Raw genomic sequence first — 576,716 nt, 5'->3', positions numbered from 1 at the left:
CTACCCTTTGGTTTAACCTCTTAAGACCCAGGATCCACATGTGGACATTAAATTTCTGACACTGCCCACATCATCTTTTGGTGATATCACATTACACTGGTTTTAGTGAAAAACAAACAACATATTTAAGATCAGTAACGCTTATAACAAACAACTAATAAAGAACTCATAACAAAAATAATCAAACTTCCTGTACAATGACCAAGTTTGGTTTAAATACTTATCTGGTCTTACTTATCCCAAATAGCAAGGTGAATTTAAAAATGCACACCAGACAAAAGCTTGGGTCTGAAGAGATTAACTCAGCTGAAACATGGAACAGCATTTCAAGTCAATGTGAGGATAAGTTAGAAGGTAACCAGCAGTCAAAAGTTCTGTCCCTTGAGTCTGGGTTTATTCAGCCATCAGTCTGACTTGGTGCAGACTGCAGATTTGACCCCACAGAAAGTAGCATCCAGGGCTTTAGAGGACACGTGTGGACACTGTCATGAGTTGCTTAAAGGGATAGTTCAGTTTTTTTGAATTGGGGTTGTATGAGCTCTATGTGACCACTAAGGACATTAGATACATTAGAAAGTTGTCTCCTCTCCCTCAGTAAGACACAGACTGTAATCGATGGTGACGAGGAAATAGACGCTAACAGGGAGAGACGGTACCAAATTCAAAGGCTCAAACATTTACACCACTGAGTATTTCCAACTCTATCTTGATGTCCGGAGTACAAACAAAAGAATTACGATACTTGATCAAACTTACCCGAGGCTAAAACCAGCGTAGCATAGCTTGTTTACATTCCCTACAGCTGAAAGGAGGAGGGGGGATGGAGCGCACTAGCGCTGGGCGGAAGAATAAATGACCAGTTAGTTAGGTCCAGGTAAATGCTTATATTTCCGAAGACTTAATGCACTTAAAAAATATTTCACGTAGCGTACTCTTAAACTGTGGTATTACTTTTTGATTTTAGGCCTTGTAGGAGGAGAAAATAGACTTTGAATTTGGTACCGTCTCTCCCTGTTAGTGTCTATTTTCTCGTCATCATCGATTACAGTCTGTGTCTTACTGAGGGAGAGGAGACAACTTTCTACTGTATCTAATGTCCTTAGTGGTCACATAGAGCTCATACAACCCCACTTCAAAAAAACTGAACTATCCCTTTAAGCTTTGTGCTGTATTCTCTTTGTGTCATTATTTCATTTCCTGTTTTATTTTGTAGCTTAACAATGTGATTTCTTTCTTGTTTCCTCCTTTTCTTGTATTAGTGATGAGTTATCTTCATGTGACCAGTTACCTTCATGCCTTGTCATGTAATCCTTGAGTGTGTTTGGAATTTTACTTGTGTGTCCTATTTTATTTTGTAGGTCTTGATCCCTGTGTGTCTGGTTCAGCTTGACTTCCTGCTCTTGTGTGTGTCGCTCCACTTGATCACTCTGAACACACTTGGAGCTTGTTACCTGGTGTGTATCTAATCTCTGTGTTTTCTCCCTTATGTTGTTGGATCATTGTGTCAGTTTGCAGGTCTTGGTCTTCGACTGTTCCTCATGATTTCTTATTTTAGTTTCTGTATCTTCAGTTTGACTTACTCTGGATTTTTGGTGTTCTTGTGCATTTCAGTAACTTTTTTGTATTGCCGTTTTTTTGGGAAGGGGTACTGAATTAGGTACGTTTATAGGTACCGACCGACTGTGAGAGAGTGGAAGAGTTGGCGATTTTCTATCCTGGACATGAACACAGCATTGGGAGGTTATATACTGAAGAACAAATATGGGAAATTGAATAAATATATTTTTTATTATTAAACACATTGATATTTGTTACTATATAAACATAAAAAAATACCAAAATTTGATACCGTTGAGTATCGATATCGATTGCCAGATACGGAGCATAGGTACTGTATGATTTTAAATGTGAAAGGTACCCATCCTCAGCCTTTTTGTTCTTTTGTTATTGAATACTCATTGTCTGGGCCCTCAAATGAGAACATGAGTGAGAGCCAAACATCTCTGGATGGATGTGTATGTCATTATGGGTTGAGATGTTACGGTAACACAAGTAATTCAGCCACTTGTATCCAGTCCAATGCTGCAGTGATGTGAGATCAGATAAAATAAGGTCCTCCAGTGTCATAACTTTAAAATGTAGAAACATTTTATGTCCCATTCAAGCATACATAGGTTTTCAATTGGGGGAACTATTGCAGCTGCATTTAGAAGAAAATCATTTCTCCAAAAATACTCTGCAGCAGTGAAAGTCACCGGACACGGAGGGAACGTAAAGAGAACAGAGGCGTTTGACAAGGCAAGTGGAAACTTTTATTACTCTGTTAAATCTGATGAAAAGTTTCTAGCAGCAGTGACCGGCGTATTCTATCTCGTGTCATTTTAGTCCCGACCCGGCCATCTCTGTCTCCCAGCTTCTGTAATAACTTGTCAGAACTACCATCACAAAGTACACTGCAGTGTCACGGTTTTCATCTCTGCTGCTGTCTGACTGCCATGTTGGATAAGAGAAGTTTGGTCATGAGTGCTCTTAAGTGTGAAAAAGTTGAAAAACTAAAGTCACAGAACAGAAAATGCACATGAAATGAGCTTTACAGCATACAAAATTTAGAGGAGTTAAAAGAGAGAGAAGAAAATTACAAAATAAAGTTTGGTCCTAATTGGGGAAAGACTAGCAGGGTGAGGATAGGCAATGATTTTTGAATATTCAAATAGTCATTAACATGAAAAAAAATGAATAGTTCATGTGACAATTGTCATGTCTGAATTATTACCTGTCAATTTCACAAAAAGCAGATTGAGTGGGACAGGAAGTTGTGCACAGAAATTACCCCAAATGCCCACTGACAGGCTGGAAAATTTAGAGCCAAAACAAGAACAAGGAGACGTTCAATTATGGAAGAACGGGAACTCTTTGGGAAAAAAATAACAAAAATGAGTTACAGTGCAAACTCTGCAAGGTTAGTCTAGCATATCACAAGTTGTCAACAACTATGCACAGTCATGTGACAGTGAGGCATGCAGCCAAAAGTGTGTATGTGTATGTGGGTGGGTGGTGGCTTGTGTGGGGAAGGTTTTTTTTTTTGAATAACCTTTGAATAGTTACAAGCAAATATAGTACAGCTCTTTTGCTTGAAATATCCATCCCTAATTAGGGGACCTGATTTTTTTCTCTTGTGAGAAGCACCTTTGAGGTAAAAGCCTGACTTTTTTCGGATGATTTCAGGCAGTGGCGGACTGGGACTGAAAAACAGCCCGGGACCAAAGTCCCAAATTTCCTGATGGCCAGCCCGCTCCTGCAGATCATGCAATCTTCAAATCCTCCAACAACGCTGTCTGGCACTGTCCCTCGTTTGAGCAGTGTGATTGACAGGCGATTCTGCCACAGCCTGATCTGCCCCGCCCCCTGTGGGGGGGGGGGGGGGGGGGGGGGGGGGCGAAATCCCCAGTATCCTGGTATGCCAATCCGCCCTTGATTTCAGGATATTCAGACCCTGATATTTTTTAGGAACTTGCTGCCTACTTGTGCACTTCACAGGGAGGGATTATTTGCATCACTCACTCAACACTCTGGTGTAGCAATAGGAGAGGTGGCTGGGTTGTGCACCCAGGATCAGTTTCTGTTTTCTGTGAAACAGTGTAAAAAAAAAAAAAAACAGCGGCAACCTCCGGTCTCAGATTATGAGACAATGCGGAAGTGCTAAAACCCGAGTGTACGCTTAAGGCTAGCTCCGGAAGTACCAGAAGTGACATACACACCAAGCCAAAATAAGCTGTTTTGAAAGCAGAAATTAACTTATTTACAGCCTGGTTCAAAAAACGTCTCCTGTCTGAGTCGCTAATTTTACTATCGACACACACTGTACACAGGGAGAAATTTTATTTTATCATGGCAATTCAGAGGATATTGAGATTGCGAGCACACCCAATCAAAGACACAGCTCAGGGTAATGTGACTGACAGGTGCCCTATAGCTATAAGCCCTTGCCACTACCAATATAGCCTCTATAGCCTTTGTGCTTCATTTACTGTTTCAGAAACAGACGGGTGACGTCAGGGAGACTATGTTCATGTTTTATACTCTCTATGAATAAACCTCCACAACACTGGTAACTCTGGAAAGCAGTAGAGAGTCAACTTTCTAAAGCAATGTGAACAATGTAAACACCCTGCTCACGGGATCACCGCACATGTCCATGACTCTCACCTGTTGTACTTACACTTGGGCCCAACCTGACTTTGCGTTGACATTGTAACCTCTGGGGGGTTAGAAGGAAAAAGTTGACATAAATGTAGCCGATTGTTTACACACAAAATTCTGGAAGTTTTGTGTTAAAGCGAAAGAGTGCAATCTTCAGTCTTCAAAATCATTTTTTTATTTGAACCAGGTTAGAGTCTGTGAAGCTGGCGCTCACTGTCTCCTACCATGTGTTAATACGCAGAGCTCATTACATCAACCCAACCCTCAACTGTCCAGCAGAGGGCGCTGAAATTACTCACAGAGTACCAGTCCCAGTGAAACGCTTAAAATGTGGCGACATTCAAATTATGACAAAGTAAGTTGAAGGCAAACAACAGCATTTATTGACAAATGAAGGCGAGAAGAATCATTACCACTGCTGAGTTTGCACAGGTTCATCACTAGTGCGTTCCAGTAAATAACTTAGCTCCCTTAAGAAATTGATCCTGTGCAAACAAGATAAAAATGGCGACTTTATGAGCTGTCAGGGGACCAGCAGTACACAAAGCAGGAGTGAAGTGGAAAATGGCTGATATCAAATGTTGTAATAGCATTTCAATGTTTGTGTCTTTTTTTTTCTTGCCAGCAAAGAAGTGTAGACTAGTGATTTTACATTTAATTTCTTACATCTGTGTCCTTATTCAAGTCCCTTTCCTGTGTTTAGGTTGTGTGTGTGTTGGTGTGTATGCATGATGCCTGTAAATAAAAATCAGCTCATGTGTGCTCAAGGAAGCATCTTTTATGTGTGCCCCTATTATAAACTGTACCCACGTGTGTATATGTGCATGCGTGCGAGCGTGTTTCTGTGTTTGTTTGTGTGTGTGTGTGTGTGTGTGTGTGTGTGTGTGTGTGTGTGTGTGTGTGTGTGTGTGTCTTCAGCCTTAATTTGATGTCTAAATAAGTGGTTCCTGCCCCCGGGGGTTTCCTGGCAATATATCACGGCGGTAACAATGGAAGTGCTGTTGTCCTCGTCCCAGGGGAACAGCCGCTTGCCCGCTCATGCATGGCCTTGTGGGAAATGCAGACCTGGTGAACAACGCAACCACACTAAATGATGCATGCGCGCGCACACACACACACACACACACACACACACACACACACACACACACACACACACACAGAGGATTGTACCTCAGTTTCATTCCTTGATACCTTCAGCCTTTCTTTTGTACATTTTCCTCCTCTTTGCTTTGCGTCTCTTTTTTCTTAACATCTCCCTTGCCCTTTATCCCTTGTCCCAAGGTGAGACGTTTGACAGTTGCTTTAAGTAAACCAGTTTATAGTGAAGTGTCCAAAACAGCAGTGGGGATTTTATTGAGAGGACCTTGAAGAAATCCTGTCATGCAGGGAGAAAAGGTGAAAAAAAGGAAAGATGAAAAAAAAACAGAGTGCAGTAAAACGACGTGTAATGTACGACATGAAACAGAGCTTACGTTTTGAGCCTTTCTTCAATTTCAGCTCTTTTTTTAACCTTCATAACCATGAGACTGATGAACTTTTGAAATACAACTTGTCTCAACAGCTTTATTTACCTTCCTGTCCATAATATCTGTGAACTGAGTGCTTATTGATACAAATAAATGACTAATTTATCAGAATCTTTGGAGCGTTAAGCACATCAGTGTATTAAAAAGAGCTATGCAGAGTGTGAAAACACTTTAAAGAGGGGGTACGGTCTTACATTGTCTCTCTGGTACCCTCATAGCAGCTTTACATGATTTACAACAAAAAAATGTTCTCAACCTGTTTCTTTCATATACAACCCCTATTTCAGCCTCTGCCTCTTTAAGGCACCCTCCTCTACAAACCCCCCCTTTCCTCTGATTGGCCAGGGCTCTCAGGGCTCTCAGGGGCAGAGCTATGAGAGGAACTTGGAGTCTGAGGCCTGTCCATCCAACATGTCATGAACCAGTTAGTTCATATACATCGACCTCATCATTTCAACAAGTGTCATAAAGGCCTCACAAAGATCTTGTGGTCCTTTTTGGAAAATGGACCATCTTGAGCAGGTTACAGACAGATTTGTGGATTTTTCCATTATTTTAACATAAAGTGGTTTGAAAATCAGCCCTTTCCACATGGACATCTGAATTATTATTCTATATCCATGTTTAAAATACCGGGACGTAAAATACCCCCTCTTTAATGTAGCATTTTCTGCTCTGCTAAATCTGAGGGAATTACCTCCCACTTATGGATAACACAGCATGAATGTGCACTCTAACTGAATTTCCCTGTAAACTTTATGTAATCATACCAAAGAAGCATTTTAATAACATAATCTCCATCACAATAAGACAATAACAGCTGCTCTAATGAGTTGCTGTGATCTCTAGTTATTGTACACAGAGATCGTATTAATGCATCCACTGTGCCCGCTGTTGTACAAGTTAGTGACATTTAAAATACATTTTGCTTCATGTTAAAGAGTTTCATTAAGCTTGCATTCAACAAACAGATAGCATTCGTACAAAAAGAAGATGAAAATAAGGAGTTTAGGTTCAGGTTGGTCTGACTTTAAATCTGTCCATCCTTTGATCAAACTGACGGATTCATTGCGACCGGATAATAACAATAAAAAATAGATCCAGACTGATTTACTAAAGTATTATGGTAAACATTTACTGCAGCACTCAGCTTTAAACCAAACCTGTAATCAGTCTTTGTTAGCAGAGGTCAAACGCTCAGTCATGATAATCAGTATGAGTAGATGTTTTCTCTTTGACTCAGTTTCCAAACTGTCTGACACTCTGCTCAATTCTCCCCCACAAAAAACAAATCTCCCTCTAAGCCTCACAATCAATTAACGCACCAGAAAATCAATTAAGCACATTGCCAAATGAGCTATTAATAGAACGGTGAGGAACAATAGGACACCATATATCACAACGAGAGCTGGTGTTTTTAATTAGAGTAACATTTAACGTGTGTAATTATGCAGACGTAATGAGGAGAAATTACTAAAGTACCTCTGACTGTCACTGAGCTAATTTCAGATGGTGTTGTACCTGTGTGAATCTGAACTGATGAAAAACAGAAGAGTCTTACTCCACTCCTACTTTTTACAGAAAATAAATATTATGAATATCAGGCAAGCCAAGGTTGTTTATTTATCTTGATGTTATTGAAAGTTGTGTGGTTAAATTGAAGGGTGTTGGGTCTGTTAATTTAGTGGGGAAGAAAAGGCAACTAATTAGAAACCAATTTGCTAATGAAATAATGAGATTTTGGGAAATATATTTAATATGTCTGTGAGACAGAAGATTATACACTCTACAGCTGCTTTAAAAATTATTATCATTATTTTAATTCACACCTACTTCTTAATTATAAGTACTTTTAATCTAAGGGTCATGCCCTCAAAAGAGTGCAACGTGGTGATCATTTGGGAAAACATACTTTGGCTCCACAAAAATAAAGATTTATTTGAAAACTCAGTGTTTCTTTTTGTCTTTTTCTTGTGGAACACTGGTGAAATCAGCCTCAAAATTATTTTTCCAACCAAAGTTTTGGAAGCTGATCATACAAGCAATCCATCAAGCTTCAGCAATTCTGGTAAGAATCAGGGCAGATCTAAAAGTGCATCACAAAGCAGAGAACATATAGAGATAAACCATGATATATATTTAAAGTAAAGATGGATTTTGATGAAGGGACAAATAAGGGATGGGTACCTTTCACATTCGAAAAGCTTGAGCTAAGTCTTAAGTTTGCATTCAAACGTATATGATCGGATCAGAGCCTTCAGCAGGTAGGGTAAAAAAAAAAAAGAAGAAAAGAAAAAAAAAGGAATATTTCAATATAACGATTACCATGGCGTTAAGCTTTCCTAACACTGAAGTTTTTTTTAGTGAGGTCTTACTCTGAACGTGCATAAACAGGAGAGGAGCCCGTCTGTCACATTTCTCCTGCAGTTGTGCTCTGTGCAGCTGCAGAGTCGTGTTGCAGAGTGAGTGATTGCAGGAGGCAGAAACGTGTCGTTGGAGGACCACAGCCAGACAAAAAAAGTGCAAAGACACAGAGATGGTGGTGATAGCGGTGTAAATATGTCAGAGCAGCTGACGCTGTGTGGTGGGAAGCAGGGGGGTTGACCTTGGTCATAGTTTAAGACCTGTCTTTTACCGAGCAAGCTAGCAGCTCTGAGAGTAATTTGTCTGCACGCTGCCGCACCTCTCCCTCTTTTCCCTGCTTCTCTTTCTTCCTCTTTCTCCCCCTGCCCCTGCTTTTATCTAATTCCTTTCCCTGTCTTTTATCACTCACTTCAGAATTCAATTCCAAATCCTTGTTTTCAATTTGAAAGCTTTGCACTGTCAAGCTCCCTTTTACATTACAGAATGACTACAGCCCAGGGCTTGTTAGTCGTACCCTCGCACTGGACTTAAAATCAAAGGGTTTATGCTTTTGAAGTTTCTGCTCCTGGACGTTGTAAATCACTCTCACAGGAAGTGATGTGCGTGGAGACTTCTGAAAATCAGGAACACCTTTCTCTCAAAGGGTGTCCATTATTTTCATCTCATGTGTTGATCCGAACGATGCTTATTTTTGGTGTTTTCTTGTTTTATTACTTCCTCAACAAAAATCTTTTCAGTTCCTGTTAGACACACAAAAGAGCATGGGAAAGACCAACACACTAACGCCTTTTGTAAACAATCAGTTCTATTGGCTGTCACCTTAAAATTGAGTGTAAGGTGTACTTTTCCCTGACAACATGCATATACATCAACATCTTTATTGTACTCAAGGCCGCATATCAGCTTACATTACAAGACAAGTCAGTGACAGATATACAGAGCTGCAAAAACACTACACCTGCACCAGAAGAAGAGGAAACCACTCCTCTGCTTTGTTTCTGCTTTCAAGCTGCTCAACTTTTGCTCCAAGGAGACCCTTTTTTAGTTTTCTTTATGACAAAAACACTTGAATATTTTTCCACACACATCCTTGTTTAAAAAGTCTATTATCGAAGCTTCATTCTTAAAATTATTAATATTTTTTTTGTTGTTGTTGTTTGAGACATGATTAGAAATAACAGTTCATTCTAAAAAAAAACATCTTTTGAAAATGAAAACGTTAACTCCATCTTCACTTTTTTTTTTTTCTATGTAAACCCCATCTCCTTTCCCTTTATTTCTTCACCTCGAGGTGCTTAAAAAGTGAGCACAAAGTGAGTTCAAGCTTTTTAACCCAGACATCTGGAGCGCTCCGGATCATACGATATGTCAGCTTCTCCTCCACAGGACTATCACCAGCTGAGCTCTCTATTTAAAATGCTGCTGTTTCTTCCTGGTTCCCCCTCGGGGGATGCATTGATCGAGCCCCGCTCCCGCTTTCTGCTCGCTTTAAATTAGCCCTCACATGGAGTGATATGAAACAGAGCCTTCATGCCAACATAAAATCCATATTCACATGAATTCTCATTTAAATGTTGCTATTCAATTACTGATAGCTTGTGTGTTTAATCTGTCTTGCACTTGTAGGAAGCAGGATTCAGCAGGACTGTTAAACTGGCCTATAAAAAGTGATGTTTGGAGGCAGCACGACAGAAAACAGAGGGGGGCCTTCAAAACTTCAGGTCATACTGAGTGAAATCTACGGGGGGAGAGTTTGTGAAAGCTCACCTCTCAACTTGTTAATGACTGAGGGAGCTCAGCTGCTAATTAAGTCGAGGCTCAAAGGCCCAATGAGCTCTCTCATTGCTGATTTTTGTACCAAATTGCAAAGTCCCTGGATCGTGTTTAGCTCGAGGTGATTTGGCCTGGGACTGTGTGGTTTGTCAGGTTTTACTTGATGAATGCTGGAATTTGAATACTTGAATTGAAAAAAAGGAGGAGAATTCAAATGTACTAAATCAGGGAAGGAAAACCTGATACAGAGGAGTAGTGTGCATGTGTAGGCCTACTTTAAAATGACTTTGACATTGAACTATGACCTACGCAGGCCGCTTTAAATCCTTTCTATATTCATGTAAAATTAATGCAAGAACTAGCCCACTTAGGTTTAAAAATTGAGCCCTCTCTTAGCAGCTTAAAAAAAGGTAAACATAAATTATGACTTACTGTATCTAAAGTCCATTTCAGTGTACTGTGTGATCTCTTTTGCATCAGGCTGTAAGATGTGACTTTAATTTCAATTTTCTGTAGTTATTTCAAAGTTGATCTCTTTCTTTTTCCTACAGTTTCATTCTTTTCAGCAAATACCGCATGCTTGTTCTGAAAATTTCTTACATCAGATATTTCTTTATTTTTTCTAATTCTTCCCCATATATTTTTTTTTGGACAAAATATATTTTTCAAAGTGGATGATAAAAAAAGTATCATCTTGACCTTTCAAGATAACTGTGCAACAAATTAACAAAAAAAAAAGTAAGCAAGTAAATAAATAAATAAATAAATAAATAAATAAATAAATAAATAAAAAGAATTTGAAAATAAGAAAAAAATCTGAATCCTGAATGCAAAGTACTGGGTCTCTGAAAAAAAACAAAACAATACAAAGATGTATATTGTGTATTTGTCACATTAAAAATAAATAATAAATAAATAAATAAATAAATAAATAAATAAGATAAATAAATAAATACATATGTATAAATAGATAAACATATAAATAAATAAATGCATGGTACCATTACAGCTCTGATATCAAAATTTACTTGTCTTTTTGAACCAGTTTCTAGGCTTTTTTTATTTAATAAGATAATCATGATCACGCAGATTAAGCTTTAACTTTTTTTGGACCATCATTTTAAAAACTGAAGCAGATGTGTCAACTGATTGCTAAATTCCTTGGTGTGAAATGCCCAAAACTAAAAACTAAGTATAAAGACCAGTCAGTTTCTGTGGTAAATAAGCTTTCGGTGATGATTAATGTAGCTCTCTTTCATTGCTGCATTAAGCTGAACTCCTGGTATTTGTTGAGGATAGTTTCCTGCCTCTGCTGGAGGCCATGAAATAAAGCCAAAAGTCTTTTCTCACAATTCTGGTAAAAGTGTTTCCTCTGGGTATTTAGTATACACGAGCAAAAGTCATGGCGAGGCTTCAAAACTGTTCTTAGCATAAGGATGTAAAAAGAGCTGTCATAGAGCAGGTTTATATCTTAACATTCAGCTTTCTGGACTCTTTTATGGAGCTTAACTTGAGCCTTGCTTCAGGTTACTGTCTAATCCTCTGTTTCCTTAGATGAATAGTTACCCATTAAAGCTCCTGTGAGGATGTTTTAGCTGCTTAGCAAACAGACTGAAAGTAATCCTGCTGCTGTGATATGACCTTCAAAGCAAAACAAGACCACCAGGAACAAGATTGATCATGTCTACAAATGCACTACTAGTATTGCTGAAGGTGCTTTTCAACCGCAGAAACTTCCCCCAGGAACTTTTTTTAAGGAACTTTGTGCTTTTTGACCTCAGGAACTCAGGTCTAAATTTAGTCCTGGGGTAACTGATCTACCCCTACAATCGCACACATTACTTTGATTTCATAACTCCTAGACAGCTATCTTCTTTGAGCCTGAGTGGGAATGTGTTTTTGTGCACTCCAGATGTTTAGAAAGCGACCCTGTAGTCTTGAACTGATGATCATGTCAATGGATACTGAGTCCACAACATCTGTTGGAAAATTTACTTCCAAATTCTATCTAATATGGTTGTTACTAAACAGGTGTGTGTCAAAACATCCTCTCAAGTAAAAAGGTCAAGTGTTGGCATTCAGACACCACAGCTCCCATGATGCTTTCAGACTTGCAGATACATCATTACTCTGTCAGATGGGAAAAAATAATCATCTTGCTTCATTTTTTTCTCCAACTTGAACTGCAGCACCCTTTTATTATATGTAAATATGACACACCTTCGTATCACACAGCCTCCAACCGTAATAGCCACAGCTTGCAACAGCTTTATGAATCTGTGAAAGTGAAAGTGTTGTTTAATTTATGAGACTATTTGTCGCACTTTGCACCATCTATTGATTGCGTTACTTTTCATTGTTGCACTAAAGTTTGTGTAATGTTGTAAATGTCAGAGATGTTTTTCATTTTATTTTATCTTCGCCGCAGCGGTTGGACTGTGTGGCAATAAAAGGAACATGAACCACGCCTGAAGAGGGATTGAATCTCTCCTGAAATCTGACATCCCTGCTCAGGTTGTACGCTTATCCGTGCAATCGTGCGTGGGTTTATATTCAGGATGCACAGCGCACCAGGCACATGCATGTTTGTGTCTTCATACGTATCTGCATTCCTGCAGGTATGTGAAAGTGTGCATGCGTGCACCCAAGGTGCACATGTGTGTTTTGCTGTCGGTTGCTTGCGTGTGTGAGAGGGGGGCCAGGATTAATGCCTCGCTGTCACGGGGCCTCAGATGATGAAGTAGTCAAACCACAGCAAGATGGAAAGAAGAAGAGTGCGAGGGAGAAAATGTGGATGAATAAAGAAGAAGCAAAATATCAGAGGAGATAAAGCCATCTTTCACAGAGAAAATCGCTCTCAACCATGAAGAATTTCCTATCTCACCTTTTCTACCAGGTGCATAGTAAAGAGCGTGGCATTTTTGGGTTATAACCAAGAGGCATTTCATAGATTACAAAATAATCAGTAACTGCAGTGAAATAAGCTTCAATTCTTGCAAAATAAACTCAGAAATGAGCATCAAAGATAAAGAGGTCGGTGGGAAAGATTCATGGAAGTGCTCTGATGGAAAAATAAATCAAAAGCAAATTGATCCAATGAAAAATCTTCAGAAAGGAAGACCAACAATAAAAGGCTAAGGAGATGGAGGGAAAACCGTTGAACCAGTGTTGTCATAAATCAGTGATTGGTCAGCATGAATTCAGTGTTTACAATTAGAACAAAAGACAAAATACAAAAAAAGTAGTAAAACGGTGTGGCTATGCCAGAATAGTGAGTCATAAAGTTTTCATCATATGTCATACAAATATGACATAATCTACTATCAAGCCATCATGATTTTTGTAAAAAATTATTTACTTTTCAATATAAAAAAGTATAATCTCTAATTTAAGAACAAGATTTTGTTAAAAAAAAAAAAGAGTTGCTCAAGTTAAGCCTGACAAGGCTTTAAAGGCTATGAAGGCTGGATCATAGACTGTAGAAAAACATGGACGTCATCTTGCTCGGCTCCAAGTGAGGTTGCCATAAAAACTGCTCCCCCTTGTGGCTGGCTGCAGTATAAAAATCCATCTCCCCAGCTATTCCAGATGGGCTGTGGTCAAACTTTAAAAAAACACCTCACAGAAATGTTTCTCACATCGTTGCTTTGTATTCAAGTCCTCTTTTGTATGAACAGTTTTGTTTTCGTTAGTTATTAGAGGTTAAAAAAGGGGCTTTATGCCACGTTTAGAGATGACTGACTGACATTCTTTGGTCTTGGGGGGATTGTAAAGTAGGTCGGGAGGGAGAGCCCAGAAGAGATTAGACTCACATTCTCTCTGAGGCCCTCATAGCCTTTGCTGCGCAGACCCTGCTGTCTGTGACAGGGTGTTTTGGCCTCAAAACCGTACAATGGTACATGGTGGAGCTACGTTGTCCACTCTATACACAGTTTATAGGCTGGATCTTAAAAGGCTTCAGCCCCTGTGACCACCAGTGGACACAACTTTCACTTTAAGTGTTTAACTTGGTCTTAAGGTGTCAAGTTTCAGTGCTAGTGGAGCAAACAGCGTGTGATGTAGAAAGTGTTACGGAGTTTGAGAAGGGCAGCAAAGGAATCAGAGAATTTAATCAGACAATCGCTGTCATCAGGTCCAATTCTCTGCTGGATAATCAGACAGGAAGTGTGTGTGAGTGTGTGTGTGAGTGTGTGTGTGTGTGCGTGTGTGTGGCAGAGAGAGGGACTCAGTGGGATAGGAAGGAGGGGATTCCACAGTCACAGGAAGCGTTTCATGGGTACAGCTGGTGAACCTCTGGGTTGCCGGCGGAAACTCCAATCAGACCAGCTGAAGCCGTCTCACTTCCTGATGCGAGTCCAGATTAAAACCCCCCAGGAGTGACCTCAGCTGTCATTGACACACACACACACACACACACACACACACACACACACACACACACACACACACACACACACACACACACACACACACACACAAACACACACACCTTTGTGCATGTGCGTGCGTATGAGTGTGTAAAAACACAGCGTGTACACTCTGGCTTGCATATAACAACTCCTAATCACACCCACACAAACACTGTGATGCTAATTCAAGCCAAATGTGACACACATCAAACAATGAGCAACAATCTCTGAGGCCAGAAAGCACGTAACATGCACATACCACTTTGCTAATTGATCTATATACACACACATGAGGAGCACACACAGGCTTGGACAGAAGGCGACACACACACACACATCAAGGTGTTAATTAAACATTGTGGCAGGTGATGTCACTCCCCTGTGCCAGCTCTGACAGAATACCATCCTAATGCCCACTGTGTCGGCCAGCTGCCACCTCTCTACCTCTCTCAAACACTGACACACTAATTCATCTCCAAGTCCTGCAAAAAGATTATTTACACATCTTTGTTAATGCTCATGGTCACTACTGAGTCACTATCAACTTGTCAGTTTTCTAAGGATGTTTTTTAATAGAGCCAGTCAGGCAAAATTGAAAAAGCAGTGCCAAGACTGGGACTTGTAACACACGTTGTGGAAAACTGTCCAGATCCACTGTCAATATCTTAAACTGCACATTTTCAAATAAAACTAGTAGAGGAGTCCAGGATTTTCAATATTCAGTGGGGTTCATCTTCCAGGGACTATAGCGCAAGAGACACACTGGATCTGCGTCCACTCCATCTCCACTCTGTTGTAACGACAGTTTGTCATTAAAGTCGAGCCAAACACATCTAATGCAGACATGATTTATTTCATCTTGAAAGTCAACTGGTTATTTTTATGAAGTTTCAATAAACAAGTTCCTAAACTGATCAATGGTTTCTCCATCATCCAACCAAAATAGAAGGCTTGTGTATCTGTGCAAGAACTCCAACCTGCCAAAGCTGGGATGGATCCATCATGAGTTACATATGTTGACTTGATCCGAGATGAAACTGATGTGTTTGGGTCATAAATGTCTCAGAAGAGGCAAAGTAAGGCAAGCTAATTTGAATCGCACATTTCAGCAAGGCAGTTCAAAGTGCTTTACAGACAGAACAAATTGAAAGAAAACAATTAAAATTCAATTTAAGGCCAGAATAAAATCAATAAGATATAATAAAACAAAATGAGATTAAAAGAAAAAAAAAGTCAAAACAGATTTTGAAACAGATGTTAAGATAAGAGTCACAGTGCAGAGTTGCAAAATTTTTTTTTTTTTTTTTGAAGAAAAGTTATTAAAATGAAATGTTAAAATGCTCAAATAAAAGACAGCAGTAAAAAGGTGAGTCTTCAACCTGTATTTAAAAGAACTCAGAGTTTCAGCAGACCTGATATTTTCTAGCAGTTTGTTCCAGATATTTGAAGCATAGTCGCTGAATGCTGCCTCTCCATTTTTGGTTCTGACTCTGGGGACTGAAAGCAGACCTGATCCAGAAGACCTAGCTGGTCTTGATAGTTTATATGGGATCAAAAGGTCATTTATTTATTTTGGCCCTAATCCATGCAGAGCTCTGTAAACCAACAGGAGTGTTTTAAAGTCCAAGTATAACCCATTGTGCAGGGATACTTCAGTCTGCTCAAGAGGAGTGAACTAAGACTGGTAAAGGTGAAAGTAAGGAAGACTCTAAGTTGCATTAAACCCAATCCTGGAGAAAAAGTTAGTTTTTGTGGCTGCCAGAGTCACCGTCTCTCAGTTGGAGGGTTGAGGGTTCAATCCCAGCTCACATGCCAAAGTGTCTTTCAACAAGACACCAAACCCAAAACTGTTCCCAGTTTTGGTCAGTGGTGTTTGAGTATGGTAGCTAAAACACATGGTTATCTACAATGGCTGTCTCTGCCATCATGGTGTGGTGAAGAGACGAGAACCGTGAAAGTGCTCTGAGTGATCAGAATGACTAGAAAAGCGCTTTCTCAGGACTGATCATTAAAGCATTTAGACAAAGGCAAAAACTAGATCAGCACCACAGTTTCATAGACAACGCTGGGTCAACTCATTTTTCAAATGACTTGGGAAAAATTAGAAGACAAATGTGTCACACTTCAGACATACAATCCCTGGTGTATGACATAAATATCTGAATATATCAATGATTTGACAGGATAAATGAAAAGGTAGTTAAAGGAACAATAACAATCAAGAAACAATAAGTACCAAGGACAGCTCCCTAACAGCTAAAAGAGAGAGGAGGAAGCAACATGTGAGTCAAAGTTTGAATTAAAAGTAAGACAGTTTGTGTTTCATACAGTGTTTCTGTGTTGTGACAATGTATCTTGACTACAAATCTTGTACTGTTAGAAAGCCTGTTTGTGTTTTTTAAATGGAGCCACATTTGTCAGGAACATGCATTTATGAGATGGGTAGCAGAGCTGAATATGTAGGTTTGCACACATGACAAATTTGCCAAATGTTCTCTGCCAGAATCACCAGGACGTGAAAGTTCTTCATAGTGTCTTCAAAGTTCTCATCTCTGGATTAATTTAAATAAAAATCTACCATCAGAGTAACTTCAACAACAGTGTTTCTCTTCAGCTCTACTTGAGCACAAGTGCACTCAGAGTCTGCAGAGAGGACGACGTAAAGTATGCCGCACAGATTTTAAAGCCTCATGAGGTCAAGTACTATATTTAAAGTAACCACTTTCTAGTTGCCTCCTTTTTATCTGTTTGTGTATGCATTGACTTTTCTTTCATTGGTGTCTTCTAACTTTAAAAACCATTAGAACTGACTTAATATGTGACGGTGTATGTGCATGTGCGTGTGGGAAGTGAGGAGAGGGAGAGGAAGGGAAGGTGTGTGAATGAGGGCGAGGTTGTCTTTCATAACACCTGCTGAGGGATAAAATGATGCACCTGGATGCCTGAACTCCTGTATTTAGATGAGTTCAAACTCTTTCCTGCAAACACAAATCCCCCCCTAAAAACACACACACACAAACTCACAGATGCACACAGAAAAATTGCTCACTGCCCATAAATTGTGGCAACATCTCAGATTCAGTCCACTTCACATGCCATGAAAAAGCCTCTGCTTACATATTCCTGAAAGTTTACTCAGTATTTTGTTTCTGTGCTTGTGTGCATGTGTCCGTGTGCATGTGTGTGTGTGCCAGCGTCTGTTTGTACATGTCTTTGTGTGTGCAAACATGGATTTGAGCCTCTCCATGTTAATAAAGCCTACAGATATAGCTGTCAGCTTGCTGTGTTGATTCAGGCTCAAGGCCAAATGCTCCAATATCCTCCCTGAGTCGCTGTCTCCATCTATCTACATCTTTCCCACCGTCTCCCTCCTCTCATCATCCCTCTCTGTCCGCAGCTGCCTCCCTGTCTTGCTATGTGTGCATCTGGTCATCTGTCTGTCAGTGTGGCTGTCTCTCTGCTCTGTCACAACTAACTCCACACTGGTATTAATGAGAAGATCCCTCATCATGGAAAATGGTCTGTTTTAATAAAGAAGTTTGGTGGCATGAGATAAAATAAAGTCGCCTGATAATAATCTCACTGTCTGGAATATTTTCAGCAATCCTGAAACAGCTGAAACTGTTCATTTATTTATTTTCAAGAGGAAAGGAGAGAATAAAAGCAGATTGAAAATATTTTGTGTTAATTGATCATTTCCGACTGTAAGAGGACAAATTTACCCAAGTCTGTTGCTAATTCTTGATTGGCTATAGAATGAGCAACTTTAGCTTGAAAACAAAAGTTAGACAGGGTTAAAAGCAGTCAGTATTTTGTTCCTTCGTCGTCATCTGCTCTGTAAGCATCGCAACAGAATATAATATAACATTTATCCATTTAATGCACCAGGGCTCACACTGTTCAAAGGGAGCATCATGACGCCCACTTCTATCAACTTGTTGAAGACAATAGGTGGGGAAAGGGTGTGAATCCCGATTTGTTTTGGCTTTCTTTGTTTATGACCTGAGCACGGTGAAGTCTCATTGGTAAACCTCACAGATGTCACAAGCCATTGAAGATGGTTGAAGGTTGTCCCCCCCCAAAAAAAAATCAGTTGTAATTAATTTTCTAATTGTATGATACAAGCCGTGCTACTTAAAACACACCGTTGACGATTTTAAATACTGAAAGATCATCATCCTCTCATTGACGACACAATATTTATCTATTTAAGATGCTTTCCATGTCTACCATACTTACTGTTATTGATCCAACTCAGAGGATACATTTGTGAACATGGATTGCTCTTCAGTTCCAATGAAGAAATTTTTATTTTGTCTATCTTCCTAGTTTCACTTTAGATTTAGATTTCAGATTTAGATCAACTTTATTGTCCTTTGCAGGAAATTTGTCTTAGACAGCAGTACTACTGGCCAAGGACGCAGTATTATAAATAACAAAATACTAGACAACATACACCAGTAACATAAGCAAGAGGTCAGCAGCAAGCATTATTATTTATATGTGTAAAGGTCTGTGTATTTTTAAGTTTTGTAGCAGTCATTTGCACTTTATAATTTAAATCTGTAAAGTAGCCTATTGTGTATTTTTAAGTTTTGTTTCATATTCAGATTTTAGTTTGATAAAAACATATCTTTGAAGAATAATTTTGTGTAGTGTAGTTATTCACTGACGTGTTTCTTCTAGTTTTAGCACTTGTATTGAGCTTTCAATTCTTGTAATGCTGCTGTAGGCTTAATTGTGATCAGACCAGTGTTCATGGTGAGAAAAAAAATTATGTTTGCCCACAACTGGTGTAATTGACACCTATCACCCAACACCGCTTGGAATTGCCAGTTGAGTATAAACAAACCTGCAGACGGGTAGGATATGGACTTAAAAGGAAGACATCAATCCCCCCCCCCAGGAATTGATGTCTTAAATTTTACTGTTTATTGTCCACCCCAACAATGAAAAGGGATTTTCGCCCCTGATAGACGTAGTTAACGTTTGCAATCAAATTGACATCTGGAGACCTCAATGGCAGGGAACACAGACTTTTTAATATTGTACAGTTGAAAAAAAAAATGTGGATTCAAAAATCTTCTCTTCTCCGTGTCTATTTGATTAGTCATGCACTGCAATTTTGTAATGTTCTAGAATTCAAATTCTTTATTCGGGGACCTTAAGTATATATGAGATCAAAATGTGATCAATTAGACTAATTAGTTACTAATCTTGTACTTCATTAGATTAATTTTTCAAATTGCCTGACAGCACTAATTTTGACCCATTTTTTCATCTTTTTTTTAATCTAATTTTTTGTCAGGCTATCTGGTTTTTCTGTACTCATTCTTGTACAAAAAATAAATGAATGAATATGAGAGATGATAACTACAGTGAATCAGCAGTTTGGAGATATTTCTTGCTTGTTTTGCCAACAACTCTGATGAACAACTTGCAATCTGTGCAAATATAAATTCCTCACTTATGAACTGCTGAGATTTATAGTTTGATTGTACACTCTGATTGTTATGGAGATTTAGTCACCACACATCTACACATTTATAATCCCATAAAACAATAATGCAGTCAATGTAAATAAAGTTTTATTTTGGTTTACACAGTTAGAAGGCCTGAAGTCAACCTCAGTCTCATCCATGTATTTGAGAAAAGACTCAGAGTTCATAGACTCACTTCAGCTTGTTTTTGTTCCTAGTCAGAAAATTACTGCATTTTTCTTGTTTTAAGTGTTGCACCGGTATGGTGGAGAGATGTATGTTTAGCGGTCTTTAATAAGGTTTTTTTGTTACTTATTATTTTACTTTTTATCAAAGCTCTAGATCCAATCTTAAGAAGTAACATTCACCAAGCAGAACAGTCCCTCTAAGACCTGTGCCTGACGTAAATAATATAATACTTTATTCTATAACTGGAGATTTAGACTTTTAAGAAAGTCAGTGAGAATTTCTTTCACTATCATCTCCCTCTTTCACATAGTTTGTTTTTATTTCTTGTGGATCTCAGACTCTGAGACATGGTTCTGAGACTGCAGCCCAGTACCCCTGATGTGATGGAGGGATAAAGGATTCAGTGGTTTGCGGTCTCCAGCCTCTGCTGTAAAACTGGCTCTCCCTTGACCACAGCTCTCTTATCGACTTTCAGCTCAGTGTTTAATACCTTCGAGTGGTACCAGAGGATCAACAAACTCCACCATCTCAGTCTGTTCTCATCTGTTCTCCACTCTCCTCAACTACTCTGTCTGTGATGGACTTCTTTATCCGTCTGTAGCCTTTATTTTCCCTCTGCCCTTTTTTTCAGGATGTGTCTCTACACATTTGTCCCTGTCATTTTGAGCTGTCTCGGCCGTCATGATCTCAACAGCCCTCGTTCTCCTTCTGACATGCTTCCCTCTTGATTCTGTCCTCTCTTCTTCAGCTCCATGTCCTCCTGTCTCACACTGCCATTGTCTTTGTCATTTCTTTCTTTCTTTTCCAATTTCACTCCCCCCCTCCCTCTGCAGGCTGTGTAAATCCCCTCTTATCCACTCCTGGTAACAACTCACCGCATCCGGCCCTCTTGTTCTGTCACTATGGATATTTGTTCTAGATTAACCTCTCCTGCTCCCTCCCTGCTCGCCGCTCTCCTGCGCTCCTCCACTCATCTCTCAACAGTTTCTTTCTTTTTTTTTATCTTCCCTTCTCCTCTCACTCCTGTTTTTTGGGGCTTTTTTGTGCTCTTTGCTTCTTCCACCACCATCTCTTTGCTCTCTCCTCAGCGTATCAGTCTAACTGGCCTCGCAGCATCTCGTCCAATGAAATATAAATGTCTGTCTCTGTCATGCTCATTCTCCTCCTCCATCTCTCTTCCATTTGCACAGAAAAGAAGGAAGAAAAAGGACCCTGATGAGCCACCCACCGCCAACCAATTCCAGGGGATGACACGCATGTTTGTGCCGCACGATTGTCGTTTGCTTTTCATCTAAGGGGGAGATTGAGCTCTTGAACCCCCCGCCACATCTCCTTTCTTTTTTCTTCAACATCCTTCTGCCTTTGTTCGCCTCCAACATACACAGATGGAGGAAAAATGTTTGCATGTTCTTTTTTTTCCCCTCACCCATACCTTTTTTTTTTTTCATTCGTTCCACTTAAAGCCTCCCTCGCTGTCAGTGCTGGGTTCAACAAGTTGCTGAGACATTTGTCTGAGCTTTATATTGGTTTCAGCCTTTGAGTCTTGGTTTGAAACTTAACTCAAGTTAATTTATATCGACAGAGAACTTACTGTATGAGTAAGTCTTTAAGGATACTCAACCAAAAGTCCCCATTTATACACTTGTCAGCTACAACAGCCAACAATGAAGGACACCTTGAAAACTCCAACCAAGCCAGAGAGCACAACTCAAACAATGAATAAAAAACACAAGTGTTTCTTTTGTGCCAGAATAACAAAACTGTGGAGGTTTCATGGAGTAGAGTTTGTGGTGGAGCTGTTTTCTATTTTTGTTTTTTTGTTTTTTTCTAAAGTAAGTTGGAGCTTTTACACAACAGGTCCACAGAAAAACAACCTGATGATGGCTGGAATTAAAAAAATGAAGGTTGTGCTTTATTTACAAAAACTGTGCAAAAATCAAGGTGTCCATCGGCAAAAGAACAAAAAAAAGTAGAATGCAACTAGAAAAACACTCAGAGACCACAGACCTCCACCAAGGATATTGTGATTGTCACGCAACACTTGAAACATACATGCTTATGACTTGAAATAGAAAACAAACAAAAAAACATTAGCCAGGACCACTCTGGTCAGAGTTTTTCAAACTGCATGCAATAATTTATAGTGGGAGTTATGGCTCTGCTGTGGGCGCTCCCTGCCCTTCCATGTGCCTGAGTGGAATGCAAGAGTCTGAGGTGGAGAGAGCATATATCTTTTCTATTTTATGAGCATGCATGAAAAGAGCAGCAGCAAAAACCACCCAAAGTACAAGACAAAGTTAGCGTCAGTGACAATACATTTTCCACAAGAAGAGCTGAGATGGAGGTGGTTTGCAGAAGAAGCAGGCCAAAGAAGCAATTTGCTAATTTTATACATAGCTTTAATCAGCTGAGCTGTCACCTGATGGGGCTGGTGATAGGAGCTGCTGATGTTCTGTGGGCTGAACTTACCTTTTTGGTCTATCTGATCCAATGATTTGTTCACAACTAGAAAAACACTCATTGAGCCCAGACCCTCGCCAAGCATATTGTGATTGTCACGCAACACTTTAGTCCTACTTTTATGTTATACTCCCTTTCAGCAGACTGTCTGTCTTCATCAAGATCCGTTTGTCACTTTTTGAGTCATGTTGTTCACAGACAAACAAACAAACAAACGGACAAACTCCCCCCAAAACATAACCTTCTTAGCAGAGGTATTTATTTTGTCCATGAATGAGCCATTCTCAGACAAAACACTGCTTGATAGCCATGTTGGCCAGAAGCTTTTAAATGCTAAGCCCCTCCCTCTGGACCAACCACCAGCCAGAAGCATAAACTACACTAATTAATCCCAATAGATCAAATCAACATGAAAACTGAAACTAGATGAAAGTATATCACATCATGTACATATTCAAATGATCTTTCACCAAACTACAGTGTATTTACCAATGCATACACACGCAAAGAACCAAACCCTGCTTTAGTCTGAAATAGTTTTATCCCTCATCAACACACCTGAGCCCCCTCCTTTAAAAAAAAACACCTTACCCACAGATCTGGTTGCACCAAGGGAACCTGTGGAGGAGCAGAGAAGCAGGTGGGATACATGAAATAACTACAACCACTGAGGGAACATGTCTGTGTGTGGGTATGAGAATTAGTGTTTGTGGTGTCTGCTTCCCTCCTTTTAGTCCTTAGAGGCAGACAGACATCTTGGTCACGAGCTGACTGCACCAACTTGCTTCGTAATGTTATGGCTGACTTGAATGTGGTGTTGCTTTCAGATACTGTCTGCAATTGTATTGGTGCATCAGGTAAAAAAAAAAAAAAAAAAAAAAAAAACTCTAAAATTGTAGAACTGGCTTGTGGCTCTGCTTTTATTGTCCCAGAGGATGCAGTCAGCTAACCAGAACTTCTGATATGCCACAAATTAATCTAATCAGTGGGGAGCAGCTGATTGTGTTGATTGGCTCTGCATCCTTTTACACTTCCCAGCAACTCGCTCGCAGTGGAGTCAGAATTTAGCCCCAATCTCCAAATAAGTTCTGCGACTCAGAAATGTGGTTAGAATTGGCCTCAATTTGCACAGTACGTACCCATCCTTGAAGCTCAAACTGATCATATTGTTAGCAAATTATTACTCTTACAAACTAATTTGCATTTTTTAGTCAGGAGACATTTAGTATCCACATGTTCCTAAAATGAGTAGAGGATTGAGTTTATACCTAAGCATCTAATACAGGAGTTCTGGAGTTTAGAGGACAGCTTTTCAATTTAAGCTGTGGTATGTGATTACTGAGAAAGCCAGTTTGAAAACAATGGCTGGACAAATCCGCCTCTTCCTCAGTACCCAGAATTCATGAATGCACAGACCGCAGAACAGCAGTGAAAAAATATAAAGCATTATGGTAAAATATGGAGCATCTTCAGCCCAAGGATAAGTCAACCTCAGAATGGGATATGGGAACTTTTATTGCTATAGTGTTTCTGGTCCATTCTCTATTCTCAATGAGCAAGTGTGTAAAAGATGGAGTAGCTGGCAGAGGGAGAGGTCACAGCACAATGTACCAACGCAACCTGCTGCTAATTGGCTGTAATTGTGTTTGTGACTTATTCTGAGCAGCTTGGCACTTTGCATTCATTTGCAAAGACACTGCCAGAAACCACCAGCGAGTGGACCATGAGGAGGTGTTTGCTCATTGACAAAAAGTATGCTGGACTGCAATGACTCAGCACACCTTTAACAGATGCTCTTATCAGTGGTGTAGCAGCTTCTGGAAACATAGCAAACAAAAAGTATAATAATGTATAATGGAGAAAAAGTTGCTTTATTTTGACAAGGAAAGATGTGATAAACAGTTGGTCTGATGTTAAACTTCATTTATTCTATCATATGTGTTGATGTGTTTCCTGTGTTTGTGTAATGGTTCTGTTTGTCTTCTATGAGTATGTATTTTGGCTCCATGCTTCATTTCATTGCGTGTTTATGAGCAGTTTTTGCATTACTTTGTGTCTCGGAGTGTTTGTGTCTGTACTGTGTAAATATGTGTGTGTGTGTCCAGAAACGTCATTGTGTGTTTGCTTCAATCGGTAATTAAAGCAGTGTGTGCCAACCCAGTGACAATGTAATACCACTCTAATCATCCTCTGCTCTGCCATCTGTGTGGCCAACATGACTCTGTCTCCCTCTCTGCAACACACACACACACACACACACACACACACACACACACACACACACACACACACACACACACACACACACACACACACATACACACACACACACACACACACACACACACACACACACACGCGCGCGCGCACACACGCACGCACACACGCACACACACACACACACACACACACACACACACTAAAACATATCTCTTCTTCATTGAAGTTCTTACTTGGAAAAGAGAGACACAAAGAATCAGTGTTACTCAGTTAGAGAAAAAGAAAAAGACATCTGGTAAAACCAGCTAATTCAAGAGAAAAACATAAACACAAACTCTCAATTTTGTTTGGCACTCAACAGTTTAGGAGGAGATTTGAGAACATCAGTGAGTACTTTCATTTCTTATAGAATTAGAAGCATGAAAACAGCAGGCTAAAGTAACTCTGCCTCTCTCACTTGTCTGCCAATAATTGCTTCATGTCTCTCAGGAGAACATTAGGAGAAGTAGCTGTTCGTAAGTACACACAAGCACACAAACACAGGCTGTTTTAGTCAGTGGTAAAACAGTCATACAGACTGGTTTGCTTCATTATACCATGGATGGTAATTAATGGATTACATAAGACTACAATTCTGATAGCGATGGGAGTTTGGGTATTCATCACTTTCTATTCTGTGTAAATAAAAAAACATTTTAAACATTAGAGACCATTCTTAGGGATGTTTTTGGATTATTGTTTGGGATCCTTTCCTTTTCATTTTTCCGGAACAGCCTGAGAGTGACAGGCACCATAACCATATCATGTACTAAATCACGGGACTGGGAATCAATCACATGACCAGTGCAGTGAGGACTGCAGCCTGTAAACATACTGATCTGACAAACTGATGGTGAATATGTAAAACTGTAAGCCTGGAATGCCGGTCACATATTGGGCTCTAATTTCGTAGACCAGGCACAAGCGCAGGCGCACCTGCCCTGCGCCAGCCTTCGCCACGCAAACAGGCTGTGGCCGGCACACTTTGCAAGTTTCCTGCAGTGCCAAGAGAGCCACACTGAAGGCGCAGAGGAGCGCAGAGCTGCGCTTCCACGCCTCCCTCTGTAGAAATGGCAGAGAGGGAGGATAAAAGCCGAGAGTGGGTTTAACACAGCCGAACATTGTCTTCACCAATCAAATGAGCGCCTCTCCTCGCCTTTAAATGCCCTGCAGCCGAGGCGCAGCGTCTGATTGGTCTGAGTGATCTGAGTGATCTCCAGCACTGTGGAAACAGTGCTGGTAGTGGAGACGGTCAGACCCGCTGTCCCTGCAGCAGGACAATGGACAGCGGGGCGCATCAGAGGACACGAAGCGCGTCAGCTCCCAGGACAGATTTAATCTGTTCCGTTGTCATTAATAGGAGTAAAAAATTAAGAGACAGTTACGCAGCTGGCTTATCCATTCAGAATACTTTAGATCCACCTGCACTCCTGGTTTGTCATCGCCAAATAGCAGAACCTTTGGTGATATACTGTATACTCCCAATGTCTCTGCCTCATCCTCCTTACAATAATGTACTCCATCTTTTTAGATCACGTTAAAAATAAAGACCAGAACAGAGAAATGTGTCAAATCACAGGTAAATCCTGAGTGACATACATTTATTTTGTCTCTTTTTTCTTTGTCTTTCCTCTCTTTTCTTTGAATTACATGAAATGAGAGAAGCCAGACATATACTCAGTATCAGATGTTAAGGCTGTATATTGTTTAATTGTAAGATGCGCATCAAACGTCCAGCTGCCGTCAGGTTAACTTTCCATTATGACAAACGGCTTTAATCTGACATCAGATGTGACGGGACAGTTAATATAGATACAAATGTCTATGCTGGTTCAGACGGTTACATTAAATAGCGATTGCTGTGATTGTTTATTGCATTAAAATGTGCCTGACACTCTGGAAACCTGCCTCTGAGGCTTTGTTGACGTAAGCGCACATGTGTGCCTGTCACCAAATTACAGCTGCAGCGGGTATGCTCTGTTTTGCGCCGAGAATAGACCAGGTTGGAGCTGGCCAGCTTTTAGCGCACTGTTTTTGGCACGAAATTGTCACTGTGCGAACATGAATATGCCAACACCTCCCCCTGGTGCGCCGTCAACTCCCCCTGGCGCGTCATCACACCCATCTCTGCGTAGACGGTCTACCAAATTGGCAAATTGGCAATGCATGTTGGTGCGCCGCAAGAAATTAACACTGCGCAGGGTGCGCCAGGCTTGCGGCCCCTGCGCTGCGCCACGAAATTAGAGCCCTTAGAGTCTTACCAATGTGTCTCTATTTTCCAACAAGTTCTTGGTTTATCTCCTCTCTACCTAAGTTATATTTTATGAGAGAAGAAGCAACAGTTAACCAAGAAGCCAAAGAGAGAGGAAGCCCACATTTTAAACATTCATTCCATTTTGTTCCCCCTACTTGTGGCTTCTGCCTCGTCTGTCCTTTTGTACCTTCTCCTTTCCTCTTCCTCCTCTCTATCACTTGCAAATTGGACGGTCTAATTTCTAGCCACCCACTCTCCACTGCTGTGTCCAACAGGCTGACAGAGTGGTGTTCAGCCTGTTGGACACAGACCGTCAGTGGTATGTAATATTTATATGTGGAAGCACTTAATTTTCAGCCCTTGAGGCAGGCTTGCTTGGCTCACCCCCCCAATGAGTGTCACGAGGTGTCATGTTGAAATTTCAACAGACAGATGAAGAAGTTCTTATTAATTGTCTGGAGCTGTTGATTGGCTCTCTACTTTGAAGCCTTCTGGGGATCTGAAGTGTAAAGAGGTAAGAAAGATTTGGAGGCATACGTGGTAACAGTATACTTGGACAGTGAGGTTGGATCCTATTCATTTCTCTAAACTGGTGTCTGGAGTTTCCGTTGAGCTGGAAGTGACTGAAAGAAATGAGAAAAACATCCTAAAAAGTAAAAGTGAGTGGTACTAATGTTCCAGTGGTATCTCTAACACAGAAAGACCTTACCTGAAAAACCCAAACAGCAACGCTTGCATGTTCCTGTAATCTTCAAAACACCTTTTCAGAAACCAATGTGTGATGTCACCTGAGACCATGTCCATGTGGAACACAGAGATGAGCCACTTAACTCGGACATCAGCTCACGAGCTTGACTTGAGCTTTTATATGGTAGTTTTGGAGTAGGGGTCTGCAACCTTTATTATCGCATCTGAGACATTTTGCTTCATCTCCCTTGGATTAATTCCATTCCAGAGCCACAAAACCTACTTTACCTTCCCAAAAAGCCATTGGTGTATTGAATTTTAAACAATGATAACATGTATTGAACAATTATCCATTCAAAAGTTTTTTGAATTTATGAAATTATAAAACTACAAAAAGAAACCTTGAATTTGATATTGTAACATTGCCGAGCATACATAAGCTGGCACCTTGGTCCATCCACACAAAAAACAGCAACTCAGATGCAAGGACAGTTGGTGGGCTGTTGATGTTGTATGGTGAAGTAGAGAGGTGGCAGACTTTATTGCAAGATTTGATGCATATTTTGTTCGACAAAATGTTGAATCGTGATTTTATTTGGTGTCAGTGTCATCATTAATACCCTCCATAAGAAAAATAAAAACTCTTTATGTCAATGATATTTTTTTAAAGCTACAGAGAGCCGCTGCAAAGGGGTCAAAGGGCTGCACAAGGCTGCAGACCCCTGTTCTAGAGAGATTCTGTGACAGATATGCATATCAATCACCAACTTGGGTTAGCTTTGGCAGATATATCGTGAAATGTTTCTGAATGCTTAAAGCAAGATATCAATGAAGACTGTGGAAAGCATTTGCTACAAAAACAGAGGAATAAGTCACAAACTCCACCCCTTTGTTCTACATCCAATGCAATCATTGTGCAGCTGTAGCTAGCAACTTCTGTTATCTTGCAGAACTAACAGCCAGTGGGTAAGCACATATGAATTGGCAAGACCATAGACAGTAAAAAACATCAATGTAGTCTCCCCAACATCACCCGTCTGTTCCTGAAACGGAAAATGAAGCATATTGGCTATCGTGGCCATATTGGTAGTGGCAAGGGCTTCACTTGCAGGTATAGAGCACCTGTTCGGTCGCATGACCCTGAGCTGTGCCTCTGATTGGGCGATCTTGCGACTCCAGGAAGACAGGAGTGCACAGGTATTCCCATCCATCCCCCAGATGTAAACTGGCCTTGCCTTCTTGAAGAACAGTGATTCAGAAGGACTTTTTTTTCCTTTAAGTGTCCAAAACACGTTCATGAGTTGGTTTTAAGCACACTGACTCTTCAATTTGTGCCACCTCCCTTCTTCCCCTGATATTTCTATCCCCTGCTTTTCTGATCCGTCGTCTCACCCATAATGCTATCTCTCCTATTTTCCAGCTCAGCCTTGTATTTCCTCAGCTTTCTTTTTCATTTACCGTTCCCACTCCCCTCCTCCTGGTTTCTTGATCAGCTTGGGGAAGTAGAGCTCATTTAAGACTCTAATTCACAATTACATGGACAGGGGCTTAGATTGACCCTGTAGCCTCGGTCTCCACACACATACACACACACACTCTTCTTTCCTCTTTTGCTCCTTAGCTTTCTGAATTTCACACACATTCGTGCATACACACACACCTGCCTGGCTACTGCTCCCCTGTGTGATTTTTATAGTGAAAGGTTAATTTGAGTGTAAGGAGCCCAAGGCGATGACTGGGAACATGGGGATAGAGAGGGAGAGGGAGTGCTAATTCAGCTCAGGAAAAGCATCTACTTCAAGGAAGTGAGTGAGAAAGACAGCAGGAAGGAGAGGGAGGGAGAGTTGAGCACTCAGAAGCGATATTTAATTAGCCCTGGATGACTAGCTGACTTGCTAGAAAAAGGCCACTCTCCCTGCACTCTTCTCTCCTGTCAAGTACCCTGTTAGTGAAACCTCCTTCGAGACAGATGGAAGGGGTGGAGGGAAGAAGAGACAGGGAGAGAGCAACAGATGGAGAGAAGGAGGTTAAGAGACTGAGACAAAATGATGCAAATGGAGAGAGAAAGAAAAAAGCTTAAAATAAAAGACACACTAGTTTAATTTGGTTATCACCAAATGTAGTCGAGACTTTTTCCAGAAACAGGAGAAACTAGAAAAGCACTCAGAGAGCACTGACCTCCGCCAAACATATCGTGATTGTCACACAACACTTAAGTTCTACTTTAATGTTATACTCCCTTTCAGCAGACTGTCTGCTACAATTTGGTGTTAGCTGCAGGTTTGTGCAAAAATTTGTTACCTGACAGTGTTGAAAATGATGACGGCCCAGTACATATTTCATATTCCAGATCTTAGTATCCAGAATATTGCCAGGATCTGGATCCTACTTTTACATCCGTCAGAAATTATCATGACCTTGTCTTGTATTCTTTTGCAAAGCAATCCAACCATTTATGGTGGAGTTATATACACATATAGTGAAAACGTCCATATCTGACAATGATAAAGAATCCTTTAAAAAAAATCCTGGATCCAGACGGTGATCTGGATCACCTCCAAAATTTAATCACTTCTTTCTTATCCCATTTTAAACTTTTCCTGAAAATTTCATCAAAATCCGTTCCTTCCTTTTTGAGTCTTGTTGTTCACAGACAAACAAACAAACTCTCCCAAAAACCTAATCTCCTTGACGGAGGTGATAAAAATAAATATAAGGGCTGTCTCAAAATCAATTTTTCATGTCATGATAATCATATCCCCCCCAAAAATTATCTCAATATTCCTGCAAAACTTTACATTCATGGAAACATTTCTTCACATCTGGTCAGAAGGTCAGAAGTTCAAGATGTGTGTCTCCTAACACTATGACACCAAAGCAGTCATCCTTTCAAAAGCTACAGAGCTGAGTGTTGCTCCACTTTAAGCCTTTGCCTCTTGAATGGTAACACACCAGAGTAAAAAGGGCTTATCTGACTCTCAGACTGAAAACAATCCTGCATTATAAAAATGCAGGGTGGGGAGGGGCTTCATTGGGTTCGGAGTGTTGCAGTTTAGGCTTTGAAACATGATGTGAAATATTATCAGACAAAAACACTGCACAGGTTTATAGGGTCGTAACACTGAGAGACATCAATTTACAACTCAGGAAGGACATCAGGGCCAGTTTCATCTCACATTTTGACGTGATGGTTGATGAGGTAATTGGTAATATATATACCTGCACAAAGATATGGCTGAAACCCAAGTGATATCAGCTCATATCACCTATCTTCATCAGCAAATGTCCTTTTTGGTAAGAGTTGTCATTCGATAAAACTGATGCTGTAAAACTCAAACAACATTGACGCCTGTTCCAACACCAAGGCGACCAAAAATAAACTCATGGGTACAGATTATTTGTTTTATTAGCTGAAGGGCTCTCAAGTGAGCTACAGGATTGTTGCCATTGCACATTTTTTAAGGACTGTGCGTCCACAGGTTTCATATCTCTGCACAAATTGACAAGCTCAGAGTTTGAACCCAGATGCGAGACTCCAGAATCAAAATCAAAGACATTTATAAGAAAAGAAGAACAAAGTACAACACAAACCACAACAAAAGGCTGGTGCATAAAACTACAAAATACCAAAACAAAAACACAGCAAATGGCTTGAACATATTTGACATGGAGCTGACATGGAGAGGACAAGACGTAACACAATGAACTGGCCTAGGACTAAGGAAGACACAGATACTAAATACACATAAGGTACTGGGAACAGCTGGAAACAATCAGGGTGGTATGAACAATCAACAAGACGACACCAAGACAGGAAGTAAAACTGACAGCAACCCAAAAAGACAGAATTACAAAATAAAAGCAGACACCCACACAAATGAGAGAGACATCAAAAAATCAAATTAACCACCACAGCATGATGCAAATTTGACATGATGCATGCGAGCTACATATATTGCTAGTACTTGTGTTTTTGAAGTTATGAAATAGTTTTGTGTGTTGCCTTTTGGGGACTTCTGTTGCTAAATTGTGCCTTGAGGACAATAAAGATCTTCCATTCCATTTCCTAAAATTAACTTATTTACATTTTTCTTTCATCTCTGCTGCATGAAGAGCGGGTTCAGACAGGTAGTGGCTGTGACAGAGGGCAGAGCAGACACACACACACACACACACACACTCACACACACACACACACACACACACACACACACACACACACACACACACACACACACACACACACAAACACACAAACACTCACACACACACACACACACACACACACACACACACACACACACACACACACACACACACACACACACACACACACACACACAAAGGGCAGAAATTGCCAAACAAAAATCCAGCTCTTTTCTGCACATCCATGCTAAAGTGTTAACTTATTGGTAAATTATCAGAGAGTAAATACTTTTGAACAATTAGAAAAATGCATCTTAGCGATCTAACCATTCTGTTTTAACACAATGGCACTTGACTTCTCTGCATTATTTTGATTGAATACAAAACATTTTTTTTTCAAAAGTCCATTCCATTCAAATGATCAAATCATGTAAAGACAAGAGAGGGCATGTCGCCCTATTCAGGATGTTCAAACATAATTCTGTTAATTTAACATTTATCAGATTTAGAATATTCTCAAACAGCATGATTGGATCAAGTGTACATGTATTCAGACTGGGTATGATGAAGATGTTGGATCATAATGTAACAGCAGTGTTCCACATTGAGACCCGTGTGCTTCTGCAGCAACCACAGGGTTCCCCGAGGACCAATCAAGGCCAATCAGACCATTGTTACCTCAACAGGTGCTGACATAACCTGCTCCATTCACTGAGTGAAGTCACAATGCCTAATTTATGAGTAAAGGTTTCTGAATGACTCAAAATTTTTCTTTTTGCCTCAGAACCAGCTGGTCAATGATTGAGCCAATTAATCACAAAGGGGATGTCCAAGTTTCAAACTAGAGTCTTAATTTCCTGTTCATTCAAGGAGACCATAATCCTCCTTAGGTTGTAATTAACCGGTAAGTTGATAGAAAGAAAGGCTGTGTTTTTTTAGATTTAGCCTATTTGCACAGCACGTCTTTAATTGTACCTTGAAAGAAGGACTATACTTCTCTTTTTTCCTTTCTCAACTGAGAAGCCTGTTCTTATTTTCCTCTTCTTCCAACTGTTCCTACGAACTACATAAGTTTTTAGAAATCCTTTAACAGTTTGGCATAAGCAACGTTACCGGCGCTGATCTGGTAGATTTGATTGTCACTCTGGTGTAAACAGTCTGACAATGTCCTCCTCTATCCTAAAATGTTTGAGTAGCTGCAACGACTTACACCACACATTACAAAGCTTCTGCAGGCGGCAGCAGGTGGCAGGTAATAAATGTAAAGCATGTTTAATATGATTGCAGGGACTATTCAATTAAGTTGAGTGAGATTTAATCTCCAAACCCTTCCTGCTGTCAGACGATATTTGCTGACCATCAATCCCAACCGTGTCTCTTATGGAAATCCTGATACAAAATGGCTTGATAATCATCTTGTGTGTCCTCATGTAACCGTTCATCTTTTCATTTTGTCTCTTATCAGCTCCCCTTGGGTACTTCATTTTCTTTTTTTCTTTTCTCTCTTCCACTCTCCTGATTTAAGACCAGGTAGACGTGTACTTTTTGTTATGTGCAAATTAGTCACTTATGTTTGGGGGAGTGGACATAATCACAGTGGATTTGTGAAATACCATTCTGAAGACCTGAGTTTGGCATTTGGCTGTTTCATTCTATACTTTTCAAAAATAAAGTAATAATATTAGACAACTTTAATGTTCTTCTGCATCATCTAAACTTTTTCCAAACTGAAATCATCAAATGTGGACGTTATCAAGGTCACTTCAGACCCTGCACACTCACACCAGGTGACAACCTTTGGTATATCGATGACTCTTAGACTGTATTTTCTAGCTCTGACCTCAAAGTCCAGGTATATTTTTTGTAGAACCTTTCGTTTTTCACTTAAGACATATCAACAGAATATCCACATTAGCAAAGACTCTTGTGTAGTAGAGTCTAACCTTTATTTACCCTCTCCAGACAAACTTTGCAAACATACAGCCACCTTGAGTTTTCAAACTCCATTAATTCCCGTCCTCTCTGCAGCCATGCTATTATTGTTGTTGGAGCATTTCATTCTTATTCATTGAATTCAGTCATTGAATTTGATGCCCACATTTTGGTTTGATGCAATCACAGTAATACAAGCTCCTATCTCTGTAATTACAGAGCTCTTATCTCATGCAAATTATCCATTAATGTTGCAGATGTCCTGCTTAAACCGTTACTTATATGCTTCCTTCAAAAGTGTTTCCATCCAAATAGTGCTTCTCTCCGCCCTCGTTTCCCTTGCTATCTGCCCTACAGCCACGCCCTCCTTCTCCCTGTCTGTCTACCTTGATAAATGGCAGCTGGTTGGGGATGCACATCCACAGGGAAATGATAAATATCCAAAGAGAAGGGATTCACAATCTTCAAACACCCATCTAACAGACAGCTCTTGTCCCTAAGGAAATACTTCAACTCCATTTCACTCTCACTCTTTCTTTCATCGTATCTTATTCCTAGGCTTTAAAAAAAAAAAAAACCTTTAAAAACCTTTTCTCAACATCTGTGTCTACACACTTCTAATGTCCGCCACCCACAGAAAACACTTTACAGCCTCTCTCTTGCTCACTTTTGCTCCTAAAAGCCAATTTGGAGGTCCTGACATCCAGACTATCACAGATCCCCAGAGTTCAGTCAGTGGAATAAATGCTCAACTATTTTCCTTTTAGGCTAAAAAATGTTTCTGGTAATGTGAATTTGTAGAGTTTGGTTTTGGCCTGAACAGAGTTACCTTTAAGTGGACTGGATGTCCACAAGGAAACAAAATTTTTGAGGATATGATTTTTCCCACCAAAATGGATATAGTTTAAGTTGGTTTTAGTTTTAACTGGAGTCCTAAACAGCAAAAGAGACTGAAGGAAGTACCTGATCATGCACGCCATATCAAATAAACTCAGATAATCTGCATTTCACCTCCGCCTGTTGACACAGAGGTAAAGTGACCAGTAGGTGCCAAAAACAACAACACATCCAAAATGCAAATGCAAATGCCACAACCCAATGGAGGTACAGCCACAACGGAAAGTGAAAGAGGCCAGTTATCCCAATAGACATGGAAAAGTTGTGAAAGTGATTATAATGATAGCTTTATTAGTCATTGCACACATTTTAGAGCAACAAAATCACATTTCAGTTACATCCCGTCTAGGAACATACAGTGACAGACAGGAATAGGAAAGAGCAGGAGAACTGTAAATAAATTATCTTTTTAAACTTCAGCTATGAGTGCCACCTTATGATATCCTTTATGGTGGCCTATTTATATATATTTTTATTTACTGGTAATGTGTCATCTCATTAGCTTTATGAATCAGACACATCATAACTTTAGCATTATAGCTATGTCCATCATAGCTGAAGTTAAACAAGAAAACAATCATTTACTTTTTCTACTAACCTGAATCTAAGCCGAGGTTTTTTCATTTAAAGTTATGTGAAAAAGCCAGTGACCTCGCTGTGGCTGTGGTGATCTGTTAGTCACAGCAGAGATTCAGTGGAAATGAGACTTAGAGAGGCGCACTGATTAACCAGAGCAAAGCAGACCAACAGCTGGGTGAGTTGACAGACAACAGAGGCGGAGTTATGATGCTAATGTTAAGATAATGATGATCAATGCAGCGGAGACGTTTAACAACTGTGAGGCAGTCCAAAAATATGGATTTGCGGAGCATAATGTTGAGGATTGTGCGTCCACAAAGAATGTCTGAAAACAGTTTATTGTGGTCCTTGAAGCAACCGTTTCTGAGAGACTGACAGGAGGTTGTGTGAGTTTGTTATTGAGAATTGTAACAAAGCCATGACCATTATCAGAGCTGTTATCGGGATAACATTCAAAACATTTAAAGCCGAAAGCATTCTCTATTATGTCAATGATTTTCTCAGAATTTCAATTTAAAAAATTGTTACAAAGTAAATTTTGGTCATCAGTCTTTATCTGAAGATTGGTCATGAAAAGACATCTGATAAATGGGGTCATCCTATATTCGAGTCCATATAGTACTCAACATTCCTGTGTCTGCTGCGATAACTCCTCTTAACTCCCACTGTGGCTGTACTTCCATTGTGTTGTGGCATTTGCATTTGTGTTTTTCTGTTTGTATTTGTGATGTTACTTTTGCAAATCGTCTGATACCTATCAGCCACCGTACTCTGACAAAAAAGTTAGCTTATGGCTGGTCTTGGATGTTGGGAAATAATGAGTTAGCAGGCCGAATGTGAAGCAGTCTGAGGAAGTACAAGACCCCAACCATCTGTAGAAAAGTAGAGCATTAGTCTGTCCTGCAATCCAGGCAACAGCAGCAGAGCTGGTGAGAGGATCTTTTAGTTGCTAAATGCTTTAAAGTAACTTAAACCACAGTGCCCAGGTTTGTGCTCACCCTGTCAGTATTCTAGTTTGCACAACCCAGTATACAGTATCTAGTGACAGCTCCTGACATGCACGTTTGGTGCCCTGTTGGTGGGAGGGCCTTGCTGGTTGCTGAAGCTACCACTTGAATATTGCTATGTAACCATTCTGACATGGAGAAAATGTGAGAAATGGAAGGATTCTATCCGAATCAGCTGTGGGAAAATATTTATCTTCATATGTAAAAGAAAGTTAAACCAATCAGAGAGTTGCTGATTCATCCTTCATGGAATTTAAACGCTCAAGAAACTCAGCAGCCACTACGTCAAATACTTAAAATGAAATCCCCTATTATTAAAAGGATTATGTTAACCTGTAATGGAACATTTGGAGCATTTAATTGCAAAGACTGTACAAATCCATCAGGGGAGCACTTTACTCAGGTAAACATGACAACTATTCAACCAGTTATAATTTCAAAAACAATGGCTACCAGTGAGAGACCACAAAACAATTTGCCAAGAACAAGGCTTAAGATATCTTCTAATTTTGAAACAAGGGTATTTACATGCATTGGTTTGAACAAGTGGTCATTTTAGCGGCACACCGAGAGCGAAGGAAGCTCACCTATCTCTGTCTACCTGTGTTTTGTAATGCATGTGGCACACACCTACCTACCTACACACACACACACACACACACACACACATACACACACACACATACACACACACACACACACACACACACACACACGCAGTCTTTCAGGAAACCCCACATGATTTCCGGGACAGACAGAGGCTTTTTCCAATCATCTTAGGTAAATAGCATGTTTACACAGGGGGAAATCAGAGTGTGATTCCTTTGCACACACTCCTTTCACATATGCCAGTACAGGTATGACCACACACAGGTACATGAATTCTGTTATATTTATGTGAGCCTGTATTAACATATTCTACCAAATGTTTTATTCATTTGACTCACACCCACACATGCCCAGAGAGAGTGAGAGGCTTTACAGCTTTAATCCACAGAGCAAAGAGATGCTATCTGTTCGAAACATGTCTATCTGGGCTGTTTGCAGTACACTACACACACAGTTTGTTCAGGTAAAAAATCTGCTGTGATTTTACAAAAGTGGGACTTTCAAATGTTTTATTTTTTTTCTAAATGTTATGGTGCTAGACTGTTGACAGGACTGCCAAAGACGAGAGCAACTGTTAAACAAAAAGTTGTTGTTGTGCCCTTATACTGAATATACTGAATGAAATTATGGACAACTTCACAGCTTGTAAAAAGTCATGCTAAAACATCTGGAGCTCCACTAAAGGTCTCCCACTTAATCATATAATAACATATGTATTGGACAAGATCAATCTTTATGCAGATGATCTGGTTTTCTTCTGTAGACTGGACAGAGACATCCTTATAAGTTTCAGTTTGTTTCAAGACCACCAAGAAAAAAAGACACTTCTCAAAAGGACCTTAATGTAGAGGTTACACCTGCTCTGCATTAGATTCTTCTGTTTAGCTTTGGCTCAGTTCAGAGCTAATATAAATGACGTTTTTAGCAAAACAGGTTTTCATAAAATTATATCAACATTATTGTGATAAAAGATTTTTTCAGTAAGCATAATTGGTGGTGAACTTAAGAGAAAGAGAGAATGTAATTATTCACAGGGAGAACTGAGTTGAAGAGAAATGGAATGTGAAGTAAATGACAGAAAGAAAATAGACTAAAATAATCTATCAAGGCATCGTCCTAAATGGCAGCCAGCAGTCAAGAAATTATATTTGAGCAGCCAGCTGAATTTTCTTCATGGTGTGTGTGTGTATGATTTCTGTTATGTGTGTGTAAATGTGTGCTCACCAGTGTGTTTCTCATCTCATCTCTGTGGAAATATGAATATTAATGACCCTATTAGCACACACAGATGCCAGGCAGCTCTTTGGTCGGAGCAGCATGGGGTTATATTGAAAGTAGGGGAAAAATGTGAAATTTCGCCTTTGTGCTGGAGCAAGTCAGATCTGATACTGACTGTTCCTCTATCTGCGAGTCATCACCGAGGTCACAGCGCTGAGGTGGAGCTTATTATACATCCCTGTGAACTGATGATGATTTATATTTGAGTGCGCCAATCTAAAGGAAGAGTCTTAATGGAAGATGAAGTCTAGAAAGAAAAGACACCATAGGAAAGTGAATTCTGCTGAGAATCAGACTTTATCAAACTTACAAACAGCAGTGTCCCAGTTTCTCACTCCTGAACTGCTGCTGAACTTTGGTGTCACCCCGGAGGGGAAACATTTGCAAAGTAACATGTTTTCTTTATTGACAATATTGATGTAGAAGGAGTTAAAAGAGGCTCAGTTGTTGATGATGTCAGTATTAATTTCTCTCATAAAAAGTTTTGTATGATTGCAAGACATGGACAAGATAGCAGCATAAAGATAAACACTGTGCAAAAGCTGGAACTATGTTTAATTAAACTTTACCTTGAAAACTTTAGAAGTGGGTTTAGAAATTCACCCTTTTTCCAGGTCCAATTATCATGGCACCACAAAACAGCAGAAAAACTCTGGAACAACTTTTTTTCCCTCTATGTAAAGCTTTTGTGTAACTTTGCTTCACAGAAATATGCATTTCCAGGAAAAGAGGCAGTGCAGATGGTTATTGCTTAAAAATATCTTCTGAGTATGGATTGTGCCAAAATAAAAACAAAGTGAACACTTTCAAAGTACTGTACATCATAGGACAAAAGCTACCGTGTTAACTTTACCTGTACACCCATTTTTGATCAAATCACTCATTCAAAGCTGCGACCTTTGCCATGGTTCTCTTGTGAAAGACTTTTTATTTAAACACATCATTCCATAGAATTTAGTTGATTGAATCGATTTGGTAGAGACTAAAACAGAGCAAAAACAAAGAAAGTGCACTGGGGGAAAGTGGGAAGTTGCATACAATAACCTGCGCAAGACCCATAATATCCACACAACACTACTTCTAGTATTTTTTGCTTTTATACACAGCTTATTTAAAACTGTCCTTTGCTTCTGAACAAGTCTTTTATTTTTAAACTATTATTTATTTACTTAATATTTACTGACTGAATTCCCCCTGGGATAGATGAAGTATTTCTAATTCAGATTCTGACATGACTGTGTTATCACCTAGGAAGTGTATACGACTATACTAAACACTTGTTAAAGATTGAATTCATGTGATGTTGTCACAGTGAAAAAGACATAAAAGATGCCCTTTAATCTGGTTTGAGCAGCCGGTGTGGCTCAGAACTGACACACCAGTAAATAAAAACGACTTCCACACACTTGTTTGATCTGATTTGCTGAAATTTCTTTTGATATGGCAAAAAACAGACTTGTGCCTGGAGCCTTAAGCTGTGTCTCAGATCGGATACTTCTGCAAGTAGACTTACATGAAGTGCACTGTGTACACTCGGCACTAACTGGAGCAGTGCACAAAATTTTACAGGGTGGTGTTGTCTCAAATCAAACACTGCAGATTCACAAATGCAACCATCAGTCATAGTTTGAGTGGTTCCTGCCCCTCCCTCAATGGAGCCAAGTTGGTGATGGTGAAGGTGAGAAGTGTCTAGCGCTCTAAACTCAATTTTTTGACCCTTTTAAGGGTGCCAACTAAGTCATCAAAGTGCACTGTGTTTTTCCATGCACACTTATGCACTCAAGTGAGTGTAGGCGCAGAGGAATGTGGGTTTAGGGTGAAACGCAAAAGTTTTGTTGCGTTTCAGCCCACCTAAAACGCAAACTTTTGAAAACGGCCTACAGAGTGGGATTTTTCTGAAACGCTGCCGACACCGTTGCCGTGTAAACAGTAAGCCGGCGTTTTCAGTGGAAATGCTGACGTCACACTCCGCCTCGCACGCGCATACAACAGAACAACAGTACCGTTGTTACGATCGTCGTGAACTACCGTGTTGTGCTTGTGCTGCTGAAATTGCTGGCTGTCTTTCCACAAAATGTGCATCTTTTGCTCCATTTTTTCAGTTAGTATTCCCCAATGCACCAGATGACCGGCTTAACTCTACTTCGGTGGAGATCTCCCAAAAGCGGCTTCTAGACAAGACAGTTATGGCACCACCTACAGGCATGGCATGCTCACTACAGTTTTCAGTCCATCAGCGTTTCCGTGTAAACGCAGATTTTTTTTTACTGCGTTTTCAGATGAAACGTTGTCGTGTAAACGGGGCTTAAGAATTTTGAATCTTTCTCATCACTTAACCATCTTCACATCCTGCTCACCTTTGCAGCCTTCTTCTTGGGACTATGCCTGTGTTTGCTAAATTGACTTCTAAAATTTGAATCAAACGTTGACATTATACAGTCTTGTCTTCTATTTGTAGCAAGCAGCTGGTGTGTTACAGTAGCATTTTTTTCCCCATATTGTGTTGTAAATGCTTGAGGCTTGGCTGGTTATACTCAACTCTGAAAACACACACACTGAATGCAGTTCTTTTTCCCTCAAGGTCACATATATGGACTGCTTTACAAGCATTTTAAAAGTGCATGTTGATGTATACAAGGATATGGGCACAAAAATCACCAACCACTATAGGATGAGTCATATATAGTGTAAATATACGAGTATGAGAACTTAGAAATGTGAATTTTGGCTTTGTTGCTTCTATACCTGTGCTGAGAGGTAAAGAAGCAACAAAGCCAAAAAAATATATATATATATTTTTTTGCGTTTTTCCGTATTTCCAACTCGATTAAAATCTTTTCTTTTCTTATGGATAGAAAATACAACAATAGATCAATTCACGGTTTGACAGTCTAAGTTAACTTTTTATAATAAACATGTCCATTTTGTTAATCTTTGGTTCCTTCTCCAGTGTGTTCTGTATGTGAGCTTTGCAATAAAGAAGAGGAAGTAACACTCATAGATGCTTCCTACAAGCCCTTCAACCCCGCAGTTTCAGGGCAAATGTCAGGCCCCCCGCCGAGCAGACAACTCTCCCCCACAGTGGGATCAAGGTGTGTTCATATCTGATCGCCTCGTGACCCGCCCTCATGTGGACAATCCTTGACATGCTTTCATGGGTGAATCTTTCTTGAAGAAACGTGAGGCTGCAAACTCTCCGGGCACCCAGATGGCTCGACCCCTCTCAGAGCAGCCTGTCAGTTCACCTTTACTGACACTGCATGCTCTGCTGTCTTCCTCACTTTGCCTGAACTCTCCAAACAGTGAGTCATTCAGAATCTGAATGGGGGGGCTGGCCTGATCCTGCAGCTCTTGCAGCCGTAGAGCCAGGGATCGTGGCGTGATAGCCGAGCCAGAAGACACGACCTTATTCTGATTGCTGCTTCCAGCCCAGCAGTCGTCAGGGCCTTGATGATCGGACTGTGGGGACCCCTGCTTTTCTCAGCCTGGACTGCAAGCTGGCGAGGGGGAACATCTGAGCTGTAATGGGCTGTTAGATCAGGACTGATCTCTACTAACGGATTAATGAATAATCAGTCGATGAGTGATATGTTTTGGGGGTTGAAAACACTCTGGTTTTTGTTTGTTGTCCAAAAAATATCATCACTTTACTAAAACATCATAGCAAATCTGATTGAAGCACACAAGTTTTATTAATGTTTTCGAATGATCCGTCAAAAACATCCCCTTGAACCAGTTTCGAATGTTGTTTCACTGAGACAAAAAAAGCACTGCTTTGCCTTAATTCTTCGATAGCTGCAGCCACAAGCTACAGCTTTAGCGCTAGGGGCTAAAAGTCTCCGGTTTAATTGAGCCTTTACAATGAAAAAACCTTGAAATGAATGTTTGAGGGCAGCAGCCTGCTCTTACTTCAGGCAGTAATAAGAAAAGAAAGATACAGCCTGAAGCACTAGCTAACCCTAACGCTAATTTTAGAACCATGCCATTATTTTGCTCCACTCTCCTCATAAATCAAAGTAGTCCAGTGGTTTGACTATGGGAGCTAACAAGGCTGTGAGCAAGCATTGTGTGCGCACACACACAGACACACACACTCTTTGAGCTCTTCTTATGAAGAATCTGAAATGCAGAGGTTTAAGTGTGAGTATATTCTCAGTGATGTTTTTCAGTTCTTGTGGTGACAACAAGTTTAGGAGGGTTCGTTATTGCTTCTGAGAGGAGTGTTTACACGCACTGAAGTGTTTTTTAGTCCGCAACCTTTTCGCTCAAATGCAATGTAAACAAGACCAAGTTTACAGATGGATTTTTGCAGCAAAGATGCGATTTCACGGCCTTTAACTGGAAGCTAACAGGGCTTTTAATGTGTGCATATGCATGAAAGGAGAAGTATCACCCTGGCAGCGGTACAGCAGGATGAAAGTGATAACTCACAGTTGTCAGTCCTTGTACCCAAAATAATCATCAGTCCAACTAAAAAATAAATTTGCATAACTTCATTGCTGTTCCTCCAATTCCTGAACGTTTGAACAACAAAGTTCTGATGAGTCGTGTTCAGAGGAGTAAAGAGCACAGTTTTGTTCAACCAGACTTCCAAGTTTGCACTGTCCTTTACTGTGTAACTTTCTGTTTTTTACCTCATTAGCTGGTATCAATAAAAATAGAAACCAACTTGAAAGAGCTCAATCTGTGTTTCCTGTTGATGAGGATGAGCCAGAGGCCAGAATCTATCAGACACATAAGCGTGTGAGCTTATTTAGCCAGTTTTCCTTTCCCTTGGACAATAATTTCTTTTTAAGTTTACATTTAACAGTTTGATTTTTTTTTAAATTAAGAACGTGTACTAAGAAATGTGATACAAATTGTTGAAATACAAATCCCCTAAAAGAGCTGATAAAATGTCTCATAGACAAACATTTAGATCAGGGCTTAGCAGGCTAACGTGCAAACAAGGTCCAAATGCAACCTAGCATCTCTGATGGACGAACCTACAGCGCTCACTGGTTTATGTTTTCCTCAATGCCCACAATGAAAAAAAAATGCCTTTGCAAGCCATTTATCACATAATCACCAATCAATATCAGTTCTTCTTGAGACTCATGGTCACAGAGCGTCTCTCAAACCCAAGAGAATCAGTGTGTGCGTGTTTGGCTGAAAAGCTGATCTTTTCATTGAGAGAAGACTGCAGTAAGTAACACAGGGTAGTACAGATTCAAAGAAGAGGAAAAAAAGAGGAACTGAGGAAACCTTTTTGTATGTGAAGAGCCTTGAATGTAAAACAACCGCTACTACTCAAGCAGCTCACTGAAGTGGTGTTAATGACACAGAATGACAGACCATGTTTGAGCAAGAGAGGGTACCATACCTGGATGGCGCATAACTGACATATGCTTGTGTTATTTTCAAATAAAAAAAGATTGCCAAAAGAAAAAGGATTACAAAAAATGAAAACTTGCCCATGTGCAGCAGAAGAACCAAATCATTGTATCAAGCATGGTGTTCTACAGAATGCACAGTAAACCTTTCAATCAAAAGTCATGTAAACTGAATTTTTATCAATCCACAGCATCATTTACTTATCCTCAAACAATGAACTCTGCACTCTACACTCTACAAACATTTGAACTGCTCTGCACAAGACAGATTGAGTAGAGAAGCAGAATTAGTCTAGATCACTTGCCCACCAGCTGCAAATGCAAACAGGAGCCAAACCAACCTCCACAGCGTGATGGGATGGGTGTCAACGTCAGGTGGCTCCATGAAGGGTGACAGTTTAATGGTACATTCCATTTACCTTAGAGGTTTGAAGTCTGAGCTTGGAAAGATATCACAACCAAGCTGACCACATTCCAGCTGCAAGTTGAAAGTAAAGCCACAAAGTAATTCAGCCATAAGCTTCTGTTCTTGTTAGCTATGATAGCTGAAACCAGGTGATAACAACACAACACATGACCATCTGCATGCAAAAGCTACATGTCAACATCTCAGCAGAAAGAACTTGCACAAAAATATTGACGTTATGGTTTAATTACAGAGAAGAAGACTGGTTCACTCAAAAGGATGGTATCTACAAATTTCCAACTTCTGAGATCAATTGGATTGCAGTTATTTTAACACAGATGGGGCTAAATGATAGCAATACCAAGAAACACAGAAATCTTACACCATTTTCCAGCCAATAAGTCAAACTCAACCTCTGCTGCCAATACTACCCTTAAAAACTGTCACAACTTAATTAAAAAAGCAATGCATGGGAGCTTATTTTGGTAATGGTGGATGGGACATACGAAAAGGAAGACAAACAACTCGCCGACCACATCATGGAAGAGCAACTATAGATTTTACGTATCAAGAAAAAAGCTGATGACATTTATGGCCAAAAATCCCCTCTCAAAGTAGTTTATATAAGCACATTTGTACTGAAGAACAAAGTATTTGAGCAGGAGCAGTTTTTAGAGATTTGTTTGGCCACAGATATTTGGGCATTTTTGAGCTTTTTGCTGGATCTTCAGGTTAAGTGTAGTCACATATGGATGTGAAAACCTCCAAGCGCTGGGTCTTCAAAAGGGAACTCCATCAATTTCCCAGGTTTGTTTACAGGTCGTGGAGAGCACCGCAGCATAAGTGAAAAACATTTTGTACAGAAAACTCTTATAGCTATCTGGGGGTTGTGAAAAATCTGCTAAATTGCCTGAAGTGATGGGATTTTCTTGAAGGATAAAAGTTTGTATAGGAAAAGAACACTGCCAGTATGAGACAGGAATACAGAAGGGCTTCTTATGAGGACACTAACCTGTAGAGGCAGGTTGCATTGTGAGTAATGAAGCCTCATATTTTACACAAAATTCACAGGATATCTTTAGTTATGCTTCCAAAATGTTTGTAAAAGCAACATTTTGAACTTCCCAATAAAAACAATGATATGCAGCCACAAATTCAACTTAACCATATAACCCCTCTTGTCACTAATATGTATTCTCCCCATCATTCAATGGGGGGGCACACAGTTCAACCTCTGCTATTCTTCCAGCATCATGAGTGCAGAGTTAACCTTGCCCTTTCACACACTTCTCTGCCCAGCCTCTTCCTTCCTGTCTGTGGATAGTTACATATCTCATGCCGCTTTATAATCCTAATCCTTCCCCGATAGGGATTTACAGTGGAAGAAATGATTGAGTGGACTGACCTTCAATTGGAGGACCTGAGTTCAAGCCACCATGACAGCAGGCGAATGTCCTTTTGAAGAATCTTTGGGCAGGACGGTGAATCTTCTGCAGCCCAGGGTGTTTTGTAGCTGATGCTGCACCTTGACCTCACTGTGAACGTAAAAACACAAAGACAAAGGCATTCATCAGAGGTGTGCAGATTGGTAAACAGCTAGAAGCCATCTTTTGGATAGTTGTTTGTTACATCATGAAAAAACAGATGATTAAGATGTTAAATTATTGAAGTGGACAGCAGCTTGAAAGATCATAAGTGGAGCCTTGAGAGGGAAGTTGTGAAGAGTAGGAGAAAATCTTGCTATAAGGTGACACTTTCACAGATTATAGAAAAAGAGGGGATATATGCATGGCGATTATAACGCCAAGTTTGTGAACACTCCTTACAAAGTCTTTAGTTTGGGCATTTTGGCTGCGTGACAGTACATTTGGCAGCTATAACATTTTATCAACAAATGGCCAAAGACTGTTTGTTTGAACATCTTCTATCAGAACCAGCATTAACTTTTGAGCTTCTCTGACCACACAGACCAGCCTATGGGAATCAGTGATTCTTGGCCGCTTATGTTCTCAATGCTGTACAGACCACTGCAGACTGGGATGCCCCACAAAAGCAAAATTTCCAACATTCTTTTGATTTCCCATTTTTCATGAAAAAATTCACTTGCTGCTTGATGTAACCAATTTGTTAACAGATGATGGTACTCACTTCTCTGGTTGAAACGTCATGACTGGTTGGCATAATTGGATGAGAAAGTGATACCATTGTTTTGTTTAAATTCATTGATAGATGCCGATTATCAATCAAAGCTAGGAATGCTCTTAGCTATGTCATTGATTTGACATTTGTTTTCCTGTAAATAAGAATATATGTTTTTGAAACATGAATGTTTTTGAAGGCATGCTTTACTGCATAAGACTTGAAAAAGAAGACAAATAAAAAAACTTTAGCCAGGACCACTCTGGTCAGAGATCATCCTACTGCTTGCAATAAGTTCTAGTGGGAGTTATGGCTTTGTTCTAGATGCTCCCTGCCTTTCCATGTGCTGAAGTGGAAGGCAAGAGCCTGAGGTAGAGAGAGAAGATGTCCTTTCTAGGTACAAGACAAAGTGAGCATCAGTGACAATATATATTCCACCAGAAGAGCTGAGATGTAGGTGGTTGGCAGAGGAAGCAGGTTGCACAGGTGCATGCATAGGTTTAATCAGCTAAGGTGTCACATAGAGGGGCTGACATTAAGAGCTGCTAATGTTCTGTGGGCTGAACTTTCCTTTTGAGTCTATCTGAACTAATGTTTTGTTCATTATAAGAATAACTAGAAAAGCACTCAGAGAGCGCAGACCTCCACCAAGCTAAGATTGTCACACAACACTTCAGTCCTACTTTAATGTTATACTCCCTTTCAGCAGACTGTCTGCTACAATTTGGTGTTAGTTGTAGGTTTGTATGATAATTTGTTAACTAGCAGGGTTGAATATGATGATGACCCAGTACATATTTCATATTCTGGATCTTAGTATCCAGAATATTGCCAGGATCTGAATTGTACTTTTACATCCATCAGAAATGATAGTGACCTTGTCTTGAATTCTTTTGCAAAGCAATCCGACCATTTATCGTGAAGTTATATACATGAAAACAGCCCTATCTCACAATGATAAAGAATCCTTTTAAAAAGTCCTGGATCCAGACGGTGATCCGGATCACCTCCAAAATGTAAACACATCTTCCTTATCCCATTTTGAAAATTTCCTGAAAATTTCCTGAAGATCCGTTTGTTACTTTTTGAGTTATGTTGTTCACAGACAAACAGACAAACTCCCAAAAACATAACCTCCTTGGTGGAGGTAATGATGAGTTCTGTGTTGCTCATGTTGTTAAAACTAGAAGTAATAAGTCCAGCTTTAACACGCATTAAAATTCTAGTTTGACGGAACTGTACTTTTGCAACTGTCATTTGTCTCAGTTGTGATGGATAACAGTTTGAGAACTGCTGAAAAAAAAACTACCTTGATGATCAGTGGACATTCTCTGGAATGAAAAAAAGGAATCAAACAGAAATCACCAAGTTAGACATGTTGTATAGTGATGAGACTATTTCAATCAATAGCTGGATATAACATAATTGGCACTCTGGTGCTACTCCCTCTGAAAGGGGGTATAAACTTACTGGTTTGTCAGTTTTGGAATCATTATCAGAGAGGCTAAATGCAGGACTAATAGCATGTCTGTCCTAATTACTCTGTCTGAGAGGTGCTATCTTTGAGAAAACACCGGCCCGGGCATCCTCCAGCCCTCCCTCCTTTCACACCCATCGATTGCTTTGTAGATGCTGCATGTTAAAGCCTGTGCACTGGGAAAACGAGGTATTAGCAGCTCTTCTTTGATCATATATTAGCTGCTAATTACTGACAACACATAAGCTTATTAAAGTCTTTGGAGAGCTACAAGACAGATAAAGCGCGGGCTGCTGGATGATGCAAGGATAAAGCGGTTTAATACACACAGACTCACAAGGTTTTAGGCAAAAGGTGCACACAAACATAAATATGCATATGGGATCTGTTTTGTGTCTGGATTCTGCCTCACACATTTTTTTAGTCTTTGTGACAAAATAAAAAAAAACTGAAGGTGTTCTGTTGCCTTCAGTGCACTACATTTGAAGCATTTCTTAAAAGTTTACTCACAGGAGTGGTTCAAATTAAATGAGAGCTTGTTATAAATTACACAGCGTCATAAAAAATCTTGTTTGTTTGAGCTCTGGGAGAGATGAGCTGAATGAAAACTCATGTAGGTTGTTTGTTCAATTTAAAAAAAATCAGTTTGCTCATTTTTACTTTGAAATACATTTTGAAAACCTAAGTGAAATCTGCCTGCAGACTTTGTGGAGATCTTTAGAAAAACTCATTTCAAGCTCACTGGAAATTTTAAACCAGCCTGCTCAGGTTTAATACAACAAACGCGTCTTGAGACAGTTACCTAGAGTTAACCAACAGGATTTTGTCAGATTGCATGATCATTTATCAATATGGCCTCTATCAGAGATTAGAGAAATGAATTGGCACTGAACTAGACCCATTGGATCGATCTCAGTTTGTTTAGGTTTACAATAAGTTCTCTGTTCACACCAGGGTCAGTTATGGAGTTCAACAAGGCTCAGTGCTTGGACCAATGCTCATCTTTTTTATAAATGCTTTCTTCTAGTACTAATAAAAGAAAACACACTACAAATATTCATTACTATGATGATGACACTCAACTGTATCTATCAATGGAGCCAGAGGAAACCAATGAGTTTACTCAACTTGAAAGAATGCCCCAAAGATGTAAAAACCTGGATGAGCAAAGTCATCGTTGGGGATCTGTGAGTTCCAGTTAATCATGATTTGTCCTTTAACTTCCTTATCCAACAAATTTCACTTTCATTTGTCTCACTTATTATCTGTTTTTGTCTAATTTAAGTTTGTTGTACCTTCAAAGAGAGTGGTATTAATAACTGATACAAGTTTGAAATTGTGATAGATATCAATAATGTGGTACGCCACTGTCCGAAATATGCAAGGCTGGAAAAGGCATTTTTGGGATGGTAGCATATGTTGCCCCACAGTCCGTATGAATTGTTGAAAATAAATGGTACTTTTCAGCGGGCATGCATGCATCCTAATCCATTACAGATGCTGACTTCTGAACTTTGTGCTGATACCAAGCTGGGTGTTCTCTTTCTTCATTGGAACAGAGGCTGAAGTGTCCATGATTTCCAAAAAGAGCGTCAAAGTTTGATTTCTCAGGACAGTTCTCTTTGCCTCTCACTCTTTCAAACAGACTTTCAGCTCTAACTGGAAATTTTTAGAGCCAGAGGATGTTCAATTATCTATTTCTTTGTCACTCTTCAGACAGACAAAGAGAATAGACCTCAAACAGAAACGTCTGGTTCAATCAACTAAAACTGTTCTGTTTTTCAGAAGGATGAGCCTTCATGTAGGAACACTTCACCAACTCTCTCAACGTGATAGCAAAAGTTAGGTTTTTAGTTCCATCACTGAGTAACAGTTTTAACAGAGGATTGATGGACTCTGTTTGTTCAGGATGGTATAAAACTTGGCAGCCACTTCAATGAGAAAATAACAGGCGTATATAAAAACAGACAAAGAGTGAAAATAATATAATAAACCCCAGAGAGAAGTTAACACAAATTAAAGATGACAGGTTTCATAAAATAAAGGAAACAATCCTCTCTTTAAACTCCAAATATTTTTCCAATTAACACAATTAAACATCTCCTCTCCTGCGGCAGGATGATAGCAATAATTTGTGACTTTGTTTGTCCTTAAGATTTGCAGCACACTGTGGCTTTGTTTGTCTCCGACAGAGTCCGACAGGAGAGCAGAAGCCCAGTTGTTGATTTTGGAGAGAAACTGTAATTACCTGCGGGCTTCACTCTCACTTGATTAAGGAGGAAAAAACTAATCCTGCAGAGCTGAGGCTGAAACACACACCGCCATAGATGCAAAGTGTGCCCACACACATTTGAATAAATGCACACTCACAATCACACTATGCCTCATGTCCCACAGAAGCCATAAACACTCTGCTGCTCACACAATTACACATCAACACAAAGCCCAGAGGCTTGCAGTTTAATTGAACTTTCCCACTGATCCACCGACTGTTTTTCGTCTTTTTCTCCACTTTTTCTCAATCAGAAAAGAGTTGGAGGTGGCAAAAGCAGACATAGACACCAAAAATGGAGGCAGAGAACAATGAATAAGAGAAAGATAGAGAAGAAAAAGGAAGACAAAGAGAGAAAAGGAAGCTCCAGAGAGGAAAAGAGGGAGGTGGATGGAGGATTGTAGGTGTTAGATGGGTAATCTCATCCTGTGGAAGGAGCCAGACTGAAGGGGAAATGAGTTTTACAAAGGCAACTTTATCAAAAGATAAACTGGAATGAGGTTTACTTCATAGTTATGGAGAAAAAGCCTGGAGCTGTGGAGGAGTTAAGGAACTGATGAGATACTGAGGTGGTTCTAATCCGCAACTTTGGGCCTGATTATGGCAACAGAACTTGTTAATTGTGAAGTAAGTATGAGTGTGTGAAGTTTGTTGGCTAGTCTTTGTGTTGCTGTAAAACAAAACTGCACATTGAAGCTGAAACTTTATGATAGGATATCATGAAAGAGAAAGTTTTCAGACCAGCCATATTGAATTAGTCTAACTCCATCTTGAAGTTCTGCTCATTCGCTATAGTGCTGATGCTTTTACTGTGTCCAGTCCTGTCCTCTTCAGGGACCAAAACACTGAGCTTAGTCGTGATTTTAGTTAACTTAAGATTTAAAGAAATACCCCAAATAAAACAAATAACCGATTCATTTAAAGGGTTTACCAACATACTGAACTACCATTTTTCATTGTTATACCAGTGCCTGGATGTCATACTGTACTCAAGTCAAATCAAAAGTCAAGTCAAACTTCATTTATACAGCACATTTTTAAATAACTGCAGTTGGCCAAAGTGTTGTACAAGCCAAAAAACATGATCAATAAAAACAAATGGCAAATAAAAACAATTCAAAACAGTAGATAGGTGAAAAAAAAAGAAAAAAGAAAATAAAAAACACAATAAATAGCAAAAGAAAAAGCCATAAAAGTTGGATGTCTCGCTGAACTTAGATGCCAATGCAAAGAGGTGTGTTTTAAGGAGCTTTTGGTGGCATAGCTTTAGTGCTAGTTGGCTCACAGCTTCTTGTTTGTTGCCCCATTTCATGATAAACATGATTAACAATGCAACTCTGGGGTCAAAGAAGGTCACGTAGAAGTGAATGCATCTTCAGATTTGTCTCAGTGACAGATATCGGAGTGACAGAAAGGTCATGTGAAAGCTGTCATTATTTTGTTGTATTGTAATGCAAACTGCTTCGAAGATTTTGTTTATTTTCTGACTGCGTGAAGCATCTTTGAATTCATGCACATGAGACAAAGATGAAGCACACACACGTATCTCTCCAACAGCTGTGCCTTTCTGTCTCCTTCTCTCCTCTGTAATTGCAAACACATTTATTCCAGCTTTGTAGCCGGCTTATTCACAGCTGCGTCTAGATAACAGGAGGCAGTTTCAGACACTTCTTCTTTATTCACCAAATTGAGAAACATACTTATCAATGTAAATGAAATGAGTGCTGGGAGAAAAAGAGGAGGGTAAGAGGGAGAAGTAAGAGGAAATAAAAAGAAAACAGAGGGAAGGAGAAAATCCACAATGGAATGAAAGTGTGTCAAGGCTGCTGGAAGAGACGGAGGAAGAGAAATCACAGAAAGTGAGCGTTTTTGTCACTTCATTTAGTTAATTTTGCTTGTGAAGCGCAGCACTGAGCGCAGTGTGGCAGAGACAGTATGGAGGTAATCCAGTTAGAAGAGAGACAGTCCTGCTGCGGCTCTCTCCCGCTCACCGACGGGCTCTTTTGTGCGGGCTCTCTGATTGGCTGAGTGCTGACCGGGCTAAAAGCTTTTGAAGTAGAGGTGAAGAGCAATTAGAGTCACTGTCAGACACACACACTCACACACACTAATACACTTTACTCCTCTAGGAAGCACTCTCTGTTCACACATACAGACACATCCTCATAAACACTCTCTTCTCTATTTTACACTTCTTGTTTCACACATTTAATAACATAAACAGAAAAGACTGCTCAGATTTTTAAGATGCTAGTAATGAGTTTATACATTTTTTACAATATCAGGCTGAAGCTTTAGATCTATTGTATAAAATAACATCTATCCTGCTACATGACAGGTTTTTTTACCCAACCAGTGAAAAACAAGCTTTAATTTGAAGCAAAATACAAGAATATTTAAAATCACATTTAAGATATCATTGGTTGCTAACATGTCTCGACAATGTGCCTAATCATCTGACAATTAAACTCTTCGCGAGCAGAAAAAGAAGACAGATCATCAGACTGAACTTGATTTGCTGCAGATGTTGTTAAGCTGCTGTTCAGGCTTTAAAGCTGTGAAATAACATGCTGAGGAAATACAAGGTTTTATTTACACCCTCCACCCTGTTTTACTGATTCACTTCAGTTTATATAATGTGCTGTGTAAGTTTACAATTCATCTCAGTTTCACAAATGAGATTGATATTTAAGCCTGCATCCCATCCAGTTTTGAGCGCTGCTGCTGTCCATTATTCACACTCTTCATATGACATAAATACTGAGGCGTTCAGGGGGATGCCCTGATGTCTCAGGCCATATCAATATGTGTAAATTGATACCACAATCAACTAAAGGCTAATAAACATTGATTTTATGAATATTGATCACTACATTGAGGAGAGTGAAATTTAAAAAGACTGGTCAGAGGTCTCATTATGTACATGTGTTTGTGCATGCACAGCATTTGTGTGATTAATACATTATTCCTTTCAAAAAGGACAAAATGCTTTGAACAAGAATTTAAAGAGGAGGTTTAATGTGCTATAGTATTTTCAATATGGACGTAAAATAACAGCACCAGATGTCTACAACAAATGTGTACATATTTTCCAACATTTTCATATATAAATGAAATAAAAATCTGAACTGGTCTTTTAACTACTCAAAATGGTCTTTTTGAAAAATGAAACAAGATCTTCACAAGACTTGTTAAAAATGATATGGGGATCACATAAAGATCTTTTGACTCATTTATGACAAATTGGAGGTGTGGGCCTCAAACACTAAGGTTTGTCCATAGCTCTCCAGAGTGCTGGCCAATCAGAGGGAAGCGGGTTTGTGGAGCAGGGAGCCTTAAAGAGACAACAGCTAAAGGGCAGGCAGAAGCTGAAATAAGGGTTTTCTAAAGCACCAGGTTAAGAATAGCCTCAGTCATATACTTTAAATATTTAAACTATTACTTTGTGAGTCGCATAACATGATTGCCAGTCAAAGAAATTTAAATAAAAGATAAAAATAATACTGTAGATAATATAAACATGTTATTGAAACAGTAATAATAACAAATGAATAAATATGCGTAAAATTGTGTTTCTTTTTCTTTTCCTCAAACTTTGAAATATGACCTATGCAACTAGGCTAATGATGTTATTCTTTTTTTTTTTTTTTTGCATTAAACCATGTCAAAGTACTATGAAGGTACCAGGAAGTGATTATAAGACCTTAAAAAAACACAAAAACACGGATCTAACCCTGTGAATTTCTACATACATTACCTGTATTTATTTGTGGGAGGTGTCTTCAACCCTCAAAAACACTACTGATTCTGCCTAAGAAGTCACGGCAACCAATGCCAAACAGAAAGTCCTTACAGAGCTTCTAAACAAAACAAGCCTGACACTTTCCCAAATCATCAAAATATGTAGAAAAACATGTTTCATTGTTCAGCGGTTGCATTAAATGGTTGCAAGGGAATCTCTCAAGCTCTTTTGAGTCTGAGTCCCTTGAAAAAGTCTGATTTAAGAACTACCTGATGTGCCTCATAAAGCATACATTTTTCATATGTAAGAAGCTTTTGTTAACAGAGAGCAGCCTGCTAAACAAACACATCCCTGCTTCTTGTTCAGTAAATTAAGTTAGTACCTGGTCTTATCTTATCACAACCTACTGCCAATGTCTGTCAAAGCCTGTATGATACTGTTCAGGTAAGGGGAATTAATGTTCCGGTGGCACACAACAGTCCCAGCTACACAGTCACATAAGCTGTGAAAACGTCTGAAGTTGTGTGTAACAAATCATTTCCCTGATGATGGATGTTGTCTGGCATGATAAGCAGCGCTGCTCTGGGCCTGCAGAGAAAGAGCTGACAGTCGAGCAATTTCCTGAACATCACCGAGCATTGTTTTTGAGAGGATACCAAAATTGACTCATGGCTCGTGATGAATGAGTTTCAAGCTGCACAACAACAACAAACAGAGAGTTTGTACTGTAAGTGATGACAGGAGGGGAAAAATCTCCACTGCTTGTTTAATCAAATGTCTGTTTTTTCCAGCATCATAAAGATAGTAATGAGATCCTTTTTGTCTCCACTGCCCTCTCTCACACTGCAGCAGGAGACTGACACAAACAAGCTCTGGGTTTGTGGATTACATGCAGATATTTTAAATGATGAAGAATGATTTTATCAGGTCACCACACCTTTAATAAAGAGCTCAAGATGGGATGACATGATGCTTTAGCTCTCAGTCTGCTGAAAGATTTCCTTCATGGCAACAAAAATACAATCTGTTTCTTACTTAGTCAACCCCACTACTCACTACCAAACTTCGTACAGTGTCATCCAAAGACCTTTGGGTCTAAATGCTGTGAGTGGATCTGTGTTGACCTTGGAAAAATCTGTTCTAAATTAAAAAACTGCTTTAAAACCATGACGCAGAAAGATGATGGCCCACATGCAGTGAAGTCAAGGGTTAGGGCTGCGAAATAGAGAGTGACACGGGACTGGATTTTTACTCCTGTCACATCCCACTCCCATTCCTGTTAAAATGACTCCCACTCCCATCCTACTCCTATTTTTTCCCTTTCCTGTAATTTTTAGATAATAAATTGAAATTGATTTAATTTTCTCCCCATTCTTTTTTAGATTACAGTTGGCTTCTGGGAAGTGTAGTTCTTTTCACTTGTGTTAGAGTGTAGACTTATTGGAAATAAACTACAAAATGACAGCACATGTCACGTATTATATTTCATCTTCCTGACTGGTTCCTGCTCCTGTATACGTTTTTATCCTGTACTGTCCTAATCCCATGATTAATTGTATGATTTGACTCCCACCCCGCTGGAATCCCATGGTAATCCCATGTCCTGTGGGATTCCTGTAAAAATGTCAACCTCTGAAAAAGAGATATCTTGCACAAAGTCAGATCCATGTGTGCATAATAATAATAATAATAATAATAATAATAATAATAATAATAATAATAATAATAATAATAATAATTGTTATAAATATTTATTTATTTTTATATTATTACTATTTTTTCAAATTTCTATTTATTTATTTATTTATTTTTGCATCCATGTAAGTATATCTCATACAGATTTATTCTGAGGTTGGCAAAAATGCTGTACACCATCATGACATGTCAAAACAAGGTCTGTGATGTTTCAGTTTTGCCAAGCACTTTGAAAGTGAGCCCATTCAAGGTGAAAAATAGTAAGGCATTTTGAAAAAGAAGAAACAAAATACCTGAGTTTGCCAAAATAGTCTAACAAAATATTGAAAATATTCACAAAAAACAGCAAAGGAGGGAAACTGTTCCAAAAAAAGTGAATCAAAATCCATTTTTTCTGCCACATCAATGGTACACACACCATCTGTCACTCATGTTCACCATCCTGTCTCAATACACACTCAATAGCTATTTTCTCCTGGTTCTCCCACCTCTCCTTTTCACACACACACACACACACACACACACACACACACACACACACACACACACACACACACACACACACACACACACACACACACACACACACACACACACACACACAGGCAGACAAGCACACACCTTTATTCCCTCTACAGTGGGGGGACATTTATTCTGATTATGTTGGGCCCAGGAGATCGAAGATTGTAGTAATCAGAAAACTGGCCAGGCATCTATCACTGCAGCAACCAATCAAACACCCCGCTCCACCGGCTGCGAATGGGAAAAATTACACTCAGAAATGATTCCCACTGGTCTGTGTGTGTGTGTGTGTGTTTGTGTGTGTGTGTTAGAAATTCTATATTTGTGAGGACAGGTAGGAGAGGTGTGAAAGTTTCCCTCAGTGGCTTTCATTTTTTGTTTTAACGGTGGACTAATGAGACAGCCAGGGGTTAAAAATCAGGGAGGGGGTAACTGTGGGTAAGTGATTAATGTTCTTCAGGGTGAAAGAGTTAGTGAATTCATCATGGCCACAGATCAGTCCTCAGAAGAATGATATTTGGTGTGTGTGTTTGTGTGTGTCTGTTTGGAGAGTGTGAGGCTATTTGTTTTAGCTGATGATAAAGGCAGCCGTGTATTTGAAGAGACAGAGAGGAGGGAATTGTGGAGTGTGTGTGTGTGAAGCAGGTTGGTACCGGCATCTTTGGGACCCTTATGGACAGCCAACCTGGATCTCACGCCAAAGAAACCCACACACAGCCAAACACACACACTTGTACACAAAACGTGCCACGGCTTTGGCAAACAATCAAAGGTACATTCCTCCAAATCTACTTCACCACGCCGTCTGATTCCTGTTCATGCAGTAGGAAACATGCAATCATGTCGTGTGCACATTATCACACATGCACCTACACACACGTGTTAAGACTTGGACTGTGTTCCCATGAAGGCTCTGTGATTCCCTGTTGGCTGACCATGGGTGAATGTGACGCAGAGCCCGTGATGGAGGGAAAGACTGGATGAGGAGAAGGACGGCAGAAAGGAGGATACATGAAAGGAAGAAATGAAGAGCAAAGGATGCCAGCCTTGTCTATTCTACACTTTCCCTGACAGAAGATAAAAACCCCCTCTCTACCTCTAGTGCTTGTGTGATGTAATTACAGGTTTGGATTTATCTTCTTCTTCGTATTGAACATTTTGCAGAGTACATTATATCAAAATAATTGTTATAATTGTCACATCCCTCAGTCCTCATCCATGCTCAAAATTTCCAGTAGGTCACGGCTGTCATTTAGCTCACTCCTATACCCAAGAGGATCCTTGGATGCTGTTAGGATATGGTCTTTGGTTTGTCTTGTTGATTTTGGAGGGGTTTCCTTGTGTACTTTGTGGGGATGGGTACCGAATTAGGTACTTTTATGAGTACCGACCAAATCCCATTGAAAGTACAGGGTACGGACTCACAAAAAATCAAAAGGTACCATGTTTAGGTACTTAAATGCATCCTTGTGACTGAGGGATTGGAAGAGTAGGTGATTTACCATGCTGGGCATGAACACAGCATTATTAGGTAATATACTGAAAAAATAAATATGTTAAATTGAAAAGAATTCACATTCTATTATTAAACAAATTGATATTTTTACCACATAAACTCAAAAAAGTACAGAAAATTAATACCGTTGAGTACAGTTGAGTAGGCTACCAATTGTGAGGTACTGGGCATTGGTACTGTACTCTTCAAATGTGAAAGGTACCCATCCCTAGTACTTTGTGTTCCTTAGTGATTCTTGTCTTGTATTTTCTGTGTTTCCTGTTTTAGTCTATAGTGTTTGTTCCTTGTGGTTTTGGTTTGGTTCAGGTCATGTGCAGGTCTTTATTGTTGTTTGTTCTTTGTTTTTCTGTCTTTTGGATTTATCTTGTCTCTGTCTCCAGTTTCTCTCTGTTTGGTTTAGGCCTTGAGTACACATAGTCAGGAATTTTCAGAAACAAATATCCCTTCATTCATTTTACAAAATACTTTCATCTGTACACAGTGGGCAAATCAATATTTGGCAGTGTTTTCCAGACGTAAAACCTATGCCAGTCAATCAGAATGAGCTCCGTCATTCAGCTGTGATGTTTGAAAACTGAAAACTGTCTACCGGCCTCTACACGAAACCATGAAACTGGAGTTTTCTAAAACCCTCACTTTAGCTGGAGTTATTAAAAAACATAGTTTTTAGTGATGTAAAGCTGCGGTTTTGTGTTAACAAGACTGAATGTATGAAAATATATGAGGTTTCCCAGATACCCAGCTATGAGTAGACATGGCTTTAGTTCTTCTTGTGTTTCCCTCCTGGCTGAATGCCCCATGTGTTTCACCTGTGTCTTGTCTCACACCTGTGTTGATTGTCCCAAAGTCAGTTCATTGTTAGCTGTTTGCTTTAGCCCGTCATGTGTTTCTGTTCCCATGTGTTTGGTCCTCATGCTTTTTGGTCTTCTAGTGAGCTTGAGTTTTGGATTTTGTTCCTTCTGAAAGACTTTCTAAAGTTTTGGACTTTGAGTTTAGTTGAAATAAAACCTTTTTGTTAAAACTGCATTTGGGTCCTTCATCTTCTTGTGTTTCCCGTGGACTTCTGACAGATGCTTCAGTGAAGGTCAAGCTGCAGTGAGAAAAACAAGTTGAATGATATTGTCACCAATGTTTGAAGATATTTCTTGAAGTCGGTCTTTGTGTCTTCATACTATATGAACACCATCTGAAGCAACCGACACATGGTTTATTTATTTTACTTCTTATGTTTCAGGATAATTATGAGGTAACCGATGCCCCTCTCTACAGCATTTATCACCTAAACCAATTTACAATCCTAGATGCTCTTCCTAAGAACCAACCCTGAAGGACTTATGAGCCCCTTTCTTGAGATACGACCCTCTTGATGTTTCTGTAATGTGATCAAGAAAAGGGCTTATTCTGTTTCATCATACCTCATTTCATAACGCTGTATTTGTTTACTGAAGAAAGGATTTTGAGACAAAGTGAGATGGTAAGCAGACCTGTGCCAGACTGCAGCTCGCTCTGTGTATTTTAGTGCTGACTCCTGAAGCTATTCATTGAGAAAACTAATATGAGGACAACAAAAGAAATGTAGACAATGCATTTTATATTTTTTTTTACAAAATCATCTCAGGTTTTTTTCTTCTTCTTCAAGGGCGCTTCAGCTGCTTCAACCTCCTCTGCAGTGGACAATGGCTCTATTGAATGTGGTCCAAGTAAATTCATAAATTAGAAAGCAAAATTCAGACAAATCACCCTGAAAGCATACAGAACACACTGCTGCACGGAGTGCCAGGAGAGAATCTCCTGAAGAAGCTACGATTTAGATGGAAGAGAGATAAATGAGCCTTTAAGAGTTACATCTGTAAATGATTCAAACATGACACCTTACACAACACGAGGCTCTGCGCTGGAATGAGCTCACATATGGCGAGGCGATGGGAAGTATCTTGTCTTGTGGAAGGTGCCTTTGTAACCTGCACAATGACAGCTGTAGGCAGCTAGTAACACACACACACACACACACACACACACACACACACACACACACACACACACACACACACACACACACACACACACACACACACACACACACACACACGCACACTAACAAGAAGGTAGATGCTATCAGCTAAAGCTGGCGACAAGACTGCAAGTTTGTGAGGAGTGCAAGAGTCAGAGGGGGACTGTGTGTGTATGAGTGTGGGTCTTTTTGTGTGTCAAAGACTGCTACTTTGTGTGTTTGTGTGTGTGTGTTTGTGATGTGTAATATTTCCCTCCATCTGTTCTCCCTTCCTGCTTCAGAACCCAGTTATGTTTTCCTACTGTGATCCTGCTGTTGTTAGCTGTGCAGCTAAGGAGGAAGGGCTCCCTGTGTGTGTGTGTGTGTGTGTGTGTGTGTGTGTGTGTGTGTGTGTGTGTGTGTGTGTGTGTGTGTGTGTGTGTGTTATAAAGGGCCCCAAAACCATTCCATTTGGACACACACACACACACACACACACACACACACACACACACACACACACACACACACACACACACACACACACACACACACACACACACACACACACCTTATTCCTTCCTGACTCCCCAGGTTTACAAAGCTTCATTAAGTCTCCCCTCAAACACACTCTCACTATGAAAACCACACTGACACACATACACACACCAGCTTATGTTACCAGCATCTGGTCCCAGTCTGTCACGTCGATAACTTCCTGTCACACCAGTGTCTCTCCGTCTTACCAAAGCTAAACCACAAACTGAGGCCATCATCGCAAAGTGATATTCGGAGCTAGTTTTTAGAGGTGGGCAATACTGGGCATTATGGTATTGATCCGAGTAAATATACAAAGTAAATATAGGGCCAGTATCGCAGATAATTTTGAGTATTTAGGGTTGATGTATCATGAAACTGCTGACCTGTAGGTGTTTTTGTGATTTTTTCTTTTGATTGTGTAGTTAGAACCTGGTACACAATTTGGGAAAAGTTTAAAGGTAACTACAAAATACTTGAGTGTCATGATAATCAGAAACAACAGAACAGTACGTAAACAAATTTTCCCCAAAACATTGTTATGTGTGGGATTCTTTTCTTGAGAAAATAAAATGCAAAAAATAATCACTTTAAGGTAAAATTAAAACAAAATATTTTTTTGAGGTACAGAGTTGAAGACTACAATACAAAAAATAAATGTTCTCCCATTATTGCACTTATTTTTTGAAAATAACTAAGTATAAAGAATTATCACACCAAAACAAATGTTATAAAAAATCTCAAACTTCTTTTTTCTAGAGCCTGCTTGCTTGTTCCCCTGATGCTGCTGAGCCACTTGATGGTGCCATCAATACACAGGAGACGGAGGAGGGGGGGCAAAAGAGTGTGTGACACTAACCTGACACGCCAGATAACAGTTTCATGTATCTGACAAAGACATATTCCACTAGTCCATCTGGGTAGCAGCTCTTCGGATTCTGTTTTCAGAGGCAGGATCTTAAAAAAAAATTAGCAGCTGGTGATTGGACGACCGTTCTGATTGACACACTCACCACAGACCAATCGACATCAAGCCACAGTATGACGTAGTTTATGTGCGCCGCTGCTGAGGAACAATAGACGAACACCTACAGGAACAGGAGAAACAGCTGTGATAATGGCGTCAGATGACTGCTGCCGTTTTTGTAAAAACTTAAGAATCAAAGGAACACTGACAAAGTACGAAAGCCTGCCGATTCCCTGATTGGGCCGTTAAGAATTTAGCTGAGTTAATTCATTGGTCATTGGAGCCTGGCAAGATGGATCTGCAGGATTTCAGAAACTGAATCAGGCAGGTCCATATGCTCTGCAAGGTTAATGTGACACAGCGACACTCACAAAAACACCGTTGGGTCGCCGCTGTTGTAAAACTGTAGCAGTCAGTGCAAGTAGGAGAAAAAAAATGAAACTGTAGTATTGATCTTTTTACACTGGTATCATTCTATATCAATACCAACATTGGTATCGATATCGATATTTAGATCAATCTGCCCACCTCTACTAGTTTTTCTTCCTGGTGTGTGACAGTAGCAGGTAAACAGTCAGTTTCTTGGTGTTATTGTGAACACAAAAAGCTGAATCTGTTTTCCTCAGCGTTGTCTGTTGTAAATCCGGTGTTGACTGCCCACAAGGGGAAAGAGTAAGTGGCAGCTGAGGGCCAGCGTAAGGACACACCTAACCAGGAGAGCTAACAGGCCCTATTACAGTATGAAGCTTATCAAGTCTGCCCAAACATCTTGGCCCTATGCGTGTTATAATCCTGATAACTGGACCATGAGTGCCTCCAGATCAGGAGAATGTGTCTATCCGTCTTCTCATTCTGCCTGCCTGCAACTTTACGGGCTAATATATCCCACTGTCTCTCTTTGCGCTCTCTTTTCGCCCTCCTTACCGTCTCTCTGGTTGTTTTCTTTCCACTGTCGATCTTTTAGTACTGTTCATAAAATTGGTCCAGATTGCTCCATGTATTTTTACCGCCAAGAGAAAGCCAGTGTATTGGCATTTGTGTATATTAGCTACCAGGCTGTGGTATAAATCTGTATTGATGATGTGGCAGCCCCTATGGGACACAGTGGATGAGAGCCAATCCTGGAGACTATTGACTGGTGTGGAATTGCTTTTGTAATATTGTTTGGGAAGACAGACGACTATGAGGGGGAAGAAAAAAGGGGGAAAAAAAGTAAAATTACAGCCAAGGTGTGATTTTTCTGTTTCTTTTATTGTTTGTAGCTTTGTGGGAAAGCTCAGAGGGCTGAAGAGATGAGAAATAGTGGGAAGAGGGGAAAAATGAAGGAGCTGAATCAATAAAAAAGGGAGCAGGGGATGTAAATGTATGAGAAATGGAAAAGTGAGATAGGAGTGAAAAGACAGGTGGAGGAAACAAATGTTGAGTTCCAAAAATGATGAGTTAAATCTAAAATATTATGAGGGAAAGGAGGTAATGGATGTTATTATCTTGATAAGGGGCCGTTAACGTTTGAAAAGAACAAAGCGTTGAGGAGAGGCCCATTGTCTCAGTCTGTGTGGCGGAGACTTTTCTGTTTACGCTGCAGGATTATTACACTTTTTGTCTTTTTGTCTTGAATATGGGAGGTATGGTAACACCTGATGTCTCCACTTTTCATGACAGCTAGTGGGTATTGTGCTGATGAGCAGGGTAGACAGATGATAGATGTATTTTTGTAATCTCATGCATCTCAAAAACAACTTCAAAGCAGATCAAGTTTTGTCCAAATGTGGCATGTAACGCCTCAAACACACCAGATACGTCTTCAGTCTGGCTCTGCTCCATTGCATGATGACTGCGTTCATCAACACACGCCGGCTATGTGTTCAGTCCGGCAAGACGGAGGAGTTCCTGCGCTTCCCACTCCATTGGTAAGTCTCTCTTCATTCATGTTGGGCTGTAAAACCTCAAACTTGTCAACTCCTGGCCTGACTCCGCTCATTATGTCCATTTGTTGTTGTGATCAAGCTAAATACTATCTGTTTTTTTTTTTTTGACACCGTTTAATTTTGAAATTGATCGGGTGTTTGTAGGTAGTTTCAGTGCACTACTTTCTGTCCCATTCGATCTGACTGCAATGAATTGGCACGTCACAGCTGAGGTTTCTGGCAAAAATAGGATGGCTGCAGTGGCTAGCAAAAGCCACGCAGCTGGACCGCAACGGTGCAGATCCAGTTTAAGTTGACACATTGACTTGAATGGACACCTATCTGATCCAGTACTGTGATGGAGCAAAGATGGACAGAAGACGCATCTGGTGTATTTCAGCCATACAAGTTTTTGTTGTTGTTGTTCTTCTTTTTCTTCTTCTTTGTGTAAGACACTGATAGTCACATATATGTTTTAACTATGAGTCAGGGACCTGTTTTTAAAACATGCAGTACCCTCCACAGGTATTAACTATTTATATCCCATGGTTTTATTGTCATTATTATTGTCTTATCTTCTTGTCATTATTTTACATCACTGTTAGATTTTACTTTGTGGAATTATCTTTATTGCGTAGTTTGATAAGACAACAGCGACATGGCAATGAAGAATTAAATCTTGAATCTTCATATGAGTTGCATAAAGGGATACATGTCTGAGCATACAGTATGTACACTGGATAAACTATCATATTAATTAAAAATACATATTATTTTGGTGACATATTCATCCATTTATTCATTTTCTATACCGCTCATCCTGTTCAGGGTCGTGGGTAGCTGGAGCCTATCCCAGCTGTCATTAGGCGAGAGGCGGGGTACACCCTGGACTGGTCACCAGTCAATCACAGGGCTGACACATAGAGACAGACAACCATTCATGCCCACACTCACACCTACAGAGATTTAAAGTGACCAATTAACCTGATGAGCATGTTTTTGGACTGTGGGTGGAAGCTGGAGTACCCGGAGAGAACCAACGCATGCATGGGGAGAACTTGCAAACTCCACACAGTAAGGCCCACCGGCCGAGGTTGGGTTTGCAGCGCTAACCGTTGCGCCACCGTGCAGCATTTGGGTGACATATGTTGAATGTTGCTAGAATAACCAATATGATTGCTAAAATATCTAATGGAGAACAGCAAAAAGACCAGCCAGAACAAACTGGGGGTGTAGATGAACATTTGAAATTATATTTTATAGCTGAAGACAAGCTGCCTTTCTTCATGACAAATTCATTTCATTGCTTAATTAGCCACAGTTACATGAGGAGTTTTTCGTCTCTCCGAATGGAATCTTTCTGAATGACTTTTCCGAAAACAATAGTATATATGGAAAGGAATATTCCAGTCTCTGGTCTACATGCCCTGCTATAATCAAACAGAATAGTCAATGGGGCATGCGTAGAAAAACGTAAACATCCCGTGATTTATCAAAGAACATCTCTAGTTACGTCATATCTGAGCATGTGCTGAAAGAACGCATCCTGACAACTTTCCGTTTGAGTGGATAGATGATACCTCAATTGGTTTGATGGAAGGGGATATTCCACCCCTGTGAAACCAATTAAATGTCCATTCGGATAGGCACTTTTTAAACCGAGTGCAAGTGGAATATTTGGGTCCATGTACATGCGGCTATTGTTTCAGAATCCTGATACTTACGAAAACAAGTTGTCGATATAATGTTGGATAACTTCACAACATGCTCCGACTTTCCTTTTCAACCTGGACAGCTCCCAACTGCTTGTCTATTTTGTCCCTTAAAGTGAGTATATATTTGACTTTAGTTGTATCTGACTTTATTCTGGAAATATTTATAAATATTTTTACTGTGGTCTTAATCCTCAGTAAAACATCTTTCAAGTGTGTGATTGTGTGTGTTTTGCTGCATTGTTACTTAGCTAACAAGGCATCTTAAGTGCTCCCTGGTGTATTTCCTTATCCTTCCACTCTTTTCTCCCCTCATTGCACCTCTACAAACCCACACAGGGACACACACAAGAGCACAGATGGAGTCTTATATGAGCACAGTGTTTCCATATAGGGTACGTTTATATAATGCCAGCATGTCTTCACGAGGCTGCATGTGTAGGTAACATTTGTGTGTGTTTGTTGCAGCGAGTAAAAGATGGGGAAATCAATTACACGTCTGTCTCACTCATGAGCCACACACTCATTCTGTTTCTCTCTCACACACACATTCACACTCGGCGCTCAGAGTTTCACTTGAAAGCCTGTCAGAGGAGACGTGATGACAGTCCTCCAACATGACAAATCATCCTGACTTTTCATTCACAATGAGTCAGACTCATCATTCAAAAACTGTTCTGAGAACGGTTTTCATCTCTCACCCATTCAGGTGGTCAGGGCTGAATAGCAGGTGCTTAGTCAGTCAGTCGCTATGAATATGGAAGAGACGGTGCTGTCCATCGCTTTGAAATGAGGAGAGTTGAAATGCTGCAGATGACAGTGCTGACAACCGGCCAATCAGCACTTTGATGGCTGCATATCGAAACTGCAGAGATGGAGTTTGTGACAGATGTCACAGGTGGAGATTCGAGGACGAATGAGCAGAATGAGCCTTAGTGTGCAGCTCCCTGCATGCAAACCTCACCGTTTACTATTCACACCATCATTAATACTCAAACAACTTAGTCAAAAGTTTATTTTCAAGGTGTAATTATTGAAAAGTAGACAATGCAGCAGCAATGTGCCAATGCCAATACAACCATCAAGAGGTTAGATGCTGTGCTGAGCGGTAACAATAACTAATAGGTACAAATTACCCAACACAAGTCCATGTCTGTGTCGCTGCTGTCGAGCAAAGTTGGCCCACCCTATTATGTACATTCAGTAGTCCTGCATTTCAATTTTTCTTTTTGCTATAAATCTCCTCAGTCATAGGGATGTGTGCCGAATTAGGTACTTTTATCAAGAAGAAAATCAAAAGGTACAATGTTCAGGTACCTAAACACATCCTTGTGACTGTGAGGGAGTGGTAGAATAGCTGAGTTTTCCATGCTGGACATGAACACAGCATTGCAAGGTTATATATTGAGAAATAAATATGTTAAATTGAAAAACTTTGAGATTTTATCATCAAACAAACAAATATTCATTACCACATTAACACTCAAAAGTACTGAAAATTGGTACTGTGTGCCGATACCGATTGCCAGGTACCAGGCATCAGTACTGTATCGTTTCAAATGTCAAAAGGTACCCATCCCTACTCATTCACCAGTGTCTTTTCTAGATGTTAATATTTATTCATCCTAAATATACAGCACATAACATTTTAAGGAGTCTCTGGCCTATATTATATATATTCTATGTACCAAAAAAAAAAAAGTAGTTGAACCTCGCTTCTGACAGAAATCATGTTTTAGAATCCTTACTAAAATAGAAAAAAAAGTAAAGAAAAAAAAGGAATTGTTGAGATCATCCCTGCAAACTAGTTCAGTTTTTTGTGTGAAACTTTTCAAACTGTCTCGGTGTAAACCATGGAAGACAAGCCCAACATTGCTAAAGTACACAGATATGCCACAGTCTTACAAAGAAAATCAATCTCAGATTCCACAAAACACCTGGAGGGGAAAAAAAAACTTGCAGCACATTTTGTTCTAATACATTTACACATTGTGTGGTTAACTCTTTTAGTATTGTAGTATAAGTTTGTATCAGTGAGTTAAATGATGCAAAGAGTGTGGAAACCACTCACCTGTGCTCTATGCCAAGTGGATCAAGAAACTTCTGGTTCTGCCAAAACAATAAGATAAAAAGCTTCTAGCATCGTCAGCAGCACACAAAGTAAATAGGATAATAGATTTTTGAAAAGTGAATTATCACTGCCCCGGAATTGAATTTTGCCAACCTGCAGCGTTCAAAGTTTTCACCTCGCTGTAGAACTCATGGTTTGCAAACTTCTGGTTAAAACCATCCAGAGTAAGAGTAAGAAATTAAAAAGATCAGTGAATCTTGCTCTTTGCCTTGTTTCTATGTTCCTGTTTGAGTCCCCCACGATACAAAGCTTGCTTTAGCTTAATCAACCAGGGGGGTATTCCACGAAGCTGGCTAAAGAAGGCTGGGCTATCGCCGGTAAGCGTGGCTTGAATAAGCTGCCACTTCAATCTTAGCTGCAAGTCGTTCCACTAACGAGGCTCAGCTGATTTTCAGAGACGCTTATTCAAGCTGCGGCTGATCCAAGCTGCGGCTAAGCGCGCGTCCGCGGTAGATGAAAAGCCCCGACGTGTCGATTGTCGAAATGACCAAATCATGTCAAAACCGAGAGCGGAGACGTTTCCCTCAGCGGAGAAAACACCCCTCATGGAGTCGTATCATGACTACAAGGTGAAAATCACATAAAAGGGTAACACGGTGGCAATAATTAAAGCCAGAGACGCTGCTGGTTCAAGAATATCATGCTTTTGTGTCAAATCAACACTGACTGTTTCTGCTGAGTTTGATGACCTTTTTCTTCTCACTCTGAAGCTCCTCACACTGCTGTGGCCCAGAGGAGATTCTTCTTGATTAAATTAAAGCTGTTCATATATATAGGCCTATATACTTCATGGGGTGATGTTTCATCAAACACTGACTAAAACAGCAGAAAAAGTCATGTAGATGAGATGTCATTTTTTTTTCATTAGAGATGATTCAGCTGTCAGATGAGATGTGTCAGTGATACAGTGCCCTATATTTAAATAAGGAGGAAGACACAAAGTTATCTCACCATGTGGAATCACCTTTACATTATCATCATGATCAGAACGGACCGCCGGTAAAGGAGGGTATTTCTATGGAAAATTGTGGCTGTTGTCACCTTTTATATCATAAGACAATTTCTGCCTTTATTCTGTTATATGTTGACTGTACTTCGAGGGAGACAGAAGAAAGAAAATCAATTATTTTCAAATAGTTACCACTGGTGGGATCGAACCCACGCCGCAAATAAAATGTGGATCACCGTGCGACTGTGCCCTACTCTCTAACCTCTCAGCCACCAACTTTCTTATATGTGTACAGACAGTCTAGTATCTGACATGTCTTGACTCACGGTTATTCCAGTCTAGTATAACTGGGGCGGTTCACCTGTCAAAGGATCACGCAGGTGTCCTAAGGCGAGCTCAGGGAGGACGGAAACCTCCCGTGGAGCTGAAGGACAAAAGCTCACTTGATCTTGATTTTCAGCATGAATACGGACCGTGAAAGCGGAGCCTCACGATCCTTCTGACTTTTTGGGTTTTAAGCAGGTGTCAGAAAAGTTACCAAAAGGTCTCAGTTTATGGTTCTGAACAAAAACATCAAATATTACAGGTATAGATTAATTTAATGTGACACCTGCAGTTCACAAGGCGTCTTTTAGAAGCCGGTCAGACCTTCTCTGAGACGCAGCTAAGGTAAGCCTGACGTTTAGCCTGACCGGGACCAGGCTAGTCGCACTGGCTAATTTACCATGGTTACCAAGCCACGCTAGCCCTAAGCCTCGTTTGTGGAACCCAACTCTCGCTAAAGTTAGCGCGGCTAACCCAAATAAGCCAGGCTTTGAGCTAAGCCAGCTTCGTGGAATACCCCCCAGGTGATGTCAGTGCTGAAAAATATCTGTTGTGAAGAGCCGGACACTGCATGAAGTAGCACTTCTGTTCCTCTACTGGATCCATGCTCTCTGTAAACTGTTCCTCCTTTCTGCTTCATGATTTCTTACGCTGATATAAGTCAACTAACTTCCTGTTCAATCTGCAGTCCTGGATCACTGAGCTGCTTGTTTACAAATGTTGAAATTTCTCACTGCTGTAGGTTTGGGAGTCTAACGTCAGTCAGGACACTGTTGCTGCTTGAGGCAACCCCATGCAAACATGCTGCAGAATATTTTTTGCGTATCTGAACCAATTTCAGAAGATGTGAGTCAAGCATGATAACATATTTGCTTCTGTCTGTGTCCTGTGTCACTGCTCACCAGTGGCCCTTGAGGCATTTGCCCAAATAAGTTTTTTTTATTCAGTTATCTTGTTTGGATGGTGGTGTTGGCTAAGTGCCATATTTGTCACGTGTGGCGCAGAGTGTGAGTTTATCTCCACATAACAACTGGAGAGATGACAGAGTTGTTACATGATGGATGGACGTTGATGCTCAAAAGCTGCATTTTGTTTCTCTGCTCTCTAATTGACACACACACCCTAACACACTCATACACACTTTGCAATCAGCCCAACTGTGTCAACTTCAACATTGCACTGGGCTTTGTGAGTTCAGCTGCGTTTGTCTAATATTCTCCCAATAAACTGAACACACACACTCACACACAAACACACACACACACACACACACACACACACACACACACACACACACACACACACACACACACACACACACACACACACACACACACACACACACACACACACACACACTCTCACACACAGGGAGGAATAGCTGCAGATACAGGAGCTGGAAACACTCAGAGTTAGTTTCTATGTTTTCTGCAGTTCTGTAAAAGTAGTAATCAGCCTGCATTGATTTCCCAGCATTCCCTTGTGCTTTAGCGCTGGCCAAATTAATGGCAGATTACAACCCTTCAGCTCTTTCTCTCAACCTTATTTTTGCTTTTCCCATTTCCTCACATTGGAAAGTTCTTTTTTCGTTTATTGTTCTCTCAAACAAGTTATTTCTTCTTTCTGTGAAAGCTGCGTTCCTACTTCTTTCTTTTCAGCTTCTTCTAGTTTTTGTCATATTGTTACAACGGAAAGCTTGGAGGCAAATTGTTCCTGTGATTATCAAGAGGAAGCAAACACAGCTAATGCGTCAGTTTGCTATTATAACCAGGATGGTTTCCGGTCTACACAGAAGGTTTTTTGACTTATGGTTGTCCACTTTGTTCCTTTTTTAAACAAAACTTAAAGTCAGCTTATCCAGCACACTGTCATATTGTTTTAGAAGGTGGTGAAAAGTACAGTGAGTCTTGCCCTCATTTCTTCATCAACGTCTTTTTGAGCAGGTAAACATATTTCTGAGTATTTCTGTGACAGTGCAGAGTAATTTTTCAGTTTCTACAAAGTTCCTGTGTGGGATTAGGTTATGAATCCACATGACAGGCCTGAGACAGTGCAAGGCCACTACACACACACTCCCACTCACACACATACGTTCTCCTTCTGCCCGTTCCTCTGTCTTATACTCACAACGTGCAGAAAACAGCAGCCTTTTCTGCTGACAGTGCAATTTCCAACAACAACAACAACAACAATAACAATAGCTCTGGCTTTCCTGCAGCAGTGGCGCACTGAGCCTGGTTTATCTCTGTGTATGTGTAAGAGTGTGTGTGTGTGTAAGAGTGTGTGTGTGTGTGTGTGTGAGAGTGTGTCTTCTAGGGGACAGAAGAAAAATGGGCAAACTGAGACAATGGCAGGGAACACAATTTACATTGTGCTATCCAGCATGGGTCCCCAGAGGGATGCCACTGCAGGAACCCAGACACCTCCTGTGTGTCTATAAGAAATGGGATGACTGTGTGTGTGTAGAGCATAGAGTGTGTGTGCGTGCACGTACATATAAAGAAGAGGTACTTTGAATGTTTGTGTTTATGACACAGAGGATATGCTATTACAACAAACAACCTCTGCTTAACCAAGGAAACTTTTTTTTACTTGTGTGTGAAAGATATTTCCAACCAGTATTTTCCCACGTGCCCTTTTGCGTGTACACATTTTGGCCATGGAAGTACAAATCATCTCAGAGTTAGTGTTCTTCAAACTCGGAATTAAAACTGTAAGCAGCATCAAAACATCTTGTTCTATGGTTGGTTTTCAGGAACGATACTCAGCTTCTTTCAAGTCCTGACCATCACAGAGCAACCTGTGTGAGAGAGGAAAGACCCACTTATACTCCCTTTACGCAATGAAATGTATCCGTCCTTTTTAAACAATGTTATCATCACAGCTCAGATACTTCCGTGCATCCTTTACGTTGGCATTGCCGTTAACCAACACATCCACCAGGGGGAGCACCCAAGAGTCAAAAGTTTATGACAACAACAAACTCAAAAACAAGCATGGTGACTATGGAGGAGGTATTACTAATGTACCACTTGCATAAAAGACAAAAACAGAGGCAGTGTTGTATGAGACAGTTGTCGGTGAGGCAGTTAAATTTATTGCAGAAGTTCCGCCATTGTTATTTCTTCTTTGTGTTTCACTTAAGCTTTGTATCGGGTAGTAACAGCAACACCCCCCCCCCCCCCCCCCCCCCCACAGTTTCCAGTGGTGGCCCTTACAAAGGAAAAATATATGTACCAATATATATTTTTTGAAATTTATTGTAATATATTATTTTTTCCAATATATCATATATTTGATATACATGGAATAATATATTGAGGCCACATATACAATATATTATATATTCATGAAACATATTGCAATATATTGCAAAATATACAAATGATAGCCACTTTCCATATTTTGCAATATACTGGAAAATATAAATACTAAATCTCATATATGGGAATATGTTACCTAATATATGGCATGATATTTTCCAATATGCTGTAATATATTTTTCTTTCGTAAGGGAGTCCTTTGTTCCTCCCATCTCCATAAGCTTCATGCAGAAATACGGACAAAATGAACGCAGATCACGGACAGAAGGCTTTGTTCCAGATTCGTATGTGACGTTAGCATAAATGGCCCTCAACCATGCTAACTAGGAAACCTAAGACGAACGTGTCGGTCCTTGACGGCTGATAGTTACCAGTCAACAGGGTCACATTTTTCATTGAAACACTGGTGACATCTGAGGCTGCAAACTGTTAAACAGGATTTCTGTATCAAACTCCAGTTGACTAAATTGGACAACAAATAAATACTTTTAACAGCCAATATTTTAAATCCAGTTTTATTCTGTGTAGTTAATGGAAAAGTTGGGTTTTGGCCAAGGTTAAGACCAAATACGAGACTTCGGACTTAATATTTAGATTGACTGAAACTGATTCAATGTTTCAAGTAAAACCTCGGCGTATTATCAAACTAAAACCTATTTTGACTCGCAAACCTAAATTAAAAAAACGGGCATAGTTTTCTGGCTCCTTCATAATGTCCCAGGTTTCATCCTCACCAGTCTCGTAATGTGGGTTTCTTGGTTTACTGACCCAAGTTTCTGTCTTGTATTGACAGTCTGTAAATATCCATAATGTAGTCATAAGCTTTAAGTGACCAGACACCTCTGTTTTACAGACAGGATTTATCCATTAACAACGTCTGTCCACTTTATGAGAGGAAAAGCTTTTTTTGGTATGCCACGCACTTATCTTGACCATTCAGTGTACTCTGCAGTATTTTCGTTGCCAAAATAGAAGTACCAAAAGTGCAATTGTAACTATTTACAAACAGGAAAGGGGCTGATATAAAAACTTATTGATGAAGGTGTTGTAACTGAATCAGGTCTTTAAATCTTACTTAGCAATGATTCTCAAATCGTGTGAAACAACTACAAGTTTTTAAGTTAAAAGAAGCTCTGGTCTTTTTTGATGGACACTTTTCAGGACTCAACTATGTTTATTTGTGGCTGTGACTGAAGGTGAAACCATATCAAACTTTAGCCACTTTTATCTTCAGGAGCTCAAGCTTCAGTTTAGTCAGCGTGTTAAAAAAGTGAAACTTTCAGGCTTCATCTTTAAAAGTTCCTGCAATAACAGATCGTCAAGAAGCAGCCCTGTGATAGGAAGATGAATACTACAGAGAGTTTCCTGAAATTCATCAGGACACGCCTCACATGGGGTTAGCTGAGGCAGCTGGAGAAATTAGAGCCAAACACATCCATCATATTTACATATATTCATGGATGCTTTTCTGCACGTCTCGTCCAGTCAACCACAACAGCCCTCCCGTCTCGATCAGTCTTCTTTCCTTTACGCATTCCCTGCTCTCTTGCCCTTCCCTTCTTGCACACAAACAGCCAGGCATCCTGCATTCCTCTGCGTCTCTATCATTAATTCAGGGCAGTAGGTATAGCTGGCCACTGAGCTGTAATATAAGCAGATGAGATTGAGAGAGGGCCAGCTTCCTCTAACAAAGAGTCAAAAGGACAAAGCTCGGCCACTGTGAGGCAGGGCTATAATGAAAGCATTAAGATAACTGTTCAATATTTATGAAAGTGTGCAGCCCGCACACACACGCACACACACACACACACACACACACACACACACACACACACACACACACACACACACACACACACACACACACACACACACACACACACACACACACATACTCACACAAAAGAGAGAAAGGAAGCAACAGTCTTTTGGGCCATTCATTATATGAATTGATTTAGTTGAGTTTACCCTAGTGGTCCCTCTGCGATATCAAGCTTCCTCATTCCATCCCAACATATGTGTGTGTGTGTGTGTGTGTGTGTGTGTGTGTGTGTGTGTGTGTGTGTGTGTGTGTGTGTGTGCGTGTGTGGTGTGTGGTATGTGTGTGTGCATCTTCAGAACAAATAATGCATGTGAAAGCATGTGTGCTTTCAAGAAAGATAGAAAGAATGGAAAGAATGTGTGTTTGTATGTGCATGCACAAATCAACTGCATTGATTCAGAATAGAATACACACAGACTATATTATGTATGTGTGTGTGTGTGTGTGTGTGTGTGTGTGTGTGTGTGTGTGTGTGAGTGCATCAGTTGCACACAAAAGTAGAAGACGATGGAGAAGGAAAGGAAGGTCACACATTTTTCTAGACTTTCCTTCATTAAAGGGACAGTCCCACTTTTTTGAGTAGGATAATATGAAGTACTTGTCAATAGTGAGTTATTCCTTTCACATGTTTCTCTAAAGAAAGAAAAAAAAGTACTTTGATGAGAAACATGTAAAGGAAGAAAAAGCAACAAGCATTACATTATCAACAGAACTGGCTATAATAAAGACTGATATTAGCAATAGCATTGACAGCATATCTTGTAATCCTATTATAGAAAAGAGAAACAGATCTTCTCACCTGAACGTAACATATCAAAGAGCAACAGAGTATCTAATTACAGTGAAATGAAATAATTAGAAGAGTAATTATACATTCCTCCCCTATACACATTAATCATCTCAGCCAGCTGTGGCTCAGATTTAGTTTAATTAGCAAAGACAAAGTGCTATTATTTTTTAATTATAAAGCACACTTGGTCATGAGGTTTAATGTTGGTTAATCTTATTCGGCTGATCCACTGAATAAATGTTGAAACAGCTTACTGTTGGCTTGAGGGAAAGCAATAAACAGGAAACAATGCAGCTATGTAAAAAATATGGAAGAAAAAGGCAAACAAGGTTTCAGACTTGTTCAGACTTTTGAATATGTAAATAAATTCTCTCAACATACAAAGAGAGGAGCATTATATTAAAGAAAATTTTGCAGAATACTTTTGCAGATTCAGGCATCCATTTCTCCATTAACCTTTAATCACCTCTGCCAAGGAGGTTATGTTTTTGGGAGAATTTGTCTGATTGTTTGTCTGAGAACAACAAAACTCCAAAACTAACCGATCTAGATGAAATTTTCTGGAAATGTTCAAAATTAGATATGGAAGACGTGATTAAATTTTAAAGATGATCCAAATCACCGTCTGGATCCAGGATTTTTTTAAAGGATTCTTTATCATTGTGAGATAGAGCCGTTTTCACCATGTGTATGTAACTCCACCATAAATGGTCAGATTGCTTTGCAAAACAATACAAGACAAGGTCACCATAATTTCCAACAGATGTAAAAGTACAATCCAGATCCTGCCAATATTCTGGATACTAAGATCCAGAATATGAAATATGTACTGGGTCATCATAATTTTCAACACTGTCAGGTGACAAATTATCGTACAAACCTGCAGCTAACACCAAATTGTAGCAGACAGCTTGCTGAAAGGGAGTATAACATTAAAGTAGGACAAAAGTGTTGCGTGAGAACTACAGTATGCTTGGTGGAGGTCTACACTAGAGAGCAATCCCCAGCCCCCACCCCACCAAACAAACAAAAAAAATGAATTTAATCAAACAATTAAAAAGGCCTAAGATGCTTTATTGATCTGATCTAGACAAAATCAGACTCCATGTGCACATGCTGCTATGTTTCCTAAATGAACCTGCAGCCACTGATACCGTTGTTGTCCTGGTTTAATTACCAAGTGGCTCTTATGGCGACAGAGAAGTATAGAAAACAGATCAAACATTTACTGTTTGCATGATTTTACATGCACTTTAAGGCTTGGTTTCAGAAGAAGTCCTTTGCTACTCCCTCCAATCAGTGGCTCACGACCCCCCTACTCTGGGGACCACTGCACTCAAACTTCTCATCCTCTTCTGTCCAGAAGATCACTCTGATTGGAAATATTTGTCTTTACATCCTCTGCTTTATATTCATGTGACAGTGGTCCATTCTGAGAAATATTTGACATTTAATGTTGTTTTTTTAAAGTACTTTAATGTATTGTAGTCGTGTATTTTGTATGATCGCTGGCAACCTGGCAACAACGTCTTGTTAGAAACTTTAACAGTGCTGCTGTGCTGGCTGTCTCAGGCAGGAAGCTTTTGAAAAGAAAAAGATTTTTAATCTCAATGACTTTTTCTAAAGGTTAATAAAGGTCAAATATAATGAAATTAAAAAAAAAATGTAGTGAAGAATGTTAATCAGGATCCTCTGCCAAAGCTGATACTTTCACAGATGTCTGTCTGTAGAAAGTGGTCTGATGTTTTGGTCTGCGGCGTTAAGTCCCTGGGCAAAAGCATGTTCACTGTCTGCATCTTAGAGAAGAGCATTTATACTCATGACGTATCTCTTAGCAACTTAAATACAAAAAAGCTGAAGAGCAGTATTATAATGTAAAACAGCATGGTGCTGTTTGAGAGTCTCTTGACTAAATGAGTCTTTTGCTCTACATAATGTAGAAAATTACAGACATAAGAGGCTCTCCTTTTTGAGTCTATGTTGGAAATATTGTCAAGAGCTTTAAGGACATCACTGGGAAAAATACCTCAAACTTTGAAAAATGCTTTTGGTTCCGCAGAGCAACAGAATCCAACAAAATCATAAGCAGATCTGCCTTTCCTTGAAGATTACTCATGACGTAAAAGGTATGAAGAGCAAAGTACAGTTAAACCAGTCACACCAAAACGGAAAGAGCAAGGGGTGTGAGATTAAGCTTGAAATGCTGTGAATCATCAACAGGATGTTTCTTCCTAAATGTAGTTTCATCAAAAAATAAATAAATAAAAGAAGTTAACTCATGGTTTTGAACTTCTGTGTGAATCAGCTTTGACTCCTCCTGCGTTGACTCATTCTCTCCATTCATCCATCCACAGATCCATATGTGCATTCAAGTATCCATGAGTTCATTCATCACTCTTCCTGAAGTGTCACCGTCCTAAAGCATCTCCGTTCTGCTCCCTCTCTCATTAACTCCTCTTTCTCCCCCCGTCAATCCAGCCATCCGTCTCTGCCCCAGCCCTGCTCTCCTCCTCTCCTCCCCTCTAAGTGCCAATCATTAAGTTGTCAGTCATCTTGAGTTTGCATGTTGTTGACAGAGCTGCAGGAGTCATTTGTGAATTTATGGTTTACAGATGCAAATATACAGGTCTCCTCCTGACTCATTTATCCTCTCTTCACTCTTTTTTATAACTCCTTCTCAGTCTCAGTTTCTTTTCCTTCTTCCTGCCTCTGACAGATCCTGCTCCTACTCTTCCTTCATGTTTTAACTTTTTCTTTGCCAATATGGTCCATTTCAGAACAAGACCTAAAAATACACTGCAAAAAAACTGAAATCTTATTGAGTGTTTTTGTCTTATTTTATGTAAAAGTTTTAGCCACTTTCAACTGGTCAGTCCAGAAAAATGTCCTGTTTCAAGTTATTTAAAGACCAAAATGAGGCCTGAATTGCTTGTAATAAGTGAAGAAAATTTGCCAATGAAACAAAAAAGATTTACTCAAGAATTTGCTTGAAACAAGAATAATGTATAAATACAAGTAACTTATTTCTTGTTCCATTGGCAGATCTTTTTTTTACTTGGTATAAGCAATTAAGACCTCATTTTTGGACTGGTCATGTAAATGTGGCTCATATTAAGTCTGAAAAAAACATTTTCTGCTGAAAATTAGACAAAAGCACTTGTTAAGATTTCAGTTTTTTGCAGTGTAATAACAAAGCACTGATGAAATAAGATGAACTGGATGACACTAGTCCCTTCATAAATAGACGGAGGGGAGATTGCACCTTTCAAGTAACAGTAAAACAAATTATTCTGACCACATCACTCATGCTAGTTAGAAACAGTAATTATGAGAAAAGTTCCTTTCGAAACATGATATAATGCTGATATTTTTATGTTGCAACAGTCCCTGTAGAAAAAATATTTTATGGGAACTAATTGCAAGAGTATATTCTTAGATGAGATCTGTCCACTAGTTTTCAGAGGGGTCTTAGTTTACAAAGATATATGTAGTAGGCCATGAAGGCTGCGTTCCAGCTAGGTACCATGGTAAAAACCTCATAAACTGGATTGTATTTTGATTAGACTGCAGCTCAACAGATCCAAACTCCAATGAAAACACCCACCATGAAATGTGCACAGTAAAAAGCCATGTTTAGTCAGGATGTGGAAACAAAAATGCTCTTTGGTTTGATAGAAATTGAAACCAGACCTGTTTAACTTTTGAAAATTTGTTGGTGGAAATGAAACAGTTGAACCCACTTGATTACTCAGTGTCACAAATCTCACGTCCTGGAGGTAGATCAGTGGTGTACTCCATTCCCAAGATGCATCTTGTCATGGAATGTCAAAGTAATCTTGTGTCTTGAAAAATTCAAACCCTGTTTGGTATGAATGCAACTTTTTTTTCTCAACAGAAACATGCTAGCTAACATCAACAACAAAAATGTTTAAAAAAAAAATGTTACCATTGCTTGGAAACACTCTACACACTGTATATCACAAACATTATTAGCAGTGACGGACAGGTGAAGCTTTATAAAGCTCAAAGGATGTCCTTTTAATTGTGCTGAAACATAATGAAAGCTACGACGCGTCAGTCAAAGAACAGTGACATCTAGTGGCCAACCTCTCAAGAACACAGCTGAAGCACTAACATTGTTTCAATCAATGTCAACAAGAAGAGGTCAGAAAGGAGTGTGTGGTTGGTATTTTTAATCTGATGTTTTTGTTTATTTATCAAAACTAGTGGTTAAGTCATCATTATATCTTAATAGAATTAGAAGAAAATTTAACAGTTTTCTGCTTGCTGTTGACATCAAAATCACCAAAAAACACTGAACTTACCACCACCTTTCAAATCCCAAACAACTTGTTCAGCGAGAAACCATAAACCAATCAAATATTGCCAAAGCCAATCAAATGCTTCAAATATTTTCAACCAATGAAGCACAAAGTGACAGGTTGCTTACATCAAAGTTATATATGTTGTCAGTCACATGACAGTGGTGCTTTGTTTGCCTCAATACCATTTGCCAATCACTAAATATTAGAAAGTCTCAAACATTGTTGCCTCCAAAGTCTTAAAACTATACTTCCAAAGTCTTTCCAAAAGTCAAAAAAAGTAATTTTGTAATAAACTGAGTCCAGCCATATTCACATCTTTTTTTTATACACATCTTTTCCTGTATCTCCACCTTTTTGTCCTTTTTCTTTCCACCAAACTTTCTCATACTGCCCCACCTTTGGCTCCCTCATCCATCTATATGTTTTTATTATCTTTACTCATTTTAACTTCCATCTGGTAAAATACCCTCTGACTCTATTCCAGTTCTGTATAACCACAGCGATTTACGCCCCTATTCAAGCCAAGGCGGGAAAATCAGATGGTTGTATGTGATTGGGGGAGGGGTTGAGGTGGAGGGTTTGAGATGAGCCATCACACGACAGATTTACAAGTCTCCCCTCCCTGCAACCTTTAAAGAGTTCAAGGTTCAATGTCATTTGGAGGCTGTTTAGTCAGAGCGCATCCTCCCATTTAAGGGAAAAAAAGAATGGCTTTTTACACGCCTAGCAATGGCCGTGTATGTTTAGGCGGCTGCTGGCAGCGCGGTGGAAAGATTTACGTGTTGGTGCTCGGAGGAGCGAGAGCTTTCGATCTCTGTGGCGTAATATTTTATTGTGTCAGGAATACAACGAGATAGGGCGCTTCATTCCCTTCAAGGAAAAAAGAAAGGAAAAAAAAAGCCTGACGCCAGAGTTTTGGACAGAGAAGAATGAAGAGAGAGCAGGAGAAACGGTGAGGGAGGATCAGAGCATGAGTGAGCATTGTACAGCTTTCAGAGAGCTTAGAATAGAGAGCCGGAGGGCCGTGTAGGCATCAATCAAACCACTGATCAATGAATTGATCAGTAAATCAGGCTCCATACAGTAAGTCAAGGCTGGAGCTCCATTAGGGAAGAGCTATGTCATCATTACAGACCAGGATCCAAAGGCTTTAGGTAAAAACCAGCTATCTATTCTTACCAAAGCCTCACAGAGGGTCAATAACTCCAAACTGGGACTGAGTTTAAGCCAAGACTTCTTTTTATGTGACTTGTCTGTATGGTAGGGGTGAAAATTGGTAGGGACCTCACACTATGATACACATCACCATACTTGGATCACAATAATATCACGATATCACAATATTGTGATATATGAGGATATTCTACAGTTAACTATTTGATTGGAAAAAAAAAAAACTGGATGAAAGAAGTAGTCAATTGGTGAAACTGATAAATGTCACTTGGTATAACAAATGTTACTCAAAAAAACTAATATTGCACAAAACATGACTATGATTATTATTTCATCAGTCTACTACTCTGTAAAAATTAAACTTAAAATAATTTTAAACTAACTGACTCAAGAACAGAGAAAAAAAAAAGATGTTTACAGCATCAAAACCCACATCATCAAGTTTAGAAATAAAATATTTTGAATTTACTTTGAAACTACATTTTTTTATACATCATCATGGAATTTAAGAGTTGAAATATCAATATTTTATCAGAGGTCAAAGTATCAAGATATATTGCCGTATCGCTATTTTTTCACTCCTCTACTTTATGATGGTGTAGTGTTTGTGACAAAAGCGCTACACTGTGCCAATGTCATTGATTATTTGCTAATAAATCAGCTTGATGTATGAGTTCAAAATAAAACAGCTGTGCAGTTTTGCCATAAAAGCAGGAGCATAGTCTGAAAAATATAAAACCAAACATCTTTTCCACTGCTCCATCACTTCAATTTCCTCAGCTTCTAAAAATAAAAGGGTATCTCTTTCCAGACTGGCCTGGCAAATTGAGCTTCAAATATAGGCAAAAGTAGAGGATCCTGTCTTTTATGACAGTGAGCGTACACAGAGTTTATTGGAAACGCCTACACAGTTTTATATTAAGAAATCTGCAATAACTTCTGTCACTGAGAATCTAAAAATGTTTAGTTTTCATCGAAAATGAGTCAGAGGGCTGTTGATCCAACTCTACATGATATTACACTGAAGTTATAGTTATATTTGGTGACACTGAGACAGGTTCTTATGACAGAATCCTGGGAAATAGTATGTGAGGTTCAGATGTCGGCAAAAGGCCACCTCTTTTTAAGCAGCAGAACAACATGTTGACATGATGTTGGAACACTATACAACCTGAGCTAGAGAAGTTGGCAACAAAACAGGATAAAGTTTTCAAATCACTTCAACACTGTAGTTAATGGAAAAGAGTGGGAAGACAGCAAATGAAACGTTGAAACTGTAAAATTGAAATGTTTCAGTCATCTTATGATGCCAGCAACGCATTTAAACAAGGAAAGACAGTAACATGTTCCATCGTGTTCCATCACCTCTTCTCGTAACACTGTGGAAACATTGGGAGAAGAAGAGACCAGTTGATGGGGTTTTGAAAGTGAAACATTCCCCCAGTCTTGCCTGATTTAGGACATGCACTAAAGTTTGGGATGTATTTTTGTTTCATGATGCAGACAGGAAACTTTGGCAACCACATTCTACTACACAGCCATGCTGTTGTAAATTGTGCTGAGTGTGGTTTGGCATTTTCACACTGAAATACAGTAAGGGCGCCCCCAGCGCTGCGGGGGGCAATCGTGCTTAAGCACGACATGGTTTGAATGGCCAGTGTGGCCGCGCCCTTACTGTATTTCAGTGTGAAAATGCCAAACCACACTCAGCACAATTTACAACAGCCGTGCTTAAGCACGATTGCCCCCCGCAGCGCTGTTCCCCAGCAGGAGAGTACGGCCAGCGGTATCACTACCCCTATATGAACCAGACTTAAGTGGATATCACACTCGCGCACGGCCCGCCTACGTCATCGTGAAGCATCTGTTTACATGAAGCATGATCTCATCAGAGTCAGCACAATGAGACACAGAGAGCGCTGGTACAACTTTAGAGACTTTTGAACTTATATTAAGTCGTTTTCACCCGACACAGCCCTCTAACACCCCCACTTTGTTTAAAATGATTGTCGACAGAATGCACTCGTGTCTATCATACGTCATGGATCTCACGCGCCGTCCGCGTGCTTGTGCTCATGCATGAAGTAAACTGTGCCGAAGCCCACCTCTCCGAAGCGTGCCAAAGCAGAGAAGCGAATTGTGCTTGAGCACCGCATGGTTGCGGTCACACTGGCCATTCCAAACGTGCTTTAGGGCTGAAGCGTGCTTAGGCACGGCATGGTTGGCCAGTGTGACTGCATCCTAAGTTGCACCAAAACTGCAGTTATCTCCTATAACAGATTTTTAAGCTACCCATGTCATGGCCACTCACCATACCAGTAAGGATTCTGAAATATGAGGTGATAATCTTTGGATCAAAGCATCCATGGTTTCCAAAAAGAATGTCACATTTTGGCTTGGCACCACAGGACAGTTCGCTACTTCCCCTCAGTCAATCTCAACTGAGCTTAGGCTATGTAACTTTGACAACATTTTGGGACCATATTTTGTGCGTGATTTATTTTATGCATAGCATGGTTTTAACAAATAATTGTGAATTACCTGTGTTCACATACATACACATTTCGAAGTGTTTTACAGCCAATGTGGTGACGTCCACTGCAGTCTGTTTTTAAAATAGTGGCCCTTTGGTGCCTGGAGAGAATGTGACTACTGAGTATTGGTTTCTGACTTGTCCCTTTGTTCAGAGATTTCTCTAGACCAGGAGTCTCTAACCTTTTTCTTTTTTAAAAAGAAGACATTTCACCTCATCTCACCTGAAATACAGTCATTTCAGAGCCACAAACCATACTTTATCTTCGCATTTAAGACAATATGGTGCGTAAAATTCTTTACATAGCTAAAATATATGGCATAATTACGGCCTTGGGTATTTTTGTAAACTCACAACTAGCAACTCACAAAATGCTACATCTCTCTTTCTCATTTTCTCTCTCTCTCTCTCTCTCTCACACACACACACAAACACACACACGCACACCTGCTGACCTCACCTTTAGATATCCACCATAACTGCATAACGACACTGAAACACAGCCCTGCAGGTATTAACATAAAAGCAGGGACACAAATAATTGACCACACACACACACACACACCACAAACACCTGCCCTCACAAACACACACATACACAGAATGTCCAGATATATACACACAGACTCACCTTTACTCAGTCCTGTTTTACACCATATTATTGATCACAGCATTTGACAGGATGTAGTGTTTAATGGAACAGGAATTTGCTGAGGCAGTGGTAGCGAAGCAACTAATGGACTGTATGACACACACACACACTCTCTCTCTCTCACACACACACACTGAAGAGACATCTGCAGCTCCTGTAGCCAGTCTATGTTTCCTGAGGGACTGCTTAACTCAATGCTGGCCCTGTGATAATGAGCCATTTTACTTTATGCATAAAAGCTGTGTGATATAATTTATAACTTTATTACCTGCTCCAGTATCGCTACATCTTATATATCCTGCTGAGGGTCCCTGGAAATAACCACTTTAAGACGTTAGCTCAGGAGAGAGGAGAGAAAGAGCCAACATTTATACAACCTAAGATGTTTTTTTCTTTTTATTTCCCCGTGAAGACAAAAACATTTGGACTAAACTGGCATGACCAGCAAAAAGCCTTTATTGTTTCCAGTACAGTTTAATTCCTAGTTTGAATTCCTGTTTGTAAAATCAGATAAAAGACCATGGAGGATAGTAAATCTTGTATTTTCATCACCATTGTGTGCTGAAGAAGGGAATCTTAATGACATATACTTTTTCTGATGACATGTAAATATCAGTGTAAGTCCATATATGACACGGTCACGCTGACTGAGCTGAAAGATTGAAAGAATAGATGTGCTCCTCTCATAATCCTCACTACTTATCTGATTGACGAGCAGCTATAGAAACCTCATTTCACTGCTGAAGAAATGTGCGGCAAAGCCTCCAAAGCACCTGATTTCATTTCCAACAACCCAACTCTCAACCAGCAGGTGGAGCAAATGTTGACGTTCCTGATTTGTCTGAAGGTATACAAGTTTAATACCAGAAATACTTTACCCACTCAATTTATTAGGGATTCAAAGATGAATCTATTTTCTTCACTCAGGAAAGATTCAGCTTGTCTAGATTCCTTAATGCTTAACACACATCAGATCATTCTGTCAACCCACACTGGCTGGAAGTCACATACACACCAAGCCAATAGCAGACATAAACCAATTTACAGATCGCAAGCTTGCCCAATCAGAGCCACAGCTCAGGTCACATGACTGACGGGTGCCCTATAGCTGTACGTGAAGCCCTTGCCACATGGCTGTAATTCCAGATTTGCTTCATTTTCTGTTTCAGAAACAGATGGGTGACGTCGAGGAGACAACGTACATGTTTTATACAGTCTATGCCTGAAACATCCGGTCCCCCTAAATTTGTTCTGTGCAAAGTGATGTGTTGTTACCCCAGCATCCGTCAGAAACAAAAGTCTTGGGTATCTGAGCTGGAGGGCTCAGAGCTGCTGGAGCTGAGACCAGTGTTAGGCAAATTACTTCAAAAAGTATTTAGCTAATGTCACTTGTTACTTTTTTACAAAAAAGTAATTGAATTAGTGATGAAATTACTGCTTTTTAATTGTAATTAGTTACCAGGGTAAGTAGGTAATGCGAACTTTTGTGAAAATCTTTAATTTTGCAAATAATTCCGTTTTCTAGCAGGATTTTACTCTGAGACACATTGTTCACATGTATCTTCTTGCCTAGGGATGGGTACCTTTCACAGCTGAAATGATACGGTACCGATGCCCAGTACCTGGCAATCGGTATTGGTACACAACAATACCAATTTTAGGTACTTTTTGGTGGTTTTTTTGGGGTAAAAAATATTAATTTGTTTAATAATAAAATCTCTTTTTTTTTTTTTCAATTTAACATATTTATTCTTCAATATATAACCTTGCAATTCTGTGTTCATGTCCAAAAATATCCTATTCTTCCTCTCCCTCACCAGCACAAGGATGAGTTTAGGTACCTAAATATTGTACCTTTCGATTTTACATGGATCAGTACCATGTACTGGTACAGGACAGAATTTGGTCGATACCTAAAAATGTACCTAACTCGGTATCCATCCCTATTCTTTAACGTTGAAGTGGTGTTTGTTTACTTCCATCCTGAAAACAACATTAATGTAGGGCCTGTAGGCCGACTGCCATCCTGAAAATGTCCGTTTTAACCTGATAGACTGCTTAGCACTCACACATATTAAATTTGCAGCTCCTATCCTGCATTTGGCTGAGCAAGACCTGCCAACACCCCCAATTTAGGAAGGATTTTCCTGCTTTTTAACCCTGTCTCTCGCTCTACCCCGGACTTGTAAATGCTCCTGACTAACCCCTTATTTATAGTTGTGGTCGCGTCATTTGTAAAATTTTTCTAATCAAAACAAGTCAGCTACCAGGCGGTGCCTTACATTCAAACCTTGAAAAGCATCCACCCCTCTCCCTTCAGTTGGTTTGATCAAAAGACGCTGCAGGAGATCCTCTCTGACTGCAGGTTACACAGGTATCTGTGTGACGTTTGTTGATGAAAAGTTTACTTTAGCATCAGCTCTTTGTGAAAGACGGGTCAACATGATTGGACTCACCATTACTTATGTGTCTGCTGCTTTTCCCCGCATTTTATTTGCAGCTCCTTTCTTATGTCTGGCTGAGCTAGCCTGGTCGGATACACAGTACTGTGCCTCATTTAACTGTCGGTAACGATAATAGCATTATAACATTTGAAATATTAATTAATTAGATTACCCGTCACTGGAAAAAGTAACAGCCTTGGTAATGCCATTAGTTTTAACACTGTTATTCCCAACACTGGCTGAGGCGCAGCCAAAATGCAACAGAGCTGACCTGGCCTGATTTGACTCATGGATAAGAATTAAAACCAATCAAATCTATGGCCGAGACACAACAGAAACTAATTTGGTGCAATTTTTATGAGTACTAGGAATTTGTAATTCTAAAGTCACAATTTAAAGTACCAACTGAATAACTGAGCAAAACGCAAAGCAAGCAGCTGGTAACCTTTTGTTTAACACAGTGTAACAAGGGGTATTTATCTGTGACATTCAAAGATCTCTGATAGGAGCAGTTTAACCAATCACAGTCACCCATGGATGGCTCTATGTGGCAAAGAGGTGGGCTTTGATCCTCCTCTTGAACCGCTACAGCAAATTAAAATTATTCTTTGAAATTGGCTCTAAACACTTTTTCTTTGCTGAAAAAACTGCCTTTATTTTAGAGTGGATGAGTTTGTGGCTTTTGTGTGTGTGAAGTGTTCGCAGGCAGCCTCATGTGGACATTTAATAAACTGCAATTTTCAGCTCTTCAGCATCAGTGTCATTTCTCCAGACCTGAGGTCACAGCTTGGTGATACCTGTGGTGGCAAAACAGGTTTTCACTTGGGGTCATAGCCACCCTTGGCAGCCCCAGCAATCTGCTCCTGTATTCAGTGCAGAGATACAGCAACCCTGTACGTGCTGTGGTGAAAATTGCTGTGCATGATGTGTTTGATATGAAACACTCTCCAAGGAAACCTTTGCTTATTCTCTCTGGTTTGTACAGAGTTTATGTTTCCAGGAAATAAAAGAAGTTGAGAAATAATTAAAAGAAAAAAAAAGAGAGTACACTCAATCGAATGACTGCTTCACATCAACTCCCTCTTTCAGCTGTGAAGTCAGCAGGAGGTCAATTACACCTGGTCTTTGACTGAACTAATTTACATTTTCTGAGTACATTTAAGAGCTTCTTTCATCATACGAGTCTGTAACATACCCAACTCATCAACTCTACCCCCTCTCACCTGTTCACATTTTCCATCAATCTCCCTTGGTCCTCTATTTAGATAATCATAATTATATTGAAACAGGATATTGAAATGACTCTGATCTTTACGAGACAGTGTAATATGATTGGTAAGTATGCAGCACAGCCACGACCTAGCTCCATTTTAAACTGTCTGCTCTCATCCCCTGACGTCAATCACGCTGAGTAAATGTGCGAACACTCGAGGGTAAATCAATGCAATTTCTTGTATATGTGCATAGGAATTTTGTGTGTATGTGTGTGTACTCTAAGCACACTCGAATGAGCTGTATGTGTGTGGTTGTGTGTGTGTGTGTGTGTGTGTGTGTGTGTGTGCCATCTGGAACCATACATATTTGTTTATTTCATGTTGTGTGTGTGTGTGTGTGTGTGTGTGTGTGTGTGTGTGTGTGTGTGTGTGTGTGTGTGTGTGTGTGTGTGTGTGTGTGTGTGTGTGTGTGTGTGTGTGTGTGTGTGTGTGTTGGTGTCATTGTGTGTGCTATGAGTGCCTCCTTTCAGTTTTTCTGACTTACAGCGGTGACGTGGAGAGCAGACAGCTGGGGCAGAAGCTATTTTAGTAGTGAAAGTGAAAGAGAGTGATGACGATGGAGGAGGGTAAAAAAACAGGTTCATAGAGAGAGATAGAAAGGTTTTGATGGCAGACATGGAGAACATTCTCCATCTGATACATTACTTGTTGTTGCTGTTTATTTCCTTGACTCCTCCATCCACTTCTTTCCCTGTAGGTGGTATCTCCCACAGGGCGAGCAGCAGCTCCGGGCTCTTTTCATGGGCAGCATATATCTGCCAGGAGGTTTGCTCTGAAGAGGAGGCTTTCTGGGGACTGTTTCTGCAATATAAGTGTTACATGACAAGAGAGAAGAAGGAACATTATTTTCTCAAGTGTCTAATGGCATTTACCAATAAATAAAGAAATGGGAAAGCAATGGAAAGTAGATAACAAAAAGGAGCGGTAACAGAAACTTGGTACATAACCTTACAAGCAGTCATTTGATGAACTTTCATTTCACCAAACACATCTTGGAAGGACCCAGATGCAGAAAGGCAAAGAGCCAAAGAAACTTGTAAAAGTGACCGCAGTGTACACTTTGCAGATTATAGACTTTGTTAGCCTCTCTTATATCATTTGCTAACTGAAAAATGTTGTGTCTCCCAAATGTAAATTTGCTGTATAGCTCCACATCGTTATACTTTTCCAAGAGACTCGTTTGATCCCTAGATATCTGTTCTCTTCTCATGTTTTGTCCTAGACTGTAATGCATAAGCACGATGTCCGCCTTTGATAATCCTGCTGTTCACATCTGTAATGATGGTGTAATGGCCTCTGCCGATGTTCTCATAGATCAGTGTTCATATTTCACCTCGTGCTCTCTGCCAAGTTCAGCCCCAATGCGTTCACAGACCAACAAACATGGGTGCATTTACACACACACAGACAAGCACATTTTGTATAGCTGACAGAGAGCCAGAAAACCACCAAAACACTGTAGATAGTTATCTGAACCCCAATTTTTCTTGTTTTGAGTAGAGATGCTGAACCGAGCGCCTGGCCTTGGCGTCTTGTGGTTAAAAGCCCAACCCCAGTGTGGAACACAGGACTCAGCAGGGTCACGCACTCCTTTTATCTTTGTTTCACCTATCAAATTCATCTCTGATTTGTTGTTTATTTCACTTTTCACAATAAACTATCGTGTGTTTTTTTTAACTTAAGTGTTCGTTGCCTGTTTGTCATGACCCTTGGGCCAGGTTATGACAGTGTGGTATATTACCATTTAACTTTATGCTCTTTTGGGGTATTTACCTTGAACCTGATTTTTCACTATTAGTACAGACGGTCAGTTTTTAGCGCTAACAGCTGGACGTGCATACAAACACAGAGACTTAGGCCTTGTACAAACGTAGTTGGGTATTTCCAAATACCATATACCGTAAATACCCTCCTGATTCATTTTCAAAATACTTTCGTCCACATGCAGCGGGCAAATCGACAGATAAGTGCGGCTCGAGGCATTCCAAACCCTTATTTGGCAGTGTTTTTCAGATGCAAAACCGGTGACATTTGAGAAATGAAAACTCTGTTTACCAGCATCTACACAAAACCATGAAACCAGAGTTATCCAAAGTCTTCACTTTGATCCGAGTTTTCAGAGAACACTGTTTTTAGTGACGTAAGGTGTATGTGGATGATAGGCATAAATGTAAAATATATGCGGTTTCCCAGATTCAGGGCTACATGCGGACAAGGCCTTAATAAACAAAGTGAAACTAGTCATGAGTGAAACACATAAGGGGCAATCTAGACGTAAGGAAAAAAAACAAAGGTATCAGGTAAAGCTACACGCTCGGGGAGCAAGAACTAAAAAGTAATACAGGGAACTCAAGAGAAAACATATACAGGACACGTAGAAACACAAGGAACACATAACAAACAGGCCATTACAGGACAGAATCTGGAGATTTTTGACAGAAACTTTGCAACTTGTCTCTGTGCTACTCTTTATGCGTTCAGAAAAAAATGCAGGTAGGCTAGGTGTTGCCACTGGCAATCAGAGAAATTGTATGTCATTCTATAAGCATTCTTATTTTGGTGCAGCATTTACATGCTGGATTCTTAACTGTTGCACTGAAAAAGTTAAAGTTTAAGAACACAGGAGTTGAGAAAACTCTGATTTGAAGAGGATGGGAAAACAAACTACACTACAAATTTTGGAAGAATGTACCTTTCTGCATTCTTCTTACGAAAAGATATTTGTTTTTATCCTTTGTCGTGTTTTTAAATGATCACTTTGAATTATTATTTCATAAATGATAGGTTTTGTCTAATGTTTTGTTGTTGTTTTTTTTGTGAGAGAAATGTGTATTTTGACACCCATGATCAGTCTGTCCTTTCTTCTTTCTGATTTTCTTCTTTTCACATTTTCTTCCCCCTCTCTGTCTGTCAAGTGTATTTAACAGTGTGTGTGAATGTGTGTGTGTGTGTGTGTGTGTGTGTGTGTGTGTGTGTGTGTGTGTGTGTGTGTGTGTGTGTGTGTGTGTGTGTGTGTGTGTGTGTGTGTGTGTGTGTGTGTAATATGTCAGTGATGACATGATTGACATTGATTTTAGCTGTGAGAGACCTGCCCTGACACAAATTGCTCGCACTGATGTTGCTATTTCTGTCCTTCGGCCCCTTGTTCTCCTGTTCAGCTCCCACATATTTATTTTCTTTCTTTTCCTCTCAAAGATTTTTTTTATCTGCATCTTTTTGTGTTGAGTTTTTCCTTTCTTCTTCTTCTCCCTTTGAATATCTGGTAAAACCTTCTCATTTTTGGATTTTATTCTGTAACGTCGCACTCTCTCTGATTGTCTTCTTCTCCCCTGACCTCTTTTATGCATTTACCATCCCTCCCTGGCTCTCTGTTTCCCTCTCCATCCCAGTTGTTCTCATCAGGTTTCCGCTCTCATCCAAGGTGACTTGTGGAGAGTGGTGCTTCTGTTGCATACAGAGAGAAAGAGAGGCGGCAGCACACCTGGCTGAGAGTGAAATACACTCAGCTGAAATATTTGTCAAGCAACAGATTACAGCTCCTCTCAGGCACAGCGGTAGCTTCTGTTTGAAGAGTCGGAAACCTGATTCAGCCTCACCTCTGGAGCTGGGGAGACACGCTGAGACTAAACAGCAGAGTAAATATTAAAGAAGCAGCCTGGGATCTTCTCACCTGAACAAATGTCTCGGCTGAAACTCTCTTTTGTACAAAAATTAAATATTCAGTGGTGTGAAAGCTCCTCTGGTTTCTTTTAGATCTCTGCTGGGATTTAACAGCCTGGTGTTTTTTGGGTTCACCTATTGGGGGCACCTTTAAGCCTGGTTAAAATAATAGAACATTTGCTTGAGGATTAAAGGAGATGAGAGGCAAAAGGTATAAAATGAGAATCTGAAATCAGAGTTCATAAATCTAAATTCTGTCTTTTTTTCTGAGCATTGTGCAATTCTTATGTTAGATTTCTGTTAAGGTTCTGGGTTCCAGTCTCTGATGGCAATCATTTCATCCACTCACTTTCTGTCTGAATGTTTGTCCTGAATCATGTTTCTCTAAGAATCATTTCCATTTCCTTCCCTCATCCCCTACATTTTCATCCACTTGTTTTCTGTTAATCATTGCATGCCCACGCTGTTTCCTTCTATCTTTTTCCCCCCATCCATCCAGTGTTCTCTGCTGTTGTTCCTGCGATTGGCCATCTGTCATTGGTCAGAACTTTAGAGGAAGCAGGAAACAACAGACAGGGTAGACTTCTAATTGGTCCTCAGAGGACTGGAGCCTGTAAAGGGAACACTCTTTGTAGGTGTGCTGATTAGAAAACAGCAGGTGTTGGAGATGGCTGGGTGTGAGCCCTCAAACAGAGGTCCAGGGCCTCTCAAGGGGCCTTAGGAGGACTCTGGGGGGTCCACAGAAAATATGCCAGATTAAGTTGTTAATGTTGTCATATTTTTCTTCATCATAGTAGCTGCATGGTTGGGAAACTGTCCAAAATAAATCAATTAGAGAGTAGGGATGCACTGATACAACTTTTTATGGTTCTGATACCGATACCTGGGCTTTGGGTGTCGACAGATACCGATCAGATACCAGTGTTAAATAATGACCTGCATGCCCTTCTGTGGGATAGGACTGGAAATGTTTTAGGTAAAGGGCAAAAATTGAGTATAAAATTACTTAAGTTTATATTTATTTAAACTATACAATACTCAAATTTTTACCATCAAAACAAAGCTTCAGAATGTACAGAAATTCTTTTCAATCATGAACTTTTAAACCCTGTAGACTGGAGGTAACATTTCAAAATCAAGAAGCCAAGAGCCATGCTCAAAAAAAGCATGGAGCTGGTTGCTGGGCCAATAGCAATCCAGCTTTGAGAGGCACCAATACACCAATACCAGGATCGGCATTAGTGCATCCCTATAAGAAAGTCATCAAACTTCCAGGTTTGCACAATGACACACTGATCTCATTGTGCCTTGTGTTTGGCCTCGTTTTAGACATTTTGAAAATCTCAATTTGTCACAAACAGACACACACACACCAGTAAAAGTGTGGGCTTTCCCTTTATTCGGTTTCAAGATAAATCTGATGTTTTAACTGACCAACAAACACAAGAGCCACCGCGCAGCATGAAGGAACTGTCCCAACAGTTGATAGATAAAATCAGCAGTACAAAGCTGACTTCAGTTTCAGCAGGTGTCTTCATGGTGTCTTAAATCAGAGTCTAAATCACAAAAATGACAAAACAATCTGAAAGATAGGACACAGGTTGCTTTGTCTCAAAGTGCTGATTATCTGTATCTGGCTTTTGTCAGCTTTGATGATGGCCGGGAGAGTTTTATTTTGGCAGCAGCAGATTTTTCCCTGCATAAAATGAAACAGCGCCTGTTTTTCAGCTGTCATGTTTTTGCCTGAAGTATGGACTGGCACACGTGTAAAGGTAAGACAGCTCAGTGAAGTTGAGCCAATACTCTGCTGTAGCAGTATGTTCCACTTTAAAATATGTACAGGAATAAACATCAGTCTAACTGAAAAGCGCCTCTGTGATGAACTGATACACATCCGAACCTTACAGTCACCTGAATTCACCTGGTACAAAAACAACCACGGGGAACATCCATAGATCTAGTCTGTGGGAACTTTTTGACTGTATATGATGCTTTTAGTCAGTTTTTCCATTGAAGCCATGTTGAGTCAAAATGCTGTAAGGGACAAAGTGGTCAGTGTTTTGGCATTTTGTCCCTTTTATGCATGTAGATAAAACTATGAGCAGCTCCTAAAGGACTCAGATCTATGACTTGGATCACAAGTTTCTTCTCTGATCAGGTGCTGTTGGGTGCCGTGACCTCTCCCTTATCTGATGCTTAAATAAGAGCAGCAAAAAAACAGCAGAATCAGTCTAAGCAGATATCTATTTAGTAAGGGTGGGAGAAAAAATGTATGTCTCAAGGTGTCAGGATTTTTTTTTTGTTTGATGATTTTAAATCATGATTTTTTTGGTTCAAAAATCTTCTTTTTTTCTTTTTTTTGAAATTTGGTTTCTTCATTCAAGTCTTTTTTTTTTCAATAAGTTGGGTTGGAAAAAAGTTGAGATCTCTTGAATAAATCCTAAAAAACTGACTTGCATGTAATGTGCAGTTAAGAGGAAAATACGGCTCCTGATATTGTCTGTAGACATATTTATTCATTTGTTTTGCACTTGGTCTACTGTTAAAAAAGCGAACTTAAAAGCGCAACAATCGGAAAATATTGAAAAATCACAATTTAAATGGAATAATCCACAACCCTAAAAATCGTAAAAGAATTAAATTTGGACAAAAGCATATTGTCCCAGCCCTGCTGTTAAGAGTTTTAATTTGTGAGAATGAGGACTCTGTAAGCAGAAAACACTCTTTTTTTGTGTCAAACCAGACAGGTGAATTTAGGGGGGGGGGGGATAAAGGTAACTGCAACACACCACCAGACCAGCAGAGGGCAGTAAGACAACTTTGAAGGCCATTCAGCGAAAATGGCAACATAGAATACGAAGACAGGACATCACTACATGCAACACAATAGTTAGCCTATTAGCACGGAAGATATTCATCATGTGCTGTTTTTGGTTGCACCTCATTGCCCTGCAAATCTGTTGAATCAACACTTGAAAGGAATCAAGCACTAGTAGCAAAGCTGTCCCCAGTTTCAAATAGCCTGAAACATCTTAAACTGGCAAAACAACAGGCTCCTTGGTGGCAGTCTATGTTCACTTTTCTTGTTTTGACTCACTAATGAGTTCTCTGGATCAGTGTTTGGGTAGTGGTGTGAAGCCACAGAGCCATTAGCGAGCCGGTCTGTACACACATTTAACTGACAACAACGACGTCCATGGAGAGTGAACAGCATGCTGAATGAAGCGCAGCTTTGGCCTGGTTTACACAACAACAACAAAAAATGTCATGTTCGTTTGTGCTTGAAAGGCAACATCTATAAGTTTTTGCCTCCCTTGACTACCTTTGCTCTCCCTCTTGCTCCTGATGCCACAACATCTAATGCCAACAGTGAAACTGATGATGGTATGAGTTTAGTGTTTAATAAAGTGTTGGAATGGATGAATCAAGCAAACAGACAGAAAATTAGCATATATCTTTTTTTATACATTAAAAAAAACATGGCAAGAGATACAGTCAGAGCTTCTTGAGCCTTGCTTCCTCTTCCTCTCTTTGTCTGTATTGAGAGATGCATCAGTTAAGTTGGTGAAATCTCAGATGTCCTGGCTAAATGACAAGTTTAAGTATAGAAAAATGTTCATTCATTCTCCAATTTCTCACTCCATTGCTCTTCCTTTCCTCTCCTCTCCTCCTCTCTTTTCCCTCTTGTGCTCGGTTGGCTCCCTCTCCAGCAGCTCTGTGCAATCTGTCAGTCATGTGTAGCCTCTGTCAAGTTTTCAGCTAAGACCCGGCTAATCCTGCCATCGCCGAGGCTGTTAACTGGCTAATTACGGAATATATTGGCCGTCACAGCCCCCTAATCCTCCGTTCTCATTCACTTTGGCCCATTAAGGATCCCCAAGGGATTACAGTAACAATCACACCTCCGTTTCTCTTTGATGGTATGCGGGGGATTAGTATTAAAATATACAGTGTGTGTCACAGAGACGATGGCGCTGCTGTCAGAGGGGAGCAGAGAACGGCTACATCAGGGAAGCTGTGCACCCTTAAAGAAAGGCTTGTCATATATGTATTAAGAGAAACGTTACATCAGTAAGTAATGTTTTGGTCATACATCGCACAGTCTGACAGGGTGGATTTGGGGGAAGAGGAATTGTGTGGATAAAACTGGCTTCCTCACTGCGCTTCGTACTGCTATCAAGCTTTTTCATTTAGTGACGCAGGACATGGATAGGTGATAATGACCATTATTATCAACGTTCTATTTATTTGAAATGTCAAAGTAGAGATGTTTAAGTTGCTAATTAGAATCAGTTATTCTATTTCCTGGATTGGCTCTGAGCTTTTCTTTGTTTTGGTGATAATGCTAGCTACAGCTCCTGCTGTTGTATCCATTGAATTTCTCAAACATCATTGTTGCGATGATGACTTTCAATGCATCTTCAAAGATGTGTTGTGTTTACATTTGAGAATTTGTTTCCTCTTCTTTGAAAATGTGCAGCAAATGTTTGCAAGTACAAAATGTGGTTGCCCTTCTTTAAACCTAGAAGAGTGACACCATACCAACGTCTGGTATATTTTACTCGATATAAAATACCCAATAAAAATTTACTTAAAATCAAAATATATTGAAGTACAACAATATAAGGCAAAGTACTCTTCTTTTACCTGTCCATACACAAAGCCTCATTTTTTTTTTTTTTAAATATCATGAGCAGATCCAAAAGTAAGGCTCCAAAATTTGGGAAAAACCAGGTAGTCATCAATGAAAAATTCCTAAAAATAAAAAAAATTATCTCAGAACTTTCTCTCCGGTTTACCCATTTCTTGGACATGTGAGCCTTGTCCAGAGAAGGTTATAAGAAAATCTGTTTTTTTTTCAATAATAAAATAATCACTAACGTCGGGTGAGAATTACCCGAACATGTGCCTTTCGGAATAAAAGAACAAAAAACAAGGATTGCAGCAGGAAAACATGCCTACCTTTGATGACATCAGTGAGCAGCCTGAAACTACACAGTGACCCATGTCACTCACAAAAACGCTACATAATGAAAACCATGTGATTACATTTGCTCAAGTGAAAATCGACCAACAACAGTTTTCTAAGGGTTAACGATGTTGTTGCATCTTGTTGTTTTTCCCTGTGTATTGTAGTGGATCACATATCATCACCTACTGGGCAAGAATGTGTATGCTTATTGAGTATTAAATGATATCGACTTTAAACTGTGATTTTTATTAAATAAAATAATTAGGGCTGGGACTTCAATGCGTTAATTAGATTTATTAATTACACCCCACATTAACGCGTTATAAAAATCAATGCAAGATCAACTCATTGGCTGCCAGACATTTTCAGAGCATCTTGAATAATTTTTTAAGACCCAAATAATCTTGTTTTCTCTAACCATGTAAATACCAAAGTTACTTAAGAAGAGTGGACTCTCTTCTTTTATGTCTCTCTTCCTGTTTTTGGTCCAAAAAATAGAAATATCAAACTTTTTTGATCGTGTTTATCTCGGGCACTCCATCCTTTGATCCTCTCGATGATCTCCATCGTCTTTTCTCACGATGGAACCGCTCTTTCTCTCTGAACTACCATGACACATCTTGGTGTCAGCGTGAGCTGCCTGAACTTTCCTGACTTGCAGCGTCTCTCTGTGTCTCTGTCATCTCACATTTCTCCTCATATCCATGCTAAGCTCTCATCCAAAGAGCACACCACCCACAGTAGTTTACGAGCAGGATTTTGATTGACAAGCTCCACCAGACCCCGCCTCCCTCCACTAAAACATATAATTTACTTCTATAGACGCAGTAAACAGTACTCCAATGTCAATGGCAGGGAACACAGACATTTTAATTAATATTGACCAGTTGAAAAAAAAAAAAAGGATTTACAAATCTTCTCTTTTTCGTGAATTCATTTGATTAGTCATGCACTATAATTTTGTAATGCCCTACAGTTCAAATTCTTTATGTGGGGACCTTAAGCAGATATAAGATTGAAATGAGATTAATTAGATCAATTAATAACAAATCCTGTAAATAATTTGATTATTTTTTAATCTCCTGACAGCACTATTTACCACATAATGGCCGATGAATGTACTTGAAAGTAGTGTCCACAAAAAAAACATCTTCTGAACAAAATAAACAGGATTTTGTGGTTTAAACTTGTGTATGAGAATATTCAATGATTTAGTCTTCTACCAAAATCTGTTTAGCTTGGAAAGTTTTGCTTCTGATGTTGAATATTGATGTGATCAAAATGCGATTAATTACAATTAATTAATTACAAATGGCATAATTAATTCGATTAATTTTTTTAATCAAGTCCCACCACTAAAAAAAATATGACTGAAATAAATAAATGATCCCTTAACTGGACTATATTAAGCACTGTCACACACATGTTTCAGTCATGGCTCCCACACAGCAAAAAGAAACTGAGGTGTGATTGTTACAGCCCTTATTTCTTCTGTTTTATCTTTTTCTTTCATTTTATTGTAAAAAGAGGAAGTTAAAGGTCTGACCCATCCTTGGGAAGATAAATGGCAACACCGGCACATCACTTGAGCACAAGTAAAAGGTCATCTATATTGAGCAAATTGATTTTACATATGTGAGGAAGAGAAGGGTTTTGTGAGCCAGCTGATATACAAAAAGTAGATTTCTAACAGAATTATACATTTATTAAAGGCTGAACACTATAAGATGAGAAAGCAGCGATGGATGTGTTGGTTTGAATTCAGTCAAAGTATGTGAGAGGGAGCTCTTAGAGTGGATGGAGAGTGTGTTTTGTTCAGTTCAATTACAGTGGAGAGAGTAAATAATATTTCCCATGGTGGAGCAGATTTGGTCCTCCATCTCACGGCACAGTTTGGTTAACAGATGGTATTTAGTCCTTGCCATGTTCCATGGCAGCTAGCTTCTATGGCATTCATGTGCCCCGTTCATTCCTTATGGCTGCAGTTAGTAACCGTTTGAGCCTTGCCGATTATCTCTTTTGGTGACAGTCTGTGTGATATTTTATTAAATTTGATTATATTTTATGCTTTTCAGGACTTTCTGGCGGGGAGATGAGAAATTAATGTGAAGCCTCAGACTAAAACTGGATCTATTTAAAAACAAGGCAGCTGCCAAAGTAGTTTTATCCTCTTCATGCCAGGAAAAAAGGAGTTTCAATCATCATTAATTCCCCTTAAAAGTACAGGGATGTCGTCAATTTAGTGATTATGCTATTTTGAAAAACTTTTTTCAACTTTAACTCCACAGAAGTTGAAGTGTAAATGTGTGAGTCGTACCAGCAGTTAATCAACGGATGATGCTCTAAGAACGGACATGCTGAACAGAGGTGCTTCAATCACGTTATATTCAGCCATTAAATCTTTTATATCCACATTCATTTTGTTTTAGACTGCCTGCATATCTAGGAATCCTCACTTTTCTTGGGCTTTATGTTGAATTTGGATTTTGAACTGTTGCTGGAGGGAAGAATCAAGTGTGTCCAATCCATGGCAGTTAGCATGAAGCTAGTTGGGTTTAGGTTAGATAAGAAATAAATAGACAACACTGCCAGCTCAGCCAAGGGTATACACTTATTTTAGACATTTTCTTTTCTTAACCGTGCAGAATTTTCACTCCAGTGTTGTTTTGCAGAAACTAAACATGCACCCATGGATGGGAAAAAACTTGCAGGAAATGATTCCACAGCACACTTTTTAGACAAACTAAATGTGGGGAGTATAAGCCCAAAACAAAGGTTTTATCGTCCCGATATAACAGACATTAAATGATTTTTACGGCTCACTTTGTTCCCCGACAACATCGACTCTAACCTCGACTTCTTTTCAGAACTCCCTGCCAAAAATACTTCTCCACACTAGGTTTGAGTTTGTAGTCCTTGATTTCCCCCTTAACTTTTCTCAATAAGTTGGATGAACTTTTTGTCAGAAGTTAATATTCGGTGTGACAAAGTGGGACAGGGAGATAGAACAGAAGGTAAAAAAGGACAAAGACATCACAGCGCTAACTGATAGCAGCCACATTAAAGCGCCGCTCCTCTGCCTCACGGCAACACACCGTAGGAAGAATGGAACAAAAGAGGCAAAGAGGAGGGAAAAGGGAGAGGGAAAATGATAAGCCAGCATATCTTTTATTATTTCATAGGTGGAAGAGTTTGGTTATCACATGTGTTCTCTGCTGCTTGCTCCTTCACTCCTAGTTTTGCAAAATTTCTGTCTGGAATATTCACTTGAGCACGCTTTCTGGTTTCCACTCATTTCCCATCCCAGTCATCTTTCTCCCTTTCTCTTATCCACACCTGCACACTTTCTTAACCTTTTTGCATTCTCCTCTGCATCGCTGGCGCCAGCCCTTCCTCTAATGCCTCTCTCCACCTGCACTTCTCCTGTAATCACAGCGCAAAACGTGTTGATGTTGAGTCTGCTAACGAGTAGCTGTTTGAATTCTGCAGCGCTGGGAGGTTGAACTCTGTCTCCCCGCAGCATAATGTGTTAACCTGATTTTACAGAGGAAGATAACACCTCTCTCTGGCTTGTTAGCCACTTTGAGGCTTAGTCATTCACACAGCTGCACTAAAGTGAACACACACACAAGCCTCTACCTCATTGCCTGATTATCAACCTCAGTTCAGTAGCAGGCACTTAGGCAGAAGACACTCCACTTCTTTCTTTGTCTTTACGCCAACAATGAAATAATCTGACTCACAATTTGGCTTTGTGTTAGATGTACAAGCCAAGGGCTTTTATAAAAGAACTGTTTACATCAAATATCCGCTCCGAGATTCATCTCATGACCTGATACTTTTTGTTTTGTATGCATTACTTAAAGTGTGAGGAGCACTGGATATCCAGTGTGTTGCATGTTACATGTTTCACTTCTCCACTTTCTTGAGAAGAAAAAGTACTTTAATAACCTTTAACAACACAACTTCAATAAATTGCTTTAATATCAAAATGCTTCAGCCTAGATCATACAAAAACAAATCCAGCTAATGATGCAAATCTAATAGAAAACATAATGTAGTGCAAAATACATCTGTAAAAACATAACTAAGATTCACTGAGAAACTTCCAATGAGACAAATAAATCAACTTTGTTTGCTCAATGAAAACCAACATTTTGCCTTCTCTTCATTAACGTCTGTTATCCACATACAGTACAGAGTCTAATAGCCTTTTAGAATCAGAAGCCTTATGTTTACTTACTTAGAAATTTGTTTTGCACCGTTCAGCTCCTTCTATTGCTTCTTCATACAGGCCTGAGTCTATAACAAATTTTGCTGGATTGACAATACACAATATTATTGAAAAACAAATTAAGCACTAAAATAATAAAAATAATATATAATAATAATACAGTTCAGCCTTTCAAATGCACTAAGATTTTACTTCTAATGCATTTTTTTTAATATTATAATTGGAATATCAATAACTTTCTTGAAGGTCCCATATTATGCTCCTTTGCTGCAGTTTAATATGGATCATTGATGTCTTCATGAAATGGTAGTAACATGTTTTTGTCCAAAAAGCCAATAAATCAAGCACAGCAGCATTGTTTCCAGGCTCTCATCGCCCCTCTGTTCAGAACGGTCTGATTTAGTGGGCGTGACCTTCATATGTAAATGAGCCACCGCTGATACTGCCCCGCTCTTCCACGTGAGAGTGGCCCCACGAGCTCCAAGTGCACAATGTTTAGGAAACAGCAAAGCTAAAAGGCTAAAAAAAATGGCTAACCGCATCTAAAGTTAGCATCCTGAAGCTAACACAGAGACAGGGGGGACACTGAGGAAAAGCTCTTACATCTGCTCCACAGCACACAGCATTTAAAATACTCACATTTCCAGGGTTCGAGGTTTGTTGGCGGATGGTTTGTAATGCGCCTGGATTCAGGACCAGCCTATTCGCCAGCCCTCTGTTGTACTGTCCAAAGTTGGAAAAGCAGTCAGGCGTGAAGTGACTAGCACACACATGCACAGTTTTACTAAGTGTAGCTGGCACATTTCCCCCATAAATGAACTCTAGACACTTAGTCTCGTCTTCTTCTGAGATGGGAAGCTTGTGCATGGAACTATGTGGCTGTTCACAGCCAAAAACAGAGCAGCGATGGCTCTTCAACTTTGGCATTCTCTTCTCTGCTGCTGGAGAGATTTCTCTCCAGCAGCGGGAGGGGGTTGGGGGTATTTGCTCCGATGGACCAATCAGACTTGCTCCTGATTGGTCAAAAAAGGGAATCGCAAATCCCCAAAATCCAAACAGCTCATTTAAGGTCAGGATTTTACATTCACAAGCATTACTGAGCACATGTTTTGTCATTAAATATCACATTTTGTGGGCTGGGAGGAACGCCAAAGACCCACAAATTTCACTAAAAGACTTAAAGTGATTTTTTGCATAATATGGGACCTTAATATCCTTAGAAACAAACAAACAAAAAAACATAAAACAACGATAATAATAAGAAATGGGCTTATTGTCAAAAATTTCACTTAAATAAAAAACTATTAGAGGACAGCATTTCTTTTGTGATTGTAGCAAACTACACTTTCTGTGTCCATGTAAATTCTCACTCTTCCAGGTCAGGGTTAATATGAATGCTCCAAACCAAGGGAACTGGACTGTTAACAGTTTGTGAAGACATTTCTCCTCTCACCCATGAGGACTTAACAGCTTCATCATCTTCATCCAAAACTATAAAAAGTCAACTTTTCTTGGTTTTAAGCATTCAGAATACACTTTCTGTGAGCACACACCATGTTGCTCTATTCTGTTTGTATTAACTTTGTTGATCAAATGCCTCAGTGAGTGCTGTGCAAAATGATCAAGCTCATTTCATTTATTGCATGAATACTTGATTCATTCACTATCATCCCAGGCCTATCTTCAAATTGGATGAGGTCTTTTTCCACCTTTGGGTAAAAAAAAAGAGGTGGAAGTAATCTGTATCATGGCTCAAAACTCAGTTTTGGGTGCCATTGGAGATCTTTGAAAAATTAAAGTTACAGCGTGCTAGAGCTCTGAGGGTGTGCAAGTAGGCCTTTTAATGGGTTTTGAAAATGTGAATTAGATGCAACATATTGGTGCTGAATCCATTGTTTTATCAGATTAGCCAACATTTATTATCTTGTCTTTTGATTAGAATGTGGATCCAGAATAAATTCTCGCTGTTTTGACTTTCTATTCTGTGTTTCCCTCATCTGTTCTGTTCCCTCTCGTCTATGGTATGAATTGAAGCCAGTCTTGTATGATTGGTATGTAAAGTGCAGCTGTGACCAATTCCCTCGGCTTGCTTGCCTTGACATAAAAAAAAAAAAAAAAAAAAAAAAAGTTTCTCCCCTATCATTGACTCAACAGGCTCTGAATGATTTGTTGTTTTCTTGTCTCTCTGCAGAGGAACAGCAGTTGCAGCAGCAGCAGCATTACAAAGTGCTACTTGAGTTAGATCTACACTCCTCCAGCCTTGTCTTTTTTTTGTGCTGAGGTAGATGCCTCCTCATGAGCCCCACTTGTTGCATTTCTGCTGAAACACCGCTCCACTCTGGCTTTACCACTCCAATGAATAAATGGTTCTAATGGCTTCTAAGGAGAGGCTGAAAACATTTTGGACACAACAACCCCTCAGCCCTCTTCTAACATCCCCATACAGCAGCTCCCCTCTCTCGAGTACTTAAAAGCAAGAAGCAATTTCTCTTTTTTAGGGTGAAAGTGGACGGCCAATCCCACACAAAGCAATTACCGCGAGTCCTCACTCACACACGCACACACACTCACACACAAGTAAGACAAAAAAAGTAACACATTCTCACTGCTTCTGAGCCTTCTTGAATTAAAAAAGCAGCCTCTAATTACCTTTCTAACTCTGAAAATTCTCGAATACTTCACATTTTGAGATGGACACCTTGTGCAGAATAGAAACGTGAAAGAAGAAATACACAACACATTAAATCAGCCCACACACACGGCTGTGACAACAACACACACGGTGTACAGTCGAAGCTCTTTTCTCCCCTGTCACACACTGCAAATACCCACAATTGGTCAGGATAAAAGGCTGCAGGAGACAGGAAAAAAGAGAATAAGGGAGAAATGAAGTTAAAAAAAGATGGAGGAGAGAAGGAGAGGAGAGGGAAGTGTTGCGGCCTTTTAGTTCCTCTGAGTGTGTCAAATAAAGAATCACTTGTAACCGTAATGACTGTGATGTGGGGCAGTTTTTAGCACCATTAGGGGGATTATGAGCCAGAAAAGAAAAAAAAAATCCCACAATGCACCACCCACACACTGTTCTTCGATACTGTGAGAAGAGGGTGAAGAAATGATGAGAGGTGGGGGGTGGGGGGAATCATGATAAAGGTGGTTGAGGGATGAGAGAAGGAGCAGCAGAAGTGAAGGCATGAAGGGAAATTAGGAAATGAGGGGAAAAAGTGAAGATTGGAGAGGGAGTGGGAGGAAATGTGGAGGGGGAAGAAGAAGGGAAGAAGGGAGGAAAGCCAGCCAAAGTGATGAGAGGATGAGCGGAGGAGGAGGAGGAGGGAGGAGGGAGGAGGGGTTCTGGTGACTACAGGCTCTCTGGTGTCTTCTATCTTTGATCTAAATGTACTTTGGCATTTCTCCTCTCCACTCCTCAGATGCAATTAGATTCCTCGCTAGCCAAGCAGACGCAGATGAAATGGCTGCTTAATGACTTCCTCGGCAACCCGCCCCGGCAACGCAAACCTTCCATCTGGAGCCTCCTGTTTCCCTCCCTCCCTCCCTCTTCTTCCTATCTCTCCCTCTTTCTCCCGAGCCCATCTTTCCCACATCTCTGACTTTGATTTTTCATCCTGTTCCTCGTGTGTTCTTTTTTGATTTGCTCGCTTTTCTTTCTCTTTTTATCTCGACTGTGATAAATTTGAAGCCTTGATTCTTGAACTTTCCTTTTCCGGTGGTTCTTTTCACTTTTTTCCTTCACTTATTCCAACAAGTGACCTGAATAAGCTCCCTCTCTCAGTTTGACAAACTTTTTAACCAAGACCCAGCTCAGTTACTCTCTCGACAAACACGTCTCATTAAACACTTTGTGAAACCAGGTGGTGCAGGAGGCCTTCAGACTGTGAATCTAATCTTATTTGAACAGACAGAATGACTTATTAATACGGCACTTTGTTTCTCAAGCAAACACAAACTGATACACAGATCATTAATCGGAGTACTAAGAGGAACACGCTGCAGGTTTAAGACCGTGCTGTTACATGTTGACTCCTTAACAGACAACTTTTAAGATCTTCTCAAAAAACAACTTAAGACATTTCTGCTTCTGTGACATGCTCTAACCTGACCCCCTGAGCCGATCAATAACAACCCAGACCACCTTTAATGGCCAGGTTTATGAATCTTCCATCCATCCATTATCTTTACTGCTTTTCTTATTTCAAGGTCACAGAGGAGGAGGAGGCGGGTGGCTATCCCAGCTGTCATTAGGTACACAGCAGGGTACACCCTTGACTGGTCACCAGCCCACCACAGAGCTAACACAAAGAGACTTCTACACCGAGCTTCATCCTGTGAAGCAGCAGCCTGGAGTGCATATGTACAGCTTACAGTCAGATATAAGTCCCTACATCTTTCTCTACTATTGGTACTGTTTATATTAATGCTGCTTCTGTGACATCACCCTGAAAGGGATTTTTACTTCTTATTGAAAACACTGACTGAACTTTCGAAAAGCATAACAACAGTCAGATAGGAGGAGTTGATACAATCTAGTCAGCCATGCCCTTGATTATGCAAAAATGTCATCTTAAAGGGAACTCTGTGTGTTAGCTCTGACTGGTCTTAATAAGTTGCTAATTCCTTATTCAATACAATTCACTGGTAGTTACACTAGAAATGTCCCAGTTAAGTAAAAATAAATAAATAAATAAATTACTTCACTACCTTTTTAGACATACAGAGGTTGCTATTGTTTTTACCAGCAAAGTGCGGTGTAAGACAATTATGTGAAAAGGCTCATGAGATACAGTCAGTTACCAACTTAGCAGGGTTTTTTTTGGACATTTTTAGCAACTTTTCAGACTCCTTTGGTGATCTATTCTTTCTTTTTCTTTTTTTCTCAAAAGTAATAACTAGCATTTAATAGCAACAAAACAGCCAAAATACAAACACTGATCCAATTTGTCTCACAGGAGCAAGGCTGGAGCCATATTTTAGTGCAAAACTCTACCTGAGTCTAATACAAAACCCAGCCTCAGCCCAAGCTAACAATCTGGTTATTACAGACCATCTTTAAAAACAACTTACACATGACAGGAACTTAAAAATGACTGAAAAAAAGTCACAATTCCATCTCTTTGCTACCAAGTTGGAGAGTAAAGATCATAAAGTATGGCTAGCTGCTTCTTGTTTGCCTTTTGTTGCATTTCACACATTAAACAACCAGTACCTCATTTAACTCCCAGTGAGACCATAGCTTGTTAGCTATCATTAGCAGCTCACGGCCACACATCTTTCACACAAAACACCACCAAACACTGCATTTTATATGAAATGTTGCTCATCCATTGATGATTTTGGTCTTCATAAGCTGATGAATCCAGCTGCAACCCCCTGTTCACCTTAAACTTAAACATCCAGCCATCATGCTTAAGCCTCGCTAAAAATGGTTTCTCTAGTTCATTAAAAGTTGAGTGTGGTCCTCCGTTTGTTAAATAGATTCCTTTTGTTGCTTATTCTTCCATTAGCTGAAGTAACATCATGAGCACGCTTATCTCGGACTTAGTGTCTTTCTCATGAATATTCAACTAGCCATGTACTGCTTACGTAGATCAATAGCTACAATGGAAAGTATGGTAAAGTACACTGGTGCTGTAGTATAATATAGCCATTTCCTTCAAGATTGCTCTGGCATAGTTTATTTTTTTAAGTGATACAACAAAAACAACTTTGGTTTCTGTTGAATCTTCTGACTGCTCTCCTTCAAACGTATGCTCAGTATGAGACTTTTTCTACCACATTATTGGTGGCTGTCAACTCCCAGTGTTCCTTAGGATACGCCTTTAGCTGTTTCAGGCACAGAGCTTGAGGCTCATGATCAAATCATAGACTGTATACTGCATGGACGTAGTCTCCCTCACGTCACTCGTATGTTACTGAAACAGATTTTGAAGCAAAATCATCTTGTTTATTTAGTATTCAAGGGGGTTGACACTTGCCTTCTCTAATCAGTGGTACACTTTGTTTTCAGTACTACTGTAGCCACAGTCAGGCAGTGATATTGTATGACCAGAGTCTGGAAAGATGAAATAAACGTCACGTGTTGGCCTTTTGTTTTGAGTATTCTGGGTGTTTCTCTGTGTTATTTCTTGGTGATCCTCATCTTGTATGTTCTCGTCTTGTTTTAATGTCAAGTCTTTTGTGTTCCCTGTTCACTTTGTAATCCTCTTTTTTTTTTTTTACAGAGTTTTGGATATGTGGTTGTGTTATTGGACTTTTGTTTGATATATATTCTTTGAGTTATTCAGCACCTGGGTCCCTCCTGCTTTTGTGTTTTTTCACATACCCTGACAATAGAACCCCCATGAAAAATACAACAAAATAGGAGCCAAAACACAAAATGAATGAACAAAATCAATACTCATTTCTGATGAATATTAAATTACATTACGTTTTGTTTTTGTTTTTTTTGGTAGATAAAACAACTTTTTTTCTGTCTGTTGATTTTTATCAACGAACTGTTGCATACCTTAAATATGCGTAATAAACTCTTTTGGCCTCCGTTTACAGGAATACTAGGCAGCAACATCCTCTCTGCAAATATTTTTGTTGCTTTTATGCCTAATGCAGTAAACGATTAACGATGTTAGTTATTTCATCCAAAATCTAGAGGGTGTAGTTAAACCTTTAAATATGACCTTTAACTACAACACAACTGTATTGTTCATTCCTCCTCTTCCCAGGTCTGTCAGGAAAGTGTTTATTAAAAAGACAGAACATCTTTTAACTACAAACAATATAAACACTCCTTACATACTCAAAAACTAGAGTTAGATAAATGCGTGAAAGCCGATAATCAGCGTCTGATCACAGGCCCGCCTGACAAGCCATCAGGTTACTGTTCTCCCCATCTTTTCATCCTTCATCCTCATTTCTATCGGTCTCAGCGGCATTTCACGGATCTCCACTCATCTTTTCATCTCTCCACAGGAGAGAGGGCGCAGTTTCTAATCGGGCTGAGTAATGCAAATTTAATGAATTTGGCACTGAAGTTGCACGGTGTGTATACATGCACAAATATGGAGTGTACACGCACACACACACACTCACACTCACGCAGATGCTCACCCAAAGCCACAAAAGAATGCTTACCAGTCACAGGTGGATGCCAAGAATCAGGCACACACACACACACACACACACACACACACACACACACACACACACACACACACACACACACACACACACACACACACACACACACACACACACAAGATTAGCTGTGGGCAGTGGAGAGGAGATTGTACAGTAGTTTCTCTGTGTCTCCTTGGATACTGAGAGCCATACAACAGATGGGCGTATCTCTCTTTCACATTTTTACACACACACACACACACACACACACACACACACACACACACACACACACACACACACACACACACACACACACACACACACTTGCAATAACTAAGAGACCCTTCTTTTTCCAGGACATTCAATCTGCTCTTCTCTTATGATTTTAATTACCTCAGTTCTGTGTCTGCTGCTTCTGAACTGTATCTCTTTATTTAAAATCATTACGTATTATGCCACACAGCCATGGGATGTTTCTGTCAGAAGGGCAAAGTTGTAACCTTCAATGTGCTTATAAATAACCCTGGCACGCACTTTTAGATATAAACATTTGTATTTGACTCAACCGCCACAATTCAAAACATAATCTTATTTCCTTGACAGCTTTCAGATGAGGGTGTTTTAAATGTAGTTTGATAACAGAAGCCACAATGTTTTTTCCTTTATGATGTTCTACCACTTATAATTACTCTACAAGGTTAATTTCAGTACAGTACACCAGTCTTCCTCAAATGGGGGTGTTTTGTTTTCCTATATCTGTATATTAAATATGGATATAACGTATCTATGCTAGAGATGAATATTAATCTTGTTCACACTTTCAAACAGCTACATATACATATTTTGTGGAAATCCCTGAATCTGTCTGTAAAGTGCTCTGGTTCATTCTAAAATTAGTGCAAGAAACTTTTACAGGACTTTCTGAAATAATGAGGTCATCATATGAGAACTGGTTGATGACACGTTTGAGGCCTCAAACATTAAGGTCGGCCCACAGCTCTAATTTTGACAGGCTTTCAGATGCGTGGCCAATCAGAGTCAAGAAGTAGGGAGTCTTAAAGAGACAGCAGCTATGATGAAGCACTACAGACAGAAGCTGTTAATGTAAGCATGTAAGCAACACTGCTCTCTTCCCAGATAACCCAGTAAAACTTTAAGAACTAACCACAAAACAACAAATAAGTTTCAGTACTTTGCAAACTGGTTGTTCAGTTGTTTTATTTTTCCACGGTCCACAACCTAATACTATTTTTTAATCTCAACATTTCATTTCTTTGGAAAAAAAAAGGACACCTCAAGCAGTCATAAACAATTTGAAAACTGTTTAATTTAAAATAACTCACCAACTCACCGGTGTTGTTTGAAGCTCAATAACATTCTTGTTTATTTGTAATGCTCATGACCAGGGAACAGTCTCAAAGCTATACATTTAAAGATGCTTTTTTATTTTTAAATTACATTCCAGGCTGTCGTATGTCTTTTTTCTTTTCTTTTTTTTTTTTTTACCAAAGTTGAAAGTCAAAAACATGTTGGTTCTTGACTTTCAACTTTGGATGTTTCCACAAAAGACCACAAAAAGTTAAATTATTCCCCTTGAGAGACACGACAGGAGGAGTATAATGAAAACAGGTCTTTTATTCATCCAGAGAGGAGTTTCCTTGCTTTGGCCCAGAATGACTTTGTCTGAATGGTGAAAACCTGCCGGTGATTATCTCAGACTCTGCTGACGGTGTGCAGACAGCTCCAAAAAGAGAGTGAAAAGGTGGGGCAGCCCGGGTGTTTAAAATACAATAACACTGGTTTCAAAGCTTTGGGATTTTTTTAGCTGTGTCATCTCATTCTCTCCTGTCTCTCTCTCAATCTCCATCTCACCTGCTGTGTGTGCTAACCAAAGATAATGAAACACCTCTGCCGTGGCAGAGGGAGCTTGAGACTCACAGCTTGAACCTTCTTTGGGCCCAACGAGTGTGTCTCACTGATACACACACACACATATGTATAAGCAAACATGCTGGGACCACACCTGCCAACTGTCACTGTAAAAGCATTGTTTTTTACATGCTAGCACACACTAAAACATAATGTGCATACATTGTAAGGAATCACATGATGAATCAAGGGAAGAGTGGAATCAGGTGTAGGTTGTTGAGTTGAATTGATATTGTTTTATTACACACAGTAAAACCAGCAACATATTTAGACTCCTACACTGTAAACCCCAAAGTTTAAATTACTCAACTGGATTGAGCTATGAAAACTTAAAATTTGATTGTGAGTTCAGTTTACGCAAATGTCTGAGTTTTCAGTGTTGAAACTGATGATTTCTGAGTAGATTTTACTTTTGTTACTGTTTAAGTAAGCACTACTTAAAATCATTAGTTGGTGACTGCGTTTTGTAACCGTAATTAGGATATCACATCTTTCAGTTTTGAGTAAGGTCAACTTATTATGTTTAACAGTGATATGCAACATTTATTTAACAGTATTCTATATTGTAATTTGTAACAAATATGCATCAGGTTTATTTGATAAAGGCATTCGGCAGAATGATTTTTGATAATTATCACAACTACTTAGGCTGTTGAGTTAACTCAAGTTTTCATATTTCATTACTTAGATTTTATTTTTTATTTATTTATTTATTTTTTTTAAGGTAACTGGTTTACTTTTTTTTTTTTTAAGTAAACTCAACTTAGCCAGGTTTACAGTGAAGGCCATGTGCACTGACAAGAAAACGGATAAAAACAAATATTAAGAAATAAAACCAAAATTGAAGGAGCTGATTGTTGTTTTTTTAAAAGCATATTTGGTAGTCTCATCCAGATACACTTTTGTTATATTGGTTAAAATCATCTTTATGTCCTGAAAAGAAGAAGACAGATAAAACCCGTAAATGCCAACCAATCACAATTTCCATAGAAGCTCGGAGAGCTAATTTCAAGGGAAAGATGACAAAACTGGGTCTACCGGTAACTGGTTGCCTTGCTAAACAGGGTAAAAACAGACAAAAGAGGCAGCGCAAGGTGCAATGAAATGCAACAACTACACTTACAGATTTTTGTCTTAAGACAAAGAGAAAAAAAAAAAAAAACTGCGGCTGACTGGATGAACGAACAACCACAGTAGAGATGGACTGTGACTGATAACGAGTGACATAAGGTGACTGTTTTTATGAGCTTTCATACTTGGCTTTGCATACATTGTCAGTGTTGGCATACCTATAATTATGCAGTCACATATGATTAAACATTATGCTTATATAATTAAGTCATTTAAATTTTTAACATTCTGAAACAGAGCTGTTCCTGTCAACCTTAAGGCTTATGTCCAAAGACTATCTACTGCCAGGAAATTGGAAAGAAAAGGTTAAAAGTCAGTAACACCAGCGCCCTCTTTAGATAAGGGATAATATTTCCAAACTCACAACCAAAGTGCAGGGCAAAATAGGTGAAAAAAACATCATAGAGAAAAGAAAGTCATACAGACAATTGTCAACTGTTTGCAATGATATAAGAAATGTCAGAGTTGCTGCTGTGACAATAAATGAAGGGCCTTTCCATCCTACAAAAGCATTGGGCATGATGAAATAAAACTCTCCATTAATAACCAAATCAGAATCTTACTTTAGAACAGCTGAGAGTAACTAAGAAAATCATCTTCAGATTAAAAAAGCGTGATTAGCTCAGTTTAATTGATGCCATCAATTATGGTTTTGATTGAGTGTGACGCAGCTCTTAAACTCATCCATCTCTCTTTTTCAATCTCAGATTTTCTCTCAGTCTCTTCTGCTCCAGCTGCTTTGAAACTGCTGTCTGTCTAATAACTCTACAGGGGTCACAGAAAAGAAGATGGAAAAGGTTAAGATGCTGTAAATAGAGTGCAGACGTGTTTATTATAGCCGACATATATTACATGAAACACTCAAGTCTGCATCTCTACACTGCTGCAAGAGTAATCAGAAAGTCAGATCATCTAACCTCACAATGACCTTCTTTCCCCTCCATGAGAGCTTCTGGATGTGACAGTGTCCTAGATTTATACTGGAATATATTTCTTTCAACAAACATGAGCTGATTTACTGTCAGTCGGAGGAGACAGAATAAGATCAGGGGGTTAGCGGCAGTGATACAGATATAGAAATACTGTATTTGAGGGGAAGTGAATTGTGGAGGTTTAGTTGGTCTCAAAACCAAATCTGTAGCAGGGAGTTGGGATGACATCACTAGAGAAATCTGAAATGCATCTTTCACACTTATTATGATCAATTTAATTCGTGATTTTAAAAGCATCACAAATAACAATAACAGCTAAACATATGGGCCAATGGCATGCTATAGCAGACACTTGATCAGATTTAAGTTACTGTACCCAGTGTAAGATACTGTACAGTTTGTGCAGTGTTAACTTGACAGCAAATGCAGAACATTTACATCACCATCAGAAATCTTGGTTGTAACGAAAATGCCTCTGTCCTGCTCCAGCCAGTCATCATATTGAATTTTAGCCTGATCTGCTGTGACTGAAAAGATATGAAGCAGGTCCAATAAAAACCTGCCTGAACAATATGCAACCACAAAAATCGCTATGGTTCAATTAACAGCTTATTAAAATTGAAGACATCCTATTGCCCACAAAATTACATAAGCTCTTACCAGTGTACAATGGTGGCCAAAATTATTAGAACACCTGACAGGTGGGAAGATCTTGAAATTTTTTTGCCACAAAAACATGATCATATATCATACAAATGGTTGCTCTGAGCACAACAAATATCAGATAGTGCAATTACTATTGATTTTCTGTTTTGTTTGTTTTGTTTGTTACAATCAGTGGTGTATAAAGTACCTGAGAGCCATACTTGAGTAAAAGTATAGATATCTGAATTGAAACCTACTCCCACGAAAGTGAAAGTCATCCACTAAAAAATCACTTAAGAAACAAGTCTCAGCTTGATATGACAGCGCCAGTTATTCACTCAAGAACACACAGTCCCGATAATCGATACATAATGAGACAATTATATTCACATTATTTTGTAGCGAGTGAGGACAGTGACAATGTAAATGTAGTGGAGTAAGAGTAACATATTTTTCTTTTTAATGTAGTGAAGTAAAAGCAGGGATGTCCCGATATTACATTTTCACTTTCCGATACGATACCAACACTGCAGCATTCAGTATTGGCCGATACCGATATCAATCTGATACGATATCAGCATTAAACATGCATACTTTTATTACTTATTTTGTAGTATGTCTGTCATGTTAGAAAATACTCGATAAAGTGATGTTATTCAAACAAAGAAGAGTAGTCAGCAACAGTAGGTTTAAGGAAAAACTGACCCATTTATCATTAACCAATGGGTAACAGAAATTTTAACATTAAACATAAGAATATAATAGTAATTGAATAAAATAAAGACTAAATTAGAAGACCTAGAAAATAACCTAAATAAATTAAATAAATCTTGCTTTTTTACTTTTTTTTTTTTTTTTTTGCTGATATCGGACCGATATCCGATTCCAATATCGGACTGGGACACCTCTAAGTAAAAGTAAAAGTTGCAATGAATATAGAAACTCAAGTAAAGTAAAGATCCTCCCAAAAAACTACTTAAGTACTGTAACAAAGTACTTTTACTCTGTTCCTTTACACCATTGCTTATAACTTTAGCATTGAGTATGTCAACCTTTTACAGCAGTTGCAGCAGCACATGATTTTGGCACAGAGTCTGTATTTTTCCTGAGAGCTTCAATAGTAATGTTATCCCATGTCTTCAACTCAAGCCAAAGGCTTGCCTTTGGATGTTCAATAGATCTGTCTATTTTATAGCCCAAATACGCTGAGGTCTGGACTTGAGGGGGCCAGTCTATCAATGTCAATTTTTCTATTTATACTGAAAATGACCCAAATCTCCTTCAGATGGCTCACCAGCTAAAAGGCCCCATCAACAACTTACCCAGTGAGTCGCTTAATTCTTCATGTACTGCTTATTTCAGTCATAAACAGATGATTTACAGCATAGAACAACTTCAGACCAGCTTAAGCATGATGACAGATTAATCAAGCTGACAAGGGGTGTCCAGAACCCCTCTTAATCTCATTTTATCTCAGCTAGAGTCACACTGTAAACGACAATCAAGACCACATCTGGAACACCTCACGAACTCCTAACAGAAAGTCCAGCATGTTTTATCATCCCTTTTTTGAGCTTTAACAGAAAGCAAAAGCTTGCAAAGACCTACGTTGGTCATGATAATTTCTTGGGTTCAATCATGTAGTCTGAAACATTTCTTGATCATGTAACAGTACAAAATTATGTCTCTGCGAGCGCCTAATATGGCACATTAACCTTTGTAGCGGACAAAAAGGTTGTGTAGTCTGACCTCGGCTTTACACTTGTACAGAAGCTATTGGTTCCCTGTGGCTCTTGGCTGCCTGTTTCAGCTTATACAAAAATAGCTCCAACAGAGGTATTGCTGGAAACCCTGGGTGTATAATGCACACCAAAAAAACAGAAACTTTACACATTTGGACATACAACAGGGAATAGATAGTAGACTGTCTCTGTGTGCTATTGTGAAAGAAAAAAAAAAGATACACAGACAGCCAGCTTGTAAGTGTGATGAATTGATGTTGTTCACACACACTGAGCACACACAGGATGATGCACATGTGGGCAGTTGTAGCTTACAGGCTTCAGATACACACTATTAAGCACACAACAGTATACCATCAGTTCAGGCTCTTTATTGAGGTTTCTATAAATCCACGTTGATGAAAATAAGATAAAGTCTTATTTCTCTTCCTGCTCTTCATTATAGTCATGTTTCTTTTTTTAAGTAAGACAAAAATATAGCTTCTTCTCCAATCCTCCCTCACTGTCACCCCCACAGTTTTGGGTTTCACTTTTTTTGGTAGTCTGTTTGGAGATGAACTCAGACTTCATTGGTGGGCCACATTCTCCAGATGCTGCCCCTGAATAAAACACAGTTTATTTGTGTTCATCTAATAGCTTTTTTTTCCAGAAATATTACTTTCCAGGTCTGCAGGATAAAGATAAAGGATCCCTGCGAGGGAGTCCCACTCTGTTTCAGGCACATTACGATTTCAAACAAACATACAGTAAATACATGTGAGCAGAGGAGCATGTGCACATGAACAGATATGACACATGTATTGCATGATTAGGCACTCTCTACTTACAGGACCCAACACAGCATGGGTGTTGTACACCCTGAGATACACATCCATATGCACCTCACACCTTTCACACACCCACAAAGATACAGGCTGCTCTGCACAAATATGAGTGCACACACACACACACACACAAAGACAGGCACATCAAAGTGAGAATAGTTTTTCTTGATATTACTCTTGGTGTCAGGGCTGGCAGCCTGAAAGCCAGAGATAGAAACACAGAGGGTGGAAGAGAAAAGAAAGAACAGAGAGAAAGGCATTAACTGGTGACATCCATGCGAGAAGGTATCTGATGACTACAACTATATTTCATTTTCACTTTGTCCCCTGAAAGAAGAAGCCTTTGTGTGTTTCTTCTATGTGTGTGTGTATGTGACGCTGCTACTGGGTCCTGGTGCAGAATTATCTATGGTGTTTATGCAACAGTTTATGCAGGTGTGTAAAATGTAACTATATCATATTCACTCACATTTGTTGTTGTGTTTCAAGCAATCACTGGTCACTGATTTGTTGCTGCATGATTAAATTTTGGTTCCTTACATCAGCAGTTGTCTGAGTTTGATTTGAACCTACTGACTTCTCACCCCACTGTGTTCCACTGGAAACACCTGTTGACCAAATGGGATGTGTGAATTTAAGCGCCGACCCTCCACAGCACTTGGTGCGAGAATCACTTGTCAGTTCATGGGAACTGAAAGGCTGATCATAGATTATATCTAAGCTGAAAAAAGCCAGTTCTATCAAAGGGCTGCAGCCATAACTTTGTAATTCTCTACAACCCTGATATAATCAATCACAGATAAGATCTTGTAGCGTGGCACAGTTTGTTATCATAGATATCAGACCAGAACAACAGCCTAGGCATTAACCTTTTCATAGTTCCTTCATTATTTCTAGCATTCCAGAAGTTTCTCTCCCTTCTGTGTGTGTTGATGGTTTTCCCCCTGCTCTGTGTGTCGTTCAGTCAGTCGGGAGATGCACTCTTTTACTCTACAGATGCCAATCTATGCCCAATTTGAGACCTGTCCACTAGTCAGTCTTTGCTAGCAAGTGCTTCATGCAGTACTATACTATAAACAAGAAATCTTGTCAGAAGAAAACACTGGAATTTTGAGCTCTGAAATCTGTTTCAGGGTTACATCTCATCCTGGATTTCCTGTTCGTTCAGTCTCAACTTGCCCTGCTCCACCATAGCCTCAAACTCAAACTCATATCTCTGAAATAAATTAATTTTGTCCTCTGAATCACTGTCTACTATTTGGGATCAGGAACTACCAAACCTGTCAAATCAAGCCAATATCTTCAGTTTTTCTGGTGTAGGGTTGCAGAGGCAACAGTCTAGGTAAATCGACCCAGACGTCCCTCTCCTCTGCAAGGCTTTTCAGCTCCTCTTGGGAAACCCTGAAGAGTTCCCAAACCAGGTTGGATGTCTAATCCCTCCAATGAGCTTTTATGCATCCTTGCCAAATGCCCAACCATCATAACCAACTCCTTTCCACAGGGGGATTGGTGCTGCATCAGTAATGATGTGGGCATTGTACCGGAGCGTCATGGTGAAGAGGAAGTTAAGCTGGAAGGCAAAGCCCTCAATTCACATGTCGGTATATGTTCCAACTCTCACTTTTGGCCATTTACTTTGGGTTCTTGTTGAAACAATGAAGTTCAAATGAGATTCTTCCAGAGGCTGGATGGGCTAAGCCTCAGAGAAATAGGGAGCTTGGACATTTAGATGGAGCTTGGGGTGATCCAGCTGTACCATGAAGACCAAGATGACATTGTTTACCTGAAAACTCAAACATTGCTCAATTTAAACCACTTCCTGTTTTTTTTTTTTTAACCTTCAATTTATCTGGTTGATGGGAATTAAATAATTCATTCAAGGGAATTGTTTTGTGCACCAAGGACGCCAGTAACAACTAAACTGCTAGCCAGAAAGTTTCCCATAATACAAATTTCTTTCTTTATAAGTTAGTTTGGAGAAAACAAAGACTTGTTTCTCTGGTGAAGATTGTTTTCAGCGCATTCCTACCTTGGATCATTTTTCTACAAAGCAAATCAGACTTTTTGTTGTCTGTTCCTCTCATTTTCCCTTTTTGTGCTACATCAACATGTGTTATAGTGTGTGTGTCTATCTGAGTGTGTATGTGTGTGCGCGCCTGGATGGAAGTGTGCCATAGGGTGTTAACAGCACCATCTGCCTTTGTCCCAACACGCAGACACACACGCAGACACGTTCATGTGCTGATTCTCCAGATGGGCCTGTGTGTGTGTGTGTGTGTGTGTGTGTGTGTGTGTGTGTGTGTGTGTGTGTGTGTATGTGTTGTGACAGCAAAGGTTTGCCTCGCTGTTGAAAGTTTTTGTGTGTGTGTGTGTGTGTGTGTGTGTGTGGGTGTGTGTGTGTGTGTGTGTGAAGTCCTGCTAGTGCGCGCCGCTGTGCTGTGGGAGCTGTTTCCCAATCATTCTTACTGCAAATATCCTGATATCATTCTCATTTCCAATTTTCTCTCCCTCTCCCCCTGTCTCCTCCTCCCTTCTCTCCTCCCTGCTTCCCCCCTCCCTACTTCCTCCATCTCGCCCTCTTTTCATATGCTAACAGTCTGATTAGGGATTTGTTGGCCTCCCGGCAGTTTGAACCAATCAAGAGCTAGTTTAACTGAGAGCGCTCACACCTGTCCTGACAGGAATGATAACGAGCGTGCCCAATCACTACCACTCTGTCGTGTTGCCACGGTGATGAGCCTGTTTTGGAATGCCCACGGTGGCGAATGAGGAGAGGTGTTGCATTTAGATAGAGGGGTGAACTCAGAGCCAGTTTGTAAAGAGGGATGTTAACTGAGGTTTCATGTTCGGACCTCAGTATGTATGACCTGTGCGCTGCCCGGTTGATTGTTGAGAACACTGTATGTTGCAGCATCAATCACCTAGAACAGTGGCTCCCAGACTTTATGATGCCAAGGCCCCCAAACAGCATTCGCTTCTGGCCAGGGACCCCCTTGGGAAACAGATGTATAATAATATGTAGAATAAATGTCAACTTTAGAAATGTATTTTCTAACTCTTATTCACTTTTCAATGATTATTACAATTGTTTAGAACAGGAAATAATTAACAAAGAAAAGCCAGACTCACACGAGTAAGTTGTTGCAAAAGGGGGAAGGCATTTCAGGGCTCTGTCAGCCAAGGTGGGATACTCCTTTCCTACTTGTAGTCACTAGTTAGACAGGGGAATAGCCTCAAGTTCAGTTTAGTTTTTTAGATAGCTTAATAATAGATGCAAACCACCATGTCGACACAGATCATGACAAGGTCATGCTGAAGTTGCAGCTGACACACAAGGTGCAGTAAGGTTCAATAGGAAACTTCAGAATCTGATAAAAATGACCTTTTAGGTGTTGTTTGTTCAGGGCAAATGGTTATCAAAATAAACAATGTTATTAAAATAAATAATCATAATAAAAAAAAAAAATCCTATTTTTACCTTCCCTGCAATTTTCTGAGGCCCCTCTCTGGTCACTGACCTAAGAGATTCATACTTTTTACATGTTGACCCCTCCATCAGCATTACCTCTGACGTATTATTTTACTACATTTATTACAAAAAGGGAAAAAGTAATCTTACGAGGATGAAACATTGGAAAAAGTAACACTGCTGAGATCATTGTAATAATGAAAATAAATAACTAAAAATTAAATAAATGCATAAATAATAATAAATAATAATTAAAGTAATAAATAATTACTTTACAACATTTAATGGCAAAAAAGAAAGCCCCCCTCTTTTTTTAAAAAAAAAGGAAAAATTCATCTTTGGAGGATGAAACATTGCAAAAAATTACACTGCTGAGATCATTATAATAATAAAATAATACATTATGTTTATAGAACACTTTTCTAGACACTCAAAAACACTTTACACTGGTTAATAATATCTAAAAACACAGAATAACAAAACATGAATTCACAAGAAGCAAAACAAAACAAGAAAAAACAACTAAGTACATTCAGAGGCAATGTAGTATTAAAATTATTTTTAAAAAGGTGGTGGTTGGTGAGCTTTTTGAAAGCTCTGTTTCGGGCTTCAATGTGTGTGACCCGTGAGCTGCCTGGTCGATTAGTTACACTGTATGTTGCAGCATCAATCACCTAGGAGATTCATACTTTTTACATGTTTACCCCTCCATAATCATTGTCTCCAACATATTACTTTACTACATTTAAAGGCAAAAAGAACCCTCTCCTTTTTCTCTTCTTTTTATTTTTTTTTTATTTTTTTTTTTTTAAGACTATTGTAATCTTTGGAGGATGAAACATTGGAAAAGATTACACTAATGAGATCATTACAATAATAAAATAATATTAAAGCTGCAAGCAGCGTTAGACGGGTCCTCGGGGCTCATGCCGGTTTTGCCCTACTATCATATTATTGGCCCCACTGTGTCCAACAGAATAAGACGAACATTTTGGTGGTGGTTTCATCTCTCTAGGACATTCCTAGCCCCAGTAAGGGCTATTTTGCTGTGCATTGGTGGAAGTGAGCCTAATGGCTCTGAGAGAATATTATGGGATGTCAGGGTGTCAGGTTGATACCATGGCAACGTATCCTGTGCTATGCTGAAGAGAAATAGCTAACTTCCTGTCTGGGAAAGGTCAGGGTGTCAGCAAGTAATTTGTTCGTCTTAATGAGATGAACATTTTGATGTTGGTTTGATCTCTCTAGGACATTCCTACTGGCTGCTATGGCTGTTTTAATGTGTCAGAATGTGGACAGAGGGAATATTATGGGATGTTTGGTATTATATTGAAGAGTTTGATGCTTGAAATGTGTGTTCTGATTTTGGTGAGTTTTTGAGCATGTTCAGGGGGTCTAATAAGCACTTTAATGAGGGAGAGAGTCATTGTTTCCTCTGCTGAGTCATGTGACCAGCTGTGTGGAGCTCCTAATCAGTGGGTGACATCATCACAGGAATGCAGCAGCCCTGGGAGAGGATCAAATTTCCAAGATGAAAGAACTTCTCATCCTGTAGACCAGGATGTTGACCTAATCTGTGTAAAAATATGATTTTCTTAAAGAACGTTTTGTGAGGAATCCAACCATGTGAATTTTAAAGCTGTGCCACTTTTACTTTTTTGTGTAGAGGCCCAACTGCTTCACCGAAGCTCCTCTCCAATCTGTTAACATTGCGTGGTCGGCGACTTTGAGGGCTCGCCATTCGAAAACCGGGCCAGAAACAACAACTTCCTCCACAACTTTTGTAGAACAGGGTCTGGTCTGCCATGTGAGCCAATTTTCATGCCTGTACCATTTTTGGTTCCAGAGGAGAAAATTTTGGCAGAAAGGCTAAAAATGCCGAAATCTCTTATTTTGGCGGGCAAATTGCCGGCTTCCTGTGCGAGATAGGCGAAAAAAGACCACCCCCGAAGTTGTGCGTCTCAATGAGACGAACGTTTTGGTGTTGGTTTCATCTCTCTCGGACATTCCTGGCCCGAGCTAGAGCCATTTTTGTGTGGTTTTGAGTGGATTTTTGAGGTTTTTTGGCTCTAGATGAATTATTATGGGATGTCGGGTTTAACTTTTTTTATTTTATCAAATTTTTTGGCAGTCACAATGTGTGTGCCAATTTTGGTGAGTTTTTGAATATGTTAAGTGGACCTAATAAGCGTTCAAAGCGCGTGTGGAATAATAATAATAATAATAAGAAAGAAACGCAGCAGGAACAATAGTGCCCTCGGCCTTCGGCCGAGGGCACTTTCTAGCTTGCTAGAAAGTGCCCTCTTCCGTAGGCCGAGGACCCTAACAAGGGTAACGGTAGGGGCAGCAACAGAGAAAATCTCCCCCCTATTATCTCTTTACTAGGGATTAATCCTGTCAATTTCCAACCTTAACAATCTAATAAATGGATTCTGTTCATTTTCTGACACAAGCTTTACTTTACAAGAATCAGAAATGTCCCAAGTTCAAGAAAAAGAGTGGAAAAGAGAAAGAAATATATGAGAGAATGATGGAACAAGTCAAAGAGACACAACCGGATAACATGATGGAGATAAGTCTTTGATATTATGTAACATATTTGGTTTTCAAACCAAATATGTAGATTTGCTGTAGATTTATTAGGACATACTGTTAGAACAGATAGATACAGAAGGTGCTAAAAATGAAGGGTGGAGGAAAAGGGGAAGCCGGAAGAGAGATAAAGGGAGAAGGGCTGTCGACTAACCTCCACACCTTCGCCTTTCATCAGTGTTGTGTGCGTAGGCGATGGTGGCGTGTGTTGGTTTCTGTTCGTCTGATACCTCTGACTCGCTCTTATTAATACAGTCACACCTTTATTTATTCATTATCACGCTCATATTTTATTCATTCCTTGTTTCATTTTATTTTTATTTACCGCAGCGCTTTCAGCTGAAAGCATCATCAACTGAATGGTGGGGTTTGATCAAACACTGACAGGGAGAGGAGTGTGTGTTTGTGTGAGGAGAGCAAGGAATAAATAGACAGAGGAAAGAGACAGGTAAAAAGTAACATAAATTCTGATTGCCAATTGACTCAATAAATTTTTACGACAGTTTAAAAAGGACAATCTCAAATGACACGTATTTTACTTTATTTATTTGTATTGCTTAAGTAACACAGACACACATATTTTCTCACTCAGAGCCAAATGACAACCCTCTGTCACCTTGGAGTTTGTGTAAATTTTCTTCTTGCTATAATTCCCCATAGACTTGTGAAGAAGCTGCTGTTAAAGTTTCCAAAATACTGAATAAACATTACTGCTGACTGCTCATTCATGACCCAAAACACAACAAAAGTGGGGCGCTAAAAAAACAAAAATGTGTCAAAGTATTGCATTTTTGGTTTTCCTGACTTTACAGAGCTGCAACTGGGGGAAAATTGGGACTCAACTTTTTTTTTTTCATACTTACGAGCATCATTCTTGTCACCTTTTCACATGGTATCTTAACAAAGCAGGTGAAGACTGCTTTTTGTAAGTTGAAAACGTACTTTTTAAACTTATTGCCTTCATAACTCCACATAGAAGTCAAGCAGTTAGCCTTTATATGTAAAATAATGCAGCAAACAATACATCTTTGCAGATCAATTCCTGCATGCTTGTGCTGGTATTGCTTCAGTCATGATGTATTTTACCTTATTTTCTTTACTACATCTAAGTTATGCCATCTGTTGTCTGTTCTTGTTTGCATCCAGGTAGTAGAGCATTATAGCCATTAACAGAGTCACAGCCCCAGCAAGTGGTAGATGACTGCACTGTGGCAGAGACAAAAAATACATCCCAAACTTCAGGCCTACACTATTAAAAACATAAATAATACGATAATAATGATCAAAACAAATCAATGTTACCAACTAGCCCACAACAGTTAACTGTTAAATTCACTGGACACATACTGTTTACTAGTGACACTTTCACTACTCTTCAGAGCTGCTGCTGGGTTTCTCAACTCCTGTCAAAATGCTCAATAAAGGGATCTACTAGAAGATGAAGGGAAAGAGACAGATCTGTCATTCATTTCTGTTTTATCAATATTTTAAACTGACCTCTGGTTCCCTTCATGATAGCTCCCCTGGGTGCTGAAAGCAGTTATAGATAAACCATAAATCAGGAGCTTTAAAGGAAATCACTGGATAGAAAAAAACGATCTGCCCCATGGGGGAAATGCTACATTTTAACGCTGATACATATTTGAGATGAAGCTGAGTTTTTGGTTGATGATGGCTGACTGCATTTGATCAACTAGCTAACTGGTCAAAGTGGGCAAGTGAAACACGGGGCAGAAGTTGTGTTCGCTGTGGCATTTGCTGCACCAGCGGTGGAGTGTCTGAAGCTGGCCCCAAACCGAAACTCTCTACTCAAAGTAAAAAAAAAAAAATGGCTGAGACGACTCATATCTTGAACAACTTGTTAGTTGGGACACTCATAAGTCAAGGTACCACTGTATTAATTCCTCATTTAGACAGATAATTGTCTGTATTATACTATATGCCTGTAAACCTAAGAGATGTCCTAATTTGGCTGTAAATAAATTCTAATCCAATGAGACAGGGCCATCCTGGAAAGAAAAGATCGATTAGTCTGAGAATAAAATTTCCGTTTTAACCTCATATATAACTACACCACACAACTTATTAGCTGAAATTGCTTTTTATGTTTTACTCCTCTGAGCTTCTGAGTGTGTAATGAAGTGTTTACACATATCTATAAATCAGATAGATTTTTCTTTCATCATAAATTACACCTTTTCCCACTTTTGAGTCTTTTTGTCTGCACCAATCAGTCGATGAAATGAGTAATGGCTCTGCCGATATAACATGGGCATTGATTGGGAGAAACAAAGAGCAAAAGGCACACACACACACGAGCGCGTGCACACACACACACCACACACAAACACACAAACACACATGCAGATGGTTGGATCAATTCAGGGTGAGCTAATTGGCTGTCAAAACCTCTCCATTGAGCTGAGACCATGAAGACCTTGATCTGGAAAAAAAAGGCCTGAGGGATACACTCTGATATACAAGCAGGTCGACATGACACACACGTCGACATGACACACACACACACACACACACACACACACACACACACACACACACACACACACACACACACACAATAATGCAGTATTGTATCTCACATAAACAAACAGGTGTGTAGGCAAACACACAGTGGGGGCAAAGAAGCATTCTGATGAGATCAAATGTAACAGGATTGGAGGATGTTAAATATCAGAGCTGTTTCCTAACGTGTTTGTGTCTCAACTCTAATATCAGTGTTGTCTGCTCTGTAGCTGGAGGTGTTGTGTTTATCTGCATCACTTCTCTTCCAAAGAAATCCTGACAGAACATCATGCTATTTCTATTGGGCATAAACGCAATACTTCTGTCAGGGCTGTAATTAGATACATTTTTTGAATAAATAAACACGCATGGGAATTTAACCCTCAAGCCATTAACTAACAGCCCAATATCTGCAGCTGCTTAAAGAATAAGCTGGTGCTTCCTTCTTTGCCAAGTTGCCAGTGGTCGCAACTTTACATTTTGCCTGCTGAGTGGTTTTAATTGACCACATGTATCGACAATACTTCTTGGCTTTGGTCCAGGATTATAGTACAATCTTTGAATGCTGAAACTCTACTGTCTTAAAAAAAGAAAATATGGAGAAGTACTCTCATTCACTGGAATTAAAGAAGGTAATCACATGTAAGCTGGGCAGAAAAATAATCCTTGGACGATAGATAACAGTGTAAAGCTCATAGTGAGGGCTGGCTTAAGCTTGGACCAGCTTATTAATACTGCTATAAGCTTAGAAAGCCAGATGACCTGCAGCCTCTCTACCTGTCAACATGTCACTAACTCCAACCTTAAAGTTCTCCACCATAGTTCTTTCTGTCAGCTCCCTTGTTTCATAGATCCTCTTGCCCCTATGGATCATTACTATCATTGTTTTTTATCACTGTGTGTTAATTCTTCTTTCCAGGCCCAGCACAGTCCCAGCCGGTGGTTGTTTAATGGGTCTCTTTCAAGTAAGAACTTATAATCCTCAAATATGAGGCCAATGTGAAAGTGCTAAGAGCTGCAGTTCCCTAAGTGTCCACTTGAGGTTGGCTGCAGAAGCACTAGGAGCCACATGCACACCTTTTCCAAAAACCCAATCTTTACTGTAAAAATCAATCAATGAAAAAATCTGTACATACTGGTGCATAAAATGCTTTTGGTTTGAATAACTTTTTTTTCTTTTTCCGCACACACTTTAAGTGGGACAGATTTTTTTAATTTACTGTGTTGGAAGATATTAGGGTTCAGTGCTTGGTATAATAAGGGGCTGACAGACTATGACAGACTACACTGACTTAGGAGTGTAAAAGCCGAACAGTATATAATTTCAATATGGTGACTGCTGATGATATGCCAAAAATAAAAACCCAGTGTGTCAGAAACCAATGGCTGATATCACAGAGACTGATTTTGATTCTGACTATTACAGGTCTATGATCAGGTTCTGCAAAGGTTTTAAAAAGTTTTTCTTCCCATTATAATGTGCTTAATTGAACAAGTGTTCAATTTATATAAGATTAATGTGAAGTCTTTATAAAAACATAATTCTTGACCTGCCCTTTTTGTTAAAGGACTTTAGGTAACATTCAACATACATTGGCACTGTAGGAAGAAAAATGTTTTTTTTTTTTTGTTTTTTTTTTACCTTTAAATAGTTAATAAAGTAAATATACTGCTACATAACGCTAACCTTTGCATGCTAATCTCTATGCTTAATATTACATTGACCCAAACCTGGTGTTTTTTTTTTTGTTTGTTTGTTTGTTTTAAACATTTTTATTTTGATGTCATTTAAAAATAAATAAATAAACCTTTAAATTAACATTGACAGCCTGGCTTTAAGTGTGCCCTGGTTCAGCTGGAAACTCTGCTGCTACAGACACAAACAGCTACTCCTCTCTGCTTCACCTACTGATTTGACTGCTTCTTTCTGCCTCTTCCATGTGTTTAAACTTACTCATTTTAATGTCAAATACCCTTTTAATGCTACCACAAAAAACCTTTAGCGCCAATAAGTGGCTTTGATAAGGTATCAAATGAGTCCATTTTATTTGGTTTTCATATTACAAAAAAAAAAAAAAGAAAAGAGAAAAAGTGCTGATTATATCACCAGACTTACTAGGAGATTAATGACGGTTACTTTGGCCACAGGGTGATTGCAACTGTCAAACAAACAAACAGCCCAACATGATGGAACAAGTGTTGGTACACAACCCAAACAGCAGGCTTGTAAAACCAACACGGTGTTCTGCCTCGAGGTAAAAGTTGTGTTATATCCATTAATGTTTAGTTGACTGTTTGCAGTTTAATAGCAAACAGTGACTAATGGTTCCCTTCAGGCAGAAGGAAAACACTCACTTGACAAATGACAGAATAACTGCTGCAGACAAAAACTATATGACTGACCCTCAACCCACAAAGTTGTTATATGAGTTCAGAAACACAAGACCTTGTCAGAGTGGAATTTTAGAGACAGCCAATGGGACATAAAAAAACAAGTAAACAAAGGATCCTGCCACCCTAGCAGATTTTTGTTGCTTGAATGAACTTAGTTAATCCAGATACTGATACACTCCCTTGTCACTGGGGCTGCAAACATGCACTGTCATCTTTCAATGACTGAATGGCCAGAGTCGTAAGATACAGGCTTTCTTTTACTTAGAGAGTAGCTACATGATAAGCACTGGTTGGATAAAGAAAAAGAGGAAAAAAGAGTGAAAAATGGTTGCACTGACAGACATTTTTGCTAGTTAAACATGACAAATAAAGCTGTGGTTTCCAAAGAGGGTTTGGTTTGATTTTGGCAAAAGATTGATTGAGGGTCTATAAAAACCATTTACAGTTTCATAGTTCAATCATTGATGTAAAGGTTAAAACAAGCAATGGCAAATTAAATATAAAAACCATGTAAACAGAAATAGTTTAATCTAAATTCCATGTTTCTGTGATGCCACAAGATCCTGAGGTGACCAGGCCAGGATAACGATATTATCAGTGGCAGCAGATAGAGAAACATAGACTAATTTTTTAACAGTCAGCTACAAAAAGTATCTCTTGTCTGTGTTCAGAGTGGCCTGTTAGAGCACTCCCACAGCAGGTGGTCACCAGTCTCCATTGACCCTATTTGGTAGGGATGCACGGATACCGATCCAGGTATTGGGTATCAGTGTATTGGTGCCACTCAAAGTTGGATCGGTATCAGTGGGAAAAGGTGCCAATCCAGGAAACCAGCCTTCTCCCATTTTTTGTGTTTTTGTTTTTTACTTTTTTTTTGGGGGGGCTGAATTACCAGTCTACAGGGTAGAAAAAAATACAATTGAATATTAATTTCTGCCCATTCGGAAGCATGTTTTTACCAAATTGATGGTAAACATTGAACATTTCATAGTTTAAATAAATATTAACTTCAGCAATTCCATACACTATTTTTTGCCTTTTACCTAAAATAGTATCAGTCTTATCCCACAGTAGTGCATGCAGGTTATTATTAAACACTGGTATCAGTATCAGTATCAGAACAAAAAAAGTTGGATCGGTGCATCCCTACTATTTGAGGGCTGAAAAGTTTTGGAACCCCTAAAATAGAGGGTCAAACATATGCATCACAGGAGTTTCTCGTCCTAGAAGGCCGCCAAAAAGAGCGCAAATCAAAATCCAGAGGAGACCCTGCGCTGGGTTACATACCATCTTTTTGGGACAGGTTCACCCAGTGATTTAATTTGCACCCTGTGCAGTCCTTATTGCAATAGTGGCTTCTTGGACTGCCATTACTCATTGCTGCATGCCCACACCCTCTATCCCCCCCCCCCAAATTTCACATCTGTCTTCAGCTGTCCTATCCAATCAAGACAAAATGGGGGTAAATTAAAAACTGAAATCTTCAATATCTTATCTGAGACATAATGTTCTGATAAAATTTAAAAAAAGTAAAGTAAAAAATGTTTCAGAGAAGTTTACATCACCCTGAACCTTCTGCGTGTCAGCTTTGGCAATCCTCTTCCTCCTTTCCAGCTGTCATAATAACGATGGTCACTAGGGGGCCGTGTCACTTGGATGTAAAACTTTGCGGCATTTTATAAAATCAGAAAAATGATGACCTTCTTTTTGAGAGAAGAGTCTTTATGCATTGTAGAGTTGCTTTGAAGTTTATGGAAGGAAACATAAACACAGACTACATGTGACTTTTGTCAGTGGTTACTGATTGATCACCACTAAATTTGTCTCTTGTGTATGTTTAGTCCTTGTTATTTAGCAGCAATGTTTTTGGTCTGTTTCTTCATGAAAAAGGATTCTTGGCTTATTTGTCTCTGGTGTGAAACAATCAGTCTTGTTTTGACCAAGTGGAACAGATCAGTTTCATGGTTTCCTGCACTAAAGAGTCACGCAAATCAAAGAACGTATACATCACTTCACAACCAGCCACTGTCAAGACTGCTAAAGCCAGCACTCTAATATAAATAAGAAGCATCATCATTATCCTACAAGAGCTTTAACATCTTGATAACCATGACCTCTGCATTAGCCCCTAAGTAAACCTGTACAGTTCCTGGCTCTCCGGTGGGACACTTGGCCCCGTTGTAAAGCGCAATGATCTATGACTGTGTGCTTAAAGTCCACCAGAGATCAAAACCTAACTACTCTCATTATGACCTCTGGCCTTCAAAGCTCACTTCCTCATTTCTCCCTCCTCGTTAGTTTTATCTCCTGCAGTGCTCCGAGCAGGTGTTGAAATGTTGGACAGGAAAAAAAAAGAGAAAGGTGAGACATTTAAAATGAAGAGAGGAAAAAAAAACCCCAACATTCTTTCCGCCATCACTGTCACTTTACAACCCTCTCAGCGGTTTCACATCCAAATCCAATTTAGCTCATTTCCTTACCCACCACCTCCCCCCTTTTTCTCTTTCTCCACATCCCTTTCTTCCCCCATTACTTTCTACCTTTACCATACCACTGTCTCTCCCCCAGCTTTCCTCCATCTCTCCAGCCACCTTCCTCCCCTCCTCCCTGCTGTTCCTCCCTCTATCTCTTGGTGGCAACATGAAAGGCTACCTGTGCGCTGATAGCCAGGGGAGAAGGAGGGCAGAGAGTTAATTAACTTGCTATCTGGGACTGACTGTTAATAGGACTTGGGCCTGTTAATAAGAATGTAGTGTTGTGCACTGTGTTAGCAGAAATATGGCTTTGGTGGGGACACACTGGTAAGGAAAGCACATGTTAACCTGTGTTGAAGTGTGTGTTAAAATTGGGTATTGTTGGGTGTATACAATACACATAGGTGCTTATATGTGGATGAGTATGTAAGCAAATAAGGAAGCGTGCGATTGTGCGCATGCAAAAAACACACAGGCACACTCTGGCAGTGCAGAGACAGGAAGGTGGCAGGTGTAATTTCACGCATTAGAGGGACTTGAGAAAAAAAAAACTTGGCTCTCACACACTCAGACACACACACACTCACACACAAACGCTTCGTTTTGCACCCCCCTGGCTCTCTCTACCCTTCGCAGCCTGAACCCTTTGAAGATAACTTTTTCTTATTACCCTAACAATGGCGGCACGGAATGCAACTTTAATTCACGCTCGGAAAACGAGACGAGGAGGAACAGGACACCGCGTTGCTCGCTCTCTCTTTTCCCCGCTTGTTCCTCCTGCGGGTTGGAAAAGCGAGCAAGCGAGAAGGAGGAGGAGGAGAAGGAGGAGGAGAAGTTAAAGAGAAAAAGAGATAGGCGAAGCGGGAGAAAAGTTCAAATAGAAATCGCAAGGTAAAGCTTTTTTTTTTCTTAAGGAAAGAAAAAAAACAGAAAAGGTACTCGGGACCATTTTCATGCCTATTTTTCTCCTTCTAGTTAAAGATTGGCGGAGAGCTGACGTGTGCTGTTCTTACCTTGCGAGCACTCAGATACTTTTAACACACACTTAACAAAAACGCACTTCACTGCTGACGGGACTCATCCGCTGAAGTGCCACCCACAGCACTGACACTACCTCTGCCTTCTCCTGGAGGACCCCGCTCTCAACTTTTCTGCCTCTCTTCCTCTACTCCTTTTTTTTTTTTTACCTGACATCCCTTTCCTTCTGTCTACCATCCCTTCCCGCTCTCTCTTTCTGTTTTTCTTGCTCTCTTGGCGGTAGGTAGGCAGGCAGGGCTGACAGGTCCTCTTACAGACAAGGAGGAAATGGTTGCCCTTTGAAGTGGAATTGGGGGCCTGTGGAACTGTCTAGTGCATGATTAGCGTGGAGCTCAGAGGGGGGAGAAGGCGAGAGGAAGCAGGTTAAATGCAGGGTAAAGGCAAAGAGAGAAGGGAGACAACTTGGAGGGATAAAAAAGAAGGATAAAAGAAGGAAATAAAAGTCCAATTCAGACATGGACTCGATTAAATACATATGGCATCACCTTCCTTCTAGTCAAAAAGAAAAGAAAAGAAAGTATCACTCACTGTAACCAGGAAGCAACATGTTCCAGTGCAGGAGGAAAACTTTCATGCAGCTAAAAGGTTTATAAAACTTCATGAGCAGAAGGCGAAAAAAACACATCTTCATTGGGCTAAATTAATCATGAAGAGCTTTCCATCAAAACATTCTGTTCCTGTTGTAACCATTGACTGTATATAGAGTGGACAGCATGGCTCCGCCATTTACCGTTGTAAAGTTTTTGAGTCCAAAATACCCACATCACAGGCACAGCCATTGGTAGCAGTTGTGCAGCCAGAGTCTGTGCATTAGAGGCAAATAGGGACTCTGAATCTGCGTGGAGCCAGGTGAAAAAAATAATCTTTTTTTTTTTGAGAGTCTTATCTCTTCTTGGCTCTACCTCCCCACATATTTTACAATCCACAAAATAAATACACAAGAACGACAGCTGTCAATCATCCTTAAATGTGACATAAAACCTTGTTTTAACCTCTTATAAATAATGAAAACAAAACTTTTCAGGAAAAAAAGGACTTCAATACAAGGCAGCCAAATGATATCTGATGATATATCAAATCACCACAACAATCGGATGTGAGAAACATTTCTACGAGGTGTGTCCAATTTTTGAAGTTTGACCACAGCCCATCTGGAATGACTGGGGAGACTGATTTTTGACCTATACTGCAGCCAGTCACAAGGGGGAGCAGTTTTTGTGGTGACGTCACTTTGAGCCGAGCAAGCGGACGTCCATTTATTTATTTTTTTTGATAGTATATGGTTGTAAGCCCTCCAGAAATAAAGTCAAAACAAATACTACTTTTGGCACTGTTTTATTCACTCACTTGTTTTGTTTAATTTTATCTTTCTGATAAAGTGATACAATTTAAGATTTAAACTTGTACAGATAAGATGAATAATGCAGTAAACATTTAACAGAAAGCAGCTTTTTTAACACAGTGTACAGTTACTGTCTGATTTTTTTTATTCATTTTTTTTATTTTTGCATTATTTGTCACAAGCTTATTTCTAAATAGTTCAACGTAGGCAGTATTCACTGTTCTCTACAATGGTGGCATATTAAAGCATGCACTGAAGCTTCAAACACAAAGCGCTCTATCATTCTAAGAGCAGGTTAAGTTTAGTAACACCTGTAGAACAGCTTGACTTCACCATCTGCATCTGTCTTGCACACAATTTTGCGCCACTGTTTTCCTCCTGACTCCATTGGCTCCAGGCAGGTTCCCAAGTGGTCGTCATTCGTCAAGGTGTCAGCATCCCACACTTCGATTTTCATGATATCGCTGCTGGCGCGGTTATAGTGTAACTTCTGATACCAAACTGGGTAGGCATCTGATGGAATGATCCTGGTTTTCTTGGTGTCCTGACCAATTCTCACCTATATGAGACCAAAATGACAATGTTAACTATGATATGTTAACTAAATACAGAGAGGAAAAAACTGAAATATCAGAAACAAAAGGGTACAAGTTTGATGTCATTATAATGACAAATCTTTCATCATGTTATGTTTATCTGTTGAGTTTTGTATCTTTTGGCATTTAATTTTTTATCTATTTTTATACAACATCATTAACAATAAAGCTCTTAACACTTATGCCTCAGTAAAGGCAACTTTTTCTGAAAGTGCAACATAAAATTCTCCTCTTCAGTATTTAAGGATGTGTGTCCATATGTGTCCAATGTCCATATACACACTAAGACGAGCTATACTATCATTGGTAAGGGAATATACCACTCCCCATTGTCTTTCTTTCTTAGAATCTCATAAAGTGAACAAAAAACTCACCACAACATAGGGATCTGGGCTTTGGAGTCCATCTCCTGTAAGATCATGACCATTTATCACCCACACGTCAACTTTTTTACCGACGCATGAACCAGCTTCAGCCTGGAACGGCAGAAGCACCAGCAGGGAAGCAAACACAGCGAGCTTCATCTTTGTAGATGTCTTCAGCAACAACAAAGACACTCCTGGTTCAAATGTTTGGGAAAGCTGACCCTTTTATAGGGGGACAGAAGTAGCCTCCTCTGGAATGTAAACGTCACACCTCCATGCTTGAAAAAAAAGTGTTCATGAACAGGGCTTCAGGCAGTGTTGGTTTTTAAACAGGTGAATGTATAGACAAAATATCTTAAGGCAAAACAGCACAGTCTTCAAATGATCAGGAATCATAACATTAGCTTAGAACACACCAAACTAATGACTGTTAAAAAAAGAACACAACTTGAGGTCAAGGAACTATCCAAGCTTTACCCCATTTTACCTTCTTTCAGATTTTTTTTTTTTTTTCAAAAGTATTCTTTTGACCCCAGTTGCCTTTTTGGAAAGGACTGTAGAAGATTGTCTAGAAATGTGGGGAGCATAGAGTCAAGGTGACATGAAACAAGGGAAACAATCAGGAGCATAGACTGTATATAGTGGACAGCGTGGCTCCGCCATTTATTATTGCACGGTTTTGAAGTCAAAATAACGCCGTCACAGGCACAGCCATTGGCAGCAGTTGCAGCCAGAGTCTTTTCTTCCAAGAGTCTAATCACTTCTTGAATCTACCTCCCGACATATTTTACAATCCCCGAAAAAAATACACGAGAACGACAGCTGCAAGTCATCGTTAAACTTTACGTAAGCCTCGTTTTTAACCTCGTATAACTAAGGAAAACAAAACTTTTCAGAAAAAAAGAGGACTTGAATACAAGACAGCCAAACTATATGTTCAAATCACCACAACATTCGGACGTGAGAAACATTTCTACGAGGTGTAATAATCTTTTTAAGTTTGACCACAGCCCACCTGGAATCGCTGGAAAGCCGGATTTTCCAACCTATACTGCAACCAGCCACCAGGGGGAGCAGTTTTTGTGGAGACCTCACTGTGAGTCGAGCAAGCGGACGTCCATTATTTTTTACAGTCTATGATCGGGAGCCAAACCACAGACTACTGGGACAAGATACAGAGCCTAATTACATGGGGCACATGCTTAAACTGAAAGGGCAACCAGTGTCCCAGCCCTGGTTCTTTTTTCCTTGACCTCAACTAAAGGAAGTATATGTGGGGCTAACTCCTCATTTAGCAAAACAACACAAATATTGTGTTGGGGGCAGTTGTGGGTTACAAGTACAGTTGGAAGCAAAATTAAAAAAAAAAAAAAAAAAGGCAGATCAGTTCATACAGATGACTGAGAACTTCACATTGCATGCTCTGCTGTCTGTTATTGTGATGTGAATTGGTTCAAATGTAGGGGAAAGGTTTGAGAAGACTTGAAAGGTATATTTACTATTTAAAGTTCAGAGCTCTTTACCCTTAAAGGCATTAACAGTCATGTTTGTATAGGGTTGTTGTATATAGGTTTATTAAAGAAAAGAAAAAAAACCCCAAAACAATGGAAATAGAAAAACCCTTTAATTTCTATACCTACAGAAACTGTTTTCTCATAGAATGACGGCGGTACCTACAGCTGGGAGAGATGTTTTAATACAAAATAACATTAAGGCCACACATTACTGGAAAATAACATGCAGGAGAGACACAGTGCTGCCCGTTTTTTGAAAGATCATGTATTTGTCAGGTGACTTGTCTTGCAAAAGCCAAAGAAATAAATCTAAGGGGTGAGTTTAGATTGTCCATTTAATGATTGTGATGGTGCTGTTTTCTGACGATTGAAAAGGTTCCAGGTAGATGAAGCAAATCAGGTCAGTGGCAAAAAAAAAAAGTAACTGCAAAACACCACCACACCAGTAGAGGGCAGCAAGACAGTGACAAAGCCTATTTAGCATAGACAACATAAGTCAGTAGATTAACAACTTTTGGCAAAATTCATCATTCCCTAGTGTCTTTAGATATTCTTTAATACTTATCTGATTTTTGACATGTACAAACACATATCAAACTTTTCTGGCTGCATTTTCAAACACTTCCCTGTTTTGACAGCTATGGTAAAAAAAACATTATCCACTGTTCAGCTGTAGGTTTCCAGTTTACAGGGTCACTCCTTAAACTGTGACTCCAGGAGCTGACAGGGAACGTACACTATCAGACTCAGAAAAGCCATTTTAAGGAGTGTAACTCAAGAGTATTGTTATTGTGGTTGAGGGTGGAAATAAAAACACTGTGTGTGCTCTACCAGTCAGAAACATTCAGCTTGCAGGCCATCTGGAGGTGCTTCCCCTCCTGGCAGTCCATTGGATGATCTCATTGTGGTCTGTGTTGGTGGACTGCAGAGTTGACAGCTTTTGAACATGGACCCATATTTTTTTATTCCCCTCTTTTGTAAAACATCCCTTTTATTGCAGGTGCTAAAACAAATAAAGCTTAGACAAATAGTGTTGCATTGATTTGTTTTATTTATTCACTTTCTCAATTAGAGCAGTATTTATCATTAATATAAAATTCGTTACAAGAGCGCAGGAAGGACATTGAGCAGCTGCAGTTTGCAAAAAGCCAACACGAGAAGAACAGCTTTCTCAATCCAAATGTGGTGGGCAGATTTCTGATAGGTTCCAACTTTAAAAACAAAGTGACATTTACACTTTATGGCATTTCAATATATACTTTTACAACAGCTTAGCTGAAGTTAGATTTTCATTCTTTAGATTAAACAAAAAATGTAAATTCACATGGAATTACATCTTTTTTACCACAAAGAATTTTAAGGAGAAAGTTTTTTTTCTCTACATGTCTTGTTAAAGAGCAGGTTACACCTAGTGACACCTGTAATAGAGCTTGACGTATCCCTGGTCCTTTGCCCTGCACACCACTTTGCGCCAATCGTGTCCTCCTGACTCGAGTTCTTCAATGCAGGTTCCCAAGTGGTCGTCGCTCGTCAGGGTGTCAGCCTCCCAGATATCGATTCTCATGATGTCGCTTCTGGCTTCGTGGAAACGCAACCTCTCGTACCAGACGGGGTCAGCATCGGAATAGATGATCCTGGTTTTCTTGGTGACATCGCCAATGGTTACCTGGGTTGGATCAAATGAGGTAAGATAAATTTCTACAACATAAAAAAGTCTGTCATCCAAAAAAAAGAGTTGATTAATTCATATGCAGTCCAACACTAATTGCTCACTCTTCAAGCCTGTCGACTTATTTCAACCTGAATTGGTATTTCATTCTACTGTTCCTATTGAAAAGGTAAGTAAAAAAAGTAAATTCTAGGAAACATTTTGCCATCTATGATTTCGCCTTATGCTGTGCCTTTTTTGCATCCCAAACATTCATTTTTGGTTAAAACTTGAGAGAAATTTCAAATAACTCACCTTAACATAGGGATCTGGCCTCTGGAGTCCGTCGCCGGTAAGATCATGTCCGTTTATCACCCACACGTCTACCGTTTTACCGATACATGAACCGGCTTCTGCCTGGAATGGCAAAATCACCAGAAGGGAAGCAAACACAGCAAGCTTCATCTTCAGTGTCATCTTCAAGCTGACAGGGATCGACAAAAAGACAAAGATGCTCGTGGCAAAAATGTCATAAAACGTGTCTTTTATACACAAGGTGGGTGGGAGGAGCTCTACGCAGGTAGAGTCTCACCTGTTTGTGTTTACACGCCTTCAGCTGGCCAGAGACTGTCAGTGCTGTGACTGAATGGTAGTCATGTATTGATGAAAAGTTGTATTGTGGTAAAACACAGCCTTATCACATTATAGTTTTTTATTATTACCCTTACTTGGCACAGCCATACTGTTTGCTCAAATAAGTACTTACAACTGCATTTCCCTCATAAAAACAATCTCCTCCAGGCAACCACAACTGGCAGAGGGAGATTGTGGTTTCCATAATCCTGTTTAAATTGATCTGGAATAAAAATAAAAAACAAGCATAATATCCTACAGAGCATTTTAGCTCTGCTACATATTTAAAGGATGTTGAGCATGTGAAGATAAGTGAATCAGTGAAATGATATTGGAGCTAAGAAGACTTCGTATGAAATCACAAAAATGCCTTTGTGCACTTTACTTATTGCCATGGTATTATCTGAAAAACTGGGAATCATAAAAAAAAACAAAACAATAAAATGTTCCTTTTTTTTAACAGACAAATAACTACTTTAATTTGGATTTTTTTTTTCTTTTCCAATGGAAGTGTGACTGTAAAATAAGGTGCTTTGTTTTTAATCTCTTCAATTAAAGAGAAAAAAAAATCTTCATTTTGAGTCCACTTTCAGGATTTTAATTTACATGTTCACCTGCTCACTTTACAAATTATAACATTACTTTGGTTTTTTATTGTTTTTTAAGACATTGTCTCAGGAAATATATACTAAGAACATGTTTCATGTCAACTGTTAAAAGAAAACCCAGACTAAATCTAGACTACAGCATAAAAATTAGAAAAAAAGATACAATACTTCTCATAATATTCAGGAATCATTAAGAACAATTTTCACAAGTTAATAATTTAAACACAAGTCATATCAGTGATCTCATCTTTTGTCTATCTGTTATTAATTAAACCTTTGAATTTTTTATTATAGAAAGGTTTAACTTTGTCACATTAGACACAACTTAACTCTTCCACATTTTAATTGAAAAACTCTGACCTGAGAAGTTATTTATTTGATACTTCCTTGAATTTAATTTGTTTAATTAAATTTGGGGTTATCTTTAAGGGTTGTCTTGTAATTTTTCATTTCACACATTCTTATTAAAACAAGTATTTGCGTTCACATGCACAAAGTGAACCATTCAGTCACGAGTTCTTGTTGCCCTGCAGATGTGAACAGAGTGAGCACTTTGATAAGAAGTTCGCTCTCACATGCCGTCTCTGTGAACAAGCTTGTTTCTTCTGTTTGGTTTATTCTAACTGGTGTTTGTTTAACCTGTGGCAAAATCAACAACAAACAGAAGTCATTACTCTGAAAAGAAAAGCAAGTTTTCTGTCCTGTCTGTGGGCAACTGTTTGTTTTGAACAGTAATGTCTGTGTCAAACACAGCTGGGCCTCAAATAATGAGTGGAAGTGGAAGTTTGATGAACGTTTCATGACAAAGCAACTACAGGGATTGCTTTTCAACAATACTGCTTTACAATCTGTAATTACACTGAGGCAACAAGGAGAAATTAATGAGATTAATATTTATAAAAAACTAAGCCAGTGCCTGAATATTTATTTGTGTGTGTGCGTGTGTGTGTGTGTGTGTGGGGGGGTGTAAGTGAAATAAAAAGGCAGAGAATGGAAAAACAGTGAGATTGATTGACATTCTCTCTGCTGTTGTGGTGGGAATCAATGGTCTTGCTTGACTAACCATGGTAAAAGCTCATCCTCTCTATCTCATCCTTCTCCATCTGTCTGACTCACATCTCCTCAACTTCACACTGCTGTCATGCAAACATTAATGTTACTTCTTCCCTCTTTCATTTACTGTTATTTTCATATAGATCACATAGTTTTATACTACCTTGACTACCTCTTTTAAAAATATTTAATGTTTGCCTCAGGGCTGGGAGAAGAGTCTTATCCTGAGTTTCTGCTTCTCAGTCAACTTTCAAACATGGTCAGTTTGCTTTTCCGGTTGTTTTGTTTCTTTAATTTTGGCTTTGAACTTGTATTGTTTACCTGAGGTCAATGGGACATCAACAGATGAACTGGGAAGGGAAATTAACAAGGATAAAGGTAAGAATACAAGAAGTGGAAAAGCATCTCACAATTCCTTGAATCTTGAAAAAAATTCCACTTCTAGATATTTGCCTGAACTTAATCTATGATTTAAAATGAGACTATCAGTGCCAGCGTGTTATTCCTACGTGCTAATTCTCGGTTTCCCTGTCGAGGCTGTCATGGTACAAGAAAGCTGAACGGGGGAGTGATTGTGAGCTGTTTGTGATAATGTTAATTCCAACCCATAGAGTGGGGTTACCTTAGCTCTGCTTTGTGAAGGTGGAGTTGGTAGATGAGCACTGGTAGGACTTAAACAGGATTCACTAACGTTACAAGTCACAGACATGTCTCAGAGCATCTGGCTGTGCTAAATGTAGCCTGGGGTTGAAGTATGGCACAAATTGAATTTACAAAGTTTTCTTGTTGTTATTTTTCAAATGAAAGTACCACATAACTATTAACAAATACATCACTTTGACACTTTGTATCTTGCAAATAGATGTCTGTAACAAAGAAAAGAAGCTTTAAAAGAAGATCCAATCTCATTCTGTTTGCTTCAAATCAAATGCACTGTTTGGTAAGAGTCACGGTTTTACAAGAGTGGGAGCCAGTGCTCATGGGATATAGGGTCTTTTTCCTGGGGAAAAAAGCAGTTGTGGGTGGTTGAAAAAAAAAAGGTTTTGGATCTTTGCATTGGTTGGCATACTCACCAACTCCCATACTGTACATGTTAGCCATTGTAAATGTCTATGGGTTAAGATGTGGCATTAAAGTAAAAGAAGAGCATAAATGAGCAAGCAGATAAAGCATGTTTTTCTTGAGAGTGACTATAGTATCTGTAAGAGAAAAGATAAACTGACAGCGAGCAGAAAGACAGAGACTGTGAAGTGTCCCCTCAACAGCCGTCTAACCCCTGGCCTTGGTAATGAGCCGCTGAGTGTCTAAACGTCATTCTGCTTAGGAATTATGGACCCGTTGACACTAAATGGCAGTCAATGGACAGATAGATGGCCCACTGGGAATGGAGGAAGTCAATGGGCAGTGAGAGAGTGAGGTCCATATTGCTTTAATGGGAGCAATACAATATACTAAATGGTATTTAGCAGACACTTTTATCCAAAATGACTTGGAGTACCTCATTGAGTGCTTTTATTTTTAGAAAGTATGGACCTGTTCAAATTTGGATCCCTCCTGTCAGCTGAAGCATCCTGGACTACCAGTGTTAGACAATCTTCTCTTATTTGACTGACCACAGTCTGTGGGACAGTTAAGTTAGTGGGGTTGATAAACCTATAAATGTTTTTTTTTTTTTTTTGCAGTATCCAGTTCCTGAATACATTTAACATGCTTTATGTTTCACTTCAGATGCACTGATTTGTTGACAGAAAACCAAATAACTGAAACATGGTAATAATGCTCTGTGACTCCAGATGATCTGATTTTCCTCTTCATTCACTTTCACAATTTAAATTCTTCGCCTCACTCCGGAACAGGGAGACAAACTTCATGGTTTACCGTTAGAAAACTTCATTTCTATTCCTGTGGTGTCCCTCCCTCCTAAGAGCCAAAGACGCAGAGACACCACAGGACGTCACATTGCTTTTTATAGAGGAGGCACCCTGCTTTGCCTGCAATAAACCAGTGTAAAAATACTCGAAATATGAGGATATCACAGCAAATTCTCCGACTGTTTCTCCTGGATGGAATTCAAATGTTGCAGAAATGTCAAGAATGAAGAGATAAAATTAAACTCTAATAAAATCTCTGAAAAACTGGGTGATCTCTGCATGATCTGAACTTTAGAAGTGAATATTTATTTAAAAAGTTGGAGAAAAGTTGAGGGACAGGACTTTCAAATCCAGTTGACCATCTGACAAAGGCTTTTGTGCTGGTACCCTGGGGCCTCAAGTCCAAAGCTCTGTTGGTACTGCAAGTCCACAAGAGTGAGTAACGTTGCTCCAACATCATCAAGGCTTTGTGCATTCATTTTGACCCGAAATTGGTTAGATATGGTCATTTCACATTGAGTTAAGATATTGCCAAAGCCATCCCCATTATTCTGAGCGTGATGGTGCAGAGTAGCATCTCTCTCTTTGGAGAAATGAGACTTGTCATCAGTGGAGGCAATTTCAATTCAGAGAGATGCAACCACCTCGGGGTCTTGTTCACGAGTGAGGGAAGGAAGGAGCGAGAGAATCGACAGGCGGATCGGTGCAGCGTCTGCAGTAATGCGGACTCTGCACAGGTCTGTCGTGGTAAAGAGGGAGCTGATCCAGAAGGCAAAGCTCTCTGTTTACCGGTCGATCTTTGTTCACACCCTCACCTATGGTCATGAGCTTTAGGTAGTGATTGAAAGAACAAGATCGCGGGAACAAGCGGGCGAAATGTGTTTCCTCAGTAGGGTGGCCGGGCTCTCCCTTAGAGATAGGGTTAGAAGCTCGGAGTGGAGCTGCTGCTCCTCCCTGTTGAGAGGAGGAGCAGCAGGGGAGAGGAGGAGCAACATGGCGGGGTAGACTACGTCTCCGCTGGCCTGGTAATGTCTCGGGATACCCCGGGAAGAGCTAGGGAGAGGGAAGTCTGGTCTTCCCTGCTTAGGCTGCTGCCCCCGCGACCCGACCCGGATAAGGGGCAGAAGATGATGATGATGATGATGATGATGATGCAACCACCTCATATCTTCACAGTCTGTTGCTGAACTCCTCAAAGCTGACAATGCTTGCCCCCACAGAGCAAGGTTTCTCAGAGACTACCTCCAGAATTTGGGAGTGGAGAGTATGAATGGCCTTCCAGCAGTCCAGTCCAGTTCTCAACCCTATAGAACACTTGCGAGATCAACTTGGGTGTGCTGTTTGTGTCAGAGCGACCAACACAAATCATGTTGCCCAACCTGTGTCAAATGCTTGTTAAAGGATGGGATGCCATCCCACAACAGTGTGTGACCAGCATAAGGAGAAGATGCCAGGCTGTCTTGGTGGAACTGCCTATGTGTGTTTTTTTTTCTTCAGACTTCAATCTTTCCATCCAACAAACAAGACCAAAGAAAAGTCATTGATTGAAACAAGCTGTTGAGCACTGGCAGATAGAAAATGGTAAATCTTTCATGGGTGCAACTCACATACTTGCTGCTGATCCCACAACTGCATGTTCCTTACAAATGTGGCACCATGGCCTTTCCAACAGTATATGTTTATTTGCACAAAAGCTTCGTTACAAAAAAGAAATAATCTACCAAAAACAGATTACCTAACTTTTTTGTACTATGCTTATGCTCTTAAGTGATTAGCATCATCCATTTCAAATTTACATCTTTTACATTTGTTCTCTAACAGAGCAAACTTTAAAGCAGTCAAATTAAAGCAGTACATTTCTTTTGTCAAGTACTCCATTACCCTGCTTTCACTTCTCAACAATCTACGTCGACTGACATTTTTTTTGTAATTAATTAAATCCCAATAATATAAACATTAAATCTTATATTAAAAAGACCAGAATGTTCTTTGGAGCAGAAAGCTTTACTTAAAGAAACCATCAATATTGGTTGTTTGGTTCAGTGTTCACTTTTGTTTTGTCCTCTCTGAAACTGAATTTCCCCCAGGGCTGCTGGTGGCATTGTACATTAGATGTTTTTATGTCAGGAATTCCACCAATAATCAGGGGATCAGGCTGACCTCATTTATTTTCTACAGCTCAAACTAAATATGAGCCCTGTGGGAGTTAGAGTTCAGACCCGTGGGGATTTAGAAGTGATTGAACGGAGGGGAGTAATCAGTGGTAAAGTGGTAACACTGCTCCTTTTGCTGTATCATAAAACTGCAGTCGCACTGCTGGTCAGTAGAGTGATGGTGCATGGAGGAAAAAGGAGACAGGTTACATATTTTCTGTCGGTGTAGGGGAAAGAGGAGACTGTAGTAATGTGGAGGATAAATGCTGAGAAAGGTCATCTGAGCTCTGCAGCTGTGGAGTCAGGGAAAATCTAGACTCTTTGAAAATTTCATGTTGGCCATCTTTCAAATTGTAGATCCGTCTCAAATGAAATTCCTCGGTTGTTCCCGTGGTCTTTGGGATTGAAATCTATGTTGGTGAAAAGTGGCTGTTCTCTTTCAAGTTTAGCACTGAAAGTTGAAAGTTAAGCGTGTGCTGAGACTGAACAGTGCCAGCTCTCAGGGCATGGTTTTGATGTGCTGGTTTCTAAAGCAAAGTATTGCATCCCCGATGACAGCGATTAGAACACTGAAAATAATAATACCAAACATTGTGGTCACAAGAGGAAAAGGGGTGGAGCTATGGCAGGCCTAAGTGGCCATTTACACGACAATGGTTTTGGGGTGAAACACAAAAGTATTGTTGCGTAAGCTGGTGTTTTCAGTGGAAACAGTGATGTCAACCTTGTGCTGCTCAATCTGCTGACTGCCTGCTGACAAAATGTGCATCTTTTGCACCACTTCTGCATTTAGCATTTGCCAATACACCATGATTGGCCCATCTTTGGTGGTCTATCAAAAGCTGCTTCTGGACAAGACAGTTATAGCGCCAACTACAGGTCTGGCATGCTTACTACGGCATTTTCAGTCCCTCAGCATTTCCGGGTAAATGCAGATTTTTTTCACTGCATTTTAGCGTTTTCGAATGAAATGTCGCGTAAGTCTGCCACACCCTTAACTTTGCCCAATTTGCAAAATGTGTTACCTCAAAATCTCAGTTCTCAATAAACAAAATTCAGCTCTAATAGTTAGAGAATAACAAGAGAAGTGGGCAAGTCAGGCAGACATTTTTTTTTTTCCAGGCTGCACATGTTCACGCCTGCTCCTAAGTCAGGCATTTCCACATAGGTGTTAATGGGCCTTCTTTAAGCCAGCCTTCAGTAGATATACAATACTTAGCTTTTTTAGCACCTCTACTTCAACATTGGAGGTCGCAGTCCCAATAGGAGGCTTTGTCAGGTCAGACGCCATTCTAGTATTGGACCTGTGTTGTTACAAACTCAGGCTGCTGAATTCCTAGAAGTTTCTTGAGTTGGACTTATTCCACAGTCTAAAAGCTAAAAGCTTGTCATAATTAGGAGTGGGTGTACACATTCAATCACATTAATTGGTAATAGCAGAGAAATTTATGATTCCTACTCTTTACTTTTATCCAGCAGTGAGTGACAAAACTCTTTCCTCCTACAGACCTGGTTCAAATATGCTAATTTATTTGGAGAGTCCAGAGAAATAAACAGCTCAGGTTCCCTGAGGGAGCAGTTATTTGACTGCTGGCAGAAAGCTTAGCATATAGTCTTATTTAGTACCCTGATGAGACATGTGGCATACAGTCTCACATCTCCTCTTTATGACTGAACACATTGAATTTCCTCTCTGCCTCTGTCCCCCTCTTCTCTGCATGTTTTCTTTCCCTTTCTCTCTTGAACAAATATATTTAGGATTCAGAAGTGTTGCAGATAAGGCTCTGGCTTCTGAGGTCCCAAAAGGAAAAAAACCTTAAAGGATAAATTGGATGCTGTTTTTGTTTTTCTTATTTTCAAGAAATCCCTCGAAAAGATCAAAACCTGTATTTTGTTATTTAGTCCCTCAGTAGTTTTTAACTCCCCTACACAGTATGTGGCTTCAAGTACCAAACATGTTTCTCTTCAGCTGTGTATGAAAATCTTAAGTGATCAAAGAATAAATGAATATTATTTTTAAAAAGCTAAAACAGAGGAGCACTTTGTTTCAAGCAAACCTAATAAAAAAGGAGTTTTCAGGCATTTGAATTTTTTGTCAGCTGAAGATTATTTCCCACGTGTAAAAGAGTATCTTGGACACATTGGTTCCTTGTATTTCTAAATTACTTGACAGAAACTATCATGCCCTCCTTTTTGGGCCCTGGTTCTTTTTAGGCTCTTACTTGAGATGGTGAGCTGAAAACTTCATCATACAACATGACTCTTTGGTCTGGGTGTTAACATTTCTTTACAGCGATGCCTCCTGTTTTCCTCCATCTTCCTCTGCTCACACCTTGTCCCCTCTGTCCCCAGCTGCCTGCCAACTTCTTACCCTTGCTCTGATTGTAAGCCGGCTTCAGAGCCAAGGGCGGATCTACAGAAATCAAAGATGTCAGGACTCGGCAGATCTTTTCAATGCCACAATACACAGAGGACATTGTGTGGCCATGCCAAAATCAATCTGACTTCCATTCATCACCTAACCCTGTCTGTTAGGGGCTTTGGAGATGCCTTGCATGTCTAAGTTGCTTGTCTGAAGGTCTCCATGTTTGCCTGAAACGGTTTGTCCCCGAGCATTGACGTATTATTTCTGCACCTGTGGCAAAGTGTCATTGGGGCGTTCCATCAATCTATTGGGAAGCACTTCTTTTGAAACTGACACATGTAACACCTGAATGTTTAGAAAAGTAGAGTTTAACGGAGAACGTAGTGAAGTGCAATAAGACAGATTTAAATGGCCCACATGAGGCATGTCACCAAAATATCCACCAAAACTCCACTTGTCAAGAACATGCCAGCAATTATGGGGATATGGGAATATAATGGAGGGTTGCTAATGTTTTCTCGTCCTGGGCCCAGGCAAAACTGTCAGCTGGCCTGGTCAAGAAGACAATAACGTAAGATCAAGACAAGTGAGAAGACTGAATCATCAGAAAATGCTCTATGACTATAGATGTATCTCCTCTTTTAGTTCAGAAAAACATGGATAAACATGTTTCCTTGATTTGGTGTTCCACAGAGCCAACACATCGGTTATTGATTAGTACTTTAAATGGAAATACGTATAAATAAAGTCACCAGAAGCAAAAATGAACAAGTTGTGGAGATGGATCAAGACAGTCCAGCTGCAGACCTCCACTCTCAAGACCATTGCAACAAATATAGGTGCCCACCAATTCTTGTTGTGTTGCTGATGATGTGCATTTTATACCTTTTCTTTTTTTTCAGTGTAGCCTCAAAATGCAGAAAAACTGGAAGGGACAACCCAACCTAATTTTGAAGGTAACTTTTATTCTGAAATTTTGACGTCACTTCCCTTTTTGATAGTGGAAGAGTGAAGCCTCCAAGAGAGTCCGCTGAGAGTAGAGGTCTGCAGCTGGAGCCCCCTCAGATAGATAGACCTTGTAATTAAGAAATGGATCTTGATTCAAATGTTTTTTGCTCTTTAGCAAAAGACCAGGATTCAAACTATCTGTTCAACTTTGAAGAGATTGTTATATGCTGATATGCTGACAAGCAAAGGCATGCCTGTTTCAAACTGTAGAAGAGCAACTGGAGCTCAAACTGCTGAATGGTTTACACTAATTCTGACAGAAAGTTGTCAGAGGCACACCAGTCAGAGTGCTAACTACTATCCACCACCAAAATCTCTTAAAGTGAGCATGTAAGCTTCAGGACACAACCACAAAGCAATGGGAGTTGAAGACCAAGAAGAACACAATAAAGAGTTCAGTGTGTTGACTTGGCCAGATAATTCCCCGAATCTCAATCCAATTTCAGACTCAGTCCAACAGACTGGACAGCCGAGTTCAATCAATAGAGGCCCTGCTGCCCAATTTAGAAGACTTAAAGGATCTACTGCCAACGTCTCTGTGCCAGACACCACAGCATATCTGTGGAGGACAAGAGAAGCCCACGTCTTGTCAGGTAAGGCTTTTGGCTCTAACCTGAGGAGAGGAGGGCCTACACAATATCAGTAGAGTATTAAGCAGAAACTTAGCAATGTATTTGGACCAAAACAATTACTGATCCCCCAGAGGAAAAATTTAATGTTCAGTAATTATGAGGTCTTAATATTCTTGTAATGTGTTTAATTGAAATAAAAGCTTTTGCAGTTATAGTGTGTGTTTTGAGAAAAGAAAATAGTACCAGCACAGACAGAAAACTGCTTTTTGTTTCGCAGAAAGAAAACAGCAGAGAGGCTGACAGAAAATAGAAACAAGGCAGACTTTATTCAAAACCAGAAAGCATGGAGATTGAATGGATGAGACAGGCAGAAGTATAGGGGAAAGTGTCTTGGGGTGCAGCCACACCTCTAAGAGGTGTGATAAAAACGCCTCAGGGTCCCACCAAGAGAAGAGAGCCGGTATCAGGTGAATCCTTCTCATGCTATCTACCTCCCTCCTCCCCATCATTTCACCACCGCCCCTCCCTCCAGCTGCAGATGCATTTCCCTGAAGGTTGACAAAAGGCGGCCTGTGTAAAGTTATCTCTGCAGTTGAAAAAGTTATCATAGATGCAGCAGCAGCAGCAGGTGTCTCTGAGGCCACAGTAAGCCAAAAAAAACTGTCATCTCCATCTCCTCACCTCTGTGTTTCAATCATCATCTCACTGCCGTTTTTAAAAATCTCCTGGAGTTTTTCTGATTGTAGGGTAGGGGTTGACTAGAATTTTCAAAACTTCCTCATATTTCATCTTCTCTTGACTTCACACATTAATAACACCTTGGTATGCCTTCTTGTTTACAAGAAAACAGTGCATGAAAACTTCAAACTCAAAATTAAATCTTAACTTTGAAACAGGTCACTTTGTGCATCCTTCTGAAGTTTCACCACAAAAGCCAAGTTTTTATTTTATACCCAACAAAGCCATCATACACAGTACCTTGGCCATGGCTGGGCCAAATATATGTGATGCTCCGGCACAACCTGCAACATCCTCGAGCCCAGTGCTTTGGACCTCTTATGTCAGGTTACATCAGTTCCCTCACAGGAGTGGATAACTTACTCCTTCAGTAAAGCCTGGCTCACACTACAGGATTTTAAAAATCTTAAAAGATACTGAAATCAGGTTGTATCATACACATAAAGAGAATCTTCACAGATCATCTTCTCTTAAATCTTAAGCACACACTAACTACAAGATTTAAAAATAATGACCAGCAAACCCTACAGGATTTTACCAAGATTATCTGACCAGAGATAGTGATGCACCACATGTGCTCAGTTGTTTGGTCTGACGTTTTTGCGCACTGGTGGGACACGGGGAGAGAGCAGCAAAGCTGTTTGCAGAGGTGCCTTTCATCCATTACCCCTGGCAGAGGGACAGACGTGAAACTCTCACTGAATCAGTCAGTAATGTGATCTCACACTGATCACTGACAAAACAAAAGTTTGCTGCTGTATGAAAATGATGTGATTATGTGTTTTTTTGAAGGCATTATTTAACTGGCCTGACTGGGCTAGTGGAGCGCAGAGACATTACTTGCAGTGAGAAAAGTAAAAAGACAGGAAATGCATCTGGATGAAGACATGGTTAGCAGACAACATGAGCTGTCTGTGTGGTTTCTTGTACCCGGCTCTCTCTGATTGGCTGTTGTAATCCTCAGCGAGAATGAATCTTGAAATCATCTCGATACATATCAAACATGTTTAAATATGATCCGGATAGCTCTGTCGAGTCTGTGTGTAACCCAGGTTATTTTTTTGCTTTGTAAAGGTGAATGTGCATGGCAAGATTGAATTGTGGTATTGCCAGTTCTTTGATTCTACTTGAATCATTTGTTCTCAAATTCTGTATTAACTCATGTTTTACATTAGATCTTGTGTTATTTGTAGGTCTCGCGGTAAGTGTATTAACAAATCGCGTTCCTGGATTCAGCATGTTCAGGAAGTGTATGCATAAGACAGTGCAGTTGATAACCGTTGACACTCAACTCTGGACCAAAACAGCTTAGCAAATAGTACGTGGAGTAACTGAACTTATACTCTGAACCTAAACATGCTAACTGAACTTATAGGGTGATGGAGTGGAATAACTGAACTTGTATGTTGCCATATAAGACAAGCAGACGTATTAAAAAATAGATTTTGATTGGACTTGGCCATGTTTTGAGTTGCCTTTTCCTACTGGTCTGGAGCGATGGGGAGCTGAAATGACAAACGACGACATTGGAATCTGTCTGACACAACAACCACATAAGATAAGCTTTTCTTTTGAAAGAGGATATTTTCTAGCCTTTTGGACTATCATATCTTTTGAGGAGAAAACAAAATGTTTTTAAAGTATTATGGACTTTGAATCGGGTGGACAATCATAATTACATATCACATGAAATGCCTTATTTGAATTTTAAGTTTTGTTGATTACTGGGTGTGGGAGAGTGAGATTAACTCACTGGAAAAAAAAATGGAGAACTTGAAATATTTTGTTGTGGTCATTTTTATTTTTATTTTATTTTCCTTTATATAAAAATACTAACTATATTTTTGAAAACCTCATTTACTGTTTGTTGTGCCTTATTAAGTATTGCCACCTCCTTTATTTCCTTCCTTTTGAGTTTAGATCTCCTGATTTCATTGGCCTTCTCTTCTTATGTTATCCTTAACTTTATGCTAAAGTAAGCCTTAAAGGTAAACATAGGTTACATGACGTGACTCGGGGGTTAAATCGGCCCGAGAATCCTGTAGTTTGAGCCAGGCTTAACACTTCATAACTTCTTTGTTTTACATATCTGAATAGACCAAAACCAAGTGGTTTGGTTTGTAAGCAAAACAAAACTGACATTTGCACATCCAAAAGTCAATAAATCAAAAAGTAAACTTTAGAGACCTACTGATCCTTGCATATTAGGACACTAATATTTACCACATGTGATTTTGTCACACCTGGAAGGATTTTTGAGCTTAACACAGGTCATTTTTGGCACTGGAAAATCTGACCTCACAAGCCTTACCAATGAGGCGATGGACAGTACTGTATGTCCACGGCTGGGCAGCTCCAGGCTGCTGGCTGCTCTGGTCCTCTCTGTGCCAGTGATGAGTTCGAGTAAAGTTGGCTCAATCACTTTGGAAACAGTTTGTGGGAACATTTCAACCTCTGCCACTGCCATGCTCAGTGATCGACTTTACAGCTGACAGCTCTGTCAGCGGCCCGGCAGGAGAGACACTCCCTGTAGAGCTGGGATTTCAGGGCTGGATATAAGCATGAAGAACACTTTGACTTTCTTTGACTGTTATGAAATCACATCATAGAGAATGAAGAAAGATATTAACATGCAAGCCTGGCAGGTGGGCAGATATAGAAACTGAAAAAGGAAATAGAGGAAAGATAAAGGAAGAACAATCCAACTCCATCAGTCTTTATGTAAAAAAATTTGCAGGGCCTCTTGGTACAAACCTCCCCAGACAGATTCAAAATCAAACCTGTTGTTACTGTTGTAACGGTTTTTATGAACTGTCATCAAACAGAATCACGTCTGTTACAAATTAATTTGACACTGATAAAGATTTCATCTCCCATTGCTGACGCACTTCCTTCCTTCTCCCCTTCCTACACAACTTTGGTGTTCATATTGTTCTGTTGTCATTCCATATCCTCATCCTTGTCTCTATCTCTATCTGTAGCGTTCAAGCTCTGATGAAGAGAAAGTGATGGCGTCAACATTATTCCTGCACTCACACATACCCATACACTTACAGTAGCCCACACACACATACACTCTGATTAACAGCAACAAAGGAGCCTAATGCTGTACGCCAATTCTTATCGTTCCATGTATTAATCTTGCTGTTCATCACTCTGTCTCCTTTAAATCTTAAAGTAGAGGAAAAACGTTTTACCAAACCGATCTACATCTGGGAAAGCAATAAAGAAGACAAAGACTGACTATATTTCCTACAAGAGAAGAGAATTTACACAACCTACACTCAGGTACAGTGAAAGAGAATTAGTGCGATGCTTTGTAAGACATCATTTTGCAGTTCTATTTCTTAAGCAAAAGTAACATTAGTTTTTAAAATTAAAAAATAAAATGTTTCAGAGCAGTGGGTGGGTGGTGGCAGAACTACTATGAAAACTGACAAATTCATGTCAACTTTAATTACACACATCAGTGGCAACTCTTGTAATGGATACCTTTACTCATTGAAACAAAGGTATAATTAGACAAAGTAATCACTTTATGAAGGTAAATTATAGGTTGTCAAATGGATGCTGTAGTATAAAAAGCTACCCAGGATCATAATTACATTTCTATTAATATTTTGCTTTAAATCATGGACAAACCCTTGTGTTCCATAACTGTTCTCACAACCATTATGTTCAGTCTAATCTCCTATTATAATGACTGATATGTTCAGCAGAGAAGAGAAATACTTATTTCCAGGTCAGCGTGCAGCAACTGAGTGAATCAGCGTAAAAAGTTTATTACACCTTGTCAATGGTGATAAAAGAAACATAGTTGCATACCCACCAACTTCCCCGACCTGTTCTCTACTCTGTTGAACTCCTGATTTTTCCAGATTTTTGTCGATGATACCAGTTAAAGGCTCGTCTATAAGAACTGTGTAGGCTACGTGTCGTCACACCTGGGAATCCATTTTAGCAGCAACAGGTGTGCACAGATTTCAAGACTTGAACACAAAGGTAAATGTTGAGAGTTCTCCCGCTGTGGTTTTAGTCTTTTCAAGTTGGTTAAATTTTAGGGATAAACCGATTATCAGGGCCAATATTTGGCATTTTTGGGGCATATCGGCATCTGCCTTTTTTTAATCCGATGTCCGATATGAAACCAATTCTGAAACCCACAAAACTGTGTTGTTTTGACTTTGATGCTTTCTCCCTGTCTTCCCTATGGAAGCCCTAGATGGTTTTTTAAAATCAGTCATGTAAAACAAAACAGAAGATTAATTCAACTGCATTACATGCCTGTAAAAGGCAGCAGAAACTCAATTCTTTCCAGTTTTCTTGCAGTGCCACAGAAATTTTGGAAAACTTAATTTACTGTAGAAAACTTCAGCTTTTAATTTCTTAAAGTTTCATTCAAGTTTATTGAACATGCTGCTAAGCGTGGGAGCTGTTTAATAAACATATGCTTGCAGGCATTTGAATGCAGTTAAGTGTTGGAGTTTGTATTGTTCAAAATTTTTTACGCCAATATTTTCACTTTGACTGCTAATGAATATCAGCTTCAAATATCCGTTATCGGCCTCCTTGCCTAACTAATAATCAGTATTGGTAGCAGCCCCAAAAAATCTGTATCGGTCCATCTCTACTAAATTTTGGGGTAAGTTTATGTGGCTAATTTTTGCAAAGTCCAACCAAAACAGTACTCTTAATGCAGTGAATATCAAAAATTAGCTAAATTATATGGTTGAGCTCACCATGTCTAAAGTGATTGAAAAATACTGATTGATTGAACAAAGTTACTGTTTCAGTTTACAAGTTGCCTTCTTAATAAAGGGGCCAAGCTTACCAGCACCTTTTGTTGCTTATAATTGACAAGAAACTCAAACAAAAAACTTTTAAAAAGGAAGAAAAGAAAGAAAGATGGAAATAAAATAAAATGAAAAATAGCTGTTTCTTTGATGAAACAGGAAAAATTCTCAAAAAATGGCTGCAATTAGCTGAACTGCCAGTTTGAATGGTTTGTCTGTGTTGCTGCTGTAGCCCTGATGGAGAGCAGAGCAGAGACATACACTGTGAGTGGCCTAGTGAGCATCTGATTGGCAATGCAGATTTATTTATTAGTTTTTAAAGCTAGCCACTATGAAAAAATAAGAAAATGACAACTCCTGATTTGTTTGTTTTCATTGGCTTTGAAAGTGTCGGCCTAAAGGCTGAACCACCACATATAAAGCTGCGGATGTTGTGATTACAGGACTTTGAAAGAAACAAGTGGACATTTTTAATCTCTTTATTTTTCAGAGCAAGGGCACAGATATTGCGATACTCCTCTGTATTGACATTTTTGCAGAGCCTTGTTTTGAATGGGAATTGATTTAGACTTGTTTTTATTCTGTGCTTAATAAATTCTATATTGACCATCCACCCTGACCCTACTTGCATAATTGAACAGAATTTCCTCAACTTTAAAATCCAGACGTGTTGCGAAATATACAAACATATTTTAACTGGTCTGGCTTTTTAATTGGGAAAAGAAGCACAAAGTAGTTTACACAACTATCCCTGTTATGTAAGACAATCTCAAATTAGTAATAGATAACTTTCTACGCTGCACCCCTGCAGCCCTGTGATGGATGAGGCATTGATCACAATCAATGGACTGCTGTCTCATGGATGAACTTTAACCTTTCCCAAAGTCCCTAAAACTGCTGAGGGAGCATAAATATACATATATGCAAAGTAAAACCGACCCTGCTTAAAGACAGTTAGTTCGTAAAACAGAGGTACACTTCCTCTTGAATGCATTTGTTTAATTGTTTTTTTTTTTGTTTTTGTTTTTGTTTTTTCTAATAAGCTTGGTCTTGATTTTAACACTAAGTGCCTATTAACTCATCAAAACTCTGTTTGAACACAGATTACTGATATCACTTAAAGCTATAACAGTTTTGACACTTTTCAAATTTTCACTGTTTACTGTTTAACTTGTTACACATTTGCTTTTGGTTATTTCTGTCTAAACAAATATTTGCAGGAGTGAGACACAAACCAGTGTTTTTCCATTGAGTCGTTCACATCAAGTGAACATAGGCTTAGCTTCTTACAAAACTGAATCCTATTTTGACTTTTCATTCTACTGTGAGGAAATGGGAAAAAGGTAATGATCACAATCCCCCAAAATGTTGAAATTGCTGGTTAACCAAAGACCCTAAAGGCAGCTCAACACAATCACACACACTCTTGTTCAAGACGAAATAATCGCTTTGATTTCACGTCCGTCTCTCTTTTCCTCCCTTAGAACAAGATTATATTACAGTTTCTTTTGATGTCTGCCCAGGAGGTAAGGTCCACTCATTTTGGGAAAGTTTTTATGACATGCTCTTTAAAAGTTTGTATTAAAACTTAGGCAGATTGAAAATATAAGATCTCTGCTCACTGCAATGACTTTGCAAAGTGATGTAATCTGATCTGGACCTAAATGAAAATGTTTCTCGGTCACCAAAAGTTTTTTCTTACTCTGTTCTTTTTATTCCTCCTCTGATTTCCATCCCAGATACAGAGTTTTGTTCATCTTAAAGTCATCGGTGTGATATTTCTTGAAAACTAAGTTTTAAGTGAGCATTAGGAACTCATTGGTGACAACTTTCTGCAATTAAATTCACAAATAATGCCCAGCTCTGATTGTAAAAGTAGATGAATCAGTCAGTTCTCAACCTGTCTGGTAATTTAGAAAAGAAAACAGAGTGATCTCTAAACTTGATGAAAAATTGAGGACCCTCTTCCTTCACTCTCACTGAGTGCAGCAGTGCTCTTGGTGCTACTCAGTAGTTAAGCACAGGGGAATCGTTTCATGAAAGTAGGGATTAGAGAGCTGTAAATAAGGCATGAAAAGGAAAAGGTGTGTTTAATCATATTCCAGTGATAGATAGATTCAATCCAGTTTTATTTCTTTACTTTATAGCCTTTGCATTGAGGGATAAGTAATTTAGTCATAATAATTCAGATTATAAAGCTGCATATCTTAGTAGGTTTAAAGAGTGAGTGTGCATTTTTCTTGATAGAGAGAGACCTGTGCCTTATCAATTATTCTTTAAACTTTTCAGGCAAGACTTTGAGGAGCAATTTGTAAGATTAAAGGGGCTCTATGAGCAGAAATAGGGAACATTTTTTTAAATTATGGATCAATTCACAAAGATCTAAAACAAGAATGGTGATGTTTTTATAACCTAAGATAAGACGTCTTTGACTACAGCGGGAGTTATGTGTGACAATGTGTGAAAGCCAAAAACTTAGCTGTGTTTCATTCATGGTTCTGATTGGTTAAGACTACTCAGCATGGGTATAGCAGACATGATAAACTAAACAAAAACAAATTAAATATGAAATTGTGATTTCATTTCTTCCTGTTTAAACTGTAATGGAAACTTAAGTTTCTAAAAAGCATGTAGGGAATGTTTATTACTTCTCTAAATGTATTTCAATTTATTTTGATAGCTGATACCGGTCACCAGTAGGGCTAAGAAGACAACAGTACAGAAAGTTACCTAGTGTATTAAAACACACAAGGAGCTGAGTCAAAGAGATGTCCGTCAAATTGGAAAACACACTGTTGGCACTGGGCATGTCTCTTATTGGAATTCTATTTCACATAAACACAGTCTTAACCCTGAAACTTTAATATACTGTAAAAATCAAATTATATCCTAATGTAAAATTAATACTTTTGAACAGACAGTCTAAATGGATGTGACTGTTCAGTATGAGTCTGATCTATTCTGCACCAATGCTAAATAAATGAGTGGTTTTCCACGGGTGTCCCACAAAAAATCTGTGGTGTCGCTTTAGTTTCAGTATCTTTATGAAACACACTGAATTTTCCTGAAAGAAGATCCATTATGACTAGAATTTGATCTGAGTCCTGGTGAGACATTTCAAGAAAAAGGGCAGGAGAGAGATGATTGCATTTGTTCTCCTGCTGGATGTGTGAGGTTTTACCAGCACACTCGAGCTTTTTTACATTCTGGTCTCTCCCGGTGGCTGTGGTGTAATGGGATCACTGAGGTCTGAGCCCTGGAGGACCCTGCAGGCACGCCCTGTCTGCTTAACCAAACAGCCCTGAAAACATCCCGTCTGCTAGTTAAATATGACATACAGGCTGCCTGACTAATCTACATGTGAAGGTATTCAAACCACACACACACAAGCAGTGACACACATAGTGACACACAAGTTAAATAGCATCTAGTCACTTGAGAGCATATGCATATGTGCACAGAAACAAAGAGATGTTCTAATTAAAGCAAGTCACAGGATGCTCTTTACATGACAAAAGAAGCAAAGAAAGATTAAAATAATGTCTCAGTCACTGTAAGAGAAACTGAGTTTTAAACTCAGCTCAACAGCAGGAAACTGTGTTTAAATAGATACATGTCAGGGGAAGGTCTTAAGTAGACAATGAGTAGCATTTTACTGGATTAAAGTTCTTTTTCAGAGAGCAGAGTTTCAAATGTGTGTTGAATATTCAGTGCACATTTGTTCACTTGAGATAAGTTTCTGTGTTACTTTAACTTCTTTTACAAAATTTTAAGTGTCACTTTGGGTTTGTTCTTGTGAAGAAACACTACAGCAGCAGAAACTTGAGCTTTTCCTGACCTCCAGTGGTTGAAGTTCTTACCTTTTTTCAGTCCGGTAGCAGTTTACTTTGGGTGTGGTCACTGCAACTGTAGCATTAAGTGAAGAAACAGGTATAAGACTCTCAGAACTTTCTGGGAATGGCAAACAATGGCAACTTTTTGTTTAGGATTCACATTCAGTCAGTCCAACACTAACACCACTTCTAAATTTCATCCAAACTTTTTCAGCCTACTGGGACTTCTTAACACCTGATAGTGGCTTTTCTCTCCCTGTCTTCTTCAAATAACAGTTCAGTAAGGAACACTCTTGTCATACATTTATACCATTTATTGCATTTATTGGATACAGTTAGAATTGGTGTTAAAGCTCTTCTTTTCAAACCCCTAAATACGTATGCAGATCAATAGGATAAATATGTAGAGTCTTAATGGGAGGAGGCTGGGATGGAGGAAGGAACTATCAAGACAGCAGCTGGGTAGCAAAGAAGTAGCAGGGATAAGAAAGTGAAGACACGATTTAGATACACCGCCTTATAGTTAGACATGCGCTGCAATTGGTTGAAAGGGGTTGGGATAAATGATTTGAGCATCAGCCTGTCAGCAGATCACGGCTGGGTGTGTAACTCTGTGTCCTGCATGAACCTACGTATGTTAACTTCTTTGATTCTTAGTGATTTAGATTAGAGCCCTGCCGATTATGCCTGTCACCAATTAATCAACATCGGCCAAAATGTAGCCGATTATAAAAAATTTTGCTCCACGGAGATTCACCCCTGTTCCTGTGTGTTTGTGTGTTGGGCTGCACACTGCCCGAGTGCCCGTCCCCTTCGTCCACCATTATGTAATGTACGACTATAGAATGGCGTTTTAACGTCGTGTTAGTAGCTTTTTTCAGTGATAAACAGAGATAAATGGAACTGTTATTTCACAAGTCTACCATTATCTAATGTAAGACTATAATACAGCGTTTTAACGTTGCGTAAGTTGCTCATTGTGTGTTTACAGTTTGACTTTTTTTTCTACTTAAAGTTTGACTTTATTGTTGTGTTTACAGCTTGTTCTTATCTATCATTGGTTAACACTACAGTTCTTATATTGACAGTTTTATGATTAAAGTTCCTTGTTTTAAATTAATAGTGTTCTGTCTCTGTCTTAAATCATATGGGTATTATAATAATTTGTGTTCATATACAGTATATAGCATGTGTATATCAATGAATTTATTATATATATCAGCAGACATATCGGATATCGGCTTTTTTTGCCCCCAGTATCGGTATCGGCATTGGCCCCAAAAATCCCATATCGGTCGGGCTCTAATTTAGAGTAGCACTTAAAATACTCTAGATAAGCTTGTATCACATTTTCAATGACTGATGCTGATTCCATGTTAATAAGACACACAATGACAATACTGTTTGAGGATATTTCATATAACATCCATCATTACATGAAGTCACTATCTGATAAATGGTTGTTTAGCAAGCAAAGTGTTTAGATGGATTACCTTGAAAATTCATTAAAAAAAATAACACACTGGGACATAAAATGCAGAATATAACTTATATTTATGTAACAAGAAATACTAAACTTGTGGCTCTGGCTCAGTGGTACAGCTGCCATCTCAATCAGCATCTGATGCTGAATCAACATGTGGAGCACGAATCAAAAGAAAATCACCTACTGTGGAAGCATTTAAAGTAAGGAAGAAGAAGAAGAAGAGGAAGAAGAAGACAATGGTGGGACGGTAAAACTGCTAGAAAGACTGCCTGCACTGCCTGCAGACTTGCACAATTGATTGGCCCAACCAATCAAACATGATCAGCAATACTGAAAAGCAAAGGGTCATATGAGTACAATAATTTAATGATTGAACACTCTGGTCTTGATTTGAAAGAGAAACACTTGTTCTGCTCCTACTACTGGTTTATGGATAACTTTTTAGCCATAACAACAAGGTTTGAATCAGGAATTATGACACCATTGCAATAATAACATAAAAAAATGTAGATTTTGTCAAAGTAATCAAAGCATTGCTTCACCATCACATACTGTACTGTACAACCAGCACTTAAACCCAAAGTTATTTGTTCTCTTCGTGTCAACACGGGCACCCTATCTTCCTCTTGCACTTATTGTGACTCGGCCATAATGCCATTTCCTCTTTTTTTCCATCTCACACTCCCTCTCTTGTTCCATAAAATCCTACACGCATTCTAGCAAGACTAACTTATCTTGTTGCAGATTCAGCGCCCAGGGTCAATTTCCCTCCAAATGAGAGCATTATCTGCGACAAGCTGTCCCCCGATGTAAGCCAGTGCCCCTGCCGGCTTCATTTGTTTCAAGCAGGCAAACAGAAGGCTAAAAACTCTGGCTGGGATGTGTTGTCGCTGCCTGATTACTCTGTCAGACTCTGTGTTTCTGTGTTGTTTGGTCTGAGGCATGATAAGGAACGAGCAACAGACTGGAACAAGATGCCTCGATTCATGCCCAAAAGACTGGGACAGCACAGAAAGGAGGAAGTGGGGGATGTTTTGGGGGCACGAGAGTACAACAGGGTCAGACAGAAGGGGTGGGGGGTTAGTGGGACTGGGCAGTAGAATTAAGTGTGTCTAATGTAGAGTCTTTGTCTTTTCAGTTTGGTTTTACCAAGTGAAACTTTAAGTTTAAAAAGTAAATCTGGTCCAGTCAGACAACTTCTTCTCTAATGAATGAAGTAAAGTAAAGTCTGCTGTGAACTCTACGGGTGTAGATGAAGAAATGTGTGTGTCAGAAGAGCAGATATTGTGTTGCCAATGATTTTAAGACAAATAACCTTGCGGGTTGCGAAATATCCAATGAAGTGATACTATTTTAAAATAACTACCATCAGTAGTTCTGGTGCTGACTCACATAGGTTTAACGACTTAGTGGACCAAAACAAACACAACTCTTATATCAACCTCTTCAGTCAAGTCTTGATAAACATAAAACACCTTTAAATCAAAATATTCTTAGGGAATTTCTACCTTGATATTGAAAAACTGCTTAAACTGATGCCTCTGAATAAGCAAAGAAATGTACACCTGCCACTGAATGATGGACACGGTTCGCTCCAAATTACCAAGTTGCAACTGCCAAGCTGCCAAACCTGAAGCTTAAAATAAGTGTTTACAAACCAATGGGTGTCTGCCATGCTAATTGTAGCTACACCCACGTTTGATAGTCCATATGAACACCAACACCCATTTGAATGCTGACATTCATAAAGCTTCTCTTAAAGATGCTATAAGAAGGATCTGTTTTAGTTGGACTCCCTCGCCACCTTGTGGTTCAGAGTCTTACGTACACAGTTGTAAATTACTTTTAGGGAGACGTGTGTTTGTTTTGTAATTAAATTAGGATTGGATCGAAATAAACTTTCTTTGTTCAAGACAACTTTTTAGTGGATACAACGCGCCGAGGTAAGGTATTTATCAGTACAGTTACGTAGCACTACGGTTTGAAATGTGACATAAAGCAAACGTAGTAGTCGGCTATATGTAGCGACATCGTCAGCCTGGTGCTCCGATGTATGTAGCCTAACATGAAAAGTAAACACTGTCAGTTTGTAAGTAGTTTAGTAGCTGTCTATATTTAGCACATCTGGCAGTCCGGTGCTCTAAGACATATCTGTAACGTGTTACGTTAGTGAATCCTGGTTAACTATGTCCTGCCATCATCTACCAAACAGAGCTAATATTACCTCACTCTTCATTTTATTGATAGACTCAAGTTTGAACAGATCACTGCAGAATAACTGCTGCATGTGGGTTGGAATTAACATTATGAACAGCTTAGCCCCTGTCTTAGCCTTTAACTTAGCCTGTATCACTTTCCCGTTTCCCATATAGCTTTCTTCTGCTTTTCTGTCCCTTTCTGTCTGACAGTTAGGCTCCTGTGTCCACCATCCGTTCAAAATTAATCACAGAAATAGTTTCCTGTTTCCTAAAACACAGATCTCCCTTCTCACTACTAAACTCGTCAGCCAGCGTGATGTTGTCATAGAGACATAGATATGCTGTAAATCAATCTGGTCCTACTCGACCTGTTTGGGAAACTAAGAAGCAGCAATTTAAAATAACCTGTAACCTGTAATATTGGCACTGATAATCTCATTTTAAATGGTGGATTACAGTCAGGCATATATCTAGAAGGGAGACGTTTTCAAGATCACTTTCAAACTCCTCACAGCCCCTCAAAGCAAAAAGAACATTTCAGTGTAGAATTGTCACACTGCTCTTTGACAGGACAGACGGGGAGATATTTGAGAGCTTTGGTTCTGTCCACTTTTTGATTGTTGTTCAAATCTTAGCTTTCTTTGACTTATAGAAGACCGCCCTTTGGAGTAAATATGTGCATTTAATGACTCATTTTGGCCATGAATAAAGACCAGCCACGATCTCTCAGGTCCTGCTGGCAAACAGTTCACTACTATACCACAATATGAAACATCCACATCATATGTATGAAAAGCATATTCATTCTGACTTTGGCTGCCTTCTCCAGTTTCCAGATTGTTGAGGGGGAAAAGTGAACGCAGGCACAGATGGAAGGGAGTGACTTTTCGTTTGACTTAAGGATTATTGGTCTCAGCCTGAGCTTTAGCCTGCTGGGAGGATGTGAAGAGTACTTTTGCCTTGTGAACATTATCTATCCGTCTCATCACTCTCCACAGCCAGCCTGTTCACGCGGGTGATAATCCATAAATCTCAAAACGTCACTCTGAGAACCAGACAAGTGGCATTTCTTTTCAACTTAAATCCACAAAAAGAGAAAAAAAGACATGAGAATATTGTTACTTTTTTTAAGCTTTTCATGTGTGATTTGACTTGACTGATTTAACTTCTACAAACAGATCCAAAAGTTCCCTGAGGGTTTTGTAAATGTATACCAACAGCCTATTTTTCAGAGTTATTGCTTCATTAAACTAAATAAACTAAAAGAAGAATAAAATGATAAAAATGTTGGCAGAAGAAAAAGAAAGTGTGATGTGAGTGTATTGAAATGGCTGCAGGCTCAGAGTGACAGTCCATTACTCCTCAGGATTAGTTATATTGGTATTAGAATATAGATCTAATCACCTCAGTCAACTCAGTTAATGAGTTCAAACAGGTGCCACGGTACACTGACTACAGTAAAGACTGATACAAGGCAAATGTTTGCACAGCCCAATCACACACACAGTCATACTCACACACTCAGACAGAGACACACACATGCAAAGCAATGCATTGATACCGTCCATTTCAGGGTAAAGTCTGCACCCTGTAATACAATTAGTTTATTGTTCAAAGGATAAGGAAGCTGGAAGGATGGAGGCAAAGAGGTTTGAGAATCTTCATATTGTAGCAGTATTTCAGCATCAATAAACTACATTTTCAGTTTGTTCAAACTTTTAGAAATGTTGTTTTTTATGTTTTGTTTTCAAAAATTCATGTTTTGAATTTTTCAAGCTGAAGTTTGAGCAAATGTTCAATGGCAGTACCTTATGAGCCTTGAGAAGTTATATAATCTTACTTTGAGGTAAATAAAGACACAGGGGAAAAATTATTTGGTTGTTGCTACAGACAGACACACCTCTTTGTTGCTCACTGGTTTCTACCGTACACTTTTTTTTTCCTTTTTTCTTTTAATAAAAACATAGTTCCATGACATCAACAATCTGTTTCTGAAGTGGAGTTTTGAAACCTGTTGATGTCAGGAGCCACTTGAAAATGCTAAATTCAGGAGGTGGGCTTACAGCTACAGGGTGCCCCATCTGCCAGGCAGGTGAGCTCTGTCTCTGATTGGGCAAAATTGTCAATTTATTTTAGCTTACTAATAGAGTTTTTTTTTTTTTCCTTGACTGTTTGGTTCGTGATATTTCCAGAGCCAGCCTTAAGTGTTCGTTCAACAAACTGCAGTGTTAAGTACATTCTCATCAGCTTCATTTGTCACAGCAGGGGGGCTGCCTCTTAGTTTCAACCTGCAGGGACTGGCGTAGCTCGCTTTGCTCAGAAAAGAAATCACATTGATGCCAAATCTGATCTTTTAAATTACACATCTTCAAATCCAGTTTAGTTGCGTAGAACTGTTCCCTAATAATAAAAACTACACAAAGGCTTTAACAGACTGTTCCATTTGCATTCCCATTAGCTTCCAGCTCTGGCGGCGTATGATGTGACCTTGCGCATTTTAAAAAGGGTTTGAAGAGTTTGGAAGTGATATATGTTTGCCTGATTGAAAACCTCAATTTTGAATGAGATTATCGTCGCCAATATAACTGGTTACAGGTTGTTTTAAATCACTTCTTCTTAGCGTCTGATCGGGTCAAGCAGGACAGGTGTTCTTTCATTTTCTGCTCCCCATCGAAAATTGCTACTTCGTGGTTTTGTGCATGCGCTCTACGTCATTAGTGCCATGCCCATAATTTTTGGCTCCCTGTGAGTACTGGGAGCATTATTTGATTGGGTGCAAATGGATTGTCCCAAAGTACAGATAAAAACACATCAAAACTAGCTGGGATTAATGACACAGGGTTATTGAGGTGAACATCAATGATTTATTAATGCACTAAGTGCTGGGAACATTATTTGATGAGGGGGGCAATTGAATTATCAAAATATGCTCCCCCTACAATTTTAAATAAAAAAAGAGAAAAACTCAAGTTTTGTTTTTTTTGTTTTTTAATGTTAACATTGGAGTGATTTGAAAGGCAAAACTTTATTTGACTTTATACAAAAAGCATCAGCACAGAACAGGTGTTCTGCCTATGGTGCGACGTATAGTCAGCTACTACAACGTTTCCTCAATGCCACATTTCAAACTGTTTCGTTACGTAACTGTTCTGATAAATACCTCACCTTGGCGAGTTGTATCCAGTAAAAAAGTTTTCTTGAACAAAGAAAATTTGTTCCGATCCAATCTCAGTTTAATTCCAAAACAAACACACACCTCACTAAAGTAATTTACGACAGTGTGTGTGAGATGCCAGGCCACAAGGTGGCAAGGCAGTCCAATTAAAACAGATCCTCCTCATAGCATCTTTAAGTTTTATTTATTTAAGTGAATGGTTGACTTTTACTGTGCACACTGCATATTGACCATGTCATGAAAAAGCTTCTTCTTCAGGAAGTTTGAACTCTGAATGAAGGTAGTACTGGCCAAATTTCTCTTTGCTATCATGCTGTCATTAGCAGTGCAACCAACAAGCCAGGACTGACACATCCCTATTGGTAAAACTGTGAGCTACAGAAGCCGATGTAAAGCAAATGTTGCAGCTTGCTGTTGGTAGAACTAAGCCACATCCATCCTCACACAAACTCTCTGTTTATGCTGGCACACAGTGCAGGCAAGAGTACCCCTGACCATGGCCTCATTAGTTTCTGGTAATTATACCGCGCTCTCATGCATAATATGACAATGATTTATAAAGTCCAGCACAGCCAACAGCTTCACGTAAAGCATCTGAACCCAGGGTGGCAGAAAAAAAAGGAAAGAAAAACATGAACAAAAAGTGTTAGGAGTTCTTTAAAGGATTTAAAATGTCATGGATAGCAGAGTTGTCATATTTGTAGCTTATCCACAAAGGGCTGAACAGGACAAGAATGAATAGAACAAAGACAGCACAGGATGAAAGCGGACAGAGGAGGGGTGAGAGAAAGGGCAAGTGAAGAGGAATTTGGGAAGAAAAGAGGAGTCAGAAAGCAAAATGAAGAAGGCACATAAAAATAATAGATGAGTGCGTAAAGCTGGTGTGAGACAAAGATGAGATACAAGAAAGCAAAAGGCTAAATAAGAAGAAGGAAGAGAGAAGGAAAGAAGAGGCAAAGAGTAAAAAGTGGAGAAGAGAATTTTCAGGAAAATGACAAAAAGAGACATGCAGAGGTGGAGACAGTGGGGGAAATCAGAAGGAAGAGGAGGGATAGAGGCAAAAGTCATAAAAAGATGAGGCAGCAGAAAATAGTCGAGAGGGAAGGAGGGGCGTTGGATGGATGTGGTGTAAAACAGGTGAAGAAGCAGAAAAAGAGGAGAAAAGGGATTAAAGGGCAACAGAGTGAAAGGTGTTGGAGGAGAGAAGGAGTTCGAGAAAGTGACATGGATAAAAAAAAGAATGTTCAAAGAAATTAGACAAAGACAGCGAATGAGAGGAGGACAAGTTGCAGACAGTCAGACAAATACTGGAGGAGGAGGTGGAGGAAAAAGTTACGAGAGGAATTGAGTGAGAGGAAGGTGGAAACAAAAGAGGTTTCTATGAGAGAAGGGAAGCAGAAGAGTGTGACAAGCAGACAAGGGAGAGAAACAGAGACTGATGGTCTGAGTGAGAGATGGAGAGAGGAGGAGGAGAGAAAAAGAGGGATGGAGAGTAAGGTATATTGCAGGACTAAGTGGCCTGAGCACAGCCTGCCAAATATAAAATCAATAGACACTATCTCAGTCCGACCCCCTACTGCTGAATCCATCAAAAAAATTTAACGATTCCTCAGTAAAAGATGCAGCGAGGCAGCAACGGAGAACCTGAGAGCCTGTGTGTGTGTGTGAGTGTGTGTGCAGATTTATATGGAGATACTGTGTGAGTGTTGTTTTGTGTGAATGCACAATGTATTTTGCATGAGTGTCCTGACACGAAGCGGAAGTTTGTGTGTGTGTGCAAGAGTCGGCCTCACTGTCAACATGACAGGTGAATCTATCTGTATGTCTGTTCATGAGTGTGTGAGCATCTAGGACAGAGGTAGTTTGTGTATTTGTGTGTGTTTTACAATCTAACTGTCTAAGTGTGTATGTGTGTGTACTTGACTGTGGGTGAGCTGACAAGCAGTTTATGCCAGGAGTCATTTCCAGGTACATAAGCTAAAACGCTGCGGCCATTTTATGGACTTGCAATTGTGTTGATGTTGTCAAGGTTTCTCATTTCACTTGACACACCCAAACACACACACACACCACACACACACCACACACAGTCAAAATCAGACTGCAGCGCACAAAACGTCAGCTAAGTGATCCACTGCTATGCTGTCATTCTCTGACACATTCAAAAATGTGCACAAACATGCACACACACACTAAACAACACACTCTCACATACACACTCTGCTTTCAAACTGGCTGTAAGACTGCTACGCTAACACATGGCCTCTGAGGTGTCGCACACTGTTAGTGGGAGAGCATCAGTGGGCAGTACAAAGGGGAGCAAAGAGGGACACGGAGAAGATAGACAGATGCAGTAGCGGGAAAGGATAAAATGTGGGGTGAAAGGAAAATGAGGTGGCGAGGTGAATAAGACAGATAAATGGTCAGACTAGGGAGTGAGGGAGAAAGAGAGAATGAGTGATAGAACATGAGACAGAGACGGAGGAGTGTAAATTTGCATGGGGTGAAATTGAAGTAGCTTTGAAAGGCAATTGAGCTAAATCAATTTGAAGTCCTCTACTGAAGGACTAGGGGGAGCTAAATAACTCAGCCAATCTTAGAGGTAGACACACACACACACACACACACACACACACACACACACACACACACACACACACACACACACACACACACACACACACACACACACACACACACGTTAAGATATGAGTGTAAACTTGCATGTCCTCCATCGTGTATCTACCTACCTATGCACACAAGTATATAAATACACATGCACACACACACACACACACACACACACACACACACACACACACACACACACACACACACACACACACACAACAAAGCGCCATCAGAGACTCTTTTATGCTGTGTGAAATCCCTGTTTCAAAGTATTTCTTATGTTAATTCAATGCTGGTAATCATGCTAATTTTTTGAGTTAATGGCCTTTCCATACTTCTGCCTTATCCCCAATTGACATCATTAAAATGTGTAATCGTTTCAAAATTAGTCATAATTTCATTATTTTTTTTCCTTACCAAGATATCCTTGATTTCACCAGCTGAGTCAAATGGATGCAGATGGTTTTGGTTTCTTTTTTTTCTCCCATCAACCCTTTTTTTAAATGACTCAAGGGCTACTCTATCCATTGCTCAGTAATTAATAGCAGCTAGTTATAAAATGTACATTGTTCACTAAAGAATAACACCTTATCTGTGTTATCTCCATCTCTTAAAAGGATGGTCTGAAATCACTGAAATACTACCCTATCTTTACATCTTTACCATGCCATCTATCTACTCATTAGATAACTAGTCTGGTTTATAATTTGTGATTTTTTTTTTTTGTTGTTGTTCTATTACTCCCTCACACAATTGTAGGTGTGTCCTGCCCCATTTGAAATTTGTAAAATCCCAAGTTTTCATCCCCTGCATCCAGAACGGCTCCCTGTCAATCCTACCTTGACCACCCACCAGATCCTATTTAACTCCGCCCTGTAGGCCTCAGTCTCCCTCTTTCCCTCCAAAACCTCAGCTGGCAGAGAAAGGAAGCATACATGTGAGTGGATCTGGACAATATTAACCTTAATGTGACCATGAAACCAACACTGACTCAATCATTTATGTTGTTTAGCTCTGATATAATATTTGTTTTCTTTAGTAGATACTTGACTGATTCTAAGTTCTCTTTTTGTACTGGATGGATCAATGCATTATTGATGTACATGATTGTTTCATTATAATTTTTGCTAAATAGTAGGGCTGAACGATTTTGGAAAATAATCTAATTGCGATTATTTTGGACCAATATTGGGATTGCGATTAAGCATGCTAATTTTTTTATTTTTTTTAATTTTATTTTTTTTAATTTTATTTTTTTTATTTATTTATTTATTTATTTATTTATTTATTTATTTATCTATTTATTTATTTATTTATTTTGGGGGGGCACTTATCCTCTACATTATTTATTCAACACAAGCAATAAACTGTTCTATAGTATGACCAACACAACAAATGATACTGTCAACATATAGACAAATCTTTCCTGTAATGAGATGAATCGATGCATGAATTGATATGATCAACATATCTAACTTTTACAATCACAGTAGAATATTGATTGATTGGTTGAACTTCAAGCAGAGCAAGAGGCCTACTATGAATAATAATCTAAAAAGTAAATATGAATCCTCTCTTCTATGAATCTCACACTAAATAAACTGCGAAAATGTGAAAAAGACCAAATTTCTGGCTTAACTATTGAAATATGTCAACATGTGGCATGCACTGTTTTACGAAATGAAAAAGAAACACTGTGTGAAAATAAATATCAGATGTATCAAAATCTTACAGATCTCTCATCAGTAACAAAACACAAACTAAAGTGCAGAAATGTAAATAAAAAAAGTTTTGGCTCATCTACTAAAATATGTAAACTTTTGGATTGCTCTTTTAAAATGCACTTTAAAACTTGAAAAAGAAAAAAAACCTTCAGCCTTTGCGATTTAAAAATTGCATCCTTTACATTGCGATGTCAGCTGAAATTTGCTTAATTGTTCAGCCCTACTAAATAGTCATATTTATAAGATTTACTCTGTACTTTGTTTGGATAAAATCATCTGAATCCATCCTTAAAGCTGCCCAGACCCGCTGTAATAAAACCTGTGAAACGGCTTTTGGAATCCTGTAATTAAATGTGCTCTCATCATCATATGTTCAAATGCACCCGAGCTATCCCTGAAGTATAGTTTTTCCACCATTGGTATCAATCAGCAGCACACAACTTCAAAAACAGCAATATAAGGTTTGTATTTGACAGGAAACATTGCACCTTAATAGCTGCTTTCACCATGAAGGACAAACAATAGGCTCTTTCTCTCTGTGTGCCTTTTTTCTTGAAGAAAATGAAAACATTATCAGCATTGTACTTGAAAATGTTTTAACAGTTAACTTGATAAAGTAGGGTTCTGGTGGTTTCTAGCTTTGGTTATATTCAGGTCATGGACTTGAGGACCCCAGTGACTAAGCATGTGAGCTGTCTACTCAGAGACCCCAGTTAGGGATCAATACAGTCCATGCATGGATGCATCCATCCTTTTGTACATGAATCCATCCATCTGTCTGACTAATAATCTATCAATTCATCCATAATAATTTGTCAGTTTGTTGATTACACAGAGTCAAACATCTTTACACTTAAACTACAACACTTACAATTTGCCAACAGCATTTCCAGTTCTACCAGTCCTTGCCTGAATGAATGCATTGTTGTTAGGTTACAATAAAGCCTCACCTCAGTAAAAATGAGCTGCCAAACCCTGCAAATCCAGATTATGCTAATTTTACCCCTCCACTTTAAAACTATTCAACCAAAAAATGCCATTTCTGCCAAAATTAAACTTGCTGACAAGGCAACTCTGGACAACGTATTAAAATGATGCTTCTAATTCATCACTCACTATATCAAAGCTGTGCACCACTTTTACTTCATACGTCTGGATTTGTTTGAGCACTTTTATTTGGAGATCAAATGATTCTGATTGGCTAATGCGTTGTGAGAATTGCTTACAACAAAACTACACCATCATTTTGCAATCGTCATATCACAAGCATGATAATACCCGTTTTCACATCCATTTTAATACCATCGGCATCATTTGATTGCCAGTTGGTTCCCTGGGAGAATAAATCATCCAATTTACACTGAGCTAATGGGCGGGATTTTAATTAGAGCTGTCAACATCCCCCCAATTCCCCCTCTCTGTGTTATTTCAACAGCCATTCATCTCTTCTTTTCTTTTTTCAACACCCGTTTTGTTCTGCTGATTGCTATTCCACAGGGGCTATTCTCCCCACTTCCTCACAGACACACACACACATGAAGACACGCACTCACACACAACCACCACGAAAAAGCAGTTCTTGAGTGCACACACATACAGGGCCAGTGCTCATCATCAAAGGGATGCTTTGTCAGATTAGTATTGAGAAACGAGAGCATGGGGAATAGAGAATATAATGGGCTGAAGTTGTAAACAGAGGGACTTCATGTCACTGTATCATATTCTATTCACTGCTCTCAGTTTCAGTACAAATCAACGGGGAACTCTTAAGTATGTAATAATCCACGAGTCTTTCACATAAATACAATCGCACCAAAACATACAGAACTGATACTGTAGCCAGTAAGTGGTACAACATGCATTTGACAAGGCCTGCAGAATAACAACAGGAGTGTTATCAACAAAAACTGAAGAGTGCTATTCAGTTTGAACTCACTTTTTGTGGTCTCTCACAGACTATATGTAAAGTGGACAGCGTGGCTCCGCCATTTACCTTTGTACGGTTTTGAAGCCAAAATACCCACATCACAGGGGCAGCCATCGGTAGCTGTTGTGCAGCCAGAGTCTGCACAGTAAAGACTGTGAGGGATTCTGGGAGAATCTGAGTGGAGGCAGGTGACTTTTTTTTTTTTCTTACGAGTCTAATATCCCTTGGCTCTCCCTCCCAACCTATTTTACCATCTCCGAAAAAAATACACAAGAATGACAGCTGTCAATCATTGTTAAACATACAGTAAACCTTGTTTTTCACCTCTTATAACTTAAGACATTGAAACTTTTCAGAAAAAAGAGAACTTGAATACGAGGCAGCCAAATGATATCTTCAAATCACAACAATGGAACGTGAGAAACATTTCTACGAGGTGTGTTCATTTTTTTAAAGTTTGGCCACAGCCCATCTAGAATGACTGGAGAGATGGATTTTTTTTTACCTATAGGGGGAGCAGTTTTTGTTGCAACCTCACCTCAAGCCGAGCAAGATGATGTCCATTTCTTTTACAGTCGACGGTCACTCTGCTGTTCCTTATATTGTGCACAATGTTTATGTTTGTAATTCGAATATAAATAAAAAAAACTTTTGGTATCCGCAATTTTTTTATGGGTGCAACACACAAACTCAGCTCTGCTGCTCATTCCATAAATGCATGTTCCTCACAAATGTGTAACCATTTGAAGGGGAAATAAACAGGATTTTCAGCAAGATAGTATTTATAAATTTAATAATCCACTTAACTAAAATGTCCTTACTTTTTGTGGAAGTTCTGTGTAGAATATGTTGGCTGCACCAATTTTAGGCTGTTTGTGACAGAAAGCTTTGGTATGGACAGTTATAAAATACTGTTATCACAATGATCATAAGAACTAGAGAGTCAACATCGGCAGCTGAAAGCTACCAACAGGGAGTCAAACCTTGCACTGTAAACAAAAAAGATCGCCAAAGTATCAGTGACACACTTGCAAACAAGGCTAAAAATTCAGAAAGTTCCATGCTGTATGAAATGTTATCTGTCATCTTGTTGGTTTACATCATTAGCGTTAGCATTGTGGCTATGGCCATTCATGCGTGCTACAGCCCCAGAAAGTAAGCTTGCTTGCCAACAGTGGGAGGTTGCCATTCAACTATTAGAAAACACTTCACTAAGTCCTAAAATGCTTGACATTTTCCAAGTATTTAAATTTCAGTGAGATTTACCCCAAAGTATGATTCTAAACTAGTGTAAATTTAGACCTTGTTGATGCCAACCACATGAATTCCAAGAAGGGGACAAACGACCATGAAGTCATCAAAGACTATGTTAAAAAAAAAAAAAAAAAGGTATGATAACCAATCGTCATCAAGTACAGAGGTCATCAAGGTTATTTTTAAGCTTTTTTCAACACATAAACTTTAAAAATAAGGGGGAAAACAACTCGGATAGATAACGCTGTAACCAAATTGTAATTTTAGGGCAAACCCTTCAACAGCCCAAAGTACTCCACAACATGACCCTTCAAATGTCAACAGCCTGAGTCTGGTATGAGTGTTTACGTGGCAGGGGAGCTGTTGGCTGGAAAAGTTCATTATCATCATCACAAGGTGGTAGAAGTAGCTCTCGATTGAGGCGGTGAGTAAAAAGAGTGTAAAAGGCAGAAGTCCCATCTTGGTTCTTCAGCAATGAAAGATACTGGAGGGGACCAATTACATATATGGGAGCCATGATGAGGCTGAGAGCACTCTTATCTTTTCTGAGCTCATTTAGAATATTAATTGCAAATATGACATGTTTCAAACACAAGGGCAATTACTCATGGAATAATCTATGCTTTACCAAAAGTAATTACTGTATTAAAAAAAGCAGGCCTAATGTTCATACATGTAAATACAGTCAGTGATACCTAAACATAACAGCTGGACACAAACACTAATCAACAGCCCACTGCAATAATTACCCTGTTCTCAGAAACTAGCACCAGAATGTCTGACCATTCATTAAATTCCTATTTCTGTGGCATGGTTGTTGGTGCAAGATAGGCAACAGTAACTCAAATAACGCATAACACGTCCAGCAGATGGGCTACAACAGCAGAAGACCACACCGGGCGATACTCCTGTCAGCTCAGAGCAGGAAACCGAAGCTTCAATTCACACCAACTAATAGCCTCAGTTTTTTTCAGTAAAAGAAAAAAATATCTGGCCTGATGAGTTTGGTTTTCTGCAGCCACATTCAGATAATCGGCTCAGAATTTGGCGTAAAAAAAAACATGAAAGCATGGATCCATCCTGCCTTGTATCAACAGTGATGGTGGTGTAATCTTCTGATGGCTACTTCCAGCAAGATAACTCCATATCATAGAACTCAAATCTTTCCAAACTAGTTTCTTGAACATGACACTGGCTATGTTTACATGCAATCATTAACCCTTTCATATTCAGACTATTAGCAATAACTGGGTTGCACAAAGGCCATGTAAACACCAATAACCCTTTAAAAAAAAACTTGAATATGCTCATATTCCAGTTTTTGAAAACCTGGAAATCACCTCTGGGCTACTGTTTTTTTTTTACTTGAATATTTGGTCATATATGTGCCTATCAGGATATTCCCATCAAATGGAACATTAATTTGTCTTTTGTGCATAATTTGTTTGCAAGGAATCTTGGTCTTTTGTGTACAGGAAGTCTGCCGTGCATCTGTTGTTATGTTGTTGCTGCTGTTGCTTTGGATACAATAAGAGGAAGTATAAATGAGGCATATTGCATCATAATGTTCTCTGTGCATCAAGATGTCTGTGAGTTGCTGTTTTAATCAGGATACCATGTAAACGAGAATAACCCTGGTTGCTCATGTATGTAGCCAATAAGTTCACTGTGCTCTAATGGCCTCCACAGTCACCAGATCTCAATCTAATGGTGCTCCCTTGGGATATGGTGGAATGGGAGATTCTCATCACAGATGACAAATCTGCAGCAATTACACTTGAATGGGTCATCAAGGCTTCTTGTGCTGGTTGTACTACAGAGCCCTGTATGCCACAGCTAAAACAGAGTTTGTCATTTTAAAAAGTTGCTGTGAACCTTTAGATAATCGTTTTACTGCATGAGCTGCTGTTTCTACAAATCCAAGTAGTGATTTCAATTTGCATCCCAAGCTCTGTTGAGCAAGTGACACAGCAGAACGCTTTCCTAAATGCAGCCAGTGCAAGCATGGTAAACAATAGTAAACATAGTGACACGTTCAAACAACTGTTGTCATGGTCTCCCAGCCAGCAACTCATTATCAGTGTGAACAATGCAGCATTAAAACAGCTTAAATGTGTCTGTGTATATGACTGCAAGCTGACTCTGGGTGAGTGTGTGTTTGTGTGTGTGTGTGAAATAAATTGAAAAACTGCTCCTTATATTACCCAGAATGCCCTGGGATTGACGGCAACTGCTGCCATTTACTTTTTATCGTTCTTCCCCTTCACGTTTGGACCCTTGATATGTCTGAAACACACACTCTTTACACACGTTTCAACCATGCTGAAAAACTGGGAGTAAAAGAGTGTGTGTGTGTGTGTGTGTGTGTTTGTGTGTGTGTGTGTGTGTGTGTGTGTGTGTGTGTGTGTGTGTGTGTGTGTGTGTGTGTGTGTGTGTGTGTTTGCATGCCTCTGGCCACCCTGTTAAAAGGGACATGTACGACCAGCTTTTAAATTAGTCACGCACCACTGCAGGCATCATACACACAAAGACACTGGGACAAGTGGCGCACACACTGGTCAGATGCAACAGACAACATCCAACACACAGGCATACAAACACACAGCACACTCACAGTGGTGAATAACAATACTGACAGGGATAAAGCCTGGAAAATGCTTTCACTCTGAATGTTAAGAGCAAAGGAGAGGAGCAGAGAGATCGAGAGGGAGGGATAGAAAGATTGGAGCGTAACAAAACAGAGGTGACAGGAGAGAGATGGAGGTGTAAAATCAGGAGAGGAAAAAAATAGGTGTGACAATGGAAGAGATTCAAAAGAAAAAAGGAAAAAAGGGATGGACACTACGAACACTTTTGCAGCTGTTTTAAATATGTCCAATCCTGGTAATTAAGGACAAACTGACACACATGTGCATCTAGCAGTTCAAATAGAGTGAGTGACTTTGCTGATATTATAAAAAATGCATTTAGTAAAAATTAGCTCTAATACTAACAAGTTAGGGATCTGTTATCAAATGTACTGTTAGATTATGTTAAATTTGGTGTGATACTTCTTGTCATATGTATACTCTTAGTGATCCAACTTTTAAGCTTTGGCAAAATAAGGACATTACATTTTTCTGGTCACCAAGTGCTACTTTCTGCATCAAAGTCACACTTCAGTGAGAATTTTTTTTATTTTTTATTTTATTATTTTTTTTACGCAGCCACTTTAAAACAGTGTGCCTTCATTCAAAGACTAAGCACATAAAAGAGTTCTGTTGGCTGTTTTAACACCTGTGTGCTAAAGACAATCCAGATTATTTATCCTCTATCTCAAACATGAGCCATGTAACAAGATGTTCAATAGCTGAAGAAAATTACATCAATTTTACTTTTCATGGAACATTTTTTTCTTTTACTTTTTCTGTCTTACAAAGTCACTTATTTGAAAATTGTTTTCTAGAATAAAAATCACACAAAAAGTAGACCGTTTGTTAAGTAGTCTACTATGTGAAACATTCAAACACTGCTGGTCTATTGGCTTTGGTTAAAGCTTCACAACAATCTCTGACCTCATGCTCCTTCAATAAAAAATATCCCAATGAGCTGCACAGCACAAAGCGTAGAGATTAAAACTCATCCCCAGAGGGGACAAAGTTAAGTCTGTGCATCCCTCCATTAAGCACTCCAGTTTCTGTAAAGATAGTCAAAAACCTCTGGCAATTATTATGTACCCAGAGCATGTGTGTGTGTGTGTGTGTGTGTGTGTGTGTGTGTGTGTGTGTGTGTGTGTGTGTGTGTGTGTGTGTGTGTGTGAGAGAGAGTGTGAGTGTGAGTGTGAGTGTGTGTCAGCGTGAGTGTTAGATTCAGGTGACTGCTCTTATCCTGCAGAGTGTAACAGAGACCATAGAAATGATCTCTCTGTCCATTACAGCTCATTTATCAAGTCATAAACCCATAAAGAACTACTTTGCCACTAATGGAGACATTACGCAGTCACTGTTCTGCCAACGCAGTAGCCTCCTCTTTCTTTTCCTTTTCACTTTGTTCCACCTTCTGTATCACTTTCTCTCTTTGTCCTGTTCATTGTGCTTCATCTCTTCTATCAATATTTTTTTGGAAAATCATCATTGCCTCTGCACTTTTCTATCTCACAGGATACTTTCTCGAGCCAGATTCCATTTTTTAAACTCTGAGTTATGTTATTTGGATAACTTTATTCTAGTCAGACATGACCACACTGGTCAAGGATGATTATTTATTTGCATACAATAGGTTATATTTGGCTTTATCGCCCCATTTAGAAAGCTCTCTGCCCTTCCATGTACATATGAAATGCCAAATCAAGAGATGGAGGGGCCATGCTTACTTTCCGTCTAGGGCTGGGATGATATTCTGCTCTCATGATTTAATTCTATCACGATTCTTGGGGTGCTGATTCGATTTGAATAGTGATTCTTAAATATTTTCAATTTTTAGTTTGCTTTTTTAACACCACACTATTTGAAAAAAATAAATGATGATGATAATGTCTAAAGACTATATCAGGAGCCATATTTTCCCCAAAAAATGCACATCACATGAGTCAGACAGAAACATTTCACCCTCTGCTGGAGAAAAGCCTACCACTTTTTTTTTTTTCTAATACAATTTATAAACAAAGACTGAAATGAAGGATTTGAATTTGAAGGAAAAGTTGTTTTTTTTCTTTTTGACAAAGAATCACAATTTTAATTTAAAAAAAAAATCAAGATATACATGTAATCGATTTTTTTCTCCCACCCCTATCTCCCTCTATATTTATTTTCATGCGCATACATGAAAACTTAGGAGAGGAGCAGTAAAGGTTGCCTAAAAGAACACACAAGGCAAACCTCTCTGGCCTCCACATGATGTAGTGAAAGCCCCAAAATAAAACATATTAAAGAGGGAGTATTTAGATTTGTCTAGGCTTCCTTCGTCCCTTTGGCACCCCGTAGTAGCTTTATTTAATTAAGAGAATCCCTCTTTGTCCTCACACTGTTGTTTAAAAAAAAAAAAAAAAAAAACTTTTTTAGGGTTATTTTTTCATTTCATTGTTTTATTTTAACTGCTGTCTCTTTAAGGCTCCCTGCTTCACAACCCCCTTCCCTCTGATTGGTCAGTTAGTCAAGAAGGCCTGGCAGTGGCAGAGCCCTTGTCAGACTTAGGTGGTTGAGGCCCGCCCTTCAATTGTGTCATTAACCAGTTAAGAGATCCTATAATGACCTCATTTCATCAAGGTCTTATTGAAACCTTGTGAAGATCTTGCGATCTTTTTAAAGGCGGAACACTCTGACAACAGCTGGATAGATTTCTCTGCAAAGTTAGGTTTACAGTTTGACTTTCTGAGGAAATAGCATCCCTATTCCATCTGCTTCATCTCTTTTTTATCCTCATTTTTCTCTCTTCTGACACACTTTGCTTCTCTAACCTCTGAAAACTTAAAGAAAAGCCTCTCTGCTTCGTTTCTCGATGTGAAGATTTATATTTTTCCATATGCGTTTTCTGAAGTCAGAGTCAGAGGTGTGATAGTGCGTGTGTGTGTGTGTGTGTGTGGTTGTGTGTCCACGCCTGTCTTGACTATTGGATTATACTGTAGTGGCTCCTATTTTTAGTCCAGCACACTGGGAGGAGAGAAAGTTCAGCAGCACAGACATCGCTCTCGATATCTCGATGCAGTCACCTTAAAATCAGATAATACTGGAGTCAGAAGTAAGGGAAGAGAAAAAAACTATCCCCACTTTTCTTTTTCCTTTCTTTATCATTTTCTATGAGAGGTAACACAGATGTGAAGGAAAGGAATAAAAGAGGGACAGTCAGACAGGGAGAGAGTAAAACCAAGACCACTAAATGGCTTTTTATACCAATGACACTGTCTAGGTTTTTGTTTTGAGCGGTTATAATTCGTAACCTTTTTTGGTGCCATTTTCTTTTTCATTTTAACTTCTTGGAGCACTTTTAAGCAAAATTAAAAACCGTATACGAAGGTCCAACACTGAAAGAAGATGTCAATACATCATCAGAGATCTTTCTGGAGCCATTTGGTGGTTCAGGTCTTTAAACATCATGTACCATACTCCGGATAACCCAGCTGAGGCTGCCTGGACTCCAGCTTGTGTCTACACTGCCAACTGTTCAGTCCCTCACGCTGCTTCTCTCTTGAGCCACAGCCATCTTTAGGCTCACTCTGCCGCTTCAGTGCTCAGTGGACGGCTGTGTCTGTCCTCTGCCTCGCTGTGCCTGGAAAGTAAAAGTCTGTTGACAGAGATCAAACTCTCTCCTCCATAAAGGTGACTAGCTTGGTGGGGTGACTTAGAGGTGAATTATGGTCTTCAAGCTGAATATTTTTCAGCTGCAGCTCCTTTCCGTCAGCAGGGTTTATAATGTCTCATACTCTGAGCTCTCCCTCAGAAAATTACGAGACAATCGAGCTTCCTCCAACATCCTCCCTCAACACACCAAGTTAATTTTGGCGGATTTGACCCAGACTGTGATGATTCTTTGTCAAACTTCTCTGTGAAGGGAATGAAATCTTAAACTTTTTGACCACAGCTTCCTTAAAGCTAGAGCAGATATAAAAGAAAGTATACTAGGCTATGAACTCAGTGGGTTATTCAAGGGGCAACAAATTACATGGTGATGTAAAGTACCTCAAAAGAAATGTTACTGGAGATGAATGAACCTTTAATTTATTTATAATGTTAGAGTGTTAGAACTAAGTATTAAAACATTAAAGGTCCCATATAATGCTCCTTTTCTGCAGTTTAATATGGATCATTGATGTCTTCATGAAATGAAAGTAACATGTTTTGGTCCAATAAGCCAATAAATCAAGCACAGCAGCATTGTTTTCAGGCTCTCATAGCCGCTCTGTTCAGAACGGTCTGATTTAGTGGGCGTGACCTTCATGTGTAAATGAGCCACTGCTGATACCGCCCCACTCTTCCGCGCCACCAAGAGCAGCGCCATGTAACCATGACTACCGAGCTCCAAGTGCACAATGTTTGGAAAACAGCTAAGCTTGTTTACCGTAACATTGCAGGCTAAAACAACAGGCTAACCGCAGCTAAAGTTAGCATCCTGAAGCTATCATAGAGACAGGGGGGACACTGAGGAAGAGCTTTTACATCTGCTCCACAGCACACAGCATCTAAAATACTCACATTTCCAGTGACCAAGGTTTGTTGGCGGATGGTTGGTAATGCGCCTGTATTCAGGACCAGTCTATTCGCTAGCCCTCTGTTGTATTGTCCAAAGTTGGAAAAGCAGTCGGCCGTGAAGTGACTAACACACACATGTACAGTTTTACTGAGTGTAGCTGGCACATTTCCCTCATAAATGAACTCTAGCCACTTAGTCTCGTCTTCTTCTGAGATGGGAAGCTTATGCATGGAACTTTGTGGCTGTTTACAGCCAAAAATAGAGCAGTGATGGCTCTTCAACTTTGGCATTCTCCGCCCCGCTGCTGGAAAGATTTCTCTCCAGCAGCGGGGAGGGGAGTGGGCAGGGAGGAGGTTCTGGGGTTTCTGCTCCGGTGGACCAATCAGGTCAGACCTGCTCCTGATTGGTCAAAAAGGGAATCTCTGACGTCGGCAAATCCCTAAAATCCAAACAGCTCGTTTTAGGGCAGGATTTTACATTCACAAGCACTACTAAGTACAGGTTTTGTCATTAAATATCCCATTTTGTGGGCTGGGAGGAAAGCCAAAGACCCACAAATTTCACTAAAAGACTTAATAAAGTGATTTTTGCATAATATGGAACCTTTAAGAAGAGCAAAACATAGAAAGGGATTGTGCGAAGAGACAAAGACAAGAAAAAGTTGAAAAATGAAACAACAAAATAACAAAATATGGGTTTTGTAGAAAGAAGGAAGCCAGAGTCGATCATAGCGAGAGGTAGAGTGAATTATTTTGGCAAGCAGAGAAGATCACAGACTCAAGACACCCTGAGGACATTTTCCTCGTACACACACTGATACTGAGGTGGGATGAAAGCAGAGGAAGTTTCAAGGTGTGTGTGTGTGTGTCTATGTGTGTGTATGTGTGTCTCTGTGTGTTTGCCCCAAAAGAGATATCACAGCGTAAACACTGCGATGAGAGCTTAACACCGAAAATGTCAGTTAAACAAAAACATTAATCTTGTGGATTAACACTGAGACTGATAACACGGACGCGTGTGAGTGTGTGTGTGTGTGTTGTCTCTGTGTGTTTAAAAGAGAAGAGAGTTGGTTTTTTTAGTAGGAAACTGAGCAGTAATGGCATCAAGAAGTCTGCCGACACTATTACACATGTCCAATCATAAAATACACTGCTATTTTCAGCAGTTAATTATTTAATGACAGTTCTTCTATGGTAAGACAAGACCTTTTTTAAAAAAAAAAAGAAAAAAAAAATGTTTATAAAATCTGATTGATTTTTTTCCAGGTGAGATGCAGGCATAACTGGCATGAGAGAAACTGATTTGGTTTTTGGTTTGAAATATTTGGGCCTCCATCAGATTTGTCCACATCCCAAAAAGAAGAATTTTATGCTGCAAACCAAAGCTGAGAAATAACATCAGAATTGTAGATGAGAACAGTACTTTGGCTGTATCTATGACTGTGACATTAAGCACAGTCCTCCACACACAACCTTTTCTTCTGAAGTGACTACACTTTGTAATTTAACAGCAGGTGACATTGTTAGCGCTTTGTACTCGCCATTCCTGATTCCTGACCTTTTAAATCGAAAAGAAAAATAACTCACTGGAAGCAGGTGATGCCACAGCTGAAGTCTTACCAGAATGCACCAATAAGTGCATGTCTTTGAAAATTAAAATTTTGTACCTGAGCAGACATCGAAGGCCATGAGGATATTCATTATCTCAACAGACAATGAGGGTAAGGGCCTTGTAAACAATGTGTGACACCTGATTGGACAGAACATGTTTCCAGTCGGTCCAGATGGCACAGACTTGAAAGCACTTATCACCCATTACTGAAGATTATATATGTCCACAAACACACATGCATGCTTACAAACACAAACACACTCATCTACACAGAGGCTCTTAATTCAAATTAGCATGGGAACAACAGATAAGAGTACTTCAGTCAGAGTACCCTCAGAATCAGGCGGTACGCTGATGATACCATTATGTTTCATATATGTGCACATCCAGGGCTGAAAGAAGCAAAGGCTCAGTTTGCTTGTCATCTTTTGTCTCATTCTTTATATTTACTGATAAATTTAACAACCAAGTGACTCTAAGGTTCCAATTTAAGTCTATTTATACAAACTGGTCAAAAAAACCACCAGACTGTTCCTGATTCTCAAAAACAGTACAAACACAACCAGCTATTACTGACGTCAATAACAAATATGAGTGTGCTTAAAAAATAAAAACTGTTCAGTCTATTGAGGATGAGAAGTCAGCAGAGACAAAACCTCATGAGAGTATCCAGTAAGAAAAACAGGGAGAAGCATAGGGTGAGAATGAGTGAGACAAACAGAAAATAATGAAAAGACACCAACAAGTAGACATAGGCGAAGAAAATAGGATGAGAGGCAACAGGGTGTCAGGTGTGAGGACGCAAAGTGTAACAAATTAGCAGGACAAAAAAAAACGCAGCGTCCTGAAGGACTTCAAGCGTTAAATTCATATTGTTTCCAAATGGCAAGGGAACACAAGTGACAGGCTAGAGGAAAAGGAGGGAAATAAAGGGGCCGTAGCTTCTAAAACATCAAGATCAGTCGACTCGGCGTGGTTTGAATTTGAATAAAAACCTTAGTGGGTTAAATTAGTTGGTTCCAGAAGTGAGGCCGTTTGGATTTATGCCTGTGTGTGGAGGTAGTTTGTATTCAAGCATGAAAAATGGAGCTCGTGTTTGAGAGAGCAGGTAAAAATGAACAGATTTATCCATTTAGAAGATCTTGAAAGCATTTTACTGACTGGAAAGATGTGTGAGCATGTAGATATTACCTTTACAATAAAATATTTTTTTTTCTTTAATGGTTGAGCAATGGCTCTTTCACACACAACTGAGGCTCCTGTTTGTCAAATGTATAAAATGTTCAATTGCTAATATGTCTAGTTTCTTCAATTATCCAGCTCAACAAATAAGAGCCAATATAATAGAAAACATGAAGAATTGGTTAATAAGATGTGGCAAATTGTTCATGGGTGCAACCCAAATGTTCAGTTCTGCTGCTCATCATTCAAACACCCGCTCCTTATAAATGTAGGACAATTTACAGGGGAAATAAAGTGGCTTTCCGATGATTTAGGGTAATAGCTCACTATAGCTTGATTTCAGTATGAATACGGACAGCAAAACTGGGGTTTCAGGATCGTGCTGACTTTTCGGGTTCAGAATAGTTACCTCTCACAAGCTCACGGACAAGACACCACTTGAGTAGATTCTACCACTGAATAGTATACTTTGGAAAATTGGATTGCACTGATGAAAAGGATGCATGATAGCTAGTATAACTTATGATATTTCAAACTGAAAACAGGAGCTCAAGAAGACCATGATACCCATTTCTCCAGGCAATTCTACGTTAAGTCACATTTCTAATAAAAAGTAGTTCTTCCATTGTGGTCGATGAGAGGCAGATACATGAAAGGAATGTTCACTCTGTCCCAGACAGATTATCAGAGCTTTTCACAGCTTAGAATAGTTCAGCTTTTAGTTTAATGCATTCAGAAAAGTTTTCATTATAATACCGCTGATAGTAAACTTGTTTTAAGTTTATATTGTAGAAAGTAATAGTTTTTTCGTGTGCACTAAAAGGGTCTCCTTGTTTCTCCTTCTTCCCTTAAAGATTCTGAATTTTCAAAGGGCTAAACACATAATAGAGTTTACTGTTTATTGTTTATTTGGATCCTCTTTACAACTTGAGTAGTGACTACTCTTCCTGGGGTCCACTCATACAAACACAAAAAAAAAAAAAAAAAAAAAAAACAGTTGAAAACAAAACAAAGAAAGACAAGAAAAAAAGAAAACAAGTGGCTGCTTAATAACAATAAAATTCAAGAGCGTTATAAAACCTATTACAAATCTATGTATATATAAAAATAAAAAAACAGCAGAATGGCTAGACAGTAACATACAGGACAAGCATACACTTACACACACGATCGATCGGTGCATGTCTGGTTAGGACTAATGTTTATATTACACTCGAGAAACAGTGCTGTTGTAAAAACTTTGTGCATCTCTGGATAATTGCCAGACCTCTCCCTGTAACGTTGACCGTTTTCTCAATTTGCTTGGACCACTTTAGTCTGCTGTCTAATGTCACACCAAGGAGTTTCACCTCTTCAACTTGTTCTACTGGCACTCCTGACACATGTTACTGTGGTTTGTCTTTGAGTCTAGAATTTTTTCCAAATAAAATGCTCTTTTTTTTTAGATAAATTAAGAATAAGCTTGTTACTCCATGCCCAGTTACAAGATAATCCCTCAGTTGATGCTGCTGGCAAGTAAAATGTCTTATCGTCTGCATACATCACTACTCGGGCTTGATTTAGAACAAGAGGAAGGTCATTAGTGAAAATTGAGAAGAGTAAAGGTCCCAAACAACTCCCATGTGTTATACCACTCTGTACATTTTTCACATTTGAAAAACTACCATTATAAAATAAAGATTGTTTCCTATTGGACAAATAACTTTCAAACCATTCTTGGGTGAGAGGTGAAAATTTGCAGCATTTTACCATATGTAAGAGTGCATTCGAGCAGGAGTTTCCTTAAATGGGGCAGTAGCCTTCTGGTTACTTAAGTCAGTTATGTCAGATTTATAGTGCGGACAGAGTGACATACATGTAAAATGGAACGGAAGATTTACTACCTTTTGTTACCATATTAAAGTAGCTTTCAGAAGAGGTCAGGCTGTATTAATGTGTCTTTACGAGTCATGACAGAAAATTACCATCTATTTAGAAAAAAACTTCATACGTATGTTGAGTTTTAAAATATGGTGTTATAAATTATTTTGATGATAGCTTGAAGTTTGATATAGAAAAGAGCCATGTGAAAGGCTTTAAGAATGTGTGCTGTGGGCACTTCCACAAGGTAGAATTTAAGTAATTGTATTCCTATTATTAAAATAATATGTTCTAGTTGATGTATGGGCCATGGGGGAACAAACCTGCCACAAAGTCACAGTGTAATGATTGCACCTGCAGGGTACAGTGTGGTGTCAAAAAAAGTCATTTTTAGAACAAGATAGTGAGCTTTGGTTTGATCATAACTTGCAGATTCATCTGATCTTTAAACATTGCTAACTTTGTCAGAGGTGGCTGGAGACAGTTACAGTGAACTAAGCACTAAAAGTTAGGCAGTTTGTGTCTGGTAGATTATTTCCCTGTTGCCACATTAATAAGGAAAATGCATTTATGGGATAAGCAGCAGAGCTAAGAATGTGGATTGCTCCAATCAAAAAATTGCCAAATCTCCTCATTAGCAATGCCAACCACCTTATTCTGCTATTGCCCCCTAGTTCTTTCATAGGAACTGTTCACCTTACCTAATTAGGAGTTTATGGTAATCAGTCTAATTAAGGGGAAAACACATTTTTAAAAAAGAAGGGTCTAACCAAGTAAGAAAAGAAAAATGTTGCCATAACGTCATTTTCAATTCCAGTTGCTCACTTTATTACTAGTATTGCATCATATGTGTTTTGGCATTGGCTAGGATCCAAACCTGGCTATCAGTATGAGGTCTTTGAAATTGGGATCATACCATGGGAGATGTCCACGAAAGCTGAAATTTGTTGTCGTGCAAATGCTCAGAAAGTAAAAGTAAATGAACAAACGCAGAGGTAACCTCACATCAACAACACTGCATATTAATGTGTTCTATTTTCATGTATTATTCAAGACGTCATGCAGTGTCAAAAATCCAACTCATATATTCACAAACAGAAAGTCGAAATAACAGTCAAAGCATCATGACCAATAACTCAGCTCTTGTTGCAGAGGAAATCCAAAGAGATCATCAGAAGGTTCAAGAGAACAATGCAGCACTTTGAAAAGATAAATGTTTTTTTAAGGTACCATAATGCTTCGCTAACTAAATCAATCAGGACACCTGAACTTGCTGTCTCACTGTAACTTAATGCCACCAAACTGCAGGATGCAGAAAACAAAGAACTGATGCGGCACCAGCCTGCTCCCTGTTTCTCTGCTGTAGACGGCTGTGGTTGGGTTTGAATCTGACGCCGCTGCTTCTCACTGACGAGACGTTCTTCAGCACTTCTGCGCTGCTCCTCTTTTATCGCTGATTTTCTTCTCCTGTCCATTTCTCATTTGTTGTCAGCACTTTTACTGCTCCCACATCCGCTCACTGAGAGTGACTTTCCTCCTGTACTTTTCTCACATTATTATAACCACTCTCCCCTTGGGTCTGTATTCTCCATTTTTCAACACATTCTTTTTTTTATATATGACTCATTCTTCCTGGTTTCACAGTAATAATTTCACTGCACTCTTGAAACCCTTCTCTTACATATGTCTGCAATGTTATAATCTACAGCTTCGTCCTAGACATTTCATCTACAGATGAGTAGTACTAAAGTAGGATGGGAGAGTGATGTGTAAATGACTCATTCTTCAAATCTCATTTTAGTTAATTATGGTGGATAGAGAGTACGTTCAACAAAATGAACACAAACACTGACTCTCGAAGTAAGGCATTAATTAAGACTAATTTCCCAAAGAAAGCAAAGGTTTCACCTGACATTTCAGCAGTTCAACAAAATCAGGGGGAAAAGTTTGAGATATAATCATAACTTTCAGCAGGCATGTATGGGTCACACTCTAGTACTACTCTTTCTCTCACACACACACACTAATATATACACACAAACATACACACAGCTTATTAACAGAAAGGTCAGTTGTTTCAAAACAACAAGCCGCTTCAATAGGTAAGAAGAGGAAGAAAAACAAATTACCACCCAGACGCTAAAATGTAACCAGCGAGGAAATGTATCCACTTTGCAGGTACAAGTTCACTCAAGATCTTCAGTAATTGCTGTTATGTCAGGCTGTGTATTACTTATGAATGCTTTGTTGTTCTCCGTTGCAGCATAAGAGTCAGGCTGAAGAACTGGACAAACGGGAACATGCTGTGCCTCCGCTCTTAAATGTGATTCATGCAAAAATCTGATGTTAAAATGGAACCGGATGCTGAGGAAATATGTGACATCTTCACTGTAAACCCCGGCTAAGTGCTCAGCTATCAAACAGAAGTACACAACAGGTGATCATAACAGTAATTCCTGTCTAAGAGTCACATATTGATTTCCAAGAATGTTAACTAGCATGCATCTGAATTGAAACAGATGTACCTGGGGTGCTATTGAGTGCCAATATCAATAACAGTGCTTTCTGAAAGGTTAGCCCGCTAAAGACTCTGACAAATAAGGTGTCAGCTACAAATCAGCAGAGCTCCAAGGATGCCCTTTTCTGAGCAGATATATGTGTCCCTAAAGTCTGGGTCTGATTCACTGTCACAGAGCAGGTCAGGGCTTTGTCTCGGTTTCTGAAAAGACGACTGTGTCTGAGCTTTATGTCTCTGGTGAAGTGATCGGTCACATTTGTTTAATCAAGTGCAAAAGGTTAGATGCAAAGCTAAATATATTAAAAGGTGCTAACATTAAGTGCTTAATTATACAGAAGAGATGCCTGAGTCAGTCTGGCGGCTGCAGGGGCATAGACTGTCTTCAATGAGGTGTCTCAAGTACTGAACTTTTACCTTTCCCCCATTCATCAGCTAAAATGGGGTTTTAGTTGAAGGAAGCGGCAGCTGTTTCAAGGATAGGCACGCAACAAAGACTTTTAACTACCAAGAATGGTTTAGACCAGGGGTCTGCATCCTTTACTTTCATAGGAGCTGTTTTGTCTCAGCTAACCTGGATTACAGTCATTGCAGAGCCACAAAATCTACTTTATCCTCACAATAAAGACTATACAGTGTATAAAATGCAAAGTTAGAATCTAGTCAATAGTTATCTAAACAAGAAGTCTTCTGGATTGTACATGTGGTAACATAATGGGGTTTTTTTGTTTGTTTTTTTTTACGAATTTGCGAAAGATAAAAAAAAAAAAAAAATCAAGAATTTGCAAGTTAAAAAAAGGAAATTTAAAAAAATGCACTAATTTCAAAAAAATTTTGAAATGTGATTTATTTATTTTTTTAATTTTAAGAATAGAAAAAAGGACAAATTTGAAAGATTTCAAAAACAAGTGGATTGTACCAAATTGCAAATAATTTCACCATCACATTTAAATGAATTTGAATCCATTCACACAGGATTAAAATCTGCATTTTCTTCCACAATTTTCTTTTTGTGATTTAGTTATCTTACCAGGGATGTTATACTTGAGGTGAGCCACAGGTGATGTGAAAGTTGGTGGCCTGTTGATGAAGGAGGTGAAGTAGAGCGGTGGCATATTGCAAGATGTGATGAATATTTAGATCAACAAAATGCTAACGCGCGGTTTTATTTAGCGTCAATGTCTACAATCATCAATACTTTCTGTAAGAAAAATAACAATTCTATATTCTAATAATTTTCGAAGCTACAAGGAGCCACTGCAAAGGAGTCTAAAGCCGCGTTTCCACCACGCAGACCGGTTCAGTTTGTCTCGGTTTGCATTTTGCGGCGTTTCCACTGACTTATCCCGGGATGGATCCCTAAAAACCGAGACGAGCCGGCCTACTTTTTTGGGACCCTTCCATATGGGTGCCAGACTGAACCGATCCACTCTCGGAAGGTGGAGCAACACACTGCAGACCGTTGATTAGTCAAAAGAATCGTCACTTACCCCGACAGCGGCTGCATTTCTCCTGGCCGCTCACAGACTTCTCTGAAACAAAGCTTGATTGCACTTTGTATCAAAGAGCTAGATGCCAATCACAGAGAGGATGAAATGCTGCATGTCTTCCATCTATGCTCTTTGTTTACTGTGTCGCGTTTTTCTTCTTTGTTGGATTTATTAGCGGGGTAAACTGTGTAGCACTGCTACGGCGTCACGCTATTGTTAAACAGCTTCCGGCATCTGGCTTACACGCCTATCACGAGAGGGCACAGTTTGCTGTGGAAACACAAACGAGATCAGGCTTAACTGTACCAAACCGTCCCAAACCGTACTGAACCTAACCGGACTGCTTGGTGGAAACGCAGCTTGAGAGCCACAGGTTGCGGACTAGTGCTGCACGATTTGGGGAAAAGGTGCGATTTGCGATTAGGTGGACAATATTGCGATTGCGATTGTGCTTTGCGATTTAATAAAAAAAGTTGTGTCATGATGAGTCTACAGATTTGCTTGGTTATCATGGAGAAAAATCTGAATTGCATGTGCTGACATTGCGATTGCGATAACCTCTTTTGTGATTACGTAATTGCATGTGCTTACATTGCGATCGCGATTGCGATAATCGTGCACCCCTTAGACTAAACAAAAAAGACCTTGAACTGACCATGACCATAAACTGCAGTAAGAAGTTGTGACGGCCGGCTCAGTTTTTGCAAGATATCAAAAATATTCAAATGGAAGCACCTGCTGACACACACTGACAAACATACACTGTCTCTGTTACTGATGTTCTTGTGTTTGTCTCATCATTATCATGAGTAGGACACCGTGTGAATATAAATGTACATGTGAAGCTTTACGTTCACAGTGTTTGACAGCATTAGAGCATCTGTGACCTTTCCCTGGATATACATCAGTCATCCCCTGTCAGTCTGCGTTTCCCTCTCAATCTCTCTCAGTCACATTATATGTTTGCACACTCTGTTTATGAGTGGTAATGACTCAATGTGGTCAGTGATGTATTCAGATCAGGTGCTGCTCTTCCCCATGCACTTTCCAAACATTTGTCGTTGTGTGTCTGCAGCAGTAGAAGTTTATGGACATGGTCTCTGTGACTGATTCTGATACAGAGTTTTTAAGCCTATTATCCCTCAGAGCTATATTGGAAATGTTTAGTTCATTTGTTGAGGTATTGTGAAGTAAAGAGGCGGGCTTTGAGCCTCTACACTACCAGCTACAAGGGGGCTGCTCTCTGATTGGATTGTAATCTTAGTATCTTCTTAACTGCTGAGTTAGAAACCCCCTTTTATGTAAAAATGTATTAATGTTATTTATTTTTTATTTTTACTGTTGCGATCAGCTCTGTTGAATTGATGTGTATGTGATTTCCAGCCTTCCTGGAGCCAGCCTCGAGTGGACACTAAAGGAACTGCAGTTTTTAGTGCTTCCATGTCAGTACATGTCCACTGTGGCTGAAAGCAAAATTGTGCAAACCACTACGTATTATTTACACAATTATAAGAGTGTATTACTCTTTATACATGTATAAAAAAAATAGTTATAATTTAAGCTCAAAATCTATTAGAAATCAGTATCTACAGCCAAACAAGCACTTGAAACTGTGTTCCCGTGAGAGCAAGTATCTGTCTGGAAGAGAAGTAAATGTCCTACAAACCTACTTTTATCCCCCCTAAAAGGACGCTCCAAGGCCCTTTTCTAAAGGGAAATTACAATGTTATGTGACTCATGAGAAAATGAAAATTATGTCTCACCCCATTAGTGAAGGAAACTAAAATCCAATCTTACAATGCGTTTATCATGCTGTGGTTAAAAGTGAACCAGCAGATAAACCACAGTATGCTTCAGGATGAGTTTACATCTTGACAGGAAAGATGCAGCCATTTGCTAATTAACAAAAAGTTCAGAAAAGCATGCCCATCATTTTGGGCCAAATACGGGTACCTCTGACTGTCAAAAAAACAAGAACTAAACAAATTCAAACTTCACAGCTCTGATGATTGAGTTTCTTCATGGACAGAAAAGAGGCAGGAAAACGTGCCAGGTTTGGTTTGACTGTCAAACTAGTGCCATGCTTTGAAATTACAGGCAGTGCCAACACTTGTTAAAGAAGCAATCCTATAATGAAGTAAAAAACATAAACCTGATCAGATCTGTTGGCTCACTATATCCTCCTTAATAAGTCAGAGCCAACATTTCCAAGTTAAACCCTCACAACAGCGTGGAAACACACTGACATTATAAGTGACATTTCAAAATGCAAATTAACAAGTGGTTGGAAACTCGTTCTGCGAGCTGAAAGCCAGGGGTCAGAGAGAAAACAGCATTTTGAATGTTGTGATCATGGGGAAGAGCAAGCTTGTTATTTTCAAAATCACGAAGTTGCTGCCTTGACCAGCTTTAGATTACTTTGCGGCTCCTTTACATGCAGTCATAGCTGTGCTTGCTTAGTTAAATTTCAATCAGGGAAGATGCCGGGGAGTCTGCAACGACTTTAAATGAGCCTTTTTTAAATCTTGAAGAATGCAGTATATCCAGGTTGTTTTTTTTTTTATAACTCACTATTAAATCATTTTGAAAACGTCATCTATCATTTTGATCTTGCAAAAAAAACATGTGCATGGTCTCTTGTCACATTAACATAAAAAATATGAACAATTTAAATATTCACTGGTGTTTACACAAAGGGGGCTGATAATTGTCTCTTTCTTTAAAAGTATTTTAAAAAAACACGGTCAGATGATGAGCTGCTATAAAACAACATACTTTTGAGATGTGATCCTGTTCAAAGTCTCAGGCCTGCTGTTATTTTCTAACACATATATGAATAATTCTGTTCTGTTGCTCTGCATTAAAAACCCACTGCCTATAGAAGAGCCATGCATACAGACCGGCAAATCGATAGCTTCCTTTTGCATGCCTGCTTGAAATCTAATTTACACTGTGACGTACTGTATGTGTATATCAATACTGCTGTAAAATACACCCGGCTATTTTTCAAAAGGTGTGTCTAATTTGACATCATGTATGAGCATACACATACGTCTTTCCACCTATTGTGTGTTTGCGTGTGTATTGTTTGCTGTTACATATGCTTGACGACCTTTGTATATTTACTTGCACAGCTATATATCTTTGTGTATAATGAAGTGTGTGTCTGTGTGTGTGTGTGTTGCCTTATTGTAATGATCTAAGGGATCTGGAGTCTCTGAAGTGAAGCCTTCATTACACACTCATTCAAGGTGACAGTCACATGTGAGTATCGTGTGTGTGTGTGTGTGTGTGTGTGTGTGTGTGTGTGTGTGTGTGTGTGTGTGTGTGTGCATCCCCATTCAGCTGCGTTGTTGCCCCCTCACTCAATCTGCATAACAGACCAGTGACTAAAACAGCTGGCACTGTTCAGAGGCACTTCAAAAAAGAAAGAAACAAAACAGGTGGGGGCAGGATCCGTTATAAAGACATGATACAATTCAGGTTAGTTCTGTGTTCATGTTTGCATTCACCTCCTTGACAGTAGAACATTGTTACAGTCATGAAGATTTGCTTCGTTCGATATGTTTTGCAAGGATGAAGTAACTTTTTGAGAAAAACTTCCTAATAATAATCATCTCTCATTACCATTGATAGATGAATCAAACCATCTCACCAGCTGTCAAAAAAACATGGCGACAGGAGCCTCAGTATGGCCTAGCACAGAGGCCACCATATGGTGGACTGCAGCCCAGGTACAGACCCAGACGTTATCCTATACAGACCCAGACATATCACCAATAAATAACTTAAAGACAGTGACGCAGTGAGAGATGAAAAAGACACAAGAGAGCCGAGGTTAGGCAGAGAAAAACATCCACAAATAGCACAGTCTTGGAAAAGAAAAGTGGACCGACTCATTCATGTTCAGTCTTTCCTCTGGGAGCATAAAACCACTGTCCGATGCTCAGAGACTGCACAATGTTGTGAAACGGTTTTTTTCTCTTATTTTGAAATGCAGTCCTTGTATTCTGTGAGACAGTAACATTTGCCCTATCTACAGTATATATTTATTTCTGTTAACTTAAATGTTTGGTGATCATAAAAAAAATTATATATATATATATATATATATATATATATATATATATATATATATATATATATATATATATATATATATATATATATATATATATATACATACATGCTAGGCTGAGCAGGTGATGCTCTTAGTTGTTTTCTACCTCCCCATATGTCACATTCCAGGTGTCTGTTTTTAACTGAAACTGAGATCTGAAAGATTTGCAGCCATTTTTTTAATGGCCACCTTTTTTGTATTATGTCACAACCATGTTGTGAATTTTCAGATGGCTTTCTGGCAAGAGGCCTTATTATGTACTGAACCTACATTATGAATGTGCATGTCTGAGTTGTCTGCAGTAAAGAGAACATGTATTAGTGGCGCTTGGATACAGGGAAATATTCTGAACTCTTATTAACCCCAATTTCCTCTTTCAAGACAACTCTAGCCTGTCATTAATTTCGTATCAATTTCTTCTGCTGCTGTGCCATCACTCCTCTTTTTAATCACAAATAAAAAAAAATAAAGAGGGTAGGTCATCACTGCAGCAAAGAATAGAAATGTTGCCATGGAGATAATAGCTAATCTTAGTTTTTGCCATTTGTACAAAGGATCCACCAGAGGAGTCACAGCATCACCTTTGTCAAAAACGTTCTTTTATTAGAAATGAAGAGAACAAAAAAAATCATGCAATATGTTTTGAAAAGGGCAATGTAAACAGATTTTTTTTTAAGTCATAAAATTTATGAAAAGACTCAAATAATCCCAAAACTTAACACAAAAGTGTATCTAAAAGTATGGTGTTACGGGACTTATGTTGCAGTCCCAGTTGAGAATGATTTTAAAAAGGAAGATTAGTCCAAGAAGTTATGAAAACAAAAGAACAAAGCTTGAAAGGGTTTTTTTTTCTGTTTCAGAAAATGGCAGGAGGGCACTTGTGGTCTACAAAAATGTTAAACTAAATCAAATTACATTAATTAAACTAAAAGAATAAACAGTGGCAGCAAAGATCTGAAAAAGTCAAAATAACCCTTACGGTTGCCTTTACATCATGGCTACTTTCCAGAGGTTTCAGGCCAGTCGGACTAACTTAGCTACATTTCTTATTTTTTTACAAACAGAGGCCCAATTATTTTAAACCACTTCTTTTTATTATTGAGTATTTTCAAGCGTTTCAGTGTTAGATTCATTCCCTCACTGGATTGCTAAAAACAGAAAAGCTTGCGTTCTTAATCTGTTCAAAAAAACTTGAAGTAACTGACTGCTGCAGTTGAGGAAATACTAGAAAACTTGTTTGTGTGTATGTGGGTCTGCACTGGGTGGAAATATTCTAAGATGTTTTTTGGTATTGATAGACAGAAAAGGCAAAATGTCATGAAGAAAAGAAACCCCAATAACCTCTAATCAGACTGAATGAAACCCAAAATGAAAATGGTGTGTAGCATTGCACTGGATTCACTAATGATACGACTGGGGTTACTTTGTTCCTTTTTTTCACATGTGAGAATCCATTAGAAGACATCTTTTTCACTGATATCTGTAGTTACTCACAGAGATCTGATTTAAATGTTCAAGTTTTTCTTGAACTGTGAAGAATAGCTATTGTGTTTTATGACAGGCGGCGCCAGACATTTATTACAGATAAAATGGTGCAGATAATAGGGTTTGGGTTACTTTGCTTTGTTGTACATGATTCAATCACCATCTTCTTTTTTGTATCTGGCGGTAATTCATCTTTTCTTCATTCGCCTTATTTTTCAATGAGCTTCTGTCGTTGTGTCTTTCTGTCCCTTCTGGCACACACTCTAATTACGGGCCATATGACACATTCTTTTATAATTTGAGATTGTAATAATTGTCACTGCATGTTACTGTAATTTGGAGTCCATTGGTACGATTGGCAGACATAAAGTGAATCCCTTTGATAGCCTTCATGATAAAATAACAACAGGCATCACAGATATGAAATCTGAGACCACCTGCCATGTGTAAAAGCTTCCTGTATGATCCACAGGGACAGAGAGATGGAGACGATCCTCTAAAGGAAGAACGTTCTCCCATATTTACTACCACGAGGGAGTAATTTTCAAGTCATGGCAGACTAAGGAGTCAGGACAGGTGTAGTAGCATTATGTGTTTAAGGAGTATACATTTCTTCAGCGCTTTGGCGCTTGTTGCTCTGAAACATTACATCGGTGATTTGCAGTGTGTGTGTGTGTGTGTGTGTGTGTGTGTGTGTGTGTGTGTGTGTGTGTGTGTTGATGACTCCTTGGGTGGTGCTATACTGTGGCTGTATGAGCTTTAGAGACATCAAGTTAATAAACATATTTATTGCTAATGCCTCATCTTTCCCTTATAAGCAATGAAAGCCCCTTTAACCACAACACAATCCCCACAGTTTCAATAAAAGCACATTTTAATCACATTACAAACCTTGTCATAACATCTTTCTGTATCCTTTATTGGTTTTGCCCCAGAAACAACCTAATCGCACGCCAGAACAGATCTGCATTAACAAGATGCACCTTCATTCATAGAACTAAAAAAATAGTGACAGTAAGCTAAAGCAGCTGGTGGTCTCTGTTCCTTTTTGTCCATTTAAGAAGCCAATTTTAAGCTGATACTGGCTGCAGACCAATACACTTACGACTTGTTCCCTAACCCGACCCTGAGCAGCAACCTCCAGTCCTAAAAAAGAAGCCAATGTGCTGTTAGTCTAAAAGGGAAACCTGAACGTTAGCACTTGTTGGCCTTACAAAGGTGCTATTTCCCCATTCCACTGAAATTCACGGTAGTGACATGTAAAACATCCTACTTATTTCAAAACGTTTAACCTACCTTTGTATACATAGGTCACCATTTTTTGCTAGCGAAGTGCGTTCTGAGATGATGACGCACAAAAAGGTTCATGAGATACAGTCATAGATGGTACAGTGGACAACATGGCTCCGCCATTTAACATTGTACAGTTTAGATGCCAAAATACTTCCGTCACCACTGGCAGCCACTGTGCAGCTAGAGTCTGCGCAGTAGAGGCTATGAGAGAATCTGAGTGGAGCCAGGTGACAAAAGTATTTTTTTTTTTCCTTTGGAAAGTCTAATCACTTCTTGGCTTTCCCTACCAACATATTTTCCAAGAAAGGCAGCCATCAATCATCGTTAAACATGGCAAAAAGCCTCGTTTTTAACCCCTTATTACCAATGAAAATAAAACTTTTGATTTTTTTTTCCAGTCTACAGATGCAGTCAATGCCAACCTAAGCAACTTTATCATTATATGTAGCGACTATTTAGACCCCTCTGGTGACTTCTTTTTTTTCTCCTCAAAAAAGCCAGACAACCTGAATTTAGCAGCTACAAAACAGAAAATATCACAAACACTAATGTGTCTCAGATGAGCAAGGCTGACGCCACATTTCAGTGCAAAACTCCACCTGTCCACAGGCTCCACAGCCTGTCTTTGAACACAGATTACAAATGAGCAGAACTTGAAAACGACTGGAAAAAGTCAGAATCCCTTCAATTTGCTTGCAAGTTGGATTGAAAAGATCATGATTTCTTCTATCCAGCTTGCAGCTAGCCATACAGCAACAACAAGCAGCTATAGCTGCTTGTTGTTGCTATAGCCATACTCAATGCATAAACTATGGCTAGCTGCTTCTTGTTTGCCTTTTGTAGCATTTCAAACAACTAGTAAGTAAACTCCTAGTTAGTTCCATAGCTTATTAGCTCAAAAGTGGACAGCTCACAGCCACATATCCTCCACGCAAAACACCACCAAGACTCTGCATTTTAAATGAACTGTTGCTTACCTATTGACGATGTTGCAACCGTTGATCACCTTACACTTGAACATCCAGCCATCATGTTTTAGCCTCGCCGAGGAAAAAAATAGGTCCACTGGTTCACTAAAAGTTGAGTGTTGTCCTCCGTTTGTTCAAAGTAATCCCTTTGCTGTTATCCCTCCATCAGCTGAAGTAACGTCTCAGTTCCCACTTCGTGTCTTTCTCATGAATATTCAATTAGCCATGTGCTGCTTACGTACTTACAACGGAAAGTAGGTAAAGAACAAGAGCTCTGTAGGATAATAGAGCCATGTCCTCCTTGGACGCCCTGGTACTGTTTTTCATTAACTGTGATAAAACAAAACATACTTCTGCTTCAGTTGAATCTTCCGACCGCTCTCATTCAAGTCTGCTTGTAATGAGGCTTTTTCTACCACAACAGAAAATATGGCGGCTCGTCAACTCCCAGTGTTTTTCAGGCTTAAAGGCTATAAGTCTTTTCAGGCTTAAATGTTCTGTCTGTCTGTGCGCTGGGGTTCAAATTGAGAAAAGTGAACGAAGACATAGCGCGAAAGACTCATGGCGGCAGCGACAACAGTTAGCCGCAGGGCAACACAGAGGTGTACCCGTTTGACCTCATTACCCAGAATGCATTGCAACCAACCGCCGGCCTACGAGCGAAATTAAAGATGCTATGAGGATCTGTGTCAATTTGTCTGCCCTGAGTTTCACGGACACTCTCGTAAAGATACGACTTTTAACCAGGCAACAAATTTTCTTGTCAAGACCACTTTTTACCGGATGCAACGCGACAAGGTAAGGCATTTATCAGTACACTTAAGTAGCACTGGTGTTGGGAACACTTTTAGCCTTTAGTGCTGTATCACTCTCACGTTTAGCTTTCTTCTTCTCTTCTGCTTTTTCTGTGACAGCTTGGCTCCAGTGTCCACTATTACTACAAAATTAATTGCAGAAATAATTTTCAGCCGTGAAAAATGCAAATGTCTCTTTACTTCTAAACCTCGTTAGTTGGCATGGTGTTGTCATATAGACTTGGACGTGCCAGTCTTGCTCTACCAGATCGGGAAGCTATGACAAAGCTACAAAGTAGCTTTTCAAAATAACTCATAGGTGCTAATCATGTAATTTTAAAGTGTGGATTACAATGTGGCATTTTTCTAGAGGGGAGTTTTTTTTATTTTTTTAAGATCACTTTCAAACTCCTTTGATTAACTGAAATTTATAAAACTTAAGCGATCTGCAGCATTTTTAAGATAGCATTTTAAAAGCTGATACATGGACGTTGTTTGATAAACAGAGTTTTACCATGTCCATTGTCGAAATTACTTGTGTATAGAGCAGGAAAGGTGCTCAAGGTAACAAACATTTGTTAATAGCTACGTTTTAGTATGATCAAAAAATTAAATGTAAAGCAATTTGTTTTTGATGAAAAGATGACGGATCTCATTTCAACATTCCACCGGCCAAACAAAGTTTTTCTCATTAATTCTCTCAAGTCTGGATACTAACACAGTTTTACTGTGCTCAGTGTCAGTGTCAGTGCAAACTTCCTGGCTGAATACCTGGGGACTTGAATTCAATCTGAAAATCATAGAAGATTATTTATGTTGAGGATGGAAGGCTTGAGGGACAAACCATCTCCACTCACATATCAAAGTTTCTTATCTGCCTCACAGCATTAAACTGTCTGAAAACTTGACCTGAATTAAATCTTGCACTCGGGAAAGCAACCTGCACTTGGCAGAGCAGCAGTGCTGGTTTTGAAAAACATTTAGAATATCATTCATAACTCCACAGATGTTTACTTGATTGACGGTAAGCCTTGGAAGATAGGGGGCCAGTAAAAAAAAGCAACAAAGTGGGAGCAGAAATGATATCTAAAAGAGAATGCTGTGAGGGAATGCTGAAGGGTTACATCAGGTCACAAATACAAATTTGTTGTGTTAAACCTGCACCGTATCCTGCAATTTTATTTTGTGTACTGTGATCTATTTGAAAGGTGGATTCATTCAGTTTACATACATTTTACCCTGTGTCATAAGCGTCCTCATGGTAAAGAGACAAGAAAAAAATACAAATGGTATAGAATGTTTGGATGTGACCTTTTCAATGACTGTTTTAGTGTTAATTGTCACATCAAAGCTTCAATTTCTACTCTGGACAACATATTTTACTACTGGTAGCAGTAGCTTTCATCATTACTTCCACAAGGAGGTTATGTTTTTGGGATAGTTTGTCTGTCTGTTTGTCTGTGAACAACATAACTCAAAAAGTGATGAATGGATCTTGATGAAATTTTCAGAAAATGTCCAAAATGAGATAAAGAAGAAGTGATTAAATTTTGGTGGCAATCTGGATCACCATATGGATCCAGTATCTTTATTTTTAATTATTTTTTTAAGTATTCTTTATTACTGTGAGATAGGGTCATTTTCACCTTTGTGTATATAACTCCACAATAAAAGGTCAAATTGCATTGCAAAAGAATACGAGACAAGGCCGCAATCATTTCTGACAGATGTAAAAGTGTGATCCAGATCCTGGCAATATAATGGATACTAAGACCCGTAATATGATATACGTACTGGGTCATAATTTTCAACACCATCTTGTTACAAATTATCGTGCAAACCTGCAACTAACACCAAATTGTAGTAGACAGTCTGCTGAAAGGGACTTTAACATTAAAGTAGGACTAAAGTGTTGGCAGAGGTCTGCGCACTCTGAGTGCTTTTCTAGTTGAAAAAGTTGTCAGCGTAGGTTAATGCCATCAATTTAAGTCTCCAAATAGATTTTTGGGAAACTGCAGAGTTTCTAGCCTTTGTCTGCTGTCATAATGCATAACAGTATCAGTATCTTGACCTGGAGATCTTAAGATGTATGCAAGCTGTGTCTGGTTATGGGATATGACCCGCCGACTGGAGTAATGTGTTACCAGCACAGGCATGTGGATCTGAACCTGCATGGAGAACCATAGACTGGTGGTGCTAGCTCTACTAACCTTACCCATAGATGCTGTGACCCTGTGTTTACCCATGATGGAAAAAACACACTCAGGGTTGACTGGTCACTTAGTCTAAATTTTGGTTTTGGAAAAATTAGAGAGAAATTGGTTGCATTATAAAATCAATTGAATCGTTAACTTCAAAAGCTAAAAGAGTGATAGAATTGAGTGAATAAACACACTAGGGCATAAAACAACCCTCAGCAATTCTCAGTTTAAGTTTTTATTGTAGCAAGCAAACAAATGGGACCTGATCTACTAAGATCTCAAATAATGAGTGTGGAGGGAGCAAAAAAACTAACTGATAGACTTCAGCAGAAAAAAGTGGGGGGTGCATTCAGCAGCATTCAGCTTTGCACTAATTGCTGCAAGCAAAGCCTGTTTCTGACAGTGAAAATATGTTGACACATGCACAAAAGATTTTCTCTCTCCATCATATTTCATTGCACCTCTGCCTTCTTCTCTCCACAAGGGCTGCAGCCATTTGTACGTTAAGCTGTGCCAGTTTGCACCTGCCTTTCAAAAGTATTGTACAGTATCCCAGTATTTTGCGCATTCTGATTATCTGCATATATTCTGCGTATTCATGAAGGTAAACATGCTAAATGGATGGCTTGTTCTATTTTGCTGATTTGACTGACGCGGTCCTTGGTGCACATGGTTAGTACATCAGTTTTGCTATCAGGTGTGCACACGTTTTTATACATGCAAACGTTTAGGAGATCGGGCCCAGAGTGTCCATGTTGAGTGTCATTCATCCAGATCATGTTTATTCTGAAGACTCACAAAACATAGCAACTGGACTGTGTGGTGAAGACGCTTCACCTTTTATCTGCCCTTTCCCTGACTCATCCTTCCCATCTATCCTTGGGACCCACACTAGCAAGAGAACTGGTATATGACTCCTAGTGGCTGGGTAGGGACACTGCTGAACAACAGCTAGAGCAATTTGGGGTTGAGTGTCTTGCTCAAGGACTCTTGAACATGTGACTACAGGAGCCTGGATTGAACCCTGAACTTTCTGATTGAAAGACAGCATCTCTACTATTAAGCCACAGGTGCCCAACTAACAAAGAAAAGAGTAACAATTTAAATAAGTTGAAAGCATGGCGACCTAGAGAGATCAATTTTGCCCTTGAATGTAGATTGAAAATTCATTTTCTTTCCACATCTACTGAAGTAATAAGTTGTTGATGGGCTTTTCCTTGTTGTCTGAGTAAAATCAGGATGATTTTTGTTTTCAATCAGTTTCCTGAGTCATGCTTTCAAAATTTGACCATGCACCAGGGCTGAACGGCAGGGTTTGAATTATAAATCACAAATGTGCTGTCAGGTTTAAACTAGTCCCAAACAAAAGAAACTGAGAAATACTTTTTATCAGAAACTGCAATTTTCAACAAGATGATTTATTTGATTCGAGCCAGACAGGGTCATCTTCCAGACGAGGAAAAAAAAAAAAAGGATTTGGTTGAATGTATTCAGCTGATTTTTATACAGTCTTTAAACTAAACTGCACTGTTTCAATGCAGGTTTTATAACTTATAAATTAGAAAGTTAGACAGCAGTTATAATGCTCAGCTAAATTTAGTCCTCATTAATTTGTTCTACATCTGTCTTGACACTACTTGCAAACTTTAAAATTTTAGAGCTAATTTAAAGCAAAGATTTCCAAAATAACCATCTGTTAACAGATTACTACTAATAACCGGAGTATTTATTTTCCAGGCTGTGCAATAAAGAGCCCATCTGGTGTCATAGTCCTCAAGGTTTGAGCAGCATATAAATCTGGTGAAATTTATAACCATCGTGAAGCTCAATCAGTGCCTTTTTTTTCTGTCAAATTGTCTACTTGCTATTTCTGAAACCAATGTGTCCCACTGAGAGGGATGGGTTTAAGAATCCGTGCTGAGAATATGACTCTCCAGCAGGATAACAGCCAGTGTGTCGTCCAAATAAAAGAAGATATAAAAGAAGCATCAGGTCGCATTATGTGTTCTTTGTCAGCGTGATGGATAAGTCTGACAAAGGGTTGCCTCTATCAGCACAGCTCAGCAAGGAACTTAGCACACATGAACAAAGAACTCCACACATGAAGAAATGTTTGAAAATCTCCTTCACTTTCAGTTCAGTCTTTTGTAAGCAAAAAGACACACATCCACATGCAGGCACACACACGTAGTAAAATGATGCCTTGGCATGGTGCTCAACTCTCCATCTTTGTGATGGTTTCATTTTTATCTCTGTTCATGTGATTTATAGCACCAACACTCTGCTATTAGTTAGCTTAAAAAATAGCTCTGCACTGAGAAATACCAGCTTTGATTGGAGCAGACATGGCCCCTCCAGCTTTTTACTTCCTGCAGCCCAGAAAACCAGAACACATACAGCTACACACTTCAACACAGCGAGCACACACATACACAGAGACACTCTTTTTTTTTTCTCCCACACTTGTCCTTCCTCTTTCCTCCAGCTCCACGGGGAAAATTAAATGATTACATATGAATTAAAAGCCTCTCAAAATTTGGCTTGAAAATTCTTTCAGGATATCAAAGCTGGGTCTCATTAAGCATTTACAAACATCTGAGTGAAAATCAACATCCATTATTATTATTAGAAAACCCAGTTCAAAGTCTTTACTAATTAGAGTCAGAATCAGATAAGGAAGTAGAGGGACTGCAGTCTAAATATAACCACTTCAACAGCTGAGTCACACATTTTTTTTCTCTCCCTATCTTTGTTAGCAGTAAGTATGCTTACAGGGTTGGTCCATGTTAATATCGACGCTCTCAATGTAACATCATATGACAGCTATTGGCATGGACTGAGGCCATTTACTGCATTATCAAAGTCCTCCCAAAGAGGTCTCCCACTCCTGATATTTATGATTTGGGTTTGAAGCTGATGTTTTAAAGTAATTTTGGGGGCTTTTTATGCCCTAAATTGGAGAGGACAGAATGGTGAGCAAAGCAGGAAACAGGGTGAGAATAGGAGGTGACCTGAGAGAAAGGTGCCACATGTTGGATGACAGAGAACCAAGGCCATCACTCGAGGGTTTGCCTCATGGGGTGCTAGGTTATAGCTATTAGCTACGTTTACATGCAGTCAGTAACTCTTTCATATTCAGAATTCGAGCACTAACCTGGTTGCGCAAGGGCCATGTCCTTGCACAACCGGGTTGCAACCAAACACCAATAACCCTTTTTAAAAAACAGAATATGCTCATATTCCATTTTTTAATAACCCCGAAAATCACCCCTAGGTTACTCCTTTCCAACCTGAATATTTAGTCATGTATACACCTATCAGGATATCCCCATTGAAAGGAACATTAATTTGTGTTCTGCGCATGTTCTTTTCACAAGAAAACTTGGTCTTCAGGGTAAAGGAAGTCCACCACGCTGCTGTCATTGTTGTTGCTGCTGCTGTTGCTATGGATACAGTAAAAAGAAGCAGAAATTACGCAAATCACGTCATGGTGTTCTCCGTGCATCGTGATGTTCTCTGTGCGTCGCTGTTTGGACTGGGATACCATGTAAATTGGAATAGCCCTGTTTGCTCACGTATGTAAATGGGTTATTGTCAATATTACAGAATCCAGAATATCTACCTTAACCCGAGTATTGAATGCATGTAAACGTACCCAGTGACTCAAACAACACTCAACTTTACACAAGCAATGTAGAATAGAAAAGATTATAATAGAATTGAATTCATTATGGTTGAATGTCTGTAGTGAAGCACGGCCCAAAAGCAGACTGAGACAGAGAAGCAGTACAAGGGTTCTTATAGTGAAGAGTGAAAGTGAAACGTGCTGATTCAGCAGGGGTGAACAAGGCTGAGGTGAGAGAAGGAGGCAGTTTGGTAGAAGCAGGGCTGGAGTGCAGGGGGCTCTTGGGGGCACTGGAGAAAGAGGAGAAGACACGGGTATTGGTTGACAGATCACTCACACTGAGATCTAGAAACATTCTGTTACTTAAAGTACTGGAGAACTGGCCAATGTACCACATAGGTGCAGGAATACTTTGGCACTGGAGTCCTCACTCTACAGACAAGCATGAGTAAACACAGGTGTGCAGGTGAAGTGGTGGCTGGTGCAGGTGAGGGAGTGTGAGAGAGCGCCACTCCAGCTCAGAATGGGAGAGCAGGGAAACCCCACGACAGCAGGATACAGATCACCACAAGAATGCATATAAATAGAATAAAATATTAAGTGTCAAATAGAAAAAAGAGGTCTCTCAGAGACGGCAGCTTGGCCATAATTCTCCAGTCAGCCTCCACCTCCACAGAGTTCAGGGGGCAGCCTAGGACAGAGCTGGCTCCCTTTGCCAGTCTGTTCAGTTCTGCACTTCTGTGTCCTATCTGCTCACAGTAGGTGAAATCCTTACAATGTGGCATTTATGTCCCGTCTAAGCACCATTAGCCTCTGTGAATAATATAATTCCTAATGATGATAGAAGGACAGGTTGATGTTGTCTCTTTTAAGCACTCCACTCAGTACCAGCACCCTGTCCTCCTCCTCAGTTTGCAGAGAACATCGGGCCTAGCACCAGTTAGCATTGACATGCTATGGGCTGCTAACAGCTGATCTCATGTTAGAATGTTGGTTACGCTTAGAATCTCTGGGTACATTCAGGAACGAAAAAAAGGAAAAACACCACTGCAAACACAAGCAGTTTGGTGACGATGGCTGACAAATGAGACATAAAAAGCAATGACAGGCTCCATATTCAAAGAGAACTAACAAGAAAAGGAAAAAAAGGACGAAAAAGAGCAGTTCAAAGAGAGCTGCAGCAACAAGCCACAGCGCATGTAAGGCATGTGTGTGGAAATAATTGAGATGTAAGAAAAGAAGAAAATATAAGCTATAGAATAAAAAATAAAGATAATCTTGGAGAGAAGCTGATGATAAGGACAGAAAGCATGCACTGCGCAACTTCAGTTGGGAAATGGAATGAGAGGAAGACTTACAGTGACAATAAAACATAAAGACAGGCAGAAAAATGCACACACATGAGATCACAATGGGTGCTTAACCTTTCATTTTAAGCTGACATGGTGTGAGACAGATACAGAGAGAGTCATACATTTACACCTCAAACAGACAGAGGGAGACATTAAATGACACAAAGACTCGGAGGCAGAGGGCCTCAACACAAGCAAACTTTATAATCAGCGCAGTTTGAGTGGTTAAGATTGAATTTGTAAAAAAAAAAGGAAAATAAAATTGTAATATTGCTTCGGCAATATCAGATTTCACAGCACTTTTCAGAGTCTTTTAACATCCGAAGGAAGATAAAGGGAAATTGTAAGATTGTGGAGAAATTCTAAAAAGGGCAAGTGTAACTAGCACAACCTGGAGCTGATTAAACAGTGAGCCAAAAGGTCAACTGCACAAACATTTAATCACCACAAGATATGGAATCAAAATAAATTAATAAACAAATAACATTATCAAATATAAAAAAAAAATAAAATCTTTACACTGTCAGTAACATTTTACTAAACTCCAAAACATTTCACCCAATGCAAAAGCATTTTCAAATGAGTAAACCTAAGAGGCACAAACACATCATGCAATATATTGTCTTATTTTGGAATTCAATATTTTTATTTATAATAATTTGTGTTTTTTTTTTTCCTCTGTTGATTACTTTTTGTAGAGCATAGTGAGTGGACAAACAAAGGTTAGCAGGTAATGAGAGGCAAACAGCAGAAGAAACACCTTGTTGGCTGGAAAAGTGTGTACAGCTCCCAAGTCGGCACCATGGACAGCACCCATTGCCCAAAAGCTCCTGAATACATTGCTGCCTGCTGTGTTACTTTTTAATTCTGATAGAAGGTAAACTAATGGCAGGTGCTTCACATTGTTACAAATGTAGACCAAAAAGATCTAAAGCTCCATTAAGTGCAGCTTTAAGTTCAACGTCTCCAACTACCCAACTATCCAACTGCATACTTTGAGTCTGTTCATGATCCATGTCTTTCCTGCAGAGATTTTCCACTGCCTAAATCCAAACTTTCACAGCCTTTCTTAAAATTGAATTATATTTTCAAATCTGCCAGCATTAATGAAATCCAACTCCTTTAAAGACAGACAGAAGCTCATATTAGGCCTAACAGTTTGACCTCCTGTGCACCTGGTTTTTCTCTCCATCTGCCTGTGACTTTGAGCCCTCTGCACACTCGCCTGTATTCTCACAAATGACTGTGTATTGGTGTTTGTCAGCCTGTCTCGCTGGCTATCTCTGCCACTCTGCCCACTCTATTACAGTACCCGTTTGTTCTGTCAGTCAATCTGTCTCTTTTTACCAGTGTCAGGGCTATAAGCTATAAAAAAAAAGGTGCAGTCCGACAAATAAAAAGGACTCTATTAAATATTGCCCCAGGCAAGAGAGAAGCAAAAACCACCTCTAGATCTACAAATGTTGTGAGTCACAACCAACCAGTGTCACCTGTGTGTGTGTGCTTGCATGCTTGTGTGTCTATTTTTATTCAAGGTCACAGTTTGCCTTTAAAAAGTCAGACTGCAGGAGAAAGATGGTAAAAGCAAGGAGAAAAAGGTTGAAAGCTAGAAAGAAGGAAGTGAAATGAAGGAAAAGTGAAGCAGACTGCCAGCATACAGAAAACGTCTAACAACCAGCATTTGCAAATACCCAGTGCTTCTCGGTCAAGACGACTGTTTCTGTTAGAAATGTGCCGCCTTAAAATATTCCTGAAATTTTAAAAGCACACAAACTGTGAACCAGAAAGAAGCAGGGGGGCCCTCTTGTATGACAGTCAGTGTTGGTAATGTTTCTCTCTGGGACCACATTGTCTCCAGCAGTAATTCAACAGTGAGAAAACATTTTAAGACACAACTTTGAGTAAGTCTATGTGCTTCTTTGTGCATGTCTGTGTGTTTGCGAGTGTATGTGTGTGTGTTTCTCAGGTTAAAATGCAGAATGCTTCACAGGCTGAGGTCCTCAAAGTTCATACACAATGTCAGCACAAAGGATGCATGACTGATTCTGCGAGTGTGCGAGAGTGTGTGCTGCAATGTTAGTGCGCCCTTGGTGCCCTCACCCCAATCAATCTAAAGAGGTGGTTTTAGGTTAGCCCCGCCCCCCTGCCACAGCTAAACGAATTAATATTAATCGAGCATTGATTAAGGCCTTAACACTGACCGGCCATTATTCACAACACCGTCCTTTCCTCGATGCATCCTTTCCTGTCTATTCCTAAATCCTGTACGCTTTCCAGGCATCTTAACACTGTCTGTCCCTTCTCTTCTCCTGCAGATATTCTGTCATCCTGCATTACCCTCTGTAGCTTTCTCTCCTTTTATCTCTCCAATCTTAACTTTAATCTGCTAAAAAAAAAAAAAAAAACATAAAACAAAGATCCTTTTAGTCTTCATTTTGTGATTTCTCTGTCTTGATTTACTTTTTCCTGTATTTTCATAATTTCTCCCCTCATTAATCAATCAGTCCGTCCATCCAGTCATCCCCCTGCTACCCACCCTGCACAATTACAAGAAATATTAGAAGAGGGAGAGGCGGACAAAGGCAGACTGAATAAGGGGGAGTGTAGAAGAGAGAAATGGAGAGCAGGACATGAGCAGCTCAATAAAACACAATAGGCCATTGTTCTGACATGACATTACTCACCTGGGCAGAGAATAGAGAGAGGAGGGAGTTTGGGGGTAAAAGAAAGAGGGAAGACAGAAGATCTGAGAGAAAGATGGAGAGAGAAGACACAGTCAGCACAGAGGGGAAAAAAGAGGAGGGGGTTCGGGGGAAGGAAACGGCCACCTGGCACAGGAACATAAGGACAGAAAGCTAACTTCTGTTTGTTCAACTTTTTTCTAAAAGTTGCTTTATTCCAAAATAAACTCCCTCCTTTGGACACTAGGAGGAGATTTTGGGCCTCCAAATTTCAATCTTCAGAGTTGTTTTGTACATTGTAATTATTACATTGACTGACTGGTGAAAAGCCTCCAAATAAAAAAAACAAAACATAGTTGGAGTCAAAGGTAGATGCATTCACATATTCCCTAAAGTTCATGTAACCTTATTTTATTTAAACATATAGTGTGCACTTAAAAGCTGATGTCTGGGTTTGCAGACAGCATCAACACAGTGTGTGCTGATGCAAAATGAAGCAAGCAGCCACATGTCAGAAAAATTACAGTGTATTTTCTATATCAAAAGAAGATTTAAACTGTGTCAACAACAAACAAAATGTGATCCCTCTTTCTCCATTTTCTCTCTCCTACATATAGACTGTAAAAACTACCACACAAAAATACTCAAAGACACTGAAAATGGGAAGCATTGTTATGGCCTCTCATCATTAAACACACTCACTAGCTAGGTAATAGTAGTGAGGCTGCTGTTTCATTACGTGGCGGCACTGCTTCTTGCTTTTAGCAGGCAGCTATCGTTAAAGTGTTTTCCATTTTCTCCCAGTAGCGTTTTTGTTTGATGTCAGTACACTTTTACCACATACCTTTTCTTCAAGCAGGCCTTAAAATGCTGTTTCCAAATGTAGATATTTGTTGTTTTTTCAAGCTGTTATAGACAGCTGTAGTGGTGCTGGTTCTTACCTTTGAAAAAGAAAAATTGTTCTCTCAGTGATCTGTTGAATCAAACATTGAAATTATTCCAAACACAGGCAGGTAGGCAATCGAGGAGCTTTTTCTCTGCTCAAGAATGGAACACCAAGAGGCAAAACCAGTTTGAAATATTACTGACAGATCATTCTTTTTGAAATTCAGAGTCCAAACAGATTTGGTTTGGCAGAGAGAGATGCAATTCAAGCAGCAATTCATCAAACCAAAAGACTGAAAGAAGAGAGGCAGCCTGAGCTTCTCAGTTACCTCAAGTTTTTATCAAATACAGGGACACATATCAGAAAAAGGCAACAAAAGAGAGCGAGCTGACTTGAACTTACTCTGAAAGAGATTCAAAGTGATCAACGGCCATTACTTTGAAACAACTTAGATATGTAGAATAAATTCAGACAATTTTAGCCAAAGTAATTGACTTTTTTGACTAATGAGGCAGATGCTTTTAGCAAAAGATTTAGTGCTGTATGTTTCCGTATAAATAGTCAATAACTGACTAGGTGCCAGCCACAACAGCTTGAAATGTCCATCCTTAGTATGCAGTCATGCTTAGCAGTGACATGGGACAAACATTAGAGCTCTAAATGTCTAATGCAATACAAAAGAAGGCGCTTCATGTTTAAATATAGACTGGAGAAAAAATGGAAGCAGTACCCAGGACCTAGTCCAACAACAGCTTGAATCATATTGGAAATACTTAACCTCAAGAGGTCTGCTTTGGGCCTCCTCACTACGAGCTACAGGGTGCCAAACGTGTCATTGAAGTAAGCTGTGCCTCTGATTGAGCAAACAGTATGCACTGTTAGAGAAATGAACTGTTTAAACTAAAGTCATCTTTTGTACCAGGCTGTTAACACCTCCTCAAGTGGACACTAGATAAACTGCAGTTTTTTGGAGGTTGACACTTGGTTTTATGCCAATTTGTATTTTGTCATGAATGTCTCTGTATGTAAATCCATAGTACTTTACAAACTTGTCGTCTCTTCATAGCTCGCACTGCAGTACCAGCACATCATCCTTGCCTCCTTCTCCTTAGCTTGCAGGGGACATTGGACCTAGAACCAGTTAGCAACATGCTATGGGCTGCTAAGAGCTAAAATCACGTGTGTAGACAATGCAACCATAATTATTGTTGGATCTCAGGAAACACACAAGAGCAAAAAATGTAAGAACACCACTGCAAACACAACCAGTTTGGTGTCAATGGCTGACAAATCAGACATAAGACTGTACTAGATAATTATATATGAGATAAGGATAAATACACCTTTTATCAAAGACTAACTCTATATCTAAAGTATCACTATGTTGCTGTTTGATTTGGTTGACTGAATTATCTGCTTCTCAATGATTCAGAAGCACAATCCAATAGCAGCAAGAAAAACTTCTTGAGTGGGAGCAATGTCTTCTCCTGCTCACGCCTGTTTGATCGTGTCAGTACTCTTAGCCTGTGAAATAAAAGAATTTCCCTTTCTTTGATAGCAAACCAAAACGGAGACAGACGTGTCACTTGAGGGGAAATGATTCGGTCCAGAAACTATTTCTCTGCTCACTTGTCTGTGCTCAGAAATTTTGAGGTTCCTGCTTTGATCTGGTGATTTAAGAAAGCATTCTGAGAGGGGAAACTGACAAGAAAAGAAAGAGACGTGCTTCTGCACAATCAAAAACACCGGCAAGCCACAATCACTCAGCTGGAGAGGAGGAGGTGGAGTAAGAGAAAAGGCAACAAAGGAGACACTCCTTTTCGAATCAGCCCACTTTCACCTTTTGTCGTTCATTTTTCTTCATTTTCAAACACTTTTCATCTCTTGTGCATGTTTCCCCCTCTGCAGCAGCAAAACAACATCAAGCCATTTACAAGCATGGCTGCCTTCTAAAATGGAACATAACATCCCATCAGCCTCTCAAAAAGGAGAGGCCTCAAACTTCACTGATATTACACACAATCACAGAATCTCAAACACCATCCAACCGCTTTATAGCACAGCTGGCTCAAATCCACCATTCACCATTTTTGTCCAAAGCATTCTCATAACACCCAAAACAAATTTCTCACACATGCATCCAAAGACATTCCCACACTTTAAAGTCTCCATCCATCTGTTAGTCTTCCTCAAGCTTCACTTTATTGCACACATAAACACATTGTGTTGTTTTTTCAACCTCACCTTGCACAAAAAAACACATCTTATGTCCAAATTATTTTATGCCTCAAATTTATGAGGCCTAACTACAACTTAATTAGTTTAAGAAAAGAGGTCATTCTCAGCAACCATTATACAGTTGTAAACCAACTTTACTGCTTATTCAATAGTCAGAACACCAAACTGAAAGGGAAGATGAAGAGATGAAGAATAAACATAAAAAATAACTTGGTTCTGATTAAAGGGGTAAGATGTGAACAAGTGTTGTGAAAAACAGGAAAAGAAAGGATCACAACTTGAAAAAGAGAAAAAGGGAAGCAGAGTGTGGTACCACAAATAAATTTGGAGGTAAATCAGTTCCAGTGGTTGCTTTCTGAAAAGTACTCTAGCTGCATGGAGACAGATGGTATCCCAGGACCAAACCCAGCAACACTGCAATTACTGAGCCATAATTTCACTGTCAGCGCTGGTTCTGGCTGTTGCAGTTTTGGGAGAGCTAAGTGTGGCAGATGGACAGACACTGGAACAACCTAGGTATTTGGGTCTCAGGTATGATACAAGTGAACATCACACAAATAATATCCATTCCTGCTTCAATACCATGTCAAGATACATTTTTTATACATTGCCTGGCCAAAAAAAAAGTCACCAACAATAAAAAAGCTTACTAACTCTAATATTTACTTGGTCCGCCTTGAGCTTTGATTACGGCAGGCATTCACTGTGGTCTTGTTTCAATAAGCTTCTGCAATGTCACAAGATTTATTTTCATCCAGTGTTGCATTAATTTTTCACTAAGATCTTGCATTGATGATGGTAGAGTCTGACCACCGTCAGTCAGCAATCAGTGAGGCTAACCAGAAAAAAAAGTCTTCAATTTGCTAGGGAGCATAAAGATTGGACTCCGGAGCAATGGAAGAAGGTCATGTGGTCTAATGGGTCCAGATTTGCCCTGTTCCAGAGTGATGGGCCATCAGGGTAAGAAGAGAGGCAGAAAAAGTGCCTACTGTCCAAGCCTGTGGGGGCAGTGCTGCGATCTGGGGTTGGTCAGGTTTAGGTTCAGCAACAGTTTGTGCTAGAAGAATGAGGTCAGCTGACTACCTGAATATACTGAATGACCAGGTTATTCCATCAATGGAGTTTTTCTTCCCTGATGGCACGGCCATATTCCAAGATGACAATGCCAGGATTCATCTGGCTCAGATTGTGAGAGAGTGGTTCAGGGAGCATGAGACATCTTTTTCACACATGGATTGGCCACCAAAGAGTCCAGACCTTAACCCCATTGAGAATCTTTGGGATGTGCTGGAGAAGGCTTTGTGCAGGGGTCAGACTTCATCATCAATGAAGATCTTGGTGAAAAATTAATGCAACACTAGATGGAAATAAATCTTGTGACATTGCAGAAGCTTATCGAAACAATGCCACAGTGAATGTGTGCCACAATTGAAGCTAAAGGCAGTTCAACAAAATATTAGTGTGTGACGAGTTTTTTTGGTGGCGACTTTTTGGGGCCAGGCAGTGTATCTCATTTCTATTGTGCACACCAGGTTGGTACAGAGATAGTGATACATGTTGAGCATCATTACACAAAATTCTATGACTGTGAATCCTTCCTCCATCTGGATTTTCTGATGTTATCATTACTTTGCACGATCAACAGTTTGCATACTATCAAAAAGACTTGGTGCAATGGGTCACTACTGAAATGAGATCTGTTTAGTACAGCCCCCGACTGTTTGGAGAAAATGTGATTTGTAGATCAATACAAAACTTCTCATCACAATAATCCATAAAATAGAGGGAAAAAATCCACATCATGTGCTGACTGAGAGATGTTTCCTATGCAACTGTAATGAAAAATATCTAACCCCAAGGCACAAACTGTGACTTTAAAACAAATGAATGAAACAATTTTGTACTTCAGTGGAAGTAAAATAACAGAGGAATAAGCTAAATCAGGCTGTGGCAGCACAGGAAATACTTTGACAATTTGGCTGTTAGCTTTTGTCCCTTTGGGGAAATTGTTGATAACAAAAAATAAACAAAATACGGCTGATGTAATGTTTTGAGCTCAGTAAACAGAGAGGAAGAGGGAGAAATTGTGACCCAGAAAGAGAAGAAGACAAACTGAGCCAAAACTTAAGAGAGGAAGGATAGGCCTGCAGCACAAAGCATCGCTTGTCTCTGTCAAGGCAACACGCTGGACGACTGTGGGAGTCCCGCGGGATCGAGCCAGGCTCTGAATGTAAATAAGTCTTACTGTATCCAGGCACAGAGCGACCTGAAGGGAGGATGAGGGGGAAAAAACGAGTGTAAAGAAATGTCAAGTGTGGCAAAGAAAAGTAATTTTCACAGAGAATGGTCATGTAGGGATGACATGCACACACACTCACTCACATGCAGGAAACACGCACAAACAGATAGATAGCCGATGCTGGGATGTAATTTGTAACAGCTATTTGTAGGACCACCAGAGATACAGGAAAAAAAAAACATGCGATCACACACACACACACACACACACACACACACACACACACACACACACACACACACACACACACATATACACACACACACACACACACACACACACACACACACACACACACACACACACCTACAGTATATCATAGATGCACACACACACACTGGAGTCAGTGCACATGTGAAACTGTGGCACCTGCAGCTGCAGCACAAGGCAGCAGACACCTGCAGTGCACACACACATGAACTCATACCTGCATATACACACACACATACACACCATGTAAAACATAACCAGATCCCATGGGATAAATCTGCATGCTCCAAAATTCATAGAGTCATACATATACAAGAACATTCACGCACTGACACATGGGAGAATCAAAGAGTGACACGGCGACACGAAGTGTTACTTGTATGCAAACGCTGAATAGCAAAGACCTGTAACCTCATGAAAGAAGACGAACAAGACATCAGGAAGGCAATAGGCCAGAAAAGGCAAGGAAGCAAGAGGAAAGGCACACTGGGGGAAAATGAGGGCAGGTCTGACAAGATGCTATATCATTAGCCAGGGACACACAAGTTGTCTAATTTTTCATTTACCCCACGGGCTGTAAAACTCTGACAGAGCATCTCCCTCAAAATTGCAATAAATTTTTTTTTGAAAAAAAAAAAAAAAAAAAAAACATTTTATGCTGAAAAGTACAAAATGTGCTCCGTTTTAATGCATCTTTTAGATCCTACTTTCAAATACCCTTGGTTTTAATCAATTCATATTTTTATTGCAAAGTTTTGTCCTTTACAGATCAGCTCAAACTATCTCCATTATTACGCAGAAATGTCTGATAACAAGGACACAGAACTCTTGTTTCCCTCTGTCTCTGACAAAATCAAACACTTTACAAATCTTATGAAACTGTTATTTACTCGGGATGAGTTGGATTTTTGAATTTTTGATTAATTATCTAGTTTCTGGGACTGTTATTTCATCTTTAAAGTGTAGCCTTTAAATTGGTTTTCCTAACTCCTGGCTGTAACACAGAACAACTGCCACACAGTGGTTGTAGGGCTAAAAATCAGAATACAAGATTTCTGCTGCACCAAAGAGTTCTGAAAGGAACTTCTTGGGAAGAAGAAACTAGAACAAAGTAGAGAGCAAACTTTGCTTGGTAAATAGACTTGGACTTAGACTTTCTTTATTTTCATTAACAAATTACACAGCAGTGCATTTGGAATGAATTGTCATTGCATGGCTTCTGAGTGTTGTTAGACAGTGTATACAATGAAGACAGTAAAAAATTTATAAATATATGGTATTTGAAATGGATACAAAGAGATATGAATAGAAATACTACTGACGTAAATTTAAATATTTACATGGGATATTGCACTAAATAGTATTAGTCGACCAAAATAGCAGCAGTGAGTTAAATTAGAATTAAGATTAAATACTAGGGTGCAAGATTTGAATAATAATGAGCATTTACTAAGGAATATAGCAGATAGGGGCTGCACGGTGGTGCAATGGGTAGCACTGCAGCCTCACAGCAAGTAGGTCACCTGTTTGATTCCCAGCTTGGCCAGTGGGCCTTTCTGTTTGGAGTTTGCACGTTCTCCCCGTGCATGTGTGGGTTCTCTCCGGGTCCTCCGGCTTCCTCCTACAGTCCAAAAACATGCTCATCAGGTTAATTGAGGACTCTAAATTGTCCCTAGGTGTGAGTGTGTGTGAATGGTTGTCTGTCTCTGTGTCAGCCCTGCGATTGGCTGGCGACCAGTCACCTGCTACCTTGAACAGAATAAGCGGTTAAGAAAATGGATGGATGGATATAGCAGATATTGCACATACTGAATAAGCTGAAAAGGAAGTATCCATGCCATTGTGAGAATGGGTGGATAGGAGGCAAAATTGTCCAATTGTGCTTATATAAATATAGATAATTACATTTAGAATATGGGTAATATCTGTGTGTATAACATATCTACACTAACCTTGCAGAGTCATCAAATTGGCATCTCTTCCTTTATGTGTGACATTTGTGCAAGTCTTCGAGTTTTTGTCTGTTGTTATCATGTGCTTATATGCTGAGGTGTTTTTTTCTTAATCTCAAACTACGCCCCCTGTTGGGGAATAGTCTGGAATTGATGCATTTTTGTTTTTTTCCCCCTCTCTTCTCCCAGTGTTGTTATATAATATCCATTGCAAAGGGGTGCCGGGCAGCTGGCGGCTCCTAGGCTTATCCCATTCCTATTTGTTTTCCCATGTCAAAGTTTGCTTTGTTATATGGATATATATATATTTGAAGTTTAAAGGCAGGGCAAGAAATAACAACCATTTTAGTCTACTCCTGATACATGATCAGACCAACCTCAAAATAAATTTGGGAAGCATTTGTGTAACTCACTGCTGTGGTATGGTTTTGTTCTGTCCTTCTTTATGACACATTTGTAAATTCAGTGACTGGTGGTTGATTAGCACTGTCTGCTAAGAGACGTTGTGTGACCACTGTTCTGTTCCAGCCAACACTTACACAGCCATTAATACATCAGCTTGACATGCTCCATTTCCAACACTGATTGCCAGGTTTCATTAACAGTGTGCATACCAGCTTCCAACAAGCTGTAACCAAGATGTTGGGAAGCGTGTTACTAATTAAATTCATACACGTACATAGCACTGACCCATCCTAACGAGAGAGAAAGAGGCTCTTTAACTTCTGCTTGTGCTCCTAACTTTTTGGATTTGGGGGCATCAAGGCTACCAAGTAAATAAGTCAAGCTCTGTAGAGATGTTTGTGTGTTTTCATCTGAATGAGAGGAAACAAGAACAGACAACTGCTGTGCAACTTCTGAGGACATAAAATGAGATCACTGTCTGTATCATTACAGAAAACTCTTTTCTCCTGATTCAGTGCTTTCACCAGGTACCTGCACATAACCTGTTACAGTATGGGGACAAAATGCATCAAAAACGTTTCACATTTCTACTGACAATCAAAAATAAAGAAAAAAAAGAATGTTAGTTGTTAGTGGTACTCCTCAGCTACTTTCAAACCCATGCCATACCCAAGCAGCCGATCACTAATGATACGTATACCAGCCAACAAACAGGCTGAGCCCCGCCAGATTTTCTTTTCATTTAACCGTTAAACAGTTGTAATATTATCAAGCAATTAGTGAGCAGAGCACACTTAATGAATCACACTCAGACAGCTGGATGTTAAAGCTCCATGAGCATCTTTCTGCCAAGGCTGAAAACTTGGTGAAAATGATTATCAGAAAAATGTGGGAAAAGAAGTCGAACCACATGGCATCATACTGGTGAGCCTCATTACCACACTGGATCCTTAAGGTCTATGTCCTCAACAAACTGGCTGCAGACAGAGTGATGCCAAACTCTGATGTTTGTGCTGGCACATGGTAGGACATGTCTTTTTAAACTAAGTTCCATGTACTGGATGTACTGGAACATTCTGAGGATTTCACTACTTAAGAATTAAGTCCTTCAAAATAAAATTCTCAAGCTTTTTTTTCTGTATTGGTGTCAGTACTATCGTTATATTACTTTTAAGCTACAGTACTAAACAGTTGTTTTTCCTTCCTCTATCATGGCAGTTTAGAAGATATTATGATCCCATGTTTACCCAATCAGAGGCAGAGCTCAGCTGATTGACAGACGGGTGCCCTATGGTTGTTTGTGTGGAGGCTCCAAGCCCACCCAATTTCCAATATGGACATGGTCAAATATTTGCTTCAAAACTTAGTATCAAAAACAGACAGGTGGTGTCACGGAGATTACGTCTATTTACACAGGTCATGGTTAAGTGTGTCTGTTTCTGGACTTCATAGGACTTTTGTCATACTTCCTAGGACTGTGGCTGATATTTTTTCTTCTTTTGCCATTCAAAGCAGACACTGTCCTTCTTCTCCTGTTGTATAATGCATATACTGCAGTTAGCAAACAGCTCTAGGATATGCTGCAGCCACCCTCTGGCAGGAATACTGTTGTACAACCAGGCTTCAGTAATGTTGTGTTCCATTTACATCGGAACTGGGATGTGGAGAGCATAGACTGTAAAAAAATGGACATCAGCTTGCTCAGCTTGAAGTGAGGTCGCCACGAAAGCTGCTCCCCCTGGTGGCTGGCTGCAGTATAGGTTAAAAAAAATCTGGCTCTCCAGTCATTCCAGATGGGCTGTGGTCAAACTTTAAAAAATTAATACACGTAGTGGAAATGTTTCTCAAATTTGATTGCTGTGGTGATTTGACTATATTATTTGGCTGCCTTGTATTCAAATCCTCTTTTTTTTCTCAAGAGTTTCATTTTCAGTAGTTATGAGAGGTTAAAAATGAGGTTTTACATCATGTTTAATGATGATTGACAGCTGCTGTTCTCATATTTTTTTGGGGGGGGGATTGTAAAATATGTCTGGAGGAAGAGTCAAGATTAGACTCTTGAAAAAAATATGTATATATATTATTTTTGTCACCTGGCTCCACTCAGATTCTCCCAGAATCCCTCACAGTCTCTACTGCGCAGACTCTGGCTGCACAACTGCTGGCTATTTTGGCTTCAAAACCTTACATTGGTCAGTAGTGGAGCCACCCTGCCCACTCTCTATGGTGGAGAGTGGGAATGACGTCGTTGCCAAGTTAAAAGCATTCCAGTTGCCAAGCCGGAAAAGCTTGCCATAACAGCAATATTTCTGTATAAACATCGAGTAATACTATGTTTACGACAGAGTTATTCTGCCAAACACAAGTAAGACATTGTACAATAAACCTAATTTAACTGGAGCTTAATTACTGTTTACACCCGGGGCAGTGATCTTTGATTGTAAACTTGGAGGTGGTGTGGATCCTCCAACTTCCCAGTTGGAAATTTCAACTTCAGGGGGCCTTCCAGCTGAAATTTACCACAAGGAACTTGCAAATTCTGACTTCCAAGTACAAATGGAACGCACTGTAAGAACAATGAAAACTGTCATTTTTAATGAGGCAATGTTTGTTATGATGCTTCAGTTTTTAATAACGTATGAACACTTGATGCTCCAAATGGAGGACCAAGCTTACACTCAGCTTATTGTCCTCAAAGGCCACCATCACTTCTGGAATGTATCCACGGAGGAGGAGCAAAGAAGCGTTTCAATCTAGAATCTGACTGCTCTATGTCAAAAAATATTCCTATGCACTGTTTCTTTAAAGCTTAAAAATGTACTGGGTAACTTACACCAGAAATTTGTACCAATAATGCTTACATAACAACAAAAAAAACAGATTCTAACCAGAGATTCCCAACCTACTGGACGGAGAAGTGACGTTAATGTAGCAGCAGCTTTGAGTTTATGTGAATTCATGTAAAAGGTTTCAGTAGTAGAATAGGTTAGATGGTTGCAAAATGCAGACAACACTTTTTGAATCTGACAGAAGAAATCTGTCATACACACTCAGTATTTTTTTTTTCACTTGCACGTCTCGTTACGTCTCCTGTTGTCATTAAATAGAGAGGAGCTGAATGGATGAGGAGCCATTTAGGGCTCTGAGTCTGACTGAGCATGTCATACATCACACACCCACACACATGCACATATACACGGTCATATGAGCCTCACATAGATTGTTAGCACATTCTTATGTTAACACACACACATTCAGTGTCATAAATCATGGCAGACCTTGCTGCACTCTTATTAGTGAAGGTGGGGCATGCTGTGTCAGAGTGGATAAAACACAGGTACACCTGAAACTAAGGTGTGAGTGTGCAAGTCAGAATAACTAAGACGACCCCAGCAGCAAATTACAGAAAAACACTGACTGTGTGAGTTCGTGGATTTTGTTCAGTTTTAGTAATTTTTATCTATGTTTGTGTGACTGTATCCATGTTTTGTCACAATGTGTGTGTCCTTTATATGCCTGTGTATGCCAGGCATAATGAGGCCATTAGTTGCAGCACCTCTGACACACACCGCAGGTTAGCTGACTGTGTTTGGAGTATGTCTGTCTATTTCTACCTACTGGGTGTACCTGAAAAAATGTGTGTGAGTAAACTGTGAATAATGCCATCATCTATTTACATCATGATCTGTGAACATGCTTAAAGGCCAGTGTGTGTGTGTGTGTGTGTGAGAGAGAGAGAGAGAGAGAGAGAGAGAGAGAGAGAGAGAGAGAGAGAGGGTGTGTGTGTGTGTGTGCAGTGGGATATCATCTATTAGCTTACAAGCTCACAGAAGCTGTGGATCACCTAATACCTCAGGAAGGTCACACAGCGATTAATGGGCCGTGAATTACACAGCTCAGCTTGTTTGTGTGTCAGTGTGTGTGTTGGAGTGTAAGTCGTTGTTATACACAGAATCTCTGCTCATCAAAAACACATTTACAGACCAGGGCTGCAGATCTGTGTGTTATTACATGTGGTTGTCTAATAATATGGAGTGTTCTTTGCATTTTTATTTCTGACACCAGCCCTATGAGCCCTGATTTCTTGTCCTGTTAACGTTATATAAAAAAAAGTTAGATAGTTTTTAGTCAAGGCACAATGTGTATGATTAGTTTCCTTAAATGGGAAAAGTATTCTTCCTTTATAACAGCTATAATTTAGTAGTTTATGAAAGCTTGTATATGAAGTAACAGCATTAGAACAGACTCTCTGACTGGTCGTTCATCACTTTAAACAGGACAGATGGGTGGACCAGAATAAGTCAGCTCTCCTAATGGACTCACAAGTACCTCAGAGTCTTGTGTCATTTGCAGTCAGTGTTTTTATTTTAACAGAGCAGCAAAGCTTGCAACGGGAAACTTAAAAAGAACACTTTTCAGTGCCAACAAAACCACTCCTGTTGAACCTAACAGCAACCCAAAATTGAATAACTGGCCCAAAATGTAACAAGTTGTTAAATTTGGGCAAAAAGTTTTTCTTTTTGGGTTTTATTACATTTTTTAAATTATATTTTAGGTGGTGGGCTGCACAGTGGCGCAACAGTTAGCGCTGCAGCCTCACACAGCAACAAGGTCACCAGTTCAATTCCCAGCTTGGCTGGTGGGCCTTTCTGTGTGGAGTTTCTTCCTGTGCATGCATGGGTTCTCCCCGGGTACCCCGGCTTCCTCCCAGGTCCAAAAACATGCTCACCAGGTTAATTGAGCACTCTAAATTGTCCCTAGGTGTGAGTGAATGTTTGTCTTTTTCTGTGTCAGCCCTGTGATTGGCAGGCTACCAGTCAGAAAATGAATGAATGAATCACCAGCTGCTGATTTTTTTTTTTTTTTTTTTTTGAAGGTCCCGCCTCTGAAAACAAAACCGGAGAGCTGCTTCCCAGATGGACTAGTGAAATATTTCTGTGGTGGGCATAAGAAACTGTTCTTTGAGCGTGGCAGGTTAGGCTGCGCCAGTCCTGCAGATTATTTGTACCTTAAGTGAAAATACAATACTCACATCTGACTTAATTAACCTTTTTTTTTTTTTTAATCTGATATGAGAAGTTGAAGGTTTCAACATTCAAAATCAATCGTCCAGAATGCATAGATTGTTTTAAGCCTATCCTGCACTGAATAGCGATGTACTGATTTACTGACCATGAGGATCACAATTCACCAGACAGTAAATTCTGATACGGATGTCCCCCTTCTTTCTTCTTCTTCTTTTTTTTTTTTTTTTTTTTTTTTTTTTTTTTAAATACTATTATTATTATTATTATTTGTAAATCTTTGTATTTTTTTATCAAATGATTTCCTGTTTGTAATATGTGGCCAGTAGTCCTTTTTTCTCCTTTTATTTAGTCCCATGTTTTTCGAACTGCATATTGCTGATCTTTCCCAGTGATACTGTGATACTCCTCCACTTCCAAAAAGAAAAAAAAAGTTAAAACTTTGTCCAACGAGTGACTCAACTTAAACCCCTTAGCTATGCAAATATCTTGTGGTAGGGCACAAACACAAAGAAATTTATGCTGACCTATTCCCATACCTTCCCATACCTTCCCATCTATCAACTCCCTTGACTTTGTGTATCTGCGAACAGCTCCTAGGTTTTAAATCCCAAAAGCTACCAGAGGTACAAGCTCTTATGAGTCCAAAACCTCATCAAATAACCCAGTGTGTGTCATAAATCTGTAACATCTCTGTGCAGCACATAAAAAAAAACCCTTTGGTCTGAAATACCCTGTTTAGAGCATGAGCCCATTTCAGCAGTCAGTTTTTAAATTTCAATCAGTGCTCAGATGAAAACGTGTACAAAAGGTGTGTTGATACCTTTGAAAAACACCAAGATTAGTTAAAAATAGCCAGGAGCCAATCCAATTAATTTTATGTCTCTCTTTGCAAACTTTTGGCTCCAGAGGCATGTTTTATCCCCCCAGGAGAAACCAGGAAACATTCATCTATAGTTCAGCAGTTTTGACCTCACTTACTTTTTAAACATACTCCAAATCACTGTTAATCTTACACACACTCACACACACTTCCAGCAATCAATTAAATAATTTCAAACATCCAGCTCTTTCTGACTTGCACGCTTAACCACACCGAAGGGAAAGCTTAGATCCACACACTAACTTTACTGTATTTCCCTCTGTAGCACTTTTTATTCATCTCTCTGTCCCACCTTCTCTCAAACACACACACACTTACACTCACATATACACACAGGCTCTTGGCATGCATAGCAGCAGTCATTTTTCTTGTTAATGTAGCGTGTCGAATTTGCAGGGCGGCGGCGTGCAAATGAAAGGTTGCACGTCTCACTCGCTTGGCAATATGTATTTGATAAGAGCTGTAAATCAACCTGTGAAGCAGAGCAGAGCCTGCAGGGACGGACAAAACACATGTTAATGAAACGCAGCTCCAAATTGGAGTGTGACACCGTATGTGCTCCAGCAAGTTGGACTCAGAGGGAGAGGGGAGACTAAGAAATATGGTCAAAGGCACGATTGGTCGGAGAGATGAAAAGAAAAAAAGATTCATGCTGAAGTTTGTTTTTCCTTATGTTTGCAGTCAGAGATGGTGTTTATGCAGAGAGGATGAATAGATGTAAGGGAGAAATCTGCAGTTTATACAGGCTAAAGTGATTGAGTCTGAAGGAAGGAATGAACAAGAAAGATTGTTGAGAGTATGAAAAACCTAAAACAGGCCGTTATCAGAGCTCATTGCTGTTCTGACACAAATATGGGACAAATACTAGAGTAAGTCCTGTCCACACCTCTATTACTCTGACGAAAAAAAGATTTATGTCGTAGTTTTTCTACTCTAGATTTATATAGGTAGGCCCCAATACACAGGGACAGACAGTAGTGGTACCTGTACCTTATTGCTTTAACCTGCATAAATCAGTAGAGGTTTGAGGCAGAAAAATCTGAAGTGTTAACATAAAGCATTTAAAGTGCTTTAGAAAGTTAATGGAATACACCACACCTAGATCCATAAAATCATCACTTAAATCAGTACGCAGGGTCTCACGTGACTGAAAACAGTTTTTTTCTCAGAAATGTAACATTAGCCTACGTAGGGTTGCTAACCGTCCCGTATAATATGGAATCATCCTGTATTTCACAGCTAAAGGTTGCGTCCCATTTTAAATCAATATGGGATGCAATTTGTCCTGTATTTTCAGTTTGCCATGAACGCAGCACCACTCTGCCTAAATTCAACATGCGATCGCGTCCGCCCACTAGAAATGGCAGTTGGTTGGTTGATTTTAAACGTGGAATAAGTGCTTGTCATTAATTGAGTGAGAGAAAGTTACAGCAAATCAGAAGTAAACAGTCTGTGGCTGCATTTGGTACTCTGCCCCGTGCCCCGTTGAAAAGCAAAGGACGCAGAAACACAGACGTGAGTGGGAGAGTTCAAATGAATGGCTTGACAGCGCGTGAAACGATGTCAAAGGACATGGTAAAATCTGTCGCTGAGTGCTTTTTGTGGTGCACGGTGGCCTGTCGGATGTCCAACAGCATGCGGCTAGAGAGCAACGATACTGCAACATCAAGACAAACAAATGTCAAACTCACAATTCTTCATACCTGAAGCATCTCCAGATACAGGAATCTTATTGATAACTAATTAATTATGATTACTTTGGAAAAGTCAATCCTACTTAAAAAATCAACAGACTGAGATTTCATAAAGGTCTGAATTATTATCAAGCTGCCGCAGTGTTTTACTGAACATATTTTCTCAGATTGGTTATTTCTTACCAATACATCGAGAAAGAAAGACATTTCATTAGTGCAACATGAAAAAAGTTCAATACAATTATGATAACCAGTATCATTCATGATTACATAAAAAAACAACAGCAGAAGAACAGACACTATGTCATACATTTTGAAAAAATATTTTCAAATTCTTACAAATTGACATGAAACTTTAACTAATACATTACCACAACTGGTGCCCCACTCTACCGTTGAAAGTCAGGCCAGACCCACCCTATGAGGGACTCAGAGAGAAGCTGAGTGGAGCAGGTTAACAAAAATAATAGTTATTCTTTTCTTTTAGGAGTCCTATCACTTCTTGACATTTCAAGACAAGCAAGATGATGTCCATTTTTTTTCACAGTCTAAGGTCAAAACCTGTTCTGCAATACTACCATGAGCACACATAGCTGGGTGAGGCTGGCTGTACAGTGCGCTGATATGTGTTTTCCTGCAAAGGCAATGAAAGTCTTTTTTTTTTTTTTGTTCAGCTGGTCTTGATGTGTGCTTGTATGTGTGTGTATGAGTGTTCCTGTGTGCCCTGAAAGCATGGAAGAATCTGTGGAAAGTATATTTACCGTAATGGACAAAAATGCTGCTGGTCTATTTTGAAGAGGTGAAGGTAATGCTGTCATTACTGTGCTCTCTAGAAAATAACTCTGTTTTATTACAAAAGCATCAAATAGTCTAATCATAACACACACACACACACATACACACACACACCTTTAACACACATGGACTCAGTAGAACACAGACTTACAGATGAAAAAAAAAAAAAAAACATGCCTGATGCTGCTGACCAGAGCTCAACTCCAGCTGTGCTCAGTCTAATGTAAATCCTAATAGGGGCTGTGAGGAGTTTCTAAGTAATTTAGGAAAAGTCTCCCTTCTAGATACATGTCTGATCGTAACCCACACTTTAAAATGAGGTTATCAGCACCATGAAAGGTTACTTCCAAATGCAACATCTTAGCTTTCTGATCAGGTGAATCAGGACCAGACTGGTTTTTGGCATTTCAAGGTCTCTCTAACATCACGCCAGCTGATGAAGTTTAGTAGTGAGAAGAGAGATCTGTGTTTTTCTCTGCTGGAAACAATTTCTATTATTTGATAATGTTTATTCCAACCCACGTGCAGCAGTTATTCTGCAGTGGTCTAATCAAACTTGAGAGTCTAGCAATAAAATGAAGAGTGAGGTTACGTTAGCTCTGCTTGGTAGATGACTGGCAGGACATAACCAGGATTTACTAATGTCACACATTACTGACATGACTTACAGCTTTCAGTAGCGCTACATAAAGACAGCTACTAAACTATTGTACTAGCTTACAAAGTTTGCTTGTTGTCACATTTTAAACAATAGTGCAACATAACTGTTAATAAAAACCTTGCCTCTTCTTTGTCTCCGGTAAAAATTTGTCTCGAACAAAGAAAATTTGTTCAGATCTGATCCCCATTAGTTTCCAAACAAACACACACCTGGTGGCACTATAGTCCAATTAAAACAGATCAGCCGTACAGCACATTTAATTTAAGCCAGTATATAATCTCACTCATGGACGTTTTGTGTAACGTAAATTAAAAATATATTAAATAATCTTTTTTGGAAATTTCATCATTTTAGCAAAAGAGCAAATTTGTATTATAAAATGATGTTTGTGATGGTAGCTGGTCTGGCACTGAAAAATAATGTAAATTAAACATGAACATTTAATGTTCACTGTTTTAGACATTTTGGAACATTTCAGTTCAAACCAGTCCAATCACTTCTTGACTCTGCCACTCGACATATTTTACACCCTGAAAAAAAATACACGAGAACGGCAGCTGTCAATCATCGTTAAACGTTACGTAAAGCCTCGTTTTTAACCTCGTATAACTAATGAAAATGAAATTTTTCAGAAAAAAAAAAAGAGGATTTAAATGCAAGCCATCCAAATAATATCTTTAAATCACCACAAAAATCGGATGTGAGAAACATTTCTACGAAGTGAATCAATGTTTTAAAGTTTGACCACAGCCCATCTGGAATGGCTAGAAAGCTGGATTTTTTAACCCATACTGCAGCCAGCCACCAGGGGGAGCAGTTTTTGTGGAGACCTCACTACGAGCCGAGCAAACGGACGTCCATTTGTTTTACAGTCTTTGGTCTGGACCCTGGGTAGTTCAGTGAACAGAACACTGTAAATGTGTGCTTATGTAAAAATGAAGAACTCACAAGTGTGCACTCATGACGACTCTAGACAGAGAGAGAAAGAGGGATGATGGCTGTTGACCGGGTTTTAAATCGAGGCCAAACATTTAACCACACATCAGGGAGCTAAGTGAGAAAACAGTCTCCCAGCATCCTTCACTCTGTTGTTTTTGATTATCTAAAAAGACAGGATTTACACTTTTTTTTAAGTTACAACAAGGCTGGGGAATGTATGAAAATGATTTAGAAGTGACTATCATTTTCATTTGTTTAAATAATCCTCTGAGCTGTTTCACATTATTTGACCGCATGAACACTCATTTTGAGGAGCCCTGCTGACAAACTGTAGTCACAAGCCTTTATGTGTGTTCATTTAAGGCACAGTGGGAGCTCTGTTCATGTTATGAGGTCCAAAGTCCTCAACAGTTATAAACAGATCAATTGTTATCCCAGACCTGAAGGAGGGCAAAGATAAGAGGTCTATAAACCAAACACCATGTTGTGTTTTTTTCATTTAGCTAAGCTGCTGCACTGTGCTCTTTAAAGACATTTTTTGTGGAGTTCAGTGACTAAAGAAAAAAAAGATATCTTACCAATAGGACAATTATATGATCATTTTGGGGGTAAGGATTTTTAATTTAAATTGCTGTGGCGGTGTGCTAATATACAATGCACTTCTACTCAGAGGCTATGGAGCAATACTACAGAAACTTCAAAGACAATTTCAGGAGACTGATTTTTTTTCTTACCTCAGACATCAAAAACCATCACAGCAGGAAGCTCCCGCTCTATTTTCCACTACATTTGTTAAGAATTGACCAAGGTGATGAAATTGTTTGGAGGGGACATTGAAAGACCACTCCCCAAACACTGAGATGTTGCCATTAGACGTTATGATTTGTTCCCATGTCTAAAAATATAACATTTCCCCCTTACTGCTCCTCAAGATTTCACAGCCTAACACACACAAACACACAGGGATGATGGGCTGTCAGCCACTGAGGTGTGGAGGTAATTTGGATCAAATGAAAACTTTATCATAGATATCTAATTTCATACTTATTCCTGGTAATCCATGGGGCCACAGAGCATTATCTTAATTAACTGCTCATGTAAATGACTCTCCATCATCATGACTTCCACTGGGCCTCCAAGCAACTCTTCGCAGAAACTTATGGATTAGAAGCCAGATAAAACCAGGAAGTGATGTCAGGAATCAGCCATCTTTTGGGGGTAAACTCTTAATTTTGAGTGTCTGACCAGCAGTGAGGCCAAAATAAAAGCCCAATACCTCCGAACAAATGGGTAAATAACGTCCTCTGATGCAGCTGTGTACGCAGTGAGTAATTGCAGTCCTCTGATTCAAAACCAGCTGTTACAGCATTGTTCTCAGTCAGACCGAGATCAGCGCTGATTGAGTCTGCTGAAGTCTGGCTCATCAAAATGTCCAAAAAGATGTAACAAGTGGACTTTTAAAGTCCCTCCTCTTTGATTGAAGAAGAGCGCCAATCAGTGAAATCAGCTGCTGTTGTCTTTGCCCTCCTCCATGACACATGTGGTCTGTTATGGTTAAAGGTTCTGCCACTGTTAATCAGTGTTTGCTGCAAAATACAAGTACGCTTTGACTTTTGACCAAATGTACTCACCCCTTTCCAGTTAACCTTAAGAGTCTTCTTAAATTTAGGTATGATTAGGTGTTTACTTTTGCCCATGTTGCCATTTTTGTTCTTGGATGGCATTTGATCATTAAAACTGCTTTTTCTATTATTAGAGCTTCCTGTCTGATGGCAACAAAAGCTGTCTCACCGCTCTTCTGCTTCCCTGACTCTTTCGTCTGTATGAAAATTACAAGTTTGTTTGACAATAGCTTCTATTAATTTTAAGAATGAACTGAAATACTATGAAAGAGAATTGTTTAGATGTTGCGTTAGCTGCAGCTCTGACCTTAAAATTACACCCTCAAAAGAACAAGGCTATTATTGTCAACAAGGCTGGAATCAAAAGTCCCACCCCTTTTTGGTTTTGAATGGTCAGTGACGTAGAGTTGATTCCAAAGAATGCAGCAGTGTTTGCTGATGGTGTGTCTGAGCTTTGCAGACTGAGTGCTGGATGGGTGAGCAGCATTGTTTTTGTAAAGAAAAAAAAACAAAAACAGAATGAGTGTAAACAGGCCTTAATTCCCCTGATTGAACAGTGTCTAAAAGCCACAAGCTTGGCATCTTAGAGTTTTTCAAGTTCGTTGAAGCCATGAGAAACTGTGTGCGGACAAGGGGTTGGAGCTGGAGAACAGTGCATTTGCAATAAGCTGTAATAGTTTAAAGGTCCCATATTATGCTCCTTTTCTGCAGTTTAATATGGATCATTGATGTCTTCATGAAATGGTAGTAACATGTTTTGGTCCAAAAAGACAAGAAATCAAGTACAGCAGCATTGTTTCCAGGCTCACATAGCCCCTCTGTTCAGAACGCTCTGATTTAGTGGCCGTGATCTTCATATGTAAATGAGCCACCGCTGATACCGCCCCGCTCTTCCACATCACTGAGAGCGGCGCCACCAGCTCGAGTGCACAATGTTTAGAAAACAGCGACGCTTGTCTACCGTAACATTACAGGCTAAAACAACAGGATAACCGCAGCTAAAGTTGGCACCCAGAGGCTAACACAGAAACAGGGGGGACACTGTGGAAAAGCTCCTACATCTGCTCCACAGCACACAGCATTTAAAATACTCACATTTCCAGGGTCCAAGGTTTGTTGGCGGATTGTTGGTAATACGCCTGGATTCAGGACCAGTCTATTCACTAGCCCTCTGTTATACTGTCCAAAGTTGGAAAAGCAGTCGGCCGTGAAGTGACTAGCACACACATGCACAGTTTTACTGAGTGTAGCTGGCACATTTCCTTGATAAATGAACTCTAGCCACTTAGTCTTGTCTTCTTCCGAGATGGGAAGCTTGTGCATGGAACTATGTGGCTGTTTACAGCCAAAAACAGAGCCGTGATCGCTTTTGAACTTTGGCATTCTCCTCCCCGCTGCTGGAGAGATTTCTCTCCGGCAGCGGGAGAGGAGTGGGCAAGGAGGCTGTTCGGGGTTATCTGCTCCTGTGGACCAATCAGGTCAGACTTGCTCCCGATTGGTCAAACAAAGGGAAACGCTGACGTCGGCAAATCCCCAAAATCCAAACAGCTCGTTTTAGGTCAGGATTTTACATTCACAAGCACTACTGAGTACAGGTTTTGCCATTAAATATCAAATACTGTGGGCTGGGAGGAAAGCTTAAGATCCACAAATTTCACTAAAAGACTTAACAAAGTGAGTTTTGCACAATATGGGACCTTTAGATAAGACCCTATTTGTTTCATTGTGCAACGGGACTCTAAAGATAAAAGACACTTTAACATGGCTATTAATGATCATCAGAACAGTCACAGTATTTTATGAACAGATTATCGGGTAATGTAAAAAGAGAATGTTGTTAGACAAAGAAGCAGGCTCTCTGTTTTGGTTATGGGTCTTTATTGGCCTCCATGTCGAAACAATGACAACAGCAGAAAAAAAAAGAAACAAACAAAAACACATCAGGATTCATGTCCACTGGTATGTCTCCTACCTGCAACAAATACTACTGCTGTCCTGGTGCATCTCCCACTCTGTCACTCCTGACACAAACCCTTTCTTTTACTCTGTGTTTTTCCTTTCAGCACAACCGCAAAAGTCCTGTTGTTCACTGCCGGCTGAACTATTACTGTACAATGGCTTGATTAGTGATGATAGATAATAAAACTGTGTCATTTATTCTCAGATTTGGGTTAAAAGTATATTAGATGTGTCTATGTGGTTGAAAATTCAACTGATTGTGGACTGAAGGTGTCATCCACTTCACTCAAGCCTTATTGCAGGTTTTGGCTGAGTGTCTACAGAAGAAATGTATTTCATCATAGTAGACTTGGATGTTTTCTCTTAAAACTTTATTCTACAAACTCCCAGATTTAAAAAAAAAAAAAAAGTTGAATGCTATGCAAAATTTAAGCTATGTGTCATTAAAATATGTTTTTAACCCTTTAAACCCATTGGAGGACTTTGAGGTCGCTCCACAACAAAAGCCCAAAACCGAAAGCACTCATCACGTATAGATAGTCATATTGCACATCAGATTGAACAGGAAAAACTCAGCCACAAACAACGTCCTGTTATACTTCAACCAACTTTCTGTTTGTTTGGGATATTACTCTGAGCCAGTGACATAAATACCAATACTGACACCTCTAAAGAAATTTCACAAATGTTGCCTTTATTGTGAGACCAAAATGATTCAAACAGACCTTGTAGATGCAGAAATATAATCTTTTCAATTTGGTTGTGTCATTTTTCCAGCAGAGACCCAAAAAAAGAGGCCAAGGCTTAAAGGGTTAAGAACATTTTACAAACATCCCAACTCTTTTTGGCGCTCAATTTACTTACAGACATTAATCCATTCTCCATTGTCAAAGCTATTGCTTTATGTCAAACTTTGTTGAATTAACCTAATATGTTTTAGGAACATGAAATGATCTTCAAAAGCAAACTTTTGATCAGTGAAAGGAAATCATTGTTCTTGATATAAACGGAACACCTTTTATTCTTTATCAATGCCCCTCTGCAATGCCATTACTTATCTTTTTTGTATTTCCATGCACTTCATGTAAAAGTTACCATTAAAGAAAGTAAAAATGACCTTATATATGTAGGAAAATGTTTGCTAGATGATAAGAGGCAACAGTTTTGATGTTAACAAGGGGAAACAGTCTCTGAGAGGTAGGTGGGAAAACAATGTGTTCCTTTGTAGGAAAGAGTTTAATCATATTTATTTAACCAGATTCATTTAAAACTCATTTTCTTTTTTATTCCAAATACCATCCTGAACGCTGCCAAATTTTGGGATAGCTTTAAGGATTTTGAAGAAACCAAACCATTATGCTTGTACAACTCTTTCACTTTTACTTTCTCTGTATGCTTGATTAACTTTGTGAACTGTAATCCTTCCACATTGGCTACAAAAAGTACATGAGTCAGCATCATGTATTAAATAAAAGCTGAAATGCCCAAATAGTAATTTTCAAAAATAGCTTTGTATTTTTCCATTGACATCGATACAGTTCTTAAATTATACAATAGTGAGTGTAACAGTTAAAGCATGTTACATTTCAAAAGTTTTTTTTTTTTTTTTTAATTTGAGATCATTGCTACACTTTTACCGAAACCATTCATCGTGGACCAGTTCAACCCATCCTTACAGGATCCTCCACAGTAGGTGAGATCCAGTGTTTTGTTTTAGTCCAGAGCAAACATTTTAGTTGCCATCAGAATAATATCTATTGCTTTGGTGCAGGCTCTCCTGTGTGTCCTTGTTAAACCGCACTTTTCTGACCCTTTCTATCCACATTTTTCCACACCTGATCATTCAGTCATTTTTGATTTCACATGAAATCAAAAATGGAACTTTTAACACAAATGTTGCGAGACAAATGACTGGAAATAGAGATGTTTGTAAGTGGAGTAGTCCAGATTCTGTTTTTGTTTTCAAACATCCTCACATTTGGTTTAGTTTCCTTTCTGGAAAGTGGACTCTCCAATCTTTAGCAATTTATAGTTTGTTGCTTGATTGGGTTCCCTCAATTTTTACATCTGTTTATGGAGGTCAACTGATCCCGACCCCTGTACAAAAACAAGAACCCATTCAATACTTGAAACAAAGACAGGAACATCTTTAGAAAAAGAACCAATGAGATCACTTTCACATTGTGGTGGTAGATAGTATTGTGTACCTTATTTGCACTGTAAAATGTACAAAATATCACCATATTGTTGGCTAGTGACCTGCAATCTTATTCACAAGCACTTTGAAGCATGTTTATTTATCTACAACATACAGTGTACTCTGAAACAGTAACACATTTATAAATAAATATTGCAATCTTAACAATCTTACAGTTCTCCGTATTTATTGTCGGATCGTCTTAACTCGTCACCTGAGCTTAACGAAGGTGAGGCAACCTCTGCCTGCTCTGTCTCCTTACTTTCACTTGTTCTCTTATGTGCTATCGTACCCCAGCAGGTTCACTGTCTCCGCTCTTTGCCCCTGGCCTTTCCTTCCTCACCCTCTGTAATGTTAACTTAAATAAATAGATCTAGGAGAAACAAAAAGAATCATATATCCTTAAAATCTTAATAAATCTCTGAAATAAAAAGCTACTATTAAAATCTTCCCAAACGAGGAAAATGTAATTAGGAAAAAGATAATAAAACATTCTATTTATCAAAAAGGACAAACCAAAGGAAAACAAAATATACAGTTATGTTCAGCGAGAACAAACATGTTTCATGAACCCATATCTAGTCGTAATATAACCAAGAGTGTTATTCCGTTTTCTTTGTACTGTGGTGTCATTCAATTTATCCTGTTTGCTCGGGGTCAGTACCTCGGTCTGTCTTGTCGCCTATGTGGCTTCTGTTTTAATGAATCCTCATTATTACGTGTTCCATCAGGTTCAGCAAAGCCCAAACAGTCTCTTTCAATACGAGACACCTCAGTCAGTCCCACCTTTTAGTTACAGTCTGTATTTCACAGTATTTTACTGTGTACTCGAGTTCGAAGAGTTCCTACTGCTGTCCAATCACAGTTGAGGAGAGGGTCCAAGGGGGCGACAGAGTTGGTTCTGAATACAGGGAGAGAGCCGCCATTGGCTGGAAGGTTTCAGGAAACAGGAAGTGAGCCTGAAATATGGCTGAAGTCTTTTCCTGTTTGGAATTGTGCAAGTTTAAATGCCTCTGTCCTGGATCCAAGGGAGAAACAGTCTTTATACCCAAATCTTTTTCCAACTCTTGACACATTCTGTCGTTTTGGAACGAGTGAGATTGCACAGTATGAGTGCTAAATGGCAAAATCCCCTTAGTGCCTGAATTTGTAGTAGAGCAGTTGGAGTTACAGATTTTTCTTTACGTTACATTTTGCTTTTGAACAATGTCAAAGACAAAGGGTCACATGATCAAACACAAACAAACAGACTGTATCTTTGCTGTGCACCTAATCATGACCATTGTTTTCATTACACAGCCACCAAGACTTTGCTGGTAAACCTAAAGGATAACTTTCAATGACCAATCAAAAGCCACAGCAGGTGGATATCAGACATGAGAAAAACATACATCTGTAATGATGTTCTTGGCATCCTCATTTGAATGTACAGTGGCTTCATAATGTGTGCCCGAATAACATACCCTGAATTTACTGTATTGCAATATGGTCTACTATTAAACATTGAAATTAAACATTTATATCCAAGGAACTTAACTGTTTTTACACCAATATTTTCACAATTAATGATAGAAAATCAACTCAAATTGTTCTTCATTGAGTGCTACCTTTGATTTGTATGTGAGCTAGTAAGACAGTATGCTTTCCAAAGGGGAGCTAAATGTAGCAACCTGGACATCTTCGGCCTATTCATCCAAACTCTCTGCAAACTTTTTGTTCCCTTCATGGCTCTTTCCTTTCTCACTCTCCCTCCCTTCATCCATTGCAAAGGCATTACAGGTGAATTGTAGTCATTGTCCATCCTCCCCCTCCTTCTTCTACCTCTCCGGTTCTCAGTCACTTTCCCATCAGTCACAGATTGTCTTGTAGCCTCTCCATGTAGGTTCTGATTTCAGACTGACCCAGGTCCATATCCTGGCACACCCACTTGATGTCATCCTCACTCCCATTGCTGACAAGGGCTGAAGAGTTGGAATACTGGCCACCTCCACCTGAATTATCATTGGGCAGAACTGTGGCAAAAGACGTGAATTGGACGCGTTTGCGTTTGGCTGCTGCAACCGCAGCTGCAGCCTTTGCCCGGGGGGAATTATTCAGATGCTCCGCTTGGCCACTGGAGTTTTTGCCACCAGTGGTGATTGCTGAAAGGCACTGATGCGGTTCTTGGATAGATCTGGGCAAGGTCTGTCCATGGGCAATGCCTCGGTGTCCACCCGTGCTACCACTGCCACTAATAGTGCCCATTGTTGAGCCCATCACCAAGGTGTTACCAGCCCCGTTCAGCAGGTACTTATTCTCCTCGTACCCTCCGTCATTTCGGTCAATGATGGTGGTGCACTCATCAGGAAGCCCCGCCTGGCACTGATCAGAGTGGTCTGCCAGAAGGTCGGCTTCATTGCCAAGCCACACCCAGTCATGGGCGTGGTTCATGTTACCACCTGCCTCCAACACGGGGACCTGCTTGTGACGGTATCTGCAGGTAAAAAAACAACAAAGATGCATCAAAGATTGTGCTAAAAGGTTTACTAAAAGGTTTGCTTAGACCAGGGATCTGCATCCTGTGGCTCAAGAGCCTCATATGGCTTTCTGACTCATTTGCAGAGGCTCCCTGGAGCTTTGAACAAATATTATTGATATAAAGAATTTTTAGTTTTCTTGCAAATGGTATTAAGGGTGTCTTGACACCAACCAAAATCATGATAACCCTAACCCTAACCTAAACACGGCAACCCTAACCCTAAGTCTAACCTGTACAAACACTAACCCTAATCTTAAGTCTAACCTGTAAAAACCCTTACCCTGACCCCGACCCCAAACCTTAAACCCTAACCCTAAATCTAACCTGTGAAAAAACAAACCCTGACCCTAAGTCTAACCTGTACAAACCCTAACCCAACTGGGAACCTAACACAAGCCAAAGTGTATTACTGTGCACAAAAGCTACTCAATGAAAACAGACAGGCTCTATCCACAAATAAAAAAAAAAAAACGGTCTAATTTGGATTATTATTCATTATATTTTAACTATGTTCAAAATGTTATTCACCTATGGCTTAGTAGTAGATTTTGTGACTCCAGAATGACATGAATCCAATTCAGATGAAACAAAATGGTCCTTTTGACAGCAAAGGTTGCAGACCCCTGGCTTAGACTATACAGCTCTGTCACCCTGTTTTACAACAACATTGTACCTGAAAGCAAAGCTGACACAGTTGATGAGGAAGACCAGAATTGCCAGACAGAATACACCCAACAAGGCGTACATCCCGATCTCTAGGTCTGACAGTCCTCTGGTGGTCTGGGTCAGCTCGCTCTCACCGGTGCCTGGTACCTCCACCTGTGCTGGGTAGCTGCTGTAGTCTCCTGCCTGGTTGGGGCCCCCGCCTCGACTGCTGCTGCTGCCTCCGCTGGCAGCTTTTCCACCAGAAGCTCGATGTGTCACTGTGCTTTTGGTTGTTGTACTAACCTGATAAGGACAGAGATTTGAAGAAACATTCGTTCACAAAGAAATAATTCTGATAACATTCGTTCTGTGTTGAATATCAATTTCAAGTAACCCGGTCATTCTTTGTATCCCACCTTCCTCATTGCTCCTTCTTCCCGATCTGCTGCAGCGCTGTTGGACTTCCACTCCCCTCCATCTTTTGCTCGCTGATCACTGGTGCTGTTGTCCATGCCTCCGTCATAATCTGGTCCACCTCTTCCCATCCCTCTTTCCTCGCTCTTTGCTCCAAACTTCACTATCACATTACCAATTCCAGATGCCAGCACACTCTTCCTTTTGGATTTCTGGCAGGTCTCAGAGATGACCATCTCTACACGGACGAGTGCCCCCTGTCCGTCGCTCTCTGCCACAACGATAGGCCAGTGTTGCTCCTACAGGAAAGAGAGACGATAATTGTATGGGGGATTTTTTGCAAACAAATACTTTCATGGTTTTGTGTCTTCTATTTTTTCAAGACAAGTGGTTGTGGTAAGAACCTGATTGTTGATGGAGATGACATTCTCATCCAGAGACACGGCTGAGAGGAGGAAGTCCTTTGGATCATAAACATCAAGTGGTGTCACTGATCCATCACTGTATTGGATCCACGCACTGATGGCTGCTTCCTGAAAGAAAATAAGAAATAGAACACAACTTCAATCTTAAAAAAACATACATCTGTTTGATGGTATCATAGGTTTTCTGAATAATCCACTGCTCACATATCCACAATGGAAACAGATAAAGAAAATGCTGTTACTCTAGAGCTAATACGCTCTGATAAACATGTAAACACTGATAGCTGAACTGTAGCTTCCTCTCCTCCTTTTTCCCACAAACACACTTTTTGTGACCTGACCTGTCTTTTTAATCCACTTTCTATCTCTCCCTTTGCAACATGGGAAAAGAAAACACAATCTTCTTAATCTGTCTGCTTTCAGCAGCAGCTATTACCTACACAGAAACAGGGAGCAGCAGTGAGTGCATTTTTCTCAGCTTGTCTTTAAGCTAACCTGCCTCACTAATTTCCCATGATAAAACATTTTGCTTTCTTCAATCAGTGCACAGAAAAGACTGTGTAGGTATAACACGACAAAAGCCTTGCTACAAAAGTAATTAAGCTCCGACTAAAACAACAACACTTTATCTCTTCTCCTCTATTTTCACATTAAATTGTCATTTTTCCTCTCCTCCTCCTCGGTTCCCGTCTTTGTACTCCTGCTTTCCCTCTGGTGGGTTGGTTCTTACTTGTTTTCACAGGAGCATCGCTGTGCCTCAGGTAATGGTAAATGAAGTAGATGAAAATAGACTGATAGAAAGAAATTAATGTTTGAATAAAATGCAAGATCAGATCTGTATTTTCCTTGTAATGAGTTGCGTCTTCGCAAATTGGCCCTTGGATAGAAATTATAGCATTGGGTATTGTTTGATTAAAAAAAAGGGAAAAAACGAGGAAAGAGGAAGAGAAACACGTGGATATTAGCTTGATATGGTAAGATAAAATAACCTCTTAGTGATGTGACCAGGAAATTACCATGTAACACAGCAGCAACGCAACATCAGTGCTGGTGTCACATGGCTGTGTGTGTGTTATTGTAAGATGAGAAGGTGTTTTCTAGAGATGCTGCTTTGTAAATGAGTGATTAAATGCATGAGAAAAAGTGGGCTTGCATTACAGTTTCTGCGTATAAACTGCCACAGATGAAGGCGTTTTCTGTCGCTTGAGAGAGCTTTACCAGTGAACTCAACAGTGGCTCCAAATGTAAACTTTTTTCTTCCTTGCTGAGTACCTCGGGTGGTTTAAACTGTAGCTAAGTAGTGCTTAAGCCTCAAAGTGACTCACTCCTAATTAGAAAGAGATTATGAGAAAGATAGCGGAGATGTAAGTTCTGTCATTACAACCTGTGTGGTATTACTGTAGAGATAGAAAAAGCTCCTGCTGGGGCAATTTAAATTCTCCCAATCAGTTATGCAACCCTTTGGAGGAAATGATGATGGAGATATTTTCATGTGTGTAGATGGGTTATTTTGTACCTGTTTAGGCACATGGAGCAGGTCTGTAGCTGTAGTGGTGAGCTGTATAGCTTGGTTATTTCCAGGACTGGGCGTCATGCTGAGCGACAGAGACGCAACCAGCTGGACTCCCAGATCTGTGATGGTGACCTGGACAAAGAGAGAGGAACTGCAGGTCAGTTTTTGAGACAGACAGTGAAATGAGAGGTTTGTCTGTCAGTGTATTTCTACAAAAGGAAAAATTACACAGCTGTTCCTTGTGGATTAATACAAGAATAAATTACTTTTTCATTTGAATAGATTGGTCGTTTGATAAAATTGCTATAGGTTTTGAGGCACTTTCACAGAAATCATACTCTGGCCATTGATGGCATTATTATTTATATTATTTTTGTAGATGTTGTGATATTTGTAGACATTGATTTTAGAAGTAGTAGTAGCAGGATCATCTTCATTATCTTGCTTTGTAAATCAAGCTCTAAAACTTAGAAGACCCTAGGTGCCTAATATAATGATAGTAAAAATGATAATCATAATAATAATAATAATAATAATAATAATAATAATAATAATAACAACAACAACAACAATAAATGATAATATTAATAAATGATAAGAAGAAAGAAATTGACGAAATACAATAGTGTCCTCGCTCGTCAGTGCAAGGACCCCAATAATAATAATAAAGGTCATCCTCATCATTACCATTATCATCATTATCATAATAACCAATATTATCTTTGTCATAGGCTTGAGTAACATTCACAGATTTGAATTCAACACATTATATCAAAAACACATCATCTTACCTTGTCATCCAACACCGTAACGGTCTTCTCCGCTAAGATTGAATCAGACAGTGGAGACAGAACCTGAAAAGAAAAAGCAAATGCTGGTTACATGTTATATGTCATTTTAATTATTTATTTATTTTTTTTTATCGGCATAACTATACTTACACAAGAGTTTACACAAACACAGATACAATAACACTTCGATGTTTTCTTTAAAGATTAACTCTCTGTCACAGTTCTGCCTGCTCTAACTCTTGGTGTCTGCTTGTTCTTAAAAGAATAAAACCCTGTGACAGTGATTGTTTTCTTCTTTTTTTATCATCTGCAAAATACAGCTCAAAACAACAAAATGACAAGCATGATGTGTGACGGGTGGTGGAGTGACAGCCTGTGTGACAAATGTTGTAGAGTTATAACTTTGAGGAGAACAAGATCTTATGAATCAGTTATGAGAAAATAGAGATAGACAGATATGGATTTTTTGGGGCTGATACCAATACCGATTATTAATAGGCAAGGAGGCTGTAAACCGATATTTGAAGCCAATATTCATTTGCCGTCAACGTGAAAATATTGGTGTAAAAATTTTTGAACAATATGAACTCCAACACTTTACTGCAATCAAATGCCTTCAAGCATATCTTTATTAAACAGCTCCCACGCTTAACAGCATGTTTTATAAAGGTAAATGAAAACTTAAAAAAAAAAAATAGCTTAAGTTTTCTACTGTAAATAAAGTTTTCCAAAATTTCTCATGTAACTGCAATAAAACTGGACAAAATAGAGTTTGTGCTGCCTTTTACAGGCACGTAATGCAGTTGAATTAATTTTCTGTTTGGTATTATATGACTGATTATAAATGACCATCTAAGGCTTCCATAGTGTAGACAGGGAGATATTCTGTGCAGACAAGCATCAGAGCCAAATCAACACAGTTTTGAATGGGTTTTATTTCAGCCATCAGATTAAAAAAAGGCAGATGCCGAAATGCCCCAAAATGCCAAATATCGGCCCCCAGCTGATAATCGGTCTATTCCTATTAGAAAATAGGAAGAGTGGGTAGAGGATGGGAAACTCATGAAAACAGGAGGGATGTGCATCTACAGGCTTCAGTTTCTGCCTCAGTGATTATTTTCTGTAAGTGCTGCAAAAAACGTAAATCTTATCAAATGTTTTTGTCTTATTTTCAGCAGAAAATGTCTTTATAGGCTTAATATGAACCACATTCAAACAACCAGTCCAGAAAAATGTCTTGTTTCAAGTTATTTAAAGACACAAATGAGGTCTAAATTGCTTGGAACAAGTAATTAATCTGTAAATGGAAAGTTACTTGTATTAAGACATTATTCAAGTTTCGAGCTAATGTTCAAGCAAATTTCTTTTGTTCCATTGGCAGATTTTTTTTTTTACTTGTTACAAGAAATTCAGACCTCATTTTAGTCTTTAACTAGCTTGATATGCGCCACATTTAACTTATCAGTCTAGAAAATGTCTTGTTTCAAATATAATCAGACAATTTTTGACCTGAAATGAGACAAAAAACTTGATAAGATTTCATTTTTTTTGCAGTGAGCTTTGAGTTGACAGTTATCGTTAGATTTAGTGTAACTACACGCATCAACATAACTGTGATAGTTGTCCGTACAATAAGGCCACCATAGTCGGTTCATACTTTGGATGATTTAATGCTTAATGGGGTCAAATGCTTTGATTGACAGCTATTTTGACATTAGAGGGAGAGCGGGTTAGAAAAAAACAACTAACCAACTAACACAGGTGCCACTGAACTATTAAAAACTGGGAGTGTCTGCTTCAAGCTGACACAAGATCATATTCTGCCAAAATTGTTTCCGACTAGACCAATCTTCCCTGTTAATCAGAGAAGTTAGCATCTGAAGATGTCAGTGCCTCATTTTTAAGGTATTTTAGTTTTGCTATTAAACAACAGGAATAGGGGTAGATGTATGGTCTGTCTTTTCACCAACTCTGTGGTGGAAATACACCAAAATAAAAATACACACTGTAATCTCATCTGTCTCCCAGCTGTGCTCCAAAGTGTCAGCATTAAACTGAGACAACTCAGCACAAAGAGAGCACAAGGCCACAACTACACGACAATGAAAAGAGAGGAGAGAGTGTGAGTGAGAGACAGCGAGCAGGAGAGAAATAAATGGAGTGGGTGTCAAAGAGAGGGATGATGACAAATAGAAGAGGACAGAAAGGGAGAGGAGGCCGAGAGACAGAGCGCCAAAAGAGATTGAGGAACCGGCGGAGAGAAGGAGCAGCAGACAGACAGTGATAGAGATTAGGAGGCCCGTGGTTGTAGTGTACTACTTCGCCCGGCGACAGGAGGACAGGCAGATCTGATTGGTGTACAAAGAAAATCTCTCAGCGAACGTGTCGGGGCGTCAAACTCAATCCCACCCTCAGCGAGGTAACAAAATGCAATGATTGACGGCTTTGGGATTGCTCTTCAAGACAGGCAGAGAATAAGAGGGTGAGAAAAAGAGGCTCAGGGCGCGAGAGGGAAGGAGAGGCAGGGGAGGAGAGAAGGAGGAGGCGAGGCTCCGGGAGACGGGGCTGGGGGGGTAAAATTGAAATGTCAAACTATCAAATGACGGCTGTCGGCTCTGGCTTCTGGATGGGAATGCTGGGTAAATTCTCTCTCCTGGCTCCCCAAACAGAGGACAGCTGTCTGAATGCGTGCAAGCATGTGAGTGTGTGTGTGTGTACCCGTGCATGCATGCAGTGGTCCCTAGCTGAATGGATGCAAACACTCACTCAGCTGTTCCCCAAAATCCCCAAGACAACCTCCCACTGCTGTATGCCAAACCACTTTCAACGCACGCACAACACACTTTACAGAGCAATCATGCAAATTTAAGCACTTTGAATGGAACTGTATCCAGAATATAAAAGTATATCGTTATACTGTTACATGAGAGATGGAGATGTTACATAACAGGATAGAAAATTACATAAATTGTATTAAAAGGGCGGTGTGAAGTGATTTGAACTCGGTAAACCAGTAAAATAAGACAGTAAGCCACAGGACTGTCCTCCACTGTCATTTCATTCACAATAGACTGGAGGATTGGGATTCAGGGAGCAGCAAGTGTGTTCCCTGTGTGCCAAAGTAGGTATGTTTGTGCATAATTGCTGAACATCACACTGAGATGTCAGGGCCAAATCCGACAGTTAATTGTGGTTAATTGTGTAAAGAGGCTGCAGTGGAGGCTTAGAACTGCCGCAGAGGAAGAGGAGCGGAAGGAGGAGGGGATAATGTAACATCAATGGAGTGCTTATGGCTGTAACGTACGGCTGACAAATTACACTTTGCAGAACCATACACAGTTTTTCTGTACTTGTAAAGGAAGTCATGGCTGTTATAGGAAAACTGTTCACGGTAACATTTAGATTCTAAATCCTACAATGGATTTTTTATTTTTCTCTGATATATTTTTTTTTCTCTCATAGTAGAATTTCACATTTGTTTCTACCTTTCTGAGTGTTTTCTGGCATGTCCTGACACGAGTACTTCAAAATCATCTTTGCTTTGTGCTATTTTTACTTTATATCAGGGGTGCCTATAGCATAATTGTGCAAAATAAATACTCATAAAAGTAATTTTAAAAATGAAAACACTTTTCTGTACTGTATTTCACAGCATGAAATCACTGAACATCCATTTGGCACAAAGACATTTAATTCAATATAACCCGAACACAATGGGACACAACTTGCTCCTGTGGGACCTAAATAGTGCATTTTCCATCCTTTTGTTATAAGGAATAGTAATAAAACTGGACACATGCTTCATTTTTATTTTTTTCCGATAAATGACTGCTGTATTTAAAAAAGCAACTGTCTGCCTACAAATAAGGCATACTGCAGTAGGATCAGTATTTGTGAAAAAAAGAAATCATGTTCCCAATTATTTTTAAACTTTCTCTTGTCAGAGTGCCAGTGTCTCATACACTCCATCCCAGCCATGATCCTGCATCTTCTCACTCTCTAGTCATAGACTTCCATATTTGAGCTGACGGGACTAGTGCCACCCTATTACCAATATAACACAGTGTTCATTTGTGGCCAGGAGAGAAAGTGCAACAAAAAATAAATACCAAATGAGAATATATATAACAAATGATAATATATGGCACTTAAATTCCACATGTGCACTGACAATGTTAAAACTGCTCTCTTTAAAGCTTATTGCACACCCCTCTACACATCCTACCTGTGGTGTCATTACAGTAAGGAAAAAATAAAAAAGCTTCAGATGGTGTAAAATTATGCTTTTTGCATTTTTCTTAAACTTCCTTGATGGACTAGTGCAAGTGAGTTGTTTGTAACAATGTGCCCACCTTTCATGCCGTTTAACGAATTTCATGTATAAATTCATGTGTAGGCTGATGAAGTCAGACAATGCGCTGGTTATGGCCGTAACTGATATCACTCGGAGTGACACATGCTATACCTCCTGCTTTTGGGCACACTGGAGAAAATGTCTACATGTTTTTTAATTGTTTTAACCTTGTGAAATCGCTGGTGGGCCAACTTTGGATTTGTCTTTGGACAGCCCTGGTTTAAATGTCCAAACTTGCCTGTATAGTGGTGATCCCAAGGTCCCGCCCTATCAAGATGCGTCCGTCTATCAGTCTGGCGATGCGAGGATCTTCCACCTGTGAAGGACAGATGAAAACAGGCTGTAAGTTACCACTTACACCCTAATTTATGTCTTTCTCAACTGATCTTTAGACTCTCTAAAGTCTAGCATAGAAGTGTTATTTGAAGTACTGTTGGACATGAAAGTACTCTCATCCTCTTCATCTCTCACTAAGAACATCAGACAGTTTATTTCCCCAAACACTGAACTAAATCCTTCTGAGGGAGTTTAATGTAAGTGTGAGCAAATTTGTGTGCACACGTACTTTAAGCTGCTCCAACACCAGATGAGTGATATCTGCCTGCCAGTCTGCTCCTAACATGTACACCATCTCCCCTCCTGGGTCAGAAGGCTCTGCCACGAAGTGGGTGAGGACCCGCACCAAAGCATACTGGTACTGGAAGATCAAGAGAAGGAAGAGCAGGCTGAGTGTGTTTCTGTGTGAGCCTGTGAGTTCACTTATGGAAGAAAATACACAATAGCAGTGCAGAGTATCTTAATCCTACTAAATTAGACATTACATACTGATATTGTCGTTTAAGAACAACCTTAAGGGTGTGAGACGCAAACCAATCAAATCATACCTGCAGGGTGCAGCCTTTGCCCTTCTTCTCATCATCCTCATCGTCTTCACTGTCTCTCGTAGGTCTGGAGGGAAAGGAGAGATGAGGAAGAGAGAGAGGATAAGATAATCTGGTAATTAAATGCCAGTTTTATACTCAACACAGAGCTCCGGGTAATCTACTGTATAATCTCTGCTCTAGGTTATGCTCTCAGTCGGAGAAAAGAGACTTCATCTTTTAATCCTGCTGAGCACTTTTAAAACACTTCACTTGTACAATGCAGATTTCTTGGGATGCCTGGTTGAATAAATCACTTGAAATGTTTGTGCTTAAATTTTGTTAATACTGTCTGTGGGTGAGTTTTAAAGGAAGAGTTTAGCTGAACTGTTGAAAGCATACAGGAAGCTGCCAAGTGAGAGGAACTGCATCTCTAAAAGACATGATCCAAAAAGCAGGAACATGGTGCAAATCAAGCACATAAAACCACTTTGATGATCTCTGTTAGGAAACTGTTCACAAAAGGGAAGAAACATGAAAAAACAAGGATTAAGAAAGAGCCTCATAACTACCACTTACTTTTCTACGACTTTATGACCAGGTGGGAAACACCCTGGAAAGGTCGCCAGCCTATCACAGAGCTCATACATAGAGACAGCTGACCATTCACACTCACACCTTTAGGCAAGTTACAATGACTAGAACATACACACAGAAAGGCACCTGTACAGCCAGCTGTCATGCAGTGGATACTAACCACCACTCAGTGATATTACACCAAGAAGAATTAAAAATCTGATTTAAAAAAAAGATCAAGATATTGCAAAGGGCATGTGGGTACTGTTCCAAACAATATGTGAGGATAACAAAAGGAGGACTCTGAAATAGTACTGAGAAAAGTTGCTCATCTATCAAATTTACAACATTTACGTGAATGTGTTTTTGCAAAACCAAACTAAGTCGTAGCACAGCTCAGAGAACAAAAGGACTACCTTTGATCACGATATAAACTCAGCACTTTAATAAAGGGCTTCTGAAAAGACTAGGAAGTGAAAAGTGTCTTTTGGCAGGTTCAAAAACAACATCCCACCAGCTCCTCTTAGTCACAGTTAAGAAGATACACTACACACATGATCATGCACAGAAACCGGAGGAGCTGGCTGATCATTTGCAAAGAGGGGGCTGAAATAATCTAGTTGATAAATGCGATGCAAATCCCTCACAAAGTTTTCACATGTGCATGACAAGTTGTTTTAATGGAGCAAAGCAGCTGCACTTAGAAAAATTTATTTTTATTTTACTCTGTTTTCTTCCTCTGTTACAGACAATGACATTAAGAACATAGAAATCTTGATGCCTCTGTAGAATGAACCTTTATTATTTACACAATGAGTGCACAAGGAAGCTTCTGCAAAGGTTAGTCAGGAAGACTATATACTATACGGAAGGCTACTTTAAAAGCTGTCTCATTTCTTATACTATAGCTGTGTCCCATTTCAGTGGCTGCAGCCTTGGGCGCGCATTGTTTGAAGAGTGACTGCGTCACATTAGTACGTGAAAGGCTGTTTGAAGGCTCCTTAAATGTAGCTGACACATGTGACCTCCTTTTTCCAGGCTGCATTTGGAGGATATGTCAGAGGCAACCTTGGTGTCCATTTCCCATGTTTCATTGTGCAAATTTAAACAAGATGGAGTACTCACAAACAGCTGATATCAGTATTTGATTTCAAGTCAATAATGAGCTCTGCAGATGTTTGAAAAATAGACTATGCTAGCTAGTTAGCCAGCTAGCACACCACCAGTCGAAGCAGTTTATTGACTCAGTCTGGCTTGAAAGTCATTGAAGCACTGTATCTCTCCTGTTTCCTGTAAACATCTATAATTTAAGGGTTAATGTGAAAAAAAAATCTTCCATTTGATCCTAAAGTGAAGAAATAAGAATTTTAAACACACCATCACTGCTCAAACACACAACCTCCCTCATGCCCCTTCTTTTCTTTCTCATACATGGACACACAAAGAGCACACATTCTTGTCATCTCTCTCTGTGTCTCATCTGCACAACATATCATTCAGGCAGGCTCACACTGGCTGTTACAGTTGCACACACACACCTACTTTCGTGTCACTGAGTGTGAAACCCAAGTGATATTACAGGAATTTTCTTTCCACTCTCCAGCCCCTGGTGCATATGTGTCAGAGAGTGTGTCTGATAGTGCTTGTGTTTCATTCTGTGCAACAGTGGTTTGGGTAGATGGAAGTGTGTGTGTGTGTGTGTGTGTGTGTGTGTGTGTTTGTGTGTGTGTGTGTGTGTGTGTGTGTGTGTGTGTGTGTGTGTGTGTGTGTGTGTGTGTGTGTGTGTGTGTGTGTGTGTGTGTGTGCGTGCTTGCAAACTGACTTGTGGCTACCTGAGCAAAAATTGACAAAATTGAAAAATAGTCCCAGCAGCACAGAATGGAGGGGCGGCAAGATGGAGAGCAGAAGCAACACAGATACAAACGTCTGAGGACACACACTCACTTACACGCTCACATGCCCACACATGACTGCACGGTCACACCTGCATCAAACAAAAAAAAAGCTTTTTCAAGGGAGATGAGACACAGACTTTTTTTTTTCCAAACTATTTGTAGGTTGTGACTCTGAATTTGATGTTTAGACTGGAAAAAAAGCTTAAATTCTAAATATGAAAACTTTTGTTTGTACTGAACCTATGTTTTCATCACACGGAAGAATCCTACAGAATCTGTATTTGTACAATGAAAAAAAGATGTCATGTTGGACATCTTTCAACTGAAAGCGTTGATCAAACCTTTCATGTTGTGGTTAGAATAACTAGTGTAGGCTCATTGCTTGTTACAAAGCTCTGCCTTGGTGCCATAATCCTCATACATCATGAACAAAATGCCCTTTGATAGCGACTCTATCTTCTTAAGGTTGGGTGCGTCATGTACATCAGTGCAAACACTCTCCCTCAGGGTCATCTTTAAGCATTCAAAAAAAAAGGCACACTTTAAAGTGTTTATACCTGCTTAGAGCTGGTTACAGAGAGGAGGGTTTTGTAGCAAAAACAGATGAGTGATGCCCTGGAGACTAGGGATGGGAAATTGTTTTCAACTCAAATAGTCATTAACAATAATAAGAAAATGAATAGTTCATGCAACAATGGCTTTGTCTTTAACAATATTAAAAACAACAACAACAAAAAAAAAACACTTGTTCTTCTGTGTTTTATGGTTGTAATCATAGACTGTATATAGAGTGGACAGCGTGGCTCCGCCGTTCACCATTGTATGGTTTTGTAGCCAAAATACCCCCGTCACAGGCACAGCCATTGAAGCTGTTGTTGTGAAGTTGTGCAGCCAGAGTCTGCACAGTTAAGACCGTGAGGGATTCTGGGAACATCTGAGTGGAAATAATAACTATTTTTTTCTTTAAGGAGTTCAATCACTTCTTGGCTCTCCCTCTTAACAAATGTTATAATCTCCGAAAAAAAGTACACGACAATGGCAGCTGTCAATCATTGTTAAACGTGACATAAAACCTCCTTTTTAACTAATGAAAACAAAACTTTTTCTAGAAAAAAGAGGACTTGAGTACAAGGCAGACAAATGATATCTTCAAATCACCACAACAATTAGATGTGAGAAATATTTCTACAAGGAGTTTTAATTTTTTTGAAGTTTGACCACAGCCTATCTGGAATGACTCAAAATCCAGTTTGTTTGTTTTTACCTATACTGTAGCTAGACACCAGGGAGGCAGCTTTTGTGGCAACCTCACTTCGAACCGAGCAAGACGACGTCCAATTTTTTTCTACAGTCTATGGTTGTAATACACCAGATTGGCTCCAGTACAGCTCCATTCCGTCACAGCACCAGATCAGATAGGTTTCAAGTCAGTGTCTCAACTAACACTTGATCTGCTTTGTTGCAGTCCGGCCACATGTAGCAGCAATCCTAATTTTGCCGGAAGCCGGCGCTGTGATGCATCAATTTAGCAGAAAAAAAATGTTTGGGCAGGACAGGAAATAGTGTGCGACCAAAAACTGCCAAGTGACTTTTAAGATAATACAAACTAAAACAGACTGTATCTAACTTGACTACTATAACAAGGCCAGGGGTCATCTTTGAATAATTTTCTAAAAGTTACTAGCAATTATCAGATGGCACTTTTGTTTGAAATGCCCAACCCTACTGGAGACTCTGTCCACATATTCTACAGTCTATTGACACAACTTTCACAATTCGTGCAGGAAAATCTCAACTACAGGAGTTCCAATTGTGGAAATGCAAACTCCACATGGAAACTAAAGATGGTCCAAACTGCACTTAGTGGACTGTGCAGCATGTACAGGTGCAGGATGGTAGCATAAACCTTTTTCCTCCAGGAGACATCCCAATAAACAGACCGCTTCTTATAAGCATGTGCACTTATATTCCAAATATTATGGTACTTTAAAATATGACTCCAGAACTGCATGAACATATGTTTCATTCCAGTGAGTGCATTAGCTAATAGAAATCAATGAGAATGATCTCAATATATTTATTAGTAAGGCATCCTAAAGACTATTTCCTCAATTTGAAGCATAGGAGACAATTCTCCATCTATCCAATTATCTTTTTATCCCTGACCCACAGGCTGATCAGAATTGATTAAAAATACTTTCTCTGCTGAGACAGAGAGATTTTAAATTAAAGACATAACGTGAGATTAAACACGTGACACATATAGGATCGTGGGAAAGTCTTATGAAATGATTTAGGAAAGAGTTGGCTTACTAGAAGTTCATTTCTGTGACAATAATTATTTCCCCTGTATTATATTCAGCTGAGATTTTCATTCTGACTGCAGGCTATGGGAAAGATAAATGCCCTGAAGGCAAATTACACTTTATATTCCACGCTGCCAGTTCATATTCTGTGCTACATTTCTTCTTCCTCTATACCCTGTTACTCCCCCAGCCTCTCTTCCTCTCATACACACATCACAAACACACATATCACAAACACGTGAAGCTGCACAACACAGGAGACAATCATGTGTACACACACACATACACATCACACACCAAAGTATTGAAAGTAAGAGGCAGTTACACACAAACAGTCGAGAGGGTTTGTGTGCATTTGTAGGTGTGTCTGTGTGTCTGTGTGTGTGTGTTTAAGTGAATGCATGCCACATTCAGCTGCTATGATGCTAAAGCTATAATAGTCGTCATCAGTATAGTCAGGCAGGCCTTGACCTCACTGGAAATTATAGACCGACTGGAACAATATGTGCTCTCAACTGCTTCATTCAATAAGCACTACATCACACAGCTCTCACTCTTTCTCTCACACACACACACAGACACACACATGGTACACTCTATCTTTTCTCTCTTTGAAATAATAGAGATCTTGTAAATGTATCATAAAACACATTAATTATAACACTGACTCATACTTTTTTCTCTGCCTCTAGCTGCTGTGTGCTGAAGAAAATACATGTTAACACGTTGAAGCAGAAAAAGTAAGGGGCTGCACTTAAGGCTCTCTGTGAATCTGCTTCTTCCTGCACATAATTGGACAGTTTGTAAAAAAAACTACAGTTTTGATATGAAATGAGCTTTGCTTTAAGTGTTTCTGCTGTTGTAGAAAGCCAGTTCAAGGTGAGACATTTTCACTTCTGTAGGGTCTCGCCTCCACTTTAATGATCACAGAAGCAATTTATTTTATACAGATGGGTTAAAGATATTATACCCCTGTGCCATCACCTGCGTCATTATTAGAGTTCATGCGACAGAAAGGATAATTTTTTCAGTTTTTTTTTAATTAAAAGTGTTCTACTGAAAAAGAGTAAATAAATAAATAATGCAAGTTTTAAGCTCCTGAGAGGAGTTTGTTTGTTGCTTATGAAACAGTCTGAAATTAGCACTACCACTTTTCACATTTGAAACGATGCAATACCAATTCCAGGTACCTGGAAATCAATGTCCGTACTCAATCGTACCAATTTTCTGTACTTTTTTGTGTCTATGTGGTAAAAAAATATTTATTTGTTTAATGACAAAATCTCTTTTTTTTCAATTTAACATATTTATTCTTAAATATATTACAGTGCAATGCTGTGTTCATGTGCAGCATGGTAAATCACCTACTCTTCCATTCCTTCACAGTCACAAGAATGAGTTCAGGGACCTTAACATGGTACCTTCCGATTTTACGTGATTCAGTACCCGGTACTTTTGACAGAATTTAGTCGGTACCTATAAAAGTACATAGTTTGCTACCCATCTTATGACCCACAGAAGCAAACGAGACTGATCATTTCAACTGACAAGGCCTAATACAGTATTTGTAACCAGTGTTGCCAGACAAAATGAGTCAAAGACGACATCAAAGATTCACATTGAGTAAAGCATATGAGTGTTAAAACGATGAGATTTTTCATCAAGTTCAGCAAAGAGATAAAAGGATAAAAGGTCCATAAGTGTGCTAAAATTAATGCACATAAAAAATGTTCACACAGGAGCTTTAAGGTACATCTAAATAAAATTTAAAAAATAAAACATGAAGCAAGTTGTACAATCAAGTTCTTATTTTATAACCATATCATAAAATAATTTGATCCCTCATTTGCTTCCCACTACGTAAGACTGTAAACACTCATCAAGCTTGTGTTACCTGGTCTAGTGTATCTGATAAATTGTGCTTCTTCTAAAACTTAAAAGAAAGGTGACAAAAGAAGCAGGTATTTGAATGAAATAAAAAAAAAAAAAAAAACATTCATAATACAAAACAGTTTGTGTGAATTTGAACTTATACCCTTTCAGTTATTTACCGTATTTACCTCAGCTCTTCCCCTCACGCCCATGCAGGCAGCTCACCTCTTGTTCGTGATGATGGGGACCCTCCAGCCTTTAACCTGGCTCAGCTCCGTATCTGACACGTCTATCTGCAGGGGAAGCTTCGGCACCCACACTGTGAGCAGCAGCTGAGCAGAGAGGTGCAGGTAGGTGAAGTTCACCGCCAGAGACTGTCGACCTCGCATCTCTTTACCGTTCACCAAAACCTGGTCGCAGTTCTGGGAAACCTGTAGAGATATAAAGACAAGAGGAGGAAATGAGTACAACGTGCATGCAGAGTCTGACGCCTGTAAATGACCCCGTACAGACTGAGCACAGCGATTTCCACAGAATCAGATGCAGCTGATGTAGTGCGTTCCTTAAGCACAGCCTGGAGCCTGTTTTCATCAAAGGATTCATGCTCCTGCAGCATGATGTGATATTTTGTCACTGATCGCTTATCAGTTTGTAAAGCACTCTGGGAAAGTGTTTTGCAAAGCGCCTGGTGCAGAAAGGTTAATTATGCTTTTGTATTTCCTTCGCACCACATCAGGTGAATCTCAGGTTTGTTTACAACCAGGTGAACCTGTCACTTCTAACGAATCTGAAGCTACACTGAAAAAAAGAAATCTTGGCAGGTGTTTATGTTTTATTTTTGGAACAAATTGTCTTATTAGGCTTAATATGAGCCAGATTCAGCTGATAAGTCAAAAAAAGTCTTATTTTAAGAACTGAAAAGACAATGTTTCTGTATTGTTGCTCTTTGACAGCCAATCTTACTTAGTTATATAAACATGAAGTACACGTTTCTCAATGTAAACACTGCATATCTTTGTTCCTTTGTTTCCCTCTCACTTTTCACGCACTGTCTTGTCTGTAAAAAATATTTCCACTAACCTGACCTGAAATCCCGTATTGTCCTTAGAAGCAGCGTTAAATGCTAGCTGTTTCTCTGATTATGGAAATGTTCAGATCCACTTTTAGAACCCCGTTTTCCCAATTAGACTGAACCTGAGCTGGAAAACAAAATGCATGTCGACACTGGATTGTTCTGGTTGTATTTCAGAAAGTGGACAGCACCCTCACATACAATCTGACAGGCAGAACAATGGAAAACCAGGATTTAAGTCAGTTTCATTTTCACCCTCTGGATGTGTGACTGATTGAGACGACAGTGTTTGTACCAATCGTCCCACGTTGTTTTAGCAACAATGGATTCAAACAGGAAGAACACTGTTCAGAAACCAGTGACGGCACATTTATTTTGCTGTCATGTAGCGGTGTTTGTCAAGAAAATATTTACAGAATTATTCACATTGTATTAAATCAGGCCTATTCATTACAATACATATGTTAAAAAAAAACAGTAAACCTGCTCTGAATAAAAACAACTAGTTTTTGGAGTTCTCAATATTGTGTTGGTTGATCCATAAAAGGAGAATTTAACTGGACTGATTCGTGTCACAGTGTCCAAAGACGATCGCCACTGATTGGTGGGCCTCATTCACAACTTCCTCTTAAAATCATTCTTTGATCTACTCATATTTCAGTGCAAAATAACCAGATATTGTATGTTGCTCCATTCAGATCTGGTCAGCTTCTATTAATCATCAAATGTTTGTTCTAAACTAGGGATACACTGATCAAACCTTTGTGGTTTCGATACCAATACCAATACCAATACCTGGGTTCTGGTATCGACCAATACCAGTGCTAAAAAATAACCTGCATGCCCTGCTGTGGGAAAAGACTGATAATGTTTTAGGTTAAAGGCAAAAAGTGTTTATATGAAATTACTGAGGTTAATATTTATTTAAACTATGAAAAGTTTAAATGTTTACCATCAAAAAAGTTCTTCAGAATGTACACAAGTTCCTTTGAAATGTAAGCGTTTATACTCTGTTAACAGCAAATGCAGCAGCAAAAAAAAAAAAAAAAAAAAAAAAGCAAGTGGCATCAGAGGCAACATTTCAAATCAAGTTGCAAAGAGCGCTCAGAAAAAAAGAAAAAAAAAGAGCTGTTTGCCTGGATCAGCACCATGGATCTCTTCCCACTCATAACAATCCAGCCTTGAGAGCCATCGATAACCCTAGCCTTGTCTAAACTGCTAAATGTTAAACAATGAGTATGAACTAACACAGGAACTAACACCTGCCAAAAGTAAGAAAAAAAGGAAGGATGTGGCTTGCATCTTTGCTTTTCATTTAGAAACCTTCATTAAGGCAGTTTTTAAAATAAGTATTAAGACAGTTTCAGTGAATGAGGTCAGACAGGATTTCAACATAAAGACAGTAAATGTAAGGAGCGGAGTATGAGTCAAGACGTGTTCCCAGGGTTTAGGCCAGAAGTCAAACCAGACAAGGACCTCTGTACATAATGCCAGCATTTTAATCCCACACCAACCATCAATTTAAATCAATCTCTGTTATTGTTTCAAAGTAAAATAATATGTATGTTAAATATTTAATTCAAATTTTAAAAAGTATACACTGAAGCAAAACTGTTGATGATATTTACTCCCATTTTCTTCCTCCCCTTCATTACTTCAGATTCCCTGCATGTCCACATCCATTCACCTATTCCTGGCATGTGTCTAACTTCTCCTCCACGTCTTTCTTTACCCTACACTTATCCTCCCTCCTCCTGCGCTCAGCTTTATTCCCTCTTTATCTCCCTCACCCTCTCTTTCATCTCTCCACACTACACTTATCCCACACACCTCCTTCTTTTCTCCACACCCCATCCTATTTCACTCTGAGCCTCACATTTAACATCCACTCCTTTTGTCTGACTTTCTGTGTCTGTCTCACTCTCTCGCAGCCTGTCTGCCTTTTACCTTTCAAAGGTTTCAACCTTTCTGTGGCAAAGCTGTGACTTATCATAATCAAGGTATATCCATTCATCCTCTTGTCCCTGCATCACCATTATGCAGTGTTCTTTTTAAAATTAGCTGTTAATACATTACTTTCCCTTTAAACATTCATTAAACAAGGTCTAAATTTCCCAGATGTTCTTGTCTTTTTGTCCATCACTGGATAGGTCTAACAAGTTTGCACCGGGTAGTGTTACTTGTCTACTTACATTCTGACTTTGAAAAAAAAAAGCATTTTACTTCAGACTTTAAACTGAGCAGTCTGACAGTTTTTTTTTTTCCTTTTTTGCAGCAGGAAGCAAGAAGACAATGCAGCAGCTTCACTTAACGGTGCACCAAAAGGGACAAAATAGCACATAAATAGCACTATCACTATCACATACAAACTTACAATTATCGTTGACAAAGTTTTAATTGTTATGATTTTTATTTTTCAAAACATCTCAAAATCACGACTTAAAGCCATTTATGACAATTCTGTTGCATGAGTAAAGCTATTGCCCTTGATGACCTCAGCTGACACTTAAAGGGTATGTTAAAAAAAGTCTTAATAATCTCAAAGAATGTGGAACATGAATAAATATCTTGAGGAGAGTAAACACACTAATGTGTTTGCATAAAGTGAGGATATTCAGGGATTATGAAGTTTCAGACACTGAAGTTAAAATCTGAAAAACATCTGACGTCATAACTTTCACTTCAGATTTGCGTCAGGCTCTCTTTGATAAGAGAGGAATCTACACACACAGTCTCACACACACATTGTGAGGTGACATTTTTTGGCTTTCTTAAGAAACTCTTTGATCTCCAAAGAGGTTAACATTTTGTAGATCAGAGCTAAACCGTTTCCGCTCTATCTCCTCTCACCTTTTAATTTCTTTCAATTTTACTTTCTTCTCCTGGCGTCTGCTCCCCAAACATAAAAGGGAACGTGCCCAACCCACCTTCTGTCTACTTCCCTTTTTCAATTTCTCTTTTTCTTCATTTCCTTTAACTTTCTCTATATCTGCCCCAACATTCAGTGTTTCCCTCTCTTGACCTTCTCATTTCTTTTGTCTCCTCCTCGCCCTCCCTCCCCTACCGCTCAGCCGCGCTCTTCATCTCCCTCTCTCTCTGAAACCTGATTTACCGCTTGTTAACATCAAAGGGATGTTAGACTGTTGGTGCCTCAAACTATTTCTCCAAATCATTTTTATATTCCAGGTGTAAATCAGTGTGAAAACGACGCTCGCTGACTGAGGCACCGTTCAGGTTCCAATGAGGGTAAAGACAGCAGACGTTGTGGGAATGCACAATGGTTCTGCTTGAAGTGAAACGGCAGCCATTGTCCTGCTCTGTCATTTCTACCGCCGAATTACTTCTTCTCCGTGGCGGAATGGCCCGAAGGATCGTTCTGGAAAAATCAAGTTTCACTTCATTTTGTCAGCAATTTGAGTTTGAAGAAAAGGCCTCAAAACTTTTCAGCATCAGGGAGAGGAGTTTCATTATCATTTTTTCTTTGTGAATTGTAATTCTACAGCGCAGAGGAGTGGACTCAAATGAACTGGCACGGAGTAAACAACGTATTATTTGATGCTCAAAGGTTGCTGAAAGGTTTCACTCACTGCAGTTTCTTGGCTTTCTTGGCAGCTGCACTCAGGTACAAGACCTGTCGTATATTTAAGGCCTTGTGAGGAGTTTTGAGTGATTTTTTTTTTTTCCAAAGCTCTGGTTTATATCAGCTTTTTTGTCCAAACAAAAGAGCTATCAACCAACTGACTGTAGTTAGGGTGAGGGTACCTTCTGTTGATCTTTAAAATGATAGAAGAAATAAAAAAAAAAAAGAAACTTCTGCCAACAGTAGAAATAGGGATCTCATGAACTACTGAGCTGCTTTAAGGCTGTGTTATGCTTTCCCTACAAACGTGGCACGCGGAAACGAGATGCATGAGATCCATGCGAGAGAACGCGTGAAGCTTTTATGCTTCACGCATTATCCCGGGGTCCACTGGTGTCCATTCCCAAACTGCAGGGGGCGGTCTAACACAAACCTACGTCTAGCAGAGAACTAAAGAAGAGTCGAAAAAGTTTAGCTTTGTTCATAACATAGTTGCATATCTGTCCCTGAGTTTTTTCCAATTTGCAATTTTATGCCATGAATTATTTACCCCTCAGTTTTTATAGTGATCTCTGTGTGAAGAGTCATACAGGTGTCTGTATTTCTGCACTTTGACCACTTCCTCCATCTTGTCCGCATGTCTCCGTCTGGCAGGTTGGAAAGTCTGCGTGACGTGGAAATTTTTTGCATGAAAAGGACTGTGCAGGGGGCCGTCGGTGTGAAAAAGAAGTCATTTGTCAGACACGTCAAGCGTCAACCTATTTTTCTTTTCTCCTCCTCCACTGCATGCAACTGAAATCCTATCAAGTGTTTTTGTCTTATTTTAAGTAAAAAATGTCTTATTATACTTACTATGAGCCACATTCAAATGATCAGTGCAGAAAAATATCGTGTTTCAAGTTGATGGAAGACCAAAATGAGGTCTGAATTGCTTAAAACAAGTACAAAGAATCTGCCAATGAAACAAGATTTTTGCTCAAAAATTTGCTTGAAACTAGAAAAGTGTCCTGATATAAGCAACTTTTCTCTTGTTCCATTGACAGATTTTTAAAAACTTTTTACAAGCAATTCAAACTTCATTTTTTTCTTTAAGTAATTTGAAATAAGACATTTTTCTGGACTAGTCAGGTAAATTTGGCTCATATTAATTTAAATATATATATAATATATTTTCTACTGAAAATAAGACGAAACCACTTGATAAGATTTTTCATTTTTTGTAGTGTCTCATTGGTTGTAATAAAAATATCTTTAAAATCTTTTACATTTTGTCATTGGTAATGTCTGTTTTTGTGTCAAAGTCCCAAAACAGACTCACTAGTGTGTCAGGCAAACAATGTTGAGCTGGCATCACGCTCAGAAAGATCACAAGAGGACACAAACTCACACAGCTGTCACAGCTGTGGACGAGTGGTGTAAAAGAGTATTAGCTCAAAATGAGGGCAAAGCTTTCGATTTATTGGTCGATCTATGATCAAACCCCTTTATCTGTGGTCATGAGCTGTGGGTTGTGACTGAAAGAAAGAGATATCAAAGACAAGAGGGCTGAACTAACTTTCCCCTGGAGGATGGCTGGACTTGGTCACAGAGATAAAGACCAGAGCCCTGAGCAGAGCTGATATTCCTCGCATCAGAAGAAGCCCATTGAGGTAGTTTGGGCACCTGATAAGATACCTCCTGGATGCCGCCCTTTGGGTGGTTTTCAGGCACCTTGAACTGAGAGGAAAGACCGGGGGGAGACCCAGAATGTGCTGGAGGGATTGTGTATCCTGTCTGGCATGGGAGCGCCTCAGGATCCTCCAGGAAAAGCTGAAAGCTGAAAGCTTTTCTGACATTATCATTTCTACGTAAGTGCCATCTTCCCCTGGTTGAGAAAGTTCTGTTTTATCATTATCTTATCAGAGATTGACTCCTGCAGTAGAATATGGCTGTTGTACATTAGTTACAGCACATTTCCCACTGATCATTAGATGAGCAGTTTGATCTCTGTCAGTACACATATTGAAGATTCACTTTCTCTCCACTGATCTGGAAAAGAAAGCTTCATCCATTTCTAACATTTACAATCCAACAGCTCTACTGTGTCTTTATCATTTCTACCAGAAGAGCTCCCTGAGGAATTAAACCCTGTGCTCCTATTAAGCCAGAGAGCATAGAGTGTCACTTGTGTTGTCTAAAAATGTGAAATCCAAGGACTTTTTGGTGAGAATCAAAAAAGAAGAGTGCTAAACCAAAGTGGTTTCCAAAATATCCATCTTTGAAAGGATCATTTTAAATTAAATTTATCGACTCATGGTAGATAAATACTTCCTTCTTCTTTCTCCACCTCCAGTTACATCCTTCACTACCACCTCTTTACACGTCTTCTCTGAGTTCTTATTTTCTCTACAGCTGCTTCTAGACGCTGTGTAATTCAGGCTTAATGACTTGAAATATTTCACAATCTATGGCGGTGACACAGAGTAAAAAAGTGTGAACAGTAACACCTTGATTATTGGCAACAATAGGCTGTGAATAATATTACAATTACATTTTTTCTCATGGCTCACATTAATAAGCTATTTTTATGTATCACTTGAAAGGAAGAGTCCAAAAACATTTGTTGGCCTTATTTTACAACACAAACCCTGTATGAGCACGATTGGTGTAGTGCACACACTCTTATTTGACCCTTGTTGTCTCCCAGATTCTCTATCAACCCAATGTTACAGAGAACAAAAGCATACACCTCCCAAATATTACTATTCTAAAAAATAAATTAAAGCTCCTATGGTGAGATTTCTCACTGTATCAAATTTGGCGCCCCCTGTGGGTGATATGATTCTCCTTTTGCTGATCCTGTTTTATTAATTTTTTTGACAAATAATCCTTATTTGCTTTCTTTGGATCATAAATTCCTCATTCATCATGAATATTGGTTGCTACACATGGTTACTATGGTTAATACATGGTTGCTAGGCGCCACCCTGTTGGCTATGGCTGCCTTTTGCAGCAGCTCTCTCTTCTTTGTTCGTTTCTTGTAATTTTTTTCATCTCTTTTTTTGTAATCTTTGTATTTAAAGGATAAGTTCAGTTTATACAGCTTTTACATTGTTTATAGAATGAAGTAGAACAAAATACTCACCCAGAAGGTTTTCCTGATCCAAGCAGTGCTTTGGGAGATATTTAGATCCAAAATCATGCAGCGGACGTCTGTATAATGGGATCCATCGGGGCATGGACAGCGCCGCTCCTAAAACTGCAGTAATCGTCCAAAAACTCATGTTTTTCACCAATATTCCATCAGGGTCGGCTCCGAGATAGTCCTCTGCTGCAGTATGTGTCACTCCAGACAGCGCTGTTTGGCTGTAATGACCTCTGAACTGACGAAGACTTTGTTTACGTTTGCCCCTTAAAGAAAGGAGTCAGCTCTCCAAAAAGTATTGCGCATGCGCAGGACTAACTCGGAGCCGACCCTGATGGAATATTGGTGAAAAACACATGTCTTTGGACGATTAATGCAGTTTTAGGAGTGACGCTGTCTATGCCCTGATGGATCCCATTATACGGATGTCCGCTGCACGATTTTGGGTCTAAATATCTCCCAAAGCACTGCTTGGATCAGGAAAACCTTCTGGGTGAGTATTTTGTTCTACTTCATTCTATAAACAATGTAAAACCTGTATAAACTGAACTTATCCTTCAAAGTGGATCATTACTTTGTATGGCTCATTTGTTGGTCATGAACACCAAACTTTTTGTGGCCTCAGAATTATTTCTCCTACTTTTTCTCCTGTGTTGGTCTGGAGATCTCACATGTAACCATGGCTGCATTGTTTATATGTGAACCCAGCTGTTAGCAGCCTGTAGCATGTAAATGCTAACTGGTGTAAGGCCTGATGTCTTCCCACAAGGTGAAGAGAGGGAGGTGAGAACGAAATGCTGGTTCTCAGGTGTGAGCTTAAAAGTGTCGACATGGACCTGTCCTTCTATCCATCGTTATTGGGAACGTAAGATCTATCTCCAATAAGATGGACGAGCTAGCTGTGCTAACCCAGCAACAGAGGGAATACCAGAGGGCAGAGTAGCATCATTATATTCACAGACATGGCTAACAGAGCTAACACCAGACACCAATGGAAGAACTTCACCTGCTGTGAGCAGACAGGATACAAGAGACAGAGATGGAGCATGACTGAAGAAGCTCAGTCCTGGACCCTGTGGAGGTGGAGGCTGGCTGAACTGGAGAATGATGGACAAGCTGTCATCATCTTTTTTCTTATGGACCTTTTTGCACTTTCCAACACTTTATTACTTTTGTTTTCTTGATTGCTGCTGTGACTTTAATTTCGTTGTACTTGTTACAATGACAATAAAGTTCAATTCTTCTATTCTATTCTATTCTATTCTATTCTATTCTATTCTATTCTATTCTATCCTCGGGCTGGCTTCTAAAAAATAAACAATTACAAAAATGAGTCAGTTTTTCAAATGGCTCTTTGGAACAAACAGATCCACGAGATCCAGCTCCCTTTCAAGATCCATAAATCCCATCCCTTGTTGTTATTTATGAAACAAATACAAACACACTGGGTATTTTGATTAAATTTTGATTTGCTTCCAAAGAAAAACAGAGCGGAATAAATTAAAGCCTTTGACATGAGACATTACAGGTTCCCACAGGAGTCTGGAACAACTTCTAAATATAAACATTCAGTCACACTGAGTTTGTAGGGACCAGGACCCAACAGTTAGATGAAGGTTTGAACTTCAAAAAGCTTTTTAAAACCATGGTTATACAAGTCTCTGGACTCTTGTAAAACACTAAACATCATTACACTCTTAAAATCCCAAAATAAGAAAGTTACAGGTTAAAAATATCAAAGCAGACAAGATTCTGAGGTGGCTTTAGTCTGTGTTATTTATTAATGATCTCAAATAAATAAATATAATTCAACATTTCTATTTTTAATTGACATGACTATATGATAGACAAGACAAAGACAAACAAACACACAGAAAGATGCAAAAACACACCCACAGACTTAGAACAAGTGAGTTTTTGCAAGTAAACAGCTGAGTTGGAGGTTTAACGACACTGAAGAATGGATTTAATCTCTCTTTTTCTAACTCTCTCTCTCTCACACACACACACACACACACACACACACACACACACACACACACACACACACACACACAAAGAGCAGGAGCAGGAACGAGACATAAAGTGAGAGAACACACTGACGAGACAAAGGTAAAAAAAAAAAGAGCAAAGAGAAAAAAAGTAGCAAGAGGAGGAAAAGTGTAGATCTCAGCAGTTAGGACTTGTTGAAAGGCAGCGAGGCCAGAAAAACTGTTTCCACCTTTATCAAATAACACAAAATAACACCACAACAATCACGAAACCTCCAAAGACAATTGTAGGAAACTTTCCAAACTCTTCAGCAGTAATTCAAGGAAAAGCAGACGCTTGATTGAAGTTCTGTGAGAAAGTAGAGGCTGAACCCTTTTCACCATCTGTACTTTTAAAAGAGGACACACACACACACGAGCCCAAGGAGAGGAAAGCATTAACATGGTTTTAAACATCCTCTCCTTAGTATTCCTGCCGTGTTTTTTCAAAGTAAAATAAGGTGGTGAATCTTCTCTAACAGCTTTTCTCGGGTGTCTGGAGCTCTCACACTTTGTACGTATTGTATGCAAACACCCTATATGCTTAAAATATGTGCTACTGCTGCAACAGATGCTCAGACGCCTTCAGCAGTGTAGCACTCTTACAGCTTTTTGACAGCCAACATTTGAATCTAGTGAAACCGTATTTTACTTCAAGTGCATACCGTAACTCATAATGATGTGTCTACAGAGAGAAGGAGAGTGTGACATTATGCAAGCAGAAACCCCTGACCTCCAGACCTCAGGCTTGTTCCAGAGATGTTTTATTCTGTGCTTTTGCTCAGAGGTTAATTGATGGTCATGTCTCGATGATGTGCATGAGTGTGCAGCACTTGTTACAATCCCTCTTCTCACTGTGAGCTTGTTAAACCACCTGCTGCCGTTTTGTCTCCGTCCCCCCAAAGGAGACTCTGCTCAGTCTTTGAAAATCTGAGCTTAAAAGCAAAGCAGTGGTGCTGTTAGTTTGGAGGCACCTGTGGCTCATGTTATATTACACTAATCTGTTTCTGCCAGCATTGCCACTGGGTATTCATAATTACTCTAAAACGTCAATTCCAGACAAGTCCGGCGACTTAGTTTCCTTCTAAAAGTATTTCCCGCAGCTCCCTGTTGGATTGTGAGAAACAATCTGCAGACTCTGAACCACTTCCTTCAACAGTTCACAGTTGATGTTTTCCTTTACTCTTTGTTGATTGCTAATTAGAACATGAGTTCCTATTAGCTGAAAATTCTACTTTATTTATACCACAGAGGAGTTATTACAGTCTCCTGTAGTTCAAATACGACATATTTAAGCTTCTTGAGATCTTCACAAAACTTGCTGGAATGATGTGGTTGCATAAGGATCTCTTAACTGGTTCACAACACCTGGGAGGAGCAGGCTTCAAACACCAAGGTCTGCTAAGAGCTCTGCAATCAGTCAGAAGGGGGTTCGTAGAGCAGGGGGCCTTGAAGGTCCCATATTATGCAAAAATCACTTTATTAAGTCTTATAGTGAAATTTGTGGGTCTTTGGCTTTCCTCCCAGCCCACAAAATGTGATATTCAATGACAAAACCTGTACTTAGTAGTGCTTGTGAATATAAAATCCTGACCAAAATTAGCTGTTTGAATTTGGGGGATTAGCTGACACCGGAGATTCCCTTTTTTGACTAATCAGGAGCAAGTCTGACCTGATTGGTCCACCAGAGAAGATACCCCCGAACCCCCTAATACCTGGAGAATGCCAAAGGTGAAGAGCCATCACTGCTCTGTTTTGGGCTGTAAACAGCCACATAGTTCCATGCACAAGCTTCCCATCTCGGAAGAAGACAAGTCGAAGTGGCAAGAGTTCATTTTTCAAGGAAATGTGCCAGCTACACTCAGTAAAACTGTGCATGTGTGTGCTAGTCATTTCACGGCCGACTGCTTTTCCAACTTTTGACAGTACGACAGGGCTAGCGAATAGACTGGTCCTGAATCCAGGCGCATTACCAACCATCCACCAACAAACCTCGAACCCTGGAAATGTGAGTATTAAATGCTGTGTGCTATGGAGCAGATGTAAGAGCTTTTCCTCAGTGTCCTGTGTTAGCTACAGGATGCTAACTGTAGCTGAGGTTAGCCTGTTGTTTTAGCCTGTAATGTTACGGTAAACTAGCTTCACTGTTTTCAAAACATTGTGCACTCGGAGCTCGTGGCGCCGCTCTCAGTGATGCTGAAGAGCGGGGCGGTATCAGCGGTTGCTCATTTACATATGAAGGCCACACCCACTAAATCAGAGCGTTCTGAACAGAGGGGCTATGAGAGCCTGGAAACAATGCTGCTGTGCTAGAGTTATTGGCTCTTTGGACCAAAACATGTTACTACCATTTCATGAAGACATCGATGATCCATATTAAACTTCAGAAAAGGAGCACAACATGGGACCTTTAAAGAGACAGCAGCTAGCATGAAGCATTTCAGTCAGGGGCTGAAATCAGAGTTTTCTGACACAGCAGTGTGAAATAAGCAATTAAAATTTAATCTAATCGATAAAAGGATTTGTGATTAATTAATCTAATTAATTACATTTTAATCTTATATCTAATAAAGGTCCCCAAATAAAGAATTTGAATTCTAGCACATTACAAAATGTAATGCATGACTAATCAAATTAATTCACAAAGAAGAGAAGATTTGTAAATCAACATTTTTTTCAACTGGCCAATATTAAAATGTCTGTGTTCGCTGCCATAGACATCTACAGACGTCTATGGTTGCAATGGATTACTGCGCCTATAGAAGTAAGGGAGCCAGGGTCTGGCGGAGCTTGTCAAACAAAATGATGCTCATAAACTACTGTGGCTGAGAGCAGTGCACTCTTTGGATGAGAGACCAGCATGGATATGAGGAGAAGATGTGAGATGATAGATGATAGAACACAATATTATTTGGGTCTTGAAAGATGGTTCAAGATGCACTGAAAATGGCTGGCAGCCACTGAGTTAATCTTGCATTCATTTTTATAACCCATTAATTTGCGGTGTAATTAATAAATCCAATTAACACGTTAAAGTGACAACCCTGACATGTAGGGGTATTTTAAGATGTCAATTGTGTAAAAAGGACAAGGAACTAGAGGGACATTTTTAACAACCAAAAAAAGCACAGTACTCTCTCTTTAAAGTTTTCACTTCAGGCTTAAACACCAAGTTCCCTAATAATACAAGTGAAACGAGATTCGACCGCATCAGTGTAGAGGTGGAAGCAACGAACAGCAGATACTGCGTTCTGTTAACAGAATCTGATATATTAAAGGAGACCGACTAGAACACTGACAAGGCTTAAATCCAAATCTAAGCAACACAAGGTCCATGAAAAGCTCAGCCAGCAGCAACACCTCTACATTTGAGTCAAACACAAGCATGAGCTCAAAAGAGAAGGTTGGAAACTCAGTGAGGACATCTTATGAGAGGAAAGTTTTCCAAAATTAGAGGAAGAAAAAAGAATGAGGTCTATATAACATGATGAGCGAAGACTTCCAGGTAGATACATCTTGCTCTGTAATCACAACCACAGATCTCTGGATTTAGCTGAGCTCACTCACAACCTGAGACCTATCAAGAGAATCAAAACCAAACAAGAAAAGAAAACAGTCATCTTCCCTGGCTCTTATCAAGTGTGTTTGCTTCTGCATAAACTAATACTCAAACTATGGAATGAGTTTTAAACTTATTACACTCTTCTTCCTCATGACTCCTCTTCACTTTCTCCAAAACCTCCTCAGGAGTCCCAAAACTCAACCACCCACTCACCCCCATTTACCAACGATATCCCCGAGCCGAGTCATTTATTTAAATACATATTCATCTCCCTCCAAGCTAAGTGATCCGTCTAAATTTTCTGCTTTTCTCTCCATGTCTCCTTCTTCAGGTTTTCCCTATTAGTCTCACAGATGTATATTTTCTCCCTGAAACAGAATCCATCCATCTCTCTCACTCTCAGTTTTCATCCCGCAGTCTTTTCTCTCTGTTTGTTTCTTGCCCTCCCTTCTTTCCCTCTCTGCACATTTCTCTTGTTCTCGGCCTCAGGCGATTCAATCCATCTGACTTTAAGAATCATATCATCCAATCAGGGCCCACTCGGTCGACAGGGGCGGGCCCTGAGGGACAGACTAACCAACTCTCTGATGGGATTAGACTTCCCACCTGTCCATCAGTTAAGGAAAACCACACCGGGCCAATCGCCTCTGCACATAGTTTCATATGGCTGTCATTTAACTCAAAGATTTTGTTTTCTGGCCGGGCACACACTCAAACACACACAAATGTAGGCATTAGCAGCCTGTAGGGCCCGTATATTATTTGGATTTGGCTGGGATAATAGACAGCTGATGGAAGGGGAGCACACACACGCAGAGTATCACGGGGTCTGTCATTTTGAATTTGATAAAGAGGGGGGTAAAATGGTCTCTAATGGTCATTCACACTCTGCTTTCCTCCACAATAAAACTGTCTCATCAAGAGTGACAGAGGGATGGAGAAAGAAAGAGGGACCTAAATAGAGTTATAGAAAAATAAAGGAAATGGATGGAATAGACTGACAGGGCCATTTGAAGTGGAAGAGGGTGTCATTTGTGTCAAATCAATCACCGCTGTTACAGACCAATCAGAATCAAGTATTTTACACAGCCGGGTGTTGAGAAAGAGAGCCTGGTTTATATTTAGTTTTAAGAAACTTAATGCTCTTACACATTTTTTTAGTGTTTGAACAAAACTGTGCAAAAGAGCCTTATGATGGATTTTCCCCAAAGTACCAGGAACTTTTGTCTCAAGGAACTAAATGGTTCCTGTGACCTATTGTTGCCTGCATTTCCACTGTGGACTGAAGTCCCTGGCAGGCCTGGAGAGGGCAGTAATAGCTATACAGCAAAGATGACGCCAGGACAGACAGGCTGGCATCCTCTTGTGCCACACTACAGTTAGCCTGTTAGCATTAAAAAGATTTAGCTTGTGCTGTTTTTCTTAACACAATATTGCAACACAAATTGCAATGTGTAATATGTGTCTGTGATGTGCAATTTTGTGTTGTTTGTTTTATCAGATTCTGGAGACTTGTAAGCAGCAGGCGAGTCCAAAACAAAAAATTCCCTAGGGGGACAATAAAGTATATCGTATCGCATCATATCATGTCGTATCGTATCACATCGTAACTTTATCACATTGCAAATAGATTTGGTAAATTAGCATTTGGTAAGAGAAGCAGAAGAAGATTTGAAAGTCGACCCTCTGCTGAATGTATTCCTTTCGAACAACTTTAAATTATTTTGTGCACTGATCTGCTCAGTATACAGAGTGACTCTTTCAGCTGAAACACCGGGAGTGTACAGAGATCCTGCAATCAGGCTTAAAGATGACAGTAATTGTTAAAGAGATATTGAGTGAATCACAGCTTTGTGTAAGGTCATTGTGGAAATGAAGTGAAATAAAAACATTGTGCATGTTCTACAAATTAGAAACTACAAATGTTGTAGGCCCTTTCCCCCAAAGTTCCTGGATCTTTAGAAGGTACTACACCCAAGGAGGAGAAACCAGAACAAAATTTCAACCATGGTTCCAACTGTCAAAAGGCACAGTTCCTCAAAGGATCCCTAGTTCCTCGGGGAAATTCATGAAGTTGAAAAGCATCTTTCGTTAACAGTGATTAATGGAATGACTAGATCCATCTCTACATTATGAGGACTCCTTGGGCATGTCTGCATGGGGTCTCTTATAACTAACTGCATCATGCATCCTCCCTTTAGAAATAAATTTATTTTTGCAATATACTATGAAAACTCTGCCTCAATACGTTTTCAACAGCTCATAGAAGTTTAATCAAACAACAATGCACATTAAATCACATCCAATCACCACACCTAATAGGAAAAGTCTTCATTGTGTCCTTTGTGGGTTCAAACCTTTCTTAAAGGTTGTCAGTATAAGATCATATTACCTCACATGCCAGGTGTACACAAGGCCTTCGTTACTCTTTAACAGCACCAACAGGTACAGTGACACATAGAGATATAGTTGGTATAATCAGGAGGATGTATGGTTTTGTTTTACTGCACAGTGTTTGAAAAGTTATTGGCACCATCCTTTTGTTTCTGCTAACACATTTTTTAAGCACAATGGAAGTTTAACCTGGTGGTAATCTTTTTACAGTCAGCTCCATCATTCGGCACAGGCCCTACAGCTCCCTTCTTTTTATCCTCTTTACCTTTTCTCTGAAATGCGACAATGAAAAAGTAGTTTTTCTGAATCTCTCTTTAGTTCAAAGACTTTCTCTCTTTGACTCTCCTGTCTTTGTCATAGAGGTCTACAGGGCTTTAGAAAGAGGCGGGAGGGTTCCTCTTTGTGGCTTTGTGTGTGTGTGTGTGTGTGTGTGTGTGTGTGTGTGTGTGTGTGTGTGTGTGTGTGTGTGTGTGTGTGTGTGTGTGTGTGTGTGTGTGTGTGTGTGTGTGTGTGTGTGTGTATCTTGTAGGCTAGTGCTTTCTGTTTCCTTTTTTTCCAGAAAGTTCCCGGCCTTCTGTGAATTAGTATGCTTATTAGCATAGGGATATAAGTCAACACTGCCCCCAATATGTCTGTTTGTATGGCCCTATTGTGGCCTAGGTGTGTGTTTGTGTGTGTGTGTGTGTGTGTGTGTGTGTGTGTGTGTGTGTGTGTGTGTGTGAGTGTGTGTGTGTGTGTGTGTGTGTGTGTGTGTGTGTGTGTGTGGGTGTGTGTGTGTGTCTGTGTCTAAGTTTGCTCTTAGAGCTGGTCCTTTTTGCTTATTTCTGACGTGGTTTTCAGAAAGCACTTTTAACTAAAAAATCGTCCGCAGTAACACCACATTTTACTTCATTTATTCTTTATTCCTCATCTACATCTGTGCAAAAGAAAGTGTTCCTAGAAGTTTCAGAGAACTTATGAATTAGGTAGGTTAATAGATGTGAAAGAGAACTCCAAGTTCTTCACATTGCCTCATAAAGAGCTGGCCTTATTTTTTTATGCGTCTTGGGGATAAAACTGGGGAAACAGTGGTATATGGAAACTTCATTATGCAGATTTACCTTCCTTTACTTTTCCGTTAGGTAACAGGAAACAGGTAGTACAGAAGTAGTCCCTTTGTACAGGACCCTCACATGAAGTTCAAGGCTTCTGTGAGGAGTTTTTAGTCAGCCATTGAAAAGACTGGAACTGATGCCTCACCATTAGCAACAAAAGCAAACAAGACGCAAGACGCAATGGACTTTCTTCTGTAATCCTTCCACACTGGCTTCATATATCAAGATCAGGGGTTGCAGTTTTGTAGGAAACGATGGGGAAATAACACAATTCTAGATTTCTTTGTAAGTTATAGATTTAAAATAATCACTTGTGCTCCTTTCATCTGTGTTAGTTGTTTCAAATTGCTTATGCTATTGTCTCTAGCTCAAGTCCAATGTCATTATTTTCACTTTTCTAATATCTACATCTATGAGCTAAAAGTAGTCTTAACATGCTACAGCTGACTTGTGGCCTGACACATTTTGCAATACATAACAGAGTCATGTTTATGTGACAGTCTCATGTTTTTAAAACGACTTTTAAATTCTTGCATAGAAAACCTTTCATCAACCCAAAACTGTATTAGAGGAAAAGGGGATACCATGATTTTGTGCCAAACAAGCAAAAAAGAGGATTTGCTTGGAACAGCCTGAGGAGCTACTGGACCACACAACCTCCCTGATTGGTAAAAGTGGGGTAAGGGCCTGTCCTGCAACCCGGGCAACATCAGCAGAGCTTGTGAGAGCAGTTCTTAGTCTTCCATCACTATAAAGGTACTTAAAGCAAAAAGGAAAAAAAGTAACAATGTTGGAAACTTTGACTCTTGCGTCACTCATGGTTGCAGGTGAACTAAATACAAAGTCTGGAGAGGAAAAGAAGTTGAGCTAAATGAGGTAAGAAATGCCAACATGAATACTCAGTTATCCATTATAGAAATGTTCAGCTTAATGTGAGCTATAACTAATAGTAAGGCAACTTGACTGAGAATTTGGTTGTTGGTTTCAGTGTTAATGTGATCCATAATAAGTTTGATTCAAATCCATTATCAACAATCTGTTAGTTTGTCCTAAGTTGGTATGAAAAAGCATGATTATGCAAATTAGAAAAGAAACAGGATGTGGGGGACTCAGACATAAAGCAGGACCTCATTTTATCTTTGTTTTAACCCTGGTTCTGACCTGATGTGCACTTTGGCTCTGACTGGAATAAAACATGCTGTAACAAACCGTTTAAATGAAAGCTGAACAAAACAGCTGCAAGAAAGACAAATCTTTGCCACAGCCCATTATTTTTAATTGAAGAAAACTGTTGCATAATTGCTCAAAATTCAAGATAATCATGAGGGACATTATTTCTTAGCAGTTGTGAGCTGCACAGAGCTGTGCTCCACAGGCCCTCAGTTCATCCAGTGTGACTTAGTGGACTGAGTCCGTAAAGCTTATTTGCTCAACATGCAGCTAATCATAATGGTGATTACCTGCTTGTACCGAGCCCATTTTTCCCCCTCTCAATTTTACACTACATGGTTTCATAACATTTATTGAGGAAGGCTTAAGTGGATGTAAACATCAGCCGTGTAATGCTGGATGGGCCAGACGCTCGACCTCTGTGAAAGCAGTTCAACAGCCCGGCCTTTTCTAATGTTAATGGCCCTGCAGAGGAAGCAAACCGCTGGCTGCTAACAAAAGAACGCTGCAGAGGGAGATGCAGCAATACTGCAGCTGATTCACACAATCCCCTTCTCTTCCCCCCTCATCCTCTCTGCCTATTTCTCTATTTCTTTCCCCCTCTGTGTTTTCACTCCTCAACTTTTTAAATAGGCTGAGAGCATGAGGAGACGTGGGGAACATGACAAAGAAGGGCAGAGGATGAAATGGCTAGAAAGCGTGGCAATTTAGGAACTCGAAACAGCATCAAACTGTTCTGGATGCCTCCCTGAAAGGCTCCCTGGGGTGCTATTCTGGGCACGTCCGACTGGGAGGAGACCCCGGGGGCAGACCGGCACCACACAGGAGAGATTATACATCCCAACCTGCATGAGAATACCTCAGGATACCCCAGGAGGAGGAAGCTGAGGACGTGGGTGGCGAGGGAGGACATCTGGGCTGGTCTGCTTTTCCTGTAACCTCAAACTGCACGAAGTGGACGGCAATCAATCAATGCACTGATGTTTCACCGAGCACAGAGGAGGAAGAACACTAATCCCCAACCTTCCCATGCCTCTGAAAGGATAAGTTCATGAAGATGTGCAGCCGTACACCTAAAAATAAACTCTGTGTAAGATTAGTGTTTCATGTTGACCTCATGTCTTCATTTATTTTTCATCATCTCATCCTGCTCATAATCTTACCCTCTTTCATTCTTCACTGACAGTTTTACTTCATTCATTTCCTTTGTCGCTTCCTGTGAGAATGAGCATAAACATGAGGGCCAGTGGGAGCGAGGTGCAGGTGTTTCACTTAGCAAAAGATGTTAACACAGATCTCACACACTCAAAAACACACCTGCACAGTCCGAGGCAAACAGCAGATGAGAATAAATATAGAGTTGTAAGAGTAATTTGATTGGGTTTATCTCAGAGAAGTTACTAGACGGTAGATTTATAAATGGATTCTGAGTTGTACTTCCTCAGTATTTATTCAGTTGTAAAATATATCCAGTGATGTTCTAGAAAATGTTAAGCATCAGTAGTGCTTTTCATACACGGCCATGACAGCACTTCTCTAAAAGCAGCAAAACTCAAGGGCTTTCACCCAGTTTTACCCAAACACAGTTTCAGTCTTACTCCAGTATTTAATGTGGAAATATTCAACTGCAGGTTTTCAAAGAAAGACTTTCCTGCATTTTTAAGCAGAATGTTAACTTCTCTTGTGTTACAAAACCATCATTCTGTAGTCATAAGGTATGTTAACTTCATACTGTGAGAGTAGAGAAGGAGAGCTTTTCAACATCCATTTACAGCGATATGAGACATACTTCTGGGCCGTGTTTATGTTTAATTTGCATCAAAATTAAACCATCAGATTTTCATACACCAGCTTTATTTCTTTTTTTTGACAAGTGAGCACCAATGATTGATGAAATAACTGGTTTCTGCTTAACTGCTCTCTTTGAATTGTGCTTTGTCAGATGTCTGAGTCACCTATGTGACTGCCGACTGACAAATTACTGTATTAGTTTAAATATAAGACAAGCTTGATTATAAGATTCAACCATAAAAATGGAATAAAACAAGGGTTGTTGCTTCAAAAACATTAAAATAAATAAATAAATTAAAGTGTTACATTTAAAGGTGCAGTGTGAACAATTTAATCGCATTTACATTTTATTAGAGAGTGTGTAATAGAGCTGTGGCTAAAAATCTGCAGCAACAAGCGTGAACAGATTTTACAGGACAAACTTAGAGTTTTAACATTAATAAACATGTGTACATTAACATTTATGAGCAATGTGTTTTATTTTGTAAAACGGATGGCTGCTCCTCATCACAGGACAAACTGATAGTGAAACTAAAGGAAAAACTATCATCATGCTATCATGCTCACACAGTAAAAAGAAGATTTGGTACAGACTTGTCGGCTCCAACAAAGCCTATGTTAAACAGTTAACCTGATGAGCTTTTTAGCTTTATCCTATTCATGAACAAATCAAAGTGACAATTCTATCTGTCATGCATGGATTTGGACTGTGGGAGGAAGCCAGAGCACCCGGAGCAAACCCACCCATATACAGCTCCTCACACAAAGGCCAACAGAGCAAACCAGGATTCGAACTAGTGAACTTCTTGCTGTAACTGTGCAGCACTTTTTGTTGAATGTTTTTTTGGTTGTTGTTTTTTTTAGCAACTCTGGAGGTATGGGGAAAAACTGTGTACAGTCTCTCAAACAAGTTTTGCAGGTGGGGATTGAAACCAAGAGTTTTAGCGCTTTAGCTTTATCCTGTTCATGGACAATTTAGAGTTACCAATTAACCTGATGTGCATAGTTTTAGGCTGTGGGAAGAATATATATATATATATATATATATATATATATATATATATATATATATATATATATATATATATATATATATATATATAATTTTTATTTTTTATTTTTTTACACACTGTACTTTTTAAATAAATGAAAATGTAATCATGTCAGAATGACTAAGTTGTGGTACAAGCACATTGCATTCAGTAAAATAAAAGTATACCAATCATTTAATAGTTAAAAGCTCAAGCCATGTTAATGCCAGTGGGGGGCATTGGCATGGTTGGTTTTACAGGAAAATATCCATCTAGCCTCTGGTTGTAGCTCTGTGATTCTTGGCTGTTTGATAGTTGAAGAGTGTCTTTCTAGCTCAATAATCAATATTTTTAAAATTGACATAACTGTGCCTGGGGTATTGATCAATTTGAACAATCAATGTGTCTCTCCATCGTCCTAGTCCTGTAGTTATGAGTGACAGCAAGACTTTTTATGAGAGGTACAGTTGTACAACGTAAAAAATAAGTGGCACTGCCCAATGTGCAATATGTAACATTTACACCAAGGTCAAGACATCTTGTTTTAGTTTTGAGAAAGATTTATTCACGATATAGGATGTTGGCAAATGCTGTTTTCTAATGGAAACAGGTAAAAGTGATGATTTTTGGAGGTCTAAGTTCTGTCACATAAAAGAAATTAACTCACAAACTTTACTATCATTACCTCACGTTTTGATCTGAGACACATATTGGATCAAGAAAGTGCTCTGAGTTATCTACAATGCTAAATATCTTCTTCAAGAAGCAGCTGAATGTTTTGTTTTGTAGAGCAGTAGGCCTACTTCATAAATATTGATTCTTAACAGATGAACGACTGCACCACATCCAGGGGGGAGTGTGAGAAAAACAAACACACAACATTGAGTCAAATCCCATTAGTTAAAACTATGCATTATTACAAATACAGGTCAAGCACAGGGCAGGAAGAACCAACACACACACACACACACACACACACAAGCACAGCTGGGGGACAGCTGTGTGTGGTGCCGGTCCATGAGTGCCAGTGATGGGCCGCTAATGCACTGCTAGGAAATAACATGGCTCCCCGAGGACATGCAAAATGGAGGCATGGTAACAGCTGCCAGAATGTCAGGGTGACAGAGAGGGAAGAGGAAGATGGGTGAAGGCCAGTGGGGGGCATTGGCATGGTTGGGGAGGGTACCACGGCTAGTGTGCCCCCCTCTGGCCTGACTGAAACACAGTGGGTGAGATGGTGAAAAGTTTGAAATCTTGAAGAAATAAAGCAGCATTTTAGACTTAAAAAATCCCCAAACCAACAACAACGAAGCTCTCTTTAGATCAACAATCAACACCACAGCATCCAGGCTGAAGATGCATGTTATCATACATCCCCAGGTGTATATGAATAAAATAAACACTGTTTTTCCTCACAAAGTTTGGTGGCTTTCGTGCTGTAAATCCTTTTGTTTCTTATTTTGCTCTAAAGCTCAAAAACAAAAAGTAACCTGAGCTGAACTTGAGAAAGTGAGGGGATCAAGAACTAAAAAAAAGGATGTGGTCTGAGAGTTCTGACAGGTGGATATCTACTTTATCTTAAATATGACACCCACTAAATTTAGGAATTCTCATCCAAAACATGTTCCTCATAGTGATTTAACTGTTTAGGGACTAGTTAGAAATCATTCAAGTTTTTTTTTTAATCATTCAAGATTTCCGTCTCAATTTGTATTCAAACTGCTTTTCTGACTCTTTGACCTGAACAAAATGATTGCCCTGAATTACAGCCAGTGTGTGTTTGCGTAAAGAATCAGGGTCTGAAGGTGTAGCACAAGCCACAACCCTACTTAAGTTATCAATACGTTGGTGTTAGTGTGTTTATGTGATTGCAGCTGTGTATTTTAGCATAGTAATTAGCCGCTAATTAGTTATTGATTGAAGCCGGTAGACTTTATGGAGGTGAGAGGACGAGTGTGACACAGGGCTCATGACACCTGGGCCATAATTTACACTCTGCTGCACACACACACACACACACACACACACACACACACACACACACACACACACACACACACACACACACACACACACACACACACACAGAAGCAATCTATATACACAGTTATTTCTGATCCTTCCTTTTCTGTGTGTCGTCTATTTTCACCCTCTCTTTGCCACTCTGCATTTCTGTCGTCACTATGGATGAAAAGTTTTCTTTAATTATTTCTTTCTTCTGATTCACTATTTTTGGGAATAAAAGCACAGACCTGCAGTTTTTTTTTCAATGGATAAAGGAGGTGGCACATACGAGGGGAAACTGTTAAAGAGCATGTGAGGAAGTTCATCAAATGTTAAAGATATGTGTATATGTAGTTAAAAGCGTGTTCATCTCTGGTTTAGGTTGCATTTTCTGCCAACAAAATCTCCTCCTGCTGCGCTAAAAAGTAATCATTATGATAGTATTAAAACACATTTTTACAACATCCTTTGGCGAACAAAGCATGGCAAAGATTCAGGAGGATTACAAAATAAACAATCAACAAAGAATTTAAGAATGTGTATGATGTAAGAAATATCCAATGCAAAAAAAAATAAAAAATACTTTGCAGTGTCATTCAAAAAATTAAGAAGAAAATTAAACTCAAATTAAGAAGATTGGGATGATGAAATAGATGGAGTTTGTACATAAAGATAAAAATAGCTTAAATCAATAAATAAATAGGTGGAGGGATAAAAATATACATTATTTAAACAACAGGCAGAAACAATTTATAAAGGGGATCAGACCAAGTCTTCGGAACAAATATGTACATAGACAAAAAGCTATGAGATAATAAATAGACAAGCTACAAATGCTATTAAAAAAGACAAGTGACAGGAAAGAAAGTCCATGAAAGTGAAAGTGAAAGTGAAAGTGAAAACTCCTCACAGGAGCTTTAAGGTAATACGAAGCAGCCTAAAGTAGAATCTCTACTGTTTCAGGTAAAAACAACTGTTGTGTCTCATTTAGTGGTAAATATTCCCCTGAGTTAAATCATTAATTAGGTAGAAAATACCATTTAAGTTGGAAAATCATCTCTGATGCAACATAGATGCAACTGAATATCTGATGTCAGATTTCCTCACTCTTACTGTTTACTGAGTAACACAGCATAGTTTCACTTTGAATAAAGCCTGAAGTAAAGAAGCTTTCACTTACCGCTATTTTTCGTCACTAAGCAATCTGGTGAACATTTAATGTGTCGGTTCTGGGGGCTTTGCTGATTTAACGACACTGTAAGAAATGGAGGTCTAAATAATCGTTTTAAACCCCCCTAAGGTCTGAGCTCTACAGATACCTGTCTTTGGGTGCTGCAAATGGTCCGGTCTGATGTTGTGCACCTCAAATTGCTAGCTATTTCCTAAGCCTGTTATTGCTAAATGGAAAATGTGTGTGCGTGTACGTTTGTGTGTGTGTGACCTCTGCCTTTAATCCACTTTACCTTTCATTTCCTTTCGAGGCTCTAAAATGACCCAGGGCACCTGGATAGAATCCTAGTTTCTCTCCTCTGCTACCTTGTCCTTTTGTTGTCACCTCTTCTTTTCTCTTCTCAAACACTAATAATTATGTTACATGTTGCCAAAAATTGTTTTCAGTGAGGTCATTCATTAAAAAAAAGTTCAGAAATACAAAAACATATTGATTGTAGAAAGGGAATTTTCTTTTTTCTGTTCCTTGAGGGAGGTCAGAGGTCGGATTCAGATAAAGGGCAGCACCAAATACATGTTTCTGAATTGTGTTTCTGCAAAAACTTTGACCGAAAGGCATGGTCGATTGCCTTTAAATGAACACAATTCAATATTTCTCATCATTTCAGCAGTAAACTCATCATTTGTGCTTTAATCAGAGGTCTTTTGGTTGCAGCAGACTGCTGAGGAGGTTCCCTGGTTATTAAAGGCAAACTGGATTCACTTGATTAGCCGATTTATGAAAAGCAATTAATTACATGACAGTTGACACTGTTATTCAAATCAATCCCACAATGCCGTGATTGGATATTGTTTTTTGTTAGTGGTTGGTGCCAGGAACACAAAAACCACCCACGGGATCACACAAAACTCCGCAGAGCCATTAACAAGAAAACACCATAAAAAAACACTGCAACATTCCTTTAATTAAGCTATTTTGAAGACTTACACAGAGTTAATTGTTGCTTCCCTACAGGACAAATGTGTACTTTATGTTTACACAAAGCATATTATTCAATACTAAAGAGTTAATTAAAGAATTCATTTCAATCATTCAATCAGTGAAACTCTGTAGGGGTGAAATATTAATTATTTTTTACAGCAAGCAGCAAATCAAATGATCAGGACTCTTTTCTAGTGACTTTGGTGATTTACACTGTGCTTCAAGATGAATGTATATTATTCACAGTGACACAAAAAGGAAAAGTGTTCAAGGATATCTTACTGCTATTTCTTTGCATTTTTTTTTTTTTTTTAATTTAAGCTAGCTTGATTTGTTGTTGCAATTGTGGTGTTCATAAGTGAATTCTGTTGTACTCCAATTTCAGTCAGCCTAAAACATTTAAAAAATGGTCTAAGAGGGGTTATTTTTTTGCTCTTTTAGGCTTTACATGAGTTGATGCTCGAAAATCCATATTTTTTCTCCTCTGGTTTATAAGTAAACCATTATTTCAGCTTCTTTCTTAGGCCATGTCCACACGTAGACAGGTATCTGGGAAACAGCATATATTTTTATAAGTTTATGCCCATGATCCACAGAAAACCTCCATTTTATGTCACTAAAAACAATAATTTCTGAAAACTCTGGCCAAAGTAAAGATTTTGGAAAACTGAAACACAGAGTTTTAGGTTCTCAAAAGCACAGCTAAATGACGAGGGCTCATTCTGATGGCTGGAACGAGTTTTATGTCTGAAAAACAAAGCCGAATATGGGTTTGAAATGCTTCAAGCCGCATTTGACAGCGGATATGCCAGCTGTGTGTGGACGGCAGTATTTTCAAAAACAAATGAGGGGGGATATTCATTTTTTAAAATACCCAGCTACGTGTGGACAAGGCCTTAGATGCTCTGTTTTGGCTGCCATATGTCAAAATCTCTCTGCTCCTCAAACCCCCCTCCCTCTGACTGGTCAGGCCTCTGGAGGCCTGTTGGGGGCAGAGCTATGGCTGCACCTTATTGTTTGAGGCCTGTGCCTCCAACATGTTATGAACCAGTCAGGAAATGGTGATGACCTCATCACTCCATCAAATCTCTTGAAGATCTCATGCACCACTTGTTTGATCCTGAAACCCTTTTGAGCAGTTTACAGATATTTGCAAGGATTTTTGAGAAAACAGAAGAGAAGTTAGAGCAGGAAGAGATAGTAAGGAGAGACACTAAGGATAGATAGTAAGAGATAGTAAGGAGAGACATGCAGGAAAGAGGCAGCAGGCCACAATCAAATCCACGCCACCTGCTTGAGGACTATGGCCTCTGTATTACTTAATCAGGCGGAAGCTGGTGCCAACAAGCTGGTGCCCAGCAGGGCTGCAACTTAAAAGTATTTTTGATGTCGACTAATCAATTTTTTTTTTTTTACAATTACTTTGTGTTTCAACCTAATTTGGCTTTTAAAATGTTCAGATCTTTAAAATTCAGCCTGTGTGTTGCATTTTCACTGCATTTACCCAGAGTTAGGTTCTCACCTCTGATTGGTCAGCCAAGTGTCATTTGAGCAGGTAACAGGGAAATTAAGTTGTTGGTGTTCGCAGTATTGGTTGGCAAGACCGCTTATTAGTGACTTTGGGCTTGCTTTCTAATGTTAATGTTAATGTTAATGTTAATGTTAATGTTAATGTTAATGTTATGTTTCATCCAAAAACGGCAAACGCATCGGTGAAAAAATCTGCTTTAACACAAAAACACCAAGGGACTAAAAACACTGTAGTAAGCATGTCAGGCCTGCAGTTGGCGCTGTCTTGATCAGAAGCCACTTTTGGGAGATCTCCACCGAAGCAGAGTCGAGCTGATCATCTGGTGTATTGGGGAATATTAAGTGCAGAAGTAGAGCAACAGATGCACATTTAGACAGCAGACAGTCAGCAGATTGAGCAGCACAAGCACAACATGGTAGTCTGTGACGATCGTAGCAACGATACTGTCGTCTTGTTGTATGTGCTAGCGCAAAGCAGAGCATGGCGTCAGCATTTCCACGGATAACACTGGCTTACTATTTACATGGCAACAGTGTCGGCAACATTTCAGAAAAATCCCACTCTGGAGGCCGTTTTCAAAAGTTTGCGTTTTAGGTCGGCTAAAACACCATTTTCGTGTAAACGACCCCTTAAAAATTAAGGGAGTTATGGCACTAGTTTGTGACTCAGATCCTGGAAAAAAGGAAAGAGAAGACTCTCTGAATCACATTATCAGGTGCTTAACACTGGGAGCTGTCAGGCTGTCCAAGCCAGCGATGTACAGCCTCTGTCAGTGTGCAGTGTCATCAGGGCACAGAGATATTTCCTCATTAATATTACTAATGTATGAACTTAGAGATCTTTTCCCATAAAAGTATCCAATAACACAGCCCATCATGCAGTGAACTGAGGTTACAGATGAGCATTTACCTCCTGGTATTTCATTTCAAAATATGACAACGTCAATAAAAACAATAATATGATGCGTGGTCTGTTAAAATTTGCATTCATGAGTTTTAATCGAGGTAGTTGATTATTAAAAGAAGCGCATGAATATAACATGGAGTACCATGTCTGTACATGCTAAGCATATAGAGTATCATAAATAAAGTCTTCCAGGACCAGTGGTACCATCACTGTTTGTTCCACGTGTTTCCTTTTCACTTTCACTTGACTTCCTGTATGTTCAGATATGTCACACTGTCTCCCTCCTACAGTGACTCAGTGCTTTGCTGGTACTCTCCCTCCTCTCACCCCCTCCACAGCCCATGTCTCTTTTATATTCAGGTGCAGCGACAGCATGTAGGCTCACCTTCTTGAAAAAAAATTGTCCTTCTCTGTGTTTTAAATCTGATGTGCTCTAACACCTCAGTCGACAAGAATAGCTCCACGACCTTCAGAAACCTGCATCTGATTGATTGATGTCCACTTACCACGAACTATGATGAAGCACTTCCTTTAACAACCATCCCAACTTCTCTCAAAAACCCAACGCTTCTTTTATTCCCCAACTTTAACCCGAATGGAAAAATGCAAAGTGAGAGATAAAGAGGGAGGAGAGAGTTGAAGGTAAAAGTCTGAGAAGTGCAGCTGTTAATGTGTGTTAATTTGTTTACACCTAAGCGCTGAAGGATAAGAGCATGACCACTTAAAACTGACCCAATTAGTCATCCCAGGGCAACAAAAGGTAGCTGGAGATTCACAAATTGGTGCAAATATTCAGAATACTTTTTTAGAAATTCTCATCAAATATTCTCTCATGCTCTGACAAAAGCTGAACCAAGAGTGCACCAACATAGCTACTGTAAGAGAGCACACAACGTCCCTCCAAGGACAGTTAGGTGTGTGTGTGTGTGTGTGTGTGTGTGTGTGTGTGTGTGTGTGTGTGTGTGTGTGTGTGTGTGTGTGTGTGTGTGTGTGTGTGTGTGTGTGTGTGTGTGTGTGTGTTTGTGCTTGCATCACGTAGGAGCGTGTCAAACTCTGCTGCTGGTTCATTAAATGGGCCGCAGATCAATTCTTAATCTGCTTTGTATCTGTCCTAACACATGCAGAAACACACTCTAATGTTCCCTCAAACATGCATTAGGAAACACACATACACATGCACACACACTACACAGATACACTCTCCCCCGTCGCTGCTGAGCCTTTTGTCTTCCACTTTGTCAAATTCAATTATGGATGACATCACTGAAGGAATCTCCACATGAAGCAATTACTGTTCAAATCCTGTGTGTGTGCATGTGTGTGTGTGTCTGAAGGGGCCATTCACCAAACCCTGTCTGTGTTGTTACTCATGTCATGACTTCAGTTGTTTGATGCGATAATTTTAAAAAGATGGAGAAAAACTGTTTCTCGGTTTTATTGTCAACAGTTGGTGTAATTAGCTGCTGGTAGCTGGCTCATTAGGTACGTGTTAACTACGTGAGTTGAAGTCCCGACAGCAACTAAAGATCAGTGGCTGAAAAGTGTAAGCAAGCTCTGAAGATTTCTTTGTGGAGGCAGACAATGTATTCAGAAATTTTGCAAATTACGACAAAAGAGAAAAAAGTAAGTCCAAATCCAACAGCAGAAACTTGCATCAAATTAAATGTCAGTAGGAAAAATCCGAAACAAACGCATTCCAGACCAAGGGGCAACATCCGGTAAGTAAAAATGAAGCCTATGTGGAAGTGCTAAAAGTCGCTGTTTGTTGAGAATCTGCTTGAGGCTGGCTGCAGAGAGACCGGAAGTCACGTACACACCCAGCCATTGAAACAGACTTTAAGGCATTAAAAAGCATATTTACAGCCTGGTTCAAAAAACAGCTTGGGTCTAAAACACTGATTTCACTATCGGCACACACTGTATGGTGAGTGAATATTTTTCTATCTCTGCGGTTTAGAAGTTATTAGGATCGTTTGATTTTCCAATCAGAGGCACAGCTCAGGTCATGTGACCACCAGGCGCCCTGTAGCTGCTCGAAGAAAAACTCACTGCTGGCGTCATAGTGACTGTGGCTGCGTCCACGGATTGGCTTCATTTCACGGTTTCAGGAACAGACAGGTGATGTTGTGGATGCTTGGTCCATGTTTCATACAGTCTATGCTGCAGCCAAGCACGCTACACCCTGAACTGAGGAAACACAACTTTAAGTGTAGCTTTGTTTAGCTATACAACCACCAGTAGTATAACTACACCAGGTGTCGGGCTCTAAGCACATAAGAGAATGAGGTTAGGAGATGGTCTTTTTTTCTGTAGCACAGTTTGGGGTGACTGCAAATATGTAGAAAAAGTTCCATGACCTCAATTAAAAACATGTTAGGTTTAGGTTTTTCTTTTTCTTCTGTTTTTGTCCCAGACAGAGGCAGGTGTAGAGGTTGTTTGATGCTGGTTTGGGTACTATTAAAAATCAGACAATATGAATACCTGTTCCATAAACAGGAAATGCATGTAGTATGTTTTTATTTGCAGACTGTTTTCCCTGTCTTCTAATCTTTTTATGAACTCACCTAACTTCCTGTTGATAGTCTGTAAAATGAAGTGTGTCTATACAAGATGCCATGGCGACTTCTGCTTCTAAAAACTTCAGTATTTGCTGACTTGTAAATGAGGTGAGTTGCTGGTGTGGTGTCTGTGATGGAGAGCAGAGCAGAGGGACACGCAGTGGGCTGGGAGAAGTGGGACTTTGGCAGCAGGCAAACAAAGTCAAGCACTTTCTTGCATCTTGCATATTTGTGTGGAGGTGTGGACTGGATTATCAATTCATACTTGCATCATCACCATGAAAAAGATTTGGCGAATAACATGTTTTTCTCTCTCTTACTTTTACTTGTAGCAGCTTTAGATGAGAAATATTAGTGGAGATGTGTAATTTTCACCAGCTTTGATGCTTTTTGTGAGGCTATACTGTAAAAGTGGCAGAGATGGTATCCTTTTAAAGCACGATATTCAAAGTACCAAAGTATTGAGAACTTGCATAACAACCATATTAGCTACGATGAAAGCATGAAGAGTGACATCAAAAGAAAACAGTGAGTAAAATGTTTGCAGCTTTTTTTGTAGAACTGCTGTACGCGCATGAAGTGAAAACAGATCTTACACAGCTATTTCATTATACTCCTTCAATTTTGTTATTGATACATTTTTTACTTTCATACTTTTGAAGTTCATATTTTCACCTTCAACGTCCCCAGAGGAAAGCTTTCAAAATCATAACAAAGACATTTTTTTTTAGCAGACTTGATGATCATTGGATAAAGTTTGTTTCCTCACTTTCTACGTTCAACTTTTTTTTTTACCTTTCTTTTATTTGCTTCCTTCTCTACCTGTCTGTCTTTTTTATTTTCTTTCTACTCATCCAGAGTTTCGTCCCAGTCCTCTCATTTGATCTCCTCGTGTCTCCCGATCGATCTGTTCGTCATCTCCTCACCCCCCTCATCCCATCTTTCCTCCCCTCTTCCCCCTCTAGCTTTGTCAAAGAGCTGCCTGCGTGAGGTCAGGATAATGGTTCTAATTTGTGTGTATGCGTGTGCTTGTCCCCTATCTGTCCCCTGCAAGCTGTGACACGGCTAACCTACACATACTGCTGTGTCAACAATAGCAGCACATACACATACTGGTATTGCAAATGACAGCATCTCAGAGGACCTTAACAAGATAGTTTGCTCTGACAGAGGATGAGAGGAGGGGGAGGGAGGCTGAGCGTTATTATCTATGTAGTACATCACTGCTGCTGCTTATGTTGATGTCAGGGGATAAATGAGCCAAAGTGAACAACACGAGCTGCATGACAGAAATCCACATGAGCACTCTGTAGCCAGCGACAGCTTCAGCCAGACATTTCAGCCATACATTCATTAGCTGGGCAGGGAAAGGCAGTGTTCAATTCCCCCTGCAAACATTTATCCACCATGAGTAATTAAACAAAAGGCTGGTTAATGGAAAGTGATGTGAAACCAAATGAGAAGTCTAATCCTCCGCAGACTATTGCTTCTATCGGCTAACAGCTGAAACAGAAAGGCATTTTCTCTTCCTGGAAGTTTATCTTTTGTTCCTACAAGTTTCAGACTAAAGCCAGCGGAGCAGTCGTTCAACAAAGCCGCAGTAAAAAGGTGGATTGTGACAGTTTAAACTATTCGAGGGGAAATTGCAGTCATTCCTTGATATATTCATTCATTTTCTCTGCTGGCGTAATAGTTTCATTACTGCAGGAGGCTGTAAAAGAAGTGTAAAAGCTAATACAGAAGGTGCTTTCTTATGATTTCTCATTGTTGTCCCCTCTACACTCCTTTGTTGCTCTTTAGGGTTATTGACCTCTCTTTTCAGGCCATGTTGGCTGGCTAAGCTTCAAAAACCATACATACTGAAAGGGTGTAACAGTGGAATACTTCTATCTTTCTTATATACATTTTTTAATTAAACACACAAGATTTTTCCACAACTCCCAGACTGGAAGAATAATATCATGGGATGTTTCAGGATGCCATAGGCACAGTTGGGCAAATTACTTTAAAAACGTAATAAGTTATAGTTAACTCTTTAGTTCCTCAAAAAAGTTAGTGAACTAGAAACTGAGTTACTTCTTCATAAATGTAATGAGTTACAAGGGAAAGTGAATACTGCGTTCAAATATTTAAAAGAATTTGGAATTTGCATCAATGTTGTTGAACTAGTGCTTACACTTGTATCCTTAAAACACTAGATTTACCTCAACAGACCGCTGTTTCTGGAAAACAATGACAGCTTTAGTAATGCTGTTAATTTCAAACACTGTTATTCCTGACACTGGTCATAGGATAAAATGGAAAATTGTCAACACAAATTATAAAAATCATGTTCTTACTCAATTTAATTTAATTTCACATATATATTTTTGAAAAGTTTTGTTGGCACCAAAATAAAGATTCTAACTTTGTTAGTCAAAAGTGAGTTACTGTCTACTTGACTTGTTGATACATTCGATTAAAGTTAAATTAGCTTGTGTGCACTTGAGGTGAATAAGGTCAGGTCATGACTTTTCCTTGGCAAGTTTTACAACCACTGGGAAAAAACTGTACAAATGGGAGCAATCTTTTTAAAGAATACATTTGGACATGTGGAGGTTGGGTTGGCTGGAGTCTTTGCTGCTGCTCTCCCTGCCTTTAGCTTTGGCATTCCATGTACGCCCATGGAAGTGCAGGGAGTTTTTAGAACAGAGCACTGGTCATAGGACAGAATGGAAAATTGTCAACATAACATCACTCTATTTAAATCTGCAACTTTTAACCATATATATTTTTGAAAAGTTTTTTTTTTGGCACCAAAATACAGATTCTAACTTTGTTAGTTACAAGTAAGTCGCTGTCTGCTTGACTTATTGATACATCCCATTAAAGTTAAATTAGCTTGTGTGCACTTGAGGTGAATAAGGTCAGGTTGTGACTTCTCTTTGGCAAGAAAAAACTGAACAAATGGGAGCAATCTTTTTCACAGATACTCCAAAAATTGGGCATGTGGAGGTTTGGTTGGCTGGAGTCTTTGCTGATGCTCTCCCTGCCTTTAGCTTCGGCATTCCATGTACGCCATGAAAGTGCAGGGAGTTTTTAGAACAGAGTGATACTACCAAACAGAAGTTGTTGCAATGTTAAGTGTGAGGTTTACAAAGAAAAGTTGGTTTTGTACAACTTAAACTAGGATGTAGACTGCCAGCATGGTAGATATTCTATTTAATAGATAAAAAATACCTGTTAAACTGAGCACTAATTGTATAGCAGTGCACCAGAGTCACTGCATTTGAAATCTTTTTAAGATCATGATCACATTAAAATCTGGATCAAAGAAAAAGCTTTTGTTTACTGTAAATAACGGTCACCATGCATAAAATCCACTTTAAATTTTGATGTAGTGTTCACCCGTGTCATACGTCGGGAATACTCTCTGCTTCAGGACTGTCAGTGCAGGCGTAAAGGAAGCCAGATTTTCCACAGAGCCTGTGAGAGACAGCAGCCTTTGAGCCTCAGCTCAGGGCATGATAGGCCTTTGTGTGCGTGTGTGTGCGTGTGCGTGTGCGTGTGCGTGTGCGTGTGTGTGTGTGTGTGTGCGTGCTCTCAGGATTGTACTTTACAGCTGTCAGAGTGGCTTCCTGACAGCTACAGCTACCTGGAGCTGTACCCCATGGGTGCCATTCTCAAACAGCTGTCTGTGTTAAATCTCTCTCCCCCTTCTCTCCCTCTTTGTGTCTTTGTGTGTGTAAGGGGACGACAGATAGGGAATATCTGTCAGAGATCATATGTCAACAATAAACAACAGTTTGCAGTCACCCAGTTGCATGCATGAGTGCTCTCTTTCCTCACAAACAATTTCTGCTCAGGCAAACCAGCTCATCCTTCTACAGATGCGAGTTAAGTGTTTCCTCTGTTAGACCAATATTCCTCATATGTACATGTCCTAACATGTTCTTAATATATCTTACTAAGTAGTTATGACTTACAAGTACAAGATATAAGTATCAAGTCAGTCTGACTTTCATGAAAAGAGCTGCTTCACATGTGCACTATGTCAGTTTTAAGGGCGCTGAAGTAATTCTTGGGATCTTTTGCAATCTGAAACTTAAAGCTCAGGTTCACTTCGGCAGGGAGGAGCAATTATTTCCAAAAGAGTCTTGGAATAAGTACAACCTCTGCATCTGTATCAGCTGGTTTTCAGGGGAAATCTTCCAAATTCAATATTCTGTGCTCCTGATAGCACACTGGCTATTTGCAACAAATACACTGCCTGCCAAATTAAACCCAAAAAATTCAGGGAGTACAGAGTGGGTACATTTTATTTCCCAGCAAACTTTGCCTCAGGAAATCTTATGCTGCTTTACACAGCTAATGTGCTCCAGTTTAGCTAAGGTTCTGTTCCAGTTCATCTTTATTATGTAAATGCTCAACTTTTTCAGTGCCCCATCATGTGCACCAGGTGTGCCAGTGTTTGTGTTTTCCTATGAAGATCTAAACATGAAGTATCACAACCTAAACACAAACACTTTAACTGCCTATTATCCTTGTGTCACCAGGTTGTAGAAAATAACCAACCGAGACACACATATGAACAGCAAAGCACCCATTTCTAACATCTTTTCCTACACATTCCTATCCCCTCTGCCCACCAAGACACACACATCCTCAAACACACACACAGCACTCTAACATTACATCTATCTGAATGAGTTCCTTCCATTTTCACTGTGTTGTTATTGATCGTACTTAAACAGCACCACTCCTGTCGGCTTGTACCAGGAAATTGGCTTCATATTGAAACTGTCACAGCAAGGGTGCGTTTCATTTTCGGGCCTGAAGGCACGGGGAATGGCGCACAAGAGGAATCAATCTTCAGTCCCTGACATCGGCTTGTTTCTGTAAAGATATTTTTTGATGTTATTTCCGTGCGATTAATTCTGTATGTTTGCTTTTGGTGGTGGTGAGGCGTATCATTTGAGACTGTCCTTCTAAGTGTCACGTTCAGCTGTCCTGATCAGGAGCCTCTCAGAGGGACACTGGAGCTCTGCCAGTTTCAAGTGGCCCTGACCTCTGACCTCCCTATGGAGGGGATTAAGTGTAAAAGTCAGGACTGAATATCGAATGAAAAAGCAAGGTAGCGATGTCTTACATCAGAGTTTTGAAACTGAGGTTTAGTAAACACATTTCCTGCAAACGTGACTTTAGTGATTACTGTAAATTTTGGGCTGGCGTATAAGATGGACTTATACTGTTTTCCACCTAAAAAGAGGGCTGTTCAATGGTTTATTTTGGGTAGAAATATTTTGGAGTGCATGTTGGATTGAAAAGATGATAACATTTAAGACAACTGCCCACACCTTGGTCTCGGGCACTGGAATTGGGACTCATAACTATCAATGTTACCACAGACTGGGTTCAACTATTGCAGTTTTAGAATTACAAACTCCACCATACAAAATAACAGATGGTTTAGATTATCGAGTACAGTAGGTGCCACATCTACAGAGGCTTCAGTCCTGGAAGCACTCTTCGTATGATTGAACCCTGGTCTAGACATGACCTAGAGCATGTTGAGACCAATTCAGCATCTTTTTACCCATGTTTCCTGACTCTCTTAAGATGTCCTGTCAAATAAACTTTAAAACACTAAAAGAAAGGACAGGCATAGCTAAGTAGGAACTGTACATTATTTACGTTGTTGGACACAATGAAATCTTCATGCCAGGGGACAGTTGGACCTTGTTCCTTCTGAGAGACTGTACCTTAAGGAGAAATAAAAACTGTTTCCTCTTTATGCTTTTATGCTGAGCCCTAACCCTGAACCCTAACCTCTTGTGTAAGTGATGCACAACAGTCCTTTTTATAAGCTCAGAACCCCTTAAGACATCATCAACTGTGAGGTTTCCATGGTGATGGAACATCTCCATTCATTTTAATGGGCCAAAAACATTGGAAAACGTTGAATATTTTAAAAAGTAAAAGGGTTAGAAATGTGTAAAGTACAAGCACACTTCTCCTGAACATGCTGAATGGTTCAAAATTTGAATAGTGAAAAATGTGGGGAAGAAAAAGAAGATTATCAAAGTCATAAGATTTCTGTATGTTGCAATGCTCTCTGCTCAGCATTTCAACTTAATAAAAGTTTATTTTGGTTGCTTTTAAATGAAGTAAGCTATGAACAATTAGTGCAGTTTATGCTGCTAAGCAATGACTCATTCTAGTTGTAAAAAATGTTTTTACTGTAGTTTAAGGCATTGGAAAGTTGGAATTTAATTTTAAATACAGGTCACTTTAAACAATCTTGACTGGGGGTGGATAGGATCTTTGGACTATAAGTTTCCATAAGGGCAGCTTTTAGTTGATCTCTTTTATGTTTTTGATATTTTTTGGAAATAATATTACAAAATTCAAAGGGTCTACATATACCAACAAACTGTGTTGTAAAAAGAAGAGCAAATGGTAAGGAAGGCAGAGACTGAAAGAAAAAACATAACCGCGAAACATGCCCTTTCACATTAAAAATTAACTAAAATAGAGGCTTTGAGTTCATACAATATAATCCTTATATTTATAGAAACAACAACTCTGTCATGCATTCTTTCACTGAAGCTTCAGTCTTGAAACCAATCAGTAACAAGGAGAGCTTTTTTCCACAAGACCAGATCTTTAGCTGTTTTACATCCTTAAAACACTGATTTAAATGTCAGCCATCTTTGCCCCCACTTACATCTCAAACAAAACAAACAAATGTGTCAGCCAAACAAGAGCAGCAATTTTCATGTGACATCAAGTAAAACAGAAAGCTTGCACACTGTGATAAGTGTCTTATTATGCAGCGGGAGAACGACACAAATCCAGCGAGATTTGGGATATGATGATGATTTAAGATTGGTTCCCTGCTGTGTTTAATGCCCTGAGTTTACCTCCTCACATGTAGTGTGAAAACGTCTCCATTCTTTAAAACTTGTCTCATTTTTCAGTCTCTTCACAAATGATTTCTTTACCCATATTTCACCTACCTAGCTGAGCATGTCGTAAGATATTTTGTGAACTCCCTGAGCCCGTTTTTTGTCTTTGACTCATGTTCAGTCACAATTCAGAATATTAAACGGTTTACTGAATGTCACTTTATCGACCTTTCCAAAAGTGCTATGTATAAGTTTGACTTAGTGTCTGACTTGGCATGTATGAGGAGGATCTTTTTTCTGCTGTGATTCCTCAATTTTTTCTATCCCTTTTTGTGAACTCTAAATGCATACCTTGACAACGTCCACGTCCGTTGAGCTGCAGGTGAGTGAATCGTCCACCTCCCTCACCTGCCCGTCAGTTTCCACTGTCACCAGTTTGATTGGCATTGCTACGCGTCGGCCTGTGAGTATGGCTGTGTTCAGCACCTCTGTGTCCTGCAGAAAGAAAAATAAAGAAAGTTGTATAAGGAAAAAACAACAGTTTTTGTTTTTATGGATTTTTTAATGATTCATTTTCACTGAAGAACTGTAAAAACAATTGACCCTGATTAGAAAGTTTGAAATCTCCAATAAGCGATGGTCACCCTAAGTGACGCTTCTCATCATCTTGTTTATGAAGCTTTAATTTTTTGAATTACTTCTCCCCGAGTGACTAAATACAAAGACAGAAAGAGAGGGGCCAAGCATAATAAACAAGTAAGAGAAAGCAGGGGAGAGGTTTACGGCAGAGAAGAAAAAGAGGTGATTATAAACTGCACGATTAATGTAATCAGCATGATTACATTTGATTAGATCCCACCGACAAAAATAGCACAAAACCAACACACACCTCAGAGAGCAGTGATTATTTAGCTTTGAGTTTCCAAGGGGGCATTTATTACCACCAACACACAAATGTCTGATTACAGGGTGTTTCTGGACCCACTGTTTCAGGAGGGGAAGAATACTTTTCTCTGTGTGTTTGTGCTTGTGTGTGTGTGTGTGTGTGTGTGTGTGTGTGTGTGTGTGTGTGTGTGTGTGTGTGTGTGTGTGTGTGTGTGTGTGTGTGTGTGTGTGTGTGTGTGAGTGTGAATTTTGTGGAATCCAGCTGAGTGTTCAAAAATGTCAACAAAGGGGATGAAAGAGGACTCATGAGAATCTATTTGTTTTACACACACCACAGTTTGCATTGCAATGGTTTCAGACTAAAACGCTGAGCACTTACAGCTCACATATGTTCAAGTCAGATATTTGTGTCCATGTTGCTTCTTGTCAGCAGCTTTGATGTTACCATCATGCTGTTGCAGGATTCAATGTATGATTACAATAGGGTGATGATGGTGGAACTCCATTACAGCCTTATTGCAGGATGTCTGAGCAGCTTCAGGGTAACTTTTTCTCGTTTCTGGTACTGTGAGTACAATCTTTTAGTCCCCATGGAGGACAACTTTGGTGCTTCCTGCCACTGTTGGTGGATAAGGCAGCACCTCGTAACTCAGAAGCAAGTTCAAGCAAGTATTGTTTTCTGAAAATATCTAACTCTCCTTTGTGTTATTAAAACTGAATCTGGACTTTTGCTGTGGAAGTTATTGACTGAAATATGGATGGTAATTACTTTACAGAGGTATGTAGAAAGTCAGGCACGTCTATTTTTATAGCCCAGTTTTCATCTTGCAGTGTATGAAAGATAGCACAAAAGCATACTTTGAATGATGAGTACATTTACATTTTCTGTCACATGCACAAAAGAGTATGACTAGTAACTTCTCACTTATCTACATTTAGACTGTTCATATGGCTACTTGTATAAAGCTAAAGCTCTGTACATTCTGAACAAGCTCAACATCTCTTACAGCTGACATCTTTAAATGACTGTTTATCATGATGTGAAAATGTGAGAGTTCAAAAACACATTAGAGGACACAAGGCAACATTAAAGCTATGAAATGTACAGAAAAGGAAAAAAGAACGATGGATAAGAAATAATCGGGGCTAGAAATGTTGTTTGTAGGTCGAAATTGGTTGCTAGGCGCCATCAAGTTGTGGCTGCCAGCAGCACTCTTTCTTGTCTGTTGCTTGTAATTTTTTCATCTCTTTTTTGTTATCTTTGCATTTTGAGTGAATCATTACTTTGTATAGTTCATTTGTGTTTGTCACAGACACCAAGCTGGTTGCATTTTCAGTGATATTTTTACTATTTTAGCTCCTGTGTTTGTCTGAAGAGCCTACCTGTAACCGTGGCTGCATTGTTTACATGCGAAATCAGCTTTTAGCAGCCTGTAGCATGTCGATGCTAACTGGTGCTAGGCCTGATGTCTCCCCTTCAAAGTGAGGAGAAGAAGGTGAGGACAACTTGCTGGTACTCAGGTGTGAGCTAAGAAGTGAACACATGGACCTCTCCTTCCATTCATCGTTATAGGAAACGTAAGATCTATCTCCAATAAGATGGACGAGCTAGCTGTGCTAACCTAGCAGGGTCTACAGAGGACATACGAGAAGGCAGAGTAGCATCATGCTAGCACAGACATGGCTAACAGAGCAAACATGGGACACCAACGCCACATTAGGAGAACTTTACCTGCTGTGAGCAGACAGGACACTGGAGAGGGAGACAGAGCAAACTGCTGAAGAAGCTCAGTCCTGGACCCTGAAGAGGTGGAGGTTGGCTGTCATCATCTATTTTCCTATGGACTATACTGTACTACTGTACTATATTCTTTCTTACTTTTGTTTTCTTGATTACTGCTGTGATTTCCTGCTGAATTTCCTCTCAAGGATAAATAAAGTATTTTCTATTCTATTCTGAAATAATTTTAAAAACATTTCACTGAACCATTCTAATACAATCCAGATTCTGATCCTGACAATGAAAAAATCCTGATCTATTTTCCCCATATTGCCCCCTAATGGAGAACATTTTCCTTGGTCAGAAGCAGAGTTTGCTGATGTTTACGCAGCATGTAACACTGCAGAAAACAAACCACTTATCATCTGTAACAAGAGACAAATGAGGGATATTTTTAAATTTCATAAGTCTGTAAAGGCACAAGTATGTTTGACCACATTCAACGTCTGATTCTAACAGAAATCTCTGAAAGAAATACTTTACGTTTATCAAACATGCCATGGTACAGTCATTTTCACATATTAAAGTGTGTTCCCCTATGAAAAAAGTTACGACACCCCTGCTTTAGAAGAACCTTCTGTCTTATCACTGATGGCCTTGTTTGCTTTTATAAGTCATTTAGGCATCAGTGTCAATTTCAGTGTGTTGTATAACCAGTTCAAATGTGCTCACAGGAGCTTTATGCATGCAGGGTTAGAGGCTACAGAGTGCTAATGCATGTAAATGAGCTTCCTTGCAGAAGGCTTCATTTTTAGCACAATTTAACCAACAGAAACACTGCGATCTTAGTTTTAAGATCATTAAAATGCGAACATGAACACATTATAAGACTTCCTATTATATAAGGATCAAGAAGGGGTGTAGTTACACTTCGCATGCATCACATTTCTGCATGAGGATACAAGAAGTCCAAAAGCACCTGAAAATATCGGGCAAATATGGCAACTATCCCAAACCCACTATTACATTGAACAGTATGTATACCCTGTGTAGAAACACATGAAGTAGATATTTGCAGACACGGTTATTTGTTCTGTGTCTAAAAAATGCAAAGATGCAAACACAGGAGGAAGACTAAGAGCAAATATGTAAATAAAGTACAAGTATAAATAGAATATCAGGGCAGAAAAACACACTTGCAGACATGAACACTCATGAATAACACAAATAAATGTAATAAGATGCTGATGCACACACATTCTCACTTAGCACACACAGTCAAGACTTTAAGTGAAAGTGACTAGTGACAAGTCGCCTAATGCCCTATCCTTTTCAGCAACACATCGCCATGTGACCTTTATTTAATGAGATCTATGTGTGTGTTTGCGTGTGTGTGTGTTTGTGCGTGTCTACTTCACTTTCCTACACACTGTCTTTCTGCAACTCTCTTTTTATTTCCTCTTTTTATATTTGGTTCAGTCTGCCCTGCAATCAGAAATAGATGCTATAGATGTGTGACACAACAGAAGACACTTATGCAGTTTGAAGGTGAGAAACAGGTGAGGAGGAAGAGGAGGAGGAAGATGAAGATGGGGAGGAAATAGTGGGGACAAACAGGATTAAAAGCATGGAAAAGATGAAAGCCAGGGAGCAGGAGAGGAAGATGAAGGGCACAAAGAGTGTAGACGAAGCAGAGAAATAAATAAATTAAAGAGGAGATTCTCCCTGCGCCTTGAGGGTCGGAGAGCAGATAGAGGGATAAAAATCAAAGAGGAAGAGGAGTAAGACGACGGGAGATAATGTGCATCTTGCTCTCTATGTGCTCGTGAAAGTACAGAGTCTTTATGTGTATATGTTAAAACGTATGTGTGTGTGTGTTTGTGTGTGTTTGTGTGTGTTTGTGTATCCCGGGGCACTAGTCTCTTGGAAGCCACAGAAGTGCCACAGATAACATCATGTTTACATCTCTGCTATCACACCACAGGCCAAAAGATGACAACAACGTGGGGGAAAGACTTCTTCTTGAAAGAAATAAAACATTGACTTATTAGATGCTCCCGTCTTTTCCTGCTGTCTCCTGAAAATAAAAACATTTTTATTTGTAAGGAGGGTTTTTTAGGCCTTGAACTTAAGGATAAGGTGAGTTGAAACAGGGCAGACGGAGCCATTTAATCATTATTTCTATCAGTATGTGGTTGTTTGGTGCAGTTATTTTTCAATGTAGTGTGTGCAGCTTTATCTGAGTTGTGGACATGCATATTTGCAGTACAAAAACTGAGTAAATTGGTTGCAATATCCCAAAGCAAAGAATACAATATAAAATGAGGACACTTAGCCAAGCAGCAGTTTTAGGAGTTTTGGTGCCACTAGAGTCTAGTTCCAAAAAGTCTCTGTGATGTCACGCATCTGTTTCTGAGGCACTGTCTCGAAACCTACCACCTCTGTGGGCCATGCTAGAAATGCAGACGGCCTATCTTTAGGCGACCTTGCACAAGTCACAGAGCCATAGCATCCACACTTGTCAGTGAAGTCAGCTTAGCCCTTAATTACACAAAACTCATAATCATTATATCTACTAAACAGCTGAATTATAATTAAAAAAAATAATACTCCATACAGTGAATGCTTTTTTGTATTTTAAATTTTGACCAAGCTGAAAAAAAAAAAAAATTCCATAAAGATCGTCTTTTTTTTTTTTTTTTTTTTTCAAAGATGGGTGTGTATGTGGTTTTCAGTACTTCCGGGGCCAGGCCCAAGTGGACATCCAAGGAAGTGCAGTTTTTGCATTTGTGCATCACAGCCAAATTTTGTTTGGTCAGTGTCCTTGTTATTCAACATTTTTTAGCACAGTGACAAAAGCTACATTCAGTCTTTACAGCCCCACTTTTTATTGGTCTTTACGGTACGTGGTCATTTAAAAAAAAAAAAAAAAAAAAGGTTCATATCTGGAGTTCTGTATAACTGCACAATTAAGATGAGGTAATAGCCACTTTGTTAATCCAGAAGGGATTTTTTTTTTTCACCAGAGTACAAAATAGGGTGTGTCTATGCCACCAATTTAAACTCACCAATCTGGAAACAAACCAGGAAGTAATAGTAACTCAGTCGTATAAGGTCACATTTCCTTCGTATTTCACACACACTATAAAAGTCCATCTCCCAACACTTATATAACCTCAAATCTATGATACTGCCATTGCACCACCCTCTAGATAAACATGATAATATTTTTTCAATTTATTGTAACATTTGGTCCCAGTTTTAAACACATGACCTCACTCCTACTCTGGACTGCTTTCCACATGCATCACAGTTATAATACAGCTGCACCTATTGGACGCAAATCATATGAACTATGATTCCAATTAAGCATTCATGCTTGCTGCGGGGACCAAACCTCATCCATACACATGTTTTTGGCTGAGCCACATTTTGCTGCACATGTAGCCACCCATGCCCGGGCTGGGACATATCCGCCGACGGGCTCCAGCCCAATATTGCTGCTTGCAGCTATATTTATAATTATTATCATTGAAAGCACAAAGTTAGTGATGGTAAAAACCAAAATAGAAAAACACTAACTATCAGGGGCATGGTTGTGTGACTGTGTGATCAACACACATGTTGGTGGACTATCCCTGTTAGCCAGCCAGCAACTTTTCACCCCTTTCTTTCAGGAGAGTCTATACTCGGTTGGAGTCATCATTTCCAATATGGCCACAGAGAAACAAAAAAGAGCATTTATTTTTTTAATCTTTGAATGTTTAAAATCATCAAACCTTACATCCTGCTCTGTATATTTTGCCCCTTTGATCCCCTACACTCTCTAAATTTTTTAAATCCCTCCACTTTACCCAGCTTATCTGTCAGACTTTCAGTGGCATGAAATTTGACGAACCATGAAATTTTTACAAACCATAATTTGACAATTATTGAATGGATAAATAGATTAATAGATTACACTATAATGTCATCATGAGAAAAGTCAGAATGACAGTATTAAGGATTGATTCAACGAACCAAGTAAACAGAGAAGAACACTTGTACAATAAATGTCCTTCCAACTCTCCCTCAGAATACACAGAGGAGTTGACCAAGCTTGTAACTAAACTGTGAGCAACTTCAAAAAAAAAAAGGTTTAATCAGCCTCAACCTTCACTAAGAAAATATTTCACTGATAAGTGTGAATTGATTTTGTTATTAAGGTTTATTGTGAGTTGCTGTCTTAACTCTTCTTGATCTTGGTCAAACTTGTGTAAAAATGTCGGCAGGCTTTTGTGAACAAGCTTCTCTAACAGGGATGGAGCTGTAATTGAATTATCTGCATGTTCAATCATAATCTAATTAAGTTTGTAGAGAAGAAGAAGGAGGAGAAAAAGAAGGAAAAGAGAAAGAGGGTGCACTCGTAGCAGTCAACAGAATGTGTTGAATTCAGACAATCTGCCTTTTCAGCTCAAAATGCACCCTGTCATAACGAGTGCTTTTAACCTTCATGTTAAAAACAACTTGAGTCTACAAAAAATGCAGAGATGAATCACAGGAAGAAGGAAAAAAGAATAGAAAGAGACAGAGAGGGCAGTAATGTGGAAAAAGAAGAGACAAAGAGCAGAATGAGAAAAAAAGAGGATGTAAAGGAAAAATCAGACAAACACAGCAGGGGGAACATTAGAGCGCGAGCAGAAGAGACAGAGAGGAAAAAGGGAAGAATTTCATGCCTGTCCAAGGGAATTATTAAGTGGCTCGTCAACAACTGGCTCCCTACTGCCTTCAAAAGCTGCTCCACACTGCACTCAGATAAGCTCAGAGGAGGTGTGTGTGTGTGTGTGTCAATGTGTCTGCCTGTGTGTGTGATGGGGTCTTGTGTGCCAAGTGCTTCTATGTATGAATGAATGGGTTTTAGTGTGAGTTCATGTCGGTTCAAGGGTGTGTGTGTGTGTGTTAGTGTGAAAGATGAGTGAAGAAGGAGGAATAGAGAGAAGAAATGTGTGTGCGTGTGCGTCTGTGTGTGTGTGTGTGTGTGTGTGTGTGTTTCTACACATGTGCATCTGCAGACAAACACATTTGTGTGTGCTTGACGCACAGAGAAATAAAGTCCAGGAACAAGTCTTTCTCTTCGATGAAGCTTATCCATGCATGTATGTATGTGTGTGTGCCTTGTGATGTGTGTGTGCAATTTGAAGTGAAGCAACTAGAGCGAAACCACCCATCACACTCTCTCACACACACACACACACACACACACACACACACACACACACACACACACACACACACACACACACACACACACACACACACACACACACACACACACACACACACACAGACTGTCGACGCACGGTTTCACACATGCACACAGTTTTTAAAAGAGTTGACGCAGTGAAAATACTGGACTGCTCTTCTGTACAAATTCAATTCCAGCTGTGACTTACAATAAAAGTATGTAAGCACTTCTCTTTCTGTCTCTTCTTCTTTCTATCTGTCTGTCGCTCTTTTTTTCTCTCCCTCCTTCAGACTCTTGCTCTCTTTTAAGCCAATACACACACACACACACACAAACGCACACAACGCAGGAGTCCCTCACAATCAAAATGGAAGTGCCTCCATCTAACCCTCAACTGTGCTTCCAGTAAATGGACAAAGACTTGAGCACACACACACACACACAGACGCACACACACAACAAATCTACCTCTCTGTTCATTCTTTAAATTGTCAACGTTCTCATTGAGAGGAAATTGCTCGGAACATATACGACTCTGACTCTCCCTCTGCTCTCTCTGTGACCTTTCCACCGAAGCCAGTTAACAAAACTACTGTGCCCCTCGCTCTAACAGCTCTCCTGCATCCTCTGCTCCTCTTTTTAATAAATTAAAAGCATCAAGAAAATCATGCTCTCAAGTCCTTTTCACAGGGAGATAAAGATTGCTTTTACTGTTTTTTTTAAGGGTGTGTAAGGCTGCCAGTGAGTCAAAGAAGCTGGAGGCTGTTTGGCCATTTTGTCTGTTAAGTTGGAAGAGAAATCAGTTTGAGCTCGTATACACTTGTTCCAACACAATTACATAATGTTAATGTATGGATAGTTTGCTCAGGGGAAGTGGACTGTTCACTTTAAGCAATTACTCAATCATTCGCTCTTCCTGTGGCTGGGTATCGACACTGGAATGGAAAGCACCACAAACACTCCTAAAAGTACATTAAAGCCATACAATGTGTCCTCATAGCAACCAGTTAACACATGTACAACCTTGACCTCCCAGCTAAAGTGGTGTCAGATGAGTAACTAAATGTTTTTAAGACCATTGAGTCAAACTTTTGAAAAAAAGAAACAAAGCCTCACTGGAGTAACTCAAATCATGCTTTTTCTTATTTGGGATTAGGTTAAAAAAAAGAAAATGATACTTTTCTCAAAACTCCAAATGTGCACCAGAAGGCTACTGTGCAATGTGCTCTGAGCATGACGCACATGTTCAAACATTCCCCCGTTGAAAAGATGTGAACAGATTTCCTTTCTCTCCATGTTGGATAGGTAGTTACGCATCTTACCAGTTGGAGATCTTTGGCTTTATCCCATTGCACTGATCAACATGTATTGTCTTACCCTTTAAGGGTTAAGATAGTGGCATGTAAGCAATACCTTTCACATAATCCTGGATTTTTTTGACTGTTAATTTACCGTCCAGCGTCTTCATGTAAACACTGATCAACTGAATCAAAAACCTTCCAGAAGGAATATATATCAAGGATTACTCAATAGATTGGTGAAAGTGTTAGCGTTTGAGTCATTGTAGGAGCCTAGCAATATAGAAAGCGATATAACTGTTACATCTTGGGGGCACCAACACCCCACCAGGGTTCAAGTGCCCTCCATATTTAGCAGATAGACAATGTGATCCAGACCTTGTCCTTTCATTACTTAATCACAGTTCATTTTCTTTCATGCTTCAGATACGGAGTGAAGGAAACTTTCTAAAAGTCAAGGGAGACTTTGTAGACTTTCTCTTTGCTTTGTTTTGTGCTTTGAGCTGTTGATTTTTCAACCAATCACAACCTGTGGCAACGGTGAAAATAGTTAATGGACTGTACTTTGTGTCCACTTAAAGCACTCTCACACTCCATGACCCATTTGATCATCCGGACACTGATTGCAGTGGATGCTGTACAAGGTTTCCATCAGGATTAGCCAATCCCATTCACGCCCCTTCCTGTACCATTTGGGCAATGAAGGGTTCAATATTTTGCCCAACGACACTCTGACATGTGAAGTGGGAAAGCCGGATTGAACTTCCAACCTTGTGGTTGAGAAGTTGAGCTACAGCTGCCATAAGCTAACAGTATGTAGCATTTCCACTAGGTCTCCCATCTGAAAACTAACCAGGTACCACTTTGTTTAGCCCCTTAGACTAGGCAGGAATGGGCTTTTTAAAGCCATTTGACACAAAATATGAAAATATTAGACATGAAAGTATATGAGCCAGTTGTTGTTAAGTGGACCAAAACTGATACACTATCGTGGCATTTTGTAGATACATTAATTACTTTTATGTATTAGGAAAAAGACCATTGTGGCAGCTCTTCTTGCTTAATTGTGGGGATGTAATCTCCAGAATGACGTCCAGTTCATCTCTGAAACTCAACACTTGCGCAAATCTCCCCCCTTTTCCCTCGGCTTTGATTTCATTTATAGCTCCTTTGAGTATTTTTTAGCTGCTTATGAAACAGACTGAAAGCAATACTGATGCCTCTTTAGCACCTTTAAAGAAAAAAAAATAAAACTCATCAGAGACAGGTTTGATTACTTCTGTTGTTATTTTAATGTCTGCAACCTCTGCCCTGAGGTAGGTATGTAGGGTAACTAAATAGAGTTTAACTGTTAAAAAGCCCTACAATCATGTTCACAGGATGTGACGAGCAAAGATGTAAAGCTTTGTCCACAGGGGGCGCCAAAGTCAACACAAAATATAAGTTTTTAGACAGAGTATTTCTGAGCAACTGCATACGGAACAGAATATAAAAAATGTTGTGAGCGACTCCTAACACCACTGTAATATTCCTTTTTTAAATGCAGATCTCATTTTTATGTTTCTTATCTTATTTTTTTTATTTGTGAACATTTTATCTCTCTAGTTTCAAGCTTTTACTGTGTGCGTTCGCAGTTTGTTAGTCATAAAAACTGTCCCTTTAACTTTTAATCTTCTGTATCTTTCTTGTTTTATCCATGTTTTATTTTGTCCTTGCTTACCACTGACTTCCTCCAATTATTCATCTGTAATTTACCAATGCACCCTGGCACACTGGTTAATTGGAGTGCTTCCTTTTCTAGGAATAAATTAAATAAATGCTGACTTCATGAAAAAGGGTTGAGAAAATAATAAAAAAAAAAACATAGAGACGGCATTTGCGCAGTTCCATTGTTGCTTAAAATCTTCTCATACACTTTGACACACAGGGAACTTTTGGTGAATATTTCACAGAAAATTAGTTTTAGAGAATGCAAAATGATGTGAAAATAGATATCATCTTTATAATTTTTTAAGTTTAATTAACTAATTTCCTTTTACATTTTTCGCTGCTTTCCTTTTATTTCTTTCAACCAAACCACATCCCAGCTCCCTGACACCTTTTTGTCGCCTTCCACCTCATATCTTTGTTTTGTTTTTAGTCTACACATCTCTGAATCCAAGCAAAAGCAAGATGATTATTAAAAGGAGAAAAAAAGGAAAGTTCAAACATGTGTGAGCAAGAAAGGATAAAGACCTTGGATGAATCCATTCTAAGAAGCCAGAACAGAAAGTGAAGGAAACAAATCACAGGTCATGCATGCACATAGGTTGTTTATTGCTTTATATAGGGCACTAATAAAACAATAAAGTCAGTGAGGGTGTGCATGTGTGTGAATCAGATGTTCAGTGTCTGACTGCTTCGACTCCAGTTTTACGGCTGGGTGAGAACATTGATGAAGGTTATTTCAAGTTGGATTACATCGCTGCATTTGCACAAGATTTCTCACAGTCTGGAAACATGCAAATGTTTCAGGTTTGGGTTTGTTGTTGTGGGTAAAATTTCGATTTTAGTCTTCAATATTTTAAAATAACCCAATGTGATTCTGAAACTGTTCCTCCCAGATTCCAAAGAAATAAAAATTCACAACACAAGAATGTGTTGAGTCAATTCTGTGGTCTAAATTTCAAAGGAAGTTCCAAAATGATGAGATGCTTTTAGCTGAAACATGTAGATTTTCATTTTTGTACAGTTCATTTATAATAAAACAATAGACTGGCTTTTCCCTGATAAACTCTTTTGTCACATCTGTCCAACCTGAGCATGAACAAAGTGTTTTTTTGTGTGTGCTTACATATGTGTGTGTGAGTGTGTGTGTCGGGCTCAGCTGTGAAAGGAAAATTGGTTGAAGGCACTTAGCTGCAATTTACTACAGACCCATTAAACACATCAAGTGTATCACTCTATGAGGGTGTGTGTGTGTGTGTGTGTGTGTGTGTGTGTGTGTGTGTGTGTGTGTGTGTGTGTGTGTGTGTGTGCTTGCATGTGATGTGTCTGTATTTGTTGTGTGTCTCTGAAAGTACTTTGGATTCAGTTGCCTTGCTCTACTGTGCAACACGAGTTTAAGATGTCCCAACACTCACTCAGACACACACACTTGGTAAATATGGTCATTGATAATTTCCATTCAGCGGTCCGAATATGCTTATTGTTATCAAACAAGTGAGTTATTCTCAACATGGATATATGTCACTAAGGTGATTAGTTTTATCAACACAACATGGGGCACTCCCTTTAATGTAACACAAATCTAGACCCATTGTTTCACTGATGTATTATAAAATGTATTCACACAACCAAAAGAGTTTGGGTTTTGGTTTGTTTTTTTGGTTATTTTATAATTTGTACACGTTTATTTTTAATATGTAACCCTGTCAAAAGGTCTTTTTTCAAAAGTGTTTTGTAAAGTGGCCAGTAGGCGTCAGTCAATTTGCAAAAGCAACAATACAATGGAAATACAGCAATGGAAGTTAAAAGGACAGTTGTTCAAACGGACAATGAAAAGTCATTTAAGTGAGTAAATGATTTTGTTTCATGACTTCAGTTATGGTAATTATAGCTATAATGCTAATGTTATGACATAATTGATTCATAAAGCCCAATATAAGATGACATATGACCAATGAATATAGAAATATAAGTACTTTGAAAGATATCACAAGGTGAGACCACTAAGAAACTATATTTATCATAGCTAAAGTGGCAAAAGAAAATAATTTACTTTCGTTCACAAATTCTCTGTGTCCATTGGTAAAACTGACCTCTCTCAACTTGTGTTGTGTTGTGGCTTTTGCAATTGTGCTTTTGGTTTTGCATTTGTATTATGGCTTTGGGAAGTAATCTGACACCTATGGGCCACCATAGTGTTCCCAGCAGGCCTAAATTACATCAAACAGGCAAACTATTACCCCTCCTCTGTCCAAGTGGAGCACCATTCACATACTTAACACGCCTGGCTCACGCTTGCAGTTGCCCCATTGGCTGATGAGTTTGAGGATCATTGAGATTTTTGTTTGTTTGTTTGTTTGTTTGTTTTAGGGATGCAACAATCCAGCTTTTCTGGTCCCAATACTGATGCCTGGGCCTTGGATATCGACCAATACCGATCCTGATTCAATACCAGTGATAAATAATAACCTGCACGCCCTACTGTGGGATAAGACTGGTAATGTTTCGAGTGAAAGACAGAAATTAGTATTTATGGAATTGCTGAAGTTAATATTTATTAAAACTATAAGTGTTTAAATGTTTAACAGCATTTTGGTTAAAAAATGCTTCAGAATTTACAGAAATGGCTATTTGATTGTAAAATATTATACCTTTTAGACTAAATCATAGTTTAGCCTTAGTGTCAAGTTTGGACCGATCCTTTCCCACCAATACCTGATTCAGCTTTGAGGGGCTGGATCAGCACCGATACCCAATACCAGGATCGGATCAATGCATCCCTAGTTTGTTTTAAACCTAGCATATAAAACAATAAATGTGTTTGGATGTTTACTATGACCTTGTTGAAGGACTGATGAAGGCCGAGCCAAAACATGTTTGTTGTCTGCAAAAAAAAGTTTTGTTTGACTCATTAAGTTTTTTTCCTTCCTAAGACCTAACCTTCTAGACTTGGCCTGAGCACCCTTCAATGTGTTAAAACTGTTAAGTTGCAGACAGTCACACTGCATGCAGTGATTCCTGCTACAAATCGTTTTGGTTTGCACATGTTGATTCAGTTTCTGTCCTGATCCTTCTCCCTCCCTCCCCTTGGAAAGAATCTTGGCGTGAAGTCGTGGAAATAACTTGTTTTTGTGTTGGGTCTTGTTGAAGTAAATGAACCTCGACTTCAACAGATATTGTGATTCAGCAGAGCGGCTGCCTGGTGCCACTAAAGTCAATACTGTTTACTAAAATAATTACAGAGTGGCTTTCTAATGTGCAAACTGTTGTACCATCAATATTGCATCAATTCCTTACGTCTAGGAACACATAAATATGCACTCATCAGTGTGTGTGTGTGTGTGTGTGTGTGTGTGTGTGTGTGTGTGTGTGTGTGTGTGTGTGTGTGTGTGTGTGTGTGTGTGTGTGTTTCACTGAATGCCAAGATGAAGAAAAACACAAAGACAACCTGTGTGCATAGTCGAAGTGCATTGTGTGTCTGATCCACATTTTCCACTCCACTCTCTGAATAAATAAGCCTCTGATACCAGTTGGTGTGATTGGAGGAGAGTCAACTGCAACGCCAGACACAAACTGCTGCCATGGAGACTGTGATAACTAAAGATTTGTTGTATTTTGTGCCGCAATCAAACAATGAGAACTGTGTCTCAGTTACTTGTTTGACTTCATCAAACATATTTTGTTTGATGACGTTACTCGGTAAGAAGAATCTGGGTGGGAGGTCAGGAGGAGACTCACAAACATGGCTCAGACTGAAAAAAGAGCTCTGCCATAGCCACAGGTTGTCATTCATGTTTTGATTGGCTGCCAGCCTCAAGAGGGCGGGTCTTATATGGGATATAGACTAAGGAACTGATGAGAGATACTTTTTTGTTATTTTGCCATAAAGTGTGAAAAGATGATGACAGCTACAACTCTTTCCTGGAAGGTTTAGGAGTTTTTATTTCAGATTTTTATCTTTCATTGTTTTCAGTCTTTTTTGATTTCCACATATGTGGCTCAAAATGATTCAAAGCCAAGGAAAAACAGTGCACTGGTTGACACAAGAAGCAGATGGGGCAAAGGCAGCCAGTAAAGCCATTGTTCTCCACTGCATTGATTTCCAAATCATAATCGAGTTGGTTGAATGTGAACTGGCTTACCAGTTGGACAATTCTTTTATTGGTGGTTCTTCTTTTTAATGATCTATTACTCCAGCACCAAACCAAGCTCCAGTATCAGACTAGAGTGCCATAAGAAGTAATGTAGTCAAGTCACCAAACCTGAAGTCTACCCTTGGTCCTTAATAGTCAAATCTGCATCACAATAGTCGATAAAAGAACAGATTCTGCTGTGGTAGGATAATTGCAGTATTGTGTTTGTCAACTTACACCGGAGTCACAAACCGAGGAGTTCCCACAATTCCCACTCCATTAATGACTCTCTCTTTGTTCATGTTGGGCTGTAAAACTTCAAACCTGTTGACTCCTGGTCTGGCTTTACTCATTATTTCAGTTTATCATCGTAGTCAAGCTAGACACGAACTGATTTTGACACGGTCTGTTTTTTTTTTTTAAGTCACTGGGTGTTTTTAGATAGTTTGCAATCACAACTTCCTGTCCCGCCCAATCTTCTCTACGCTGAATTTATGCATCACAGCTTCGCGTCCATCAAAAATTGCAAAAAAATTTGGAGGCGTCATATCCAATCTTCACTATTCTCCTCCAAATGATGTCTTTGTTATGGTTGTTTTTTTTTAGTTTTTATGTCTTTTGGCGTAAAGAACCGGGTGCTGGGACATGAACACAATCAACACTAAATGTTTTGGTATGTGACTTGTCAACAACGAGCGTTTTGATTGGTCGGATGTGTACTTGTCACAGGTGAAACTTTGGAAAAATCAACCTTGGCCTGAAAAAAAAGATGCAGTTTTGCTCCGTGAAAGAATGTTGCTACGTGAAAAACAGAAGGTTTGAAAAAAAAATTAAAAAATGTGTGAAATAATCAGGAAAAAATACACGTTTGACATGCACAGGGCTTTTCTCTTGACTCCAACCTCTCAACTAACTGCTCAGCGAGATCACACCGCTAAAAAATCAACTAACCTGGTCACCTGGCTGCCGCACCTCACTCATCCCTGATTCCTGCCTAAAGCCAGTTTCTGTTGTTTCTCTGCAAGTATCCAGGGGTCTACTTGTCGAAATCTATCATTTTATGGATCCACCTTTTCACCCAATGAGGATAGGCTTTAGATCGTTTTTATCCCGACGATGAGTCTCGCTTACTGTGGCTCTGATTCTGCATCATCACGTAATTACAACTGAAGAACGTCCTGTTTCCTACTGTGCAAACACAGCATGCATGCTAAAGAGAACTACAGATATAATGTGAGACAGAAATATTGCGCTTTAGAAAGATGGTTAGAAGAAAAAAAAGAATGCAGTTTGAATGTTGATGAGTTAGTAAGCGATAGGAAGTGAGATGATGGAGCAAAGGGAGGAAAAAAGGGCTGCGTACATTATCAAAGAGGAAACTGCAGAAGGAGGGGGTGTGACTGAGTGAAATTTAAATGTGAAATCAGAAAAAAAGAGATCATGAGGTCTAAATACTGAAGAGGAGGAGGCAGAGAAGGAGAGGAGGGAGAGGAGACAGATGAGGGAGGTGACAGCTGGGCGAGCTGCCTAGACAAGATAGAGGTTTTGGACTGTGTATGTATCTGTGTGTGTGTGTGTGTGTGTGTGTGTGTGTGTGTGTGTGTGTGTGTGTGTGTGTGTGTGTGTGTGTGTGTGTGTGTGAGAGATATGTCAGGGATAAATGGCTATTATCACTATGACAATGTTAATTACAGCCAGACTATTAGGCCTGAGGAGTGCCGGCTCATTTATTTGGCTGCTATACAGTTGTGTGTGGGCGTGTGAATGTTTCAGTGTGTGCCTCTGCCATTTTTTATGCTTGTGAGTGCCTAAGTGTGTGTGTGTGTGTGTGTGTGTGTGTGTGTGTGTGTGTGTGTGTGTGTGTGTGTGTGTGTGTGTGTGTGTGTGTGTGTGTGTGTGTGTGTGTGTGTGTGTGTGTGTGTGTGTGTGTGTGTGTGTGTGTGATCACATCAAATCTATTTGTTAGACAGAGTAATTACTTCAGGCTTTGGCCGAAACGCTGAAATGTTTCTTGTGATCTATAAGACTTCAGCCTAATCATTACGAACTGAGCGGGAGCCAAATTTTTCCTCTTTCATTGGGGTTATTTTAAGACTTTTATTAGCAATACTTTCTTCTCATGGAATCTAGAGATTATTAGTGCAGTGGTCTTCATGGTTTCTTCCCACATTTCAGAGAAAATTTATTGACTGAGCTGATGACTGGGCATTAGCTTTGCAAGGCACCAAAAAGGCCTCAAAATATGGGGCTTGTTAGGTTTTATTCAGAAGCCACTGCACATCTTGCATCACTATTTATAGGGTGATGACCATGCATGAATGCAAAGCAATTTAGCAGCAGGTAGAAAAAAATGTTTCATGTACTACATATGCTAAGCAACCGAATGAAGTACCAGGGTTTCAAAGGGGTGGGAAATTTCCTGAAACTTTCCATGGGAAGTTAAGCTTGGGAGATTTTTAAACTTTGTGAATTGTTTCATTACAACTTACTTGAGCTTATGCAGTCCTCAGGTGGTATATGTAATGATCTTGTGTTGTGGGCATCATGCACTGTGCATGAAGGGAGTGTGGCCTCAACAAAACTTGCATTTAATGTGGTTGTTTGAGCCAAGACTAAGCTACAACATACATACCCTAGCTACTCTTAAGTTCCCCACTAAAAATTTCCAGTTTACTCACATAAATCCCTGTTTTGGTGCGTAGAAAGTTTCTGACTATGAAAATTCCTTGAATTTTGCAACTCTGTATGATACAGCATGGTGCTCAAATCTCCCTTGACACACAAAGCTGAATCTATTCCACGCCACTGTAGAGTCTGTCCTCCTGTATGGCTGTGAAAGCTGGACCCTGACACCCACCCTGCAAAAGTCCCTGGATGGGTGCCACACCAGAATGCTTCGAGCTGTTCTGAATGTGGACCAGAACATCCACATTTCCAACAAAGACCTGTACGGGCAACTGCCTAGGCTCAGCGAGAAGGTAGCAGCTAGGAGGATGAGGCTGGCCGGCCACTGCCACAGACATCAGGAGCTCTCAGCCAGCAGGCTGGTCCTGTGGGAACCAACATGTGGGCATCGATTCCAAGGATGTCCCATGCTCACGTATGTGGACGTCCTGAAGAGGGATGCAGAAGCTGGAAGCTCCTCGGAGCTCGCTGGGTGTATGGAGAAGCGGTAGGATTGGAGACTTCGATGGAAGTTCGTCTGTGGACGACTGAGAGATATGATACACCTTGCTAGTAACTGGTTGGACCCTCTGTTGCTTTCAGAATTGCCTTAATTCTTTGTGGCACTGGTTCAACAAGGTGCTGGAAACATTCATCAGAGGTTTTGCTCAAAATTGTTGCGATGGCATCACACAATTGCTGCAGATTTGTCAGCTGAACATCCATGATGCGAATCTCCTGTTCCACCACATCCCAAAGGAGCTCTGTTGGATTGAGATCTGGTGGCTGTTGGAGTACGGTGAACTCATTGTCAGGGTGCATCATGTGCCTTTGTTACAAGGCAGGACTGACCCATGCTTTTATGTTGTTTTCATGTCACCAAATTCTGAGCCTACTATCTGAATGTGGCAGCAGAAATCCAGACTCATCAGACCAATCAGACAATGCTTTTCAGTCTTCTTTTGTCCACTTTTGGTGAGCCCATGTTCCCTTCAGCTCTATGTTCCCACAGCTCTAAGTTCCCACATTTCTAAGATCTTTTTTCCCCAACCTAGCTTTTTTTGTTTGGCTTAAGGAAATGAAAAAGTGTCTGGCATCTAAAAGCTCTGCTTCAGCTGAAACCCTTTGCAATCAAAGTATTTTTTTTCTTGTAATGATTGTGACAATTTATGGGCTGTGGAACATACAGCCTAATTGTCTGAGTCTTTGAAATGTGGGAACAAAGGGCAGACCCCTCACCAGGAGTGATCTCCTTTTGCTGTAGCCCATCTGATTTAATGTTGGAAGTGTTGTGTGTTCAGGGATCGTCTTCTGCAGACTTTGGTTGTAACAAGTGGTTATTTAAGTCAATGTTGCTTTACTATCATCTGTAACCAGTCTTTCCTTTCTCCTTTGACTTCTGGCATCCACAAGGAACCAGAGAACTGTGCCTCACTGGATATTTTCTCTTTTTGGGACTATTTCATATAAGCCCTAGAGATGGTTGTGTGTTAAAATCCCGGCAGATCAGCAGTTTGTGAATTACTCAGACCAACAGCCATGCCAAATAGCCAAATAAGTTTGGTATCTCCCAAGAGGCTTCACCTCTTTGTCTGGAGTCTAGTTGTAGGCTCCAGACGAGGTTTGAGTATCCGTGTCAGTGCAGGAGCTGAGTGTGACTGGAGGGAAAACACTTTCTGGTTGTTTTTCCCAGATGACAGCTGCAGCTTCATTCAAACATTCACTTTTATCATCCCATATACCAATTATGTTTACTAATGTTGGGGTGCTTCCACTGAGTCAAAAACACTTCTCAGGAGGCAACAGATTGGAAAGGAAAATCCCTGACATAACCAGAAACTCTGGGCAAAAACACTGGTATGAACTAAAGGCTCTTTTCAGATTTAATCTTTCCATTTTGGTGGATAAATTGGGAACAAATGGGTGCAAACAGCAAACTGCAGTGTACTCTGAAGTCAGACTTTGACATTGTACGGACACAAGAAAACTTTCACAATGAACACAATTATTCTTTTAGCATTAACAGCCTTTTGGAAATAAAGAAACAAGTCAAACACTGTTAGAGAAAAAGTCTGGCAGTTTGTTTTTGAAAGTCTGTGGCTGTTGGGTGTTGTTGGTTCAGTGGTAAAAGTGTGAGCCCAATGCACAGATGCTGCAGTCTTCATCCCAGCAGCCTGAGTTTGACTCATCCTCCGATCTCTGGTCCCAGTGTTTCCTATCTCTCTTCAGTCCTAAAAGAAAAACCCTGTGACTAAAAAGTGTCATCTGTTAGTTTAATTTCTGTTTTGTTACATTGCAAATTTTCAGAAGCTTTTTTTATTTTTTTGCAGTATTTCTTATTTATTCACAAATTCTGTCGTGCATTTACTAAATCCACTCCCACACAACATTTAACTCATAGCACTTCTGAACATGGCCTGACATGTCAGGGTTCGTCGGGTGCAATAGCATGAACTAGGCAGGGTAAAACATGTGTAGGAGTGCAGCACTGATGAGAGCTGAGAGCAGGGCGGATGGGAGGGCGTTTTTGAAGGTGCTGTTGATTGTTGTGTGACTAATTCAACCACACACTGTGTGATGAAACATGTCCAATTGATAACTTCAAGGTAATAAAAAACCCAGCTGGTGGGTGGACAGCCGTGTGAGACTCTGATCGTATCAGGTACCACCTAAGTGTGAATGTGTGTTTTGTGAATTTGTGTTTTGATTAAACTAAAAAAGCATTTATGATTAGGTAACGCTCCTCAGAGGTGCAGCATCAGTGGTGAGTCAAAATGCTGATGCAATGGCTGTTTTTCCTAAACAGGGACTCCTGATTTTTATCTCAGTGTCTTAAAGTGACAGGCTCAGTTTGGAGAGGTTCAATGGGTTCATGGTGGATTAAACAAGGTGTGATCAGCTCCTCATTAGTACTGTGAGGATGCGAAAGGTGACTGCAGCAAAGATCAAGTAAACCCGGTCCAAATTTTTCCCCGTGCAGTTTCTGTACTGCTTCACTTTAGCCCTGCATGAGCATAATCTGTATTTGTTATCCACACACAAACACTTTCTCACACACGGCTTGTGTTTGACTCACATACACACGTGTTAGCGGGGCCAACTGGAGAAGTCTTCCCTTGGGACCCTGTTTAGACCTGGCAGAGGTAATTATGCGCACAGATAATTAAGGCAGGTAACCAAACAGAGAGACTTGCGCTGCATCAAGCCTGGGATGAAACACCAGTCATCAGGGGAATAGATAAACAGAATAATGCTGAGGGCCTGATTCTCAAAAGGATTGAGCTAAACCTGTGCAAATGAGACAAAGTGACACCATCTAATTTGCAAAGTGGACTCAAAGGGTTAAATACTCCCCAAACTGCACTGCAAGACAAATAGTATCTCTGAGTTCTGGAGCTGTTTGAGTTTTAAAATGGAATATTGTGCACACATATGGGACAAGACTGCCCCCCTTTCTATGCAAATTAACCACACTGCATGAAAGCTGTTTTTTACAAACACAGATGCAAAATTAGAGTGAAATTTTAAGGATCTGCTGAGAGTTGATGGTAGTATTTATAAGAGAATTTACACTCAAACTGATAATGTAAAAAAAATATCCCCTGAGTGACCTTAGAAATTGATATTTGTATACAGGAAGTCTGTTAAAGTAACTTGGACATCACTATTTTCTGTAGTCATGGCCGCCTGTGGCTCCAACACATAAAGATGCTTTTAGTTAACATGTGAAAAGACAGTCTGAAGCCTATAGGAGTTGGTCCTGTTAGCTTACTTTTCAACAACAGCTTTACAATAAACTTGCGTGAAGCGTCCCCTCCTCATTCTGCCTCTCATCCAGACATATCTGAGCTCCAGCAGTATTACAGCACTGAACAGAGAGTAGAGATGCCAACAGGTCATCCCAACAATCAGGTACAAAACAAAAGCAAACTGTGGAGAGATTTAAAAACTGTTTGTCATAATCAAAGTGGAATATCATAGTGAATTCAGCTCTGAGTGATGGTTAGTGCTTATTTCTAAATATATGCACAATATGGAAGTTCATATAATATTTAAACTTCCCAAATGTATGTTAGCATTGTTGCTAACATGTAAAACTGATGTTTCCTTTCTAACCTACTTTGTGCCTACTCATTTTATAAATAATAACAAATAAATTATGTCTTTTTGTATGAACAAGAAAACTGTAATTCTTCTATTTTATTGTGTTAATTTGGGAAAATGTAATTATAAACTGTATTTGTAGGGAAAAAAAACAGCTATTTCATTTTACATAATTGGATCATGTTTGATTTTTTTCCTGCATTACATTTCCTTTTTGGCTTTTATTTATGTGGCTTTTATTTAGCACTCATATTACTACAATCAAACATGTCCACATCAAAATAAACACACTATGTTTCAGGATATGAGAACATTTTTTAATATAACTCAGTTTAACAGGTCAATCCACAGTGAGTATTCTTCAAATCTGCATTCTTTAAATCCCTCCTGCCAACATACTGTGCTGCTAAACTGAATGTGTTGCAGCAGAAGAACCTTAGATTAATGATATAACAACATTTATCTTTTATTACACTGTATAATAGAGACTCTGACTCTAATCCCTGCATGTAATACTCTGCTTCTTTGGTTTTTGCTCGTCTAAAAAATTGAATTAGTTCCACTGTAGCACTCAGGGTGAGTCCAAACGGATAATAGCATCACTTAATTGTCTGAAATACAAAATGTAAATGCAAAAAGCAGCTGACATTTAGCTTCCTCTGCGCACATTTATGCAACGCAAAATATGCAGAGGCAGATGGAGGACACAGGGGAGGGGGATGGATGGAGGGAGTAAAATGAGGAGAGGGAGGACTGAAAGACAGGATGAGAAATAAAAGTCAGGGAGGGGTCGGAAAAAAGGAGGGGTCGAATTTAGAGAGGAAGAGACGGAGCGATAGAACAGGAGGAGGGGGGATGAAGACATTTGGTAGATATGAAAGCTAACAGCCCATCCAACCCCACGCACACACACACACGCACACACACACACGCACACACACACACACACACACACACACACACACACACACACACACACACACACACACACACACACACACACACACACACACACACACACACACACACACACACACACACACACACAGAGCACTCTTGCAAAGATCCCAGGGAGAATTGTACTTTCAATTTCCAGACCCCTAATTGCATTAGAACTGCCCTGCTCTCGTCTCCTCTCTCCTTCCTCTCCTCCTCTGTGCTGCCCAGTACTTCCAGGGGACTATTACATGCTGCTCTGCACCTCCACTGGGTCCTCCTCTCTCTCCGTCTTTTTTTACTCCACTCTCTCCTTCTGCTTTCACTTCTAAACCTTACCTCGTCTTATTTCCTTCCCCTGTACTTCTTCTTTCTTCTCCATCCCTTTGTCTCCTTTTTTCGGTCTATCAATTAGTCACACCACTCCCTCCCGTTCTTGCCTATTCTCTGTCCTGCCAACGTCTATCAATTTAACTCAACTCCCTTTTATTCCTCCCCCTCTCTCTTTACCCATTATGAACCCAGATTTGTTTCCAGCTCATGAGTCTGTTGTTTTTATCTGCTGTTTTTTTTTTCTCACATACACTCAGTCATCTTGACTATACTCAAAAGACTTTCAGGCTCTGTGTACTTCTCTTTCTCTCAGTGTATTCTCAGTACATTCTGGACCTGTATTGTCCCTAGACACACTGCCTGGCCAAAAAAAGTCACCATCAAAACAAAAAGGTCACACTCTCAAATTGTTGGCTGGACCACCTTTAGCTTGGTTACTGCACGCATTTGCTGTGGCATTGCTTGTACAAGCTTCTGCAGTGTCACAAGATTTATTTCCATTCAGTGTTGCATTAATTTTTCACCAAGATCTTGCATTGATGAGGGTAGAGTCTGACTGCTGAGGAAAGCCTTCTCCAGCATCTTAATGGGGTTAAGGTCTGGACTCTGTGGTGGCCCCTTCATGTGTGAAAAGATGTCTCATGCTCCCTGAACCACTCTTTCACAATTTGAGCCCGATGAATCCTGGTATTGTCATCTTGGAATATGGCCGTGCCATCAGGGAAGAAAAAAAAACAGTGATGGACTAACCTGGTCATTCAGTATATTCAGGTAGTCAACTGACTTAATTCTTTGAGCACAGACTGTTTCTGAACCTAGACCTGACCAACTGCAGCAACCCCAGATCATAGCACTGCCCCCAAAAGCTTGGACAGTAGACGCTAGACATGATGGGTGATCACTTCATCTGCCTCTCTTCTTACCCTGGTGAGTCCATCACTCTGTAACAGGGTCAATCTGGACTCATCAGACCACATGACCCTCTTCTATTGCTCCAGAGTCCAATCTTTATGCTGGCTATCAAATTTAAGCCTTTTTTCCAGTTAGCCTCACTGATTGCCGACTGACAGCGATCAGACTCTGGCATCATCAATGTAAGGTGTTGGTGAAAAATGAATCCAAAACTGAATGCAAGTAAATCTTTTGACATTGCAGAAGCTTATCAAAATAATGCCAGAGCAATTGTGTGGTGTAATGAAAGCTCCGACAAAATACTAGAGGTGGTTAACTTATTTTTTTTTTGGTGGCAACACTTTTATTTTGGCCAGGCAGTGTACTTGCTTCAGTGTTACAAGATGACAAGCTTCTATGTATCTAGGTACATAAAGAACGAAATTGACTGTCCTATGTGAGGCAGTGGAAAAAGCGAAACTTGAGTTGATTTGTATACATGTGATTAGCATTGTGCACGTTTTGTGGGGAATTTTTGTATTTATTTTATAGGAAAGCTGAAGAGAAACAAGAGGACATGCAGGAAATGGCTGAGGCTGAGAGCTGAACCAGCAACTGCTGCAACAGGACCATAGCCTTTGTGTACATAGCTCATGCTTAGACAGATGGGACAATTGCACCCCAAGCTTTTTGAAATTTTAAAGTGCTTCATAAATAAAATGAATAGAAAAATAAAAAGAGAAAGAAGAAAAAAAACGTTGCAGATCTGATCACAATTTTTCACCCTCACTTTCAAACAAGAGTTTGCACCCCTTCAAAACTGTAAGTGGGTTTCATTTTGGTTCAGCTCCAAAAGAAAAATTCAGTTGATGATACAACAATTCAATTTGTAACCCCTGTGTAAAAATGAAAAAGAAAAAAAAAAAGAAACTAACAACAACAACAAAAAAAAAACAGGTTGCATGAGGTTGGGTTAAAAAAAATTAAAAAGCAAACATGGCTCTTTGGTACATGATTACTCATCCCTCACCTACACAGTTTTCGATGAAATAATGTGTTTGAGTGGGAAAAGTTATTCTCATTGATATTCTGCCAGGGAGGTAGGTATTATTGATGAAATTATTTTTCTGGGTAAAAGTCATGGTTTTGCTTACTTCACTGGGAAAACAAGCTGCACTAATAGATTTTTTGCTTTCTAACTATACAAGCTATAATTACAAGAGAGGCAATACAGCTTTATTTCTATTACTGCTGTCTGCAGTTTTTCCTGAGAAAATTTGTGAGAAGTTTTCTGAAACATCTTTTCAGAGGTAAACATTAAATATAGGTTTATTGGGTATGGTAATAATCTTGGCGATAACCATTTAAAGAAAATAAAAAGTTTGAAAGCAGATTATTTGAAAGTGTTGAATTTATGAGTAAAAATGTTCAAATCAAGGAACAAGAAAATTAAACTACTTTTAAGGATTTAAAAAGTCAAAAATGGTATAATATTATTCCCTTTTGGGCTTTAAACCATCCCTCTTGTACCCCGGTAGTAGTTGCACTCAATTTGTATCACCGGTGTTTGAAACCCCCTTTGTTCAGTTTGTTCCTGAAATGCTTTTTTTTCGCTGCTGTCTCTTTAAGGCTCACTGCTCTACAACCCCCTTCCCCCTGATTGGCTGGCCCTCTAGAGGCCTGTTGAGAGTAGACCTATTTTCAGGCCTGCCCCTTCAATGTGTCATGAACTAGTTAGGAAGTCCTTTTGTGATGACCTCATCATTTCAGCAGGTTTCCTTGAATGCTATTTGAAAACACAGCATTCTGATCAGTTTACAGACAGATTCAGGGATTTCTACAACAATTAGTAGCAGTTTGAAAACCTGTGGACATTTAGTATGAACATCCGGCTATATTACTTTACATCTTTTAAGTCCATGTAAAGCAAATTCAGACATTTTCTTCCAAACACATAATATACATTATAAATGTATGTCCTTTAAACATGACGAACGACTTTCAACCATTTAGGGTTTAATTGTGGAGCTAGGCTCTCAAACTGTGTATCAAAATTTCTGTGGTAAGGATTTAATAGGCGGGTCAGGAATCACGTCAGGAATCATAGCCATGGGCCATCATAAGCATAACCCTGCCCCTGCTGCTGGTGTGGTATAAATACGTCCAGTGTCGTTTGCTTTGTTGGATTTCCCACTTGTTCTGGAGTCTGGGATAGCATTTGTTACTACTAATGAAGAATGAGGCTGAGCACTATCAGTGTCTGATTTAGAGTCAGATTCTGGCTCTGATGGCTCAAACAGGTAAGGCTAGGTCCGACCGATGAGGCTGCTGGCGCTGGCTTCCATTGCTACTGTAAGTTTTGTTTTTGTACAATACATGGAGGCGGCTCCCCTCCAGCATGTGGTTCGCACGCCCCCAGTGTTTGACAGCAAAGTGAAGGGCTTGTTTTTCCAGGATTTTGAGACTTTAATTTATATACGTAGAATTTTTTTTTTTAATCCTTCAAATTTGTCTCAGTGGTCAATGACATGTGTCTGCTGTGTGACAATCTCATAACACAAATTTATTGCTGCTTTACACTAACTCTAAAATATACCTCCTCTTAAAATTTTTGTTGGGTGCATTGCTTTGGCCTAATGCTTACATCATGTGCCCTGTGTTTGGAGGATTTAGTGCTGAAGTGGATTCCCCAGGTTTTGATGCCAGCCAGCATGTCACTCCCTACTCCTTTCCTGTTTCATGCTCAATCCACTGTTCTAAGCTCTCTAAAAACACCAAAATATGAATCAAGGAATAAATAAAAACATTTGTTGAAGTCGGACCACTTGAGAAAACCACAGCTTGAAGTTGACTTGTATTTTCATTATACAGTGTTTGTGCAACTCAAAAATCAATGTTGCTATGCTCCTCATTTCAACAAACTCCACAAGGAGTAATTTTATTAGTTCTACTTTACTGTCTGTGCTTTACCAGCCTCTTTTTTACATGTAGCCACAAAACATGAATATAGACTTTCCAGTCTTGTCATTCTTCAACTTTCCTCCAAACTAACACACTCCTTCCCCACTCTCTCCTTCTTTTGTCTTCCTCTTGTTGAGTGATCAAAGCGAGCCAGAGATGCTTGGTATGGAAATGAACTTATAGCACAGGAAGTTTTAAGTGACCCAAATTCATACACACTCTTTCACTAAACACACACACATACACACACAGAGCTAGAATATGTCGCATGTGTTGATTAACTGGGTAGTTGAAGCCTAACAAGCAAATGCTGTAAGTGAATAGAGGAGGAATGACACGGGGTGGAGGAAAAATGCGGTTGAAGTTCGCTCACTTTTTTTTAGAAATGGAGCGACCAAGAAAGAAATAAAAGAGAAATGTTGGAGGTCAAAGTCACAAAAACAGAGCTGGATTTGATTAAAATAACCCTAAAAATGTTTTGAAGCCAGCAAAGAGAAAAAGAGAGTAAAGTGAAGATTTTCATGCTTTGAACGAATGATACAAATTCTACAAAAAGATCTCGCCTGATTTGATCACAGCCTTGAGAATAAAATGTCTCAATAACAAGTGGAAGTGTTTTCCTTTTTTTAAGATGTGGAACTGTTTGTGTTTTTAGACTCTCATCCTGTGATCGTTATTTCTTGATTTTAAGAGGCGCCAGACACATTCTGAGATTATTGTTCCAAAACAAAAATATTGCTAACTAAGCCAAGCAGTGTGTGGGTTAAATTAAACAACAGAGAACCTGGTAAGTGTGTTTGAAAGACTGACTGCACAGTGTCTGGCGTAATGTCAGAGCAAATTAGCACACAGACACGCATTCTCAAAGAGCAAATGGGGGAATTAAGAAAACAATGGCTCCACACATGATAAAAAAAGCAAATCAACAAGGGGAAAAGGCTGTTATTAATGAACAGACTGTGAAAATAATTCATCGATTGAGCCTGAAACTCTGTGAGTGTGTATGTGTGTCTGCTTTCATCAACAGATGAGTTTCCTCTTCCTACTTACCCACTTCCTCTTGGTGAGAACCAATCAGAAGAGGCAAATTAAGAAGCCAATTAGATTTACAGCTCTACTAAAAGGTCTGCGTGAAAACACACACACACACACACACACACACACACACACACACACACACACACACACACACACACACAAACACACACACACACACACACACACACAAACACACACACACACACACACACACACACACACACACAGAGCAGACCAAGAAGTGAAACTCAGTCATCTTCAAGCAACAGAGGTAAACAAGTGTTCCAATTAATTATGAATTACACGGCAAAACCTCAGAGAGGGATGAAAGTCCGGAGAGAGAAAGAGAAAGAAAAAGGAAGGAGAGACAAGGAGGAAAGAAGGACAACTAAAGAAGGAGGGGAGTGAAGATGAGAGGTAAAGAGGTGGATGTAAAGGAGGAAACCAGGTTACAAACAGAGCGATCAAAATCTCGGGAATTTGTTTCAGATGCAACAAAAAGATAACAAAGATGGGAGGGGATTGAAAAGTTTATTCCCTTTGTAAATTTATTTAAAGAAGTAAATATATTTTGGTTATTGGCATTACGATTATTGAGAAAAGTTGCATGAATAATGCAAAAAATACTTTTAAAGTTGATAAACTCCGAACCTTTACAGAGATGAAAATCCTCACTATCTCTTTCTCTTTCCCTCCCTCTCACTGATTGTGAAACAGCCTCATTCCAGACAGAGGTGTGTAATGGTGCTTGCAGAGAGTGTAAAATAACATTATTACTGATCCAATTTATCAGCTTCTAAAATATCTCTAAGAGCAGGGAAAGTATAGCAGGTCTTTTTCCAGCCTGTCCTATTTCCTCCTTGTTCAAACAATGTCCTGTTTCATCCCCCTTTGTTTGTCCATTTGGGTCCATTATCGTCTCTCATCAGTTACACCACAGACATGGGTTTCTTTTGAACAAAGTAAAGTCAAATATCTGTGGATGGCACCAAGTAAAATGCCCAACTCTTTTAACGGCAGGCATATTTAGATAGACAGAGAACAGAGCTCCTGCTGGATTCAGCTGCTGCTGCTCAGCACACTGTGACGCTGTCCGTGGTGCTGAAACATCAGCAGTCTCAACTCTAGAGGTTTGCTTGTAAATGCTTTTGTATTTTTATTTTAACGGTCATGATCAAATAATACAGAATATACAGATGAAAAGGTTTTAAAAGTACCACATTTTGCTTTTATAGGTTTTAAACTATAAAAATGATATATATATATATATAATAATTAATATAGTATAATATAGTTTTATGGTTGCTAGGTGCAGCCCCATTGTGGCTGCCTGTTACAGCAGCTGTCTCTTCCTTGTCCGTTTCTTGTTAAAAAAAAAAATTGTCTCTTTTTCGTCATTTTTTGCATTTAGATTGGATCACTGCTGTGTATGGTTCATCTGTTGGTCATGGACACCAAACTGTTTTTTTCTTCAATGATATTTTACTATTTTTGCTCCTGTGTTTGTCTGGAGATCCTACGTGTAATCATGGCCGCATTGTTTACATGTGAAATCAGCGTTTAGCAGCCTGTAGCATTTCAATGCTAACTGGTGCAAGGCCTGTTGTTTCCCCACAAGGTGAAGAGAAGGAGGTGAGGACGATGTGCTGGTGAGAGCTTAGAAGAGAAGACATTGACCTGTCCTTCCATCCATCGTCATTGGGAACTTCAGATAAGATGAATGAGCTAGCTGTGTTAACCCAGCAACAGAGGGAATACCAGAGGGCAGAGTAGCATCATGCTATTCGCAGACATGGGTAACGGCGCTAACATCAGACAAAAACGCCACATTGGAAGAACTTCGCATGCTGTGAGCAGACAGGATCCAGGAGACAGAGACTGAACAGACTGCTGAAAAAGCTCAGTCCTGGACCCTGTGGAGGTGGAGGCTGTCTGACTGGAGAAAGATGGACAAGCTGTCACCATCTGTTTTCTTATTGACCTTTTTGCACTTCCTATACTCTTTCCTACTTTTGTTTTCTTGACTGCTGCTGTGACTCCTCCTAAATTTCCCCTTGGGGATAAATTAAGTCTATTCTATTCTATTCTATTCTATTCTATTCTATTCTATTCTATTCTATTCTATTCTAAACTTAAGTTCCATAATTAGTTAGTTAGTGCTCTGTTTGACCAATTCCACAACATTTTAGTGTTAAAATTTAAAAATATTACATTTTTACAAAAAAAAAAAAAAAAGAAGTGATCATTATAAATTCTAAATTTGATGCCAGTAAGATGTTTCAAATAAAGTTTGGACAAGGACAACAAAACATATTAATGTGTAATGCTAAAAATGACAATAGTAAGAAACACCTAGTTTAAACAAGTAATTGGGACAACTGGGTTCAAAAGGTCATTTCAAAGAGACAGAGGCTGTGTCCGAAATGGCATACTAACGTACTACTCATACTAAGTATGACGTCAAAAATAGTATGTAGTGCGTTCACATTAAATAGTATGAAAAGATTGTGTGCGCGAGAAATACCCGGATGTATACTATATCGGTAAAATTTTTAAGTATGGGAGGTGGGCATACTAGTCGTACTGACACGCCCCATAATGCATTGCGAGCCCCGTATTTATAAACGTAAATACAGAATGAGATGACAAGATGAGAAGCAACTAAAATGGACTTAGCTCTACAGGGAAACCTAAACGTAAGTACAAAGAAATAAAGTGCCTGAGGCGACGGACGGATCGTCTTCGGTGTCTGCGAGCAGTAAACATTTTTTAACTTTTTGAAGAGAGATGAATTCGTTTTGAGACCGGTGTTAGCTAAAAAATCATCCACTTGCGAACTTCCCGTTTTCAAAATAAAAGCACCCGTTTATCTCCTTTAAGTTCTTTAACGCTTTTGTAAATTAGGCTCTTGTTTTGGAGCGGACCGGAAGTTTCTTCGATAGCATATTGGCGCTCTTAACAGAATGTCCGAAATGTCGAAATTAAATTTGTATCCGTGCGTTTTGTGGCCCAAATGACCACATTTTGGTTTTCTACGTGATGACTTTCTCGCCTAAAATGTTCTTAAAACTTTCAAATGTGGAGAATCAACAGAGATATTTGATAGCCTGGTGTGCTTCCATAGACTTATGTGTGCTTCCAATTTTTGTCGTTGGAGGTTTTGAAATGCATCATGGGAAACCGAGTAGTATACTACGGTGTAAACGGTTGGCACTCTAATCATACTTATAGTATGTAGTATACAGTATATACACAACGACCATGTAGTATGTAGTGTGTTAGTATGCCATTTCGGACACAGCCAGAGTCTCTTAGAAGTAAATATGAAACGAGATTCACCTTTCAGCAAGAGCATGTGAAAAACAGATTATGGCCATGATCTAGAAGCAATGATTGTCTTGTGTTGTTTCTAATCATAAACCAAAGATAATCTAAATGGCATGTGACCACTATTTTCTGTCTTTGTTAACATTTTACACAACTTACAAAATGTGGTTCTACTGAGCCCTAGATGCTACTTTATAAGGGCTGTATCTCGCCTGGATACTAAATTATTTTAGTACATGCAGCTGGCTCAATGACAATCTGTTGCTATGACATTCAGCTATAACCTGTGGCTCTTGCAAACTATCTCTCTGACATCATCAGCCAATGGGAAGATCATCTGAGTATGAAATCTAAATTCCTACCAAAGGGAAAATAGTGAGGTTGAGGAGAACTATTTTCAGAGACACTGAGTGAAAATGGCAGAGCAGCTTTTTGTGAGCGGTAAACGATGATGGATTAGCTGCCTTTGGAAGCTAGAAATGTGATTTTAACATAGCTTATAAATAAATCAACCTTCTCTGAGTTTACAGCCCATCACTTTCGACAGAAAAATTAAAGTACTAACTTCAGAGAGCAAGAGGAATTTTCTCACAGGCTGACCACGCATGAAAACGGGTGCAGAGTCACTTTTGTTCAATGACTGTCCCATTGACAGTTTCCACCCAAAGGCTGACTGTGAGCACACTGTCAGAGCAGCTGGTCCTTTTTTTTTTTACCACTGAGGGGAATCTGCAATGCCTCTTCAGACGACGTGTTTCATCGTGATTCTGTGATTCATTCTCATAATGGTTACCGTATAAGTTTGTCTCCAATTTATTTGCCTTCTTCCTTTTTGTCAGATTATTCAGTGGTTAGCAAGTAGTTGAAGTTGCATTACAGCCACCTACTGGACTGGAGTGTATTTTACCTGGGCTGCGGGGCTGTATGCGTCACATGTAAACAGATCAGCGTGGGGGAGGAGAAGCCGAGCCGGCAGGTGAGGGAAACAAGTAAACACACAAAAAATGGCAGAGCCGGAGAAGCTGTTCGTCCAAAAATTCCAGAGTTTGGGAGTATTTCACGCTGAGTAAAAGCTCAAAGCATGGTAATTGCAACATTTGCAAAAATGACCTCGCATGGCTCGGCAGTATGACAGCAATAGTACTTAAAACGCAAACATGTTGGGCTTATCAATGACAAGCTGAGGAGCTCAACAGCGAGGTGAGGAGCTACAAAATCTTGCATACACTCCTTTTATATGTTGGGAAATGCATGGTATGTCTCTTAGGACTTATTTTGTCTTTTTATTAAATCGTTAACACGTTTGAAAGCCGCGAAGAGTTAATTAAACCAACGTTAGCATTTGCATTAGCTGCAACAAATAGTGGTAGGGCAGAGGGGGTGTACTGTTTGACCTGTAGGTGAAAAGATTAAGGACACATTTTTATTTATTTGTCTTTCTGGCCCATTGAGTTCATAATCTGATGATATAACGATATATTTTTTATTATTTTGCCCATTCTGTTATATTTTTTAAGTAGCAATACATTCCTGTCATTTGTGATACCTTATAAATGTAGCATCTGGTCAGCTTAAACTATGTTCATTCACATTGTTTCTTTGTATATATCATTAAGCAAACAATAGTTATCAACGAAAATACCAACATGTTTGGTTTAGCAAATTTTACTTTTATGCATTGTTATTTTTCTTTTTTCCTGATTCATCGATTAATCATTAATACAACTGTCAGCGTAATCGATTACTTAAATAATCGTTAGCTGCAGCCCTGGAGTCATGTACAAAAGGGCATCAGTAAATGAGCAAATGCTAACAGCTCTATAACTCTATGGACTTCAGGGAGAGCTAACAAAGACAATGCACACTAGTCTGATGATAAATGAGTAGTTTCAATTTTTTTTTCCATCTATATCTCCCTCTTCTCGGATTCTTGCCATCAGTCTATCTCTGTTTCCATCTCTGTGGCTCACTCGCGCTCTCTTCTCACCACCTTTCCCTCCTCTCTAAAAGATGAAACCAATTTTTCAACCCCCGCAGGAGACAAATTACTTCTAATAATCCCTTGTTTCCTGAAGAGGGCCTCTCTTTCTTTCCCGCTCAGAGAAAAGACCAGAGCCTTAATGGATATGCCGAATTAGGAGCAACATGTTGTAGAGGAGAGGGCTCGGTAATGACAGGCAGTGTTCTGGTTTGATATTGTTCCTTTGTGGAGCTGGTACCAGCTGCATTACTACATAACCACGCTGGCTTTTGATTGTAGAGATGGGGAATGATGTTCTACGGTGGAGTTGAACCATCCAAACAGATCAGACAAAGAAATAACGTGTAAAAAGCAACGCAGAGTGCACCTAACACAATTATATGTGAAGCTTGGTCTTTTACTCTGTCAAATATGTACCAGCTGTAAGAATCACTGTAATCCTACTGCATGATTACACCTGTGATACTGCTCCAAACCTGGATGCCACATTGTTTAGGAAGGAGGATGCAAGACTGTTTGAAAGCCTTTGCATCCAGCCCCCTTTGAAGATTCAGCCCATAATTTTATTCCTTCTCCCTCCTTTCTGCAGAGATGGAGAAATGCTGGAGCTTTCATCTCGGTGACCTATTGCTGAGACCCCTCTCTGTGTTAGACTCCCCAAACCACAAACCAACAATCAACACCTGGTCAGCACTTCTAGTAAACAAATCAGGAGACCCAAATGGCTCGTAATGGCGGCCATTTTGATGCTTTTATCCAAACAAGACAGAGGGAGGGAAAGTGAAACTAGGTGTGTGTGTAAATAATGATATAAGTATAAAAATTTTACGTAACAGGAATCATAGTCAGGTACTTGATGACATATTTTCTATCTAGCTTAAACTCTGAGTGATGACGCATGGAAAGAGAAAATTATGATTGGAGTAATCAGTCTGAGTCTTTCTCTTTTAGTGGAAACTTTTGGTGAAAGAGGTAAAACAGATGATTCAGTGTTTAAAATTCTTACATTTCAATAGAAAAGAAAAGAAAAATATTCTCAACCATTTGTTTTTCTTGCATTTAAGACTTTTGGCACCTAAACTAATGTGAACATTTTATCAAGGCAACTTCCTGAATGTGTGCTTTCGTGTAAATAAACAAATTAGCTGCAACTATTTCTTTCTTTCTTTCTTCGTTTTTTTTATTAGATCCCCATTAGTTGCTACCAATGCAGCAGCTACTCTGCCTGGGGTCCACTATTAGACCCAACTGAAGCCAGTGGCAAAAAGTAAGAGCAGACATCTGTCTTTACTATTGGAGAGAACAACAACAGGACCCGAGAGCATTTTTGAAGAGGACAACAAAGTTGTCCTGCTTAACATGAAAAGTGCAACGAGCTGGTATTAAATGAAGGTAGAGGGAATGCTGGTTTTTAACTATACTGAATATACTGAAAGATAAAGTAAAGTATTCTTAAGGGTCGCACCAGCATTTCAAAAACTTTGACAGTAATAATAGTTGTCAGGAAAGGTTAATTTGGTCTGACACAGCTCTTTTCACTTGACCAGTGTGATTTTATTTTTACCTTTACATGTTTGAGCCATACACTCCGGTAGTCTCCATCAGAAGAGTCACATGGTGTTGTTGTGACTGCTCTGTCAGCTGATTTAAAGAGGTTTGGTCATCAAACCTGAGGCGGCAGGATGACTACGCCCCCCTGTTGTCTGACAGTCTTAGAACAGAAACTCAGGTAAATAGCAGATCAGGAAACTAAGAATCAACTTATCAGAGCTCTGCAAGACAAATTATACCATTATGAACTGGGAGGAGGCAGAGTTCAAACATTTGGAGAGCAGTAGAAACCAGTTTTGGATAAGGGAAGCTGTGGAGGTCAGTAATAAGACAATTTGAGGACTGGGGGACAACAGGGACATGGTCATTCTGCCGCCTCAGATGGGACAACCAAACCTCCACAAATCAAGTGACAGGCAATTCACCCTAGCATCATATGAGTCGTGCTCCTCAGAGGGGACTGTGTCTTCACACAGATGTTTTCCATAGTTTTGAACACCAAAAACACACACACAAAAAAAGCTACTGTCATTACCTATTTCTGAGGCAATGACAAATAAGGTTACATCTTAATTAATTTGTTACCTTCGACTCAATGCTGTTCAGAGGCTGTGCAGTGCAGCGCAGCCAAACTGGGTCACCAACTTTTGTAGGAATTGACTTTTGCCAGGTGGACATTCAGGTCAACACTCAGGGCTTACCACAAAGTAAGAAAGAGTTTTCTCCACTAATTACATCTGTTTACTAGTATTGAACAATGTTTAAATCTACTTAACTTGATTCTTTAATGTGGTATGTGATGCACAAAGTATAGAGACACTGTGGCAGCTTAACTGTGGTGTGCCTGAAGGGCTAAAACAGTATCGGATCATTGAAAAGAATGCATTAATTTTGGGCCTCAGCTGTATCACTATAAATTTATCAGACCATCTGTTTATTATAAGCTCCATATAGTCTTAAAGTTAACAAAGTAAACATAAAGTCAAAAAAATTTTAGCCAATAACTCAGGGCTTAAACATGCGTCTCTCATACAAAGCACTGTGTTGCCCACCGAAAGCCTATCTATGACGACCACCTGCACTAGATATGTTTACTGGTAATAACATACTTCCATATTGCAGTGAAGTGCCTTCTACATGTCTCTCCTGAATCCAAAAATAAAACGAAGGCAGTTTTCAATTACTACTGGCACAAATTACATTTGGAGTGGCTGAAAGCTAGCTTACGCTTCATCTGAGTGCATCAAAATAGCCAAGTGTTCTGTAAAGTGTGTCTTGTATCCATCGAAACCTATATCCATGGATAATTTCATAGAGAAATATTCTTTTAAAAAAAGAATATGGGAAATGATTGGCATCAAAGCCCATTCCTGACATAACCCTAACTTAAAAAAGGAGCAAAAATTCCTAAAAGCACTGCTATTTGAAATGATGTTCCAAGCTTTTTGCAGCGTGTGAAAAGAGACATGGGTTGCAAAAGCCCCTCAACAAAATTGGGTTTTCTCACTAGGGCTTTGCTGTTTGAAGACGAGCTATCAGGCTAGATTAGCTCTACCTCAGTGGTAATGGAACTGGGAGTGTTTTGAAAAGCATCCTTTTCTCTACTTTGAGGTTACGGTTTGAGGATGTTTTGGATCAGACTTTTTAGATCTTTGAAAGTATCAAGTGATGGCAGATATTGTCTGATTAGTAATGTTACAGTAGACTTTTAAAGCTTTTCCTTTAAATCAACCTACCAGATCAAAGCAGAACAAGTCAAGAGTTGAATTCACTGTAGGAGTTGGCAGTTTCAAAAAGACATGGTCAAACTTATCTGTTTATCTTTGGATGACAAAATAACACAGAGCAATATGTATAGTGTAAAATATTTTCCTTTTCATTGGATCAAGTCAATTAATGAAATTTTCCTCATGATACGATCAGTATTGGTTAGTTTTTGATAGTAAATGGATTGTATTTGTATAATTTTTTCTTAAGTCTTCTGAACACTGACTGTTGGAAAAGCCACCTGGGAAGTTTTGGAGTTTGGTGTCTTTCTTAGGAGCACATTGGCATGTGAAAGGCTGGACCTGGGGCTGAACCCCACACCTTGTGATCAGACAAATGCTGCTCTACAACACAAATTTGGTCTGAAATCAGACCTGAAAAAATTTCCAATCAGTGTCAAGAAGGTGTTTAGTTTCTCTGAGATATTTTTAATTACTCGCTGGTCCGATGAACCTTGCTTAATGCAACAGTATTATTGCTTATCTTGAATTCTGGTTTGGTAGCTTTCTCTGCTTCATAAAGCTCCTGTGTACTAGGAACTACAGTTCCCCAAAACAGTAAGGCACGTCTCAACATGCCAAGCATCCCTTGGACCCTGGGTTGATCCTAAATCAGTTGCCGTCCAAGCACTGTAGTAAACTTCTTTGATTTGGTTTCGTTCACAAGTCTGTGGTGAATCAGCAGCTTTTGTGATGGGGTCGCTGCACCTCTATGCTTAGCTCCCAGGTGGTTGCTCAAATTTAAAGCGCTTTTGAGATATTTTAATTTTGTTTGACACAAAGTGCATATATGTATTGTCCCCCTGGGAGTTTTGTTGCATCACAACAGCAGTGACGAGCAGCCATGGCTTAACTGATTTTAAAAAATAATAATTGTGGGAGAACTTCTATCACATTGTGATGAATATGTTGACGCTAACAGCTCAGACATTAAAAAAATATTATTTCACAAAACTGATCCTTTAAATCTTACGCTCTGGACTGTTTACCATTTTCTTGGTTTTATATGCTGTAGGTCATTTTAACTGCCTAAGATATTTTTACCTCTTCAGTTGATGCAGTTTGCATTGGTAAATAGCTAGTTGTTCAAAAATAAAAGAAAATTAAAATCAACAAAAATCAAAAAGGAAGGCTCACTTCATTTGTTACAGTAGATGGATTGTTGGACTCAATGTGCCACAGTCTGTCTCCCTGTCCCTGCCCACCAATCACATTTCTACTTCCCAGCATCCCTTGCTGTTTGCCACCTCTTCACCAGATGCCCTGAGCCTCTCCCTGCTTTTTCCATCAACACACCTCTTCCCTTTATCTGAATGGTTCCAGTTCTGCAGTCCTTACTTCATCTTGATTGCTGTTTTTGTTTTGTTTTTTCCATTGTGTTCACGTTTTTGATGATCTTGTATTGGAAACTTGAATCTGGCCGCTAGAAGTAAAATTTGTGTTGATTCCAATTTAGTGATACCAGTAAAGAAACCAATACCGATAATGCAGTGTCAGTTTTGTAAATACTGCCTGGAATGATGGTGTGTTGTGTTGATGGTAAATTTGAGCTACTTCATTTGCTAATACTAGAACAACTCCTCCTAACATGGCTCATCAGTAAACATTTCAACTGAGAAGAAACGGTAATTAACTGTTTTTTTTTTTTTTTTCAGATAAAATCCTATTATTTCTAGACATCACACAAGTACATAGCCTATGATGATGATTTCTTTGTTTTTGCACTCTGTTGTATATTAAAAGTTGTGGGTGATGGTTTTAATGGCCCTCAAAGTTTCACTGAACTTCAAAATCAAAAACCACATTAAATGAACAATGATAGATGTGGTATTTATTGAAAGCTGACATGTGCGGGGGAAGCATTTGTGCATGATCTGTCTGTGGATGGTTGAAATTGCCAATGTGACTCTGTGCATGTTTCCATTTGCATGCACTTTTTGAGGGTCTCAATACTTGAATTTGCATACATGTCTAAAGGCGCTAGGGCTTCATTGTGTGTGCATATTTGTCTGGCTGCTTGTCATTTTGAAACCTGTGTGAGTGAAACCTGCTGTGCGTGTGTGACCGGGAGGCCTGTAGCGACAGGAGGGGGGTAAACAAGCTGACCTTTACAACTTTGATCAACCTGGGAAGAGGAAGAGGCTGGGGGTTGTCACTGAGGATGTGGTGTGGAAGACGAAATGGAGGAGAAAATGGAGTCTATTTCAGCAGCAGAAATGTGTGCTGCTGGGTCTGTGGGTATGTACACTCACTGATATCTGTATCTGTGCTCATCTATCATCTCTTACCTCAGCCAGGGGTACGATGCCCTGGATGTCAGCGTTGCTGATGTAGAGGTGTGAAACTTTCTCTGTTTGCCTGGAGGTTGTCTGTGAGCCTGTTGGGTACTCGACGTTCCAGTGTAGAGTCTGTGTTGGGACCAGGTTGATGACGTTATCCACCTCGAACTCCAGCTGCATCACCTCGTATGATGGAATTTCCAATCTATAGCTACAGACAGAAAGAGGGAGAAAATTACGTTTCTTTTCACGATCATTTATGTTTTATATTACTCTAAGTCTCGCATGAAATCCAGATCGTAGTTTGCAATAGACAGAAGATTTGTGTAAAAAGTGCAAGCATTGACACTGAAATCCATCTAAAAGGGGGAAATAAGCTTAACATAGGACTTAAGGAGAGGAAACAGCTCCGGTGAAAGAAAAGGAAACTACTACACAACACTTCAAAAGCTATTGTGGGAAAGGATTACAGAAAATGTCAACCAAGATTCAGATCTCATTCAAACTTTGAACTCCTGCATGTTATAGGGTAATAAACAGCATTGATTCATGTCATCACCTTTATCTCTCAGTCCCAATTTCTATGTACAAAAGAATGTCAGTCATTGTAACAGCTCAGATGTCAGGTGAACATCGTGGCCTCTCAGCTTGGTAGACAGTAATCACCTGCTTTGACTTCTCAGCCTGTCAGGTATCCTGAATCTATCTGCTGCTGGTGTGAATCAGATCCAGTGGTGTTATTAATCCCTTTGTTTTTGTTTTTCTCACCTGAACCTTTCTGATCAAAGTTTGGGGTTGGAGATGTTGGAGGTCAAGCCAAGGTTTGTGGCATGATTCAGAATGAAAAAAAAATGGAGACAGTTCAAAACAATGCCCTGATATGTCTTGATAGAAGACCACTGCTATGGAGAGCAGATTGTTTCTGGTGATGCACCTCTAAAGAGGAGTACTGTGCTTTTTATGGCTTCATAATTTCTCTCTGCTAACCCCCTAGTACCCTTATATTTACATATTATTTTACAAAATATACAAATGTATTTACTTATTATATTTGTTGGTTACAGCTTAATGAAAAAAAAAAGTCTTAGTTCCCATGTGGTATTTTAGAATAACCCTGGTTTCAGCCACTTTAAAGGTCCCATATTACGCAAAAATCACTTTGTTAAGTCTTTTAGTGAAATTTGTGGGTCTATGACTTTCCTCCCAGCCCACAAAATGTGATATTTAATGACAAAACCTGTACTTAGTAGTGCTTGTGAATGTAAAATCCTGACCTAAAACGAGCTGTTTGGATTTTGTGGATTTGCTGACGTCAGCGATTCCCTTTTGTGACCAATCAGGAGCAGGTCTGACCTGATTGGTCCACCGGAGCAGATACCCCTGAACCCCCTCCCAGCTGCTGGAGAAGAATGCTTAAGTTGGAGAGCCACCACTGCTCTGTTTTGGGCTGTAAACAGCCACATAGTTCCATGCACAAGCTTCCCATCTCAGAAGAAGACAAGACTAAGTGGCTAGAGTTCATTTATCAAGGAAATGTGCCAGCTACACTTAGTAAAACTGTGCATGTGTGTGCTAGTCACGGCCGACTGCTTTTCCACCTTTGGAAGAGCGGGGCGGTATCAGCGGTGGCTCATTTACATATGAAGGTCACGCCCACTAAATCAGACCGCTCTGAACAGAGGGGCTATGAAAGCCTGGAAACAATGCTGCTGTGCTTGATTTATTGGCTTTTTGGACCAAAACATGTTTCTACCATTTCATGAAGACATCAATGATCCATATTAAACTGCAGAAAAGGAGCTTAATATGGGACCTTTAAGGCTCCTCACTCCACTCCAGGTCTGTCAAGGACAGAGTTGTGGGCAGACCTTGGTGTCCCTTTGGTCCTAAAGCTGCAGCTCAGAGTCAGGATTGAGTCCCATTATGTGGGAATGACAAGCTAACTCTACATTATTCCTTACAGTAAAAGCACACACACTGTAGAAAAGGTTGTGTTGCTTGAGGTCGTTTCACACAAAATAAAATAAAGCCAGCAGGTCTTTAAAACTAACACTATCTGAAATATGATAGTACATTTTCTGTGGTCAAGATAACAGTGAAATATACCCGCCTACAGTTCACGGGAAGTGCAGCAGAAAGAGGTCTCCTGGGTGGGATTTTACAGATAAACATTTAACACTGTCGACTGTTTCACAGCGACAAGAGAGGTGTTGTGGAAATTATTTAGATACAGTTTAGGAACTGAAAAACTGCACTGGCTGGATGTGTGTCCCTCCCTCCCAGTGCGCACACACATACATATACACACATACATATATATACACACATGCCTTGCAGCTAGTAGAACATGAATTAGAGGGAGAGAAGGTAAGCGGCTGTAAATTGATTTTCAAGTCAACATTTTAGAGCTCTGACTCCCACACACACTCACTGACACACATCCACACAGATATATAGGGGTGAAAGGTCATGACAAAGCCAATTGCTAAGGGCCAGTGATAGCAGGTGTGTATGTGAGAGCATATGTGTGTGAGTGAGTGTGTCGAGGGAGATGGGGTGAGAGATGTGTTACACAGATAGATTAAGGAGAGAAAACTGATGGGTGTCAGCTCCCCTTGACCTCTTCCAGATCCCTCCATCATTCCTGCTTTTCTTTCATCTGTCTCCACCCGTCTGTCTGTTCCTGTCTTCTATCAAACCATGTCTGACATCTTTTCATTGTTTCTTATCTTTCAAAAGAAACAATGCTCTTCTTTTATTTCTATATTTATTGTTTCTGCTTTGGTGTTAATAAAAAAACTATACAAAGAATAAAACATCAGTTAACTATTTCACTTCTTGGCACATATTTAGCTCAGTAAAGACCTGTTTAATGTTAAGTCTATATCTTCCTCTGGCATACAAGGTGTATCAAATGTAATGTTTCAAATACCAGATACAAACTGAGAAAATTACACAGGAAAATGATGTGACTAAGTTTCAGATGACACCTAGTCTTAGATGGCTAGCAAACACCAAATTCACACGACAGTCATTTGATTTTTCATCTGGCACATTTTTTATAGCCACAGTGTCAGAAGACTTAGCTCTAACGGCGACCTCAGGTTGGCAAGGTGTGACAGTTGTTTGTCTTCCTTCTGCCATGGACATTAGTCTCACCCTGGCCCTAACCCAGGACCTTTATGAAACAGAGAAAGCTGAAATGATTTCAGGGTAACAGCACACTTTATTGACATTGATTTACCTTTACCTCTAATAAATGCAAGGTTGCATTTGTTGTGATGTAAAGCAGTGGGATGTTTTGATGTAAATATTTGGGTCCTTTATATGAAAATTGATATAAATTTAAAAGAAAAGGCATTTTAAAGCTGCATGCTACCTTTGAGACAAGGTATCAGACCACAGCAGTTAAACAGTGAATTAAAATCAGGATTTGAAATACTTTATTCATTCAAGGGGGAATTTTGGTTATTACAAATGCCCTGTTACACAACAAATAAGAATATCATAGTCATACTCGCTAAAATTAAACAACAGTATGATAAGCACAATGCACAGTCTTTTTGGAATAAGCTATGTACAAAGCACAGAGAGGTAAGGAATAAAGCATGGCAGAGTTTGCTTTAAGAACCAAGTCAAGATTGTAAAGTACATATGAATGTATTCATCTGCACTGGTGAAAACCTACTAATAGCATTTTACATGCTAATGTAGACATAAAGACTTAATAAATTCAAATTAATGAAACCTAAAATACGCAGTAACAAACTGAATCAATTGGTTTTGAATACAGAAATTTGGCGATAAGGAATTGGTCTCCCTGACGTCACCTGTCTGCTTCTAAAATGGATTTTTGAAGCAAATACTGGCTCGGCCATATTGGAAGTTGGGTGGGCTTCGAGTCTCCACACTAACAGCCATAGGGGCCCGTCAGTCACATGAGCTGAGCTGTCCCTCATGGGGGAACTCGCTGTCCTAAAATCTTCAAAACTTCCAAGTTAGAAAAAATTTACTCCCCATTTATAGAGTGTGCCAATAATAAAATTAGCATTAAAAAACCTTTTTTTGTACCAGGCTGATAATGTGTTTATTTCTGCTGTGAAAACAGTTTTTTTGGCTTGGTGTTTATGTGACTTTCGGCACTTTTGGAGCCAGCCTCAAGCTAGCATTGGAAAAACAGCAGATTTTAGCACTTCCATATTGTTTCATGTTTTTAAGCCTTAGGTTGCCGCTTAGTTATGTGACAAATCTTGAGTCAGTTATGTATGTAACATAATTGACATAACTTTGACACCACAAATCACATTATTAATACGCGTCTGTTAGTCCATTTATTTAATAGCTCATTAAAAAAATCTGCATTGTCTTTTTGTTCTAAAGACAAATTAAGCACAATCCCCTTAATTTAAGTCCCATGTTGTTTTGACCCATGCATTATCCCCAGAAGATATTGACGTTATTGCTAAAGGGACTTTGGCCCACTTCAGAAACAGTGGGCTGGAACGGAGCGTCCAGAAAATGTCCAACAAGTGTCCTAATGTCATAACACAAAACAGCTTTAAGAGGCAATGCTCCTTTAATTTGTTATTTCACCTATTGCCTTATCTGTCAAGTCTCTTTCTTTTAAAAAGGCCAAATAATAGAGTCTAATATTTTCCGTACTTTCTGGGAACCTTGCCAAATATATTTCAAAATATAAAACGTCTCTTTTTGGAGGATAAATATGCTTATTGACTTCTAAGGTGGATCTTTGACAAGAGATCTAAATCTCAACAAGTCACACCGATTAAATAAAAATTAAGGAGTACAAAGTGTCACTTGCAGTCAGATCTTGGAGCTACATTTTTCACTGACATTGGTCTGTACAACAGTGTTTTAAGAGCCTTACTGAAGGACACTCTGGAGAATGCAGCAGCTTCTCATCAGAGGTGACAGAGGGAAAAGAGAGGAAAAAAAAACCTTGTCCACATTTTTAGTTTCAGATTCTTTTGGTGAAGTTCCCCATTCTGCACTCATGTGTGTATGTGTGTGTGTGTATCCATCAATACGACTCCTTGCTTAACCTCAAAGGACACAGCAGCCCCATTTCATATTTTCCAGGAAAACCTAAAAAACAGCAGAGGTTTAGACACATACACACCAAGACACAATGCTCTGTCACTCTCACTTTCGGTTCCTGCTTCTCTCACCCTAACAGACACATGCACAAGACACACACTCCTCCCTGTGTCTCACAAACACACACACGCGCACACATCTACAAGCATGTACAAAGAAACACCCAGACACTGTTGAGTGTGTTTGGGTGCGGTGTAATCGCTGGAGCTGAAAAAGCAATGTGTCTGCAGTGACAGGTTCATTCAGGTGTTAGCTCTGTCCCAACCACAAGGCTCCAAAACAATATAACACTGTCCTCTAGTGCATACAAGCACACACTCACACACACACTCAGGAACATTGTTCGCCCACACTCAAAACCATCAGAACAAAACCGCCGCAGAGGTTCTCACTTGCTCACTATCTTGGAGTGTATTTTCCTGCAGGCGATGCTGACCTTCAGCCATTATCCCCGATACTGACACACTGATGCTGGGTTGCGGAGTCCGTCTGAAGGGGTCAGCGTGAGTCATGTGATCTACTGTGTGGACACTCGGCCTTTATACATTGTCAGTTTCATTCAGAGGATGATCCACTTTGAATAAAAATATTTTTTTATGACATTAAAAATTATTTTCTACCTACCAACATAGAATAACAAGACTCAGAACTGAACTATCCATTCAGCTAACTAGATCCTCTTCATTTAAAATGCTTTTGGGTTTGGACTGTGATCCTAAGCTTCCCTTAGCTGTAGATTCTCCTTTAGTTTTTGTAAGCACAACATGGGAATTATGGCACCCTGATTATATAGTTCAAAACCTTTGCTTTTCTTTGTACGTTTATTTACCAAGTACACACCCAACTGTAGATGGGTAAAAAGAAAACTAGGTTGTAAACCTCAAATATAAAAATACACAAAACTCACAATTAACTTACATAAATTCAAATTTCTCCATAAATGCTAAAAAAAACCCTCACTCACTGACACATCATCCCAGTTCTAAAGATCAATCTAACAAAAAATGAAAGTTAGTGATTAAGAGCAGATGGCGAAAACCACACCCACCCCATGCATACAGCGCATGACCAAGAGATGTTAATTAAAAGAACATCAAAGAACTATGTAAGTTACATAGTGAATTAATTTACCTTTGGAAATCTTAGTACACCTTGTCTACATGCCTCACTCACATTGTTTAGTTGTTGTCTTCAGTAAACGTATGGGGGAATAGGAGACACTATACTGGCGCGTTGTGTTAAAAAGAGAGTTGAGTCAGAAGGCAAAGCTCTCAATTTACTGGTCAATCTACTTTCCCACTCTCACCAACAGTCAAGAGCTGTGGCCCAAAGAACAAGATTGCGGCTGAATTGAGTCCCTCCTCAGGGTATCTGGGCTACGCCTTAGAGATAGAGTTTGGAGCTCAGATATCAGGGAGAAGCTCACAGTAGAGATGATGATCCTTCGCGTTGAGAGAAGCCTGCTTAGGTGTTCTCTTAGGTGTTATGGACATCTTGTGAGGATGCCTCCCAAACGTCTCCTTGGTGAGGTGTTTCAGACATGCCCATCTAGGAGGAGACCCCAGGGGTAGTCCAAGGACATGACAAAGAGATTATATCTCTTGGCTGGGCTGGGAGCACCTGAGTATCACCCCAAAAGAGCTAGTGGAAGTGGCCGGGGACAGGGGCCACTGGTCCTCGCTGAAGCCAATACTGCCCCCATGACCCTGACTTGGGTAAGCGGTGGAATTTGGATGGGTGGACACACTTTGCTATCATTTTCTGATGTTTCAAATGTGAGTTGCATCCTGTAAACTGGTGCAAACAATAAACCAGTATAAGAAGCCGGTATTTTTTGTGTTACAGTACTCTACCCAGGTGATGGCACTCCAAGAAGCAAGAGTGGTGTACTATCAAGTAAATAAACTTCACGGTGTGCTGGTTTGATTGAAAAGACCCCTTGGTTTAAGTCATGTGACCGCACAAGTCTCCCCAATTTTTTCTTACATTTCTCAACTTTAGCTGCAAATTGCTCTTAGCACAAAAAGCACAAATTTCCTTACTTTTTGTGGTGTATTTAGTATGGCTAGATAGGCAATTTTTGATAGACAGTATTTTGTTGCAAGCTAGCTGGTAGTGCACAATTGCACCTCAAATATTGGGTATTCAATGCTAATAGCTTTTTATTACATTTACAAAATGTAAGTTTTACCCTATATTGATGTGAATATTGTCAAAGTACAGATAAGTGAAGTGCCCATGCTGTGCTGGGTTTTCTTTATACTCTGAACAAAAACACTGTTTTCACAAGGCTGCAGTTATATGCTGAGGCAAAGGGGAAAAGTTGAGCTTACTCTAAAATCCCAGTAATTCACTATAAAACAACTCAAAGAGTAAGAACTTTAGAACTGGACTCACCTTTTGTTGATATATGATTATGTATTGAAAGGCTGATCTAAGTGAAACGGACAAACAGATTCATCCTTATGATAGTGAAGTTTCTCTGCCTTTGGAGGCCGCCCTGGCTTAGCCCATAAACCCAGATAAAAAGAGATCCTCCTGGCAGCGGTGCCAGTCTTTTGAGACTTTCAGGCTGGACTCACTTCATACATCTGTGTGTAACCGGCTTGGCACTTCTGGAGTCTCAGAGCTGATTAGGTATGATGATTGACTTTTTTTTGGTGTTATCTATTTAGCCATCATTTAAATGGTTAAGTTTCCAAGCCCCAGCCAAAGAGATAAGACTTTTAGTAACCTCATTCAATCGTGTCCTTCCCACATACTTCATAATCTCTCTCTTTACCTTCAAGTCAGTCTTTGCTTTTACCCAGAAGGATGCCATGTAAATGAATGAAATTCAGTTTGATCCAGATGGGAAAACATTGGAAGGAACATTTTAAAGAAATTCATTGTTGCCAGAGGATAAACCCCACCAGTATTTGATAGGTTAACTTTTCCCATTCGATGTCTCATTGATGCACATAGTTGTCAGATGTTAGCATTTGGGTAAGTACCATTATGCTACTTTATCCTACCAACATTTAAAAGTTGGACATTACTAAGACACCGTTGAAGAGGGGGTATTGTAGGGGTTTGGGGTTTTATACTGTACCTTCAGTTCCCTGTTGCAGCTTATCATGATCTACAGCTCAAAAAAGCCCATACTTTTCTCACACTGATCTTTTAGAAAACCTAATTTCAGCCTCACATGTCGTTTTAGCTGCCGTCTCTTCAAGGCTCCCGGCTCCACAAACCCCCTTCCTTCTAACTGGCAAGCCCTGTTCGAGTTTGAGGCCCCACAAATGTGTTGTGAGCCAGTGAGGAAATCCTTGTGTGATGACCACATCATTTCAGCAAGTCTTGGGAAGGTAGTTTCAAAACAAACTATTTTGTCCAGTTTACAGACAGGTTCTGGGGTTTCTCAAACTTAGGAATATGTAGGGATTTGAAAATCTCCACACGTTTATCAACCATCCATGTTGAGACTTTACTGCCATGTTTAAAACTACAGAAAGCATAATATCCCCTCTTTAAACATTTAGAAATATAATGATAATGAAAGAGGGTTCTTTTTACACAATATGATAAAAAGAACGATGTATATCTCAGTTTTTAACTTACTACCACCGCCTAGGAGGTTATATTTTTTTGAGGAGTTTGTCTGTTTGTTGGTCTGTGAACAAAATAACTCAAAAAGTAACAAACGGATCTTAATGAAATTTTCTGAAAATGTTCAAAATGAGATAAGGAAAGAGTAATTAAATTTTGGTGGCAATCCGGATCATGCTCTGGATCCAGGACTTTTTAAAGGATTCTTTATCATTGTGAGATAGGGCCGTTTTCACCCTATGTGTATATAACTCCACCATAAATGGTCGGATTGCTTTGCAAAACAATACAAGACAAGGTCATGATAATTTTTGACAGATGTAAAAGTATGATCCAGATCCTGCCAATATTCTGGACACTAAGGAATATGAAATATGTACTGGGTCATCATAATTAACACTGTCAGATAACAAATTATCGAACAAACCTGTGCGTTGCGTGACAATCGCAATATACTTGGTGGAGGTCTGTGCTCTCGAAGCACTTTTCTAGTTGAATACAATTCCTTTAACTGCGCCCTTGGGTCAATACAAGCCCCTGTTTATGCACAAGTACAAATGACTTCCTCACACACATGCACACACACACTCACACACATGAAAGGCCTTGTAGGAGACGTGGATACAAAGTCAAGGTCCTGTTTATCTCTCTGTCACAGCTTCAACAACAGAGCCACATTGGATTTGTTTCTTACTCTCACATGCTCGCATCATTGCTCCAGTGATGAAGCCAAGTCTTACAGTAACTAGGTGCTGAACCTGATTTTCAAGTATGCCACGTACACAGATTATGAGCAGAGCATCTGATCTGAAACTGATTGGATTTATTATCTCCAGAGAGACGCTCAGCTCATGTTTTCCCCTCTGGAGTTGGATTTTTAGAGTCAGGACGCATCAGTGGGTGTAAAGTGTATCTGAAATAAATATTAGGAGTATTTATTGAAAGTGACACTTTTCAGTGAAACTTTTACAGAGCTACAGATCTCTCTCCTGACCCCTCGCTGGTTTGTCCACCTGAACAGGAGCAGGTGATAGCTTAAGGAAAAATCCCTCTGCTTATAGTTCCCTCAGAGTTACAACAAGAAAACAAAAACAAACGTCCACACACACGCTCAGATTGTGTTGCAAGTGCACGGAGGACAGGTTGTCTTATCAAAGTGTACGGTAGGAAAGTGGTGGTCTCAGGGGAAATTCAAAGGACAATAGAGAACAAACACAAACACACACACACACTCTCCAACAGCCATGCACCGCAGGCAAGTAGAGAGGAAACATCCCCTGGGAGAAAAGGAGGCACGAAAGAAAAGATGGAGAAGGAAGGAAGACAAGAAAAAGAGGATAAGGAAAAATTTCTCTTTTTGCTTGGAGGTAGTTGTCACTTGCAGCATTTACCCTAAGCACCCGCACAGCCAGTGGCTGACAGCAGGTGTGTGTGTGTGACACAAAGGGAGACAGAAGGAGGGAAAACCTGATACAAGACAAGTGCAAAACAGAGATGAAGAAATAAATACAGAGAATAGAACAATAATATTAAACACTGATTACAGAAAAAGTATGAAAAGAGGGTTAGAGAGAGAGGAGGATAGAAAAATGATACCTGAGACAGAGGTAAGGACACACATTGTCTCACACACACACACAGCTGTCAGAGATGTGTTAGCTGGAACAGGGAGACAGAGAAAGACAGAAGTAAAGGCAAGACGATGCCAGGCGGAACCACAGGCCGACAACACTGTCACAGCCATCACCCACCATCACCTTTCCTGTGTGTGTGTGTGAGAGTGTGTGTAAGAGACAGGGAGAGGGGGAACGAACACATGCGTGTGTGTGACAGTTGGATGCTGGGATGCAACGCACCATCGCGGACAACCTCTGTCAGTTTGGTTTGAGACAACCTCAAACTGTGTGCTGAGGAAAGAGCGTGCCCACATGTGAGTGTGTGTGTGTGTGTGTTTCAACTCCAACCTTGCAGTCCATCAGCCGTTCACATTGAATCCCAGTGCTTCAGTGCACACACGGCATCATCCATTCATTCAGCACACACCTGCCGAGTCGCTTTAACCTGGTTTAGCCTCCACTGACCAGCTGTCAGATATCGGCCATCGTAACGGGAGCAAACGTCAGGGGAAATGGAAAAAAACATGATGGACGGAGAGGAAGGATGCTCTTTTACAGGCTGTGGTGAGAAAAACTGACACGAAAGCAGCCTAAGACATGAAAACACTCCAAACTGAGTGATTGTTTATATGATGAGCTGGTCTGTTGTGTTTTAAGCAGCTTTGGATAAATATGGGAGAAACACAAATGCATCTTTCAACAGCTCAAACTGAAACGCATAATTTTTTTATTCCACATAAATTCATTATATAATGCAAAAATTATATTCTCTCATAAAAGAAGCTCACACAGCGCACAGATTCACACTGACAAGTATGTAAATCAGCATTTTTAACACATGGAAATTGATTTTCTCACACACACACACTGTCTAGGTCTGCGTCAAACCCCCACTGATGTTTGTGATCCTGCTGTGACCTCCACAGAGCAACTAAAAACACACACGCACACACAGAGCACAATATGTGAAATGTATTCGGCAAAGAAGCACTCTGTCCGACCTCACACATGCTTTGAGTTTTTACACAACGCATGATGCAAACACTGTAATTCGCTGTCACGCAGGATCACACACACTCATGAAACACTGAGGCAGAAGCACACAGTCCTATGAAGCACAGCTGGAGATTACACAACTAAAACATTCAGAAACACACACTCTTTACACACAAACAGACTAAATTAAGAGGAAAAATGATGAAACTTAAAAAGAGGACAGTTTTGTAACATTCTCTCTCTTTTATTGAGCAAAACTTACCATCAAGGCAATGAACGAACAATTTTTCACAAAAGACTAAAACTTTTTATTCACTTTATCTTTTAAGCACACAAAACCCAGGTAAATCTATGTAACCCAGTGTGTGTGTGTGTGTGTGTGTGTGTGTGTGTGTGTGTGTGTGTGTGTGTGTGTGTGTGTGTGTGTGTGTGTGTGTGTGTGTGTGTGTGTGTGTTGTTCAAGGGTGTGTCTGTATATCTGAGCTGTCAAGAATACGCTCAGGTTGTCACTGAGAGGACACCGGGACTCTGGGGGGATGAGTTTGCAGAAACAAAGGAGACATGCACACACTTACTGTAAGCTAACACGCACTTCTCCACACGCACACACACACACTTTCTCTCTCTGGCTAAGTCACACAGACTTTTTACATCAAGCTGAAGTTCTAAGCATGTGATGTGTTGACTTATTTTCATTCATTAAAGCGTGTGCATGTGACACACGAAACCACATCCTCTCAAGGTGAGACTTGAGAGGATGTGAGAGGACGGATCAATAGTGCTGAGCAGCTGAAGAAAGACAAACTGACACTGACACACAGGTCTTGTTAGTTACAACCCCTGAAGCAGTCTTTTTAGGTGGTGTGGCTCTGTAACTTTATTCCACAACATTTCCACTTTTTGTCCTTCATTACATCTGTTACAAACTTTCTTTAACTTTACTTTTATTTCTACTGAAATGAAGCGTGTTCAAAATAAGAGACCTCACTAAGACACATAAACATAAATGGACAGTTTGTAGAAAATGCTGTGTTTGTAAACAATGAATCTTCGTGGACTTTTATATGTGTTACCACATACCATATCATACAGTGCTCAATCAATTAATTCCAGCAAGTTTTCAGTGTATTCTCGAGTCCAGACCTGGACTAGGTCTCAAGTTCTGCTCACAGGACACATGACTTGACCTGGGCTTAAGCACAAAGGACTCTGAGACGAACTCACGTGTGATTTTAAGATGCAGATGAGCTCAGATAATCCCATTTTCTTCTCACACTGGTGTTTTAGGTACCGCCTCTTTCAGGTTCCAGCTCAGCTATCCCCCCTTTCCTCTGATTGGCCAGCCCTGTGGAGGCCTGTTAGGGGGGGTAGACCTTGGTGTTTGTGGCCCGAGATTCATATTTGATAACCTAATTCCAGGAAGTCTGTTGAGGATCAGGTGCTCTTTTATTTTTTAATTATTATTATTTTTTAACGCGGACCATGTGTGCAGTTCACAGATTCAGGGATTTTTTTACAACATATGCATATGTCTTAGTCACTTTATATCAATATTAGAATTTGGAAAAGAAGGATTCCTCCTCTTTAATTATTAAACCCAAGTGAATGCAACATTTGTGCTTTTTTACCTTTAAGGAAGAATGCAACATGTTGGTCATTTTATAGGGTGTCATCATTTTCAAGACACATGACTCGTGAAGTGCACCATGATTTGCTGCAATACAGAAGGGAATGGAAAGTTTGTGTTGATTTTTATTTCTTTTTATGACCAGCTCTTTGACTGCTAAGAGGAAATGATGTATGACGTACGTAATAATGCATGTGTGGCCTTAAACATTTATATGTGTAAATGTTCCATCTAGTCTACATGGGTTTAAAGCCTTTGCACACCAAAGGCCAAACAAACGGCACGAAATTGTGAAAAAATTGGAGGCACAGCTATTGTCCTCCAAACAATGTCTTTATAATTGTTGTCTTTGTAGTTTTTATGTCTTTTGTCGCAAAGAACCGGGTGCTGGGGTAGGAACATAATCAATGTTGAATGTTTTGGTATGTGACTTGTCAATACAACCGTTTTGATTGGTTGGATGTGTACTTGTGGAAAGCCAAACTTCAGAAAATTCAACCTCACTCTGAAGAATTGTCTCCGCAAAAGAACGTTGCTGGTGTGAAAGCGTGCATTGAAAAACAGTAGGTTTGAAAAAAATAAAGTGCAAAATATTCTCGTGAAAAAAAAGCCCGTCTTGTGTGCAAAGGGCTTTAGTCAGTAGACACAGTAATGGGATCAATTAGAATCCACCGTTAATGAATGTGTTTTCTATGCATCCAACAAGGTCCCAAACAGTCAGTCCAGGTCCCTACAGTGAAAATTCTAGGATGAAACAAAGCATGCCTCTTTATAGTAGGTAATAATTGTAATAATGGAGGTTAAAATAACTAACAGTAAAACAATTTAAAAAAAGATCAGTTCCAAAGTTTTAGACTGATTCACATAAGCGAATGAATCAAGATAATCTTCTTCTGAAGCACATTTTTAAAATAACAGTTGTAAAAAACATTTAGTGATTCTGCACATGCATCTGAAGTGATGAAAAGCGTCCACACAAAAGGAGCTGAGTTTTTATATCACTTTCATTTCACATAGAGGATTGTGTGACTGGCCTTGACTAAAGTCTGTGTCCTCTGAGTGCTCTCCACTCCAGCTGTTCTCAACGCAGAAATATGGTTTATGAGCAGGCTACAAAAGTTACACATGAAGTGCACCTTCCTCTCTGCCTATCTCGCTCACACACACACACAAACACACACAGAAACACACACACAGAAACAGCTGTAGTGGGATGGAAAGTAATGGGTTATTCCCCGGCATAGCGGTAGCCTGATTGCACATAGGCCCTTCTCTGACATGCACAGACCCCCCCCCATTGAGTCTAAACACACACACACACACACACATACACATAAAACACCTATGCCATCTCTTAGTTTTGCCTCTCATTCTTGTTCATACCTACCCCCTGCCTCCAGCACCAATAGTCTCCTTTCTCAGCGAGAGACACACACACATACCTGAAAACCCATTGTCTGCTTTTATGATTCCACCCCGTTTTTAAAAACCACTCACACACTCCTGCTTCATGCCTCAGTTTAACAACAGTGACACACACTTTTGTCTTTCCATCACACACACACACTAGAGGACAAACACAGACCCCCCACACGGATCTACACCGATTTAAAACATGCAAATGCTTTTAAGAGAAGCTCAGCACAGAGACACGAGTGTGTGTCTGCACCTGTGTGTACGCCTTTGCATACTCAAATGGTCTCCCAAGTGTCATGTTTTGTATTTTTTACTTTTCAAAAGTATTTTATATATTTAATTCTCTGTTTTTTCAGCAGCACACAGCAGAAAGACTCAGGGAAGATGGCAGGGGGGGAACATTCAGCCAGGCCTCAAGAGCTCCAAGATGGCACTGCCATTAATTAATCAGACGCATCTTGATCTGGAATATGACTCACTCAACGTCTTGGGGAAGATGTTGACATCGACGCAAAAGAGGCTTCGGGTTTATTTAAAGAAAACAAAGTCCAAATTGTATAGTTTAAGTTATTGAGTTTTACAGTGATCTTAATCTACATGTGAGGAGCTGAAAAAAGTCTGAATATACAAAATCAGGAGAGGAAGAAAGACACAGAGTAAGTGAGATTCAGAAAGACGGCTAAAACAGGACAGAGCCAGAGCATGAGAGACATACAGTTTGAGTGAATGAAAGAAAGCTGCAGAAACGCTTTTATATCTCAGCAAGGTTCCCAGCATTAGACTCCATTAGGACTGCTCTGCTTTGTCTAATTGCTGTAAAATAACAAGATGTGAGTTATCACCATGATGAGATACAGATGATGCGCTGTTAACAAGTGAATTCTCCTCCTCATATCTCTAAAGATCTCATTAAGTCCGACTCATCTCTTCCCACTCAGTTACCTCAAATAACCCTCGTTTGTAAAAGCGAGTGACTTCAGCAGAGACTCTGATCATTTGACAGATTGTCACTCAGTTTCTTTAAAGGATTTCCAAATGTCAGGAAAAATTGGCTGTTTTTTTTTGTTTTTTTTTTACACCAAGTCTTGCCTACCAGTTGGGTTTCACTGAACTAACTACAAACGGTAGAAGGCTTTGCTGAGCTCTACTTTTAGTTAACTTGCAAGTTTTAGATGTAAAGACAGAAAGAAATGGGACAAACTGCAGGATAAGAACAGTTACTTTCTGACTACAGGGGAGTTAGTGCCCCAGATAGGCTTGCTCTTAACTTTATTAAATGTAGAGAAAAAGGAAAAAAAACTAGAAATTTTATCTATGTTTTACCAGGAAGCATCAGCATACAGAAAGTGGTGACTGATGAAGATCTGCCTCTTCAGTTTTTGTCTCTCTTGGCATTTTGTAATCACAGCGGCGGTTGCACAGGCCCATTTTCAGCATGTTAAAATAAGAGTGGGCTGATAAAAGATTAGGTGGGTAGCATAGAAATTAAAGGATTGGAGTAGTTTTCTTTTTTAGATATTTGAAAAAGTGTCATGACATTTTGAGTATCCAGGATTTTATTGTCTTTATTTTGTCATATGTTTATTTGATCTTGAGCTATCTTTTTTGTTTATATATGTGATGGAAATTTAGGTATGTAATACAAAACAATTATTAAAATTGCTAAGAAAAAAGTATCTTTTATCTTATTTATTTAGAGAAGATAGTATAGTGGATAGAACAGGAAATGGATGAGGTGCAGCTGGTTGGATGTAAATTTGGGACGACTGCTCCAGGGCCAACTTCAAGGGGGAAGTGACCTTATCACTGAGCCATGGAAGCGCCCATGAGGGCATATTTTTGTGTCCAAACTTAAACTTAATTTTACTCTAAGGGAAATTCGTTTCCCACTCATCATCATCACCATTGTTGGGAACATGGGATCTATCTCTGGTGGGATAGAATGAGCTAGCCGTTGACATCGGAGCTGACATCGGACGCCAGGGCCACATTGGAGGAGCTTCGCCTGCTGTGGGCAGACAGGATCCAGGAGACAGAGACTGAACGGACTGCTGGGGAGGCTCAGGCCCCCGGACCCTGTGGAGGTGGAGACTGGCTGGGCTGGAGAATGATGGACGGGATGTCGTCATCCATTTCCTTATGGACCTTTTTGCACTTTCTATACACTTTCTTACTTTTGTTTTCTTAAATGCTGCTGTGACTCCTGAATTTCCCCTCGGGGATAAATAAAGTATTTTCTATTCTATTCTATTCTATCTATCACTTCTACAACTTTGGATCATGAACTCTGTCCATCATGCTCCATCATCTTCATCTCCCTATCCCTCTTTCTAACCTCAACATACCCTCAGAAGATGTCGAACACGAGACAGGTTCTGCTTGAGGTTTCTGCCATTTACAGGAATAAGTTAGGAATATAAAACTCGCAGGTCTACACCAAGGGGCAACATCGGGTTAGTATAAATGAAGCCTATGCAGAAGCGCTAAAAGTCGTTGTTCATTGAAAATCTGCTTGAGGCTGGCTGCAGAAAGACCGGAAGTCACATATACACCCAGCTTTAAAAGCAGACTTTTACAGCATTAAAAAGCATATTTACAGCCTGGTTTAAAAAATGGCTTGGTTCAAAAAACGCTGATTTCACTATCGGCACACACTGTACGTTGAGTGAAATTTTCTCTATCTCTGCGGTTTAGGAGTTGTTAGGATCTGGGACTTTTCCTGAATGGCTCTGAGGTCAGAGAGGTGTGAGTGTGTGTTTTTAAGTTATTGCTAAAGATGCTCAGTGTTAAAATATTAGATTTTGTTTTTAATTTAAAGGTGGAATAGAGAAAGTGGTGAAGGTTCAGAGACACACTCATGGAGTACGGTACCCATACACAAGACTACAGATCAGGCGGCATTAGAAAGACAGAGCTCATGATCCTGTAAACACTCACGCCTTATGTTTTCCTCCACGTCCTGGTCAGAAAGGGTTACAGCTGTACTGATGATTGATGATGAGCTGCAGTCATCAACACTTGTTCATTTTATAAATCTTTCTTTTCTGAGGCACAGCTCAGGTCACATCGTAGTAAATGTGGGTGCGTCCACAGATTGGCTTTATTTCAGGTTTCAGGAACAGACGGGTGACATCGAGGAGGCTACGTCCATGTTTTATACAGTCTGTTCTAGACCTGCTTGTGTTTTTGGAAAGCGATGATGTTTGTTGTGATTTAATGCTATATAAATTAAGAATGATTGATAAAAATGATATTCTAGTCCTCTCATGATTCATTCATCGTGTCTCTTTATTAAGTTGAAGGGATGGCAGTCAGGGTAAAACATGCACAAAACTTTCTTCACATGGGTTAGATTCCTTTGTGAAGCAAACATGAAAAGCTGACTTTTCGTAAAGTTATTCAACAAAAAGTATTCAGTGCATTCACCACGTAACAAGCACACAGATCTAAGCTGTTGTTCAAATCTAAAAATCATGAACTAAAAAACTTTTTGTCTTGATGCTTCATTAAAAAAACAACTGGACGATATTTATTCCTCCAATTTGAGTCTCCTGCTGGAAACTGCATGTTTACATGGATCCCTTCTTGTGCCAAAGTGATACTTGACAGGTTAGTAATTAAAACCTGTTGTTGCGTCATGTGTTAAATAGAACAGAAGATTGCGACTTGAAATGGTTCAAAACATGAGAAAATTTCTTGATAACAAAAAAACCACTGTGCCTTTCCCTGGAGGCACCATCACGCACAACAACCTTTCCCTTTCTCGATAATCACTTTTTCTTTGAGAGCTGATAATTACAGTACTCTTCTGTTATTACATGTAATCATCATTGTACAATGTGAGAGCTAAGGCTGATATACCGCTAAAGAGCAAGAAAACCTTTTAAGAAGACAAAGAAAAGGCCAGAAGGTTTCCAAGTTTATGTTGTGGAACATAATAAGCTTGGATTGCTACAGGAAAAGTGAAATAAATCAGCCCTGTTCTCTCTAAAAAAATAGACTTTGAGGTTGAAAAATGGCTTTCAGTGCTCAGCAAATAAGTTTTTCGTGATGATTAAAAGACAAACTTTACACTGAAAGTCTTTGGTGTTCCTGTCAGAGTCAGGCTTTTCTTCCTCTGGTTGTAATACAAAGCTTGGTGTACACCATATCTGCTCTGATTTGCACTTTATTGGTTCCTATTGCTCTCAAATCCCACTTTGACAATCACACACACACACACACACAGACACATGAACACAAACGGACTCACAGTATCGATCTGTGGGGGCTTTGTGAAAAATCTGGTGCAAAAGCAGAGTGACAGCTACCAACAACAACGGCCCAAACACACTGACGTACGCATTTTTAAAATAAAACAACCCAGCACAAGTGCAGCCGCAGATCTGCTGCCAGCACCCTAACCACAATCCAGAGTTGATAACCTGTCTTTTCGCTCCCACACACTGATGGACACGCACTTTGACCTCTCCTCAGCGTCTGTAATCAGATATTGATTTAATGCAGCTCAACATATCACATCCATCTCTACTTTTGCTGCTTCTTCTCTGATCTTTCTCCCCTTTTACATTATATGTCTGAAGAAGAGAGGACACTGATTCTGAGATATGGTTTACTTGGCCCTGCTGGGATGAAAATGAGATTTCTTTCTTTAATATGTTTGAGCAATGGCCATTTCGTTTGGAAAAAAAGAGAAAAACAATGTGTGGCTATTTGAGGTAAGGTGAGAAAGGATTCGGACCATTTCATCCCCAGACAATCATCCGGCTAGTTCTGTCTGTGTGTATTGTGCTTTGATTGGACGCTTTTCTTCTTCGATTTTGGAGAGGTCAAAGGTCACCCTCGTTTGAAGCAGTTTCTCGGTTCCAAAATGTGTGTTTTTAATGCGTGTGCAATGAGAGGGTTGTAAAAGGAGACCAAAACAAAGACTGTAATCATCATAATGTTAACATTTAATTACCGCCACTTAAAGTTGAACTGTTTCTGGGGAACTCCTGCTGGCTCGGTTCACAAAGTTGCACACCATGCACCTGATTTTTACTATGGAAGGAAAAATGAAAATTGAGACATTTCATCTCAGTGGTGTTTTCTATAAAAAGCAATAATCCACTCCACAGCGTGATTTACGAAGAGCCAAAAGGGTTTTAAGTAATCTGCGTCTTGTGGCTTTTTGCTTGAATACGACTCAACTCCCACAGTGAACATTAACCGTGGCATATGCAAAATAGCCTGCGTACAGTCTGTTTCTTTATTTATTTTGTTGGTAATGGAGCCAAATGAAACATTGGAATGGCTGCAAACTTCCCTCCAGTGGCCTTCCCACTGTTTAATGACCAGTTATGTTTACTTATTATATTCCTTGCACTCTGGAGAAGAAATCCATACTAATCTGACTGTGAATATAAAGAATCTAATTTTCTTTTATGTAGGGGGGAAATGTAAAGAGAACAATTAGTTTAGCTGTTGTAAATGCTTTGAAGAAAAGTAAAGTAAAAGTGAGTAAATAAGCTGTGAGGGCGGGGGGAGGACGGTTCAAAGAAGTGAGAGAAAAGAATGGGAGGAGAAAAGACAACAAACAGAATATGAAAGAGAAAACCAAAGTGGAGGATAAAGAAATGTTTTGGACGGCGACGATTAACAAATAGACGCGTAATATGTATAATTTTGAGAAACACAGAGCGCAGTAAAGACCTTTGATGTTCTTTAGTGAAACACATTACAAAGAGGAGAGAGCAGCTTGGGTTGGATGTTCTTTGCTTTCTGTGGTGCACTGATCAGGCTGCAGGCCTGTGTGAGAACCTCACAACATGATGACGGAGGAGGATGTAGGAGAAAAGATGCAAAAGAAGACAACTGTAAAATCAGATGAAAGTTTTAAAAGTTTAAAGCAATAAAGGAAAAAGTCGGAAAACAAATTTATATCAGTGAAGCTTATTTTAAACACACATGGAATGCCATTTCAATCAGTTTTCATGATCTCAGACTAATCTCCAAAGTCAGCATAAAACCATTACAGCTCTACTAACATGAGGGGGCAAGCTAGTGATCTCAGTCGTTTGATCTGAGGTGCTCTGAAACTCTATCTTCAGTATCATCGAAGGTCTTTTGTCTCTTTCTGTACAGATCATGCTTTTCAGTAACAAAAGCATGGGCACAAACTTTAGAATCCCTCACCAGTATCAAATACAAAGCTGAAACCTAGCAAGGCGAACATGATTGGGAGGAAAATAACACAGCTCCGTTCAGCAGCAGAAAAATAAGCTAAAAATTGTGGCAGTTGTAAAGCCTTTTTTATTTATTTATTTATTTTTATTTATTTATTTTTTTTATCGGTCCTCTTATTTATGAATCAATGAACTGGATAGTGCAGTGGTTAGCCAGCTAGCCAGCTAACCATGGTCCCAAACATAGTTATGAGTGTAGATGAAGTCTTGCAGTAAATGGCCCTGCAAGATCCTCAGCCCTTGCAAAATATTTACTCTGTGACTAGAAACCCTTAAACTTGCTGACACATTAACTCTAGATGAGAGAGGGTGCCAGATGTTGGACTATTTTACAGAGAGGGTATTATTTAGGCTTGATATTGTCCTTCTGGTACCCCTGTATAAGTTTTAGAAAATACTTATTTTTGCTTCTGTCTGACACACTTTGTTTCAGCTACTGTCTCTTTAAGGCTTCCTGCTCCATAAACCCCCTTCTTTCTGATTGCCAGCCTTCTGGAGGCCTGTCAGGGGCAAAGCTATGAGCAGACCTTGGTGTTAATGGCACATTCAATGTGTCACTATCCTATCAGAACATACTTATCTGATGAACTCAAAATTATGACAATAACCTGTGAAGATCTTGTAGAGATGTGAAAAACTTTTGATACGGCAATTTATCCCCATACTTTGACCTGTGATAAAACATCAATATTTTTACTATAAATTTAGATAATTTTGTTGTATGTTTCCCATAAACTGTATAATAGATTTAATCTCAAAGTGTATTCAAAATACGTTTTTCCTAAACTCGATGATGTGGGTTTTGATGCTGTGAACATGAATGTTTTTTCTCTATTCCTGGTTCAGTTGGTTTAAAATCATTTTAGGTTTAATTTTTAGTGTAGTAGACTGATAAAATAACAATCATAGTCATATTTTGTGCAATATTCTATTTTTTTATGAGTAACATTGGTTAAACCCACTGACATTTATCACTTTCACTTTTTGCTGTGAGCTTCTTGCCAATATTCACCCCTGAGATCTTGCGTTAATTTTTAGAACAGACCATTTTAAGCAGCTTAAAGACAGATTTGGGGATTTCAACAATATATAAATGTGTGCGTAGCATTTTGAAAATCTGCACGTTTGGTATAAACATCTAGCATTGTTACTTAATGTCCATATTTAGAAAATAGGAAAGTGTTGTACCCCCTCTTTAATATATTTCAAAGTTTTACATAGTCCTCTCTGAGATATTACAGATTTTATCATGATTAAGTATAACTACAAACTGGGCTGAACTGTGTAGTTTCAAATCAAATAACAACCCCTCTATCCTATCACACAGGGGGAGATTGAGCACAAGTGAGGTTATTTTCATTAACAAACCAGTTATCTAATGTGGGATGTCTTCATTTTGTATTATTCAACAAAACAGATCGCATTTTACATCAAGTAAAATTTCTAAAAAGTATTGTCCATGACCCTATATTAGGCCAAGTATCTGTGAAACTTAACTCACACATGAGGAAACTGATGAATAAGGTGTATTTTTGTCTTTTCAAATCCCACTTTCTTTCACAAAGCAACACCAGATTCTTTGTTAAGACACTGTCTCCTCAGCAGGTATTATTTCTGATGGATCTTTGATGTCCGTTAATGAAACACCTAGATGGAAAACAGAGCAGAAGCTGAGCTAAAAGCATCACAATATAACCTTTAACACTTGCCGATCACACAAAAGAAAAACATCCACCAACTTCATCATTTCCAACATCAGCGCAGACAGGGAGGTAGACTTTTATCAGAACAGAATAAAAAGTAGAATCTTTCCATCACACTTGTCACGCAGTCAGATCAACGAAGATAATCGACTACACTTTGTGCTGGAGATAAAACTGGAAGAGCTTCTTCTTGTCTTCGAGAGAAAAGTTAATTCTGTGTCCTTTTCACACACACGTACACACATTTTGTGTCACAGGAATACAAACAGCTTGAGAAGACTATGTGCAAATGAGTGTGTGTGAAAGTGTGTGTGCCATGTCATGGTTCTAATTCATCTTCAGTGTTGAAAATTAAATCAATTATCTGTGGGTGGGATGATGGGACACACTCACACAGCTGCGTGTGTGTCTTTGGGGGAACTCCTTTGTGTTTCTTTCTTCAGTTGTTTCTTCTTCGCGTCGCACTCGTGAGTAATTTCTTTGTGTCTACGGTAAACTCATTCTTATTGTTTTTATCATAACTTACTTTTTATTGTTTTGGCATCAAAATAGAAAATGCCTCAATTGCTAGCTTTATACAATATGATGGATTCCTAAACGCCCACACAGATTCACATATACACACTCTGACAGAGAGTCGGAAAGAGGAAAAAGAGAAGGGATGAATTATTAATCACGCCGTCTAATTATGGTGTGTGGCCCTGGGAGAGATATGATCCTGGGGAAATCACATCTAACAGTCATTTATCACAACAAATAGAGTGAAAAAACACTGGTTTGAGGAGAGGAAAGAGGAAAGGAGAGGAAAGGAGGCTCAGGAGAAGTAAAGAGAGTGAGAGAAGAGCAGAGATAAAAGGCCAACCCTCCACTATTAGACTCTGCCATTAAAATATGCTAAGGAGATGCTTGGAAAGGGAGTGGGGAGGAAGGGTAAAAGGAGAGTCTAAAGTAGCAATTAAGAGGCACTCAAGGGAAGCTCTAAAAGCTACTAAATACCCTAAGAAACTGGGTTTACAGGGCAACTAAAAGTACCTCAAAAACAAGGATTAAGTGTTTACGATGAGAGAAAAGAACTAAACATTTTTTTTGTTTGAGCACTATGTATCGACTATGTTTTTTGGATAGTTCAATCTGTAAGTCTTTTCATATCTTGGGTGTTGGGTTTACACATTTTCCTCAAAAGCCAAAATCAGAATCTCAGTAGGGTTAGCAAGACCACACTGTGCGGTAAAAGGTCCTAGTGTTGGGGTCTTGTCTCATCCTGAATGGATGCTATTTTACATAAGTTCACTATACTCCATACTGTGTATTTACTCTTTATCTACTTTTCCCATTCAAAGTTGGTTGGGGACCAGTAGCTTTTCAGGCTGCTCTCAAATCTGTGCTTTAATGGCTGTCATGATTTCCAGACCATCAAAACCAGTTCGACATTGAGACCTATCTTTGTGTGACAATGTTTACCAATTTGAGATGCTCACTTTCATTTTTGCCACAGTGTCAACAGGCAATGGCCTGAGGACATGTAAGATAGTGTGCACTTTAGCTGTTGAAAAATAATGACCATTGTTGGGTTTACACCAAACAGAATCAAGTGTATGGTCAGGCATTAGGGCTGGGAATTGCCAAGAATCTCAAGATTCGATTTGATTTTGATTTGATTGTTTAGGTTGAGATTGGATTCAATATCGATTCTCTTTGATTCAATTCAATATAGTACGATTCGATTCCATTCGATTTGATTCAATATCGATTTAAATGTCCCATGTGAACATATGTGGTATGTCACCTTGTGTTTTGAAGGGATAAAACAACCCAAATGTCTGACTTTAGAGCCGAAGGATCTGGCTTCATGCTGCTGCTACTGCTGCTTTGGCTGCCATTTTTTTGTTGTTTGGTCTCTGGTGGCCCTCGTCCATACAACGCAAATAACACGCACAGTCCCCCTCACTTGCCAGGAGATGAATCGATTCAGAGGATTTTCTGCATCGATATAAGCCAGATATCTGACTAGAACAAGCCCACTGATATTTCTTGCTGGGGTTGGACTGAAAGTGGCCTTGCAGGGTGCTGAACATGAAGCAGGGTTTTGAATACTATGAATTATACATTTTATAGATTTGATTAAGCCGTATCATGTCCTTGAACTCACAAAAAAAGATGTGGCACAATTTATTTTAACAGAATTAATAACATGAAAGGTCAATCTGGCCATTTAGTAATAAGCAGAAACCATAATTCGTTGACCTCCCATAACGACACCAAAACAGAAGCTCAGCTCAGAAATGTCTTACCAGGTTAGTTCTTGAGAGTGTTCAGGCCTTTTAGGTAAAATATATTGGTTTAAGTTAAGCATTTACATATCTTTAATATACTTTTTTAAAAAAGACATTTCATCATGTCTTTGTGGTAAATAAAAAAAGAAGAAATATTTCGCTAAAATCAACTTGCTTTAGTTTTAACTGCATTATGGCCATCATCAAGCCAACATTGATGTAACAAGAAACCATTATGCTAATCTTCCCCCTGACTGTTATTTCAGACCATTATTTCTTGTGATTTATATTAACATAAGCCTTTGTATTTCTTTTTTATAAATCAGAATTCTTCTCCTTCTTTCATCTTGAGCAGCAGAGACTTAGAAGAAAAATTGCAAGTGTTTATGATCCTTCACAATCTGTTGATAATCCCCAAACATATAATAACATCTCGCAGAGGCCTTCAGAAAATATACTTTCCAGCCGACAGAGTCTTCCTCTTTCCACATAAACACAACTCTTCCTCCATCCAAGCACCACCACTTTTGGGATTGTGCCTGGCATATATTTAACTGCTAATGGTATACACAGGGGCTTCTGAGCCGTGCCATGATGTGCTGGGCTGGGCCAGGCTGGGCGGAGAGGACAGAGTGACTGAATCAGGCCAGGTATCAAATCCAGCCTGTCAGCCATGCAGACCCAGGGCCCAGTCAGGCCTTTAGAAAAAAGAAAACACCAACTCCCAGAAGGCCGAGCTCTGCGCCTCTCTGCTTCCTCTGCCTGACAGCTCAGAGGGTGGTGGTGTTCATCGTGTGTATGTGTGTGTGTGTGTTTGCACATGTGTATGATGGCAGAATGCATAAGAAAAAGAAGGGAAATGCAGGGATAGAGGCAGAGACAGGCTGAAAGGAGGTAGGAAATGCTGGGAAGCACGAAATAGAAAAGAGATGGCATGACTTCATTTTTGGTTCCTAACAATACAAAAAACAGTTTTGTAGGGGCTAAAAAGACTCAACACAATCACACTTACGAGCCTGTGCACGAGTGTGTGTTTTGGTTTCATACTGTTCACACGTTTGTAAAAGCATGCAGTTTCGCTTCATGTGCATCAAGTCTGTTTGGAGGCCACATGCCAAGCTCCCATCATGCCCCGAGCACCCGTATGTCAAATGGTAAGTGGTCTTGCTGCGGCGTGAAACATGCCTGCAGGAATCGGTTTCCCTGCTCACACCAGTGACCCTGTCAGTCAAACCATCAGGGTCAGGGAGGAAAAGAAGGCTAAGAGAGAGCATAGAAATAAGAAAGAGATATAAGTGTGAGGTGTTAAGAGGGAGGAAAAGAAACTGAAGATAAAAATGAGGCTGTGTGATGTGCAGCCCCTAAATACCCCATCCTGTGTGCATGTTTGCGTGTTTGCATAAATGCATCTCAAATGACACCTCCTGCCAACATCCATGTCCTGTATAGGGTAGAGCTGGGCCGTCAGAAAGGTCTTTGTACACACACACACACACACACACACTAAGATGAGAGCACGCACACTCCCACACAGTGTTCTGGGAGTCAATTGGCAAGGAAACGCTAGGACACTTTGTGTGTGTTGACACCTCGAGAACACTTCATGTCGATTAGAGTGGCAGGCAGACAGGTCACTTTACGGAGGAGACAGTAAGAGACAGAGAGAAGAGGAGGAGAGAGTGGACTTTTGATTTACTTTGATGAGGCATTTTAAAGAAGAAGGCGAAGTCAGACTCACGGACAGCTCTCACGCACTAAACAGATGGCAACGGCAGCAGCTGTGGATACCAAAACTGCCTAATATTTCCAGGCAGGCTGCTACAATTCACATTCTAATACAAACAGACAGTTTATCCTCTGCTATTTATCCTCAAGCATTTATGAGATCGACATACTCTCCCTGAAGCCTATTTGAGTTTGTATAGTCTTTTTACAAAGCTCTCACCTTGCGTACTTCTTTAAACTACTCTAGGACAGGAAAGTGGGGCTGATAATGGCTTCAACTTTGACTTTTCCTTCATTGTCATCAAAAAAATAAATAAATAAATTAAAAAAACGCAGGTCAGAGGAACTAGATGAGAATGAACAGCAACATCAGATGTTCAAATATAAACAGTTGATGCTCATCTTTGTCATGCTCCTGTCACTGGTCTCATCAACAAATCAGAATTTTTGCAACTTTTTAAATATAACGTAAAAATAAATGATGAACACGTGGATAAAACTTGCTTTCCAATGCAAAGGTTGAATAAACAGATGTGAACATTGCTCAGAATGGATGTTACAAAGGTGAAGGACTCTAAAAGTTTAATAAAAACTCCTGTTGTTGATTGAAATTAAAGTTGTTTCTTTCATCAATTCTTCCCACATCTGCGATAACATTGGTGTTGAAAATGACACAGTTTTAGCAAAGACTTTCCAAACCAAATAGGAGAATGTTAGGCTAAGAAAGGAATCATGTGTAGTGATTGGGTGGTTATGCAGACAAAATCCCTGCAGGGTGAGCAGGAAGTTCATTGTTCAGCTGCTGGGTGAAGCTCTTCCTTTTGTGACACGTCCAAAAAAAAGTTCAATGAAAGTCCAGTGATCGGTATGAAGGGTTTATTGTGCCAAAATCCAAAATCCAAAATGAGCCAATATATAATTCAGGCAAAAATGTGAAAATAATACTCGATGAAAACTAAACAAATAGTGATGGTAGAACCAAGGTGAAAACGATTAACATGACAATAAAAAGTGACAATGAAAAGTGACGGTCAACAAAAATATCTGAGTTTCTGACTCTGAGATTCCGCCTTTGTTCTAATTCCCGCCACCATAAATGATAAGTAGACAAAAAAGAATAACCATTCCCATAGGGCAATGATATCATCACAATGACAAAGTCATCTACAATGCAAAGTAAGAGAAATGGGTTAAACTTATTTTAGCTTCTTCAAAGCTCTTTACCTCCTATATAATTCATCTGAAAACCAGACCTGCCACTGTTTCATTTTGCATCCTGCATCAACTCCATAGATTATGCTAACTCTAATATAACAATTACAATAAAGTTCTATTCTATTCTATTCTATTCTATTCTATATACAGTGAGCAGGTGGTTACCCCAAACTGAATCATGACAGGGTGAGACCGATATGTTAATATCTTGTCTCACTCACTACAGATTCTATTTCACATAGCCCAGGGGTGGCCAACGAGTCAGAGAGCAAAAGCCACAAAAATTACTGTGGTACTACAAATAGACACAAAAAAATGTGGTCTTGCAAACGCACTTCCTCTCACACATAAACGAAATGACATGAAATGAAAATTAACACATTTCCACTTTTCAAAGCAAGATTTATTGTGTTTCTAAGTGTGTTTAAATTTTGTACTTGGGGCAGTGTCAAAGACAAAGTTCTATCTATCTATCTATCTATCTATCTATCTATCTATCTATCTATCTATCTATCTATCTATCTATCCATCTATCTATCTATATATGTATCTATCTATCTATCTCTGAGCACACGAACAACTGAGAGGAGCACAAATAGAGAAAAGAAAGTGAAACTTAAGTATCAGTCTCATCACCAAAGTATTGATCAGTACTGATCCCAACTTTGGCATCAATTGATAAGTTTTATGGGTGGATCGAAGAGCCGCACACCGAAAGGCAAAGAGCCACATGTGGCTTGCGAGCCGCAGGTTGGCCACCCCTGACATAGCCTAACCACCAGGTTAAGATACATTATTCTATTGATTCCCCAGATGTAGACTAAATATCTCCATAAACAATATGTCATTAAGTATTGTTTTAAGGTTATTTTATTGATTAAAAAATGTTTAATTGATGCAGCCAAGTTACTTAGACGTAACAGGTGCCTTCATAGAAACACTGACAAAATCAGTTACTGTACAAAATGAAAAAAACTTGAAGCTAATCATTTTCTTGAATAGTTAAGTCAAATCATACACATTTTCTTTGGACAGTTTGGATAAATGTAAGAAATAAAAGTAGCACCCAGATCAGATCTTGCGTTTAGACCAATCAGAATCAAGTATTCATGCCAGCTGGGTGACCAGTATGACTGATCGTCAGGTTAGATATCCATGATTTTTTCTCCTCTGTCTCTCTTCACACAGGTGTTTTTTTTTTCAGAGGTGTACTTGAACATAACCTTTTACCCTCTTTCTTTGAGCCTGCCACAGTGTGTTCTCAGTATACACAGGACCTGTTATCATGCCCTTTCATAAAGCACAGAAAGTCGAAACTGCCCAAAAGACTAAATACCTAACAGTCCTTGACTGGTTGCACAAGCAGCTTACATGCTTGAATCTGCTGAAAAGTGTAAATATTATGTTGGATGTTGCAGAAGAGCAAGTGTGCACAGCCAAGTGTCCCTGGGTAACTGGGAAAGGTTAAACCTAGTAGATGCATACAAATGGACTTCACAAACAATATGATCTTCCAAAACTTGAGCCAACTACCAGAGGAAAAACTGTTCTACATGCAGCTAAGACTTGACATTTAAAGTATTTAGATGTTTAATTTATTCAGACAAAGCTAATGATTCATAAATATGACATTACCTCCCCCAGCATACAGTATCAGCACTTAGTCTTAATGCAAAGTCACTCTTGATCATACAGATGGGTGTGTCCTGAGTTTTGGAGGCAAAAGGAGAGGCATTGTCAAAGTTTGGGATTGGCGTCTACCATCTACGCAGTAGTGTGATTCAATAGCTCCTCCGTCAGAAAAAGAGAGGGGAAAAAACAGGTGAGAAATAACAAATCACAGACAGACAGAGGGAGGCAGAAAATGAAAAGTCAATGTGCAGGTGAAAAGAGGGATGGAGAGGATTTCAGAGAGAGAAAGAGAGAGGAAAATGAATGGCCTATCTCCATAAAAGTAGCCATGCTTCTCAAGGTGGGAGCCAGGCAGCTAAAAGTCAACAGCCGGAGAATGGATAGGTCTGATTGAATTTATAGAAGCTGCCTCCTTAGATCAATGCCACACACACACACACACACACACACACACACACACACACACACACACACACACACACACACACACACACACACACACACACACACACACACACAAATACACACACACACACGCTGAGAGAAAGTGCATGTTGGAAGCAGATTTGTTGTCCATCAATACCTCACTTTCTCCTGACTTCTGAAGAATTAGTAGGAGTGAGAGCAGCAGCACTGCTTTTCTTTTCAAACTTTGTTTATTCAGGGATTGTCGGCTAAGCAAACATTTTTTTTTCTTTATTTGACTTTCACACAAACTTTCTAATACACATTAATTCAGTACCAGATTGATCAAAGTCTGGGGCTCAGTTTAACACCTTGGCTTTTGGCTTTTTTTTAATGGTGGATGAAAGTATTTTATGTGCAAATTTGCATTCCTGAATGTCTTGGTGCACCAGAAGATCTAAAATAAGAGCCTGCAAATTGATTTAAGTCACGGGTAAAGCTAAGGGTCGATTCCTAAACCAGTTTCAAATTGAAAGCAGTGTGGGGAGTTTTCATGTTGTGTTGATTCTGGGATGAAGACTGCATTTCCAATGAGCACCATGACCCATACACATATGTATGTGGCTCTCGTCTAAGTGTGATTGTTTTGTGGAGACAAAAGATCTTCTTTTAAAGCCACTTTACTTTGTTTTAAAGGTGATGTTAGGATGATCCATTTGATGTTGTTTGCAGTGACACCTTTGGTCGGAGTTGGTAGTGCTTTTCTGGGATAAAGACTCCCCATGAACACTATCACCCACTGTCGTGAAGATGTTACTCTTGCCAAGGCGTGTAGCTTCTTTAATTCTTACATGACAGAAGGGCACTTAGGCACATAAATGCAACATTAGTCATGCGTCTTATTATAACAGTCAGCAGTCTTCAGTCTGTGAACCCTCATGCTGCTTCAAGCTGGATCAGGATGTAAGAAACTGTGTATCACAGCTGAGCCGACAGTGATGCTTTAAGTCACAAGTAAGTGGATTTCCTCTGACAAAAAGTACTTAGTGTCAGCGGTGAACAGGTTTACCTGGGAGATTTACCACAGAAACTTGACTACACCTGTTTCTGCAATAAAGTTTAGAGAACTAGAGTTAGATTTTTGCACCAAGAGAAAAGTCACAGTAGCAACGTTAGACCTTTTGGACCCATGCTGACTTGTGATCTGCATCTGGCAAACTGCACTCTGCAGTGTGAGCTTTGGTTATAAATTTTTAGTCTCCGTGTCTAAGCTGATCACCAGGGTTATTTCTCAGCTGCTTCAGCTCCACTGAAGTGGTTGTTCTAAAAGGCTGAGCTGTACTTCTCCTGACCTGTTGAATGCCACTTTAAGAGTTCTGGGTCCTCAGAGATGCCACATGGAGGCTTTTGGTTACAGCCGGAGAACCTTATAAAAACCTTCACATTTCACCCAACCCTTTTATTCTTAGTGTGTCTACACTACTTAAAAATGGCATTTTAACTGACTCGCCACTAAGAAGCCTAGCGACCTGAAAAGCATTATTCGTGATGAAAAAAAATCAGGAAACAAATGTGACAGGCATGCACACACAAAGACACACACACACACACACACACACACACATACACTTCTGCTGAGCCTAAGTGGTGAGTCCAGCACTATTAGTTACTGATGAAAAATGAGGGCAGGCAGGAAGACAGCGAGAGAGAAGCCAGGGAGAGAAGGAGAGTGAGGCAAGTGGAGTGCGGGGGCCGCAGGAGCGTGAGTGAAGAGAAGAGAAAATTAGAAGAAGGAACAGAGAGCTCTTTGCAAATCTGTATGTGTGTATAAGAAAGTGGGGATGAGAGGGAAAGGAGGGGGGCGCTGATGAAAGATGTGAGGACGAGAAAACAGGGACTTGGTTGTACGTTGAGAGAGAGCAAGAAGCGGCGGTAATAAGAGGTTGAGAAAGGGGGAAAGAGTGGGAGAGAGGAGTCAGACAGAGGGTGACAGATACAGAATGTGAACAAGACAGAAGGAAAGAGGAGAGAAGGAAAGACAGAGGGAGAAGGCTCAAAGAGAGTTGGAGACATAGACAAGAATAGGAGTGGGTGTTATGCACAACTTGTATCCTGTGTGCCTCCAATGTGCTATCTGTATACCTTTATATGTGTGTGTGTATGTGTGTGTACTTTCCTTGAACTGTTTTTGTCTGGTATATGTCTTTGTGAGTCTCATATAGACTGTTCCCCCTGCAAGAACTTTCAAGGAGCCCAGGAACCTTTTGAAGAGCTCAGACATTTTACCTGGATTTTAAACAAAAGGTGCAAGGGCGCGAAAATCCTCTAAAACATTTGTAAATTTGTCTTGAAATGGCTTGGAAACACTGACATGATATCAGAGTTGAGAGTCTCTTGAAGCACCAGCACACATGTGGGTGAAAATAAACCTTTAAAAGTATCAGAAAGCAGAGTTCAAAATGCAGCTCTGTGTGGGAAGATCAGGTTTTGATTGACATCTCTCTGGCTTGGCACACAGCAGCAGTGCATGTGGAAATAAGCGCTGCATAGCCCCAACAGTATGTTTGAGTCGTCTGAGTCAGAACCAGAGCAGGAAGCAGAAAGTCTGCCATCTGAAAAATGTTTGTTTTACTTTGTGTCTGCATGGTGGGACTTAAAAGTCATTGCTATCTATATCACAGTCGGCATGTGGCTTCAAGCGTTCTTAAATGTGATTCAGTGCTGAAAAAGTTTGTCCCATTAGCAAAGGTATGCCCCCGAGAGATGAGCCCCCTTGAAATCCAGCTGACATTCCTCAAAACTATGGTTGGCTTTTTGCTTTGGCAAAGGAACTCGTATTACAATCAACCAGTTGAACTCTGTCTCACCACACTGCCAGGAGTTTTCTCGACATTTATACACAGCTAATTAGTATATTTTTGACAGTTATCGTGCAGAAGTGTGCCTTCCTTTTAAATTTGTTTTAGCAATGAAAATCTTTACTGTGACATAAAAGAAACAAGCTTAAGAAACATAAATAAAGAATATATATATATATATATATATATATATATATATATATATATATATATATATATATATATATATATATATATATATATGTGTGTGTGTGTGTGTGTGTGTGTGTGTGTGTGTGTGTGTGTGTGTGTGTGTGTGTGTGTGTGTAGTTGGCTTAGCTGAATGGATGAGTTTAGAAGCATGATTTAAAAACATTCAGTAAGTCAAGTTGAGGGGCTGTTGGGGCTGAGAGAGGATGAAGACTTGATGGTACAGCTGTTGTTTTTTGTTTTTTTTTCTTATAAAGTATCGGCTGGTTTTGTCTAATGTTGTCAGGAGCTATATTATGCCCCATTTACCGGACGTTTCATCTGAAAAGGCAGAGGAAACGCAGTAAAAAATGCTGTGAAAACACAGTGAAAAAAAATCTGCGTTTGCACGGAAACACGGAGGGACTGAAAAGGCTGTAGTAAGCATGCCAGGCCTGCAGGTGGTGCTATAACTGTCTTGTCCAGAGGCAGCTTTTGGAACGTCTCCACCGAAGTAGAGTTGAGCCGATCATCGGGTGTATTGGGGAATACTAAGTGCAAAAGTGGAGCAACAGATGCACATTTTGTATGAAGACAGTCAGCAGATACAGCAGATTGAGCAGCACAAGCACAACACAGTTGATGAAAACGCCAGTTTACACGGCAATGGTGTCGGCAGTGTTTCAGAAAAATCCCACTCTGAAGGCCGTTCCAAAAGTTTGCATTTACGATGGCTGAAACGCTGTTTCTGTGTAAATGCGGGGCTGAAACGCAACAAAACTTTTGTGTTTCACCTTAAAACCACTGTCGTATAAATAGCCCCTTAGAGTGGTTGAATTCAGCTTAACTTCTTTGATCAAAGTAAAGTGAGGAAAAATGGCTAAGGAAGATCTTTGTTTTCTATCTATCAGACTGTAAATATGTTTTACTTTTGGTGTAAAAAGTGGCTTCTTAGATTCCATGTGTTCATGGTTTAGGGCAGGGATTCCCAAAGTGTGGAGCGCGAGCTACTGCTAGGAGCATGTGCAATGTAAGTGTAACAGCAGCTGAGCACCATTATGTATTGATATTGTGTCAATTAATAAATACATAAATAATTTAAAAAATTAAACACCTTTTAATAGGGGTTTTAATATGTAAATTTTGAATTTTTGCTACGTAGTAATGACTGCCAATCATGGCTCAGCAACCATACCTGGTTTCAAATATTATTATTGTCATTGCCATAATGTTACTTACTGTCATTCTCCCCACTTTTCCTAATGTGAGAGATCATAGGAACACTGATACGGTCACAACAATGCATTTTTGGAATCTCAAACCACTAGGTTCATAATCTGCCATATTTTAATGAAATGTAAAGGTATTTACAAGTGTACACAAACCTAGAAAAGTCACATCAAATGTGTCCTTTAAACAGTAAACAGTGCTGAGAGATTCAAGGACACATTAAGTGTTTGATTATCTCCACAAAGTACCTTAAGTTTAGGCACAGAGACAAAAAGTTCTCTTGCCACAGGAGAAGAATCTTAGAAAGTTGGTCTTTTAAATTAAATCATTATTTCTCCACTTCTACCTGGGCATTAGAGAAATAAAATGTGCATCCCTGTCCAATAAGGAGTCTCTGTGATTTTTAAATCCTTTTCTCATTAGCAAGTTTAAAGAAATCTGATTCTAACAGTGAAACTCGAGCTCTCAGATGGATATGTATATGTATTGTATGTCTCATGTAAGTATCCACTTATCCTCTCACACACATTTATAGGATGTACATACAATTATCTGCTTAAGTTCTTGAGGGGCTGAGAGATCAAAGAAAAGTAGGAATTGGAAACTGAAGAAAAGAAGAGCTGCGTTGTATAAAAAAAGGGTCTTCAAATTAATCTCCCTTGAACTTATAAGTACAGGTTTTAAAGGTTGAACAAGCGTGTGCAGGAGACAGAAACAGAGAAAATGTTGAAGGATAAGTCTTCCATGAACCTTTAAATCAAAGTACAAAGGTTCAACAAGTGTGTGTTTGTGCATATGGTCTCGCTGTGTGTACGTGTGTGTCACATTCTCCCCCACTTTGAGCACACACACTGTATTTCCACAGGAGAAACAGAGAAGAGCAAGAGAGAAAGAGAATCAGTGAGTGCCTGCAAGGATCATTTGAGATTAATCCCAGGGCATGTGCCTTGCTCGAGGGCAAAGCAACCGAACACATCAGCATGACGGATTAAAAGTATCAACCCAAATCCCCTTTCCATCATGGAGGCCTTAAACTGTGACAGCATCACAAGAGACTGTCACTATTGTTTCTTTCTCTCCACACTCTGTCTTCTTCTTCAAATTTTTCCTCACTCAAAAACTCCAAGAAGAGAAACTTTATCTCTGTTTAAAGACAGGGAAACTTAAAGGAAAGAGATAGAGAGAATTAGCAGATTAGAGTCAAAGCACCGCGATTATGAGAAAATGAGACTGGGGAAAAATTAATTTACAACTTAATAATTTAATAAAAGTTTCATTCAGGGTGCTCTTTGTGCGGGCGGTGGTGTGAAACAGACTGTGTTGTTCCTAACAATGTATAACCTTGTAAGTAAATTAGCTGAATCACACCTTCCTCTTCTTTCACTCTCTGACATTCCAGTATCGTCCACCGTCCCACCCTGCAGTGTGTCAAAGCCCATTTTCAGCCACTTACCTCTGTTAAGGATAGCATTGATTTACAATGGGCTAACATAAAATGCCACCAAATGCCCCGGTCAATGCCCTTTCTGTTAGCTTCCATGCTAATGTCCCTGGCCATTTGTCTGGACAGGCTAATGTGCTAATCAGAGCAGAAGAGATGTTTAGCCTTAGGGGAGAAGTTTAGGCAACACATTGGCCCAAAGCCAGCTTGCTCGGGTCACACACATGAGTCAGGAAAGTCTGAATCAGGAACAACAGTTTCCAACGTTATTCAACTGGTGAAAAATGAAAAAGTGGGCTTACAGTCAGAAGAAAACAACTGCTAACAGCTAATGCTAATAGACCTTGGTTGGTTTCCATGGGGGTAGAGGTTGTTGTTTTTTTACTTTACGCTAAAATACAGCTCAAAGAAACAAAAACAAGGACGAACTTACAGTTTTACCATCAAATTGAACCATTTTAGCTAGGATATTATTTCTAGACCTCCTGTCATTGTCTGGCAAACTCATTTTTAAGTGGGCATATTACACATTACACATGTGATTCACTAAATTGGACTATCTCTTAAATAATGTAAAAACATGTCAGTTTCCTCATTCACAGCTAATAAGGGTCAAATGACCTTCGTACTAGATAAATAAAAGTTTACAACCACTGCTCAGAGTTGTCCACAATGTTGTTGGTTTCTCTCTGCTTATGCTGAGGCACCCTGATCCACCATTCATGCATGTGAGGACACATTGTGATGTCTGCCCACACATCCTAACACATCTGTCTCGTCTACACCCATGCACCACACATGTGTCTGTGTGTCCCATTGCATGTATGTACTATTGTTTATATCTTCTACCCACATGTGTTACAAATCAGAGCAGGTCAAGTGTAAAGATAGCTTGGGGTTGAGTTTGACTGAGTCTACTCGGGTCGGATGAGAGCACATCTGGCTGACTGTTTCTATAGATAAAAGCAGATGTGAAGAGAGTTCATATAACAAAATAAAAATGTAAAATATACAGATTAATTCAGGAAGTGGTTTATGTACACTGCCATAGGATTAAAAATGTAGAGACAGATCTAAATAGTGTTTTGTTGTTATACCTTAGATATCAGGTACAACAACAGCCTGATTACACAACAGAGAAATATAATAGCAGTCTGCTTTGTATAAGCTGTATAAAAGATATTAGTCTACATTTTTATTTACATTAAAAAGTACAACTGAATTGATTCATCAAAGACTAGATGTATTAACAAACCCCTCCTTAAAACTGTTTATCAAAAACATATTTTTAACTCTTATGTCAGACGTCATATCATCGCTTTTATCTTGGTTTTATTTATCTGTTGGAGCTCATTAATTAATGTGTTTGAATGATGTTTCTCTCTCATTTGAATTATGGTTGGTGAAACTGGCTACTTTTTGATATATATATATATATATATATATATATATATACACATATATTAGTTTTAATCACCTATCAGTTCTGAATGTTTTTTATGGCTTAAATGCTAATTTTATTTTGTAACTTAATGTCAAAGTGGATGTCACCATCTTGCTGTTAGACAATCTACCTGGGGAACAAATAACTCCTGACCCCAACACCAACCCAACTAAATCCATGCTTGCAGTTTGCCTTGTCAACAGCAAAGAGAATGTGGAGACGGCAGAAAACACTTTACGAAGATTGTTTCCTTGGACCAGGTGGCATATGTGTTAGAAAACTCTGTCACAAACTGCCTGTTATTTCATCCATCCATCCATTTTCTATACCGCTTATCCTGTTTAGGGTCGCGGGTGGCTGGAGCCTATCCCAGCAATCATTGGGCGAGAGGCAGGGTACACCCTGGACTGGTCGCCAGTCAATCGCAGGGCTGACACATAGACAGACAACCATGCACGCACACACTCACACCTAGGGACAATTTGGTGTGACCAATTAACCTGGTAAGCATGTTTTTGGACTGTGGGAGGAAGCCGGAGTACCCGGAGAGAACCCACGCATGCACGGGGAGAACATGCAAACTCCACACAGAAAGACCCACCGGCCGAGGTGGGGATTTGAACCGGTGACCTTCTTGCTGTGAGGCTGCAGCGCTAACCGTTGCACCACCGTGCAGCCCGCCTGTTATTTCAGTTGGTTATTAATAATTGACCCCTCCTGAGGATGAAATTCATTCAGCAGAGGTAAGGATACAAAACCAGAGGAGGGGTTGATGCTCCCCTCCCAGCAAACCACATCCTGGTCGTGGTGGACCAATTGAGGGCACTGGCAGACCACTAGTAGTCCACAGACCACAGTTTGAGAACCACACAGTGGATTTTACATGCTGTGAGGACTATCTGTTGATATCAGTAACACCTTTGACTGGAATCACTAGTGGTTTTCCAGGAAAAGAATCCATTTCCCATGACCATTATCTCCAAGCACAATCACTGATTTGACATTAATAATCTCATTTCAAATCTTGAATCGTGATGTTACAAATATAAAAAACAAGACTATTTCAGGATCACTTTTAAAGTCCTCATAGGGCCTTTAAGCTGAAATGAGGTTGATACAGAGTTCAAGCTGCAAAAAGGCCATGTGAAGTGTTCTGCTTTCAAGGAATTCACTTTGGTTTTGTTTGTATCAGACTTTGGTGGTTATTTGTCTTGTAAGCGATACCAGCTGGAGGTCAGAGTCCACAGACCTTTATGTTTGCCTCTATATCACTTCGACTACTGCGAGACAGCTGAGACCATTTTCCCGGAGTAAAACCCTCGGCATTAGCCTGACAGAAAACCACACCTTTTGTTTCTGTCTGATTTTAATGCAGCATAGCACTTCTTTCTTAGCCTCTTGTCTCTGGCAGTTTTTCATTGGATCTGACACCGAACACAACCTGTAAAACTCTTGCCTCAGCAGTATTGGGTGGAGAAGGAAGACGAGGAGGAGGAGGAAGACAGACAGAGAGAGAGACTGAGAAGGGGAAAAGAAAATTGGGAGATGAAGGAGAAAAAAAGAGCAGCGAGAATAAAAACAGAAGACAGATGGCAAAACAGAGAAAAAGAGGAAAGAGAAACGCTTGTTAGCACCTCGCTGGCCCAAATAAATATAAGATGACACACCTGACTGATAATTAGTCTCACGAGCATTAGAGCCTCCCTCTGCATGTGATGCTAGAGGAAGTGTGTGTGTGTGTAAATGTGGGTCTGTGAGCGTGTTTGTGGGTTATGGTAAATTCTAACTGTGTGTGTGTGTGTGAATGTGAGTGAGTTTGTGTGTAATGGAAAGCAGGGCAGAGGCCTTTGCATGTGTCCAAGCTAATGGGTATCCTGGCACACATAATCAGAGCCGTTAATCACAGAGAGAGGGATAGACCGGGGGAAAAAAAGAGAAAGGTTTCCAGAGATACTAAAATGAGGTGGCAAAGAGCGGGAGAAAGAGGGTGAAAAGTCAATAGCTGCTGGAAAAGGGAGGGTGTGAAAGGGCGAAATGGGACAGAGCTGTCATTTCATTTAATAGGTGACCTATTTCATCTGATATTTGTTGTTTTTCCCCAGCAATAAGCACTCCTGTACTCCATCTCATGCCCCAAAAAAACACCTTGGAATTTAATTACACGGGGAAAGAAGGAAAAAGATCGAAGCAGAGGGGAGAAAAAATAGCAGTGAGACGGAGAGGCGAAGGGATAGAAATGGATTTTACTTGTAGTCGACTAACTTGCATCATTGGCTGGGCTTAAGTCAAATCCTTAAGGGAAGATTCAATCTGAAAAACAATCCTCTTAAGTCCTACCTATTGTTCTTGTCTAAAGCAATATTTGTAAACAGTAGAAAATATGCCACGGTGTATGAGAAAGATTTTAACACACACACATACACACACACACTGGGAAAGTAGTTCAGCACACTCTTTTCCTCTTCGTCTCTTTAAATGAACATTAGGGCTAAAACACACACTCCTCCTATCATCAGAACACCACCCTGTCCTCTGCTTTAAGCTATACTTTAATGTCCTGGCCTGCTATTTATGGACTCTACTGTTTGTCCATTCTCCCTTGTGTTCAGTTTGATGTTATGTTGTTTGGTTGTTGTCTCTTCCTTCCTCTAGGGGTGAGGTATTTTTTGCAACACCAATTAGAGTTTTAATGTCTCACCTGCAGAGATTGCACATCCTCTTTTTTCAGCTTTGGCCATTTGTTCATGCAAATAGATTAAACCATAAAAACATAATCTCTGAGCCAAACAAATGAAAAGATGGACCCAGAGGCTGCTCTTAAACTTAAAGAGACCAGAATATTACAACTTATTGTTTGCAAACAGAAGCAGTGAAATAAAACTAGAGGTTCAGTACTATGATACAACACTGAAGATCATGATTCCTTTTTAAATTCAGTTTCATGTGATGGACTGACACAGCAATTGACATGAGACTGTTGGTAAGATTATAAAATTAAAAATGAAACACTTTCAGTGCTTCGCTGTGGATTATTCAAAAGATTGTAAGTCAAGCTGACCATCTTCAAATCGAAATATGTTGTGTTTATAGTCAATGGTTGATCTTTATTTCATTCATGTTGTTATAAAAATATATAAAGGCCTACATGCAATATAAATAAAAAGGAAAAAATAAGAAGAAAAACCTTATTGCATCTGCACCTTCTTTCACAAAACGTTAACTAAACACTTGAGAAAACACCCATAAAAGAATTAACACTATTTGGCCAGTGTACCATATTGAGCTTCTATTGGGTTACTCTTGGAGCAAAACAAAAGCAAAATGATTTACAAACATATGTTTATGATATAATAAATATCCAAGTCCAAGTGGAGCACATAAAGACAACAAACTTCAGTTAGATCTACAGACTTTAAATCTGGAATTCTTGCACTTTCTTTGTCTTTCACCAGGGTTTTCTTTAGGGTCGAGAACTATATTTTGTTTTATCTCATTGCATTGTTTTATGTTGAAACGCATCATTTTAAATCATTTTGTTGTATTAGCACTGTCTCACTGTGTGTGCTAATTGGATTTCATGCTGTGTAATACTGTATTGCATCACATTTCATTGTATTGTATCATAAATATCATACTGTGTTGTTTTGTGTTGTTTTGTGCTGTATCCTTTCGAGGGTACAGGTGACGTATGAGATCTTATTGTATCAAATGGTATGTTATACTTTTCCATATATTAATTAACATATAATGTCCTACTTTGTTTTTTTTCTATCATTTGGTACTGTATAGAATGGTAACAAATGACTTGGCAGTGCATCATATCACGTTGTATTGTGCTGTTTCTGATCATATATTTTTCTATTTCTATCACATTGAATCATGCACTATACTCATTCGCACTACATGATATTATTTCATATTGCAACATATAATTTCTTATCATACTGTATCTTGAAATATCACATTCTTTCATTTCATATAGTAAGTATGGCGTGGTATTGTGTGATTGGGTATTCAATCCTTTCTAATCCAACTTATTGTTTGGTATGGTATAGAACGGGGTGGCAAACCAGTCAGAGACCAAGAGCCACAAAAATTATAGTGGTACTACAAAGAGCCACATCACACGCGTGGTCTTACAAACACCCTTCCTCTCACACATAAACGAAATAACGTAAAATGAAAATGAATACATTTACAATTTTCAAAGCAAGATTGACTGGGTTTGTAAGCGTGTTCAAATTTGCACTTGGAGCTGTGCCAAGTACAAATTTCTGTTTTTACTGCAGAAAAGACAAAGTTCCGTCTCTCTATCTATCTATGAGCAATTGAGAGGAGCACATGTAGAGAAGAGAAACTGAAACTTAAGTATCAATCTCATCACACGAGTATTGACCAATACTGATCCCAACGTTGGCATCAAGATATCAATATTTTAGATTGTTTGTCACACCACTACCCATAACAATATATTCATGTATATTTTTATGAATGGATTGAAGAGCCACACACCGGAAGGCAAAGAGCCACAGGGAGCCGCAGGTTGGCCACCCCTGGAATAGAATGACACAGAGTCATTTTGTTTAGAGTTGTACCATGTCCAATCCTTCTCATCCTATCATAATAAATTGCATTTTATCATTTGATTTAATTTAATTTGGTTGGGTAATGTTTTTTTCTTTGATTAGTACTCTGTCCCGTCTTTTCACATGTGTCTTATATTAATATGTTCTGTAATGTCCCGTGACGCCATTCAGTATTCCATCTGATGAAACTTAATTTAATCTGACCTTTCCTTAATTTACAGAGGAAAAAAGCTAATTTAGTCCAAACTGGACTTGTTAGCAGAGCCATGAATAAATTAACTGTGTCAACTAGAAAACTTTACTTCTTTCTGAAGTCTTTTCAAAAAGCCTGGCTTGTTAAGATTATGTGCAACCTGTTAATATTCAGACAAGCTAGTTATACATATAATACAAGGACACGCTCAACACATTTTAAGAAATACACACACACCCACATACACACACACATACACACACACACCAATCAAGCATCTTTTATATAAAAAAGAACAACAATGTGTCAGGCACACACCCTCTATGATTGATTGTAAACAATAACTTTAGCCCTAGCTTCTCCCTCTCTGTGTGTGTGTGTGTGTGTGTGTGTGTGTGTGTGTGTGTGTGTGTGTGTGTGTGTGTGTGTGTGTGTGTGTGTGTGTGTGTGTGTGTGTGTGTGTGTGTGTGTGTGTGAAAGGCAAGGTAATTAGGTAATCAACAGCTGTGCCCGACAGACAGGAAGCAGCTTGTTAAGGAAGTGAAACGGAGATGGAAATAGATAATGAGAGAGAATGAGAGGTAGAATGAGCCTCATATAAACAGAAAAAAGAGGGGGGATAAAAAAGGTTAAAACAAAGGAACACAGCAGGAAAATACAGAGAGGGGTACAAGAGAAAAGAGAAAGAGGGACTGGGAAAAAAATAAAGAAGGCAGGGAGAGGAGGAAACATCAGATGTGAGGACAGGTGCTGCTGTCAGCTATGAAACACACGTAAACCTTTTATTGACAGGAGGAACCAATTACTGACAGCAAGGCGGGGAGGAAGTTTTTCACTGTCACACCAGGAAGCACAAACAAACCTATGTGGGGTGTATTATTGTTTTTTTCATTGTCAAACACCTGGTGTTTCCCTCTGTGGATGGATGATACGCCAGCTTGTGTGGAGGAAGACAGAGCAGCAGGAGATAAAGTTGCAGGCTTCAGGGCACACAGGTCACCGGCTCCAATACTGAAAATCTTCACACGGGAAAGTGAAAAGAAAATAGTCCTGCTCTGAACTGTGTGTTTTTGAAAGTCTAAAATGTTTTCTCATCCTCTGTCACTTAACCTCAACTCTAAGATGGTGAGAGAGAAAGACAATGATGACACGCAAAATCAACTGTAAAACTGTAAAAATTTACACTTAAGGGATTTTGAGTCATTCTGTGCAGCAAGTTGGACATGTTAATTAATATGCATTGTCCCTGTGAATGAAATAAATAAATGGTGTTCTCATTTTGTCAACACTTTAACACAAAGTTTTTACTTCACATGACTACTAGTTAAGAATAGAATAGAATAGAATAGAATAGAATAGAATAGAATAGAATAGAATAGAAATCAGTACCAGCAAGTCCTCTTCACCTCCTTCTCCTCACCTTGTGGGGAAACACCAGGCCTTGCACCAGATAGCATTGACATGCTACAGGCTGCTAACAGCTGATCTCATATGTAAACTAGAAAAGCACTCAGAGAGCACAGACCTCCACCAAGAATATTGTGTCACCAACACTTTAGTCCTACTTTAATGTTATACTCCCTTTCAGCTGACTGTCTGCTAATAATAACGATAATTTGTTACCTGACAGTGTCGAAAATGATAATGACCCAGTACATATTTCATATTCCAGATTTTAGTATTCAGAATATTGCCAGGATCTGGATCATACTTTTACATCTGTCAGAAATTGTTATGACCTTGTGTGTTATATATACATATGGTGAAACCGGTCCTATCTCACAATGATAAAGAATCCTTTAAAAAAGTCCTGGATCCAGACGGTGATCAGGATCATCTCCAAGATTACATTACTTCTTTTTTATCCCATTTTGAACTTTCCTGGAAATTTCACCCCATTCTGTTTATTGCTTTTTGAGTTATGAGACAGACAGGCAGACAAACTCTCCCAAAAAAAAACTTTCTCAGTGAAGGTAACAATGCAGCCATGGTTACATGTAGGATCTCCAGACAGACACAGGAGCATTAACAGCAAAAACATTACTGATGACATAACTAGTTTGGTGTCCAAGACCAACAAATGAATTATACAAATTAATGACCCGCTCCAAATGCCAAGGTGACAAAAAAGAGATGAAAAATCACAAGATTTGGACAAGAAAGAGAGCTGCACCTAGCGGCGCAGAGAAGGTAGCTAAAGGCCGGGAGCATCTAGTGTCTAGTATCAGCTCTTCCACTTTGCAATTCCAGGAGTCTTAATCATAGTACCTTACTCTAAACGGTAGGTATCAGTTCCTTGGATGTAGAAGCTGCCGTCTATGTAAAGCAGATTGACTGGTAGAAGGTGAAAATAGTTTACCCCAGACTGCTCTACGGGGTTCCCGCAGCCAGTGGGAAAATATGCTGTTCTGTTATGCAGACTGACAAATAAAATCTATTGTTATTGAACCTTTTTTTTTTGGAACATTTTATGGCAGAGTGGGTATTGCTTTATAAAAGATGTCCTCTTTGTGTTGATAAAAATGGCGTTTTTGGCAGCATTACATTTTCATCAAATCATTTTGTTCAGTTGAAAGGTAGCAGAATATTAATGTTTTTTCAAGGACACAGGGTTGATTTTTGGAGGGTAAGCATTTCAGTGTGTCAATTCTGGTTCAAAATAAGTCTGTAGGCCCCCCAGACATCCTGGACTTCAGGGGATCGACCTGTGTATTGGGTGAAGATGACTTACAGGGGACTGGTTGATGATAGGTTTAGTAAAAAAAAAGGCAATAAGTTAACAAATACCAGTTTGGTCCAGTTTCCTTGAGTCTAAGTTCTTCCTCTAAAGTTTTATTTCATACTTTTACAGAATTAGAGGGGGAAAAAAATACCACGAGTTAATCTAACTGGAGCTGTTTTTTTTTTTTAAGGTTTTCTGTTATGATGGGCCAATGACTAAAGCCAAAAAAGGTTGAGGTGTTTGATTGGAGTATAATTCACTCCCAGCTCCTCTCTACCAGGACGACGTGCTGGTGATATTTGGATGACACAGAAATAGCACTTATGCAAAGTAAAATGGAGGACATAATGAATGTCAGGAGATCATGTCATAATGTAAGCGACACGAGCGCTGAATGTATTAAAGCTTACTCATGCAGCAGTTTTTAATTCTGTGTCCATTTGTAATATTAATGTAATCTATCCAACCTGTGAGACATTTACTTGCTGAAATGAAATCTTGGTAGGAGTCAGTTAATGCTGCCAGGTGATGCACACTGCCCGAGAGCCATGGCTTCAGCAGAATATATAATTAAATGAAGGTGCACTGCCAGGACTGGACTCAGCTGTCCCTGTTGGTATTTTTAGATGGTGCATTGGGTGTAAAAATTGGTTGCAGGGCTGGAAGTTGTAAAGCAGATGTGTAAATAGCTGCTTGGATAAGTACTTGCAAGGGGGAAAACAGTGGCACACAGGAAGTGATGTATGTTTTGGCAGAGGAAACATTAGAAGAGAAAAAGTGGGTCGTTAATGTTTAGATTAAGCAAGCTGCTGGAGGAGTAAAATCTGGAAAACAGGAAGCTCAGAGGATGTGATTTCATGATGCTTGGACAGCATTTGATTGACAGCTGGTCTCTTAATGACATTCAGTATGCAAATTAATGGATGAATTGATTTTGATGAGGATCCTTGAAGTGGACCATATGCATCTCAAATGAAATGCATTGATCTCTAACCTTCATCGTTTCAATCCATCATTGAAAATGTTTTACCTAGTTTTTGTACCAATCACCAGGCTGTGTTAAACGCTTGATTCTGATTGGTCCATGCATACATCTTCATATTTTCTCTTTCGCCATCCTCCATCCACAGAAGGAAAGACATAAAACACCCTGTTCATTCGTCCTCCTGCAGTGTTGAAGTGAAATAAATCGGTCAGAGCAAAGATAATGATCCTCGTCCTCCTCCTCTGTTGCTGTACTTTCACAAAGTGGAGGTTTTAACAGTGTGTCAAAGATCTCTTCTGAGGCCTAAACTGTATTTCAGTTTGACGGCCGCTGAAATGACTAATCGTGGGATTTGACAGTTTTCTTGAGACTAAGAAATTTACTATTTGAATCATTTTAATGTTACAAGTAAAAGACTTTCATTCAGAGTTTTTATTGGGAAAAACTTTAGAGAAAAATAACCAAACAGTCAAATTATGAACTGCATTTAGTCCAGTTTAAATATATAAAATTGAAGAATGACGAGAACTGCTGACTGGAGCAATCCAGCATGCTGCTTCAGTAAGTCATGGCAGTTGCTTGAATCATAACTTTTACACAAAGGTTATTAACCAGCCAAAAGTCCTGCAAATGTATGAAAACCTTAGTAAATGTCAAGTTAGAAGAAATAAAAAAGAGGAGGTTTTTAGTTCAGGCACATATTACAGGGGACAAACGTACTCCTTTCAACCTTCAGTTTAACACCACAGTTTAAAGCAGCTCTGCATAGATCGGTTGTGTTTTGTTGTGTCTCTTTAAATGTAATAAACTACTTCTCATTCCATCTTACTTCCTCCTCTGAAGGGACAAAACTAGTGGCAGACTTCCCAAAAGTTTGGCTGCATGTGAAGGTACAGGTCAGATGGTGAGGGTGGAGATAACCAGGTGAGGGGGGAGGTATTATGACAATCACAGCTCGTGTTACACAAACTCAGGACTGGGTTGTTTAATTTCATATTTTGTGGGTCAGTAGACACTTCACAGACTGATAGTTTAAGAGTAGGAAGACAGGGTGAAAGTGGGAAGCAGGTTACCTGTGCCTCTTTCTTCCCAGAAAAAAAGCCCAGAGTTTTGATGAATAATCAGATTTAGACAAACTTCTTCTGCTTATTTGGGGCTTTTCTAATATTTGTAGTATCCTTAAAAAAAACAACTGATCCTCACTTTTTATTTCTCTTCTGTCCCTTATGAAGTTCCTCTTTAAAGTCAGCAGGTTTTCCCAACTCTCCAAATGACAAGATTTCTTCACTCGTCGCCAAAACTTTCCTTTCTTCAGTCCTCTGGCGCCTCCCTGCCCATTGAAAAACAAACTCCTGTCCCGTATCCTCTCAAAGAAAAGCAACTTTTTTATCTTCTTTTATTTCCCTTTTCTTCTTTCTGCAGATCCTTTTAGCCTCCTCCTGGGAGACTCAGGCACCCGGTCCCCTCGGTTTGTTTGTTTCATTCGTCCGCTCCTGTGTGCTCAAGCTCTCAAGTCAAGGACACAAGCTCAGTTTTTTTTGATTTACACGATGAAAAGAATTAATTACACCGCAGCGGTGGGACCCTGGGGTTCCCTGTTGCATAAGGAGGGTTGGGAGGCGAGGGCGGATTTGAAAGGAGGGAGCTGATCGGGAAAAAGGGAAGGAAAGGGAGGACAAGTTGTTTAAAGGATGGATATTTTGGAGCAGACTGAGAGAAAGAGACCTCCTCACTAACTCACACTGACGCTGCAACACACACCTGCAGGAGGGACGGAGAGCTAGCGTTAGCATTGGCCCTGTGCATCTCTAAGGAGAGGGACTCCAACATGCTGGGTCCGCTTAGGTCGCCTTAATTAGCCGCACATCCCGCTATGCAGGTCCCTGGAGGGGTTTAACAGGGGCATGGAGGGTGAGGAGACGAAGGTTGGGGAAGACAGAAGGACGGGGGGAACGGGTATTAGAGTGAAGGGAATAAACTAACGGCACTGGAAGGTTATTTAAAGCATGGCCTACAAAAACAGAAAGTGAGTGTGTGTGCGTCTGTGTGTGTGTGTGTTTACTTTGCAGTCAGGATGAACTCTGTGATCCCATGCAGCTTGTTCTATAATTTCAGCATGCGTGTGTGTGTGTGTGTGTGTGTGTGTGTGTGTGTGTGTGTGTGTGTGTGTGTGTGTGTGTGTGTGTGTGTGTGTGTGTGTGTGCAAACTCAATGGTTGCATGCGACAGAGGCTGCATGCACCGCTGCTGAAATACGAGTCCAAGCACAGTGATTGAGCGTGCTCAGGTGGCGCGGGTCATTTCACTGAGTGACAGAATGATGCTAAGCGAGGCTGTACACATAAATCCCATCCATATCTGTGAGGCCTAATTAGCCGCCCCAGGTCAGCGCTCAGGCCTGTGATAGAGCGCCGAAGCTCCAAAACACACGTAATGAACACAAACGCTGCCTTTATCCCTCCAGAATCATCTCAACTGTCTTTCCTGTAATTGACAGTTTCCCTCCGCTTGTATTAAATGTCTCATAACCCGCAGAATTACCGGAGTGTCCTTTGTAGAGACGTCACTTTTCATTGCCTGCTTTATGAATTGAAACTGCGGCCAAAGAAACACAGTAAATTGTGTTTTTCGGGGACTGTCGCACAGGTCATCTGACTTAATTGGACAACAGTATGAACTCCGGCGGAGGTAAGTTATGGCACACCTTGGAGACGCTCTGTTGGATCCCGGCTGAAGTTACAAGGACTTAAATCAAACTCATTCTGATGACCTGCGCTCCCTAAAGTCTTACCCTGAAGGATGACAGGTTTATTTTAAGAGGGTTATTCACTTACGCATTGCTGGCTTGCCTGCGGTGCTTGTGTGAACATAGCTGCCAAAAAGAAACTGTTCCTCCTCTCTGATCTGGACCAACAAACCTACAGTTTTTTTACTCAAAATTCTCTCTGCTGTAGCCTCTTTCTTTACCCCTTAAGTCTTTTTCTCAGCCTCTACTCCTCTTCCCTTAAAGTATCCTCCCCCTGGTGCTGTCAGCCTCAAACATACACTGCTTCCTTCCTCTTTAAGTCCATTCTAATCCATGTTTTTCCTCATAATTCTTCCTCTTTTTACCCTCTGTGTCACCTCTGTTAAAGTTAATCACTCTGACACACATGCCTACGGATTGCACCAAAATCTCAAGTCTAAGCTCACAAAACTCCCCGCCAGAATAAAAGCATACTCAAAGACAAAATGTTTGTAAAGGATCAAACAATTGCTCAAAGGCACAAAATACAAAACAAATTACGATATTTTGACCTGTTACGAGCCAAAAAGGAAAGTGAAAAAGAAAATGAGCATACAATAAAAAAAACGTAAAATAACAAAATAGTCAATCTGACCGTAATCTATGAGGAGAGTGGGGAATGAAAAGATGAGGAAATAGAGATAAAGAATGGCCTCCAAAGAGGAAATAAATCATCAGTGCTGCTTCAATTCACTATAAAGAAACCAGAGCACTCTTTGTGGGAGTTTATGTGAACATGTAGGAAACTTCATCGACAGCTTTGGCCTTGATTTTAGCTTTTGCCATGAGGAGAGGGAGGACAGGTGGAAAAGAGCGATAAACAAAGGCTATTACATGTGAGATGGTAATTTCCTCCAGTGTTACAATAAAGAAACCCTGCTGACTATGAGTGTGTGTGTGTGTGTGTGTGTGTGTGTGTGTGTGTGTGTGTGTGTGTGTGTGTGTGTGTGTGTGTGTGTGTGTGTGTGTGTGTGTGTGTGTGTGTGTGTGCCCATACTATTATCCCTGCAGTTTTTCAAATCTTTCTGGGGCAAATCTACAACAATCTGCCATAACATCACGACCTCCTGCCTGTTCCTACACAGCACATATAGAACAAACTGTGAGACACATTGTGTCCTGACACCTTTCTATCTGAACCACTCTGCACTTTTTCAGCACTTAGTGCTCTTCTGTGGGATCAGACCACGTGGGCCAGCTTTCATTCACGTGGGCCACTCATGACCCTGTTGATGCTTCACAGGTTCACCTTACCTATTTTTGGTGCAGATTGGGGAAATGCTTTGACCCTTTGGTTGCTCAGGAAGAGTGTCAGATCTGAATAGGGTGACCAGGTGTCCCGCTTTATGCAGGACTGCACAGCATTTTAATCACTTTTCTCACGTCCCACAAATTGAGACAATGTCCCACATTTGATCGACTCTCACTCCAAAGTGCGTCAGTCTCTGTTCGGAAATCATGATTTTCATCCAATAGCTGAAAGAGGACTAATACCATTACATTTGTCAGCTGTCAATCAAACGTACATGTGGCGCCAGTTTATCGACCTGGCATCTGCGTCCTTACCTCTGCCCACTGACACGAAAAACAAAGGTAAAAGCCTCAGACACTATGAATATCCTTGGAGGAAAAGGAGCTGCTAACATGTTTATTTGAGGTTGAAATCAGTGCAGGGTGATACAGCAAGTGTTTAAGGATCTTGATAAGTTATTTCACCGCTCTGCATGGAGGTGAGAATGATGCGAAGCGACATGTCATGATGTAAAAGTTAAAATGTCGTCACTTGTGCCTTTTTGTTTTATTGCACACAGACAAGTTGACCTTTAAGAGCTGTGAACATACACTGGATGTAAAAAAATGCTGATACCTTAAAGGTATACAATCTCAATACTTCACAAGCTCTAAGAGGCTATTGACTATCAAGTCGATTTATTGATAGTTTTTATGGGTATCATTTTCCTGTGACAAATGCATTTCCTTGTCTTTTAAAAGGAATAATTTCATTGAAGGGAGTAAAAAACAAAATCAAAACACAAATGTGCGTACTGTGTGCAACCAAATCAAATTGTTGTTATTTGTATAATTATGAGCTTGATCTCATTAGAAATATTCACCCTCGATTTGTGGCTGCTTCACATTGCTCGGGCTGCTACTTCCTTTGATATGAAACTATCACATAACATAAGAAAAAGCTTAACTTTACCTAACTGTTTGGTTTTTTGAATTTTTAAAACATTGTATCTGTTTTTTTACTCCAAAGGAAAACCATTTTAGTTTTTCTGTTTATTTGAAACATCACAGGCACACTGTAAATCAATCGTTTTCAACAGTTTGTGTTCATTTTAAACATATTGGGTTATCTGCTTCTGAATTAAATTGTCACTGTAGGTGTACCCCCCTGCACAGAGGCCTGCGCATGTAGCTGATGTACACCTCCCCACAAATGCAAGGATTTGTCGAAACAATGCAGAGGACAAGCCCTTTGATCGATCTGCTGAGTGGGATTACGTTTCTGTTGCTGTAAACCAGCTAAATATTTCATCTCCTCTGACATCTCCACTCACTATTTGTAACAGTTCATGTGTGACAAACAGCAACAGGAATCAGCTACAGTATAACATAATATTTTTAAAACTTGAGATCTGAAATATAATTAGAAATGTTTTGGGACTGTAACCAAGCAATCTGCGGTGCTAACGATGATGCTAACCACTACGGTGTAGCTAAACAAGACTACCTTCATATTGAAGTTGTTTTGAATAGTGAGGCATCCTTTGAGCAGAAAAAATAAAATTTATAGCTACTTTACTCATGTTTGATTATTTATTTATGGATTATTTTGAGCAAGTAATGTCAATGGAAGCACTCATAAATGCTAAATTTTGCTTGAATAAAGGCACAAATTTCAAGTGATTCATTCCAAAACTGGGCAGAATAAACAGTCACTGCACGGTTTACAATACGAGTTAAGTTCATGTTATGGTTTAATGCCTGCATGTAATACGGTTCAAGGAAAGGGTTCAGGAAAAGGTGAAGAGATAATGTAGTCAGTGAACAGCACTCAGGGGGGGAGGATGTCATAACAGGAGGCGTTTCTTTAGGATAAAATAGGGCAGTTACTTCGGCCCTGCCTGGAGTGATACAGCACAATGTCATGTGTTGGAGAGGAGAACATGTGCTCATGATGACAACAGCACACACACTGCACTGAATGAAAATGTGATATGAGCGTATCTGAAGGGAATTCACCATTTTACTCTCATTTTACTCTCTAGGGACAAACACTAAGAGCAACACTGTCATGCTCTTAAGATTCTTCCCTCTTTTTTTTTTTCATTTCTCCACCCCGACTCACTTCCTTCGTCTCTCTCTTTCTCCCTTCTTGGCAGGCAACCCTCTCTCTTTTTCTACGCTTCCTCTCTGTTGCTGTGTTTTTAATCCTCATGTGTGCCAACAGAGACTGCAGACATCTTGGCCCCCGAGTCTCTACTACTGTGCGTGAGTGTGTGTATCCCAGGGAGACTGCCAGCACTCTAAACAAAAGCTCTCTGTTGAGTTAGTTTGTCTGTACAAACGACTCAAACCATACAACACTTAACCCTGTGGCCTGTGCCTCTTCCTCTGTAGATTCAAATAGCTAGAATCACCAGGGGCCAAACCCTTTGATACTTTCAGCAGGGTACGATATTCTGGTGATTTCAAACTATTTGAGAAGTGTTTGTTGTGTGTTTATTGCGTACTGAAAGTTATTATTCATTTTTAAGACTACAAATCCCATTCCAGAGAGGAAACTGACCACTGCTCCCCTTTTAAAGAAAACCTCAAAACAAAACAAAGCAAAAAAAATCATAACACCATTTTTACATCCAATAATTTTGTAAAAATGTATATAATTAAAGGTTGATTGAAGGTGTCTATGTATCAGCAAAATATTACCTTATATATTCCTCCCCTGGGTCAGTTTATCAGTAAAAATTATGCACAACAGCACTGTCACGCCAACAATATCATGCTATGTGACTTTTAGCATTTCACCTCTCATATCAGTCTCAATCGACTCCTCAGCTTCCTCCTGTATCAGCTGTTAAACATGACATTTTCTCAAATTAAATGCAAAAAAAAATGTATATTGTGTTTAAATGATCCAGGTCTTTAAGCTACATTATTGTCAATCTTTGACACTTCTCAAAAAGTGTCATGCAAACTGTAAAGAAGCCAAATGTGTATTTTTATTCTGAACAATGCTTCAATAATCAAGATAGGAAATCTGTTCAGACTGAGATTTGTTTTGAGAATTAAATCCTGTTCATCCTTTGACGACTTGCACTGGGTTGCTCTTGTTTTGTCACACTCAGACTCCAATTTTCAGACTTTTGTAACAAAACTAATCCTGGCTTTTTATTCACTTCTGTATTGTTTTTAAAATTTTATCAATCACTTTTGGAGCTCTATATGATCACGCCCCTCCCTAAAGTATTGACCTTTGACCCTCATGATCTTGGACACTCTCTTGGATCTGCTGATGTGGGTTTGCTGGCCTTACTCAGAACCTTGGATGCTGTTTCCCCAACACAAAGTCAATCCTCACTCCTCAAGTAAAAAAGTCCATCCTGGAAAAGGAAGTCTTAGCAGCTCTTCAGATCTGTTTTCAGAGGCAGAACCTTCAGAAAAATCAACAGCTTGTGATTGGACGACCGTTTTGATTGACACCCTCGCCACAGACCAATCCACATCAAGCCACAGTATGACGTAGCTTATGTGCGCTGCTGCTGAGAAACAGTAGAGGAACAACTACAGGAACACAGGAAACAGCTGTGATAATGGTGTTAGACGACTGCTGCTGTTTTTGCAAGTGAATGTAAGACTCAAAGAACACTGACAAGTACGAAAGTCTGCTGACGTCACGTCTTGTCGTCACTTCCGATGCTCACGGAGCTTCCGCAGCTCTTACAGCTCTCGCCTCTCTTCCCTGGTTGGGCCGGTTAGATTTTAGCCGAGTGAAATTGTTAGTCAATGGAGCCTGGCAAGATGGATCTGCAGGATTTCAGAAACTGAATCAGGCAGGTCTATCTGCCCTGCAAGGTTAGCAAACTGTGACTTTAACTGTGGCTTCTTAATATGATAGATTAATTTGAGGATGGCTCCACCCCCAGATTAAAACCCATTAAAGACAACTGTAATATTAATGCTATGAAGCTGTAATTATAAGTTTAAAATATTATAATAGGTTAATATCAGGATGGTGCTGGCTCTTAGCATCTCATTCAAGGACATGAATTGAAAAATAGGCTTTTCAAAATCATGTTTGAGTGTGATTGAGTCTGGACTGAAATATCTCCACGTCAGCTGACTGTAATGTATTTGATTAACGCTGACTGAGTGCTTGTACCTCTTTGTCCAAATGAAAACTGCAAATCATTTGATCGCACAACACAACAGTGTTTATTTGAAATAACATAAAGCCAAGATATAAAGACAGAGCTATCACACACACACTCATAAACACACATCACCATTTGTGTTTGAATAACACATGACATGTCTATACAACATTTATGATCTGATGACTTTGGCTGATGAATAACTCATGCTATGCGTTAACTTACCTTTGTGTTCGAGCATCACAGCATGTTAAACACAGCACAGTGTTTGGACTGTATGTGAGCCTGTACGTGCTTTCATTGGGTTTGTTTGCATTCATTTGCATAACCACATATCAAATCATGTTTCCTGAATACATTAATGTGTATTTGCATGTTGTGTGTATGTGTGCATGGAGATCTAAATTAAAAGTACATGATCAGAGCAGGAAATCTTGTTTTGACACATCAATACATTACAGTCAAATACGTCAACATCATTCATCACAACAAACACTGGGGAATATGAGAGCGTGTGTTTACGTGGTTACTTTGGATCTTTTATCGTAACGTGCACAATTTGATGTAACTCACAAGGACAGTTTGGTTGCACAGGACTATTTGTCATCATTTAGGACTTGAGGGAAAAAAGGTAACAGCTGCTCATTAGCATCCTTAACAGCAGCCTATTGAGCCTTTATAAAGCATTAATAACAGTTTTACTCAATATAAGGTCTATTTGTAGCGATGCTGGGTGTGTGTGTACTATTTTTCTGTACTAGCTCTACCTTAGAAGCACAGATCAGTTTTGTCAGACTGCTTTTTAGTTTTTTTGTTCATAAATTTAATCTCTCTTGAAATAATGATCAAGGGACGAGAAACATAATCTCTGATCACTGATATTCCCAGTTCACACCAACCTATATTTAATAGATGAAAACAGGGTGATTTCTGATTGGTTAAAGTACACTTGAGTGCTCATTTATGCTCCCTCAGCTATGAAAATGTAAATGTGCTTCTTTTACACGGGAATCGATGTTAGCCACCAGTGAATCTACCTGAAGGTGCTCACACAAACCAGTCTTGAACAGAACTTAATTTAATCATCACTGCCATTCAATAATTGCCAGGCATTTTTGTCATTACCTAATATATAAATATACAAACTTGCACAATAATCACTCAGAAAGCTTTGCCATTTTCCAAAGTATTTTGCTTTTTTATTTTTGCTAGTCTGACTTGAAATTAGCCTTTTTTCTTAAAAGCTTTGACCACTGATATCAAATAATTACCCAAAAGATTGTCAATAGTTATTATGTGTACCCTAGCTATTCAATAATCACCAACATTAAAAGTACAAAAATAATCAATTAGCCTGAGTAAGGTGTAAGTTCAGACTTTTTAAGTTAGCATTTTTTTTACAGAATCTCATGTGGAGCGTTAATTTTGCTATCACTAACAAAATAATGTTGAAAGTCTTGTTTATTATTAAAGAACTAGTCCAAAAATTAGACCTTGTGATAGTTGGCAGCGCAATTTCCATGCTCTTTATATCACCAGTTTATGGTCTTGCTGTATTTCCCCCATGATTGTACACAGGAGCCCAATGGCACTTAAATCTGATTGCATTGCGTTGGAGTTAGAGGTGATCAATGTTTAGCAGCTGTTGAGCAGCTCTTGATCACACTGCGGTTATTGCAAAGATGCAAAGGAGGAGATGGACTGTGCAGCTGCTGAATCGCTGTGGGCAGACAACGATAGCAGCCATACCAGGAGTGTTGTAAGTGTTAAAATACAATGCCACCAAGAAGACCAGTCATGGTGGTGGAGGTGGCCTTTTTAAGGAGATGAGTCAGGCTATGCACACGAGATTCAGGGCAAAGCCAGCCTAAGATATATGCTATGATGTTGATCTCACTCAGGCTTTCAACAGTAGTAAAAGTGATCGATAAACACTGCTTGAAAACAGCATCCATATCATATTGGGAATAAGATCCGTAACAACAAACAAGATGCTTGGTTTGTTGATGAAGCTGTTCTTTAAGACTCAAGACTTTTTAAGCAGGATGTAGTTTAGTTCAGGAGAATGTGTAACAAAACTCCCCTGATGCTTCTACACTGTGAGAATATTAAAACAAAGATCTTTTTCTTGATTCAGCTAACGCCAAAAAATGCCAATTTCTTTAAATCTTTACTCTTTCAAAACAATGGAGATGCGTGTATGATTAAGGGTTCAGGCCACTCAATTTTATGTAGAATAGGGAGCTCTCATATGGTGTTACAAAACAAGGATAAAAGCTCCCAATGCAAATGATCATACTCATCCTTTTAGAGGTTAAAGTTTTATTTGTATTTCTTCAGTACCTACTTCAAAGACAGCTTACCTATTTTCTCGTAAAATCCCTATTTTGATTATGTTCCAGGTCTAAGTGTAAAGCTTCACCTACTTTCTTTAATATCACAAGTTCACATCGCAAAGTACTTCTCTTCATTTTAATTTATTCAACTCTACAGTACATGAAGTTTAATAAATTCAGAGATGGATCACCTGCTGGGAAATACAGGAAAATCATTAAATGGAACTTAAAAAGAAAAATGTTTTCATGTTATTTTTTTTACTGTTGCTGCCACTGCAGAGAGCTTAGGATGATAGAAAACTTCACCAACACGATTTAGCATACACACGTGCGAACACACACAGCAGATGAATAGTATGTTCCTGTACGGAGTGTGGACAGTGCATTACCCCAGTTCTGGTATTGAACACAGCCCATTAGCAGTGTTAATCCATAGATCTAATCATGATCGTGAAATAGAGCACTGCTCCCATTCCAGCAGCATCAGCCAGAGTCATAAACTATGCCACAATTTTTTCCTTTCCTTGTATAACCTGCCAGACATAACAAAGGTCACACTGAGCCCGTTCCACTTCTCCTTTTGGTTGAATTCACTGAAAATGAAATATTATGAGGGGATTATTAAGAAAAGCAGGAAGGAACACAAGCTATTAACAAGTAAGACGAATCCCCAGAGGATGAAAACGCCTGAAAATATTTGCAATAACAGTGAAAACTCAAAAAGGTCAAGCTCACTACAGAACAAAAAAATGAGAATAAGATGAAGATTATATCATATTATACAAGAATATTAAAAATGATCCTAAAACAGCATACCCTGAGACAGATTAATGAACACAACTTAAATTGAACTCTTGCTTCAAGGCTCTTCAATAACACTTTCCCCCGGACAAGAGACACACACATGCACATCCTAACATCTCATTATGTTTCATTTTTTGGTGCAATAACACACAGCGGCAGAGGGGCAGGGAGGCAGAACTAAGCAGAGTGTCAATAACAGAGTGCAATGGCTTGCTGTGTAATTACAGTTAAATGATATGAAAATGGTCAAAAAGTGAGAAATACACTTATATTGAATAATTACTGTGTAATCATAATCAATAAAGAAACAAATGTGAGCTTTAAGCACAATTAGGGCGCGCCAATGGAAAATATAATTGAAGTCTGTTGGGACATGTGACGCTGGAGCAGTAATTACAGTCATCACTGTCAACAATTTCTTTCTGTTTTAGGTTCCTCAGCCTACATAGAGTACATACTAAAGTACTATATATGCAAAACAGCACAGAAAAACCTCCCATATAAACACACAGAGGCATACACACACACACACACAAAAACACACCTCCACACTCTGCAAAGCCAACGCTGGCTCTAATTACTGCATCCACTCAGCATGCATTTCTCATTATACTCACACACTGAACGCTGTATCATGTCAGATCATATTATATCACAGAATAACAATAGGTAACAAGAATCAATTCACAGGATTAATTGTCAGAGGTAGTAATCATTCCCGCCTTCTCATTCATAAAAAAGGCACACTCACTGTTTCATGTCTCCACCAGTAATATCTCATTAGAGATTAATACAGATCAGCTCTTTTAATTAGCCAACCCGCCCACACAGGCACTGATAAAAGCCTGTTCTACGGAGGCAACTAGCTCTATGTGCCGTCCATGTCTGTGTGTGTGTGTGTGTGTGTGTGTGTGTGTGTGTGTGTGTGTGTGTGTGTCCTTCCTGTCATAAAAGATGTCAGCCTCACTCCCACACCCAGCTTCCAATGTTCTTCCATCAAGGAGACAACACAAGGTACAGAGTGGATTGGTCGCCATTTCTCAGTGGTGTGTGTTTTACTGAGTTTATTTTTTTATCACATACACCAAAACAAGCACATACCGATCCAACCGATATCAGAGAAATAAACGGGAATAGATGTGTATGTGTTTGTGCATATATTTATGTATGTTTGCATCAGCTCCATAATCTGAGGTTTTATTCAACTCTTTGTTTACAGAATCACTTTGAAAACAAGAACGTGTGTTTGTTTTTGTACATCCCTGTCATAATCTGCTTTCAAAAGCATCACTTCCCGTGTTTACCTTGACGTCACTCTGAGGAGTTCTCCCTTCCAGGCACCAAAGAAAAGGGTGAAAAAAACAAGACTACCACATGTGGATACGTGCCAAAGCTCAGGGAAATAAGCAGCCGTTTAGAATCACCTCCATCTCAACTCCTCAAACACCATCCTGATGGATGATGACGTGCCGGGAAAACAACTTCTTTGCCTCCAGGCAACAATTGCTGGTGGATCCTGAAATTTATCAAATGCCTTCAGTATTTCAACAGCGATGCTCAAGTGCACCACAGTGTGAATCCATGACTAATCCATTCAGGAAAAACCTTCTTTTTTTCCCCTAAGTGTTTATACTACCCTTCTCTTTTTACCAACATCAACATGGTGAGTATGAACTATGCTGAATTCATAAAACACATCAGATTGTCCTCTTGATTTAGTAATTTATCTCAGATTTATCAAATATCTGTTGGCAAATCCAATTTTGGTGTCAGTGTTATAGCTTGCATACATTGTGGTAGCAGTTTTGTCTACCTGCTTGTCATTTACCTGTAGCTAGACTTCACCTGCAAGCTAAACGCCATGCACACTGGTTACACGGGACACTAAAATAATCCATAGGTTTCAAGCCAAAAACAAGATTCACTTGTGAGTCATGAGAAAGAAAAAAAACACAACCTACCAGCAGCAAAGGTAAGGGTTCTTCAACTTAGACATTACATGTTTCAAGAGACATTACTCTGATTTTTGACCCTTTAAACCTAAGGTCCCCCAATCTGGGGACTTTTAAGTGACCTCACAACAAAAGGCATAAAACTTAAAAATAAAGTCATATTGCACATCAGATTAAACAGGAGAAATTCAGCTACAAACCCCATCAGGCCATACTTCAGCTGAGTATTAGTTCAGTTATTACTTTGATACTGTGACATGAGTGCCAACAGTGACACCTCTGAACAAATTTCACACACAGACACAATTTTTTTTTTTATAGCCAGCAGGGGAGCTTCCACTACTTAGAGTTTATACTATATGAAATCAGATTTGTAAAACCTAAGAAGCAACATCTAGTGTTGAAAGAAAGAAAGAAAGAAAGAAAGAAAGAAAGAAAGAAAGAAAGAAAGAAAGAAAGAAAGAAAGAAAGAAAGAAAGAAAAATGGGTACTTATTATTATTAATGATAATAATAATAATTACTATATTTTTAAACCTTTATTTGACCAGGAAGAGACTCGTTAAGATTGATAATCCCTTTTCCAAGGGTGTTCTGGCCAAGACAGGCAGCAGCACAGTTCCAAAACTAGAACAGACAAAAATTCACGTAATACACCCCAAAAAGCAAGTACACAGGACAACTATCTCTAGGTTTTATAACATCATACATCAGGCAAAATATCTGCAGACGTATGCATCTGCCTCCAAATCATACAAGATTTGTTTAAAAGCGTCCAGTGAGCACCATTCACGAGTTTTCAAGTCTTTCTGAAGGTCGTTCAAGCCCGAGGGAGCAGCAAACTTGAACATTTTTTTTCCCCAAGTTCAGCCCTGACCCTCGCAAGACACTGAAATAAGATCCTGCAAATGAAGTCCATGAGTTCCTGCACTTTTCCGGTACAACATAGGTGAGGAGTTAAGGTGGAAGCAGACCTAAGATACATTTATAAACAAAAAGACACTAATGTTTTAGTCTGCGTCATGACAAAAAAGACCACCCTACACAAGAATAAAGCAAGGAGTTTAGGATTAGGGATTAAAAAAAAAAAAATACAGTTCCCCAAGTGTCCACTAGAAGCTGGCCCCAGAGTCCTAGAGTTCCCTTGATAAAATCAAAATAAAATAAAATAAAACAATCTTCTTCTTGGTAAATCTATTTCTTAAGTAAACAACTTTTCAATTAATCAATCTTTTCTTTGGAATTACTTAAATGTTGGTCCCGTTAAAAGCTAATGGATGAAAAAGCAGGGTATCCATTAAGGTCAATTACCTGTGATGTGTCAAAACAACAGCTGAATCTAGTCACATTCACTGTCAGGAACCCTAAACAGCAAAACCCAGACCTTCACCAGTAGGGTTTATAAACCAATAAATTCCCTGTGGTTATGTCTAGATGTCATTTACATCGATGCTGACGTTTCACCTGAGACGTGCAGCTTTAGGTTAATTCTTTATCACAATACCATATTTCTAGCCATCAAGTTCTTATTTGATTGTGTTTGAAAGAGGGAACAATCGTCAGCTGGAAAATGGAAAATTGAAGATAGAAATGAGTCCTCGTCTACTTCTGTCTGAAAGCACAAGCCCATTGTCTTGAAGTTTCAAAAACATCCAATGAAAACTTTTAAATGTCTTCTGTTCTTAATTAGAAAGCTTAAAGCTGTTGTGTCATCAGTTTTATTCCCCTGCAAGGCCAGCCTATACTGTCTATCAGTCAAGGCTAGACGTGGCTAACGGCTAGCTAAGTGGTGCTAATTGAGCTACAAGTCTGCAATAATGGTTTAATGCAACGGGAAGTCATTCATCAGCAGTGCACTGTTCCAGCAGAGAGAGACAGAAAGAGAAAGACAGAGGAGAAAATGGGTAATGAGGGACAGTGCAGCACAAACTTTAGTCACTGGGATACTTAAAAGTTTGGAGAAAATAGCAGATGGAAGGAATGAGAAGAAAGAAAAAGCTGTGGTCAAAGAAGCAGGCAGGAAACAAAGTGGAAATAGATCAATTCCCTGTAGAGGCAGATACTGTAAAGACTCTATATATGACACTCCATGTCTGGCAACATAGGTGTACAGTTGACATGTTTGAGCTTGCAATCTGTATTTCAAGCATCTCGATATAACAGCATTGGCAATGTCGATAATAACAGGAGAATAACAGGATTTCTTTCCTGCAAAACTTTATTTCAGCTGTCAGTCATATAACTGACATTTTTAATGATGTAGAGCTGGATAAAATCATTTGGCTGTGATCCTGGGGACTTCCTTCAAGCTATAAAATTATACAGACAGAATGAGTGGTGTTTCCTGCACAAGTGTTACTTGTATTATTCAATCTGTTCTCCTCACCTGTCACTGAAATGAACACTTATTTTTGCTCATGACCTCTGCACTGAGCTGCTGAATCACTTCCTCCCTCTGATCCTGTAAACTTCTGCCTCTGCTGTTTTGATTTCTCTCTTTTTTCATAATGATTAACACATTTCCACACCACTTTGGTGTTTCTACTTCCCATCTGCATTTATTACATTTCATCTGCCTGTGTTATTTTTGACAACACTTCTGTGAAATTAATCCTAACCGTGCATTAAGGGTTGCGCGCCATGCACCTGTCATGTTAGTAATAATATCAGGTTGTTTTTATTCTGCTGACGCTCATTTGGCTCTCCTGACTCATGCTTAACTCGTTCATAAAATCAGACAGACACTCACTAACGTAAGCAACCATCAAGGGTAAAGCAATTATCAAGTCAATGGTAAGTTTAGCATGACTCAGGGTCAGTGCTGTGCATCGTTGCCTGTCCACCCACTGTGTGTGTCCATTAACCCATGGGCCATGACCTCTTTTGAAAAGCAATTCTCATCAGGGCTCGGTGTTGGGACTAATATTTCTGTTTCAACATTACATCTGTTTTATGAGCATCACTGACCTAGAAGTTTAAGTGCTTTCTTCATGTACAGAGACTAAGGTCCACAAGTCTATTTGTTTAGAAAAAAGGACACTACCTAGGGTAAAAGAAATTTGCCTAACGCCTCAAATACACAAGACACATCTGCAGTCTAACTCCCCGTGTTGAATGCGTTTACCAACTCACACCAGCTACGTGTTTAGTCAGGCAAGCCACATGACTGACAGACAGCTGGAGTCAACAGACCGAGGTTCCCACGCTTCCCACTCCATTGATCAGCCTCTCTTCATTCATTCGTTCATTCCTTGGGCTGTAAAACCTCAAAGCTGTTAACTCCAGGTTTAACTCAGCTTATTACGTTCATTTGTTGTTGTAGTCAAGCTAAATACCATCTGACTTTTAAAACGGTTTGTTTTATTTTGAAAGTCAAAGGGTGATTTAGGTAGTTTCTGCACACTACTTCCTGTCCTGTTCAATCTTTCCTACTGAAAATTGAGCATCACGGCTAGGGTTGCCACCCGTCCTGTAAGATACAGAATCGTCCCGTATTTCACACTCAAAGGCTGCGTCCCGTTTTACATCAATACAGGACGCTATTTGTCGCAAATTTTCATTTTGCCTTGAACGTAGCACAACCCTGCCTGAATTCAACTTGCATCCTTGAACGGCAGTTGGTTGGTTGATTTTAAGCATGGAATAAGTGCCCATCATTAATTGGGAGAAAGAAAGTCACAGGAAATCAGAAGTAAACATGGCAGTAGCTGCATCTGGTACTCCGCCCCATGCCCCATTGAAAAGCAAAGGATCCAGAAACACGGATGTGAGTGGAAAAGTTCAAATGAATGGCTTGACAGTGTGAGTGAAACGAATTAGAAAGACATGGTAAAATCTGTCGCTGAGTGCTTTTTGTGGTACATGGTGGCCTGTCGGATGTGCGACAGGCCACCAATACTGCAACATCAAGACAAACAAATGTCAGACTCACAGTTCTTCATACCTAAAGCATCTCCAGATACAGGAATCATTAACAACTAATGAAACATGATTAATTTGGAAAAGTCCATCCTACTAACAGAATCAACAGACTGAGATTTTAAAAAGGTATAAATTTTTTTAAGCTGCCACAGTGTTTCTATGAATATATTTTCTCAGATTGGTTATTTCTTACCAATACATCAAGAATACAGACAATTCATTTAATCAACATGAAACAAATTCAATACAATATTGATAACCAGTATAAGTATCATCACGGCAACTTTTAACCTGAAAGTGCTAAAACGTAGCAAAAAAAATCTGTGTTAACATGGATGCGCTAAGGGGCCGAAAACGTTGTAGTGAGCACGCCATCCCTGTAAATGGTGCTATAACTGTCTTGTCCAGAGGCAAATTTTGGTAGATATCAACGGCTTAGTGTTTACACAGCAACTGTGTTTCAGAAAAAATCCACTCTGGAGGCCGTTTTCAAAAGTTTATGTTTTAGGTCAGCTAAAACGCCATTTTTGTGTTAACGCTAGGCCAAAACGCAACAAAACTTTTGCACTTTATCTTAAAACCGTTGTTGTGTAAATGTCTCTGAAGTTGACGCAATGGCTGAATCTCAATGTCCTCCCTAAACCCTGAGCCCTTTCAGACTTAACTGTGATCACCTGGAAAGTGGATAAGTGCATGAATACAAAGTGGAAAGAAGCAGCTTTTTCCCTGTTTCATTTCTATTTTTGCTTTTTGTTAAGTCCACTCTGCAAATACAAAAATAAGTAAGTTGCCAATTCAAAAACTCTTCCTAAAATTTCTTACTGCCAAGGTACCTCGCAACAATTTTTGCACCTGACTTTCCTCCAACAAAAAAGGAAGAAGAAAAAACTTCCTTCCAGTGACTGAAAAAGAAAGCAGCTGAAGAAAAGCAGCAGACATGTTTGGATCCAGTCTTACCTCTCTGCCGCAGAGTACGCCTTTCTCTGACACATCACCGCCAACGAACTGGTTCCTGGCGCCATTTCCTGTTTGATCTCCCACGCTACCAGGTTGCTGGGTTTCACCGCCAGGAAGTTGATGCCTGACTGGAACCACACCCTGTGGAGAGAAAGAGGGAGGAGAGACGGCAAGGTTAATCCAGAGTTCACACCAGCACATTATAAAACAAAAGAGGATGAGAGAGCGGAGTTGTCACAGTGACAGTTGGGAGGAATTTGCCTAAAATTGAATTGGCTGCGCTTGGAGTTTCCCTGCCCCGATTTTCTGGCTGATTTTCTTTAATCCCTCATACGTGCCAAAGTCTCTTTGTACAAAACGCCTTTTAAAATTGATTCCCACAGCAGGGTGCTACCCCCCATGGTTTAAGTGGGAAAAGACAAAGGAGTGACGTGAGGGGCTGGTATGAACGGCAACATTTTAAAGGAATAGGTGCTGCAAAGATGATGGGGTTCATGTCTGAAATACAAAACATGGTTCAGTGAATGGCTCACCCTAATTTCTCCCACTTTTTCAGCCTCATTTTCTCCTTTACCTTTTGTTTTTTTGTGTCAACCTTTGTATCACTCCTTCCTAACTACACCTTCATCACTGTCTCCCTGCATTTCTTGACCAGGTCTAAACCTTTATTCCATCTCTTCACCTCTTTCTTCATCTTTTTTCTGCCTTCCATCCCTTTCTTTGATTTCCTTCCCTTCCTTCCTCCATCTTTTCCTTCCTTATCCCTTTCTCTCCTTGCCCCTCCTCCACCTTTCAAACTCAAAGCATCCTATTCTTAATCTCTCTTTTCTCTCTTTCCCTCTCCTTGCTATAATCCGTCTCGCTGTGTTTTGTTCTATTTATCACCTTGACAAGACCCTCCCTCAGTTTATGAACACACGCGTACACATACACATACACATACACACACACACTTATTTACTCTTCACACTGTTTCTCTTATTAACACTCAAACAGTATTCTCTGGCACACATCTCTGTAAATACCAGCACAGACGTTCTTCTCTAATAAACTTTTTTTTTTTCTACATAAGAGGAAGAAAAAAAAATGCCAATCCTCTTTGTCTCTTTTCTCATTATGACTTTCTGGTAGTCGTCTCGCTTCATGTCGTGCCAATAACTGCCTGCAAATATGTCATGGCGGCCCCTTGCGTGCTCTCTGTATGTATGCTCCTGAGTGTGTACTGTATACACGCACACACCTGTCTTTGCTATACTTATCTCCCAAGATGCTTTTCGGTGTTTGTCTCGATGGATTGCACCTCTTGTGAAAACTTATAAACCCACTTTCTTCTGTTTTACTTTGAAGTCATCTTATTTGTGTAGATTACAAGATGGAGAGAACGTTCCCTGGTGATAATCCTGCTGTATGTTTGCTGCTGGGAAAAAAAAAGTGATGTGATAGGGTGCCAAAAACTTAAGGTGATGTCCACATCATTTGGTGTGGTGTGTTCTCATGTTCTAATGAGTGTAGAGTGTTTGTTTTTGTGTAATGGAGTGAAGAAATTTAGCATCAAGCCACTTGATGTAAGATTTAATTAAAAAGAAGAAAAATTGAAAAAACAGAAAAAGTCAAGCACTCTTCCGCTGTCTGCTTTTTTTTCTCTATCCTTTCTTCCTTACACCATCGCAACAACCCCACATTTACTCTCTGTCTGCTTCTGATACTCCACTTCAAAGAAAACATATGGCAACCAGACTGATGCAACCAAAGTACCAACTCAGGGCAACGAGCGCGTAGAGAAAACACAATTAAAACACCTTGACTTATGTAAAGAGCATGACAAGAATGGACTATAAGGAAATGTGGTCAAAACGCATCATAAACAAAACTGTGCAGGAAAGGAAAAAAACTAAGAGCATAAACCTCACTTTGAATGCACTTTTTTGAGTGCTTTGAAATCAAAGCATAAAATTCAAACACAACACACTCCCCTATTGTGCAAGAACACCGGAAACCAAACTGTGACAGGCGTAAAACTCCAACCCACGTCAGCTCAGAGCCAGTGGAAAGAAGAGGCCTGTCACAGACCATTTTGAGGCTAACTGCCAATGATTACATCTGACATATTATCTGAGCTGTGACAACCAAACACAGCAACAATTATCTGTGTCAAAACAGGCAGAAAATACATATTACTGCTCAATTGTGGGGCATTGAAGGCAGCATTAGACCGTTTAACACAGTTTGTTGGCAGTAGTATTGACGGGGCTCTTTACTGCAGTGAGTATGACACTGTCCTCGCCACTATCAGGCATGTATGGTACTAATCATTACATTACCAACGCCACGTTTTCTGACAAGAAGTCATCAGAAATAATTACTCAAGACTGGACCCTTTCAGAGTCTTTCAGCTTGTTGTTCAGTTTCACAGTCTGCTATTGTCCGTATTTAATTAACTCTCGCTGCTCTCCACATTGTTTTAGTCAACAGTAAGTGGCTGTATTCAGTTTATAGAATGTAAAATCAAATCTCAGCACACTTAATACTGTAAAACTCTGAGTCCAAGTAATTGTTTCATTGTTTGTTCTTTGTTACACAAAAAGAAGTCCTGTTTCGCTACATCACCATGGTTCTATCCAATTCCCCATCAGCTTTAATGAATATACATTATATAAAGTAGCTCTGGTGTGATGCAAAGAAGTCCTCTGATCTTCACTAAAAGGTCTCCACCAAAAAAAGACAAGTGAGTGTTACATAATGTCAATGAAAGGACACAAGTATCACCTCGAGGAAACTGTCCTGGTATGATGACTGTAGTTGCCAGAAATTGCAAGTGACAAAGTACAAATACTCTGTTACTGTACTTGAGTAGATTTTTCAGGTATTTTTTACTTTTAGAAGTATTTATTTCTTTGATGATTTTTCACTTTTACTCAGTTACATTTTCAACAGAATTATACCACCTTATTATTTACATTTCCCAAAAAGGCTTGTTACTATACATATAAACATAAAATGGGCGTCATCTTGCTTGGCTCAAAGTGAGGTTGCCACACAAAACTGCTCCCCTTGGTGGCTGGCTGCAGTATAGGTCAAACAATCCAGCTCCCCTGCCATTCCAGGTGGGCTGTTGTCAAACTTTAAAAAATTGCTACACCTTGTGGAAATGTTTGCAACAATTTAGAGTTGGGCCCATGAACATGATTTGTGACACCATAGTTTGGAAGCTAATCCTGGTCCAAAATTCAATTTTCAGAAGAGTGATGTGTTAACTTTAAGTGTACAATACAAATACCTAAAGGACTATATGGGAAAGTACATTGGGACAATAGGCAGGTAGTGTTTGTTCAAACAGCAACATTGCTAAAGTAGATTCCATATAAATTATTCTGTGTTTAATAGCTTTGCAGCCAGTGGATCATGCAATAGAAATACTTTTTTTTCTTTCCAAGTACTTTTGAGTACATTTCAGAGCCTATACATTTTACTTTAACTTGCGTAGGTATTTGGAATCGCACTTTTTACTTTTACTCAAGTTGTTTTTTTTACAAAGGTATTTTACTTCTACACAAGTAAGGAATCTGGGTACTTTTGCCATCTCTGGTAGTTGCCATGACCATGAACATTTCTCACCACAGTAATACACCCTTGCACTCTTAAAAAGTCACATATAAGGAGACACAGCCCCACTTTTCTCCCTTGGTGCCCCCGTCACTGTTCTGTTCTGTGTGTGTCTTTGTGTGTGCACGTCTGTCAACAAGCAGGATGACGGACAAGGCTGCGTCCCTAAGCTGCTTCTGTCAGATCCGAGTACAGCAACAGAGTCTGACAAGTGTCTGTGTATCTGTCTTTGTCTGTCTGCTGGTTTTTTTAAGGTAACACAGGAAGACAGGCCAAACTTCTGCCTTTCTCTCTCACACTATATTTATCACTCTTTGTTTAATCTTTGGTGTTGGCAAGGTCTTGAACCTGAAATCAAAAAAGTGTCTAATTTATAAATGTGATATTTTCAGAGCAAGAATTTGAACATCAGCTCTGGTGAAACACACTTTAAGCCTTATTTACAGCAGAAACATTAACAGGCCATCCATTTCCTCCCTCGCTCCCTGGTGGCACTCATACATTACACACTTTCACAGCTCCAGTCTGCTCCTGTTGGCCATTGAGTAGCTCACAGAGCATTACGATTGATTTTCTTTGCCTTTTTTTTCTGGAGCGCTGCCTTGTTTATAGGCATTTCAACACTGGTTTTCCAAGTGGAAAAATAAAGAGCAAAGGAGTGAGCGCAGGAAAAAACCAATAGGGCATTATGCCAAAAAGCTAAAGCAGGCAGTGAATAAGGTTTCTCTTTGCTGTTTTCAATCACAACTTAAAATTCAGAGTGTGTTTCTGTCACAGTGATGCCTTTTTTTCTTCTTCTTGGTGTTATTTTTTTGTTTGCCCCACAGGGGTCCCTTTACCTCGCTTATGCAGATTGTACCTCTGCTGCATGGAGCCTCTCTCTCGAGGAGCTTTTGAACATGAAGGTTTTGCTCAATCTTTGGCTGATGGCTGGTTACAGAATGAAAAATTAGATAAATATGGCCAGAAAAACCCCACAACTTCAAGACCTTATTATTAATTTAAGGACAAACAACAACTCTCCATTTATTCTGAGCACCTGGCTTCTTCATTTGCCTGGTTAAGTTCACAAAGTAAATATTGTTGCCTTCATTTCCCAACTTTAAAATGTAGCTTAAACTCTGTATTCTCCAGTTAATTGTCAATTTAAGAGTTTTCATTGATCAACAACACTAAACTGGTTGTTAATAGAGTCTTGGACGGAAACATACTCTACAAACACAGCTCCAAAGGTGACTATACTGTAAACTATCCAATAATGATACACAGACTACTTTAAAAACTAATAATGAAACAAACACAGTGTGTGCAGGTTTCAGGCATTAACTCTGAATCTCTTAAAGAGAAAGTGGTGTTCCCAAGGGCTCATTTTTGGGACCACAGTTTTTTACAGTCTATGTGTAAGTATTGGTTGTAACATTTCTGATGCAAAATTTACTCTTTATGCAGATGATACTGTTATTTATTTAGCCCTAGTCTTACACAGTGAGTGAAGAGGAGGTTCACGAGGAATGTGAATGAAGTAATGCATACAACATTCCAAAAAGACCTAATAACCCGGGATAGCAACCATTGTGTGCCAGAAAAAGATAACACATTGTTCTGCTTTTAAAGTAGAATCAATCAAGTCCAATCCCTGTTGCACACAATTCTACACACAGAATAAGACTAAAACATCCCTGCCTGGTTTAATACTGCTGTAATCTCAAATGCAAGAAGAAAAGAAAGCTTTCACAGTTTATTTCAGGTGATTGTACACATGTCAGGAGAGGAAAGATCCCATCTACCTCTGGTTTGCACTCACACACCCACATTCAAACCTAGACAGGATAACCAGCACACACCCACACATTATCTCCCTGTGACACATCAGCACAACCAGTGCTAACACAAGGTCACACAGACCTTTGAGTCACATGTATGAATGACCCATGTGCAAGTAAATCAAGTAGCTGGAGCCGAAACTCTGGACATTGAATTCCTTGAGGAGCATCAGTTGATAGAGATGCAGATTTACACTGGACAGGAAGAAGGGCTAGAGCATATGACAGAAGAATTGAAGGACTTTTAAGAGATTTGAAATAACATTCAAAGATGTGGACTGTAAAACTTAACAAAACTAATTCAGTGTCATGTATTGTATCTCTACCCCTGCACACTGGCCTCTTTTGCAATCTACAGTGAGCAAATTTCAAGCGTCAGCAAATACAAGGAAAGCTTCAGAATGAGTCAGCCAAATGAACCTGAGTTCAAGTTAACTCCATTGAGCAATTGAGGACCATGGAGGAATATCCTCCAGCCACGTCATTGGAGGTCAGATGAATGACAAACACACTTTGTGGCTTCTATTCATGTTCTTCTGAGTTTCTTTAAATGTGCTATACTTTATGAAGGTCTCGTAACCTCTGCGAATGCTCACTATGTGGTAAATATACAGACTCCAGTGAACCTCTTTTTATAGCATTAGCCCTTGTCGCTTAAGGAGACTTTGTGTAGAACCAGTGGGCTTTACAAGGCTAAAATCTGATGAATCTGTTCAGGAAGTACTCAACCAGGGAATTTTAATGAGTTATTTCCGCAGGTGTCAAGAAGGTTAACAATATTTTTGGGATTAAAATAAAGAGGAGCTCCAAAGCCCCCAAGGTGTAGCTGCTCTTCTTTGAAACAGTTTGATCTTGGTTCAAGATTACAAGTAAATTAAAGTTAGTTCAGACTAAAACCATTCCCCAGAAAAGAAGGCTTAACGTAAATTCAGGTTGAGGGTTTTCTAAGAACCATAAATCAATGATGGCTGCTGTTTTCGAACTACACAAAATATTACTCGGGCGCCTTGATTAAGACAGAAAAAACAGTTTTGTAGAGGTCCCTGGTGTCTGTAATAGTACATTTCCTTATCTATAGCCGCGTTTCCACCAAGCAGACCAGTTTGGTTCGTCTTAGTGTGGTGCGCATTTTGTGGCGTTTCCACTGACTTATCCCGGGACAGATCCCCAAATAACCAAGACGAGCCGTCCCACTTTTTGGGACCCTTTTGTATGGGTACCAGACTGAACCGATCAGCTCTCAGAAGGTGGAGCTACAACACTGCAGAACGTTGATTGGTCAAAAGAATCGTCATTTACCCCGACAGTGGCTGCATTTCTCCTGGCGGCACACAGACTTCTCTGAAACAAAGCTTGATTGCACTTTGTATCAAAAAGCTACATGCCAATTACAGAGAGGATGAAATGCTGCATGTTTTCCAACTATGCTCTTTGTTTACTGTGTTGCGTTTTTCTTCTTCGTTGGATTTATTAGTGGGGTAAACTATGTCATACTGCTACGGCGTCTTGCTATTGTTTAACAGCTGTGGCTTTCGGCATCCAGCTTACACGCCGCCTACGGTGAGAGGGCACAGTTTGCTGTGGAAACGCAAACGGGATCAGGCTTAACCGTACCAAACCAAACCGTACTGAACCAAACCGGACAGCTTGGTGGAAATCAATTTCGGTCAACAACAAGTAGACAGAAGCAGCCTGATCTTGTTTATTTCTTTTTCTGTAATTGCACAACTGATCTATTACATTTCCTCTCTAAAATAGTTCCATGTCTCCGGAGATTTCTTTTGTATCAAGACCAAATTCCTCCAAAGGAGCATGTTGCTGCCACCTCACCCTCATCTACCCACTACCAATCTGGGTGTTTATCTTCTTCATTGAGTTCTCTACCACTTGTCACCTGTTCCACCATCTGCTGTCGAAGGCAACTGCCACTCTTTCAAGTTCATCTGTGATGATCTAAACTTAGAAACCTGAACAAGCTTCCGCAATCATAAGAGAAGCCTCAGTTAGAGACTTAGCAAGACTTTTTGAATGTGTACAATGAAAGGCTATGGTTTCTCTTCTTTTTTGGGAAAAGTTTTCAGTTGATTACCAAGTTTCTATTCCACTACACGGTTGAATATATGAATCCAGGCTCTCAAACAAAAGACCCAAAAGGCTTAAAATTATAGGCACAGACAATGATTTTGTTGCTTTTCATTGATACACAAAAATCATCCTTCCTCTGTTGTGAGCTTGTTCTTTATTTCTTAGTACTGTTCTCTATGTTCATTGTGATCTATAGCTCTGGGAGCTCTGCATTCAATAGCCTACTGCTTATTTTTCCTAATGTTCAAAGAATTTAAGCTCATTGTACGGATGCTCTCATTGCCATGCTCGTCTAGATGAAAGCCTCAGCTAAATGCCTAAAATGTAAATGCCTTAATAGTAAATTTTAAACCCAAAAGGCTTTCTTCTCAAGACAAAAGAGCAGACCAGGAGCCATATGCTACGTGTCAGAAAACATACAGCAGCAGACGTGTTAGGAAGACAAAAGTAAAAGAAGACATATTGTTTGTCTGAAGTTGGGTTTGAACAGATGTTTTGGGATACATCAGGAAGAATCTGTGAGCGGCCGTACAGAAGTTCAGCCTCATGTCCAACTCTTCTTCAGCTTAATTAAAAGCAGTGGAAGACTTGATTATGAAAGTTTTTGTTTAGTTATATCTCATCTGATGTTCTTGTCTTTTAAATACATGGAGAACATATTGTCATCAACCAAGCAGGGGATTGGTACTGAATAATCCCTGAACAGTTTGGCAATAAAGTAACAGTAGTTCAACACAACAGGTCTGGTCATTAGAAGAGAAACCCCTTTTGATTGGGACGTAGGCCTAGCGTTAGCTGCAGACGCATGGGGTGGGGGTAACAATAACAAAGATGGCGCTTCAAACACTTACAACTAGGCAGAGATTTGATTTACATTACTTGTTTCCAACTATCTACTACACAGAATGCGCTCATCCCTCTCTTTCTGTGTGTATGTCTGTGTGCGCGCTTGTGTTTTTGCATCTGTAAATGGAGCGGATCTTTGCATTGTGCAATACAGAGCATGGGAGAAATGTGAACTCAGGAACATGAGGCATAAGTGATACCCTGTCATGTAAATAAGATGAATAACATAAGGCTGTTCAGTCTTCTAAATAAAGTAAGGTGTAGACCTGATCTGTGAGACACAATGAACTGCTGCTTCAATTTCTTCACCAGTTCAAGTTATGAATGAGTAAATGCCAACAAAACAGACGACTTGCCCAGCAGCTTTCCTTTTTAAGAATGACTGTTTTTCACAACGATCATTGGTCACTGTAGCCCCCCTGGCCCAGCAAAGAGTTGGTGCTTGCTAAGCACCACTTTTGAGCACCCAGAGCCAGTTCTTTGTCTACGGAAACACAAAGAACCAGTGCTTAGTCAGGCACTGGCCTGGATCTAGCACCAGCACCAGTTTGGTGGAAAAGGGGAAGTTGAGAAGAACTCAGTATCCAGGGTGTGAATAACACCAGGGGATTTCTCATACTTTGTTTGGTCTCCAACCACTTGGGGAATCTCACATAGAAAGCACAATAATGACATTTTACTGCTGAGTGCTATCACTGCTTGCTTCAGCCTGGCTTTGGTAGTACTGATTGCTGCGCAACTGTTCTTGGTTTGTCGGCTAGGTTGTACACAGCTAACTTGTACACAGGGTTAGAAGTCTGTTATCTTTGATGGTGCATAAAGGCAGCCAAAATGAGATTCTCCTGAAGGGTAGCTAGCTTTGGAGACTTTCGGGAGCCATAGCATTTGCGCTTTGCTTTGCTTTACACCATTAAACAATTGGTGAAAAGCAAACCTTCAAAAATGAATCCTGCCGGGATATGGGAGCCAAAGCAAAGACAAAATTCAAGAATTTTCTTACTTAAGAATCACATCAGAAACTTGTTGAAATGCTTTTTCAGGTTGCAAAAAAAAATGATTTAGAACTGATATTTCCATTGAAGAGTTAAGTCCTCTCAGGAAGAGCCAAACCTTTTGGAAGTGAGTGGCTGAACATTCTGTTCATCATGATTCATTCTTTAACAATTGGAGTAGAAACTCCTGCAGGTGGCACCCAGGTTTTCCAAAATTTTTACGACCCCAGTTTTAGATTGATATGACAAAGCTCAACAATGGTATCCAGTCAAATTACCGTGAGCAAAAACTTGATGTAGAAAATATCATTCATCATTGGAAGTTTGCCAGGATTCCCTATGGTGTGAATCCCCACGCTCATGAATAATTCATGACTTTAAGGAACAGCAAAACAATAAAATGGCAGCCATTCTTTGGAAGCATAAACAGGTGTTTGTCAAAATTCAACACAACACCTGCATACATCTCCACACATTCTGGAGCAGCAGCCGTCATCGGACATGAGTGGCATTCAGATGAGTCAACTGTCAAATCATTAAAACCTTGTTTTCTCCTTTTCCCGCCTTTTGAGAGGCAGAGGCAAAACAATCTGTTGTTGTGATCGTAAAAGTAAGAAGAAGCAGGATTCCATTTTTTTTTAACAAGTGACAGGCTGTCAACAAATTGAACAGTCATAAAGGGGAAGTCGCAAAGTTGGTGCTTTAATGAGAAGATGTGCATCTGTAATCATTCATTGCTCCTGGCTGATCATATCAATGTTAAAACGATACTGTGTTAAAGATCCCTACACAGTTTAAGATTACTAAGATTGTTTTTAACTGAATTTGAAGAGTAACCCCTCAAAATGGAGAGTATTGGATTATAAACACTATAGCTCCATGGGGAGAAATTTGTGATGGTTACTTAATGGTTACTTGTTCTTTTTTGGTTCTTTTTGTTAATGCTATACAAAAAGAGGTCTTCCTAAGGGCTCATTTTATCCACTGTCCTACCCTCTTGATAAGATAAGGTATAAAAGACTTCAAAGAAGTCTAATGCAGGAGGTTGCCCTTAAAAAAAATTGATTTATTTTGAGTCACAGTTCAGCGCTTTGTTAGAATCTTGAATGTATGCATTTCTGAAGCCTGACTGATGGACAGATTGCCAAGCAAAGGGTTATGAAATTTTAAAAAGAACAGGTGGAGCTGTACTTTTAAGACGCAGGGAGACAGATGGGGAGCTGTGAGTTCAGAAATTCATAATAAACAGTTGTTAAGCATTCGAAAGACGGATGTAAAAACAGCTCTGTTATGTCGGTCACAGGTCAAATGTGTCTCCCTGTGTGAACATCTGTTATACGGTGCCATCCAGGCTGTTTTTCTTGTTTTTTTTCCCCTGTTCTTTGAATTTCTCTCCCACTCTTCCCCTCCATTTTGAGGGCTTTTCATCACAGATTCTTGCTCTTCCTTTGTTGTCCTCTCATCTTGTCTTTCATCTTTCCAACCTCTACCTATTCTTTGACTCCACTTTGTCTTTTTTTCTGGACATCATTCTGTCACTTCAATGTCCGATTTCATGTTTACTTTCCTGTCAGCTGTAGCAACACTCACCAGAAGTGACGAACAGTCTGAAAAGCTACAACAATGGTTGAAGTATTGTAATAGTACTTGAAACAAAATATCATCTTGATCAAGGAGATCCGAAAGTGTTTGCCACCCAATCAAGATGACATTGTTTTGACGTTTAATAATTGCTGCAACCTTTCTAGATCTTTCTTTGAGTAGTTTTAGTTCTTAATCAAGCCAAACAATGACCTTACAAGTCATTGGTTTTATCCACACAATGAATGCAAACTGGGTTGCACGGTGGTGCAACAGTTAGTGCTGCAGCCTCACAGCAAGTAGGGCACCTGTTTGATCCTCAGCTTGGCCGGTGGGCCTTTCTGTGTGGAGCTGTCTGGAGCTGCTCCATGAGACTACAACGGGATATAAGTGTGAGTGACAGGGGGAGAAGCTCTACAGCTGGAGCTGAAGCTGCTTATTCGTGAAAAGAGAGAGAATCTTTATACACGACGCTCAATGTTTCTAAGAAAGGTAAACTCACTGGGGATCGATAAAGCCTCCAGATCAGTCCAGAACAAGTAAATGTAGAACTAAGAAGATGCTCGGGTGGAGGGTTATACTTCAAGATTGCTGACTGGCTCATTTCACTGTCAATCAAAAAGGGATTCGGCCTCAGACAGATCATCCAATCATCATGCAGAAGCCCAGCGTCCAGGCCAGCCCACTGTCTCATAGACCCCCAGAGACGCTCAGCGTCTGAGGGCGGGACAAAGCCCAGCCTTTATCCAATGACCGTCCAGTTTCCACAGTGGAACAACCCACTCTATGCTTCCCCGCTGAAGTCAGAAGACGCCCAGCATCCGACTGTGTTAAAGCGCTGAGACGCTGCGAAGATGAATGAGAAGGAGGTCGAGTCAGTTACCTGTGATAGGTAGCTGATTCTGAACAAAAGATGAAGGAATTCTAGTGCATATTTTGTCAATGAAATGTACACACAGCAGAACATATCACCACTATTTTGGGGAAATTTTAGGGGAAGCTGAGCTTCCCTTGCAGTCTTAGAGCAATCGCCACTGGTCTGAACCAACTAGGAAACCATCCTTATCTAACAACTGTATTTAAAGAAACAAAAAATACCATTTTTAATCTTGTTTGTCACATACATACTTGTGAGTTTGAAGGCACTGCATTTCCCAGCAGTACCATGACTCACCGTGTGCATTTATTGTTGCAAATAGAGAATGGATTTTTTCTGCAAATAAGTTAAACAAATCTTTTGTTGGTGCTTGTTACATTTTGTCTTGTCATCCCTACTCTGGATACAGAACGCTGAAGCAACCCACATTTGTAGATAGAGCTGTTAATCACACTTTTTAAAGATCTGCAGTTTTTAAATTGAAATAACCAATGCAAGCTCAACCTGACAGAAAAAAAACAGCATGTTCAAATCAATCAGCATGATCAGAGTTACTAAAAAAAATGAGGTAAAAAAGTTTTTTATTTAATTATAATATATAGATTGCAGTTTCCCCCCTAAGTTACATTTGTTTTGCTTTTCAGTTTGACTCAATGTTTTGAGTCAAACAATCCACCCTCCCCAAAAAAAAAATAAAAAATAAAAAAAAAAAAACCTCAACTGCTGTCTGTGACACTTTGGATTGATTTTATAATTGCATTCATAACTACAGCAAGACTCAAGTATAATATTGTTTCTGCTCATTTTTCTATCACTATGTTCATGATAGCATACCAAACAGTTGTCTAATGTTTTACCTAATGGAATGTTGCAAAAAGTTTGGACATCATAAAGACTAATGTTTCGTGAAATTGTTAGTATTTCAGCTGTTTCTTACAGGCACCAGTCCAACAGCTAAACCACGAAGTTGAAGGCCAAGTGTTCATCTCATTATAACTTAGCAGGCACTGAGAGGATGCACAATACTGTAATTTATATCTTTATAAATCTATGAAATTTAATCTGCAGACCTTTATTTTCAGGATGCATTTTTCACTGAGTCTTGCACCACAATAAAATACCTTCTCTAATAGCAGCAAGAGAGCATCCCCCAACCAACCACCCACATAACCACAAACACACTTACACACACACATAACTGCTGTCTCTTTGGCTGTCTTTCTCCACAGACACTCTCTCTCCCTGAGCAGCTGGCTCCCCAGTTATATAAGTTTACTGCAAAATGACTATTGTGTAATAATGATGAAAGCTACTGGGGAAACTGGGATGTGTGTGCAAGTATCTGCTTGTGTTTGTGTGTGTGTCTGATTTGGTGAACAGAACATGAAGTAAACATGTGACTTCCTATACAATACATGCCTCTTAACTCATTGTGTGGCTGCTTATACATGCCTGTGTGCGCATATGTTGGCCTCGCTTGTGTGTTAATTATGCATGAGTGAGGAAAATGCCATCAGTTGCCTTCTGTTCCAGAAGTGGTCTTTGTTTTTGCACTGCTGCTCAGAACAGGCCCCAGCACCACCAGCCCTGCAGGGGTAGCCATTATAAAAGCCCCTGCTCTTGCATCCACCATGCATCTCTCCTGCAGAGTAGTAAAGACCATCTCAAAAGACGATAATCTGCAGGAGTTTGATCTGAATGACGCTCCGTAAAAATGACAATCACTTAACCAGCTGCTGAGACTCCCTAAAACTCATTTTCTAACTCCTGTTTTACGCTTTTGTCGAACAAATGATTTGCTGGAACAACTTGGACATCAATGAGGGGTGAGACAATTCATTTATTGCACAAAACTACTATTTGTGCTTCTACAAAGAAGCAAACGAGTTGAGCAAACTTTAATCCTTGAGGTGAGTTCATTCTTCATGCACCATGTAAGCTGCATGGTCCACAACACAATGTACGTTAGGAGAGTGAGCATGGATATGATGTGGTGAGGAATGGGACTATGAAGAGGACGAGGTACTGTACTGTGAAATGTATGGAAGTCAATGCAGCGGAAGTACAGTAGCGTCAGACAATTGTGCTAAGCCAGCTGTTAAGCACAGCTGGGGACCAGTGTGATAACCACTGACCATGAAGACGGACTAGATAAGGAACAGAGTCCAAGCAATTCACATGGTGCTTCATTTCCATAGAATAACTGAGCTTTTCCTCCAATGTCATACAGGCAGAGAGGAAAATGTTGCTACGACATTGAAAACTAGAAAAGCACTCAGAAAGTGCAGACCTCAAGCATATTGTGATTGTCACACAACACTTGAGTTCTACTTTAATGTTATACTAGGTGGTGTACTAGGCGTTACACATGTTGTGAGGCGCTGGCCTGTTGGCTATGGCTGCCATTTGCAGCAGCTCTCTCTTCTTTGTCCTTTTCTTGTCATTTTTTGATCTCTTTTTCCTAATCTTTGTATTTGGAGTGGATCGTTACTTTGTATGGCTCATTTGTTGGTCATAGACTCCAAACTTTTTGTGGCTTCAGCAATATTTTTACTACTTTTTCTCCTGTATTTGTCTGGAGATCCTACATGTAACCATGGCTGCATTGTTTACATGTGAACTCAGCTGTTAGCAGCCTGTAGCATGTCAGTGCTAACTGGTGCAAGGCCTGATGTCTTCCCACAAGGTGAGGAGGAGGAGGTGAGGACGACGTGCTGGTTCTCAGGTGTGAGCTAAGAAGTGACGACATGGACTTGTCCTTCCATCCATCGTTATTGGGAACATAAGATCTATCTTTAATAAGATGGACGAGCTAGCCATGCTAGCAACAGAGGGAATATCAGAAGGCAGAGTAGTATCATGCTATTCACAGACATGGCTAACGGAGCTAACATCAGACATCAACACCATGTTGGAAGAGCTTCACCTGCTGTGAGCAGACAGGATCTAGGAGACAGAGATGGAGCATGACTGAAGAAGCTCAGTCCTTGACCCTGTGGAGGTGGAGGCTGGCTGAACTGGAGAATGATGGACAAGCTGTCATCATCTATTTTCTTATGGACCTTTTTGCACTTTCTATACAATTTCTTACTTTTGATTGCTGCTGTGACTTCAATTTCGTTGTACTTGTTACAATGGAAATAAAGTTCTGTTGTATTCTATTCTAATCTATTCTATAAAGAATTATTTTTAAAAAATCCTGGGTTGAGACGGTGATCTGGATCACCTACAAAATTTAATCACTTCTTTCTTATCCCATTTTGACCATTTCCTGAAAATTTAATCAAGCTCCATTTATTACTTTTTTTAGCTCTGTTGTTCACAGATAAACTCTCCCAAAAACATGACCTCCTTGGCGGAGGTAATAAAACTTTTTGTGACTCAACAAACAAAATCAACATTCTTCCAAATGAATCTATAGCAAATTTGGAATTCATCAGCGCAAGTGTACCTTCACCATTCACTTTCAGGCTGTAAAGAGGTTAATAATGAAATATAGGGAGAGCTCCTGCTGCGATTTCAGCATATCCTGAAGCCTTTCTTGTTTGAAATTGGCATGCTTTATTGGTATTCTCATGGATTTCATCCAAGTGCTCTGGTTTCTTTCTGCAAATCAAAAGACAAGAATGGCTAAATGAATCAGAATCTTTGCCTAGGTGTGTTGGCCCTGCAATACACTGGAATCCTATTCATCTGGTGCCCAGAACTTTTAGCAGAATGAGACTCTTTAGAGTAAGGATGAATGGATGAATGAATAAAAGGAGGCAAAAATTCTGTCAGCCAAACATCATTGAGGTAGAATGCTGAAGTACGTGGAATGATGAAGGTTAAAATGGGGTAGATAAAAAGAGGTTTGATGGTATAAGTTAGAGCATAAGATTAGAGTGTGTCATAAAAATTGAAAAGAAGCTGAAGTCGACAGACACATTTTGTGTTTTACAGCTAGAAAACAATAAAACTTATACTAAATCCAGATGTGAGCCAACTTGTTACACAGCCTGTCTTGTGTTAGTCTTACATCTTGTGAGCCGCAGCGGTTCGGCACACACACGGCCAAGCGTGGGACTCTTACAACCGCTACCTCTGCTCACATTTTTTAAGCAGGACACCGATAATGTAATGCTTTCTGCTTGATGCTTGGCTCCCTTTCAAACACAAACCCTCACACATGGAATCAAACCGCCCACTCTCCTTCCCACCACACATGGGATTAGAACGACATATTTCTCTGTAAACAAAGACACAGACAATAGAGGTGGGTTGTTGGCTGCTGCAGTAGCCTCGAGCTAGTCCTCTGGGCTGAGGTCCCAGATTAGCAGCGTAGCTACCAGCTGCACCACCACAGATCACTTTCAGGAGACAGGATTCTAAAAGAGGACTTTTCCCCTTAGATCAAAATCAAATGGAAGCAGATCAAATCGAAACAGAATGAGGGGAAATTCATTACGTTATAAATATGTTTTGGTTAATTTGTTTTGCTTTGATGTTTGGGAGGATGGTTTGGATTTATATTTGAGAAAAGAAGAGAGGGAAATTCAGCTGCTGGTGATGAGCAGGGATTCAGATGGCTGGAATTGTTTCTGTTTTTAGGAAATTTGTATTAAAACTGTGCTTTTCTGGTATCATTATTCTGTTAGTTTAAATCAGAAGACAAATGAATATTACTGTATCCGCTGAATCTGCTACAAAAGCCAAAAAATAAAGACAGAGAAAAGCAGACACGGTATTAAGGTTTTCATTACAAGGAATGGAATAACTCCTCTTTTGAATAGTTATGGTAAAATGTTATTAGATATCTAATTAATGCCTGGAAAACTGAAACTAAATGTGAAATAATTCCACAAAACATCGGCCTTTCTTCTTTTTAATGCAGGCCTGATGACACAACAATCTGTTAGTTAAACCTTAAACGACCATTTAGGCCTGTGTGTCTGTTATCAGGGGAAACTTTAAGAAGTCACGAACATTGATAATGAACAGGAGAGTGATTTCAGTGAAAGCAGTTCAAACACCAGGGAGAATATTAGGACAATATGGGCCTCATGCGGCTGAGAACTGCTTACTCGACAGAGCAATAAAGCTCCATGCAGCTCATTTGGATGAAAAGATAAAAAGTGAAGAGTCCAAGACTTCAGCCCCACATTTATTATGAGTGGAAGGGATCCAAAAACACCTCATCCCCTTTAAGTGAGGGGATGGCAAAGAGGAGCCGATTATTGTGGAAGGGTTTGAGAGTTATTTGATTGGTTTTTATCAACTAAAGCATCCCATTTGAATAAGTGTCTACCCATCTTACACACATACACACCTTAAACTTTAAAATAAACCCACAGAATAAACTTACAACTGCAGACACATACACACTTTCTTATCCCAGAAAAGAAAACACAGGTCTCGGTAGGTGACACAAAAATATACGTCCAGCAAACAAGCAGTCTGATTGCTAACCACGGCTGTACGCGGGTTTGATGATAAGAGGGCCAGCTGCTCGTATACGAGTTGTTTCTGAAGGTAATAGGAACAACAACACGTCTTTTTATTTAGCTGTCCGTATAGGAGTGTTCTGTAAAGTCCAACAGCTCACACGCCCACACACACCACACACCCACATACACAACATAGGTTATATAAATCAGTGGAGGGAATGCAGCAGCTTGGGGTTCACTGGATGCTGAGTTGGTCTTTGTCTCTGAGCTCTCAGGATGCCTTTACACACAGGAGGCAAACTGTGTGTCAAATGAGATTGGGAAACCAAGACTGACAAGAAGTGACACAAGGAAGGTAAAGAGACATCAATCTGCTGTAAGTATGATGTTTTTGTTTGGTGCCCAACCCCAAAAACCTTGAAATGATTATTCTTTAAGTTTATTCAAAAGTCTTGATCCTGTCTGGTGGATATAAGGAGGTTTATTGGTATGCTTTCAAGATGCTATGAGGAGGATCTTTCAGAATTGCACTCACTCGCCACCTTGTGGCCCGGAGTTTCATATACACTGTCATAAATTACTTTTAGTGAGGTGTGTTATTGTTTTGGAATTGAATGGAGGTTGGATCAAAACAAATTTTCTTTGTTCAAGGCAACTTTTTACTGGATACAACGCGCTGAGATAAGGTAATTATCAGTACAGTTATGTAGCGCTACAGTTTAAAACGTGACATCAAGCAAACATAGTAGCCCGCTATATGTAGCGACATCGGCAGTCTGGTGCTCCAATGTATCTGTAGGCTAATGTGACGTAAACACTGTCAGCTTGTATGTAGTTTAGTAGCTGTCTTTATTTAGCGCAGCTGACAGTTTGGTGCTCTGAGACATGTCACTAATGTGTAATGTTGGTGAATCCTAGTTAGCTATGTCTTGCCAGTCATCTAAACTCACTCTTCATTTTATTGCTAGACTCTCAAATTAAGTATACATGAACTGGATTCTTCCCAGATCTGTGGCATATCATCACCATGTGTCACTGAGTATAAATATACTGAGCTAGGCATTCAAAACACAACATGCATGATATTAGAGAAATATCTCAACCCTTTATTCTGATACAATCAAAGTGGTCCAATCCCAGGGATTTTGAAATGCTTGAGTTGTGCAATATCCAGCATGGATTTCATCATATATGGGTCATCCTTTAAATATCCAAGCGAAAACATCCCTGGACTCTGAGATATTTGGTGCAGTGTTGTTGAAATGTATGAAAACAGAGATACATTTAGGATAGAATAACTGTACTGATTTCTCTTGGCTGGATGTGAAGTTGTGCTAAAGTAAGAGGAACTCAGGTAATTTATATAACACGTTTGGGAATGAGAAGAGAGTACTAAACAAGTGCTACAGAAATGTGATATCATTTGACTATAGCAATGATTTGGTGTCTTGTATATGGTCCAGGTTTGGATTTAACACTGTCAGATCAACTTCTTTTATTTTTTCGACACACTACCAACCATTAAAACAGAGGCATCCTTCTTTTCACCGATTAATTAATCAACTTCTAATCTAATAACATCCTCTTTAAATCAGTTATTGTCAACTTGTTAAGATATGTAGCCAGAATTCCAATAACAAGGGTAGTAATGTACGGTGAGTAAGTGATAAAGCAGAACAGAATCCTGATAGACCCCAACCCTTTTGTGTCACCCTGTCAGGATTCTATTTCACCTCATTTTCATATTTTATTTGTAATGGACTCATTCCTTTACCCAATGGCACAAAATGTAGATCTAACAAAAGGACACATGCAGCATTAAAACTCAAAGGATGATTTGAATATAAACTCTTAAAAAGAGGAAAAAAGGAACAAACCAATCACAGTTTGGGATTTTCAGGTGGTACCAGTGCTGACCAATTACATTTCAGGGGGCCCATGCAAACCAACCCTTGGCCACCCCACAAAGGCAGAGCCACGCTGTCCACCCTATGTACAGTCTACAGCACTTTATGTCCAAGTTTCCATTGACTAATCCCAGGACAGATCCCCAAATGACAAGCCCTCCCCTATTTTGTGACTAAACTGATCTGGTCCCAGAAGGTGGAGCTACAACACTGCAGACTGTTGATTGGTTTAAAGAATTATCAGTAACTGTGCATCAGCAGCTGTATTTTTCTTTGTGGCACACAGTGTTCTCAGCTTGATTGAGCTTTGTAACAAAGAGCCAAATAAAAATCACAAGAAGACAAATTGCTGGATGTTTCCCATAAGTGCTCTTTGTTTATTGTGTTGCACTTTTCTTTTTCATTGTATTTAGGTACACCATGTCCTGCTACTATGGCGTCATGCTATTATTTAACTTATGCGGCTAAGTTCATCCAACTTACAAGCCGCCCACCACAGGGGGGCACAGTTGGCTGTGGAAATGCAAACAGGACCATGCTTAACCAAGCCAACCTGTACCAGCCCGTACTGATCTAAATCCGACTGCTTGGTGGGAACAGGGCTTGTGATTCTGACTTTAATTTGCAGGTTAAGAGAGTCTGTTTAGCAGAGATCAATCATTAAAATTTTCAACCTTGAAATAAAAACAGTGAGTCAAAAAAAATACGTGAGACCTGCCAGGGAAAGCTGATTTCAGTATGCTAATGTACTGCTGATCTTAGGCTGAGCTAAAAGGTTAAAACAGTCACCTGCTGAGGAAGAGATGCAACACCTCAGGGTGCCATTACTGTCATTGCAATTAAAAACCTCAGCAGAGGTGCACTTTCGAAAGCTTCCATTATCTCCTTCATTCTGCGCTTCAATAACACCTGTAAGATGTGAAATCATACACTTACAGACACAGGCCTGCATGGCATGTGTTAGTGACTGCACTGCATATAATGGCTTCTTTCATTCTACGGATTCTTTCTATGCCTGTGTGTGTAATTCAGGCATTTCAAAGGGGGAAAGAGAATAGAACTAAAAGAGGGACGCGGAGTAAAGAATGGGATGAATTGTGAAGTAAATATAGTAAAGGATCACCATGAAGAATGAAAGTATGATGCAAAAGCAGTGTGGAGAAACGACAGGATGAAAGCAGAGCACAGGAAGCCTTGAAGTGCCTTTATGTGTGCGAGATGATATGTGATGATTCAATTTCTTTCACAGTATAGACATAAAAGAAGCTTCTCAGGTTTTTAAGTGCGTTTTTGATTCCAAGTGCACAATCGCTAACCTTCTGCTGCTAGACTTTATCATCCAAATGTTTGGGGTTTTTTTCCTCCTTAACAGAGATGCTCATCTTTTTCTTGGTGCTGCCGGTCTATAATTAATCACTTTAATCTTAAAAACAAGAGCAGTTAATGTGCTAAAAAAATTACTGCCAAGAAAAACGGTATCAGCCCTACCTGTCCAGCATTTCACACTCAACACTGACTAAGTGTGATAGCGTATTAAAATCACAATTGCGACACTTTAAACAGATGCTGGCAACCACAACACTATCTTTATAAAAGCTAAATGAATTACATCTACTTTTTCCTTCAAATAGGAGATCAGTGAGTTTCTCATGTTCCTGATCCAATCTGAACTTTTTTTTGTTCTTTAAACTGTATTTACCTTACAGCGAAAGAGCGAAATGCACCTTTTCAGTCCGACAAACTGTGGAGACACATTCAAGACCTACTGACTTTCACTGACTCTATCTTAAGCCTCACAAGTCTGCCAACATTTCAGCTCTAATAGTTCAATTAATGCTTTCACAAACTTATAAGCACAAATTAGCAAGTCAGTAGGGCTGGACAATCAATCGGATTTTAATTGTGATTTCAATTTTGCCATCTGACAATCATAAAAACGATGTAATCGAAGAAAAAAAATTAATATGCCACACATTGTAGATGTATGCAAGTTCCTGTTCTTCATAGCTTTTTTGTGTTCCATGTGCAGCCACAGCAAGTGTGTGTGACTTATGTGTATCAATAATACTGTATGTGCCACTTGCTGGTTCTTTAAAGTTGTGTTTAAATCAGTACTGAAGTTTTTTGAATAAATGAATAATTGTGTATATTAATCATGATTTCAATATCACTTAAAATAATCGGGATTCTTATTTTTACCAAAATCGCCCAGCCCTACAAGTCAGCATCAAAAGTAAAAGACATTAAACCAAAGAAGATCATTTTTCCACTTTGAATAAATAAACTATATGAAAGGAGTAAGGAGTGTGATTGAAAGGAGTTCTGCATGATCACACACTGACTAAAGGTATGTGTAAGGTTTTTGGAAAGTTTCATTCAGCACACAGCTGACCTGTGGCTAAGTCCCGCCCCCCTCCAATCCTCCATTCACGGGACAGAACATGTAGTGACAGCTGGTATGGCAGGAGTCACAGAAAAGGACATTTCTCAAGTGGCCTTTGATTATTTTTGAAGACAGAAAGATCACACGTCATCTATAGGTCACTAAAAGGGTCTAAACTATGCATAGCAGAGAAACATCAATAATTCTATTGTTGTGAAGGCCGATTAAAAGCTTTAGTTAAGCACAAATTTATAGGTCCCAGTGCAAACGTGATGAACCATATCTTGTTGACATCAACATCTCAGACAAGGTAGTAGATCAGCATTGTTGTACGAGGGTTGGGTGAAAAGTTCATAGCCTGACCAGGAAGGAGTTATGCCATCGTGATGCAACATTTTCTGACACTTACAGCATGGTTTATTTTTCAACACGGTCAATGTTTTCTTGGGTTGTTGCTGTGGCAGGATGTCCAGACCTTGGGTCATCTTAAAGGCTCTTCATACCCTTCTTAAATTCAGCTGCCCACTTTTTCATAGCTGATTTAGCTGGAGCATCATCCCCTAATTTATCTATCATGTCGGCGTGAGTGTCTTTGGAGCTAACCTCTTTTTCTGCAGATATTTCTAAAAAACCCTACAATACCAAATTTTATCCATTGTCTCAAAATGTCTCTGGTGCTACTTTTCAAAGTCCTCAAACACTACATCAGTGTTGGTTAACCTGAAAATAAACCATGCTGTAAGTGTCGGAAACAGTTGGATTCAATGCATGCTAAGTTTCATCAGTATGGCAGAACTCCTTCCCAGTCAGGCTATGAACTTTTCAGCCCTCCCTCGTATACAATAAACAAGCTAACATAAGGCTAACTTTGGCTTACTTTAGCTAACATGAAAGACGTTAAAGATATCTTCATAATTCTTTCCTGTAAAGTGACAATATGTTGCCTCAAATACAATGTTGACTTGCCTTATAACAGATGTAGACATCTTGATTAATTTCACTCACGTTGAGTTCACACAACTTTGGCCAATGAAGATACTTTACTCAGTTGAGATGTGGCTTAAGAAAGGGTGAAAATTACACCCTGTTGCTCAGCCTCTCAGAATACAAGGGTTGTGTTGAAATTGCATTTACCCCATGAACACAGTTTGACCATTTGTAAACTTAAAATCCAGGAAATAAAAACAAACAAAACCTGACTTTCTGCAATGCATTTCAATGGGCAGAGAATGTCTGAGTGTATGGAAATGGCTATACCCACTGTGATTGGCTTACTGCTTTTGAGGGCGGGACTTGGGTCACTTGAGTCCTTGGGGTGACGTGCAACCCGACAAGCATGTCTCACAGTGTCATTTGGCACTTTTGATTCAAGCTTTGTGCGAGTGTCAAAAAAAAACGTTGAATTCCAAGTAGCTTTTAGTCAACTACAGAACTTGTCCATGTTTCAAGCTGGTTCACTTGAAGCTCTTTCTAAATGAATTTTTCTCTACTAACATATTTCCTCCGATCATTTAAAACACTGTGCTCCCATTGTTTTACACACAGCACAACACAATAAGGCTGATGAGAAATGTAGCCTTGATTTTGAGACTCTGGAAACAGCGAGCTGATTTAGTGTGCGAGAAAACCTTCAACCTAAAAATACTTCATTTTTAACAATTAACAAATACTCAGCCCTTTTTTCCAGTCCTGCACTTTATATATTATTTGGACACACACAGGCATTGACAGGGCCTACACAAGATGTCAAGAGAAAGAGGAGGCAGACAAGGCATCAAATTAAGAGGAGTAACATGCTGTATGACAATAAGGATAAAATTATGGGGAAGAGAAGATAGAAGAAGACAGGGAGAGGACAGTGGGAGGAGGAGTGACAGAGAGATGAATTAAGAGAGAAGAAGAAATGACAGGAGAGCCACAATGACCTTTAAGAGCTGGAGAGAAATGGATAAACAAATACAGTTCACACAGTGGCTCAGTGTTTCTACTGCTTCACTTTCCCTCTGTGTGTGTGTGTGTGTGTGTGTGTGTGTGTGTGTGTGTGTGTGTGTGTGTGTGTGTGTGTGTGTGTGTGTGTGTGTGTGTGTGTGTGTGTGTGTGTGTGTGCGTGTGTGTGTCTGCCTGTGTGTGTTTGACGGACATCTCTGTCCTGTCCCGTCTGTCTTTGGTCCAGGTGCTGCAGTGTGATAACAGCACCGCCCCCCTCCCCTCCTCCCTCCTGGCCTGACTAAGTCTACTAATTCAACGCTCCAGCGACGGAAAGCCTGTTTCCACTTCGAGAGTCAGCTCTTTGGAAGTCGTTCAACAAAAACATCCAGTGTGGACTTTTAGGAGCTCATTCAATGGGGCTCTCTGAATTTATTCACCACAGCTGACTCATCTACCCCTGCAATATGGAGTTAACATCAAAAAGATGAATAGAGGTGGTGGAAGCCTAATGGTGAGAGAAGCGTGCCGGCCAGAGGGTCATACGCTCCTTGATGACTCTCCAGCAGAGGTGAGTGAGTGACACTAAGTGAAACAAGTCCCCTTAACAGTGACGCTGAGGCACCAGGTCTGCCAGCTGCAGCACAACAGAGAACTGATGCTGTGCTGAGCTGCTCCCAGGTGGGCAAGTTAGGAGGTAAATAAGTATGAAACAGAGAGCTGCTGTTGAAGTATGTGCTCAGCAACTTTTGAGTGAATAAAGTTGAAGAAACACATTTAGGGTACAGAAACTCTCACAGCGTGAGATCCTGGATCTACTAACGGGAGGAGCAGAGCTTTGCTAAGACCACAGTCTGGGAATTTTTGATTGTGTGTTCTAATGTTTGTTTGCACTCACATGGTTGTGGTTTTATGTTTGACTTATAAATTAGCAGCACCAGAAATTTAACTTTTACCCTCTAAAATTTTGAATACCCCTGAAGATGGGCACTTGCGTCTCGCACAAATGATGTCATCTGAAGCCAGGGTGGAGGTATGTATAAATATATTTTTTAGCATCAAATGACTAAATGAATCTACACACCTCAGACAAAAAGGACACTTGAAAATTGATAGAACTAACAATAATGAAAAAATCATATTTAAGATCAATGTGTTTGATGTGATTTCCAATTTAAAGGTACAGTGTGCAGTAATTATTGTTTAATGGTTACACTTAAACACACTACCTTTTCTTGTGTATTTTTATTGGTTATTGATAACATACACTGCATCCAACAGAGCTCCAAATATTAGGAATGTTGGATACCACTTTTTTTCTGAGTACTTACTCTTGAGTACTCACCGATACTACTAGTACTTTTAATACATAAAATTTAAATTAACAGTAACCGAAAATTTTGATCAAAGACAGCACAGTCATTCTGACATTAAACCCAAAATTAAAACACAAACGATTCTCTTTGAGTTTATGATTAAAAATAAATAAATAAATATTAAATAAATAATATTAAAAGTGGCCAATAAAACTAACAACTGTCAAAGTTGAAGTATTTTAAGTATAGTAAACTGAAGTGCAAAATAAAACAGTTTAACTGTTAACTCTCCCTGGCTCATTCATGTTGTCTGAACAAGACCTGACTCACATTTGCTGTGGTGTCAAACTGCAACATGTAGCAGCTACTACTACTACTACTAGCAAGGAGGACTTGTTCGACGCAAGACTTTCTTGCCTTGAGTATCAGCTGCTGGTATCTGCAGCCTTCACAAGCACTGATACCTTGAAAAAGGCTAGTATCAGCATGATACTGATGCGTGGTATCGGCCACTGGCAGCTGCTGGTCAGTCAAGATGGGGAAGCTCATTTTTTTCCTGCATCATAAATTTGCTTATTTATTTAAACGTAAATTCTACCCCCTGTTCCTTTTCAAGAAAATGATCTGTGACCCTGTCGTACCAACCAGGAGTTTTTTCCAGGGATTTTAACAGTGTTCTCTCAACGCTCATCATTTTTAAGAAAAGTAAATTCACTGGGGATAAAGCCTCCGGTTCAGTCCAGAACAACTGAGAAGATAATCCGGTGCAGGTTTATACTTCAAGATCGCTGACTGGCTCATTTCACTGTCAATCAAAAAGGGATTCGGCCTCAGACAGATCATCCAATCATCATGCAGAAGCCCAGCGTCCAGGCCAGCCCACTGCCTCATAGACCCCCAGAGACGCTGAGCGTCCGATTGGCGGGACAAAGCCCAGTGTTTATCCAATGACCGTCCAGTTTCCACAGAGGAACAACCAACTCGGCGCTTCCCCGCTGAAGTCAGAAGATGCTAAGAGTCCGACTGTGCTAAAGCGCTGAGACACTGCGGGGATGAATGAGAAGGAGGTCAAGCCAGTTACCTGTGATAGGTAGCTGATTCTGAACAAAAGATGAAGGAATTCTAGTCCATATTTTGTCAATGAAATGTACACACAGCAGAACATATCGCCACTTTTTTGGGGACATTTTCGGGGAAGCCAAGCTTCCCTTGCAGTTTTAGTCCAATCGCCATTGGTATCAGTACTCGCCCATCCCTAACAAATATTTGGTGTCACTTTGGGGGCTCTCATGTCCGAATCATTTTTGATGCTTTATGGTTTGACAGAAAATTAAGTTGTAGCTCTTGGATCTTTGTAACACTGCCTTCTTGTTGTTGATTGATGATTGGGTCATCTCCAACTTATCTATTAAAAAGGAGAAAGACATAGTAAAAATCCTCCCATTTGGTATTATAGCTATAATAATGTGCAGGGAATAATGTACAAGTGACGGCACAACATGCTGTGACAAAAGAATAAAGCTTGGCCAAAAAATGTCTCTTCTGGGTTCATCATTATGAGCCGAGCTCCCCACTGACTCAGTGACAAAAACTTTGTCTGGGTAAATGTTTAAAAAGGAAAGTAAAACGACTAAAAACACAGAGTAAGCTGCTGATCCCGTCTAGCTAATTAATTGGACAGACTGATGCAAGTCCACCAGTGAGGCTATGACAACTAAATTAGAGAGAAAAGCATGCTTGGTGTTAACCCTCAAAACTTTAAGTTGTGTATTTATTAGAAAACATTAATTTAAAAACAAATCACATTTATTAAGTCCTCCAATCTGCTTGAAATCAAACCCTATAAAAACTGAAGCTGGTAATAAAAGGAGGAAATGATTACTGCTGCAAAAACTGATTGTGAACTGGCCTTTAGCGTGATGATATACTGAATGGTAAATGGACTCCATTTATACTGCATGGTGCTTTTATCCAAAGCACTTTACTCATTCACTCTCACTAATGTAAAAGAGCTACCTAGCAACATGCTGTTCTGAGTTCTGCATAAGGATACCTCAAAATACAGACAAGAGGAGCGCAGGATCAAACCACCTTGCCTTCATCCACGGCTGTTTAAAGGTAAGGTTTAGAAAGTGTGCTCAGTCGAGATTATGAAACACACGCAGATACCTGCATGACTCATAAAGTATACACGTTTTTTCTCCAAAGCCACCGCTGAGCTTTTTAAAAGTCACCAGAAAACCTGACAGTGATTGTTCACAAACTGCACGTCAAGCTGCCACACCCTATCTCCTATGTGTTGCCTTCCCTGCTCCAGTCAGTGGTCTTCAACCAGCAGTGAAGACTCACTCACTCCCCCATCCCCACCCCTTCTTTGAGCCATGATGGATCGCGCCTGGTCTTATCCTCCTTTTCTCCTCCCCTGTCCCCTTGTCAACAGCAGAGATTTCTGCTGAGGAGAGGAGGGTGGAGAGGTGAGAAAAGCCAAGTAGAGATGTAGAAGTTTGTGGAGAGCTGATGTTAAAGCAGCAACAGAAAGTTAATGTGGTACTTTTTCCCCTTTCTCCCAGTTCAGCTGGGGTCAGTTCCCCTTGGGATAGATTGCCTGATTCTGAGACAAACAATCAGCATGGGCCTCTATTTTTCAATTTGGTGTGGGTTCTTTTATAACTATTTCCATTTTCCAATGTTTACTGGTTGCTACAGAAACACCAGAACAAGATCATCCTGATTATTTCTTCTAAAGAACTCACAGCGCTTTATATTCAGAGTGCTGCAGAAGATGGCTTTGGTACCTGTGGACTACCTTAGAGACTAGATGCCGAGACTGATGATAATGAACAGTATACTACCTTAATTACATTTAGTAAGGGGTCTAAAGTATGATGCTGATTGGTTGATAAAATAGACTTTAACTAAAATGAGAGGACAAGACTCAGTATTTGCTTATGTGAACTGAAAGTCGCTGTAATCCAGCCTTCCGTCCATGTCATGATAAAAAGATCCCTCAGCAGTCCAATTGGAGTGTAAGACAAACTAGAGTGAGTGTTTTTCAAAGTCAGTTTTTTTCTCTATTAGCTTTGTCAAGCAATTAAAATAAGATATCTAATTAATTACAATATTTATGGTTGATTAATCCCATGTACCAACATACATGTGAGAAGCATCGGATTAAAGGTTCACTCATCTCTCAATCTCATTGGTTGTTATTGCTGGCTCTCACATCTCATCTATATTTTATTTCCCACCTTATTAAGTCTTTATTTTACAAAATACTTCAGTATGACAAACATTTCCAACTTGTCTCTCACCCTCATCTGCAAATTGATTTAAAAATTTAATAAAAGTAAAAGTGTTTCTCCTCACTTACTGGTTTCACAGTTCAGGAAGGAACATCACAGAATGCAACCTCCGTTCATGAGAAATGGAACGCATGCAGAAGGCCTGAAAAGCTCATTTTTCTATTGATAGACACTGTACAGTGAATATTTATATAAGTTGTCAGTTTAGGAGACATTAAGATTAAAAGTTTGCCCAATCAAAGGCACAGTTCACCTGATTGACAGGCGAGAGTCAGCATTTCCAATATGGCTCCTGCAACAATTTGCTTTAAAACTCTGTATCAGGAACAGGTGGGTGACATCATGAAGTGTACGTCCATTTATTTCACAGTATAAACTTGTTCCCTATTTCCTGGTTGTCCCTACCTCCTCATCAGCAAACTATTAAAAAATAAAAGTGATTCTCTTCACATATTTATTTCAAAGCATAACAAATATGATGATCCAGTGTTTCAAGACCAAAATTAAAGCTAAAATGACATGTACAGGATTATGTAGAGTGGAGAAGTGGCTATGCGAATCAGAGATTACACACCTTTAAACATATTCACTCCACTCTTCCCTATCAGAGATGGTTTGGGTCCAATAGCTCTTCAGGCTGATCTCACGTTTGCCTTATAATGTCACTATTCACAGACCCTAAGATCCAGTGTGAGACAGGAGCTACTGTTTTAACCACGGTGTAATCAGGCAAAAAATAAATGTGTCTGATTTCATTCTGAAGATGATTTGATCTGTACTTGTCCGTAACTTTGTTTTTGCTGTTGAGAATTAACTACCATTGGTTTATGGAGATGACCGAACAGAATCAAGTATCATATCCTGTATTGGCCAGGTAAGAAATGATATTCACATCCAAACAAATGGTAAATAATTTCAAATAGAGCAGTAGCAGTTATGTGCCTAGTTTTAAACATTTGCAAACATAATTGCCACCATGGGTGTCTTCTTAAAATGTGATTATAGCAACAGACCAACGAGCCCCTATAGAGCACTCTGGGAATGACCTGTAATGAATGAAATTGTGCTGTGAAGTATTCTTACCTCCTGCTTATTCTCTGTAAGTCTTGGAGCATGCAAGTATATCAGTTCTATGAGTAACTTTGGAACAACAAAGTACAGCTGGTTAACCCTTTGACCTTAATTTTTCTTTCTCACATACCTGGGCAGAACATACAACAGCTTATTATAGAATCAATCTGCATGAAAAAGTTATGTCTTCTTCAAACCAGCCATTTTCTCTCCTTCTCTGTACCCTGTCTCCTAACTTCCATGCTGCCTGCCTCTACTTCTTACATTTAATTCCTATCAACAACTCCTACTCTTTCCTCTCATCCTCCTCGCTCTTGCTTCCCCCATGTTTCCATCAAACTCCCTCTCTTCATGATTCCTCTGTAGCACCTACCTCCATCTCCTCCTCGCTCCCATTAGACTCTCTGTCAGAAGCTCTTATGTAACTCTACTGAACTCTATACATGTCTCTCACCGTCATCCCCTCCATGTGTCTGTCACAAACTCTGGGTAATCCCTCCGGCCTTTTCTGTATCCTGTTAGCGTGATTATGGCTATAGGGTATCGCCCAATTTGTCTTCCTGTATCTCTAACAGGTTGTTTGGATGGGTTGATGGATAACTGTCTGGTTGGCTGGAGAGATAGATGGGTAGATTGTTTGTGTGGATGACTGGATGGCTGACAAACTGACTGACAGGCTGGCCGGGAATCTGATGGCTGGATAGCTATCTATCTATCTTTCTGGCTGGCTACAACTGTAAAATTGCAGGACGGCTGGCTGGACACACATGCGCATAAGTGTGTTTGTACATATCCCTTTCCTTTTCTGTCCATTTTCATCTGAGTCTTCTTGATTCCTCTTTCAACTTCTTCGAAGCTTTCCTCTCTGATCCTGATTTCAGAGCTGTCCTTTCGCCCGATCTCAATCCACAACCATCCCTGTGGCCACTAAAGCTGACTGTGGACCTTTGTGGGTGTGAAAATCTGATGCTGAAGTGCTTTTTTAAAGACCACAGACACTGCAGCTGTATTTGATGAGATAAGAGTGAGAACCTGTCACATAGATTAAGGCTGTTTTCCTTTTAATTCATGTGTTTTCACTCCTCCTTTCCTTCCATTTGAGCTCATCGATATCTTACGGTCACCAGTCTCCTCTCACGCCACCCACTCCTGATCAAACCTTGACAGCTTCTGGGAATCAACACATGAACAGACACGCATAAGACATCACGTGGCTTCTGACTACCACTTCTGATCTAACTGACGTGTGAGTTAGACTTTGTGATCGTGAGCTTGTGAGTGTTGTATGTTTGCTGTCATTCACACATCACTCACATGTGCATGGTGCTGACAGTTGTCCTGAAAGTCGCTCCTGTTTATGCTCAATAACAAGCCTAGAGGTGGTTTCAGCTGCAGAATGTGTAGAGTGGAAATTGCTGTCAGACTTTCTCACACAGTTTGTTTTTCCACTGAGAAGCAAATTCTAATAAATTCAGAAATGGAGAGAAGCTTTGCTAATTTGAAGACAGTCACATGCTGACTGAGACAGAGTTACTGAGTAAGCTGGATCATGCTTATTAAAATTTCTGTAAGACAAAAATGAATACAAAGAATAATAATAAGCAGTATGACTGCAGAAGAGTGTAATAAATTTAATGTGGCTCATTTACCTTTGATTTGAAGCTGTAATATCTGCTTTCTGAGTGCATACTTTGAGCGTATTTTTGAAAGAAACTTCCAAGTTACCTACAGAAAGCATTTTCTGTGAACAATAGTTTGTTTTTAGAGGAAGAGCACAGTAGTTACCTCGGCTGTGATACTCTGTAATTGCAGCCAAACACAAACAAAACTGCACGAGGTAAAAAAAAAAAAAAAAGAGAGAGAGAGAGAAAGAGAAAAGGCTCAAAATTCAGCAACAGAAACACAAAAGAGAAGGCAGCACAAAAATAGACACAGTGCCTGGAAAGTGATTCCTGGGAACTGCACAATTAGTGACAGGCATCAAAGACACACAGCGGCATACATGGAGTAATTTTTTAACACGCTGTTAGGACGTTTGGAGTTGGGTGGTCTGTTTTGTGAGATGCCCTGAAGAGGATTGAAGTTAGTGATATTTTCTACCTTAAGGCTTAAATGTCCCCTGGAAAACTCATTAAACAGGCCGTTCTCTGTGATCCAATCCGCCTCTGTTGTTTTGTCTATTCTCCGCTGGAACAGTCCTGATCAGCCCTCCCTCCCTGTCTCTCCTCCTCCCATGTGCCACCTCCGTGCTGCAGGACTCATTATGCCGACCAGCTCTTTCTCTGTCTCTCTTATCACTCTCCACTGGAGGACTCATTACTGTCTCTCGCCCCTCACTTCTCTGTTTCTCTGACTCTCTGTTCTTTTATATCTTAATCTCTGTCTAATGACACACACACACACATACACGCACACACACTCACACTGTCATTTTTGTTCTTGGTTTTGACATCACTAGGAAGACACATTTTGATTTCTCTTTCTCAGAGTTAATATTCAGCAGACATGCTTTTTAAAGAAGGCAACAATGATGCCATGCATTCAGCAGTTCATTTTTACATCTGTGACTCATTCTGGAGGCTGGTTTGGTTGGATCTGTTTTGCACGCTAGCATAACTTTGTTTGCAATCCTTCTTCTACTTTCTATTGTTTTATAGTATGCCATGATCTGTGTCACTGACTGTAATCAGAGATGGATGATATGTCCCCACTTGTACAAAAGTGAAGCCAAACAGCCCCAATAAACAAGTGCTAACAACTTGAGCATTTGCAGTATAGGCTGACATTTTTTCGGGCATTCAGCGGGATACGGGATTGGAACAGTTCAGGATAAAAAGTTAACGAGAGCAGACGGGAGTGGAAACCAATCAGGAAGATGAAATATAATATGTGACATGCACCACCATTTTGTAGTTTATTTTTAATATGCCTACACTCTGATGCAAGTGAAAAAAACTGCACTTGCCAGAAGCCAACAGTAATCTAAAAAGGAATGGGGAGAAGATCAAATCAAATTCAGTCTATTAACTAAAAATGGGAGTAGTACAGGAGTGGGAGTCGTTCTGAATGGGAGTGGAATGGGAGTGGTCATTTTACCAGGATTGGGAAGTGAAAATCCACTCCAGTGTCGCCTCTAATTTGCAGCAAGAGTCTAAACAATGAGGGTTACCTGGAGGAGCATCGCAACTGAAATCCCATCATCCCACAACAAATGTATAGTAAGATAAGATAAGATAAGATTAAGTTTATTAATTTTGTGTTGGTTACATTTCTCTTACTGCTTCTCCTCTGCTATGCTAATCCAGACATCATAGACTGTGTGTAGAGAGGACAGCGTCTTTTTCCATTGTATGGCTTTGAAGCCAAAATACCTCGTCACAGGCGCAGCCATTGTGCAGCCAGAGTCTGCACAGTGGAGAAACTGACTGGAGCCACTTAACAGGTAAAGTTCTTTCCAAAGTCCAGTCTCTTCTCGGCTCTCCTTCCCACAACCTACTATTATACCTGAAAAAGACTAGACCACAACAGCAGCTGTCAACATAAAACCCTTATAAAAAATAAACTTAAAAAAATACATAAATAAATAAAAAAAAGAGAGGACTGAACACAACGCAGCTCAATAATATCTTCATCTCACCACAGCATATGGATAGGGAGGAACATGTCTATGAGGTGTGTTTATCTTTTAAAGTTTGACCACAGCCCATCTGGAATGAACTGGGGAGACTGAGTTTTTGACCTTAACTGCAGCAAGTCACAGGAGGAGCAGGTTTTGTGGTGACCTCACTTTATTTTTTTTTCCAGTCTCTGAAGCATTTGGTGCCTCAGAGGCCACTTTTGTCCACAAACCTCTCAAACAAGTTCTCTAAAGGCTTTTCTTTCCTAAATAAATTAGACAAGCACAAATTAATCAGAGCCGATTTCCTTAATTTTGGGGAATCGGTGATCAGAGAACGGTGATCGGCCCATCCTTACATATGAAACTGATCGTGTATATCTCCAGGAAGGTCTGACAGCCAGCCTATGTTGCTTTTTGCTCTGAGACCTAAAACTCAGGACACTTTATTGGTTGTTTAAGTTAAGACGTAAAGATTTTATTGTTCCACAGGTAATGTTCAATGATTTCAATAAAATAAGATTAGAACATTCAAGGTATATGCTGTCAGTTTTACAAAATAAAAATCAGTATCGGCCCAAATTGGACTCGGTAGGTCAGGCTTTTTAAAGATCGGTGATCGGACAGATAATTGTGATTGGTGCAACTAAACTTACCAAAAAAATAACCTTTGACATAGATAATGCTAACAGCTAACTACAGTAACATTAACATGTTTCAAAAAAGCTTCTTTAAAGTCCATTTTGATTTTGAAATCTGACCCAAATTGAAAAAGGAACCTTCAATTTTTGGTTTTGCTTTTATAGCAGCTGTTGTGCAATCCATTGTTTCATACAAACTATGACTTTTGTGCATGTTAAGGCTAAATAAAGAAGCCTCTCACCAATGAGAATTAATTGACACCTTATTTTTAACACTTTTCTGTTATGTTCGCTGCCCAACCCATCAGCCAGTTGTGACAAGCTTAGTGAGCACTCAGATGTTACAAAGTTTTCTGGGTGTTCTCTCAATTTGATGTCTCTCAGGCTACCTACTTACATTAAATCATATCCTTTTACTGCTGCTACTTTTCAGCAATGCTGTATTCAGTCATTGTTTGGTATCAGTGCAAAAGTCAAATACTGTGATTTGTATCTTTGCTGTTAAAAGGACCCAAAGGAGAAAAAGCTGTTTGCTGAAGTAGAGTTAATCTACAAAGTAATTTTTTGTATCTAACACCTGCAGTCAACAAGTCTGGTAAAAAGGTTAATAAGGAAGAGATACTCCAGGTGTGGAGGTAATATTTGCTACTTAGCTCTACCTGAACTGGCAGTTGAAGCGTGACTATAAAGAGAAAGAAGTGGTCTGCCTCATTCTCTCCGTGTTGACTTTTCCAACACGACTCCAGCACTCCGCTTCGTGAGGCTCCCTCTGACCTGAAGCAATTAACTTGCATCATTTAAGGCCTTTACTTCATGCTGGCAGAGATCAAGCATGGTGCTTTGAATCAACCAAGCAGCAAATTTATTGGCGTGAAGCGGAGGCTTTTTCCCCTACCAACTGTTATCTTTTTAAATAAGGATATTTTGTGACTTCCTGTAATGTGAGTTGCTCAGGAATGAAAGGAAAGAGCTAGAGTCATATGTGCTGTTGCTCTCAAAGCCACAAAAGCACCTGACATCGACTAAAGACACATGATGGATTAAGATTTGGAAAACAAGCAAGTCATAAAACTTTTCATTTAGAAACTGAGGAGGGACTTTTGAGGGGACTGCTCCTTTAAATATGTCAAAAAACCTCCTCCTAGAAATCCCAAACAACCTGAACTTTATGCAGCCAAGAATTGAAACATCTGAGCCCAGTCACATGAAAGGATGAAGAGTCGTGATGCCTTATCTCACCTCAAGAGGTCATTTTTGACCAATGACAGAAACAGAGGTGTCTGTGACTGTAACTGTGTGTGTGTGTTTGTGTTTGTGTTTGTGTGTGTGTGCGTGCGTGTGTAAGGTATCTTTGCAGATCGTATTCCATGGGCAGATAAAGATGAGTCCCTCCACTTGGATGTTCAGCAACTAATCACATGATGACTCCTTTAATTAATTAGCTGACTGTATCTCACACATATTAAATACTAATTAGGAGAAATGGAAGGGCCGAGAGAGACAGGAAGGGAATGAGATACAATAGCCAATGAAATGATGAGAAATGAGGGGGAAACAGTGATAATGAGACAGAAGGAGAGGGGAAGAGCTGCGGTCAGTTATGGATTAAACAGAGATTTAGGAGAAAGAAACTGCTTCTGATTTGTAAAATCTCTTTCCCGTTCATCTTCTACCTGTTCAAGCGCCTTCATTTGCATCCACAAGCCTCCTTCCTTGTTCTGTCTTTTTCACTCCATGGTTTTTTCCTCTTTTTCCTCTTTCTCTGAGGGATTAAGATAGCAGAAGACAAAAAGCTCTGCAGGCCCAGGAGCTCTGTGCGTCTTCTTGTAGAGTTGCCACCATTTTCATATGCATGTGATTTTTCTTTTGTTTGTGCATGTACAGTACATAAATACACATTGCTGCGTGCTATTTACATGTTCATGAGAAACGTGTGAACACACTGCGGCACACATGTGTGCATCAGTGTGGCTTTCCTCTATAGGGATTGGCATATAAAACGGGGCTGACTCCACCTTTAAACAGGGAAGAGAAAGCATGAGATCAAACCACGCTTTTATAAAAGACACATTCGAGTGAGAAAGGGAAAAAGTGTGCTTGAAAGTGAATCAGCTGGATCTTTCATTTTTTTGTTCAGTCTTACAAAGATTTAAAAAGATGGGGGTTTATGGTGAAGAAAAAAAAGAGGGTAGAAAATAGACATAAGACTGCCTTTGTTTTCCCAACTAGCTGCTCAGCAGACAAAGACTTCAACCATAAAGCTATACAATGTTAAATCTAAACTCCACCTAAAGCTTGAACTGCTAGTCAAAGCAGCCTGCTTTGATTCCTGATGCATCTAAAACTGCTTCAGTAACTATTTTTAGTCATTTGTTCCCTGTTTTTAGGATTTAACCATCTTAACATGCTGTGTTGACTCACACATGAAGAAAACACCGCCAGCAAACCGAACAGTAGATACAATAAAATAGAAATGTGGGACTGAAAGGGGAAGACAGGGGGACGTTGGAAGAGGGTGAAAGGAAAGACAAAAAAATAAAGCATAAAAAATGACAGGGGCGAGTAGAAGTGGAGATTTTGGTATGAATAATGGCCCATTCATCAGTGCTAATTTGCTAGGCTAATGTCCTCAGTGAGCTTAATGGGGAGATTAGCCGGGCAAATTAGTACTGATAAACGAGCAAACACGAGGCACGGTGGTCAATCATGGAGCCAGCCACGTACTCGTATCATACCCCAGAAATGAGAAGCATCTGCTCGAGATGAGATTGTAGTTCAAGTTCAACCATAAACTGCCCCTCATGGCCAAACTGCTTTGCAATAAACTTGATGATAATAGATAAGAGATACAAACCAGGGCAGACATTAAAATAATCAACATTGAATACACTGACAGTAAGCGCTAATGAAATGAGGCTGTAATGGTGGAGTGAGCGAGCTCTGCAGTAGTTGAGACCGGAGACAGCAGCTGTTTAATCTTAACCATGGCTTCTCAAACTGACCTGGAATTATCATCATAGTGGGAGTTTCACCGACCGTGTCAGCGGAGTTAAATGATGAATGTAGTCAGCAAGTGGTCTGAAACTGCATTTCAGTCACAAAATTCAAATCTTGTTTTTTTGTTTGTTTGTTTTGTTTTTTTAAGGCAATAGAGGCGTTTCGAAAAAAAAGTTGGAACTGTTGAGAAGCAACAAATTCACCAAATTCTGCAAATATAATAAACCGATAAAAGAATGGGCTGAAGCTACAAATATTTTTTTCACTTTTTGTGATTTTCTTTGCAAAGTGCAGAATGAGCAGTCTCATATTTGGCTCCTGTTTTAAGTGAAACGTGAATTCAAGCAGCAGTCTGTAAGGTACATGTACCTGATTACTTTATGTACGTTTACCATTTACCAAAGTAAACCATTTTATTCAATGTGGGTTTACTGTCAATTGTAAAATTGGCCAGATTTGCCATGGCTCTGGGTACTGTGATTTGCTCAGGAACAGTATCATCCAGCTTTTAAGAAGGATTTCTCTTTAAGATTTTTTTCTTGTTTGAAAGCAATTGTCATAAAAAAAAATACAGTTTCAAGCATTTATTTTTTTCAATATTGTGCATACCTAAAGAAAAGTTACAATCTGTGCACATAACATATTTGTTAGCTCAAAATAAGCAAGTAACATTTTGAGAATTAATGGGCAAGAATGTGATCATTCACATAACTCCCAATATAGTACGATAAAAAATGATACACCACCACACAACACTATAAGATACGTTACAATACACTAAAATGTGCTTTAACACAATCTAATGCAGTACAATACCATATGCTATTATACAATACCATCAACTTTAAAACAAAATGATACAATTTGATATAACATGATATGACACGGGTGTGATATGATAAAATACGATATGATAGAGTACTGTACATTTAGAAACAATATCACATGATAAGATGCGATACAATATGATGCAGGGCTGGGTAGGGCAAAAAACCTCACAACTAGATTCAATTTCAATTATTTAGGTTTTGTTTCAATCCGACATCCATTTAATTCAATATTGTTTTAATTGCTTTGATTTTTGATTTTCATATCCACATGAACATTTGTGTTATGTCACCCAATGTTTTGGGGTGACAACACAACTCAAACATCAGACTTAAAAGCTGAAGGAGCTGTCTTTAGGCTCCTGCTGCTGCTGCCATTTTTTTGTTGTTAAGGCTCGTGAAGTCCCTATTGAACTGGGCAAAGAAATATTGCGATGCATTGATTCATCAACCCCATTCATTTACCCATCCTTGATACGATGTAGGGTATTATTTTCCACAGTTTAAAAAGACATTGGACTGAAGTTAAGTTATAAACTTATAAATGATTTCTTTCAAGTCTCTAACAATAAAAATGAGTATTGATGAGTATTGTTTTCATACGTTTCCGGGTGAATTGTAGAAGTTAATGTAAAAAACATCGACTTCATCTACTTTTAATAGCTCAAAAAGCAACAGGTCTAATATCTTTCAGGCTACTGATGCATGAGATGTGACACTACAAGAGATCTCATGACAAAGACAAAGAAAAATGCACAAAAACAGACATTTACCAAAAAAATGAGGACAAAAGTAGACAGTGCCCTCCTCTGTTCATAAAATATATTTCCGATGTTTTGTTTTGTTTTGTTTTGTTTTGTCATATTGATATAAATTATTGCTTCTTCGTACAGATTTTTTTTAATGTAAGGTGTTCTTTATAATGAGGGCTACAGAATGAGATTCCTATGTGGTTGTAGCAGACTTTAGTGACTGATTTAACTTGTGTACCTAACTCTCTGTTCATTAGTTCACAGCACTGCTGGGTGTATAATAAAAACTTTGAGCAGCTGCTATACTGTCTCTTCTGAGGGGAAGACAATAACAAACTCAATTTCAAACGCTGTCCACGACACACAAACCTACTTTTACAAAGACTTATAAAGTCAGAAAGTCAGAGATGGTAAGTGCAGACAATCACACCCACTAATTAGCTGCTAATGATATCACATTTTAATATGAGTGGATAAACAGCAACACAGACTTAGCATGTGAAAATCTGTGGACTTCAACAACACAAACACAGCTGAGTTTTTAGTTCAGTGCCTGCAACCAGACGAAATGAGTCAGCAGACGTCTAGCAGCTCCAACTTTGCACTCATAACAACCATGCTCCAAATTATTCAGAACTTTTAAACTCATTATAAGATAAGATAGAGAAATAATACACTCCTTTTTGAACCCTACACAGTTGACATAAGTAAAGATGTAAGCTGAAAAGAGTTAAGTATTGTTTTGCTTCAGCCTGTATGTGTGTCATTCTGCTATCAAGTTTGGAATTTGACACGATTGTCTCACTTTTGGGACCAGCCTCAAGTGGACAACAAAGGAACTGCAGCTTTTGGAACTCCTGTACTGGCTTTTTTGCTCAAGCTCAGGTACATCTTGAAGAACAAATGTACTCCTGTGGTGATCTCATCAAAGCCGACAGAAATAGAAGTCAGTATCTGGTTCCCTATGGGTGGTATCTTTGATAAGACAAGTGGAGACTGTGTTGAAAAGGTTTCATTGCTCATGTTTCTCTAACATTCACTTACACGCTCTGAAATCTAAAAAGACTTCAGCTGTTCTTCAATTCCTTCATTAATAAATAACCTTCTAATTAAAGTTTCATACATCAAGGTGATGCTCTTATCCAAAGTGACTTGAGAATGAGTGCAACAGTTGAGTGAGCTTGGATTTCTGAGATCACAACATTACAAGCAACAAGTAGATAACGAGGATCAGAGCAACAGTGACCTGTTGACAGAACATCCCTGTGACCTGATAAGGATCAGGTAGCCCGAAGGAAAGAGAAGAGAAGAAATAAAACAATGTCTGTGGTCCTCAGAAAACTCCATGAAGGATTTATGAATTGTGTTTGAAGGTCTAACAAACTGCATCTAATCTACGAGGATGTAACGTGTCCAGAATGAAGAATAAAAGCCTTATTTTCAGGGTGACATCTTAGGAGATCACACAGCTCAGAGTAGAAGTTATACACATCACTGGATAGGTTCGATAAGAAATCTTCAGAGGAGATTAGTTGAACTGTAAGCGCTCATCCATTGCTTTATATCTTGGATCTTCTGCCTGATATTGTGGCCTCTCCCTTGCTGAGATATTTGAGGAACACACGTCGACACAGCCAAGACACAAAAAAGAAAGTTTCACCCGGGCTGATTTTCGTCTACTTCATAGGACCTGCAATTTTTGCAACAACACGTAGACGATTACCGTCGAGGTAGGTGAGCAATCACATGTGTCGAAAAATATCTGCACAGTTCTGATGGTGTTCACTGGCTCAGTGGGTACATCCGGCAGCCATTCAATAGATGAATTGCAACTGAACGGGGAGAGGGAGACAGTCACACATGATGGAGCACAAATGGGGTTATTCTGTGAGGAGAAAATAGTCACAACTTTTTAATTTCTCAGAGAAATGTCTCCAAGTTCTCAGAAACAAGTTTTTGTATAATAGATCATTTAAAATTTTATCAGAACTTTAACTCAACTGTAACCACTCACAAATGATTTACTGATCATTTATGCACATCAGGAAATAACTGTTAAGAAAATGTTGTGTCTACAAACCTGCAGAGATGTGGCCTGTTTGTGTTTATGGGTCTCTATATGTCAGCTGGGTACAATGAATATAATGAAAAGACGTATAAATACAAAAGCAATCTCACTCACAGCGTGGCCTCCTTTATCATGTAACAAATGAATCAATCTGCAGCCAGAAAATTGAGCCCAGTGTTTTAAACACACAGAGCATATAGCACAGTCTCCTATTGTCAGAGCCAGCTAAGTCACACCCACACACATACTATATAAGTGCAGACACACACACAGGAAGCAGTATTGTTCCTGGCCTGGGGGAATGTTTTATGGGGCACCCTGCAGTGTGGAGTGAATAGGAAGATGTGCATGAAGAGGAGGCATTAATGTGAACTTGAAGTTTGAAGCAGAAAGTCTATCACTGCTCGTAAATGGAAAATATGCACTATCTGTACTTTATATATATATACATAAATATAAATATATATGTACAAAGTGTCAGGTAGAAAAACAGTTTGAAGAAAAAAGTCCACAAAGACTGAATCATTCTGTCGCAATGGAGGACAATTCAGCCCTTGGTGAGATGACATGTCTATGAACCTTTTTAACAAAATACATACAAAAAGAAAAAGAAAATTACATCATTGTGTTGATGATAGATTTTTGTATCACATTCTTTAAATTTGTGGTTTTCAGCACTTTTTAATATATATTTTTTAGAATATGCATTCTTTAAGTGTAGAAAATAGAGTATGATTTAGATCGTACTCTTACTGCAACTTCTTAAAAATTAGCAATAATCTTGCCTCTAGGAAAAAGTAGTTTTTTTTCAAGGCTGTTTTCCAAAACCCCTACTACACTGATAGTGCCTTCTATTTTGACCAAAATTCACTATGTAGTAAGTAGTATACAAAAACTAGCAAAATCTGCAGTATGCCAAAAATCCCCTGATGTCCTGCTAATCCAAGAAAATATCTCAGTTTGTATTGGACTAGTCTACCAAGCAAACTGTTTCCCACAATGCACTGTGCTAATGCTGTTTGTCAATGCAGGTGGCAGGTTTTGGTGAATTACCACCATCCACTGGAATGAGTCAGCATTACAACTACAATACAACAACACCAACATAAGACAGTCCATGAGATAGAAGTGACGCAAAAGAAACACAAGTAAATCTTGTTACTTTGAGTTATAAAAGAGAGTAGTAACAGAGTGGTATACTACCAAAACAGACCCAACAGAGCAGTCATCTCACATACTACATACAAAAGTAGGCATTATGCAGTGTCTACTCCATACTACATTCACACATAGTATGTAGTTAGGGGTTTGGAAAACAGTCAAAGTGGATGGTTTCATGAGAGCAGACATGTTGAAAAGGGGGAGGTAGAATACATTTTTAACATTTTTGAACAGGGTTTTTAAGGAAGGTATTTATTACATTTATAAGATAGAGGTCTTTGAAACGTATGAATCAAATATTATACGTTCAGCAATACAGGATTAAGTCTTCTGTATAATTCAAACTAATTAAGAAAATTTGTGTGAAGGAGATTATTTGTTATAACAATGCTTCTTGCCAATAAATCTTACATTTTTTCGAAGGGACACTGCGTGGGTGGATTTGTTTTTTTCATTTTTATTTTTTTGTCGGAGCAAATATTTATTTTTGTACGAGTGCATTTTGTGTCGATACACTAATCAGGGTTTAATTCTTCTTGTATGATGAAGCGTGGAATGACTCATTGTTCCATGTATTTTAGTACTTTTTAGGGATAGGCGAGTACTGGTACTGGTATTGGAATCAGGCCAATACCAGCCTTTTTTCAAGGAATCAGTACTTGCGACTTCACCAGGGAGAGTTAAACATTTAACTTGTTTTATTTTGCCCTTCAGTTTATTTGTAAAAAAAAAAAAAGTTATTAAAACTCTGAAAGATGTTAGTTTTATTTTGCACTTTTGTTAATTTATTAAAAACAAGTTGTAAAAACTCAGCGAGTTGTTGGTGTTTTATTTTGGACTTGATGGCAGAGTGACTATGCTGTCATTTGTAAAATAATCCACCACTGTTAATTGGAATTTTATGTATCAAAAGTACCAATGGTGTCTGTACTAGGTATCGGAGTACTTGCACTGGTATCAGTCTAAAAAAAGTGGTATCAAACATCCCTAGTATATTTATATTTTTACTGTTTGAACAAGATTTTTTACATTGAAGTCATTTGGCAGGTAACGGCAGGTTTAAAATAAACATAGAGCTTCCACCTGTCCCCTCTTGAACATTGCAGGAGCTTGTTATATCTTTTTCTACGTCATTGCTACATTGTCTTTGTACTGACTGTGATGTTTTTGTCACTGGGCAAGGAGTCATGTACCTTTGCTGTTTATATTTATGTTTGAGATTAATAAAGATCAAATCAAGCCAGTTAATTCCTCTTTTAAACGGTGCCCTGTTTGTAAGGAAAATGCATTTGTGTAACGAGCAGCAGAGCTCAGTCTGTGGGTCACACCCATAAGAAATATGCCAATCTTCTCTGATAACCCATTCTGCTGTTGCTGCTGACTCTTGCTTTGAGCTTCTGGTGCTAATAATCGGGTCGGCAGCATCTGTGAGCATAGACCCTGTCACAGTGGTCAGTCTGTGTCTGCTCCAAGGCCTGGCACGCCACGTTAGCTGGTGTTCCTCAAACAATGAATACAGCACTGTTTGGAGTGAGCCCTAGTACCATCTCCAAAGTGAAGGCCATGCTCCATATAACAGGGGATGTCAGAGACAGAACAATGGACAGCAGAATGGGCTGACTATGGAAGATTAAAATGATCTTATGATACATCATTTCAAAAGCACATCAGCCACAAATGCTAGTGTCTTTATATTTCCACAAAAACATGTCATTATGCTGAAAGAGCCAGCCACTGTGCAGCTGAAATTGTGACTTGATCAATTGGAACATCTGTAGCTCATTTCCAAAGGGTCCAGAAAAATAAAAACAGACATCATGCTTTCATGATCCTGGGTTCCAGGCCAAGAAAATAAAATGTTACTGGATTTTAAAGTCGCAGGCTGCAACTATGATTTTCTTCACTGTTGGTGAAAGTATGAACAGTCTGCCTTCAGCTTGTTTCAATAAAACAAACTTATCCCAAAGTCCTCTTTCCAAACCCTGGGGTAACTGAGAGGTAAATGCTCAAACACACAGATTAACACACAAACATGCACCGCTTGGTTAAAAACGTGCTTCTCTGAGCAACTGGTGCATCCCCTGCCCTGAGGAATGCTGGCGCCATGCACGGAGGAGGCTCATTTCTAAATGGGGCTCCTCCATCCTACAACAAGGAGCGGAACGAACGGGAAACACAATAACCGGCCAGGCATTTGCATATCAAGCGTCCCAAAATTAGCCTTGGGAGACCCAGACACAAAGAGCGATAGAGGCATGTGAAGAAAGGGAAGAAACAGATGGAAATGGAGTGGATTTTGAGAAACAGGGGGTGACAGCTTAAGGATCATGTGAACGCATGTGGATCACTGTCATATCAATCAGAGTTCAAAGAGCACAAATGTTTCAAATTGGGTTCAACCACACATGAATATTAATTAAAATTTCAGCGATAATGTCAATCACCCCCTTCTCTTTCTTCTTCCTCTTTTCTCTCTGACTCTGCTCCTTTCCCTCTTTCCTCATTTCCTTCTCCTCTCCCATCTCTGCCTCTGTCTGTTTTCCTCGCCCTCACACTCACACGCAGAGCCCAAAAACACACAAACAGCAGCGCTATCCCGAGGTTGATGGCTGTCACCTTTGTGTACTCAGCCTCTTTCAGGAGCCAGCAATGCAAATAACACCTTTATGAATATTCATGATGGATTTGAGATGGAAAGAGAGAGAAGGCAAGGTGGGGGGGACAAAAAAAAAGAGAAGAGGAGGAGGAAAAAAAACAGAGTTATGAGGGGGAAACTGAAGGGTAGAGAGGACAGAACGTAGCAGAACGGCGTAGAAGGAAAGAGAATGTGGACTAGATTAAGAGAACAAGCAGTGAGGGTGGCTGTTTGATTCAAGACCAAGAGAGGTCTGTTTGTTTGTGATCATGTGCGCAGGCTTAGTGTTAACCTATTTACCTTTCAAGTGACTGACAGTCTATTGTCGCTTTACTGATTCCTGAGGGAACAGAGAGCCAGATAATAATGACAGCAAGGTTTCAGTAGAGAGGTAAACACAGTGGATGAGTCAAAATTATATAAATGACAGAAACACCCTTAGTCCTTCAGAATAATCTGTTTTCAAAGTCACTGAGCAGCTCCAGATGTTAAAGTTAAAAACCACTGACCATGCCAGGAACCTGGGTGTGATAGTGTACTCAGACCTGAGTTTTTTAACAAACACATTAAGACAGTTATTAAGTCGGCCTTCTATCACTGTGTGGAGGATTAAAGGACTAATGTGTCAGCAGGACTTGGAAAAACTAGTCCATGCTTTTATTTTCAGTAGGCTTGATTACTTGGGGTGCACTGATCACAACTTTCTGGCCATATAGGATCACGGATCTTCAAAAAGCCTGACCTGCTGATACCGATTTTTATTGTTTATACCTGACAGCGTATACCTTCAGTGTTCAAATCTTATTTTATTGAAAATCATTGAACAATACCTGTGAAACACTAAAATCTTTATGTTTGAACTTAAACAACCATTAAAGTGTCCTGAGTTTCAGGTCTCTGAGCAAAAAGCAACAATGGCTGGCTGTCAGACCTTCACGGAAGAATATAAGAACAGCGCAACAGAGTCTTTACTGGTCTCCCTAAAAAATCAGCTGGTTCAGAATGCTGCAGCTCGAGTCCTCACTAAGACCAAGAAAGTGGATCACATCAGTCCAGTTCTGAGGTCTTTACACCGGCTCCCTGTTTGTTAAAGGATAGACTTTAAAACATTCTTGTTGGTTTACAAAGCTCTGAATAGATTAGGGCCAAAATAAATCAGTGATCTTCTGATCCAGTATGAACCATCAAGACCACTCAGGTCATCTGGACCAGGTCTGCTTTAAGTCCCCAGAGTCAGAACCAAACATGGAGAAGCAGCATTCAGCTTCTGTGCTCCAAATATCTAAAGAAAACGGCCAGAAAACATTAGGTCTGCTGCCTTTCATTAGACAATTTGAACAAATCGTTTTGAAATCGTTTTTTAGCCGCACAACTTTGCACTGCGACTTATATGCTTATATCTTAAAATCTGTTCTAACCTACCTTCTTTTAACAATTTGTTTCATAGTATATCTTGTTTCTTGTTATTTTCTTAATCTTCTTTTTCATTTAATTTAAATTATTATCTTTTAATGTGTTTTCTCTGTAAAACACTTTGAATCGCCTTGCTAAAATGTGTTATAAAAATCAACTTCCCTTGCCTTTTAACCAGTCCATGTTCTTTGGGGACTTTTGTGTTGATTTTGGCGCCCCCTGTGGACAAACTTTAAAACTGTGTCCTGTACCTTGTGCCATTTTTTTCTATGAAAAGAGTTCATCTTTTCTTTCAACAGTCAAATGTATCACTCATCAAAGTTGATGCCATCGAAAATGTAAACAATTACATCATCCAGTGTAATTTACTGCATGATTATTTCGGCCCTGACTGATCCATCCTTATAATTGAGCTCTGTTCACTTCTTTCAAAGGAATTTCAGATACTTCAACAGTCACTCCACAACGCTCATTTTCAGAGCTGTGTGCCAAAGAATCATCCATGATATCAAAAAAGGCAACGTGTCCTCGGTCTCCAGTAGGAAACAGAAAGAAACATGAGATAGAAGTTCGCTTCATTTATTTTCAGCCTTTTTATTCAACCTGTCTTTTCATCTCATTTTTATCCATCCATAATTCGGTGCACATCTACATCTATATTAATGTGGTTAAAGTGGAGGTCGCTGAACAAATTCCTCACATGCTTACTATGAAATAAATGTGAGTTTTTTTTCTCACTGATGCTTACAGTAAATGAGTTACTGAGGCAGCTGTGGTGGAGTTAGTTGTTGAAGGTTGGCAGTTAGATTGCAGCTTCTACAGACACATTTCAAGGACACTGAACCACATCATTACTTCCAATGTCTGGATGAGCTTTTTTAGGCCTAAACCTTTATTAACTCTTCTTGAACTCACTGTGTCCTGCTCTGTGTGATCACTGTTCCTCATCCAGGGATGAAGAATGCAATCATCCACTGGCTTTGCTCAGCTCCTCCTGTCAACTTGTGTTGATGTTGAGCATCATTCTTCAGACATCCAGGGACTACAGGACTATAAGAGAAGCTGAGGTCTCTGAGCCACATGTTATTACCTCTTCTAGAGATCATCCTCAATGAAGGTTTTCAAAAATTACTTCATCAGAGCTTCAGATCGTTGTTTACTGTTTGTGCTGCCAAACAACTTGATTCCCACCCCAGATGTTTGAGATGAGAGTTTTACTTTTCAACACAAGAGCTCTGTTGCTTTCTCTTTTAGTTCATGGTGCAACACTCTTGATCAAAGTCTACGATGGTAACTTGAACTTGAAAGTTTCAGTTCAACAAGTCAAAATTTTATTTTGGGTTTTAGATAATCACAGCTGAAATCCTTTGCAAAGTTAATCACTTTACTAACAGGGTATCTTTGCTTATTTTCACTTTGTTTGAGTCGCTTTTATGTTTTTTAAACTACCATTTCTTATTCCGCGGCTCAAACATTTTTTTCCCTTTTACCTTGGAGTAAAACGGTCATCGTATAACATGAACTTCAAGTGGAAAATAACTTAACAGTTACAAGAAAACATCAACAAACCCCTCCTGTGATGCTTTTTCAACCACACTCTTACTCACAGTATGGCTCAATATAACAGCAACATGCAACTACCAATCTTTGAGTAATTTGAAGCTGTGAGATCATGCTGGCTGAGAGACATATGTGTGTGAATGTGTGGGACTGAGTCTTGTCTTTAACAGCTAGAGTGGTAATTCAGAGGACGGCTTTTGAAACAGAGTCAAGGCGGCTTGGTCTCTGATTCAAGTGCTGTGAGAGATTTCCTGGTGAGAATATGACAAAGATGAGGAAAGTGTCAGACATAAAGTAAGACAAGGAGTCCAAGAGAAGCTGTGCAGAAATAGAAAAGAGCAGGGAAGCTCTAACTTCAAGACTGACATTAATTTATGGAGGGGGAAGCTCAATATACATCAAAGTATCAGGTTTTTTTGTTTAATCATTATTATCAGGATTTTTTGTTCAGTTTTTTATTTGAATTCTCCATTTTAGTCTTTGTTCATAAGCTGGATTGGAAAAAAAAGTTGACAATTTTATTTATTTATTCATTTATTTATTTATCTTATTTTATTTTATTTTTTTTATTTATTTATTTATTTATTTATTTATTTTATTTTATTTTTTTTTATTTTATTTTATTTTTTATTTTTTTTTTGGGGGGGGGGGTCATCATCATTAAACTTTTTCACATGGTCTAACATTCAAAAAAGCAAACTAAAAATTGCAAAAATCCAATATATTGAAAAATCTAATTTTAAATCAAATCGGCACCCAAAGAAATTGTAAAATAATCAAATCCGAAGAAAAGGATATCATCCTGGCCCTATTAAATGCATTTCTCTTATTAATATGGTTTAAGTACAGATTCAAACACACAAACACCTCAAATCATTCCTGTATCTATGTTTTGCCTCTCTGTAATGTTTTTTCAACTGCTTCATATTCACCCACTATATCATAATTCTCACTTGAAGATATGTTACATGTTCTATAGAAGGTAAATAGTCTTTTTTCTTGTCTTGTTGTCTTGATTTTCCATAAAACTTGTGATTAAAGTCCACCAGAGGACTTTTTAGCCAGTTAAGAGACAGATATTGATACTCATGCCTCTGCAGGACCAATGAAAAAAAAAAAATAAGACTGTCAGTGTCAGACGAGGAAATTAAAAGCTCCAGAAACAGCCTGTTGTCACATTTTCTATCACACAGAGTCTTGATGACTGATAGTGTTGAAAGATGAAGCAGAACTTGTTAGAAAACATCACTTACATATCAGCGAGATATGACTGGCCCTGCTTTTTCTATTGGTACTAATTTTCATACTGACCTAGCAGAGTATCCTATCAACTGCATTCCCTCCTCACTCACGGTGACAATCTTTAGGTTACAATTTACAGAGGTATTCTGGGTGTAGCTTGCAATTTGTAGCTGTGCTCAAAAGCTGGAAGGGGCTAAGTTGTGTGAAAATTAGGAAACAAAGAGAAGGAGGAAATAAAAAAAGAGTGACCTGTGCGAACAAGAGGAACGTGTGACCAGCAGAGGAGCAGTGGGTTGTGTTTGGAAGGTTTTGGGTTTTAAAACATCCAACACAGATCAAAAAACAGTACACTGTAAAATATGCTGAGTGTTTGGCATAACTGTTGGATTCGAGATCACTGTCTACCAAGAGCACAGGTGAAACGGGGCAGAGGAGGCCGATGAGGATTGAGGAGACATTTGCTCGAGGCATGGTGTACGACAAGGAGGAGAAGACGACACCGCTCCTCTCCTGGCAACACATTCTTCTCATGTGTCACTGGGCACTCATTTTTTTAATCTTCTTTTCCTAATTCACAGCACACCTCAGCCCCTCCCTTGCAGTTCACAGCTCTACCTAGAATGCCTTTGTTAAGTGCGACATAAACCATGAGTGAGAAAGGTACGGAGGTCGCACAGTGGCAGACCACTGACATCCTGTACTGCTCAAATTCCTTGTGTGCATAATCAATAAGACATGCACTGTTTGATATCATATGGATATTCAATGTGCAGTGATCCATAAGAAAAAATACATGATATACCACAAAACACATCTTTAGCATTTAAAATTCCGTAATATAAATCTTCCATCACACCCCCCAAAACTTAATGTTATTGTAAGATCCATCCTAGTTGTGTTTGCTGGTGAGCTGTGTTGGGTTTCATTGATGAGCTCAACTCAGTGTCATCTGCATAGCAGTGAGCATTCATGAAGAGTTTCCTGATGATATCCCTGAGAGGAAGCATATAAAAGGTGAACAGAATCGGCCCGAGCACAAGACCTTGTGGAACTCCATGACTAAGTGGAGATATATAAATAAAGATGGTCAGTCCGGCTGTTTTTTGATGGTTTTGCAACCAAAAATGTTCAGATATAGCTGTGCACCATTAGGAAACACCAATAAGTTAGCTTTCAAGTCAGATAAAAAGAGATAACCATACGTAAATGCATTCACTGCACTCCTGGCATTTTTTAGGTGAAGTGTATGTCAGAATCCATTCATCCCAACTTAGAGTGGTCTACTCACAAGTAATAGCAGTTCTTAAAAAAAGGTAAAAAATAAAAATAAAAAAAAAGGGTAACACTTTACTTTAGAGGTCTGCAAATTACATCACTCTTAGGTAATAATTAGACAAAGTTTTTTTCTTATTTCTTTGAAATTAGCGTATAACTTCTTTAAAATAGTGACCAAATTTATTGTCGCAAGTCAAAATTGGTAGGTTACTGTTTCTTTCCAGTTTCATTGAAATTTACTTCAAATTGCAAGGTAAGAAAGTGAAAATTAGCAAATAATTTATTTGAAATTAGATCACAACCCACCACAAAATATTTTTAGAGGTATCCAACGTTTCTGCTATTTCCAGAAAAGAGGGTGATAAATAGCTGCTTAGTTCTTGAATACAGAAGTTAGGTTCATTGTTTCCTCTGATAATTACCTTTGAATTGTTAAGTGAATAAATCACTTTCTCAAAAAACAGTTGATAATTAGCTATTTGTTGTATAATTTCACCAAGTTCTTTAGTAACAAGTTTGTTTTGAGATCACATGCAAAATTATATACCTTTATGATTAGGCCTATAGTGTTTTACGTGATACAACTGAAGGCTTCAGATGTGATATTCACCAAGAGTGGGGTTGTAATTTGGTCTTACATGATTGTGATAGACACTGTGAGTACAGGCGCACTGCAAGAAAGAATCTGGCTAGAAGGTATGTGCTAATTTTCACCAAATTCTCATTAAATGTTGGGGTAATTTCAAAGAAATAAGAAAAAACTTTGTCTAATCAATACCTAAGTGCGATGTGACTTGAGGACCTCTAAAGTAAAGTGTTACCAAAAAAAAGGATATAAACACAGAATGGGCGTTTTTTTACTTACAGGAAAAACCTATACCATAAGTCAGTTTGAATGACTTAGCGACATGTATGAAATATGTAGGATTTTCTTTTAACACACTGGCAGCTCATTTTTCTGCTTCATCCCAGCTGAAAGAAATCATGTAATTCTCATTTTCATCTTTTGTGCCTCGTCACGATTGCATGAAAGAGCATTTGTCAGTTGGAAGGGTTTGAGACAAAGAGCAGCAGAGAAACAAGAAAAACCAACAAATAAACAAACACGAAGAGAGGGAAAGCGAAGCAGCGGAGCCAGAAAGACACACACAGACAATGAAAATCACAGCACTCAGCCAAAACACTAATATTCAGACACACAATGGATATTAGAATAACACACACACACACACAAAGGCAAATGTGATAAGGAGAGATTTCCAGCAACTAAAGCAACATATATAAATGTGTGTTTGCTTAAAGCTGCAAACACTCAGACACAAACAGTCGCAGAAACAATTGATTCCACCTCCTTTCTGGTGAAAAGGGCATTTGGGGTGAAATCGATGGTGGATCTTGTGGAATAAAGGCATCCTGGGCATACTGAGTGTGTGTGCATGTGGTGACACTGAGGAGGAAAGCGTGTGTGTGGGGTGTAACCACAAGAGATGACTAGCTAGATCTCAAAAGTACATCTCCCCTCTGATCCCAGGAAAAACCCACTAATCCCTTCACACACACCGACACACACCCACAGAAAGAATGGGGCAATAAATACAGGCCACATATGACTTCACACACCTAAAACAAATGACTTTTGTAAAACCTGTCCCATGAAAACAGACAAAACGGGAGAAAATGGAGTTAAAGGACCAAGCAGAAGCAGAGAGGACGTATTTGCCTTTGATACAGCTCTCTTTATCTACAGTGTATCTCTCACACTCACGCATTACATTTATCCCCACATCAGTAATCATCTCGCTAATTAGCCAACCAAACAAGGCTAGCACACAGTTCAAGACAGCAGCTCTCTAGCGAGGGAGATACTAATCACTTTGACCCTCGTTCTGTCAACAATCGCACTGCTGGAAAATGCTGGAATGCTCCACTGAACACGGATTATAGGCATCAAACTTCTATAGAGAGGGTTTGCACAGATTTTAACACTGAATTAAATGCTTTTGGCTGCACAGAGCGCAGATTTATCTCTGAGCTCTGCCCTCTTTTCTGCCTTTTGAAGTTACAAGTGATGATGGTGTGGTGATTAGTCAGACCAGAGACGCTGATTAATTTGTCTTTTGTCTTAGTTTTGTTCTGCTGTGCTGAACCAGATAAATGCCTGACAAGCAAAAGTAGAATAGTCTCTGCAGTAAATGCTGTATGAATGAATTTCAAGGAAACTGCTGATGGTTGTGATGAGTGACTTTAACAACAGGACTTTCACTGCCAGCTTAACATCATGTGATGCTTCATGGCTAAGTATCAGTTTGATGCTATCAACCTCTTGTGCTTGTTTTTTTGTTGTTGTTGTAACTGTTTTTGCAGTTGTTTTCCTTTCCTTTTTTTATTTGGGAGGGTTGTTTATTCTTTGTTGTATTTTTTTGTTTTGTTTTGTTTTTAGGGGGGTTGTTTTCTTTTGTTTTTTCATATGCTGTGTTTTTTTTTTTTTTGTTTGTTTTATGCTTTTTTTGTATTTGTCATATGCTGTGGTTGTCAGGCCTTGTATTTGTCATGTCTCGTGATTGTTAGGGTGTGTATTTGTTTTATGTTGTTTAATTGTCTCCTGCAGGCATTATTGTTTTTGAAAATTAATTCAAAAAAATAAAAATAAAAAAAGGACTTTCACAAAAAAGACCAGGACCCAAGTCCAGTCCTGAAGTCAGTATGATGTAATGGTTTAAATTTGTTCCACTATATTAGCCTATAGTTTCACTCTAACCTCATTCTGGACACAAAGAATACACACATACCTCCTTGTGCATCATCCAAATGACATGCCAAAGACGAACAATGACACGGGATGAGAAAACACCAAGTTCAAAGTCAGGATTTAGGCTTGTGTTACTCTCTTCTCTATTAAAGTTTGACTGGCAGGTATTTAATGAGGTTTGCTCGATGAGGTTTGTTAAACTGCATGACCTGCCCTGCTGCATCTGCACAAAAAGCTCCACTTAAAATCATAGCATTAAGTTTAAATTCAGGGTTTAATCTGTAGATTGATGTCATTCTTTACAGGATTTACGGTAGAGTTAAGATATCAGAGAGAGATTTGGGGGACTACATGTTTGTTATGGTCAGGGGCGGGTCTTTTTCAAAACTTTTTCGACTGGGTTGGCCCAAGTGGTTAAAGAATGAATCCAAAGCAAGTTCACAAATGACAAACTCCACAAGCTAAAATAATAATTATAATTATGAAAATAACAATACATTTTATTTATAAGCCTTTTCTAGAAACTCAAAGACACTTTGCAGAGGTTAAAAGAAGCATCATTAGAAAAACAACACACACAATAACAGAACATGAACGAAGAGGAGGAAGCAAGTATCTCTTTAGCTTGAGATTACACTAAGATGAAACCTAATAAAATAATATTTAACAGTGTATAACTCAACAACATCTGGGCCTGTTAGTTTGTTATATGAGGCACCCATATAATCATGGGATATTTCAGCTTATGAAAGAAGCACCTGAAGCATCCTGCCCAGCAGAGAAAAAGTAGTGCTGAATCACAGTTGCATCTGAAGGAGACTTGGAAATCGTATGGCCTTTGATGCACCGATGGGAGGCAATCAATCCCTGACTTGTGACACAGCTAACATGTCAAAAACTTACACTGAGGACATCGAAAGTAATGACTTCCCTTATCCTTATAAGGGAAGTCATTACTTTCGATTTAAATGAGAAAACAATACCACCACCACCCCCCGCTTTGTTGCTTTTTGCAAACTGGAGAAATGGCGGGAACTCCTGCTTTGGAAACCTGTGAAGTAACAGGAAATCGGCTCCTAATTTACAGTGGCTCAAAAAATTGGTGTAAAAGCAGGGTTAATGACCTTTTTTGACAAATAAGCTCTTTTTTAATGAAAGGATCCAGTTTTAATCTCTTTGAATTACATGAGAAGCGTACAACACCTTTACTCCCCTCTTTCATGTGTCTTTGTTAACCTCCTCTTTAAAACCTCCTCTTCCCCCTTCAAAGTGAATCTTGGCTTTTCCACACAGAGCGAGGGAGTCCATTTAAGTTTGGCCCATTATCTTTGGCTTCTTATTAATATCTGAGCCTGAGCAGCAGTGTCAAAAAGCAATTACAGACTCATCTAGCTCATGTCTCGTATGTCTGTTGTGTTCTTTCAGCCATAAACATGTTTAATTGTCTATCAGGATCATTTTCACTCACAGTCTGGGACACTGGCAGTAGATCTATAATAAGTCTGGGAGCTGCAGACTGCAATTAATGTGCTGCAGGATGTCAGGAAAACATTTTGGTTGGAAAATTCACATTTTTTTCCTCCTTTTTCAGCCTTAAGTATACCTTTATAATCCCACTTTTCAACATTGTAAGTGCGTCCCTACTAAATGTGATTGAAGACAAAATAAATGAGAATTGAGAATCTGAACCTGTTTTTTTTCTGTTTTCTTGGAGTGGGTGCCATTACTAAAACTTTAAATGTCACTGAAGTGGAGGTAGAAGACTCGGCGGTGTAATTATAACCAGATTTCTCAGACATCCGCAGGTTTCAGCTTCAGCTGAGTAGCTGTCTGCAGACGGGTACTCTCATCTTCAAGTGACAAAAGAAGCGTGTATGGTTATGTGAGACTACGTGCCCTGTGACAGGTGATACAGCGAGGATGCCCAATCCAATTTGGCAAATGTGTGTTGCCTGGAGCCCTCCGTCATTGCATCCCGACTTTTTGGAAGAGCACTAGAGTGGAGATGAGATCTGCTTTTCAGGTCTCTGCTCTTACGCCTTCTTTTTCTTCTTTTTTCTGTTCTCCGTAGTTTCTCCTGTCATCCCCTCTTTCCTCGCCTCTCTGTCTTTGTCTGTCACTCTCCGTGTCCTTACATCTGCTCAGCAGTTTATCATAATCACATCATCTCAATGTGATGGAGCACACTTAAGACTTATTACGTGTAACACACACAACCAAAGGAATGAGATCCACTTAAGTGTGATTACATGTCTGACTGTGCTTCTAACATGGGAGATTATCCATGGAACTGTATGCAGGGGCAGAGGGCAACACACACACATACACACACACACACACACACACACACACACACACACACACACACACACACACACACACAAGCTCAGATGCTAGAAAGCTAAGCAAAACACTCACTACAACATTTCTAAACTGGACACTTTTCAAATGGTGACTCAGATGGACACAGCATGTCCCGACAAAAGACCGGAACAGAAAAAAAAGGATTCAAGAAAAACCAAGACAAGACGATATGAGGTCACACAAAAGGACAACAAGATTTTTTCCCTTTCGGTGTCTTTCTTTCTTTGGACCGAACACGCACTTGTGTGCACACACACAAACACAGCAGGAGGGTTTTGCAATAGAGACAGAGACAAAGTGTCTGTAGGGGGAACCAAAGAGGCCAGCTCATCCTTCCTTTGTGTGTGTTTTTGTGTATTTGTGTGCACTTGAGATACACACAAAAGTGTATGGAACAGAAGAGAAATGTGCACAAGGTGTGGGTGAGGTATTTTTTTTTCTCTGTGTGTGTATTTGGTCCATGAGTTGTGGGTCAAGGTGCAGTTCAGTCAGCCACTTTTTCTTTGTCTTTGCTGTCCTTAGAAGACCTCAGGAACAAATGGACACTCAGAGGAGCATACTGCCTTCTATTTTTAAAGATTCGGTTAATAGTTTAGAAATTGTGTTTTGTTACTGCGATGATTTTAACATCACATTTTTTTATGTAAATTACTTTTTCATTTTAGTCCAACAGCGATAAATAGTATTCTATCTGGATTATCATAAAGAATCAAACCGCCGTCAGCCCACTACATCAACTACGCAAATAAAAAAGGACTGTCGTGACTTACAGAAACATCTGTTCAACATAAAAGCATTACGCTTTTTCAGGGTTACAGTTAGAATATCACTGATGGTGGTTATACCTCTGCTCGCCTTGTCTAAATACCTCCACCAAGGAGGTTGTGTTTTTGGGAGAGTCTGTTTGTTTGTCTGTGAACAACATAACTCAAATAGTAACAAAAGGATCTTCATGAAATTTTCGGGAAATGTTCAAAATGGGAAAAGGAAGAAGTGATTAAATTTTGGAGATGATCCAGATCACTGTCTGTACCCAGGATTCTTTTAAAGGATTCTTTATCATCGTGAGATAGGGCCGTTTTCACCATATATGTATATAACTCTTTTGGGTGCAGAATCCAAAACTGATCTCAGTTTTTCTGTATCAAGTCAAGTTTTTGAACTATAGGATCCCTGTTTTCTTAAGAATATGAAAAATACTTAACAGATATGTGCTTGTTAAATAAAAATCTTCAAATATTGACAATTGTTTTCAGAAGGTAAGTTTTACTGTAGCTAATCAGTGGAATTTGGCATATCTAGAGAGTAAACTGTGGAGAAAAAACATGACATGCTTGAAAAAACTGACTGCAATTTTAGAATCAGCATGCTAATTCTAGTTATAAACAGCATAAAAATCTAACTCAATGGAAAAAAACTTTAAATTGTTCCCCAGTGTTATCAGTCAGGTGACCCTCCTTTTTTATATACTTGTGAAAATTGGTCAGAACAGAAAATTTTCATTGGAGGTTCTTTATTTATGTTGAGATAAGGTAAGAGATAAAGTTATAAGGTAAGAGTAACAATTTCTAACAGTGTTACTTTTATCACTTGTATAAAGTTCATTGTTAAGGATACTTTGTAATAATCAGCAACTTAAAGATGCACTCAATAGATCTGTCATCGTGGCCTGGGTGGCAGGACAGGATGGGGATTTTGCTTTCCCTATCAGAAATGGTTGATACTTTATAGCTGCTCAAATTTCTTCACATCTGTGCCTCATAACTGTCATGATTCCCCAACAGTCAAAACCGGCCTGAGATAAAAACTAATGTTTTTGCCACAGTGTTAACAGACAGAAGTGAAACGTATCAGACTCAGGTCAGGCTATCCCTGGCAAGCTTTTGCTGTTGCGAATCAATCACCATTGTCGTAAGGGTTCAGCCAATCAGAATCAAGTATCTGACACAGCCTGATATCATATCTGTGAAACAACTGACTTTTTATAAAATACTGGGGAGTGAGAGCACATGGATATATAATTACACATGATGATGTGTACATGTCATTTGTTTCTCATTAAAGCTACATTGAATTTATTTAATCAAGCAGAAACTCGGACGCCGTGTTAACTGATTTTTTTCTGAAGTGTCACAGTGTTTCTGACATCCTGTTATTTCTTTAAATGTACTGTAAGAAGAATTATGTCTGCTCCTTTGGGATTATTGTCATGCATGAAACACACATCGACTTCATCTCTTCCAAACAATCATTGCTGCACAAATAAGCAGCTTTCATGATGTTAAACAGAATTCTTTGACATTCTGGGCTAATGACTTGAAAGTATTCAAGCTTCATTTGAAAAGGGGAGTGAGCTGACATGTGGCAATTACTGTGTTCGAGGTTTGCAGGTTTTCTTTGAATGAATATGAGTGATTGAAATAATTAAATAAGTTTCTGAGTTGCCGAAAGTTGCTCTCGGAAATGTTTCAAGAACTTCTAACCTCAAAAGAGTTCATTTGATAACTAGCTTTTTGATTTGTTATGTGCTGGGATTTCCTTTGGATGGGATGATAAAAGTGAACATCTGTCATTTGTCAGCTGAGATCCCTAAAGTCAGAGAAATGATGAAGCAGATATGGATGCTTAGTCTAGATCAGTGGTTGTAAACTTATTTCCAGCCAGTGAACCGAGGAGAAATGTGTTTCCTGGGATACAAGCGCAGGAAAACATATTGCTACTTATATGGGAAATCATACAGGTGACCTCTTAAAGCACACCTGAGAGCCATTTAAGGTACCATCCTTCAGTTTCTGGACTTCAGTATCTGCCCAGATTTTATACTTCCTCAACCTGCAGTCCCGCTCTGTCATCCTCCCTCCTCTCCCTCCTCTCATTTTCTGTGTTTTCTCCTCTCCTTGGCTCAGTCATGAATATGCATGAGGTTGTTATTTGCATCGCTGACTCCTGAAAGCGTCTGAGTACACAAAGGTGACAGCCATCAACCTCAGGAGGCGGCGGTGTGGAGAGATGAGAGAGCGAATGAGGAGGGAAAATATAAATGGAAATGATAGCGAGAAGGGTTGAGGAGAAATTGAGGCAAAAGGGAGGTAACAAAAGAGGAGAGGAGAATACCACAAAGCCAAACAAAGCCTCTGAGAGAATCTGTGTCCTTACTTTAACGTAAACTGCTCCGTGTTTGAATCTGTCTTCATGTAGACGCCAAACGCCACCGTCTTGCCGAGTCGGACCGGGCTGGGTGGCACCAAAACCTCCACGTTTTCATCCAGTTTCAGTTTTTCTCCTTTTGCCGAAACCGGACCAACCGTCATGACCACAGAACCAGCTTTCTGCATGTCCTGAAGACCCCCATCCACCAGGGGGCTCCATTGTCCCCCAAGGCCCAATCCCAGTGCTCCAAGAGGCCCGATGTTGGCGCTCTGACCTTTCCACGGCTCGTTAACGACAGGGGGACACTCCTGACCGCCTCCTTCCACTGGTATGATGGAGTAATATACATCCACTGACGGCAGAGTCACTTCAGGAGGTCTTTTTCGCACTTGCGGTGGTGTAAACCAAGCTGGGGGAATCTCCAGACGGACCACACACATGCCAGATGGTCCCATGAGCCGGCAGCCCGCCGAGGGTGCCGACTCGCTGGTGTCCCGGATGGCTATGGCTCTGACACATGGGAGGAGAGCTGGGGGAGGCGGGTCAGGCTCATCCCAACGCCTCCCTACCAGGTAAAAGAGAACCTGAAGACAAAAATCAATGTATGATGTTATGATGGGAAAAATCAGGGACAGGAAGAGCTATCTGTTTTTAGTTAGACTGTAATCGTTATCAAGGTGGGGATTGGTGCATGATTCCTAGCCAACAATATGTCCCTCTTAAGAAAAAATAAAAATCAGATTACATTTTTCTTTCTCACTCTGTAAAAGTCAGCAGTTAGGATCAAACATCTGGCAAATTTAGCTTAAAACAGATGACAGTGACCAAAGCATTGTCTCTCCTCTTTTTATACACAAAGAAATGAAGACTTTAATTTAGAATGATGAAAGTCTTTTAACAGTCAAAAAAAACAAGTGTAAATTGGTTTTCTGAAAAGAAAGAAAAACCATTACCTGTATCCAGGGCCTCGTGGACCCCACTTTGGGCACCACCACTTGACCTTTAACCTTCCAGTTCAGAGTCACATGGTTGGCCGTGGCCAGCAGATGAGGTGGCGGCCCCTGAAGCAGCTCCACCGGGATTGGCTGTTCGATGCTCATGTTCCCGTAGCTGCAGTTGACACTGGGCAGGGTTTGAGGGGCGGCGACTCCCGGTTCCAGCTGGTGGAGGAAAAAGGGCTCCGTCCGCTGCGATAGACTTCCATTCCTCATAACCTCCTGATTGGCTTCTCGCAAGAAGAAGGCGGAGTCGGCCCCGCTTAGCTGGCATTGGACAGGGAGGTAGGTGGGAAGGGCGGAGGAGAAACGAGGCTGGGGGGTGTCTGCGCTGCCACCTGGTCCGAATCCTGCTGCGCCTGATTGATGGAAAAAAAAGGAGAAGAAAAAGGTTTGAATTACATTAGGATCTCCTTTCTTAAAAATAACTCATCACAGGAATTCCCACAGTGTTATTTAAAATCCAAACAGCTCATCATCCATTAAAGACAAGTCAACAAACAGAATGTAAATCTCACGGCCGCTGACCTGTGAAATGCATTTCTATTGTAAACACACTGATGTAAACACAAGCACACATCATCAGCTTTTACTCATAAATTCACAGACACATTACAGACTGCTGGAACAACATACACCACAGTATACATGGTGTTTCTTCACACATTAGCTCTAAGCTGTGTGTACAAGACTGATCGACTCAGCATCTCACAGGATTCTCCGTTAATGCATCACTTTTTATCCCCCATTCCAAAAGTGTTACACCAGCATATATCAAAAATGATATATTGCTCCTTGGCAGTTTATTTCCATATATTTACATTCACTTTTCATCCCTTTCCGGCTGTATTTATCACACACTGCATATATACGGGGACTTTAGAGTCCAGGATTACCGGGATATCTGTGCGGTGTTTCATATCCAAAGGAGATGAGGAGTTGCAATGGCTGCGCTCTGATGGGATGGAGATTTGATCCCTAACCTCTCTTATCCTTTATCACTCATTATTTTTCATCCTACGTTCAGCTTGCTCAGCTTTATGTGCCACGAGGTACGGAAATATCAAATGGATCAATTCTTGATAACTCTTTAAGTTCAGGTGTAAGCTAAACATGCTTGGCCACAGAAAGTTGTAGATATAATTTGTTAAATTCAGCCTGCAAAAGGACCAGATAAGACATATTGCACCATGGGTAATGTATTTCTGCTGTTACCATGTATTGCCAAGATAAACTGCAGCATAGCCTGCCTCAGCATTTTCAATATGGTGATCGTCATTGTTAGACCTCTCTTGGGACACCAACGCTTGACATCCCATGGACTATGTTCACATTTCACAGTCTATGCTCAAGCCAAGGGAGTCTTTAGGGGTTCAGTTAGCATGCATAAGCTCCAAATAGTTCAAACAGATCTACTTGATGGCTCTTTACATTATTTCCAGTTATAAATTTAAAAAAAATGCTCTAGATGTCTGTTAATACCATTTTAGCTGTTTCACATTTAAAATTTCAGTAGCTCTGAGTGCATTTCTGACTATTTTGAAGTGGGCTAGTTGAGAAAGTTATTACTTTTTTTGTTTGTTTTCATAATGAATTTTGTCTCAAAATGCAATTGTATCATTCTTATTTAGGGACAAAATGTAACTGAGTTTCTATCATTGCCCATAGTTTTATTCTCCACGACCATAAATTAGCTATCTTACAAAATCTCTAAAATTAGAAGTGTGAAAATATATTGATGCAGCAATATATCACAATACTTTGACCTGTGATAAAATATTGATATTTCAACTGTTAATATTGATATTTTGGTTAGAATAAAAAAATCAATATTTTAGGTGAATTGGAAGTACAACACTTCTTCCGCACCTCCACTGCGGTAGATAGGGCTACTCTGCTGTTTGTTGCCCACAAGCTGTATAATAAACATAATTTCAAAGTGTATTAAAATATTTTTACTACTAAACATGATGATGTGTGTTTTGATGCAGTAATCATCAATGTTTTCTCTCTATTCTTGGTTCAGTTAGTTTAAAATAATTTAAGGTTTAATTTTACAGTGCAGTATACTGTTAAACTAATAATCATAGTAACTATTTCCGTAATATTAGATTTTAGTTTAATGTCAAAGTAGTTTAAGTGACAAACTTGATGCACTTTATGTTTTCAAGTTAAGTGTTTGTATGAAACACTGCATCTGACTTTCATTATTTCAAACAGAGTAAAATAGAAAAGTTGTTTTCAATCAAATAGTTTACTGAGTAGAATATTGTAACATATCACAATATTGTGATACTGTGATACTATCATATTGTAACCCAAGTATACTGAGGTTCTTGCCAATACTAACCCATATCTAAAAGTCAGTGGTATGTATTCTTGTTATAGAAATTCAGTCTTAGGATCCCAGAGTAATTGCTAGTAACAGCTAATGAAGACTCTTCCTCAGTTTACAAGCTAGCATTTTGAAACCATACATTTATGGGTAAGCTATTCGACAATTTGCACTGCAGTCTGGTCACTTTTTTTTAACCAGAAAAACACATGAATGTGCTGTGAAAGAGAACAGGAAAGGAATACATTGTAAACTTTGGCCGCAAAATTTGTGAAAGAAGAGCATAAAACTGCATTTTTATATACAAAACTAAATTTCCATCTCAACACACCAAGGAACCAGTTCCAGCACAAACACAACGCACATACTGAAGTCGGTTGTGCATAAATGCGAGTGTGTAAATGCGTGTCTGTGTGTGCGTGTGTATTCATGTGTCCTAGGGTAGCAGAGTGTGAAAATATAATGAGGGTGGGACAGCGTAGCGCTGTCTGGGGCAAGTCATATGGAGGCAACTCCACAAAAAAATAATAGCAGAGAAATAAAGTGATACCTCGGTGCTACATGAATAAGCAGGCTGGTTTGGTTATGGTGCGTGGGCACGTTAGGAGACGTTTAGAGGGAGAGAGACAAGCTCAGGGAAATAAAGGAGGGGCTGCTGTGGATGTGGAGGAACAGAGGCTGTGGGATAAAAAAGAGGAGAATGAGACAGGGGAAAGGGGGAATATCCAAAGGGTAGACTAAAAGAGGAAAAAAGATAAGTAATTTCAAAAATAAAAAGAAAATTTAAAATAGTGTACATATTGTTCAGATTATAAAGAAACCACACTTTTTGGTACCACTTTATTTGTCTCTTGTTGTCTCGATACAAGTCACAAAATTATGCATTTTCTTGTACCACCATTGTTTCCTCCACAGTACAGTCCAGTAATAGTAAAGCTGTGCAAAACATAGGTACAAGGATTATATGGTTCTGTTTTGTTTTGTTTTGTTTTGTTTTGTTTTGTTTTGTATTGTTTGTTTTTTTTAGGGAGTGACTTTTTTTTAAATCAAGATACAAAAGTGTTTAGATTTGTTTTTAGCTTTATATGTAAAAATAAAGCTATTCTTTTTGGCCTATATATGCTTCTTTATTGCTTCTTCATATGGTTTAACATGGGCAAAGGTTCAAATTGTGAGATTAAAGTGTGTGTGGAGACTTCAGGCTGTTCCCAACAGCTTGTTAAAAAAGTCACACAGGGACTTAACAAGACCCACACAAGCTTTGCTCAACTTGTGACATCACTAATTGGTGGATGTTCAAAAAGGACAATTTTACAAAGTGTCATTGTGTAACGCTAACATGCTCTTCGTTGCAGGGGATTTTTTTTTCTATTGCCATGTTTTACAAGTTTAAATTTGAAACAGAGAAACACTGGTCAACTTAATGACAATGGCTTTGTAGCATGGCAACAGTAGAGGAGGGTTCTAGAGAGTCTTAAATCTTGGAGAACTGAAATCTGTAAAGCTACTACAAAGCTATCAAAAAAAGGATGATGGCTGAGTATGAGCATGATAACCCTTCCTTTAGAACAGGATATTTTCATGCAAGAGGCAAATTTTTGGCATCAAACGCTGGAAAAATAGTTATGCTATTTTAGTATTATCTTTTACTTTATTTATTTATTTATTTTTTTTTTTTAATCAAACATGGCATGAAAGTTTTGCTTCTTTACTTCATCCAGAATCAATAATAAAAGATCTAGTAATGGTTACAGAAATGATTAACATGTGCCTGACTTTGTGCGGTTCAGAGGTTCATATTATGGACCTTTAGGCTTGCAGTATGAAGGTCACAGAGAGCTAGCATGCTATGTGAGCCACCACACTGAGGCACTGAGAGACAGATTGGTTCAGATGCAGCCAGAGTTGATTTAGTAATGTAGCCTTATATCATCACCTCTTGACTTACAGATGTCAGAAGTCATGTGATCCAAACAGGAGATCACCTGAACATCAGGAAGCTGTTTTTTAAAAAGTAAATTCTGTTTCCCTTCAATGGGAGTCCTCGATGTGTCATGGCTTACATGTGTGTCTGTGTGTGGTGAGTCCACAGGAGTCTTATGAAGCATATGTCCTCATCCTGTACAGGGACCTCGAACAGCTGACGCACACATACACATATATACAGAAAACACACACTCATGCAGAGCTCTCTCATGCAGGCGGAGGTTGACCCTTGGATGAGATCATTAGCACTGTTTGAAATGTTTTCTCTTTCCTCAAAGTAATGATTCTCTTCTCCTTCTGTGCATAAATGTGGCTTTTGAATAGATCAGTCGACTATTTTGTTTTGTGAAATTGCTGTTGACCCTTGGTCTTTTTTCCAGTTAGCAGTCTGTAAATGTAAGCCTCCACTTTTGTCACTCTGGTGTTTTTGTCAGGAAAGCATCAATTTATACAATGAGCATGCAAACACACTCTCAGAGGTCTTAATCTCCTGTGAATAACATTTTCACACAAGAGAGTCAGGCTAATCTCAGCTCAATAGGCGGCGCTCTTCCACAACACAGCTTTAGCCTTTGGAATCTGGCACGCAAACGCTGATATGCCATTGGCTACCATTGAACCTGGCATGGTCTGGATACTCTGGCATCATCACTTTGGCAACCACAGCCACAACAGGAGTCCATACCTGCTGTGCCCTGCTGCACAGTGTGTCTGTGTGCATGTGTGTGAGTGTGCGCAGGTAGACGAGTGGTTCCCTGTTTATGTTCACATGGTGAGGTAAGTTTATGTGTTTGTGAGCAATGTGTAAAATGTGTGTGCTTGCTTTTGTGTGTATGTGTGGTCATGATGGCTGGAACAAAGAATACTGAACCTACACAAATGTGTGCATGTGTGTGTGATTGTGTGTGTGTGGAAAATTGGACAGGAACACAGCCAGATGTACAGAGATTTGACAAGGCCCATCTGTGATCTCTCTTCCCCCCAAAAATGCCCATTCTGCTCTATTTCAAAGTACACACACACACACACACACACACACACACACACACATACACAGACACTAATCAAAACACAGTGGAGCGTGTAGGACAGGAAAAAGAGAAAGAAAGGGGCAAAGAATGATGGGTATTGAGTCAGAAGATCTGATATTGTGTTGATCAAATATGTTTTATCTCTAATTAAAGACAGGCGTGCAGACAAATGGACTCGTGTAGCATATCTTTCATATCAGGCTGGTCTGGGTATCAGTCTGCAGGTGTTTCTGTGTATTTGGTTCAAACACAATAAAAGACTCTCATCAGAGGGAAACTGTTGTGCAGAAAGTTGAATGTGAAGACAAAGATGCTCACACACATCATCTATAGCTCTGTTTCACTTTCATGTGCGTGCTTTCATTGTGAGTGGGTGCTGCCTTGGCATGGTCCAGGGTGGCTATGCCAAAACAGAAGGTGCCAAAAAGCTACAGAATGTTATTCTAGATGCTGTTACTCACAATTTTCCTTAATGTATGAAAACTGCAACAAACTACGTTACCCCCCTCCTACTCTCCTCTCCCCTCCATCTGTTAGGCTGTCCATGCCAGTCCCCCAATTTTTCTCCCACATAGATTTTTCTTCCTTTCTTCACTTAAACAACTCATTGTAAACTCCTCAGGCGGGGTTTAAAGTGAAGCTATTTGAAGTGCACGGTAACAGGTGAAACATATCTGCAACTGCTTCCACACAGCTGTGAGCAGCTAAAAGTTCAACAACATGTCAAAAAAAAACGTCAAGTGTTTGATGAAACGCATCAAAACATCAGTTTGCTTCTGCTTCATCCAACGCTTTCATCCACAGAAGCAAATTACATCCCTAGAAACAAAATATATAAAAACACAGTGCAGGCACAGCACAGCAGAGAAAAAAAATCCATCACAGGAGAATTTCCTGAAAAGAATGAACTCCATTGATCACACAGATGGCACGCTATCTAAGAGCGGCAAGGGGAGTCAGGGGGAGAAAGGGAGAGATACAGATGGATACAGGGAGATATATGGACAGAGATGTGTGAGATGTGGAAGAAAAGAAAGGACGGAGTGGTGAGGAGGAGAGATAATAGGGTGAAAGAGGATGAGGAGGATGTGAGAGGGATGAGATTTCTATTTCTGAGCGGAGCATTCATCACAAGCATGGAGTTTATTTTGGTGGTCTCACTGTCTCTCATTCTATCGGTCTGTCTCTCTGTCTTCCACCCTGAACTGTCTCTCTGTACTGGTGGTAATGTTCACATTTTCCTCACAGTTAAGGGCAATTCTTATAATTTCACTCATAGAAATGTGGAATAGAATGGCCGAGTCTGTGAAACAAGTTGTAAAAAATCTTAGTGGGGACAATGCTATCTAGCATCATTAGCCATGCAAGAGTGATTCATGAACTGTGCTGTTGACCAAAAATGTCCCCATTAGCAGATTTTATTTCCCGAAGCAGGGATCACCATTTCTATAAACTAGTCATCAAATCTTACTGTTTTTGTATATCTACAGCCTAATTCCAGTGTTAGGTCTTTTAGGGGCAAGAAAGGGGCAGGACCATCACAGAGAAGTATAAGCTTTGCCAGCGGGACAAGAGCCTGTCAGCTGTTAAGTACTACAGTTCAAATATGAAGAAGCATCTGCAAGCTAAACATAGCTGCTGGCAAGATCCATTGAGGAGGAGAGGGATGTTGGTGGTCAGCCAAAATTTGACCCTACCATCTGAATGTGGCACCAGAAAGGGGTCTCATCACACCAGACAACGTTTTTCCACCAATCTTCTGTCCAGTGTTGGTGAGCCATGGTGAATTATAGCCTTGGCTGGCAGGAATTTCACTCAGTGCGGTCTACTGCTGCTGTATCCCATCTACCTTGGTGGTAATAAGTAGGGATTGTCCTGATACAAATTTTCATATGTTTTACCGGTATCTATCTGATACCAAGACCTTTCACTAATAAACCTTGTACTCTGTTGGGTGATTCTTTTGTAAATGACGAATCATGTTTGTTGTATTGTAGTGAGCCCTGTTGGTACTTCCTCGAGGAACACCTACTTTACAAATGTTGAAAGACGCTGTTTTACAATGATTGCTTTCCAAAGAGAAGTAGTCCCACACAGCAGACATGTTTGCAACATGGTTTGATGCTGATGCTATCAAGACCTCCAAAATTAGCAATATCTGGTGCCAATACCAATCAGTGCGTCGGATTGGGACATCCCTGGTAATGTGTGGTTATTTGTATCACTGATACCTTTCTACCAACCTTGTCCTCTGACTTTTGGCAACACCAAGGCATTTTTACCAGAAAACTGCCACTTTAGTGACCTACACTAGTTACTGTAGGTCAGTAGATTAGGAAATACTCAGACCAGCCCATCTTCCACCAACAACTGTGCCCCCATCCAGAGTCACTCAAATCTTACCCATTCTGAAGTTTCATTTGCAATTTAGCAAGTCATCTTCACCATATCTGAAATTCATTAAGCCGCTGCCATGTGATTGGCTAATCAGATGATTGCATTAACGAGCTGTTGAACAGGTGTATCTAATAAAGTGGCCAGTGAGTGTACGTCACAAAACTAAACTACAAAATGCATCTTTTGTTCTTTGGCAAGTGACCATGGCATGAGAAGATCACTGACTTTTAAGAGGCCATTACAAAGAATTATGTGAAGGCATTTGGGTGCTTCTGCAAACTTTGCACAATCCATTTTATGATGTCAAAGTGATGTCATCTAAAGGTGCTGTTTCTGGGAACACAGGGCAAAAAGACATGCTAACAGCTGCACCAAGACTTTAGTTGCTATAGTCTTACAATTTGTGTTCATTTCCATGAGTTATTTCTTCTTAGGTAGTGTGAAGATACACAGAGCGTTTTACAGTTTCTCTAAACAGCAGCACTGTGATACAGAGGCACTGCTGCCTTACAGGAGGAGGGTTACAGTTTGTTGGAGCTATCAATAGCAACTTTACACAGCCTCCCTCCACAGCCAGAAAACAAGCAGCTTAATTGCCAGCCAAATTGTTGGTAGATGTGAATGTGAGAATGTCTGTCTGTATGAATCAGCCCTGTGATTAACTGGCGACCTGTCCAGGCCGAACCCCGCCTCTCCCCTGAGGCCAGCTGGGATCAGATCCAGCCCCCTGCGCCCTTCTTAGGCCGATAAGCAGCACAGATAATGAATGGATGGCTCCAAAATGGGCCCACACACTATTAATGTATGTTTCAAGCTGGTCACCCAACAGCTTGCTGTATTTCCAACACACAACAAATAAAAGACAGCCTGATGGATGCCAATTAGTGGTGCAGGGGCTGGAGAATTTCACCTTGCAGTATTATGAAACCCAGCGCAACAGCCCTGCAAGAGAGGTGCTACGAGAAAACCTCCACTGTAATGGATATGGTAGTTGAGACTGTGTCAAAGAGGTGCCAATTCAGCTCAGCTCAAAGATATTAGTCTTTTGCATTCAAATACCCCGTGTTACTTCTACTTCATACACCTGCGAGTGTGCATGTCTGTTTTCCTGAACGTTTTCATGCTTTTAAAAGCTTTCCCTGCTGACTCAGTGCCGAAAATGAGATTTTTTTCAGGGCCTATTCCCCAACACTTTTAGAAAATAAAAGAATAGTCCTCTTTTAAGACGTCTCAGTCATGTCATGCTGCTTTGAAAGCCTGAGTATCAGAGTGCCACCTGTCAGACCTTTTAACTGCCAACTAATGCTGCTTATTAAAATTCATCTGAACACAACAAATCTTTGAAGCAGTTTCTGTTCTTCAGATGAAGTTTCCTCTGAGTTTTGTCCTCATCCGTGGAGTGTTTTTCTTTATTTTGTCCACTCTTGGTTGAGTAATACCCAATACTCCCCCACGGGCATGCACCACCTGTTGATTGATGCCCCTGTCAGAGGGTCAATGGAGTCACATTTCCCCAGATGTGGTCAGACTCCCACCCCCCACCCCACTGACTTGGACCAAATATGTGGCCTTCTCTTTCGATCCCTCTGCCTCTTTTTCTCCATTTTGTCCCTTACACTGTTTTATATTACTTTTCCACCTCTCAGTCTGTCGCCACCCGGTCCCCATGTTCTGGTTCTGTCTGACTTTGTCACAACACCTTTCTATAGGTGTCATTAAATGGGAGGACAGGGGGACATGTCATGGCCAATAATTAGATATAAATCATCACTTTATCTCTTTGGATGCTGTCATGCTTTTTGAACACTTGAGACTCGAGTCCGAGCAGAGGAAAGGCAGCAGTGAATCGCAAAGTCACACCACAGAGACAAAAAACAAAGTGTCTTGGGGAGAATTTCTTTCAAAACTGTAAGAAAGCTAAAACTTCTGATGGCAAACCAACCTTTTCTATCAACATTCACTTTCAGTACAACACTGCTTGGTGACTTTCTAACCTTGGAAGATTACCTTGACAATGCCATATTATGTTTTTTGGGAAAGAAAGTCCAAAAACGTTCAGTTCTTTGCAAAACATTCTCAAGAACAACTTTTGTTAAGTTAGGTCTGACAGCTGTTTTTAATTAATTTTTGGGTGCAGAATCCAAAAATTATTTTAGTTTTTCTCTGTCATGTCAATTTTTTTTACAGTGAGATCCTCTTTTCTTAAAAAGAATGAAAAATACTTAAACAGATGTGTTCTTGTTCTATAAGAAAATTAAAATAATGGCATACAATTAAATATGAAAGAAACAGGCATAACTGCGATGTTTGGTAGCACTTCATAATACGGCTCGTCTCTTACAGCGTAGTTTCCTCAACTTTTAGGGTAACTTTTAGGGAAATCGTTCTGATTTCAAGACTTGAGTAGTACCCTCACCTAGCATTACACCGATGATCTATTTGATTGCAGATCTATCTAAATGGCATTTAACTGGTGCACTGACAGGAACACTGTTGGTGTCAAATACTGCATTTTTGGCAGTGTGGAAGGCACTGATTGTGACATTAAACAACTCAGAGTTAGATATAATTACAGCTTGGCTCCTTTCTATCGACACATCATTTAGGTCAGGATGCTTTGTTTGCTATGAATCATCAGAGTTAACTCTTTGCTTGCCCTGAGATAGATGTTGATTAAAATAATTTAAAATTAAATGTTCAAGCTTCAATTTCCTTTGCTGTTAGGTTTGTCTCTCTATTTTTCTCCAGTTTTCAGCTTCTTTGTCATCCACATTCACTCTTTGACTGTTTTTTTTTTTTCAGTCTGTTCAGTGCTTGTCTCTCTTTGTGCAGAGAGCAGGTTTGGATGAACTGACTGAAAAATTCACTGAATGAGGGAGGAAATGGTGGGATGTGAGACTTTGGAAGTTTCAAGTTTTCTGATAGTGACTCATGTCAGAGTGGATGTGTGCTTGGAGGTCACTGCACTCTGTCTCTCAGACTGTGTGTGTGTGTGTGTGTGTGTGTGTGTGTGTGTGTGTGTGTGTGTGTGTGTGTGTGTGTGTGTGTGTGTGTGTGTGTGTGTGTGTGTGTGTGTGTGTGTGTGTGTGTGTGTTTGTGGCAGCAAATGCAAGGAAGTGTGAAGAGCAATTTCAAATAGTCACTTTTCCACCAAGAGAGACAGAGAAGGAGTGAAAGAAAGAAAAGATTTCTCAGAGAGGAAGTGGAGCAGCACAGACAGAAATAGAGGACCAGAGAGCAGGAACTGACAAAGTCAGGAACACACATGTGCATCCAGAGTCACGACCAAAAACAAACCCAACGTCATATTTATTCAAGAGTCCTGCATGCTGTGGAGGTTTCTATGGTGCAGAGAAAAAAAGGAAAGAAGGGACAAACAGTTGGCAGTCGTTTGTCAATTATTCTTGCAGGATGACCTATGGCCATATGTGCTGTGTGTTACAGAACAGTTTAATTAACTCTTCATTTTGGTGGGTGGTCTGACTGAAACGCTAAAGTTGAGCCAAAGTTATCACCTGCAGTTCCTCACCCCGAAGACGGCTGCCAAAAGGAGCGATAAACAAACAGCAGAAGTTCTTTCAATTAAAACTGTGTTGTAAAGAAAAGCCTGTGTGTGTATGTGTGAGTGTGTGTGTCGGGCCAGGATCTCCTGGCTATGAATAAGAGGAAAGGATAAATCCATCGGGCCTTGGTGCCTTCAATTCAATCCTTCAGTGGTCCACAGCCAAGCAGCCAACTTGTAAAAGCTGCTTATAAGGGGGCTAAAGGACTCGCAGCCTCAACTGACTTAATGGACCAATAGGAACTAAGTAGCTAAGGGGAGAAGGGGGGAGAGGGGAAGAAATGATGGTGGAAAATAGCAGAAGGATGAGTTTCTTTGGAGGAGAAGGATCGTGAAAGAGGGCAGCAAAAAAAGTTAAAGTCACGTAGAGAAGTAAAGATGTGAAAGATGGGAAAAGTAAAGGACAAATATGATGGGAAAAGGACAGGGAGAAGATGGGCCAGATGAGGGAGTGGAGGAGGAAAAGGGTAGGAAAAGATAAGTGGGGAGGACACATACAAAAGGAGCCGACAAGAGTTAATGGAGATAAATGTGGAGGTGAGGATACAGAAAAAGGTTAAAAAAAAAGATAATTTATAAGCGTCTTGCAAATTCAAATTTCAAGTCATAAAATGATGAGTGTGTGCATAAAGTGGATTATCCTATGTACAGCGTCATATATGTCTCGGTGTGTCTGACCTTTGTGGTTAAACAGAGAGGCTAAGCTTTTGATGTCAAGACCAATATCAGCTCTTATAAATCTGCTAGCCAAACACACACACACACCATACACACACCACACATTCGGGGACACACAGAGAGACACAGACGCTGACATGCTGTGACACAGTTTGTGAACATGAGTCATTAATGGAACATGTCCCAGAGAAAAAAAGACAGAGGGGTAGAGGAAAGGAGGCATTAATGACTCGAATGAGGATACAGGAGAGGAACTATGTGGATTTAAAAGGGTTTCTCTGACTGTGTTTGTTAAGTGTATTACACTTAGAAAAATAATAATCGGAAATAAAGGTTAAAAAAGCAGCTTGTACGGAGAGCAAAAGCAGGCAGAATGCAAACATCTTGACTCCCAGTAATGTGACGATTTTTGTGTCTTGTTCAGGTTCATATGGTGAACTTAAGCCAGAGTGAAACCTCTGGGTGATTTACGACCTACGGTTGAACCATGACCCTCCAAAGAGAGACAAATGGGCAGGACACAAAAAGATGTAAAAGCTGCAACAAAAGTCTTAAACACTGACCCCTGGCTTCACAAGAAGTTGGCATCTGAGGTGTTTATTGGCATCAGGTGATGGGTTTGGAGATTGACCGACAATGAAATAGTGAAATCTGACATCCAAAATAGAACAATTTACACATTTGTGTGTTGCTTTTGCCTTATTCAACTCTCCACAGCAACAAAAGGATAACTGTTTATTCCATGGTTTATACTCTCTGAAATATACAAAAGAAACTCAAGGTTGTATAAATAGTCAAGAAATTTGTGAGCTGCTTCATCTCTTATGTCCTTTCTCGACACACCTGGGGAATAATGTTATGCATGGCTGATTCATGTCCAGATACCCAGCATTCATTTTATACAACAGGGACATGTGGCCATATGGCTGCAGTCGTACACTTTGAGCCTCTACAATGGAAGGATCACTCTGTAAGACGTCTATGAGGAATAAAACTAAAACTCAAAGCTCCTGTTAGAGCTCTACTGTCTTTTTTTAACATCTTTTACAATGAAAGAGAAGAGAAAGATAGAAATTGTGGTCTAACTTAAAGTCATTTGTTTTACATAATATGTGTGATTTGATAGATTTGGGGTCAAAGCACAGCTCAAGACAGCCCAAGAAATGAGGGAACTGTAAATACCTGTAAAAAGACCACAGCTCCATGTAAACCTAGAAGCTTCCTTGTAAACCACAAAAAGTTCAATGCATATTAAAGTGGACACATCAATGATGGCGCATCCTGGTGTCCTGTGTGTAGCGTTTAGCGCTGGACGTCTAATTGCAGCTCATTGATTTCCACTCAGACTAAATGCCACCACTCTGTAGCGCGTTATTAGAAGTTCCTTTTTTTCCACAGGTTGAGGAACATTTAATAGCTGTGTTAACGTGGCTGAAGCTACTTAACAATAACAGAGGTATGTCATTTCTTTCTCTGGTTTCCAGGCAGCAATTAAGTGGTGGTTACTTTCCACCTTTTTAAATATTACCATATAGCTTTCTTACACGAGAAAAGGTCTTATAGTTTTAAACTAAATATGACAGAAAAGGCTTTGTTGTGTTTGCTCATTTCAGGTTTTCCTAATTAGAGTTGCATAAGTAAACTAGATTCGAAGTCAGCAAGCTAGCACAACAAACAAGCTCTGCTAGCTTGAGCATATAAAAAATAGCAAGTGCAATTTCAATTCAGTGGAAAAGCTTCTGGTATCTTCCCATCAGAGTATTTTTTTATTCATTGATGCTGTGGGTCATCGAGACAGTTTTAAAAACTGCAACCAAAAACACTTCAGTGTATAATTTGCTTATCATAGTCCAAACTGCCTGCCAATTTGAAAGTGGGATTTCCATTTAACATAGTTTGAGTCATAAAATAGAAATAGATATACAGAATGAATGAACTAGGTCGTATTGAGGTTACTTTAACCCATGTTAGTATTTATGTTTCCATTGTTTATTTAGGCATATCATTTTGCATTACTGCATCCATGCAAAAGCAGAAACACAGACAGTCCAGGGTTAAAAAAATGAGTGCTAGTTGCTTGTGTTTTGTTTTATTTTATGATGGCAATGACAATGTTGATTCCTCTTTTTTCATCCAAATTTAGCTGCATCCTTTACACTGGTGTAGCCACTAAACCAGTACAACATGATACAGTATTTAATCAGGTGCTACGATTGCCAATTGCCATTGCTTCATCATGGACATGCTACTTTACAACCCCAAGCATGCTCTACTGCAGTGGTTGTGAAATGGGGATTCAAAGATGTACATTCCAAAAATAGCAACCAAGCAAAATTCCTTTATCACCATTTACTTAATCATTGTTTGAATCCAAAATAAGTTTAAGTTCATAAATTTAATATCATATTTAATAGACACTACGAGTACAGTGCTATGTTCTTTTTTTCCCATCCAAAACTGCTTTGTGCTTGTTAGGGGGTACTTGGAGGAAAAAAAAAACGTATAATGGGGGTACATGACTGAAAAAGTTTGAGAACCACTGCTTTACTGCACGCAACTTGATTGGAGTGCAGTTTTGCCTACATTCGCGTGTATTGCAAACTGCTGCTTTGCTGCACCAAGCATGCAGGGATACACTGCGTTACCATCACCTTACATAGGCCAGGCTGGTGGCACTACCTTTCATAACAGGTCCCCCTCATCAGGGATTGTGCAGGTGTTAAGGAAACAAACCTTGTGGAGTGCTGGTTTGATTGGCTCCTCAATTTCAATCTAAGGCAACAAATGATCAACACTGTTGTAAGATGAACTGGTTGTGGATTTTGCTGTGCACACTGGTGGAGAAAGACAGTTTAAACCTTTTCAATCCTTGGAATCCCCCAAAAGAAGACTGCTCCTCTTTTCTAGTGCCACCTATATTCCAGATCATGTTTACTGATTCTAGTTAGTATGACTCAAACAAACCTTGGCTCTATTGAGCTACAAACATAAACAGGGTTCCCGCAGATCCTTGAAAAGTCTTATTTCTAAATAATTTCCCGATTTACTCTCGTGGCAACATTACGTAATCACAATAGCACAACTAAAAAATGATGATGTGGAACTTTTAAAGCAGACGCATATCTTGGTTCTACCTAGGGTGCCTGGAGGGAGAAAAAAATGAGGAAAAATTGGCAAAAAAAATCCACAAGTGGCTTAGGAAAATTGATTATGGCAGGGAAATTTAGAATTAAATTTGAAATTAAATTTCAGAAACCATGTAAAAATTCCAAAAATGGTTGTGACAGTGGCCAAAAAAGATGAATGGGGGCAAAATAGGCAAAAAAGTTGTAAAAATGGGGTTAAAAAAAAAAGGTAAAAAGTGATGTTTTATGTAAAACTAACATTGGGTCAAAATTGCCTCTAACCCGGGTAATTCATGTGCGGTTTTGTTTGTTTCAATTGTGGTTCGTTGTCGACTTGTTTTTAAATTTGATTTCCAACATCATTAAAAAAGTCTTAAAAAGTCTTAAATTTAACTTGCCTTGAGCTGTAGGAACCCCGATAAAGGGGCATTATTTTTTCTGTTATAGGAATCTGGATGTGAAACTGTATTAAGTTCACATGGAGGTTCAACATCTCCTGAACCTGCTTCTGGAGATTGAAGAAAACACCTCAGTACCATTGTACAGCCTGCCCTTGTAATCCATCTCTAATCTGTTTACAACCCTAATCTGGTTAGGGCAATCTGATTAATGTTCAGCACTTAATTAGCAGAATACGAAGCGAGTAATCTGATTGATGCACTAATGAGCGTAGGATTATCACTACGTTGACAGGCACATCCCCATCTCTCTCTGTCTCCCTCAGCTCCATTCAGTCTGCGTCTGAATCACCTTTTTTTATCGCAGTCCTCCTCGATTCTTTGGCATTAGTCTTTTAACTCTGTTTATCTGTGACTGCTTATCGGTCCCTCTGTGTCTCACTTCCCTCCTCTGTCATCAGTCTCTGGCTCCCTGTTTATCAGTCATTCTCTGTCTTATTGCCATCGATCGCTGCACAAGCCACATGAGCGCAAACTTAATTAACTCTGACGAGCACAGGTATTTTTATCGCTGCACCCCAAACACCCACGCTTGCATCAGAAACATGCATACACCCACACAGAAACACACATACACACACATTGGAATATATTTTTAAACTCTGTTGTTTTAATTGATGGATTCTTGACTTTTAGGAGAAAATCATTAGTGCTAATTGTGCCCTTGTTCAACTTTGACATTTTGTTGGCGTCATGCATGCGACAGGAGGGTGTCAGTGAATGTCAGGTCAAATCAAGCCCACACAGGACACACACACACACACACACAAATACACATGCTATCACGACCTTCCACTCACATCATTCCCTGCCCTCTAACGTCATTATGCCGGACCTTTAACTAGCATTAACCTTAACCTGAAAGCAAGCACTTAAAGACACAGCAACCAATAAATATACCCACTGTTACTCCTTTGTCACCTTTCTATCCTTGTGAGGTCATCCATGTGCTCGTGTTTGTGCACACTTCAGTCCTCATCAGCACCTCCCCTCCGGCCATCTATCAAACACAGCTGTGTCAGTGTGCGAGTGCTTTATGCAGAGGTGTGAAGTAACATTGGCATCAGCCTGCCTCATCTGTGTCTCTCATTTACATTTAAACACCTTTTAACACCTTTTTTTACATTTATATCAGGTAGGTTTAATTATCAGCCTGAGGGATGGACAAGGTGCTTTTTATTTTTCTATGACCTAAAAAAGGCCGCCCATTTATCAAGCTAGTGTGCCTGCATTCAGGTTTTTTCACTTTCTCCAAAACTGATCATTTCTTGCTCTCACTCTTTGTTTGGTTTCTGAGAAAGTTTCCTTTTCTCATCTGTAGTTGCCTGTGTTAGTGTGTGTGTTTGTGTGTGTCGAAGTTAAATAGTGGCAGCTCATGATTTTAATTGGCTGTGTGATTGGCAGCTTAAATTAGTGTTATTTGCATGTGTGTATGTGTGAATGTAACTAGTTTTATGTGAGTTTTGGGAGATTCTTTTTTTTTTTTTTTTCTAAAGATAGGGATGCAGTGTAGGAAAGGTCTCTGTTTTAATCATGAATGAAATAAGTAGTGAAAACATGTAAACACTGAAGGAGAAATCTGCAGGAGGCTTGTAATCCATACTTTGAAATGAGATTATCAGCGCCAATATAGGTTATTTCTAAATGCGACTTTGTAGCTTCTTCATAGCTTCTTTGAGCGATTGATTTACAGCATGTCCAAGTCTCTATGGCAACACCTCACTGGCTTGTAAAGTTTAGAAGAAAGAAGAGAGATATGTGTTTTTCTCTGCTGAAAACAATTTCTATGATTAATTTTGTAGCGATGGTGGACACAGGAGCCTAAAGCCGCGTTTCCACCAAACAATCCGGTTCGGTTCAGTACGGATTGGCACGGTTTGGCACAGTTAAGCCTGATCCCGTTTGCGTTTACACAGCAAACTGTGCCCTCTCGTGGTAGGCGGCGTGTAGACCAGATGCCGAAAGCCGCAGCTGTTAAACAATAGCATGACGCCGTAGCAGCATGACACAGTTTACCCCGCTACTGAATCCAATGAAGAAGAAAAATGCGACAAAGTAAACAATGAGCAACGATGGACGACATGCAGAATTTCATCATCCCTGGGTTTGGCATGTAGCTCTTTGATACAAAGTGCAATCAAGCCTGTGTGCCGCCAGGAGAAATAAAGCTGCTGTCGGGGTTAGTGGTGATTCTTTTGACCAATCGAAGGTCTGCAGTGTTGTAGCGCCACCTTCCGAAAGCGGATCGGTTCTGGCACCCGTACGAAAAGGGTCCCAAAAAGTGAGACGGCTCGTCTCAGTTATTTGGGGATCTGTCCTGGAATAAGTCAGTGGAAACGCCACAAAATGTGCGACATGCTGAGACGAACCGAACCGCTCTGCTTGGTGAAAACGCGGCTTAACTGTCAGACAGAAAAAGGACAGAGAAGAAGAAGAAAGATAAATGGGAAAGTGATACAGCCCAAGCTAAAGGCTAAAACGGCTAATCAGTTTGTGATAATGTTCATTCCAACCCACGGTCAGCAGTTATTCTGCAGTGGTCTGTTCAAACTTGAGAGTCTATCAATAAAATGAAGAGTGAGGTTACGTTACCTCTGCTTGGTAGATGACTGGCAGGACATGACCAGGATTCACTAACATATGGACAGTTTCTAAACTACTGTCCAAGCTGACAGTTTGCTTGTTGCACGTTAGCCTACGGATTAGCTGTATGGTACAAACTTACTTGTTTGCCATGTTTCAAACAACAATGCTACGTAACTGTACTGATAAATACCTTACCTCATCAGGTTGTATCTGGTAAAAAGTTGTCTTAAACAGAGAAAATGTGTTTCAAAAGAAACACACGCCTCGTTAAAAGTCACATCTTTACAACAGTGTGTGTGGGACCCCAGGCCAGAAGGTGGCGAGGCCGTCCAATTAAAACAGATCCTTCTTGTAGCATCTTTAATAATTGTTTTGTTTTACTTTTCGTCAGTGTTCTTTATATTCATCTTTAATGATGCCATTTTATCAAGTTTTTTCACAGTTAAGAAACTAATGCGACCAGAAAGTGTATCTATTCATTCATTGTGGGACTAAAAGATGAAATAAGTAAAAACAACTGTCCCATTTCTTCTCAGTCCTCCTCCAAAACTCTCTTTTGAGCTGTTCTCGGGTTAAACACACTAAAAATGAAAAACTGAAATACTTCGCTGAACAGAAAGAAGTACGCTCATCACTTTGAAAATTACTTGTTCATTATTTTTTTCATGAGCACAGTCAATTTGGGACACATTATGTCCTCTGTGACACAATTTGACTTTCAATTAATCTCTCAACCTTTTTCTTCATCAACCACCCACTCTCTCTTCAATCTTCACTCCCCCTCTCATCCCCCCGCCCTCCCTCCCCCTGTGCCTCTGATCTCAGTATCTTTCATAACACTCCAATAAAGCAGAAACACCATTAAATGACTGTCAGATCTTAATTCCAAGGTCAAACATTTGAATATGAAAAAGAAAATGTGCGATGGAAGTTGGGCTATAAAAGAGGGGCAGACGCTTCAGACAGAGGTCAGGAGTTATCACATGGTCAGTTTTAAGATGAATTACAGAGAATAAGACATGGGTGGCAGGTGTTTGCTTCTTGGGGACCAAAAATCCTGAAAGCAAATGTTAAAAATGAACAACTTTAAGACCTCTCCTCTCTGAAAGCAGGGTCTGATATGATACTGCAATGCAGGAAACTGCGTTCATCAGTGTTTAACTGTCTTTAAATGAGATGAAGTTTGGAGGGTTCAGTGAATGAATGTGTTACTAAAGATCAAGCACATGATCAAGGACACTGCAGAGTACAAGAGATGATCAGGGATTGAAACAACGACAAATTGCAGCACAGCATGAGCTTTGGCAGCGTTATGTAACTGGTTTAGAAAACCTTAAAAGCAGTTTGTGTTTCAAAGTTTCAGGAAGGAGATAATATACAGGTTCTGCTGTTATTTTCTGCATCTGACAATGGCGGACTGGGACTGAAAATCAGCCCTGGATTTGAACTCGGCCCAGCCCATAACAACGGGACGCGGACCCCCCTGTCGTCGGACAGAACCGGAGAACCGGCCTGCTGTCGGGGGGGGTGCTGTGGGTCTATGAACGACCACAACACACACACTTGCCCATTAAGTGTCCCGCTGTGTTTGAGTTCCGCATTTACATGATGGGAGCTACATACTCACGTCAAACTGAGTAGTGAATGAAGAAAAAAGAAAATCCTGAACTGAACAAAGCACACGCCCCGAATCAAGTGAGGAAAACCAGACTGACATGTTTCGTAAATTGTTCCACCCCTATTGGATTAATATTTGTGTGTACAGTTAGTGAGTAACCAGGTAATCGGTGGGATAATGTAACAATGTAACAACAAGGTCTCTCGACCTGTTGGGATTATATTTTGCATAACGACCAGCTTATTATACATAACTTCTTACCTAGGGCCTCAACAGAGTGAGTAGGATCCTGAAGTTCCTGGATAAACTCCCATGTTCATTGCCCCACCACCTTTATTGGAAGGGTTGCAACTTTCCCTTCCTGTTCTCCCCAAAATGTATCCTCTTTCTTTGGTTTTCCAATCATAAACCTTATTCTTCAGTATTAATATGATGACAGATAGTCCCCCATGCCAGGGGTCTGTTCTTCATGGCAGCAGTCTGCTTGATACTTAACTGAGGGTTGATTTAAAATGTTGCCATGTAATGACCAATCAGAAGTCAGTACCTAGAACAGCCCAGGCATCGGAGTTGTTAATCTGTAACCATATCACTTCATCCCGTAGTATCACACAAACCAGTCATCCAAGTGAATTTATTGCAGTATTGTTTTTCCTTTCATTATGTTGTTTGTTTGTTTGTTTGATGTGATCCGTCCAAACCCAGTCAGAAAAAAAACCTTCACTCAGCATGAGAGGTTTGATTTGCTGATTACAAAGAAAAAAGCCTTTGAGCATGTAATTGGGTAAAAATATGAAGTGAAACAAACACGCTTTGACTAATACAAGTTTGGAGCTCATTGCAGCGTGTGTGTAATGATAATCAGCTACAGAGGTTGGGGGCTAACACCCACCAGATGCTGGTGACACGTGGCTGTAAATAAGTCTGCCTCGTCGACTCTGGCAGAAAGCCAAGCTCCACTGATGGCGGAGTGTGTGAAAAGGAAACACAGCAAGTGGCTGCTTAAAGGATGGGCTTGGCAAGGCAAAGTTTAGTGACAAGAGGAGGAAAATGTGAAATGGAAAAAGACAGCACAAGGGCACATAGAGAGGCCTGAAAGAAGACCACAGCATATCACTCGAAAGGGAACTAAAGTAAAAGGGTCTCAAATTGGTGAAAGGAGTGGACTGTATGGCTCCTTAAAGCAACAGACAACCACACGGCTTCCAGCTGGACTCACTGTACATCCTGGCCCTTTTCAAAAGGTTAAATACAAGAGGGCTCCAACCAAGAGTAGAGAAAAGAGGAGCAGAAGGGAGCAAGAAGCAGACACTGTTTATCTGTCTCTCTTTGCACAAGAGTCTCAACCAAACATTCATACTTGCATTCTTGATCTAAGAGATAATATGCAGCCAGCGGGTTGCTGGAGCTCCAGTCTTGTTTATTTCTCTTTAATACACTGTAAAAAAACATCAACACCCAAAGTAAGTGATAAAAAGACTCAGATGTCTCACCCACTGACTGCTAAAAGCACTTTTACATACATGTAACATCAACACACACAACCACACAGTGACCCAGAATCCCCAAACACCCAGCACCACATACAGACTCAGTCATCCATCCATGACGATGCCTTTCAGAAGCAACTTGGGGTTCAGTGTCTTGGCTAAAAACACGCCTACATTTATGAGCTGAGGACTGAATGGCCACCTTTCAACAGCTCACTGTACCACTGAGTCAAACCGCCCCTCAAGTAAAGAGACTTGGCCTTTTTAAGGTCCCATATGGACACCTGTCCATCACTGATGCTCACAGGGTTCTGTGTGTAGATTCTGCTTTATATGAACAAGTGATCAATAAAAGACTGTTTCCCCTTTGAGATTTAATTTTTTTAATTTAGATTTATCTAAATCTTCTTTAAGGGACAATCCCGAAAGAAACTAAGCTGATGCAGAAGTGCTTATAGATGCAGTTCCTTAAGTGTCCACTTGGGGCTGGCTCCAGAAGTACCAGAGACCACATTCACATCCATTAAAAATGATGATGATTATTATAATAATACTACAGTAAAATAAATATGACTACACCATAGTAGGAAAAAGTTCAAAGTGAAGCTAGCTTATTTCTCTATTGGTATAATTAGAGGCTTGGCTAACTTGACAGACAGTGGGCAGCTGTTAGCAAGAGGCAAAAGGCTTGTCTCCACTCCACTTGGAACCCATAATAGGTTAAACTGGCATTTACAATATGGCACCAGGTGATGTCACAAGCAATCTAAATATTTCAAGTAGCAAAGTGAGAAAATTATTTCAATTTGACCAATGTGATTTATTATTGTTTTTTTAACCTTTCAGGGTAAATGCTGTCCTTTGGATGAACCAGTAACTTCCTTAGTTTGATGTGGGATTTAAAGATTGAGGAGCAGACCCGGAGAATGGTAAACCAGGACAAAAGAGGGGAGTCATAGTCCTGCGGCTTTAGGCAGGAGAACCAAATCTCTAAAAAATCAGCTGAGAGTTAGGTCACAGCACCATGTGGCTCTTCCAAGGAATAGTGCAGGAGGTTGTTAGTTTAAACATTTCAAGGTTAAAAAGAAATCACACTGGTTGGTACAGTCTTTGTTCGATAAATTTGTTTATTAATTAGTGTCAGACCAAAGAGATTTTTTTTTACTAATGCTGATGGCAGTCATCTAAGATAAGCAAAACATACAACAGCAGTTGCACAACCAACATTGCTTTAGTCCACAGTGTGTTTCATGCTAATGTTTACTGCTTTAGTTGTTTCTTTTTGTTTTCATCTTTTCTATTTATGTTGTGTTTTCTGTTTTTCCAAATTGTGAAGAAGTATGACCACCTTCACAAAATGTGGTTTGAGAATGGAAATGGAACTGCATGCCTCCTTGAATTGGATTAAGGCAGACTGAATTTATATGATGTCCTCATGTATCAAATCATGGGGAGGTGATTGACCGTGTGTTAAATCCTCATTATAATCATTACTGATTAAATCAGCAGAGTTTTCTACCAGCCCAGGACACTCTGTCATTGTCCCGTCCCCCTGACCGCCGCACGCCGACACATAATGATCAAATCACTGAGCAGAGCTCAAAAAGCTGGACTTAAATTTTATTCCCAACCAGGAGAAATTCTCATTCAATTCATTTTTCTCTTCTTTTGGTGAGGCATATTTTATCATAACATCATAGTACTTAAATCTGAAAAAGGAAAAAAAATCCCTCATCCTTTTATCTCCTCTTATTTCTAAGGTCAACCCATTTGGCAGAAATTAGCCAACAGTCCCTCAATCGACTAATTCATCCATCATCATTGCTGCTACCTGCCGCGGCACCTCAGTCATTTTGAAGGATTGACTTATCCGTTCGCTCCCACACACATACACACACTCATATTCATAAAGAAGTCATACCTTTGCATAAATTCAGGACATCATGGAGCAGAATACAAATCATGACCCCTGTCACCTGTCTGTGGCTGATACAGAGGAAATGGATGCAGCTTTTTTGCCGTCCTTTCCTAACTTGGAGGCCGAACCAATTTCAGTTCCTTCTATACTTTTTTATCCTCTCTGCTGCCTCGCTGGTGGAGGTTTGGAGTCTGGTTAGTTCATCTAAAGCACTGGAGAAGTTGTTATTTGTGTCCTGGCTTTCTTTAATCAATGTATGAATTTACAGCTGTGGTTTTCCTTGCTTATTTTTTTAAACCTTTGTAGATCAGCTAACAATGCCTATTTTGTTTTTTTCATCTCCTCTGGCGGTGTCCACACTGCACATTCACATAAACAGCATGCTCCCTGTTGTGTAGCTCGCCTTTCGCTGATTTCACTCACTGACACATTGTTGTAAGAGCACTTTGGTTTCAACAACAGCTGACTGTGCAAGTGTCAAACCAGCGGAGACTCTTTAGCCAATCGCCGAGATTGATGGTGAAGACAGAGGTTATTCAATGAGGTTTAACAATCTAATTATAAACCTATCTGTCAATATGGTCACATGATAATGTAGACATAAAAGAAGGATTTTGATCACAGACAGCTACAAGGATGAAAGTGAAAGTTGAGTCTGATAAAGAGCAGTGGGACAATTATTAATTTAGGGGTCCGTTCCTTCAGCTGATCTGTGATTGTGCTCCAGTTTGTGACTTCTTCCAGCTGACATTCTCTGGCTCAGGAGCATCGATGGAGAGAGATAGTTACATCAGGCGCTTTATTTTGTAAACCTTATTATTTCCTGTATACACAACCACTCTTAAGTCTCAGACAGGTAATGTTGTGTTGGCCCAGCATTACAGTCATTAAACTTCATTACAGGGACAGTTGGTGCTTACACAGGGCTGTGTGTGCGCGGTGTGTGCACGGTGTGTGTGTGTGTTGGGGGAGGTGCAGAGGGGTCAGTGTGAAGGATGGGGTGCCACTTGCACTTTACTGTAGTCAGCACACACACACACACACTCACACATTCACATTAATGCAGTCTCATACGCTAACAAAGCAACAGAGCAGGCTAACAAACACACAGGGCTGCTTCATTGTTGCAGGGAGCTGTCACGGTGATGTGTTGGGGAAAATAAGGGAAAATACAGAAAATAGATTGTGTCCTTGGGTACTTTTTAAAATTAATGATTGAGAGAAGAGATGGTGGAGACTAAGTGTTTCAGGGCGAGAACACTCAGTCAGAAAACGCATCACAAGACATCAGACGCAACAGGAGATGTCTAACATGGAGGAGTTTTATAAGACACCCTATGTTAACAAAAAAAAGTCACAACACAAAATTCACACTTTAAAATTCATAAATACTGTTAATATTAATGGACTTTATCCATTTTGGAAAGCAAGCTAACAAGTTCGGCTGAGTGTGAAAGCAAAAAAGAGGACACATGGTTCATGAGGACACTCAGTGCCTCGGTAATGCCAGACTTCCACCAGGTCTGTGTCCAGTCCGTCTCTGCTCTGATGTGTTTCTACTCTAATTCTTGAGATTGCTGAATCATCTCTTCTATATTGTCTTTATTGGCTTTTCAAAACGTCTCATCTGTTGGATCCAGCCTGGCTCATGGCCAAAACACACTGGATCTGACCCTGATCTGTCATGGCACCACATCTGATAGGTTTCTAATCAGAATCAGATATGGAGGCTTTCTATGCAAGATGAGCAACAGAACAAGACACAAACAACGCATCATCAACCAGAGCATGTGGGCGGAAAAAGAGCGCAAAGCTGGATTTTTTTTCATGAATGGGGAGGTGGAGTAGGGCGCCGTCCTGTCCGATGCTTGCCCAAATCTGTGCCAAAATCAATTATAGTACAGTATCCAAGTACAAATATTTGACAACCATCACCAATTTGAGGACTGAGGCTCCAATTTGAGAAACATCAAATATGCATGTACGTATTTTTGGAGTGAGCGTGGCGCAAAGATACAGTCTAGGCTGATCGTGAGCACTAATGAGTGGAGAGGCATGGAGGTACTTGAAGCAGGGAGGCGGGCACCTCGGGTAGTTGGGCCGGGTTTTGCTAAGAACCTCACGATTTGATTTGATTTCGATTCCTAAGGTTGCGACCTCACCTTACCTTTTGGAGCAACAAAACAACCCAAATGTTAGACTTCGAAGCTGAAGGATCTGGCTTTATGCTACTGCTGCTGCTTTGGCTGCCTTTTTTTTTTGTTGTTTGGCCTCTCGTGGCCCTAGTCCACACAACGGGGATAACACGCACATATTTGCCAGGAGATGAATTGATTCAGAGGATTTGCTGAATTGATATTGAATTGGGTGAGGAAATATTTCGATGCATCGATTCATCAATACTTTTACCAACCCCTATCGGGTAGTGAGAAGTGGAAATACTTGCTGCTACACTCTGCTCATACTCTCTGTCATCAGGCAGGACAAAAAATTGTGCACTGATACAACGATAAAACATTTGGTTACTTTTAAAATAAATCAGTTGGCACCAGTTCATATTTAGCTGGACTATCACAAAAAAACAACATAATGAGCAGAAACAGACCAGAGTCATCAGTTTTGAGGCTTTACAGTCCTAAATAAATTCAGAAAGGTTTACCAATGAGGTATGAAGCAACAACCTCTTGATCTTGAGACGTCAGCAGTCTGGCAGTCCTGCTACGTACTGGTGTATGTTGACAGATAAGAGAGCATACACTTGGTGTGTGGCCTCAAATCTTTTTTTCTCAAATTCCACCGCATGTTTTCATGTTGTTTTGGTGTTTGGATTCCTGACCAACTCAATCTGCTCTGTGCAAATCGCTTCACCTTGCCCAACCATCTGGCAAAAGAAGCTCAAAGAGAATAATTAATAAAACTTCCATCATACTGAGACTTAAACTGTGCCACAGTGCCATGGGTTTACACAGAAAAGCCTCCTGTTGGACACAATTAAGCTGTTACCAGCCGAGGTTATGGCCCAGGAATGTTGGGATCTCTCCTACAGGTTGTATTTGAGGTTAGACAAAACACAAACATCTTTTGTTTTTGTTACACTTCCCCCCAAAAAATTGTCAGAAAAAAAATAGATTAACCTGCCATTCAAGAAAACACTTAAGTTCAGATAAATGTGCACATATAGACAGAGACCTGAACACACACCTACACACATGCAGACAGAAAGTGCACATCTCAGTCACACATTGCTCTTTCTCAGATCTCACCTTTTCTGCGGTGTGTGAGATCCAGGGATCACTCTCACTTGTCTCCTCAGCGTCTCACCTGCAGGTGTGACGGAGCCACATACAAGTGGCAGCTGTTTGGGAATGTGTGTACGTCTGTGCATGTGTGTGTGCCTGTGTGTGTGTGTGTGTGTGTGTGTGTGTGTGTGTGTGTGTGTGTGTGTGTGTGTGTGTGTGTGTGTGTGTGTGTGTATGTGTGTGTGTCATGACTGCTCTGTCTGCTCTGAGTGCCAGATGTCCCACTGTTGTGATGACAGAAAACAAGACGTTGCAGAAGTGACACTAACCTGATAACACACAACACTTGTGCAAACAGATGTAACCAATTGTGTTACAGACTGTCGGTAATTGTGAAGCTGCTGCTGCGACATGATGCGACATGCTGCACGGATAAATATCAGGGTGAGTGTTGTCTTTTAAAACCATCTGATAAATCTCAGACTGGGTGCTAACGTGTAGGAGACGATTTGGTTTTGTGGTGCTGTTATACTGTTTGTTGTTGGTTCAATAGATTAACATTCAACATTAAATTACCATAAATGGATGTTTGAAAGGACAAGTTGATATATTGACTTACAGTAGACAGAGAGTGTGTGTGTTTACGCATGCTTGTGTTCTGCCCATGTGTTTGTGTGAGCATGTGTGTATTGGCAGGATGACATTGAGCAGACAGTTGCAGAGGAATGAATGTATAAGTGATGGCTGATTAGCATAAAGCTCAGGAAACCAGCCGTCTCCACCTTTATTGCTTCACTCTGCATTCATTTCACTCCGACAGATGCCAGTTCGCAGCCAAACATAAACAAACATTAATAACCCACAGGCTTTTTTTTCCCCCCACCTTATTTTAATAACGCTCAACTCTGTTATTCCTCCCAACAATATTCATACTTGAGAGGAGTGAGGAGGTAGTATGACTGCGAACTGCAAATTTTCAGACTGGGGAGTTTGGATTTTTCCAATTACACCTCACTCGATCGAAAGAGCTAAAAAACCATTGGCTCCGCTCTGCTAAACTTTGTCTATCAAGGTGGCCTTGTGCAATGCAAATAACTTCAAACTTCTGCAACTTTCTGCTCATAAAACCATCTCAGAAAAGTTCCAACTCAGTCGATACTGTGTCAGAGAAAATGTATGGAAGAAGAATCCTGAAATAAAACATTTAAAGACTCTTGTTGTTTTTGTGGTGGTGGGATAACTCACTATCCTGTCTGTGTGTTGTCTCCTTCCACTTTATTAATTTGACACAAAAACCCCACCAAAGTTTACCAAAGTGCTGTACAGTAGTAAATCAAATGATAACATAAAAGCTATAACTGTCTCATTATACATCAGGTACAAAAAAGCAGCATCCATTTATCCCGCAGCGCTCAGACTAAGTCTCAGTTTGGCTCTGTATCCCCTGGATATCATACCCAATGAGGTATTCATTCAGCTCTTTAAAAAGAACAGTGTGTTAAAACATTTATTAAAGTTTGAGTAATTCTCAGTGAAAGATACTATCTTAATCCATATACTGCATGAGAAATAAACTTGAATCCTGAACCATTCAAAAAACCCTTGAGGAAAAAGTACTGACATGCAAGTGCAGGAAGATTCTCTGTGTGATCAGATGGGAGACCTGGGATTTCACTGGGAAAGAAAAATCACCAACAGGAAGTGGGGGAGCAGTGTTTTTGCCAGATTAAAGATGAACCAGAGCGACTAATTTCCTAGTCCTTTGAATGAAAATTGAAAATTCTGATTGATTTACTCGTCTTGAGGTTAGAAAACACTCAGATCATTTTCAAACTTGAGCACAAGTTGTTTAATGTGGCTAAAAAAACGAACACAGAGAATATCTGGTTTGCTAAGTAAGTCTAACTCGTGCAGATTTAGGTCCTTATTTCTCTAGACAAGCAGATTTAACAGTTTAACATATTGATACTGAATGTGCACACTAGAGGTGATGATGTTGCAAATAATCCAAGCCACTTCAGACAATTTTTACACCTCAATATCCCTAAAACACACCAGCATAGGACAACAGAATCACAACAGCTGAAGACTGTCTAATACTCTTACAAATCATTAATAGAGGTATGAAAAAATATTGATGCAGCAATATATCACTATACTTTGACCTGTGATAAAATACTGATATATGAACTCTTAATATCGATATTTTTGTTAAAATAAAAACTTATATTTTAGGTGAGTTGGAAGTACAATATGTCTTCCTGCACCTCCACTGCAGCAGGTGGCGCTGAAGAGCTTTTCTGCTGTTGCCCATAAACTGAATAATAAATACAACCTTTAAGTATATTCAAAAAATGTTCTTCCACCTGAAAGAATGGAAGCTGGCCACTCCTTCCTCTGTTAAAGCCTGGCTGTATGATATGGTTTCGTACTTACACTTGGAGGAGATTCGTTATTCCCACCCAAAGTTCCTAAAAATCTGGGGACCCTTTATTAAATATATAAAAAAGGGGAAGGAGCAGTCTATTAACTGACTTAACTGACAAAGTATGTATATTTTTTGTTTTACCATTAGGTTTTGATAATGTGTATAAGTAATTTTATTAGTTATTCATCCTCGCTCCATGTATCCAAGACAAGGTCTTCCCTTTTGGAATCAATACTCGGACTTTGCACTTGGATCTTTAATTTAATCTTGGGCTTAAGGACTGTACTGTCACTCCTAAAAAGTAACAATTCTGGACTGGCATGGATTTTGACCTATCTATTATTGTTGTACTGTCTAAGGTAGTGTGCATACTTGTTTGTTCCTTTTCGTTTGTTTTGTGTTGTTGTTGTTGTTGTTTTTTCTATCCTTTCAGTCTCTTGTTTTTCTTGTATTGTTAAACAAAAAAAATATAAATAAAATTATCAAAAAAAAAAATCTCTTCCAAAACTTGATGTTGGTTTTGATAGTGTAAACATCAATGTTTTCTCTCTATTATTGGGTCAGTTGGTTTAAAACTATTTCAAGTTTAATTTTGACAATGTAGTGGACTGATAAAATAATAATTATAGTCATGTTTTGTACAATATTAAGTTTTCTGTGAGTAACATTGGTTACACCAAGTGACATTTATCAGATTCACCAAATGACCCCGTCTTTCACCCAATATTTTTTTTGCAACATTAGTTTAATGTCAAGTGACAAACTTTACACACTTTAGGTTTTCAAGTTAAGTGTTTGTATGAAACACAGCATCTGATTTTCATTATGTCATCCACAATAAAATAGAAACGTTGTTTTCAATCAAATAGTAAACTGTGTAGAATATCCTAATATAGCTTAATAATGGGATATAGTGGTTTATAGTATCATGACCAAAGTATTGTGATGCGTATCGTCTTGTGAGGTTCTTGCCAATACTCAACCTTAATCATTAAAAGTCTAAATTAGCCACTTCTATTATTCTACATACAGGATAAGATGGAGAAGATGTGTACACACTACAAAAATCCATTATATTTCAGAAAAGACAAGAAACCAGCTTTGTGGCTGATATGTCAGATATAATTTTGCTGTCCATATTTCTTCTGAGCAGAGCTTCTGTCCATTTAATTTATCTATACAATAAGATTAACCTTTTGCAGCATCCAGACAGGATACTGTCAACACACACTGGCTATAGATTTCTCCCTCCTGTCTCCCTGTACGCTGTGAGATTTTTCAGAGTCACACTACAACAAAGGGTCGTAAAAGTGATACAATCCAGATTACAAGTCAGCGAAGGCCTACACTTGTTTGTTTAATCAAAGATATTTTGCGTAGATATTTGTTCGTATTGGGTCTTAAATACTGTGCTGTACATTTGTGAGAGCATACTTTGTGTTTTTCTCTGCAGCTCGTTTAGATGTTTTACAAATTACAACTGAAAGGTAAAACATTACATTAGAGTTCCCTTAAATGAACACTGCGAGTACCATCTTTTTGCAAACCTTGGTTCACTTGCTTAATGTGCACCCACTGTTTGGTGGGTGCCCTGTGTTGGCAAACAAGTAAAGAGCATTTTGTTTCATGCCAGACCAGGAGGTAGTAACATTACACTCCTCTATGTTTTCACTCTGACCAATTAAAGCTGGCGCAAATGTGACTTCAGGGTACTGTCATCCAAAACACAACCCTAAGTGTGCCACATGAACACAGGAAACAAGAGCAGCTTCAGATCAAACTAAAAGAGGTGGTTTTTTTTATTTCACATCCATCTCGTGTTAGTACATTTTAGCATCTTCAACGTAGGATGCATGCAAAGGCAGCATACTGCTAACCACCTCGGTCTTTCTTCCTTCCTCTAAACACCTCTACCTCCTTCTTTCATTAAAAAAAGTCTCCTCACGCTTTTTTTTTCTACTTTACTTCCTCCTACTCTCTGTCACATCATCCATCTCTTTGTTTCTCTATCTCATCTTCTGTCACACCTTCTGCCTCACTCTTCTCTCCCTCCACCGTGCCCCTCCCTGCCTGGTAATCCAACCCTATCTCACAACAACACGCCTGTAATCCTACCTTTCCTTTCACACACACTCAAATCCACACAAAAGGACACACACACACAGAGCTACAAACACATCCACAGACGCACATCCTTGCATACAGATGCAAACAAAGACAGAGTCACACTCAGATACTGTCACAACAATGCGGTCAGTGACACCTGGGAAGGAAGTCACACTTAAACAATTAGATGCACGGTATGCACACACGTGTAATGATCTCAGTTCTAGTACATTCTTACACACAAACTGTTACTGAGGAGCAACACAGTCCTGATTGGATGAGCACTGGCACTCCTACTGGCTCCTATTATTATGGTAATGGGTGATACAGTAGATAAAGTGTGTGTGCGCGCACAAACTGATGGACCTTTGACTGAAATAAACTTCACCTCTTGTAGACCTGCCTCAAAGGTCCAGGAACACCAATGTATGCATGTTTCGTCACCAAGACGATGAAATATTGTCACTCACTACCAGACTGACCCCTAATTCATACATAACGCATTAGTGCTGCACTGCACTGCACACTACGCCAACTTAGAAACCACTCTCGTCAATCATTGCATTCACACAACACACACTGCGGTCCACCAGCATCGCTATCCTGTCTTGAAATGATCAGATGCTCTGATCGTTTTTGTGTCTGATTTCCTGTTTGGTACAATGTGCCCTGCAGAAACGCGTCAATCTCTGCAGAGCCATAGACTGTAAATAAAATGGATGTCATCTTGCCTGGCTTGAAGTGAGGTCTCCACAAAAACTGTTCCCCCTGGCGGGGTGGCTGCAGTATAGGTTAAAAAATCTGGCTTTCCAGCCATTCCACATGGGCTGTGGTCAAACTTTAAAAAACTAATGCACCTCGTAGAAATGTTTCTCACGCCTGATTGTTGTAGTGGGTTGAAGATATCATTTGGCTGTCTTGTATTCAAGTCCTCTTTTTCTGAAAAGTTTTGTTTTCAGTAGTTATACGAGGTTAAAAACGAGGCTTCACATAACGTTTAATGATGATTGACTGCTGCCGTTCTCGTGTATTTTTTTCGGGGATTGTAAAATATGTCAGGAGGTAGAGCGAAGAAGAGTTTAGACTCTCGAAAGAAAAAAAGTAACTATTATTTTTGTCACCCAGCTCCACTCAGATTCTCCCAGAATCCTTCATCGTCTGTACTGCGCAGACTCTGGCTGCACAACTACTACAATGGCCGCACCTGTGACGGGGGTATTTTGGCTTGAAAACTGTACAATGATAAATGGCGGAGCCACACTATCCACTCTATTTACAGTCTATGTGCAGAGCACATAATACCAAACGTAAACAATCAGAGCATCCGATCATTTCAAAATAAAGCTCCATCTTCTGGCTCCTGATCGTAAATCCCATCCTTGATTATCAAAACTATGTCTCTGGCACATGGCCAGAAGTCATCAGCAGGTCAGATCCAGAGGAAATGTTATATTTCGGACAAGGAAAAGTTCATCTTCATGGTGAAAAACTCCAAAATTCTATACGACACAACATGTTCTTTCTATAAGGACACAAACAAAAAGGAGAAAGTGTGGAATGAAATTGCGCAAGTTTTCTATTAATCACTGTGTAACTACGTTGTCATAGGTGGGATTCTTCGGTGTCCAGCTGCTATTGGCGCTACCCTGCACTGCGCTCAGTACAAATTGGTGCGCTCTTGCTTTGTGTGAATTAGGGGTGAATGTGTTTTTCAACAGAAGAAACTTTATGCATTCATGGCATGAGGAACTGGGGTCAAAATTTGGTTCTGGGGTAATAAATTAACTAATGTAATGTGATTTCATCCCCTATGGGCTGGGACCCATCACACAAGACAAAACTGCTCTAAAACCATCATGGAAACAGAAACAAAATCTGTGCAGTGTACGCTGTGCAGAAGAAAGTCTAGCGAAGTTCATTTTTTGCTACACGTTTTTATCTTGATTTGATCTTAATCTGTCCCAGAAGGTGGAGGATGATGCCATTAGTAATTCATGGATATCTATAATCTCTGTTTATCTTTAAACCAAACCGACTCGGTGCAAAACAACTTAAAGCCGGCCTCAGAAGTAGATCAGCGACAGTTGGAGAGCTCCAGGAGGCAGATCCACACACACAGACGCAGATCTATACTCTCCTTTACACACAGAGAGCGCTAAATTATTAACAGTAAGGATCTGAGAGAGGAAAGGAAGGTTAGCCGTTGTTTCCACTAAATGATTCAAAAGCAATTTATTCTTTTTTGTAGATCGAGGGGGAGACGCAGACAGGGAAATTTCTTTTATTCCTTTTACACTGTCCTTCATGTGAACTGAAAACTGAATTAATCCAAAGAATGTGGACTGCACATGTGTATGAGTAAAAGTGGCTCTACCTTCTTTTTTAAGTTGTGTAGAAAATTCGAATAAAAGCTGAATGAATGTGCAAAAGTCAGCTGGAGCAGAGGGGGTTAGGGTGTAAAACCAGTACCTTTTATTTTTGTTACGCTCTTCCAAGCCCCATGAAAGCTACAAAACGTGCTCTGCCACCAAACCACAAAGGTTTATGAAATATCTCAACTCTTTTTCACTCCATCTCTGGATCAGCGGTCGCTCTGGCCCTCCTGGAGAGTTGATATTGGCCGTCCTCTAACTTCTAACCTCGACACACCACGTGCAAACACACACAAACACACAGCACACAAAACACCATAAAATGTGAAATGAACCATGCTTCTATCTTTTTTTTTATGTGTTAGTGTGTGTAGGTGTGTGTCAAAAACCTCTTTGCCTTGCCAATGACCTCACAGGCACGGCTGGCAAGACACACACTCTCACAGGCAGACAGGAAAACACACACACGCACACACACAGCTCTACAGGGCTCTACAGAGCTCTATGGGGCCCTAGCAACAGAGGAGACAAGAACATTCAACTATTAGCTTTTTGACAAGATTTATGGACAAATGAAGTACTGCACATTCTCCATGTTAATTTAACATTCTTAATTTCCTGCAGCATGTGATATATCCTCGGTGTGGCTCTGAACATGTGGTGCTGGAGAGTTTAGAAGGTCAGTGACAATCAAAAAAGGTTTCATTCCTCACTTCAGCACAAAAGGTCAGGGGAAGAGTTGTGCTTTAACCTCTAAAATCTGACCTTAGAAAATAGAAAGAGACTGTCATCGATTTTGTTGTTTTATATATATATTTTTTTTTGCACATGTCGCCCCAGCTGTGTGTCATTTTCAAACTTGCACTTTGTTAACTTGGAGCCAGAGTTATGGGGACTCTCGTGGTGTTAAGGCTGCCAAGCAGGCTGGTCATCTTCTCATTTTACAATTTTAGAAAAAAAAAGTCGCAATTATCTCCCAAAGAGCAGGGAAAGCTCATCCTACTAGTAGAACAGGGGTGGCAAACCAGTCAGAGACCAAGAGCCACAAAAATGACCGTGGTACTACAGAGAGCCACATCATGCACGGGGTCTTACAAAAACACTGCCTCTCACACATAAAAAAATGACATAAAATGAAAATCAATATATTTCCAATTTTCAAAGTAAGGTTTATTGTGTTTTTAATTGTATTTAAATTTGTACTGGAGAAGAGAAACTGAAACTTAAGTATCAATCCCAACTGATCCCAACGTTGGCATCCATAGATATATAGTTTAGATTGATCGCCAAACCACTACTTATAACTATGTATATATTTTTTTATGAATGGATCGAAGAGCCTCACACCAAAAAGCAAAGAGCCTCATGTGGCTTGCAAGCCGCACGTTGGCCACCCCTATACTAGAAGTCTCCATCAGAAGATGGATACATTGTGATCATAAAGGGATGGACATGGTCAGCAACAATAATCAGGTAGGCTGTGAAATTTGAACTATGCTTAATTGGTACTAAGGGGCCTAAAGTGTGACAAGAAAATCTCCCCCACACCATTTGACTAACGGCAGCAGAAGCCTGAACCATTGATTAGGCCTGCAACAATCATCAATGAATCAATTAATCATACGATAAATGAAATGAACTCAAAAATTTTGCCAGGCTCAATATATCGCAATGCTCAGGTGTTTTCATTTCCTCGTCTCTTTCCTCCTAACTGGCTAGGTTCACTCTGTGCGTCACTCTCAGCACCTGGGCACATTTTTCTGTAGCGGAATGAACAGAGTGAACCCTCTTGTCAGTCATACAAAATCTATGTCTCCAGGGAAGGTGGGGCTGCTAGCATCAATCTAGCATAAACACACAGAGTGAAGTAAGTGAGCCTCACGAGGCCGCATAGGGAACGCAGGTTAACGTCATAGAAATCAGGAGAGACCCTAAAAAGATGATTGTAAAGTAAAACGTCACAGCTCCGGTGTAGTAATATTTCAGCTTCAAACCGAATGAGGTCAGCACATCATTTACATGGATACAGAAAATGTAGTTTGCCTTTTAATATTGTGTTTATTTAAGTGTAATCTTTGACTAAGAGATTTTTTTTTCTAGGATATTTTAAAGTTACTGATATTCCAATTACTATAGTAAAAATACTCATGAGAAATAAAGTTTTATCAAATTTGAAAGGTTGTATTGCATTATTATGATGTATTATCATTACATAAGTAATTAATTAATTTGGCCCCAAAATAATACGGTCAATAACATAGTTTATCATCAATTACTGTGTGAAAATATATCATCCAGCAAAAGTTGATACAATCCAGGATGGATCCACGCTTTCATGTTGTTTAAGTCAAATTCTGAGCCTCCCATCTGGATGTGGCAGCAGAGATCCACACCCATCAGACCAGGGAACGGTTTTCCAATCAAACAGCTGGTTATTTAAAAACTGGAAGTCTTCTCTTATTGGAACCATTCTTTGTAAGCCTTCCAAAGTCCCTTGAGTCACCTTTCTTCTCGATCTTGATGCTCTGTTTGAACTTCAGCAGATTGTCCTCACCATGTCTACATGTCTCAATGAATTGACTTGCTGCCATATGATTGGCTGATAGGCATTTGTGTAAATGAGCAACTGAACAGGTTCACTTCATAAAGTTGCTGGAGAGTGCTTGTGAAGCTTTAAGATGTTTTTCAGATTTTTCATTTGGGATTTTTTGAATCAGTATCAGAAAAGGAAATAACAAAGTTTATCATTTATGCATCAGATCAAAGGAAGTAAAGTTCCTTCATTGAAAGATTTCTCATGAAGTTCAGTGGCTCAGTGTGATGTTCAGGCTTACTGTAAATAACTAATTTAACATTCAGCTTAGCGCAGTGTATGCACTGTAAGCAGCTTTCAGTCAGTCAGTACACAACAAACATGAAGCTTAGTCCCATGGCTTACAACTCGACAGAAATCCCATTATCATCCATCTATTCATGTCCATCTTCCTCTCTCTCCTCTCCTTACTCTCTGTCCGTCTGTCGTTGGGACGGTTTTGAAAAAAGGCAGAAACCCATTATCGTCTATCTATCTATGTCTCTGTCTATTTCAATGTCAGTCTCATTCCATATTTTTCTTTCATTCATTCATATTCCCATGGCTTGGATGGAGACCCAAATCCCATTTATTCATCCCTTTTTCTCCCTCACTATTTCACTCATGTCCTCCCCTCTGTCTGTCTCCATCACCAGATGGCTGAAAGCAACGTTAGCTATCTATCTTCACCTCTATTCATCTTTTGGAGCCATTATTTCTATATATCTCTCACATAGTGTCTAATGCAACGAACAGTGGGTAGTCTGTCCGACCGTCATCAAGCTTTATGTGCAACATGATTTCATAGACAAAGTAACCAGACAGATTTTGATAATGCTACATAACACAAGTGATTCGCAGCACTTAAGCATTGATTAGACGACCCTGAATCTGTAAATTATTACAACAAGACACCAACTGTAAAGCCCAAAGGTCAGATTGTTTTATATCAACTCTCTACCGAAGATGTTCCTGTACCATGGACTCCTACAGAGCCATCAATGTCGATAAAAGTCAGCAAGCTTGATAAAACTTCATACATCCACAAAACCAACACAAGAGAATAAGCAAGTCAATGTCAGTGCTTTGACCTAACATGATGTAAACAAGCATAAACTGTTCAAATCTATACTAAAAATCCTTCAGGTGGTGACATATGAAATAAAATGACCCCACACCAACGAAACTGTTGCTTTCCTACTCTGGTTTAAATACTCTGAGATGTATAGTTTGAATAGATTGTTTGAGCACAGGGTCATTGTGCTGTTAAAAATAAATCCCTGAAGGATTGGGATGTTTGCTGTCAGGGTGAAGCTGTGTAAATATTCTTTCAAGTGAGGCCCACGCTTAAGTGGAGATGTTTTTATATTGAGTAGTTCTATAAGTCGTTCAAGTGTTTCTTGTAATTCTGAGCAGCACATAGGTTAGCTTTAAAGAAAAAAAATCTAACCAGCTTCTCCATTCTGGGGCACTGCTGACCCAAAACAAGTGGATATTAGATAAAAAAATAATAGTATCTTGCATGAAGATTTATGATTTAGCCAAACTAGTAACACCAATTTCATGATTATGTTCACTGGTGCATCCAAATGTTCTAACCTGCATTAACTTGCTGCTTTCACCACTTTCCGTCTAATGCTGTGCCAGATTTTATCAGTGTCATACAGATTGTTACTAGTGCCTGCTCTGCTCTGTACCCTTTGCTGCTGCTCTGCCTGCCTCAGAATTTAATTTACTCATGAAAGAGAGGACATATGTGCTTTCCTCATCTAAGGCTTTGCTATTCCACGTGATGTGTGGAAGAGCAGGGAGCTCCCAAAACACAACACAAACAAAGCCATTCTACCAAATATGACTTACTGCATGCAAATATTTTTTTTCTTTTGACAGGAGTGGTCCTGACTGACAGAATAATTAAGTATTCCCTTTACATAGACCCAATACGAAGCTCTTAATAGTCAAGTATGATCATATCTGAAAGAGCATAGTATCCCAATACCCCTCCCTGGGGTACGCCTGCTTGTTGGAGTTAGAATCTCTAAAACTAGTATGGAAGGTAGGGCTTTCAGGTTTTAGGCTCCTGTATTTTGGAATTATCTACCAGTTAGGGTCCAGGAGGTAGACTCCTCTCTACTTTCAAGAGCAGTCTTAAAACTTTAGCTTTGGCTGGGTCTGGCTCAGGTTGGACCTAGTCTTAATACTGCTGTAACAGACTTAGACTATTTCTAATTAAAACAGCCACAGCTGCTACAGATTGGGATTTTCACATGAAATTTTTTGTTATTTTTCAAAGTTGGAATGATCCACCCAGCCTTAGGTATTGAAAATCATTTGTCAGAGATGTACCGCAGGATTATTTTACCCAAAAAGAAAACTTCCAGTAAGTTTAACAGTGTGACAGAGCTGAACTTAAGCACATTTGTGTGTGTGTTAGGTTGTGTGTTCCAGAGTGACAAATAATAAGCTGCACCTTTGTGACACATGGTGTCTCTCCTCTCCATGCTGTCATTAGACAGAAAGCCACCTCAGCTAATGGGTTATCCTCGCTGATTTCCCTCCATCTCGCTACGCTGTCACATGGAGGGTGTTACTCTGCTTACTCTGCTACCTGAAGGCTTGTTTTACTCACGTTAAAAGGCCAGCATGCACATCCATTACCATTACAAAACAAGTGTGTGTTTTTGTTAGCGTTTGTGTGTGTGTGAGGCTGTGTGGGACCACTTGTTTCAGGGCGTCACCTCAATAATTCACGAGCCTCTATTGCCCAGAGGCAGCACGCATTACATCCGCTCCTTCTATTCAACATGACCGCGTGTGTGTTTCTATGTCATTGCAAGCGTGTGTGTGTTTGTAAGGAGGATGCCAACGTTCATGAATGCGTAAAAGTGTGTGTGTGTATTTGTGTGTACCTATTTGTGTGCATGTCTGCGAGTGAGTGTGTGTGTCTGGTGGTTTTGTATTACATAACCCTTAATTATAACTGGGAAAGGAAATGTGACAGCTTGTGACCTAATCCTTAATACAAGTATTACATTTTCAAAATTCAAAAGGAAGCGTGCGTGTAAAGGGGTGTGAGTGTGTGTGTGTGCGTTTGTGTGTATGTCATAGTCTGTAATGTGAAGATGCCAATTAAAGGAAATGTGATAGCGCTGCAAACACACTCCTCAATTTGGTAATGTGATGACTTGATAACAGCACATTGATGCCGCTTCTCCCCGTGTATGCATGTGTGTGTGTGTGTGTGTGTGTGTGTTAAAGGAAATGCTATACAAAGACGGCTCCTAAAAGTGTATGTATACGAGTGTGTGTGTGTGTGTGTGTGTATGTGTGTGTTCCTTCACTGTAATTGTGCTGAATGACAGATCTATTACCGTGGAAGAGAACATCATTATGAACATTAAGCGGCCTTGCGGAAGCACACACACCCTATCATGCTGCGTGATTAAAGCTGACTAACGCGCTTAATGTGTATGAGCGTGTCTCGTGTCTGTGTGCGTGTTTCTGTGTGTGTGTGTGTGTGTGTGGTTATAGAGTATAGAAGCTGCCACTTGGCTTTCAAGGCACTCGCTAATATGGCTTTTAAAGGGCTCTCATCTCGTTTCTCCGTGGCTGCATCCCACACACACAAAAATACACAAACAAAAAGACACACACACACTTTAAGACAAATAACCCCACTGACTCACAAGCGTACTGTCACCCACCATCTTAAGACTCATACACACACACTCTGCTTCTCACTTTAGTCTTGAAGCTTTGTTAACTTCATCACTTTGCTCGGCTGGGTCTATTAATAGCCGTCTACCAAACACAGCCACACATACACACACACGTACACACACAAAAACACCAAATGAAGGCTTACCCTCTCATTACCCTCTCATCACACTTTTTTCTCCCCATGTTTTCTCTTTAAGACTTAACTTTTATTATTCTTCCTTCCTCAATTGTCCATTCCGACTCTTCCTCAACGCACACTTTAATTGATCACTCCCCTCTTCTTAACCTTTCACTCTCTATGTGTTTTTATGATGGCTGTCGAAATTGACTGCACTTAATTTATTTATTTGCAATTAAAACATATGTGTTCTATCCATAGACTGTACATGGGGTGGACAGCGCCTATTATCATTGTACGGTTTTGAAGCCAAAAATCCCCTGTCACAGGCGCCGCCATTGGTTGCCATTGTGCAGCCAGAGTCTGCGCAGTAGAGACTGTGGGGGATGGGATTCTGGGAAAATCTGAGTGGAGCCGACAGAAATAATAATTATTCTTTTCTTTCCAGAATCTAATCTCTTCTTGATTCTACCTCCCGATATATTTTACAATCCCTTAAAAAAATACACAAGAACAGCAGCTGTCGATTATCATTAAATGTGACGTAAAACCTAATGTCTAACCTCTTATAACTCATGAAAACAAAACTGAATACAAGGCAGCCAAATGATATCTTCAAATCACCATAACAATTGGAAATGAGCAACATTACTATGAGGTGTATTCATTTTTTAAAGTTTGACCACAGCCCATCTGGAATGGCTGGGGAGACTGATTTTTGACCTACACAGCCACAAGGAGGAACAGTTTTTGTAGTGACCTAAGTTTGAGCTGAGCAAGATGACGTCCATTTTTTTTACAGTCTATGATTCTATCTGTGACCCTCGGCACGCCCCATAGGTTGGGAAATCAGGAATCCATACAACACTAACACAGCATTGTGGTTGTCAAGCAGGAATGAGAAGAGACGGTGTATCACACACATGCATGACTCGCCTATGTTATCAATGAAGCGTCTATTTACACAATCAGACTCAGCACAACAAGGCACAACAAGCCACAGAGAGCACTGCTACAACTTCGGAGACTTTTTGACTGATGTTACGTTGTTTTGGTCAGACACAGGTCTCTAACACACCCTTACTGTCCAAATTGATTGTTGAGAGATGCGCTCGCGGCGATCATACGTCATGAATCATACCTGCTGTCTGCGTGCTTGTGCACAAAGTGAACCATGCTGAAGCGTGCCAAAGCAGAGAAGTGAATCGTTCTTAAGCACAATGGACGCACTTGCGGTCACACTGGCCAAACGATCTGGATTTTAGGGATGAAGGGATGGACAACACATCTCTTGTTGTAATGTATGAGCTCTATCAGTATGTGCTGAGCTGCCTAAAAAAAGACAGGATGTTGAGTTTAAAAACTTGAAAATGATCCCTTCAAGGTACATTTGGAAAAAATGTACCTTGAAAAAATTTTAATCGATTGATAGCCGTTGTTTTTAAATGAAGTCTTTCTCCTCTGCTTTATTCACCTTTTTGCTACCAAGCAACAAGGAGGCAAGAAAAAAAGCCAAAGGAAAGAGACATTAGAGAGCTTTGATGTTAAAGTTGAATCAGAATGAAAGAGAAACTAAGATTCGGTGTGTGCTGTAATTTCCTCGAGTTAAACCCCCTGTCTTCCTTAGAAATTGCAGGAAGTAAGCTGATCAACACCATAAACAGGTCTCTGATGGACGCTTTCCTAATATCCTGTCAGAACAACATCCATCAGACTGCAAGAAGAAGAAGTGAGGAGAGATTTCTGATACACGACCCAGGATAAATCACATATTTGGTTAAAAGCACAGCTTTACTACAGCCTGTTAGTCTGCTCCGAAGAATAGCCCCAAGACAACCCTCACACTGCTTTCACCACACGGCTCCTGCTGCAGCATCTAGGGTGCAATAACTGGGATCGAAGTGGATCAGCAACTTCAAGTTGTCCACACCCATTAACTGCAACACTCGCCTAGAGCTCGGAGTCAGTCCTGCCAATCGGATGTAGTGCAGCAACAGCCCGCAGCCAGCTCCACTAGTCAGATGTAATGTGCTCTTGGTCAGAGATTTAACTTAAGTCGAATAAAATTTTATTGCACAATATGCTGTTGCCAAAAGAGCTGTCTTCTGAATGCTTTCTGGATGTCAAAAAGAGGCTGTAACTGCCACAGCGATTCATTGTTAACATTACTTCACTCAAGACCCCAAGAGATGCATTATAGACTGGAAGGAGAGTTGTGTTTAGATTACTCGACAACTGCAGTTTTTTAACATGAGGGATAATGTTTATGAGCAGGTGGTTACACAGATTAGAAAGAGGACCCTGCTCACCCTGTAGGGATGCTTTTTTTCCACAGCAACCTGCTTACTCTGCTTTGTCTGGACTCTACAAGACCCAAACAACAAGTAACAAGTGAAAGATACTTTCAATGACTCATAAATGACTCATTAATAAAACAAAATTGAAAGAGTCCCTTCTGTTCCACAGTTGATGAAATGTCCACAGCTTTAGCTTCTTATCAGCTTCCTTGCAGAAGGAAGTGGCATCAAACCGAACATTTTAAATTAAGTTGAAGTTAAAACATTTTTCTGCTTTTTGTTTTAACTGACAAAAGTGAACAGACCTCTGCAGGAATATTTATGGTGGGTTTTTTTTTTTCCTTATTTAGCTCGGCTTGTCTGGGCTCTGCAGGTGACACACCTTTAAAGGAGCTGTGACAACTATACGTTTGGTGTTGATTGTAGTGATACCTTTGGCTAGCATTGGTAGTCTTTTTCTGGGAAGAAGACTCTGTTTCCTATGAGCACCATCACCCAGCTGTTATAAGGGCATGAGTCTTGCCAAGGTGTGTGTTTGTTCTGGGAGCAAATGAAATGACATCAGATTTCTTTTTTAAATTTCTTAATACTACCTTTCTTTGATCAAGACAACTTTTTTGCAGGATGTAAAACAATGAAGTGATGTATTTATTCATAGTTATGCTAATGTTTGAAACGTGACAACAAGCAAACTTTGTAAACTCAGTTTGAAGTGTAGTTTAGTGACCAGCTCAGGGTATATGCTGAAATCCTGAGTTTAAATGGAATACCTTTTTAAGACTTTTAAAAAAACTTTTCACAAAGTTTTAAGACCTAATCGCGACTTAAAGCTGTTGTTAGCAACCGATCTTTGACAATTGTAGTTTGCATTTTAACATAAATTAGGTAAGCTGAGAAGGAATGAAGCTTGAAAGAATAAATGAAACTAAATGCAGGTTAATTGACATTCCCATTACCACAGCTGTTATTCAAGGGCAAATTGCAGAAAAAAACAAGAATTTATTTCATCATTATCAAAAATTTAGGACATGCGCCTGAGATTTTGTTTTTTTGCTTCCCATCAGCGCTAAACTGAGTTTGTTGTCACATTAGCCTATGGATATGTTGGGCTGCTAGCAATACATACAGCCCACGCCTCACAAAAGTACAACTTTGCTTGTAATCATGTTTCAAACAACAGCGCTGCGTAACTGTATTGATAAATACCTAATCTCATCGCATTGTATCCAGTAAAAAGTTGAGTTGAACAAAGAAAATTTGTTCCAAAACCAACACACGCTGGTCTGTGATGAGTGTGAGGAGCAAATGATCGTCCAATCACCAGGTGTGGTTACTTTTGAAGGTTCAGCCCCTGAAAACATTTTCGAACCAGATGGACTATTTCCATGGTGGATATAAGGAACTGTCCGTTTGGCGTGTCAGGTTAGTTTGTAACAGCCCCAAGGAGGAAAATAAATATTCATGGATACTTTTGGAGTCAAAGCTTGAATACCAATAAAATGTAATACCTCATAACATCACTATTTAGACTTTTTAATACTTTTTAAGGGCCTTGATTTTGCCACTGTTGAGTTATCAACTTTTAATACTTTTTAAGACCCTGCGGACACCCTGCAGCTATACTTTGTGTTCCTCACAGCCGGTGCTCAAAGACATGTCCGTAGCATGGTTAGCTATGTCCTTCCAGTCATCTAACAAGCAGAGCTAACGTAACCTCACTCTTCATTTTATTGATAGACTCTCAAGTTTGAACAGACCACTGCAGAATAACTGCTGTATATGGGCTGGAATGAACATTGTCATTAACAGTTTCATGGTGCATTCCATTTGCAGTTGGAATATGGAACTTCCGAGTTCCGAGTGGGAACGCCCAACTGTAACACCCCCAAGGTTGGAATTTCCAACTGGGAAGTTGGAGCATCCACACCACCTCCGAGTCATTTACATAGTATTATTCAATGTTTGTATACAGAAATACTGCTGTTATGGCAAGTTTTTCTGACTTCCCAGTTGAACGCACCATTACCCTGCTCTATCACTATCCTGTTTGTCTTTTTCTACTCTTCTGTCCTTTTCTTTTTGAAAGCCCAGCTCCAGTGTCCACCATTATACTTCAAAATGAATCCAAGAAACTATTTCCTTCAGAAAAAGGCCACATGTTGCTTCTCACTGCTAAACTTTATTAGCCTGTGTGGTATCATTTCAGGGACTTTTGGTCTATGTGCCATAAATGGATTCATGTTCACCAGGAAAGTCCAATATGATCACAGATACTGAGAGATAGCATTTAGGAAGATCAGATTTTGGTGCTGATAATCTCATTTTAAACCATGGATTATAAACACACTCCAAGATTTCGTTTGTGATGGAGTGTCTCATAACAACTTTTACAGTCTTGTGACAAAATTCAAACCGCAGCATTGACAATAGAAGCAAAGGGTCAAGAAAAGCCATAATGAATGATGAAGTGCCCTTTGGATGGAGGTTAAGGTGGATGGATGAGCCAACAAATCATTGGCCTGTGTAACACAGAAGCCCCCTGAGTGTCCTCCACATTCCCAACACTGGTTCTTTCACTAAAGCACAGCTAGGATCAATTTCTGCAAGAACCACAGGGACTAAAGAACACTAACCTTAGAGGAATACGTCAATAAACACCTTCATGAAGGACTTTCTCAACCTGAACAATGGAGCATATTTGTAAAAGTTTGGAAGGCACAGAAAGACAAAAAAGAACCCAGAAATGATTTCTCTGTATTGTTCTAGATGGCCTTAGAACATAATCAAATGGAGGAGTCTTTGGTAATATGATTTGTGGAATTGTGTTTCTTCAACAATGAAATATGACCAACAACAACCATGGTAACATAGATGTTAGATTTGATGTGTTTTCAGCTTTTTCTGTTGAAGAAAGCAACGTACTTTGTCTTGTTCGCTGACATTCAGTTGAGCTGAATTCAAAGGTATTAGGAAAAGAAACAGACGGATGATGATGATTATGTGAGGTAGTCTGAAAGAATTGGGATCTCCTCCTAAAAAGACGATAACACTTAAGAAACCAAGGGAATAGTTGATACCACGGGGAATAAAAACAAAGTGTGTAATTCAGTTTTACAAACTTTACATTCAGAATGATTTGGGGCCATCTACATCTCCCATCCATGGAAGCCAAAAAGAGAAACCCCCCTCCCACTCCTCGTCTGACTCATTCTACATGGACCTTTTTAATGACCTGCCCCGAGCTAAATGTGAAAATCTCTCTGTTGGCTGCTCTGCTCCATTTCTCTCCAGGTTCAGCTGCCTTATTACTTGTTAAGAAATCCAGTTATCCAATAATGTCCCGGGTGATGCTTGAATGATCATCTTGTCCACACCTTCCACACATCACAGGGTCTTTTTCCTGTTTCTTCTTCACAGGGAGAAAGGTGTTCTCTTCCTTTTCTCACACCCTGCGCTCAGGTTCTTATATTTCCCAGACAAACTCTGTCATGCTTTCTTTCTTTCTCTTTCAAATAAATGTTCCTTCTCTTTTTTTTCCTTGAAGGGGATCTCTTATTCGCCAAGAGAGGATTTAGACAGAATAGCCTCCCACATCACCTCTCTGTTCCAGCGTCTCATTCTTTTTGTCTCTCACCTCTCGGCTGAGTCTCGTCATAACGCCATCCAATAGTGACAAAAAAAATTAGCGAATGTTTAAACAGATGGCTGAGGAAAGTGTGAAACTGTGCTCCTGTGCTCTACTTTGATGCAAAAGAAATTGTAATGTGTAAGAGGATTACATAATGAGGAACAGTAACACGTCTGTTCTCTTTGTAAATCATTGTACTTCACTGCTGCCTCCCATCTGTTACGCTAGTTTGAAGAGTTAATTCAACAATCGTCCTCTTCTATCTGTATGTCTCATTGTAGAGACGAGTGTACTGCACTTTCATGAAGGAATGCAAGAAAATACAACAATGAGGTGAAGAAAGCTGTGTCCTTGTGATAGAAACATCTTGTTTTGTGTCAGTACAACATGAGTTATCTTGTCAAAAGGAAAGTGTTGATATTTTGCCCCAAAGCGTTGAAAAGGTTTTTGTCCTAGAAAAGACCAAAACAAGAGGAATCCAACAAGAAAAACAGAATAACTGCATCCTGAGTTGTACATGTGAAAAGTGATTTACTCTGGCTTTGTCTAAAAAAAAAAAAAAAAAAAAAAAAGACAACTTCCTACTTTTTTCACCTTTGAACACCAATCACTGTTTGCCAGATCGTGGGTTGCAAAAAAGTTTGAAATAACCCACGTCCAAAAGGTGTGTAGAGAGACTCGGTTTCTTTTTCTGGCCCTTTCACCTTCCTTTCCTCTACTTTTGCCTCTCTCAGCATCCCATCCATCTCCTGCAGCTTCAATTTCACCTGCTCCTCTCTAACTTTCTCAGGTCCCCTCACAGCTTTCTATTGTAGTCACTCTCATTCCTCCCGTTTTGCCTTTTTTTTTGTCCTCATCTTTAAATCTGTTTTTGAGCAGATCAGCATTTCCTGGTTCACCTATTTAGGACCCAGATATGACAAACCAACACTGAAGTTAATCCCACCCTTTCACAGTTGTTGACCTCTTTGTTGTGTCTCCCACTCAGGTGCTGAACCTTCTTTTCTTAAAATCTTCTCTCTTTTGTCTTCCTTATCTCAAAATTAATATGCTTTCACTGATATATTTTCTTTTACCATTAATTTCCTGCTTCTTTAGCCACATCAAATCTTTAATCTCATGCACTTGCTATCTGCCTTTTGCTACGTCTCTGTCCCTCCTCTGCCTCCTCCTCCTGTCTTTATACTCTGGCTCTGGAGTTGCTAAGTCAGGCCTGAATATGCTAATGGGCCTGAACACAATTATCTCAGAGATTTACAGAGAAAGAAAGGGCAAGACTTCCAGATTTAACAGATTTCCTCCATCTCCTTGCATCAAATTTCACCTGAGCCTCTTGCTTCTCGCACTTTCTGCTTGAATCACTCTTCTCATGGTTAATTTCACATGTAAACAGATTAACTGTCTTAAAAATGGCTTTCAAACCGCATCAATCCTAAGATTTATTTGGGGCAGTCTTGGGGTTTTAGAGATTGAGAAAACTTTCTATCATGTTTATTGGTTGGCCTTCAGGCGAGCAGGACTGGTTGATATTTGGTTAGCTAACCAGAAGGTCAGCCCTGTGCTTCCACATTATTAAGACTTTATTTTTTCCACGGACAATTAAGCGCTGTGTTCCCAGAATTCATCACAATCATCCCAAGACAAAATAGAATAGTTTGATCGAAAAGGGTTTGGCTGAAGTAAAGTTTATAGATGCCAAATGCTTGATTTCATTTTCTTTAGTCAGAGAAACAAAACCAGAAACACTTGCACATATACACACTCACAAATACATAGCAAAATGAATTTTAAAAAAACCTGAATAGCCATGTTTCTGTTGAGGTTAATGCATAGATAACTAGCTAGCTAGATGGCAAGCTATCTGGGTGGCTGGCTGGTTCACAGAAAGTTAGAACCATAGCTAGCTAGATAGCTGCGGAACTAGATATATATATATATAGAGCTACCTAGGAAAGTAGGTAGGCCAGTGACTGTATAAAGAGTGGACGACAAAACTCCGCCATTTACAATTGTATGGTTTTGAAGCCAAAATAACCCCGTCAGGCGCTGCTGTTAGCAGCCATTGTGCAGCCACAGTCTGTGCAGTAGAGACTATGAGGGACTCAGAGAGAATCTGAGTGAAGCTGGATGACAAAAAAAAAAACTTTTCTTTTCTTTCAATAGTCTAATCTCTTCTTGGTTCTCCCTCCCAAACATATTGTACGATCCCCCAAAAAATACTCAAGGACGGCAGCTGTCAGTCATTGTTAAATGTGACATAAAGCCTTGTTTTTAACCTCTTATAAGTAATGAAAACAAAACTTTTCCAAAAAAAGACAACTTGAATACAAGGCAGCCAAATGGTACCTTCAAGTCACCACAACAATCTGGTGTGAGAAACATTTCTACGAGGTGTATTCATTTTTTAAAGTTTGGCCACAGCTCATCTGGAATGACTGGGGAGCTGGATTTTTTTTACCTATACTGCAACCGGCCACCAGGGGGAGCAGTTTTTGTGGCAACCTCACTTCAAGCAAGCAAGATGACGTCCATTTTTTTTTACAGCCTTTGAGGCAGACAGATGCTAGAAGCTAGATGCTAGATATAGAAATAGGGGTAGAGGAATGAGTGCACATTCAGAAAAGTATGGGGGAAAGACAGATACTGAACATGAGTACCAGATGGGAGAAAGAGAGGAAGGAGGGGTGAGGACTACTGAAGAGGGTTTGGATGAGAGATGGAGAGAAGGTCACGAGGCTTGTTGTTTTTGAAATGCATCCTCTTATCGCTGCTTTGATGTGAGAGCCCAGCCACTTATTCAGCCAGTAGCGAGGAAGAGGAAGTCATTTTAATTTGAAGATGTACTTTGAGCGTTGCTCTCTAACTGTAGTATTAGCCTCTGTAGAAGATGTGCTAATGCAATCATCCTACATTCTGGACATTGTGAGCTATATGATCCTAAAATGGTAGCAGATAAGTGTACTTCACATGCTGTGATGTCTTTAGGTGTAGTTACTAAAAAGGGGGCACAACCTAAGTTATTCAAACAACCTCTCCTTAGGATATGTTCGTGGTGCAGCAGCTGTTCAACCAGCACACTGATAAAAATGGGGCTGTTGTGCCTAAACATAGGAGCTAAATTCCCATGTGTTACCGTCCCCAACGGAGTACAGTCACATCCCACCAGAGCCTCTTACCTCTGTCTATCTCTTTTCCTTTCCCCAAATGTTTGATACTGGATTAAAGTCATGTTCAAAACTCAACCTATCCACACTCCCAAAATGCAAATGCAATCAGTCTCTTAATGTCAGCACCTGGGGATACCAAAAGCTTAAAACAGGAGTCAAAAACAACAGCAGAATAAGTTGTTTGGCACTGGCAGATAAGGTCTGGCAAATGATATACGCGCACATCCCACAAAGGCACCTTTTTTTTGTAAATATGGCACCATTTAGTAGAGAAATACTCTACCAAACAGGAGTTCCCTCAATTTTAAGCCAAATTAAGGGCCTGACTTTTCACTCCCTGCTTCAGTGTTTGTACAGAAACTCTGCTTAGTATTGTCAGACTTTTCTAACTTCCCACTGACCTTTAGGGGGAAAAAAAGTGTGAAAACACTTCATGTGGTTACTCCCCTTCTCACAAAACTAGCCACAAAGCAAAAACTGGGGTCAAAGTACCACTGAGGAAGCACAGCATCAAAGTGGATCACTGCCCCTCAAAGAGGTTGAGACCAAACTACAACATTTTGGGGATTTAGCACAACTTCTCAGCTTCACTTTCTACATTGTGCTGTGCTGAGAAGGAAGGTCATGTTCCTCTCGCAAAGAAAAGAGATTTTCAAATCACGGAGCGTTATTAGAGGCTGAAATCTTGGTTGTTTGTAGACGAGCGTGTTGAAACACCAAAAGTGTGAGCGTACCTTGAGGGAGCAGTTACTTTACCACATCCTCCTTTGAATGTTCCAGCAGCTTAAAAAAGAGGAAAATTGGATTCCTTCTGAAGCTGCTCTTTGTAGTGAGGCCAAAGTGCAGCAGCAGTTCAGTGGACAAACACACACACACAAATACTCACACACAGGAGATAGATGAAGGATTTCTGCAACAGCTGAATCTGCACCTATAACATCTCACTGAGTACTGAGGCATGCATGAGTCTGCTCCCACTTGTGTGATTGTACCACTCTGCATAAACTCTGTTTCCATGGTAATGTTCACAAAGCGCCGTTCATTTATCCTGACATATAGGGACAAGAGGACGAGCGCAGGAAGAGCTCATCTTCGACCAGTGAATTAAGTGTTGGCTGTGATATGTGCTGTTTGGGCTGCATGTATGCACTCTCCCTGAGTGTTACTGACAGCCTGATACGTATGAATGGCTGCAGCTCTTATTAAAGAAGGCAGCTGGGAGCAGAACATGGCTGTCACAGATATTTGGAGAGCAGACAGAAACTAATGGCTGGGTTCAGTTAGAGTATATGTAGCAGGAGGCCGGCAGGGTCAAGTGTGTCAGCTCTGTTGTGCCAAGTCACTGCAGGACAGATCGGGGTGTACTTATAGCAGAACGAAGCCTCTCACTCTCTCAGAAACACTGAGATATTTGGAGGATGTGAAAGCCTCTGACCCAGTTATTCAATATGCAAACACATACCCACACAAACGGCAATTTTAGGAGATTTTTCAGCATGATGGATGTTTGCCCTGCCTGTTTAATTTCGTGGAATCTGCACTGTGCAAGAATACGTCACAGTAAATACACACACAAACTGTTGTGCACATCAATTCTTTTCTTGCAATGAGAAATTGTATTTGATTAACCTCGAGTAGGGGTTAAAAAAAACTATAACAGTAGATTAGGGCCACAGTAGAGCAAACAACAAAACAATAAATAAATAAAAAAGGTGAGATTTTGAGAATAAAGAAGAAATGTTATGAGATGCAAAGCCCCGTTTCTTCCAAGCAGTCCAGTTTAGATCAGTGCGGTTTGGTACGGGTTGGGCAGATTAAAACTTATCCTGTTTGTGTTTCCACAGCCAACCATGCCTTCTTGTGGTAGGCGGTTTGTAAGTCAGGTGACAATACCTGTGTCAGCTACGTGATAGCGTGACGCCATAGTAGAGCGACACATTATACACCGCTAATTAATCCAATGAAAAAGATAAATACAACATGGTTATCAAAGAGCAAGGATGGGAGGCATCCAACAATTTGCCTTCTTTGTAATTTCCACAATCAATGGACTGTAGTTCCACCTTCTGGGATTGGATTGGTTTTAGTTTGGCACTAAGAATGCATGATATTATCAGCACATCAATGGTATCAGCAGATATTGGCTTAAAAATAAAATATATGATATACACCAAATTTTGACAATAGAACAAAACAATAATATAATGGGCTGAAGCTGCAGATAATTTTTGCACTTTTTGTGATTTTTGTTTGCATAGTTTGGATTGAGTAATCCCATATTTGGCTCCTGATTCAAGTTAAACTTGAATTCAAGCAGCAATCTGTGCGGTACACTTACCTGACTACTTTAGGCACATAAACCATTAACCAAAGTAAAACATTTTATTCATTTTGGGTTCAATTGTTGTGCAGTTTCTCTTCTCATATGTTCCCCGTGAACAGAGCTTATGTTTATTGACTGTCAATTGTAAAACAGGCTGAATTTGTGCTGGTTGTTGATATTGTTATTATTTTTTAAGGAAGAGCGTCATCCAGTTTTTAAGTAGAATTTCTCTTTTGGGAATTTTTTTGTTTGAAAGCAATCATGGTTTTGTGAGAAAAGATGACTATGGAAAGAATCAAAGGATGGAGCTACTGAGACCAAAGCAATAAAAAAAAACTATGTTTTGTCTGTTTTTTGGATCAAAAACTCGAAGAGAGACATGGAAGAAGAGAGTCCACTCTTCTTAGGTAGTTTTGGTGTTTACATAGTCATAGAAAACAATATTATTTGGGTCTTGTAGTAAATATCGTAAATATCGTAAATATCTGCCCACTTTTGCATATTGGCCAACATTGATATTGATACTGATATATTGAGTATCCCTAGTTTAAAGTATTTTTTTTTTCTGATTTTGATCTAGAAATATAAATATATTACATAGAGGTAGACCGATATATCGGCCGGCCGATATATCGGGCCGATATTTGCACATTTGTCTCTATCGGCCATCGGTCGTATTTTGTTTTAAAAAGCTGATTTTTGATCCGTTGTATAAAATGACGCAATTGTTAATCAGGCACAAAAAAGATGAGCACCTCAAACTTGTGGAACCACTTGGATACATTACATACTTTTGTTCAAATTATATTAATAAGTTTAAATTTCTTTTTTGACATTTTAAGAAGTGTGAATGTTTACTACTGCTTGTTACATTGTGTGTTTACTCAGACAAAATATTTCATTGTTTTGAAAGCTGAATAAATGTTCAGAGGACAGGACACGACTTGTTAAATTCTTTTAGTTGCTCAGAAATTGCTGCGTTTCACAAAAATGTGATAAATATTTATTTATTTAACAATCGGCCTGAATATCAAATAGGAAAAATCGGCTATGCATATCGGCATCGGCTGCCCAAATTTGGAAAGCATTGGCATCGGCATCGGCCCCCAAAAAACCCATATCGGTCGACCTCTAATATTACATAGCAAATGTGATATGAGTATGCAACATAATACAATTTGCACTTTGAATACAGAAGAGAATTGATAATCCTGCAATTAAATGCACAGAAAAAAACACAAGTATTGATATTGACAGATATCGGCAAAAAATCCAATATCATGCATCCCTATTTGGCACCCCGACAGAAGGATCCCAAAGAGTGGAATGGTTTGTCTCTGCAATTTGCGGATCTGTGGGGATTTGTCAATGGAAACGCCACAAAATGCACCAGGCCAAATGTACCTGGACAAACCAAACTGAACCACTTGGTGGAAACGGGGCTTAAGTTGCAATCATGCCAGATTTATCAGCCACACAAGCCTCAGTCAGTCTGAAGTTTCTCGCTTTACTTCAAGTACAGGCTTATTTCCCACTACAAAGAATCTCTCTTCTGCTTTTGAAGAAGAAAAACAAATATCTTTTATTAAACAGAAAAAAGAAAGAGATGAGCTAAAGGGAAAGAAGCAGCAGTGGAGGTTAGCTCCCATCATCCTCCAAGATGAGGAAACTGACGATAATTGCAACATCACAGCAGCTTTTTAGGACATTAGAGGCAGCCCCCAGACATTCTGTGTCCAATGAAGTCTTGGGGAGATGTGGATTTTCAACCTGAATTACTTCATCAAATATTCATTGTAGTTGTAATTATTGAGTCTGTTTGTTGCACAGCAGAGAAGATCTCTGTGGGTAATTCAGCTCATCTCAGCGCCTCCTCACCTACTGCGTCTGCTGAAAAGTATGGAGGAGAAACAGATTTTATAGGTCAAACTGCTTTGTTTAGTGTTGTTACTGGTTTTGATTACCAGGTTTGTCTATTTTTAAAAAGAGGAGACCTCAAAAAATATTTCATCTCTGCTGGAAAACTTCCAGAGCAATTAACACCGCAGGAAGCCAAACCTCCACAAACTTAGCTGAGAGCTTAGAGGAGAGAGAAGCTGAGAGAAACTTGGCAGCATGAGCATTAATATTTATCAACAGAAAAACTTATTTTGCTACAATCCAGGTCTCTAAGAGCAAGTATCATATGAGGAAAAACAGAAGAAGAGTAATATCCAGAACACAAATGTGGGATTACTGCTGTGTAAGTCTGCACTCAAATAACAAAGAAGCTTAATTTGTCATTTACTCACTTTAAGTCACCATATGAGCTGAGAGGGCAGTTTAAAATAACACCCTGCAGAATTATCAGACATCAGTATAAATAATAACTTCCAGCAAAGCCTTTTTACAAGGGCAAACACTGTTATGTGGAGTGAAAAGGGCTTCTTAGAAAGTTTTCCGCCGTGAAGAGAAGGAAGAAGAAACAGTAGGGAGCGGGGTAAGAGGCACTCTGCGTCTCACTTTGACTCCCCTGTTTGAAAAGCTGAACCTGCAGCTAAGAAAATCTCAAAGCTGTTTTCTCTTTGTGTATATTTATGTGCGTGTGAGCGTGCAGGCGGGTATAAGGATGCATTGATTAGGCGTGGTATAATCAAAGCTGAGCTTTGGGTTAGCAATCGATCAAACAAGCCGTCCTTTTTTTTTCGCCTCCTTTTTTCTCCCTCTCTCATCCACAGGAGAGAAAAAAACAGTTTATTTTAGAGGAATGAGGAGGTTTTTTCAAGCCTGACAGACCGGGGGAAGTAGAAAGAGAAGGAATACTAACACACACATATACACGCAAAATAATAAAAACACAAACACACATTTAAAACATACACTCACACACAGGTAACAATGAAAACACACAGAGGAGTTTACGCTGACATACTTTCAAAGAGTAAACGCAAAGATCACCAATATCCAGCTGAACACACACATTAACACACACACATACACACAGCAGGTTCTGACAGCCTTGCGCCCACACAGCCAAAACACAGACATGCAGATAGGCAAGCTGCAAACACAGAGATGGAGGTGGTGGGACGAGGAGAGGAAAGATGGAGAGGAAGGAAAAAAGCGCATGGAAGCAGAGATGGAAGAGTGGAGGGGGCAATCCGGGAAGAAACAAAGTGAGAATAAGACAAAAGATGACAGAGGAAATAAAAGGGAAGATGAGTGATAAAAAGATGAAAGGGACTTTCTCTGAAACACCCAGCCACCGGGAATCAAACACTTCATCCAATTATAGCACGTCTCCAACTTTGTGCTCACACACACACACACAACCATGTGCAGTTCAATTTCAGTTGAGTGATAAAAACATACATATATCAATCTTTAGTGTCCCTAACCAAACTTACACCAACTTCCTGTCAAGAAACGTGCTCATATTTGAGAAACAAAGACCACAACCCAGTCAGTTTTCCTTCTCAACGTGTCACATTTTAGAAAACATCAAGCTTATCCAAAGACCTGTACACACCAGAACACACACAGTCTCTGGAGGCTTACTTATCCCAGCTGACAGAGGAGCTAGCAGTTAGCGATGAGGAACAAAACTAATTCAAAGAGTAACTTGTGAAGCCATACAGTAGATCGTGTTCAGAAAAAGGGTCTCCCAGTGGATTTTTACCAGCTCCTGCACAGAGATATTTACAAAAGTCATTAAAGCTACTGGCAGACACTTTCCAAATGGGTTGGTTTTAGTGACACCTGCAGACAAAGCAGGTACTCTTCCTTTTTGCTGATTTTGTCCAGAGCATGGAAGCAGCGTTTCTTAGTAAAAAAGTATTTTACTTTATCTTTCATTATTTTTCAGTCAAATAAATTACGCTCCATGAATTTTTGCCATGGAAAACTGCTTTATAAAGGCTTCATATGTCATCAGCTGTTGATCATTTTGTCTGACACCTCCCCTGAGCCAGCTGCTTTAGGCGTGAACAGATACCTATACAGAAAAATTATCACTGATGATCTTACTTACTTTTTTTTAGGTCACAAGTAGGGATGTAATGATACACTCAACTCATTTGGTTTAATAGGATGTCTGATACTGGACTAACGATGTGATCTTCTCATGATTTTTTTTTTTTTAACAGAATGGGCTTGCAGACAAAATATGACAGAAAAGATTCTGGTAATTGTTTCTGCAACTGCAAAGCACAAGCCATGCAGTGAATGCCAAATTTAAAACATACACACACATATATTTATGTAAGGATATACACCAAGAAGTAGCGATGGAAACTCAATTTTTCTACACAACTCGCAAGATATTTACATCATTAAATGTATCATTAAAGCACATAAAACATTGTAGTAAGTGCAGGTTGGATTTTTTTGAGTAACTGTGTCTAATGTGCGCACAGAATTGTAAGCAGTGAAAACCCGCCAAAGGTCTCTCTCTTATTGGTTTAGATCAGGGTGTAATCCTTACATGCCTCTACAAGATCCCTGTACAATATAATTTACATTTCAAACATCTAAACAAAGAAGATTACAATTCTGAAGGCATGGGCGTGGCAGTTGTGCAACGATTTACACGTAGCGGAAAAAACTAAATGAATAACACAAAAAAACAAAATCTCTTCAAATAAACAATCTCTGGTTTGTATGTGTTCCTGGTTTAGGATTTACATTTTTCTAAGGTAAAACAGCCCTCTGCTGTTTAAATAGGGCGTCAGGTTTGTTTTTTTTTTATCTCTGCCGATTTGAATAGTCAAACATTTGTATCGATTTTCTAAGTGTCTCAATGCATCATTACATCCCTAGTCACAAGAGGAGCTCAGGATTGATTTCAGTCTGTTTCATAACAAGTTAAAAACTCCTCACTAGAGCCTTGATTAAAACAACAACCAACAGGTTCCAGCTCTAAATGAGGGAAGATTTAATTCTGCCTCCTCTGCTGTCCAAAAGGACGGTTCTTTTCTCCAGACAGCCAAAGCACTGCCAGAGTACGAATAAAACCCAGGACACTTCCAAAACCAATATCAAGTCCTGCGCTGACAGATCCTGCATTTTTATGTAGACTCTGTCAATTGGGATTAGATAAACATGTGTGAATGTCTTTATTCAGTGAGAAAGAAGAGGCCTTTTAAGCACCTTAGCTCTCAAGCTTTTTCACATCAAGTCCTTTTTGGTTACATTTCATCTCTTCCATCGTATTGTTACTTCACAATGAGCTAAATATAATCAAAAGCTTTGACCTTGGTAAGTAAACTCCTCTCCACAGCATTCATTTAAAACTTTCCTTACTTCACCATACATTATTTGAACCTTTAAAAAAAGGGCCGATCTTGATCTGAAGTGTTGTTCACTTTAGAGGACCCTTCCATTTATCCTCTGTCTGTCCTCGAATAGTGCAGCAGACAGGACTGTTTTTAAGCATTAGCCTGCAGAGAGAAGATGGCGTGTTTGAAAAAAAAATCCTTGAATCTTGCAGTCAAGTAGCTACAGGATTATGTCCTGTGAATTCTGACGACTAAGAAGAAGCAAAACGACTTTTTGGAGCAAAATCACTGAGGGATGAAGCCAAAGTGCAGCTGTAGTGGAACAAGCGTGGCAAAATAGAGGGATTTCTACGGCTGTGTGATGAAAATGACTTCAAAGTCATTCCCACCTGCAGAATTGTAGTGGATAATATACCTTATGTAACATTCAGGACTGTACTTTTTTTTTAATATGACACATTAGAAGTCATTATTACCTTTCAAAAACCCACACAAATGGAGACATCACAGATGCTTGCCTTTTTAAGGCTGTATCCTGCTCAGCAGCTCCCCTCCCTCTCTGCCCTCAATCCCTCTCCATCCGTCAAAAACGAGCTCCGTCCTGTCTGACTCATCTCTGATGTTGCTCTGCGATGCCAGCTGAGACATCCATCCAAACAGACAGACTGACAAACAGGAACACACAGGCTCAAGAGGACGAGGAGCAAAATGAATGCAGGCGAAGAGAAACACGGAGAGAAACACTCACAGTAAAGTAACTGCTCAGGGCTTTATGCCATATGGACTACAGAAAGGGTCTTACATTAAAACTTAGCACAAGAGTGAGGAAATTTGTGTTTGGTAGATTATTTCTTTGCTGTAACGACACTTCTTCGCAGTAAATGTTATACCAATGGAAAGCCTGTTGGTTTCTCTTTTTAAATGGTGCCACATTTATAAGGATCTTGCACTTGTGGAGTAATTTGCCAAACCATCTCTGCTAATGCCAAGCAGCTTTTTCTACAGTTGCCAGTCTTTTCTACCTGCAACTTCTTAAAAATGAAGATTTGCTGCAATTCATTTAAAGAGATAGGGATTTTGAGAGTTAGTTTGACAATAAGAGCATCTTAAAATGTTCATTTGAGAGTGTTGAGGTTGCAATCAGTCATTATTGCTCAAAGATGACTCAAATAATCTTGAGAATCTAAATCCACTTTACACAGACATGAAGTACTTGTTGCATTCCCTGCAGGATACCACTGGAGCTTCCTTACGCTTCACTGAAGGCTTTTTATTGGACGGTGACAGAAAAAAGGAGGTCAGAGTTTGACTCCTAAGTGAGGAAAACAGGAAGAAGAAGACAACTAAGGAAGTTGGATCAATACTCAAGAACTTATGGCCATCAATGGAATAAACACTGAACCATCACGGTCTCTATCCTTTTATCACGTTTTTCTTTAAATCCGTCATCTCAGTAAATACCCTCACAGGATTTCTGCCAAGATATCACTGTAATCACTGTTTCCTTAAATAAACATGCTAACACCTTCCAATGTATAGGATAAGGTGTGAAAGGGTTTTACATCCTCTAAATAAACCTTTGTTCAGACTTTACAAATGTATATGAGTATATGAATGTAGTGATGACTCATACTTGTGTAACTTGAACCTGTTTATGTAAAACACCTCACTTCTTGCTCAATCTAAAGAAAGCTTTCACTCATTCAGGCAGTCTGAAATGCTCGCAGTAGATTGAATGCACATGGGTGCAAACTGCACATTGCCTCGAGAACATTAAATGATGAAATTAATAATAAATTCAATAAAGAAAAGCAAGCTTGAAAAAAAAAAGAGAGAGAAGCAGGGTAGAAAGCTGAAAAGAGGGCACAAGATGGATGGATTATGTGGATGTTTACAGGCATTCTGAGTTGGTTAGAAGAACCAGAGCTATCAGTCCCAGAGAGGTGACTCTGCGCCACTGGAGTGGGAGATTTTAATGAGCTACCACTGCCAAACCACAGTCTGTAGGTGGTTTGTTGGCAAAATGAAAGTGGATCACTGAGACCCAGAAGACCAGTATTCCTAATCACTGAAGGACTGCAGGAGCTCAGGATGGATGGATGGATGGATGGATGGATGGATGGATGGATGGATGGATGGATGGATGAACAGATGGATGAAGGGATGAATTAGTAGACATTGGACAGATGGCTGGATAGGTAAAAAAAAAATAGATGTATGTATTATGATGGTTGGATAAAAAGATGATGGATGATGGATGGCTAAACTGATAAAAGGGTGAACGAATAATACATTAATTGATGGATAAATAAACAGATGGAAGGGAGGAGGATGGATTAATGGATGAATGGTTATACAGACAAGAGTTGGCTGAATGAACGCACGATGGATGGTTAGGTGGATGGACAGATTGATGGATGGAAAAAAATAATGGATAAATGGATGGATAGATGAATGATGTGTAGTTCAATGGATGAATGAAATACATGAATAAAAGGATGGATGGATGGATGGATGGATGGATGGATGGATGGATGGTTTGGTGGATGGATGGAAAAATTGATGGATGGATATAAAGATGGATAGATGGATGGATAAATGGATGGATGGATGGATGGATGGATGGATGGATGGATGGATGGATGGATGGATGGATGGATGGATGGATGGTCGGATGGATGGATGGATGGATGGATTGATTGATTCATTGAGTGGTGGTTGGGTGGACGGTTGGATGGATGGTTGGGTGGATGGATATATGTATGTATGGATGGATGGATGGATGGATGGATGGAAGGATGGATGGATGGATGGATTGTTTGATAAATGATGGATGAAAGGATGGATGGATGGATGGATTGATTAATTGAGTGGTGGTTGGGTGGATGGAGGATGGTTGGATGGACGGTTGGATGGATGGTTGGGTGGATGGATACATCCATACATACATGTGTATATATGTATGTATGTGTGTATGTATGTATGTATGTATGTATGGATGGATGGATGGATGGATGGATGGATGGATGGATGGATGGATGGATGGATGGATGAATGGATGGATGGATGGATGGATGGATTGCCTGAGAAATGATGGATGGAAGGATTAATGGATGGATTGATTTATTGAGTGGTGGATGAATTGACGGATGGATTGTTTGATAAATGATGGATGCATGGATGTATGGATGGATGGATGGATTGATGGATGGGTGGATGGGTGGGTGGATGGGTGGTTTTACTAAGTGGTGGCTGGATGGCTGAATGGATGAATGGATGGCTGAATGGATGGATGGATTAATTGAGTGGTGGGTAGATGGATGGATGCACTTATGGATGGATGGATCACTGAGTAGTTGGTGATAAGTTTTGTGTGTTTTACATTAAAGTTTCAGATCAACAAATTCTGTCAGACCATGAATCAAAATAAAAATGGGGCACTGATTTTGATGTTGAATAAAGCTTTGATATTTTGTTTCTTTTTTTAAGGACATTCTGGTGGACAACAGCTCATTTTTCCCAGACCTTGAAATTTGTCTGAAGTTTGTCTCAAAAGCACGTTGTTACTTTACTCTTGGTTGGATTCCTCACAGAAAGTGTAGCACCTTGAGGTGCCATTGAAACTTTGAGAGCTTGTGGTGTGAAGGTCACAACAGTGCTCCATTCAAGCACCAAGTGACCCTGCGGCACAATGGGAAAAGAGTGTAATCAGCGAATGTGTGTGAGAGAGAGAGAGAGAGAGAAAGGGAGAGCATGAGTGAGTGTCTGCGTGGACCACTCAGGGACGGTTTCGCTTTTTACACCAACACCTCTCAGCACCACCTCTTCCCGTCTCTTCCTGGGTGCCCCCTATGGGAGGGCACTGAGAGCAGAAAGTGAGAGAAGCTGAGGAGAAGGAGGGAGCAGGAGAGACAGAAGGGCAGAGGATGGGAGGAAAGGAAATGGACCTTCAGAGAAATAGAGATGATGGAAAATATATCTTATCTACAGTGAGAAATACAGAAATTGAGAGCTGTTTCCTGCACAGTTTGAGTGTCCTGTGGTAAATTGAGCAGTTTGTAATCCTTTCTTTCCTACAGTCTGGCCTCATTGTGCTGCTCTTGCAGGTTGTTGTGTAACGTGTGTATTTTTTTAAACTACAGGATATGTAATGTAAGCGGTCTGAGGGGCAAAAATAAAACAGAAAGGACGAATCTTGGAAGACGGCTTGAATCTGGTGGGAGACCATGGTGTCACAGATTTGCGTGTCACATAATTTTCTGCTTGGCAAGTGCATTTAAAATCAATACTGCAAGATATATTGAGGAAATTTGGCCTAATGTTTAGCCTTCATGTTCCAAGACATCAAAATGAATATGGTAAGGCATAGTGTGTTCCTCTTATAGATTTCAATACCTCTCTGAAGTGATTTCAACACCTATCCTCTCACTGTTTGGAGAGAAGCTGCAGGAAACACATCTGAATGATGCAGAGGTTTGAATGTTTCTTCTAAGATCATATGGGGACAGAAATTGAAATCACAACCTCAAATTAGGGCTTGAGGATATGTCATTTTATCCATATCTCGGTATTTTTAGGCCATGTCACCATATACAATATGCTGTATGTCTCGATATTTTGACTTAAACTTGAGGTGTTGCATTGCAGAATAGCAACACTCAACATGTATGTTGATATTCATTATGGTTATTGATTAATTATGTATCCCTTTTGATGTATGAACGCATTTAACCTTAATTTGTCAGAAAAAAAAAAAAAAAGATCAGACTAAGGATAGTCTTATTTTTCAATGTGGTAAGCCCAAACATGCGCAGCAATTCATTTTTATAACTTAGAATGCAAATATAAATAGTACATTTCAAATGCTAATGTGCAAATTTAGCCAAAAATACTGTTAAATATTTGCATTAAAACAAGAAATTTCCAGGAATTTTTTGTACAACTATTTACAAAACCATCAGGTGTTAACGGGATTTTACAAAATAATTGCCATGACACAAAAACTACACTGCTACACACTACTGCACACCAATGATGTAATCCAAACACTTTAAAAGTCACAAATAGATTAAAACTCACTTTTGCACATGTTGTAACTCCTAAAAGTTCCCCTCTCTCCTAGAAACCATATAATTTTGTGATTGGCTGAGATTGCTCTTTCAGCCAATAGGGAGTGTCCTGTTTCTCTGTTGTTTTGTCATCTTGCCGGCACTTTGGGACTCTGCTCAGAACCACTCAGTATAACTGTTTCCTCTCTGCACCAAACACCTGACAGCATTCAGGAAACAGGTTTTCTTAAACAGAACACATTTTGATGCTGGTCATCTGGCACATTGAATCCAAACCATCTTCAAGTTATTAAGCCATCTAGGGATGGGTACCTTTCAGATCTGAAACAATGCGGTACCAATTCCCGGTACCTAGCAATTGGTATCAGTACTTATTGGTACCAATTTTCAGTTCATTTGTGTGCTTATGTGGGAAAAAAATATCAATTTGTTTAATAATAAAATGTAAATTCCTTTAAATTTAGCATATTTATTCTTCAGTATGTAACATCGCAATGCTGTGTTTATAGAAAATTGGCTACTCTTCCACTACATCATAGTCTCAAGGATGCATTTCACTGCAAAGGTACCTAAACATGGTACCTTTTGATTTTACGTGAAACAGTACCTGGTCCTTTTGACAGAATTCAATCGGTACCTATAAAAGTAACTAATTGGGTACCCATCCCTAGAGCCATCATTTATCTTTGACATCCATCTAACTTTTGTTCAATGGCTGAATCCTACGGCGCCCCTAAGGTGCCACAGAGAAGAGAAAAATATAAATCGTGCGCATGAGATACTAAAATGTGCGCACGAGATACTTATTCGTGCGCACATTTTAGCTAAAACGTGCGCACGCTTCAATTAAACAGGCAAGCGACAACAGACAGCCGGGCTCATCAGTAGATGGCGGTAATGCCCCATAATATATTGTTGTCAGCTGAAGTTACAAACGAAGAAGAAGACAGCTGGGCTCGACGGACTCATCGTGGTAACCAGCCAACTTTAGCTGTGTCAGTGAATGTTGGAGTGCAGATATGTACAGTCCCTTAGGCTATTCATCACTGCCTTATATAAAAGCTACACAACTCTCGAGACTCAAGCAAAGTTTTAGTATCTCGTGCGCACGTTTTAGCTTAATAATGCCCACGAATAAGTATTTTGTGTGCATGTTTTAGTATCCCGTGCGCACGTTTTAGTATCTTGTGCGCACAATTTATATTTTTTGTTCACTGTGGCACCTAAGGGGCTCTGTAGAATCCGTCTCTGTGTTGTCGCGTAGTTAGGAAAGGGGGAAAAGGAGGGGTGTTAGTTACATCACAGAGCAAGGGAGGTGGAGCAGAAAAGCTGTGTGTAAGAAATTTGGACACAGAGAGAGGGAAAGGAGAAATAGTAGCGAACTTGCAGCCCATGTGAAAAAAGGAATCGTGAAATGATACGCAAAATGAACCATATCAATACAAATGATAGAGTCCCATTTCTATTGATTTAATTAAAATATGGATATATCGCCCAGCCCTACTGCAAATATAATCTTTTTTTAGCACTACGCTGTGTTTTGTAGCTGCTTTGTGTTCAGGGTTTAGTGTTGATTTTGAAGTCTGGTCGGTTTGATTGACAGGTGTTGTAGCCTATCACCTTCAGCTTTGATGCCTGCCTCTAACACCCTGACAAAGCTCAATATCATTACCCAAATTAGAATTTCATAGCTCCAAATCATGGCACAAACACCAGAGCATTGTAAAATACATCCTTCAAAGAGATGTCAAAGTTTTTAGCAGCACTGTCATAATTTTCCTACCTTCTTTCACTATATCTGTGAGGGAAAATGAAACTCGAGACAAGTAAACAAGCTTTTTGTGTCTTAATGACTTCCTATTTTCTGCTCTGATTGCCTGCTGACAATACGGACAATGAAAAAGGTTCATTAATGCAGCTTCAAGGATATCAACCTGCACACAGGGTGACGCCTGTCTCTCAGTGCGATGTTCTCTGCAGTCAGTGTGGAGCAGGTTTTCCTAACAGGACCATCGCATGACTCAGTGTGTGAACAGTAAAGTGAACCTCGAGGACATCTCTAAAAGTTTTTAATGGATTCTTTTAAGTATTTTCTCTGACAGACAGAAGGAGGAAAATAATAAAATGCCGACAAAAAATCAAAATAAAGAGGGTAGAAAGAAAGAGATGCTTCTGCACCTCGAGAGAGCTGAGTCTGGGTTAAGCAAGGACAAGTGTGTGTTCATGTGTTTGTGTGTGACTGTGTGTGCGATGAAACTCACCTAAATGAGTGCACACTATATGATGACTATACAATAGTTTAAGGGTGTGTATTTGTGACAGGTGAAGACTGAAAGTGAGAAAGTGAGATCGCATGTGAGACAGAGAGTGTGTGTGGGTGTGTGTGCAGAGTTTCCTCTGTCCTCCCTGGGGCCAGGGGTACCAGATGTACTGAGCTTCATCATCACTGCTAAAAATACACATGCGCAAACACGCACTGACGCACATATGAACGCACACACAGTAAACACAGGACACATGAACAGCACGCCTCACTGATCAGCTCTCTTAATTCATCCCTGGCTCTCTTATATTTCTGTTTTTTATAAACTCTTCCATATCGCTCCGGTCGCTTCCTTGAGTTTTTTTCCCACCTATCTGATTCTGCCTCTCTCTGTCAGTCTGTCCGTCTGTCACGCGCTCTCTATCTCTTTTTGGGAGATAAGTTGCTCAGAGTTTGCATTCACATATCTGTTTCTCTCAGGACCTCATTCCCTTTTCAGGCCCAATCTCTCCCCAACATCTCGCTGAGTTTGTCAGTCAGTGTCAGGGCTCTCTGCAGCTTTCTTTACTCCCTGTTCATCAGAGGAATCCCTTGTCACTCTAATGTTTAAAATAATAAATCATACTGTCTATGAAATGTCAGAAAAGAGCAGTGACTCAACTTTTCATGGTTCTTCAGTTTGCAGTAGTTGAAGACAAATGATTGCAGAATCGAATATCATCTTCATCTTCACATTGTTGCATTAAAAGTCAAAAGTGCAGTTAGGGCTAGGGGATACGAAAAAAAATCCTATCATGATAATTTTTTTCACAACAGTTGATATCAATACTTATCATGATATAAATCAAGTAACTATCTTGTCAAGCTTAAATGCACCATCACTCATAAGTGAGTTGGGAAGGTGTCAGAAGTTTGTTTTTGACTTGGTTTATTTCTTTGTCAGAGGTCGAATGTAAAACAGGTACATCTAGTTTACTTTTCTTATTAGTGGGCATGTTGCAGGTGATCTACTTAGACTGCGTACGCAACTGATAACAGGAGCAAACTGCCCTCTTTAAATGAGGGTTTAGCACATGCTACTGGCTGTCACCATGGAGAGTTTGGGTGAGCAGAGTGGCCATCAATGAAAAGTGAAGTTTGAAGCCATGAGGTTTGAGAACTCAGACGTATGGGTCACAGAAGGTGGGAGCTGTGTTTATTGTAGTGCACGCTCTTCGCAGTGACGCTCGGATCATTGTTGTGCACACAAAGCAGCTGGTCAGTACTCTCTCTGGGCCATAGACTGTATAAAACATGGACGTAGTCTCCCTGACGTCACCCGTCTGTTTCTGAAACAGAAAATGAAGCACATCGGCTGTCATATTGGTAGCGGCAAGGGCTTTGCGTACAGGTATAGGGCACGTGTCGGTCACATAACCCCTGAGCTGTGCCTCTGATTGGGCGAGCTTGCTATCTAAATATTGTGTGAATGGCCGAGTTAGAAAAAATTCACCCCCTGTACAGTGTGTGACGATGGTAAAATTATCAGGAGACATTTTTTAAACCAGGCTGTAAATAGGTTAATTTCTGCTCTGTAAACCTCAACCAGTCACACGAGAAACAGCAGATTTTAGCATTTCTGCATCGTCTCCTATTCATAGACCGGAGGCTGCCGCTTGGTCTGGGCAGTGATCGTAAATGCCCTGGCAACAGTGCGGAGGTCAATCAGTGGCAGCAGTCCTTAAACTGAGCCGCCGGCGGATAAATATGTTGGTTTATCTCTTGCGCTTTCCTGAGAATGCAGAGATATACACAGGTGGAGACCAGCGCAGCCAGAGAAAACTCATTGTCCTGGTTAAAAAAATTGAAAAGGCTCAGAAATACTGTTGTTGGATAGGCGAACAATATGTCTCCACTATTTTTATTTCTGACAGCCCAACTATGTTGATACACACATGGAAGAAGCTGTTTGTGTGTAACGCTGAGCAAGCTTTCACCATAGACGATAAAAAAATGGACATCATCTTGCTCAGTTTGAAATGAGGTCGCCACAAAAACTACTCCCCCCCTGGTGGCTGGCTGCAGTATAGTTAAAAAAAAAAATCCATCTCCCCAGTCATTCTAGATGGGCTGTGGTCAAACTTTAAAAGATTAATACACCTCATAGAAATGTTTCTCACATCCGATTGTTGCGGTGATTTGAAGATATTATTGTGCTGTCTTATATTCAAGACCTCTTTTTTCTGAAAAGTTTCGTCTTAATTAGTTATAAGTGGTTAGAAACAAGGTTTGACATCACATTTAACAATGACTTACAGCTTCTGTTCTTGTGTATTTTTTTCAGGGATTGTAAAATATGTCCGGAGGTAGAATCAAGAAGTTATTAGACTCTGGCTCCACAACTGCTACCAATGGCTGCGCCTGTGACGGGGAATTTTGGGGGAAAACCGTACAATGTAAAATAGCGGAGCCACTCCATCCACTCTATTTACAGTTTATGGTTTGCACCTGACTTTAAAACGTGCTAAATATCGACGCAAAAACAGTGACTGCAAACAGTTTCGCTAAATGACCATTTTTACGTCTCCTCCCACATATGATTGGCTAGTCATACATTTGCAAAACATGAACGAATGAATTCTGTTGAGATTCTATCAACCATGTCTCATATTTCTATCGAGGAAAAGTTATTTTGTGATATACATTTATTCATTGTTTTATTGCCCAGGCCTAAGTGCAGCCTATTTGTTATAATACAATATATAGCCCATTGTACAGTTTATTTCAGCAGAGGCGTGCATGGATTAAAGCAGAAAGCTTGGACAGCGCCCCAGAATGTAAAGCTGTAAGGCCTAGGAACGCGTCTGATGTCATATCTGGACACTGTCCACCAGCTCTGTCTTTACTGGACTCAAACATGCATTTCAGGACTCGGTATTAACTTTAAAGACGTTATTCTCTTTTAAAAACAGCTGAGGAAGAGCTCCAAAATAAAAGAGTGAGATATGAAGAAGAGATGTTCAACAGAGTCATTTTTCCAGTCTGCACAATCCATTCACTGATGGATTTAATGGGGCACTCGAAGCATGTGTGCTAAGTCAACAATATTTTCCTCTTGACTCTGTTTTGGACGGATGCCATTGCAGTGTCAAGAGCTCAGCGCTGCCCAAGACGACGGTGATTAGTGGTTTAAATCAAACCTTCCCATCTGTGTTTTCCCTGCACAATGGGTCCTACAGGCTGAGAAACACTTTGTGAGTAGACATAACCTTATGCCAACCTCAATATTTCAAGCATTTACAAGATTTAGAGAAAAAATAAATAAATAAGAGTAAGAGCATCAACCCACAACATCCCAGGGAACACTTCTTTCTGGTCACAGTTTTTGCTTGAGGGAGAATAAAGGAAGGGACAGATGAAAGAAATGCAGGGGACAGGAGGAGACGAGAAAAGAGGAAATGAGAATAAATGAAAAGAGCGACTGAAGGGAAGGAGACATGAAAGGAAGAAGAAAGGCAACAAAGGAGATGAGAAGGGAGAAAAAAAAGCAGCAGAGAAGAAAAGAAGAGGAGAGAAGGCCAGCTTTGATAGCACCACAGGAGGCTCAGCAGGTAGAAACAACCTCCAATGATGTCTTAATCACCTCTTAATCTTCCTCTACACCCCCTCACTTGTTAGCGCGCAGAAACTTGGACGGAAACAAAAGGACATTAGGATAATAAAAGGGAGCAGGGAGATGTTCGGCGAAATAAGGAGAGAAAATGAGACAAAGATGCAGAGGAGCGACACAGGAGAGCAGAGACCAAACAATGAGGGGAGAACAAGAGGATCTCTGTGCATGTGTGTGTGTGTGTAACGTGTGTGTGTGTTATCTTCGAGGAGCAGCTAGCTAGATAAGTAATAACCTCACAGCCAGGTCAGTCCGTCTGTAAAAATCAGCTTGTTAGTCCAACACATGAAATGTTATTAGACGCTTCGCAGAAATCCCAGCATACATGCAAACATGCTGCACAACTCCTTGCTGGATGTAATATTCTAGATTAAGACGCAGATTTCACAGATTTGAAGCTAAACACAAAGGGCACCTCGCTCAGCTTAGGATGAAAACTGAAAATATGGAAGATGCGGGCCTGTGGCATTCCAAAAGCGAAGAAATCAGTCTCTTAACCACTTTAGGTTTTACAGGACAAGTGATTATGATGCGCTGAACCTTTGCTGTGTACCAAATCTGGGCCTGTCGCTTTATGGGTGGCAGATTTCAAGACTGATTTCAGCAGGAGTCATAGCTGTTCTTATTCAAAGGCTTCTATAAATGCCACCAAATGTCTCCTTTGTGGTCTGAAATATCCCATGAGTCATTGCCCTCAACTTAAACAAGATGGCAAACTCTCAAGCTGCCAAATAATACACTTTTGTGTACAAAAGCCTCTGATTTTCGACTCAGTGTTACTTGCGTCACTCACCCTGAGCAGTCTATAAAGGTTACACAGACGAGGCTTTGAAATCTTGGCAGGATGCTAACCCTGGCTTCTGTCTGGTCTTTCTGGTGTGACATCACCTGAAACAAGTGGACACAGCTGCACAAAGTCAAAGAAACAGACAGGACTAAGAATCTCAATTCTGGGGCTGGAGCCTTCGAATGCATCACAGCAGTGCGTCAACAGCTGTCTCATTTCAATGGCTCCTTCCAAACGCACCAATAAATGTGTCCTTCTTCTCCTAGAGCATCCTTGGTGTCCAGGCTTGGCCCATAATTCTTTGCTTGTCAGTTGAAGTAAAAAGGTAATATGCTGGTAAAAGCGGTGGAAATGTACAAACAACCCTTGCCAATTCTTGAGAAGATTTTGGAAATCTTGTTGGTGGTCGTATTATTTACGGAACACTAACAGAGCCAGATAGTTAGCTACTGCTGGGTAACAGGATGGGGGCTATGTGACTTCAGCGTTTGGGCAGTGACAGATTTGAGGTGGGAAAAAATATTGATATGGCAATATATCCCGATACTTTGACCTCTGATACAATATCGACATTTCAACTCTTTATTTCGATAATTTTGTAAAAACAAAAAAATACACATTTTAGCGGAGTTGGAAGGAAAATATGCCTTCCGCAGCAGATGGCGCCGAAGAGCTACTCTGCTGTATGTTGAACATAGATTGTATGATAAATATAATTTCAAAGTATATTCAAATATTTTATTCATAAACTTTATGTTTTTAGTGCTGTAGACATAAATAATTTCTTTCTATTTTTGGTTCAGTTGGTCTAAACCCATTATAAGTTGATAAAATCATCATCATAGTAACTTTTTTCTCAATATTAGATGACTTTTTTTTTTTTATAGGAAACATCAGTTACACCACCTGACCACATCTTTCACCCAATTATGTCTTTGCAACATTAGTTTAATGTCACAGTAGTTTAAGTTTTAAACATTTTTTTCTTTTTGTGATCAACTTTTTTATTGAAATTTATCAATTTTGATAAAAACAGGAAAATGGAGATGTCCATGTATCAAAATACATATGTAAAAGTCCATCATCAGATCCATTGGAACCAAGAATGAATAGGAAGGCACCCAGCATCCATAACCCCATGCCCAACAGTGTCCATTACACAATGTACATATTTGAAAGGAACAAAAATAAAAATAAAATAAAAAAATAAAAATAAAAAACAATAGATCCAGGCTACACTGAACAACCTTTAAAAAATTATTATTTATTCAAACATTTTTGAAGGTCATTTATAACTAAAGTCCATGTTCCAATGCAATGGAATTTTCTAAATAAGCAATGCCTAAATAAATAAGGAGCCAAACCCTAACAGACAAACAATGTGGGGGTTTCCAACTGACAGCCACCCGCTTTTTTGCCGCCGTGAGTCCAGCCAACTATGCTCGTCTTTCGGATACTGTCAAACCAGTCAGCAAAGGCCATTTAGTATCACAAATGCAGGTGAGTAGGGTAATAGCATACCAAAAATTGTGGAAATGTTAGTCGCAACAGACCTCCAGAACACTGCAACAGGGGGACATTCCCAGAACATGTGTATAAATGAACCGACTGCCTTTAAAGGGCAGAAAGGGCACAGAAGATCAGCCACCAGCTTCATTCTATGCATTTTTCTAGGTGTTAAATAGAGCCTATGTACAGAATTATAATGGATTTGTTGGTGGTCAGGATTCCTAGAAGCAATTTAAGTGACAAACTTGACACACTTTATGTTTTCAAGTTAAGTGTAAGTAGGTAACTCTGAATATGACCTTCAGTGTTTGAAAAACAGTAAAACAGAAAATGTGTTTTTCATCAAACAGTTAACTGTGCAGAATATCAATATATATCTTAATATTTTGATTTGTGATTTTATGGTATCATGACCCAAGTATCCTGATGCGTATCGTATCGTGAGGCTCTTGCCAATACTCACCCCTGTAACAGATGTTGACGTAAATAGAGAACCTTTCCAAGACCAAACCATTTACTTCAATCTGTGCAGGCTAAGAAGGCTGGGTTCCCTGAAGGCTCCACCTCATGAAAAAGGATACAGCTTTCGACCACTTTTCCACCCCTGATGCTTGTCTTCAGTCTTTGCTAGTCTAACAGTCTCCTTGCTTTTCTTACTGTAACTAGAGTTCAGAATGTTTTAAAAGAGAAATGTTCTTGATGTTTATACATATATAGTGCTCTGTCACATAGAAATGAAAAATAAGCCTTTGTCACACCTTGTCTCTGAAATAAAAATACCCAAAGGGTAATACACATGATGTTTTGTGATTCAGCATAACAGTTCATGGTAGAAAAGCTACAGTCAAAATACAGATGCAAGATTGGCGTCCTTCTCCATTGAATTCCTGACAGCACATTTTTAAAAGTGATGAAGTGTTCCCTCAGTTTGATTTGTCCTCAGTCTGCACTGAAAGTTAGCAAGGCCCATTAGACGGGTTTCTGTGAGCGCTTGTGTGTGTCTAAGGGTGAAGGCATGCAGTCCTTTGGGACCTTGCAACAGAGCGACTCAGTTCCAGTGAGGCTCTAAATAATACCAACAAACTGTCACACACAAACAAACACACACTTCACACACACACACTCACAGCAGCAGAATCATGGAGGTGTGGGAGGAAGCTGAGGAAGCCCAGCTGATGGCAAATCCTTAAAATCCATCAGTGTTTGGCTCTCAGTGCTTTTGTTTGTTTGTGTGTTCATGTGTGTGTGTGAGCACGTTTGTGTCTGTGTGTTGCGGTTGTTCCGCTCCACTCACCCCATGTATCCAGGGATTCAGCGCGTGTGTGTATGCGTGTGTGAGGAAAAAGTTCCAGCTCACTTCTCTTTGCATTGTTTCCAGAAAGCAGACACTGTTGTATGTTGTGGCTCTTGTGTGGGATAATTATGATCCAAATAAAAAGCAAACATAATTAAACGCATGTATTTGGGTTCAACACTGAACACTTTTTATCTCCGTTTTGCAGGAACTTTAATAAAGGCGCAGAGAATCCTCGACAAACTTCTAAATCCGGAGCCTTAATCCAGCGTTTATTAGCACAGTTGTGTACACTTGATAGTTTAATGTGTGTCTCTTCAAACACAATTAATATGCATGAGGAAACTCAGAGAAGAATTCAGGTGTGATAAAAGTTTAGTCTTACACAATGGACTCATTCTGGGCATTGATGTTTTGTGTTACTCAAACTTACCACAAAGCAGAAAAACTCCAGGTGAAGGTAGTTTAAATCTAGCCCATCTAAATCACTATGGAACTGATGCTAAGCTGCTAACCTTGTAGGCCAAGTGAGGAGGTTTCATATTGGACAAAATCTGTGGTGTATTTCAGAGTCTTTGAGTGTCTGGTGGCGGATCATTTTTTTATGCTGCCCGTTTTTCCAGAATTGAGACGTCTTGCATCCAGGCAGCACAGAAACACCCTTGCATTGTAAAATATCTTCAGTCTAAGAGTGTTATCTTCACCACTGAGCCGAGAAGGAACTTTGCTTTTTATGGGAGCCCATCAGTAATATGCAAGTGTTTGAGGAGGCTGCACATTGACATTTAACTTAAGGTCCAAAGTTAGAGCACCGTGTGTAAGGTTTTAATTTTCAGTCCTTCACCTTCAAATCATTACCTTATAACACTTCTTTTTCTGTCCTACTCATCTCTTTCTCTTCTTCCTCCCCTTCCAAGAAAGAGTGCAGCAAACCTTCACCACCCTACACATTCACCTAAATCTTTGGTCCTACATGAATCCAGTTTGTTAAAGATGCTACAAGGAGGATCTGTTGTAAAACAAGAACTTCGAAACAAATTGTCTATGTTTAAGACAGCTATTGGATAAAACGTGCTGAGGTAAGGTATTTATCTGGACAGTTAAGTAGCAGTACGGTTTGAAACATGGCATCAAGTTGCTGGCTATAAGTAGTGCTATCGGCAGCCCAGTGCCTCGACATATCTGAAGGCTAACGTGACAATATGCAAACATTGACGGTTTGTAAGTAGTTAAGTAGCCACCTGAATTTCGTGCAGCTAACAGCCTGGTGCTCTAAGACATGTCTGTAATGTGAATCTTGGTTAGCTATGTCCTGCCAGTCATCTACAAAGCAGAGCTAACGTAACCTCACTCTTCATTTTATTCATAGACTCTCAAGTTTGAACAGACCACTGCAGAATAACTGCTGACTGTGGGTTGAATGAACATTATCACAAACAGTTTAACCCTTTTAGCCTTTAGCTTGAGCTGTATCATTCTCCTGTTGATCTTTCTACTGCTCTTCTGTACTTTTTCTGTTTGACAGTAGGCTCCTGTGTCCACTATCACTACAAAATCAATCACAGAAATCATTTTCAGTATAGAAAAACACAGATATCTCTTCTTACAACAAAACTTCTTCAGCCGGCATGGTGTTGTCATAGAGACCTAGATGTCAATCTGTTCCTCCTTGACCCACTAAGCTAAGAAGTAGCAATTGAAATTACCTCAACTTGTATTATTAGCGCTAATAATCTCATTCTGAAGTGTGGATAATGATCAGGCATATGTAGAAGGGAGATTTTTCAAGATCACGTAGAAACTCTTCACAGCCCCTTTAGAAAAGAAATGTTGAAAGAAGCTGGTCACTAAAAAGGAACTATGGAATTATCGTACAGTTCAACTTCTGATGAGTCAAATCATCTGATGTATTTTCCTTTTAAACATGGAAAGCCATGGCTGTAAAATTTAATCAATTTAAAACAACACTTCAGCAGGCAAAAGCATTATGTTAAAAAATTATCTAAAGACAAAGAACTTCTGCTTTCTTGCTGATGACTCACTGCCAAACTTCACCAGTGGAGTTTGAGCGCTGAATACTGACTCCCTCCACTGACCAATGAAGCCTCTTCATCACAGAGCTTTGGGAGATGAGGTACAGAGAGGTGACGACAGAGAGACCAATGAGCAGTGCCTCTTCTCTGAATGATCTTAGGAATAAAATATATTAAAGAAAATTATTAACTGTGCTGTAGCGATATCCTCCTCCATCAGACTGATCAAAGCACTAAAGCTTTGTGTTTGTTCTACTTATAAGGTATATTAATAATCATGCCGACTTATCACTATTCATTATATTCCCATATGAATCTTTAATATTTCCATACTGCTCTGTTTGATACTGTCAGGACTGCGGCTGAAATACAATGCATGAGGTTGCCATACATGTAACGAGAATGGATCTGTGCAACAAGGGGATAAAGGAGTTTATTATCCAGCTCTATTCTGCACCAATGATGAGAGAGAAATGTTATAAACCATGATTTCCACAGCGGAACTTGATAGTTTTCCTTTTTCTGCCAGCGGTTAATCTTTTAGTTCATAAAATGCAGCTTTTAGGCTGGAGTGTGTTTTATTTAGCATCCTTTTCACATCTTAGTTTGCTCTTCCTAAAGTCTGAAGATCTGCAGACTTAAAGAGACACAGCACTGACCTTTGACATCTCCTATGATGATGGCGATAACTCCACCAGGCCGACAGAGAACTGGTCCCATTAAACAGTCCAACTAAGGATGTCCTTAAAAAACTTATTTTCAAAGTTTTGTCTTTCTCACAAGCAAAACTTAAAAATTAACTGCCAGTACAGAGAGATAACAGGACTAAGAATATCTCGGAATAATCTTGATATGCTGTACTATGAGACATAATCTGGCTCTAAGCTTCTTTGCAGCGTCACGTCGTCTTACAGTCACTCACACACAGACCTTCAGCGCTAATCCAAGCAGTGATACACACAATGTCAGGGTTACAGTTTTTTTTTTCTTTTTGGCTCCTCTTTACAGCATCACAAGTCACAACCATCTGGTTAAAAACATTTACACACACTTCCTGGCAACTCTTGTTGACCAGTGTGCAGCTCAAGGGGCTCAAAGCACCTGCTCATGCTCACCTGAATGTTGGTGTTTGGTTCAGAGAAGCTAGCACGTGACTTCAATCCCTTTAGCTCTTTTACTGGCCTCATCATTCATCATTTTTAAAGAAATGAGCCAATGTAAATCAATTCCTATCACTTTTTTTAAGTCGGTGGTGTAACATATTTCGAGTGTAATTCAGCGACACAAAACTGCCAGCCTTGTCCCTGTGCATTTAAAAATGACTTAATGTCTTCTTTCAAAGCTGTGATAAATCCTGATTGTCCTCCTCATCATATTATATTCCTCCCCATACCTGAAGTCATATAGTGTATGCAAAAGCATTTCATGATGCAGTAAATGATCCATGAGGGACAAATGGATGAGTTTGTGGTGTGTGTATGTTCTCATGGGTAAAATAACTTTAACACAGTCCCCATAGAGAGAAAAGAAACCACTTCTATCATCCTGCAGCCACTTTTTAAAGTAATGGATAGTGGAGCTTTTACAAACATGAATAGAATAAAAACAGCTCCAATCTGCAAAAGAAGCCAAGGTGGAGGCTGTGACACAAGCCAGAGGCTCCAACTCTCCAGACTAATTTCAGAAAGTCCATCAAAAGCAGCTGCCTGTGTCAATTTGGAGGGCATGTTTGATACTGAGTATCCATATAAGCTGCTCTGCCTCTGAGCCAGCTCGTATGTTACTCATCAGCCTATAGATGGAACAATATGGTGGATACATATGGATCCAACAACTGTTGTTCCAGTTTGGTCTACATTCATCATGAGCAAAGTGAGGCTGTGCACCTTTTCCTGCAAACATTAGCCTCTCAAAACAAGTCCTTGACACAACACAGATACACACAGCAAGGCCAACACTCATATCCAAGCACAACAAAAACTCTCTCTAAAAGGTAAGACATCACCAGGTGTTCCTCACACCAAAACGTTAAACTGGTAAAATGTGTTTTATATTCCTGTGATCACGATGACCTCCACCCCTCCAGTCCTGTTGACATTGCAGTTCAACTTATGTGCTGACTCAGTGAGTCTAAAGCCATGTCCACATGTTCCCAGATATCTAGGAAACCACAAATTTATTTATACGCTTACACCTGTCATCCACACAAAACCGCAGATTTATGTCACTGAAAACAACGGTTTCTGAAAACTTCGGCCAAAGTGAAGATTTTGGAAAACTGCAGGTTTAAGGTTTCGTGTAGACGCTGGTAAACAGAGTTTTAGGTTCTCAGACGTCACAGCTGAATGATGAGGGCTCATTCTGATTGGCTGGCACAGGTTTTACGTCTGGAAAACACTGACAAACACGGGTTTGAAATGCTTCGAGCCGAACTTATCGGCTGATTTGCCTGCTGTGTGTGGACATAAGCATTTTTAAAAATGAACGAGGCGGGATATTCGTTGTTGAAAATGCCTAGCTATGTGTGGACACGGCCTACATTAAGGAGAACCAGCACTACAAATAAAACAGAGAAAGAAAGAAAGAAAGAAAGAAAGAAAGAAAGAAAGAAAGAAAGAAAGAAAGAAAGAAAGAAAGAAAGAAGTCAAAATTTACAGATATTGTCTTAACTCAAGAAAAACATATCGTTAAGTAACGTGACATGACGTGATGTAAAGTGACATGCCCAAATGTACCATAGTTTAACATAACTAGCATAATGTGGGGTACTCCATACAATGTTACATATCATAATGTACCCAAACGTTACCAAACGTGCCGTTGCATAACATAAAGTAATGTACTCTTCATTAACGTTCACATAACGTATCCTAGTACTATTTGTTCTTCCAGAACCAATCACATAACATATCGTCCTTTTACGTAACGTAACATAATGTAATGTATCATACCCTTTCACACTTAATTGTTAATTATAAAAGTGTGTTGTATCATACTGCATTACTTGTTCATATCATATGACCTTATACCTGGGGATGGGCACCAAATTAGGTACTTTAGAGGTACCGACCGAATTCTGTCAAAAGTAGCGAGTACCAATTCACATAAAATCAAATGGTACCATGTTTAGGTACCTAAATGTATCCTTGTGACTGTGAGGGAGAGGAAGAGTAGGAGATTTTCCATGGTGGACATGAAAACAGCATTGCAAGGTTATGTATTAAAGAATAAATATGTTAAACTGACAAAACTTCATACTTTATAATTGAACAAATTAATACTTTTTACCATATCAACACAGAAAAAGTACCAAAAATTGGTACCTTTGAGTACCGGTACCAATTGCCAGGTACTGAACATCTGTACCGTATTACTTCAAATGTGAAAGGTGCCCATCCTTACTTTTAACACTGTGAAATCCTTCTTAATATCCAGTTCTAGCATGAATTTACAGTGTGAATTCAAACACTTCTTAAAAAGCTAAAAGTCTTAAACTATAAAAAGCAAAAGATAGAAATACATGATAAGTATTTCCCCTGGAAATGGCAAGTTGTTGTTTCTTTCAGGATGGCAGACTTCCTGTTGGGTTTGCATTATGGGCCCAAGAGGCTTTCCTCCAGGTTAATATGCTATTATAGGGAGAATGGCATGTTGACCATCAGCTTCATCGTACTTAAGTGAAACCTAGCCTCAGAGGACTGAGGCTTTTTGTACAACACGAAGAACAGACACTATGTAAAACAGCAGCTACAGTTGATGCATCAGTCAAAGTTGCAACTACCCTTTAAAGACTCATAATCATGCTTTTTAATTCATTTTAAACAAACTAAAAGTGTACATGCTGAGAAATGATTGGACTTAAAATAGAGCGTAAGGCAAGCAGCAGAGCAGCTTGATGTTTCAAAACTGAGCAAAAATTTGAAATGAAAACAACACATTTAGTGTTGTAATAAACTCAGCCTGGATTCAGTATAATGAGGTGTTTCTATAATGGCTGCATCTGTGGATCAGTTTATTACAACACTGATGAGCAAAAATAACCAGAGGGCACGCTGATTCAATTTGAAGGAGAAAAAATAGAAATTTAAGGGACACATTTATCCACAAGACACCGGTGTCACAGCTCATAGTGCTTCTGTAGCAAAGGCTATGCTGGACTTTACTGACTGTGTATGTGTGTGTGTGTGTGTGTGTGTGTGTGTGTGTGTGTGTGTGTGTGTGTGTGTGTGTGTGTGTGTGTGTGTGTGTGTGTGTGTGTGTGTGTGTGTGTGTGTGTGTGTGTAAGTGTGTGAGTCAGAGAGGATGATTCAATGACACAGTGACAGCTCGGGGAGCATGTGAAGTTAGAGACCAGTAGACTGTTAGACATTGTCTCTGTGTAAGTGACTGGGCATGTGAGCAAGTGTGTGTTTTTGTATGTGTGTGTGTGTATCATAGTATGGAAATGTTTCTGTCTGTTTCAGCAACAGCAGCTGTCTGCATGTGTGTGAGTGTGTGTGTGTGTGTGTCTGTGTGAGTAAATCTGTCTCCTGGTCCTCCTCACAGCCTGTGGAGAGGATGAAAAAGATTTAATACCTCAGCCAAGGTGATGCCCTACAGCGCTGCCTGTCTCTCTCTCACACACACACACACACACACACACACACATACACACACCCATGCACACACGGTGGATTAGTTAACCTCCTCCGGTGGTATAGTTCGACAGTCCACTAGCATGTCCAGCAGCTCTCCTGGATTCTACCTTAACACACACACACACACACACACACACACAAAGTACCCAGGAGTCCATTGGATTACCCAACACCACAAACCTCTAACACACAGCCACACACACAGCTACACACACATTTTGACAGGCATTTTCAGCCCATGTGCTTCACACTCCCTGTACTCCCTCTCCGTCCTCGGGCCATTTTCTCTCTCTAACCGACATCATCACTTTTTTCTCTTCGTTTCCCTTCTGTCTCTCCTCTCGCTGCTCACCTTCTGTTGGCATAATCCCGCTCTTGCACCATTTCCCTTTGGGCATTTCCACTTTCTTTATGCACATCCCTCTTTTTGTCTACATTTTTAATCATTTACTTTTAATCTGTAACATGGTGATAATAGGGAGGGAAGATGATGCCAGCTAAATCCCCTAACAGCTGTAAGAACCTGAGTAGGTGTGCAATAAAAAACATAAACCTCCATCTATTGTTCTATCAAAATTTCAGCTGCATCATCCAAAAGCTGCTCCACAGAGGGAAACATTGTGCTGCAGAAATTGCTGCATAGCACAACTACTTTCTTTCTTTTTTGACCATATGTCACCCAAAATTAGATTGAGGGGAAATTAGGGAACACACGTCTTTGTTACAACCTTTTAAAATGCACCAAACGTCGTTTCTGCTGGGAGTCTTTTAATCAAACGAAAAAAAGGATCTGGTTTGACAATGTCAGAAAGTTGTTAGGAAACCTCAGGTTTTGAACATAAAGCCTGTTTGGAAGGGAAATAAACCACTTCTTCAAGTTAAAGCTGGCTCCAAAAGCCAAGGGAACTCTTATTGGAGTGAATATAAAATGTCCAATTTTACATTTTAAAAGCAGAAATAAATGTGTTTACAGCCCAATGAAAAATACTGTTTCTCCCTTTATACCAAACCCCTCTCATTTATTTTTTTATAACTCAAAGATTACATCAAGGCCTCGGGTTATGCATGTTGAAGCATAAGTGGTGGATTTGACTGACAAGTTAGCATTTTGTGGCTGTTTGCCTGAGGGCATCCCAAAGGCCTCAACTCCGTGTCTCTGCTGGACTCTGGAGCAGAGGCAGAGCTTTTAGATGAGGGTGGCCTGAGTGCTGTGTGCACACGAACACGAACAAAAAGGAAATATTCAAGTGCAAAGACAGATGAAACCAATCCTCCTCTGGGAGCATCCCAAAAACAAGCTGCAATGTAAATACCAATGAAATAAATTATATGGATTTCTTAATAAATATGTCTTTGTTGTATTGAGGATTAGAGAACTGGGAATGGGTACCTTCACCTCTGAAACGATACAAAACAAGGCAATTGGTATCAGTACTCAACAGTACCATTTTTTTTGTGTGTTTATATGGTAACAAATAATAATTTATGCATAAATTAAATCTCAAGTTTTTCAATTTAACGTATTCATTCTAGCTTTATAAACTTGCAATGGTGTGTTCATGTCCAGCATGGAAAATCACCTTCTCTTCCACTCCTTCACAGTCATAAAGATGCGTTGAGGTACCGAAACATGGCACCATTTGATTTTATGTGAACTGGTACTCTGTACTACAGACAGAAATCGGTTGGTACCTATAAAAGTACCTAATACTGGTACCCATGCCTATAGAGAAGTATCTAAAAAGCAACAAAATGTAACTAGACTTCGTGCAACAGACATTAGCAGTAAGAAAAAACTCTTCTGTAAACCTGGACAAACAGACCGCTTTGGAAATGTTCATGAATTAAAGGTTGTCTGTGCTTCATGCTCCTCTAATGACGCAACTCAGGTGAAAGCTAAAACACACCTTGAGTTGTGCGACGCAGGCTACCAGCCAGCAGGTCGCACGGTGCACTGATGTCACTTTAAGACACATTTGCCTGTCTTGGCTGTAATGTTGCATTGCTAACAGCGATAAAGACAGGAAGTGAGTCATTAGTTAGCTGTTGCAGCAGGTTTCCAGACAGGCCTGTGGAGCTTTCCACTGTCTGGACTTTAAAGAAACTCCTCCATAAAAACCTCTCTGCTTCTCTCCTCTACCCTGCCAGGGGATAAGCAACTCTCCTGTCTGCAAATCCTTTAATCTTGACCCACGCCGGAGTGATGACCCACAGACACAAACCGGCTATCTGCTGTAACTGCAAGCTTATGCATGTGTTCAGGTGCGGGGGTGTGTGTGTGAGATGAGGCAGGAAAAAGAATTGGAAACGGGTGCAGGGAAAGTGTGAGATGCTGAAATGGGATTGTGTCGCCTCCGTTCGCGTCTCTTTCAACATGCGATTCAGCCGGCATGTCATCATTCGGTTCACAGAAATGTGCATAAAACATCATGAAAATAAAAACATGAAACACGTAAGGACAGGCCGCGGATGCACAGATACAAGCAGACATGAATGTATGAAGAAACAAAGCAGCCGGCCCATAACAGAGCAGGAGAGGAATGAGGGAAGAAATCAGCGAGACGGAGGAGGGTGGGAGGACGAAAGAGTAAAAGAAAGCGTTAGATTCAGTCTCTTTTCTCCTCTGCAGGCTGCCACCACACATCTACACACTCTCTCCTTTGACTGCATTTTCTCCACTCTTTGCCTTTCTCTCTTCTTCTATTCTTTCTCTGTTATCTCTGAATTCTTCCTTCATCTGTTCATTTGACTTCCTTTCTTCTGTTAACCCTCAGTTCTCCTCTATTTTATCATCTCATCTCCCTTTTCAGCCTCCTTCATTTCCTCTACTCTCTTCTCTTTTCTTTCATTTGCAATATTTCCATTTTTCTCTGCTTTCTCGTTTGTACGTTTTCTTGTCGTCTCTCCTTAATTGCTTTATTTCCTCCACTCTTTCCTCCTTCTTTTTTGTCCTCTCTGTCAGTCATGCCTTCTCATTTTCCTCCCGCCTGCCATCCTCACCTCAAACTTCTATTTAGCTCATTCCTCCTTCTCTTTTCTTCTACCTTCTCCTCCCTTTTTGCTCCTTTTTTCTTCACTGCACTCTCCACCTTTACCTCCCCTCCTCCCTTATTCGTCTGCAACTTCCCCATCTCTCTTTCTCTGCTAAATTTGATTCATAAATACTAATTTACATACATATAGTGTGTTTCCAAATAACTCAGTCACCTCACACAGCAGTCTGTGTCTGATAACAGCTCAGAAACCTGCCAAATCATATAACCTACTTTGCAATGTGTGTGTGCGTACATCTGTGTGTGTCAGCGTCTCTGTGTGTACTAGTTGAATGATAAATTAGGCTGACTCTGGCCTGCCATCTTTTAACCACAATTAGAAAGCATTTCTGACAGACTGTCAGACTCAAGGCTAGCAAACACACACGCACACACGTACACACACACATCTGGAGGCACCCAGCAGCTCACAGACAGACATGGAAGACTGACATATGAGAAGATACGTTACTAAAACACACTGCACACACGCATGCATGTGCACAAACGCAGGACTCACACACACACACACACACACACACACACACACACACACACACACACACACACACACACACACACACACACACACACACTCTGTGATGCATGGCCATCATTACCCACTCCCCTCCTCTGACAGCTGTTCCCTCAGCAGCACGCCCTGCGATGCTACTCCACTACACACACACACACTCAACAAGCCACTGAGCGTACAGGCACCACATGTTAATCACTGGAGAGGTCAAAAGTACACACACACACACACACACACACACACACACTCACACACACAAACTGTATAAATCTATAAAAAAAAGTTGGATGTCCTGCAAAAAAAACAGGTGGTGAGTCTGCAGTGATAGCCGTTAAAAGTAGCCCCCCTGTCCTGCAGCTACACTCCCTCTGCTGCTGCAGAGTGAAGCACTCAGGCAACATTTCACCTTGTGCTGTGAATCTGATTACTTGCAAACGCAATGCAGTGCAAACAGTGGTGTGACATGCAACTAAATTGATGACACTGCACGATAGATCAAAGTGATGAGCTATTTTGGTTCAGAATGTTCAGTCACATGTGAAGCTTCCCCTCCATCTATTTTCTTTGATTTGGATTTGATTGGGTGCAGAGAAAAAAAAAGTCACTTTTAAACTTCAAACACATGCACCATATTTCCACATATCTTGCATGTGAACTCAACCACAAAAAAAGAAAATGGGATCAGAAAATGTGTCTGAAACATCCTTTTGTACATTTATTTCTGGTAGGTCTCAGTTTCACTGTAAATGCTCTGTTACACAGTGGTCTCACTCTGTCTTACTCAAGTGGCAACATTCGGTTTAGGAAAATGAAGCCTTCAGAAAAGATAAAAGTTGCTGCTCATCAAGAATCCACATGAAAAGTGGAAACCCCACACACACCAAGCCAAAGAAACTGACTTTAACAGCATTAAAAACCTAGTGCAAGGGGCGCAGATGGCCTAATGGTCTAGGTTGCATCCCATGAGGTTCGCCCTCGAGTGGGTGGCTTGGGTTTGAGCCTGTTTCTCAAATGTAACTCCCCACTCTGGCCCCGTTTCCTACTCCCCCTACTGTCCTCTCCTATCACTTTAAATGCATGACAGCCTTAAGAAAAATTCTTTAAAACCTGGTTCAAAAAAAAGGCTTGAGTCTGAAATACTAATTTCGCTATCAGCACACGCTGTACGGGGTGAACTTTTTTTTTCTAACTTGGAAGTTTAGAAGATATCGAAACTTTCTGATCCCAAAAAGTACCATGTTTAACTGCCTACCATATCTTTGTGACTGTGAGAAAGTGGAAGAGTAGGCGATTTCCCTCACTGGACATGAACACAGCATTGCAAGGTACTACATGGAAGAATAAATATGTTAAATTGAAAAACTTTGAGATTTTATTACCAAACAAATTACCACATAAACACAAACAAAATTGGTACCGTTAAGTACAGATACTGATTGCCAGCTACCAGGCATCCGTACCATATCCTCTTAAAATGTGAAAGGTACCCATCCCTTCAGGCACCCTATAGCTGTTAGAAAGGAAGCTCAAAGCCTGTGTCACATTTTAATGTGGCTGTGTCCAATGATTGGCTTCATTTTCACTGCTTTAGGAACAGACAGGTTATGTTGCGGAGACCACGTCGATATTTTACACAGTCTATGATCTTACTTCAGCAATATGATGCTTGTTTGGTGCACAAGATTACTCATTTTTAATGCATTTCAATTATAAAAAAATCGAAATGCATGTATACAGATATCTTAGATACTGCTGGAGTACTTCGACAAGGGGATGGGTACCAAATTAGGCACTTACCGACCAAATTCTGTCTGTAATAATGAGTATCAATTCATGTAAAATCAAAAGGTTCATAGTGGAAGCATGGGCAGTTTTCCATAATGGACATGAAGACAGCACTGCAAGGTTATAAACTAAAGAATAAATATATTAAATTGAAAAACTTTAAGATTTTATTATTTAACAAATTAATATTCTTTACCATATAAACACACAAAAGAACCAAAAATTGGTAATGGTGAGTACCAATACCAATTGCCCAGTAAACCGGCACCCCTACCATAATGTTTCGAATATAAAAGGTACCCATCCCTGATTTCCAGTTGGTGCCAGGATGCCATTTCACCTGCTTTTGCTCTCCATAGGGACTTTTTTTATACACCAAAGCCTAGTGGCTGATTAATTTCACTTAGAAAACAAACATACAAGTGTTACCTTCCCACATGTATATCAGGAAAAATCAACTCTATATTTTTGGGCATAATCTAAAAATGGAAGAAACATATCTCTGTCCAACAACCAGACTCTGAATCTAAGGCTTGGCTTACTTTTACTTCTCGCTGACCTTTACCTTTGCCTGAATACAGTGAGTTTCTGCTCTACATTCATTTCACTTCAATAGGAGAAAATCTTACTTAAATTTTTACTTTCTTCTGCTAACAGACACAGACAGTATTATATAATACCATTTATACAACCATCAAGCTCTTTCTATGCACAGAAACAGAACGCATCCTTTAAAAAAAAGTGTTTTCTTGTCTGGTCATAAATTTCAACCACTAAGTGCTGTTTTATTTTTCCACATTTACTCAGAGAGAGAGTGAAAAGGAGAGAGTGAGTACAAAGTGATACTGCCAAACTGGAACAATCAGAGACACAGCTCTGCCAAGTAAACGACAGAAGGGTAGAAAGAAAAAGTACTTGTCCTCGCTTTCACCCTGGCTAATATCACTTGCATGATTCTTCAGTGTATCTCAGGATTTCTTTCCCTTCACTTAATCTTATTCTCCCTTTCTTCTGCTCCCCACATTACTCCCTTAGTTTCCTCTCCCCCGTTTCCATCCTCTTCTTCATTTCCTCCCTGTCTGACTCACTTCCTCCAGAAGATTCTTTAGGCAAATAGTATACAAATCACAGAGTTTCTATAAAAACAGCAAAGCCGAGGCTCCCTTATTTTCCTGCAGCTTTACAAACCACGCTCCTTCAAACAGAAAGAAAACTGAGCTTTGATGATTCATTGATGAAGCAAAGCAAGGTGACAGTCACAAAGTGTTTCTGAATGTTAAGCAAAGAAGCTCAGCTTTAAAATCCTTAGGCCCTTTGATGAAAGTTTTGCTATTGATGCTGCAAACAAAGCAGAAAGGGGCCCAGGGTTGGACCTTGTGGGACTCCACATTGATCATTAGCAGTGAGCAAATCAGAATTTGGCTCCACAATGGCTATCTGAATCACTATGGCTTCACAGGTAAAAATTATCTATGCTGCTCCAGACCCACTTCACCTAATATCTGCCTCAAGTTTCAATCTAGGAGAGAAATGATCTTCATTTCCATTTCAATAACTTTTAAACCGTGTTCTGGCAAATTATTCAATTTCTTCTTCACACATACTTTTACACATTTCCCCTCCGTTTTTCTCACTAGGTTATGGGTAAAGTTTATTTGTTTGGGTTTAGTTGAATAGGTCCATGAGTGAGGTTGTGGTTAAACTTTTTGTTCATCCTTTTTGTTGGGTGGTTTCTATCTTTTTTAAGGTTTTCTGTTCATGTGAAGGAACTTTTCTGATGTTAAACCAAGGGGCAACATCCAGTTAGTAAAAATGGAGCCTATGTGGAAGTCCTAATAGTTGCTTTTCATCGAGAACCCACTTGAGGCTGGCTGCAGAAAGACTTGTAGTCACGTACACACTAAGTCATTAAAATGGACTTTTAGCATTAAAAAGCATGTTTACAGCCTGGTTCAAAAAATGGCTTGGATTTTTTTCTAGAAGTTATTAGGATAGTTTGATTGTCCAATCAAAGGCGCAGCTCCGGTCACGTGACTGGAAGGCGCCCTGTAGCTGTTTGAAGAAAAACTCACAGCCGACATCATAGCAAATGTGGCTGCGTCTGCAGATTGGCTTCATTTCACGATTTCACGGCGGCTACGTCCATGTTTTATACAGTCTGTGTTAAAGTTATAACTGACAGCATTTTAGCCCATCAGCTTTTTTCTCTGATGAACTATTTCAGCACTGAGCAGTGTTTCTTCCTCTGTCCAGGGTGCTGATCTGAAGCACACAGGGGGTGTAGAAGCTCTCCATGGTGCTGACTGCTGTTGATAATCCTGGACTGACTCTCTGCTGGTGCCGTGTGATTGCCAGTGGAATGATCCAGCTCTACTTCCTGGTATATTTTGCCATCTGTTTTTGCAGCTGAGGCTCAACCCTATCTTGTAAATTCACATCAGTGTAGTCAAGCATTTCTTGACATATTTTAGAAACAAAAAGTTAACTCTTCTCAGCACTAGTTGTAGGACTGTGAAGAAGAGTTTGTCTGATTTAAGTCAGTCTGCCATCATTCCTCTGACCCTGTCCAGTTTCTAAATTCTCTGACTCCTTCATTTTTCTCACCATCAGCATCCTTACCCACTCTTTCTCCCTCTTCTTCTCTATCTATAGCCTGACCTCCATTCTTCTCTCCCATTTCCTCCTCTGTTTCTGGCTGTCTTCTCTCTCCCACTCTTATATCATGATGTTGTCTGCACTGTTGGCATCTTTATCTCCCTGCAGATACAAAGGCCTTTTAATCCTCAAATATTGCAAAGAAATACAGGAACCTCCGATCGATGAACTGTGTTCTTTTCTGTTCGCCTCCCCCACCCTCTTATTTTCTGTTTTCAACTGACTCTAATCCAGCTTGTACTGTCTCTTCTCTTCTCTGAAAACTCAAATACTCTTTCCTCTACTTTCTCTCTCTCTTGTCTTTCCAGCCTGCCTCCCTCCTTGCGTCTACGCTTCTGTTCCTCTCTCCATGCATGCCAATTGTTATTGATTTTAAACAGTTTCCAACCGGGGCTTGACAAATCGCAGCTGACAGTTGCCACTATCTTGTGCATCTTTAAAACTTCGACATTTATCTGCCAAAATCTCACAAGAATGTTGTGTTTCAACCTCGAGCTCTAACCTCTGCAGTGAAGAGAAGCCTCTAGCAGCATGGTTGTCATCATACCCACCCAAAGCTTGATGTAAATGTTGCAACGCCAGTGTAACACACTCTCATTGCATCCCTCTTTACCACAGGTAACTTTTTACGCTGAGCTTCTTCAAGACACAGTCTCCTGTCTCTTCTTTGGTTCATATTTGTGTAGTTCACTTCCAAGCAAAAAAGAAATCCCTGGGCACTGGGTTCTGCTTTGTAGTCTAGACCAATAAGCACATTATTGTCTTGGCAAATTAAATGTCAGACTCGCTGTGTTTAGAGGATACTTGGCTGCATCATTGTTTTAAATGGTACAAGTTGTTTTTCGTGCATACTAACACAACACAAAAGTGATTGTCAATGAAGAAAGGGATCAGACTAATCCAACACGCTTCCCAAACATCAACAGCTTCAACTTGTTATTATAAAATAAAAACTACTTTCTACAGTGACACAGAAATTAGGCTTGGTATCATTAATGTCTCAAAGAGCTTTCATGTTAATAAAACGTATATTAAATAATGGGTGGGTTATCAATCAGTCAGTCTATATTTTTATTATTTACAGAGACTCCGCATTAACCCAACATTTGGCATAACAATTGGCACCAATTAGCAATAAAAATATCAAGTAAGGACTTGTTTGAACAGGCAGAAACACTGAGTTAAACCAGAGTTATACTCTGGTTGCAGCATAGATTCCATAACAGCATTCAGTAAATGTTGACCCCTCCATCTCCTCTTCTGTTGGGTATTTCTCAAGAATTATTTTCAGACAAAAGTAAAAAGACCCCAAAATGTAAATAATAAATAATTAAATCCTTTATTTTGTCTTAAAAAATGTTGGACCTGTTGGTAACCCATCCATTCCTTGCCCAAATCCAACAGTAGACTTTGACAAGCGGGAGATTAATACCTCCCCCTTGCATCACCCCCGGCAACAATTTTACCCCCCATGCACTAACATCTTGTGAACGGGCTTCTAGTCACTCAATAATACCAGTTACTGTTAGCTATTACTATGCTAAAAAAAATTAACACTCTATTTAACTCTTGGACAAGCACACCTTACAGCTCACTCAGAAAACAACACAGAGACTTCAGCTGCTGAACTGCCCATCACAGGTGTTGCATTCATTGAACCACTAATTCTTGTAACTCTCAAACACAAACAACTCATCTTAACAGTAATAAATTCTCATTATCTAACACAAATAACCAGCCCAGTCTGTTCCAGCATCGATGTAAAAAAAATTCAGAGAAAATGTGGAGAAAGACAGATCCAACTTCTCGCCCAAAGACTGCTGGTATATCTGAACCACATTTCCTGTGGATGGATGGATGAATGAGTGGAAAAAGAGACAGAGTGATGTATTAATGGAATTTTTCAAAGTGTTGTGTAAAAGTGAAATCCAAGAACTGCTTGTTGTAAAGTAAACTGATTGGTCAATTCTTAAAATCGGGATGTTCAGAAAAAAAGTGGAGGGAGGATAGCAAGAATTTTAAAGACCAGCTGATCTAGTTTTGGTTTTTATCTGGATTAGATCTGTTCTATACTTTTATAATGTCAGGTTTGATTTTTGATGGACTTAGGGTGGAGTACAAGAACAAAATCTCATCAAACTTTCAATAATAATGATGAGGGCAGGGACGATATGCTACTGTCACGATTTGCTTCTATTACGTTGTTTTCAAGGTGCTGATTCGATTTGAATTGCAATTGGTGCTGCATCACAACCGAACTTAATCATTCTTCTTCAACTAAAGCTTAATCTTACATTTAAATGTGTAATTTTTTCATCAAACTGAATCTTTGCTTTTGTGAAGTCCAATGCTAGCCTTTCATTTCATGTTCCTTTTAGAGTACCATAGAGAACATCCACTTTGTGAGACACTGAATGAGAGTGATGTTTTAACAGCTTTATGCTGTTTCATCCCCAAAGTTTTATCTGTTTGATATGTAAAGAAACTAGAGTCATGGGCCACATCATAACTAAATGTCAAGCTGTGATCTCAGGGGCTGTGAAAAAAGAAGCCAAAACAGAAATACCAAAACTGCAGTTCCTCCTGTGGCCACTTGAGGCTGGCTGCAAAAGTTCGCCAACCTCATATATTTAAATATCAAATTTATCAGCTGATTTAATTAAGTTTACAGCTTGGTTAAACAAATCAGATATAGATTATATGGTAAGGACAACATGCTATTCTTGTGATTCGATTCTATTACGATTTTTGGGTGCTGATTCGATTTAAATTGCAAGTCTTCGAAATTTATGATTTTTTGCGATTTTTAGTTTTCTTTTTTCAACACCAGACCATGTGAAAAAGTTAAATGATAGTGATTACGTCTACAGACTATATCAGGCACCATATTTTCCCATTAAATGCACATCACATGAGTTGAAGAGAAATATTTCATCCTCTATTGGAGAAAAGTGGAACCTTTTTTCTAATCCAGTTTCTAAACAAAGACTGAAATGAAGAATTTGAATTTGAAAAAAAAAAGTTTATTTTTGGACAAAGAATCCCTATTTAGTTTGTCAAACAAAAAATCCTGATGGATTGTTTTTCTGTTGTTGTTGTTGTTGTTGTTTTCTCTCTCTCTCCTCTAATAGTTTATGATTTCGCTATTGGTGACTATCAAATTATTATCCCATTAAATGCACATCATGTGAGTTTAAGAGAAACATTTGGCCCTCTGCTGGAGACAAGTGGTAACTTGGTTGTTTATTTTCTTCTGTTTGTGAACTACCATAATCTACCAAACAGAAGAAAAATAACCAAACTAAAAGCAATATTTTCTGTTTGTGCGGGTTGTAGTTGGGGCTCCCTGTGGACCCAGATATTCAGTATGTAGCTCTGTTTAGAGAACTAGTTATTCAGATTTGGCAGTCTTTAAAAAATAAAACTGATTTAGCACATCCTAATCAGAACAACTCTTTGGAATAGTTTTGATTTTCTCTATTTATCAGTATCAAACGAGTTATGTTTTAGTAAAGATCACCAGATGGCTAGAACAGGTGTCGTATTACTCTCCGTAAGCTCATGCCCGGGTATCTGTTAGTCTGGATTCTGCAGCAGCTGTAAAAATCCAAATGTAGAAAAAGCGTCTGTGAAAGACTGTTTCCCTCCCTGAACAATCACCAGAGATGAATCTTTAAGCAGAGCACTTAACCCTCAGCTGCTCTGCTGGAGCTGCTCTGTGGTGAACACTCAGACTGTGTGGTTGTTCTGGGCAGCTCCCAGGTGTGATGGTGTGTAAATGAATGAAAGAGAAATGCAGCGTTGTAGAGGGGGAAAAAAGCAGATTCAAGCAGAGCAGGATAAATAAAGAATGAGGGTTAGGGAAGTGTGTAAATGCTAATTATCAGCTTGTTAACTCGAGCTAAACTTGTGTCGAATTGCGGTTAACAATGAGGAAATCAAATTAATTTTGCATTAGAAGTCCATCAGGCTGTCTTCTGGGAGAAACCGCGATCTTCTCTGTTTTCCTTCTCATCTCAAAGTAAACATAAAAACACCCATAAAGCAGATGAAACACAGGGGAGAACAAACACACAGACACAGCGTCTCACTCCATCTTCCTCTGACTCAATGTCTGTCTCACACACACAGACACATTTGGAGAGAAAAGCAGCACTGGGGAGTGATGGATGAGGAGAGGAGCAGTGTGGGTGTGGCTGAAATAGAACTAATGACAGAAAGACAAGCAAGTGAGGAAACAAGAAAAACAAGTGGGAGACAAGAGAGAGAAACAGAGATGAGGAGATACAGAGAAATAAGACAAAAAGAGACAGAGATGACAAAGAATAGGCAGATGGAGAAGAATAGATGACAGATATGAAAAATGGATGCATCCTCTGATGTTTGTCTTTAAGTGCAGACTGGAGGCACTTGAGTTATTGGGGACACTGCTTTATTGCTGCTGTATTAGAAGCTTTTGGGGTGATTATGGCTCTTTTTTGACATATGTCAGCTGTTATCTATAATATTACAAATAAATACCAAGGGCATTGGCCTCTAGGAGGATTGTGTACATTATAGTGGACCAAAAAGGTGAACAGAGGGCTGAGCTTTCAATTTACCGGACAATCTTTATTCCTACCTTCACCTATAGCCATGAGCTTTGGGTGGTGAAGGGGAGAATGAGATGGCAGATACAAGCGCACAGAAGGAGTTTCCCCAGAAGTGTGGCTGGGCTCAGTCTTACAGACAGAGTCAGGAGCTCAGAGTAAAGCCATTACGCTATCAAATCATGAGGGCATCTGATTAGGAAGCCCCTCTTTGGAGGTTTCCAGGGTTTGCCCAACTGGGAGAAAACCTTGGGTAGACCCAGGGGTTGCTGGTTAAATCATAAACCCATCTGGCCTGGGAGGAGCTAGAAAAATTATGCTAGGAAGAGGAATGTCTGGCCTGCTGCCATGAATCTGAAAGTAAATGGATGGATGGACTTACAAAATGTAAATATTTAAGTCACATATCTTTAACAGTCACTAACAGAGAAAACATAAACCATTAGGTGTGGGAGAAAAAATCAAAAAACATTTTTTCAAGATTTTTTGTTTGACAATATCAAAATCGTGATTCTTTGTCCAAATTTTATTTTATTTTTTTCGAATTTAAATTCTTCATTTCAGTTGTTTATAAACTGGAGTTGGAAAAAAGTTTCCACTTTTCTCCAATAGAGGGTGAAATGTTTCTCTCTGACTCAGGTGATGTGCATTTTTCCGTGATGGGAAAATATGGCTTCTGACAGTCTGTAGACATTATTAGGGGTGGGTAGCTTTCACACTTGAAACGATACAGGACTGATGCCCAGTACCTGACAATTGGTATCGGTACTCAACGGTACCATTTTTCAGTACTTTTTTGTGTTTATGTGGTAAAAAATGTCATTTTTTAATGATAAAATGTATTTTTTTTTCAATTTAACATAATTATTCGTCAATTTATAACCTTATAATGCCATGTTCATGTCCAGCATGAAAAATTACCTTCTCTTCCACGCCTCCACAGTCACAAGGATGCATTCAGGGCCCTAAACATGGAACTTTTCAATTTTACATGAATTGGTACCTGGTACTTTTGACAGAATTTGGTCGATACCTATAAAAGTACCAAATTTGGTACCAATCCCTAGACATTATCATCATCATTTAACTTTTCACATGGTCTGGTGTTAAAGAAGCAAATAAAAAATCGCAAAAATCATAAATATAGAAGAATTTTTTAATCAAATCAGCACCCCAAAAAAACATAATAGAGTTGAATCCCGGGAAAAGCACATCATCCCAGCCCTATAAACTGTACCTTTTTTATTTAACCAAGCTGTAAACTTGATTAAATCAGCTGATAAATTTGATATATAAATATATGAGGTTGACTAACTTTTGCAGCCAGCCTCAAGTGGCCACAGGAGGAACTGCAGTTTTGGTATATCTTCTGGCGTCTTTTTCCACAGCCCCTGAGATCAAAGCTTGACATTAAGTTATGATGTGGCCCATGACTCCAGCTTCTTTTCTTATCAAACTGATAAAAGTCTGGGGATAAAACAGCATAAAGCTGTTAAAACATCACTCTCATTCAGTGTCTCACAACGTTGATTTCTCTATGATACTCTAAAAGGAACATGAAATAAAAGGCTAGCATGGGACTTCACAAAAGCAAAGATGCATTTTGATGAAAAAATTACACATTTAGATGTAAGATGAAAGTAGAGGGCTACATGCAGCTTCAGTTGAAGGAGAATGATTAAGTTCGGTTGTGATGCAGCACCTGGGAACCACTCGATGGAGTGGGTGTGTGGTGGTGGTAGGGCCTTCAGGGATGGGGGTTGTCCCAAAAGTTTTCTGGTGTTCTGTATGAAAACAAATTAATCAATTTTTACCTGCACACTCACACACACACGGGCGCACACACCCCTACATTCATGTACACACATGCAGTCTGTGAGACAGGCTTTAATTACCTCTCTGAGGAACATCAGATGGCAAACAGGTCTTAAACAGGCTGCTGGGAAACGGAAAGGAAAGGATGGAAAGATATAAACAGTAGGAAAGAAGGAAAGAAGGGAAGATATTAAGAGTGAAAAGAGAGACAAATAAGAGCAGAACAGATAACGGATATGAAATCAGCTCTAAGCTGATTATAAAATGATGGAGTAAGTGAAAGTTTTAGGGTGAAGATACTGTACGTGAGAAAGACAAACAGTTAAGAAATCAAACTGAATGAAAAAAAACAGAGAATGGTGAATGTAGGGCAGGAGACAGAGGAGGGAGAGGGGAGGTACATATGGAGGATTCCTCCTCTCCTCCAGCCATGAGCAGCGAATGAACAGATGTCAAACAGAGGAAAGAGGGAAAAGAAATATCACGACGCAGGAAAGGGGAGGCAACGGAGTGAAGTTAGAGAGATGAAAAAGGGAAATATGGGTTGATAGTTTATTTTAATCACTGGCAACAGCTTGTATTTTCTCAGATTCCAGCCCGTGTTTGCTTTCTTCCTTGACTTTAAAAAGTAAAAGTAAGGAAACGCAGTGAGGAGATTGTACAAAGAGCGAGATCAGAGCAGAGAGCCACAGGCTCTGTCTGGTGTCCTGCTGAGCACCACTTACAGGCTAATCCCTCCCCAGTCTATCTGTATGTACGTCAGATTTACAGTTATTAACAGGACGGAGGGGCAGGCAGGAGGACCTTCTTCAAAGAGAAGCTGCTCGGTTCAAACCACCTGCCTGGCTGAGAGCTCTGACTGAATCCTTATCAGCTGCTGTTACAGCTGATCCTGACCTCTGAGGGAGAGAAGAGAAACATTTTCCTTATGGAGAGCAGCAAAGTGTGACACGATTGTAATTAGAGACATTTTCTGTCTCAACAGCAGAACAGAAACAGATGGTGGAGCACTTCACCGAGGAAGGTGCTTTTTAAGCCTTTAAACACTTCAATGACAAAGTTTTATAAAATAAAACAGAGGTCAGCTTGTTTTGTAAATTACACTTTGATACATCAAAGAGAAATGTCTGTCAAACTGACGCAGCTGTGTTAAGCACTGAACACTTCACTGTAATTGGCCTTGATTTCTCAAGAGTTGACCATTTCAAGGGATGCAGCTCAAATTCATTGCATCAAACTTACTGTAATCAAATCAATCCAAAAATTAACAGTGGTTACTTTGATATTACTTTACTTGTGCAGAAAGCCAAGTAAAGAGAGAAAAACATGGAGAGGAAAAGCTAAAGCCATGGCAGGCCAGGCAGAGAGACTCCAAAATCAAAGTTGGCACAGAGGTGTAGGACAGATAAAAAAAATAAAATAAAATAAAATGTTACTTTTCTAAGTCAACTGAAGTCATATGACATAAGAGCCGTAAGATGCGGCCTTCCCTGAAGTTGTTTTTGTGAATGGAATTAAAATACCACTGTTGTAAGGGTTTGACCAATCAAAATTGAGTATTTAACACAGCATATCAAAAAAGTTTTCCTATGTGTCACAGTAGAGGTTCAAGGTCAAATTTTGCCTGTTTATTTGAATATTCATCAGAAAAAAAAATTACGCAAGTTTCAATTGTTCAGTTTAAATCCTTAACCATTCCAATAAGATGTTAAAAACACCTGTAAAAGACATGCCAAAATCAAATTGGACGCTGTTCTTGAACCCCCTGGAGTACATATAAACCTTAGGCCGCATTTACACGACACCAAAAAAGTCAAATCTGATATCATTTTGTTGCGTTTTGGCCTTGCATTTAGATAAGACTGCGTTGAGTTTTGTCAGGTGAAGGTTGTGTGCAAAGCCACAACTTCCAATTAAGCCATTCCGGTCCAGTTGGTGGCGGTAATGCGCCTCAAGGTTGGATTGCCAACCGTGTCACACAATAAAACGGTGATGATGGCTGATTTCTGAGTAGCATTTACACACACATATATCCACATTGTCAACTACTGGTCTGGCATGGCCACTACATTGGTGTGAGTAGTGGCCATGCCAGACCTGTTGTCCTCTTGGAGTCGTATAAACCCGGATTGTTTTCACGCCATTCTCATGTAATCTTGGCTTGGCTTTTGGAAACGCAAAGGAAGAATCTTTGCAGGAGTTTCCGTGTAAATGTGGCCTCAGTCTCTCTGTGAAGGTCATGCCTGAAATACACCAGATACATCTGCAGTGTGACTCTGTTGCGCTGTGTCTTGACTGGATTTGTAAACTCACACCGGCTGCTTGTTCAGTCCAACAAACTGCATGACTGACATGACAGCTTGAGTCACAGACCAAGGAGTTCCCACACTTCCCCTTCCATTGAGTCTCCCTTCGTTCATGTTGGGCTGTAAAATCTCAAACCTGTTGACTCCTGGTCTGACTCCACTCATTATGTCTGTTTATCATCGTAGTCAAGCTAAATACGATCTGATTTTGACACAGTCTGTATTATTTTGAAAGTCACTGGGTGATTTTAGGTTGTTACGGGTAATGACTTCCTGTTCTGCTCGAGCTTTCCCTATGCTGAATCTGTGCGTCACAGCTCCGCGTCCATCAAAAACAGGATGGCTGCATATTAGGAAGCGGCAACCTCTGGTCTGAGAATATGAGATAATGCAGAATTGCTGAAATCTGTTGTTTCTCGAGTGTCCGCTTGAGGCTGGCTTCAGAAGTACCTGAAGTCTCATACACACCAAGCCAAAACAAAAGCTGTTTTCAAAGCAGAAATTAACCTATTCATCCTGGTTCAAAAAAGTCTCCTGTCTGAGTCGCTAATTTAACTATTGGCACCCACTGTACAGGGGGTGAATTTTTTTCTAACTTGGCAGTTCAGAGGATATTAAGATCCCGAACTCGCCCAATCAGAGGCACAGCACAGGGTCATGTGACTGACGGGCACCCTATACACAAAGCCCTTGCCACTACTAATATGGCCACTACAGCTGATGTGCTTCATTCTCAGTTCTAGAAACAGACAGGTGACGTCGAGGAGACTATGTCCATGTTTTATACAGTCTATACGTGTTACCTGCAACACAATGGACCAGCCATGCAGGCGAACTGCAGCAGAACAGATCCTGTGATTTCAATGAACCCTATTTGATCTGTTTGCTGTAACAGAACCGAGACGCACTGCAGTCACATCCGCTGTATCTTAGTCATTACATTGAAATTTTAAACTCAGCAGTCAAACTTTTTGTAAGAGCACCCAAATATAACATTTTTCTGGAGAAACCATAGATTGACCCAGCAGTTGAAATGAGCTGTCAATCAAAAAGACTACAATGTTGGCACTGTGGGCAAGTTTAAACCTCTGTTAAAACTGGCCCACAGGTGAGGCCCTGCTTGTTACAAACATTAGTTATCATTTCCTCACATAAACATGGAAATTTTAAATATTAAACTAATGATAACAAACACTAACGAGCCAGTATGTACACAGCTTTGTTAATTAATCAAGCTCTTTTTAATTGGAATAAACACAAAGAAGTAAAAAATAAAAGAAATGTTGTTATGTTATGACACATAATATGTTATAAATTGTAACACATTTATTCATGGGGAATGTATAAAGCAAGATGAGCACATGCAATTATTTCTACTTTAATTAGCCTTGAGGTGCACAACAGAATGTGGCATTTTCCATTAAAGAAAAAAATTGGGGGGCCCAGGGCAACTTTATTTCTTCCAGTGCAGGGGCATCCAAAGTGAAACACTGAAGACAGACAGGGAAAACAGGAACGAGAGAGGATCACATAGACGGACAGACAGACAGAGACATTGGTGTCACAGAGGAAACAGCAAAAGGATGGAGAGGAGAGAGGTAGAACAGTGGAGTGATAGAGAGGTGGAGGTGGGAGTCCTTATCAGAAAAAAGCAGGCGCCTTTATCTCCATGCCCTCCAGACACACACAAACACACTCACTCACACACACACACACACACACATGCACGAGGACAGAGGACCACTGGCTGCCCACATGAACACACAAACAGAGCAGCACACGGAAGGTAAAAACACTCGCAAAGCGCAGACACACAATCTCCTGACAGACAGAACACTCACTCTTTTAATAGTGACTCCATAAAGCACAGCCTGTTTGTCACAGAAATCTAATACTACCAAACAACACACACACACATATACACACACACACACACACACTCAAACATGCTCATGAACTCAGCTACAGGTGAGCGACAGGCGCCATTTACACTCAGACAGCTATGCCCGCCCAGCCTCCAGCTGCCATAGCAATGAATACCATTAGCATCCAATAAAATGTCAGGGGGGCAAGCCCAAGTTACTCATCACACACACACACACACACACACACACACACACACAAACACACACACACACACACACACACACTTAGACATACCCACACACACACTCAGAGTCAGAAATGTCAGAGGCCTGTGCCCAGTTATGTATCTGATGGAGAGAGAAGGCAAATGTCAGCTGTTCTTCAAAATGGCAGCCAGCAGCTGTGTTGGCTATACTGCTGTGAATTTGAACGGACGCTGCCAGACACACAAATATCATGTCTGTTTCACTTGATTTATTGGTAGAAATGCACATTTGGCTCAATAAATCTCCTACATATTCAACATGGCACAAAAAATAACAAGTTACTGGGAGGTTGTGGCCTCGGCGCAGCAGGGAGTCTGTTTTTTTTCCATTACAGCTCCAACTAATTTGCAGGATCTCTGCTTCAGCTTTACCATATCGTTAACATTAAAAACAGATACTCCAAGTAGTGTGAGAGGATCAGGCCTGGGGTCGAATACTTCTCAATGGGGAGGATGTAAGCTTATGACTCACAAATTAAAGGTATCAAACATGACTCATCTGTTGCTGTGTCTTTTAAAACATAGATTAGACAAGTTTATGAATCTCTGACTGCAGAAGAAAGCAACATGATTTGAAATGATAGTCTCTCATCATTTAGAGCTCTGCTGCTGTGTGGTAGGGGGCTGAATGAAAAGAAAAGTATCGCCAGTCATTTACACAACAGTTTTTCTTTATAGTAAACAACTCAGTTTTGTTCTCTTTGGCACCATCTATGGTCAAGAGGAGATACTGCAGGTTTGTTTTTACTCCCACACAGAAGGCAGGGATGGGTACTGAATTAGGTACTTTTATAGGTACTGACTACATTCTGTCAAAAGTACCAGTTACCAATTCATGTAAAATCAAAAGGTACTATGTATTAGCTAAATGCGTCTTTATGACTGTGAGGGAGTGGAAGAGTAGGCGATTTCCCATGCTGGACATGAACACAGCATTGCAAGGGTATATGTTAAATTGAAAAAAAAAAGTTTTTATTACAAAACCAATTGATATTTTTTACCGCATAAACACAAAAAAGTACCAACAATTGCTACTTTTTTGTGTTTATGTAGTTGAGTACCGATACCGATTGCCAGGTACCAGGCATTGGTACCGTATTGTTTCAAATGTGAAAGAGAACCCATCCCTGGCAGGAGAAAATTAATTGACTATCATACTTTAAATATCAATTTGGATTAATTTAATTTATTCAGTTAGTGATTTTTACATAAGAGTAAGAAATTAAATACCAGACACTTATGTAGGGATGGGTACCTTTCACAATAAAACGATACGGTACAGACACCCAGTACCTGGCAATTGTTACCGGTACTCAACGGTACCAGTTTTCAGTACTTTTTTTGTGTTTATGTGGTCTATGATATCAATTTGTTTAATAATATATATATATATTTTTTTTTTTCAGTTTAACATATTTATTCTTCAATATATAACCTTGCAATGATGTGTTCATGTCCAGCATGGAAAATTGCCCACTCTCCCACTCCCTCACAGTCACAAGGATGCATTTAGGTACCTAAACATGGCACCTTTGAATTTTACATGAATTGGTACGCGGTACTTTTAAAAGAATTTGGTTGGTACTTATAAAAGTACATAATTCGGTAACCCATCCCTTCACTTATGAGGATTCATTTTTATTCTTTCGAGAATAAAGTTGAAAACCATATAACTGAATTTTTTTTAATTGAATTATAACTTAGGGAAGTTTAGAATAAAGTTTAGAATAATTAAGAAGAAATTAACAGAATAAAGTCATACATTCAGAACAATGTTGTAAATAACCTTCATTTTAGTCTAGTTTGTCTCTCAATCATTAAAGTTATTGAAGCCTATAAATAACATATAAATCTAAGCTAAAAGTTCTTGATGGATCTATAGTCTGTATAGAAGACGGATGACTGGACTCCTTCCAAAAAGCGAAACCCAAACATTTGAATCTCCTCCTCGACAGGCTGTTGTGTATATCATAAAATCTGTATCCTTCATGAAGACAAATGGGAAACAGGCTGAACTATCAAATGCAACAACACCTCAACACTTTTTTTCTCATACATTGTTTCAGGTATTCTCCACGATTTATGTCTAAGAATTAACTTTCTGAGGAGTTTTCTGAGAACCTGCTGGGTCTTTGAAAGTAAAGTGTGTGTTTGATGAGCAGAAAAGATAGATTATTTCTCATGCAAAGACTCTGGCTGTGCATGAATAGTCTGACATTATTTATCAGAGAAGTACTTTGGCATCACTTATGTACAATGAGAGGACATTGAGACGTGTTGTTCATCTTTACATACAGTCTGTGGACTGACTTTTCCTAGCACTTTAAGCTTCACATCCCCTTTGTTGCTCAGTTACCAGTGTGTAGACTTTTTTCTTTTAACTTTATGAATTAATTTGGCTCAATGTTTTATCCAATGCTAAGTTATCATTCAAACTCTCAGAAGGGCATGTTTGAAGTTTGTAGCTCAGTAACTTCACCGTTTTCTGAATTAGGTAAAGGGAGTGTTATGAACTGTAACCATTTTTGTCTCAGCTTTTTCCTCACTGCTCTTCATTTCTTACATTTGGGCTCATAATGAGTTTTCAGTAACCAGACTTTTCCTCATGGCTTTAAGCAGCTAAAAAGTGAAAGATGTTTTCTGTAATTCTTTCAGGCAGGGCTGACACACAGCAGGCGTGCTGTAGAAATTGGAAGTTGGACAATTGCTTAGCCCGTGATCAGTCATGGTCACTTTCTGAAAACTGCATTTACGCACAATTTTGAAAATAAATGATGTTGCTGCTGGAGCTGGAATCAAAAGAGGAGCTTCATTATAAATGAACTCCTCATGAGTCCCTCAAAAACTCCACCGCCATCTGTCAGCAGAGGAGGGAGAAAACTTTTCCCCTCATTCATCAGGCGTGCGAAAAACGGATGGATGGAGGGATGGAAGTCGTGTGATCCCCGGCCAAGCCTTTCTCCATCCGCCCTCCAACCCCCCGCGTAGATATCTCAGCAGCAGCCACTGGCAACACTTGCCCAAGGTCACTGGGACAAAGTCAGGGGTAGAGGAAAGAGGGAGCCAGTGTGTGTGTGTGTGTGTGTGTGTGTGTGTGTGTGTGTGTGTGTGTGTGTGTGTGTGTGCACCGCGAGGAGAATGTGTGATATGAAAGGTGTGTTCATTGTAGTATGTTCGTGTAAAGGTGTATGGACTTTAAGATAAGGTATAAAGGTGTGTGTGCACACACAAAGCGCAGACGGACTTGTAACAACTTATCTAACTCCTGTAGCTTTGTGTGTGTGTGTTTGTGTGTGAGCCTATTTCCACCCGTGTGTGTGTGTGTGTAAGATTGTGTTACGTGTGTGAAATAAAGATGGCAGCTGACTGTGCCACAACTCAGCAGGCTAAGCAACATGACAATAAATAATCGCCTCTGAATCACTGCACTAATGAGCCAAACACACACGCAAGCATACACACACACACACACTCCCAAGCACACGTATATAAACACCCATTTTGCAATCTTATTACACACTTTGGTCATCAGAAAGTGGTTCTGTCTTTGACCCGCCAGAATAAACACACTGATTACACAAAAACCCAGCCAATCAGTGTGAGACCAAACCAAACTGATGCTCAAACACACTCAGAGGTCCCAAACTTCCACACACACACACACACACACACACACAAGCAGAAGACACCACCTCACAGAGCACTATATACACTGTCTATATCCGCTGCAGACCCCAGGGTGTGTGTTGGCTAGGGCAAGTGATCCATCAGGAACCCCACTGCCACACAGAGGTCAAACCCATCAACCCCCGAGACCGCTGCCAGGACGACACACTCTTTAGCCAAGAACCAATCAAAACAAGGCTTTCATGCTTCACCGCACAGCGGAGGTCATCCCAATGCAGGACAGGGTGGAGTTTAGGCACATTATGTTTGATTCTATGGATGATGGGAAATTTTAAGTCCAGTCTCAAGAGGACGGAGGGGAGTAGGTTGAGTATGAAGCAGCTGCTACATGTTGGAGCCCCGCACGGTGGAGTCACCTCAATGGTTAGAAGAAAAACTTATAGAGCCAGATGCATGAAGCTGGTAAGTCTGGGGACAAAGAAACTAAAAAGAAGTTAGGCTTCAAGGAAGGCATCTTCAGTCTTTCACACGATTTCTGCATTGGCAAGGACGGAAACATCTTGCCAACAATTACTGGGATCATCATGACATGAGATGGTTAGATATTCATGGCCACCAAATTATGAACATGCTGACTTTGGAAATCCTCTGACTTCATGATAATCATTACAATTTTTTTAAGTTAAAAAAATGTTGTAAAAATGTTGTTTAAACATTCATGATCCCCAAAGGATGAACTATTAAATCTTAAAGGAGACATATCATGCTTGTTTCTCCTTTTCACTATGCCAGACTAGGATGCCTGTAAAGCATTTCTGCCCTCAGTACAAGTCATTTAGTTCCTTCATTACCCCATAATAGTGTTCTCAATATCCTCAGTTTAGACCATTCTGAAGATCTCGTTGAAACGCTTCGTTTCGAGAATGACCTCCAGTAACCTCACAACGTCACAGCCCTTTGTGCTCTGATTGGTCAGTTCTATCAGAGGGGCGGAGGGAGTAGAGCCAGGGGGCGGTTTTTGCAGCATGGCAGTTTTTACAAAATCGCCAAATTGAATGGAGCAGACTGAGCGAGTTTGCTGTTTGCCAAAACTTCACCGTAAGGCATTGATAGCACTAATAAAATGGCAGAGTGTAGGATACGTCCTTTTGTATTGGACCCCGAGTCAGACCCGGACGGTTCTGCAGCTCAGGAGGAAGAAAATCCACCTTGACACAGATCATCTCAGGGCGCTTCAGTGTGGTGTATCCCTCGGTGGCGGTCGTGTGACTAACTGACATCACAGAGGAGGAGCTGCTTTATCAGATTACTCCAATAAAAAGAAAGGATCCTCATGTCGTCACAACGGTCGAAATCTCGCAGCCATCTGGCAATGACCTATTTTCAGAGGCATCAAATCTCGTTCTAGGATATCAGAAAAAATACAATATCTCTTTTTTTTAATTCAGGGGGTGAAAGGTCTTGTTTTCAAATTTGTTATATTATATGTAAGTATTAAATCAGGGATCAGCATCATATATCCCCTTTAACCTGGCTGGTGTAGGTGTAGAGAGCTAGCAGTCTCCTCCAAAGACAGCAGGTTAGCATCGAGTATACGCTACATCCATGTATCGTACGTGAGAAGTTTAACATATGGACATAACTTGCACCATCTCATCAATGATAAGTCCCCACTCAGGTGGGAACGTAAAAACACTAATATAAAATCTCTGAGAGTAACAACTTGTCTGTATTACAAAAAGTGACACCCGCTTGTGGCACTATTTGGTACTGCAATTGCATAACAACATCTAAATTCAGTTACACTGGCCAGTTTTTTAATCAAGCCACTGTCCTGACTTTTGGTTTGTGTGGTTTTTGGCGCCCCCTGTGGACAAAGTGGTATCTCTGTGCAGTGGAAATGTAAAAAGAAACAGACAGCATTGGCAACATGCTGTTGATCACTTGATCTGATCCCACTCTGTGGCCATGTTTTGTTAAAAATAACAGTAAAAAAATAAGTCTGCCTCTTCATTGGTTACTTTGCTATAATGAAACTGTTCATCACTTAATTACTTACTAGATGCTACTAAGCAAATGTTCAAAAAGGCCAAACAAAGATCTTAAACACAACCAATGAATCAACCTATTATAATTCCTGATGTGATAAAATTAAAATTAGGGGAATGCAAGTACTACTAACAGAAGCAAGCATGCTAGTGTGGGTGGAAAATAACATCAAAAGTCTCTTGAGGTAACTATTGACAGTGACCCAAAGCAACTTATTTTCTGGTTGTTGAAATGTAAGAAAATACAAAACTAACAAATTTTTACAGTTTTTAACCAGACACAGCCTAAAGTAAAAAATTACTTCCTGTTTAAGAGCCAAATATTGCCGTACCATTCCACACCATGAGATGAGATGCCATCTGCTGTCTGTGCTTGTGGCAGCAAGGCATTATGGAGGTAGCCATTAGCTGGAGCTACAGCCCCAGCTAGAGGCAGGTAGCTTAGCTGCAGCTTGGGGACAATATTTGACTGACAATTTGGGCCTACAGTGAAAAACATATTAATTATTTGTTAAACTGACTATTATTCTGACACCACATGGTCAAGGGTATATGTTTTCTAATTCTTCTGACTAAAACTTTAATTCTTCCACAAAAAACAGAAACCCCTCAAAAGAAAACCATTTTAAAGAGGGGATAAAAAGAAAAATATGGAAAACATCACAAGCTAACAGTTCCTCACTGGTGACTTGTTCAGTGCTGCTGTGCTGCCAAACAACCACCTGGCATTTAAACAAAGCAAAGTGCACAACAGCTCCTCTGGGAAACCGGGCAAAGCATCAACCAGAAACAATGTCAAGGTTGGTTGCATGCACCTTTGCACAGAATGATTATCACTTGAGATAAGCAGGAAATTTGCTCAAACACAAACAAGTACGAAGCATTGACATTTCTCCTCGTCCTCTAACTTCCGTCCTCTTTTCTATCCAGTGCTGGCCCCTCACATCCTGCTCAAAGTTCTTCAGCTCTTTGTTGCTGCTCAGACCCCGATACCTCTGTCTCCTCTCACTCTTCCTCTTTCCTCTCCCTCCTCTTTTCCCCCTCACTGCCGTTGGGTAAACATTTGTCAATGTAACGCTGGTGTCTCAGGTAAAGATATGCAGATTAACTCTCACTCGTTTGCATAACGAGCTCCTATTTGCCAGTCTAATTACGGTGGCATGCCGAGGCCATCCCAGAGCTGCCCTCAGGGTTCATTAGTGGGGTTCGTTAAGAGGTTTGTTAACAGGCAGCTAATCGCTTCCTGCCCCTTTAACAAATAGCAGAGCCTGGAAGTCCTGAAAAGACTCCCACTAAGCACACAGCCATGTTGGTTCAAAGGAGACACACAGAAACACAGAGGCACACACAGGCTTAGTGAACAAACACACTGGGAGTCACACACACACACACACACACACACACACACACACACACACACACACACACACACACACACACACACACACACACAACATTCTTCTTAATAGATTATTTTCTTTAACACACACACAAAATACACCGAGCTGGTCGATGTATTGAAGACATTTCCTTCACATGTAGCTAATTAGCACAAGGAAAAACCACTCATGACAAACATGTTTTCTCACACGCAACAATCCTGTGAACAGTCACTGAAGGCCTTTAAAAAACTCAATTTAAAACTGAAAACTTAACAAGTAGAGTATAGAATAGATCATTCAAATCATTAATTAATTTGAAAAATTATAAGACAGAACATATTCTTGTGACAAACACAGTAATCGTGTCTCCACAAAATTACATTCATCGATTAGTAATTTCCAACAGCAATATTTTCAAAGAAACATATTTCCCCATAGATTAAATTCTAGTCAGCATAATGAGGAAATGTCTGTTCAGATAGGTCTCAAAGTTTATACTGACTGCACTCTGTGAATATTCTAGAATTGAAAAATATATTTGATTTTATTCAGACATCAGCTTTTTCAAGGCTATGTCTAGTCTGAGTTATTGAAGCATGAAAAAAAAGCAAAAAAAGTCAGGGGCTGATGAGGGTGCTGGGTACGTAGGGAAAAAGTGAAGAGTAACTCAAAGCAGTTTCAGTCTCGCTAATGATTTTCAAAACTGTCAGACTTTAAAACTAAAGGTGTTTCTTGACCACGAGGTTTAGGCACACTTAGTTCCTGGCAAAACATTCCCAGGAACTACATGGCTCATAGGGGTGGGAGAAACAATCAAAAATCGATCCATCAGGATTTTTTTGTTGGACAATTTCAAAATCAGGATTCTTGGTCAAAACAATCTTTTTTTTTTTTTTAAGTCAAATTCTTTATTTTAGTCTTTGTTTATAAACTGCATTGGACAAAAGTTACCACTTTTCTCCAGCAGAGGGTGAAATGTTTCTTTCTGACTCACGTGATGTGCATTTCATTTTATGGGAAATCATGGCTCCCAAAATAGTCTGTGGACACTATCATCAACATTAAACTTTTCCTATGTTCTGGTGTTAAAAAAGCAAACTTAAAATCGTAGCATTGAAGAATTGTAATTTACACTGAATTGGCACCCCAAAAATCGCAATAAAACTAAAATGTAAAATAGCATATCGTCCCGGCCCTAATGGCTCATGTGGCTCACTGATCACTGATCTTTCAAAAGCCTGACCTGCCAATACTGATTCGAGCCGATACTGATTTTTATTTTTTATAACTGACAGCATATACCTTAATGTTCCAATCTTACTTTATTGGAAATCATTGAACAATACCTGTGAAACAATAAACTCTTTGTGTTTTAACTTTTACATTCTTTTAATTTAACTTTAGGTCTCAGAGCAAAAAGCAACAATTGCTGCCTGTCAGACCTTCGCGGAGGTAAGATTAGTTTCATATATTCTCTAGTAAATTTAATCTATTAGAGAATGGATTAGAGAAATATCTAAAATAGCTTGGTATGAGCAATTAGCTCTCAAACTAAAAGGCAGACAGGATTTGTTATTGGGAACCTGGGCACAGTTCTTACATGCAGTTGGAGATATAGGTGCCATTATAGGGGGTGGAGCGTGATTCATATGTGATATGTATGAGATATGGCCCAACAGTAGGGTAACTAAGGCTATTGCGAGCCATCCATATATTTAGATATATAGGTGGGTATGTGTATATGTATGGGTAGATATATGTATATGGCAGGTATATGTATACATATGATACATGTGAAACTGAGTATCTTATTTCCTTCTTTTCATTTATTTATTTATTTTTTATTTGTATGTGTTTGTTTGTTGTTGTGGTGTCAGTTGTGTTATTGTTTATATTTTTGTCTGTGTTGTACTTTTGTGCTTTTGCTGGGTGGTGTATGTAATATCTTATTTTAAGTTTTTTTGTTAAAAACCCCGAAGCAATAAAAAAGTTGATAACACAAAAAAGGATCAGTTTCATATATAAGGATGGGCCGATCACAAACTATTTTCATTGACATGTATTTTTTTCTAATAGAGAGTCCATTTCATTTGCATTGTATCTTTTCTCTTTCTTGTTTGTTAATTTTATTATACTTTTTGTTTAATTTATTTTATTTAAAAGATCCTGACCTTTTAATTACAGTTAAATACTCTCAAGAAATTAAAGTTTCTTGCTTTTGATATGGTGTACTCACTTTACTATCCCATTTGTCATAATTACATCAACGAAAAAATGGGAAAAAAAAATCAAAATTATATTGACAATAATATTGTTTATAGGCAATAATATTTTGGAAAATTATCGTCTAGCAAAATTTGTTATCGTGACAGGCCTACATATACCAAAAAACTTCACTAGCATTCCCGAGGACTCCCTTCATGTTTCAACAGCTGTATTACACTCAATATCCTTTGAAACGTTCAGCTGAAGGTCTCCAGTTTACAGGGTCACTCTTTTAACTGGAACAGTGGGAGCTGACAGACACATATTCACAGTATCTGTCACAAAGAGGACGTTTGTTCAGGAGTTATTAAACAAAGTGAATCACAGCTGTGTGTCATCTCATTGTGGACAGGAGGTTAAAGTTCCCATGGTTGAAAGGAAGAAAGGAAAGTAGGCAAGAAAAAGTGATACTTGAACATTTACATGTTAGCAGCCTGTATTAGAAATTCAATGAGTTTTTAGCCTTGGAGGAAATGCAGGAGAGTGTTTTTCTAACATGAAAATCAATGGAGAAGAATCAATACACTGAGTTTGAATGCGTCAGTCAGAACTGTACATGGATCATACACATCGCCATCATCACAAGGCTGACATCATGTACCGCATTGACGAGGCAGAAATAATAGGACCATTATTCACAACAATTTAGAAAAAGGTCAAATTTGTGGTTCAAGTCCTTCCCACAGAGGAAGAACGAGACAGTCCGTGAGATTGTGTGGTAATCACCGAGTATCATCTCTGTCAGTGAGTCACTGTCTCTAATCAGCAGGCTGCCACTCTCATCTACAACAGATGCAGCCTCACTCGTTCTTTTCTTAAGCACAGACTGAGGCCAAATCTCGCTGAGATGTCAACGTTCCCCTCAGCCACTTTATTGCTGCTTCTTTCAGTCACAGCACAGGAATTCTTTTTGCACCTCCAAGAACATGCAGTCTGTTCCATCAGTCAGAAGAAATGTCATTGTAATCTCAAATCTCACAAGAGTGTGAAATAAAGGGAAAAAGTTCGTCTGGGGGGAAAAAGTATGGCTTTGTACATTTGATCTGATGTAATCCAGGTTGTAAATCCTTTTTTTTCCCAAGGTTATCTTCCAGCTTCTAAGAGGAGCTGCATTTCTTTTGTCTCGAAGTTCATGAACCTGACATTAAAGAGAAGTGACAGGAGCTGTGTGCTGATCAAGCTTGTAATCAGTTCAGATGATTATTAACACCTCTCATTCTGAAAGCTCTGCTGCTCTGCTCTGAATCATCCCACAGCTTTCAACAAAACCCACGGGGGTCACGCGATTACAGTCATGAATACACATTACAGATTTGTATTTCTTCTTTCCAGTATCTGAAAATAGTTACCAGGTGTTCTGGCAACAACTGCAACTGCATTCATTATATTTAAATATCTAATAAATCAGTCATAGAAACAGCCTCTAATCCATGTACATTAAGAACCAACACTCTGACATACACCTTTTTCATATTCAGACCCTCGATCTGTTCTTTAGTGTATCTGTGGTCAGGTCAGATTTACCCAGGAGAACATAAATCCATTTACGACCGAAAGTCCCTTTAAAGACAAGACGCCCGCTGGCAAAGTTGAGCAGAAAGAAGTGAGATGACAAAGTCAAAAAAAATCTGTCCTTTTTGCTTAAAAAAAAATAGATTTCTTTGATTTCCTTTGTAGTAATTTTGGACACTGGAGCTGGACTTTCAAAAAGACAAAGACCGAGCTAAAGGCTAACACAGGGGCTAAACTGTTTCTGATAATGTCCATTGCAGCCCACATGCAGCAGTTATTCTGCAGTGGCCTGTTCAAACTTGAGAGTCTATCAGTAAAATGAAGAATGAGGTTATGTTAGCTCTGCTTGGTAGATGACTGGCAGGACATAGCTAACAAAGATTCACTAATGTTGCTCATTACTGACACGTCTCAGAGCACCGGACTGTGAGGAACACTAAACAGATAGTCTGCTCACCTTCTGTTCACTAATCTACAAAATGAGTTTACAAAGTTTGATTATTCTCACATTTCAAACAATAGCACTATGTCTCCAGAAATAAGTACATTTCCTTGCCGCTATGCATCCTGGGAAAAGTTGTCTTGAACAAAGAAAGTAGAGTGAGAAAGATTTGCTCTCCATTTAATTGTTGAGTCATTTCCTTTGAACGGTCGGTGACGGTGCTCATGGGAAACTGAGTTTTTTTACAGGATAAAAATTACCAATTCAGACCAAAGGTGTCACTGCACACAACTCCATATGTATAGTCCTGTTCTAGGTCAGTGTTTCCCAATCCTGGTCCTGGGGTACCCCTGCCCTGCATGTTTTAGATGTTACCCCATTCCAGCAAACCTGATTCAAATGACTGGCTCGTTATCAGGCTTGAGCAGAGCTTGATGACAAGCTGATCATTTGAATCAGGTGTGTTGGAGTCGGGAGCATAAAAAACATGCAGGGCAGGGGTACCCCAGGACCAGGATTGGGAAACACTGTTCTAGGTGACCATTCCTATTTGTTTTGAGGTACCCTTGTGTGATTTCCATCGGGTACCATATTGCAGCTTTAAAAAAAGCCACTCTTACGCATCTTTTGAAGCACTCTGTAGCTCCAAAGGTAAAAACAGCATCTCTCTTTAGTATCTTCATGCCATCATATTTAGGAACCTTTATCGCCTCCAAGGCTACGTTTTTAGGAGAGATTGTCAATTTTCAGGAAATGTTCAAAATGGGATAAGGAAGAAGTGATTAAATTTGGAGGTGATCCGGATCACCGTCTGGATCCAGGACTTTTAAAAGGATTCTTTATCATTGTGAGATAGGGCCGTTTTCCCCCTATGTGTATATAACTGCACAATAAATGGTCAGATTGCTTTGCAAAACAATACAAGACAAGGTCACCATAATTTCTGACAGATGTAAAAGTACAAACCAGATCCTGGCAATAATCTGGATACTAAGATCCAGAATATGAAATATGTACTGGGTCATAATTTTCAACACTGTCAGGTAACAAATTATCATACAAACCTGCAACTAACACCAAATTGTAGCAGACAGTCTGCTGAAAGGGAGTATAACATTAAAGTAGGACTAAAGTGTTGATGATAATCACAATATGCTTGGAGGAGGTCTGCGCTCTCTGAGTGCTTTTCTCGTTGAATCTGTTTTTAATTTGTTTTTGTTTTGTTTTCAAGTTCACTTTTTACAGCTGTATAACATGACCTTTAGCATCTGTTTTGAGGTACCCATGTCTGCTTGTCATAGGGGGTGTTTGGATCTATTTAAAGGCACCCTGCAGCATCTGTTTGCATTAAGACTCCACTTTGTGTTTTCCTTAGCTGTTTACCTGCTTCTGAAACTATTCCAGTTGATTAGATTTAGACACCAAACCACTTCTTGCTGTTTCCAAAAAGACCTCAGCATCTGTCAAATGACAAACAACACAGAGCCAAGAGCCTGATCTGCCTGAAGCCTGCAGTGTTTGCTCCATCATTTGCCACCAACCAGACCCTGCTCGCCTCTCTGGCCCGTAACTCTCTCCACTTCATCATGTGAAAGAATCACATCGCTGCAGCAGGAAAAAGCCTACATACATCAGGGTTAAATATGGATGTCTTATTACCAGCATTTTAATTCAATTACTGCGTGTTGAGTCTGGCTCCTACTACAGCAGCCCTGCCCCCCCCTCTCCCCCGACCTCTGGCAGGCTTCAGGGATTGATGCTTGAAAACCTTACAGCGTCTTCCTTTGACGGGCAGAGCGCAGCCGAGCTGAGCATGTTAAACATTATGTAGATGGAGTTCTGGAGGCGCTGAGAGCTTTGTAAATAGTGGAAATCTTCCCTGTAATACTGGCCTACAGGCTAAGAGCAACACAAAATGAAATGTTAAATCTCCCTCTGTCCCTAACACTCGCTCCCCTGCTTTCTCCTTCGCCAAGCAGCCGTCCCTCCCGTGCTTTTGTTTCACGGATCTGTTCATCTTGTTCCTTCTTGCGTCTTTTTCCCCCTCCTTGGCTTGTAATTTGTTCTTTGCCTCCTTCCTTTTCTCCTTTTCTGTTTTACTCTCTCCCTCTCATCTTTTTCCAATCTCCCCCTCTTCCCCTCTCAGAGCAGAGTCTCATTTCACACTGCTACTTTTTCATCCTCTTTTCATCTCTCCCTCACTCTCTTCATCCCATTTTTTCACAGCGCCCGGATCGTGGCCTGGTCTGGCCTTTTAATGTCTCCCTCTGCTTCCCCCTCGTCTTAACTGTTTCCACCCTCTCCTTCTCTCTCCAGCCTCTCGCTCAGACTGTAGCTAATGCCATCAAGTGTTTACAGCGGGCCTGAGCCAAACATTTAAAGCCTGGGGCCCTTAAACTACTTACACACAAATATAAATAAGGAACATAATAAAAGTACCTGTATAAACACAAACACAGTAACATACAAATCTCTCCACTCAACAGCCTTTCTGTTGATGATGCACTGTGCCATTACACTTTATCCCCTTTTCTTCTGCACAGTGCTTTTCTTCAACAGCCTCTTTGTTTTGTGTTGCTAGGATTTCTAAGTGACCTACTAAATCTTCAACATATTTAAGGATAAGTATCTACATTCCGAGACTTTAAAAAGCCTTAAATTTTCCTAAATGCAACCATTTCGCACATCCAAATAAAAAATGTGTGCGTGTTTAGTCGCTCTGTTCAGCACAGTTGATGACCCGGGGGCTAAATTCTGCTTTTAAACACTTTGGAACAAACTCTATCCACTTGTATTTTTTTCATTTTGAGCTAGATTTGTGTGTTTCCTTTTATGCTTATCTTTTTCTGGCAGCTATAAAACTTTTTGGCATTTAATTCTCAATCTTGTATGAAACTAAAATCACAGATGCAGGTCTTATGTGAGCTATACAGCCATGAATGGTCATTTTAAAATCTAGTTTTACTCCTTTTACATTCAAATAGTCTCATTTAAAGTTGTAGAGTTATGAATGGGCATTGTTTTAACATGTTTTATTTGTGTTTGTACTATACTGGTCTTGATTTTATTTGACTAATTTTACCTTTGTCATTCTTTTTACAGATTTTTAAGCTTTTATTTGTAGCACTTCAAGATTTCTTAGAAATGTAAAATGTGTTATGAATAAAATGTGGTATGATTATTATTAAATGAGCCTCACATCAACCCATAGATACCATTTTCCACCTGTCTAGTCATCTCCAGGGTCAAAGAAATATAGAAAACAGACCAAATGTTTTCTGTTTGCATGTTTTTGTATCAAATTGAACCTTTATTTTTGTTAATATTTTTGAAACTATGCATGAAATATGCAAGTTTTAATAGTTTTTGATTTTGAAAAGCATTCCTCAACCTCCTATTAGTGCAAGGGGCGTCTGACCCCCACTCTGGGAACCACATGGCCAACACAGTCGAGGCAGATGTCTGTCTACCATGAGTCTGGTTCTGTCCGAGGTTTCTGCCCGTTAAAGGGAAGTTCGTCCTTGCCATTGTAACTTGCTAAATTCTGCAAAGTCCTGTGCTCATGGTGGTTTAAGATGAGATAAGACTCCTTATCTTGTCTTAATGTTGGGTTTCTGCTAATAAAATTTTATTAACATTTACGGGTCTAGACCTGTGAAGATGTTTGTCATGGTTTGGCGCTATACAAATAAAGACTGATTGATTGATTGACTTGTTGAAGTGGCTAAGCTGGCTATCAGCATCTCAAGGTTTGGGGAGGGACTGAAATAAACATCAGGGTGATGTAGTCAGAGTAGGGCTGAATGATTTTGGAAAATAAACTAGTTGTTTTAGTTAGTTGTAGCATGCAATTTATTTATTTATTTTTTTTATTTTATTTTATTTTTTTTATTTTTTTATTTTATTTTATTTATTTTATTTTATTTTATTTTTTTATTTTTTTTGGGGGGGGGGGTGCATTTGTCTCCTGAATTATTTACTAAACACAAGCATTAATTAATTTTATAGTATGACCAACATAACTAAGGATACTGTCAACTAGGGATGGGTACCTTTCACATTTGAAACGATATGGTACCGATACCCGGTAACTGGCAATCGGTACCGGTACTCAACGGTACCAGTTTTCGATACTTTTCTGTGTTTATGTGGTAAAAAATATCAATTTGTTTAATTATAAAGTTTTGTTTTTTTTTCAATTTAACATATTAATTCTTCAATGCGTAACCTTGCAATGCTGTGTTGATGTCCAGCATGGAAAATCACATACTCTTCCACTCCCTCACAGTCACATCGATGCATTTAGGTACCTAAACATGGTACCTTTTAGTTTCACATGAATCAATACTCGGTACTTTTGCCAGAATTCGGTCGGTACCTTTAAAAGTAACTAATTCGGTACCCATCCCTCCTGTCAACATATGAACAATTATTTCCTGCACTTTTTAATTGAAGTTCTACTGACCTCCAGTTGTCAGTGAATGTAACAAACCTACAGAATAAAGTAAACAAGGGGTATGGCTCTGCCAGTCACAGTCATTCTACTGTATGGATCTCTGTAGCTCTAAGTAGGTTTTTTGCCAGAAAGAAAACAGCATTTTGACTTTTGCTGGTTTGCAGGAAGAACAAGTTCAAGTTACTATATTCCCTCCAAGTCTGTTTATATAAAAGTGTTTTTTTGTATTTTGTTTGTTTGTTTGTTTGTTTTTAATAGCAGCCTTTGTGATTTGAAAGTTGCATTTTATTATACTGTGATGTTGGTTTTAATTTGATTAATTGTTCAGCCCCAAGTCAGAGTATTACAAACTTCACTCAAAAAGTCAGGTGGCATAGAATAAATATGTATAAATTGCACATTAGCTCTGTGGAAACAGAAAAATGGGGACAGTATTTAGATCCTGGAACACCACAAAGTTGTGGATTTACCTCCCAACCAGAACAACGAAACCACCCAGCGTGCACTGGGGAAACCCAGTTCAATCACTCCAAATGTACTGCGTGTCCCTGCCTTCAGCAATGAAACTGTTTCTTCTTCTTCTTCGATTTCATGCTGAGTTGTTTCTAGCAAAGCTCTTCACACGCCTGCAAGACATCCCGATGCATTTTGTGTCCCTGACTGATTCTGAACTCCTGCTTTTATCTGAACAAAAGGAATCCAGTGTACCGCGACTATTTAAAATGTTAATGTTATTCTGAGCAAACTTCATCTGAACCCTTCATGCACAGACACGTTCTCCACCAACATAAACACAGACACTATGTGGAGGTAAACACACTCAAACACACACTGAAGTGAGCAGCTTGCTCCTTCAGTCTCACAGGGACGGGAGTAACATGACATACAGTACAGGCTAGCTGCTTTCTGTGCTCCTCTAAAGTGAATGTCGTGCTCCACTAATACGACGTTCGAGCATCCTCAGTCTTCACTTTTTCTCTGCCGGGCTCTCTCCGGTCGCGTGAGGTTTCAGGTTTGAAATCAATTTGGCTGAGATGAAAGTTTTCAATTTCATTAGCTTGATCAAATGGAGCGCTGTTAACAGGCGGCGGTAATAGAAAATCATTTAGGGCCGAGCAGCTCTCACACTCTCAGAGGACTGGTTAAGAGCTTCTCAGAGAGACAGAGGGGGAGAGGAGGAGAGATGGAGGGATGGGGGGTGTAAGAAGGAGGGGAAGAGAGAGGAAAATGATGACAGGTGGAGAAATATCAATGGGAGACAGGAAAAAAAGAGACAAAATGTGAAAAGGATGGGGAGAGAGAAGAGGGGGAACAGAGAAAGAGATGACAAGGAGAGAAATATTGCACTCTGGGAAAATCTGGAACAGGATGGCAGCAGATCAAATGATGGAGTGAGAAAGGTTGGAGTTAGAGAAATGTAATATGGACAGAAAAGTGAGAAAGTAAAAGACAAAATGTGAGAAAAGAGGAGAGAAAGGAGACATTTAGGTGGAGAAAAGGACAAAGAAGAAAATGAGATTAAATGTAAGAATGATGAATGGCCACAAGAATGATTAAAGGAGGAAAAAGTGTCACAATAAAGGCCAAGATGAAACAGGATGCAAAGAAGAAAGGGGAAAAAAGGGAAGAAGACAGATGAATCTGTCTCGTCCTCGCGTGTGTCTGCAAAGCTCTGGCCCATTAAACTCTTGTTATTGCTTCTCAGATGTTTGTCAGAGAAAAATAATGTAGTGATGAAAGAACATAAATAAACTATTAGCCATCAAATAGCTTATCTGGGCGGCAGATTGTCGGCTAAATACAGACTTTGATAAAGAAAACAAATAGAAAATCAGTGGTGGGTAATGCGCTGAGGGATGAATTCGAAAACAGAACAGAGAAAAGTGTAGATAAAGAAAATTAGCTGGAAGAATACTTGCAAGATGGAATCAAACACGTCCTTCAAACTCCAACACAAATACTTCACAAGATTCCTGTTCTTATGTCGGATTATTGTTTTGACAGATTCCAGCTCTTCAGTGTACATAAACATGGACGACATGCCTCCATCCTCTTATTGAAAAAAAAAAATGAAGCCAAAATAATCAAACTGTGAGTGCTGATATGTGGCCATGGTGGCATGGTTTGGCACCAAAACATGTACAGAAGAGATCTGATGGGGGTTAGAAAATATTTAAAGATGCTATGAGAAGGATCTGTTTTAAGTGGAGTCCCTCGCCACCTTCAGGCCCGAAGTCTCACTTACACTGTCGTAATGACTTTTAGCGAGGTGTGTGTGTTTGTTTTGGGATTAAAGAGATCAGATCGAAATAATTTTTTTTAAGATAACTTTTTACCGGATGCGCTGAGGTAAGGTATATATTGGAACAGTTTGAAACATGTTAAAAAGCGAACTTTCCAGTAGCCGGCTACATGTAGCGCTTAATGTTAGCCCAGTGCTCGGACATATCTGTAGGCTAATGTGACAACAAGTAAACACCGTCAGTTTGTAAGTGGTTTAACAGCCGTTTATATTTGGCACAGCTGACAGCCTCGCGCTCTAAGACATGACAACATTGATAAATCCTGGTTAGCTATGTCCTGCAAGTCATCTACCAAGCAGAGCTAACGTAACCTCACTCTTCATTTTATTGATAGACTCTCAAGTTTGAACAGACCACTGCAGAATAACTGCTGACTGTGGGTTGGAATAAGCGTTACCACAAACAGTTTAGCCCCTGTGTTAGCCTTTAGCTTGTGTCTTAGCCTGTAGCTTGTGCACTGTCACTCTCCCATTCAGTTTTCTTCTGCTCTTCTGTCCTTTTTCTGTCTGACAGTTAGGCTCCAGTGTCCACCATCACTACAAAATTAATCACAGAAATCTTTTTCAGCAGGGAAAACATAGATCTCTGTGTTTCATCTTTTCTCACTCCAAAACTTCCTCAGCCAGTGTGGTGTTGTCATAGAGACCTAGACATGCTGTAAATCAATCCGGTCCTGCTTAACCCAATGAGGCGGCTAAGAGGTAGCAATTTAAAATAACCTTTAACCTTTACTATTGGTGCTGATGATCTGATTTAATGTGTGGATTATGATCAGGCAGATATCTAGAAGGGAGCCTTTTTCAAGATCACTTTCAAACTCCTCACAGCCCCTCTGAAGTCCATGGATGAATAGGGTAAACTTTTAAACTCATATTTTTCACTTTAAGCAAGAGAACAGGACATTTTCTGGAAGAATTAAGTATAAAAAAAAAGAGTTCAGCTAGATATGAAAGTAAAAACTCATACAAGAGTCTGGTTTCCTAAGGAAGTTGTCATCACTTCATTGTCACAGTGTCAACAGGAAGAAGTAAAACGTAACCACTGTGATCACGTGTGTTTTACTTTGGTTGTTACTGAACTGTTAATGTTTTGATCGATTACAGTCAAGTATTTGACACAGAAATGTAGTAACAGAAAATAAAGGCAACAGTATCAATCTGCACTGTCTCTGTTTTTATTGATGGAAAGAAACAAAAAGTTCCTACCAAGCAATTTACAGGCAATTGTTACAGTACCAATACACACGCGCACACACACACTCTCTGTCACACACACACACACACAGCTGCATATCATAGCCATAAATTGCATTCAATCAGAACTGGATGAGAAAATGAAAGCTAATGTTAATTCACTGTTGGTCTCCTCTGAGTCATTGTGTCATGGTGATAATGATCAGCCGTTCAGTCTTTCTATCTCTCTCACACACACACACACACACACACACACACACACACACACACACACACACACACACACACACACACACACACACACACACTGTGAGGCTAATCAGCTAAGTGAAGCTAATGTAGGAGAAAATGTGTCGCTGATTAGCTCAACCTTAAAGCCCTAGACGTAGCTTATGGACCTACAATAGCGGTCACACATATACACAACTAATTCACACACACACACACACACACACACCGCACAAAATTAGCCCGGCGATTCATGCTAATCTGAGGGGAAATGACTTGCTCATTAAGGGGACCTTTAAACCTCTCGACAGGCCTCTGAAAGCCGGCTGTCTCACGGTCACAGAGAGAGTACGACTAAAAGCAGATGAAAAGACACAAACTTTAGCAAAGGAAGTGAAACTCAGTGTTCAGACCAATTCGTGGCAGGCTGGACTAGAATGTAGCCGGTTTGAATTTACATATCAAAACAGAAAACACTTTTTTTAGTTGTAGAGTATTTAACAGATGCTTTGAACGAAGCTTTACTCGTAGCAAAGGGGTCTTGGCACACCCTGCCAGGATTCTACATCCCATAACTAGCTGCAAACCATAAATCACTTTTTCCATGTTCGATTCATCACTCTAACTATAAAAATCGACTAAGTTTGTAGCTGACTGAATCAGTGCTCCTACAAGAAGCTCCTAAACTGAGCTCCTGTCATAAAACTTTCTCCATCTGTAACTCTGAAATGATTCTCCAGAAGCCGAGCACTTTCTTTCACTTGGGTTTTCAGACTTTTAATGAGTTTTTAGAAGGAGATGACTCAGGCCTTCATATTTTCTAATATGAAATCATTCATTTCCATATTTGACTCTTAATTATAGGAAGATAGATATAACTGGAAGTTTTATTGAAATACTTTAAATTGTACAAAACAGTGCCCATGAAATGAAATGTGTGTATTAAAGAGGTGTTTCCATCAACTCGGTTTAATGTGTTGCCTTGAATCTGCATGAAAACAAGACAGAGAACCATCTTCTCAGCCATTTTATGAGTCATCACGCTTACCAATGTCGTTAAGTTGCCAGATTCCCTTAAAAACATGAAGAAAGGATGTGATTACACATTCTGGCTCCCTAATAATCCCTCCTTCTGTCTCATCTGCTGCGTGTTCGCCAAAGAAGACAAGCGGTTGTGCAGAAAGTAGAGTAGAGGGGTGTGCATGTGAGCTAACGTGTTTTTGTTGGTATTTGTGTGAGTGTCTCAGTGTAAATATGGCCAGGCCCGGCAGCAAACAGTATCCTTCTAGATGAGATTTAGTGATATGGAAGGAAGGGACACAGAGGATGAATAAAATCCACTCTCAAGAGAAGACAAAATCTCCCCTCCTCTCACTCTGCAGTCTCCTCGTCTGTGTGCTGAGAGGAAGAGTGGTCTCCTCATGATGATGAAAGCCACATTATTTTTCTTATCAGCCAAACACGCATGTGTGTGTGTGTCCCATCAAGTGGCATGGGGACCCTGTTCTTTCTGTTGAAGAGGGATTGAGATGTTTTTATAGACACAGTGTAGTCTCCATAACAAGAAATTACGAGTGCAAAAGAACAGATTTTTGTGCAAGATGCAGTCGAGAACATAACCTGGGCTTTCTAAAAAGGTCACAAAATTAAATCAGGATTAGAGAGAAAACAAGAAAAACTCAGATGATGTTAAAAAATACAATTAACCACACCTGTGAACCAGTATCCTCAAAGACTAAGCATGTTTGCCAACACAAGTTGGGTCCTATCACAAGGTTTAGGGCAGAAATTACCCCTACAGCAGTGTTTTTGTGCAGCAGAAGCCCAGGGCGCTCACACCAAACACCTCCTCCCTGCTCCTCTGCTGGTTTCTTCTTCACTCAGATGGAGCCATATTTTACTTGACCAAAAACACAAATAAACGGACTCCCACAGAAAAAATCTGACATCGGTCTGCATTCACGCTTTATTCAGAGAATTTTCAGTTACTTTCGTTACTACAAAAACACCGCTAAATAAGGCTCTAGTTCTCATCATGTCGTAAAACGGCGCAACCTCCGCTGCAGAGCCACAGCTGGCTACGAGTCACTCGCCGCTTGGTGTATCAGTCTGCATGCGCGGCGTGCCAGATATAAACAAATGCAGGTAGTCTGCCAGTACGAAGACACACAATGAGAACTAGAGCCTTATTCAGCTGTGTTTTTGTGCGAAAGTAGCTCGCTGAAAATTCTCTAAAGGTAGCGTGAATGCAGACCGATATCAGATTTTTTCGGTGGGAGTCCGTTTATTTGTGTTTTTTGGTTAAGTAAAATATGGCCCCGTCTGAGTGCAGAGGAAACCGGTAGAGGAGCAGGGAGGGGGTGTTTGGTGCGTGCGCCCTGGGCTTCTGCTGCACAAAAACACTGCTGTAGGGGTAATTTCTGCCCCAAACCTTGTGATAGGACCCAACTTGCTCCATCCCGGAGAATCACTTTAAGGAAATGGAAAGATGAATGTTCAAAAGTGCCAGCTGGCCATTAATAAAGTATTTTTTTTATGAAGAGTTCGAATTTATCCACCCTGTAAAATGTAAATATACTCACAGCTGACACAAGGTGCAGAAATTGCAGAGATGTAGCTCTAATGACAACTCAAAGCAAATCAATAAAATCTTCAAAAGACACATTTAAAGGGCAGGAGGGAAGGTCTCCGAGTCTGAAATTAGCAGAAGCTTTCAAACCTGCAGTTCGATTAATGCTCAGCACAAAGAGAAATGTCTCTCCTCTTTAAGGTTTGGAGGAGCTGACAGCCAAAACATAAATATAATGCACCAAAGAGGAAGAAGTTGCCTCAACCTGTGCATGTATTCACGTTTGCACACCTGCACTCCAAGCTGCACCTTGACCGTGGCTTTTGTAAGAGACAGGAGAGTGTTCCTCTCTTGCTTTGCAAAACAGGTGGCCTTGCAGTGACACAGTTGTATACAAAAATAAGACTGGCAAATGAAACAGTTCTGCAAAATAGTAAAATTTTCATGACCCTCAAAAAATAGAGGAGTCAGAAAGTGAAAAGTGCCTCATGTCCTCTCCTTACAGTCCAACAGCTTCACCCTGCTCCGTCCCTCCACAAACAGGCTCAGACACAAAACCAGAGAAATAGCTCACAGCAAAGGCATCTGATTTCTGCAGGGTCACGGTGTTTAGCAGCCTCACGCACTCACTTTGCCCATTCTTGTCCCCCCTCCCTTTCCCTCCTTGCGTGGAGCTTTTATGAGTAAATGTTAAAAGTTCACATCCTCCATCTCTGAAATGTCTTTCGCCCCATTTAAAATCCTCTCTGTTACTTTTTTTGAGAGAATAAGCTTCCTCTGTGTGTGGGTGTGTTTGGATGTGTTATTTATGTGTGACTTCTTTGAGTGTGTGTGTGAGTGTGCATGCACGTGTGAGCATGCAAGTCTGTGCCTTAGTGAGTCAGCGAGCCAGTGAATGAAACCAACAATGAGACACAAAGACACACACACACACACACACACACACAGCAGGGAGAGGGCGCTGTATAGAAAGGACACCGTGAGAGACTTCCTCTGTGTGTCTGTGTCTTTATGTGTGTGTATGCAAGTGAGTGTGTGTGCACTTGTCCCAGTGATTTTACGTCAGTAATTATTAATGCTCTGTATTGCATGAGTAATGGTGCAGAGTGCTGACATTCTGCTACAGGTTAACAGTGTAGTGCAATATACGCTCCATCACACAGACAGACACACACACACACACACACACACTCTTTCTCTACATAGTGCAGATTGTTTTCAGGGTTCAACACACAGAGTCTGATCTTGTCTCATGGCTTTCCTGAATTTAAACAACAAACAATGTTTTCTACAAATTGCAGTGACCAGTCTGATCCAGCCAAAGGTCGAGCCTCCTCATCATCATCATCGTGCTTTAGGAGCAGTAGTTATTGAGAAATTTACAGATGTTCAAAATCAAAATAATTCAGGTTATTTTTACTCAAAGCTCCTGTGAGCAACTGTCCACATTCTGTGATTTTGACACCCCCTGTTGACGGCACAGTACCTCCTATTTCTACACTGATTTTCTCTTTAACAGGTGTTTTAGGGTTTTTTTTCAGCTGATATTTAACTCTGCTTCCTTTTTAACAGTTACACAAGTCACTTTTTTAAAATATTTGCAGCAAAAGAAGTGAGGAAAGGTCATTCCTGAGGCTCAAGTTGTTCATAACTTAAGCCTTTCATAAAGGTTTCGGGCATTAACGTTTACGTGGTATAAATATCAGTGTATCATTTGTTCATTCCGTATCTTTTAGAATCCAAAATCGGAAAAACAGATAACTACTTGTTATTTCATCTCTCATTTTCAAATCAAAACTTGGAAAACAAATAACGACCTATTTTTTGCTGTTTTGATTTTGTTTTGAAATTAAAACAGAGTATGAGAGAATGGAATTATCATGAGATTTTTGTGCTGTTCATTTTTGGTTCATATCATTTTTGATGTGTTTTGACCTGGAAGTTGTTGACTTTTTTCTCAGGGAGGCCAGTCTTTAACTGTGCGGATCCTGAAACCTGTTCACAGAGATAGAGAAGGCGATATACAGTGAGTGACATTTAAATAGACCACTTTGGCCGCACTCGAACAATATGCTGATGACATTAAGCAGTTGTTCAAAGCTGGTAAGACCCACACAGACATTTTTGAGACGTTACAGGACATGGGGTCCGGAGATGCTCTGCAATGACTGTCAGATGTTCCGTTTTTTCAGACGGAAACGTCATGTTACTGATGCCCTGTAAGTGTGACACGCTTCCCCTCTTTAAAAAGCATGTACACGTCCGCCATCCTCGACAAAAACGTTAACTAATGATAACTGTAAAACGTTCGCTATCGTGCTGCTTGATTCACCCATCAATGGAATCACCCGGTAGAGACTGATTGACCTTCCAGAGTAAAAAAAAGTCAACAACTCCCAGGTCACAGCACATCGAAAATGATACAAACCAAAAGCGAATTGAACAAAAATCCCATGATAATTCCATTCTCTCATATTCTATTTTTAATTAAAAAAACAAAACAAAACAGTGAAAAATGGGCCGTTATTTGTTTTTCGGTTTTTATTCTGAAAACAAGAAATGACAAGTCGTTATCCGCTTTCCAATTTTGGATTCTAAGATGGATATGGAATGAATGAATGATACACTGATATATTAATAAGCTTCGAGTTGATGATCTTATTAGCTTATGTGACTTTAAGAGGTGTGAGAATCTATTTATCTATGCTCTAGAGCGACGGAAAAATCCCTAACAGGAGCTTTAAGATCAACCTTTTCAATAAATTAATAAACAATTGTACTGAGTATTTTTAACCATCAGTGGTTGTGACTTTATACATTTACATCTGTGACTTTAACCTGTCTGTGCTGAACTTCTCCTACTCACCAAGCATGTGAAAGCCAGTCCAGATAATTTCAATAAAATATGTGTCTATTTAAGTCAAGCTACATATACCACATAAAATTAAATGGTGGTAATAATTCATGAACTGTATTGCTAGAGTAATAGTCTGAACATTCACACACACATACACACATGCTGAATTCTAAAAGGGCAAATTTAACATAAGTAAATGAATCAGAGAGATCATTAATGTTATTGATGCATGGACTCTTATTTGGAAGTTATTGTTACTGTTGAGCCAAAGTATTTATATCAGACTTCTTCAAAGCTGCAGTGAGAAACTTTTAGATCTGTTCATTGTGGCGCCCCCTTATGGACAATTTAGCACCTCTAGTATTTTTTTCACCCTACTTCTCCTCCTGCACCAACAACACAAGTTTACTCTCCATGGAGATCATTTGCTTTGTATAACCTACTTAAGAGTCTGTTTATGCTGTCTGTTATTTATCATCTCCACTGACACCGTGCCCTGTGGCAAAGGTTTCAGGCATTAGAAATATAAATATAAAATAAGATTAAAACAAAAGTGTATTATTGTAATAGTCTTGTTTGCTTTTGAGTTCATAAAGAGATCTCTCTGTCCGTTTGAGTCACACTATAACCACCTGATAATTCCTGTTAGAAACTTTAACAGATTTCTTTGAGGCCCATGCATCTTAAAGGCATCCAAACAATGCACTTACTCACTATTTGTTGTTGTTTTCATATAGATATACATTTAAAGGCCACTACTAAAATTATCATTACTAGTTTTTTATTTCTCCTCTTACTCTGCCTTAAAAAGGAAACACTTCGTGTCATGTAACTTAACGTTTAGGGAAGTTATATGAATGTCACATTACTAAATCCTGGAGATAATGTAGACACATCAAAGCTCTCCAACACTGCAACACTTGCAGCCACATTTCAGAATCTACAAAGCTGCAGATAAATAAAACTTTGCCTCTGTGCTGACGTCATGTTTGATTTCTATGAACATATGTAAGGAACTCCCTGCTCGCCCGCCCACAGAGACCTCCTGCAGAGAACACAGAGCCAGAGTCATGACCCCCTCCTCTGTGACTGCTCAGCCTCTGAACCTCCAACATTAAACTAAGCGTCTGGCTGATGCTCGGCTTTTGAACAAATCAGCAACCTGGATGACGAAATGACACTGTGATGTAATTACCACGAAACGGAGCCACAAGGAAATGGAAACGTCACTCAAGCTCCATCAAGAGAGTGGCACAAACAGGGCCGACCGTGGGGGATAAAGGTGAATAAATAACACTTTGATTACACGTTGGGAGACGTGCAGAGTTAAAAGCCAAATGAGAACAATTGTGGGAAGGAACTGAGCTAACCATGGTTGAAAATCACAGTTCTTTGTGGTAACTTTAGTCAGATGTGGGGGTGGAAACTTCTCAAGCGTTATAAAAGACAGCCCCAGACAGCAGCGTACACACAAACACAGGTGGAAAAGGCGATATGTGACGAATCGAAAGTAGGCAGGAATAAGCAAGTAAACACTGAAGGGGAGAAACCAGACAGAATCCGGCAAAACAAGCAGGAAGGGAGAGAAAAGCAGCAGAGAGTTGTTTTGCTTTTTAAACAGCCTTAGGTGGCCATTATACCATTAGAGCCAGGGCTCCCCAGTGCCCAATAACAAGCATGTAAGCACAGCCAAGTTGGAAGAGACCTTTTCCTTATGCATGTGTGTGTGGGAGAGAAAGAAGGAGAGAAAGACTGAGCCTGAGCGAAAAAAGAGAAACTCCTGGCCATCCTAACTGCCAAGGGAGCCACTAAACAGCAGTCAAAGAGCAACATGCACTGTCAGACAAAAGCTACAGACCCTGGGCGAAAGGTTGTATTGACTTTCATCCTACGTGCAGGGAAAGAAAGAGAAGAGAAAGAAGAGAAGAGAGTGTGACAGGGAGGAGAGGAAGACAGGGACCGTTTTGGTTGATTTCATCTTTCAGCTGCTCAGCCGTTTTGGCGGCCACAGCTGTTTTCCTGCCCGCTGCTCCCTCTCCAGTCTCCTGTCGGTGTTGTCGTGCGCCGCGCGGCCACAGTGGCAGCGACCGCCGCGCTCCGGAGCGCACAACGCAGCGACTGTTAACTGCTCAGTGAGCCGCGAGTGATCGGAGCTGATTAAAACACTAACACACGCGAGCGTGCAAGCGCGCGCGCACGCAGAGCACACTCATGGGGAATGCGATACTAATGCTGAAGGAATGTCATTTGTGTGGAAGGAAGGGGGGGTGTGGGCGGACAGGCGCACTCAAAGGGCTCCAAACCCAAAATATCTGTCAGCTTTCTTCAGCTTATGCGCCTTCTTCTTCTTCTTCTACGTTTTTTCCTCTCGGGACTAAGTGGGTGGCGGTGTTACCCGAGCTGAATTCAGAATATCTCAGCCCTGATTTAGGTTCTCAAGCAAGACAGCGGATCGCCATCTGCGCAACTGAGAAACTCACTCTGCATTAACGATTCTCCTTGAGCTCGTAAGACTGGCTGCTTTGTGTTTTTATAAGGCACGCGCCACAAGTCGACTCAAAATAAAAGCCCTTTAAAGACTTCTGGGATGAAGTCAGCACTTTTTTAGAGACGTGTACGGGGAGGAGATCTTGACCACTTCTCTTCTCTGAAAACTAAGTTACTGCTTATGAATTAGCCTTTTAGTCGAGACATGTTGATAAAAAAATAAAAATGGCCTTTTCTTGGGCACGTGTATAAATTTAAGAAGGGGCAGCTGATGCCCCTTCGATTTAAACAGACCTCGTATCAAAAGAAGCCATGCACACTTCGCTTTTTAACGGGAATTCCGCGGACAACATTACGCACAAATTAGTCACTCTCATCTTTTCCAATTCATTAAACAAAAAAGGTCTAAATTGATTCTTCCTGGGCAAATTATGCCATCAGGTTTCATAGCGCTCCCCTCTCACAAGCACACCGGCAGTGCCAGCCGCCGTCTCTCCGGGGTTCGGGTGTCTCGGATGGCACCGGTTAGTACGCATCTGTCACTTGACGCTTCGGGTTAGACAATTACTTATCATTCCACACACACGCACGGTTTCAAGAGGTGTCAAGGTTGATATGGGACAATCGATCGCTATCTGGCTCAGAAAATTAATTTTGCTTCATTCGTGTTTCCTGAGAAGTGTTTGAATGTCGCCAAACGTATCCTCGAGTCTGTGATCACCACATGGCAAACACGCATGATCCTACTAACCAGGACTTCACAGGACTTGATGGAGTTTGACACTTTTCAGAGAAACATGCTGCCACGTTGGCGGGGTAAAGTGGGTTTGCAGGTTTTTGTGGGTTTCCCTTCATCTACATCCCTGCTGCAGACTTAATTCTGACATCAATTTTCCCAAAAGCGCACATTTACGCACGAGCAGTAAAGATAAAACAAAAAGAAGCATGGTGCAATAATTACGCACTACCACAGGGCAGCTGTAGCGAAAGCAAAAAGTTACTGTTCCGGACTTATGTACAGCAGAGCCAAGCTTGAGAAATACTGCCCGTGTCAAACAAATCCACAAAGTGGCGAAGGCATCAAAAACCTCTTCAGAGAATTCGTTTCCATAACAAGCTGCACGGATTCACCTCCCATCACTTTTGAATTTACCACAATGTCTGAAACTTGCAACAAGTTTCTTCGCCAACATTTCCACCTCTTACCTTGCCACAGGAGCACAAGCAGCAGCGTCTTCCAGAGGCAACAGCCCACCGGCGCGCCTCCCCGTCTCCACACCGTGTCCATCCCTCCAGTCGGTAAAGAAAAACCTCCGGGACTGTTCAGAAGAACGCACGAAAGGGGGATTTTATTCTTATATTCTAAATCTCGTTCCTTCCCCCTGAAAAAAATAGATCACTACCGCATCGGTGCCATTAATAATCTCAAATTGACCAAACTGCGCTCCCGCTGCGCTTGACCTAAGACACCGGGCAGATGAGGCTTGGAGGGAACTATAAATCCTTCTGGAGTCAGTGGTAATATAAAGCCACGATGGGAAATTCCAGTGCAGGATTGCTTCTTCTTTTAATCCTCCAACCCCAAAAAGTCAGCGGTGTGTCCTCTTCAAGCCAGAGCCGAGGGATAAACCCGTTTCCCCACAGCGCTGAGCTTCTTCCACCGGTGCGCTCCTCAGCCTTATTTATCCAAACGGGACAGCAGAGCTCACTGTCTCTTCCTCTACCCCACTTTTCGTTCTTCAAAAGTTCAAAAAGACCAACAGAGTGGACGGAGAACTCCCACTCAGGATTAAAAAGTCCACTTCACGCACGTCACTGGAACAGCAACAGCCAAGAAAACTGTCACTTAAGGTTCTGGTTAATGAGTAATATCCAAAATTCGGCTCCCCCGGTAACAGCTTCGTCCGCTCTTCCTCTTCTCCTTCCTCCCTCTATGTGTCTCCTCCGGCTGTCCTCCTCTAGCTGCGCGTGTGTTGCGTGTGTGTGCGCGTCTGGGCTCAACTTGAGAGGCTGTGTACACTCGTCTGCGGGATGGAAGGAGGAGAGCAGAGAAGAGGAGAGGACCGAAAAGGAGGAGGAGGAGGAGGTCTGACGCTTCCACCAGCCGGCAGAGGAGAGGGAGGGAAGGAGAGGAGGAGGAGGAGGGCCAGCGAAGGCTGTGGGGCTGTGGAGGGTGGGGGCGGGGGCGGGATTTAGGGTGTTTGAGTGACAGTTCAGCAGCCAATGGTGGTTGTAGGAATTTATTTGGGCACTTTTATTTCTATATATACTTTTCTTTCGTTATTTCTTTCAGTAGTCTGCAATTTGTATCTTTTTTTGTTTCTGGATGAGCGTAAACATGAAAACCAGAGGTGCTTTTAGTTTCTGTAAGAATAAGATAAGAAGAAAACCAAAACGTGGAAAAATAAAGGCATGCATTGACGTTACAAGTAGTGACGAAAAACTTTTCAGAGAATTTCTTGTAGCTTTTGATGCTTAAAGACTCAACATAAGTCAGAAGAAGGACTTAAGACACAATAAAAACTACCTATAAGGAGAAGAGGCCTAGTTTTGTATTGATGTAAGTCATGTTTTTGCGTTCGTTCACGTGCCGTTTACCTCTTCAAAGTCCCGCTGCATTATTCAGAGCGAGACACGCGCTACACCTGTTCTCCCTGTAATCGATAGACGTGAACTTCGCACGAGCTTTGGAGTGTGTGCATGCTGCACGCGCGCTATCACATCCGCCTTCAGTGGTGTGACAGCTTGTGATGAGCGCACACTGTGATACAGCAGGCACCTTGTAGTAACTTCTCTTTCTGTGTGTGTGTGTGTGTGTGTGTGTGTGTGTGTGTGTGTGTGTGTGTGTGTGTGTGTGTGTGTGTGTGTGTGTGTGTGTGTGTGTGTGTGAGCGAGGAAAAGGGGGCTGAACATTCAGAAAAGAGAGAACATTAAGGTCTTCTTTGAGTCCGACACGATACTTCACGAAGCCGCGTCCCTGCCTCCCTTTGTCAGCTAAATGTGTAAAAGCTACAGAGATGACATTGTGACTTATTGAATTGCAAATCAGTCCGTCAGTGGAGAGATGGGAGGATTTCCGGGGATGGAGATACGTGAGCTTCTCTGCCTCTCCTTCAATCTGTCTTTCTGTCTGTGGGATGACTCCACGGCCTGTACTGTTGGCTTAACAAGGAGCGACAGCACCCCCTAGCGTCACATTAAGAAGAAACATCAGGGGGTTGGCAACTGCTTATAGACTTTCATACTTTTTTCTTTTCTCTCAAACTAGCAGCATTTGTTATCAGTGCTGCCTTTGCAATTTATATATAATATATCATACTCTATTTCTCTTCCAAACTTTTCTGCTTTAAAGCAATTCAATTCTGTTCCTTTTCTCTCCAACTTTCCCAAGCAAAGCACTTTCTCTGCAGGGGTGTGTCCAGACATTTTAAACCTGGGTGTCCCAACTGGAGTGCTGACTTACACAGGGGTGGTATGAAACGTGTGTACACACATGTGCCTCAAGGAATAGTGTTTGTATATCTTTACTGTTTCCTCTAACTTGATCTGTTTTTCAATGAAAAGATTGTGATGACTTGTATCCAACAGAGGAAGTGGATCATAATGTTTTTGTTGACGTTTTTTTCTGGATTTATGCAAACACATTAGTGGAAGGGAAGCACTCTTGGGCATCTGAGAAAAATGCAATATGAAAGTGTACTTCTCAGATTTCATATCCAAAAAAAAAATCTATCCATCTTGTCTGGTTTCAAATCTACAGCCCATCAAAACATAATATGCATATCTTAGCACTGGCACTATGCTGGGCTCTACAGGGATAAAACATTTTAAAGACATGTCTGTCCAAAGTCACAGTCAGAAGTATTAAAAAGAAAGAGTGCAAGCTATCTTCTGCTCATTTGACTGTCGAAAATACTTCCATCAGCAACAGACACATTACAATTAAACTAAATGGGACTCGATTCTAAGAAATAATTGTATTAATGGAGGTTTTGTAATCACTGAATCACACTTTCTTTGCATTTCAGTATTTCACGCCAGAAGCAAAATCTTTCCATTCCAATCAGTTTTGGTAGATGACTGTTATTTATATAAAATATACTTTTTAAAAGTGCAGTTTGTGAAACATTAGTGCATTTAGAGTTCACAATGTCTGCAAGGCTCAGCTAATAAACTTGAGATTTTAAGGACGTCTTGTAAACTTGAGCATGGGTTAGTGACACTGCATGTTTGCTGCTTTTGTATACAGACTATAGTTGCTACATGTTGAGCACTGATATGATTCTGGAGGCCAGAGTTGTTGTGGTGATATATAAACTTTTTGTTGCACAATTTGCACACAACAAAGCTCTAGTCTCATTTAAAGCCCTGGATTAAACATACTTTCAGTTCACAGTTAGTGTGCAAGAGTTGACGGGTGGATTCTTTTTCTTCACAGCTGCCCCAAGAAACACAAACATGAGAGAAAGTGCCACAAATGCATGTAAAGGAGGCAATTAGAAGTTTTCGGTGAATGTCCAAATAGTTGATTTCAACATAACAAGGCCAAAGGAATGATATGTCAGGTTTTGGGTTGTCAATTAAAGTGGCAAATCAGAATTTAAGGGGACTCAGAGCAGCCCCTGTAGATATGCTCCAAATTGTCTGGCCTCCCAGTGCAGTCAGCTATATTTTCCATAAGCAGCCGTCATCCCTAACAAAACCCAATCTCTGCATTTCAAAATATTCCACTAATTTTCCGTCAATGGCTTTATTTCCCTCCACCAGCTGCAGCACTGCCTGCGACTCAAGCTTGAAAGATCCTTTTTTTAACTGAGCCGTTTCTCTTGGGGCCCGAGAGGAAGCAAGGCATTAGTTCAGTAAGTGTGTGGTTTAAAAAAAAGATAATATAAATAAATAAGAAAAGAAAGAAAGAAAGAGAATATTTGTACAAATACAGAGTCTGTATACCAATGAGGCCCCACTGGCTGTTTTAGGGGAATTTGACATAGAATAAAGAAGAACCCTACGTGTATCAAGGGACCAAAAACAAAGACTGCATCTTTCAAAGTGTGAGAGAAAATATGCTGGGGAGAATTTCGAAAGCTGGCTCATCGAGACATCTGTTTTGAATATTTTTAGCTCAAATGACACCCAGAGAGAGAAATATATCATTACCTAATTCTGAAAAATTTTAAGCAGAAATTTAAAAGCAAACTATTACTTACACTTGACTCTGCTGGAGGAGGCAACAATATGTTTGTCATCACAAAAAAAGGAGGCTGTTTTTCAATCAGATTGCAGTGTCACTGACTCCTCTAATACAATCAGGAATAGATGTTATGAATGAGCGTTCTAAAACAGGCTCTCTGTGTCACGTGGTGAGTGTCTCTGCACTGACCACAGCCACTGACCTGTTCTACTTTTACACTTCAGTCTGAATGAGTCCCATGAAGCTCCATAACATAATTATACAAGACCCACTTCTTTTCATACATAGCTGTTGGACTCTTTCAGCACTTTGTTTTCACTCCCAAGAGAAACTGTTCAAACTATTCATAAGAGCTGCTCTCATTCTAAGCTGAGTTAAAAGATGGATAAGAGATAGTGAGTCTTAAGTGTTAGAGAAAGAGAACTCAAAAGCACATCAAGCCAAAATTGATTAGATGCTTGTATTTTGTACCTATAGCAGGGTAGAATGAACTGCTTCTGGGTTTATGATTTATATGTTAAGCAGAGATTTAGATTTCAGGAAGGTCCAGGTGAGTTTTCAGCTCAGTCAAGTAGAAAAGATGCAAGGTAAACAAATAAAGGAGCATAAATGTGCTACTGTGTACTTTTTTTGATCAATCGCATATGCTTTCCTCATCAAAGTGCTCTAAAGTGTCATTCATAAAACTGGATCTTTTTTCAGTGTACTACATCCTTGCATTTTTGCTATAAATTTACTGAAATGCTTGACAAGATATTCTTTCATTTACCATGAGGTAGAATACTCAGTAACTTTGGTTGACTTGAAAATGACTCATTGACTCAAAATTTGTAAGTTTAAGGTGGGAGAAAAGACTGATACATTGAGGTGTGGAAATCTCAAACTGTGTTGAAGTTTTATATTTTCTAATGTCTAAAAAATTCTGAGACAGATTTGGAGCTCACACACTGTATTCAGATGAGTACTGACAACTGTATTACAAGTTCAGTTTGTAAGGTACGTGCAACATCTATGGCAGATCTGGTAGATCATTTAATAAAATTAAGCTGATGGCAGTTAGATAAAAAAAAGACTAAAGGTCCTGTGAGGAAGTGACCTTGAAATACTCCCACTTTCATATATTTGCCTGTTCATAATCTGTTATTTAAAATGAGAGTATCAGCTCAAAAATCAGATATTTCTAAATGCTGTTTCTCAGTATCTTTGGTTGGGTCCAACTTTCTTGGGGAATATGGATCCATTACATCACATGGACCAAAAGTCTCTTTGATATCACAACATCAACTGCCAAAGTTTAGCCGTGAGTAGCAGGATTCTTGAAGAAACGTTTTTCTTAGGTTCTGTAGTAATATTGGACACTGAAGCTGTACTGTCAAAGAGAAGGACAGAAGAGCAGAAGAAAAATGAACAGGAGAGTGATAGAGCACGAGCTAAAACACAGGTTAAACTGTTTGTGATAATGTTCATTCCAACCCACAGTCAGCAGTTATTCTGCAGTGGTCTGTTCAAACTTGAGAGTCTATCAATAAAATGAAGAGTGAAGTTACGTTAGCTCTGCTTGGTAAGGTTGGAGTTGATAGATGAGCACTGGTAGGACATAACCAGGATTTGCCCATGTTACATGTTACAGACACGTCTCTGAGCTGAGTACTGAGCTGTGGGGAACACTAAACAGATAGTCTGATTCTCTCTGAATTTCAAGCTAGAAAAGCACTATGGGACGTAGACCTCTGCCAAGCATATTGTGATTGTCAAGCAACACTTTAGTCCTACTTTAATGTAATACTTTTTTTTCTGTCTGCTACAATTTGGTGTTAGTTGCAGGTTTGTACGATAATTTGTTGCCTGACAGTGTTGAAAATTATAATGGCCCAGTAAATATTTCATATTCCTGATCTTAGTATCTAGAAAATTGCCAGGATCTGGATTGTACGTTAACATCTGTCAGAAATTATGGTTACCTTGTCTTGTATTGTTTTGCAAAGCAATTCGACCATTTATCGTGGAGTTAAGGCCCTATCTCACAATGATAAAGAACCCTCACCTCCAAAATTTAATCACTTCTTCCTTATCCCATTTTGAACATTTACTGAAAATTTCATCAAGATCTGTTTGTAACTTTTTGAGTTATGTTGTTCACAGACAAACAGACAAACTCTCCCGAAAACATAACCCCCTTGGCGGAGGTAACAAAAGCACTACATTTCTTGAAGTTAATACTTTTTCTTGTCCCTTTGTAGCCGGTAAAAAGTTGTCTTGAACAAAGAAATGTGTTAAAAAAGATGATCTGCTCTCCATTCATTTGCTTCAAAACTAACACACGTCTTGACAAGAGTCACATCTTCCTGACAGTGGGTTACAGTGCTAAAAAGTTTCACCGCTATAACCAGCAAAACTGACAGTCCTCACAGTGCTTTTAAGTAGAGGAATTGGAATATGTCAAATAATGTACTACAGTGGTTATTTTCCCTAATTTATAAGTATTGCGATGGTATTGAATAGTTGGGCCTCGGGGACTCCCAGCACAGAAGGCAGATATGAGAAGCAGAGAGGAATAAATACTGTATCTAGTATGAAGAACAAACAGCAGGAATAAAACCAGCTGTTTTCTCCTCACCTGGAAACATGCTGGGCTCCCATTAGAAACACACTCCAGCCATCATCAGAATCACATCACAACAGGAGTGAGACCCTTATCTCCCCACACATCAGTGTCAGTCTGCCACTGCACTGAGCGCACCCTGAGGTCACTGTGGTCTTCACTGTGCCCGTCTCAGCTTCTCTCCCCATGGCTTCTCTGTGGTGAGATGACCTCTGAACTGCAAGTCACTCCCTGTTACAAACTGAAAACTCATCTGCTAAAAGAAAATCATCGACACCTCACCTGTCATCTGAATCATAAACCTCTCTGTCAAAACTTGAATCCAACATGATTTTGTAGTTCTCTCTCTTTTCTAGAAGCTTGAACGTCTGATTATTGGACTTTTTACGCTGAATAGTGAAAATCTATTTATACTCACTCTGTAGGGAATCCATATCTTTTTTTTTTTCCATCCAGAGCTCCAGAGGAAAGGTCAGCTGAAGTTTAACTGCCTTGAATCTTACAAGGATGTATATTTTAGAACTACAATGGGTCAAACCAAATGTTTTATGAGGATTGTTTTTAATACAGAGGCAATTTCTCCGGATCAGTGGCTCACAGACCTTTCCAAAAACAACGCCATTTTAATAAAATTGTCTCTTCTCTACAAGAAAAAAAATGGAAAAATCATGGATATTTTTTTTCAAGGGACCTCGGTCTCAGACCTTATTACTAGTCTCATTGTGTAGTGACTGACCCACCAGAAACAGGCCTGCAAAGGTCCAGCCCAATGAGCATCACATTTTCAATTTCATGGTATTGTTTAACAAAGGGCATGTCAACATGAAGGCTCCAGGCTGTTGGTGTATAACATCTCTTTGACTGTTTGAGGTTTAAAATATAATTCCAGCAGTCACAGTTTGGAATCATCTCAGTGTTAAAAAGAATTTGTGTCATTTCGTCTTTATCAGAAACTCATTTTTCAAAATCGTAAAAAGACTGCTGATGTTTGTTGGGGTTCCAGCACCAAACATGTGCTTTGGTGAGATTAAAATATTGACATAGAGTGGAAGAATATTTCTTTATACAAGATATTTAACGACAGGAGGCTACACAGGATGTAAACAGAATCTATTTGAGGAAAAGTCAATTGAACAAGTTCATGAACAAGCTCTCTTTTTAAAGTGGTAATTACTGAAAAGCATTAATGTCAATAACAGTGAGGCATGTGTAATGTAAAAGGACTTTATTGGACTTGTGTCATTTCTAATTGGCCCTAATTTAAGTATTCAAAGTTTTTGTGCACACAGAGTTTGCACTTTCAGCTTGATTACCCATAAAGTGATGTTGCCAATTCAGGCTTCACTGAAAATGAATGATTCAGACTGAAACTTCAGTTTGTTTCTAACATGGACAAGACTCTGCCTCTTTAACTCAAAGGAAACAAATATTCAATGACAGATATGAAGCTTTTCAGCAGCAGAATGTTAAAATCATTAGCCTGGGTCTGTAGGACGCCTGACGGTGCAGAGTATTAGTGTAAAGTGCAGCCAAGCGGACAGTTCCATGGTGCTGAAAATGCTTACCAATGGAGGTGAGCAGTTCAGCAATTTTCCCGACATAGAGTTCAGGAGTATCATCTTTTTTTAAACTGGAACTAGGAGAGAGAAATGTCTGTACATAGTTTGTCAGCCCCAGGACACTGACAAGTATTTCTATTAAGTCCCACTCAGTTGAAATGGTCATGACTGTTTAAAAACCACGCATTCACACATCAGTGGCACAACACCAGGGGCAGTTTTTGAGCTCAAGCTGGAGTCAGATGTGGGTTGGACAATCTAATACAGGGTGAATTACAAGACAAAACAGTGTCTTGTAGAGTTTAGAAAGTCAATGATTATGGATTTTCTATTTTTTGATTGTTTTTTGGCATAAATGTATGACAATGTCTGTTCAATTGGCTCTGTTATACACCTGATTTTGATTGGCCATAACCCCATAACTACAGTGATTATCTCCAACAATCTGGGAACACTAGAGACAACCTGATCACTCAAGTCATAACAAATCAATTAAATGAAAGGATTTCTCTCACCTGCATGTTCACTCTGCGCCAAAAACACACCTGGTGCTCCCAGCCCAGCGTGGCTCTAAATCTGTAGCCAGACTCTTCTCCTCTGTTGTGCCCAAATGGTAGAATGAATTACCTAACTCTATACGATCCACAGAGTCCCTTTCTACTTTTAAGAGATGTTTGAAGACTCATATGTTCAGGAAACACTTAGGCCCTTAATCTGACCCTTCCCCTCTTTGTCCTCAGGGGTAGAGTGAGTCATAAGACCCAGCTCTTAGTCAATTTTCTAAACCAGTTACTGAATGTTGTGGAAGGTTAAAGTATATTGTTGAATAGAATAGAAAAAAGAATAGACAATACTTTATTAATCCCCAATGGGAAACTCAGGAGTCACAGCAGCAATCAAGAAAACAAAAGTAAGAAAGTGTATAGAAAGTGCAATGAGGTCCATAAGAAAATAAATGATGACAACTTATCCATCATTCTCTAGTCAGCCAGTCTCCACCTCCACAGGGTCCAGGACTGAGCTTCTTCAGCAGTCTGTTCAGTCTCTGTCTCCTAGTTCCTGTCTGCTCACAGCAGGTGAAGCTCTTCCAATGTGTCATTGGTGTCCAGCGTTAGCTCCGTTAGCCATGTCTGTGAATAGCATGATGCTACTCTGCCTTCTGGTATTCCATCTGTTGCTGGGTTAGCATGGCTAGCTTGTCCATCTTGTTAGAGACAGATCTTACATTCCCAATAACGATGGATGGAAGGACAGGTCTTAGCTCACACCTAAGAACCAGCACATCGTCCTCATCTCCTTCTTCTCACCTTGTGGGGAAACATCAGGCCTTGCACCAGTTAGCAATGACATGCTACAGACATGTCAATACCGTTGATTTCACATGAAAACAACGCAGCCATGGTTACACGTTGGATCTCCAGAGAAACACAGGAGCAAAAATAGTAAAAATATCACAGAAGACACAACCAGTTTGGTGTCCATGACTAACAAATGCGCCATACAAAGTTATGACCCACTCCAAATACAAAGATGACAAAAAAGAGATGAAAAAATAACAACAAACGGACTAAGTAGAGAGAGCTGCTGCAACAGACAGCCACAACCAACAGGGTGGCGCCTAATTTGATAAAAGATTTAATAAGACAAGACCCTGTTGCTAACTCACCCTGTTCGAAATCAAAGATAAGTAAGAAAAAGCAAGGCCCCCAGTCTGCCTCTCTTACACATTTAATACAAACAGTTTTCCTATGGAGGGAGATGACTTGAATTAGCCAGATTTTTGTGTCCTCAGAGTTCTTTTATCCAATTTCTACACCAGTCTTCTTAAAAGTCATGTGTCTCCAAAGTGTTCATACAAAAGATTTATTTAGAAGCACTGAGGAGGGCGAGGAGAGGTGTTGAGACTGAGATAAGACGCTCATATTACGATCTTAAGATACTGATCTTGGGTCAGAGTGGTTGTTTGTGTAAGAGTGCATGAGAGAAATAAGTTTGCTCAATGCATTAGAGACACACACAAGAGAGCACAGCAACACAGTACTCCTCTCCCTCTCGGAGGTCAAATAGCTCTTGTAGAATTTCTGTCGACAACTTGTTCAGACGCTCCGCTCCGCTCTACTCAGAGAGGGGAGAAAGATGACCGCTGCTGAGAAGCCCCCTATTTACTTCTAATTTCTCCTCTCTCCTCCCCCTCTCTCTCTCTGTCTCTCTCCGGTCAGAAGACCACAGACATCTCTTTGCTCAGTGGAGCAAACTGAATACATTAGAATCCAATTAAAGCTGGTGAAGAGGACTGCTCTGGCTCAGAGCGTGCAGCCGTGTGCGAGTGTCCATGTGTGTTTGTCATATATGACAGCGTACGCCTCCGCCAAAGTGTCTCTGTGCAAGTGTGTGTTTTGATGTGTGCGTGTCTTTTTCACAGTGCAGTGAGAGTCTG

General features: G+C 39.7%; 1 protein-coding gene across 1 annotated transcript; it reads right to left on the bottom strand.

Moving 5' to 3' along the window:
• Positions 1–223,044: 223,044 nt before the first annotated feature.
• On the bottom strand, positions 223,045–566,973 carry LOC141790241 (transmembrane protein 132C). Its single transcript, XM_074669971.1, has 16 exons — positions 566,134–566,973; positions 441,019–441,419; positions 440,072–440,649; positions 382,478–382,618; positions 319,188–319,389; positions 280,732–280,875; positions 243,720–243,925; positions 236,870–236,933; positions 236,551–236,682; positions 236,224–236,301; positions 231,632–231,694; positions 230,844–230,972; positions 229,307–229,435; positions 228,905–229,201; positions 228,517–228,791; positions 223,045–227,798 (listed from the first exon to the last, which is right to left on the bottom strand). Exons 1-16 carry the CDS (start codon positions 566,213–566,215, stop codon positions 227,177–227,179), a joined length of 3,543 nt encoding a protein of 1,180 aa, XP_074526072.1. The 5' UTR covers positions 566,216–566,973; the 3' UTR covers positions 223,045–227,176.
• Between the last annotated feature and the right edge of the window lie 9,743 nt (positions 566,974–576,716).

This window comes from Halichoeres trimaculatus, unplaced genomic scaffold (genome assembly GCF_033239565.1).
Source record: "Halichoeres trimaculatus isolate MK-OKI-2021-1 unplaced genomic scaffold, fHalTri1.1 fHalTri1_scaffold_5, whole genome shotgun sequence".
Lineage (NCBI taxonomy): Eukaryota > Metazoa > Chordata > Actinopteri > Labriformes > Labridae > Halichoeres > Halichoeres trimaculatus.
Note: the sequence above shows the minus strand (reverse complement) of the source record. Positions and strands in the feature narration are given on the sequence as shown.

What these genes read in the sequence shown, in the direction of transcription:
- LOC141790241 (XM_074669971.1), bottom strand. Translation starts at nt 566,215, where the DNA reads ATGGACACGGTGTGGAGACGGGGAGGCGCGCCGGTGGGCTGTTGCCTC. An exon ending in GCTTGTGCTCCTGTGGCAAG is followed by an intron (nt 441,420 to 566,133) that starts GTAAGAGGTGGA and finishes TCCATCAATCAG; the next exon opens with GCGCAGCAGGATTCGGACCA. An exon ending in TTGGGATCACCACTATACAG is followed by an intron (nt 231,695 to 236,223) that starts GCAAGTTTGGAC and finishes TTTTCTTTTCAG; the next exon opens with GTTCTGTCTCCACTGTCTGA.